The sequence below is a fragment of the Nymphalis io genome, chromosome 20 (assembly GCF_905147045.1).
Source record: "Nymphalis io chromosome 20, ilAglIoxx1.1, whole genome shotgun sequence".
NCBI classification, from domain to species: Eukaryota; Metazoa; Arthropoda; class Insecta; order Lepidoptera; family Nymphalidae; genus Nymphalis; species Nymphalis io.
In genome coordinates, this window is record NC_065907.1 from 1,374,080 (window position 1) to 1,950,795 (window position 576,716).

General features: G+C 34.0%; 14 protein-coding genes and 1 long non-coding RNA gene across 25 annotated transcripts; 9 read left to right on the top strand and 6 right to left on the bottom strand.

The window, feature by feature from the left end:
- Window positions 1–16,794: 16,794 nt before the first annotated feature.
- On the bottom strand, window positions 16,795–19,755 carry LOC126776542 (uncharacterized). Of its 2 annotated transcripts, XR_007669958.1 has the most exons (3): window positions 19,654–19,755; window positions 18,870–19,084; window positions 16,795–16,929 (listed from the first exon to the last, which is right to left on the bottom strand). It is a non-coding gene; the product is annotated as an uncharacterized LOC126776542 (long non-coding RNA). The 2 variants fall into 2 exon arrangements; XR_007669957.1 differs by lacking the exon at window positions 19,654–19,755 and having other exon boundaries at window positions 18,870–19,094.
- On the top strand, window positions 19,227–29,136 carry LOC126776513 (protein abrupt-like). 4 transcript variants are annotated; one of them, XM_050499101.1, is made up of 6 exons: window positions 19,227–19,560; window positions 19,813–19,869; window positions 21,468–21,608; window positions 25,930–26,106; window positions 26,906–27,185; window positions 27,744–29,133. In XM_050499101.1, the coding sequence occupies exons 2-6, from the start codon at window positions 19,867–19,869 to the stop codon at window positions 27,962–27,964; spliced, it is 822 nt and encodes a 273-aa protein (XP_050355058.1). In that variant the 5' UTR covers window positions 19,227–19,560; window positions 19,813–19,866; the 3' UTR covers window positions 27,965–29,133. The 4 variants fall into 4 exon arrangements, with proteins under 4 accessions (XP_050355058.1, XP_050355056.1, XP_050355055.1 ...); XM_050499102.1 differs by having other exon boundaries at window positions 19,408–19,564; window positions 27,744–29,134; XM_050499099.1 differs by lacking the exon at window positions 19,813–19,869 and having other exon boundaries at window positions 19,227–19,564; window positions 27,744–29,136.
- Window positions 29,137–29,790: 654 nt separating this feature from the next.
- Window positions 29,791–48,513, bottom strand: LOC126776485 (actin-interacting protein 1). The gene is made up of 13 exons (XM_050499049.1): window positions 48,339–48,513; window positions 48,008–48,220; window positions 40,799–40,946; window positions 39,004–39,184; window positions 37,416–37,535; window positions 36,006–36,170; window positions 35,396–35,597; window positions 34,979–35,104; window positions 34,558–34,664; window positions 33,919–34,021; window positions 33,449–33,621; window positions 32,676–32,826; window positions 29,791–31,810 (listed from the first exon to the last, which is right to left on the bottom strand). Exons 1-13 carry the CDS (start codon window positions 48,352–48,354, stop codon window positions 31,704–31,706), a joined length of 1,812 nt encoding a protein of 603 aa, XP_050355006.1. The 5' UTR covers window positions 48,355–48,513; the 3' UTR covers window positions 29,791–31,703.
- A 901-nt stretch (window positions 48,514–49,414) lies between these two features.
- Window positions 49,415–58,524, top strand: LOC126776499 (uncharacterized). The gene is made up of 6 exons (XM_050499076.1): window positions 49,415–49,814; window positions 50,153–50,263; window positions 51,808–51,979; window positions 53,019–53,300; window positions 53,747–53,903; window positions 54,818–58,524. The coding sequence occupies exons 1-6, from the start codon at window positions 49,707–49,709 to the stop codon at window positions 55,293–55,295; spliced, it is 1,308 nt and encodes a 435-aa protein (XP_050355033.1). The 5' UTR covers window positions 49,415–49,706; the 3' UTR covers window positions 55,296–58,524.
- A 3,415-nt stretch (window positions 58,525–61,939) lies between these two features.
- Window positions 61,940–62,805, bottom strand: LOC126776522 (protein tipE). The gene has a single exon (XM_050499115.1). The coding sequence runs from the start codon at window positions 62,763–62,765 to the stop codon at window positions 62,085–62,087; it is 681 nt and encodes a 226-aa protein (XP_050355072.1). The 5' UTR covers window positions 62,766–62,805; the 3' UTR covers window positions 61,940–62,084.
- A 281-nt stretch (window positions 62,806–63,086) lies between these two features.
- On the top strand, window positions 63,087–68,126 carry LOC126776494 (pseudouridylate synthase 1 homolog). Of its 3 annotated transcripts, none has more exons than XM_050499061.1 (7): window positions 63,087–63,271; window positions 63,460–63,718; window positions 64,389–64,555; window positions 64,970–65,243; window positions 65,563–65,662; window positions 66,039–66,194; window positions 67,407–68,126. In XM_050499061.1, exons 1-7 carry the CDS (start codon window positions 63,193–63,195, stop codon window positions 67,911–67,913), a joined length of 1,542 nt encoding a protein of 513 aa, XP_050355018.1. In that variant the 5' UTR covers window positions 63,087–63,192; the 3' UTR covers window positions 67,914–68,126. The 3 variants fall into 3 exon arrangements, with proteins under 3 accessions (XP_050355018.1, XP_050355019.1, XP_050355020.1); XM_050499062.1 differs by having other exon boundaries at window positions 63,093–63,190; XM_050499063.1 differs by having other exon boundaries at window positions 63,199–63,324.
- A 1,123-nt stretch (window positions 68,127–69,249) lies between these two features.
- Window positions 69,250–80,327, top strand: LOC126776477 (DNA replication licensing factor Mcm2). Its single transcript, XM_050499025.1, has 15 exons — window positions 69,250–69,379; window positions 69,506–69,669; window positions 70,203–70,369; window positions 70,861–71,050; window positions 71,337–71,829; window positions 72,445–72,648; window positions 73,036–73,267; window positions 73,845–73,936; window positions 75,416–75,501; window positions 75,696–75,863; window positions 76,618–76,779; window positions 77,360–77,510; window positions 78,422–78,521; window positions 78,910–79,049; window positions 79,592–80,327. The coding sequence occupies exons 1-15, from the start codon at window positions 69,377–69,379 to the stop codon at window positions 79,877–79,879; spliced, it is 2,640 nt and encodes an 879-aa protein (XP_050354982.1). The 5' UTR covers window positions 69,250–69,376; the 3' UTR covers window positions 79,880–80,327.
- Window positions 80,328–80,348: 21 nt separating this feature from the next.
- On the bottom strand, window positions 80,349–82,828 carry LOC126776535 (zinc finger CCHC domain-containing protein 10). Its single transcript, XM_050499130.1, has 3 exons — window positions 82,571–82,828; window positions 82,331–82,498; window positions 80,349–81,696 (listed from the first exon to the last, which is right to left on the bottom strand). The coding sequence occupies exons 1-3, from the start codon at window positions 82,612–82,614 to the stop codon at window positions 81,504–81,506; spliced, it is 405 nt and encodes a 134-aa protein (XP_050355087.1). The 5' UTR covers window positions 82,615–82,828; the 3' UTR covers window positions 80,349–81,503.
- Window positions 82,829–83,959: 1,131 nt separating this feature from the next.
- Window positions 83,960–84,692, top strand: LOC126776536 (mitochondrial import inner membrane translocase subunit Tim16). Its single transcript, XM_050499131.1, has one exon. The coding sequence runs from the start codon at window positions 84,072–84,074 to the stop codon at window positions 84,453–84,455; it is 384 nt and encodes a 127-aa protein (XP_050355088.1). The 5' UTR covers window positions 83,960–84,071; the 3' UTR covers window positions 84,456–84,692.
- A 121-nt stretch (window positions 84,693–84,813) lies between these two features.
- Window positions 84,814–87,197, bottom strand: LOC126776504 (uncharacterized). Its single transcript, XM_050499088.1, has 2 exons — window positions 86,869–87,197; window positions 84,814–86,713 (listed from the first exon to the last, which is right to left on the bottom strand). The coding sequence occupies exons 1-2, from the start codon at window positions 86,968–86,970 to the stop codon at window positions 85,580–85,582; spliced, it is 1,236 nt and encodes a 411-aa protein (XP_050355045.1). The 5' UTR covers window positions 86,971–87,197; the 3' UTR covers window positions 84,814–85,579.
- Window positions 87,198–87,412: 215 nt separating this feature from the next.
- On the top strand, window positions 87,413–90,461 carry LOC126776519 (3-hydroxyacyl-CoA dehydrogenase type-2-like). Its single transcript, XM_050499111.1, has 5 exons — window positions 87,413–87,541; window positions 87,618–87,782; window positions 87,949–88,113; window positions 88,769–89,006; window positions 89,642–90,461. Exons 1-5 carry the CDS (start codon window positions 87,533–87,535, stop codon window positions 89,833–89,835), a joined length of 771 nt encoding a protein of 256 aa, XP_050355068.1. The 5' UTR covers window positions 87,413–87,532; the 3' UTR covers window positions 89,836–90,461.
- A 28,040-nt stretch (window positions 90,462–118,501) lies between these two features.
- On the top strand, window positions 118,502–165,465 carry LOC126776501 (F-box/LRR-repeat protein 7). Its single transcript, XM_050499078.1, has 8 exons — window positions 118,502–118,775; window positions 155,422–155,649; window positions 156,674–156,865; window positions 157,251–157,395; window positions 158,698–158,883; window positions 159,637–159,782; window positions 163,658–163,831; window positions 164,227–165,465. The coding sequence occupies exons 2-8, from the start codon at window positions 155,434–155,436 to the stop codon at window positions 164,437–164,439; spliced, it is 1,272 nt and encodes a 423-aa protein (XP_050355035.1). The 5' UTR covers window positions 118,502–118,775; window positions 155,422–155,433; the 3' UTR covers window positions 164,440–165,465.
- Window positions 165,466–187,624: 22,159 nt separating this feature from the next.
- On the top strand, window positions 187,625–458,635 carry LOC126776469 (atrial natriuretic peptide receptor 1). 5 transcript variants are annotated; one of them, XM_050499001.1, is made up of 21 exons: window positions 187,625–187,763; window positions 256,040–256,310; window positions 267,368–267,557; window positions 306,267–306,450; window positions 315,348–315,553; window positions 406,991–407,105; window positions 407,177–407,324; window positions 409,762–409,960; window positions 416,979–417,070; window positions 434,524–434,662; window positions 439,073–439,154; window positions 446,390–446,513; window positions 447,105–447,431; window positions 447,722–447,881; window positions 453,042–453,200; window positions 453,365–453,530; window positions 453,855–454,004; window positions 454,359–454,551; window positions 455,154–455,328; window positions 457,034–457,224; window positions 457,305–458,635. In XM_050499001.1, exons 2-21 carry the CDS (start codon window positions 256,128–256,130, stop codon window positions 457,902–457,904), a joined length of 3,783 nt encoding a protein of 1,260 aa, XP_050354958.1. In that variant the 5' UTR covers window positions 187,625–187,763; window positions 256,040–256,127; the 3' UTR covers window positions 457,905–458,635. The 5 variants fall into 5 exon arrangements, with proteins under 5 accessions (XP_050354958.1, XP_050354956.1, XP_050354954.1 ...); XM_050498999.1 differs by lacking the exons at window positions 187,625–187,763; window positions 256,040–256,310; window positions 267,368–267,557; window positions 306,267–306,450; window positions 315,348–315,553 and adding exons at window positions 343,032–343,179; window positions 392,687–393,616; window positions 393,737–393,930; window positions 398,936–399,149; XM_050498997.1 differs by lacking the exons at window positions 187,625–187,763; window positions 256,040–256,310; window positions 267,368–267,557; window positions 306,267–306,450; window positions 315,348–315,553 and adding exons at window positions 343,045–343,317; window positions 392,657–393,616; window positions 393,737–393,930; window positions 398,936–399,149.
- A 52,011-nt stretch (window positions 458,636–510,646) lies between these two features.
- LOC126776506 (odorant receptor 82a-like) lies at window positions 510,647–512,839 on the top strand. The gene is made up of 5 exons (XM_050499089.1): window positions 510,647–511,449; window positions 511,524–511,623; window positions 511,861–511,965; window positions 512,293–512,448; window positions 512,780–512,839. The coding sequence occupies exons 1-5, from the start codon at window positions 510,647–510,649 to the stop codon at window positions 512,837–512,839; spliced, it is 1,224 nt and encodes a 407-aa protein (XP_050355046.1).
- A 9,171-nt stretch (window positions 512,840–522,010) lies between these two features.
- Window positions 522,011–525,922, bottom strand: LOC126776599 (uncharacterized). Its single transcript, XM_050499246.1, has 5 exons — window positions 525,018–525,922; window positions 524,839–524,938; window positions 522,969–523,073; window positions 522,382–522,537; window positions 522,011–522,058 (listed from the first exon to the last, which is right to left on the bottom strand). The coding sequence occupies exons 1-5, from the start codon at window positions 525,920–525,922 to the stop codon at window positions 522,011–522,013; spliced, it is 1,314 nt and encodes a 437-aa protein (XP_050355203.1).
- Between the last annotated feature and the right edge of the window lie 50,794 nt (window positions 525,923–576,716).

Here is a 576,716-nt window from a genome sequence, read left to right on the forward strand (position 1 = left end):
CAGAATTTCTAAATATTAGTTTCCATAACTTCTTCAAAAATGAGGGATTTTCAAACAAACTTTCAAATTGTTTTAAACGTTAGAGGTTAAATTTTCAAAAATCGTTCCGTTGTGCTAACCGTCTGTGTAAGAGGAATCCTTATACGAATTTTCGTAGGCTAGGCCCTTTAGTTTGTATTATATGTCTATATGTCAATCAGTTAGTTTTTTTTTTATATACATAGAACATTCATATTAATATACTTACTTTATGGAATATGTATATCATTTAAAAACAAAAAAATAAAGAGGTTTTTAATAACGTATATTTAGTATTATTAATTCGAGAGTCTTTCAAGCTTATTTTAAATATGAATAACTTTTTTACTAATTAAATTAAATTGAAACTTTTGTTTACCAACAAAAGTGTTTGTCGTATAAGTGAATCTCATAAAAGTAAAGAATTACCAAATAGGTATAATATCAGCTGCTACAAACCTAAAGGATGGGAATGAAAATAACCAGAAAATTGTGTTAAGCATTTGTTAAACAAAAATACATTACAGGAACAATAAAGTTTCGGAGAGCAACGCAAAATTTTTAATCAAATTCAATCGATACGCAAACTACAGCCTGTCAGGAAGCTACAAAATTGGATTCACTAACTCGTTCTAATATCGATAATACTTCGGCTACACAAAGTCCTCACTCAATTTATTTATCTCAATTCTATAAATACAGTTTTTATATTAGACGAAGGAGAAATTTAAATTAAAAAAAAAAACATTACTATAATCTATCCCATTTACGTCAAACCAATAATAAAAAGTTCCGGACATATATGGGTTAAAATAGACAGAGACTTGACAGAGAGTTGCTCGGCAACTCTTAAATTTGTGATATTTGTGTTAATATTAAAAAATACTATGATAATATTTTCATGAAAACATAATTGATGAGTAAATGAAGAATATCTTATAAATTATATAATTTAAATAAAAATTATAGAATTTTGTGAAGTTAACATTCAACAAATGCATTCAAAGATTTCTGTTATACATAACTTACATTTATTTTAAATACATTAAAATATCATACAATTCAGCTTTTAATATATATTTATATGTTCATGTGACTTAACGTGCTAGACGCGGTATATTAGTGTTCCACGACGAAATCTACAACACGGGACTGCTAATGAGAATTACTACTAATGTAGTTTTCTCTATGATGAATACTATAATATAATAAACAATTTTATACAAAGTGAATTTTGTCTGAATTTTACAAAATAAGTTTCGAATTGGATTAAGAAAAAATAATCGAATTATGTAGAAAGTTTTGGACAATAAATAAACCCGTGTTGGTCAATAGGTCTTCCGGACTTCCTAGCAGAAAACTCGAAAACATCAATTACGTACAGTTTTAAAAATAAACTTTAAAACCCCGAGTCTCCGGGGAAACGTTGTCTGATTGGCGGAACTCGCACGGATTCGCCGGAATTGGCCGAAATTCGCCAGAAACCGACGGAGTTCGAGGCACTGCGACGCTGACTCCGCGACATATTAGTTGTGGTACAAAAACAAGCTTATTGAAGTGTGTTTCATATTATTGAATTAAGAAGTTACATCCCTTATACTCATAGTTACATGAACTCACTCAACCTGAAAATTAGAACACAATAATACAAGATATTGCTCTCTTTGGCGAAGAATTTGTGATATGGTTGTGGTACCTACCCAAACAGGGGCACCGAAAATGATACTGGCCGCTATTATGTATAAGACATACATATATACATACAGTTGGTGCTTACTGATTCAAAGGTCTGGGTCAGGAATCGTCACCCTCATGTTATTATACCATACACCAAAGAATTAGCGAACAATAGACCGTGTTCGAAGGAAAGTTTTCGCCTGTAATAATGTATGTATATACTGCTCGACTGAAGTGGTGTCGAACAATTGATTCTATTTCAAATTGCATAATATCGACAATAGCGGTAGCAATTGTCGTGAAGGGTAATGTATTCAATCCTAACTGTTCCAAGCCTGCGACTTTCGCCACAGGGTCCAATCACCTTGTGATATATTAAGCTAGCTTATATATGAGGCTTATATATAGTTTTTAAAAAACGGTTAGTTCTAGGCTCTGTAAATATAGTTCTTCGCGGTTTCTTTGATCGTAACATCGGTATAACCGACAACCGTTGGAGCAGACGTGTTCTGCAGGGAAGACCGCGCCTAACGCAGGACGCCCTTTAACTATGGGAGTGATGATATAGCCAAAGTGGCCATCAACAGATGGAAATCGAGAATTGAAGATCGAGCTCAGTGATTCAGTGGAGAAAGGGATGATGATGATTTGTAACTTAATCTTTATATAATCATATAATAATAACTTACTACGGGAAAGTGTCCTTGATAAAACTTAGTGTAAACTTATATTATATTATGTTTATTACATAACTTAAATAAATATATTTAGACTACGTTTACACTAATACGGATTCTTTAAAAGAAATCAGGTTTATTGTTCGATCATGCTCATGGGAAATAGTATTTCGCCCTCTCGCACTGGACGCTGCGCTAATGAAAAGACAGAGACAGTTGTTTTAAAAATAATGTTATTTGTATGCAGTACATTACTGGCTTAAATATAACGAAGTTTTGGACCAACAAGATGCCCATCCCAGGAGTCCACTAAAGGGGAGTGACTATATTAGAATTTTTCGCGCTAATTTTGTTAAGAGCTAAACTTCCTACATAAACTCCTATAACTAACAAAGTTCAACATACATTGTTGTTTATGTTTTTAATAAACAAAAGAAAGAAATTTTGTAGCATTTAATATTATTTTATGCATAGCATATTATTTTACTGGATTGAGGGGTTTTTACAATCTCGATTGTTGTTGTTCCCGTTTGAAGGGCGAGTGAGTTAGTGTAATTATAGATAAAAAGAACGTAGCATCTTATGACCAATGTCTTATATATTTATATCCGACCGAAAATTAATTATCATTCATCCTTTGGGTGTGATGATGTAACATAAAAACCTTTACACATATTATAACTGTATGACGAAATTTTGTTAATGAAACCTTGAAAAAATTCAATCAAATTTTTCACACTTTTAAGATCATTTCTCGAACAATGTCGATTCTCTGCACGATTGTACTTGATAATTCCAACGATAAAAGGACTTTCAAAGAAAAATCCCCACTTTTCTATTCAACATTACACTCACGTACAACTTAAATTAACTCGACGTACATATTTCTGTTGCACTTAATCTCGCTATCTACATACGTCTTCTGATAATATACCCGTTCTTTTCAGACAATAAAACGTTCGTATATGTCTATCTCTTTCAAAGAGGTGTGGGCGAATCAGATGTAACTTTTCCTAAGATCACTCGGGGGTTTAAAATGGAAATAAGTTTAGAAGTCGCCCTTTCTATTTCCCAGAGGAAAATAAACTTTATTTTATAGGTTATAAGGTGCATCGGTGTTTTGGAATTGGATTATTTCGATTCACAAATAGTGAAGACCCAAAGATGTAATCTATTTGGAAAAGTAATGTACTCATTTAAGAATAAACTAGTGAAGTTCGCCTTTTAAGTTAATGTAATTAAACTTTATATATGAATGTGTAAAGTTTGAATGTGATTCTGTGCCTGATTAAGTAACATTAAATGTCAAAAAAAAAAGTCATATCATAGTTCAGCAGTGCTATTCTGTAAAAACTCACTCCATTACTCCGATCCAATAATCTAATTATCCAATAATCTAATTATCCAACACTTCCAGGGGGGTTCGGGGGCCCTTCCGTCCGGCGGATCAGTATTTTTTCCCTTTTGGCAACCATTTGGGAAAACACGCCTCCATACTTTGCCCATCCCTATCGTGGCAATACGTCGCTCGCTTCACGTCTCTTTTCCTTATTTTTCCAAATGGTAGCGCAACTAAGAAATAACGGTCGTTCAGCAGTGCACACCCCCACCATACCCACGCTGTTTGAGGTCGAGTTCTCTAGCATCCGAGGACTCCACGCTAACCTCAACGCTGTCCACCATCATCTCGAGACAGCACGGCCAGCAATGTTGTTTCTCACGGAGACGCAAATACTCCGCCCTGCCGACACCAGCTACCTTAACTATCCCGGCTACATGCTTGAAGAATCTTTTAAAGCGAAAGCCGGAGTATGCTTGTTCGTCAGGGCGGATGTTTGTTGACACCGATTGCGCTGCTTGGAGGACCCTTCCTTCTCCATGTTGGTGGTACGTGTGGACCTGGTTCGTCAGAGTCGAGTCTACGTGTGCCTCTACAGATCCCACAATGGTGACTTGGAGACAAGCCGATTATTTGACCATCTTAGTCGGGTGGCAGATGCTGCGCAAGAGCAGTTTCCTAATACGGAATTGGTGTTTTTGGGGGATTTTAATGCTCACCATGAATCATGGTTGAAATCCCTCAAAACTGACCATGCTGGAAGAACTGCTCATGCTTTTGCTCTCACACACGACTTGACCCAACTGGTTGATCAGCCCACCAGGATCCCAGACATTGATGGGCAAGCGCCTTCTCTACTGGATCTTCTGCTGACTTCTCACCCGGTGGAATATCAGGTTGTGGTTCAAGCTCCACTTGGTTCTTCGGATCACGGGCTTATATCCACCAAAGTGCCACAGGCCAAGCTGCCGCCTTCAGCGGTATGCAAACGTCGCGTTTGGCACTATAAGTCGGCAGATTGGGACGGTATGCGCGATTACTATGCGTCAGTCCCTTGGAAGGAACGTTGCTTCAGTGGGAATGACCCGACAGCTAGTGCCGCTGCTGTTGCTGATGAGATCATGTTAGGAATGGAATACTACATTCCTAGCTCAGATCTCATCAATAGGGGTACGCGTAACCGTTGGTTCGCTCGTGAATGTGCCGACGCTGTAACATCTAAGCAGGCGGCATATCGCGCGTGGATCAACGGCTGCATTAGTGGGGCTTCTAACGTTGACTCACTGAAAGCAAACTACAATAAAAATTCCAAGTCCTGTAGGAAGGCATACACGAGAGCGGATGCACAGCGCATTGTACAGATTGGTCATGACCTTATTTCGCATCCTAAGGGCTCCCGTAGCTTCTGGCGTCTGACCAAGTCTGTGCAAAACAATTTCTGCCAACCTTCGCTGCCACTGCTCAGAAATCCGGACGGATCGCTAGCTCACAGTCCGCAGGAGAAAGCCGACCTCCTGGCTAAACTCTTTGCCGACAACTCTGTGATCGATGATTGTAGTGCGCAGCCACCAACACCACAATACCTTCATGAGGCCACACGATGCCTGACATCAAAATCAGGCAACGTGATGTGCGTGCGGAGCTGCAATCACTTGATATACGGAAAGCTAGCGGTCCTGATGGAATACCAGCTATTGTGCTGAAGAAGTGCGTGGCGGAGCTGTCTCCTGTGTTAACGCGCCTGTTCCAACTTTCTCTCTCTTCGGGATGTGTGCCGGAGGCTTTGAGAAGAGCTAATGTGCAAGCGGTTCCCAAAAAAGGGGATCGGTCTGACCCGGCAAATTATCGACCAATAGCTATCACCTCCGTACTTTGTACGGTGATGGAACGGATTCTAAACAGCCAACTGATCCATTACCTAGAAGATCACTGTCTAATTAATGATCGTCAGTACGGGTTTCGACCAAAACGGTCCACAGGTGATCTTCTAGCGTACGTAACACACCTCCAAGTTGAAGCTATCGACAAGCATGGAGAATCGTTGGCTGTCAGCCTCGATATCTCCAAGGCTTTCGACAGGGTCTGGCACAGAAGTCTTCTCTCCAAGCTACCGGCATATGGTCTGCCTGCTCAGCTATGCACCTGGATTGCCAGCTTCCTACACAAGCGTAGCCTTCGTGTTTTAGTAGATGGTTGCGCTTCACAATTCTATGTAGTGAATGCTGGGGTCCCCCAGGGATCTGTGCTATCTCCCACACTCTTTCTTTTGCATATCAATGATATGCTCTCCCTTGGGAACATACATTGCTATGCAGATGATAGTACAGTGCATGGTGGATACCACGGACGCGCAGTGGCTGGGCGGGCGGAAACTGAGGAGAGGCGGGAGAATCTTGTCATTGAACTCGATAGGACGTTAGAGCTCATCGCCAAATGGGGTTCTGATAATCTTGTTGAGTTTAATGCCAAGAAAACACAGGTATGCGCTCTCACAGCGAAAAAGTCACCATTTTACCCTCATCCCTCCCTCTGTGGCACACCGCTGATGATACAAAGCAAAATCGCCATGCTGGGGATGGACGTTCGCTGCGACCTTAGTCCAAGGGATTACATCGAGGCTATTATAAAAACAGCTTCACGGAAACGGAAACGGAGTTCTGAACAAGGTGCGGCGTTTTTTCACGCCACAACAACTGTGCCTGTAATACAAAACACAGGTACGGTCTTGCGTTGAATATTGCTCGCACCTTTGGGATGGCTCCGCTAAGTACCTACTGGAGGCCTTGGACCGGTTGCAGCGACGTGCAGTACGCATTATTGGCGACGTAAAGGTCACAAATACCCTTGAACCTTTACAATTGCGTCGCGAGATAGCAGCACTGAGCGCTTTCTATCGACTGTATCACGGCGAGTGCTCTGAGGAATTATTCTCTCTAATTCCTGCTTCCCCCTTCCTTCTTAAGTCCACGCGAGCTGGTTCTCGATGTCACCGCCTAACTGTGACATCAATTCCATCGCGCACAAAGAAATTTGGCAACTCCTTTTTTTGTCGCACTACCAAAAAATGGAATTCCTTACCAGCTCACGTGTTCCCCTCCTCTTACAACCCGGGTTCCTTCAAACGAGGCGTGAAGACGCATCTTGCGGGCCGGCAAGGCGGTGACGGCTAGTACAGAACATTCTTTTCGACTGTACTGGCCGTCGTCGCGTTTGGACTCTACTACCACTTACCATCAGGTGGAGTAGAGTCATTTGCCATCCCGGACATATAAAAAAAAAAAAATTCAGGCAGTTTTTCTTCACCACCGAGCACGAGATGAACGAGATATACGATAATTATAAGCAAAAAAAAACTTGCATATATTTGAACCCACAATCTCCATTTAAGATTCACATTTTTTTTATAGAATAGAAGGCGGACGAGCATATGGGTCACCTGATGGTAAGTGGTCACCAAACGCCCTTAGATGTTGGCATTGTAAGAAATGTCAACCATCGCCTACATAACCAATGCGCCACCAACCTTGGGAACTAAGATTTTATGTCCCTTGTGCCTGTAATTACACCGGCTCACTCACCCTTCAAACCGGAAGACAACAATACCAAGTACTGCTGCTTTGCGGTAGAATATCTGATGAGTGGTTGGTACCTACCCAGACGAGCTTGCATAAAGCCCTACCACCAGTAAATTCTAACCATTCTCTAACTGTGCCACAAGAGATGCACTCTGTATTCACTCAGTCTTATGAAACGGACATTCGACACGATTTTATATATTTTTTTATGTTTTTATTATAATTGGGAAACATACAGTACACACCACATACATTATACAACAATTAACTCGTTCACACACCAATCGAGTTTCCACTTAAAACTAATTCATGTACGACAGTAAACAAACAATTTTGTAAATTATAAATAATAATTATGAGGATAACAGATAACAGTTAACAAACAGCATAACAATAATATATATATAATAAAAAAAAAAAACATTGACTAAGTTGACAAATGCACACAAACTCTTTTTTTAAATGCGTACAAGAAAACATGTCCAAGTCATTAAACTTCCTATTGTAACTCTTACAAGAGCGATATATAAATTCGTTTTGAGCATAATCGGTTTGAGTGGAGGGTAAGTGGAATAAAGCACTATTGCGTGTGTTCACTTTTTTACATCTAAAGTGAATTTTGCTTAAAAGATATGGACTATCATTCAAGCTATGTATTACTTTAAATAAAAAACTTTGATTTCGCATTGTACAACGATCCAGTAAGGAAATCATTTTAGGCGGATTTTGATTCGGAGTGAAACATTTAGAATTAAGATATTTAACGAATTAATGTTGAATTTTTTCTATTGTAACAATATAAGTTTTATATTGTGTATTCCAGACTACAGAACCATATTCCAGCAATGAACGGACAAAGCAATTATGTAACAGACAAAGGTTGTGTCATTTTTAAAATCCTTACTAACCCTGAGTATAAAGCCAAGCATTCGAAATGCCTTGGCAACTATATAATCTATATGGAATTTAAATGTTAATTTGCTGTCTACGTATATCCCCAAGTCTCTCACCTCAGTTACTCGGGTAATATTGTCATTATTCAATTTATAATTAAAAATTATTGGATTTGAGTTTCGTGTAAAAGAAATAACGCAACATTTCTTAATATTTAAATTAAGTGAGTTTTCGTTACAATAATTACACTTACATAGATCATTTTGCAGAAGGCTGCAATCCGAAGTCTTAGAACTTTAAAGATTTTCATATCATCGGCTTACAACAGTATAGATGTATGATCAAAAATTTTATGAATATCATTTACAAAAATATTAAATAATAACGGTCCGAGGTGATACCGAACACTTGACAATTTCCTATTTATCTTTGTTTATCGGCCCGACCCGAGATTCGAACCTGAAATCAGAGCCATGGATTCATTAGCTAACCAGATATATTATGGCGTTATTATGAAAAATCGTTTATTTATGCGCACTGACTGTTCCAGGCTTTCATCAACGTATTTAGGTTATCTCCATATCCGATCATGACGAAGGTCGATCTTCTTAGAGATAGGTCACGAACTCCATCTGCTTGTTTGTTTGTCATAAGCCTGTAATTGGGGGATTGAGATGACGGATGGTATTTATGAGCTATCTTTGGAGGTGAAACGAAATACATTTATTATATATGTACAAGTTATTGATGCCAAGTTACCTGAAATAAATATAAACAATTTTCTGTAAAATACTGTAAAACATAATCTTATAAACTGGACTGTAATTTGTTGTAGTTTAACCAGTTTTTTTTTGATATTTTATTATTACAACATCCTTTATTTTTTCAATTATAATACTTAAAGATAATAAAAAGTAATACAGTATATGATATTGATTATGTTATTTTCACTTATTTAATCGTCTTCAGTTTATGATATTAATATAGTAAAACTATCTAAATATATTATAAGTCCCATTTATGTGGAAATTTCACATTATAACACATATATTTATATAGTTTCATGTCGAACATACGATATGTAATATGTACAAACATATTTTATCCGTTTTCCTATTGTTTAATTAAATTATCGGTTATTGGCGTATAAGTTAACAATTAAGATTGGTTTTGACATAACGATATATGTTAACATCATTCAGCCCCAGATCACCGTGAAATAAATTTATGTTTACCTGGAATTTTTATCTTTTTCAGGTCTGTCGCAAGCGTAGATCTTGAGGGACAGTTCGAAGATGCAAAACTAAACGATCTTGCTTTCCAAAACCTTTTTTAATAATCATTCTAATAATTTCGATTTCCAAACTATGTATGTTGAAATCACAAAAGCTGTTTGAGTGAGTATTTTTGTTATTTAAGTTAATTGTCATAATGTTTTATATAATATGGCTGCCTTGTTGGTATTGTACCTAGACTCAAATGTAGGTTCATTCTCATTAGTAACCCAAGCCAGTAACCATCAACCCGAATTGGAGCAGCATAGTGGAATGAGCTCCAAACCTTTTCCATGAGAAGAGAGGCATTAACTCAACAGCAATTAGGTCTGAAATTTAAAATCAATAAGCAAGGGCAATGTTTTTATATTGAATAAAGATTTTGAACATAACATATTAGGTCATGTTATCTATATATAGCTTTATATATAATTATTCTACCGTCATCGTTATTCTCAATCGTGTCAGTCGGCTGACTCTGAACGGCGTTAGACGCTCCTCCACAATAGCTGAGTGGCATTCCAATTTGTGCGTCACATTTCTTTACAAAATATATTTTTTATGGTTGTATTATAATTTGTTCTGCTTTTATATAACGTAATAATACATACATACCAATAAATGTACATTCATATATTAGAGAATAGCGCTTTAATTACGGCTTCGCTTGCTTCATAATTCGAATTTGCTAACTGCCAATATCTTTTCTATATTACTCATTTATTTCTTTCACTAATAATGAAAGATTTTATACACTTTTATAAGCTTTCAGCGCTTTTTTTCACCTTAGGGGCTAATGTTTCCTTCCTTAGTACTTACTGTGTAAAAGGAACTATTATGAAAATATAGAATAAAAATTTGCATATACATAATCATATATAATTATGTGAAAATATGTTTTCACTGCAAAAATGAGCAATTTTCGACCACAAACGGTAAATATTATTTATTGCTTGTTTATTTTACTGAAATCACCGGATCGTGAAAGCCTTATTTATATAAAATACAGATTATAAACGATCATCGTCCAATGAAGTTACATATTCAGCCAAGCACCGATGAATTTCAAAGCGTTTTTATATTTAAATCTGTGATGGAAATAGCTATAGCTTTAAAAAAAAAAGGCGGATAAGCAAAAAGGCGACCTGATGATCACCATCGCCCATTGACAGTGACGTTTTATGAAATGTCTACCACTAATGTTATGTGGTCATCATCGCCTATAGACACTAACGATGTATAAAATGTCAACCATTACCAACTATGTACTAAAGTGTAAGGTGCGTTAAGTTCCATTTATTTATTTTAGCACTTGCTGGCTACCGACTAGGACTCAGCAAAACAAACGATTTTAGTTGGATGGTACCACCGCAACAGTAAAGTAGCCATGTTAACTTAAAAATAGGCAATTATTTTCAGAGGCGGACACTTCAATTTTATGTATTTGTACATTGACGGACGGACCTTATAAACGTTGTTAAGCTAGTGTTTAGTTAAACACTTTTTCTTCTTCTTCTAACGTCAAACCAATAATTTTAAAATGAGATACACTAGTTGTTGCAAAGCAAACTTTATAAGGAAGGCCGTAAGGCTGTGAGTGTAAAATTGGCAGGTAATTAGGATCATACCGATGCATCTTATATGACGAGCCGGTTGGCGTGGTTGGTAGAACACTTGCCTTTCACGCCGAAGGTTGTGGGTTCGATTCCCATCCAGGACAGACATTTGTGTGCATGAACATGTCTGTTTGTCCTTAGTCTAGGTGTAATTATCTATATAAGTATGTATTTACAAAAGAAAAGTAGTATATGTAGTATATCAGTTGTCTGGTTTCCATAGCACAAGCTTTGTATAAGCTTAATTTGGGATCAGATGGCCGTGTGTGAAAAATGTCCTAGGATATTATATTATTATTATTATTATTATCTTGCACCTTTCACAACACAACACCCCCCAGCACGACAATTCCCTCCAATATTATGACTAAACTTTTATCTTACTATGAAATTTTATTAGATTTTTATTTCATGTCTTATTCTTGTTCTATTTTATTATCAGAAACTTGAGTTCTAAATATTAATAAAATAAAATAATTTCTGTTATGCCTACTGATTAATTGATAGATAATTCTTTCGGTTTATTTTAATTTTTTGGTCATTTTTTAATATAAAATAAATAATAATTTTGCAATTTTAACTGAGGATTCAGTTTTTTACATGGTAAAGTTTTGTAAGGGGCTGGTAGCGGATGGAGACTGAGAGCCGAAGATCGAGCTCAGTGGCGTGCCATTGGAGAGGCCTATGCCCAACAGTGAAAGACGAAGGGTTATTGATGATGATGATGATGATTCAGTTTTTTACCAATAAACAATTCTTAAGGTCATTTACTGGTGTAAATATGTATGTGTATTTGAACACGAAAAGAAGTACACATTATACAAACAAGACACATACAAGTTTCTGTTCAAGAAATCTTAAAGTTCCTCAAGCAAGTTCTAGACTTTAGGCGCGAACTCGACAACTACAAAAAGCCTACTCAAAGCCCGTTCATAAAATACAATTCGTATGAGAAACACGTTTTCTGAAAACTGGAATACGCCTTTGTGATGTTTATTATCGCGCTTCTTTCCTGACGAACTGGGAGAACATAAACATTTGGCAGCCTCTTCATCTTAAAACGGAAAAACTAACATTTACAAAAATTCTAAAACGGTTAAAAGTGAACCGTAACTGCAGTTTCAGAATTTATCGTCTGATTTTCGATGATATAGAACATCGCACACATTTAAAACACTGATATTGATGATCGTGCCGGAAATAAAATAAAAAGACAAGTTTAAATAAGAAATTGAGCCAAAATGTCAAAATTCAGTTTCATTCTTCCGATACATTTTAAGTCTAAATGATAATTAATGGTAACCTTCCTTCCACTATCTTGCCAAATTTAATGACATTAAATATCTTAAATGGAGTCATACTAAAGAAGACTAAATGACATCAAAAATATTTTTCGAGATAAAATTGTTTGGGTCCGTGGAGAGTGAAATTTCAAGATCCAATTTGAGTGAACATAAAAATATGTCAGTGTAAGTAAAATTACTTCTGACGTATAATTTCGCTGTCATGTGTATTGTTTCATGTTCTTTATTTCTTAATAGCGGTTTGTACATTGTAACTTTAAAGAAACTATGTGAAGAAGCTGTTGGGTATATCTAAGTTACTGTAATAAGTTCAGAATAGGGTAAAGTAATGTGTAAGCTGCTTTAAGAGATAGCGCAAATGACACGTCACTCTCAGTGCCTACATGTTGCTTTTTTTTCGCACATTTAAATTACATTTCCTGAAACCAGTTTGAGAAATTACTTCTAATCATGATATATATTATTTACTAGTTACCAAATTTACAAGTTACCACCCGTGGCTTCACCCACGTTGTAGAGGAGGGAGGGGTAGACGTTAACCCTGGATACTTTTCTGTACCCCATACAACGTGTATGCAAAATTTAATGATTGATGATCGGTTAATCAATCAATTTATCAAAATACACGCATATCATTAGAAACTTGCACAAGTACATTTAAACGGTTTTATTCAAACAGTTTATCTTTCAAGATTAATTAAACGTAAATCTATTTATAAATACATATTATATGTGAACAAATTACACTGAGACATAAAACTACGTGAAAATCACGAAACAAACCGAGGTGACCCAGTGGTAAGAACGCGTGAATCTTAACTGATGATCGTGGGTTCAAACCCGGGCAAGCACCACTGAATTTTTATGTGCTTAATTTGTGATTATAATTCATCCCGTGCTTTACGGTAAAAGGAAACATCGTTAGGAAACCTACATGCGTCTAATTTCACTGAAATTCTGCCATATGTGTATTCCATCAACCCGCTCTAGAGGAGCGTGGTGGAATAAGCTCCAAACCTTCTCCTCAAAAAAGGGAAAGGAGCCCTTTTTTGAGGAGAAGTGGGACATTCACAGGCTGCCCAGTAAGGAAAATCACCGAATTCTGACTTTTTTTGGCATTTTATTATCTCCGACTATTATATCAATTTATATATATATATATATCAATTTATATTAAGTATTATTCTATAGGAACATCTTGCTTGCTTAATATATTGCATGATCATTTGCATTACGACTACTCTCGTTTGATCTGTACTATGTACACTGTTGTGCATATTCATTATATATTATTTTGTATACTTTATCAATAAAATAAAATAATTATTAGCAAGGTAAAATCTTGTGAAAGCTTACTGGTAGTAGGTCTTTGTGCAAGCTCGCTATGGTAGGTACCACCCACGCATCAGATATTCTACCGCAAAACAGCAGTACTTGGTATTGCTCCCAAGGTTGGCGGTGCATTACCTATGTAGGCGATGGTTAATATTTCTTACAATGCCAATGTCTATGGGCGTTGGTGACCATTTACCATCAGGTGGCCCATATGATCGTCCGCCTTCCTATTCTATAAAAAAAGAACGTCTCTCTGCCTAAGAACCTAAACATTAAATTTATTATAAAAATAAAACAATTCAGTACTTTTTTATGCTTAATCTGCCAACCGAATTTATTTTTTTGTCTTTATTCCGTAGCTATTGATTATTTGAGTTCAGTGTTATCAATAAAAAAATGGAAATATGTGTTTAAACAAAACACTTTGATATTAATATTTTTTAAATTTTCAATAATAAACACTAGTTGAGATGGCCCAGTGGTAAGAACGCGTGAATCTTAGTCTTTATTAAATGTAACCAATAATTTTGTGGTAATTTTTTTTTGTCTCATCTATCTAATGTTTGATTATTGTGTATCTGTGAACTAAAGCGTAGTTTTAAATTAATATAATGAAATATTAATTATTTATCAAGCCGATTCAATTCTAATTTCAAAAATAATGAGTCTTGATTACAATTATAGATATAGGTAGTTATTGTTTGTTTGTATTTATATTTATAATACGAAGTCAGACGCGCAAATGTGGGAAATTTACCCAGACCAGATAGTAACTGGTCATTACCGAGCATTGGCTATTACGTTGTAAGTATTATAATGTATCCTATTAAAGCCCCGCTAACCATTGAAACTAAGATGTTATGTCACTTTGGCTGTGGCATAATGAAGCAATACCTTCACCAAAAGTCTTAAAAAAAGATATTTTAAGAAATGAAACTTAAATGAAATATTTAACAATTAAAAATACTATTTAAGTATAAAATAGCGTAGTGTTGTGGTTTAAAATAAACAGAGCAGTAAGTTATTTTTAGAATAAATTCATATAAGAAAAATCAGAAAACTAAGGAACCCTCTATCGATTGAAGTGATTCGATTTCAGTCTTTTCAAATCGGAGAAAATTCCGTTGCCTACCTTCATAAAATACCGGAGATTAGGGATCACTCGCGTTACGGTAATTGCAGGACTCGTCCTTGTTTACAACTATATATATACATAACGCTAGTATATGTGGGCGGTCATTGCTTCTAAACCAGCTGTACTCAACCTGCGGCTTTTTTGGTTGGCCCCCTTGATTTTACTTTAATTTCAACTATTTTAAATTCCAAAAGTTTTTATTAATACCTAAATAATTTGAGTTAAACAACTGCTTAGTGCCCCGGACACCGCAAACGTCATGAAATGTTTCAAAAAATATCTTAAAATATACGCGATAAATCTGTTCACATTTGTTTGTTTAATACAATTTGTAAAAATCCCGAAACCTAAGAAATCGTTACCTAAATATTGTTAGTTTGCGACCCACGACACCATGTCTAATACGTATTTGTGGCCCCTATTAAAAAAAATATTGAGAATCGCTGTTATAAACGCTTTATCCATAGTAGATAAATGAAATAAATATTCGTGTGCACTAAATAGCATATACACATTATTCTTCGGAACGCAGCGAAGTCGGAACGAGTTTGGCTCTACGTATATCCTCCGCTCTGTCTCCATGAAATAAACTCAACGGTAACGGAGCCACGTTCAATTTACCAGCTTAACAAAAACCGATCTTAACACCGAGCTGTCAAACACTGTGTTGCTAATAGCCTTATCGGTTAAATCAATTAGATTTGGCGTTCCAATCTTCGTTCTCCGACATTTATACAAATTATATTAGTATATCTGTTTGAGATTAATAGACCTCGATATCATCTGATCGATAACCATGAAAGTTGGTATATGTGTGTATTAATAAAATATACTTTGTTCTGTCGTCGTTAGATGGCGCTGCGATACAGTTGAAGTATGATATTTTTTTTATAGAATAGGAAGGACGGACGAGCCATATGGGCCACCTGATGGTAAGCGGTCACTAACGCCCTTAGACATTGGCATTGTAAGAAATGTCAACCATCGCTTACATATCCAATGCGCCACCAACCTTGGGAACTAAGATTTTATGTCCCTTGTGCCTGTAATTACACTGGTTCACTCACCCTTCAAACCGGAACACAACAATATCAAGTACTGCTGTACTTATACTATATGTATATATAAAAAAATACATTCCTGATTCAAAACAAATAAAATATTAACTTAGCATAAAAACTGCAGTGGAATTGTCCCAAGTACTACACATCTGTATGTCAACCTACAAAAGATTGTCGCGCCGCCTGCCGTCCGTTTCCAATACTACAAAGCGCTCTGAACCGAATAATTTACGAAGCTCCTCAACTAAATTAAATTTACATTCATCTTGGACTTTACACCCTTGTAATAGAGGTCATTTTAACTTAGCAACATAATCAGAACTTTGCAAATATCAACTTGAAAACGGCAACAATGAAAATCCTTTTAGAAAGAATTGAGTTCACTGGGATAGTAACATTTATAAGTAATTTTTAAAAAACGTTTTATGAGAGCTAACTATAACGCAGTCTTCATAAACTTTATATCATAGTTTAGTTTGAAATTGCTTTTAAACTGTTTTATAAATATGTATCTCCCTCCTATTAATAATGTGCTTAAGTTTCTGAAATTATGTCGCTCTCTCTCTCTTAGATTCGATTCAATTTTTTCGAAGGTCTACCAGAGCCACCACGTGGCTCCAATGTGGGTACACATTAATTAATTGGATACACATGTTGCGGAATTTCAGTGAAATTAGAGACACGCTGGTTTCGTCACGACAGAAATTAAACACATGATAATTCAGTAATGCTTGTCTGTGTATGAACCGATATCATCGGTGAAAACTCACGCGACTTTTATCATCTACACCTATTCGAAATTAAAAAAAAAACAGTTCCCTTAATAATTCATCTTATCGTATACAGTGAAATAAAAGAAAACTAAATAAATTATATGTTCATTTATTAGATATATCATTAATTTCTTTTTTATTGAATACGTCAGTCAAATCGATCTTTGTCAACCCGATCAACGATGAGATATCTTGCCAGGTTTTAGCATCAATGGTTGTCATCATCTCCAATAATATTAGGGACGCTTGCACTAAACAAAACATTTTTTGTGTTAATAAAGTGACAATATATCCCATAGCACGGAAAAAGGCTTTAAGGACAGGTAACAATCATGGTAGGGCTGTGTGCAAACCCGGCTACATGGATGGTTCAGGCAGGTACCATCCAATCATCAGATATTCTATCGCTAAACAGCAGTACTTGGTATTGTTTTGTTCCAGTTTAAAGGGTGAGTGAACCAGTTTAATTACAGGCACAAGGGACATAACATCTTTCACTTTCATCATTTTGCCAATGCGTCACCAACCTTTCCTGGGTTGGTGACGCACTGGCGATGTAAGAAATGAAGAAGTGAGAATATTTCTTACATCGCCAATGTCAATGGGCGGTGGTGACTTAACATCAGGTGGCCCAATCGCCCGTCCGCCCATCTAATCAAATTGGTTTTTAATTTATCTGCCACAGATACACAAACTAATAGAGATCTTAACTACATCAACGGATTTAATTTTGTTTTTTTTTTATATATATATATAACAAACTGTGTAATCTACTTTGTTGCAGGGATTTTAGTCATAGATATAATAATTAAAAAAAAAGCTAATCGTTCTCTTTTAAAAAAATCGTAATAATAGTGTCACCAAGTGAGTGTTATTTGCATATATGTATTTCATTTGTCTCATTTGTATTTTTAAAAAGTAACTACTGAGTTTTATCAACTCTTTTTGGTAGCATCCACATTACGAAACAGTGATAACATTTAATGATTAAAAATACAGTGAAAGTGTATTTGAATATGAAACATATATAAGCAACAATACATTAGGAAACTGTATGTTATACAATATATTTTCATATAATATGTATATAGAATTCTTCTACATATTATGAAAAACTAAATCATAAATAATTTATATTAATTATGGAAGCCAATGGATAGGATATATAGAACTAAAATAATGTTTACATGCTGGCAAAAACACGAGTTATTCAGTATTTTCAAATCACATCGTGTATATGAAAGAGAGTCCTGATATTTCTTTCCTTGGTCCATTTTATCAGTATCCTAGCTAGGGTCATCAGCCCTCTAACAAATTTCGAATTTTACGCATCCATTTTTAATGTAAGAAAAAATATATGTCCAGTACAAACTTTGTGCATTCATTTAGAGGCACGTTTTGTAATCTGTGTTGCCTATCTTAAGTGCAAGCTGTTTTAATTGTTGGTGCCTGTGTCCCAGCGCCATATAGGCTGTGGCCCTCTAAAGTGCGCCCATCCTAGTTGAACCGATAGGCATGTTTACACGATGCTTGTTTCTTTATTATTCATAATATTACTTAGTTTTTCTCTTAAACTAAACAAGATTTAAAAATTTAATATACCTTGAATGAAAACCGTTGTGATTGCATATCTACATTTTATTTCTTTAGAGGACAAAAAAAGCATAGTGTTTCATACTTAAACTGACATTAGAGTTAATCAATAGCCAATTTGCAAATTAAAATTACCTAATAGACGTTTCCCGACGTTCTCCTAGTCATCGATAGATGGCATTGATGGCTTAGACTTGCACGTTCATTCAGCACACGTGTTTTTATAATATATGAATGAATTTATGTTTTCCGAAGTTTTTTCAGGGCGATATGAAGATGAGTGATACACAAAACCAGGATGAATGATTGATTTAAAAATAAAAACATCCGCGCAATTAACTAATAGCTCGTGTGCATTCCAATATCGTTCCAACGAAAAAATATTTTTAACTCGTCATGTGTATTATAGTGGGTCTGATGATATGGGCGAGTAGACGTAGTTTATTAATATGCTTACAAATGACTTAAACTGTACATAACTTATGTTAATGTTAAATTTTTATTTGTTTTTATTAAGAATATTTGTATTCAGTTTATTATTTTCGTGTATTAAGAACAAACGCCTACTAATATTGTTTTTATTAATTACTGTACATACCTCGCATTTGTGTTATTTGGTCAACTACCTTCTTCATATTTGATATTTCCGTTTCTATAGTAGTTTTAGCCATATGAAAAAAGTTCGGGTCATCAATAAATTCAGATAAATTAGCCATTTTTATACTTTAGCCTAAATTATAATACCTTCTGACAAAGAGTTAATCTGTTTTTCCCGCGCTTACAAAACATCTGTTTTATTTTTAATCTGTAATGCTGTCAAAGTTTTATTTTTATTTTAATGGCATAAATGCGTCAACATAAATCAATTAAATATTTAAAAAAATATGAATAAATAAAAGCATTGCGATCGCCGTAACAATTTAACGAAATAGGTCAATTGACACGATCAATTTGAGAACAATTCGATACTCAATTAAAAAAAAAAAGTTACAAATAAATCAGTCTAAAGAGAACAATGCCAATCATCGTGTCGAGCGAACTAAATCTGCTTTTGGATGAGTTTTGGTATGCCGCGTCACTGAATGTCATTGTATTTATAAATAAGATCAGCTCCAGAAATAGGTGGCTACAGGTTTTCCAGGCGTACCGACTAAAATAAAGCAGCCTGGATTCGTTAAACAATAATATTGTCTGTACCGCTCGTCCAGTCATTGTGAGTCTATCAAACGCACAGTTTCAATATGGATGATGATTCTCAGCAATTTTCTTTACGCTGGCACAATCACCAGGTGGGTAAGTAAGGTTTTATATACACGATACATATCTGTCAAATGATTTTTTTTCCTATATTTTACACTGCACAGGTTTTATGTTATTCTTACCCTGATATTTTGTTTCAATAATTTTTGTTTACCGTTGTAGCACGTGACTAAAATGTAATTAAAATAAAATGTTTTTTTTTTTTTAATTTGGAGATATTAATTATGTTTTTTGTTTTTTATCTGTTTATTAAAAATATTTTTATTTCTTAATAATTACAGATACACTGAGGACCGTGTTATCTGAAGCACTGATACTTATTGGACACGATACAAATGGTACTAGCAAGTGACCCACCACCTTTTTACTTATACTATTAAGCGTAATTGTATGTAGATTTTGGTTTTTTTAGCTTAACGCTTGTCGGTTTTAATGTTTCTATTATAATCTTGACCGATGACACAATTTTGAATTAAGAATTAGGTGCCTACTGATAAATATACCGCGATTAAAAAAATGCATGATTTTTAATATAAACTAAATATAAATTACGAATGAAAAGCTTATAATCAATATCCAACTTATATAATTTAAGTAATATAATAAGAATATGACGAGAAATTTAATTAAAAATAAGTTAATCAATTATTTTCCGTGATGCCAAACGTTTCGAACTATTTTATTTGTTTAATTACTTGCAAAATCTTATAACAAGAATTATAATACATTTAATCCATCTATTATTATCTTAGCTGATCCGTGTCGATTTAATTGTCATTTGAATGCCACGCCATATGCTAATACAGATTACAGATAAATAATGTTGGCACAGATAACTAAAATAAACAGTAAATGAATCACAATTAATTATGTTTAATCAAACAATAGCTAAAGAATTTTAACATTGGTGATTGTATTTGAAATCAACAATATTAAAATTCTTTGAACTCAATGTGAAAACAGTTTTAATATCAATTTTATTGCAATGCTTTTGCAACGCTATAAATTAAAAGTAGTACTTAAAATTAATACGATCCTAATTAATCCTAAAAAAAAAGTAACAACACATTAATAAGACCTATGTATGCATTTATATTACAAATATAATAATAATGCTTCTCACCCTTTTAGGCCTTGTGACATGAATCTTGGAGGCGAACTCATATCCGGATAGAGCAAATATTAATACCATACTAGCGAGCTAGTAACTAAACTTGTGTTTATTAACAATAAATTTTAAGCAAACTTACAAAAAGTAAACCTAAGTGTATCTTTTATTTACCGAATTTAATATTCGAAAATATACAGTGATCTCTTTCTATCAAGATTGTTTAACATTTTCGGAGAGTTTCATATACTTGTGAAACAAGTAGCAGAATATATGTTCATAGAAATAAACATAATTGTTTCAAGCAATATATTCACGACAACTGATAATATCGCTATTATCGTCTAGCGTTGGCAGAACTTTGTCGATTCTAACTCTACGATCTTATGCGCGCTTAATACATGTGTCACATTAATTGCAAGTTTTTATTTTGTTATTCAAAAAGCAACTAACATTTTCAAGAGCTTTTTTGTTGTATTTTGAGTGTAAAAAAGTTACTTCAATTACTACTGGCATTGTATAGTAGTTTTGTTTAAAATCATCATTCCATCTTTAAATTAAAAAAATGCATCTGGCACATAAATAAACTACTACAACAAAATAGGATCCTCTTAACAAAATTGAACTATCAGTATAACATTATAAGTTAAAAATACGAATGTAAAAATTATTCTTTGTACATTTTTTTTTTGCATACACACATACATAATTCATGAACACAAAATGCTATTTACCACAAAGGTCCATAATAAACTCAATTCATTTAAAATGTTACATTCTTATCCTAATAATTTACCCGAAAATAATAAATACGTTTGAATTCAACAGACAAGCGTAATAGGAGCCCTAGGGCGCATGTTGACGACGGGGGCCCTGAGTGACGTCACGCTGAGCGCCAGCGGGGCTCTGTTACGAGCACATAAACTGGTTTTAGCCGCTTGTAGCCAGTATTTCGCACAATTATTTAAGGTGAGGATCTACAAAAGTTTTCTGAAATCAATATATGATTGATATGGAAGTTTCAGTGTAGACATATGCTATATACACTGTTAATAATATGATTTGTGTTTTATGGATATTGCTTAGATGCCTATTATTTCAACGTAGTCTAAGAGTTTATTGTCTATCCTGGCGCTTTCCTCACTATCGCTGATAAACTAAGATAAAAACTATAAAAGATAGATATAACTAGAAAAGTCCAAGACGGTATTTATATATGTCTCTTATAACAATTGGCAAATTAACCATATCTATGCTAAAAAAATATAGTAATATTATAAATGCAAAAGTAATTCTATCTGTATTACGCTTTCATCGCTAGAATACTAAACTGATTTTGATGAAATTTGTTTTGAAGCAACTTTCTATTCCCGAGAAAGGACATAATTCTTTATTATAACTCCTCACCCCAAGACCAACATTTTCCCCCCTTATCTAACAAGTGGGTTAAGCCGCGGACGCATTAGTAAAATATAAAACATTAAACGACAATTTTTATATTAATTTATTAACAGAGTAATAATCCTAACAAAAAATTGACATATAATAAACGTGCTGGAATTTATTTAATACAAATAAAGTTGCACCTATGTCACAATAACATAATCTTCGATGCAAATTATAATACAAAACGTTATTGTTGTCTGAATAATGAATAAACTTTAATTGCAAACAATGTCTTAACGGACAATGCAACAAAACAGCTCATACCGACCCATTAGCTTAGAGTAGGTTAATTTAATTTTATTACAATTTGATTTCTCAAAAAAAATTGCGTCTTGAATGTCGGCGAAGTTGCTATCGAAACTTTGGAAGTAAAATCAAAGTGGATATAACTTGTTAAGTGAAATAGCGTTGTATTATAAATGAAGATATATTAAACATGAACTGCACTTCTATTCCGTAAACTCACCTAATGAAGTGAGTTTACAGATTCATGAGTAATGACTCACCTGTGAAATGTTGACAACCGATTTATGGTGATATACTATTTTGATGATGTATTCTTGAAATATCATTATTACGGTCGATGTCACATTTCACATGTCACTTTCTGACATTTCACGATGGTATTATATATGTAGTTGTTCTTACAGAATAGCCCAATTGTTTGTGTGTTTGTATTATACACATAATATAACAGAGCTATTATTAGCAAATCGCATGGAATATGTAAATCTAAGATTTGTTTATCTTTACTCCCTCTTCGATTGGAATAGACTAAACAGTCATGTTTGATATATATGCAAGTATAATAAAACCTTTCACATATTATGTTCGAGTTTTAACGCGATAAAACCGGAATGAAAGCGTTGCTGAGTGTCATTTTGAGCGAACTATGTATGGAACGAATGTCTAAAAACTTTGCCCTTATTCCGTTTGAGCAAATGAAGCAAATATAATCGAATCCTCTTCCTCTGCATATTGTGTTCGCACAATTAATTCGTTTGACTCTAATATAAAATTGGTTATAATTTTTCTATTGTCAAAATTGCGTTTTATTTCAGGAAAGACACATACATAGATAAAAAGCAAAAGCTTATCTGAATACAAAATTTGTGCTCAATCGATAGAACGGAACCCGTTATAGTATAACCGTAGGTAAATTTTCCACAGCAAGGCAAAGGCCTCCGTCACTACACTAAACGGTCTGGTGAATACATATTTGGCGGAATTTCACCGACGCTTGCAAGTTTCCTCAAGATTTTTTTCCTTCATCGAACACGAGATGCATTAGAAACACAAATGAAGCATCAAAATTCATTGGTGTTTGAACAGGTTTCAACCCGCAACCTTAGTTTACGGTTCACGTGTTTTACCATGAGAACATTGGATCTGTCGGTCCGAATGATATAAGTGGTGCACGATATTATTAGGAGCAGTATCTTACTGCTCCTAATAATATCGTAGTGCACCACTATAGCCTGTTTGTCAATATGTAACGTAATTATAAAACCTATAAGATAAAATTTGATATGTAAGATAGCTTAAGATACGAAGTATTTGAAATGCCGCTAGGATTAAAAAAATCGTAAAAAAAAGAAAAAAAAAATGAAAAGAATGTTAGGAATATTTCAAATCTTTAAAAAGTACTAAATTGTGTATGACCTTATCCTGATACCTTTGATAAGAAATTAGGACAGACCGTCACAAGGCTACATGTGAGTAAGGTATATAAAATATACGTAAGTAAACTAATTGACAAATAACACGTCAAATCAATCAATCAATCAACAGCCAATCGTTGTCCACTGCTGAACATAGGCCTCTCCCAAGGTGCGCCAAAGCTCCCTGTCCTCCGCCTTCCGCATCCAGTTGGTGCCCGCCACCTTCTTGAGGTCGTCGGTCCACCTGGCTGGAGGGCGCCCTACGCTGCGCTTGCCGATTCGCGGTCTCCACTCTAGGACTCGTCTGCTCCAACGGCCATCGGTCCTACGACATACGTGACCAGCCCACTGCCACTTCAGCCTGCTAATTTTGCAAGCTATGTCGGTGACTCCGGTTCTTTTCCGGATAATCTCATTTCTGATCTTATCCTTCAAAGATACTCCGAGCATAGCTCGCTCCATAGCACGCTGAGCGACTTTGAATTTGTGGACTAGTCCCGCAGTTAGTGTCCACGTTTCGGCACCGTATGTCATGGCAGGTAAGACGCATTGGTTGAAGACTTTCGTCTTCAAACATTGCGGTATAGACGACTTGAGGACTTGACGAAGGTTGCCAAATGCTGCCCATCCCAAGCGAATTCTTCGATCGGCTTCCTTCTCGAAGTTGTTCCTACCGACTTGTATTATCTGTCCTAGGTAGGTATATTCACTAACAACTTCGAGAGGTTTCCCCTCGACGTATATCGGTCCCGGCACGACATGCCTATTGAACATGACCTTGGTCTTTTCCAAGTTCATACCGAGACCGACACACCGGGAAGACTCGCCTAGGCTACGCAGCATTTCGGTGAGTTGTTCCAGCGACTCTGCTATGATGACGATATCGTCGGCAAATCGAAGGTGTGAGATGTACTCGCCGTTTACATTGACTCCATACCTAGTCCAATCCAGCGTTTTGAAAACGTCTTCCAACGCGTTGGTGAACAGTTTCGGGGATATTACATCCCCCTGTCTCACCCCTCTGCGCAGTTGGATCGCCTTCGTCTTACAGTCCTGGATGTGGACAGTCATTGTAGCGGCGTTGTACATACATCTCAGTACCTCGATATATCTCCAATCGATATGACATCTCTGCAATGAGTCGAGCACTGCCCAGGTTTCGATGGAGTCGAAGGCTTTCTCGTAGTCCACAAATGCCATACACAGCGGCTGATTGTACTCTTCGGTCTTCTGCACAATCTGCCGAACAGTATGGATGTGGTCCACGGTGCTGTAGCCTGATCGAAAGCCGGCTTGCTCTGGGGGCTGGAACTCGTCAAGTCGTCTGGCGAGACGGTTCGTGACGACTCTTGAGAACAGCTTATACACGTGACTCAGGAGGGAGATTGGTCTGTAGTTTTTCAAGAGGGTTTTATCACCTTTCTTGAAAAACAGTACCACCTCACTCCCGCTCCACGTTTCCGGGGTCTTGCCATGTTGGATGACGGAATTAAAGAGGCTTGCTAGCTCTTTCAGGACCGGAGTCCCGCCTGCCTTAAGCAACTCTGTTGTGATTCCGTCATCTCCCGGAGCTTTGTTGTTTTTAAGCTGTTCTAGAGCCGCCCTAATCTCTCCTTGGTCAACGACCGGGAGCTCCTCGGAGTAATGGCGCATAAGAGGGGCGCGCTGGTCATCAATACTGATTCCCACGGGTTTATCCGATCTTGAAGAGAACAACTGCCCATAAAACCTCTCTACTTCTCCGATAATCTCAGGCCTAGAGGTAACGACCCCACCATTTTCAGTTTTAAGTTTTGTCAGACGCGGCCTCCCAAACTTGCGAGCGAACACTTTCGATCCCCGATTTTGCTCAATCGCAGCCTTGATGGCACGGGTATTGGAGCGTCGGAGATCGCGTCGCGTCAGCGTTTTTATTGTTCGGTTTAAGGCCTTATCTGACAAAAACGATGGTAGTTCTCGTCGTTTTCTCATGAGCTCGAGTGTCTCAGCAGAGAGTTTTGGTGCGTTGTCTCTTCTCTGTGGCGGTGCGTTGTCTCTTCTCTGTGGCAACACGTGTGATAACACGTAGAAACAATAATATAGGGAATACATATGAATACCGACGGATTAACAATATAAGCCGAAACATAAGAAAAGCTAGTATATAAATAATTATAAAAAAAATAAAGGATTTTGTTTTTCAGGAAATAGACGCTGAAAACAATACCTTAGTCGTTGTGTTGGGATGCGAAGCTGCTGAGCTGAGATTACTTCTAACTTTCATGTATACTGGCGAAGTAACAGCTTCTAGACGCTGCCTGCCTGCCCTGCTTCGTCTGGCTCACACTTTGCAAGTATCTGGACTAACGGACGCCGATAACGTAAGAAATCTACAACTATAGAAGCTTATAGAATAAATTTAAGTTAAAATTGTAGCAAAATTTGTATAATAAACCACGGTTAGAGCAGATTTGGTACTACCTTAGAAATAAGTAGCTTATCACCAATCAAAAGGATATAAAATACTACGATAAAGTGTAAATAGGTACCGACCTATTTACACTTTATCGTAGTTCGTATATTTATTACAACCTCACATTACTCAATATACAGCACACAACAACATCCTAAGACGAGAGCCTCATAGAAGACAAAGTGCATATTCTTAGTCCTTTAGTACTCGCCAATATATTAAAAATTAGGGTCAACAGCAAACGCATTACAAAAAAACGTTCAGCATCATCATCTGTCATCGTCCAATAGCTTATGTGACTTTATATACTTAATACTACTAAATATTTGACGAGCCGGTTGGCGTGGTTGGTAGATACTTCCCTTTCACGCCAAAGGTTGTAGGTTCGGTTCCCACCCAACACAGATATTTGTGTGCGACTCTGGGTGTAATTATCTATATAATTATGTATTTACATAAGAAAAGTCGTATATGTAGTATATCAGTTGTCTGATTTCCATAGTACAAGCTCTGCTTAATTTGGGATTAGATGGCCGTGTGTGAATAATGTCCCAGGGTATTGTTATAAATATGGTGTTATGTTTTTGACAATCAATAAGGGTATCGCTTCTATATAAATAAGTTGACTATCCAATGCTTTAAATAAAGCGCTATTGTTTTATAAAGTTAACGCTCATTATTAGTCAAACATACTTATCTATTTTCAGAACCCAAATTTGACACAAACACAAGAAACGATCAACGAACCCGCCTCTCCTATTAATCTAGAAAAATCTGACCCCCAAGACTTCATGGCAAACGATATCCAATCAGATGTTAACAAAACGAATGAAATAAAAAGCCAATCTACAGAATACGTTGAACCTGTTGACAGAAATAGCAAAGAGAAAATCAGCAAGCTGGATCAGATTGTACAGAACCTCTATAGCACGCACCGCGTCGGAAGCTTCATACCGGATATCACAACACCTCCAATACCTACATTAGGTAGGTAGAAAAAACATTATATTTGGATCGGTTATACATATACTAAATGAGCACCGATTGATTGCGATGCGGCTTACTGAATGGTTTAGCTTTGTGGAAGACTTATGGTAGGTACCAACCCAATCATCATATTTTTGCCGCTAAAATAGAATCCTTCGTATTTTTATGTTCTGGTTTGAAGGGTTAGTCAACGTCATTGACGATGTAAGGGATAGTTAATATTTCATACAGTGCCATCTATGGGCGGTTGTGATCACTTGAATGTAAACGTGACATTGAAGGTTCGTAGCTTAGTACACCACGGTGCTCCAATTACATAGTTTGTAAATGGCGGTTTCTTATGAGGTTTCCACCGTAAAGTACGAGATGAATTATAAATATAAATTAAGCATATGAAAATTGCCTGACACTTATTCGATTTTTATCCGGCGATTTTCGGTTTAGCTCCACTCGATCTAACCAACGGCCCATCATGGCTCTAACAATGTAAAGATGATCATAATATTATTATTTATATTAAAATTTTAATCGCTTTAAAACATTATTTTCAATTTCCAGAATCACCGGACTTCGATAGAAAATGGCGGTCGAATAGTTCAGTGTGCACGATATGTAACAAGCGACTCAGCAACCAGTACAACTTGCGCGTGCACATGGAGACGCACGCGGGCCGGCGCCACGCGTGCCGCGCGTGCAGCCACGTGTCGCGCTCGCGGGACGCGCTGCGCAAGCACGTCGCCTACCGACACGCGCCCGCTCTGCGCGACCGCCCGCTGTGACGCCTCCAACGCTATACACCGAATATTCTGGACCAAAATATTAAAAAAAATCAATAAAAATATGCTTCTTAACGTTCTCTTCATAAAGTTATAAAGCAATATCATCAATGCAGAGATTACATTACAAGACGAGAATTTGGCAGAGTCTTACATTCGGTTTCTTGGTGGTAGAGCTTTGTGCAAGACCGTCTAGGTAGGTTCCACCCGCTCCTGATATATACCGCTAAACAGCAATAATTAGTATTGTTACGTTTTGAAGGGTGAACTAGCCGCGGGCACAAGGGACATTACATCTTCGTTCCAATGGTTGGCGGTGTAAGAAATGATTAATATTGCTTACATCGCCAATGTCTAATAATGGTGACCATTTAACATCAGGTGCCCCATTTGCCCGTCCGCCTACCTATAACATAAAAAAAGTCAGCTGGTTTGTTGGTGAATTTCTGTTGTTCCATTTTCAACATACAAACAGTTGTTATTTATGAATACGTTTAGCATAAAAATCCTTAGTCGAATCGTAGAAAACAAGATGATAATCTGCTAAGACCGAAAAATGACATCAAAGATTATAAATCAAAGAGAGTAGTTAATAGACCAATATTAAAAACAAATATTAGTAAGGCAGACATTTAACGATGTCTAACGAAGTCAAGGTAACACAGCATTCTTTTATTTTGTTATAAAATACCATTTTATTTCACCGTTTAGAATGTTTGGGTAGTCTGTGGTTGAATTTTTTAAAGTCTACGCGAATGATTAATACGAAATCTTTCATATACCTTGAGATCAGATTTGTGACAAACTTATTTATATTAATTTTTACTTGATGATTTATTTATTTTGCCACGTCATATTTATAAATTTAGTAAAACCATTTTAATAATGTTGGCACCAATTGTCTATAAAGTCGCTTTAATGGATAGAATATATTCCAATTTTAAAAAAGTTGCCGCGCTGACAAACTTTATCAATAATTATAAAAATATAACATATTTTCTTTTTTTTTAGTTTCATAGTATCTTAATAGGCTGCAGTTTTCTTGGTAAATTCTAAATATTTTTATGTCTGCAAGCGCGTTATAATAATATTGTTAGGAACATATACATAATCTATACAATGTAATTACTCTAGTCATTTTTTAATTATAAGGAATTTTATAAAAGACATCATAATTATTATCAATAAATGATATTTTCTTATCGAAAGTTTTTTTATTAATAACATTACGGATACAAAGTAATTAAAAGTTTGATCTTTATTAACGAATATCGGCTGGCAGTTCTAATAAAACCAACTTATAACTCAATACTGGTTCCAATGATGCGGTATTACTTATTATATGTTTTTCCGATTGTAGTTTCGAAATAGGGTAAAACCTATTTTTGAAAAGTGTCTCAATAAGATTATATAGTGCTAATAAATTAAAAAATATATACTTATATATTTTTTTTATTCAATCGATCATTCAAGATTCTAAAAGTAAAATTCTATAAGTAAAAGATCATAATAGAGACTTTAGTTTACAGATCAGGATGACGTAATGCCGCCATGTTGGCTCCTATTTCATGGTGTTCAAAAACTTATTTATTTAGATTAATTAAGAATTTAGAAAGTTAAAAACTTTAACTTAAATATTAAAGTTTATTGTTACTTTATAAACTAAAAGTAACATTACCCAACTGTTTTTGCCTAAGCTCAATAATGTATTTTTAGATTTTTAGAGTGAAATACGCAATTGGCCCACTGGGAAAATTCGCAAGAAGATTGAATATTATTGTTCTAAATAACTTCAACTACATATATACGAATAAAAATAAAACTGCAAATACAAGTGTACACAATTTATTTATCACTTATATGCTTAGTTTTAGTAGAAACCACGTAAAAAAACGAGAAAATCTTTCAGAAAATTAGGTAGTATAAAAATACTGCTCGAAATGTACGATTTCGTTCTTACTAAGTAAAAACATATAAAAGGACAAGCGTAAATGCATTTTACACTATCTAAGAATCTTTATTTGATAATGATTTATCGTTTAATTAAAAACTGTCATATATAAACTATTTAAATAGCGGACATGTCATATTTAAATTTACACAAAGGGTCAGCAAAATAAATAACACATTGTTATATTTTTTTAACATCAATAAAAAAAAATCGAAGCAATTTATTACGACAGGGGAAATCTACTATATTCAGTATAACAAAATTGTATACATAAAATACGTCGTCTCTTTCATTCAAAACAAGTATACATTTGAAATGACCAAGTCAAAACATACTTTAGTTCAAGTCATATTTAATAAGTTTTACACTCCAAATGGAAATTATAAAAGTAGGTTTTGAATGAATAAATATGTTTTATTCGAATATAAAGAAGTAATTAAACGATAAACCATTGAATACTTTTAGTTTAAAAAAAATTGAAAGTCCTGAACGTCATAGGACGCGTTCTCATTTATAGTTGTAAAAAAAACTCAGTCTGTAAATAAATTTATATTTGATAAGAAATAGTTCTATAGACTCGAGGACTGTAATATTTCAAGTTAGAATGAGTATTACGTCTCAATGTATAACGTTTGAGTAAAAGTTTTCTAATGAAAAAAGTTTTTACTTCTGTCACGTATACTGCCCGTCTGTACCGATAATGTAGAATCTTTTTTTAATATGTTATAACTAATCAACACATCGTTTTCCAAACATTCCATTGCCAAGTACTTTAAAATATATATATATATATATATATATATATATATATATATATATATATATATAGTCAAAAGTTCATAAGATTCACTGCCATTTGATGACAACCATAGAAGCTTTATTGTTTAATCTGTTATATTTTTTAACTACAATCAAATGATTTTGTATAGTAAGTTTTATTTAATAACAGGGCAAATTCTTATTATAACTTTTAATAGTTATAAAGGTGTCTTAACCCAATGTTTGTAAAACGATGATTTGAAAAATATATATTAATTCGTAACTTTACATACGTAATCAAAACACAGCACACAGAATTTGATACAAACGTGTCGCAAGTAAAAACACACTTGCACCTTAGAAGTAATAATCTCATATGACGATCAGGACTCATGCATACCATTTCATTACAAATTATACACAATTTAAATAAAATTGATTTTTCGCTGAAGCTTTTAAAGTAATTCAGTTGATATTTATATTTAAAAATAGTACAATATCCAATGAAGTGGTATGTAGTTATGAGATCGTTTAATCTCTGAGCGTTCAAAAATAATAAATATAAAAAATGCATTTATTCAAAACCTGATTAGTAACTTTAGTCACAAACCAGCTAATTAGTTTTCGTAAATAAATAGATTAGTATATAGTTTAGACTATCACGGGTTAGTTTTTAGGATGTGTTTACTATACATTATATGTATTACTAGTTATTTCTTGCATTGCTCCGTTGTGTTCTGTTCTGCTCTGCTCTGTGCCCAATGTTATTTTTAAGAACTATTTATACAGCTGTCCGATAATTATATAGGGATTTATGTTGAATTTGAATATATATGTTTTATATAATAAACATAAAAACATTGCGATACTATAATTTTACAGTACAGAGCAGAATTTAGCCAAGTTGAACATATTATATATTATATATAATATTGTAACATGATTCATTCAATCTATGATGTCTTTCCTGAAATTCCAGCTTACATAACCAATAATACATTGTATAGTAAAATAATCCGTAGTTAGAAGCGTTTATGCCGGGACGTCCCATATACGCGTGTTGGCGTCCTGTCCGACCGTGGCCAGGGTGCTGTTGTCCAGCCACGTCAGACCAGTGATCTGGCTTTGCGGGTGCGCATCTGAAAAAAATAAAACAAATTTTATAATATTTTTAATAGCCATCTCTTGTCTATGATATCAGTTAATTGTCTTTTCACAGTGGACAAGAAATGCGGAGTCAGATGATCTAGAGAATTGACTAATGCTTATAATATTGTAACGGATTATATAAACGATAGAGCTCGAAGTTAGTATTCGTTGATATTCATACAGGATATATAAATATAATTGTATATGATTACTACATATTGTAATTATTTTTGAATGTTAAATAGTGTAACTACTGAATTTTTTGTCGGGTCGCGTTAGAATCTACATCCAAGCCGAAGGTAGATTAAAATAAAAAAATTAAAACGACGATTTAATTGACAATAATTACATTCATGACATTGTTTAATTAAAATTTATTTTTGATTTTATTTAATGGAATTTAATTTAATGTGATTTAATCTAATTTTATTTTATACATTTGATTTAGTATAATTTAATATAATTTAATGTGATTGATTCTTTTGATTAGTGTGAAATTGAATTGATTTGATTTAATTAAAATTTTATTTTGATTTAATTAACTTAGATTTGATTTAAATAATTTTAGTTTAATTTGGTATTATAATTTAATTCGAATTAATTTAATCTAATTTATAATATGTAAAATCTGTAAAATATTATTATCCTTATTTTTGTCTTTTTACTATTTATTTTTATTTATGATCCCCGTTTGGTCGAAATAAATGATTTTATTATTATTATTATTATTATTAAAAGTGCTCGGCGGGAGCATACTCGAACAATGTGTAATTTGACTAAAACTGGAGAATTATTAAAGAAGTATTTAAACGTGAGGTCAGGAGATGTGACGCTATGGAGCGGTCGAGTACTGACTCTTGATGTGCGTGTGCTTGTTGGGCGCGAGGCGGCTCCACACGATGACGCTGGTGTCGAGCGAGCCCGACGCCACGCGCGCGCCGTCCGCGCTCCACGACACGCAGTTCACGCGCGCGCTGTGGAAGCCCCACTCCCGGTTGTGCGCCAGCTGGAAGCGACACGTTATTTGTGTAACCATTATTATCATACATTACTCGAAGCGTAATGAAAGTCTGGCCTTTACCAGTCTTAGAATTTGTGCAGGCCTCCCTGAGAGGGTAGCCAGTATCCATCATTAGTATCAGCCTGTTAAGGTCCCACTGCTGGGCTAAGGCCTCGTCTCCCTTTTGAGGAGAAGGTTTGGAGCTTATTTCACCACGCTTCTCCAATGCGGTTTGGTAGAATACACATGTGACTTAATTTCAATGAAATTAGACACATGCAGGTTTCCTCACGATGTTTTCCTTCACCGTCAAGCACGAGATGAATTGTAATCACAAATTAAGCACATGAAAATTCAGTGGTGCTTGCCCGGTTTGAACCCACGATCGTCGGTTAAGATTCATGCGTTCTAACCACTAGGTCATCTCGGCTTTTAGCCAATATCCACACCAACATAATTTATTACGAAACATTAATTTGTATAGTTTAATAGTGTACAAGAGATCAGACGGATATTTTCAGTGCCAATGTCTACATACTAAGGTAATAAGGGTCTAAATGATAAGGTATGATCAGATGAGGAGCCTTGGCACTCATCACACCAAATTAGACAGATTAATTCAACTAACCTTGTACTCATCAGTCGTATACAATATCAGCTTCCTATTAGCATCACAAGCCACTAGGTGGCTGGAGTCTGGGCTGTAGCGAGCGTCCGTGATAGGTCCGAGGTGAATTAACTCAGTCAGAGGCGAGAGAGTTGTGCCTTGGAGAGTGTATATGTGGACTTTGCTGTCTCCACCTGGAATTATTTCAATGTAATAAAAAAATTGAGTAGATCGATGATGATCTTAAAAAAATGTCAATAGTGGATTAAGGATAGGGCAGACTAGAGCATGATATAATTTTTTGTCCTCCATTTTACAAATTTTGGAATGCAAACAGTGTAAAATGCAAATTTTCCCTGACTTTTCAGATGGCACCTCCATTTCTCTAACTTTCCCTGGCCACCTTGAGTTTCCCCGACTTTCTAGAATATGTGTTTTAATTCATCTCTTGCTAAGGTATAGATATATATATATACTTGTGTAATACTGACCACCAACAGCGACGTGCTTGTTTTTGGGGTCGATGGTGACGCAGCTCGGCTCGTAGTCGATGGGGAGACTAGACTTCTTCGAGCCGCCCACTATGACCGCCAACTAGAAAATTATGTTACTTTAATAAAACAAAGCTTTTCGACTATATTAAAAGGTTTTTAATTGTCTACCTATTGAAACAATTAATGTAATAAAAGACAACAGTATAGAAAAGCGATTTTACTCTTAAAAACATCACATCATCAAAATTCTTTATTATTATTAGTTGATAATCAATTGTTACTAAGGCTTGAATTATGTAAATATAATATTAATAATAAGAATTATATTACATAAAATTTAATTAATAAGAAAAAAATATTATGGAATTGAGTTTACCATAGATAGAACTTTTTGTTTGAATACGATATAAACATGTTATACTTCCGATATCTTCTTTCATATTTTATTACATAGATTTACTTTTCAACAATTAGAAAATTCTAAATACCCTATAATTAAAATTTGTTTTTTTTATTTTTATTTATTTAATTTTATCTCAATTGAAATGCAATTTTACCGAAATATAATTCCCTTTTTTCCTAAAAATTGCACTACAATTAAATTATTCTCAAATTCATCGGATTCCATATGCATACCTCTTTAACAGTAGCGACTATAGTTAAATCTTCATCAGCGAGGTGGTCCAGTCCACGAGGCTGAGAGCCAAGCGGGATGACGTCATCGGTGTACGTCGGGACATCGTCTGAAACCCAAATAAAAACATTTTATTTATATATATTTATAAAAACTTAAAATAAACTTAAAATACTACTGCTATTATACCTGCTCAGAATGCATACTTATACTAGAAAAATACCTCAGCATAATAGTTGAATGGCAAAACGTACCAAGTAAAGTTTCTCGTTTTTATTGTAATTGGTATTTCGACTAAAAAATCTTAGAAGCAAGTTTCCGACGATTCAAACTTCGGAACAAGTTAAAGTAGCTTAGTGATTTGTAAATATTTTTGGAAATTTTCCAGTAAGCGAAATATGATAGTGTAGGTGGGGGCGCTACCGTCGGGCTGCACGCAGGCGCGGCGCAGGTTGTCGTCGATGCCGCACGTGAGCAGGTGTCCGCGCGCGGCGCGCATGCCGTACAGCTGGTTGCCGTGGCCGCGCCCGCGCACGTGCCGCCCCTCACCTGCGAACGTGCCACCGATCACATTATCCTCCATTCGCTGCAACACCTTTGCAAAAAAACATAGTAAAGTAACATCCTGTCAGTATCCTCGCTGCTCCAATGCAGGTTGGTGAATACGCGTGGCAGAATTTGGGTGAAATTAACAAGTCTACGACTAAACTTCAATACATTGTATTTTATTAGCGGTTTGACAGCAGAGTGAGCCAGTATATACCGGTATAATGAGCGTAACATCTTAGAGCAAATGTCTGCTTCATCCGTATCGAAATAGAATAAACAAAATATAAATACCCGTCTCGACATTCCACAGTGTAACCGAACCATCGTGACTCGCAGTAAATAGACCTTTGTCTTGCAACTCCAGACAAGTTATGGGCTTGTTGTGACCAGTCAGCACACGGAGCGGCTTGTCTGGGTTCTCGATGTCTAAGTAATTGATGTCTCCAGAGAGGGACACCGAGAGGAGGTGTTTGCCTTGCCAGAGACATGACACCTGAAGGAAAAAATAATAATTTACAAAATATTATAATAAAGCTTAGGCTTAGCCATATACTTGTATATGTTTAGCATCCAACTATTGAATGTTTTCTTATTAATCCTTCAAAATAAATTAAATAAACTAAGATAAAGTATATTAATATAGTATTATTTAAATTAAATTGAGAGAACAAAATAAAAAATATTACTATCAATTTTTAAGGGATTACTAATGTTCCTGTTTACCCCTCCAATAAAGCGTAGCTTGGAGTGGAAACAATAAATAGCCAGGTTACGAATTAGGATAGAACCTGCAACTTTTACATCGCTAAGCAGCCTGAAAACCATTGCGCTATTGACGCTTCCAATGCTATTTTCATAACGATTATCAAATATGAGAAGCTCTTCTAGAATCTACACTCACTTGCTGGTTCTCGACTGCAGTGCCCATGTTGAAGGTGACCGCTCTCTGCATGGTCTCGATGTCCCAGATGGCGCAGGTCTTGTCTCCGGAACAGGAGAGCAGCTGCTTTCCGTCCGGAGACCACGCGATGCCGTAAACGCCGCCTTTGTGTGCCGGTGAACCGATCTGCGATATTAAATAAAACAATTTATTTATTACCTAAAAATAGCATAAATTGACAAAGTTATCTTTTGTAATAATTATTATTTATTTGACATTGAACATTGAAAAACATATACTATTTTACATTTAAAAAAAAAACATTTACAGTTCAATGGTATAATGTAACATCTATTATTATTATTAAATAAAATTAAATATATTATTATTGATTCGGGATAAGCCGAGATGGCCCAGTGGTTAGAACGCGTGAATCTTATCCGATTATCGTGGGTTCAAACCCGGGCAAGCACCACTGTATTTTCATGTGCTTAATTTGTGATTATAATTCATCTCGTGCTTAACAGTGAAGGAAAACATCGTGAGGAAACCTGCATGTGTCTAATTTCATTGAAATTCTGCCACATGTGTATTCTACCAACCCGCATTGGAGCAGCGTGGTGGAATAAGCTCCACAACCTTCTCCTCAAAAGGGAGAGGAGGCCTTAGCCCAGCAGTGGGACATTAACAGTCTGTTACTGTACTGTACTGTACTGTTAAAAAACACCAAAATGAACGTGTCGGTTCTTTTGACACATGCAAAGTACTCATAATATTTCCTTCGTCTCGTTTTCAAAGCATCACCGTTACTAATAGAATAAATACGAAAGTGAGTTTTTAATTTGTTTATTTGTTTGTTTCTTACAGGTCTTAACTACTCAACAAATAATTATGAAATTTTGCATTAACATTGTCAGGGGTATAGAAAATGACCTAACAACTACCCCCAGACACACACACACACACACAAACACACACACACACAAACACACATGCACACATGCGCCACATTATAAATATTTAAGATAAAGTTTTATTTGTTTGTTACTGGTGGTAGAGCTTTGTGAAAGCTCGTCTGGGTACGTACCACCCACTCATCAGATATTCTACCGCAAAACAGCAGTACTTGGTATTGTTGTGTTCCGGTTTGAAGGGTGACTGAGCCAGTGTAATTACAGGCACAAGGGACATAACATCTTAGTTCCCAAGGTTGGTGGCGCATTGGTGATGTAAGCGATGGTTAACATTTCTTACAATGCCAATGTCTATGGGCGTCGTGACCACTTACCATCAGGTGGCCCATATGCTCGTCCACCTTCCTATTCTATAAAAAAAAAATCGTGTAATTATTTTGTAACATCCATGTGAATACACATGTGTAAGAACCTTACGGCACTCGAGTTAAATTAAAATAATATGATATCAACTCACTTCTCCCTTAAGTTCTGACGTTGCTCCATCGAAAAGGAATATTTTGCCATCGAAACCAGCTGACGCGAACAAACTGCCGTCCGGACTGTAGCGGACAGCTTGCGCGAAACGGGTGTGCTCCTGGAATAGATAATGAATAAGGCCATAATCTAATTAGCCAACTACACAACGCAAATAATGTACATAAACACATAAATTCTCTCATTTTTTTTTTTTTTTATATTCGCCGGGAGGGCAAATGACTCTACTCCACCTGATGGTAAGTGGTAGTAGAGTCCAAACGCGACGACGGCCAGTACAGACGGGAAAAACGTTCTGCACTAGCCGCCTTCGCCTTGCCGGCCCGCAAGATGCCTCTTCACGCCTCGTTTCATCACCATGACATGTATTTATATACCTATGTATAGGAATTAATCTTTCGTTCGTTCTATGCTCCGAGTATATATTTCAGAGATAGTAAATTTAAGCGGGTATATGACGTCACTTATTAGAATAGCAACACCACCCAACGTGATGTATGTCATGTAGGTTGGTCGGTTGTCAGACGTCAAGTGTGAAAATTATAAGACGGGTGCCTATTTTATTATGTAGCCGACTGATGGAAATATAAAATATAAAGGTCAGCTATGTCAGTAGCGCGTGTGATCGTTTGTCTAGCGACCCCCTTGGTCTCTTGGTCTCTTGGTCTCTTGCTCTCAGGACAGCGGACGTGCGCACTGACCGTTTTAACCGCCATTAAAATGGCAATCCATTTGAATCCGCGACATATATATGTGAGATGCCTACCTTATATTTCTTTTTTCAAAATTATAAGCACTCCACTTTTAAATGATGGATGGGTGTTTGGCTTTCGTATATTCTATTATATCGTTAAAAAAATTATTATATTTATAATACAATATGCAGTTCTCATAACGCCATATGATGCAATTAAAACGAATTAACTTTTATAAAAAATAAAACAATAAAATAGCATCCATCTTGCGCCTCAAAATAAACCTCCAAATTAATTATTCGTTTATTTAATATGGTATTCGAGCCTGATTCTGCAGACACCAAACTGCTACTAAATGCTACTGAGGATTAATAGATTAAAAAAAAATTTTTTAGTGGCCCTTTCTGAGCTTTAAAAGCCCTAACGCCCCCCATTTGTACTCTAACCACTTGACTTAGGAGACAAGTCACATATCACATCACATTTACAGCATCACGGTCTTGTTTATACCAGTTTTTTTTTTTTTTCAGCCTTTTGCCGTCCACTGCTGGACGAAAGCCTCCCCCATAGAACGCCAACCATCCCGTATATTTTATTTAAGGATTTTAGGGATTTAAGGGGAGCCGATAACAACCTAGGCTCTCTACCGTCAACCTCACCTGCTCGTGGTACATCCTGCTAATCAACGAACGAGGCTCTGGCGACCGAAATCGTGGCGGTATAACCACACAAATGCTGGAATCCGAAAATGCAAATCCTAATAGCGGGCAGCAGCGCTATTAGTGAAAGATTTCCAGCCACTGCGGTCACCAACCCGCCTGCCAAGCGTGGTGACTAAGGCAAAATATTAATATTTATGAGCGACGACTCTACCTGTTTAGTGCACTTGAATTTGAATGGTGGACCCTCAAAGACAGCGATCGTGTTATCCTCGGAAGCAGTCACGATGCGGAACGGTCTCGCCGGACGAAAGTCGACTGAGTTGATCGGTTTCGATTGACCGCTAATTTCTCCCACCGATGTACCAGTTTCCGCCATAAACACATGACCAAATCTAAAAAGAAAATACTATATAGTAAATGACCTTCATTAGACTAAGCTGGAACGCATAATTTTGCCATATACTAATAAAGCAAAGCATAATGGAATAAGGTAAGAATGTGTGTCTGTATGTGTGTGTGTGTGTGAGAGAGAGAGAGAGAGACAGAGAGAAGGTGCACGAAAGAGGAAAAAACGCTTCCGTGTTTTCTCGTTTTGGATATTTTAACTATTTAAACGTTTTATTTCTGCCAGAAAATCCTACATTTAGGTAATAAAAGTGTATTTATAGTTTAAATATGTATAAAGCACTCTAATAGCCTTGAGAATATTCATACATATTCATCTATCATACGAACGAAATCGTGAAATAGTCCAAAATATATTATAAATAGTGTTTATATACAACTTGGTAGATACGCACAACCTACTTATGAGGAATTCAACTGCCAAACAATACTATGTATTGTTCTGTCCCGATTTGAGTGGTGAGTGAGCCAGCAAAATAACAGAATAAACGGAAATATCAAGTTATTATAGATAACAAATACTTTAAACTTCATTGTCTATGGGAAGTAGACATGGGCGTTTTTGGTTTTTAATGCAAACTGATATTTATCCGATTTCAAATTTAGATATCCGATTTCGGTAACGCCTTGTCTCACCAAATCGCTTGCGCTCAGGCAAACATAGTCTTTAAGTACTCAATTTTAAGGTCGATGATGAACCAATAAATCGAAATCCGAATCGCAAAATTCGCGCTATCTTTTTTATTCCGCTTTATTCCAATTGGTTAGAAAGAGAGAAAGCGAATTTCGTAGTACGCAACAATCAGTTTGCATTTGAATACCATACACAATTCGTTTGGTGATATCCAGTGATTTTATTTGTCGATTCGAAATCTTTTAATGGTATCGATCTATACATCGTTGGCGTTTGGTAGATTTTTGAAATCGGATTTTTAGTTTGTGAAATCGATACGAATCGATTTGTGTTTGAAATCGGATTTTGAATTCGTTTTGATATATCGGACGCATGCCTAATGGGTAGAGATTAAATAAAATTACCAATACAATACTTTTCTAACCTAAAAACAATATAATTTAAGTGAAAACATAACATGCTTCCACTTCCATATAGGTATTAATAAGTCGTGAGAGAGAAAAAGTATATATATCATCATAATTATATAAAAATAAGATCTGCTATTATGTAACTTTACAAATAGCACTTATTGTGTTATAATATAAAAGTGTGTGTGTGTGCTACTTCTGTTAACTATTATTAGGTTTGCATGATCCAATGGAAAACAGTAATTAGCTCCATTGTCTGTATATTGTATTTTTAATGTCAACATATTTTGTATCATGCTTTTGTTTTCCGTGATAACTTTTTAAATTTGCCTCATAATATCTGTCTGTTATGTCATAATGTCTGTTTGTTCAAAGTCTGGGTGTAATTATCTATATAAGTATGTATTTACGAAAGAAAAGTAGTATATGTAGTATATAAGTTGTCTGGTCTCCATAGCATAAGCTTTATTTGGGATCAGATGGCCGTGTGTGAAAAATGTCCTAGGATATTATTATTATTATATTATTATATTTATTTTCACATTTATCAAACTCACCTCTCCCTCCCTTCTCCGACGACCACCATACGTTGGCTGTCAGCGCTCCAAGCGATATCCTTGATCGGCCCGCCGATAGGTTGAAACTCGTTCTTCAAGATATGCTCCTTGTTCACCGTGTCCCAGATACGAACTTTGCCCGACACATCTGTAACAAAGTTTACATATATATATTTTTATAGAATAGGAAGGCGGACGAGCATATGGGCCACCTGATGGTAAGTGGTCACCAATGCACATAGACATTGGCATTGTAAGAAATGTTAACCATCGCTTATATAGTCAATGCGCCACCAACCTTGGGCACTAAGATGTTATGTCCCTTGTGCCTGTAATTACACTGGCTCGCTCACCGTTCAAACCGGAACACAACAATACCAAGTACTGCTGTTTTGCGATAGAATATCTGACGAGTGGGTGGTAACCACCCCGACGAGCTTGCAAAAAGCTCTACCACCAGTAAAAATTAAAAAAGTAATAAATAAGTTAACACAAATTTCATTTAAGCCCATGTATATGCATTGAGATCCTTAATGCTATAAGGATACGGTGCATTTACATTAGAACTAGTAAATGAGTCAACGCGATGTCAACATCCTTATATAAATAAATTTATCGTGAAACGAGTTATTCTACACCAAAATTATATAAAACGTAGCGAATTTCCTCATAAATGTTGCGTAATTTTTTTTTAATGTTTGACGAGCCGGTTTGCGTAGTCGGTAGATACTTGCCTTTTCACGCCGAAGGTTGTGGGTTCGATTCCCACCTAGGACAGACATTTGTGTGCATGAACATGTCTGTTTGTCCTGAGTCTGGGTATAATTATCTATATAAGTATGTATTTACAAAAGAAAAGTAGTATATGTAGTATATCAGTTGTCTAGTTTCCATAGCACAAGCTCTGTACAAGCTTAATTTGGGATCAGATGGCCGTGCGTAAAAAAAAAAAATGTCCCAGGATATATTATATTATATATTATTAATGTTTTAGGTAGGTGAGTTTTGTTCAGCCTGTTAATGTCCCACTGCTGGGCTAAGGCCTCCTCTCCCTTTTGAGGAGAAGGTTTGGAGCTTATTCCACCACGCTGCTCCAATGCGGGTTGGTAGAATACACATGTGGCATAATTTCAATGAAATTAGACACAAGCAGGTTTCCTCACGATGTTTTCCTTCACCGTCAAGCACGAGATGAATTATAAACACAAATTAAGCACATGAAAATTCAGTGGTGCTTGCCCGGGTTTGAACCCACGATCATCGGTTAAGATTCACGCGTTCAAACCACTAGGCCATCTCGGTAGGTGAGTTATTACGATGGAATTTGTATGTATAGGTATGACCGTACGATAGGTAGGTTTTACGTACATTTATGTACTGGCATTGGAAATACGAAACTTTTTATTTTAATATATAAAAAAATGATATTTTACTAAAATTATTGACCAGTAATAATAGTCATTCGATACGATGAAATACTATTAAATAGTTAATATTTTATAGTAAAGTACAGTAACAGTAACAGTAACAGCCTGTAAATGTCCCACTGCTAACGTCTCCTCTCCCTTTTTGAGGAGAAGGTTTGGAGCTTATTCCACTACGCTGCTCCAATTCGGGTTGGTGGAATACACATGTGGCAGAATTTCGATGAAATTAGACACATGCAAGTTTCCTCACCATGTTTCCCTTCACCGAAAAGCACGAGATGAATTATAAACAGAAATTAAGCACATGAAAATTCAGTCATTTCATTGCTTGGGATTGAACCTACCTTCATCGGTTAAGATTCACGTGTTCTTACCACTGGGCCATCTCGACATTTTAAATTAAATAGGAAAAAAAATACGCAACCGTAGAATGTTTTATTACTAATATATTAAAAATACAAATCTATTTTTTGTTACAACAATTCAACAACAATAATAGCGTTAGAAGTTAATTAATATATATATATTAATGTGGTTATGTAGGTATGTACAGTTCGCCCGACTAGATTCTAAATATAGCTTTATATAAGAGCGCTTCCAGTTGGCTTGTTTCCAAGTCAGCGTATCATGAAATTACATCTCGAATGACACTTATTCAGCATTCCCCTATATTCATAGTTTCAGTAAATTTTCAGGATCGGAGGTACAGACGTAAGACTATCTGACTTTCATCACGCTTATAAACCCTTGGAAAAAATTTGGAATCCCTCATAAGATATATTTTTTTCTCAACTTCTTTACGTGAAATAATTCCTTCCGCCCCCTTTTACTATCGAACGGCTAGGCAAACACGACCAAAGCGCCATAGGTACACAGTGGAAATTCCCCGTGGAAAATCCACATTCATCATTCGCGCTGCGAAACTGTGGAATGCTTTGCCTGAGTCCGTATTGCCTAATAGGTACAACGTTGGTGTCTTTAAATCCAGAGTGAACAGGTTTCTTTTAGGCAAGCGTGCTACATCTTAGACCGTGTCGTGCTTAAGATCAGGCAAGTCAACGGTCAAACAATTGCCTATTAAGTGTAAAAAAAAAAATCTCCAATTGCGAAAGCGTTGAGTGTTCTTTAGCCTCGCTTCATGGCTCTCGACTATTTCACTTATTTTTAAAGTTCTCAATAAATTTTACAGCGAACACAATTTGTTAATAAATATGTAGAATTTGAAAACGAATTTGATATCGTATCTTTACCGCATCCTATCGAGTCGATTAATAAATATAATAATTTGGAAAAACTGTAACCGAAATAGTCATCTCATAATTTATCGGAAACGCGAGTGATTTACATTATTTCAATTGATTCCTGAACAATATCTTTTTTGATAATCTCTCTCCGCTTGTGAGTTAACTTAAATTATTGATTAGTATACGATTGTTTTGCCTTAAGATAAAAATAAACAAAACCTATAATACGACATAAAACATACATAGTACAACAGTACATATGAATTTTATTTCATTCTATCCACTTTGTCTACTAATCCCTTTATTTATTTACCGATACAAACATAAACTCTTTAATATCTACCAAAACACTCCATATCAACTGAACCAGAATAACTACAGACATAACATCTTAGTTTCCAAGATTGGTGGCATTTTGGTTATGTAATTATTGGTTAATATTTCTTACGGTGGCAATTTCTATGGGCGATGGTGACCACTTACCATCAGGTGGCCCATCTACCCGTCCACTTAAAAGAAAAAGAAAAGAAAAGGATCACAGAAGCACAAAATTATTAACTTATACTTACTTTGTTTACTATGATAATCTTTTGAATAATTTACCAAAAAAAAAAACTAACAAATTAAGTATTAGATTAAGTATTAGTATACATCATCATAAATATATATTCATAAGAAAAGACAGATGTAAACAGTAAATAACACTTACGAGATTTGGTTATCTGCCAATGTAACCAAGCGCAGGGAAACAAATATTGATAATCATTTATTTAAATCTAATTCCTATTAATAATAGTTTTTGTGTATAATTACTCATTTATCTATTTGCCAAAACAATTTACAACATTATAAATATACACTTGAGAATATGATACCCCGATCAGCCGCGGTTTCGCTCCCGTCATAATTCATAATTGCTAAATACCAATTTGCATAGCTCTATTTTTAAAAATGAATTATTTCGTGCAAACGTCATGCCATTTATCTCTTATACCACTTACATCTTAAATCTTCAAAAAGCCTTTCTTAGTGCTAACCTACTCTGTAAAAGGGACACGTATGCAAATTTTCATGATGCTAGCCCCAGTAGTTTGGGCTGTGCGTTGATATATGTATCAGTCAATAAGTCGGTTATTCTTTTATATATGTCAATAATTGTTTAAAGTTCAGTTATATATTATGAATATATAGTAAGAAGAATACAGTTCTCTTAATTGGTTTTCTTAAAACACCAGGAAAACTTTGACATAATATTATAATAATAATGTCCTCCAGACCGATTTCGAGCACGACGGCCAATCTCAAGAGAAATTAGCCAACTGCGCAAAACATATTATAGTGCACAAGTGTGTGCGCAAACATAGGTGCAATCTCTATTGCCTAGCTCTCGTAATCCGATGGGACGGTAATCCGACACGACAGAAAAGAGTTCAAGCGCAGGACCAATGGCTTTACGTGCTTTCTGAGGCACGGGAGTGTACACACTTCCGACTGCCAAACTCCAGGCTGCTATTGAGAATTTTCGATAGAAAAATTCAGTAACTTTTATATTGGTCTGCGGCCTTACATGTAGCCACTAAACCAACGAGGCAGTCTTGACATAATATCAGTATTTAATAGTGCCCTGTATAGGCGCGCTATGTTAGATATCACTTACTCCCTAAATAATTGGATAAAACCGGTTTAAAGACGATTTCAGTTAAGCACCGAAATCATTTTTCATCGAGATATGCCAGGAACGTTTATGAATATGCCTGCACACAAACAGACACAAAAACCGCTTAGCGTTCTTCTAATCGAAACATATTATGACAGAATTCAAAGTTTCACCTCAATAGGAACGTGAAGATTTGTCAAAATTTGTAATCAGCAGTGCTATCCTGTAAGAAGTCACTTCATTACTCACCCGTGAAATATTGACAACCGACGTATGGTGCCATACTATTTTGATGCGTATGCTTAAAATTATATAAATATTATAGTCATTATCGCATATCACTCACCGACTGACATATCACGACCTTTTTTGCGACGAGTTTCGAGTATATTCTTATAGAATAGCCCTACAGAATTAGAAAAGAAACAAAGAACAGTAGAACATTCTAAAATTGAATTGAAACCGACCAACGTGCATACATTCGAACGCTTTCTCTTTCGAAGGATTCTGCAAGAATTCGAAACTTGGCTTTGTGAAATACGTTTATGAAATATATGAAATCGATATGCGTCATTGATAAAAGTCATCATTTCACTGATCCAACGTAGCCCAATCCAATAGAGAAAACGTATGGATCTTATTCGAAGATTACGAAGTCTTATCCTTATATTATATTATAAGAACCATTATATTTTATATAGATAATCAATTATGTATTGTTTAAAAGATTTTACATGTCATTACATATGTAAGATAAAGAACGAATGATACTACTCAAAACGGAATCAACTAATCCTATACAAATAAATTGCCAATCTAATATAAATACACATGCATATACAAAGTACATATATATAATAATAATGAGATCAAATCAACCACGAGATTGATCTTGCAAACATTACTGTGGTCGATTGTATCAGTTAGCTGTGGTAAGATACTTCTAAGCCAATAAATATGATGTGTGAAAAATTAGTAGCGCTTTCTTTTTTAAACCAGACATATAAATTTACAGATTTTCAATAACAAGCCGGTTGGCGTGGTTGGTAGATACTTGCCTTTCATGCCGCAGGTTGTAGGTTAGATTCCCATCTAGGACAGACATTTGTGTGCATGAACATGACTGTTTGTCCTGAGTCTGGGTGTAATTATCTATATGAGTATGTATTCACAAAAGAAAAGTAGTATATGTAGTATATCAGTTGTCTGGTTTCCATAGTACAAGCTCTGCTTAGTTTGGGATAAGATGGCACACGGCCAATGAATAATGCCCCAGGATTAAAAAATAATAATAATCAAATTGCATGTATTGGTTATGTACCATTTATATATCTTGTAATATATAAGCGAAAACTAACTCAATACTTTAAATGTGCTATATTTATATTTTTTGTATACAACTTCTATTTCTTAGTTTATAGTAAGAAAAAAAAAATTAAGATTGCAATGCAGTAAACAAGAAAAAATTTTAAATATCAGAAAAGAGTTATTATCCACAATTACTTTTTGTTCTATCATAATATCAAGCACACTTGTGTTTTGTTATCACTTCTTATCTATAAACTTATATTTTTGTATATTAATAGTTGATTCAAACAATAATTATTATGATAAGCACATTTATACATTTTTTTCTTTAATGAATTAGCAATGTCCATGTCTTAAGAAAATACTAATATTCCTATTTACACTTCCATTTCTGTGTAAAGCTTATAGCTTGTGTTAGGAGTGGGGACGACAATATCGAAAATGTATCAGGATCGAACCTGTAAATTTTGCATTACAAGGCAGATGCTAAAAGCGCAATATAATTTTATTAACTTTAAATCATTTTCTTTCTTAAATAAATAACATTAATTTATTTTTATAGTGTAAGCTTCATGTTTTTTATTTATAACAGACATGAAATAAAATATACATATATTAAATGCAATAACTATATTGAGATACTTCATAAAAATAAATGTAATAGTTTAATTTTATATATTGAGAGAAATTATATAAAACTCTTGATATTTTTTAAATAACACCAAGTTAGAATTAAATTGTTTAAACAAACACACTACTCAGTTATGAATGATTAAATTAATCAAAAATAATCTCCACAGACATACTTTTATGCTTTAGTAATATGTTGTTTATAAATTTAATTTAAGTCTGTAAAAATAAAAATGCATGCATGTTTTTTTTTATTACCAGGCAGCATCATAATTTATCAATATGTATTTAATTTTAGAATTGTTAAATTTACTTTCGCAATTCACGGACATGTTATAAACAAATGCAGTTTCAGATTTAAGTTATTTTATATTGTAAGCACTTTTTATGTATATTATATACTTATAAGGAATGTAAGCATCTGATAAAGCGGTAAACAGCATGAATCAGAGTACACACCTTAGATAACATATATGGTGATAATAAGATTAAAAAAATATATATTTTATAACCAGCCAGCTACTCATTTTCATGTATTCACCATGATTATAATTCAATAATTTAGTGTTTTTAAGGTTTTTTTTAAAGTTAGAGTTTATATGTATTAATGCACTAATTTTAGGATACAGCTTGTTTTTTTTGTGTAAGTTCTATAGACATCCTGTTAATTAAGGATTAAGGAGGAGAAGGAAGAATATTCAAATCTATATGAAATAGGGATGTTTAGTCTAAATATAAAACCATAAAACACATTAGAGTATAAGCAATAATTTTAGTATTCATTATCTGCTAGATAATTTTGTTCAAGATTAACTTATGAATGTTATTTAATATATTTTGTAGTACATCAGCTACATCATTTAGGTTTAAAAATCACTGTTGTGTAATTCAGTGGTAACGTAATTTCTAATATATTTGATATAAATATAAATTATTGCCTTACCTCCAGAAGCAATGTAAAATCCGCTAGGCGAATACTTAGCAACATTCACTTGACAAGAGTGTTCCGTATAAACATCCGAAATTGCAGGATTTTCAATATCTCTTATTATAACAGAATTTCCGTTCGTGTATAGGAAATTTTTGCCTTTTGGATCACCCCCTAGCACTAAAGGTGTTCCCCGCTGTGTTCTGGGCAACGCCGCGAAGGTATACTCTGCGGAAAGAAGCACTCATATACTACACAAACATGGAAAACGGGTCTAAATTTTTAACAGAAAACTGTCTCGGTTCACCGCACCATGATTCACCATAATACAGGAAAATCAACTTACTGTTAGAATACGACATAATATTTTTATATCTATTACACTATTCCTTAATGTTTAAATACAATAAATAAGTTTTATTCAGTACTTTTTAGTTAAAATAGAAAAACAAAATCAGCCGCTATTAGGTAGGTACTTTCCATAGCCTCCCAAAAATGACGTGACGTATAGCAATAGTAACGTACCAGTACCAATGTAGATTTAAGTTTAATAAAAGCTATACATATGTAATCGTTTCAAATCGATGAATGATATGTAATTTTTATATATTTCAATCATATTATTATATTTAAAATTTAAATTAAAAATTAATCATTTTGAAAATGTTCCTTGTGATCATGAGCTGAATCTTAGTTATTTACTATGTCGATTTCATTAATTATTTATTTTAAATTCTCAATTTAAGTAATAAGTTTGAAAATAATAATATATGTATACTAAATTACCCTACAATATTTTGAAAATTGAAGTTTTTTTAAATAGTTTTACACTTTGAATGACACAGATAAATAAATATTTTAACATATATATATAAGGACAATACATTAATCACACTTTAAGATATGCCGAATATTTCAATTAAAATAATCGATTTCGAATATGACTTATTATTAGACAACACTAATGTCAACTTATCAAAATGAGGTTGGTAGCATTGTCTTATTTCAAGAAATGCCCATATTTGGCGATACATAATAATAGGAGTATTGCCATATGGTATATCAATTTATATATATTTAAAACTATCCCACTGTTTCTTCTTAATTATTTAAAAATAACCTTCTTCTACATGTACCCTCTCGAAAGCCGTCCCCACAGGCTCAATAGATTTTGGTAGCTTACTATACAGCCATGATATATTTATATATATCAAGCAATATAAGTAAAATAAGATAGATTAATTATTATTAATTTATTATTTCGTAAATAAAGCTTTGTACCTATCAAATGTTTTGCAATAGGAACGATACGAAATAATTTAAAAAAAAATAATGACGTTGTCAGTTGTCATTGTCAACTTCTCGCATCGTATGGAATGCATTGAACTTATCTCTTTCACATAGCGTCAGTCAATTGTCAAACGTCGACTTTTCAATAATGTCTCGGACTGGGGGAACATTGCATCATGAATGTTCATGAAAATTTCACATTCGTTACAATATGTGCCTTGCATTTTTGTAGCATATATGTATGGAACAATTGTAAAGTGATTTAACGATACGAATAAGGGTGTTTTTAATCAAGCTGTGATATTTTAAAGCGATTATAATTGACGTTTGTTTCCACGTGGTGACTGTCACATTTGGTCTACGTGTTACGAATCTTTCGTCATATTAATTGTGTTTCTGTTCTCGACGGCATTAGAAGATTGAAATGGAGACTTTAAATATGTCTAAACTTAATCTGTCCAGCGTAAGAAGCACCGTTCCTGGTGACAATGCACTAAAACAAGATGTTATAGAGCCAAAGTTTGAGACCATTGTAAGTGCGTTTTCGTTTATAGAACATTTAATTATTATATCTAATTGTATATCTCATATTATATTTCCAAAGTAAATGTATTTTTTTCCTCTAGTGGTTTTTTAAGACATGGATAAGGCAACATGGCCTATGTAGCAAAATGTAATCTGATTGTGTGCTCTTAACCTTGAAAATTGCAAGAAATAATGAAATAAAAAAACGTTATAGACGTTCCTTGTGACAAAATTTAATAAAAAAAATAGTCATATTTTTTTCCTTACAATAAAATAAGAGCAAGCAATTCAAATTTTGTGTGATATATATTTCATCAGGTTTAATATTATTTAACTTTATTTTAGGCTTTAATTGATCCAGATAATGAATATCACTGTGAATACCGTGAGGATATTTGGAAGAACTTGCTGGAACAGGATGCAGAGAAACCTACAATACACCTACAATCACCACAGGTACGATATTAATCTTTTCAGCCTGTTGTTCCCTTATGTCTGATCTGATACATTCACAGCTGATTTCTGGACTATCAAGAATGAGATTTTAGGATTAGAGAATAAACTTGTGTACTTGTGTACAAGATTAACGTTACATATAAAAAATTTTTTTTAGTATAACATGTATATATATTTATTCATTGTTCTTCTTTAATTATAAATTCCTTCAATACTCAATTCTTATGTTTTATATTGATACTGTTACCATGTTAAAGTAGCCACAAAATCCAAATATATTTAATTTTATTAGTATCTGTTAAACAAATATGTATCATATTGTTGTTAGATCTATCTTTCATAACCAAAGTATAAATTATTATCTATAGTCACAAGAATTGATATTTTCGATAACAACAACAATTAAACAAGTTATGTATACAAAACAAATACATACATATTTTGTTAAATCAATAAATATGACTAGATTTTTTTTATTAATATATAGTCTTTTAGTGCACTGATGAGATTCATATTTAACTCTTTTTATTTAAGTTATATTTTATTATATTACCATGAATTTTTTTTTCAACATTTTACTTACACAATTTATGTTGTTATTGTATCATGTTTTAAATAGTTTTAACGTAATCTTGATTGTTACATCATAATTGGATTTCATTTCTAACAGTAATTGTTTATGAAAAAGTTCTTATTATTATGCAAGTATACATTTCATTTTAATATGTATGTATTTAAATAAAATAAGATAGAATAAAATTTTACTCTATATACAATATTTAATGTCTTTAAACTAAATTTTATAAAACTGTATAGATGGACAAATCTTCAAGCTATGAAGTACTCATAGATACCATTATTACACTGGCTCACAGATCAATGTATTGTAGCATTGATGTTAAGCAATAAATAATTGATGAGAGTGGTACATAATTTGGTGGGATGACATGAAGTGCATAACTTTAGAACTGTAAAAGTTATTTTATTTTAGAATTTGTTATAACAACATGATTTGGCTAAAAACTTAAATAAATATAGGGTTAAGTTATATGTTGAGTATATATAATTTGCTAATAGCTTTGCTATAATTCACTACGAACAGTTCTTCCAAATGCAACACTATTCCACATAAATAGTTATAAATAGATTATTTATTTAATAATTTATAATAAAGCATGTTTTGGTTATTCAAGACTTAACTTTCTGTATGCAATTTATCGACTTTATAGAGAATACATTGAATAATATGTTAAGAGAGATGCAAGTGTCGAAATCATTTATAGGAATTTTGAGTTACTAGATATTCCTAACCATAAATGCTCCAGAACAATATTAATTCTTACTAATATTATAAATAAGATGGTGAGTTTCACATCTTAATTAATCAACATATCATCATGATTTGAATTAAATTTAGCATACCCGTTGTCAGGGATTCAGAACAGAGCATAGAGTGCCTCCACCTTAACACATGGGTGGAAATGATTAATATATAATACTTTAAATTCCATATGTGTTAACACAATAACAATTTCCTTTAACAGCTAGAGTTCCGCGGTGCCTTAGTTCAACAGCTCCGAGATGTTACAAAGAAACTGGGTCTGACTCTGGCCACTCTACACTCAGCGGTCGCCCAGTTAGACTTGTTCATGGACGCACACAGGCTACGTGCAGATAGACTGACACATGTTGCACTCGCCTGCTTGAGTTTAGCAGGTTAGTCATGTTTATTATTTTAATTGTAGTATATACATATGTGTAATATACATGTAGTACATATGTACAATGTTAATAATAAAGCTCTTAATTTTTTGAAAAAAAATTAAATAAAGGCATAGTTCTATAAGATGTCTCTATCTTTTTTCTTTTTATAATTATTATTTTCTTCCATCCCATAGACATTGGCGCCGTAAGAAATCTTAACCATTCCTTATATTATCCTTATATATATATCCCTTGTGCCTAAATTTATACTGTTTCACTCACCCTTCCAACCAGAACACAACAATATTACTAATGTTGCTGTTGCTGAACCTACCCAGAAATCATTCATTCCATTCATTCCAAGTGTAACACTTGGCATAAGACTCTTCCAACGTTATCCATTGTTTTCTGTCATGTGCAACCCTTCTCCACTTTTGTTCTGCTGTGATCCTAATGTAGTCTTCCCATCTCATGGAATATGTACTATGGTTCCATTTTTCATGTCTAGCATACCATTCACTGATTGCCTTGCTTAACTTTTCTGTGTTATTTCGAATCATATAAGCTATCCGCCGCCATTTTTGTTTTTATTTGTAAGTGACATGTATATGAATTATTAAACAATATGGAACTTCCATCGAAATATAAAGAACCATAATTAAAGATGTATAAAAAACTACAAAAAATTTAATTCAATAAATCTTCAATTTTAGTTTGTTTTAATTATAGAGTCATTTAATTAAAACTCCTTTGCCGATTAAATATCTTTGCAAGGATACGATTAATCTGCGATAAGTAGCATGCGTTTTCTATTTCTAACTTGACAGAATCAGCTAGAACATGGAGCTAATATCTCTGACTACATCATTTTCGTCAGATTTTTTCTTTTAGCGAATGTACTTTACAAACCATCTAACATATAAGACTACTTATAAGGTCTTTGTATACAGTATGTATATGATCAGTTTGCTTTGAGATAATAATATATTTAATATTTTTCTCTTTTTTTTTTTTTTTTTGTCTTTAACGTTTTTTTTTTTATTCATTACAGCAAAAAGCGAGGAGAAATTCAGCAGAGCGCCTACATTAAAAACATTATCAAAAATATCTGGTGTGCAGCTGTGTGGCAAGACTTTCAGACAGTTAGAGTGGATGGTAGGGCAGCATGTACGATGGAGGCTGCTCGCACCGACGCCAGTTACATTCGCAGCTCTACTTGCACAGTACGTGGTAGCCGACTGCGATCTGACCACCAGGCATCCGAAGTTCGTTAGACGGTTCAAACGAGATGGGGCCAAGTTGTTAGAAGCATATTTAGATTTAACTTTATCTGGTGAGTTCATTTTTACAATAAACGTTATATATGTGTATGTATATATATATTACTTTAGAAAGTGTGTGTACAAATGTAGACAATACAAGCAAAACTTCTATGTAGATTTGATCTATATCTTGTATGTAGCTTTATTTTTTTGTTAGAAAAAAATGCAGTAATTTTTTATAATTCCATCTATTGTACAAAAACAAATATACATGTTTTCAAACTGAAATATTTAAACTTCGAACTCAACAGTTTGCGCAGGTAAACGCGTCGAACTCTCTTTAAAAAAGCTAAAGCTTGGCAACACACTTTATACCTAGATAAAGATATATTATTAAGTTAATATTAAACTAATTTTGATTATTTTCCATTACTTATATCTCTAGCGCATTCGCTATACGGTACAGATTAAATATTGCCAGTACCGATGGACGTAACATGTGTGGTGTTGTGCGCAGACGTGCGGCTGAAGGTGGTGGAGAGCGCGGACGTGGGCTGCGCGTGCGTGGCGTGCGCGCGCGCGGCCCTGGGGCTGGCGGCGTGGCCGGCGTGGCTCGCCGCGCGCGCCGGCCGCAAGCCCGCCGCCGTGGCGCCCGTCGCGCGCCTGCTGCAGCGGTCAGTATACGCCTTCTGATCGCTAGATTTTATACATTTTTCGAAAGCATTACTTCGTCGATGTTCGTTTCCCCTAGCTTGAAATAGTAATATAGTCAAGTATCCGACGAGCCAAATTTTATTTTTAAAAAAATATTAAATAACTAAGGAGTGAATTAAACACGTCTGAATAGATTTGGATGCTCGGTTTAATTAATTATTGAAATACATGTTTCCCACCGTATAAACTAACAAATGTTATTTCCCATGAATTTATTTGCTTAGTTATGTTTTCCAGTAATCCAACGACAAAATGCAACGATGCAGTTTAAGGTTTTTATTGTAAATGTTTTTCGTGGTACATAACTAGTGGTTGCATAACTATATTATTTATCATATCATATTTATTTACGTGTGTAAATAAATATTAAACATAAAACACGATATGTAAATAAAAAAACAAGAAATTCATCATAAAATATTTTCGTGTCTCAATTTTGAAAATTAAACTATTGGTAATCATGCGACATATGGCTAAGTAAAATAGGACGTCATAGGACATTTCAGACCCCGATGTCAAACAACTCGCTCGCGAAATACAAAAGTTATGTTATACCGAGTTTATAAGATGCTATTTCTATTGGCAAACAAATATAAAGCAATTTAAGTCAAATAAACTCATATTGGCATTAACTGTCCTTTCAGACGTTCAGATTTTGGACATTCATTCGTATTAAAACGGGCAGCTATCTAATTTATGTAAATCTCATGATGATCAAAGGCCGAAAAGTCTTGGAGAGTCGATATCCCGTAAGGTTGACGTCCTTTCCTTGTGTGGTTATAAAAACGAAGCGAAAATCTGACCGTTCCATATAAAAAACTTCAATTAGATAATTTTAAAAAAACGTTAATATTCATTTTTTTTTTTCCAACAGGATGATGCAAATTCTGAAGTCACGTGAAACAGTCGACTCCGAGGTCGACCAGGGCTACAGCAGCGCGAGGACATCACCCAACCTAACACCCTGTGCTTCACCGAGGTATCAGATCTCGCCAGCGTCCAGCACATGCAGCACCTCCTCAAGAAGCTGCCTGCATGTTGACACATCATACCGACAGCGTCCAGTCAGGTCAGATAATGCTTACACCGTGTTAGACTTGGACGACACAGAGGTGTCTCATGTACCGAACCAAGATTACTATAGGCTACCTACCGCGGTTGATATGACCTGTCAAAGGGTTAATAACCCAGCTGATTACAGCTTCTGTAGATCCAGTAGGTTAATCGAAGCTAGTTTCGATCCAGTTCAACCATCTACAAGTATGGCTGTGAAGAGAGGTTTAGATAGTAACGTCGAATTTGATAGAAAGAGGTATCGTCTCGCCTCGCAAATGTCACAGGTTGTTCTTTGATTATTCTTCTAGTCGATAATATTCGTTGTTTTTTTTTTTTTTTCAATTTGACAGATATTCGAAAACATTTGCATTTACGTTACAGTTCAGATTCGAAATTCAATTTTTGTTTGTCTTATTTCACAGTACAATACATGAAACAATGATTTTCTGACTGTGTCCCTGACAGTATTTTAAATGTTCAATACCATATAAAAAGTTTAATAGACTATATAAAGATTTAAAAGTACATACCGAGATGTATTCGAATAATTCGATATTAAAATCGATTATAATAGCGACAGTTCGGCATCTTCAATAAATATTTATAATTAAAATATTTGAGCTTTAGTTTCTTACAAAAAATACAAAACTAGTACAAAAGAAAATATAGAACAGATAATATTAACAAAAAATATATAAAATAAATACAAAAAAAAATGGTTGCCGAATTGCCGCGAAAACGCATAATATTTTGACAAATAATCGAGACGTACTTGTTTATTAAAAATGCTAGTTTATAATTATATCTAGGCTTTGCCTGCATCGATATTTATTAAAAGACTTATATAATCGTTAATTTCTTAATACATTTTATACGATGTATTTAGAATTGTAGTTTTAGATAGAAACAAATTAGGATCGATTTCACAACCTTTTATTTAAAAAAAAAATGGAATGTTTCATTCCAACACTATATATTTGTTATATTTTTATACAGCAATTATTAAATTATAAAAAGTGTATTCTAAATAATTTAATAATTAAAGGTACAATAAAGATAATAAAATAGTTACAAATTATTTAAAAAAAATAAACCAGATTCCGTTTACAAATTTACCGAACGACAATATATGTAGTTATTTAAAAATACTTTGAATACGTATTTGAAATAACGTAATAAGGTTGTGGATTCGATATGAGACAACGTCGAGGAACGAACATTAACAATGCCAGAGCTTTAAACGCCCAGTTGTAGAAACGTTAGTTGTAAATAAATGTAGTGTCGAATGTTCCGTTGGTGTTCGGTCGTCGTCGTCGTCGGTCGTAGCCCGTTTACAATATGATGAACCGAGAATTTCTTTTTTTAATATTTTTTAAATAATGAAATTAGAATTTTAACAGCACCCTTTCTTACAATCTAGATTTGTAAGTTATGAACTATTAAACGGTGCCTAGTATTGTAATCCTATCTGTAATGTATCTCGAACGATGGATGTTTTAAGTGATATTTCAATTAGTAAATGAATAACAAACGGTTCGTCACAATGTTAAACGTTATTCTTTAACCTATCTATCTATTATAATGTATCTACGCATGTATATAATAATTGCATATGGTTTATAAATAAATCTATGAATAAATATGCTGCCCATATATAAAGACGGTAATATAGCATTATATAATAATATTAATTCTTATATCATTAGTATAATCGGAGTCGCTATGGAGATATAAAAACTATTTTGATATAAGAAATAACGGCACATCATGTAACAGCTTACAAATGTAAGTATTATTATATTAAGAAAGTTAGTAACGCTATAAATACGGTAATAGAATGAACCATTTCAATAAAATTTGCAAGTTGTACGATCAATAGATACGTCAAATACTAATAAACGATACATGGCGGTTCGTATAGTTAAACAATATTTTGTCTTCTTCGTTCATATGACAAATTACTAATGCGAGAAAGAAAGGAACGTCTCTATTCATCCGCTATATATTTTTATTAGTAAATCCTTAAAAGTAAAGATTTTTACATTCGAGTATTATTTTTTTTTAATTATTAAAGTATTCATTCGTTCATAACAAGCAGTTGCTTGTTATGAACGAATGAATACTTTAATCATCAAACATCAGTTGATGTTTTAGACTGACTGTCTTTTCTTTTAAATTTTCGAATGCAAAAATTCTATTGAAATGGATAAAAAAAAAAATAATCATTATTGATGAAACATTTGTATGGATAGATGAGTTACAGAATTGTTGATTCAGGAATTACCAAAGCAATAGCTTGAGGTTTATTTTGTTTCCTAATTGTAATTAGTTAATTTTCCTACTTTTTTCTATAATATGTTAGGGTGATTTTTTTTTTAATTTATACAATGGCAATGGATTGACAATACGATTCGGTTTATAAAAATTATGTGAGTACTTAACTGGCAACACATGTTGACAACGTAAATATTTTCAAACTCTTCTTTTTTTAATTCTATTATTGCAGTCGCAATCTTTAAGCCATTTAATAATATCTTTTTTTTTTTTGGTAAAATTGAATTCTAAAACATCACCCTAATGTTAATTATTTATAAATTAAGAAGTGATTGTGAATATAACACGAGAAGTCTGCGTCTACGTCATTTGAATGACTTTTAATGGGAAATGATTTTAATACGATAATGCATTTAAAAAAAAATTAACAGACTGAATGAAATGACCAACAAAGACAAAAACTGCTCGTGCTATATAAACCTTAGAAAATTGTGTATCAAATACATTTATTTATTTTTTTAAGGGACGTTTTCGATGGTGTGGTTGTGAATAAAGAATTTTTTTTTTTTTCAAAAATTTTGACGTATTTAGCAAGTGATTGAAAGTGATTTTTCAATTTATATTTTTTTACACACCATTTCAATTTTGGGTTATGTTGCGTTGTCATTATTTGAATATGGAAATAGCGAAATTGTCAGTAAGTAAAATAAAAATGTAAGTATATGATCGATAAGGCGTTGCTTAATTAGCGGAAACCGGATCGCACGGGTATACGCGAACAATTAAAGCATTACTCATTCTAAATATAATATTACACATTTCGCGTACAAAACAAATAGCTATTTCCTTAAATTTATTTTAAAATTTGAATGTAAACAAGTTAGTTTTTTATTTTTATCAAAAACTTTAAAATTGTTTTCCGAAAAACGTTCTCTCTTAGTTACCATTGTTAAATTTGTAACGTTAATCTTAAAATTCATTGTTTATGAAAATATTGTAATGCATTCAATTTTGTTACGCAAGTTATTTTTTTTTTTAAATGTACATTCAGCTAAAAAATTCTTCTATAAAAAATATCTAAAAAATATCTTTCATCTATTCATCATTGCTTAAATTTACCTATTTCTTAATTTTCGAAGTTTTTTTTTTCATCTGACTGTACATTTGCTTAAAAAAATTAATGTGCTCCCAATGTTTAGTTGCAGTTAAAATTCACATATGAACTTGAAGTAAAGTGCAGAAGTTTTTTTATATTAATTGTTTTCTTTACCCCCTTCCAATTATGCTAAAATTTAACACTAAAAAGCGTCTAAATCGATTAAATAAAGTAGAATAATCATATTACTGGATATACTCATTCGACACTAAAAGAAATCATATAGGAACTTACATAATAAAAAAAAATACCTAAGCTACAGTTCATCGACCTTAGCCACGAAAATGAATAAAAAATTAGACGCACACTTATAAGTCACGACATAAAACTACGGCCCAGCTGTTAGCGGGTCAGCGTGTGAAGTGTAAACGCTCGAGACTTATAACGAATTGCAATGACGCGGGCGCGGCCTAATCAAAGACAAAAAAGAATGGGAAGTGGCCTGCCGCGTCTTTTCCTGAAAGCTAAGCTCATACCGAAGTCCGTTATCCGTGAATGTAGTAATGAAACAACCAATATCATTACGTATAATAAACGAATTCCCCACAGCATCTGCCTATTTGTCTGTCTGAACGCGATAAACTCAATAACTACCGATAGGATTCACATACTGTTTTCACCCATGGAAAAAGTGATTCATGAGGATGATTAAGGCATTATGGTTTTGTGAAAATTATCTGAAATATAACGATAAATGTTGAAGATGTCCAGGAAAAAATCATACCGACTGAACTTTAATGATGCCGCGTAAATCGTTAGAGCTATATGAATTACGATATAAAAGTTTTATGTCGACATATTCAAGCCGCGCGAAGTCCGGATTTTTTAGTAATCGATAAATCGTTTGTGATTTTATAAATATAGCAGACAAGACCAGATTAGACTTTTGACGATTTTGTGTTTGCTGTTTAGCCATAAAATATCTTTCGCCAGTTTTTCTCAGGTATGAGGTGTTTATTTCCGAACCGGTGGTAGATTTATGATAATCAATAAGCAAGTGTAACGCTTCTTTATTGAATAAAGATCTTTGACTTGACTTTGAAATAATGTCCCTCCAGACCGATTTCGGCCACGGCGGCCAATCTCAAGAGAGATTAGCCAACTACGCAGGAGATAATATAGTGCACAAGTGTGTACGCAAACACAGGTGCACTCTCTTTTCCCTAACTCTCATTATCCGATGGGACGGCAATCCGACAGGACCAGAAAGAGTTAAGGCGCAGGACCAACGGCTTTACGTGCTTTCCGAGGCACGGGAGTGTACACACTTCCGACTTCCAGACTCCGGGCTGCTACTGAGAATTTTCTGATAGAAAAACCCAATAACTTTTTATTGGCCCGACCTGGGAATTGAACCCAGGACCACCGGGTCTGCGGCCTTATATCAAGCCACTAGACCAACGAGGCAGTCTTTGAAATATTACAAGCAGAAAGTAATGATTTGGAAACATTGGCGTTATAAAATTTTGAATAGAGACATTTTAATTATACCATTACTCATTTATCACACCCTCTTTTCGATTGGGACACCTCTGTAAGAAATGAGACACGCTCGTAGCGCGACCTCAAAATAACTGTTTAATGTTGAGTAAATATTTTCTATTCGTTTATAAATAATACCAATTGTTTTTCCAATTTTGTGACAATTTTTTTAATGCTATTGGAAGCATATATGTGCATTTTAATTTAATACTTTAATCACGGTTTTTCAATCGATCGAATCTTGCTATATTATAAAGAAACATTCCGCAACCGTAAATGCCCGACAATTTAAACTCCTCTCCTAAGCTTTGGAACTTATTTTAACACGTTGATTTACGGACCATGATTGATTTCACCTCACAAGTGAGATTCATGATGATGAATTATGTATAAACAAATTTTATTATATACTGTCTTCGCTTAACATACAAGTATTTTATATCTGGACTATTTATTATTTTATAAATTTTAATTACTATAAGAGAAAGTAGCTTAAATTTTAACCTCATAGCGTAACATTACGCTAAATATCGTAGAAATTAACTTGCGGTAAAAACTTTATCTGCATTTATTGTATAATGGCGAATGCAACCTTGAACTTACTGCCACTAACGAAAAGAATTTACTTTGAAAGAATAATATGAAGGTCTCGTCTTTTCATTTTCAAGTGACCGATTTTTCGCTTGAAGCTTTTCAATTTATTGTAATATTCACAATGGAATACCTAAACATTGTTCAAGGCAACTCATAAAATTCATTGTTAAATATTTCATTTTTTTTTTCATGTATATTTAAAAATAAATACACAAATTTCGTATTTCGATTTCGATTCGTAAATTCACGTATCTATATTGTTTTAGTGCCTTAAAAAGAGTTTTTACTGTGCTATTGATGTACATCGAAAATAAACATTAAATTAGAAGAGAAGTTTAAGTCAATGTTGTATCTTATAATACATATTAAATAAACAATTCTTATATTTATATACATTTCGTGTCTCGTTATCGGCTCTAACGAATTGCTTTTTAAATTTATAGTCTTATAGACATAGAGTTTTCCCTGAAAAAACGCCTCGCAAAAACTACAAATAATACCGTCTAAAGCTCGGTCGGTAAAAGCCGAGATGGCCCTGTGGTAAGAACGCGTGAATCTTAAGCGATGATCGTGGGTTCAAACCCGGGCAAGCACCACTGAATTTTCATGTGCTTAATATGTGATTATAATTCATCTCGTGCTTTACGGTGAAGGAAAACATCGTGAGGAAACCTGCATGTGTCTAATTTCACTGAAGTTCTGCCACATGTGAATTCTACCAACCCGCATTGGAGCAGCGTGGTGGAATAAGCTCCAAACCTTCTCCTCAAAAAGAGGAGAGGAGGCCTTTAGCCCAGCAGTGGGACATTCACAGGCTGTTACGGTTACGGTAAAGCTCGGTCGCCCAGGTACTAATAATATATTATATACCTAACATTTTCCCTCAATGATGTACTTTTACATAATAAAAAAGTTGACATGACTAAAAATAGTAATTGAATGCAATAAGTTGTGTACAATGACATTTTTTTAATTGATTTTGACCGTGAGTATAGTATTTGGATGAATTATATATTATTTTTAATTTTCTTATACAAGCAAAATTTACCTACGGTCCAAAATTTTACGTCATTTAAAGGTTATTTATTTTATAAAATAGGTAGGCGGCAAGTAAAGTGTTAAATGGGCCACCTGATGGTAAGTGGTGGAAATATTAACCTTTCCTTACATTGCCAATGCGCAAACAACCTTAGGAACTAAGATGTTATGTCGCTTTTGCTTGTAATTACACTGGATCACTCAGCCTTCAAACCGGAACACAACAATACCTACTAAGTTTTGCTGTTAGGCGGTAGAATATCTGATGAGTGGTATATAGGTTGTATCTACCCAGACGGGCTTGCACAAAGATCTACCACTAAGTAAAAAGTGATTAAAATAGTAATATACTATATTTTGAAATAAAACATCATTAAAATATACAGTACTTTACTTATACTCCTCATAGTATAGTTATATTTAAATATATCTGCGCGAAAATTGCAACTTGATGCTTTTTAATTACAAGATATCTAACATTAAAACGGAAATTTGGTACATTGGTGCAATTCATAAAATAAGTAATTTGGATATGTCACACCTAAGCGAGTCGGTAAACAGCAGTGTCGTCGAGAGTCAGAGTTGGTAAACGTGGTGGTCTGCGTGGGGGACGTCTTCGGCGTCTCGGTCTACACTCGCAGTGCAGTGCACATAGACCAATACCAGCGCAGCCAGACAAGAAAAGAGGTATAGCCAATGTTCTGGTCACAGTCGCCACTTGCTCGCCTCTAGACCACCTAGGAACCACGACTGTGGTATCAGCGCGAGACCAATAACAAGGATACCTCGCTCCAACATATCCATAACTCAGTGTGAAGTTCTCACAATTAACTGCTGGAGGATATCCACATCCTTTGATGTTTACATATAAAACAGCAGGGCGCCAATCCTCAGCCTGTGCTTTGTACTTTACGTGCAATTGAATACATTTATAAGCGTCGCTCGTGCAACCTTCTCGACATGATGCCCACGTGCAATTATCCAGTCCTAGCCTGTCATCGCGCCGCTCCGTCACACATTCAGCTGGTATAGGATCAAAGTCAGCTGCTAAAGCGCTTAATGCGGGATCAGCATACAATGGCACAAGGAAGAGAAGAGCAGAACCGCCACCTCCAAGGAGAGCCGCGAGCATAACCGTAATGTATCGAGTTAGTTTTGCACGTGTATCGCCTCTTCGGCGCGAAGAACGCACCACCAAGCGTTCTGAACTTCCACCCCTCATTTTGTCACCACTGCGTCAACCCATGCTGAATTAAAATCCTTGCCCCAAATACTATTACTGAAATGCTTTAGGTAACATGCGCAAAAATGGGACATGCGCAAAGCGCCTATTTCAGATATTTTTATTTTTGATTATAATAGAAAATAAAATTACTTTTGATGCTTTGGTAATAAATAATCAATATAAAATATAAATGTATAACATTTATATAATATTATTTTAAGTATTACTAATAATTGCAATATTTTTTCGGCTCTTTTTGCATGTATCTACATTGAATATAATAGTTTTTGAAGTGAGGTGTCAATCTCTCATTTAGTCAAATGTCATTACTTGTCAACCTGAGATGGCGTAGTATATAAACTTGCTTATACAAAAATATTGTGGATTTTTCAGTCATTACAAATATATACTTAATTTTTTAGGTATGTCAGTTCGTTTACTTCAATTATTTGTTACTTCTTTGAGACCGAATCTACCGAGACCTTCAAATATAGTAAGATCAGGTACAACTTGTTACAAAAATTCACGTGTTTTTAGGCAGCGTTCTTCGAATTTGGTTATTATTTTATTTTTATGCAGGTTTATTTTATTTAAGCCTTAATTTATGTACCCAAATTCACTCAATTTTATTTTGTTTTAATGTTATATAATATTAAATATGACTTTCATCAATTAAGCTTTCTTAAAACAGGTGTACATATAAGATTAATAACAGGGATGAACGCAATGGAACCGTTGGAAGCCAAAGACAATGAGATAGTTCAAAGCAAAAATCATACGCGTTACAAACGCCGTTTTTTAAAACGGCAATGGGAAACCAGCAAAAAGGAAACTGAGTCTGGTGAAAGTGACGAAAAGAAATTATGCGATAAACCATTTGAGAGGATTAAGAAGAAGAAAATGGCTGTGCTGTTAGGTTATTGTGGGGTAGACTACTATGGCATGCAAAGGTAAGTTATACAATTTATTATAATCTATTTCAATGGCAGAGATTAATAAACCTTAAATGTATAATACCTATATATATATAACAAAGCAATTTGGCAACTCCTTTCTTTGTCGCACTTCCAAAAAATGGAATTCCTTACCAGCTCACGTGTTCCCCTCCTCTTACAACCCGGGTTCCTTCAAACGAGGCGTGAAGAGGCATCTTGCGGGCCGGCAAGGCGAAGGCGGCTAGTGCAGAACGTTTTTCCCGTCTGTACTGGCCGTCGTCGCGTTTGGACTCTACTACCACTTACCATCAGGTGGAGTAGAGTCATTTGCCCTCCCGGCGAATATTATTTACTAAAAATAATTCTTGATTAATATATTTTTATTTTTAATACAAATACTATTACTTTACTAATTATATTCACTTTAATTTTACTTCCAAAGTCTCTGGTAGTGCAACATGCTATTTATTTACAATTTTTTTAGTAGAACCATAAATTAATTTATTATTAATTTCAGACATTAATCAAATATGTTATGTCAATTCGAAGTCAAAGTTATTGTCATAGTTACTCCTGCTATTGGTGTTCAATATAGAACTACTTATATATTTCTAAAATATCATAAATCATTTAAAAGTTTAATTATAGTATACATATAAATCTTAAATAAACTTAATTAAACCAGAAATCCAGGTGTCCCAACCATTGAGGAGGATCTCCTCAAAGCTCTGTATGATGCAAAGTACATTACAGAAGAGGATTTCAATAATCAACAAAATGCACAATTCCAGAGAAGTTCTCGTACAGACAAAGGAGTTTCGGCAGCGAGACAGGTGGTTTCACTTAAGCTACGTTAGTATTAATTGTTGTCAAATTCTTGCTTATTTTCTTTTTTTTCGTTGTTCAAAGTTTTTAATTTCTACTCTTATAAATTTGTATAATTTTGATGTATTTTTATAATTTTTTCTTTGTATTTTAACTTTGGTTTCCCATAGTACGTTTTCATCTACCATTCATTATTATTATATTGCAAGAAATGCAATTTGATTTCATTTCTAAGTTATAAATTATGAATACATAAACAAAAAGTTGTGTATGTTGTAAGCATACTTTTTGTTTATTAACTATATGAATCAAAGAATAGCTTTGATTGTGTAATAAAACCTTTTTACAAAATAAATAATCACCTCGTTGAAAAATATAACATGCTTTTTACAAAATATCTAGCTATATAATATGTACATAACGAAATATTTTAAATTTTAGCTTTAGAAGTGAATATAGACGAAATAAACAACAGATTACCTCAGTGTATAAAAGTGTTTGGTATAAAACGTGCCACAAACAAGTTTAACTCAAAATCAAAATGCAATGCAAGGACATATAACTACACTCTTCCCACATATGTCTTTGAACCAAGTTTAAGTAGTGAGCAAGAAAGAAAAAGGTATCGGATTACAGCCGAGAAAATAACAAAAGTTAATGAGGTTCTTGGAGTTTACAAAGGAACGAAGAGTTATCACAATTTCACAGAGAAAAAGTAAATAATTTTTTTTTTATTTTTTTTTAATTACAACAACTTTGCGAGCATGTCAATTTAAAATTTGTTATCTATACTTCTGTGATTGGAAAAGGTCTTATTCTACAATAAACATATTCATTCATCATTATAGCCCATATCAATTTTATAATCTGTTGGGTTATTTGATATGATAACTGGACGTAATTTTAAATGTCGTGTTTCGTCTGCAAAAATCCATGAACACTATTTGTAAATGTAGTTTTTTATAAAAAAAACTGTTTGTATGTTGGGAAAAGATGAGCAAGCTACACACTACAATCATATTAAATTGTTTCAGACATTATCAAGATCCATCGTCCTTAAGATATATGATGAGTTTTGGATTAGAGAGAGTGTTCATTGAGTCTGAAGTAGAATTTGCCGAGTTACTAGTTAAAGTAAGTTTTGTCTATATCTGATGCAATTTAAGTGCAATAAATTGTCGCTTCGACATAAAGTGATAATATATACAAAGTGTCCATCACTCCCATTCTCACAGCCTCTAGTTTTATTTGCACACAAGAGCACACAATATACAATATACCTTCAAGCTATTCAAAACATAGATCAGATACATAGTACATGTTTAACATAGATCTCGATAGAAATTTCCAATTAAATTCTATTTTTAAAATATAAAGATATATAAATAAGATAAAGGTTCTCTCGTTGGTTAAACCACCTAGTTTCCGACTGCAATGTAACATGACAAATCAAAAGTGCCTTTATGAGCCTATTTGAATAAAGAATTATTTGATTTTATATTTTTTTCAGGGTCAGAGTTTCATGTTACATCAGATAAGGAAGATGGTTGGTCTTATGATAGCGATTGTTAGAGGACAGATTGATATGGGAATGATGGAGAAGGCATTTGGCAAGGATAAAGTTATGATACCAACCGCACCTGGCCTAGGACTCATGCTTGATAAGGTAATATTTTTATTTTTTTCTAATATGCTTTATTTTCGTTTAAAGAGGTTAAAAGCAGTTAATTATTTAAAAATATGTTTATTTTAGAATAACATATAACCTATTCCAACCTCAGAATCAAACTACTCCATGCAGTTTGATTATATTACTCAGTTGTTATTGGAGCTTTTGGAGATTAGCAATCTCCAAAAGTTCCAATAACAACTTCAAATCCATAATAAATATCATAGATTATTCAAGATTTGAACCAAAGCTTTGTTGATTTGTCAAATAAGTATGTATGTAAATATTTTTTTCTGATTTCTTAAAAGCAAAAATAATATATAAATATAGTATACAAATGTACCTAATATGCATATATATGGGATTATCTTAGTATGATATTTGATAGCACACAAGAGGGCATACAAGTGTGTTCGATCTGTGCGAGGATGGCCTTTTAATGTTAAATTCAGTAACATAGTGTAATTAATTACATAGTCAAGATTACAGGCTTACTGCTGCACTTAGAGACATTGAAATGTCAAATCAATACTAAAGAATGCCTTAAGTAACTGTTGAAAGTCTCTGGGTGTGGCGATTAGCGTGATAAGAATACCCATCAAAAACATAAATGTGAAATAAAAGCCAAGTTCAATATTATGGTATGTGCCTTGATTGTTGACTTCAACGACAAAAGAAGTGAGATCTAAATGGGTGCCAAGTTCAATGGTCTGCCCTGAAATTTATTGATAACAACATAAAATATTTTATAACAACTTAAAATATCATTTCTTATAACTTAGGATAATATATTGAAACCTAAGGTCTGATTTGGCTAGTTCTCATATGCAAATTATTATTCAGTACCTACTGAAACAGTCATGGAAGAGCCCCATGTTTGAAAGCTAGTTTCTACCAGCAAGCCAAATTTTCGGAAGAATAAAATAACAGCTTACAGCTTTAGAACTTGCGATGGCTATAACATACATGACATGTTTATGTGAAATACTTTTGAGTTATGAGGGGGTCAAAAGTGGCTCCAAATGGTTTGTGTAATATTACACACTGTGCTGCTCGCCAGTTCTGTTAGCTTGAACTTGGCTTGACACGCTACCGCGTGTCAAGATATATTTTTTTATTGTTTGCTAATTGTTCATACATATCCAGGTAAAATTCAGTTTGTACTCTGTATTTATTAAGTAGTTTGTAAGAATAATTATATATTTTTAGGTTCACTATGAAAAATATGATGCAAAATTCAAAGATAGCCATGAAAGTCTATCCTGGGATGCAGAGGAGGAAGTTGTAGAAAAATTTAAGAGGGAGCAAATATTTCCAAACATTGTTAAAGGTGAGATAGAAGATAATTCAATGGGGTTGTGGCTCGAGAAGATAAAGTCACATTCCTTCGAACCTAGTGATGATATTCCTGATGATAAGAATGTTATAATAAATGGTGATGATGATGACTGTGATGATACAGAAAGTGAAGATGTTAAAAATAACGATGTTGAACATCAAGTTGCAAGTGAAACTAAAAATAGCGATCCAGGAAATATTGATAACGAGGATGGTGAACATGTTATGGATGATGGTGTTATTGAAATTAAATCTAACAAGTTTATTACTGTAACGAGTGATGAGAAAATTAAGAAAACTGAAGATAATTGTGAAAACAATGGTGATAAAGATGTTGTTGATGATGAAATTAGATCCAGTGATAGTGTTGTTCGATAGAATAAAATGCTTAATTACGTGTTTATTAAATATGACAGAGCTACATGTATTTTGATGTACCATTGTTTAAATATTCCGACCCTATAGAGACTAAATATGTAATGTTATTTGTAAGTGAGTAAGTGATGATTGCTCATAAACTAACATTAAATGGTTATTAAATGAATGAAAAGAATAAAAATTATTTTTAAATTGCTGAATAATAAAAAAAAATATAATATTATGTGTATTTAATGATATATTATGAACTTCAAACTGTTCTTGATGAATATATCTTTGTTTCTAATACAACAGTATTTCACTTTATATTATTCTACTTTAATTTCACTTCCTGAGCTCCCATACCAATTTCGCCAATATTCAAAACTCTTTTTTCGATGAAATATACAATGAACATCGAGAAATTATTAAGATCTCGATAAAGAGCACTTGTTAAGTGATTGGAGACGAATGAACTTTAATTATTAAAAAAATATATTAATTAAGTTCTGTCAAATGTTTTTGATATTTTTAAATACTAATTTGCTCATAATCTTCAATATGTAATATTTGCAATAAAGATAGTAATGTCTTATAAAGAGTGATGGTTAAAGTTAACAAAAACTCAAAATATAACACATGTATGTAAGTATAAAAAGAAAAATATATATCATTCCTTATTAATTTATACAAGTCATTCATTCTTTAAGCCACTCATTCAATAACTTCCGTCACTAGTTAAACTCAAATTCCGAAATGACATCAATTCAAGGTCAAAGTTGTTTTTTTTTTTCATTTTGTCATTGGAATAGAATTTAGGCACACCAAAGAAAAGTATTAATATAGAGAAAGGCACACACAAAAATTGTTTCGACTTTCAGCTTTCCTAACATCTTAAGACCTAATCCTTCTTGTTGTAACTTCTAAAATCAAAAAGGGATCGCATTAGAAATTCGTATCTCGAATTTGGAGTAGATAAAGGTTGGTTGCCCCTTTGAAATGGCACCTCAAGTAAGAAAGTCAATGCTCTTGCGTGCACTTTTGAATAATTGTTATTTTATAAGTTTTAATTAAATTTAAAGTTACCACCGGTTCGAAATATAGTTTCTACTGAAGAGAACCGAAAAGAATTTAATTTCCCATATAACTATGGAAAAGAGTCCATAGTTATATGGGAAATTAAACACAATCGTATTAATGTTTATCCTGCATACTAATCAAACGAATGAATTATATCGGTAAAATTATGTACTTGGTAAAAGCTTGCAAATTGGTCCAAGGTGTACTGGAGGCTTAATAAATTCTTACGTGTTAGTTAATCTGTATTTGTATTGTAAGCTGTCAAATTATCTTCGCGCGCTTTTTGACAGTACCAAACTACAAAAACATGTCTCCAGATCTGAATTAACGGAATTTCTTCAATAAAACTAATAGTTATTGATAGAAATTTTTTGTTTATACAAATATTAAGTACTTTAATTACAATGGTTAGTATATATTAATAGTTATTAATTGAAAAACGTGATTTTTATACACAACTTACACAAACTTGTGATTGTGTGATTCTGTCAGTAGTTTCTTATGTTTATTACATTAAGTTTAAATGTGTTTAGAGTTCGCCAACACCTGATACTCCTGATAGAGATGGAGCTCGTTCTCGTATGACATCACCAGCTCGTGAATTTGAAATGTTTGAAGATGAAGGGGCCATTCTGGGTGATAATCCGGAAGAAGAGGAAGAAGATGGAGAGGAGCTTTTTAATGATAATATGGAAGCGTATGTAATATTATACAATAAATTAGCTTAATTCCTCCAACATTATTTATACGTACTAGAAGCGTGTGTCACAGCATACTATATTTTTCAGAAATTCGACCAACTTTATATTTGTACTTCTATTGCACTGTACGTTCCGAATGATGCCAGCTCTATATATTAATATGCTTAACCCTCTGTTTATAATATATTTGTATTATAAAATGTGACGAAAATAATGTGACAAGTGTTTTAGGTAGGTTAAGTAGGTTTAGGTGTTAGAAGAATAACCAAATTCACTTTCAGCATTAATAATAATATTTCTATTTTAATATCTGTATATGTACAACGATATTAATATATTATATAAATAACTTTACCATTGAAGCTCTTTGAAATTTAATCTATAATGTTTCCCTAAATTTCAAATCTAACTAGTAGATCCAGAGGTAAGAGTGTTCAAACAAACAAAATCATAAACATAACATATGTATATAAATAAAAAGAAAAACTTGGTTATTTTACTGTAATATTTCTATGAATTCATGTTCTAGTGACTATCGTCCAATGCCAGCATTGGATAGGTATGATGCTGAAGATCTGGACGATGAAGACTATGAAGCAATGTCTGTCGGAGACCGTGTTGCAGCTGAGCGAGAACTTCAGCGACGAGACAGAGATGAAGGCAGAATGAGGAGAGATGATCGAGATTTGCTTTATGGTTAATTAGTTTTGATTTTTTTAAATCTAAACGTAAATATAATAAAGAACCTCTTAGTCTATTGCCTATATCGAATAAATATTTAAAGTTCCCTTTAATTTTAATAAATAAACAATAATATTTATAATTTATTGACATATAGCTATTTTTGAACAGCTGTTCATGTACAGACATGGTATTTAAAGATAATAGAGATCAGCTATTGGCTATATAGTTATATATGTTTGTATAATTTGTGAAAAAGACTAAAAAAGTTGTTATTTTTAACTTTTTCACAAATACATAAAGAAGAGCTTTGATTCTTTAGATAAAACCAATAATATCACATCAATTCAAGGTTAACGTTGTTTATTTAACTTTAATGAGATGTAACTGGTATTGCAATCAGATATAGTAAGGTAACAATGTTTTACATCAAATTAAAACTAAATTCGGTAAGGTAAAGGTATCATAAACATCACTATTAAATAAGTAAATGTTGTTTTATTCAGATGATTCTGACAATGAAAGTGGAGAGGCTCCTCGTGCAAAGCGTCGCAGAGCTGCAGAGAAGGCTGCTACAGGTTCAGATGAAAAAGTTGAAGAAGGCATTGAGAGTATTGAAAACTTAGAAGACACAAAAGGGTATACTACCAAAGAGTGGGTGTCTATGTTGGGGCCAAGAACTGAGATATCTAACAGGTAAGAAGGAAGATTTACATCCTGACCAAAGCTCTGTGACACCAGTAAGTAAGGGGCACTTGCGGGAAAAAGTTATTATAGTGCCACTTGAAGCAAGTATACATGCTCTGTAAGTCCTTATTTTTACATGATTGGTTGTGGCACAGGTTTGTACCTCTGTCAAATGGCCATTAAGTATCTTCAGCCTGCTTCTGAGAATTACTTGTCAGAAAAACTTCAGGATCTTAGCTAAGCCTTATCACTTAGCCATAATTATAGCCTTGCCTTAAAATTGTGTCTGTTTTAGGTTCAAAAACTTCCTCCGCACATACACAAACAGTAAGGGTCAATTCGTGTACAAAGAAAGAATCCGGCGCATGTGTGAACACAACCAGGCATCGTTCCACGTGGAGTTCGACGTGTTGGCGCGAAGGGAACAAGTGCTTGCTTACTTCCTGCCGGAAGCGCCCTTCCAGATGTTGCAAATCTTCCACGAGGTTGCCAAGGAAATCGTCCTTCAGATATTTCCGAGCTACGAACGCGTGACGTCAGAGATCCACGTCCGCATCGCAGAGTTGCCGCTCATAGAGGAGCTGCGGACATTCCGCAAGCTACACTTAAACCAGTTGGTGAGGACGGTGGGGGTAATCACCGCCACCACGGGCGTCCTCCCGCAACTGTCGGTAGTAAAGTATGATTGTAATCGCTGTGGCTACATCCTGGGGCCATTCGTGCAGTCACAGAACTCCGAGGTGAAGCCGGGTTCCTGTCCAGAATGTCAAAGCGCTGGTCCCTTTATGGTGAGTGATACAGGAGTTTGTATGCATACCGACAACCAATTAGTTTTAAGGAATGTAGAAGAAGGGTTAATATGTAGTTAAATGATGGTGTGACAGTAGACTGCTATCCCACACAGTTTCCGTTAATAATGTTAGCCGTGGCCAAAATCAGTCATGCCATCAATACAATGATATAATTAGAAACTAAAATTATGACTTCATTCAAATAGGGATGTAGTCCCATTGTTTATAAGTTACTTTTATTTGTTACCGCATGCACAATACATAACAAAGAATGTCACTAAATTCACAGCCATTGCTCGTGAATTATTTTCTATTTTAGCGTGTAGGCTATCTTGAGATACTGAGGCGTATATTATTCAGAGACGGATTCAGGTATGAGGCTAGCCAATACTCAAAGACCGAAGAAATAATATATTTTTATTTAAGACACGTCACAATTGTTTGAGTACCCTTTACTGACTGATTGATGTATTATAATAATCTAATAAGAAAGTGTTATGATTTCGTCATCATGCCAAATATGGAGTACAACTAAAAAGGCGATGTGCTGACGGCACACTATCAACCATAGTATGTGTTTATTTTCAAATTTTTATACATTTTATTTTACAGGTGAACATGGAACAAACAGTTTACCGTAACTACCAAAAAGTAACTATACAAGAATCCCCGGGACGGATTCCTGCAGGGCGAATACCAAGGAGCAAGGATTGCATACTGCTGTCCGACCTTTGTGACAGATGCAAACCTGGCGACGAAGTGGACCTCACGGGGATATACACTAATAATTATGATGGCTCTCTCAATACTGAACAGGTAGATTATTTTTAATAATTATTAAATATAATGAAGTAGTGTTCGCCCAGTTGTTGAAAATCTTTTTCGAATTTGCATGTACACTAACATGCAAATATAATACAAACATTGATTTTTTTCTATTTTTTTTATTGAGAATATTAATGCTCTTCAGTAGCTAATAAACTAAAATTAATTAAAAAAAAAACAGTTAAAATCAAAAGAGGAGGAAGAGATACGTAAGAAATGTCTTGTCTTTGCTTATTGAAATATATATATTTTTTATGAAATTTTTAGGCACAATTATTAGGCTTATTTGCCATAAGCAACCAATATTTATATACATTGATCATATTAACATATTAAACATAAACAGACAATTATATAAAACAACTATCAATATTACAGGGTTTCCCAGTTTTTGCAACAGTGATTATTGCAAATTATATAGTCGTGAAAGATTGCAAGCATATAGTGGAATCATTAACAGACGACGATGTTGCCAGTATTGTCAAACTTTCAAAAGATCCCCAGATCGGAGAGAGAATAGTCAAAAGTATTGCTCCATCAATATATGGACATGATTACATCAAACGCGGCTTGGCTCTTGCTTTGTTTGGGGGTGAACCTAAGAATCCTGGTAAGTAATTAAATGTTTAAAAATTATAAATATTGCGACGTTCTACATGATATCTGAAAATGGTGTAGACAAGCTTAGTAACATTAGCAACTGCAGTTAAAGAAAATTTGGCAAGGCAGTGTTATATTATCAAATTTTATAATTTTTTTAATATACACACAGTGACAGCCTTTTTTTGAGGAAAGGGTTTAGAGCTTATTCCACCACGCTGCTCTAACGCGGGTTGGTAGAATACACATGTGACATAATTTCAATGAAATTAGACACATGCAGGTTACCTCACGATGTTTTCCTTCACCGTCAAACACGAGATGAATTATAATCGCAAATTAAGCACATGAAAATTCAGTGGTGCTTGCCCGGGTTTGAACCCACGATCATCGCTTAAGATTCACGCGTTCCAACCACTAGGCCATCTCGGCTTATACACTTTACACACAACACAATGCAATGCATGAAGTTTACCACAACCATTAGTTAGCTAGATATATGTTATGTAGCAGAATTAGAAAATACCTGTAGCCAACTCGGCTCTATACACATTTATAAAAGAATTAATTTTATTATTTTGTTTAAGGCGATAAACATAAACTAAGAGGAGACATCAATGTTTTAATATGCGGTGACCCCGGCACAGCTAAATCACAATTTTTGAAATACACAGAAAAGGTGAGTTCAATATCAATGTACCATGTAGGATGTGGGATTTAGCTGAGAAATATAAACCACTATGTAAGAACATATTCAAAGTGTCGCCAACAATGGTGCTTACGATGTTATATTTACTGGTGGTAGGGCTTTGTGCAAGCTCGTCGGGGTGGTACCAACCCAACTCATCAGATATTCTACCGCTAAACAGCAGTACTTTGTATTGTTGTGTTCCGGTTGGAAGGGTGATTGAGCCAGTTTAATTACAGGCACAAGGGACATAACTTAATTCCCAAGGTTGGTGGCGCATTGGCGAAGTAAGCGATGGTTAACTTACAATGCCAATATCTATGAGCATTGGTGACCACGTACCATCTGGTGGCCCATATGCTCATCCCCCTACCTATTCTATAAAAAATACTTAAAAAATATTTACTAAAACTTATCTTTTCAACCAGCACAAATGATTAATGTTTGGTACAAAAACAAATTTATCGAATAGATGGCACCCACAAAGATGAGCCTGCACAGAGCCCTATGAACGAGTAAATTTTTATACTTAATAATAGTCATAGGAAGATCCTATGTTAGTATATTTATATTTAATATTTTCATATTTCCTTACATGCTGATTATTAAAAGAAACAGGATTATTTTGAAGGTACATAAGTATATTTATATATGTTTAAGTCACATTAGTATATTAAAAGGTGTGCCCATCATAGCATATTTAATAATTTGACGAGCCGGTTGGTTTGGTTGGTGGATGCTTGCCTTTCACGCCGAATGTTGAGTGTTCGATTCCCACCCAGGACAGATATTTGTGTGCATGAACATGTCTGTTTGTCCTGATTCTGGGTGTAATTATCTATATAAGTATGTATTTAAAAAAGAGAAGTAGTATATGTAGTATCAGTTGTCTGGTTTCCATAGTACAAGTTTAATTTGGGATCAGATGGCCGTGTGTGAAAAATGTCCAAAAAAAAAAATTATATAACAAATCACTTGTGACTAAGCACAATGGTTATGTTATCTTGATTGATATGTGACCACAGACCCCAAGGTCCTGGGTTCAATTCCCAGGTCGGGCCAATAAAAAGTTATTGGGTTTTTCCGTCAGAAAATTCTCAGTAGTAGCCCGGAGTCTGGAAGTTGGATGTGTGTACACTCCCGTGCCTCGGAAAGCACAAGTAAAGAGGTTAGTCCTGCGCCTGAACTCTTTCCGGTCGTGTCGGATTGCCGTTCCATTGGATTATAAGAGTTAGGGAACAGAGAGCGCACGCACTTGTGCACTATAATATCTCTAGCGTAGTTGGCTAATCTCTCTTGAGATAGGCCGCCGTGTCCGAAATCGGTCTGGAGGACATTATTATTTATTATATGAAATATTAACTATTACTCATATGAACTAATACTTTCAGTGCTTTTGAAACTATGAGAGCAATTCAATATTTGGCATATGGCACAAAACCTACCACACTAAATTGTATTGTTTTGTAGATTGCACCCCGAGCTATATTCACAACTGGACAAGGCGCCAGTGCCGTTGGTCTCACGGCGTACGTGAGGAAGAGCCCTACTACAAGGTACATTTATTTTTATGGATTATTTATTTTAACAAATGAATGATGAAGTCCTAGTAGATTACAGTCAGGAAGTCAGTTAACGTCGCATAAAATATATTACAAGAGTGTGCAAATCTTATCTTGTCTCCTTACTTGTACCTAGCCTAGGCTTGCACAAAGTAAAATGGTATTATTTTTATATAAATATTTTCCAGGGAATGGACATTAGAAGCAGGAGCGTTAGTTTTGGCAGACCGAGGTGTCTGTCTCATAGATGAGTTCGACAAAATGAATGACCAAGACCGAACTTCCATCCATGAAGCCATGGAACAGCAGTCAATATCTATTTCTAAAGCTGGTATTGTCACATCATTGCATGCTAGGTGAGTTACTATATTTAAAAATAAGAGCCTTGCCAGGTTGGGCAGTTTGAACTTTTTGATATTACGAATGTGTCAACTCTATCTTGCCATTATTAGTTATTTTTGTATAAAAATATCTGGCATGTAGGGCAATATGTCTGGTGTAATATACATAGATCTCGACTAGCCACTGGGCCATCTCAAAGAAACACCTAATACTCCTATTTTCTCTGTAAGATTAATGCTTGTGTTAGTAGTCGGGACAACAATAGCTCAATGGGTCAGAATAATTAAACCTGTGATGTTTACATCCGAGATGGCCTAGTGGTTAGAACGCGTGAATCTTAACCGATGATCGTGGGTTCAAACCCGGGCAAGCACCACTGACTTTTCATGTGCTTAATTTGTGTTTATAATTCATCTCGTGCTTGACAGTGAAGGAAAACATCGTGAGGAAACCTACATGTGTCTAATTTCATTGAAATTATGCCACATGTGTATTCTACCAACCCGCATTGGAGCAGCGTGGTGGAATAAGCTCCAAACCTTCTCCTCAAAAAGGGAGAGGAGGCCTTTGCCCAGCAGTGGGACATTAACAGGCTGTTACTGTTATGTTTACATCACTAGACGACTTATATACCGTCTACCTATGATACTGATAATTGTTTACACTCAGTTTTCGGACATTGTGAAAAAAATCATTCATGAATTACAAGTTATTTTTAATATCCTTAAACCTTATTATTTATAAATTAAGTGCACATTATTATTTTAGATGTTCAATAATAGCAGCGGCTAACCCTATTGGCGGTCGTTACGACGCGTCGCTCACATTTACAGAGAATGTCAATCTCTCCGAGCCTATATTGTCTCGGTTTGACGTTCTCTGTGTAGTCAGGGACGAAGCTGATCCCATGCAAGATGCTCACTTAGCTAAGTAAGTACATCTATTTAGGTGCTGTAATAATTCTGTGTTAAAAGCCTTTATATATTTAATCAGCCTGTAGTCGTGCCACTGCTGAATGGCTGCAATCTATTCTACCAAACTCCTTCAATATACTTAAGCCGCTTTGTGGAATTAATACATTTGTACATATAAATCACCAGAAATGTTTTGCTTCCTCATGTTTTTGTTAAATGAGCATAACATTAATTATAATTACAAATTAACCACATTGAAAGTCAATGGGACATTTTGGTTCCTAAAAATCTAAATATCCACATTTTATATAGTTTATAACAATTGCTAATCTGGTTTGTTATAATAATCATAATGTTTGATACTAGGGCATTGTATATCGTTCGCCTCTGGGTAGTTCATATTGTATTAATCATATTATTTAGAAAAAATTTCACACATATCACAGTGTTACTCTTGATTAAATGAATAATTTTACATAATATATATATATATTGAAATCATTTTATTTCAGTAATTTACAATTTCTATTTAAACTGGTCCATGACATTGAATGAAACTGTGAATATTATTAATTGTTTATAATTTTTGGTATCAGGTTTGTAGTGAGCTCGCACATAAGACATCATCCAACTCAGCGTGGCGCAACTTTAGAAGATACATCAACGGAAAATGACTTTATCCTACCACAAGATCTCTTTAAGAAGTACATTGTGTACGCCAGAGAAAATGTTCATCCAAAATTACAGGTAAACATTTTATAATATTTAGTTTACATAGTAAAATTTAAATCCTTATTCTATATAAGGATTGCTTATCTACTGTCATAAATATCCGACTCAAGATAATGTACTTTTATATAAACACCTTAGATCTTAGAAAATGAAATATGTTGCTGATTCATGTATAAATATACAAATACTATAAATTAAAATACCACATATATTTTATAAAGATATTTGAACTAATAAGCCGATATTTTGTTAAGATAGAAATATTTTTAAGGAGAATATTAGGTATGGCTTAGGCAGCAAGAGAGACTGCTAGACAGTAAACGATGCATGAAGGGAGTAAGTTTTTGAAAATCACTACTTACTAAAAATAAATAAGATTCATTGAAAGAAAGGGTTAAATATCTTGATATTAAATGTCATATCCAAGTGTAAGTATCTACACAATTAACAAGAAAAATAACCAAGTGATTTCTTTGCTAGTTTTTTCTGAGTTTTTTTTTATAGAATAGGAAGGCGGACGAGCATATGGGCCACCTGATGGTAAGTGGTCACCAACGCTCTTAGACATAAGCATTGTAAAAAATGTCAACCATCGCTTACATATCCAATGCGCCACCAACCTTGGGAACTAAGATTTTATGTCCCTTGTGCCTGTAATTACACTGGCTCACTCACCCTTCAAACCGGAACACAACAATATCAAGTATTGCTGTTTTGCGGTAGAATATCTGATGAGTGGGTGGTACCTACCCAGACGAGCTTGCACAAAGCCCTACCACCAGTAAAGTTAACTTGCACTCATAAGTTGCCAGGTAGTTCTATGTTTGTTCAAAAGGATACAATTATAATTGTAATTAAGAATAATTATTATAAATCCATAATATAATAGAAAGGAAATATAAAATAATGTGTATTTTTTCTTTTAGAATATGGACCAAGACAAAGTTGCTAAAATGTATAGCCAGCTACGACAAGAATCCTTGGCAACCGGCAGCTTACCTATCACTGTTCGACATATTGAATCTGGTATGTTATATTAATCATAATGTTTGATATTAAGGCATTGTATATTGTGCGCCTCTGGGTAGTTCATATTGTAATAATCACTATCAATTATTTTATAGCCAAACATTTATTGGTGGGCGAGTTTGTCCTTCCAGTTCTATTTAAAAAAAATCTTATAGTAAAGTGAGATATAACTTTTATTGTTCCTATTTACAATATATACATAGCTTGTTGTAATGCTTGTTGTTGTTCTCTTAACAGTCCAAAAGTAAAAAATCTTAAGGGATAATGCTGATAACAGTCAACTCCTAAACTCATATTAATATAATAAAGGCCAGTTTTTTCAATAAAATATGAATATTCTCAGTGCAGTAAGACTCGACTGATATATATTTCATTTATTCCTCAGTTATCCGGATGAGCGAGGCGCACGCTCGGATGCACTTGCGGAACCAAGTGAACGAGGAAGATGTTAATCTCGCCATCAGGACCATGCTGGAGAGCTTTGTGGATACACAGAAGTACAGCGTCATGCGCGCAATGAGACAGGTAATTTATGAAAAATATAATAAATATATTAATAAAATTGCTTTATATTTTTATGATTTGAGTCATTGAGATAACTTTACGTTCGAATTTAATTGCAACGTTTACATGTAACGGTTAAATGGAATGTTTGTGACGCAAGTCACTTCTGTCACAAGCACTTGAGCATTTTTTTTAATGTAAGTTTTTTTAATAACAGTTATGTAGTTTAAAGAATGATTTGATGTTGATATGGGGATCCTTATGAAACGGAGTTGAGTCTTAGAAAAGGTTTCTTTCTTTATTATCGGGTTATAACACCTAAAGAAGTAACACCATGTTTTTATGTTTATTTATTTTTCACATATATTCCTAAAAATACTGTTTACAATGCTATTTGAGTAATATTATGAATAATAATACACTTCTTTTAAGCATACATATTATTGAAAATGTACATATTCAACAAAGATCATATTAATAATAAAATAAATAAATGTGCAAACTGTTAAAGATATTGAAGAGAATTATTTATATTAATAACTAATAAAATAATTTGATTACAGACATTCCAGAAATATCTATCGTACAAGAAGGATCATAGTGAGCTACTCTACTATATTCTTCGACAACTTACAATGGATCAACTAGCCTATATGAGGGGTCTTCATAATCATTCGCAGTCAACTATTGAAATCTCTGAGCGTGACCTTATTGAGCGAGCAAGACAGATTAACATCTCAGACTTAAAACCCTTCTATGATAGCAGAATATTCAAATTAAACAGCTTCAGCTATGATCAAAAACGTAAAGTCATTATTCACACTCTTCCTGAAGTGCCGACAGTATCATAAAATTAAATCGTTAAACAAATTATTTTTAATTGGTTTTACATTAACTTTCATTTTTGCTTTATTATGATGTTGATCAATCATAAAGAATCTTATTTTTCTTGTCACTTATACAATATTAGGTGTATATTCCCACAGACGACAATATTCACAATTTTTATTTTATACCTATTAACCATAAGTTTTACATTTACATTACTTTTAAAATTTAGTAATATTGCGAATATTTTTCTTTTTATTAAAGATTTTCGAATAGCTTTAGTTTAGCTTTTGGGGCTGAATCAGTTTGAAAGGTATTTGGTTGCTTTTGTATTTTAAGACTTAATTTTTTTGGCTACCAAGTTTTTCAGGTGCATCATTGTCTACATACATATAAATTATATCATTGATCAAGTAGACTTGTATAAAGAAAGTAAACAGATTATAGATTTGTATTTTAATCATTGCAAGTTATTAAGAAATTATATATTAGAAATGTGTCTTCAGTAAAATCTATTTCCTTAATAATATAAGATGACAATTGTTTTAAATTGAAATAATTTTTTATAATTAAGTATATTATTACGTAAAATTCATTTCATTTAATTAAAATTAAGTACAATGACTGCTGATTATAAATATAAATAAACAAATACTATGCGAAGTGCTACAGTCAAAACTATTTATCTGTGATTGTAAAACATGTACTTTTATAAGCTTGTTTTCATAAAATGTGTTAAATATACCCACCTAATTACACACAATTATTGTTAATAGAATATGTGCCTTAAATTTAAGTACAAAGTTGTTAAGTATTCTGTAATGTAACCCATTTGCCGGTTCAAATTAAATTGATTTTTTTTTGTCATTAACTGAATAAAATATGCATTACCTTACTGAAATTGTTTTATTCATATTTAATTCGAATTTCATACTTTGCTAATTAAATAATAACAATTTAACTCCAGAAAACATTTTACATACAGTCTTAATATAAAATAGTAAAATAGAGAAATACTCAATCTACTACAATACGTTACGTTTTTAAAACTACAATAAGAGCATGTTTTTACAGCTTTTAAAACTATGTCTAGAGTCACATTGTTAAAACATTAACACTAAGATCGTAGAATCACACAAATCAATAATCTATATTTTTCTTTAAATAAAATTAAAATGACCTTCATTACCAATAAACAATAAATAGAATAACTTACAACAATTTTTACAAGCCTAATATAATTAAGATAAACTAAGTCATAGATTATTCTTTAACACAAGTCTTAATTGTTTATCAGCAATCAGGTAACAATGAAATAATACAAATAAAAAATAAAAATAAGAAATTCACACCAGTATGATTAATAAGGAATATATAGACAGAAATTTAACTTATCCTATTATTATTATTTTCAATGACCAGCATCATATATTAAACATACTGGCAAACTGGAACTATCCCATTACATTTCAATCAAGAAACAATATATTGAAATATAGATAGAAAAAGAAAATAAAATTAAAAAAAAAAAGATTATAGAGAGAAAGTTTGTTATAAATTATAAATATATTCATTAAAAAAATTGAAAATTAAACTTCAAATGCATAAAAATAAATCTAAATGAGAAAATTCCAACAAAGACACAACTTAACAGTCGCTACATGACTCGGATCCGCTGCTGCTGCTGTCGCTCTCAGAGTCGCTGCTGCTGTCGCTGTTTGAGGAGCTTGAGCTACCTGAAGACGATTCTGAAGAACTGCCAGATGAGCTGCTATCGGAACAGTCCGAGCAATCTGAGTTTGTGCGCTTCTTTTTGTTTGGTATCTTGCACTTTCCATTGCTGAAACAATAAGCATGGTTTAATCAATACTGTGGCAAAACTCATGTAATCATTTATAAATAAATTATATTTTCGCACAAACAACAAATAGACGACATTTAAAACAGTGTGTAAGGACAAAAGTCATTGACAATACAATTAATAAATTGTGAGTTTTTATGGTATTACCAATATATTTTTCTTATTACTTTCGCAAGCAATGGTAATTTTACGTTCAAGAAAATTCAACCTTATAAATAACAAAGTTCACTTATGTCATTTCAAAAGTGTATATTACTTCAAATCATTATTATCTAGAAATATTTCATATTCCATAATTATTAACTACCAAAAAAAAATTTTCAGTTGAATTTAAAATTTTTAATAGTTAACTATAAGCTACCCTCAAATATTTATTAAGTATTGTTTTATCATGTTGATACAAATTACCTAGATACCTAAAGGTTTTCTTGCATTTATAATAAAAATGTTGTGATACATATAAAAAGGCTACTTAAGATCTTATTCTCGACAAAATACATGTACAAATTAATATGTATTATTTATAATTATAGATGAAGGTAGTTTTGAAATTGTATTTGGAAAAGAAAACCTTTAATAATATGAATAACAGTAATTTATAACTAAATCTCACCTGCACTCATTCTCTTGCTTGGCTTTCAAATTCTTCTTTAAGATCTGAGACCGAGACGGACGCACTGGTATCTTACGTTTGCCCTTGCATTCGTAGCTCCAGTGTCCATATTCCAGACATTTCTGACAGCGTATCCCTTGGGGAAAAGCAGCCGCCAAAGCTGCTTGCCTGCGAATAATATGTCTTATTAAATCTCATAATCGATATAAAAATAAATATGAAATACAGGAATTTTCTTACTTTTTGCGCTCTGCTTGATGTCTGTTGTAAGTACCCAAAGTCATTTTTCCTTAGATTATGTCAGAAGCTTTGTATTATTTTCAAGTCAAAATCTTTTTAACAATTTTCCAAAATCAAGGGGTATTATGAAGATATGCCCGACTCTTCCTCGATCACAATTAAATCTATTGCGCACACAAATTTGCATCAAGCGTGGCCATAGAAAATTGTCAAACACAAACCTTTGTTAGTGATTGGATTGGTGATACCTGTCAACAAAAATGATTTAAGATAAGAGATGGTTCATAATATCTTCACTAACGTTTTTAGATTGCTAGAATTAAGCTAGACCCAGACTTTTGACAGTTAATTTGACCCTAACATGTCATGTAAATTATAACATAACTCATAATATTATAAAAGTAAATATTATAAAAATGTCTGTACATAGTTTACTATGGAATGTAAAAATATTTAAGTAAAAAAATGCTATATATTTTTTTTCTTAAACTATTTATTATTATTACGAATCGGCAAGCGCAGCGTAGGGCGCCCTCCAGCCAGGTGGACCGACGACCTTAAGAAGGTGGCGGGCACCTACTGGATGCGGAAGGCGGAGGACAGGGAGCTTTGGCGCACCTTGGGAGAGGCCTATGTTCAGCAGTGGACAACGATTGGCTGTTGATTGATATGATTATTCTACTATAGTATGTAATAACCGTAATACTATGGGGTTACAGTGTCCCTCACGGTCTCATTCGCAGAATCCGTAGTCTGGTATAGCATTTTGGTTCCAGACAGACTTGCGATGAATTATTGAGTTATTGTAGTTTTTTATGTGATAATCAATGGGTGCGCCCGGGAGTAAGATCAACAAATGCGGCTTTAGCTACAAAAAAACAGTAATCTTTTTGAATTAATTTAAATCACATTATTTAATATATTTAAACTTAATTTCTGTTATTTTATAAAGCATTACGAAGTATAAAAAAAACAATTTCACCATTTTATTTGACAACGTGATGATATTTAAAGAATTTTGAATCAGATATTAAAATTAACATTAAAACTTTAAAAATACATCAAAATTTTGTATAAATAAATCAAAGTGATATATTTATACAAAATTTTGATAATACATACGTATACACAAAAAAGGTAAATACAGCAATTGCCAAATTGATTAATATCATAAGTCATAACAGTTTCAACTAGAATTAAAAAAAATAATAATAAGACGCTTGTCTGTTACTTGCTTACGTTTATTATTTTATCGAATGTAATATTTTGACTAAATATTTTTTAAAATTAAAAATTTGAAAGATATTTCGAAAGATGAAAAAAGCACATAATTTTTTAAAATAAATTTCAAACTGTAATGAAATACGAAAACCACTTGCTCTCAGAGCAATAAAATGAAGAAAATTTGACATTCAATAACATAACCTTTAAATTTTGAGACAATATTTGGATTTGTTGTAATGACATTGGTTTTAACATTATCCTATTTATTAAATAAAACATGGCAAAATATATTGCTCAAATAATAGTTCTTGGAACTCAGGTTGTCGGACGAGCTTTCGCTAGGGCACTAAAACAGGAATTAGCTGCGTCACAAGAGGCTGCTAAAAGAGCTGGTGGTGGCCCTGAAGGCGCAAGAAGAGCGGCAGCAAATGCTTCCACAGGACTGACATTAGAAGAAGCTATGCAGATTTTAAATTTAGAAAAATTAGACCCTGAAAAAATTAAGAACAATTATGAACATCTGTTTAATGTTAATGATAAGGCAAAAGGAGGTTCCTTCTACTTACAATCTAAAATAGTAAGAGCTAAGGAGAGAATAGACACCGAACTGAAAAGTCACCAACCTAAGACAGATCAAAGTCAATCCAAGGCCACCTCATGAAGTTAATCAAATTGAAGTTGTAGATAATTATTGTTTTAGTAAAAAAATTTTGTTTTATAAAATATTTTATTACGTAGAAAATGGACACAATAGTGACTAGAATACATCAGTCTTTAACTATGTAACATGATTATGTAAAATAGTTATGGCATTATATAAAAATGCAGCATAAGCAGATACATCGCTTAAAAATAATTTAAGCCTGATATGATTATTAATAAACCCTAAGCAATACAATTACTTTTTTTTTGACTTAAGAAACTAATAATTATACTAATTGAATGACAACATTTAGACTTACAATTTATGAATACATAATAATTATTCCTGAATTAAATAAATTCTCTCTTCAAAATTGATGAACATACAATTATTATAAAAGTTGATTGTGCTAAATAACAGATTAAATAAGTTATTAAAATTTTCATAGATTCTGCATTAAAATAAAATTAGTTTTACAATAATGGCTATTATATACCATCAGTAGTTTATAATATATACTTAGATGATAATGGACTTTGATATTTTAGGCAAAAATGTTATGTGACTCATTAGACATAATAATATTATTGATATAAAATAAAAATAATGGAAGCATTTGAGTAAAAGAAGACTCAGATTTGTTTTTCCATTAAATACATCTTAATCCTAGGTTAAAATATAAAATACAAATTCAAAATATTGTATAAAACCTGTTACCGCCCATTTTGATCCCTTCAAATTACATCCACTCTTTTTTTTTTTTAATATCGCTTCCAGTTATCTTCAACCTCTCAAATCTATGTTTAAAACTTATGAAATACCTTAAAATAATAAAATGAGTATCTTTTCTGACTAGAAATGTTTCGATAGGAATTAATATTATTAAAATTAATATAATTTATAAAAGCTGTGATAATGTCAATATATCTGTTTCATTTTTGAGGATGGCAGTATTATTTGTAGCTAGATTTGATTATAGAGAACAAATATTCTTTCTTATTTATAGTATAAAATTGTTACTCAACATTCAAGACTTGATAATCATAAATATTGCTTTATATAATTGTTTAAGTAATGCATTATATTGAATATGTATTATGAGATTCTGATTTTAGAATTTCGAATGTGTATACAATATTTTTTTATTGCTTTACATCCATTAAAACGACAACTTCATAAGGGCTACATTCAGATATACCTAAAGTATTACAGAGCCATCCATAAAAACCTTTCTCAAAATCACATACATCCTTCCACCAGTTAGCACCGCTGAATGTAAGTTGTGCAATACCAGCATATAGCCCAAGACCAATGGTAAATAATACTATCAGAAATGGATAAGATAGTATTACTATTGGTGCCAAAAACACTTTTTTGATACAACTTAAATCCTCTGTAACATGTGTAAATATATTATACCAAGCCATGGTACCCATATAGAATGAATACATTGATGATATGAAAGCAACAAACGGAATGCAGAGAAGACTGAATAAAAATATATGCGGCCCATTATACAAGGTACATTTTGAAACATCCATTTTGTTATACTCCTCTGCAACAATTGATGCTTCAATTATTTCTAACTCCTCTCTTGATATGTTTAATTTGACATCAACATTCTGTCCCTTCTTTTTTCCCCTCTTAATAGTGCCCGTCATGGTCAAATAGCAGTCTTTACTCTCCGACAAAGAAAATTCCGGGGATATTGATCCTTCTGACTCTACTCTTAGTGCTGTGATTTCTGTGTCTGTATTGTCAGTTTCTACAATACCAGGCACAATATTAACACGTTTCCTCCTTTTAGCACTGTTTTTAAGACTGTCTGTCAGCGGGCCCATTTCAAAGCTGTTTTCAGACTGTGTTTGCGATAAGCTGTTTGGAGTGGCACAAGAGCTCTCATTGTATTCTGAATTTAAAATTCTGCAACTTCTTTGAATATCATTATCATTTATTTCTTTCAAGTCACCATGGCTGGAGCATGCATCTGATGAATTCTCGTAAATTGGTGATAAGTCAATAATTTCACGGCTGCTGTTAATTGTTGACAGGGGTTGGTAACCATTCTTCTGTAAGCTCAGAGGCTTTTGATGATCCGACTGTAATTGACTTTCAGCCATTTCTTCATCATTAACATCATTAATGATTGGAAGATTGATTTTCATATTCGATTTGAGACCTTCCATTGTAGAATGAATAATTCCATTAACTACATGCTCAGAAACCGGTGAAAGTCCATTTTTGTATTTCGAAGGCAATTCATTATCTACAGCTCCCTAAAAGCGCAAACCGAAAAATTAAATTATAAATTATTGAATATACACTTATAAAAATATTATTGATTAATTAATTTACATTGAAAGAAGAAACTTTTATTTAGAAAAAATAATAATTAAACAATAATGAAATACACAGGTATTTTAAAACAAACCTGCACCGTGATTATATGATCAACGTGTCCGGCGATCGCATTTGGCTTCTTTCCATTTCGTTTTTTTGGCAGGATGAATATAGGTTGTTCGACTTTCGCCATTATAAGTTCTGTCTTGCTCTGCTATTGTAAATATTAGTAATTTAAAGAGTGATTTTTAATGCGAACTTGAATGAAACTACACTAATTTTATCCCAAAAAGTCAGGCTATTGGATAAAATTTCATTTAAAATTTATTTATAGCATATAATTTTACAAATTTCGAGTTGTTAAGCCATGTATATATAGAAAACATAATAAAATGCTAATCCACCATTTTCAATTTTCATTGTTTTTCGCATCGGTGTATACAACTCGGATACTTACACAAAAATAATTTTATTATATTCATATATACTTGTATCTTGAATTAATACATGCATTAATAAATACTTTTAAATATATATCTAGTAAAAGAAAACGTTGAATAAAATACATACATAGTAATATATTATTCTAGTACTTGTATCAAATATTGACAATAGTAAGTGACATTTGAGTTTAATTTTAAATTGAGGTTATGCTTAAGATAGGATATTCAATCTTAAAACTTATAAGTGAAGATTACCCTCAACCTATTTAATTATATACTCATAAGTATTAATTATAAAATACCATAACAAGAATGCTAAAGGTAAGTCACTTAAAATATAAAATTTAAAAATTTCAAGCTACGATAATATATAAACAAAAAGCTAACCTCTTTACAGGGGCTTGTAAGTTTAGTTACTGGAGGAGCTTCAGGTCTTGGAAAAGCGACTGTGGAAAGGTTGATTCAAAATGGGGGCAAGGTTGTTATATTGGATGTTCAAGGTACAAGGGCACAGGAGGTAAAAAAGAAACTCGGGGATGATGTTCTTGTTTCTGTTGGTAGCGTAAGTTGAATCTCTAAAACAAAGATGCTTAAATATTGTTCTATTAAGTGATAGTGGTGGTGATCATGCAATAATAAAATTACACAATAATTTGTTGCTTTTTCTTATTATCAAATTTAAATGCATTTTTTTCTTTACATATATTTATAATGGTCGTACTGTACAGATAACCTCTGAAGAAGATGTCAAAAAAGCGTTGGATTTAGCCAAGGCGAAGTTTGGTAAATTAGACACATTAGTCAACTGTGCTGGTCACGCTCAAACAAGTCAGGTGTACAACTTCTTTCAGGACAAGGAAACAGAAATGGAACATTTTATGAATTGCATAAATGTAAGTAACTTTTTTAAAATTTGCTTAATATACAGTTTTTATAAAAAGGTTTTTTTAATAAAATTCTTTAAAAATACTATGTCATGTCTCCAGTCACTCAAAATTATTAAAGTATTTCTTGATGTATCTGTTGTACAATTTATTTTGAGAATTGTGCCATAACAAATTGATTGTAAACAAAAAATAAAAATTCTTTTATGAGGCAATACTCCACTATAATTTTACCAGTAGTGGTGGCAAATATTTTATGTTCCTGTCTTTTTAAATGAATAAATTCAATTAAAATTTTTATTAGGTTTTTTTTGCCTTTCATTCAATTGACTTTAAAATATAAAGCTCGCAATTGGCAAGACTTTTTCTGACTTCTGCCTTGACAATCATTTTCATACATTAGTCAACTTAGACAAAAACTTATTGAATTAATCATCTAAACCTTAATAATGACGAGTCTTATATTGATTTTATGTTAACTGTAAGTCCACCTTTGTCACTTTATTTTTGTATACTATGCACAATAAAGAATAAATAAAAAAAATACTGTTGGTAGGGCTTTGTGCAAGCTCAACTGGGTAGGTACCACCCACTCATCAGATATTCTATTGCAAAACATTTCTATCACCAGACTATTATTTAGATTCAATTAATATTTTTACAGGTAAATACAATAGGCACATTTAATGTCATAAGATTAGCAGCAGGTCTAATAGGCAAGAATGATCCAACAGAAGATGGTCAGAGAGGCGTTATAATAAACACAGCATCAACAATAGCACATGAGGGTGATATAGGTCAAGCAGGTTATGCTGCATCAACTGCTGCAATTGTGGGAATGACATTGCCAATAGCTAGAGATCTTGCTCCGCAGGGTATAAGAGTTGTTACTATAGCACCAGGTTGGTTCAAATTGATTTTTAATATCTTTATAATATATTATGATTTTATCTATATTTTTCTTTGTACACACTTCCATGAGCAGAACTAACTTTTTCATAAACTATAAGCAGAGTGATGACATAGACTTGTTACTAGATGTCACTAGTAGTTATATTTTGTGATATATCACAATAAAGAACTCATTAATTAAATAATAATTTTACTTAAAATTTAAATACTCTTAACACCCTTTTATTAAGACAATCAATATTTCTATTTCTATTGAGCGTAATAGTTAAATTCCCGTTTATGCAGAACATGTGAAACCTAAGACTGCAGGTTCGAACCATGCAAGCACCTCTGAATTTTCTTGTGCTTTTTTTGTGCTTAATTTACTTTTATATGCTTGTGCTCGGCGCCGAAGTATAACATCGTGAGGAAATATGCATGTGTCATGAAAATCTGCCACATGTGTATACACCAACCCGAGCAGAGCAGTGTGGTGGATTAAGCTTTGAACTTTCTCTTATTAAGGAGAGGACTATTTAGCCCAGCAGCCCAGATAATTCAAATTTTTCTTTTATAGAGGGGAGGAGGCATCTGCTTAGCAGCTGGACATTAACGGTCTAATATTAATAAATTATTATTTTTGCAGGATTTTTTGACACTCCCTTAATAACATATTTACCAGAGAAGATGATCGAATTTGTAAAACGAATGACCCCATTCCCTTCAAGATTAGGCAAGCCGGCTGAATATGCTCATCTCGTTACTAGCATAATAGAAAATCCAATGTTAAATGGTGAAGTAATAAGATTAGATGGGGCTCAAAGGTGGTTCCCATTATAAATATGTACAAGATGTCCGTGTCGATTCGGTTATACATAATTTTTAAAGCTAGTTGAGGAATTATGTTATTAAACTAATTGCTCATCCCGGGGTAAAATAAAGAATTTATTCCGAGATGTTTTTTTTACCAATGAATCATTAATAAAAATTTTTGAACAATAAGTCATTAATAAAAACTAGGAGACGCAGAAAATTAAGGATTGTATATAATTTATGTGAAAACACTTAAAAAAGTCGGTAAATTAAAAAAAACATATTGAATTCGGTAACAGCGCCATCTACCAGGACTAATTATATACAGCTAAAAAGCATTCCGGTGTTAAAAATGTATATTTGATTAAAATTGTTCATGCCGTGTAAGAGGAGACGATTTATGAACAAACAGGCACCGGAAATTTATTTTATATTATTATATAAAGATGAGCCGTTAGTGCTTATGAAATTATTATTATTAAATTTTCCGGTTTCATAGCAATTCTCAATAACGTAAAATGAACCGGCGTATTTAATATATAATTACTTACCAGGACTTCAAATAACTTAGATTTCAAGTTAGTGGTGCTTTGAGATTTTGTATAAAAGATTCGACACTGCTGTAGATTAATAAGTTAGAATGTTTATTGAATTAAAAATATATAAATTTATAAAGTCTATTTATTTAACCTTTTGGAACGAGATGTTCAAATCCTAATAAAATTCGACAAAAACATACTAATTATATTTGACTATGATACTGACATTCTATTTATTTATTGAGGTAATAACATTGAGTAATAAGGCAAAGGTAAGTGGTGTATTTATCCGGTCAAAGGGACACGTGTCCGGGGCGGCAGGCTTCGTAGGAGCGGCAGCTTAGACGCCTTTCATAATCATTACTCGTTTTTGTTACTTTTTGATTTGACTTTTCTAAAGTCATTATTGAGTAGTTACATTTTTTTTTTTTTATATGCCCCGGGAAGGCAAATGACTCTACTCCACCTGATGGTAAGTGGTAGTAGAGTCCAAACGCGACGACGGCCAGTACAGTCGGGAAGAATGTTCTGTACTAGCCGTCCCCGCCTTGCCGGCCCGCAAGATGCCTCTTCACGCCTCGTTTGAAGGAACCCGGGTTGTAAGAGGAGGGGAACACGTGAGCTGGTAAGGAATTCCATTCTTTGGTAGTGCGACAAAGAAAGGAGTTGCCAAATTTCTTTGTGCGCGATGGAATTGATGTCACAGTTAGGCGGTGACATCGAGAACCAGCTCGCGTGGACTAAGAAGGAAGGGGGAAGCAGGAATCTTTAATTCTGTAAATAATTTGAAATAGCCTTAAATTTAAGGAGCTGCAATTTTATTGGGCCCGCTGAGCAAAATTTTAAAATACGCTACATGCAAAGTTATTGTACTATCTTTGATATTGTACAATTTTAACCGGTCATAGACTGTAGCTGTTAGTTTGGACTGGCGTTGAGTAGATTGAAAAAAACATACTGTTTATTTTTTATCAAATATTAATAATTCACTTGGTGGTTGGTACGGGTCTTTGTGCAAACCCGTCTGTGTAGGTTTCACCCACTCATCTGATAGTCTACCGCTAAACAACAATACTTACTACTATTGCGTTTCGATTTGAAGGATGATCTATATCATCTTCATTTCCAAGGTTGATGGCGCATCGCTAATATTTTTGGCCGGTGGTGACTACTATAACATAAAAAAATCAATTAAAACATGTCAATGTTAGCGCTAAATATAAAACATAGTTAATTAATATTATCTACAAAAGTTATGGAAACAATTTAGTGAATATAACATACGATATTGACTTCATTTTGTTTTAACAAACCACAAAGAAATTTGGCAACTCTACGCGTTTTTATGTATTCTGTGGTTTTAGCTGAAGGAACCGCTGAAAAAACTGGTATGGAACTGGTAACCGTAATATCTTAACTTTAAAAAAAACATGACGTTTTTTTATAGAGTTAAGGTATTACGGAGAGTTTTTAGAATATGAATAGGAATGTATAAATAATTCCCTGTGAACGCTGCTTAGGCGTCAATGTACATAAGATGGCAATAACGACACGAATGTATGCTGTCTTTTCGCGGTTTTTATTGATATATTATTTAAAATTTGATCCTGCACCGATTCGACTGCGGTGCGTTGAAAACGAAGCTTTTTTAAACTATTTTTAAAAGTTTTTATTTAACTTGCAATATTTTAGTTTGTTTAGGTCAAATCTTACGAGAATTATAATCACACCCACTTAGGTATTTATTTCTAATTTAGGTACCTAATAATATTTTATAGCTACAAGCTAAAATAATTGTATAGATAATCATTTTAAAGGTTTAAGTCATAAAGTCTGTATTTCCAAATTATATTTTTGTTCCGTTTGTAGTTAAAACGCTTGGACCTTGGAGTAATAGTGCAAAAACTTTCATTAAAAATAGTATACCCCGTTTTATTGTCACTACTGGTGACAAGTTATTTCATTTTTCGCTCAGAAGCAAGAGTTCAGCAGCACTCTGCCATTATTCCGCGCGGTCACAATTTTGAAAAGAATCTATTTTTAATTTTAATTTGCATATATTTGTTTTAATTGTGTGTTTATAATTCATCACGTGCTTGACGGTGAAAGAAAACATCGCGAGGAAACCTGCATGTGTTAAATTTCACTAAAATTTTGCCACATGTGTATTCCACAAACCCCCATTGGAGCATTTTGGTGAAATAAGTTTCAAACATTTGCCTCAAAAAAAAATTAGAAGAGGCCCAGCAGCATTCACAGGCTATTACATATATAAGGCTACAGGCTATATTTAAGGCTTTAATATAAATATGTAATTCTGTAATAGTCTGTATAGATAGGTACACTTTATGTTATTATAGTGAATACATTATATTATAAACAAAAAAACAAATATTATAAACAATTGTAAAATAAAAGTCATTCAATTATTAAAGCATTTCGTAAGAATAAATAAACATAAAAGTATGTACTTCTAAAAACAAAAAGTTTTCAATTCGATTGGCTTAAATGTAAAAAATATATTTTGTAGTCTGTATGTTCAAACTCGTTTCCTGACCACGAACAATGCGTTTGCGCAATAACGTAATAAATGGTTACATATTTATTTCAATCGGTTTGTCTCGCGAGGGCTTTTTATGAATATATTTACTGCTTTATCCGCCGTCAAAATGTCATTTGGTGGCATACGACGCGCATGCGCGACGGGGTTCCGTCTGCTTTGTTGTTCGTGTATATATTTGTCCTCGACTGTACTTGAGGACTTTTCATAAATTTGTAAATAAATAAATAAAATTTTTTATTTCTTAGTGTATATTTCCATCTACGTATGTTTATTTTAAGAAAAATAAACTGAATGTTTTCTATTAGGTGTTTAAACTTAGGTAGGCTCTTAAACTTAAGGCTTCAGTATTTTTTTTATTTCACTAATTTATTATTATTTTTCATACTTTTTTCATATATTTAGAACAGGAAGCAAGCGAGAAATGTGCCATGGGATGAATAAATTCTGTCATTCCACGAAAATTAAAAACTTATAAAGAAATACTGAGGTATAAAAATTGTCAATAGAGTGCTAATTGAAATCTAATATGTTATGTCCCTTTGTGCTTGTAATTCAACTGGCTCAGTCGACTACAAACAAACCAACACAAAGTAATAATATTTGGCAGTAGAACAACTCATGACTGTGTGGTAACTATGTAGACGAACGCACAATTTCTCTTAATTTAATATATATTTCATCTTAAAGATCTACAAATCTTTTACTTATATTAAAAAATTGAGAGAGGTATATTAAACTACATAGAAATATATTTAGTGTTTGTTTAATATTTTTACAATAACAAAGTAAAATCACATAGGTACCAATAACGTGTTGGAACATGTCATGTTGTTTTTTAAATCGAGTAAAATTTAAAACGAAAAAAGTTAAAAAATATTTACAAAAAAAAAATGAAGGTAAATAATTTACAAATTTGAAAAAAAGAACCAGTTCCATTAAATGCACAGAAAGTCTATAAATAAATTTAAATTCTTAGAAGTACGAATTATCAGAATATTGAAGGACGTCATTTGGAGAGAGCACATCTGGCATATGGAGTCGAGTGAATTTGATTTATACAAAAGGAATGAGATGCCTTTCTTAGGTGTGAGTCTGACTGGATTTTGCAGCTTACTGATATCGATACAAGTCAACAAAATAATAATAGCATTTATGTAGTACACTGTAGGAGTATTTACGTAGTACTGGTCAAAATTCGACTGTAATTAATTGCTAATAAGCTCAACAATTTTAGATCTACCCAAGATGTGAACCTAGGGCACTCGATCTGCACCCTTGTAAGCTGTCCACTGTACTAATAAAATATATGTTACATATAAATATATTATAATTTTCTAACATAACAAATATCATTTTTAATTTAATAGAAAATATTGGGATAAAGTAAATCATATATTTAAAGGCCAAGCATTGAAGGGCGCATTTGATGAGTGTTAATATAACACGCATATGCAATAATGTATTATTTACTTTTGAAATATGATGGTACTTTTGAAAAATCAAGTGGCATTCAAGATCAAAATTACAGGGTTGCGTCTACTTGCAAAAGAACCACGCGCCACGTCATTATTGTTAGTCATATTAAAATACTAGCTAGCCGTTCTGGTTTCGCCGTTTAGAATTTGGGTCAACATAAAACGTTTAACATACAATTCTAATGGTTTACGCGGCACTCATAAGATCTTCCGGTCGGCATGATTTCTTCCGACATTTTTAACATTTATTGTCATACAGTAACAGTAACAGCCTGTTAATGTCCCACTGGTGGGCTAAGGCCTCCTCTCCCTTTTGAGGAGAAGGTTTGGAGCTTAGTCCAACACGTTGTTCCAATGCGGGTTGGTAGAAAACAAATGTGGCAGAATTTCAATGAAATTAGACACAGGCAGGTTATCTCACGATGTTTTCCTTCACCGTCAAGCACGAGAGTTAAACACAAACATGAAAATTCAGTGGTGCTTGCCCGGGTTTCAACCCACGATCATTGGTTAAGATTCACGCGTTCTAACCACTAGGCCATCTCGGCTCATATCTTCATATTTATTTATCGTCATATTTCTGACAATTTTTAAAAAATCTTAATGAAGTATGTCTAAACATTCTTCATGAATCACTTCGTCCATTGGTAGACGTATCATAATCTGATTGGTAGTTGTTAAGTTTATCGAGTTCAGACATACAGACAGACGCGCAGGGGACTTTACATTATAATATGTAGTGATTTCATTGTTACATTAGTACATAATTCTGAACGCTACTTTTATATTAATATAATAAACTAAAACCTCGTACAAAACACGCTTCATCTTCTGATGTAAATTTTATGTATACTGGCATAGTATGTTTTTCAGTCACAAAAAATCCTCTCCTCATTTGTTAGTACAGATATAAAAGTTGGGATAGTCTTATTGTGAAGACAATTAAGTTTTATAGACAAATTGTTAGTTAGCAATTCCTTTACAATGTTTAAGCGAAAAAATATAATGAATACAATCTTTAAAATTAAGTGAGCGTAAGAAAAATAAACCGAGCAAACCTATGTGTATATCCTCCAACATGCACTAGGCCAGCACGATGGATTAGACTCCAAAATTTTCTTTAAAGAAGAGGCCTTTGTCCAGCATTTACCGTTTTAAATCACAGTCATTAAAAATATACAAGATTAGAAAAAAAAATGCCATGTCAAACATAAATATTCTTGTACTTTCCAGATAATAACTAGCGATATTTTATTTTTTTATACTATATAATATTTTGGTCTAATAAAACAAAGCCGTGTAAAAGCAAGCAATTATAAATAATTTGTTAAACTATACCGCTATTTATTTCCTAAGCCTTAAGACTGATTATACAATGGGTATATTAAAATACAGTTCAATTTATTACATTTCGGTTTTATCTCTATTAAAATCACATGACATCGAAACCGAAAAGTTAAGAAAAATATTTTAATAGCAGCGTTTTTGGTACGCCGGATTGTCGTGTTGGTGACATTTAAACTTGCAGTCTTTGTACTATACATTAAAGTCGATTTTCTTTATGATAGACGTATGGAACATACTAAAATAATTTTAAATCATTAATCATAAATGTCACTTATAAGTTACAACGTGTATGAAAGACATTGGTTATGTCATAATTTAGTTTTTTTACTTTATGGCTTACTAACAATTGCTTACATTTGGGTTTCGTGTAGATGGCGGCGAAGCTGCACCGGTGCTGGACCGCAATATTGCGTGTATATGATATAGGAAATGTATATAATCCGTTATTATATATTAAATCCTAGGAATTTAATACAATGCCAAATTTCGTCAGGAAATATATTAATTAACTTTAGTGTACACATTTTCTAGGAATTTTGCATATTTCCTAAACAGTTATCAGAAATATGTGAATTGTGGAATAAGGTCGGGACAGCAACAGGTTAAATTAACCGGACGGATGTTGGTATTGCGCCTGCAACGTTGATGTTGCAGGAGTCGACAAAGGACGTGTTACTGCTTGAGATATTATTTGTGATCTTGAGTAAAACTGTTAACCAACTTCATAAGATTGGTACAAAGAATTAAGCCGTAAAACAACAATTCTAGACTTCAGTTCAATGTTTGTCCAAGATCTGTTTTATAGAAGGTGGATTACCAGGGTGGCGGCGAAAATGACGATACGTTATATAAGAAAACACTTGTAATGCTCGTTACAACGGTTACAATACCAATGCCCGATATATTTAAACTGGCGGTATTTATACAAAAACATCTTGACCTAATTTAATACTAAATTTACAAACTTAAAAGATAATATTAAACATTGTTTATCTTAATTATTCTAATGATTATTTACGGACAACTATTATTTAATAATACAGGATTATGTAACATTAAATATTAAAGATTAATATATTATACCGGAAGTTGATAAGCAGCAGATAACCTAGCCAGATCAGTAAAATAAGATTCTAGTAGCTTAATCCTTACATTATACATAATAAAACAAAATTATTATAGCATTGATTAATCGACATAATTTGAGAAAATATAAATAAACAATAAGCAGTATTTATTAATTGCGCCGGAAGCTGACAAGCAGAAGGCGCCATTAATAAATAGAATAATATATAATAAAATGTTCCAAGTATAAACAAATATGAATCAACTATTTATTTGATTAAGAAATTACTAATTAAATTGTTAAACAGAAGTTTTAATCTATACTTATAAATAATCATCAAGATGTACCCGAACTAGCCGTATATGCAGGACCGGAAGTATTAATTGATAACAGTTTGTTCAACGTTCCGGATATCGAGAACAGAAGCTGTAGCTAGTGCCGAAATTACACGACCATCAGTTGCCAATATGCAATTAACTGGAACGGACAAGGATTCAAGAGGTGTTTTGGAAGGGTTGCTATTCATCAAAATATTTGTGCTTCAAAAATGAAACGGTACAGGTCAACAACAATTCTATGTGCCACTCAAGCGACCATGCAAAAATAAACTAGTTCTTTAGTTTGAAATACACTAATAAGCAATTTCAAGGAGATAAGAGTTTCAAGGAGAGTTTTAATATGATGTAACATGAATAAGCAGACGGTCTTAATAAAATATGTTGTTGTAAATTTAAATGTGTATCGCTTTTAACCGGTAATACCGCCTTTGTTAACTTTTCTAGGCTTATTTATGATAGTATTTCAATGTGGTGTACGATAAAGAGTATTATTATTGTTATTATATTATTAATTTTATCCATTTCTAGTATCATTTGGGAATTGTAAATAATGCTTAGGAACTAAATACATTTTCTAGAAAATATGTATGTTAATTGTTAGTTGTCTTCGAGAAGAAATAAATGAATATATTTTCCAAATACTTTACCCTACATAAAAATGTGATGTGTTGTTATTCTCAATAAAAGTTGGCAACCCTCAATTGTTGTGTACCGAGAGTATACCGAATTCGAGGCGGATAGGTATGACTCGCGTTAACTTGTATGAAGAGAGAATACTGTATATATTTATACTGTGCCTTAACAGCTTGGCTTATATATTATATTATATATGGCCTTATCAGCAGGCTTCCTGCATATGGCCTGCCTGCTAGCCTGTGTGCGTGGATTTTAGACTTCCTGAAGTATTGATCATTACGAATAGTGGTCGATGGCCACTCGTCGGATCAAATGGCTATAAATGCCGGTGTTCCCCAGGGGTCAGTACTCTCGGCGACACTATTTCTGCTCCACATTAATGATCTACTGATGCCCGGTATATGGATACCGATATGGGTACGCAGATGATTGCACAATTGTCGAGAGCTACAAGTCCAACGCGCGAGCTAGTGAGGTACAAATCCAGGTTCAGAGAGAGGCCATGGTAGAGCACCTGAGCGTGACCCTTAAGGCAGTGTCCGATTGGGGCGATGCCAATCTGGTCAAGTTCAATGCATCTAAGACGCAGGCGTGTTTGTTTTCCGCCAAAAAGAGGGAATTCCAGCTACCTCCTTCCTTCTGAAGTGTATCTGTACCTATAACTAACCATCTTGACCTTCTTGGCATTACTCTCAAGTCGACTCTAAATTTCGGCTCTTTTATTGAGTCCAAAGCCCAAATAGCCGCTCGAAGACTTGGTATCCTCTCCAAAGTGAGACGTTACTTTACTCCAGAACAACTGCTCAACTTATATAAAGCACAAGTGAGGTCATGTATGGACTACTGCTCTCACCTTTGGGATGGCTCTGCCAAGAACCACCTTCAGGCTCTAGAGTTGATTGAGAGGCGTGCCAGAAGGTTGATAGGAGACGACGCATTGGTCGAGTCTTGGTTACTATCGAACGGCCAGGCAAACGCGACCAAAGTGCCATAGGTACACAGTGGAAATTCCCCGCCTACGTACGAAGCGCTTTGAGTCTACATTCATCATTCGCACTGCGAAACTTTGGAATGCTTTGCCCGAGTCCGTATTTCCCGATAGGTACAATGTTGGTGTCTTCAAATCCAGAGTAAACAGGTTTCTTACAGCAAGCGTGCTACATCTTAGACCGTGTCGATGCTTAACATCAGGCAAGTCAACGGTCAAATGCTGGCCTATTAATAGTAAAAAAAAACACATGTCAATAAACATTATCGAATTGATTTTTTTTCTCCTAAGTGGTAAAAAAACTGCATAATGTTAATATTAAGTACCAAGTACTAAGAAAAACGTGTTAAGTAGTCTTATCTACAAACAATGATGTCAACAAAGCGTACCGATATTGGGTACATCTTATTTTCACCTGCCGGAAAGACGAGCGTGAATTTATTTACTCGATGTAGAGTTACGATTAAAGAGATAATTTCTTAATATATTCATGAATGAATATATAAAAATGTAAAGCGTAATGTCCATGTAGCAGCTGCTTAGGCGTGGGTCGTGACATTAACCGTTGTGTAATCTCTCTATAAAATTGTGTCATGGCAGCAGAACAACACGCGGTCCGTTCGCGATTTTTATTCATCTATATCCAATAAAAAAAATGAAAGTGTTTTAAAATAATTGCCTCTTTGTTAGTTATTATTTATATTATCGAGTTATCGAAACTACATTGTACATTAATATATGAATAATTATATATCAAAAATATATTTTATTTTTTTAAGGCTTCTTGCTACCTATCTATTTATTGCAATATTCTATAATAATTCATTGAGGTTGGAACCCAGGACTTCCGGGTCCGCGGCCTGTCTTGTAGCAACTAGACCAACGAAGCAGTCAAACTTGCAATCTTGTTTGTAAGCAAATCATGTATTAGAAGCATAATAATGTTGTCACGAGCATCAACTTTGCTTTATAATGTATTCAATATGAACTACAAAATAAAAGTTCATTACAGCGAAATCAGCTTAGAGAAGTTTTTGTATTTGTGTAGTGTACCGTTAGCAGATAAATAAATGAACAAATACTTTTATATATTTTATCATTTTTATAGGTACTATACATATTAAAGGTTATTTTTAATCATGAAATTAATCAATTCAAGATATTTCATAAACATCCTCCATCCTCATCCGATAAATCGTAATGTTAATTTATAGTTCGTTCTGAAATTGCATCTAAGGCCTCATTCCTGAAATGACTTTTTCTCTTCAATAGTACATCGACAAATATTTCTCCATTTATCTACAGTTACAGCATTTATATTCATTGTGATATTATTTGCAAAGTAAATTTTCACTTTTCCTATATATTTCACAATCAGCTAATTGGTAAAAAGGATATTAAAAAATTTACACTTTGCTACTTATCAGAGAGTTTAAGGTACGTAGTAACTAGTGCAAACTGGTTTATTTCGGATTTTGTCACTGTATGTATTACACTACTACCAACGCAAAAACGTATCCAAGCTGATTTATCTTTACAACAAAGTATGTATATTAATATAAACATTACGGGCATAATTTATTGAGTAATTAATTTTTTTAATGAATGGAACGCCTTTCCGCGCTTTAAAACGAAAACTTATTATTATTATTAGAATTATAGCTATAATTTAATTATAGATACTTTATTATAATTAATATAATTAAAATTTAATTATACTTATTATAGCTACTGATTTTATTGCTCGAAGGAAAACCTATTAAAAGGAGACCTTGAAATCAGGATATTAGAACTTGCCTTATAAGCTAATCCTTATAAATAATGCCTCTGCGTTCTAATAATAATAATAAATAATAATAAAAAAAATAATAAATAAGGCAATAAAGTTATTACAAAGGTCTAAGTGTGTTATAAGTATAATAAAGTTGTAAGTAGCATGCAAGTTAATACTATTATTAGTATAGAGAAGGCAGTATAAATTCAATCCGCTGAGTTTCTTTCGTTGGTTCTTTTCATGTCAGGATATTTTTTTTTTCTGAACCGGAGGTAGTTTTCAACCTGACAATCATTAAGTAAGTGTAATGCTTCTATATTGTATAAATGAATTTAATTTAAAATATAAAAGACTTAAACTTTAACAAAAGAGATTAATTTCCTGTCCATTGTCGGTTTTATCACTTTAACGTTTGAAGTCCTTAAACGGAAGTAAAAAATAAAATCGTTGTTTTCTCACGTCATAATCTTGGAGCCATGTGTTGAATAAATTTATTCGAACATGTTTTTGCTTGTAAAAGCTTATAATGTATTAGTTACAAGTCAAGTTATATTAGATATTGATACGCTAGAGTGGATACGAGAGCTGCAATGGTTGTCGCACAATACTTAATTAACGAATGAAAGAGATCTGTTTCTAAGCATGTTCAGCGGTGCTATTCTGTAAGAACTCACTTCGTATCTTATACGCGAAATTTTGAAAATCGACATATCTTGATACGCTATTATGATGCGTGTTTTTATATGTACGAAGGGTGTAAACGGGCAGTAGGCTCTCCCGATGGAAAGTGATTACCACCGCCCATGGACACCTGCAACACTGGAGGGCTTGCAGGTGCAATTGCACTGTTGTGGATTTCCAGACATCGAGGTGGTAAGGATGGAATTTAGAATTCTGAATTTAAATGTTATAATTATTGATGATTATCGTTATTACCGATTTCAGTCACGTCAACCATTCTCAAGAGACAACTGCCTGCGACATAATATATATTATATTGCACAAGAGTGTGCGCTGACTGTTACACTATCATATTCGGAAGGTATAATATCATAGGCATTTGTGTAAAGAAGTGAAATAGACTGCCAATTTCCAATCTACGCGTTGCTACTGATTTTATTTATGGACGGAAAACCTATTAAATCAGGATATCAGAACTTGCCTTAGAAGCTAATATTTATAAATAATGCCTCGGCGTTCTAGAAGCTTCTAGACATTCAGTTTGATTTAAAATAGTTAATATCGCATATCACTTTCTGACATTTCGACGACCGTGTTTCGTATATGTTCTTACAGAATAGCGCTACAGATGCCGCACACCGCGTCGTTTAAGTAATTTGCTATTAATTGTCTCGGAATAATTACACGGTTTAAGAAAATTAGATCTTGTTATTTTAAACACGTGCAATTCGGTACATTTGTATAATGTAAAATTTTTTTTTCTCCTTTCAAATTAACGTGTTGTCTCGAAATTTTCAAATAAAACCGTCTCGATTCCGAGAATGGATTTTAACATGACAATAAATACATTTTAATTAAAGCACAAAACGTTTCATTGAAAAAAAGGAATAAGTTAAATTTTTTTAGTTGTTTTATTTTAATTAACCGGTATTTTTGTTTCGACTACGATACTGAACAGAGGGTTAAACAAAAAAGTTTGTACACGTGTCAGTTACACATTCACACACTTGGAGGTAGGGCTTTGTGTTTTGTCTGTGTAGGCATCCCTCTCATCATATATTCGATTCATATATTTCATCATATATTTGATGAGCGGGTCGGCGTGGTTGGTAGATACTTGCCTTTCACGCCGAAGGTTATGGGTTCGATTCCCACCAAGGACAGACCTTTGTGTGCATGAACATGTCTGTTTGTCCTAAGTCTGGGTGTAATTATCTATATAAGTATGTATTTACAAAAGAAAAGTATTATATGTAGTATATCAGTTGTCTGGTTTCCATAGCACAAGCTCTGCTTAATTTGGGATCAGATGGCCGTGTGTGAATAATGGATATTATTATTATTCTACCGTCAATTAGCAAATACTACGTATTGTCAAGCACAAATAAGGGACACAAATAATATAATAACAGGCACAAAGGACATAACATCTTAGTTCCCAAGGTCAGTGGCGCATTGGTGATGTAAGAAATGGTTAATATTTCTATGGGCGGTGGTGACAACTAATAATAATAAGGTCGCACATCGTCCTAATTATTTATTACATTTAACAGAATTAAAACACATGTTATCCTTTTTCAGTCTACACTTAAGAAAGAGTTAGAAATATTTGTAGACCTATTAAATAATTTTAATGTAATGTTTGTGTTCAACATAACAGCATTATCTATTTTAATGAACTTAAACTAGTCTAATAAATGATTACAAGCTAAAGATTTTAGATAGAGCCTGACATAGAACTAGCTTTGTCTATGCCTGTAGTCTAGGCGGAAACAATGCTAGAAATCTAGACGGATTATAAATAACTTCTTAGTGGGTCATTGTATGGCGCCCTGCAAAGGTAAGTTAAATACATACATACGGGTACAAAAAATTATATACCTTTTTTTTATTTTCACAATTGTTTTCAGTAAAGAGCCATGATGGCCCAGTGGTTAGTATTCGTAAATCTTAAGAGAAGATTGTGGGTTAAAGCCCGGGCGAGCACCATTGGTTTTCATTTGTGTCAACGTTTTACGTTGGACTTTTATTTATTCTTGCTTATCATCATTTAGACAATGTCTCTGGGATGGTTTTCATATTTATAATCAAATAATTAAAATAAATAAAGCGATAAAAAGCGCTTTAGAGGCATCGTGATACATGCCGACAAAATAATAAGAGTTACGTTACATTAATGTACTCCGAAATCGTATATCTTTCCGAATGATTATAGTTTTCTCTGAATAGAAATTAGTCTATTTTAATTTTCAAATATGCACCAGTAGCTTGAGAAATAATACGATAAAATAAAATACGATATTTTAATAAATGTACCTATGTAATAAATTTTTAATTACATTGACTTTAAAAAAAATAGAAAATGCACTGAGATGGTAGAAAAAGAGGGCTTTTTATTAAGAGGTTTAGTATTTACTATAAAATTATATAAAGTTAGTACAAAGTTTATTAAAAAAAATCCTAGTAATCCTAATAAATTAAGTATTAGGCTCCTTAGGTGAGATAAAGGGCAACCGAATTTTAGTTTCAAAATAAAACGCCTTTGACGCCAAAATGCTAAAATATATTATTTTTATTATAAATGCTACCTAGTCTCTATGGTCATGTGTCACGCGGGAGCCCTGAACAGACCGGTCGAGTTATGCAACGACATTGCATAAGACAAATTCACAGACCGGATCAGTGAGTGATTTAGAAGATTTTTACGAGCTTATTGTTTGTTGCTGTCAAAAAAATAAAATAATTTTTTCTTATTATATTTGTATTTAATTGAAAAAATAAATTTTATTTATATTATAATTTTATTTATTTATATTAATACTTCATTATTGTTGAAATGTTGGCGTTGGTATACTTATATGCCGTTCGACTGTTGACGCGATCTTGCGCGTCCGGTCTCTGTCGCAGCAGATGGTGGCCCGGGGTGGCGTGGCGTTGGCGATAAGTCTCGATATTGTCAACGCATTCAACACATTGCCCTGGGACGCTATTAGGGAGGCACTTTTACACCATCGTGTGCCTCCTTACCTGCAGGCGATCGTCGGTGGCTACTTGCGCGACAGATACGTTTCGTATATGGAGCAAGACGGTACGAGGACCCGGAGAGAGTTTTGCTGTGGGGTTCCACAGGGTTCAGTTTTGGGGCCTCTGTTGTGGAATCTCGCTTACGACGCAGTCCTCCGCGTCCCTCTCCCTGACGGTGTCAGCATCGTCTGCTATGCAGACGACACGTTGGTGCTGGCGTCGGGGGAGAATTTTGTGAGAACCAAAGAGCTCGCCGAGCTCGGGGTGAACATCGTCGTCGATAAGATCTGCGAGTAGGGCCTTCGGATAGCGTCCCATAAGACGGAGGCGCTATGGTTCCATAAACTGCCAAGGAGAAGGGAACCGCCCGACTCGCACATCCGTGTTGGTGACTCAAACGTTCAAGTGGCCAGGTACATGAAATACCTGGGCCTCACCCTGGACGGTCGCTGGGGCTTCGAAGAGCACTTCGAGCGCCTAGCACCCCGGATCGAGAAGGTAGCGGGTGCCATGCACAGACTGCTGCCTAATCTTGGGGGACCGAGGGAGGAAGTTCGCCGTCTCTATGACGGTGTCGTGCGATCGATGGCCCTCTACGGGGCACCCGTTTGGTCTCACAGGCTATCGGGCGTCCACCGCTGCAGGACTAAGATCCAAAATTCGCAGCGGAGAGTGGCCATCCGCATAGTGCGGGGATATCGCACGATATCCTACGAGGCGGCAACCGTCCTAGCGCGCTTTCCGCCCTTGGATATTTTGGCGGATATGGATGCGAGGGTCTACCAACAGACCCGCATCCTCCGCCGATTTGAAAAACAAATATATTACATCTTTTTTTTTTTTATATAGTATAGGAAGGTGGACGAGCATATGGGCCACCTGATGGTAAGTGGTCACCAAACGCCCTTAGACATTTGCACTGTAAGAAATGTCAACCATCGCTTATAGCCAATGCGCCACCAACCTTGGGAACTAAGATTTTATGTCCCTTGTGCCTGTAATTACACTGGCTCACTCACTCTTCAAACCGGAACACAACACTATCAAGTATTGCTGTTTTGCGGTAGAATATCTGATGAGTGGGTGGTACCTACCCAGACGAGCTTGCACAAAGCCCTACCACCAGTAAATATCATCTATACTAATAAAGCTGAACATTCTGCTTTTTTGTTTGAGCTATACGGCGAAATTGCTATAGTCGGATTTAAAAGAATATATTTGCATTTGATAGCCCAATTATTGAGAAATTTTATAGGCTAATTAACATCATGAGATCCATGTTGCGGAGCTGGAGTTTAACGTGGGTGAAATCGCGCGGATCAGCTAGTAAATTATATTTATCCTAACGGTGTAACTATCGCATTTTATTAAACGATTTTACATTAAAGATCCCGCTGAGTCCCATAAATAATTATAATATTTAATGAGTTAATGAAGTCGGTATATTTGTAAACAAGTATATTGTTTCTAATTATATACTATGTATTATATACATTGACCGGAACATGCTAAATTCAACACATCAGTATTCTACGCGAGTAAATATAATTAACATATTGTGGTTTTTTTAACTTTTACATGGTAACAATGGATTATTTAATTGTACTATAAATTATTTTGTTTTTCTTTTTTGATTACGCTGTCGGTAAAATTATCATACTAATATTTTAAAGTGTGTTTTGTTTGTTTTATTTCGTATTCAAACAACAAATACTAATCCGATTGCTATGGAGCTTTCACGAATATTATATTATATTCTATGGTATTAATATATATCATTGCCTAGCTGCCTCGTTGGTCTAGTGGCTAGATATAAGACCGCAGAACACGAGGGCCTGGGCTCAATTCCCAGGTCGGACCAATAAAAAGTTATTGGATTTTTCTGTCAAAAACTTCTCAGTATCAGCCCGGAGTCTGGAAGTTGGAAGTGTTTACACTCCCGTGCCTCGGAAAGCACATAAAGCCGTTGGTCCTGCGCCAGTCGTGTCGGATTGCCATCCCATCGGATTATGAGAGTTAGGGAATAGAGAGTGCACCTGTGTTTGCGCACACACGTGCACTATAATATCTCCTGCGTAGTTGGTTAATCTCTCTTGAGATTCGCCGCCGTGGCCGAAATTGGTCTGGAGGACATTATTATTATTTTTATTATATTATTGTAAGCTGTGATGATGTGTTGCGTATTTTTTGGGACGGTCCAGGTTCAAACCCAGGCAAGTAGTACTAAATTATGAGTTATATTCATGATTCGCTTTATGGGCACCGGTAATAGAAAAAATCGCGGGAAATCGAATTTTGCCCGATGAAATTTTGCGACTGTATATCCAACCAATCCGTATTGGAGCAGCGTGTTGGAGTATTGATGGTATTATGCTGGAAACATTAACGCAAGTGCCACCAAAAAGTATATGCCGTACTTAAGTAAAATTTTGCCGTCACGGATCGCCTGGCAGTACAATGTCGAAATTTATTGTTTTTAAAAGTTTTTGAATAAAAGAAAACCAATAAACAACAATAATAATATAACCATACGGCCTTTAGCATATACTTTGCTTGGCGGTTGTTCAGTTAAACAATGATTTCTCTCTTCCTGACATTTTAGAATTGACATTCGAAAGAATAAGACAGCATTGTTTAACTCATCTCTCGCTAAGCAAGGTATAATATACTGTTGTGTTAGATATATATATATATATATATATATATATATATATATATATATATATATATATATATATATATATTATTGATTATACATACGAGAACGTTTATAAGTACGATAGAGTTTAAATAAAATAAACATACCTTTCTTATTATAATAATAAAATATAGCTACGAAAAATATAGTATACTCTCCACCACAGATCACTTTCACTCAAAGAGCTTTTCCACGAACACATAATTTCACAATAAAACCCCCGTTTATTTGTTCTCTCACTTTCAATAGGCCAATCCTTATTAAGTACTTACAGAATACATAATTATAGCGCGATGTAAAATACAACTACTGCCATCTATTGATGAAAAGAAAAATTAAAATGACATTTGACATTATGCTTTTTTTCTCTTTTTTCGGGCGTGTATCTACGCTATTGAGCGCAAAATATTCTGCCAATGTTACGTGTAAAATAGATGAGACATATGATATGAGATTATTTTATTCGCTTTCAAATTTTAAATCGTTTAATGATGATGAGTGAAATTTGATCTTGAACAGAGCAGAGGCAGTGGAGAAGGGGCATGACTGTACAAGGAGTCGGTCTTAACCCCAAGGCGCTACCAGATATTTCACATCAACAAGCATTATCATTTATATAAATTAAGATAAAAATACGTTATATATTTCGCAATTAACTCTTGCAACGTTACCACTCATGACAACTAATTTAAATTTTGTTTTCAAATCAATCATTTTGACTTATCATGAACATTTTAATTGAACCATTACGAACGTCATCAAATAAATAACACTTAAAACATATCGACCGTAATCGCTTTAGGCGGAGTCGATTTTAATCGTTATTAAAATGAGAAATACTTTAAGATATTTAAGTTTATGATCATTTTAATACAATTCACGTGTTCCGTTGAATATATTAGTACCAGAAAATTTTATATTATTGTATTAGGTAAGAGAACGGGCTCATACACCTCCTGTTGGTAAGTAGTCACTACCGCCTATAGAGATTGAGGATGAATAAAATATTAGCTAGTTTTATCATTAACTAAAATCTCATGTCCCTTGTGCTTGTAGTTACACTGGCTTACTCAAACTTCGAATCGTAAACAACAATATTAAATATTGCTGTTTGGTGGTACAATATCTGATGAGTTGGTGGACCTTCTTAGACGGGCTTACATAAAGCCCTACTACCAAGTGCATCTATATTTTAATTGCCTTCGCATTATAATATTAGTATAGATAAGATACTCAGGTAGATAAGTAGATCTGTCTGTTATATCATAACTAAGTCATTCAAATAATGTATTAAAATTTAAGTAGGTTTTATCGTAAGGATTTCATCCTCAGGAATTTAAAGGAAAAAAAAAACAAAAGAAACAGAGAGGGAATGGCGATAATAAAGCAAACTCCGAAGACATATAATGACGAGCTGGTCGGCGTGGTTGGTAGATACTTGCCTTTCACGCCGAAGGTTGTGGGTTCAATTCGCACCCAGGACAGACATTTGTGTGCATGAAAATGTCTGTTTGTCCTGAGTCTGGGTATGTAAATACATATTTACAAAAGAAAAGTAGTATATATCGGTTGTCTGGTTTCCATAGCATAAGCTTCGTACAAGCTTAATTTGGGATCAGATGGCCGTGTGTGAAAAATGTCCCAGGATATTATAAAATTGCTTACTATTATTAAAAGCATTTATATTTTCGAATATATCTTTTATTCATAAAATAGAAAGTCGTTTAATAATTTATATATTTTTTGTGTTTGAACAAACGGGTGGCAATGATTATATAATAGGTATTATTGTTTGTTTAGGCTCGTGTTAATTATGAATAAGCAAACCGTTTCTCAATTGTATATGTTTACTATTCGAGTGGGCTTAAAGGTATTCGAAGCTGTGGTCACGCATAACTGAATAATCGATATCCATCCAAAGTTCTCTGTTTAATTATTGATACGAACCAGATAAGTGTACATAAATAAATTATACGAAATGCTCTTAAATTATTTTTTATCTGATAATAAGTTATTCGAAATTTGTTTGGATTGAAACGGAATATTTAATTCGTGTAGCATTAATTAAAATAAATCTCTATTATCGTTTTATTGGTATAAATAACTGCGTGTTTAATGTCTTAAACTCTATAATGAATATAATTTTTTTTTTATATTTATGTCTTCGTTGGCTGAGTTAGTTGTGCTAGTTTATAAGGCTGTCGATACTAAGGCATGGGGATCGAATCCCAAAAAAAAACCACTTTTTCTTTCTTTCTGTATCAACCCTGAGTTTGGAAGATGGCAATGTTGTCACTTCCTCGCTCTGGAAAGCATAGCTGAATTATCTTAGATAATATATAGTAACAGCCTGTGAATGTACCACTGCTGGGCTAAGCCTCCTCTCCTTTTTTGAGGAGAAGGTTTGGAGCTTATTCTACCACGCTGCTCCAATGCGGGTTGGTGGAATACACATGTGGCAGAATTTCAGTGAAATTAGACACATGCGGATTTCCTCACGATACTTTCCTTCACCGTCAAGCACGAGATGAATTATAAACACAAATTAAGCACATGAAAATTCAGTGGTGCTTGATTATCGGTTGAGATTCACGCGTTCTAACCACTAGGCTATCTCGGCTTTTTTTTTTATAGAATAGGAAGGCGGACGAGCATATGGGCCACCTGATGGTAAGTGGTCACCAAACGCCCTTAGACATTGGCATTGTAAGAAATGTTAACCATCGCTTACATCACCAATGCGCCACCAACCTTGGGAACTAAGATGTTATGTCCCTTGTGCCTGTAATTACACTGGCTCACTCACTCTTCAAACCGGAACACAACAATACCAAATACTGCTGTTTTGCGGTAGAATATCTGATGAGTGGGTGGTACCTACCCAGACGAGCTTGCACAAAGCTCTACCACCAGTAATTTTAATTATATATTATCTGAAGATACTGAATATCTCCTGTACAGTTTCCCTAGTTTTCTTTGAGTTACCGATGCCAGAAGGAGTGAGGAGAATATTTAATATTGTTAAATTATATAAACGAAAATATATATTTATTTAGATAGCAATATAAATTTGATATGACAATTAAATATATGTCTTTGAAAACGTATTAAATTGTTTCTTTAAATGTAGAGCGGGCGGAGATGTGGGCTAAACCAAACTATCAATTTCATCTCGTATTTGACGTCATCTTTTAGAATGTGTGGGTGAAAATTTTGCAAGTGAATTATAAATTTGTTTCATTCAAATTTTTCTGATAATTATACAGTCTATTTAGTAAAATATAGGCGAAGTTGAACTGATATTACTGTTAGATTAGGAAGAAAAAGAAAGAAATAAAAAAAAGTATTTATATATAAAAGCCACCTTGCTTTTATATATAAATACTTTTTTTTATTTTTAACTTATTAGTAGTTAATATATGCAATAATAAATAGCTATATATGTATAGCCTGAAATATTCACAGGTACAAAAAAGAGATATCTCGATTTTACCAGGATTCTTATATCTGATGTGTCGCTTTCATGAAGCGATTTACGCTTTTATTCATACAGCTATCAGTGGTATGCAGACTACAGTAAAGGTCATCGAAATATACAAATTGCTGTTCCCGGAACGTATTTATTGAAGCAATCAATCTACAGTGAGACAGATCGTAAATTATGTGATGTGCCGATGGGCAACATTCTCAGTTTATAGCTCATAGCACGGTTTCCGATTACTGATGACGTAACCAATTATGTATATTAGCTAGACAATTAGATAAGGAGTTTTTTTTAAAGCAGTTCATTGACAAGGTACTATTATTATCTGCCTGACAAATACATAGAGTTCCATTGCATGGCATTAACTCTACGATATACATATATATGGTTGTACATTCGATAAATGGGCATTAAGAGCTTCTTACCCTATGATAAATGCTATGTAATTTATTTGAATTTGTGACTATGTACTGCAGAATACTTGCACACGCCAATGATATCTTTATACGCGTACTGGTATTGATATTTATCTTACAGTACTGATGGTTAAGCGAGCAAATAAATAAAATCTTATCTTATTACAAGAAAGATTATTCTATATTTTCTTAACGAGTATCTTTAGTACATATACTCAGACAATAAATAAAAAATAATGCATTATTTAATATGAAAGGTTACTTATTTAAATCAATGTTAAAACGATCATTGGTTCGACAAAGATACCTGATAAGTACCGTCGAAAGACTCTCAGTGGGTTTTCTATGTCAAATTGGTCATAATTTTCGATGATAGAAAGGCTTAGCCAGCATGCGATTCCTAACTTTCATTTCCTAGATGCGTTATCATATTCAATAAAAGGTGTTAATCTCTGGATATTGACAATCTTTTGATTACATCTCGGCTTTTTTATTTGTTATTGGTGATGCTGGGATCTGTTAATATTTCTTACAGCTCCATCTTACTCCACTTACCGTTAGGTGGTCCATTTGCTCACCTACCTATATTATAAAAGATAAGAACAAAAATAACAATAATCTATTTTATAACGATAATAAAGCTTTTTTCTAAACTGACAAGTACCAAAGTGCTAATAGTTCAATCAAATTTGTTTCGAGTTACAAACGCGACTACAAAATAAATACGTAGTATTATAAAGATATAACTCAGACTTAATCAGTAGAAATATCGCTCAAGGTATATTTACGATTGATACTAGTTCACATACACTACTATGCGGTTAAGTTCTTGTTAAGTTTTACAGGAGATTTTAAAATATTGGAAAGTTAATTTATAAATCACTAGTTTACACCCGTGGGTTCGTCTGCGTGTGTGTAATAAATAAACAAATTCACTTCAGCATTTGTAATATTACAGTAACAGTAACAGCCTGTTAATGTCCCACTGCTGGGCTAAGGCCTCCTCTCCCTTTTGAGGAGAAGGTCTGGAGCTTATTCTACCACGCTGCTCCAATGCGGGTTGGTAGAATACACATGTGACAGAATTTCAATGAAATTAGACACATGCAGGTTTCCTCACGATGTTTTCCTTCACCGTCAAGCACGAGATGAATTATAAACACAAATTAAGCACATGAAAAATCAGTGGTGCTTGCCCGGGTTTGAATCCACGATCATCGGTTAAGATTCACGCGTTCTAACCAGTAGGCCATCTCGACTTTTTTAGTTTTAATATTAGTGAGAAGTACTTGTAAATAAATATTATAAATATTTGAGCATATTCCATGTAACTATTCCAGTGATCCACACTGGAACAGTTAAATGGAATAAATGAACTGACGGATGTTGTTGAATTTCATCAAACACAAGTTGTTTCACACACTTCGTATTCCTTCACGGAGTAAACTCAAAAGTTTGCTTTCACCGTGGAATAATTTTAAATTAAACTGAAATATTTCTAATATATTTGACGGAATACAGGGCATCTATGAACCTGAAAAAATTTATTATGTAGTAAACATTAATCTATGTGATCTAACCTGTATTATACATTATATTTCAAATACTTTTAATATCTAGATTGTAACTGGATATATATTTTTGTAATATATATTTAATCATTTATAATATGAATTAATATTATAAAATACAATAAGTTTGTTTTCAACCAATAAATAAGTCACAATACAATATTACCAAAGAAAACAGCAAGCAATAATGTATGATTTATACATGTATCAGCGCAAATCAGATTACCTGGAAACCGTCCGTATCTAGCAGATAATTCTATATGGACATACCTAATGCACTTCTAGGGTATTACCTAAATTGTAGCCATAAGGCTCGGCGTGCATAATTCTAGATTTCAGCCTTTGTTGCGTGAGAAACGGGATTCGATGCGCCCCATATAAAAGACATCAACGCTTCGTACCAACTGCAACATTGTAGAGAATATATTATACGTGCTAGATTTAGAGGTTTTATTAATTGAATTTATTTTAAATTATTTTATTATGGTATTATTTATGTTATATAAACTCATATTATTATTTACTTATATTATTATAAGAATCATACTAAAATATATACGAAATAAATCAATCCTTTTAAATATTTGTCGCGAATAAATCGATTTCATTAAAAGATATACATTTATCTCTATCGCATCAGAAGATATATCGAGAACGAGTACGTGGTACAAATAAAAAAACCTTTCCCGTAACTTCGTGGAATGTAACAAATTAAGAATTAATTAAATTAATTATATTTAATGGAATTAAAACAAATATCAGTGTGTATCGGAGTATATTGCCATCTATGTGATAATGGGGAATGTTTTAATTGGGCTAATGATTGAATACTGTCGATGCGTGACGTCACGTGCATGGCGGAGATGAGAGCGATTTAGAGATAACGACACTATGACGTAACAGCCTTTAACGGCACTGCGACATTAGTATGCTGTTAATAATAACGTCACTTGAAAATACCTCTTAAATATATAACGTATAACATGAAGACCTTATCAAAGTCAAACTACATTGTAACGTTTTTATATATAACGTTTTATTTCGACACGAAAATGAATGTCATTAATGAATTGATGAAACGAATGTCTGAATTTTGTTGTCTTTTGAGGAGAAAGCTTGGAGCTAAAACCACAACGCTTTTCCAATGCGGGTTGACGGATATATATGTGGCGGATTTTCGCTCGACACATGCAGGTTTCTACGTGAAATTTTCTTTAACAGCTGAAGACGAGATGAATCATAAGCACATATGAAGCACGTGGGAATTCTGTGGTGAACCCCCCAAGGTGGAAGATGCAATCTTCGATGAAGATTCATCTGTTCTAACTATTGAGTTATCTCGGCTCTAATATCATATGAACCTTTTTTTATTAAAGTAAGCATATATTTACTTAGCAAGGTAATCACTTAATGTTGCGATCGTGTGTTTGATAGCGTCTTTGTACTTTTTTTAATTTACCAGTAAAGAAATAATAAATAGATATGATTAACGGTTAATAAGTAATTTAATAAGTAGGTTTTAATCAGAAATGTATATATTGATTATTGGCCTTTGTCGTATTGGAGTCGCTGTCGTCTCGTCGCAGTATAAGTAATTACAAAATAAATAAAGGTACGGTGTACATAAATGCTGCCGGATGTGCCTTCAGTGTAATTTTTGTGTCCATTTGCGCCACTTTAAACTTAGCGATAAGTGGTCAATAAAGCTTAAATAATTCTTATTAAACTGATTAACAAACGAGACGACTACAACATTCAAAAAAAATCAATAAAATTGGGGTGTTCATTTATTTCATTTATTTATTACGTTAGAAAGATTTCAGATTCGCAATTTATAGTTTTTATACTTAAATAATCATTAAATTGTTTTATTAATAACAATGCCAATGGTATTAATGGTAATGTTGATTCGATTATGTACTTGTGAGAACCTTCGCGGAAAATGTATTTTTAATTGAATCATTGGTCTACAATTAGTTTTTGACGAAGTTTAATCTTTAACTTTGTACTTAACATTGCTTGTTTATCACTAAAATTAGCATGTTTAATAATTTAAAATTTAATTTATTGCTTATGATGGCATGAATTATGAAATTATTTTATAAAATGTTATACAAAATTATTCAGATTTATTAGTTATAGTTAAAATTTCTAAATGCTAAGGTATTGTAATAGATTATGATAAATCTCTATTTATTTTTGGCTATTATCTTGAGGACGAATTATAATATCGGTTTCAGGCTAAATCGATGATCGATGACTTTATATAACCAGATATTTCATTAAGCCATTCAAGATTATTACGTCAAATTATAGTCTATTAAAGATTACTTTAAAGACTTTATTATATATAAAGGGCGGTTAAAAATAGAATTGTTTAGAAATAACTACAATACCTCAGGCAGAGATGAGTCCGACACACTTTTTGCATTCCAATCGTATTACGCATAGAACATGCTTGACTTTGGATTTGGTATCGGTTTAAAAATATTTTACTATTAATATTATTATTTAAAAAACAAAAAAATAATAATAGACTATTCGTAAAATATTTTGTCAAGTAGTGGTTTCCGTGTGATACTTTCATATGAATACATATTACTGGTGGTAGAGCTTTGTGCAAGCTCGTCTGGGTAGGTACCACCCACTCATCAGATATTCTACCGCAAAACAGCAATACTTGATATTGTTGTGTTCCGGTTTAAAGGGTGAGTGAGCCAGTGTAATTACAGGCACAAGGGACATAAAATCTTAGTTCCCAAGGTTGGTGGCGCATTGGATATGTAAGCGATGGTTGACATTTCTTACAATGCCAATGTCTAAGAGCGTTGGTGACCACTTACCATCAGGTGGCCCATATGCTCGTCCGCCTTCCTATTTTATAAAAAAAAAAAAAAATGAGATTTAAAAAAAAATGTCGAATTTTAAAAGCTCTAATTTTTACAATTAAAATTTTAAGATTGCATTTTAATAAATTTGAATATTATTTTAAAAATTATTAATATATATTTAGTATGGTAACACATAGATGGTAAAAAATATAGAGTTCTTAGTCATTGATTATTATAGAGGATATAAGACAATAAAAATTGTATATTTTTGACTATACATGGAAAAAGAGTAAATATTGAGTGTTTTGTCGGTTCTTCCCGGTAGTTAGTTGTTGAATGACCGATTCGTTCATTCGTTACGTTCTAATTGATTCCTATCATGACGATTATAAGTGTTTATAAGATCATTCTAAAATATCAAATACGTTCATTTCGTTTTTATATTTATTTAAAAATGCGTGAAAATACACGGTAAAGTGCAGTAGATCGTTATATCAAAAAGGTTTCCGCTCGCCACGCCAAAAAGTTTTACTGTAATTAAAAAGCTCTATATATTTAATAATATAAATTTACCTGCTTTCATTTGTGTATTTGTCAATTTTTGTCTATTTCCTGTTCTGAGGTACAACCCATACAACATCACAATCTATGGGAAAGTTATTCGTGGAATGAACGATAAGAGTGTACTTCCTCCGGCATTCATCTCTTTCTAACCCTTTAGTTGAGCATTACATTGAAAGAGACGGAGCAACTTAGGAATGTTCCTTTTAGAATTTTATTATTCATCGAAAGTAGCTTGTAGGTACTCTGAAATTATGTTATTTGTAAACGAAATCAGAGACGCTGTGAAATTTGCATAATAATTTAAACTGTAAATACATTAAGTCGCTATATGTTATAATAAAAATGTATGTAATCAATTTTAAGCTAATTTCTGTTTTATATTTACATATTCATTTCTATACTAATTTCACTTATTAAATATATATATATATATATTTATCCAAGAAATACTGATTATAATTACATATTGTTAATAATTATAAATAATAATAATCGCAAATGCAGTTTTAAATCTCAAAGACGGTTAATAACATTATAAAATTATGTAAACGTATTTTTTATCCAGATAAATATCTGTAAGAGATGTAATCTTAATAAAATATCTCGTTAAATGTAAATAAAAACTCAAAACAGTTAGACATTTTTTGTTTAAATCATCAGTTTAACAAATTACAGTCTTTCTCTGGGACACCCTCATATTCGTCAGAACTGCTATTATATAACCGAACACGTTTGAAATGATCGCTTGGATGATATAGTGAACGCATATTTTAAGATTCTTAAACAGATATGAATACGGCATATGCTGTGAACTTGATGTTTACTTTGTCCAAGCATCTGGGTACCACTCATCAGATATTCTACATAAAACATCAATACTTACTATTATTGTGTTCCGGTTTGAAGGTCCAGTGCAAATGCGCCAGTGTAAGTAAAGGCACAAGGGACCTAGGTAGGGAGTAACATCCTAGTTCCCAAGGTTGGTGGTGCATAGACGATGTATGGGAGGGTTTATATTTCTTACTGTGCCGATATCTATGGGTGGTAGCGACCATTTAGCATCAGGTGGCCCATTTATCCGTCCACCTAAGGAAGTAGTCAGTATTTAATTTATGGGTTAGTAAAACAATTACTAATACGCTTGACCTATATCCTGAGTGTCCTGTATTTGCACACACGTCCTTATTTATACAAATAAATAAAATTGTATGTATGTCTGTTTGTCCGGGTCATTCTATAAAGCTAACTAGCTAAAATAATTGAAATATTATAAGAAGTATTTCTAAATACCGTTTAGTCTTTGTTTCATCAAAATATAGTTAACTATAATTTTTAAAATAATACAAAAATAAGTATGTGAACTTTAAACTTCACATACGTATTTTTGTATTTTTTTTTTTATGTTGTCGACAAAATTGTTGGTCTCTATCTAGAATAACCACTGGCTGATATCGGTTAGGAGGATATAACTCTAAGATCCATATTTCTTCAATATTATTTTTATAATTCATGCAAATTCAATATAAGTGGCCACCGTCGTTAGAATATGAGTTTAACATAACATAACATTGTCGAAATAATATGAGTTTAACATAACATAACATTGTCGAAACCTTCAATGAAGTTGTTAAAAATGTAGTATATTAGTATTAATTATAAAAGGTCAGGTGTAATACCTATAGTATTTTAAATATGAAATTTTATTAGTAATCGTTTAATAAATTTATATTAATGGATATATATTTAATTGAGCTCATATATGGCACAGAATCTTGCGCATATTGAAAGTTAATTTATGTAACTTTATTTTGAAATAAATACTAAAAAAATCCATATAGATTATAGATATTTCAATGGGCATTGTACATAATTAATATATCTGTGTTCTTATGAAACCTCATTCTAATATATTATAATGTCTTACAGAAGTGACAGAAATATACTAGTTACATTACACGTCAAGCCTACTATTCATATGTAACGAACGATACGGTAACATATTTTATCCGACCACTAAAAGTGTACATTTTTCTATAAAACAACTTCCAGTTTTGAGAACCTCTCGAAATGGGCTGGTTTTTACCTACACGACCGTAATTTTGATCTTTAATAATTCCACAGTAAAGCCACTTCAAGTTCTGCAAATTCATACGAAGTAAACGTAAATACGGTTGTCTTCCTCAGATGTTTGATGTACAGTAAGTAAGAAAGGGACAGAGAAGCGGAGCTTGAGTCTCGCTAGCGGGACATCGACCAGCAGCTTTCAGAAAAACTTCTCTTGAGAGTAGCAGTGTTGTAACTTTTACGATTTTTTCTTATTAATGATTCAAATATGCTTATAATAAATTATCTTTTATAATTTAACACAAAGTAAAATGATAATTAGTTCTGTTATTTCCACATTTGCACAGTAAAAGTCTAAGTTTAGTAGTTCATACGTAGTAGTTCAACTATTTTCACAATATAAGATTTACTTCAAAATCAGTTAATCAAAAATATTCCTAACGAATTAACAAGTTGCAACGCATCAGGACTGAGGTTACTTGCCCCGTGGACATCGACAAAAACCGTGCAGCCTGCGTTGTTATGTCTGTGTGTACCCGTGTAACGATACACGCACACGAACAACAACGCATACCGACAGCGCTCGCGCAGGAGAAACTAAGTTTTGCATTCAACACTCAGTTGTAAAGCAACTTTTAGGGTCATCAAACGCTTTATTGAGACCCTTTATAACTTCACGCGTCAAATATCATTCAAATCAACTAAATATATCTAATGTGACGTGATAAAGGATTAATTATCTAGTGTTCTCGAAACGGTTCAACGTGTTCTATATAAGAAATATAAGTGATGATGCTAAGTGTGCAGTGCAATGGTTATAAGTGTGTCATGTTAAATAATTTATTATGAAAATGTGGAAAAACATTTTCTACGTGAAATCTGTAAGGAAAAAGGGGTGCGGGGAATAGGTGAGTTATATATTTATAATTCGTTTACGGTGTTAGCGGGCGACTTCGTTCGTTCTGTCCATTAAAGTGCTACTGTTCGGAACACTGATGAATTCCATGCGATACCAGTTTATTTGAGCAACTTGTGTATGTGTGGACGCTTGAGAATAATTTAGCTTGATTTAGAATATGAAAGTATTTGTTTTGTTAATTATCTTATTGTATCTCGAAGTAAATATATTATGCAATGTTTATTGTACTTGATTATTAATTTACTAAAGAACTAAATACTAAAATCAATTGTAAAATAAAGTTATTCCTAATAGAAGTCGGTTTCAATTTCAATAATTTGCTTTAAACATAATTGGCAAATAATAATATTATGTAACTAAAGACAATCTAATATGCAGTATATTCATATGTATTTTTATATATATAACGATCTATATGTATATATGTGATATCGTTTCTACCTATTTATAATCCAGCGTTTGTCACTTCATATTAAGCCAACATTATATTCTAAATGTACAAGGCTTACTTAAGATCATAGTGATCGTTATGTACGCTAAACATATGTGATTACTTTAGTTTGTATATACATATTAAATACAACTTAGTTTCCTTCAGATTATTGACAGAACAATCTTTTATTTTTAATTTTGCATAAGTTTAAATATCAATAAGTAAAGTAAAATATTATGATAGTAAAAATTTAATAAATAAGGCATTTTATTTTGGACAAGGTTTATAACAGCATAATAAATAGATGACATAAAAGCGTGGAGTTATTATTTGTTGGTTTTTATACAGGTTGTATAAATTTAATTGTATTTTATTAACATACTCATGTCATTAAATGGCGTTATAGTGCGAAGTAGTGGTTTATACAGAGAATTTTGCCGGTTCTTATAGGTAGAATCTATATCCCGAACCGGTTGTATCATCTGAATTTAGTATATTTTCAATTAAATTCAATAAATCATCGGAAAATGATTAAAAAATTCATAAAAGCCTACTTGGAGATCGATTATTATTTTTTTATTTAATTTGATTACCAAGGAGTAGTTTTTTTTTAAAATATGTTTAATCAATCAACAGATGTATAGTCGGCTTATTATTTGACGCAATAACATGTCTAGTTTTTATATCAGAGAGTTTGCTTAATCCAGGTTTTTGTCATACATCTTTATGTTGATCGCGATCGCATTCTGTTTAGGGGTCAAACTTAAATGGTCATACATCTGTTTCAAGGCAAATGGTTTGTTCTAAATACCTTTAAATATTATTATATTATATTAGTGAACCTTAAGGCATAACTTAACTACAAATATATGATTATAGTATAAAGATTTTCTTCGTAAATTTAATCATAATCAAATTATATTTCGTTTCTCGTATCGTAATTCTTTAACATTGACGATAAAAAGAGGTGAGTGTTTTGTATAATGTTTGATATCATGATGTAAAATAATGTTTTATGGTGTATAATTTCGAAATATGAGAATTCGAAATTGTAGTCATCAATCAGTAGTGATTTGTTAGTTCATAATTAGTTCATTGGTAGCGCTATTTTATTGTAATTATATTTGTCCTTTGTTACTCCGTTATAATACTTAGTTACTGATACGGTTTTAATTTATTTTCCATTCGGTTGTTTAATTTTAACCTTGATACCTTCTGTTCTAACAGAGGTGAGGCTTTAGTCCAGCGGTGGGACTTTTACAAGTTACCTTTACTTTATATAGTTTTGCATTACATTCTACGATTAATATTGCACTCAATTTTGATATTTCTCGAGTGATAAAAATAACACATCTGGAATATTCTGAGATTAATTATTGTTACCTCACTAAGCTAAATCACTAAGCTATCGCTAGTATACCGCTATATACTAGCGAATTAACACGTATCAAATTAGCGGTTTAATAAGAGTATCGCTATTAGAATTTACACATCTTGCACCCATTTTGCTGATCCTTAAAAAAAAGAAGTTATTTATTTCAAAAACAAACAAAAGATCCGTTCACAAATGAAGTCTAAAATGGGTCGAGTAAATTCTGAGATTAGCTCGAATAAAGGACAGAGAGACGTGGCTAGGATGCTGTCCGACTAGTTATCTACTACAGATTTATAATGGTTACAAGCATCAGTTATTGAAAAAATATTCGATTTCCAATGAATTGTCAAATGGCGTTCAAATTATAGCTAAATAAATATTAATTATGTTCAAAATATATACAATATATCCTATTACAAATACTGTTTATTCATTATGTAGAATGTTCGTTTGTATTTCACCGCTGGTATATTAAAAAAAACGATAATATATCATACAAATATACAGATGTCCCAAAAACCAACGATAATTTTCTTGATAAAACCTGTCCGTTGATGTACTCTATATTCTTTCTTTCATACAATCTCATAGGATAATCTGATCCGGTAATCTGATCCAAACCAAAGAGATCAAACGCAAAACTGAAAACCATTGGACTATAAACATTGACAACAACAAACTGAACTATTATTGAGAGATTCTTTAATATAAATATATTTGTACTTTTATTTTTACTATATTTGTAAAGTTAAAAAATATGTTTTACTAACACTATATGGGCTAGTACTGAAATAAAAAGTTTTATTATTATTATTATTATTTAACAGTAACTCTATCATTGGCCCTGGTATTTGAACCCAGAACCTCGAGATGTACATCCTTATAAGATAGCCACTAAGCCCATGAGGTTGTCTAAAATAATAGAGATTTCGTGAAACATGGAATATCTTAATTATTTAAATAAATTCAAATATATATTTTATAGATGGAATATATATTAATTTAACATACAAAATAAATAAAATAACTCTGCTTGTTATGTGTTATATAATACATATTAACATATATCTAATGTGTTATAGAAAATGGTCTTATCTAACAATTAAAATATGAAAAGAAAACGCCGCCCTGAATATATTTTACACTCACATATTTTATGATCAGTCTTTTTGTGATATCATTAATTTACAAGAAAACCGTGCGAGATGTCAGCGAATGTTATAGTCCAGTGGTTAGAACACGTGATTCTTAACCGATGATTGCGCGTTTAAATCTAGACTATGTAATCCACCACTGCGTTTCCATTTGAAGAAAAATCAGGAAACCTGCATGTGTCGAATTATAAAAAAATCACAATGCAGCTTCATTGGATCAACGTGGTGGATTAAGCGCCAAGCCAGAGAGGAGATCATAGCCCGTATGTGGGACAGTTTTTATATAAATTTTTTCTATCGTAAATAATGAAATCTATATAAATACATAAATACTTTAAGCAGCTTACAAATTTCATTTTACTTTGAAATCATATTTAAATTATATTTAAATTCCCTTACTCTATAGTGGGATGGGATGGCAATCTGCCAGGACTGTAACGAGGCCCAGCACCAAATGCTTTCTCAGGCCCGGCAGCGTAACACTGCCAAGTAACCAACTCCTGATCCTGGGAAATCCTTCGAATCGTCTGCAATGTCATGATCTAATGCGCGCTAGTCATTCAACTGGCATGGTAGCTAAATGTATGAGCTTAATAAACATATATTGAATTAAACGTGTTCCATCACATAATTAACGCACTGCAAAGTCTGAATGATTAATACGGATCATGATTTCACTTCAAGTTTTGCAATTAATTTTCTAAAAACAAGTTCACATGAGCGTGGAAATCTTTAACGAGATAAATGATAGATATAACACCGATTAGGATTTTCACGCTTATCTCGTTAAGAGATATTTAAAATGGAGCTCTCAATGGCTTGATGAATAAATATACAGTTCAAACACCTAGAGATATCTTAGTAGATAGAACAGGTAGATTTTGAAGATTATGGGTTCAAATTTGGGAAAGAACATGTGCTACCATGTGTTTATATTTTTAATATTTTTACTATTATATAATATTTATTTTTATAAAATGTCATAATTAATAAATACTTGTATGTATTACATATTAAAACAAAATAAATTATATATTTACGATAAAGCTGAAACGTCATCGTTAAATTTAAATCGCTAAATAGTAAAAAACTTTATTCGATATAGAATCATTATCATCAACCACAGCAACGATCATAAACAAAAATCTACCATCAATTGTACTGGTGGTAGAGCTTTGTGTAAGCTTGTCTGGGTAGGTACCACCCACTCATCAGATATTTTACCGCAAAACAGCAGTACTTGGTATTGTTGTGTTCTGGTTTGAAGGGTGACTGAGCCAGTGTCATTACACGCACAAGGGCCATAACATCTTAGTTTCCAAGGTTGGTTGCGCATTGGTGATGTACGCGATGGTAAACATTTCTTACAATGCCAATTTCTATGAGTGTTGGTGTCCATTTACTATCAGGTGGCCCATATGCTCGTCCGCCTACCTATACTATAAAAAAAATTAATAAGTATTTTAATCGAAGGTAGATTGTTGAAATTCATTACACGAATATAACGCGTAAATTGAATAAATATTATGACTGATACAAGTATACTAGCACAAAGTCGAATATTTTTTCTTCAAACTGTATATATTTACTAACATGTTTGTAACACAAATGGTTCTACAACTTCTTTGACACACTTCAAAAAAAATTATCTATCTTTTCTATCTATACTTAACGGTATTTTGTCGATTGTTATCTTTGTAATGTTTTACTATTTCCCAAATGATAAACGATAATATTTAATAAACGATTTCTAAGAAACTGGTCCACACTTCTGGTGACTCAAGAGCTGGCGCTTATTTAGCCCAAAGGCTGAGTCGGTAGCGGTGCAGAGGCAATAGTGCCAGCGTCTTGGGTACAATGCCACAGGACAATCTTTTAGACGGCGTGTTTTTACTTTAAATTTGTGATGTGTATTTTGTTCTTTTTATTTTAATTTTGTATTTTATAAAAATGTACATAAATATAAATAAATAGATAAAAAACCAAACGATAATAATAAGTACATATCAAAGAAAAAACCGACATTACAATTCTCAAGTCTGTGCGCAAATACAAATGCACTCTCTATACCCTTATTCTTAAAACCGAATCCCGAATCCCGATGGGATCGAAGAGTTGAGGCGCAGTACTAATAGCTTTACCTACTTTCCGAGGCTGGCTTAATATTGCCAACTTCATTCTTGCGGCTATTGCGAATCTGTTGACAGGATAACCTATTTTTTACCGATCCCGGTGTTTGACCCTTGGGCTCAACGAGGTAGTCATACTGAACGATATAAATTTTACTACCTTTACTTAAGTGGCATTTCAGTGGGCGTGGTAAGCATCAATGTTTATGAGATAAATTTCTAAATGAATGGGTTTCCTTTTCTGGGTCAGACGTATCGTAACCAGTGCATTGAATACATCGGATATTCACGTCATAACAAGTTAGAAAGCGTCTAAGATAAGCTTAAAGTATTATTTTAGGATATGTCGCCGTGTATCAGATAAGACATACGGTATTATATGACAGTAACAATTTGTTTTTTACTAATCTGTTAATAGTCGTATTGTTTAGAGTGTCTTGAGGATTATGGGTGGCTGAATAGTTGATACTTTAAATTTATAGAGTAATATTATGCTGTATTTATTTATATTTAAAGTATAAGTAAAATACTCTCTTAGAGACAGATTGTTGTTTATCTTTCTTGGCTGTATTTTATGTCTACATTCAATGGTTTACAATAAAAAGTATATATATACAGATATTGTTTGATATTCGGATAAAAAAGGTTTAAATATGACTTTAAATCAAAGTCACTTTAGTGTGTCCTAGTTCTTCTTACTTAAAAATTGATTTTTAATTTGGCTTTTAGCATAGACAACCTTTTTTAGAATGTTTCACATATAAAAATTACAAAAATAAATAGTAGCGATATGTTGGTGTTGTGTAATCGAATTGCTTTAACGCAGCGTGCTGACTAAATTGAATTGAAGATGAATAAATTTTATGTACCATTGAATCGTGTTTTTCTAAAGAATACAGCAAAGTTGGCAATAGCGTGTATGTTTAATATAAAGGTTTCACTATTTTTTGTATTTTAAAATATGGCAAAAACTAATTCAGTTTATCAGTAGCGAAAAAGTCACTTAAAAACTCAATTGAGTTACTATTATAATAGTGTCCACTTTCTAGTGCATTTTCTGTTATTTTTGAAACCGGATATTTTTTTTTAAAAGCTTTTATGTCACATGCCTTTATATATTAAAAAGCGTGGAGTTCGTATTCGTCGATTTCCATAACACTATAAACTGTTTTTTTTCCATAACACTATAAATTAGTTATTTTTATTGAAAATAATTTATATTTAATATTATAGTACATCTTCGTTATAATGATGACCTTCAGACAATTGATAAAAGAAATAGTTTTTAGAAAAGGCGCTAAAATACTAGTTGTCTTTAAATAATGATACTGCTTCTCGAACCTTTGGATTTTTTTAACAATCAATAAGCATAAGCAAAAGTAATACTTCTAAAGCTAGGAAGATATCATTTCAATGTAATGGAACATAATGCGAGCATTCGTTCAGTGAGTCGAACCCCTTGAGTGCAACAAGTCATTTCTGGAAGATGCGTAATTGTGTTTTGAATTCATATATCATATCGATACTGCGAATGAAATTGAAGCACAATAGAACACTGTGCTCGCAACTAGCACGCTAATTTGTAGAAGGTGTTATAACGCGTTACGTTCGTTAGGAATATAATGTCATGATAATATTTTAGGTCAGTCGCGAGATTAAGTTGGATAAAGATTTCAACATACATACATGACATACCAACACAAATAGAAGGTCCAATCTTATTGCTAATGCTACTGTTTAAATATTTCCTGTTATAGTTATAACGATTACAAAGAAAATTAATGGTATAATGTCTTCTAATCTAAATATAGGTCATTAAAATTCACCTTGCGTGGCAAAACTCATTACTTCACACCACACGCTACTCGTGGGAACTGGAAATATTTTGAAGTTCTTAATTAACAGTTTTAATTCTTATATATATAGTAATAGGGATGATTTTCAATCTACAAATTATTCAATCGTTTGCTTTGGATGAGATACACTTTGGATTCAGTTAATCATTTATCCAATTTATATTGTGTTAAAGATACGAGTATTTAAAGTTCATCAGATCATGTTTTCTATTTAAAACGATTGCGCGATAGAAATGTAACTAAAATTATTTTAATGTCTAAGTCTATTCAATTATTTATTTAATTTCATCTTCTCTGTTTTCTGGTAGGACATTATATCACAAAAACTGATACCATCGCCATTACCTTTATTTTTTTCCACTTGCCACGTACCTGCCATAGAACTAATTTTCACCGCCTAATTTTCCCCTTACAATATGGGAGTTTTCAAGAGGTGGATAAACCGATACCTCAAAAGTCAGCAACACATATGCAATTGTTCTTAGATCCATAATCCGTAATCCGTAACAGCCTGTGAATGTCCCACTGCTGGGCTAAAGGCCTCCTCTTCTCTTTTTGAGGAGAAGGTTTGGAGCTTATTCCACCACGCTGCTCCAATGCGGGTTGGTAGAATTCACATGTGGCAGAACTTCAGTGAAATTAGACACATGCAGGTTTCCTCACGATGTTTTCCTTCACCGTAAAGCACGAGATGAATTATAATCACAAATTAAGCACATGAAAATTCAGTGGTGCTTGCCCGGGTTTGAACCCACGATCATCGGTTAAGATTCACGCGTTCTTACCACTGGGCCATCTCGGCTTCTTAGATGGCAGTAATCATTTAACATCACCTGCACCCGCCTGCTCGTTTGCTCGCACAAAAAACATAAAAAAGGTTATAAGTTTATAAAAATAAGATCTCGTTAAACAGAATCTGTTAGAAAGAAAGCTTTAACTTATAAGTATTATTATGTTATTTCCAATTCAAAATATACTTTATTTCAGTGGCAAATTCTGATTTTACTGAAAAGAACCAACCGAAAGCTTCTTCTTCTTTATTTTCTATAAATATATAAGACCATTGCCAAGTAGATCTTCAGGTTGTTAATGTCTGATTTTGTTTTAAAAGTAATGAATCATCATTAACACATTATAAAATATTACGTACCTTAAAATCATTCATAAGCATATAAAAAAGAAAAGCTCTTAAATTGATACTGGTGGTAGAGCTTTGTGCAAGCTCGTCTGGGTAGGTACCACCCACTCATCAGATATTCTACCGCAAAACAGCAATACTTAATATTGTTGTGTTCCGGTTTGAAGGGTGAGTGAGCCAGTGTAATTACAGGCACAAGGTACATAAAATCTTAGTTCCCAAGGTTGGTGGCGCATTGGTGATGTAAGCAATGGTTAACATTTCTTACAATGCTAATGTCTAAGGGCGTTTGGTGACCACTTACCATCAGGTGGCCCATATGCTCGTCCGCCTTCCTATTCTATAAAAAAAAAATAATTGTTCTTTAAGATTAATTGTTATATAAACGTATGTAATTGCGATACATAACCACCTAATGATGTCATGAAATATTTCAAACTTCAATACATATACTAAACATCAAATACGATTAACTATGCGTCTATGTAATATCGTTAAAAAATTATATTTTTTTTACATAATAAATAACGTGTAATGATGTGAAATAATATGATATTTGTTAGAAGATACTGCCATTGGTGGTCAATTAAATTGACATAAAGTACAACGTACAAGTTGCAAGGGTCATGCCAAGTACTCGTAAATACCAGTTACTTGTTAACCGTATCATATGTTTATATATGTTTATAAACGTTTGAGCTCTTGAACAACAACTATAGAGCTTGAGACATGATTTTGATTAGCTAATAAACAAAGCGCATGTTTTATATCTAATAAAACAAACTCGATATTTTATCTAATAGCTTGCGTGCTTAGTTCAATGTTTGTTTTTAGAAATATAGTTAAATATTTCTGTAGGAAGTACACTAAGAAAGGTAAGCTAAAGCCGATTTTACTAGTACTTATAATGATTTAGCTACTTATAGTACTGACAAATTTATATTATATACTAATGTGGAAAAAAACCTAGATGGCCCAGTGGTATTAGCGCGTGCATCTTAATCGATGATCGTGGGTTCAAACCCGGGCAAGCACCGCTGAATTTTCATGTGCTTAATTTGTGATTATAATCCATCTCATGCGACGCTGAAGGAAAACATCGTGAGGAAACGTGCATGTATCTAATTTCACTAAAATTCAGCAACATGTGTATTCCACCAACCCGCATTGGAGCAGCGTGGTGGAATAAGCTCCAAAACCTTCTCCTCAAAAAGGGAAAGGAGGCTTTAGCACAGCAGTGGGACATTCACAGGCTGTTACTGGATTACTGGATATTAATGTTTTATAATATACATATATATTTTATATAATAGGTATATAATTTTTTTCTTGTATTTGTATAGACGTGTTGTGCGTGCCTTTGGTGTTCATCTTTAATTTGTTTGAATGTTATTTAAATGTGCTCGTATGTTTATAGCCAGATAGAAAACAGTTATTGCTGTTCAAAATTCTAATTTATTTGTAACGTCTCCACGGCTTTATTAATCAATCACCATGAAATTTTACATGTATGATATCAGGTATACAGAAAAGAACGTATCCTCACAACTGCCCTCTCCTCACACGCGAGCTAAGCTGCGTACAGAAACCAGTATTTTCACAAATAATATCAGTCATACTTAAAAAGTTTGGTTTATTTTATTTTGCCAAATCACCATTTATAAAATGTTTTCATAGGCTTGACATTATATTCATGAAAGATTGTTCATACTCACATATACGCATATCTCGTAACGCGTAACCGTATCGTATCGTTCGATTTATAACGTGTATTGCAACTTTGTAACGCGTTATTTGTAACGTTATTTGTTATGAATAACGCCAATTGTTTTTCTCCCGTCTCAATAAAGTTTGAAATTTTTTTATTCCTTTAATTTCCGTTTTCAATTGATAGTTTTAACCTCAACAACAGAACATTAAAGAGCGAATATAAACACAAGCTCACGACTGTACATTAACTGAGAGAGAACTTTAAACTTTGACATCAGAGAACATAATTGCGGTAACATAATATTTAATATAAAATTTATTCAGTTGTAATTTCTATCTCGTTAGAGAATTCATTTGAAATTGTAAAACAAATTCATAAAACTAGCAGTTCCTGTCAAGTTGGACATGTTTATTAAGTACTTAAACATTCAAGCACATTTAAAACAAGTTATAGCTGTGATAATTATAACAATTGGCCATTATTAATTCTAAATGGCTTGAAATTTGATAGTCTGTAACTTAAGTTATATTAATATGACTGTTTCGTATCATTTTATAGGAGATTGGTTTTGTATAATCGTGATTATATTGATTAATCATGGCTTTGTTAAGTTATGAGGTGTTTTTTATCGTTTTTATTTTTTTATTAAATAGTAAAAAAAATATTCCAACCTTAAAGAATGTAAGGAGGTTATATATTGATTAATATAAAAAAAATATATGTGACGAATCTTCGCTAATTGTGAACTGTTTTTATTGAATATATTTTATTAGAAGGTTACGATAAGAAGAATTTGGATTTATTTTAAAAAATAAATCCAATCGCAGAAGAAATAGAGACAAACCTTAGAATTATATATTCCATTAGATTTGGAAAGAGCGCTGCTATATTAGGCACTACAATTCTTGACTAGTAACAGCCTGTGAATGTCCCACTGCTGGGCTAAGGTCTCCTCTCTTTTTTTTAGGAGATGGTTTTGGAGCTTATTTCACTACGCTGCTCCAATGAGGTTAGATTGAATTCTTGACTAATATTTTATTCATTTATTCATAAAACAACATTTTTTATTTTACTTAATTATTTATATTCAGTTCCAAAGTTCCGACATCTACTTCGCCTGCATTCCAAACGCCATTTATTCAAGAAAACTTAATGAATACCATAGATTATTCAAGATCTCGATGAATTATATCATGATTCATGGGAATTCAACGTCAAACTTGTTTTATTCATCTAGTCCTTTGATTGGAATAGCTTTTAGGGGATTCGTCACTTGGCTGCACTAACCGGCAGTGAGTTTAAGTAGCGCGCTTAGAAAGGCTTACCAATATTTATTAACAAACTATACCACTTATTACTGGGTTGAATAAAATAAGAATTAAATAAAAATACTTAAAATTTATATAATATAATAATAAATTTATTTTCTACTGATCAAAGGTTTTTGATTAAAAAGATTTGCAATAAAAAAAGTATGTAAATGTTATTTTTATATTTACTTCTTCACCGCTTACCCTATTATGAACAAAGCACCCTTTTTTTAACGCTGGAAAAACGCGTTACGCGTTTTCCCAACGGGAACAGTGGGGGGGTATGTGGGGCTCACCGGTGTACCAGGCAATGAGTGAGCCCCGAACATCGGAATACCCACTAAAAACCAGCGGTACCCTTTCCGTCTTAACGAGGAGCGCCACGGGATCGCTTTCGCATGCTACCGTGACGCTCATGAATAAAGCACCCAAGCGAACTAGCTGCAAAGCAAAACCTTTCTAAATACAAAATTTGAATCAAATCATTAGAGCCCTTTTCGATAAACAATACATATATACAAGAATTTCTTATTTAATATTATAAGATAATTTATATAATATACACCCAAACGGTTATATATAATCATATATTACCTTAATGTACTGTGCTTTCTGGTATACTATTGAATGCGGGAGTTTGCGGCTTACCTGTAGTGCTGGTGCAGCTCCTGTGCGGTTGTAGTATTACGACCCGGCGTCAAGGCGGCTGCAGTGCCATATACATATATAGCGCTACCAGTATAGATAAGGTGGGTTACCTTGCCCATAAAAGTAGGAGAGCTGTATATATATATATATATATATATATATATATACAAGTACAATGTGTGATATCTCTCTCATCTTTTATAACTACTGCTATACCAATTGATTGTATTTTTATATAGTTATAGGTATGTATGTGTAAGTATAAATAAATAATGCATTCTGATTTTCGATTTTCAGATCTCATAACGAAAACATAATTCATTTACGATATTAATGCCTTTTGTGTTGCACATGTTGATACATATTATTGCTAGTTTCCGCTTCGGCTTCACTCACATGTAATAATAATGTCCTTCAGACCGATTTCGGCCACGGCGGCCAATCTCAAGATAGATTACGCAGGAGATATTATAGCGCACAAGAGTGTGCACAAACACAGGTGCAATTTCTATTCCATAACTCTCATAATCCGATGGGACGGCAATCCGACACGACCAGAAAGAGTTCACCCACATGTGAGAGGGTAGCAGGTGTTAGGTACCCTATATCTTTTTCTGATTCCTAACAACACATATGAAAAGCTTTATGATAATTAGTTGAGTAGTTAAGCGTCACCAACAAACTAACTTTATCGCTTATAAAATTTGTTAGTATTTATTACTGCTTGTTGTTAATGATGTTTAAATATTATGCAATGATTCACAAAACGCTGAGTCATTGTAAATAGTTATAAACTAACTTCCATTGTCACCTACGCTCTGTCTATTTGATATAACGATGCTTTCTATTGTGATATAGTAAACTTGGATATTCATTAAAAGCATTATGCATTGGTAACGAAGTAAGACGTTATTTATAATTAGATGAAAGTACTATTCGAAGAGCTGAGATGGCCCACGTGAATCTTAAATGAAGATTGGTAGTTCAAATACGGGCCAAAAAATATGAAAAGGAATATGCACATATATATATAATGCACATTTGTGGAATGGAATATTGCTCTAAGGTTGGTTACGGAGTGGCGATATAAGGAATGGTTAATAATACAGTGCCATATAATAATATGGCGCCAAAGTCTATATAATAAAAATAACGTCCTCCAGACCGATTTCGGTCACGGCGACCAATCTCAAGAGAGATTAGCCAACTGCGCAGGACATAATATAGTGCACAAGTGTGTGCGCAAACACAGGTGCACTCTTTCTTCCCTAGCTCTCATAATTCGATGGAACGGCAATCCGACATGACCGGAAAGAGTTCAGGCGTAGGACCAACGGCTTTACATGCTTTCCCAGGCACGGAAATGTACACATTACCGACTTCCAGACTCCGGGCTGCTACTAAGAATTTTCTGACGGAAAAATTCAGTAACCTTTTATTGGCCCGACCTGGGAATTTAACCCAGTACCTCCGGGTCTGTGGCCTTATATCAAGCCACTAGAACCACGAGGCAGTTAAAGTCTATATGATTACTTACTATTAGGTATACCATTAGCCCGTCCACCTACCGATATAAAAAAGAAAAGATCGTTCTATTCCTGGTTTTAATTAAGTTCAAATTGTAATCAGGCGACATCCTAAATTATCTTATCTTAATTAATTATCTTCATTAATTATGAAATATTTTTACCGCACGTTCATACTAAAGTATAATCGAAAGTTAATTACGTTTATATTATAATTAACAACTACCAAACAAAGCGGTCTGTCTCATTAAGATGTGTTTTCTGTAAAAATGCAATCATACAGCCTTAACGTAACGATACAAAAATATAAAGCACTTAATCATCTTCCAGAGCTTATAATTAATCATTAAGCAGTATAAGGTTGATTAACTTCTGCACCGAATTTTTGGCCGTGATTTATAATCTCAAAGACTATCAAAGTCTATTATCATAGTGCAAAAGTGACCAATTATAATAATTTCGTAAAGTTTCGTGGTCTGCTGCGGTATTAGCTAGCCATTAAACCCAAGATAGGAATAAAGGAAAAACGTAATTGTAATGCTAATGATAGTAATTTATAAAATATCCTATAATGAGTACCTTTGAATTATTATAATTTTAATTTCTAAACGCTTATATAAATATTAATATTTATGTCAGAAATAAATATAATATATAAATATTCATATATTAAAAATTCGACCAAATTAAATTGTTGCACACCTGTGGCATATAAGCTATGAATTATATAAGTTTCTTTCATTCTCTTTCTTTTAAATAATTAATACTAAAATGTATACAACAATTATCGACTCGATACACGTATTCGTCATCTATATAACATTAAAAATTATATGTTTGTAGATAAATGTGAAAAGATACAAAGATAATTAATACAATCAATTAAAATTGTTATTTCGTGATTATTTCTATCGAAAAGATTCTTTTAAAGTTTTGTTCAAACTCATCATTTGATGTTATAATGAAGTTTAAATATGATATTTTATTTTTAACTTTCTCGATTTACCTATACAAAATTAAGTCAAAGATTAGCATTTTTTCTTTATAAAGAAATAATTATAAAGAGCCCTGGATGTTCGTTCCTGGACTTTAACACCAGCTAGCAACCCCACACACACCTTTTGATTTCCGTCCAATAGTTAAATTACAGGTTATTTATTGTTATCTAATAAATCTTAAAGTTTATCAAACGAAAACAATAATTTAATATGGGAATGATTTCATACATTCGATTTAACTCAATTATAAATTGACGTTGCAAAAAAATTCAAAGAATTTTACGGTGTCCATTTGTATGTGAATGTATTTTAAAGTTTTTTGTCTAACTCAGGCTTAGCTGTAGCCATATAAGGTGTTATTTTATTAAGTCCCGCAATCGCGTTGAGGCGGTGACTTTATGTCACCGCGATTTACGATTGCAATTGGAATTCTAGGCACTTCTGGGTGCGTTGAGATCTAGACTCGACTGATATGGAATTTTTTAAGTATTCAACTTATAGTCCGGTGATAAATTCAAACTATTTTTGTAGTTATTATAGCTTGGCAGTTTTTTTTAATCCATATAATCCAAAGTGTAATAATGTTAAAGTTCAAAAAAATTATGACTAATCTGCACGGTGATTTGCTTTTATGTGTGTGTATGTGGGATTTATATTATTTGCATTTTTTTTTAATAAGACCTGTTCTATTTCCAGGTGATTAAAACTTCACTTGACTTATATACTTGCTTATAATCGTTGTTTAGCGGGTGATTAGTTAACTAATACTGTGTCTTCTTCTTTCGAATGTCAAATTAATCATGACTGATAGAGAGAAATCAGTGTTTAACAAGACAGTCAAAAAATTACGATTGTATCGTAAACAATAATAATTGATTCATTTATTATGGTAATCCATTTACCAGGTCTGGCTACGTACTTAAAGTAAAAAAAAAAAAATAAAGGATTTTTCAAATATCGAAATAAAAAGGAACAAAGGGAACTAAAGAATTCTTTTAATGTACAAAAATAATTTTAACTCAGTTAAATAGAAATACAAGAACATAAAATTAAGCGTAAAGCACTGAGCAGAAAAACGCAAGTGTGTACGTCAAATAGCCAATAACGTAGAAAACAATTTTAGAGCTGAGCTCTAAACTGGACTATTAGTGTTTTTAATTTTAATATGTGGTATTAGTTATTATAAGACGGCGTTTTTAATTAGCAGTTTGAACCTTGGCTACTACTCATATATTATTGTAATAACTTAGTATTAGTATATTTATAAAATATTCAATTATATATTACGAGGAATATTTAGCCACGTTTGAAATACAAACCACGCTTAAATAATCTGAAATTAAAACTTGAACATAGTATGTATTAGGGTATAGTAAATACAGATTATTTTGTCAATGTCACTCAGGCGATGCAGGTTTTCTTTATCTGTATCAAAATGTCATACATAATTTTTTTTTTTTTTCAAATAATAAACGAAGAAACGAAATAAGGCAAAAGCATACGATTAAACGTAATTAAAATAGATTCACCAATATTAAAAAAAAGACAATTTATTAATGATATACTAAACGAGTTTTCGTAATTGTTTTTTTATTAATAAAAGTTTTATCAAGTTACATGGTGCTTATGTTAGCTCTGAGTAAACATTAAATTCTATGTAAATTGTGCCATTGAAGAATATTTTATAGCTATCTTGTAGCTCCTGGTACTTAAAGATAAACATATAACACCCGAGAATATGTCAGATGGTAAAAATGGCATGTGTAATTGAGCGTGTCGAGAATATTACTTGAATTATCCGTTTCAAACATTAACCAGCAGGCTTTGGAACTAAAAGTAAATATGAAAACGTTAAGTTATTGTATATTTTAAACAGTTGCGTGACATATATTACATTATGTTCTTGGAATGTTAGTATATTTGAAAGCATTTCTATGATTAATTCGTACTGAGATTCTGTACGAACAAACTCGAAACTCACCGCAGAAGACGGTCGTGACATGTCAGAAAGTGATATGCGACATTGACCATAATAATTATAACGTTTCAAGAATACACGTATCAAAATAGTATGTCACGATAAGTCGTTTGTCAACATTTCATGGATGAGTAGTGAAGTGAGTTCTTACAGAAAAGCACTGCTGATTATTTTCGATAAAACTAATAATGTAATAAATGCGAATGTGAGTTTGTTTGTTTGTAAGGCTTTCACGTCTTAACTACTCAACCGATCATCATTATATTTTACATACACGTTTTCAGGGGTACAGTATATAAGGTACCTTTAAAACGCGGGCGCATCTGCGGGCGGACACTAGTGTAAAATAAACAAACATTGTCGTGAGCAATAACAAATTGAATGTCATTTGTAAGAATGCGTTTTGTATCAATTTAATTAATTTTTACAAGTACTTTTGTACACATTGTACAATCTTAAATCAAACGTAAAGCGGTACCGGTTTGGAGTGTAGATTCTACGGGTGGGACGTTGTGCGGACCCGCTTGGATCGCTATTAATGTGTTCCGGTTTTAAAAGTTGAGTGAGCCAGTGTAAACAACAGATAGACTTTTTTTATAGTATCGGTAGGCGGACGAGCATATGAACCACTTGATGGTAAGTGGTCACCAACACCTATAGACATTAGCATTGTAAGAAATGTTAACTATCGCTTACATCACCAATTCGCCATCAAGCTTGGGAACTAAGATGTTATGTCCGTTGTGTCTGTAATTGGCTCACTCACTGGCTCACTCACCCTTCAAATCGGAACACAACCATAGCAAGTACTGTTGTTTTGCGGTAGAATATTTGATGAGTGGGTGGTACCTACCCAGACGAGCTTGCACAAAGCCCTACCACCAGTGAGACAAGGGAATAACATCTTAGATCCTATAGGCGTTGATGTTTGATAGTATAAGATGCTAATGCAGTTCCAGTGTCTATGGCAATAAAACCAAGCCTATTTGCTTATTAGCTTTCTTAAGATGAGATAAAACAGGTAAAATATTCAATTGAATTGAGTTATCGAGTGGCAACCACGAAATGGAAGACGCAGCAGGCCCCCTAAGGTGGAATGACGACATAACAAGAGTCGCGGGAAGCAGTTGGATGCGGGCAGCGCAAGACCGGTCAACATGGAAATCCTTGGGGGAGGCCTTTGTCCAACTGTGGACGTCTTTCGGCTGACATTATGATGATAATGAATTGAATTGATTAATAAATGAAGTTGAATATGATCCTTATATATTGAAAACTTTTCTAAATTAAATGCATTAAACATTTTTTGTCGCAAGTCATCTGTCGTCGCGAGCAATATTTTTGCATATTAAATGTCTGACTGGTGCATAGTTTACGCTTCATTTTAATCCCGAGGGAAGTATGCAAATCTCGAGATAAATTGTCTATCAGTAATTCAGCGACATAAATTATACGCTTGTTAACTTAATTCAATTCAATTTACCTGTTCCGTTCGTGTATTACAATAAATATACCTGTAATTAAAATATATAAGTATGGATTTATGTTTTAGATGTATTAATAAATAATAATACATGTATATAAAACAGTTTAAAAAATAATATTATAAATAAAGTAAAGAAAAAAAATCAAGAGCATTCGGACATTATTAAATGTTTGTATTAAAGTATATTTACTTCTCTTTTCATAATTTACTCATGTGGAATTTTTATCCACTACCAATCGTGTCATGGCCCTCTTAGACATGGATCGGAGAGGCCACGAAATCGTTTTCGAATGAGTACGGTCTGTTCCGTTCTGTTCTCCGCTCGTGGGTCAGTAGAACTGCTAAAGGAGAGAGACCGAAAGTACCAAAATTAAAAAATTAATTGTATTTTTTTATATTTTCTAAATAGTGATTTTTTGCAAACAGTTCGCAGATAATATCCAATCGTATAATATCTACGTCCTTAGACAACTTTGAAGTACCATAGCTGGTATTACACAAATTGTGTCTACGTAGCAAGTAATACTTGTATCTAAGTTCCTCAATCAGATTGTAAACATATACGATAACGAGGTCCGGAGAGGTCAGCCCACCTTGACGCGTGTCGCACTTTAAAGGTGCGGTTAGACAGTGTGTGCTAGCGCGAGCCCTTTGAAGACGTGTTGCTCGTGTTGGCTGATGTTAATCCAAATGCGAGCCTTTTTGTTAACACGGTTCGTGGATGCCGAACAACGCAAGCCACGCATGCGCGTAGGTCACGTATACTCTATTTCAATCAAAGGAGCAAAATAAAAAAACCATAGATTTACATATTCCATTCGATTTGCTAATAGCTCTGCTATAGCTTTATATTTATTTATTATATAATATTATTCCACTTAAATGCTTATATCCACTTTAATTTTACTTTCAACAACAAAAACTTCGAACAACAACAACTTCGACATTTTTTTACGAATCCATATTTAATAAAATTGCGTCAATTCAATGTCAAACTTGGTTATTTGTATTTACTTCTGCGGTTGGATTGGTTGGGTTTTAGTATCCCTCCGGTAAGGTTCGTTGAGGTTGAGGTTTTACACCGTGTTATTGAAAAATCGACAAGCCCATCGCTTTTTTTACGCTGTTGTATCATTCAAAAAAGTACCCGGCTCTCTTGGGAGGGGGGACTGATTCGATTTCAAGGCACCGAGTGCGCCCCGAACATTGGGATACCTATTAAAAACCAGGGATACCCTTTCCGTCTTAACGAGGAGCGCCCCGGGATCGATGCGCATGCTATCGTGAAAGAGGTGCACCTACCTATCCCAAGTCAGAACTTAACTAAGTAAATGTCAGTGCGTTGTGCGGTAAACGCTCCGCTTACATCTTTTCGTCTGATTTGAATCACGCTAGATTTCCAAACTAACGGTGCATACAATTCTATTATGCGATAACAAACGTATAATATTGTCAAACTGTCGTGTATGCTTGTGTGTGTAGCAACAACATAAGCAAAGAACACAAATGCACGTTTAACAATACATGACTTTCGGTTCGGTTTTGCGGTCGGGAAAAAGCTTCATGCTTATAACATAATGCATTGACGATTAAGGAAGATCACGATTATCTTTTTGCATAGAAGTCAGTTGCAGAACGTTGTTTATTGTGGGTAACACTATTATTATATATGCCCATAGAGTTGTTTATTTTGAAAGTATTGAATTTTTAAGCTTTTATAGAAAAATATTTTTTAAGTATACCACGACGTGTCTACGTGAAAATTTATAAATAAATCTGTTTAAAATGATTTTTAGTATTATATATATATTTATTACAAACCTTTATTTTATATTAAAGTTGTGTCTATAGTCGTTCGCTCGTTTATACAGTCTATTTTATTAATTAATAAAAAAAATGACTCTCTACATTTTTAAGTAATACAATTTAAATTAAATGGTTCTTTATCTAGTATTGGCGAAAACAATAATTATATAACAACTAACGTTTTTTTTAATACGTATGTGTTCTGAACTTAAAATGTTTCAATAAATTAGATTATTAATTAAACCCCGGAGGCTAAAAATGGAATAGTACATGATTTTCACTTCAATATAATATATTTTATTACTTTTATTGGATATGAAGGATATTAATTTATTTTTTAACGGGCTTATTTATAACCGTTGCTTAGCTTGAATGTTTAAGAAATCATAGGGAACAAACATACATGTTCACTTTTATTTATATACCTTAATAGAAAATTACGGTCAAAATTAAATTGACAATCCTATACAATAAAAAAGAAAAAAGAAATTGAAACTTCAGGATAATCTTTTAGACGTCGTTTTTTTCTATAAATTTGTAATGCGTATGTTGTTTTTATTTTAGTTTTAGTTATAGAATATAAGGATAAAAATTATACTATTTAAAAAAAAAATATTTGTAAATATAAATAGATACACCACCAAAAAAAGGGCAACATTTTTAAAAAGTTGTCATTTAAAAAACTAAAATCTCAATACCGACTTACATTAAATACACGTGTAACAATAATAATTTGAGATATTGCATTCAGAGTAACCGATACAATCCTCAATCACGCTTAACAGAATTATTATTACTAACCAGACCAGACCTTTTATATTATGTCACGTATTTTATCTCAACTATTCCTCATAACAGTGTAAAGCTAGTTTCTGAAACGATTTCCCAACTGTATATCGAAGTTAATCGGTGAACGTAGAAAGGGTCGATGCAATCGGTCCAAATATGGCACTCGTACCTATTGTTGAAATCATAGATCTAAAACTCTATTAGAAATGGCATTTAAAATTATTTTAAAGTTGTGACAATATTTAAATCAATCGTTCTCGTAAAATAACTCTTGATTTACTATTTTAAATTTCAATTAAACGAAGCTAATACAAGGTCTGAATTTAGATTCTACTGAAAATTACTAGCAAGGATCCTAGTAGAACTCAGTATTACAATGTTATTACAATACATGAAGTAACAACACGTATGTATGTAATTGTATCACAGCTGGACAAAGGCCTTTACTGTTAAGGGCAAAGTTTGAAGCTTATTTGCCAGTTGCTTTACTTTGAATTAATTTCATCCAGTTCTTGTAGGTTTCCTCACGATGTTTTCATTTCAGTGCAAATTACGAAATAAAAGCTTTTGAAACCTTAATAGTACTTTTATTATTCAAAAAACCGTAATATTCGTAATTGAAATATTAATCATTTATAATTACATCGATATATTTAAAGTTGTGTGTGTTTAATAAAATTTTTATTCTTAACGAGCGATTCACCCGCACCTTCACCCGCGTCATAATCGAAAATCCAGTTAAACGGAATAGAAAGGCCAAAATATGTTAATAGCCATATTAACTTTAAAAGTGGTAGTTGTTTTGAAATCACAGACATATACTTAAATTTTATTTATTTATATAGATTGTGAATTGTCAACATTTCGCTAATATAATTTATTTTTCTAAGAGAGTTAAATCATTTGTGGATATAAGGGGCACTTTTTTTTTTAAAAAACGCGCGCATTTCCGCGTTTCCCCCACATGAAGTGGGGGGGGAGGTATGTACCTATATGCAACTTAATAAGAACAATTCATGTGTTAAGCTCTTTACAACTTATATTTGTTTATTTGAATAACAATGTCATAAAATGAAGTTTTTACGTTTTATGAAATTAACATTGTTTTTTATTTGCCTTGTATAAGTTATGATGGAGTTCTAAATTCAAATTATTGTCATGTTAAAGTTGTTGCTTTTGTTCTTTTATTTTTTCTAATTTTGAATAGACCAATGACCTGTTTGGAACAGGTACCGAAAATTAAGTTAGTGTTTTTATTTATTTTTTTTAAGAAATATCGTCATCGTATATTAGCCGTATTGAAAGCGATCGTGGGAGCTAATTCATTCACATTCTAGGATTTTTGTAGCAAAGGAATTAATTAGCTGCCATTAAAATGGCAATAGAGCATCGTTTAGACGTTAGACGGCAAATGTCCTTTGAATTTGAATATTTTATTTGACAATATTACCATTAAATAACTAATATATATAAAAAGATAACTAATGATTTTATAAATAAGTTGTAAGGTATATATGTCGTATATCAAGCAAAATACGAAAAGTGCCATGTAGTAACGAGAATGCATGCCACTTCACGTTCGCTAGAAACTTGAAATACTTTAGATGCCTTAAAGGAAATGTTACATATATATATAACCATCACAAAACTACCGCGTACAATTAAGTTTCACCTCGAAAATTATAAAACATGTACAGATCTTATATAAGTGTATTCTTTATTTTATTATTTTGGTAAGGTAAGTGAGCAACAAGGCCACCTGATGGTAAGTGGCCGTCTTCACCAATAGACATTATTACTGAAAAATTTAGAAAACTCTACTTGTACCTTCAAGTAACTGTGAGGTACAGAGTGTACATAACTAATCCTTAAGACGCATTTTCAGATTTTAATGGAACTGTCTATCGCTTGATAAGTTATGACACTTCTGAAGTGTTAACTTGCTATAAAGACGAAAATGTTCGTAACATTTTATTAATTAATAGATTTATAAATATCATAACTTATACCATTTTGTTTTATGACGGAAATTAAAGTTACGATTTAAGAGCTTTAAGTATTAAAATATGATCGGACCAATTACCATCTACTAGATGGAGTTATTTTATTTATTTATTTATTTATTTGGATCTCCAACAGTTGTACATAACATACATTCAAATCACTTTTTACATTAACTTAAAACTAACTAACAGTACAGTAACAGCCTGTTAATGTCCCACTGCTGGGCTAAGGCCTCCTCTCCCTTTTTGAGGAGAAGGTTTGGAGATTATTCCACCACGCTGCTCCAATGCGGGTTGGTGGAATACACATGTGGCAGAATTTCAATGAAATTAGACACATGCAGGTTCCTCACGATGTTTTCCTTCACCGTCAAGCACGAGATGAATTATAAACACAAATTAAGCACATGAAAATTCAGTGGTGCTTGCCCGGGTTTGAACCCACGATCATCGGTTAAGATTCACACGTTCTAACCACTGGGCCATCTCGGCTTTTTTTAAAAAACTATGTTTTGTAAAACTAACTATGCACAACTAATTACAGGAGAACACACCATTCACAAACACAATTACAAAATATAAAAATCAAAAATAGAATAAAAACAGAAAATAAAAATATTTAAATAGAGAACAAAATACAAAAACAGAAACAAAAGGTAGTAACTAATTAAATTTTTAAACAAATTAACAGTTTTTACTAAATTATGAGGAAACGTTTCCGAATGCAGTATAATTTTTTTTGTCAGTGACTGCAGTTGATATTTAATATTTAAAACTGTTAATAATAACTTGTGCCTGTAATTACACTGGCTCACTCACCCTTCAAACCGGAACACAACAATACCAAGTACTGCTGTTTTGCGGTAGAATATCTGATGAGTGGATGTACCTACCCAGACGAGCTTGCACAAAGCTCTACCACCAGTAAAATTTCATATTTCGATATTAAGGTTCATCAATTTTCAAAAGTTAACGTTCACTGCGGTTCTTTCCACGTTTCATATGTGGTATGACGCGGTTTAAGCATATGATATTATTAACCTGATCTATACGATGCGGGGGAGAAATACTATCGGTTTACTCTGCGAATTATCGAAAATTATTTGATCGTGTGGTTTACGCGTTTCATTTTATATAAGCTTAAATATTAAAGGATTCATGTTTATGATAAATAACTCGCAAAGTGTCCTAGGTTAATATTTTTTTAGAACTAGAATACATTTTAGAACTTATTTAATTTATCATATATATATAAATAAATGACTTAAAATAAAATATGTAATATTTACCTTGATTATGTTACAATGTGAACCTCTACATATAGTAAACTGAGACGCTGTCAACATGCTCAACCTCTGTTATCGGTCTTTCACCAAATTTGAGCTTCCCTTAGGGTGGGTGTCGTTTTACACATTACACGTATTGCTTTATATTTGAAGAAAAATATTATTGCTTGACACCACAACTAAAATTGAAGCACGGCTAAATTCGATAATTTAGCAGACGCTATAACGTATCATGTTCGCCGGTGATATTGTTATAATATTAAACCAACTTTACATATAATACCTTCCAACAATTCAAATATATTACGTATTACTATTGTAATTAACGTAATAAAATAAAGGTTTTTATATGTTCGAATCTAATTACGGTAATAAAAATAATCGTAAAAGAAACGAGTTAATAATTAATGGATCAATATGTTATGTATATATATTAATATATTTTACGTAGGCGAATATATATATACATATGATTATATATCCATACATTTTGGCCTATATAATCTCTAAAAACTAATATCTAAATATTTACAAGCGAAATCGACAAACTGTATTCCATTCAAGGTTCGCTGGGAGTTATAGCTAATAAGCGATAATGCAATTAGCCTTATAGTATAAGAGTGGACATTGTAATAGTAGGTAATTATTTTATGTGTGTGGCGTGTACATTATCTATCTATTTATAAATCTAAAACTTACGACACGGTCTTTAAAAACCTTATCGTTTCATCACTATCCTCTTGGATTTAATGTCCTTACACTTTTACGTAAAATACTTAACTTATGGATTTTTGTCTACCTGATACTGTTTACGCGTAAAGATGGATACCAGAATTTAGTTCTTATACCTTTTATAATAGAGGTTAATATATCGTAGTTTTAAATAATGTTTAGGTTCTTGATTGTCACATAATAGTGTAAACGTGTGTTTGTTTTGTTAAGTATCTGATGCTAGGCCGCTCAAAAACGTTCGCGTATGTATAGTATTAAAAAAATATAATAACTCATGAACTCTTTCCGATCGGTTGCCGTTCTATCGAATTATGAGAGTGAGGGAAGAGAGACAGAGAGAGAGAGAGAGTATTTACGCACACTATTATACATCCTGTGCAGTTTGCTCATTTTACCCGCGATTGGCCGAAATGGTCAGAAAGACATCATCACAATGAATATAAGAGATATACAGAATATATACCGTATTTAACATTGCTTACACGGCCTGGCAGAGCTTTTTTTTTTTTATAGAATAGGAAGGTGGACGAGCATATGGGCTACCTGATGGTAAGTGGTCACCAAACGCCCTTAGACATTGGCATTGTAAGAAATGTCAACCATCGCTTATAGCCAATGCGCCACCAACCTTGGGAACTAAGATTTTATGTCCCTAGTGCCTGTAATTACACTGGCTCACTCACCCTTCAAACCGGAACACGAACAGCTGCAGAACAATCCATTGTATCTAATTTTTCTTATTCTCTTACACACCTTTGTTTTAAAATAAATATCTGCGTAAATTTTATAGCTGACTTCGATAAAGAAGGATATTATCAATTCAACTTTACTTTAATGGGCTACCTGATGGTAAGTGGTCACCAAACGCCCTTAGACATTGGCATTGTAAGAAATGTCAACCATCGCTTATAGCCAATGCGCCACCAACCTTGGGAACTAAGGTTTTATGTCCCTAGTGCCTGTAATTACACTGGCTCACTCACCCTTCAAACCGGAACACGAACAGCTGCAGAACAATCCATTGTATCTAATTTTTCTTATTCTCTTACACACCTTTGTTTTAAAATAAATATCTGCGTAAATTTTATAGCTGACTTCGATAAAGAAGGATATTATCAATTCAACTTTACTTTAATGCTTATGTTTTTAGATATTTTATTTTGGATAGGTTTATATATTATGGATAGTTAAAATTAAATGTGAAAATACAATTTTAATTCTCTTTGCGTGAAATAAGGGTAGAAATCAAGTGTGTTCAAATAATAATTTTATTATTATATTAAACTTTATTTTTATTATTTATTTATTTATTCAACGCTTCATACGAACTGCGCGTTTAGAATAGTCTACCCTATACTTAATATATCAATTACGACACTTATTTATTATTACTCGTAACACCATTTTAAAATCAAAATACAATAATCTTGACAAGCAAAACATACTTGATTTATTATGTATTTAAACTAAAACCATAAATTATAATATATTTTAAAGAAAAATATATAAAGGCATTCTATAACATTATTTTTATTTTTTTACAGTAACAGTAACAGCCTGTTAATGTCCCACTGCTGGGCTAAGGCCTCCTTTCCCTTTTGAGGAGAAGGTTTGGAGCTTATTCTACCACGCTGCTCCATTGCGGTTTGGTAGAATACACATGTGACAGAATTTCAATGAAATTAGACACATGCAGGTTTCCTCACTATGTTTTCCTTCACCGTCAAGCACGAGATGAATAAAAACACAAATTAAGCACATGAAAATTCAGTGGTGTTTGCCCGGGTTTGAACCCACGATCATCGGTTAAGATTCACGCGTTCTAACCACTAGGCCATCTCGACTTTTTTTATTTAATTACTTTCATTTAGGATAGGAATCTGTTTCATGTGTATCGATTAACCCGCACTGGTGCGATTAGTCTAAGATAGGAGAAGAGCCCATAGCCCAGAAATGAGACAATTACAGGCTGTTACTTTACTAATATTGACAAGGATGAACTGAGCCTCGACCATAAAATTGGAAGACAAAATAAAAACAGAAAACAAAAAAATTACAGATTTCTTCAAAATAAAATTATTTAGATATTTGAAATGCATTTGGTTAACTGGCTTATAAGGAATTAAGACGGTATGTTTTTTTTTAAATCTCTAAAAATTTGACTCATGGTTATCCTACACCAATATATCTCTGATCGAATAACATTTTAGAACGATTTCGGTTAACATGACAATCAATTATAAAGTGCGCCATTTTGATTAGTTTGACGGTTGCTGTTCTATAAATTCAAGTACCAATAAGGCTTTGGCGCCAACATTCACCATGCCTACGCTTTGCCCTTGGCGCACCTGGATTCATATGAGAGGTTGCAAATCTTAATTGTATTATAATAAAGGCTACAATTGAATGTCACTTACAACGTTATGGCTGAGTATTTATGTAGTGAACCTTAATATAATATACAAAGAGGTCAAAATATAATAAAATTACGATGTGTCAGGACTTTATATTACATTCAATATTACGACATATAATAGAATTATTACTGTGTCAGAAATATTGCTTCTATTAGTCTCATGTTACGAAAATAAGCCATGTATATACAAAATAAACAAAATTATTAATCTGGTATTTATTTATTTAAAAAAAGTTTCGATAATGATCTTAGTAGTTCGAAGTTCCACAGCACGTACGTTATGCGTCAATCTTTAATTAAATTTCTAAGTTTGGCCGTACAAAGGGGAAATACTGCCGGTATTCTGGGAGCTTCTAATTCGATGGTTGCTTGAGTTTTTGGAAATATATGCATATACCTATAATTTTTATTTAGATTCTTTTGAGTTGAGTCATTCTATGTTTACTAGTTTGTAAGAGCAGATCTTATCATCATACTCATATCATAACTTAGTGATTCCAGTAAAATCAAGGAAGGAAGTTAACAAACTGGACTGACCCTCTAACAAAGGTGATAAGGACAAGCTAAAAATGTACAATGGTGAAGAAGTTTATTGTCCTTTATTTATTAGAAATAACATTTTTAGTAAACATGATTCATGTTTGGTCTATTAAAACCCATAAGAATTTAGTTCATTAAATATTATAATAAAATACACGGCGCTTAAATAGCGCCATGTTAATTTAAGCAAATTATTACCCAAGCCAAGGGCACGCGTGGGTGCACAAATATTGGCGCCACTACATCTTTAACTGTAATATAAGTCAATACAATTTAAACTTGGAAAATCAGTTATCATTTCTAATAAAATGTATTTAGTGTTAAGACAGAAAACTCTAAGAGCTTTCTTTTGTCCTAAAAATCTATAAAATTCATTTGGTTAAATTGGGAAGTTTTCGAGCCTATTCCATATCGAAAATCTGTAAAAATAATAATAATCTCCTCTTTGGAGAAGATTGGGAGCTTAAACTAATATGATGTCCAAGTGACAGATGGCTTACGCAGCGACATATTATCAGATCCATAATGCAGACTTCCAAACTATGATCCCCATCACCATCGAACCAGAGAACATAAACTTGAATTAATCATTATTTGGCAGCATTTGAATGTTCGGCCAAGTATTCTATTCCCAGAATCACGTAAACTCGTCCCGTCAAATATGGATCGAAGTTGTTTCCTCTAATTTCAAGTTCTATAAGCCTGATTGCATATAATGACGTATTTAGATTGCTTTGCTTCATTGAATTTAATTATTATTGAATCGAGATGGCTCAGTTGTGGCACGTGAATATTAACCGATGATTGCAGGTTCAAACTCAAGCGAGCATCACTGGTATTTCGTGTGCTATTTGTGTTTAATACATCTCATATTTGGCGGCTAGAAAAACATCATGATGTAACCTGCATGTGTTGGATGGAAATATGTGTCTCTACCAACCCGCTTTGGAGCAACGATAAGCTTCAAACTTAGACGAGGCATAAGCACAGCATTGGGGCATGTGCAGCTGTTTTTTTACTTCATTTGTAGAAGACAAATCTTAAATCTTATTATTCAATTTTATTCGCAGATCTCATTGTCTTGCATGTAAATCCTGGATCGGGCCAATGACAGTTTCCTGTCAATAATTCAGTGTTTACACCGTACAGTGTTTCGTGCCGTTCAAGAACGATATGCTGTTCTGTACTACGCCTACTTTCATTCCAGTCGTATCAGGTTACCTTCTCGTCGGTCTATGAAAGTAAGAGAATGGAGGGTGCACCTGTGTTTGAGCATACACTTGTGCAAATCAATATTTCTTGCGCTGATAAGTCTTGCGGCTACAACGACTGACGTATACTCAGAAGAACATTATTATATTTAATGCAAAACTAGTTTCTGATTAAAGTACATGATCATTATTCCGAAGGAACGAAAAGGGACATTGATGGTGACAGAGAAAATAGCATCCAATTAAATGAATATCTTAAGGTTTTTTATTCGGTTTACCTTTTTCATTTAAGTGAAATGCGTGATAGGATTTTTTAAATAGAAACTATTCGATCGTAAAACGAAAACAATCGGTACACAATATCTTAACATCGATGTCTTGAGGACGTGGTTACGGGACCGAATAGCATAAATTGCGAATTCCGTGTGTAGGTGGCGGTCGGCGGACTCAAGGGAAAGACGACTTTACACAGGATATGTAAAGCCTTTGGAACTTATCGCATTATAAATAAGGTATATTTTTAAATAAAAACGAGTACTTTGTTGTATTTTTTACTGATATTATCGACATCAATCTCGATGTAGCCGAACACTTGACTACAATAAATTGTTTTATAATCATAGCGAAGACAGAGTTGTAGGCGATGAATGATGTAGTTTGAATGTTTTAAATATTATGGTTATCTAGAAATCTTGTAAAGATACCGCGGATAGAACGTGTATATTTTATGTTCGTTGGTTATTTATGTTGAATTGTTTTATCAATAATCAAAATCGAAACTTTATTTGAGATCTTATAACGTATATACATATACGCTTATAACTTTTGAATTCTTACATATTTTCGGAATGCAGATACTACCAAGACAATTTACTTGGTGGGAGAGTTTTGTGCAAGTCCAATTAGGTAGCAATACTTAGTATTGATGTGTTCCGATTTGAAGGGTGAGTGAACATGCAATTAAAGGCACAAGGGACATAATATCTTAGTTCCCGACCGATGTAAACGATGGTTAATATTTCTTATAGTGCCAATGATATATAGATAGCGATATATAAAATTAATTTTAAAATGCTTCGTTGGTCTAGTGACTAGATATAAGGCCACACATCTCGTTATTCTAACGAAAAATATTTATGTAGGACAAAATATTTTATCATTTGCTTTTAATATATAAACAGGATATTGGCAAAAATCTTATCTAAGAATTTTTATTAAATGTATGGCTTAAAGTCATTAGTCTACTTTCCCGTGTATAATCTATACTTCTATAATAATATTATAAATGTGAAAGTCACTCTGTCTGTTTATCTATCTGTTGCGCTTTTACGGCTTAACCACTAAACTGATTTTAGTGAAATACTTATACCCAACATACGGGCAAAGCCACGTGCGAAATCTAGTAAAAAATAATTTTATATAATGAATATTTAATTAATCGTAAGTTAACAATATTACTATATTTTAAGAATGGAGAATGATAGAAAAATTATAATAGCATCTGTAGTGAAGCAATAAAGTCATTGGCGCTGCGTCTGATCTGTCTCCGGTTGTATCGGATTGTCCTCTGTATACCGTGAAATGTTGCCAACCGTATAATGGTGTTTTTTTTTATTTATCTAATATTTATTCATTTCAATGTTTTAGTGCGGAACTAAAAGTACACAGGCAATGTTCCATAAAAAAAATGTAGTGACGCATATTAAGCTATAATTTCGTCTGACATACAAAAATTATACACACGCAAATAAATAACCAGTGCGTCAAAAATGTGCGACAATAGTTCTATTCTGTAAAAACTCAGTTCATTAGTCACCTTTGAACTGTTATCAATTGACTTATGGATATACTATTTTGATGCGTGTATTCTCGAAACGTTATAATTATTATGGCCAATGTCGCATATCACTTTCTGACATTTCACGACCGATTTCAGCGATGAGTTTCGAGTGTGCTTTTATAGAATAGCCTGGAAAGTTAAAATTGGTCGTCCGGGCTGCGATTCGATCAGATTATGTAATCATTTTCTACAATATTTTTTCAAAATATTCAAGTTAATATTTAATTTTATGTCAAATCACTAATGATACAAAACAGCAGTAATTGGTATTGTTGTATTCCGGGTTCAAGAGTGAGTGAGCATGTATAATTAATAAAAAAAAACCTAAGGTTGAAAACATCTTAGTTTCCAAGGTTGGTGGAGCTTTGGCGATGTAAGCGATGGTTAACATTTCTTACAATGCCAATGTCTATGGGCGTTGGTGACCACTTACAATCAGGTGGCCCATATGCTCGCCCATCTACCTATACTATAGAAAATACGGTATTAGATCTATCAAAAAGATAAGAAACATAGTTTGCAAGTCTTGTTTTTAGTTCGATAGAAGTCTTATAACAAACTTTGAGAGATATTACGTAGAAATTAATCATATATTGCGTTGTCATATTCAATAAATTTTTTCTTCTTTTCTGAGCGTTATTTATTCCCAATTCTCCTTATTTTAAGGATAAATTATCAAGACGTCCTTATACCTAATTTTATAATAAGTGCCTCTTTGGTCTAGTGGCTTGATGTAAGCAGCACCTCCGGTCAGGACCTCCGGGTCCGCAGTCCCGGAGGTCCTGGGTCAATTCCCAGGTCGGGCCACTAAAAAGTTATTGGGTTTTTCTGTCTAAAATTCTCAGTAGCAGCCCGGAGTCTGGAAGTTGGAAGTGTGTACACTTCCGTGCCTCGGAAAGCACGTAAAGCCGGTCCTGCGAGTGAACTCTTTCCGGTCGTGTGGGATTGCCGTCCCATCGGGTTATGAGAGTTAGGGAATATAGAGTGCACCTGTGTTTACGCACACACTTGTACACTATAACATCTCCTGCGTAATTGGCTGATCTGTCTTGAGATTGGCCGCCGTGGCCGAAAACGGTCTGGAGGACATTATTATTATTATTTATAATAAGTCTGACTATTGTACCTGAGCATATAAAATATTTAGAAATAATAAGAGCATATAAAAATAATTTATAAATAGTTTCATTTTATTTCTATGGTAAACAAAGTTAAACATTACACGGCCTTTATAAACAAATATATATATCATAATTATATAATGCAACGTCTGAAATCCGATGTGTACCACATAGGACTCGGCTTCTTATTTGGATTTGAAAACAAATGTAAAGATACGTTTGTGTGCAAACGATTGAACACACTTCAGTAATGAAATGATTGCCTCCAGGCTATTTAATGTATTAAAATTTATATAATACGCGAGTTCATTTCTCCGAACCGGTGGTAGTTTTATATTGAGTGAATGTAGTGATTCAATATTGAATTAATTAATTAATTTCTTTGGATCTCCAACAGTTATACATAATACACATTCAAAACACTTTTCTACATTAACTTAAAACTATGCACAACCGATTACAGGAGAACACATCATTCTCAAACGAAATTACAAAATATACAACAATAACAGTACAGGAACAGCCTGTTGATCTCTCCCTTTTTCAGGAGAAGGTTTAGAGCTTATTCCACCACGCTGCTCAAATGAAATTAAACACATGTAGGTTTCGACACGATGTTTTCTTTGTTGATGAATTATAAACACAAATAAAGCACATGAAAATTCAGTGGTGCTTGCTCGGGTCCGAACCCACGATCATCGGTTAAGATTCACGCGTTCTAACCACTGAGCCATCTCGGCAATTTTAATTATAATAATTAGGTAAACTAATTTTTTTTATTTAATAGTAGTAGTAACAGCCTGTTAATGTCCCACTGCTGGGCTAAGGCCTCCTCTCCCTTTTGAAGAGAAGGTTTGGAGCTTATTCCACCACGCTGCTCCAATGCGGGTTGGTAGAATACACATGTGGCAGAATTTCAATGAAATTAGACACATGCAGGTTTCCTCACGATGTTTTCCTTCACCGTTAATAATAATAGTAGTAGGTAGATTGACAAATAGGCCACGTGACAGGTAGCGGTCTCCAACAAACATAAACATTGACACTGTAAGAAATATTAACTATCCCTTACATCGTCAACGCGCCACAAACGTTGGGAACTAATATGTAATGTACCTTCAAACCACAAGCACAAGAATACAAAATACTGCTATTTAGTGGTAGAGTGGTAGGTATAACATGGTACCAAGACGTATACAATTCTCTTTCATCATTGCTAGTTACTCAAATATTTTTGAATAAAAAACATAATTCTCATTAGTATCATACTGCCTTTTTGAGAAAAAGATTTAGATTGTATTACAAAACGCTGCTCTAAACCGTGTTGGTGAATACACATGTCATATAGCAGCATTTCATCACGTGCAGGTGTATTTTAAAACACTTGAAAACATCAGCGGTGTTTGTATTGTACCTTTGGTTAAGAGTGACGTGTAGTAATCACGGGGCCATTAGAGCTCTTCTTATTTTATTTTAATTAATAAGTATTTTTTTACACGTCACGCTGTTCTCCATTGTTTAACATACTTGGATTACACAAGTCTGTTTCGTATTTATATAAATTTAAATTTGGGGTTCCTACTTCTATTCTAGTCGAAATAGTAAGTCGTATTATCTAACCTACCTCTTTAAACTGCCTATCTAATGCAAAAAAGTATTATTCAAATCGGACTATTCTAATACATACTGTCCAGATGTGCAGTATAAACACATTATTTAGATAACAGGATATATAATGATATTACATACGAATGTTATTATCATTATACTAGTTTCTATTTTATTACAGAAATATCTTGTGACTAATCTCAATGTAAGCGTGTACAGGTTTATATTATGTAGATTTTAACGACATTTCCGTTAAACAGATTCCTGTTTATTGCATAAAGGTGTTGGTATGCAACAAATTATTTAATCAATACGTAGGATTGGAATATATAAACAAAGACAAAACGGTTCAGCACCTTTTTCTGTTTGTCAATAGTTTTTTTTTTTAATTTTTACTTGGTATTGACGAACTTATAGATTGACTTTGGGAATAAAACGATCGCTTTCAAGCAATTTCAAATAATAAAATATAATTATTATATATAAAACCTATTAATTATATATTGGTAATTAGTTTTTCACAATCGATAAGTAAGTGTAACGTGTAATATTGAATAAAGATTTTTGACTTTGAATTTGATTTTAGTGGTATCATTTGATTTGATTTTAGAAACACAATTTCCGGACGATGTCGATTATTATGATCCAAATTCGTCCACCGAGCGAGCTCTAGTGATAAATTAATACGGTATTATCATATGAAATATTCCAGTTATTTTATACGGATATTTATTGCTAATTTAGAATTCGAAACACATTCTAAAAAGTTCAAACTGTGTATTCCTCCCACGCTGCGTTCGAAATTGTTATTAAACAAATTTATTATCATGGAGTTTTATATGTTATTAAATTAAAAACAAGCATTTAACTTATTTGCGTTTGATGCTGGTATATATATGTCTACGTTGCGATGACGGTAATATTTAACTTTTTTTTTATAACAGTACTAATACTAATATTTTGCTTGGTACTGCTTTGTTGCAAGCTGGGTCAGTATCACCCACTCATAACATTTTTTTTATAGAATAGGAACCTTGGGAACTAAGATGTTATGTCCGTTGTGCCTGTAATTACACTGGCTCACTCACCCTTTAAACCGGAACACAACAATACCAAGTACTGCTGTTTGGCGGTAGAATATCTGATGAGTATGTGGTATCTACCCAGACGAGCTTGCACAAAGCTCTACCACCAGAAACATATTCTACCGCAAACCGCTACGGGGGTATCAGTTGTTAGGTATAAAAAAAGTAAGCTATGTACTTTCTTGGGTTTCAAGCTTTATTCATAGCAAATATCATCAAAATCGGATCAATGGTTTAGCTGTGCAAACGTAACATATGGACAGAGTTACTTTCGCGTTTATTATATTAGCATAGAATAACTGGGCACCGTGGTTTCAGACGCGTTACATTTACATTATTCAATGTATTATATTCTATCTCTATTTCACACAGTTTTCTATTCATTTGACTTTTGTGATCCCGCCAGTATATATAAAAAGGTGTATATTATTATATACCCTATAATAGATGAAAATATTATGTGAGTATTTAAACATAGATTGCTAAAATTATAAGCCAACTCTACATCGTGACGTGACTATAATTCATCTCGTACTTTACGGTGAAGGAAAACATCGTGAGGAAACCTGCATGTGTCTAATTTCACTGAAATTCTGCCACATGTGTATTCCACCAACCCGCATTGGAGCAGCGTGGTGGAATAAGCTCCAAACCTTCTCCTCAAAAAGAGGAGAGGAGGCCTTTAGCCCAGCAGTGGGACATTCACAGGCTGTTACATCTACATCTCCGTTGTCGGTATACTTATATTTAGTTTAAAACTACATACATTTTGATTTACTCCTAATTGTATCCTACCTGTCCTTTATTGTATAATATTTTACCAATGTGATTTTATAAATATTTTGTCTTTAAATTTTAGTACTTGTGTTATTATTATCAATGGAAACTTAGCTGAAATATGTATTATTGTATAATATTATACTATAAGTGTCATCGCAGTGTTTGATGATTAATAAATAAATTATAATATATAATAACGTCATATGTTTAACAATGAACTTAAGTTTACTCACTGATGAAGTATTCGATGAAAGGCGATTCACAAATGACACATTTGATTGATTTATGATCCCATTGTAAAGACACTATCTTAATTGCGCACTAAGGTCAACATGTATGTAGAATACATTCTACAAGTATACTCCGTAATTATACAGGATAATAAATATAAGCGCTATTTCAATAATTAAATTGTCCTATTAATTCTATAACCAAGAACTTGACAGCTTCATAAATATCAGCTGAAATTGTTTATGGTTTTATTCTTGATATTGAAAGGTTTTTTTTTAGTTTTGTGTCATAAATAAACCCTGTGATACGACTCTGTGCGGAGCTGTCTAGATAAGTAACGCTAAACATTATTATTTAGTGCCCTATGTTAAAATAATAAGTGAGCAAGTGTAGTAGTTAAAAAAATAAGTTGAGACTTGGAGATCTAATTTATTTTTCAAATTTCAGATCTTATTTATTATGAATCGATGGTAAATATCTTACAATCGATAATTGTTATTCTATTGAATGAAACTTTAGACTCGAACTTCCTAAATATAAATTTACACGAAATATACATCGAGGTTTTTATTTTTAATTGTAAACTTTCCTTTAATAAAGATAATTAATTTATACAGACTATCTACACACTTTTAAATTACACACAATTTCAAAATATGTATGTAATTATTTATATAAGTATGTATATACAAAAGAAAAGTAGATTATATAGTATATCAGTTGTCTGATTTCCTTAGCACAAGCTCTGCTTAATTTGGGATCAGATGGCCGTGTGTGAATAATGTCCCAGGATTAGTGTTACATAGTGTATTGTTGCAAATTCACATTTTATTTAGAGGAGAAATGCTATTCTATAAGATGTTACTTCATTACTCACGCGTGAAATGTTGACAACCGACTTGGGTGATATATTATTGATGCATGCGTACTTGAAATGTTATAATTATTAGGATCGATGTCGCATATCACTTACTGACATTTCACGACCATTTTCTCCGGTTTATTCTTACAGAATAGCCCCACTGAAATGTTATAGGAACTCACGTTGTATCTCACTGAAATATTGAAAACTAACTAAAGATGATATGCTATTTTGATCTTTGTGTCATTTAAATGTAATAAAAAATAATTGTTATCGTTAATATCGCATATCGCTTTCTGACATTTCACGATCATGTTCTGCGGTGAGTTTCGAGTTTCACAAACAATTGTTTACATCAATTCATTGACGCATGCATAATAACGCATACTTAATTCATATCATATACTTCGATATATTCTACAAACACAACTTAAGAAAAGATATTAGTAGAAATATTCCAGCTATGTGCTCAAATAAAAAATAAAACTCACCAGCGAAAGAGGGTTAACGTTAATTAGGCGGGCAGCCTAAAAGTCTGTCAAATGGGCAAGCTATTGATGACATGTTTCAATTATAATTTCAGAATTCCTGCACTATGTCAAGCGGGAGTTGCTCTGGGCCGGGTGTGTGTGGAGGGGCCAGAAGACGGCCACCTCCTCCTCCCGAGCCAGCACTCTCCCTCGCTGCTGACCTCAGCGAGCTGAGCTTGGACCAAGGCTACCACACATTGGCCGACTGTGGTCCACCAAGAAGACGTCGTGATAACACGCTGTCCGATGCTTTGTGGCTAAAGATATTATCGTATCTTGAGGTAAATATATTCAGAATTTATATAGTTCATACTCATTAGCACTTTCTTTCGTATTTATAATATTAGTTACGATTTTGAATTCTATTATAAATTTCATGAACTAATTTTTAAATAGAGGCAATGAACTTAAAGTTGAGATGGGGAAATGGAAAAAAACAGGTCGTCACGAGAATGACACTTCAGATAAATTGGGTAGGTAGTTAGATGCGGAAAGTCGGAAGCAACAAAAAAAAGTTTGTTCACGCTCGCGACTCGAAACTTTTTTTCGGCGTTTTTTGTACACCGAAATATTGGATAAAACGATGAATAAAAGCACGAGTTAATCTCACTATAACTACTCACAGACATACTTATAAACGTTATGTGACGTGTGTTTTGTTAAACACTGTTAAATTTCTCTCTTTTGTCATTATTGATTTGACATTCGAAAGAGGAAGACACACTATTGTTTAACTAATCAGTTCCCAAACTATTCTCATTATACTTTTTTACTATACTCGTATTCAGACTAATTATAAACATTGTATAGCAGTCAATTTGTTTATGACTTGTCTCGTTCTGTCATTAGTAATTAGACATTCGAAAGAAGGAGATAAAGAATTGCGTAACTATACAACCACTATTGAAAGTTTATTTAAAATGCGTTTGTAGTGTGTGTTTTGTGATAGAAGTAGAAGTGATTCCTTGTTTATTGTTAATTATATTTTGTAAGCAATATATATACGTATATATCAAGTTCATCAACACCGGTTAACAGATTATCATGAATGTTAGTATATATACGTATTATTTTATAGAGAGGATTTTTAAACCATCCACTTTGTTGTAACACGCTGCTAGATGGCGCTGTAGCATGTCAACTTCTATATCAACAGATTGTCAGGACAATTTTATTTGCATAGGAATGTCAATGTTTACCAGATTTTGCTCATTAAACTTTAAAATGAATATCTATTCAAACCGAGCAAAAAAACAGGAAAAAAAACTATTAAACCAAAGATAAATAATAAGTTTTCAATTCTAGGTGTCAGACTTATGTCGAATGTCACGGGTATGTAGGAGATGGTCAAGATTCGTGGCCAGGTTAACAGTAAGGCCAGAGCCATGGAGAAGAGTAAGAGCCGCGGGTCCTTTAGAAATAGCTGCTCGATGTGCGGGGGCCAGAGCAGGATCCTGCGTTAGCGCTGTCAGGGAGTGGCGATCGAAGACCTGTGCGGTAGGTTAATCAACAAGTATTAGTACTAGTAGTAATGTTCCTGGCATCTGTGTTTAAAGAAATTATAACAGATAAAAGTCCATCTCCCATGCATCATCAGTGTCACGATGAAATAAGTCCTATATTCTTCTCTTTAACAGAAGAAGTCGCTGTGTCAGCAGCTAGCTGCAGCATTATATTCATTTGACTTTTTTTACTGTTTTTTTTTTTATATTGACTGCTAATATTTATTCAATTAAAATGAATAAAAAAGATAAAATCTCATTAATATTCTTGAACATCGAGTATGTTACAGAAACTTACAGGTCAATCTTGGTAAATGGTATGACATGAATGTAGAAAGTCTACTATAATTACTTTTAAAATAAATATTATCAATTTATAGGTGACCGTTGCTGGTGCCCAACTATTGGCAGCTACGTTCAGAAACTTGACGCATTTGGCGTTAACCAGCTCCAATACAATGGACGCAAGAGCATTAGCACCTCTGATCACAGATTTAGTAGATCTAAGGCACATCGATCTAACGGGTTAGTTCTTTAATTATTAGATTCCCATTCGTAGGATTTCGTTTTTACCTGATAGTAAATCCTAGTTATCGCCTATATTTTTTTTATAAAATAGGTAGGCGGAGGAGCATATGGGCCACCTGATGGTAAGTGCTCACTAACGCCCATATATATTGGCATTGTAAGAAATATTTACCATTCCTTACATCGCCAAAGCGCCACCAACCTTGGGAACCAAGATGTTATGTCTCTTGTGCTTGTAGTTGCACTGGCTCATTCACCCTTCAAGCCGAAACGACTTTTGATAATTTTTTATGTGTGTGTGTTTGGGTGAGTTGTGGGAGTTGTGGTAAATGGCATGGTTTAGATTGAATTCGGAAGGTGGCGCTGCGATCGAATCTAGGATTCAAAAAATATATTTAACGAGCCGGTTGGCGTGGTTGGTAGATACTTGCATTTCACGCCGACGGTTTTGGGTTCGATTCCCGCCCAGGACAGACATTTGTGTGCATGAACATGTCTGTTTGTCCTGAGTCTGGGTGTAATTATCTATATAAGTATGTATTTACAAAAGAAAAGTAGTATATGTCGTATATCAGTTGTCTGGTGTCCATAGCACAAGCTTTGTACAAGCTTAATTTGGGATCAAAATATGGATGTAATTATCTATATGAGTATGTATTTACAAAAAAAAGTAGTATATATGTATAGTATATCAGTTGTCTGGTTTCCATAGTACAAGGCTTAATTTGGGATCAGATTTTCACGCAGGGCCGTGCGTGAAAAATGTCCCAGGATATTACTATTATTATTATATATTTCTTATTTCAACCGTACAAAGTCGGGATAGCTACTCATCCCGACTTTGTACGGGTGAAATAAGAAGAAAGTTGTATAAATAATTTAAGCTCTTTAAAAAGGAATATGTCTTGCTTCTTTGTGAATCTTAATTTACGTAGAAACTCGTATTAAAGGTCTTATTAATTATTCTAATGAATTATCTCATACTGTTCAAGTTGGGATTTCATTATCAAAGTTTAAGTAAAATTTGAAATTCTATTAATGAACGTTATCAATATATCAAAGTGCTTAAATTATTTTATATACATATTTTAAGTTATATTACTTAATTATTATTAAATTGATCAATTAATTCCTTAGCCCTTATCTGATTTATTTAGGGTCGGTACAATGTACTTTGCTCACCTATTCATTCCTCCAAATTAATATTTGAATAACATGTAAATATCATGACTGTTTTCTGTCCCCCTGTCGGTTACGGGAGCTTCTATGAAGAATACATTTTAAAGCTTTATTTTTCAGGTTGTCCAAACGTGGACTGGCCAGAGTGGGCGTGGCTTGAAAGCCGGTTATCCACGAGAAGACCCCCCATAGAATACATCGACCTAACTGACTGCAGTGCGGTCTCTGATGCTGGTCTATGTGCCTTACTGCACACCTGTCCGTCATTACAATATCTCTACCTCAGGAGATGTACTCTAGTCACAGGTATGACTTATGGTTGATATGTTTAATAAACTTTGTATAATAAGACCTTACAAGAAATTTTGAATCGTCATATTACTGAAACGAGAATCAGCACAAACGTGTTCTTATATTAAAAAATATATATATATTTTTACTTAAAGATCGTAGTAGTGTACTGGTATCTGCCATCTCAAATCTAAGAAAATTGAAGATAATTAAATATTGATAAAATAAAATATTATTCAGGTTCTACGGCTACGATTTTATTAACAAAAATGTAGAAATTCACATAAGATATTCAGTGAAATTTCAGGAATATAATTTTTCGTGGGTATTATTAGAGACATGGTAACTAAATAAACGAAACAGTAACAGCCTGTGAATGTCCCACTGCTGGGCTAAGGCCTCCTCTCTCTTTTTTGAGGTTATTCCACCACGCTGCTTCGATGCGGGTTCAAACGAAACGTTCATTTAATAGTCTGTAAATTTCCCATAGCTGGGCATAGACTTGCTTTACTTTTTTCTTCCACATCTTTATTCTACTGTGGATTTATACACATGACGAAGAATATCTCAAATATGAATCTGCGATAACAACTATTACTAAAGCACACTCAAGTTTTTGCGTTTGAACTATTCAATTTATATTTTTGTAGTTTAACATTATTTTTATTATAACCGTAAGATACACTGTGACTATTAAATATATTAATTTAGATGCGACGCTCTTTTTCGAATTCATTGATGTAAACTTGTTTTTTTTTTCTATTTTAGACGCAGGCGTTAGATGGATACCTTCGTATTGCGCACTCAAGGAGTTGAGTGTGTCTGACTGTATCGGAGTCACGGACTTTGGTCTATACGAGCTAGCGAAATTGGGACCTGCGTTGCGGTATCTCTCGGTCGCTAAATGCTCACAGGTAATTTAGAGGAGATGGATTGGGGTGGGTACTACCTACTCTACTGCCGCTAAGCAGCAATACTTAGTATTGTTGCGTTCCGGTTTGAAGGATGAGTGAGCCAGTGTAACTCCAGGTACAAGGGACATAACATCTCAGTTCCCAGGGTTGGCGGCGCATTGGCGATGTAAGTAATGGTTATTATTTCTTACCTTGCCAATGTCTATGGGCGGTGGTGACCACTTACCATCAGGTGGCCTATTTGCACGTCCGCCTACCTATAATATAAAAATAATATATATTTCACAAGATAAATTAAAGAAAAATTTCAATCAATCAATCAATCAACAGCCAATCGTTGTCCACTGCTGAACATAGGCCTCTCCCAAGGTGCGCCAAAGCTCCCTGTCCTCCGCCTTCCGCATCCAGTTGGTGCCCGCCACCTTCTTAAGGTCGTCGGTCCACCTGGCTGGAGGGCGCCCTACGCTGCGCTTGCCGATTCGCGGTCTCCACTCTAGGACTCGTCTGCTCCAACGGCCATCGGTCCTACGACATACGTGACCAGCCCACTGCCACTTCAGCCTGCTAATTTTGCAAGCTATGTCGGTGACTCCGGTTCTTTTCCGGATAATCTCATTTCTGATCTTATCCTTCAAAGATACTCCGAGCATAGCTCGCTCCATAGCACGCTGAGCGACTTTGAATTTGTGGACTAGTCCCGCAGTTAGTGTCCACGTTTCGGCACCGTATGTCATGGCAGGTAAGACGCATTGGTTGAAGACTTTCGTCTTCAAACATTGCGGTATAGACGACTTGAGGACTTGACGAAGGTTGCCAAATGCTGCCCATCCCAAGCGAATTCTTCGATCGGCTTCCTTCTCGAAGTTGTTCCTACCGACTTGTATTATCTGTCCTAGGTAGGTATATTCACTAACAACTTCGAGAGGTTTCCCCTCGACGTATATCGGTCCCGGCACGACATGCCTATTGAACATGACCTTGGTCTTGTCCAAGTTCATACCGAGACCGACACGCCGGAAAGACTCGCCTAGGCTACGCAGCATTTCGGTGAGTTGTTCCAGCGACTCTGCTATGATGACGATATCGTCGGCAAATCGAAGGTGTGAGATGTACTCGCCGTTTACATTGACTCCATACCTAGTCCAATCCAGCGTTTTGAAAACGTCTTCCAACGCGTTGGTGAACAGTTTCGGGGATATTACATCCCCCTGTCTCACCCCTCTGCGCAGTTGGATCGCCTTCGTCTTACAGTCCTGGATGTGGACAGTCATTGTAGCGGCGTTGTACAGACATCTCAGTACCTCGATATATCTCCAATCGATATGACATCTCTGCAATGAGTCGAGCACTGCCCAGGTTTCGATGGAGTCGAAGGCTTTCTCGTAGTCCACATATGCCATACACAGCGGCTGATTGTACTCTTCGGTCTTCTGCACAATCTGCCGAACAGTATGGATGTGGTCCACGGTGCTGTAGCCTGATCGAAAGCCGGCTTGCTCTGGGGGCTGGAACTCGTCAAGTCGTCTGGCGAGACGGTTCGTGACGACTCTTGAGAACAGCTTATACACGTGACTCAGGAGGGAGATTGGTCTGTAGTTTTTCAAGAGGGTTTTATCACCTATCTTGAAAAACAGTACCACCTCACTCCCGCTCCACGTTTCCGGGGTCTTGCCATGTTGGATGACGGAATTAAAGAGGCTTGCTAGCTCTTTCAGGACCGGAGTCCCGCCTGCCTTAAGCAACTCTGTTGTGATTCCGTCATCTCCCGGAGCTTTGTTGTTTTTAAGCTGTTCTAGAGCCGCCCTAATCTCTCCTTGGTCAACGACCGGGAGCTCCTCGGAGTAATGGCGCATAAGAGGGGCGCGCTGGTCATCAATACTGATTCCCACGGGTTTATCCGATCTTGAAGAGAACAACTGCCCATAAAACCTCTCTACTTCTCCGACAATCTCAGGCCTAGAGGTAACGACCCCACCATTTTCAGTTTTAAGTTTTGTCAGACGCGGCCTCCCAAACTTGCGAGCGAACACTTTCGATCCCCGATTTTGCTCAATCGCAGCCTTGATGGCACGGGTATTGGAGCGTCGGAGATCGCGTCGCGTCAGCGTTTTTATTGTTCGGTTTAAGGCCTTATCTGACAAAAACGATGGTAGTTCTCGTCGTTTTCTCATGAGCTCGAGTGTCTCAGCAGAGAGTTTTGGTGCGTTGTCTCTTCTCTGTGGCGGAAAACACTTGCGGGATGTGTTTTGCAGTATTTTGACCAGCGTGTCGGTTCTCTTATCAATGCTGCTTATGGTTTCCAACGCGGTGAATTGATTTTGAAGTTCCATTTGGAACTTTTCGGAGCCTTGAGCAGCTTGGAGCATGGTAGGTCGGAGGGTAGACCTCATCATTCTCGATCTTTCGGCTTTTAAGTTGATATTTAGAGTGCCTCGAACCAAGCGGTGATCACTTCCGGTATTAAACCTGTTGATCACTGAAACATCTCTAAATATGTGCCTTTTATTCGAAATGATAAAGTCTATCTCGTTCCTTGTCACGTTACCGGGGCTTCGCCAGGTCCACCTCCTCTGAGGCTTCTTTTGAAAGAAAGAATTCATCAAAAAAAGCCCCTGCGCTTCGAGAAAGTTTACCAGCATTTGCCCCCTGTGATTTCTGCAGCCCAAGCCGTAAGGTCCGACTTTCGATTCACCGCTATCTTGTACTCCCACTTTAGCATTAAAGTCTCCCATAACAACATTGTAGTGGGCCTTCGAGGTGTCGTTGAGGGCCTTTGCGATGTCCTCGTACATCGCTTCGACCACATCATCAGAGTATGTCGAAGTTGGCGCATATACCTGTACGACCTTCAGGGAGTACCTGTCGGAAAGTTTTAGGACAAGGTACGCTACCCGGTTCGACACACTACTGATTTCCACAATGCTGCTAATGAGATCCTTTTTGACTAGAAAACCGACACCACCCTGGGAGAGGTTATCACCTTCGCGGAAGTAGAGTAAGTTACCGGACTCTAGAGTTATCGTGTCCTCCCCCTGTCTTCGGACTTCAGATAACCCCAGTATATGCCAGTTTATATGACTTAACTCTACTTCTAATTCGGCGAGGTGATGGTCCAGCCTCATCGAGCGTCCATTATACGTTGCCATTTTTAGTCGTTTTATACGGTAGCCTGCCGTGAACCGGTGATTCTTAGCACCCCTTGCCCTGCCGATACCGCGACCGCTACCTTGGTTGGGCCTAGCGGGCTTGCCGGTAACTGGGGGCCTTTTTTTTGGGCGCATCTGCCATTAATGGAGGGGAATAGAATAACCAATAAGCATCTTGCAAATTAAGAAAAATTTGCAAGATGCTTATTGGTTATTCTATTTATTTATTAATAAATAAAATTAGCGATTATTAAATCGAAGCTTTTAATCAACTACAAGTATATTATATACAATAATATAACGAACCTATTAATTGGTAAATATAAAAGTATTTGCATGAAACTAGTATAGAATATATACATCTCTCGAGGATTTTTTTTTAATTTTAATTTTTTCCGACTAGAAATAATTTAAGATTTAATCTTACCTTGTTTATTGTAATTTATACAAATTTGTTTTTAAACGAAAAAGAAAAAAAGAGTAACTAATAAGTTTCTTGTCGGTTCTTCTCGGTAGAATTCACACTCCAAACCTGCGGTAGCGCTTGCTAATTCATAAATACTTATAAAAGTCGATTTGAATAAAATATTTTTGATTTAATTATCGTCACATTTCGATGAAGCATTAGTAAGTTGTTTTGTTACAATATGCGACTCGTTGCAAGAAATTGAATACGTAACCAAGGATATCACGGGTAGCAACTTGTAATGTATATAATTTTTATTCTAGGTCTCCGATTCGGGTATAAGCACATTAGCAAGGCGTTGTTATAAGCTCCGATATCTGAATGCGAGAGGTTGCGGTGCGCTTGGTGATGACGGCGTTGAAGCTATCGGACGAGGGTGCTCGAGGTTAAGAGCTCTTGATCTTGGTGCCACTGATGTTTCTGAAGCTGGTTTACAGGTACATAAGAAAATAATAAAAAATAATCACTGAATTTTGGCGCATTACTGTTTGAATTTCAAAAGTGACACTAGATAATTTTTTTCTTCTAAAGTATATACTATAATCAATAAAAAAAAACATAAATGTTTTTAATTAAATTAGTTTAGAAAAATAAAACTTATATTTCTTTATTTCTAGATAGATATTCTAATCTATACTAATGCTTAACGGTCTTAATCATAAACGTTGATTAGCAGTTGTTTAGTTATATTTCTTTTAGCTCTTTCTATCATTATTGATTTGACATTCGAAAGAAGATGACACAGAATGTTTAACTAATCACCCGCTTAGCAACGTTTATAAGTTAGGCCGTAAATTATACCATGAATTAAAATAAGTTATTTTTTTAACAGATACTTGCTCGATGCTGTCCAAATCTAAAGAAATTGGCTTTAAGAGGCTGCGAATTGATAGGTGATGACGGTCTTGAAGCAGTTGCATATTACTGTAGAGGCCTTACGCAATTGAACATTCAAGATACGCCAGTCACATTACGAGGTTACAGAGCGGTGAAGAAGTACTGTAAGAGATGTGTTATTGAACATACAAATCCAGGATTCTGTTGAAGATAGTATGTGTAAATAGTTGGTTCTCTCTATTCTTGGACAGTGCAAGAAGTATTCTTAATAACGAAGAAGCCAATAATGCCTGATCAGATACGATGAATACTAACAATTTTGGCCAGATTGGCTGATATTTATTGTTAACGCTTCGTGTCTTCGGATCGTATCCTTAAGTTGTACAGCCTTTCTAAATAAATAACTAGGGCAAGTATTTTCCAAATCGGTAAGGTTTTTGAAGTTAACGAATTTAACATTACGTATGTCTAATAATATTAGTAAAGACCTTATCAGGACAGTACATTAAACAGAAACAATTGGAAATAAAATCTGGTTTAGTACAAGATTTTGTGACATTCAATTACATGTCAGGCCCTATTTGTGCAGCACATCTACAAACGCACTGACATAAATATCTACTAGAAGATAATATAACCGTTTGGTATCGCACCTTATTTTGATGTTAATTTTGAAATTTCATATAATAAGGGCTTGAAATAAATCGACATACCAAACAATACAATAAATTTTTTTTTACTAATAATTTTAGATTGGAATGAAAGTCATAACATAAAATTAAATTAAAATTGAATTTGTTTGTCTTTATTTGGAATTTACGGAAAGGCTATGTATATAAGTAGATAGATTAGTTGTTAATTATTATAAGTGAATTGTATTTTTGGAAATTTTAAATGATGATCAAGTTGATACTTGTATACCTTTGAGGTTATTAAAAAAACAGCTTGTATGTGCTAGGTGCTATATTGAATATATTTCAAATTCTGTATTATAGCTTTATAATTACGTTACATTGTATATAATTTCATTTAAAATAATAAAATTAGTTTTTTTTTCTTATTATATTAAAAAGATCGAAGGGTTTTTGATATGAAGTCAACAATACAATTGCTACATTAAAACATAAGAAGTTCCTTCAAAATAACAACGAATGGACTGAAACACAAAATTTCGCCGCACTTTTAATGTAAATTCGATCAAAAATAATTTATGTTAATAATTTTGAAAATACAAACGATTATTTAATATCAAATATTTCATACTTCGAAAATTAGTTAAAATTTAGGAAATCATAAAAAAATCTTTAAAAAATTATTTTATTTGTACATAATTTGAATTAAAACATTTGTAAATGCTTTAAATTATGTATAAGTAAAACTATTTTTAAATAAGGAACGATTCATTCCTTTTCATTCAATAAACATGATTGTATTTTTTTAAATAACTTTTTATGTAAATCAATGTATAATGCATAGTGCCATATTTGTGCACAAAAAAAAAATTCAATATTATCTCAATAAAAACAGGCGAATTTCAATAACACATATTATAAATACTAATAATTTATTATTGGTATAAAATTCATAGATAACTTCAACATAATCTGTATAATTTGTAAATAAATAAATGTTTTAGGCTGAATATTTTTATCTTTATCAAAATTAATGGCTGGTTACATTTTATAAATAGGCGAGATAAAACGATTTATGATTTTTATTGTGATTTTGTATAAATTTTATTTAGGTAGATCAGTCGCTGGGTATGAGAAAAAGTATAAACGTAAAAATAAAAAAAAAACGTATAAAGTATAGCTCCTTTTGCCACAATATTATACTTGAAATTCAAATTGTCATTTGGCAATAATAAGTTTTCCCTCAATTATGGGTAAAGCAAATGGCGACCACTATGTTGGTGTGCATGCTTTAAAGTTGCTATTTAAGACATTTTACTACAACGAAAACCTTAATTGCGTATTGTCGGATTATTCTGTAAGAACAAACTGAAAACTCACCGCATAAAACAGTCGTAAAGTCAGAAAGTAATATGCGACATTGAACATATTCATTATCACATTTCAAAAATACTCATCAAAATAGTATATCGCTATTCACGGGTAACTGATGAAGTTAATTCTTACAGAATCGTTACAAATTTGACACCGATTATTTATTTGTGTGTATGTAGTTCTAGGCAGACGAAACTGCAGCACTTCACATACATATTTTCTGTCAAACATTGCCTCTGTCCTGTTGGTTCGCGCTAATGCTTTGAAATGGATAAAATATTTTATTTTTTTATTTTATTCTATGACAATTTAATTTAATATACAGCTATAAGATTTATTTAAAATATGCGAAGCGCAAGCGTAAATGATAATGAATAATGATAATCACAAACTTAAGCATTCGTAATATAGTGAGATCACAAAAGCTTATATTAAGCTATCACGATAACAATTAATTTATTTGTAAATTAAAATCAATAATGTGCGTTAGACATTACATTATATTATTAAAAAAATAACAATAATAACGAATATATTCGAATGGCGAGTGAGCCAGTGTATTTAAAAATACAAGGGACGTGTAAAGCCTAAAATATGGTTGTTTTTTGATTAATAATCGTTTATATATTTTGAATATTTTTCATATATTTTCCAGGTTTACTAGCAATATTTGAAATTATGTGCAATTGTATAATTTAAAAAATATACTTAAATATATATAATTCTGTAAAAAGTTCTTATATATTTTATAAGTTATTATTTTCAAAGTAATTCAATATTTCAACTTCATATTAAACTTTTATTACAAAATTTATTTCATGACCTCGTAAAATTTTAGAGCTATACAGGTTTTTTTTTATATTAGAATCGTTAAACGTTAAAGTTCAATTTCAATTTAAATTGTATTTATTGATCAACAAATTATATTTAAATATGCATACATTAACATGCATACAATTTAGAAATTAAAATGTTGTTAGTGCCAGCGTACTGAGGAGAATTGATATGTAAACATGTGAGCTCTGTATCTTAGCTAACGCGCTTGCCATAACAAATCTTACGCTGACGTCATCTGACGCTCGAAATCTTACGCATACTCGTGTGACACTCGAAGTTTCAGAATCGAGCGCTAAGATGTTTACACATCAATAATGTACGATGTTTTATCTCTACCTTAAAATACTATGACAAAAGATTAAAATAAAGATAGATTAAGATAACTCTAGTATTGGATGCTCTTTATCCTATATCACATATTATAGATAAAAAACTGTTGATTTAATTAAGTGCATAAGTTATTTAATTATCTGTATCTTTTTTGGGAGAATACAATTACATGTTTTAAATTAAATGGTCATGGAATATGTTTTCATATCAGTGTATGTTAACTATTGTATCTTAAATTGCCACTTATATATATATTTTATGTTTAAATTCATAAGCCATTTCAAATTGCTAAAAATTGTATGAATTATTTCAATATTCATTTAAAATATGCGTTGCACGGTAAAAATGATATGAAACCAAAGTTGTAGAAAATTAAATTAATGATAATTCCTTTCTTATCATTCAAAAGTCGAAGGTAAGACAGTTATTTAGCAAAAACGCTTACTACGTAAATACAAAATGGCGGCTATGACCATAGCGAAATCTGGTCGCCATTTTGAATTGCGACTATCGATGAGCTACCTAAACATTACTACGAGGTTAATGACGAAAAGATTTGTAATTTAAATATTTTAATTTCGCCTACCCCGACTATGCTACATAAAAATAAAACGAAAAATATTAATCTGACAAATTTTTCGCCTATTTTTAATTTTGTTATATGATTTCAAAAATGCCAGTACGTGCCATAGACCACAAAATTAATCAAATTTTCAAACCGTCATAGAATTTAAGTTTAAGGTTGTAAAATTATGGGAGATAATATAGTTTACTATAAATATGTAATTAAACGATTTAGACAATATCTTCAAAAGGTATTTTGTTTTATAAATATCTGTAATTAACTCATTGCCATTGTTTTTTGAGTTTTCATTAAAATGTAATATATATTGTGAGATAAAACGTGTTTCATTATAATTATAACTTATTTATGAATTTGGTTTTGATTCAATGCTTGCTTGCTTTGGAATAAATGTTAAACCACTCAATTGTTCCTGTTTGTGTCTGTGTGTGAGTAGTGTGTTTATGTGTGTATGTATTCGTATATGGTTTGGCTTGAACGCCTGCAATATATTTAACTTTAGAAGCGTGAAGCAATAAACTTGACTTAATCAATCTGAACAAACATTTTGAACATATAAAGAAATCGGTGTATGCTTATTGTGATTCAATTCTCTGAAATCATTTCGAAATAAAAATCCATAGAGACGAACACAAAGCTAATCTAACTGTGATAAAGGCAACTGAACCTTGACAGATAACCTCGACAATGAAAAATAAATATCAAATCATTTTCTCCACATAGTAGGAGACCTTTGAAGTTGTTATTGTAATGTATTTGCTACATTTATTTAAATTTTAATAACCAATATTTTAACAAAGAACCTTAATTTTAATGGAATTATTTTAAATAATTTATATATTATTTTATTACGCGGTTTCAACTCAATTTCAACAATGTAGGACGAGCTGAAAATAATTCCGATAATAAGATTGCTTGATGTTTTATTTTGTAATATAAAATGCAATCTTGATATTTCTAAGGTAATTTATATTCTAAATAGAAAATGGTCTATTAAAATTTGACGAACCAATACAGATTGATTAAAAAAATTATATTTGAAAAGCTAATAATAGAAAAACATTAGTTTAGTTAAAATTTGTTAAAATCAGATTATATTTCTATGTATTTATTACAACTAGTATTTTAATTAGAAGATAAACAAATAGAAAAAAATCCATACATGAAGGTTTGCTATTATTGAAGGTTGTGCTATACTCGTAGTTGTACGGAATGGTCCCGAGAAATAAAATTTAGAAAGATATACAACTTTAATATATTAATGATTCAGAAGTTTTCTTTTTAATTAAAATTGTTAATATTAAAAGAAACAATACAAATGGTTTTACAGACGACTAAAAAAAAAACAAAATCAGGAGGCAAAGGCTTCTGAACCACAACCAACAATCTTGCTGAACTCAAGAGATTAATTTAATCGAACGTCGGGGCTATTCGATAAGACTTGATATGTCGGGAGCCGATAGATTGCGGACATGGTCAGTACAGCAATATATTGGACGTCAGATTTAAAAACATATTTATTATAAGCTGTTTCGTATGCTTTTGTCTCAGTTTGCTTCGCGACATGGTCTAGTGGTTAGAACGCATGACACCGATCATCGTGGGTTCAAACCCGGGCAAGCACCACTGAATTTTCATGTGCTTAATTTGTGTTTATAATTCATCTCAGGCTTGACGGTAAGGAAAACATTGTCAAAAAACCTGCATCTGTCTAATTTCATTGTAATGATGCCACATGTATATTCTACCAACCCACATTGGAGTAGCGTGGAATAAGCTCCAAACCTTCTCCTCAATAGGGAGAGGAGGCCTTAGCACAGCAGTGGGACATTAACAGGCTGTTACTGTTACTGCTTGGCGACGTTTGAACTCATCCTCCATTTCACATTTATCATTCTGCTTAAAGATTTGCCAAAATTTTATAAGCGGTCCCCAGCCTAACGTCAACTCTCCTCGGGAATACTTTTATCTGAGGAAACCACAAGTGTATTATGTATGTTCTCCTTATATTATAGATTGGTTGTCATTTATCATATATGTATATCATTCCCTTTTTATGACACACTAGAAATTGTCGGGGTTGCAGTATTCTTATTCAGAGCCTCTGTCATCTTCCTGGTAGATTTAAACATAGAAAAACAAAAATAAGTCATTCTGCTTTCTCCTGTGGAAGATATTTTCGCCACTATTGAATATGAATATTCAATATTTATCTTTATTTTTTAGTGAAACCAAAACGGACCGTTGGATCTGAGAGGTTTCTCAATAAATATTTTTAGTATGTATTTTACATGAAAAGAGAACTTTTTATTTTCAATGAAATTTCAAATAATCTCGTTTAGTGATAAGTATTATAAAAATCACAAATTCAAATTAAATGTTCAAATTATTTACTTATTAAAAATTAAAAAAATAAACGAAAATTTCGTCGCTCTTTCATAAACTGAGAAATATTCAATTAATTTTTAACTTATTCGTTATTGTAATAAAGTGCAAATTTCTTTGCAGATAATTTTTTCTTATTTTATTTACCCTTCTTTATATCGCAGAGCACATTTTCATCAATTGCCAATCTAATTTAAGTTCAACCTAAGCTCAGTAAAGTCAAGATATGTTTATACTGAGATCGTTCAAATAAAATAAAATCAAATCAAAATATGCTTTATTCAAGTAGCCTTTTTCTCAGAAGCAATTTTAAATTATCATTTTAGAAGATAAAATAAAATAATACTTGGTAAAATTAAGATGCTGATAAGAAATCGGATCGTTATCAAAGGAATTACAAAGTCGCTAATTCCTCGATATTAATTAATATAAAATATACCAAAACTTAATAAATATATTTGATACTTTGAAGAATTTCTTAAGAAATTATAATCTTTTCCTTACAAATAAGATCAAAGGCTGTAGGTCTTAGGATTTTCAAAGAACCCATTAAAATTTACGCTCTGGTTTTTCATCCGTACAAAGTAGCTGATATCAAATATACGGAAGTAATCTTTTAATGTAATAATTAAAGAGTGTTTTTTAATTAGACGATCGGGAAAATAGGTTGTAAGAAATATTCATTATTTTTTAATTCGCCAATGCGGTACCGACATTGAAAACTAAAATGTGATCTTGTGTGCCTTTTTATTGTGCCTTTAGTTGCACTGGCTCACATCGCAATCTAATCGAAGCGTGATCATTGCCGTTTATCCGATTTCTTATACTTTAATTTAATTATCGATTGTTGGCATAATCTTTGACAAATAAGTTTGGTTTTCACATAACGGTATATGTTAATATCATATCGTTTCGGTTCCGATCCGAATAAATATAGAGTAGTCAAAGTTGGATTGGAATTAAATCGGGAACGTATCGTAATTGTTATAATTTAGTAGAATTCGGCCCCAGGCCGGCTTACACAAAACCCTACCACCAAGTACCACTTAACGGTAGGTTTATAATTCATTTCGTGTACCGTGAAGTAACTTAAATATATCGGATTGAAATCTGACACATGTATAAAATAAAAGTAAAATGACAGCCTGTAAATATCTCTCTACTGGGCTAAGGCCTGCTATCTTTTTGAGGAGAAGATGTTTTCCTTCAGCATCGAGTGCGAGATGAAAATTCATTGGTACTTTCACGGAGTTGAGCTCGAAATCACCGATTAAGATTCACAACACATATGTATTAACTTTCATTGGAGCTTTCTGAAATAAGCCCCAAAGCTCATTTACACCGTTACTTTTTTTGAAATCTTGAAACGATGGATTGTTCGAGGTTATTATTATTAGTTTCATACGCCCTTGAAATGTTCCAACGTATACACCACTATCTACCTAATTCTATTAAATCGTAAAAAGACCAGACGAACGACTCGATGAATGACGTATCTATCAAGTCCGTTCATTCGTCTAACAGCGGCTATTTACTGAATTAGGTAACAAATTACACTTCGAACGTTCATATATTTGGTAATAGCATCATAAAGCTTTGGTTAGGGTTCGACTATGTGTCTTTATGTGAATGTATTTAGTCGTTAAACATTATGCCCACTTAATTATTGTACATTAAAGTTAATATAGAGCTATGTTATAAAAAAGTATATATAAAAATCTTATGTGGGTGTTACAATGTGTCTGTTAAAACATTTTAGTTTCAAGGTATAGATATATTAAAATGTTAAATTCGTCATACACTGGAGGCTTTATAACAATTTCTACTTTTCCCTTAAAATAAACAAGAATTATACTTATCATATGTATACACCATATTTTTTGTTGCATATATCAGATTGAACCAATAATTATATTTTAATTTTACTAAATGCTTTACACAATTTCACGATCACGTTTGCACGAAACTATTAATCGACTTCATTTAAATTGTTACTTTGTGTGTACGACTAAATAGACATTCCCGGATTTTCCATTAGAATCTACAAACAGTTCTTGACTAATATTATTAAAACACAATTCCACGTAACTTATTCACTTTAAACTTCCAAAGATCCGGTAACAAGTTCGACGACATTCAAAACACTTTTTGTTCATAGTTAATATGCTATTGATTATCATGTCTAATTTGTTTGTTTGTCTTCGCCTCCTGTGATTGGAATAAGCTATAGATAGTTACTTACCTCATATCACTTGAGTACAGACTACAGAGCCTAGGCTACACTTTTCCTACAGTGGGTCCACGGGTAAAGAAAAATATTAAGCTTCTATATAACCTCAGACGACTTTGTTCGATGCAACATAGCCATGTTTTTTTTAATTAATCAATTTGTAAATTATACTATAAGAAAACTGAGGATATATATTAATGCCTATATGTTATGAAAACACAATTTCTAAACATTTTTTCGATTGAAAAAAAATTACCAACTCACCTAGAAATGAAAAAAAAGACACCTGTATTTCAAGTCAATTCACATTACTTACACCAATTAAAAAATATATATTAACTAAATTTAATATTATGTATGTACTATGTGATTTGCAATTTAAAAAAGTTTTTAATTCATTATTAGAAAATAAACTGAATAAATATATGTACACTCAATTATTTTTAACGCCCGAGTCCCGACACACGCCTCCGTCCGCCGAACTAATTCATAAGCGCCTCGATCGTCGAATCGATCGCTAGTGTCGCTTGCGCAAACACATTATACGTACTACGATTACTACGTGTAATATTTGACGATTTAAAAATAAAAAAACGGAATTGGCGAAACAATGTGACTATTTATTGATATAATAAATTTTAAAGAATTATCGTAATTTCAATATGTAAATAATCAAGATATGCTTGCATAAAATTTCAATTTAGGCTGGTCTACACTTTAAAACGTGATTTATCAACTATTTGATAAATAATTGTTGTCTGTTATAAGAATATATAATAAAGAACTTAAATTGATACGTCATAACGATCAAAAGCAGTCTGTCTTATTATCTTTTAAATGGCGCAAAATGTAATACCAGATTGTTTCAAGTGGTATATAAATAGGAATTAGTTTTATTATAATCTTGATAAAATGTGATTGGAAAATTTCTGTTCAATTTGTATGAGAATATTTTTATACTATAGCATTTCTGCAGCCTTACTCAGTTTGTAATAAAATTGGTATATTTACAGGCTATTACTATACAGAAGCATTGCTTATTGATAGTCCAAGTAAAACAGCCACCGAATCAAAAATACCTGAGAACTCAAAAATGTCAGGGTTTTTTTCTCTAATTTTGTAAATGCTTATATAAAAATATAGTTAATAACTCGATAAAGCGTTATCTAGCGCTGGTCCAGATTTTTTGCATTTTTTATTTCAAATGTCAAAAGATAATTTCTCTATGAGTGAATTTGATCTATCACAATAGGACTATATACTAACTGCATCACCTAGTAATAAGTTTGATATTGTAAAAAAACGGTCACATCCTTCAGTGTACCGGATAAGATAGAACAGACGTCCATTTTTATTATAGACCATGTTTGAAAAAGTTACATTGAAACATTTGGACCTTGGAGTAATAGTTCACGTTTAGTAATAGTAAGTAGTTTAGTAATAGAAATAGTTAAACTTTTATTAAAAATATAATATTCCGTCTTATTGTTTCTACTGTTGACAGAAGAGCTGGTTCATTTTTCGTCTAGAAATTCAAAGGGGAAATGCTGCTAGTATTCTTCACGATTTGTACATTAGTTATTTTTAATACATTTTTATTTGTATATTTATTTAAAAATATATACAAAACAAATAAGGAAGTCTAATCGCTGAGAAAGCTGTCGCTTAATATTTTTGGGTAGTCTTCTATATTTTAGTAGTGTTTTGGAAGTAACACACAGTACATGAGACGTGTAAACAAACACAGAAATATATATTTAAATACGAAATGTATATATATATACAGAAAACACTTATATAACATAATATTAATTATTAACATATTTATGCCATAACGATGTTACTTGTACCTCGAATTTATTAATTTTGATTGATTCTTACTTTAATAAGGGAAATTGGCTGTCGCCTTAGAGAGAGGGGATTTGACAGTCGCTCCGGGTCCCACTTGGCACAAAGGTTGTCCATTGCCATACAGCGCGGCAATGCGGCCATTTGGCGGCATTATGGGCAGCTTTGCGTCGGGTGGGAATCGGGAGGGACTATTTTAAATTTGACTAAAATAATAAAAATTAATAATTTAAATTTAATAATAGTAATAAATAATAATATTGATCATTAAAGACAATTATTTTGATAAATATCGAATTATTTAAATAATATAAAATGAACATATAAAAAAAAAAAAACAAATAAAATATTTTTACATTAGAAACCAAATACTATAACAATGTTTTTGTTATATATTGAATCATTTATGTGGTTTTATCAATTTCATTCCTGTCATTGGACGTTTGGAGTGCCTGATAAGGTGATATTTTTGTATTGAGAGATATCTAAGTATTTTCGTCACGTTCAATATAAATTTATTAAGGCTTGTCGCAGTTCAGCGACTTGTCCGAACGAAATAATATTTACAAGTGTAAGGTGCAATTTCTAAAGAAAGTAAGAATTCAGATTGTACGTGAAGCTTAGGTATAAAATAATTTCGTGTCGCAGCCGTCTCGCATTTTTATTGCGTATCGATTTTTAAATTGTGTACATTATTGGAAAAGAACTCAGGTTTTCAAATCAAATCAAATCTCTGTCCACAATTATTGCTTACAATGAAATTAATAATATTATTATATATTTGTAATCTAAAAGGTCTGGATGTAATTATATTATTCTTTAATACACTTTTTTAATTTTATAATTAAACTTCAGGTTTTATATTACCATTATATGAAAGCGTATGCATTATAATATCCCTTAAATGAATTAATTAACCTGATTTCTCGGGTAACGTACGTGAAATTTTAATGTAGCATTACACGTTGAGACGAGATAGCGCGGTGAATTTTTCATGTGCTTAATTTGTGTTTATAAATCATTTGGTGGTGCTCTGCGGTGAGGAAATATACATATTCATCCGTCAACCTGCATTTGAGTAGTGTGTTGGAATACAGTCTAAATTTTCTCTTCAAAAGGACAGTAGGCCTTTACCTAGCAGTGGGATATTTATAGGCTGTTACTATAAGTTACGTTAAAAGATTATTATCTGTTCTTTAATCGTTCTTTAATCATATTATGTTGAAATCATTAAAACAAAGGTGAAAATCGCTTCGATATGACATTTAAGTTTTATGATTATAATTGAAGATGGTTGCGCTTCACAATTTTATGTAGTGAATGCTAGGGTCCCCCAGGGATATGTGCTATCTCCCACACTCTTTCTTTTGCATATCAATGATATGCTCTCTTGGGAACATACATTGCTGACATTTGACGAGCCGGTTGGCGTGGTTGGTAGAACACTTGCCTTTCACGCCGAAGGTTGTGGGTTCGATTCCCATCCAGGACCGACATTTGTGTGCATGAACATGTATGTTTGTCCTGAGTCTGGGTGTAATTATCTATATAAGTATGTATTTACAAAAAAAAAGTAGTATATGTAATATATCAGTTGTCTGGTTTCCATAGCATAAGCTTTGTACAAGCTTAATTTGGGATCAAATGGCCGTGTGTGAAAAATGTCCCAGGATATTATTATTATTATTATTGCTATGCAGATGATAGTACAGTGCATGGTGGATACCACGGACGCACAATGGCTGGCCGGGCAGAAACTGAGGGGAGGCGGGAGAATCTTGTCATTGAACTCGATAGGACGTTAGAGCTCATCGCCAAATGGGGTTCTGATAATCTTGTTGAGTTTAATGCCAAGAAAACACAGGTATGTGCTCTGCGAAAAAGTCACCATTTTCCCCTCATCCCTCCCTCTGTGGCACACCGCTGATGATACAAAGCAAAATCGCCATGCTCGGGATGGACGTTCGCTGCGACCTTAGTCCAAGGGATTACATCGAGGCTATTATAAAAACAGCTTCACGGAAACTCGGAGTTCTGAACAAGGTGCGGCGTTTTTTCACGCCACAACAACTGTGCCTGTTATACAAAACACAGGTACGGTCTTGCGTTGAATATTGCTCGCACCTTTGGGATGGCTCCGCTAAGTACCTACTGGAGGCCTTGGACCGGTTGCAGCGACGTGCAGTACGCATTATTGGCGACGTAAAGGTCACAAACACCCTGGAACCTTTACAATTGCGTCGCGAGATAGCAGCACTGAGCGCTTTCTATCGACTGTATCACGGCGAGTGCTCTGAGAAATTATTCTCTCTAATTCCTGCTTCCCCCTTCCTTCTTAAGTCCACGCGAGCTGGTTCTCGATGTCACCGCCTAACTGTGACATCAATTCCATCGCGCACAAAGAAATTTGGCAACTCCTTTCTTTGTCGCACTACCAAAAAATGGAATTCCTTACCAGCTCACGTGTTCCCTCCTCTTACAACCCGGGTTCCTTCAAACGAGGCGTGAAGAAGCATCTTGCGGGCCGGCAAGGCGGGGACGGCTAGTACAAAACATTCTTCCCGACTGTACTGGCCGTCGTCGCGTTTAGACTCTACTACCACTTACCATCAGGTGGAGTAGAGTCATTTGCCATCCCGGGGCATATAAAAAAAAAACGACAATGGCGGGCATTAAAATGACAATCCATTTGAATCCGCGACATATATATATCGAATTTACTGGTGGTAGGGCTTTGTGCAAGCTCGTCTGGGTAGGTACCACCCACTCATCAGATATTCTACCGCAAAACAGCAGTACTTGATATTGTTGTGTTCCGGTTTGAAGGGTGAGTGAGCCAGTGTAATTACAGGCACAAGGGACATAAAATCTTAGTTCCCAAGGTTGGTGGCGCATTGGCTATAAGCGATGGTTGACATTTCTTACAATGCCAATGTCTAAGGGCGTTTGGTGAACACTTACCATCAGGTGGCCAATATGCTCGTCCACCTTCCTATTCTATAAAAAAAAAAAAAGAATTAATCAATATATTGTATACTCGTATACAATAATATTGATTATTTCGATAGGAACAGTGACAAGCGCTTATGTATATACATACGTAGAAGTAATGATAAGCTTTTGATAAAAAAATTCTGGTTCGTCAAAGTATTTTATTATAAAATGCCGATAAAAACCCAGAGGGTATAATTAAATTTGCATTTTACTCGTTTATAGAATGTGTTTAAAATGATGAATAGTTCATTTGATTTTAAATAAGGATGTCTTTCAGTATGTTGTTTTAAACGTTAATAAAAAACAAGCTGTTTAAAAAAAAAAAAGAAAATTTAATGAAAATCCTTTATTGGAAGTTATATGGGCTTCAAATTCGTGATGTGAATCCTCGTGATATACCGCGAACTCAAATGAGAAATAGAAATAACGAATGTGAAGTGGAATGTTTTTCAAGCGAACTTTTAAAATAGGAAATAAAGGGAAGATAGTAGTGTTAATTCAAGTGTCTGCAGCTCGCTTTAAGAATTAATTAAGCAAAATTTAAGGGCATTATTTTATTTAATTTAATGGGAACTCATGTGACTTAAAGGCGAATTAATTTCACATGATAATATGATAGTATACCATAGAATATGAAAAAAGAAGATCATTTATATATTTTTGATATAAGATAAATGTGACAGATGAAGACATATATGAAGAAAACATGAATTCGTTCTATTGAGTGTAATTTTTTCAAGCACTTTGAAATCATTATAATGTGCATTTCGTTCTTCGAAATTGATTAAATTTCGCCCATAAACTTCGTCTTATAATTCTTAACAACAAGACAAATAAATATAGTATGTTTCCAACACTTTTACGGGCTAGGCATTAGACACAATAGATCAGTATTTGTTATAAGGTCTATAGGTGTTCACTGTCCCAGAAAGTATTAAGATTACAAAAACATGACGCGCTGAAAACGCATATTACATACATCAACACAAAGATTATTTCGATATGTAATTCCTAATAGTCAACCATAATAAATAAATAAGGTCGTATACATTTTTATGATTTAACAAATATATAGCGACAATTCTTTTTTGAAGAACCACTTCGTGAAAGCTTCGATAAAGCAGCAGTAAGCTTCCTGAGCCACCAAGCTTTTTCTAGACTAATTCAAACATTTGAATATTAAAAGCTTTTGTCATACAATGGGAAAATCTATCTTTTTCATTATATGTCAGGTTATTCCATTATCTTAATCTTCAACTTTACCTGTTTGACTAGTTTAAAGTGTATTTTTTTTCAAACCGTTAGCAATAAATATGGTTAATTACAGTAGTAAAACTTTGTAGGTGAATAATATATTAAATTAACTTATTGGTAATTCATGAAGCAACAAAGATAAGTAAAGGATGTGAATAAGATACAGGAAGGAAAGATAGTCAAAATTTTAAGAAATTTATATATATATATTATATTATTTATCGTGTTTAGAGAACTTATTTTAGCTCTGATTGTTGGCTACATATGATGCACCAGAAATGTCCCTGTGTGAAAAATTATTGGTGAAAAAGCCGTATTATTTCTAATGCGTGTTATAAATCCTAATAAAATAAATGCGTATAAAAAATAAATGCTTATAAATCTCTTCCTATCATGTTCATCATATCTGTCATTACAATATAGTTTCATGAAACGGCTTTATTAGATCGTGATTATTACATTTTATTTATTTCGATAATTATACTTTTCGTGAAAAAACCCGTCTATTTTTTTTAATAATACATCTCATACCATAATTAGTAGCTACGCTTTATCGCTAACCTCAGAGCTGCACTGCATGATACCAATGATCGTAGTCTAGTGACGACATCATTGCCTCGCTCCGTCGCACTCATGGCATATCCAATTACTTTCACGGACGTGTGGAAACCGCATTTCCAGCGAGAACATCTTACACTTCATTATTACACATCTACACATCTTACTTACAGTACAGTACAGTAACAGCCTGTTAATGTCCCACTGCTGGGCTAAGGCCTCCTCTCCCTTTTGAGGAGAAGGTTTGGAGCTTATTCCACCACGCTGCTCCAATGCGGGTTGGTAGAATACACATGTGGCAGAATTTCAATGAAATTAGACACATGCAGGTTTCCTCACGATGTTTTCCTTCACCGTTAAGCACGAGATGAATTATAAACACAAATTAAGCACATGAAAATTCAGTGGTGCTTGCCCGGGTTTGAACCCACGATCATCGGTTAAGATTCACGCGTTCTTACCACTAGGCCATCTCTTACTTGTCTTGGCGAATATAACGTTCTGCACGTTTCTTTTGGGATCGTTTTTCTAACAGGAATTATCATATATCATATAGGTGTTATATCTTTTACTAGATATTTAATTTGACAAAGTACATTATTTGCTGATAAAGTATAAAATGCAAGAGACAAATCGGAAAATTATAGCGTATTATATTTTTTTCTTCAATTTATAAGTCAGTAAATTTTTTATCGTATTTTTATTGACACTGGTATAAATTATTTTATGTGGGTTTAAGGTATAATAAAGACTTCATAAAACTTTTAAGATGATAACCTAACAGTGAAATGAAACTTTATTGTTATTTTTGTGTGAGATCTATGACTTGGAAACAAAAAATGCTGTTTAAAAATACAGTTACAGAAAAAAATGACCTTGCCAACCAAACAGCTCCTCTTTACCGTAGTTACCGTAGCGTGATGAATTATATAAAAGCTTCCGACATACTCATATGCGGACCATCTCGTAATATTTAGAACTTAAGGAACGAGTTAAATTATAAACATAACGTCATTTAGTTATGTTTGCTTTCCTTATGAAATGAGCGTCTTTAAATGCTTCTGAACTTGATTCAGCTTGAACTGTCTCAGCTAGTTGAGCAGCTTTGTGACGCGATACCACAATTACTGTAAATACTATAGTGTATATGCAGCTACGTGGAAGTTGCACGCACCACTGCTGCGTTTCTGGTAGCGTGCTTCCATTTTAATAATAGCCCGCAGTTCATTGCGTAGTTTGGTTAAAATTTGAAATAACATTGCTTCTTTTTCTTTTCCTTAGAAATCACGTCAAAAATTTAACTTATGGAATGTTTTGTTAAGCTTAACCCTTAAGTTTTTGCGTTGAGTCGTTCGTATACAATTTACTCTGGCAGTTTTTCAATTAAATATAACCTTGAAATGTATTACGCATACATTTCTTTAACATATAGCACAGGCAATTAATTTTTTACAAAGGATACAACATTCACACCCTAAATTAGCTACACGAGTGTGTACCTAATTATTTTTAGAAAATTAGTTTGTGTTTGTTTAATTTCACGCAGTTCAGTAATGTTGAAATAATTTTTTAAATATTATATTTATCTCTTATTTATTTCTCTAATTATATTAATTGGTGGACGGGCTCATGGGCCACCTGATGGTAAGTGGTCACCACCGACACTGCATTACCAACCTTGGGAATTAAGGCGTTATATCGCTTGTGCCTGTAGTTCCAGTAGAATGTATGATGTATGATTTTCCTGATAGGTACAACGTTGGTGTCTTCAAATCCAAAGTAAACAGGTTTCTTCTAGGCAAGCGTGCTATATCCTAGACCGAGTCGATGCTTAAGTCAAGTCAAATCAGGCAAGTCAACGGTCAAATGCTGGCCTATTAAGTGTACAAAATAGGATCACTTAGCGATACTTTTTTTTTTTTTTTTACTTTCGCCGGGAGGGCAAATGACTCTACTCCACCTGTTGGTAAGTGGTAGTAGAGTCCAAACGCGACGACGGCCATTACAGACGGGAAAAACGTTCTGCACTAGCCGCCTTCGCCTTGCCGGCCCGCAAGATGCCTCTTCACGCCTCGTTTGAAGGAACCCGGGTTGTAAGAGGAGGGGAACACGTGAGCTGGTAAGGAATTCCATTTTTTGGAAGTGCGACAAAGAAAGGAGTTGCCAAATTTCTTTGTTCGCGATGGAATTGATGTCACAGTTAGTCGGTGACATCGAGAACCAGCTCGCGTGGACTTAAGAAGGAAGGGGGAAGCAGGAATTAGAGAGAATAATTACTTACTTACTTACTTATTAGTTACTTTTTTTTACTATATTGTATATTTTCGTTATTTAGCTCCTATTTTTCTCCGAGCGGCTACAGATTTTTCGGTTTAGGATATGAAAATAACAATTTAGCGAAATAGCGTACATAGTTTATTTCGGCATACCTCTTTACTATAAGTTGTCGCTAGTACCGTGAATGACTTTTTTTGTTGGGTTTGATCACATCGTAAAAAAATTGAACCTTGAACAATTTAGTACACGTGACAGTAATATTTTCCTTTTGCGACAAATTCTTTTCACTTAAACCTAATACATAGAAAAGTTGCTTTTAAATTTATGTTATTTAAATTGTATTAAAAAATAAAACTATAGATTAACAATAGTATGAAACAGAAGGTAGGCCAGGATAGCGAAAGAAGTGTTGGATGGTTATAAACAATATTTATTAACCAGGCAGAGTAACCACCCTGCTCAAGTTCAACAATAATTATGATCGTTCATTGTAAATACATCGCTTTTTATACAAAAGTTAAATCATTATAATGTCACAATCATATCACGAAGTTAAATAACATTAAAACAAAATTTATAATCAAATTAACTTCAATAAATATTAGGTTATTCTAAATTATATACGCGTTAGTCGTAGCGTTGAGCTTAACAAGTATTTTAAATTAAGAACAATATAAGATTGTATTTATATACATAAAGTAATTGATTTATATATTGGTTTTGAAATTAAATTAAGGTAAATAAAAAAAAACAAACTTACCTAATTAACTTGTTTGCTAAATCGCGGAGTTGAAATTTGTGTAGGATTTAATGTGATTAACCTTTCATAATTATAACTTGATCCCCGTTTGTTAAAGGCTTTGTTCTACATTTAAAACGTCTGTAGTCTATGCTTCCAGACTTATTAGATTTTACCTTATGTTTACGCTCAAGAAATGGAATTTCTTTAGTGAAACTTTTTATTTGTAATTTAGTATAAGTTTTTATTTTTGCACAACATACAGGTAACAATTAAAAAAAACGGATGAGATGCGAGAGAAGTGTGACAGAAAAAATGTACAATGTTGCCATACATAATTAATTATAATAATATTTATAATAAAAATTTTTGTGCTGGCAATAACTATAATAAAATAATAACTTTATAAATGTAATAATACCTTAATAAATTAATAAAATGTTAACTTTATTGATAAATATTTTTTTTTGTTATCTGGGTATGATGCGTGAACACCTTATATAAATGACGAAAGATAAGAATTCATTAATATTTAATCAACAACAGAGTTTTAATCTGTAAGATCTAACTTCGAAACTTAACAAAACACGATCTTCTAACGACATTCAAAAGATTCATGCATCAAAGTAGTATCACTGTAAGTAGATTTAAAATATTTCACAACTTATAAAAATAAATTATATAAATTAATAAATCATTCTGTAATATCTTATATATAATGATCATTACATAGGATTTGATTTAAATGTAAATTTAATTTAATATATTTATTAATTTTTATTATTTTAGTCAAATTTAAAATAGTCCCTCCCGATTCCCACCCGACGCAAAGCTGACCATAATGCAGGCCGCATTTCCGTGCTGTATGGCAATGGACAACCTTTGTGCCAAGTGGGACCCGGAGCGACTGTCAAATCCCCGTTAATAAATTAGATATAAACAAATTGTGACCATCTTGTAAAAATACCTGAAACTACATATAATAACGTGAATATTTTTATATCACTTCAAACCACTGGTGGTAGGGCTTTGTGCAAGCTCGTCTGGGTAGGTACCACCCACTCATCAGATATTCTACCGCAAAACAGCAATACTTGATATTGTTGTGTTCCGGTTTAAAGGGTGAGTGAGCCAGTGTAATTACAGGCACAAGGGACATAAAATCTTAGTTCCCAAGGTTGGTGGCGCATTGGCTATAAGCGATGGTTGACATTTCTTAGAATGCCAATGTCTAAGGGCGTTAGGTGACCACTTACCATCAGGTGGCCCATATGCTAGTCCACCTTCCTATTCTATATAAAAAAAAAAAATTACGTATTAATTTCGTCAAAGCGATTTACTTCATAGAGCATACACATTATATCGAATGTCGCAAGATTTTTATTGTGAAATATCTGGGATACGTTAAGACTCGTATGTCGTGACGTCAAACGGCATGATGCTCTCTTATGCCTTTATGCTTCTGTCTTTTGGATATATTCATATTATACAGCCTATGTTATTAAAGCAACACAATCTGGACTATTTAATGGAATATTGTTGTGTTCCGGTTTGAAGGGTGAGTGAGCCAGTATAATTACAGGCACAAGGGGCATAAAATCTTAGTTCCCAAGGTTGGTGGCGCATTGGCTACAAGCGATGGTTGACATTTCTTACAATGCCAATGTCTAAGGGCATTTGGTGAACACTTACCATCAGGTGGCCCACATGCTCGTCCACCTTCCTATTCTATAAAAAAAATAAAAAAGCGTTAATTAGCTTAAGAGATACAAATAAAGAAACATATTGCTACAATTAGTATATAATATAGAATTTTGTTTTAGCCGTTATCGTCCCTTTTTTAATTTGTCCGACGTTTCGAAAGTGTCCCCTGTCGTGGTCACTGACTGGGAGCTCCGAACGTCCGTCCATGTCACCTGAAGGAGTTTTCTTCATCTACCTCAATTTCACTTTTATTCTATTATTTCTAAAATAATGCTGTGGCCATACTGTTCTAATATAATTGTACCATACAAATATTCATTTTTAAGCAATTCAATTTTAAGAAAATTGCGTATATCTGGATTTGACTTTGTTGAAAAATTAACTCTGACGATTAAAATTTTTACGTTTTTTTATATTTCAATGGCTTCGCTTACGAAACATCATAAGTATTTTTATTTTAGTCGTAGTGCTTAGTGGTACCACACAATTAAGCTTCGTATATAATAATTACCGTGTTGAAAGAAATAATATTTTTGTTTGTTTTGGATACTGGAACTGTCTAATTGACTAGATGGTAGATTGTAGCTATCTACTTTAATTTTTTTTATCTTTAGCTTTGTGAGCCGCAAAGGCCCAATAGATCGAACACGGGAGTCTTAAATCTGCAAGCACAATTGGACAAGCAGCGCTGAATTTTCATGAACTTAATTTCTGTTTATAAGGTGCTCGGCGGTGAAGGATGAGATCGTGAGGAAAGTAGCGTGGTGGAGTAAGCTCTAAATCTTATCCTCAAAAAGGAGAGAAGGCTTTTATCCAGCAGTGGGATATTCACTTATTTTCCTTTTTTTAGCTTAATTTTTCCATCATTCTCTTTTATGATAATAGTTTGTACTTATAGCTTAAAATATTGTTACTGAAAATTTTCAATTTTTTGTGGAGGAGCGAGTATTTTTTATATGTATTTTATGTACAATTCGTGAGGGAAAATTAATAACAATTGTTATTATATGCCTACGTTTAACCTTTTATCTATTATTCGTAGGTCTATACGGAACAAGGCAATGGCAGCGTCTGAATTAAGCCTCGTAGAGAATTCTACGATCCGTGAACGAATCGTTTCTTGAATATTAATGATATCACATGAGTATTGATATCAATAACAGCGTTCATTCAGCTTCAAAGATCGACTTTGGGAACTAAGATGTCATGTACCTTGTACCTGCCTGTAGTTACACTGATTTAATCGGAGAAAAGCAAGGTGCTGAAATAATTTATGAGTCACGTCAAATATTACGCCTATAACACATATCAGGCATTCGTTTGCGTCACCAAGAGACGTGACATTGGCAGAACATTGTGAGCAAAAAAAACTTAACGTGTTTGTTAAAGGATATTATGGAAGTAATGATTTTTTATATGAAAAACACATTGTGAATGATACGTATCGTCTCCAGGCCGTTTCGAATATAAATATATTGTGTTAATAATAATTGTTGGCAAAGATTAATCCGCTGAGTTTGTTTCGTCTGTTCCTATCAGGTGAGGTGTTTATTTCTGAAGCGTTAGTAGGTTTTTAACACCAAAACAAACATTTTTTTTGTTTTATACTACTGCTACCTAATAATTTAGATATATATGTATAATTCAAATAGCCGTTATGTACGTTAAAATGGTTGTAGATTTTGAAGATTTTCACAAACTGATTTTCACGTAGGCAAAGCAGTTTCACCCACCATCAGGAGGCCCATTTGCCCATCCGCCCACCTATATCATAAAAAAAACCTTTCGGGAAGTGTGCGTTTATTCTATAATTTGACAACATAAAAAGGTTTCACATAATTAATGTATCAAACTAACATTTCAATTTATTAGGGATGGTAAGGTTCGTGTCATATGTCTATTTATATTATATAATATATTACATAAACTACTTAGTTTTTCAATGTATTGATTTTTCTGCTGACTAAAATAAATTATTGTATACTTTTTTTGGTGATAGGGATCTATGTAACACCATGTAGGTAGACAATACCCACTCATCATAGCAATACTCAATATTGTTGTGTTCCGGTTTGAAGGGTGAGTGATTTAGTGTAACTACAGGCACAAGAGACAATAAATTTGTTCATTTATCATGATAAATATATATTTTTTTTTATAAAATAGGAAGGCGGACGAGCATATGGGTCACCTAATGGTAAGTGGTCACTAACGCCCATATACATTGACATTGTAAGAAATGTTAACCATTGCTTACATCACCAATGCGCCACCAACCTTGGGGACTAAGATATTATGTCCCTTGTGCCTGTAACTACACTGGCTCACTCATCCTTCAAACCGAACACAACAATACCAAGTACTGCTGTTATGCGGTAGAATATCTGATGAGTGGATGGTACCTACCCAGATGAGCTTGCACCAAGCTCTATCGCCAATATATTTCTTATAGTGTCAATGTATATGGGCTTTGCTGACCATTTACTATCAGGTAGCCAATTTGTCTACCTATTTATTAAGAAGAACTTTTTGCAGCCTAGTTCTCATTCTAGGACATTCTAGTTCAAGTTCAAGTAATACGTCCAAAATAAATATACCTAAAAGACCCGAACCTACTTCCTTCTCCGACGACTGAATCACATTAAGCCTCATGATGCTTCTTTTAATATCCATAGTTCCTGTCATCGTATAGGTCTTTCAATTTTCAAAAAAAGCCACGAAACAATTTGTGTAAGAACCACTGGATCGTATCCTTTTACTCTACCCATTCCGTGTGGAGCAGGAGTGTAGCATTTACCACCTAATTCCTAGGGACCAGATGCTCCACTCTTGTTCTAAAGGATCTATTATATACAGAAAGATTCAGTACTTTTTTCTATAGTAATATAGTTGTATTTATAAAATTTTCTTTAAATAAAATCAGGTATCATATTTCGTTTGCTTTAAATACAAAAAAAATATGTTTAAAAATAAACTCAATGTTTATCCGTATTTGAACCCACGACCTTCAGTTGAAATCCACGTGTATTATTTACATAATGCTCGGTAAATTTAATTTTCGTCTAAGTAAATAATTTGAATGAATAAACAAACAAAAAATATATTAAGAAAAAAAAATATAGAGTTTCTTTTATATCCATCATCGATCGTTTGTTATCAATGAAAACATAACAAAAACTATAAAGAGCAGGAAGCTTAAATATATTTGTATATCGTATTTAGATAACTGTAAGTCAGCTACGGTCAACAATTGATATAAAATCATTTAAAGTTTTCTTTATTGTAAACATTACGCAAAGATATCACACATACGTCGGATTCAATCAGAAATCACATCCGTATTCCAATTATTTCCAATACCGTATCTAGCACTTGACTAGCGATAAAAGGGGTTTATATTAAAATCTTTTATCACTGGGATATATTAATTTACTTAATATAATAATTGACTTACAAAATATATCTTATCAATACTGATAAAATATTAGCAACGTTCGAAATACGGTTAATAATTTTAGTTGTATTCATATCTTCGAAGTGTGAATACGCGCTTTTTTTAATATTTTCTATAAAGGGTTGTTTAAAGCTTGTACGTGTGGTTTTCCCGATCCTAATCTGTCAAATCTGATTCGGTATTAGTCAGTGTGTTACAGCCAACCGGTCGGATCGCACGTACGTTGCTGCGATAATTTACGCGGCCGTGTTAAAAGTTCGGGATTTTTATTTTGTGTTACGATTGTGTTTTATTTATTTTTATTAATCTATTGGATTGTTTCGGATGTTTATGGTAAGTTTTTTTTTAATATATAAATTAGTTTAATGTAATTTTAAATCTTGTTCGAATTTTGTATTATAATAAGTTTTTTTTTTATTTTGAAAATGACATAGTAGTACTATAAAAAGCCTAAAATAGTTTTAATATTTATTTATATCAACTACTCAACTCAACAATATAATTTGTATTATTATGTTATCTTAGGTATTAATGTATCTTTAGAAATTGGTGGATATAAATAAATGCATTGATTAAGGAAAGTATTTCAATGAAAAGTGATTTCTTGAATACTTGATTTTATTATCTGTCTGGGTGGGTACTACGAAATCGCCATTTAATCTACCGCCTAACTGCAATACAAAGTGGTTGCTGTTTCGATTTAAATTTTCAGTGAACCAGTGTATTGTGAAAGTAACATAGCATTTTAGGTAAATGGGCGGCGTATGGAGTTATAAAAATTGGTTCATACCGGTTACAGTGGCAATGTTAATAGGCGATGGTGACCATTAACCATAAAATAGAGTACTTTGTCTGCATTCCAAAAATTAAATATTTTGATACATTAACGACAGTTAAGCTGTTAAGAAAATAATCAGTGCCTTATCTAAGTGTATATATATATATATATATATATATATATATATATATATATATATATATATATATAGTGCGTATAAGGCCCTTTGGCTTGCTAGGTTCCTAGGCCGATGGCGTAGGCCTAGGTATAAATCTAGCAAAAACACATTCATACTTCGTAACTGAATGTAATATAAAATGATGATAATTAATGATGATGACCTGCTGACCGATTTTGGCCGATTATTCCCAAGGGAGACTGTACAGAACATATTACAGTGCACAAGTGCGTGCTCAATCATAGTGTACTCTCTACTCCTTCTCTCTCCTAACATTGGGCGGCACAATTGATTATTATAATAAAATGAAGTTTGTTAAAAAATTTATACTTTTTTTAAATTTAGTTATGTATAGTTAAACGCCGAGATGGCCCAGTGGTAAGAACATGTAAATCTTAACCGATGATCGTGGGTTCAAACCCGGGCAAGCACTACTGAATTTTCATGTGCTTAATTTGTGATTATAATTCATCTCGTGCTTTACGGTGAAGGAAAACATCGTGAGGAAACCTGCATGTGTCTAATTTCACTGAAATTCTGCCACATGTGTATTCCACCAACCCGCATTGGAGCAGCGTGGTGGAATAAGCTCCAAACCTTCTCCTCAAAAAGAGGAGAGGAGGCCTTTAGCCCAGCAGTGGGACATTCACAAGCTGTTACGGTACGGTTACGGTTACGGTAGTTATGTATGTAAAAATATTACTTTGAGTACAAGTAATTTATTAAAGAATTATTAACATTATGTTTTAATAATTCTAATACATAAAATATTAAAATTTATACATTATAAGTCTTGAAAGTAGGCTCTTATAATATTCATGTCACAGGATTAAAATAAATTGCAAAAGTAGAACCGGTTCAGAATGTAGAAGAATCTTGATAGAAATCAAGAAGAATCGTTAAGAGACTTTATGAGACTATGCAAGCAAAATAACACCTATTTTGCTTGCATGAATAGATTTATATTCAAATGTTTTTAATTATATACACTATTTTGTATCCATACTGTTTGTTACTCCACGAAGATTTTCATTGTCTGCAGTCAATCCTGGGTGCAGTCTCAGGTCATAAAAATACCATGCTCCGAGGAAGCGCATAATCCACTTTTATTTATATTTTTATTTTATATTTTATAGAATAAGTACGCGGCTACTGGTAAGTGGTCAATAACATCCAGAGACATTGGCATCGTTAGAAATTTTAACCATCGTTTCCATTAGCAATGCGCCACCAACCTTGGGAACTAAGGTGTTATGTCCCTTGTGCCTGTAATTATACTGGCTCACTCACCATTCAAACCAGAACACAACAATACTAAGTACTGCTTTTTTGCGGTAGAATGATGAGTGGACCCACCCAGACGAGCTTGCACAAAGCACTACGACCAGTATTTCCTAACACGCGGGCGAATCCGCAGGCGAAAACTAGTTCTTATATATTTTGGGATATTCTGCAAATGTATTCTTCTTATGTTAACTTAGTACATATGTATGTTATTGTAGTGATTGCGTTTAAGTTTTCTTTAAGCTCTTCTCTTCGTACTTATATGTTTCGTATAGTGTCAATGCTATAAATAGTTTTAATGATCTACATTAAATAACCATAAAAAATAATGTTACCAGTAGAAGCCTGTTAAAATCCCACTTCAAATTTTAAACAGAATTATAAAAAAAATAAGCACTTATAAATTCGTGTTTTCCGAAATTCGAACACGTGAAATTCCTATTAGCGCTATAATATATTATATTCACTGGCAATCTCGGCTTAAAGTAATTTTTACTTCAAAGAAATAAACACGTACATATATCAAATAATTCGAACAGTAACAGTTAATTTTGTTTATTTTAGAATATTGGACCTTTTAATTACGTCAAAGTTTGAAAAGGGTCATGTTGTTTCGCTACTAATCATAAATTGTGAGTTTCTCAAACGCTGATTAAACTAAGATTAACTAAGTTGACTTTAATCTGAATGGTTATTGGACGAAGGCAGCTGACGTAATATTCGACCAATGAAAGTCGAGTAATTAATCGGATTTTTATATATATTTTTGACTTTTCATAAGCTGATAGTGTATTTACAAAATTTCTTATAAGGAGAAATTATTATTTATTGATGTGATTGATGTTTTTTTCTTTAAAAATTAAGCTACTTTACTTCTAAATGCAGTATTACAACATTGCTTGTAACATTACTGATAGTTTTATAGACTGAATTATTATTTTCTATCAAACATGCAAGGCTTGAGTAGAACTTTACGGCCTTTCTTATAAACGTTGCTTAGCAGGTAATTGAATGAAATGAATGAATGAACGAATGAATGTAATTATATTTATTTCTCTCAACACAAAGGAAATATTTATAGGTAAGTTAATTAATCAATATAAAACCGTTTTACAGTTAGATTAATTATACTTTATGCTTATACGTAATATAACTAAGTATAAATTTATAAGTTTTATAATGCTCTGTTTGCTTCTTTCAAATGTCACGGTGTTCTAAATATTTATTTATAAAAAATATTAATACCGTAATTTCTAGACCGTATAAGCGCCAACGAGATTTTATGTGCTTAAATGTTTACTAAATTAAGCACAGGAAAATTCAATGGCTTTAAATCTGAATTATTGGTCAAAATTCTCGTCTTTCTAAGCACTAGACCATCACGGCTTATTTATTTTATACGCTAATACTTATTTACTTTATTCTTATTTTAGAGCGTAAATAAATTTTATAGAACTGTGATTATCCTACTAAAAGCGTAGACGAGATATCGTCTGTTTATTCTTCTTAATTTGCCCTTTTCTTTTTGTTTACATTGATTCAATTTTCTCTTACCGAAATCATGCTAAGTGGAAGGTGTAGTTTTAAATTTGCGTTCTAAGGATGCATCTTGCATTTATTTACAAAGATTCGGTTTTCATCTGAGAAAACATTCTTTTAATTTTCACTATTTAAAACATAATGCACTAGCTGTGCTCGAAGGCTTCGACGGTGTGGGTGTTTATTTGTGATAAAAAAATTGTAAAATTATTTTAAGAACAAAGTTACAGCTGAATGCTCCACTGGGAGAAGGTTATTTTCTTTTTGAGGATAGGATAAGAATTTAATATCATACATGCAGGTTTATTGATGACGTTATCCTTCACTAGCGAATACGAAATGAATTATTAATACAAATCGCTTATCCAGGTTAATATTCACGTATCCCAATCATCAACGGCCTCAATTTTAGACGTTCCTTAGTAATTGTTTATTTAACACTTATTTCTCTCTTTCTATCATTACTGATTTAACATTCGAAAGAAGAAGGCAGCATTGGTTAACTAACCAAATAACATTCCTAAAAAGCTAACTATATTTTTTATAATACATAGGCGGATCAAATAATGTAAATAATAAGTGGATACTCATGTAGAATTTCAATGAAACTAGACACATGGATATTCACGATAGTAGAAAAGCAGTGACGGAGAAAGAATACATTTCACTGCTCCTCTCTTTCCCATGGGTGTCGTAAGAGGCGACTAAGGGATATCTGAGCGACCATCTGCTCATCTGGTGGTAGGATGCTAACATCCGCCTGGCTTGTTACCACCGTACGCATGGTGAAAAACTCGTGAAGTGGCTTGCAGCCGCGTTTCGAGATCAGCCAGCGTACAGCCAGAGCCCGAGCGAGTATTGCCGCGATGGGTGTTGGTCCAATTGGAGACGGCTGTTGAACCAATGCCGGGGGAAACTGTATTGACCTGCCGGACAGGGAGACCCGAAGAAACGGCTGTTCCGCTGGCCGCCCGTGGCATAGTACAGGGGCCCGAGCGTGCCTAACCAGCTCGTAGGGCTGCCCCACCAGGCCACGCATAATCTCGGGGTGGACCGTCGTGCCGGTTGGTGACCGGTAGGTGGGGTCCCGGCGGCCACTTCCGGGGGGGTTCGGGGGCCCTTCCGTCCGGCGGGTCAGTGTATTTTCCCTTTTGGCAACCACTTGGGGAAACACGCCTCCACGCTTTGCCCATCCCTATCGTGGCAATACATCGCTCGCTTTACGTCTCTTTTCCATTCTATTTTTCCCAAATGGCGCAACAAAACAGAAATAACGGTCGTACAGCGGTGCACACCCCCACCATACCCTCGCTGTTTGAGGTCGAGTTCTCTAACATCCGAGGACTCCACACTAACCTCAACGCTGTCCACCACCATCTCGAGACAGCACGGCCAGCAATGTTGTTTCTCACGGAGACACAAATACTCCGTCCTGCCGATACCAGCTACCTTAATTATCCCGGCTACACGCTTGAAGAATCCTTCAAAGCGAAAGCCGGAGTATGCTTGTTCGTCAGGACGGATGTTTGCTGTCACCGACTGCGCTGCTTGGAGGACCCCTCCTTCTCCATGTTGGTGGTACGTGTGGACCTGGTTCGTCAGAGCCGAGTCTACGTGTGCCTCTACAGATCCCACAATGGTGACTTGGAGACAAGCCGATTATTTGACCATCTTAGTCGGGTGGCAGATGCTGCGCAAGAGCAATTTCCTAACGCGGAATTGGTGTTTTTGGGGGATTTTAATGCTCACCACGAATCCTGGTTGAAATCCCTCAAAACTGACCATGCTGGAAGGACTGCTCATGCTTTTGCTCTCACACATGACTTGACCCAACTGGTTGATCAGCCCACCAGGATCCCAGACATTGATGGGCAAGCACCTTCTTTACTGGACCTTCTGCTGACTTCTCACCCGGTGGAATATCAGGTTGTGGTTCAGGCTCCTCTTGGCTCTTCGGATCACAGCCTTATTTCTACCAGAGTGCCACAGGCCAAGCTGCCGCCACTAGCGGTATGCAAACGTCGCGTTTGGCACTATAAGTCGGCGGATTGGGACGGTATGCGCGATTATTATGCGTCGGTCCCTTGGAAGGACGTTGCTTCAGTGGGAATGACCCGACAGCTAGTGCCGCTGCTGTTGCTGGCGATATCATGCTGGGAATGGAATACTACATTCCTAGCTCAGATCTCGTCAGTAGGAGTACGCGTAACCGTTGGTTCACTCGTGAATGTGCCGATGCTGTATCAGCTAAGCAGGCGGCATATCGCAAGTGGATCAACGGCTGCATTAGCGGGGCATCTAACATTGACTCATTGAAAGCAAACTATAATAAAAATTCCAAGTCCTGTAGAAAGGCATACACGAGAGCGGATGCACAGCGCATTGTACAGATTGGTCATGACCTTGTTTCGCATCCTAGGGGCTCCCGTAGCTTCTGGCGTCTGACCAAGTCTGTGCAAAACAATTTCTGCCAACCTTCGCTGCCACCGCTCAGAAATCCGGACGGATCGCTAGCTCACAGTCCGCAAGAGCAAGCTGATCTCCTGGCTAAACTCTTTGCCGACAATTCCGTCATCGATGATTGTAGTGCACTGCCACCTACAATACCTGCATGTGGCCATACGATGCCTGACATTAAAATCAGGCAACGTGATGTGCGTGCGGAGCTGCAATCACTTGATGTAGGGAAAGCTAGCGGTCCCGATGGAATACCAGCCATAGTGCTGAAGAAGTGCGCAGCGGAGCTGTCTCCTGTGTTAACGCGCCTGTTCCAACTTTCTCTCTCTTCGGGAAGTGTGCCGGAGGCTTGGAGAAGAGCTAATGTGCAAGCGGTTCCCAAAAAAGGGGATCGGTCTGACCCGGCAAATTATCGGCCAATAGCTATCACCTCAGTACTTTGTAAGGTGATGGAACGGATTTTAAACAACCAACTGATCCATTACCTAGAAGATCACTCTTTAATTAATGATCGTCAATACGGGTTTCGACCAAAACGGTCCACAGGTGATCTTCTAGCGTACGTAACGCACCTCTGGGGTGAAGCTATCGACAAGCATGGAGAATCGTTGGTTGTCAGCCTCGATACCTCCAAGGCTTTCGACAGGGTCTGGCACAGAAGTCTTCTCTCCAAGCTGCCGGCATATGGTCTGCCTGCTCAGCTATGCACCTGGATTGCCAGCTTCCTACACAAGCGTAGCCTTCGTGTTTTAGTTGATGGTTGCGCTTCACAATTCTATGTAGTGAACGCTGGGGTCCCCCAGGGATCTGTGCTATCTCCCACACTCTTTCTTTTGCATATCAATGATATGCTCTCTCTTGGGAACATACATTGCTATGCAGACGATAGTACAGTGCATGGTGGATACCACGGACGCGCAGTGGCTGGGCGAGCGGAAATTGAGGAGAGGCGGAAGAATCTTGTCATTGAACTCGATAGGACGTTAGAGCTCATCGCCAAATGGGGCTCTGATAATCTTGTTGAGTTTAATGCCAAGAAAACACAGGTATGCGCTCTCACGGCGAAAAAGTCAACATTTTCCCCTCTTCCCTCCCTCTGTGGTACTCCGCTGGTGATGCAAAGCAAAATCGCCATGCTGGGGATTGACGTTCGCTGCGACCTTAGTCCAAGGGATTACATCGAGGCTGTTATAAAAACAGCTTCACGGAAACTCGGAGTTCTGAACAAGGTGCGGCGCTTTTTCACGCCACAACAACTGTGCCTGCTGTACAAAACACAGGTACGGTCTTGCGTGGAATATTGCTCGCACCTTTGGGATGGCTCCGCTAAGTACCTACTTGAGGCCTTGGACCGGTTGCAGCGACGTGCCGTACGCATTATTGGCGACGTAAAGGTCACAAACACCCTTGAACCTTTACAATTGCGTCGTGAGATAGCAGCACTGAGCGCTTTCTATCGACTGTATCACGGCGAGTGCTCTGAGGAATTATTCTCTCTAATTCCTGCTTCCCCCTTCCTTCTTAAGTCCACGCGAGCTGGTTCTCGATGTCACCGCCTAACTGTGACATCAATTCCATCGCGAACAAAGAAATTTGGCAACTCCTTTCTTTGTCGCACTTCCAAAAAATGGAATTCCTTACCAGCTCACGTGTTCCCCTCCTCTTACAACCCGGGTTCCTTCAAACGAGGCGTGAAGAGGCATCTTGCGGGCCGGCAAGGCGAAGGCGGCTAGTGCAGAACGTTTTTCCCGTCTGTACTGGCCGTCGTCGCGTTTGGACTCTACTACCACTTACCAACAGGTGGAGTAGAGTCATTTGCCCTCCCGGCGAATATAAAAAAAAAAAAAAAGCTATATAAATATCGTGTTAGTCAAGTGGCACAGTATGTAAGATTTCAAATTTCGAGGTCAGTTTATAGGCATTTTTTCCTCAAAAAAATAAATAAATATAGTAATATTATGCAGGTAAAGCAGGTTTTAAAAAACTTAAGAGTTTTGTATCAAGAAATCAGAAGCAGAATCAAAATTAAAAGTTAGCCGTGGTGCTGCTTCTGACCTCTTTTCTGTTATGTCAGATTGCCGGATCATCTGATCATTCTTCTGTATTCCCTTAGCGCTACATTATGTCCTTTATTATATCCTTTATATTTTATATAATATAAAACAATGTTCCACTGCGTCTGTTTGTCTCTCTAAGCGCGATAAACTCAAAAACTACTGTTTTTCATATGATTTTTCACTAATGGAATTAGTGGTTGATGATGTATAATTTATTTGCTATATATATGCTTTAGATGTATAATTCATTTTGTGTAAATTTACTAAAATATGACGATAATTATTGAATATGTTTGAAAAAGTGATATAAACTTTTTATATAGATTCGCATGAAGCCGGGACGGGTAGGTAGTATTGGTAGTCCAACTTTAGGGAGACCTCATAAAGTAGATATTCGTGAATATTTTACTAATGTTTTTTTATTCTATTAATTTTAAATATATTATTATATTCGAAGGCGAATTCACGATGATTGCTGTTGAAGTATATAAGCTTAATCAAATTGAGATTCTCTTTTTTGGGAAGAAAAGCAAAAGTTTTTAAGTGGAATTATTTAACAAAAGAAAGTAAAATACAAGGAAAATCATAATGTTAGAAATAATTTATTAACGGTTTTTCGTTTACAGTTCAAATGCTTTGAAGTTGAAATTACTAAACTTTTACGTTAGACTTTACTTTTTAACAGACTTTTTTTTACTGAACACGGAAAGTTAGTTATGCGAATCAAATTTTTTAAAAATTATTTGAACATCATTTTTTTTTTATTCATACATCGTTACAAACATGAACAACGATTAAATACATACTGTACAAAATAATTTTACGATGATACTTTATTATATTGAAGATTGTTAAAAATTATAAAATTTGACAAAAAAATATCTGAGTACCATTCTGAGTATTCGTGTATAATTTCTAAACGGTTGATTTTACTTTAACTATCAAAAAGTAAGTGCATAGCTTTGTATATCGCCGTACGATTTCTTACTTATCAACAATAAAATAAAATATAACAAACGGTTAAACTGCACCACACTCTACGTACCATATAATATGTACCATGTAAATCCGATTTCATATGAGGTATAAATATTTTAATTTTTTTTATATTCGCTGTTTTTAATTTACGTTAAACACTGATTTTACTCTTTCCGTCATAATTGATTTGAAATTCGAAAGAACAAGATATCATTATTTAATTAATCACCCGCAATTCAACGTTTTTGTTTATAAGGTTGATAATCTTGAATTTTATTAAAATAATAACTTAGTTATATATATATAAAAGAACACAAAATAAAGGATAAACTTGTTCTTAGATTCCAACATCATAAATCCGGTTCTTTCAATGTATATTAAAGGATATTAAATTCTCAAAAGCAACATACAAATATAGCACATCTTTGTTAAAATAACGTGATATTAATATGTATGAAGTAGTTTTGTAAAGGGAAACTGCAGAGTCTACTCAACAAGTTCGTTACTCTGATCGTAACTGTATTTCAAATTAGAAGTATAGCCATCTTTATCATTTATCTCAATTATTTAGTATCAGTGCAATGCTTAAGATGCATCAAAACACATTTGGTTGATTTTTTACTTGGTGGTAGGGCTTCGTCGCCTGGGTAGGTAACACCAACTCATCAGCTATTCTACCTCTAAACAACTGAATAATACTTTGTGTTGTTAATAAATAAATACTTACTATTGTTGCGTTCCGGTTCGAAGGGTGAGTGAGCCAGTGTAACTTTTTTTTTATAGAATAGGAAGGCGGGCGAGCATATGGACCACCTGATGGTAAGTTATATATAAGATGTAAAATCAGTAAAGGCGTTTGGTGACCACCGAACGCCCTTAGACATTGGCATTGTTAGAAATGTCAGCCATCGCTTACATAGCCAATGCGCCACCAACCTTGGGAACTAAGATTTTATGTGCCTTGTGCCTGTAATTACACTGGCTCACTCACCCTTCAAACCGGAACACAACAATACTAAGTACTGCTGTTTTGCGGTAGAATATCTGATGAGTGGGTGGTACCTACCCAGACGAGCTTGCTCAAAGCCCTACCACCAGTAAGGCACAATGGACAAATCATCTTAGTTAGCGCGTTGACGATGTAAGGAATGGTTAATATTACTTATATCGCATATGCTTTGTGCAGTGCTGACCATCAGGTAGCCCGTTTGTCTGGCAGTCTATCTAAAATATAAATAAAAAAAATAACGTTTGACGCTAGCCATCCTTGGTAATGATAGTTTTTTATATATATATTTTTATAATTGACTAAACAATGTATATAACATTGTTTCGTCACCTTATTATAAAAATATAACAAATAATAACTTTGTTAAGCAATAACAATAGTGATAAATATTGAGTCTTTCGATAAAACTTGACTTCGGAAAAATGAGAACAATGCCGATAGGAACGATGTAATTTTAACGAACACTCTTGTTCGTTTATTTTAAAAATTGAAGGCATTGTTTTCAGAAAATATGTTTTGGTAAAATAAATTGTCGATTCTTTGCTACTTACGCTAATGACGACGAAAATGTTTCAAAATTTTTCTAATGCTTAAGTTGAGTCTCAACAAAAGGATAATTGGCAATTTTTATTTTGTCAATGCAAATATTTGCGACAAAAGCTTCTGTTTAACCATTTATCCATAAACTTTGTGACATAGTCTGGGTATAAATTGGTTTCCTATTAATTGCCACGTGTCTCCAACTGGTTATATATCCGCTGGATGCAGCTTTAAGGTCGTTTTCTTTTATCTTATTCGTAGTCTCCCTGAGACTTCTTTTCTTCAACGATTATCAGTCTTTTGGAGGATTATACCCTAAGCTATTAAATGTCAAATGTGTTTAAATGGTAAAAATGTTGGACTACGAAGGAAAGGTCACTTGTCTCGTGTTGTTTTGGTGTCGACAAAACAAATAATAGTTGGTAAGTTTTAAAAAGAATGAAACAAACAGATGGAAACAGGTTTTCTATTTCAATGGAAATACACTCTTAAATATTATTTTTGCTTTGAGATGTTATCACTGATATAGTCTTTTGTAATGAACAAAACAATGGACATTATTTTCACATTGAATTTTATAATTTTTGAAGGCGAATAATTGAGTGCATATTACAACTAATCTGCCTATTTTATAGCTTTTTTAATTAGTAAAGTAAAGGCAGTCTGGCAAATGGACCACCATTCTTTACATGATCAAATCGTCACCTGCAATATGGGAACTAAAATGTTCTACCTTGCTATTTTGCTTATACTATTTTTGTACAAGTAATGGATTTTTGTTGGTAAAATGATTATGTGTTGGTAATGAAGATGACGATGACATGAGTGATTTTAACTACAGCGGCCAACCTCAAAAGAGACTAGAAAACTACGCAGACCGCTCCCTACTTTTTGAGGAGACCAGACCACGCAGACCATATTATTGACTCACTTATGAGCCCGAACACAAATACAGTCTCTATTCCTCACTCTCATATTCAATGGGACGCGGGCGCAGAATTAATGGCTTTGCCTGCTTTTCTGGGCACGGGACTGTTCATAAGAAATATCTGAATTCCAGCTGATCAAATTTCGAGAATGATCAAATGATAACATGATTACTGTTGAGGTTTGCTTATTCAAATTTTATTTATTTAGACGCGTGCCTGCAACTAATTAAATTAAAATTGATAATTTAATGGCACTATGTTTGCTACATGCAATTTGAGCGCGTGCCGTTATGTAATTTTAGGTATCAGGAGTATATTTAATATTATAATTATGACAATATACTGTGTTTATATATATTTCATCATATTATAACCACTTCACTAATTAAATTGCAATAGAATATAAAAGCTTTATTGCATGCAAGTTATAACTAAATATTCTACAGAACTAATTTCTTACTTTGATTAAAATATTTTTGAACATTAGTGAGGTTTGTAAAATTCAATATGAACTGTAAAATATATGTACATTTCTGAAACGACATTGAGAATCCTGTGTGAGAATTCATAAAAAAATATGTTAAATGTTTTTTTATGTGCTTAATTTGTTATTATAATTCATCTCGTGCTTTACGGTGAAGTATATCGTGAGGAAACCTGCATGTGCCTAATTTCACTGAAATTCTGCCACATGTGTATTCCACCAACCCGCATTGGAGCAGCGTGGTGGAATAAGCTCCAAACTTTTTCCTCAAAAAGGGAAAGGAGACCTTTAGCCCAGCAGTGGGACATTCACAGGTTGTTACGGTATTTACAAAACATGACCGCGTGGAATGGTTGCAAGAATGCTTGCAGTATTTCCCCTTTGAAGCGCATTTCCGATCCTCTGTGCGAAAAATTAACAGCCCTCCTCTCACTAATAGAGGCAATAAGACGAGGTTTAATTGTCGTGTATTGCATTTTTTTCCTTAAACAACACTTTAAATCTTACTAACCAAATATTTATATTGTTAATTTATGATAGCGTCACAGTATCCTTGATTTAAATTGTAACCTTGAATAATTCTACTATCTGCTTGGATTTTGTTCATTCATATCTTTAGGAGGCCAATATTTAATCAAAATTAATGAACTATATTAACCACTATAACTTTTAATGTAAATAGAACGTTCAAAAGTTCGTGTAATGTATGTATTTAAAATGCTCTAATTAAACTGTGTACATGATATAATTATGATCTTTTAGAGTTAACCTTGTTAGTAGTTCAGCAATGTTTTAGCAAATTAAAACATTGTGACTACTTTTTGATTAAACGTTACGAAGTGTTTGTTAAAATAAGATAATTACATTGAAATTTTAAATTATTACAAAGTTTCAAGCTATAGCGTCAGTTTTAATCAATTTCGTCATATCTATCATGTCTTTCTATTATATTTTAATAGTATGTTGTACTTAAAAGTAAGCTGAGATGGATGGTCAGACCTATTGGTCGTGGGTTCAAATCGGGCAAGTACCGCTGAATTTGAAAAGGTAATTTTTTGCGTAATATTTTAACATATATTTGCACTGAAGCCTTCTCCTTAAGGTGTCTTTTAAAGATTGACGGTTCGGCCGTCGTCGAGTGAGGTTGTGTGCATACGCTTCTTATCTACGCTTTCCGAATGTTTCACGACTACTTACTTTGGCTTTGTTTATTGGTTTCTTTTTTTGTTTTAGGTATAAGTCTTTTATAGACAAATTGTTGTTTTGAGTTTTTTTTTTGTTTTTGTATTGACGATGGACACGGAGTTGTCCTCAGATGCTTTTGCTGGTCGGAAGCGCCCACGCGTGGGTTTTGACTCTGGCTCTCTGATACAGAGGGACGAGTTACGGCGAAGTGTAATAGTACACGTCACGGGAAGCCTACTTCGAAAGGACGCGGAACTGGCCTAACTCGGGCTAAAGCTGAGCTTAAGGCGAAAGCCGCCGAAGCCAGGGAGGAGGCGTTCGAGCGCTCCTTAAGAAGTCGGGCTTTCCGTAAAAATGCGCCCGAAGTCGTGCTGGACTCTGACGAATCCTCTTCCTCGGATGTCCGTAGAGAGGATCCCATAAAATTGGGTGCCGAGGAGCTGCGTGCGGAGGCTGGCCGCAACGCAGCGCTCATTTTGAAGGTGGCCCAAAAGTCAGGCAATTTGAAGAGTGGCTTCATTAAGAAGCTTAAAGATTCGGCGGCTTCGCTTCAGTGTATCGTCGATGCTCTGGCGTCAAGGATTGAAGCGGAGGAGACCCGCAGGCTCCGTGCGGATAATGGTCGCCTCCGCAAGGAAATTGACGACTTAAAGACCGAACTTAAGGCGCATCGCCGCGAGTTCACCGAGATGCGTACCTCGGTAGCAGCGGCGAACGGGTCGGGCACTAGCAAGATTTGAAGGCTTGGAAGAATTCAGGGTCTCAATTGTCTCGTCAGTCGGCGTAATGATAAACGCCAAGTTGGCGGAAATTGAGGACCGCCTCCTTCCTGCGAAGATACACCGAGCCCCACTAGCCGCGGACATAAGGCGGGATTTTTTTTTTTTTTATAGAATAGGAAGGCGGACGAGCATATGGGCCACCTGATGGTAAGTGGTCACCAACGCTCTTAGACATTGGCATTGTAAGAAATGTCAACCATCGTTTACATATCCAATGCGCCACCAACCTTGGGAACTAAGATTTTATGTCCCTTGTGCCTGTAATTACACTGGCTCACTCACCCTTCAAACCGGAACACAACAATATCAAGTATTGCTGTTTTGCGGTAGAATATCTGATGAGTGGGTGGTACCTACCCAGACGAGCTTGCACAAAGCCCTACCACCAGTAAATGTGATGCAAGAAACTGCACCTACGTATGCGCAGGCCACCCGCCCGGTCCCACCGAAAAATGCTGCAGCCGTACCCAAGCGCATCCATCTGTCCGCTCCATCCAAGCCAGCTACCTCAGTCGCACCGGCAACACCGATAGCTGGCCCATCGTGCGCCTCGGACACAGCGTGCTACACTTTGATGGAGTGTGCCGCTTGGGGACCTCAGCGCCTGTCCCTGGCGACCTTAGTCGATGAAGACCTCTCACCGCCGAGTGTGATAAACGCCATGCTTGGTAGCGAGAGGTGCTAGTTGGAGACGGTCTCCCGCCCTAAGTGTTGCCGGGGTCTTTGTACCCCGAGAACCCCTTAGGATTTGGAGGCCTGCAGAGGCGGGCCAACCATCGGTGCGTCACGGTAGTATGCGCAAGCGATCCCGTGACGCCCCTCGAAAAGGCGGTGTGGGTACCGCTGGGTTTTTAGTGGTTATTACGGCGCATACTCGGCGCCGGCGAGTCCCACATACCCCATTCCCCCCCCCCGCCACTTCAAGTGGGGGAAACGCGTAAACGCGTTTTTCCAGCGAAAAAAAAAGGTGTCTTTTAAAACTGAACTTATTTGAGTTGCATTAAAACCTTTTTTTTTCGGGATTTCATTGTTGAAAAAACATTAAAAATGTACAATTTTTAGTTCATCATTTATAGTTTTTATATTAATTATATTATATATAATAGAAATAAATAAAGTTAGTACTCTCTATTTATGATATTATTCTTTTTTTACTCTTAAGCTATTTATCACAAGATTTTTTAAATGATATTAGCATATTAAATAATTCAGCGCTAATGGGCACCTTCGGCTTATTATTGCATATCTTTCGCTATAATCACGATGAAACCCCTCTGACCCTTACTAAATCACTGCAGGACTTGACTTTCTGCTAACCTGTGTCGCTTTTCTCCGCAAACGCAGGGCACACGGGTCGAGAGGTCTTCGTATATTTATCGGTAACGACCAATCGATTCGAATCTTGTTACATAAATACCTGATATTTTATGTAACAAAAACATAACTAATTTGAGCTGTCGATTCCTATTTGTCTAAATATAGCAACGCTTTAATTGCTATTATATAATTAGACTATTGTGCCAGCCAATATCTTTAGAATCAATAATACTTATTACAATTTCAATTAGGTATTTAAACTTACTTTTATGTTCATTGTATATAGAGCCACATAGTGGTCACCACATTTCATACACAGCCCATACGGTAGCTACCAAGACGGCAAGCCCTTCTGGTAAGTTCTACCACAAATTATCATAATTTTAATTACACCATTTGTATCATTAACGACCTCGTTGATGCAAATCATGAATACAAATGCAACATAACTGCATCGTGACTAGTATGAGATGAACAGTTCAAGCGATAACATACAAATTTATTCAGAACATGGATAATAGGATAAGACTTGGCCAGCTTTGACGCAATTTCTTGTTTCATCTACTCGTCCGCTTTAAGAAATAACAGTAGAAGATGCCATATATTTTACAATATTAGTCGAATAAAAAAATGTCAATGGCCCTTAAATTTTGATTTTAATACAGGGAGTGAAAATTTAACCCCAAATATAGTGATAAATAGCTGATAAAAAAATCCTTCATTTTTGAAAATATAGCTATGGAAATTGGTACCTAGCAATTCAGAATTATAACGCGAGCGATGCCATGCTATTAATAAATAATTGTCTGATATTGTTATTAAAATGGTTATTTTCGCTTTGTTATGCAATTATTCGTATGGCTATCTAGGTGTAAATAATTACCACTCGATCTTCAAATATCTTACTCAAAAGGTTGCTTGAAAGAAATCGATAGTAAGTAATAAGATCGCCCTTTCGGCTACCAGTCGTATTATGTTCTCTCCCTTATTTTATTAATCGATTTCAAAAAAATAGGAAATTCTTAATTCGTCTATATATTTTTAGTTCCGTATGTTTGGGTATCTATTTTTTATTTTTGAATCAACATTGATTATGTTTTGTACTTAACAATTAATGATCTAAATCGGCTCAGTATACCTTCAATGTAGTTTGCAATTTCATGGGTATTTGAAACTAATAATTTTTTTGGGGTTCAGGTAAATTATTAGTCGGTATTATTTTGAAAAATAAAAATAGAATAGAAGACACAAAATTATTAAAGCGTATAAATTGATAAATTAAAACGGATCAAAAGATGTTATCAATTTGAGAAATTTATCATCAATTATTTAAGCAGCTTACAAGCGGTCCCAAGCGTTCATCCATCCTGATCGTGATTTCTATGCCAGCAATTATTTCTGGATATTTCAAAACAGACATAAGTGACAGGACGCCTTTGTTCAATTGTAACGTTATAATACTGCGCAATAATTGAACTATAACTTGATGAATTCAATCAATAAATCGCTTTTAGATATGGAAACTGATAAAAGGTTTTTGTAGCGACAAGTGTATTTATTGGCACAAATGTATCATTCAATTGTTTAAATAAATTCATGTCTGAATTTTAAGGTTAATGAACTATAGCGGAATTATATTTTTTATCAATTTTTCATTATTATTCCTAGATGATTTTGATATACAATAAATGTAGTTAAAAAGTAATACTTAGTTATATTTTCTTGTTTAGGTTACGTCATCGGTAGATAATAGTCATTAGGCCTTTCGGTTGATATGAAATCATTTTTTTTAATGATTTGATTACAAAAAAATAGTGGTTCTCATGAGTTTTTGCCTTTAGCAAAGAAAAAATATATTTAGGACCATAAAGATCGGACGCCTACGATGGGCAGGGCACGTAGTACGTACGTAATGGACGAGGCCAGAGAACCCAAACGCCTTCTGGACGGCCGGCCGGAGGGTCGCAGAAGTAGATGCAGGCCCAAGCTCATATGGTTAGACGGCGTCAAATAGGACACCAAGATCTTAGGGGTGACAAGTTGAAGAAAGAAAGCCACGAATAGGACTGGAGGGATTCACTGGACCAGGCTATGATGAAGAAAAAATATATGATAACAATTTACATACAAGTATGGACTGATGTGTTTATGTATTTATGTATATGTTTATTGTTGTACTAGATTAAAATCTTCAAATAAATAGGTATCAAAATTCAGTCGTCCATTACAAATAAGTAAATAACAACAAAAAATAACAATGATCTATTTTTAAGTAAATTTTTTCTTCATAAAAGAGATGAAGTTTTTATGTAAAATATACCATTCGGCATTAAATTTTAATAATCTTATTCTGATCGGGAACAGGAAGGGAAGAGGATATATAATAAGTGATCGCTTCCCTCTCAAGGGAGGATATCGCTATCGTTACGATCAAAACTTTTCTTTTGCTTTTTTCTAAAAAATAATTGGACTTTCAGATGATTAAGCGTTCTGGTTATAATCATTAAAGAAACACTTTTCTTTTATTAAATATTCAAATACTCGCCATATATATGTACTCGTACATACTACTTTTGTGTAAGTCCGATGGTACTACTCATAAAACATTCTACTGCACCTGATGGTGAGTGGTCAGTTTTGACAACTCACCATCAGGTGGTCCATTTCACCACCCACCCAGTCCACCCACCGATTTCATAAAAAAAATCAATAAAACTTTGGTACGAGTAGTTTTTCATTGATAGACTTTTTAAAAATTAGATAACATAATATGATTGCTAATTTATTCTAAGCTATGCAAAGTCTAGCACTTGTTTATTAAGTTGCCTGACATCGAATTCACTATAAACATAATTTAGTTTACTAGATTGTACGACAGATGGCGTCATACGCCATGATGTTGAATATTTAATCAAGCTAACTTTCATCATAAATGTAATATTTTTTTATATAGGTAGGTGGACGAGCTTATGGCCACCTGATGATAATTGGTCACCAAACGCCTATAGACATTGGCATTGTAAGAAATATTAACCATCGTATACATCGCCAATGCGCCACCAACCTTGGGAACTAAGATGTTATGTCCCTTGTGCCTGTAATTACACTGCTTGTTACACAATACTAGTTATTTTTTGTCAATTATAAAAATCAACGTAGTACCTAATTATATAAAATTAAATTTAAATATCGTAAGTGAACATATTTCATAACATAAGTCAAATATTCTCAAAGTTTGTGCCACTTCGTAGTAAAAGAGCACTGGGAGGTAGTCGAAGAGAAGAGCTTGTGAATTGAGTTCTTATTTGCATACTTTTACAGTGAAAGTTCAATTCAATTTGAAAGAGTTAGTTTTAATTCAGAATATTTCATACATTAGGTACTGTTTACGTACAACATTTTTACATATACATTGCAACTTATATTCATTTGACGTACAACGTAAATTTAAATAGTTGAAGGAGTAAAAACCACAGAATTTTATAAAGTTCCTATCTATTTCCTTGTTTATTATAATTTTTAAATATTACTTTTAATTGAAATATTCCTTGGTGGACAATCAAGCCTAATTATTTTAGTACATGTTATTCGAAATCCTAATAAGTATTTATTTTCTTAATTCAATTTTATTTCGATGTTGTTAAAAGAATCATGCTACCATCATGCTATTAAAAAAACAATATCGTTCAAAAACTTTACATTAAAACTCGATCTTGAAATTTTACTTTCATCGCGCTCAAATAAGTATTATCTCTCAATTTGAGATTTTGAAATACTAATCTTAAATAAATTGAATTTATTACTTGATTGGAATAAGCTAGTCTAAAGGTTAGAGCACATCACGTGATACAAACTATGGGGGCAGACGACTAACGTTTATCGCGAGTGTAACGCTGCGGAGGGGCTAGTAACAATAAAAACTTCCAATTGTTTCATATCTGATTGATAAGTACTGATAAGCGCACCTCACAAACAAACATATTCTTCAGATTTGTAATATGAAGTATGAATTTGCAAAAAGTACATTTTGAAATACCGTAATGGTCATGTCATAAATTTTAAAGAGATTTTTAAAACTTAGCCGATTCATTAGCTATACCAGCTTTCATTTTAAATTAATAGTTTAAATTATACTCTATTTTTTAATTTTCTACGCAAGAAACATGTTATTATATTAAATTTAAATACATACGAAAATATTCATACAACTATAGTGTCAGAAATGTTACACTATTGTTCTTTACGTATAATATCATATTTATTTATTTATTAATCCTTAATCCTTAATTGCATATGTAAGTAGTACATATAGTATGCAAAGGCGGCCTTATAATTTCATGCCAACCACATATAAGTATATTATGTTATGTCATAAAAATAGAACAGAATTATCTATGTAATGTTAAGCGACTGTCTTTTACAAATAATCATTTGGGTTGAGTAGAAGAGTCATGAACACATATTGTTGTAGTTGTGGGATATTAAGCATATGAAAAGTAATAAAGGGAATATGTAACTGTACTTACACCTTAATAATTAATGACTAGGTGTACAATAAATACAGGCTAACTTAACAAAGTAATGAACGGACTAATTATCGCGAATCAGACTTGTTATAAATTTCTTGACGAGCCGCTTGGCTTGGTTGGTGGATGCTTGCTTTCACATCGAAGGTTGTGGGTTCGATTCCCACCCAGGACAGATATTTGTGTGCATGAACATGTCTGTTTGTCCTGAGTCTGGGTGTAACTATTTATATAAGTATGTATTTACAAAAGAAAAATAGTATATGTAGTATATCAGTTGTATGGTTTCCATAGTACAAGCTCTGTACAAGCTTAATTTGGGATCAGATGGCCGTGTTTGAAAAATGTCCCAGCATATTATTATTATTAAATGCGACAGTAACTCTGTTTGTCTGTTACGCTTTCACAGCGAAACGATAAAACCAAAATTGATGAAATTTGGTATCAAGCAAGTTTGAACCTAGTAGGTAGGCTACTACCTACCTACTGTTATAGCTTACTTTTAATCTCTGACTTGCATTTTCCCTTACACGCAGGTTAAGCCACAGGTGAAAGCTAATATTTAATAAATTAAAATAAAAACAATATATCAAAAAGGCACAACACTATTAAAATAACAAGTCAAATAGCTGCCCCTAAAACCCTAAAACGCGGGCGAAGTCGGTCGAAAACTAGCATATAATGTCGTCGTTTATAAATTGTTTCATGACATTTCAACGTGAGTTATAATAAAGCGGGTGTAACTTTGATTGAGTACGGTGCTTATTCTTTGACTTGACTTTGATATGAAGATAGATTCTTTGTTATATATTCAAGACACGGTATTCATTAAAGAATGAAAAATATGGTTACTTTTTTCTAAATTTGAATATTTAACATAATTTTTCTTTGAACTTATTTAAGAGTTATTTTTTTAATTTTCAAAATTTATTTCAAGTCTTCATTTAACAACGCTCTTAAATTATTATAATTAAGTAAAATATAAGAGAGCTTACGTTAAAAATGTACTACGGATCTATCTTGGTTCCATTGTCGCTTAAATGGTTATTATATTATTATGGTGATTCTATTGTTATTTCCATTACATACGCTTGCCTGGTTGAATGATAATTTTAACATTTAGATGAGCAGATATTTAAATCAACTTCCTAGATTTGGTTACACACGTAATTACTTTATTAAGTATTATGTTTGTAAATTAGCGTAGTTTGTAAGTGATTCAATATTGATTAAATTTCCCGAAGCAATGTAGGTACTTGTGTGTTAAATTATTTTAAGGATGAAAAAGCAGCGGCGCGACTAAGTGACCGTTACGCGGAATTATCTGTAAAGCTGCAGCCAGGCTTGTGTATTCAAGCGATATGCTTTTTAATAAGAGACTAAATTTGTCTTATAAAGAGTGTACAAAAAATATATGTATGCAAATAAATATCCTTTTCATTTCGTGTAGAATATGGATCCGTTGGTTTAATGGATATAATTATTTAATTTGTAAAAAATAATAACTACGGAGTTGACGGTTCTCATCGGTAGAATCAACATTACGACCCGATAATAGACTACACACTTAATTTATTAATAAAAAACATAATATGTTTTTGTTAATTTACTTATAAGACTACTTGAATTAGAATTAAATAATTTTTAACTTTATTTTCGTTTATATTGTTAATACTTCATTCAGTCTACTTTAAAAGCCGCATTGTTGACGATCAGCGTGATTGGACACTTTCATTTCACAACTATAACAAGTTTTCAAAGTTTCGTTAAGTTTTTTTTTAAATTTATATTTCATTAACCACAAATGCAAACAGATAAAGGTTTAACGTGGGTATCTTCATGTTTGTCTGCGGCATCGTAGCTTTTGAACGGATAAATCGTTTTTGATTCAGTTTTTTTTGTTTGAAGTGACTTGATCGAGAAAGTCTTAGCTATGATTAAATGTAATCTGTTCGGATGTTTGAATATCATCGACTGTTGTTGTACATACTCTGACCTAGTACTGCAGCATCACTTGGAATCAGTTGGATACCCAACTCCTTACAGCAAAGGTATTAAGAGTTCCTGGTCATTTGGTCATATAAATACATATAATATAAATTTTATAGATTTTTTAGCAAGTTTTTAAATTTTTAAATTAAATTTTATACATTAAAATATGTTTAATCCAATGTATTCGTTGTTAAAAACACGAAGTCCTTAAAAACCTTCGAAGCCTATCCAACCAATTAAATGAAATAATTCGAAAACAATAGAAGCCGTCTCATCTGTCTGGCTGTCTTAAATATAAAAAAAACACGTCCACAAAACGTTGAACATTAACGTGTCATAAATACACGACTATGTATATAACATATACATAAATACACGACTATGTATACACGACTATGTATATAAAACAAAACATTTGTTCTACTACTAGAACTTATTTATAAAATGTATTTAACGATTACTAAAAAATAACATACGGGTGGTAGGGCTTTGTGCAAGCTTGTCTGTGGTACCACCCACTTATCAGATATTCAACCGCAAATCAGCAGTACTTGGTATTGTTGTATTATGGTTTGAAAGGTGAGTGAGCCAGTATAATTACAGGCACAAGGGACATAACATCTTAGTCCCCAAGGTTGGTGGCACATTGGCGATGCAAGCGATGGTTAACATTTGTTATGATGTCTATGGGCGTTGGTGACCACTTACATTCAGGTGGCCCATATGCTCGGCCACCTATACCATCTTTACTATACAAGAAAATAAAATATCATTTTGTTTCGTTCGAAGTTAGAAATAACACTTTTTTAGCAAGGATCTTTCCTGATGTTCGAAGGCTTGAGAGATCCACTCTCAAAGACAGAAATCAACTATGCTAATGATTGTCAAATAAAAGGTTTGTTTGTTTATTTTGTTAAATATCAGAAAGTGATATGCGACATTCACCATGAAAATTATAACAATTCAAGAATACATGCATCGAAATCGTATATCACCATAAGTCTATTTTCGACATTTCACGGGTGAGTGAAGTGAGTTCTTACAGAATTGCTCTGCTTGTATTTAATGAAATACAGTAGTTACTCATGTTTTTCGACATAAGATAAAAATTTTATATATTAGTATGTGGGATATGCAAACAGATAAATTTTCCCATCTGCCTACTTATTAATAAAATAATCGTTTACTTATCAGAACCGTGACGATGTTGTGTCGTGAATACATACAGTAAAATTATGAGTTCGTGTCTGCACATGATTTTCTTTGAAGTATGTTCAATTTGTAGGCAAATTTTTGTTTCCAAGTGTACAAAAAAATACACAAAATTTCACCTATCGAGCCAATCATTAGCGTGATTCAAAAGTTCTTTGTCTTTAATAAAGAATTATATTATAAATTTAAATTAGTATTCATCTTGGTTTTCATATATAAAGGTTGTAATGGCAATAACAAATCAATTGTTTATGTTAAGTTAAATATAGAAAAATATATTGTTAATGTTACATTGAGCCGATATGGCTGAGTGTGACAGTAAGAATATACTTGTGATAAAACTTTTATCTTGACCAAATATCCCGTGCTTAAAATCGAACAAAAACCGCGAATCAGCCTGTCAATATCAGATGAAATTCTTTAAGTGTGAGAAAATTTGATACTTATTCCACTGCGTTGCTCTATTGTGGGTTGGAGGATACAAATGTGGAAAATTTTCATCAGACACATGCAGGTTTCCTCACAATGTTTTTCTTAACCGCTGTGTTAATTAAGTATATGAAAATTTCCCTTTGAAGAATCTTGCCGTTGAATCTTCTATCAAGATTAACGTATGCTAGTGAGTTATCTCGGTGATTTAAATATATTGATATTATTATTGTCATTTCATACTATATTTTGTAATAAATGGTAATTTTAATATTATAAAAGTGCCGAGGGATTTGTGATTTGTTATGTTAATGGTTGTTTTGTTTTATAAACAAAGCTTATAAAAGCAAAACCCTATTTGTATGAAATTCTATTGTGGGATTTAACACCTGTTCGTATCTGAAAATTATATAAATAGAATGAATGGGCTGTGTATATATCTGTCTTATAAATAAGGGTACCCGTTCAGTGTTTCTGTATATATGTAATATTTTAAAATATCCTCAGATTGTTTATTCATTTATGAATTATAGCCCATGGTAACATGTATTGTTATATAATTTATTTACATAATATCTGCTTACATTGAATATTTGTTAATAATAGTTCCACTACAAATTAGTCATGTGGAATGGTGACAAAAACGCCAGTAGTATTTCTTGATTAATTTTTTGGGGGTAAATAAACCAGGCCTGTTACCAGTGGAAGTTGACGCATTTAGAAAAGGTGATCATTCCTTATACAATTCTTTTCTTCAACATCTTCCCTGGATGTCAACACGTTTTAATGACGTTTGTGCTAGAAACGTATTGACCCCAAAATAATAGTATAAAGCATAAGGTGGACGGGCCTTGTGCAAGCCCGTCTGGATAGGTACCACCACCATCAGATATTCTAATTCCAAAAAGTAATAAGTTATGTTTCGGTTTGAAAGGCGAGGGAGTCAGTATTATTATAGGCACAAAGGACATAATATCTTAGTTTCCGAGGTTCGTGGCGGACTGGTAATGTAGAGCGGTTAAAATTTCTTACATCGCTAATATAATAGATATTGGCTTGGAAAGGTGGCTGAACCACTTCACATCAAGTGGCCCATTTGCCCGTCGGTCGATCCGACTCCAGGATCAGAACTCAAAACCTATCCAACTGCAGAGAGGTGTAAGACAGGGAGACGTGATATCTCCGAAACTGTTTACCGCTGCATTGGAAGATGTTTTCAAGCTTCTGGTCTGGAACGGACTTGGCATCAATATCAACGGCGAGTACATCACTCATCTTCGATTTGCCGATGACATAGTAATTATGGCTAAGACCTTGGAAGACCTCGGCACTATGCTCGATGACCTCAGCAGGGTTTCCCAACAAGTGGGTCTAAAAATGAACATGGACAAGACGAAAATCATGTCGAACATCCATGTTGCACCCACTCAAGTCAAGGTTGGAAATTCTGCACTCGAAGTTGTAGACAACTATGTCTACCTAGGTCAGACCATCCAACTAGGTAGGTCCAACTTCGAGAAAGAGGTCAATCGTCGAATTCAACTCGTCTGGGCAGCGTTCGGGAAGCTACACGATATCTTCTCATCCCAAATACTGCAGTGTCTCAAGTCGAAAGTCTTTGACCAGTGTGTGTTGCCAATGATGACTTATGGATCAGAGACGTGGTCGCTCACAATGGGCCTCATAAGAAGGCTCAAGGTCATTCAAAGGGCAATGGAGAGGGCTATGCTCGGAGTTTCTCTGCGAGATCGAATCAGAAATGATGAAATCCGCAGGCGAACCAAAGTAACCGACATAGCCCGAAGAATTGCTAAATTGAAGTGGCAGTGGGCGGGGCACATTGCTCGCAGAACCGACGGCCGCTGGGGCAAAAAGGTTCTTGAGTGGCGACCACGAACCGGAAGACGCAGCGTGGGCAGGCCCCCTACAAGGTGGACCAACGACTTAGAACGAGTCGCGGGAAGCCGTTGGATGCGGGCAGCGCAAGATCGGCCAACGTGGAAATCCTTGGGGGAGGCCTTTGTCCAGCAGTGGACGTCTTTCGGCTGATATGATGATGATGATATGATGAATTCATCTCGTGCTTGACGGTGAAGGAAAACATCGTGAGGAAACCTGCATGTGTCTCATTTCATTCAAATTATATCATATGTGTATCCTACCAACCCGCATTGAAGCAGCGTGGTGGAATAAGCTCTAAACCTTCTCCTCAAAAGTGAGAGGAGGCCTTAGCCTGACTGTACACCTATACTGACCTATATACCTGTACTGACCTATATTATATAAAAAAGGGCAAACGAATTATGATAGTGTAAAAGTGCCAGCTCTCCGATTGATACCAATAAAAAAAATTACTAAACAGTTACTTAAGATATAGAGCGCCTTCATTAATATTTTTGACAGTTTTGTTACTTTATCTATCCAACTAATATTATATATGTGAAAATGAATTTGTATTTTACGCTTTCGCGCCTTAACTACTCAACCGATTATCAAGAAAATTCGCATACACGCTGTCATGGTTCAGAAAAGGACAAGAGTTTCCTATACATATCACCTTCTCACTCACCCGAGCGGGAGAAACCGCGGGCGAAAAGGAGCTTAAAGTAATTATTGAAAGGATGACTTCATTGAAATGAAAAAAATATGGGCACATCCATTCAGACCACATATATTCATATGGCAAATATATTCGTCAAATCTGTCAAATGATAATAAATACGTATTATCCTAAAGTAAATAAACCGAAGTCAATGCTGTCGAGTTTTCAATTTCATTTTGTATATTAAATTCCAACGTGTTTGATTTTAATTACGCAAATTACATCGGTACTGTTATTAAACATTTGGCGCTTTTTATTGTGGACGGCTTCGTTGGTCTAGTGGTTATTTTATGATGGCAATCCGGAGGTCCTAAATTCAAGATCCAGGTCAATTTATGGGTTTTTCTATCGAAAAAAAATAGTAGTTGTCCGGAGTATGAAAATAACAGTATTTATACTACCGTGCATCTAAAAGCAGATGAAACCGCGCCTGAAGTCTTTCCGGTCGTGTCGGATTTGCCGTCCCATCAGATTATAAGAGCGAATGGAAGGTGCAATTGTGTTCGAAAATACACTTGTAAAATATATGTCATAGACTCCCTTGAAAATGGCCGTCGTAGTACCAAATCCGTCAGAATGACAGTATAATTAATTGAGTTGAAATGTTATAATTTAACTCTCACTGCGTTCAGTTTTACTTTCTTTTGATTTCGAAATAATAACAACGTACATATAATTATTATTATAATTTACTGGTGGTAGAGCTTTGTGCAAGCTCGTCTGGGTAGGTACCACCCACTCATCAGATATTCTACCTCAAAACAGCAGTACTTGGTATTGTCGTGTTCCGATTTGAAGGGTGAGTGAGCCAGTGTAATTACAGGCACAAGGGACATAACATCTTAGTTCCCAAGGTTGGTGGCGCATTGGTGATGTAAGCGATGGTTAACATTTCTTACAATACCAATGTCTAAGGGCGTTTGGTGACCACTTAGCATCAGGTGGCACATATGCTCGTCCGCCTTCCTATTCTATAAAAAAAAAAAAATTCAGTGCTCCTATTTATGAACTCCACAATCATTATGCGACTCGAGCAATATTCGACTATAATCGTTATAACATTTAAAGGACACAATTATCAAAATAGCGTAACGCCTTAAGTCCTTTTTCTACATTGCACTTGTGGAGACGAAGTGATTTCCTAAGACGAGTCTTTTAATTTCTATAATTAGAGCACAGCTGATATCCGTTGTGTTGATTTCTGTCAATCAAATATATGATTAGGCGTTAGCGTTGTGGAAATTTCAATGTTTGTTGCGTCATAAAAGTGATCGTGTAAATATTATACAATGCACATGTCGGCTTAAAAGCGTAAATTACATATTTGAAGGATACTATATTTTTTATATATTACTAGTTTCCGCGTGTTAAGGGTGAGGAGTCAGGTGTTTAGAATAAATATATATAAATGGTATATAAAAACCTATATCGATCCTTGGGATTCAAGCTTCCTGTGTAACAAATTTCATCAAAATCGTTTCAGTTTGGACGTGAAAGCGTAACAAGCTGACAGAGTTACATTCGTATTTATAATATTGATGTAGATTAAAGTGTCTAGTTATACACTTCTGTTGACATTTGATACGTAAAAAAAATGTGAATCTTTATCCGCGTCTGTAAAACTGAACAACAAGGTCACAAGCTCTGGAACCGAAATAGCCAATCGTTTTGCTAACCATTTCTCATCCATACACAGAATCGACTAATTATATATTGGTTAATTTAAAATGAAATAGCAATATTCCACTGTTTTCAAAGTTAAGAATTTATGACGATATAAAACAGGTCCAAATATTTATTATAAATAAAGAAGCGACCTGCTACGGCTTCACACGGGTGCAATTTACTAATAAGGAAAATGACAAGTGTGCGAAGCAAGAAAAGATGTCTATTAATTTTATAACTTTTATTTTTTAATTATTTTTGGAACGAGACTGAGGACTACCCTATTTAAAGGCCAATTTATCCACAAACGCTGTCAGTATTCGAACTATAAAACTATCAATATGACGTCACGCGCCATCAACCTTCTAACATCAGACATGAAATCCTTTCTGTAACTGGCCGCGTAGGCCCGAGCTTAGGGCGGTAAAATGTAGAAGTCGGTAAAACTTGGTAAGTAGATTTTGTAAGGTTGATAGAGATTCCGATCATTAAAAGTTTCTGGAAGCAACGGGTGCCCTTTTGCGGCATATTTCATAGATATTTCGTATAATATTTCTTCATATCATTATCAGTACAATTGCAAAGCAATCGATCGATACTTTCAATCAATTGTTAACAGATCGTAAGAATTGTTTACCGAAGCGTTATCAATGTATCAAGCGGGGCAGTAGGCGATCCACTCGAGATCACCGATAAGGACACTTTAGAGTTAAAAATATATTTATCTGGACATTGCTTGTGTGAAAAGTACTAAATTCAAGTAAAATAATTTTGACAAAATAATTCTATAGAAATAGACATATCATTCCGTCCCGCGGCTTGCAACGCGGCTTGCAACGCGGCTATAAGAAGACTCCACAGAGAGAATAAAATGAATTTCAAAATCATTAAAAGTTAAAATTAGATTTATTTTATTATTTATAAAAAAAAATTTATCTTTAAATCCGATAAGCTGAAATTCTGATAAAAATTACAATATCGTAATCATTTCAACACATCTACAAAAAACCAGACGGTTGAATTTGGGATTTAGATAAAACAATTACGTGAATCTAAAGAGAAATCTAAAATTTTGTACGAGTTTTTCATGACTGTACTTTGAAATTTGTTTACAAATTATTTCGTGACCTTTTCAACTTTTAATCGGATATTCCCAATGTTTTCACCCGACTAAAGAAAATAGCTTATCAAGTCGTCTGTGTATAATATATAATTTTATGGTTGTTCGAGTATAACTTTATTGTTTATGAATCAATGATTTCATTTTTGCGTTGGGTGGGTAGCTCCAAGTTTGTATCATATAAATTTCGGTATATGATAATGTTAAGTTTTTACCGCAATACTCAATAATCAAACTATTACCGTTTCTATTAAAAAAACAATATTTTTTATAGAAAAAAATTACACAGGTTATTTTACAAAGTCATAACAAGGCATAGTTTTGCAAAAAAAAATGTTGATGATGATAAACACAATATTTATTTGGTAATAAGACTTTATAAGTCCTGTCAGGTTACCACCCACTCATCATATATCCTACCGTTCCCGTTTCGAGCAAGTCATGTAATTGGTGGCGCATACGCGATGTAAGGAATGGTAAATATTTCTTACAACGCTCATTTGCAGATAAGTCTTATTAAAATGTATTTACTCGATATATCAATATCACATTTTTTTCTTATCTCAAAAACAGATGATTAAATTTATTTCCCTTAATAAACCGGAAAGCATAATCCTTTAATGCGCCTCATTTAAAACCATTATTATAAAACCTTACAGAAATATCAAGTCTATGTTGATATTTTATATATATTCACAAGTTCACCTTCTTTACACAAATCTATTAAAAAAAAACAGATAAATTCCAATAATGTTTAAATATAGCCAAAAAACTAGATGATATCTATTTTATTTTGAGCAGTTTATGTTTTATATGAGCGTTGTGTGTCAGTCACTTTATCTATTGCCATTAATACCTATTAGACAACGCTTAGCCGAACATTGCTCGAAAAATGTTGTACAATGAAAAGCGCTTTTGTTATCAATCCACCAGTAAGTTCTTCGCCACTTTAAGGGTGATTGAGACGCTAACGAGCTCGATTGATGGATGGTCTTAAATAAAATTGCCCCAATCGGGTACTCTTACGACAATTACGGGCTTAGTGAGACAAATCCTAAATGAATGACAAAAAATATATATCTATAATACAAAATGGCCTATACGGCTTAAGTTAAAATTCGACGGGGATGACGCTGACGTTATCTTGATCAATTGTGGCCAGGGCATCCAATCTTAAGAAGATTAGACAACTGCGCAGGACAAATTATAGTGCACAAGTAGTGTGTGCGCTATAATATTTCCACCGCGTCGTTACTGTCGTCGGTATATACGAAGTTCTTCGTGTTATTGGAGCCACTGCATGGGATACGATCTCGTGCTATTAGTGCGTTACTATATTGCTTCATATTGATGTATCATTTTCATTATGGTGTGTGTATAATCACAATAATGTATTTATAAAATATTGTTATGAGAAATGCATTATTTGGCACCGATTTTTATTAATTTTACCTACGTTGTTTCTTGAAGACCTTAAGTTTGGACTGACAATGCACATTATATTTTAGTTTTCAGTGGGGCGAAAATAACATGGACAGATGATATATTGATCAAAAGATATAAAAGGCAATATATGAAAATCGAGCATAATATCTTTGTAAGTATACATCATTACAATAAAACCGAATTTCTAAGTATGTAAATTTCCAAAGAACAAAGAAAAAATAAACCGTCTCCAAATTGATTTATTTGCACTCAACTTTTGTTACGCTAAATTATTCATTCGTTTTAACTATGGTTTGGATTTGAGTTGTTGTGAATCGCTTTTTTTCGACTTTATTCGTTTACATTGTTTTTATTATTTGTTCTTTTCAAGTCTTGCCGTAAACATTGATGTTAAGTTCCGGAAGTTGACATGACCTGGTGGTCATGGTACAGCGTATAACTTTTCGAGTAATTGACTCGACTGAATACTCAATAGGTCTAGTGGCTATAAGGACATAAGGCCGCAGGTGCCGAGGTTCAAGCCCCAGGTCGGGCCAATAAAGACTTATTGGGTTTTAGTGTCGAAGATTATTAGTAGACGCCCGGGATATGGAAGTTAGAATTGTGTACATTCTCGTCCTTCGGAAAGTATGTAAAGCCATAGGTGAACATGATGAATGAAAAAAATGCGCATGAACTCTTTCCGGTTGAATTTTGGATGTGAGGGAATAAAAAGTGTTGCGCGTTTGTGCACACAGTTGGCTCACTCTCGCTCTCTTAAGATTGACCGCCGTCAAATTCGTTTGGGACATCCTCACTTAATAAGAGTGTGCTAGTTATAATATGTTTATTAATGAGTGACATAATAGTTTTGTATTCTTATCAAATGTTCAAGACTTTTATCAATACAAGTCTTCACCCATTTGTCGAAATTCGACAGTTATCGTAATTGAAAATTTATCGAAAACATATTTTAACGATCCGATTTTTTTTTCTTATTTTCTATTTTTTTTCCAACTTTACTCGACCTTATAAAAAAAGGTACAGAATAAAGAAACTCTTTTGGCAAACAGAGAAGAAAAAGTTACTGAACTGTTATGTGTTGGCCTATTTATTACATGACTAAAGTGAACTTCAGATTATTGCGCAAATTCACGCCGTACAGCTTAATTTAGTTCACGCGCTCAATGAGCATTGCAAAGAATACTGATATAAAAGCTACTGGAGTGGTGATACTGGACGCTAACTACAATTACATGTTTATTATAAAAAGAAACACTACGCTAAAATTTTCACGGTTCTAGTGTGTTTTTGCGTTCACGCCAAATTCGCGATGCACGTGCACTTTGATACTTATGTAACTTTGTAGTGTAGTGAAAATAATTTATTTATCATAAATATTATTATCGTTATTCGTTACTAAACAATGCCATTAAAACTATGTCAAGTTACAATAAAAGTTATAATTTTGCGTTAAATTTATGTTTTATTAAATTATAATATATTTTTTCAATCTGTATTACGTTGTTACAAGTTTATATGAATTGATTATTATTTTTGTAGTATGACACTAATCACACAAGTGGTATATGTCAGAAAAGTATTTTCTCGGCAGCCATACTTTATCTACATTTTTTTTTGTTTTTATATAAAGCATGGAGCCGGCACATAAGCCAAACGACTTCTCATAGTTTAATATTTATCTTTAATCATGCTATAAATCATATCGATTCAAATATAATTTATTCAATAACAAGCACTTTTGTCTCGTCATCTTACGATTTAAAGAAAAAAGAAAAAAAATAGAAGGAAAAACTAGACTTAATGATTTGCTTACCTAACAAACATAATGACTTTAATCTTGTACAACATTTTTGTATTGTCATTTTACAAATAAAATCAATATATTTATTCAAGTAGACTCCATCGAGCACTGTTGAAATGAAATTAATAGATTTATATAAATGTGGGGGCACAGTATAAATATACACAGTATTTTATCTTCATAAAAATGGTCGGAACGCATGTCCTACCTACGTAGGGTAGAGTTTCCACCCGTTCGGAATTTGAATTCTATGAAGAACGGGCAATAAACTCAGTTGTTAATCTTTTTAAAAATTTCAAATACATGCATATTAAATCTAGACATACCACTTGTCTTACTATTTATTTTATTACTTTTTTTTACAATTAATAGGCTAGGGTTTGACCGTTGACTTGCCTGATGTTAAGCATCGACACGGTCTAGGATGTAGCACGCTTGCCTATAAGAAACCTGTTTACTCTGGATTTGAAGACACCAACATTGCACCTATCAGGAAATATGGACTCGCAAAGCATTCCACAGTTTCGCAGTGCGAATTATGAATGTAGATTCAAAGCGCTTCGTACGTATTACACTGACCGTTTTTACCTTCCAACCCATTACCATATAGTACACTCCCATTTCGCTAGACAGTAATATACGAAACTCTACGACAAGTATTACGGTTTAGTTGGACATTTTAATAACATTTGTTTTAGAGAAATAGAACATACGATGTAGCAGACAGCCTTAATTTACTAAAGTCTTTTTTAGAAGAGCTTTTGGATAAAATTTTGTTTGGCTAGGCGTAATTCATATTGTGGTAATAGTTGTTTGATTTTCTATTATATTGTTCGTTTTTCTATATTTAATTTATTTTAGTTTATAAATAATTGACTAGACGCTTTATACGATTAGTCAAATGAATTTTTTTTTTTTAAATTCTAAAAGCTAAGAAATGTTCAAAGGGTTTTTTTTTTCATTCATCTGAAGGGCAAAATATTCATAATAGAGGGTTACTGACTTTTTAAATTAAGGTCTTGAAATAGTAATTGGTTTTTAGCTAGTACTTAAATTAGTATGATTATATTTAACGAGCCGGTTGGCGTGGTTGGTAGATACTTGCCTTTCACACCGAAGGTTGTGGGTTCGATTCCTACCCAGGACAGACATTTGTGGTCATGAACATGTCTATTTATCCTGAGTCTGGGTGAAATTATCTATATAAGTATGTATTTACAGAAGAAAAGTAGTTTATGTAGTATATCAGTTGTCTGGTTTCCATAGTAAAAGCTCTGCTTAGTTTGGGATCAGATGGCCGTGTGTGAATAATGGCCCAGGATATTATTATTATTATTATATTAGTATCTTTAAAATCCATGCGTTAATCCTCTGGGTTATTTTAATTATCAATTAATATTTGAATTGTACTCTAATCCATGTTGATGTGAGAGAATTTATGTAAATAAATATTTATGTAAAAATATATCTAAAAACTTAATATAGAAAACATATATGTACAATAATTACCCTCTCGATTCACCAATCGTATATTAAAATAACACGAGATTGTTTAAAAAAAACCTATCTCGCTTTCCACGAAACAATAATTTTCTACATCGAATTTCTTTGAAATTATACTTTGATATCTAAACTTGGACTTTTATATCATTACTAGCTACTTATTTCAGCTTCACACGGGTAGAATCTTAAGGACAAACATACAAAAAAACAAGGTCACTAACTTTCATGGGTAAACATAACAATTGTTCGAATTATCATCATAATTGGATAAATAGTTTAGGAACGCAGCGGACATAACATACATACAATTATTTTTATTTATATATATTAACAATTAGGAAAAATGGTATTCATTTTACGTCCAAAATCAGAAGTTACTTTTGTCACATTATCATTATACAGTTCATTGTTCATTCAAAAGAATAAATCAAAGTGAAACACTCGTTCAATACGAATACAAGGCAGGCGATCAAATTGGCCATCAGTTGAGCTTATTCATAGAACAAACTCAAACTCACCGCAGAACGCGACCGTGAAATGTCAGAAAGATAGATAGAATGATATGCAACATTGACTCTTATAATTATAATATTTAAAGGATATACGCAGCAAAATAACGTAGCAACATAAGTCGGTTTTCAACATGTCACGAGTGACATACGATGTTCTCATACAGAGTAACATCGTTAGTGATATGAAATCTTAGATACTGGCGCTGCAAGAAATGCGCAATCCTTGCTTAATGCTCCGATGGAAATTAAGATAATATATCCCTGTTGCTGTAATAACAATAACGTATTTATTTTTTAATTAATTTAAGAAAAGAAGGTAACTGCACAAGTAGGCTTCCACAGAGTCTTTGAACTATTGTAGTATATACTGGACTAAGACATTCTCTCTTTTTAATGAGAATAATTCCTTATTCCACCATGGTACTCCAATGCGGGTCGGTGGATTCATATGTGGCATTCTCACCCAACACGAACAGTTTTCCTTACCATATTTTTCTTCACCACTGATCATGAAGTGCATTATAACTTGTCCTTGCTTGAACCAGCAAGAGATGGGTAACATTCATGTGTTCTAACCACTGGGCTATCTCAGCTCAGATACTACGTAACTGGTAGATAATAGCTTGCGTTGTGTTAAATGTAAAAATAGTAGTATCATAAACGTTTTAGCGTCAAAACAGAATACAATGTGTGCTCGTATGTAATTATAAGTTTTATGTCTGCATCGAACATAAAGCCAAATAAACATACTAGCAAAAAACAATTATTTTATTTGTAATTAATACAATTTTATAGGGCTTCGGATAATAAATAATGTGTTACCACGCATGTCTATAAATAGCGTCCCATGACATTACAAACGTCATTTCCAAATAGATTTTTAATGTCATTTGAAAACACTACATAGTTTCAAAATTAAAATAAAATATGGTCGCTGGGTGATAGGAAAAATGGAAATTGTTGGTTATTAAAAGAATTTATAATTAAAGAAAACTATTAAGAAAATGTGGATTAAAATATGATTATAATTTTATATCGAAACGAATATATGGTATATAGGTAATGCAACAAGGGTAGAGAGTGTCGCCGGAGAGGGGGCATAACATCATATATGTTATCCCCAAGGCGTGCCAATAGATGTTTTACATCAAATATCTTTTATAAAAGATAACTAAGTAACAGTAACAGCCTGTTAATATCCCACAGCTGGGCTAAGGCCTCTTCTCCCTTTTTGAGGAGAAGGTTTGGAGCTTATTCCACCACGCTGCTCCAATGCAGGTTGGTAGAATACACAATCAATCAATCAACAGCTAATCGTTGTCCACTGCTGAACATAGGCCTCTCCCAAGGTGCGCCAAAGCTCCCTGTCCTCCGCCTTCCGCATCCAGTTGGTGCCCGCCACCTTCTTAAGGTCGTCGGTCCACCTGGCTGGAGGGCGCCCTACGCTGCGCTTGCCGATTCGCGGTCTCCACTCTAGGACTCGTCTGCTCCAACGGCCATCGGTCCTACGACATACGTGACCAGCCCACTGCCACTTCAGCCTGCTAATTTTGCAAGCTATGTCGGTGACTCCGGTTCTTTTCCGGATAATCTCATTTCTGATCTTATCCTTCAAAGATACTCCGAGCATAGCTCGCTCCATAGCACGCTGAGCGACTTTGAATTTGTGGACTAGTCCCGCAGTTAGTGTCCACGTTTCGGCACCGTATGTCATGGCAGGTAAGACGCATTGGTTGAAGACTTTCGTCTTCAAACATTGCGGTATAGACGACTTGAGGACTTGACGAAGGTTGCCAAATGCTGCCCATCCCAAGCGAATTCTTCGACCGGCTTCCTTCTCGAATACACATATGGCATAATTTCAATGAAAATAGACACATCTAGGTTTTCTCACAATGTTTTCCTTCACCGTCAAGCATGTAATGAATTATAAACACAAATTAAGCACATAAAAATTCAGTGGTGTTTGCCCGGGCTTGAACCCACGCTATCGGTTAAGATTCATGCGTTCTAACCACTAGGCTATCTCGGCTTTTTAATTTTTAACTCATAGAAGAAATACACTTACTCATTTATTGTATACGTCAGAGCTGAGAAGAAATTGCGAAGACAGCGGGTTTTTATTGTTGGCCCATTTGGTCGTCCGCCTATCTATTCTGTAAAAAAAAGTAATATTGCTTAGCATAAGTTTATTTTTATTTTGTGTACTCAAGTTCTCTATTAGTTTGTGCAGGTCTTTTAACAACCTCTCTTTATTAAATCTTAAATCCCCTTTCCGTATCTCTCGGAGTAAATATTTTCTGGAAAAGCTTGTTTTTATAGGTTCGCCTTTGTACACTTCAATTTGTTTAATTATGTTTAATGTTTGTGAAATTATCTGTGTTTGTTTGTGAAATTATTGTATACATTATTTTCTTCTGAATTTTACATTTGATTTTTTATTTGATGTTATTATCGGCTTCTGACGAGCCGGTTGTCGTGGTTGGTAGATACTTGCCTTGTCACGCCGAAGGTTGTGGGTTCGATTCCCACCCAGGACAGACATTTGTGTGCATGAACATGTCTGTTTGTCCTGAGTCTGGGTGTAATTTTCTATATAAGTATGTATTTACAAAAGAAAAGTAGTATATGTAGTATATCAGTTGTCTGGTTTCCATAGCACAAGCTTTATACAAGCTTAATTTGGGATCAGATGGCCGTGTGTGAAAAAATGTCCCAGGATATTATTCTTGTAATGCGTTTTTGAAAGAATACTACTAAATCAATGTACATAAAACTTATAACAAAAGACAGCGTATTTCGGAGAAATAATTATTATAAAATATTATAATATATATATATATATATGTATAAGCGAAATACTACTTACCAGTGTAATTACTGGCACAAGGGACATACCATCTTAGTTCTTTTTTTTTTATATTCGCCGGGAGGGCAAATGACTCTTCTCCACCTGATGGTAAGTGGTAGTAGAGTCTAAACGCGACGACGGCCCGTACAGACGGGAAAAACTTTCTGCACTAGCCGCCTTCGCCTTGCCGGCCCGCAAGATGCCTCTTCACGCCTCGTTTGAAGGAACCCGGGTTGTAAGAGGAGGGGAACACGTGAGCTGGTAAGGAATTCCATTTTTTGGAAGTGCGACAAAGAAAGGAGTTGCCAAATTTCTTCGTTCGCGATGGAATTGATGTCACAGTTAGGCGGTGACATCGAGAACCAGCTCGCGTGAACTTAAGAAGGAAGGGGGAAGCAGGAATTAGAGAGAATAATTCCTCAGAGCACTCGCAGTGATACAGTCGATAGAAAGCGCTCAGTGCTGCTATCTCACGACGCAATTGTAAAGGTTCAAGGGTGTTTGTGACCTTTACGTCGCCAATAATGCGTACGGCACGTCGCTGCAACCAGTCCAAGGCCTCCAGTAGGTACTTAGCGGAGCCATCCCAAAGGTGCGAGCAATATTCCACGCAAGACCGTACCTGTGTTTTGTACAGCAGGCACAGTTGTTGTGGCGTGAAAAAACGCCGCACCTTGTTCAGAACTCCGAGTTTCCGTGAAGCTGTTTTTATAACAGCCTCGATGTAATCCCTTGGACTAAGGTCGCAGTGAACGTCAATCCCCAGCATGGCGATTTTGCTTTGCATCACCAGCGGAGTACCACAGAGGGAGGGAAGAGGGGAAAATGTTGAAATTTTCGCCGTGAGAGCGCATACCTGTGTTTTCTTGGCATTAAACTCAACAAGATTATCAGAGCCCCATTTGGCGATGAGCTCTAACGTCCTATCGAGTTCAATGATAAGATTTTTCCGCCTCTCCTCAATTTCCGCTCGCCCAGCCACTGCGCGTCCGTGGTATCCACCATGCACTGTGCTATCGTCTGCATAGCAATGTATGTTCCCAAGAGAGAGCATATCATTGATATGCAAAAGAAAGAGTGTGAGAGATAGCACAGATCCCTGGGGGACCCCAGCATTCACTACATAGAATTGTGAAGCGCAACCATCAACTAAAACACGAAGGCTACGCTTGTGTAGGAAGCTGGCAATCCAGGTGCATAGCTGAGCAGGCAGACCATATGTCGGCAGCTTGGAGATAAGACTTCTGTACCAGACTCTGTCGAAAGCCTTGGAGATATCGAGGCTGACAGCCAACGATTCTCCATACTTGTCGATAGCTTCACCCCAGAGGTGTGTTACGTACGCTAGAAGATCACCTGTGGACCGTTTTGGTCGAAACCCGTACTGACGATCATTAATTAAACAGTGATTTTCTAGGTAATGGATCAGTTGGTTGTTTAAAATCCGTTCCATCACCTTACGAAGTACTGAGGTGATATCTATTGGCCGATAATTTGCCGGGTCAGACCGATCCCCTTTTTTGGGAACCGCTTGCACATTAGCTCTTGTCCAAGCCTCCGGCACACCTCCCGAAGAGAGAGAAAGTTGGAACAGGCGTTTTAACACAAGAGACAGCTCCGCTGCGCACTTCTTTAGCACTATGGCTGGTATTCCATCGGAACCGCTAGCTTTCCGTACATCAAGTGATTGCAGCTCCGCACGCACATCACGTTGCCTGATTTTGATGTCAGGCATCGTATGGCCACATGAAAGTATTGTAGGTGGCAGCGCACTACAATCATCGATGACGGAATTGTCGGCAAAGAGTTTAGACAGGAGATCAGCTTGCTCTTGCGGACTGTGAGCTAGCGATCCGTCCGGATTTTTGAGCGGTGGCAGCGAAGGTTGGTAGAAATTGTTTTGCACAGACTTGGTCAGACGCCAGAAGCTACGGGAGCCCCTAGGATGCGAAACAAGGTCATGACCAATCTGTACAATGCGCTGTGCATCCGCTCTCGTGTATGCCTTTCTACAGGACTTGGAATTTTTATTTTAGTTTGCTTTCAGTGAGTCAATGTTAGATGCCCCGCTAATGCAGCCGTTGATCCACTTGCGATATGCCGCCTGCTTAGATGATACAGCATCGGTACATTCACGAGTGAACCAACGGTTACGCGTACCCCTACTGACGAGATCTGAGCTAGGAATGTAGTATTCTATTCCCAACATGATCTCGTCAGCAACAGCAGCTGCACTAGCTGTCGGGTCATTCCCACTGAAGCAACGTTCCTTCCAAGGGACCGACGCATAGTAATCGCGCATACCGTCCCAATCTGCCGACTTATAGTGCCAAACGTGACGTTTGCATACCGCTAGTGGCGGAAGCTTGGCCTGTGGCACTCTGGTAGATATAAGGCTGTGATCCGAAGAGCCAAGAGGAGCCTGAACCCTAACCTGATATTCCACCGGGTGATAAGTCAGCAGAAGGTCCAGTAGAGAAGGTGCTTGCCCATCAATGTCTGGGATCCTGGTAGGCTGATCAACCAGTTGGGTCAAGTCATGTGTGAGAGCAAAAGCATGAGAAGTCCTTCCAGCATGGTCAGTTTTGAGGGATTTCAACCATGATTCGTGGTGAGCATTAAAATCCCCCAAAAACACCAATTCCGCGTTAGGAAATTGCCACCCGACTAAGATGGTCAAATAATCGGCTTGTCTCCAAGTCACCATTGTGGGATCTGTAGAGGCACACGTAGACTCGGCTCTGACGAACCAGGTCCACACGTACCACCAACATGGAGAAGGAGGGGTCCTCCAAGCAGCGCAGTTAGTGAACGCAAACATCCGTCCTGACGAACAAGCATACTCCGGCTTTCGCTTTGAAGGATTCTTCAAGCGTGTAGCCGGGATAATTAGGGTAGCTGGTATGGGCAGGGCGGAGTATTTGTGTCTCCGTGAGAAAAAACATTGCTGGCCGTGCTGTCTCGAGATAGTGGTGGACAGTGTTGAGGTTAGTGTGGAGTCCACGGATGTTAGGGAACTCGACCTCAAACAGCGAGAGTATGGTGGGGGTGTGCACCGCTGTACGACCGTTATTTCTGTTTTGTTGCGCTACCATTTGGGAAAAAAAAATGGAAAAGAGACGTGAAGCGAGCGACGTATTGCCACGATAGGGATGGGCAAAGTGTGGAGGCGTGTTTCCCCAAGTGGTTGCCAAAAGGAAAAATACACTGACCCGCCGGACGGAAGGGCCCCCGAAACCCCCCAGAAGTGGCCGCCGGGATCCCACCTTCCGGTCACCAACCGGCACGACGGTCCACCCCGAGATTATGCGTGGCCTGGTGGGGCAGCCTCGCGAGCTGGTTAGGCACGCTCGGGCCCCTGTACTATGCCACGGGCGGCCAGCGGAACATCCGTTTCTTCGGGTCTCCCTGTCCGGCAGGTCAATACAGTTTCCCCCGGCATTGGTTCAACAGCCGTCTCCATTGGACCAACACCCATCGCGGCAATACTCGCTCGGGCTCTGGCTGTACGCTGGCTGACCTCGAAACGCGGCTGCATACCACTGCACGAGTTTTTCACCATGCGTACGGTGGTAACAAGCCAGGCGGATGCTTAACATCCTACCACCAGAAGCAGAAGGTTGGTGGCGCATTTGTGATGTACGCGATGGTTAATATTTCTTACAATGTCCATGGGCGTTGGTGACCACTTACCATCAAATGGCCCATATGCTCGTCCACCTACCTTCTATGCCATAAAAAAAATATCTCTAAACTATCCGATTGACCAGAAATTTGTAACAGTTACTCCTTTCCCGGCGTAGACGCTCACTAATTTTACGCAAATCCTTACATTACATTATTTCTGTTATCTATCCGAACGAAGCCGGGACGTTTAGCTAGTTAAATATGTAAGTAGTTGCTAGAAACGCTTCGGAATAATTTACCCGCTCTAATTTAAACTCATGACGTGACAAGCGTGAATTTTATGCTCCGAATATATGTAATTCTTCTGTACGTGTGTAGGTTTGAATAGGTCCACAGATGGTTTAAATTAGACCCGGCAGGTGGAGCTACCAGCGGGTTCTTCATTTAAAAAAAACTTTCTTTGCTCGTACGAAGTCGGGACGAGCAGCTAGTCTTATATATAAAAATTGAATTTTGGTTTAGAATTAATATATTCGAAACTTTTTGATCAATTATCATGAAATATCGGCACCTACCTATTATTATAACCAAAACCGTTATGGTCACCACCAAATTTTAACCATTAATTACGTTGCCAATGTGCCACCAACATGGGAAACTAATTAGTATGCCCCTTGTGCCTGTACACTGGCTCACTCACCCTTCAAACTGGAACACAACAATACCACTTCTTACAAAAGTATTGCGGTTTGGCCGTAGAATTTGTAATGAGTTGGTACCTAATCAGACAGGCTCTCGCTAGCCTTTCAACTAATTATACATATTATAAAATGAATGGTTCTTTGTTCGTGGTAATATTAAATATAAGGTTTCACCAGTGATAAATGTTGACAATTAAAGTCATTGCAATGCATGCCACGCATTAGCGGGTATTCAATTAATTATTCCGTTTCAGATAAATTAATAAAATATTTTCTTACATTAAGTGAAATCTTATTGAAGAGGAATATTAGAAGTTTAACGTCTGTATAAATATTTTTATTTATGTTATCCGTGTTTACGGATGAACAGATTTTGATTTAGTTTTTTTCTTTGAAAGGTGACTTCATCGAGAATGTTCACAGTTAAGATAAAAGAAAACATAACCTGTTTGAAAATCACCAGCTCATTTCTAATTATAAAAGGGAAATAGGCAACTGCAAATCTTTGTTCTGATTGTTTCAAAATTAAGTCACAGGGTACTTAATACTTCAATTACAATAACACATTAAAACTTACCTGATGCTGAAGCATCATCTAGAACCCTTTGGATACCCAAGTCTTCACCATATTATAGACCTATATAATATAATCCCCCTAATATAATCCCCCTAGAGAATGGAGGCCTGCATACGCAGGCCGCCCGTCAGAGCATCGCGGTAGCATGCGCAAGCGATCCCGTGGCGCTCCTCGTTATGACGGAAAGGGTACCGCTGGTATTTTAGTAGGTATTCCGTTGTTCGGGGCGCACTCGGCGCCTCGGACATCGGCGAGCTCCACATACCCCCCCACCGTGGGGGAAATGCGTAATGCGTTTTTCCAGCGTAAAAAAAAGGTCACCATATTATAGCATAATAAATTTGTTCCATAAAGCGCTTACGTTCGATAAAAATTTACAGACGAATTTAAATACGAACAGTGTTGAACTAAGACAATATCAAACGACGAAATTATAATTCGATAAATTAAGTGAAAGTCAAATCTCATCAGATATTCTACCGCAAAACAGCAGTACTTGATATTGTTGTGTTCCGGTTTGAAGGACGAGTGAGCCAGTGTAATTACAGGCACAAGAGACATAAAATCTTAGTTCCCAAGATTAGTGGCGCATTGGCTATGTAAGCGATGGTTGACATTTCTTACAATGCCAAAGTCTAAGGGCGTTGGTGACCACTTACCATCAGGTGGCCCATATGCTCGTCCACCTTCCTTTTCTATAAAAGAAAAAATCGGTTATTTAAATTATTTAAACATCGAATTAATTGAAATATTTAATTTAATTTCGTTTAAGCCGAGATGGCCCAGTAGTAAGAGCGCGTGAATCTAAGCCGATGATCGTAGGTTCAAGCCCGGGCAAGAACCACTGAATTTTCATGTGCTTAATTTGTGATTATTATTCATCTCGTGCTTGACGGTGAAGGAAAACATTGTGAGGAAACCTGCATGTGTCTAATTTCACTGAAATTCTGCCACATGTGTATTATACCAACCCATGTTGGAGCAGCGTAGTGAAATAAGCTCCAAAACCTTCTCCTCAAAAAGGGTGAGGAGGCCTTAGTCCAGCAGTGGAACATCACAGGCCCATACTGTAAGTAATTTTTATTCGAACTAGATTTCAAAACGTTTCACATCAATAAATAATTTGCACCAGGAATAATGACCTGATCTACACACGTAATAAATAAACCTGTTTGACCTAATGAAGGTTTCTGATGTAAAGGTAGAACTAAAATTATTTCAAATTTACGTACGATGTTCCAACTTGCAATTGAATTTTAAACTTATTAAAGCGAACTATTTGCTTTGAAACTTTGCATACAAAATCATTGCATGTTTTTTAATTTAACTCGTTAGAAATATCTTCTATGAAAGACTTTGAAACATAAAGAACTGTTCTTTATCTTTTGAAAATGCAAATAACGAAAAGTATTTTTTATTGAGTTTTAATCTGTCTCTTCGGATAGGATTATTTAAGTTTAATATATATATTACGAACATATTTGTTTACGGCTTTTTGACATATATACGTAATTATAATCACTAAGACGTAATGATAAAGGTGAAATTTCCCTGGGACGAGATCAAAGGCATTGTTTCGTTTCCGCTGATATTGTTTGGTTTTAGGTTATTTTATTAGATACAAATTTAAGGCAGGTATAACCGTGTGTCATTGCTTGTTTTTACTTCTATACTAATTGATAAACTCTTAAATTACTGAACCGATTTTAATTATTCTTTCACCATAGCAGTTTACTTTATCTATGACTATTTTACGTATGTTATGTATGTCAGTAATAATAAGATGTCAGTCCGAAATAATTGTATTTGTAAAACGAACTAGACCTTTGCGATGTAAGGAACGGTTAATGTTTCTTACAGCGCCAGTGTCTATAGGATGACGGGCGATTGTGTCACCTGATGGTAAGTGGTAACCGCCCATAAACTTTGGCACTGTAATAAATATTAACCATTCCTTACATTAGCAATGCACCAAGTTATCTTGGCTAACACACATAGCAATACTAAGTATTGCTATTTAGCGATAGAATATCTGATGAGTGGGTGGTACCTACCCAGACGGGCATAAAGATCTATTAAGTGAACTGTATTGTACTTTTATTGTTAAGTCACCGAATGAATTCCACGCCACGCTAGTTAAATAAATTAATAAATTAAAAAGTATCCTGATGCTTAGGTGGAGACTCAGTTACAGCAAAAAAAATGCTTGCTTACATTTTCCTTATTATTAGAGTATGGAACGAAGAATAAACAATACTTTTTTTCAAATAATACACAATACACTTTTTGTTAAAATTTCATTTTCCCATCGACATTGTTTCCGATTTTTTATTTGATTTTTTTTTCAGCACTATTTAATTAAGGAACCTTTCATTTCATTTTACTTACTAATTAAAAATCGAGAAACAGTGTTTCGCATTCGTAAATTAATTTTTACTATTGACTTATGAATAATTAAAAAAAGTGGTTTTGGCAACAGCCTGTGAATATCCCACTGCTGGGCTAAGGCCTCCTCTCCCTTTTTGAGAAGATTTGGAGTTTATTCCACCAAGCTGCTTCAATGCGGGTTGGTGAATAAGCATGTGGCGGAATTTTAGTGAAATTAGACACATGCAGGTTTCCTCGCGATGTTTTCCTTTAATGTAAAGCACGAGATGATTTATAATCACAAATTAAGCACATGAAAATTCAGTAGTGCTTGCCCGGGTTTATAAGACTGAGATCTCAAGCTTCTGGGGGTTATCCCGGTTCGGGGTGATAAAAACCAATTTTCAACAATAGCCTAGAGTTTGGAAAGTGTGTGTATTTTCCAGTACCTCGTTAAGAACATAAAGCTTGCGTCTCTCTCCGGCATTGTATTGCTTTCCCCTTGGATTATAAGAATGTACTTGTGTTGGTGCACCCACTTGTGCGCTATGATATATCTTTTTTATGGTATTGGTAGGCGGACGGGTCAAATGGGCCACATGATGTTAAGTGGTCTCCACCGCCTATAGATGTTGGCGATGTAAGAAATATTAAAAATTCCTTGCATCGCCAATGCGCCACCAACCTAGGGAACGAATTTGTTATGTCCCTTATGTCTGTAGTTACACTGGCTCGCTCACCCTTCAAACAAATGCAAGAATACAATATATTGCTATTTAGAGGTAGAATATCTGATGAGTAGGTGGTACCTATCCAGACGGGCTTACACAAATATCACTGTTGAATACCTTGCCTATAGCAGTCAGAAGAATATTATCATTATAATTTATTCCGCAATATAATGTAAGAACTTGATCGCAACTCAGAAATAAAACGACATTTTGATGAAATGAATTAATGATACCTTATATTGTTCGCGATCACAAAACATTTACACACAAATGATTTACCACGCAATACCCGGAATAGGATTCGAAGTCAACTTCCTGCCATGACTATCCGATAACAATTTGTATAACATCTAATATATTTCAATCTGATTGAGTCTTATGATAATTACTTACATACATCATTTTTTTAGAATCCATTCCGCCGTTTAAGTATTAATATTGAGTTCAGTGAGCCAGTGAGAGAGGGGGTTCTTCCTAACTGGCCCAAAATGCCAATCTTGGTACGGGCCTCGCGGTTATCCCTTTTACCCGGGCTGTTCCTCTGGCAAGTTATGCCGTGTCTGTTAATTTTAGCGCGAAGGGCTGGGGGCTTAATGATCTTATGGTTGTCGAGAGCCACTGTAGTTGCCTAACATTTTAGTTCCTAAGGTTGATAGCGCCTTGGCTCCAATGTCTATGGGCACTGGTGACAACGTACCATTAGGTGGCCCATTTCTACCTATTTTATTTAAAAAAAAATATAGTGAACATCTAAATGTACAGTCATACAACTCGTGTACTATAAGCGTTTTTTATATATTATTATAAATATTTTTTTTTATATAAGCTAAGTATCAGCTTTATGTGTTGACTTGGCAATGTATGTTAATTGTAATTAGTAAACTGTTTAAAAGCAATTTATTTAAGTGTGTTCTAATTAATTAGTCACGAAATGTTATTAGTTAAAACATTAATTAAGAACTACGTTGAATGAAAGTAATTAATTGTGTAGGTCTATAATTATATATATTTCCATATATCGTTATATATATATATATACGTCTAAATTCTTGCGTATAGCTATATAATGCAATAATTAAAAAAAATATAATTCTGATTATCCATTTTTAATTATGAACTAATTTCAAAAGCATTTATATTCTTTTACTGTCCTAATAAGTCTACACGTATACTTCATAATTTAATGTACACTGTAATCACTCTATGCGATGGCATTGGCCGTAAGAGACGGGTCTTCCTAGTTTAGGGTATCATGAATGGATGTACAAAAACGATTTCAATAAAGATTTTTATTTTTTTATGTATTATTTATTTCCAAAAAAAGCTGAGCGTAACTGCCTTTGTAGCCTTAAACGTAACTAATAACATTAGTAAATATTAATAAAAAGTATCTTTTATTGTAATTATACTAGTTTTCGCCTTTGGCTTTGTCCACGCGTGTGAGGGGGAAGGTGATAGGTATGGAAACTTTTGTCCTTTTTTGACCCATGACAACGTATAAGCAAAATTTCATGATGATCAGTTGAGAAGTTAAGACTTGAAAGCTTGACAAAGAAACTCATTTTCGTATATATAATAATAGTAAGAATAGTGCGAATATGCCTAGTGGGCTAAGGCCTCCTCTCCCTTTTTGAGAAGGTTTGGCGTTTATTCCACCAAGCTGCTTCAATGCGGGTTGGTGAATAAGCATGTGGCGGAATTTTAGTGAAATTAGACACATGCAGATTTCCTGATGATGCTTTCATTCAGCATGAGATTAATTACAAAGCAATCAAAAATTATGCGTATTCGAATTTGAAATTCGAATATGCTGCGATTAAATCTAATTTGTTGTTGTAATTAGTCTTTCGTTAAAATCCATTTTACCGTCAAACACCAATAGATCGTATTACTGTTCTCCGGTTTCAATGAAGTGCGATTGTCATTACAAGCATAAGCGATTTAAGATCTAGATAGAAGTGCTTGAAATTGAATTTCATTCAAAATCCGTGTCATAGTTTTTGTTGTTATTGAAGAAGGTATTTAACCGATTTTCTTTGGGCCTTTTATTAACTTTTTTTTTTTTATAGAATAGGAATGCGGACGAGCATATGGGCCACCTGATGGTAAGTGGTCACCAAACGCCCTTAGACATTGGCATTGTAAGAAATGTTAACCATCGCTTACATCACCAATGCGCCACCAACCTTGGGAACTAAGATGTTATGTCCCTTGTGCCTGTAATTACACTGGCTCACTCATCCTTCAAACCGGAACACAACAATACCAATAACTGCTGTTTTGCGGTAAAATATCTGATGAGTGGGTGGTACCTACCCAGACGAGCTTGCACAAAGCTCTACCACCAGTAACTAATTAGTTTCTACAGCCATTTTTATTTATATATTCTATTATTAACTTTAAAATAAAAAACAAAATACGCATTACTATAAATAAACTACTACTATAATAAACTTTATAGACAATACATGCCGTCTAAAAGATTGTCCTGTGGTAATTTACCCGATACGCTAGCACGAATACCTCTCAGCATCAAATCACATGCCTATTTAAAATAACTAGTGTTCAGTGAAATTATTGAAATTTTATATTTATTTTTATTTTAGGAAAACATATATGAATTATTAGGTTGGATTTGTTTTCTTTTTTTCAAATCTAATTAAAAAAAAACGAAAGTAAGAAAAGGCACTGAACTGTTTTATCATTGCCAATAATATATATAAATATGAGCGTGTTTTTAAAAAATAACAACATAACATATAGCAATAAATCATTATACTAACCTTCCCATTTGCAAATCCCCCAACATAACATCTTATTTAAAAAATGCTATAGTTTATCTATACTATAATAATAATGACATATTGATATAATATATTTTATCTTCAGTTACAGAGTGCCCTACAACGAACCCGTGTCCCGGTTCTCTTTTAGTTTTGTTTAAGAGATATATCGAATTATTGGCAAAGATTGTGGGAGACATCTTAGATTAAATAGAAGGATATAAAGTTTATTCCGACACGCAGATCCAATTCGAATTGATGGGTTTATACGTAGTAGAAATATATGACGATCAGTTTGATTCGGACAGATATTATATTAGGAAATAGAAGATTAGGATATGCTTGATGCATGATATAGACAAAAAATAATAAAATATTACGTATATTTTATTATTTTTTGTATTGAACTAAAATTAAAGCTATGCTAATTGAATTATTTGATTATAATCTTTATATATTATAAATGAGAAGGTAACTATGTCTTTCAAATCTAAATCACCGACTTTAATGAAATTTGGTATGAATACAATACAAAAACAGACCCCAAAGCGTATTACAACACGCGGGTGGATCCCGTAAGTCGCGTGCGAAAAATAGTCTTTGTATATTTGTTTCCAAATAATTATAAGGATCGTTAGTTTATAATAAGTTCTTACTACTACTGTCGTCGTCGTATTAGAAGTTACTTTTTTGATTTTGACATATTTAGAAAATGCCTACAAAGCATACGGAACATACCTGTTAAATTTCAAACAAACTACAAAATTGGTAGTAAACAAGGAGTGTGTTTTGAATGTTAATACCTTGTTATCTCTCTTCTTTTTTATTCCCTCGGTGATAGAATTTGGAAAATGAATTCTAAGTCATTGTCTTGACAGAATAAGGAATGCCAACGCCAGTTTCAATTCTGTATGGTTTATGGTTAGCAATGGAAATGTTTTAACATAAAAGCTCGATTGATATTCTCAATCCTCCACCCTTGTTTTTCCCTTAGGAGTTGTTTTAGAAATACAAAAGAATATAGCTTATAAGTTTCGAGGTTAGGATATTGAATGCATACCAATTATATAGTCTTATCTTTTTTCAAGGACTAATTTTTAAATTGATTGATTTTGCCTGTAAGTTTAACAGATTTGAATTTGTATTAATTCTTAAGAAAGTTAGCGGGATCTTTTGGGCTTAAAATGCCGCTCTAAATTAAAAAAATGTGAAGTAAAAAAGCAATAACAATATTGGATTTTTGAAAACTCAACACTCACGAAACGATGAGGGGATATCAGGGTTGTTTCTTTATTATATGAACGTCCAATATGATTCTAGGAAATCTAATAAATGCAAAAAATATATATTTATAATAATTCAAGACAATAGTAATATTAGTTAAAACGAAAACTATTCTAATCTTTGATATTTAGGATTCAATTCCTGTGAAATGAGTTCGATAATCAATAAATTATATTTCACGCACAGCGAAACCCGTATATTATAAATAGCAATAATAAAAATAATGTCCTCCAGACCGATTTCGGCCACGGCGGCCAATCTCAAGAGAGATTAGCCAACTACGCAGGAGATATTATAGTGCACAAGTGTGTGCGAGCCGAGATGGCCCTGTGGTAAGAACGCGTGAATCTTAACCGATGATCGTGGGTTCAAACCCGGGCAAGCACCACTGAATTTTCATGTGCTTAATTTGTGATTATAATTCATCTCGTGCTTTACGGTGAAGGAAAACATCGTGAGGAAACCTGCATGTGTCTAATTTCACTGAAATTCTGCCACATGTGAATTCTATTAACCCGCATTGGAGCAGCGTGGTGGAATAAGCTCCAAACCTTCTCCTCAAAAAGAGGAGAGGAGGCCTTTAGCCCAGCAGTGGGACATTCACAGGCTGTTACGGATTACGGAAGTGTGTGCGCAAAAACAAGTGCACTCTCTATTCCCAACTCTCATAATCCGATGGGACGGCAATCCGACACGACCGGATAGAGTTAAGGCGCCGGACCAACGGCTTTACGTGCTTTCCGAGGCACGGGAGTGTACACAATTACAACTTCCAGACTCCGGGCTGCCACTGAGAACAAAGGTCAGGCCAATAAGAATTTATTGGGTTTTTCTATCAGAGAAGCCTGACCTGGGAATTGAACTCAGGACCTTCGGGTCTGCGGCCTTACATCAAGCCACTAGACCAACGAGGCAGTCCGAGTCGAGGCATAAATAACAATACATAGTATTGGTAGTAAGTCAATGTAACTACAGGCACAAAGGACATAACATCTTATTTTCCGAGGTTGATTGGTGGCAACTGTCAACTGTTAAGATAATACTAGTTAATATTAGTTCCCTTTGTAGTAAATTAACTATATAGAAGTGTTTTTTTTGTGGTTAGACGATTATATAAAGAAGTCCCCTAAAGGGTTGTGTCACCTTAGCCACTCCTTCATCATTATTCACCAGCTCTCATGCCATTTATTTGAAATTTATCTAGGATGCGTGAAAAATGATTTGGCACACTTTTTCGGACAACCTATCTCACCTTCCTTGAGAATGCCTTCTAAAAATGAATTGCTTTCGTTGATAAATTGTTTACAAATTAAAGTTGGCATAAAAATATATATCGCAAAGAAAGTAACTACTGTGTTTCGGGTCGGTTATTCTCGGTAGAATCTACATACCAGTGGTAGCTTTATATTTGATGTAATATACTGTAAAATAATAATTTAAAAAGCCATTTGAAAAACAAAAACTTTATTTTGGTTTTAATATGGAGAACCGCTTAAATGCTTGATAGGTTGAAATGAAATGCTTAATATTATACTGTTGGAACAACCGACAACGATTAAAACATCTGTTTTAAAAATTGTATTTTTGAAAAATCCCAGTTTTAAGGTATGATATAGTTGGTACTTTACTTAATATTTTAAACTGACAATTCAGAACTTGATAACTTATTTGAACGAAAATATATTTTAGTTTTTTGAAATGTTTATCTTAGTATGTTTAGCTTAGTGAGTTCAACGTGGTTCTGGTTTCCTTTGAGATACGATTTTTTATACACAGAACAAAATACACAGCATTCGTTTTCTAGGTGAAAACTTAAAGCGATATTTTTGTATTTTTATAATAAGTATCCAATAAGTAGTTATAAAAAGCTGGCATGGCCTGGTGTTTAGAATGCGTGAATCTTAACCGATGATCGTGGGTTCAAACCCGGGAAGCCGCACTGAATTTTCATGTGCTTTATTTGTGTTTATAATTCATGTTGTGCTTGACGGTGATGTGTGTCTAATTTCATTGAGATTATGCCACATGTGTATTCTACTAACTCGCGGAGCAGCCTCAAAGGGAGCTGGGCCTTAACCCAGCAGTGGGACATTAACAGGCTGTTACTTTACTTTAAGTAGTTATAAATCGATAGCACTATGAAAATACAAGTTTCACATATTCGACTTCAATTACAAGTTAACACGTATTGTTTGTATGACATATCTATTGTATATAGTAAAGTATCAGCATGCACATATCCCTTAATTCGGCTAAAGCTTAGTCATAAAGCAGAAACGCTAAATACCAATTTTCATAGCTCTTACTTCAAAAATGAAGGATTTGAATAGAGAGTGTATTAAAATCCCTACCTTAGTGATTATCACTACCTAAGTGGATAAATATTCAAAAATACTTTCTAACCTAACCTAACTTAATCTACTGTGTAATAAGAACTCGTATGCGAATTTTCATGTTCTAACCCAGTGGTTTAGGCTGTGCGTTGATATCTTAGACAGTTTCATATATAATATAATATTATAAATCAAGAAAAAAAAATCAAAACCTATAAAACTTTACTTAATATTAAATGCGTGATCGATAAGGAAAAGAGAAAATACAATAGCAAAAACAGAGATTTTTTTGCCGTAATCAACAAACAGTTTGTCTCGATGAATTTAACATATCTATTAATCTATATATATTTAGAAATATTAAATGACAGCGTGAAACAACAGGAACTAAATAAGTGGTAGCGTTAGGTGATTCATAAGTACTTGTAGAAGTGTATTTGAATAAAATTATTTTGATTTAATTTGATTTGAATACATGGGTCTTATACTACGCTTTAGGATAGAAAGGGCAAGTAAATCAGTTAGTGATTGTTTATTTCTCATTGAGTATGAAATCTTCGTTCATTCGTTTGAAGTCGGTATAAGCAACTACTATAATATCAACTTATAATAATAAAAATATCCTGGGACATTATTCACACAAGGCCATCTGATCCCAAACTAAGCAGAGCTTGTACTATGGAAACCATATAACTGATATACTACATATTCTACTTTTCTTTTGTAAATACATACTTATATAGATAATTACACCCAGACTCAGAACAGACGGACACGTTCATGCACACAAATGTCTGTCCTGGGTGGGAATCGAATCCACAACCTTCGGCGTGAAAGGCAAGTATCTACTAACCACGCCAACCGGCCCGACTTATATAAATAGATATGTGAATTATGATTATATACTTATATTATGTATTTTTTTTAGTATAAATGAGGTTGATTATGTTTCAATTCACAGTTTAAAAATACAGATTTTAAAGGTTAATATTGTGAATATAATTGTATTTTATTATTTTTGGTTCGACAATGGGTGAATGGATTTGAGTGAACGAATGAAGCTTAACAAAAGATCCATTAGGCTCATTGCATTCATGTTTAGCGGTTCGAAATATCGGTATAGTTATTAAAATAAAGCCGAGTGAGAAGCCGAGATGGCCTAGTGGCAAGAACGCGTGAATCTTAACCGATGATCGTGGGTTCAAACCCGGGCAAGCACCACTGAATTTTCATGTGCTTAATTTGTGTTTATAATTCGTCTCGTGCTTAACGGTGAAGGAAAACATCGTGAGGAAACCTGCATGTGTCTAATTTCATTGAAATTCTGCCACATGTGTATTCTACCAACCCGCATTGGAGCAGCGTGGTGGAATAAGCTCCAAACCTTCTCCTCAAAAAGGGAGAGGAGGCCTTAGCCCAGCAGTGGGACATTAACAGGCTGTTACTGTACTGTACTATTAAAATAAATACAACCTTGACTCACGACATCGTTCATGGAACACACTAGTTTTATCACGCGCGCGGCTTTTTGATTTTTATTCTAAGTTCTAAACAAGGTGAAGATTTACTTAGTGATCTGGGTAGGTACCACCCGCTTATCAGATAAACTACCGCCAAACAGCAATTCATAGTATTATTGTGCTCCTTTTTTAAGGGTGAGTGAGCCTGTGTAACATAAAAATGATATTTTTTACTATTCCAAGGTTATTCGATATTATCTAAGATCTCATTGTTATCACCACCATGTATACCACTCATCCTGTGCTTGAAAAAGGCTATACACATTATATCGTTAGTACATTTGGTTGCGTATTATATTATGCATATATACATTGATATATATTTAATTTTAAACTATGTGCAGTCATTTTTATTCATATATTCTATAACTAAATTTAATATAAAAAAATGTTTGAAAACAAACCTCTAATTTAAAATAATATCAGAATTTATATTCAATAATATAAAAAAAAAACCTTTTTTAACATCCAACAAGACATCCAATACCATAGCGAGCGTACGGGAGTTTTTAGATAAAAAAATCGAAGCACACAGTCCTAAATAAACAAGATCTTTCCCGGTAAAATAAATGAATTAAAAACATACGAAAACCAGTCAAAATCAAAATCCAAACAGAAGTCACAACATCTGTGACGTCATACAACATGAGTTAAAAAAATTTGGTCGTGATGGCTCAGTGGTTAGAAAACGCAAATATTAACCGACGATTTCGAATTAAAACCCGAGCAAGAATCTCTAACTTTTCATGCGCCTAGCTTGTGTTTATAATTCATCTCCTGCTCAGCGGACACGGAAAAAGCAATGGGATATTTACATTCTTTTAACTTTTATTAAAACATACGCAATTGAATGAAGTATTGCTGTTTTGCGGTCGTATGTGTGATGAGTGTGGTATCTACTCAGACGGGCTTGCATTTCATTCAATAACAACATTTCGAATTTCAACGATATAACGTTTATGTGTAACGTTTGAGGGAACGCTCCTAACGCAAACTGTCATTACGTTTCTTATATACCACGTCCTTGGTTTATTTTTACATTTCTTGTCTTTTAAATAATTGTTATTTAAATTGACTTTAATTCTAATCTTAAAATTGCTTAAAACGCCGCTCAGACAGTTTAAATCTTTCAACTATCAATCAACATTGACATAAGAAATAAATATTTGTCCGCGTCTAAAAATACATTGCCTTCAGGTATAAAAGAACTCGATGGAGACTGCTATTTAAAAAATAATCGGTTTATGAGCAATAGTCTATTTACGTACATTAAAACTATATATACGTTTGTAGATAAAGGGTTATAAACATTATAGATATTATTAATGCTATTATTTAATTTAAAAATAAATGTTATATTAAAAAGATGTGCTCACAACGGGTCGTGCGACATTTGAAATATCGAAATTTATTCTTATTGGTGTTAGCTTTCGTTTTATTTTAATATCAATAAAAAGCTTTTAGCGGCGTTTGTAACATTTTATTTTCGCAAACAGCAATATTTTATGTCGCATGTTAATCATACTGCAAACATATATTTGTTTCTAAAATTAGTCAGTGCAGCGCTGTTTAGATGACTATGGAAAAAACGTTGACAGCGCTTTTTGTTAATTTGTATATTATATTTAGAAAAAAGGTTACCTAGACTAGACACGATAAGAAAGGAGTATATCAAAGGTAGTCTGAGAGTAGCACCAATAGTTGAAAAGTTGAAGAGTTATAGATTAGCGTGGTATGGGCATGTGATGATGATGGATGAAAGGCATGTTAACAAAAGGGTGATGAGTATGAATATTGATGGATATAGGGCACGGGGGAGGCCAAAGAAAATGTGGATGGATTGCGTAAGAAAGGATATGTGTATGAAAGGGGTAAGCGCTGAGATGACGAGTGGAAGGAAAAAACATGTTGTGCCGACCCCACGTAGTGGGATAAGGGCAGGAAGAAGATATTTAGAAAAAATATACCATACTCTTCAGAATAATTTGCAAGTTATGTGCAACACGAAAAAAAAGATAATTCTGATGGTTGTTTTAGTTAGAAAATCTATGGACTTCACTCAAGATGACATTTAAACACAAAATTACACGAAAAACACAAAAATCTCAGCAGGATTTGATTTGACAAAAGTATTTAGTTTCGTCTCGGTTTAGATGCACTAGATCCGTACATCTCATGGAAGCAATAGAACACACCTGTGCCGCTGTAAACATAGTGTAACATACCTAACTTTAAACATCTGTGTCAGTATAAGGCTGTAGTCATACTTGCAATCACGGGCTGTGAGTTTTATTTGAAACTAGATTTTGTCCGCGTGTTTTGAGGAAAGGGGATAAGCATTGGTTTGGGTTCTATCCTGCTTCATAATTTAATCAAAATTGGTTCAGTGGCTTAGCCGTTGAAGTGTAAGAGACGGAGTTACTTTCCCCATTTGTAATTATATATAGATATTATGATATAATTAAAGACTTATTATGATATAAGTGGAAAGGTGTCACGAAATAAACAGATTATTTTAAGTAATAATATACATTTGTTTTTCTCTATGCGTTTCTAAACTATTCATCAGATCGTGATGAAACTTTGCAATAGTGTTTTCCGAACGCCCGCGATGGTTCCTGGTACAAAACACAACAGAATTTTCGTTTTATATTTATCCTTTAACATAACCCTTATTCAACCCGTACAAAGCCAGGACGGGTAGCTAGTCAATGATAAAACTATACATATTTATGTAACAATAAGCGTACAACCGGTCAATCGTTGGGTCAAAAAAAAACCTTTGTGCAAAACTGCGAAACCATTTTGATTCGCATTCGAGTCTATTTTATCTAAATTTTTTTAGGTTTGATATACGTGTCTTTTTGTCTGTTGTTTTTATGACGGAAAAAATTAATCTTAACTAAATATCGGTAAAACAGTTATTGAAAACGGACATTTTTTAACTTAAATTTAATACTTTGAGTTTATTAAATATTGTGATGAGTGGAACACTTTCCTTTTAGTATCATATGACATTATAGCACTAGACAATGTAACCATAGAAAACTGAACATGTGTAAGTAGTTTATATATTCACTATCCTTGCTAAAATTCTTTCCTCTACTGATGGTAGAGCTTTGTGCAAGCTCGTCTGGGTAGGTACCACCCACTCATTAGATATTCTACCGCAAAACAGCAGTACTTGGTATTGTTGTGTTCCGGTTTGAAGGGTGGTGAGCCAGTCTAATTACAGGCACAAGAGACATTGTTAGTTCCCAAGGTCGGTGGCGCATTGGTGATGTAAGCGGTGGTTAACATTTCTTACAATGCCAATGTATGTAATGTATATGGGCGTTGGTGACCACTTACCATCAGGTGGTACATATGCTCGTCCGCTTTCCTATTCTATAAAAAAAAACATATTGTACAATTCTATATACAAGTTGCATTGTTATTTATTAACGTAAAAATTTACATATATACTGCTTCTCGTCTCGTCTCGTCTCCGTATGGCTTTGAGCGATTCCGCCTGGTTAGTACTACCCCCTCTTCACATATTCACATTCGTTATACTTGTTGTGATTCGATTTGAAGGGTGAACGAGCCAGTGCAATTACGAGGGACGACTTCTTAGTCACCACGGTTGGATCAATATTTCTTAAACAAACGTTATTTGAATAATATATATTATGTGTAGTATTTTTTTAAATAGGTATACCAACAATGTCCGTTTTTATGGAGTTACTAATATTTAACCCTCAAAATAAGCGTACAGCTTGTGTTACGAGTGGACAATGGCCAAAGCTTTCAGGATTGAACCTGCGTTTTTTTACATCGCTAGGTCCATACACCATTGCGTTTTTGACACTTCAAGGTTTTGTTGTATAATTTATTTCGAATCAGTTGCTATAATCGGATTTTGACATTAATTTATCTTATAGAATAACTACCTTTATTCATTCTATTTGTATTATTAGTATTTTTTTTAAATTTTGTTTTTGTTTTTCAAAATATAATTACTTCATTTAAGAAGTTTTTTTTTTGTTTTAGTTCTTTTATATCATTTTCAATTTGTAATGGTTTTAGTTTGAATTTTATTATTTATATATAAGCTGATACTTAGTTATATAATGTGATGTGCCTATATTTGAGGGATCAAATATATATAAGTAACAGCCTGTAAATGTCATACTTCTGGGCTAAGGCCTCCTCTCCCTTTTTGAGGAGAAGGTTTGCAGCTTATTCCACCACGCTGCTCCAATGCGGGTTGGTGGAATACACAGGTGGCAGTATTTCAGTGAAATTAGACACGTGCAGGTTTCCTCACGATGTTTTCCTTCACCGTCAAGAACGAGATGAATTATAATCACAAATTAAACACATGAAAATTCAGTGGTGCTCGCCCGGTTTTGAACCCACGATCATTGGTTAAGATTCACGCGCTCTTACCACTGGGCCATCTCGGCTTGTCATGTCACATATACATATAACTAGTGAAATATATAACGTACACTTGCTTGAAATCTTAATAAAATAAAATAACGGATTAAAAGTGCTATACTTGATTAAACTATAAGTATATGCATATATATTTATCAAATATTTAAATACAATTTTCGTGCACATACTTATATATATGTTTACAGATTGATAACGTGAGCTAAAAATAAATATGTTCAATTATGTTTTGCGTAAATACCGCAATTGATAACTCAGTTTTAAAAATAAATTATGATAATCTTTTTTTTTTTACTTAACCTTGTTTATCGTGATCACTTCCCACTTTTAGCAAATCAATCTTATCTGTTTTCTTATAATTTGATATAAAAATATCCAGCTTAAACTCCACAGTTTGTATATAGAATCTTGTTGCTTAAATGAACCTTACAACTGCTGGTTTCCTAAACTAATTTCGCTTTAGAATTAATTTATCATTTTACTCTTAATTATTACATGAACAAACCCCATAAAAATCCAAACATAAATAATTACTGTTTAATAGACCGTGCATATCGGTGAGATGATAACGCAATCTAAATAAAAAAAAACAGAAGCGTAATTCGATTACCTTCGATAAAAAATCACGGAACGACTCAACTAAACATCGATTGCTATTGAATAGCTCGATAAAAATGTTTGCACGTTCCTTATTAAATGTTTGATAACATTATAATGGTACGTGATCATTTCATAATTATAATAAACCGTATCTTCGCAATTAATACGTTCGCTTTCTGACTTTTTTTTATAGAAACTAGGCTGATTAGCATATGTGCCACCTGATGGTAAGTGCCTGTAATTAGACTGGCTCACTCACACTTCAAACCGAAATACAACAATACCAAGTACTGCTGTTTTGCGGTAGAATTTTTTTTTTTTATAGAATAGGAAGGTGGACGATCATATGGGCCACCTGATGGTAAGTGGTCACCAAACGCCCTTAGACATTGGCATTGTAAGAAATGTCAACCATCGCTTATAGCCAATGCGCCACCAACCTTGGGAACTAAGATTTTATGTCCCTTGTGCCTGTAATTACACTGGCTCACTCACCCTTCAAACCGGAACACAACAATATCAAGTATTGCTGTTTTGCGGTAGAATATCTGATGAGAGGGTGGTACCTACCCAGACGAGCATGCACAAAGCTCTAGCACCAGTGACTTAGCTCAGACGTTATGATAAAGCTGTGGAGTGTGTTTCAAATAGTTTTCTACCAGAATAACCAGCCTCACTATAACTATTTGTGTGTCAATTTTTGTGTGTTGATATTCCGTTTATAAGGAAAGATTATAGTAAGTTTTCAAAATAACTCGTAAACTAGAATATATCTGCGCAGCGCTATTTTGAAATATTATTCAGTACCAAGGCATTGAACATATCTGCACATACGCAGTACCAAGGCATGGAATATATCGGCGCATACACAGTACCATGGCATGAAATTACTAATTAATTAATCAAAATCAAAATTAAAATATATTTTAATAAAAACATTCACAACTTAATAAATAACCTAATATTTTTACAGTCCGACCTAGTGTTTGAAGCCAATAAGCCATCGGGGCAGTAATGATATATGAAACATCTATTTATATAATAATAATAATATCCTGGGCCATTATTCACACACGGCCATCGGATCCCAACCCTGAAACCAGACAACTGATATACTACATATACTATTTTTCTTTTGTAAATACATACTTATATAGATAATTACACTCAAACTCAGGACAAACAGATATGTACATGCACACAAATGTCTGTCCTGGGTGGGAATCGAACCCACAACCTTCGGCGTGAAAGGCAAGTATCTACCAACCACGCCAACCGGCCCGTCGAATTATTTTTACCAGAACTCTTAGAAGTTAAAATAATTATTTGTTATAAAATTAATATAAAATGAATAGCAAACAATACACGCGTTGCGATGTTTAAGTTGCAGTATCATGACCCATTGGGCTATTTTCGTCACCCACTCTAACAACTTTACCTATATCAAGATGCCGATGCAATGAATTATTTTTGATAAACATATCGTTGTTATTAAAATAAATTAAATATTTTTGAAGTGTTTTTCGAAAATTTCGATTTGAAATACTTAGTGGGGCCTTTATCGAACGACTTGTTTGACGTTAAACTTCATGAAGAGAATCATGCCATAATGGTCACTCCACCACCACTATCCTTCAATATGTGTGCGTGGTAATAATTAAATAATCATAAATTTCGATGCTTCATACCTACCTGTTGTCTCGTAACGGCAACATTTTTAAGCATTTCATCTTCTTATTCATTCCAAGATTTTTTTCATTATCTAATGCGATGTGACAAAGGTTGATACAAACTTTATATGTCAGAGAATATCTTTTGTTAGGATTCATCCAGAATCTTATTTTAGATTATGTGACTTTCCTTTTTGCTGTATGTCTGGATTTAGCTTATAATAAAAAAGTTGGAAGGGTAGAATGATGATATTATCCTATTTAAACTGATCTAGAAATCCGATGTGACAATAAAATAGTCGATCTTTATTGAAATTATTTTTTTATAAAATAGGTAGGTGGCTTACGTAAGCTTTAATTATTAATAAGCTTAAATTAAAAAAGCTTTAATATGTAAGACTTATTACATTTAACAAGAATAAACAGATGTTAAAAAGTATGGAGTTAATAATGTGTATATGTATAAATAGAGTATATAAAATAAATTATAAACGTAATTATACACTTACTATTTAATTTAAATTAAGAAAGATTAACTACTAAGTGTCTTGCGGATCCATGTCGAGACAACTCGTCTTAACCTACATTGCAAGCTGGTAACTCTACATACATTCCTGTAAAATATAAATTCAATAGACTTAGTCAGTTTCACAAAAGTGTACTTATTAATTTTCTTCTATTAATAATAATATCTCAAACTATTATATCTCGTATTTTTTATCTCAAATGCCATAATAGTTTTATTAATCTAATCAACGTGAGTGTTGTTTTATCAGCTCGTTTATTTTAGGTCAAATCACTTGGTAACAAAATCTTATCAATTAAATTGATTCTATCACAAAAAGCGGTGCATTTAGACAATTCTTTAAGCGGTTATTATTGGGTTTAAAATGTTACGTAACTTTCCGCTTTTGGGTTAAGGTCTTTTTTATCTAGAATAGTACAAAGCCCTACCACCAATGGGAATAAGGTGTTGAGATTATTCTATCTTGCTCCAGTGTGGATCCTAGGGTTTGGGTCTTTTGCCGAGCTAGTCTCGTGAACTGAGACTTTCAATTCAAGATTCGCTTCGTGCTTGTCAAAATCGTATCGTGACAATGTTATTTACATAAGTTCATAAGTTTTATAGTTATAAGAATACATAAAAAATTGATTATTGATTAACTTTCACCCGCATCAAACTAATATATATTTACTTTACTAAGCTTGTTTTATAAATATTATTTATATTATAATAAAAATATTTTTATTTTGGGACATTTAACATGTGATAATGTTTAAAATGATGGAATTTGATTTTATGTTAAATAAATGTTGATTAGTTACTGTGTGTGTGTGTGGCCCAGTGGTTGGAACGCGTGAATCTTAACCGATGATCGTGGGTTTAAACTCGGGCAAGCACCACTGAATTTTCATATGCTTAATTTGTGTTTATAATTCGTCATGTGCTTGACGGTGAAGGAAAACATCGTGAGGAAACCTGCATGTATCTAATTTCATAGAAATTATACCACATGTGTATTCTACCAATCCGCATTGGAGCAGCGTGGTGGAATAAGCTCCAAACCTTCTCCATAAAAGGGAGAGGAGGCCTTAGTCCAGCAGTGGGACATTAACAGACTGTTACTGTAAAGTAGTTGTTATGTAAATAAAATTAACCAATAATTATTATTGGTTAATTTTATTGGGGTTATTTAGAAAAGTCTCGAAGTCCGAGACGAACTTTGATTCTACGATGTATCGAGGCTCGAGACTTCGAAAATATCGAATCTTTTCAAACCTTAATTGATAGACATTGAAAATTTATCCATGAAAACTGCTTGGGTTCGATATTATAATTTATTTTGAATAATCATTAAATGACATAAGCATTTATTATTATAATATATTAATTAATATGTGTATTTTATCTAATATAAAGATATTATATAGAATTATGTTCTGCCCAAGGTTGCCTGTAAGAGATGACTATCAGCGATAAGGCTGTCTTTGTTTTATTTTTTTTTCTATTTTCCGCAAAAGTTTCTATTTTTATAACATTTCGTGTAACTATTTATCGTTCACTTGTTTTTTTATCGTTTACTGGAGTCAGCGTAAAAGATAAGCGCTATGAAATATGCGTACATTATTTTAATTAATATAAATTAGTAATCACATTTAACTTTAGTTTCTACAAAAATATCCAAGCCGCTTAGCAGCTTTTTTCAAATGAATCTATTGTCTGTCTTATTAAGTTTATATATTAATTTACTAAAACTAAACTGGCTGGATCAATATTCCATAACTACCTCATTATACGTGAAAAATAAAAGAAATGTTTTAGTTGGCTCTTACGACACTCACGGATTGTCATTGGTTCACACAAATTGAAACTTATTCATTAAAAATTGAACAGCACGTTTTATTTTGAAACTTTATATATAGAAATGTTGCATTAATCTGACGGTATCGCATGACCTAGAAATTTTATTTTCATATCAGTATCATGTATATCCTTCAGTAACTCAAAAACGTCTTGTCTCTTGTTCTTGATTGTCAAAGTGTTTCAAGAATGTCTGAATGTCATGTGTATGTCTTATCTGCATCAATTGCCATATGAATACCGTCACTGGTTCTCATTCATCATTCAGTGTCTCAGAATCTCTATTGAGTCTCTTATGTAAAGTTAATTTCTCAATCAGCATCCAATTCTAAAATTGTTGGATTTTGTTCGTGCAGGCATGTTTAGTACTGTGCAGCCTTCTTATTATAAATTAAAAAAGGTGTCTTTCCGGTGTGTTTTCGTCAATATTTTTGGTTATATTGTTTACCTTATGTAGCCAACATAACCAATAACCATAGAATAGTTCCATTCTGATCGAGTCCACAACAACAAACGTGTAAGAGCCGGCTAGGGTATAAAGAGGTTAAATTTGAAAATCTGTCTAAATACAAAATTTATCTTTTGGTGGCGCATTGGAGATATAAGCGGTGGTTAACATTTCTTTCAATGCCAATGTTTATGGGCGGTGGTGACCACTTACCATCAGGTGGCCCATTTGCTCGTCCGCCTACCTATTCTATAAAAATAAAGAAATGTATAATTGATATACATATCCCAACGCACAACTCAAATTACTGAGGCTAGCTTCATGGAAATGTTGGAAACCTACAGCTAGGTTAGCACTAAGAAAGGATTTTTGATAATATAACACCTAAGTAGTTAGTAAGTTAGTGATAAAGGCGATAAAGGTTTGTATGAAAATCCATCATTTATAAAGAAAGAGCTATGAAAATTTATACTTCATGATGTGAGCGATGTCGCGGGTAAAGCACTAGTCATTTATATGTACATATTTATCGTGTATCGGTAATCGTTTGGGCAGCTTTCGCTTAAAGCGCCCGCACCGACAATTTTCTCGCTGACTACGTTGTCATAATCTACAACATATAAGCATACAATATAATTTTGGTCCGTTCAAAAACCATAAACTAAAATAATACAGTTCTATATGAATTGAAAAAGTAGTAATAAGTAAGTAAGTTTTTTGTAAACCTGGAAAAAGTAAAAATTTAACTTAGTCAATTTTTTTATTTTATCTATTTAATTTTTATTATATATATATATATATATATATATATATATATATATATATATATATATATATATATATAAATATTATTGTTTTGCTTTTGTTTACTGTTTAAATCTTAATAATTATTATTTATAATTTACAAAATTGCTTGTTTACCGTCATACATGAATTAGTTTTAAGTTGAAACTTGATTGGTGCGTGATCAAGTTAATGTGTTGTATAATGTATGTGGTGTATACTGTTTGTTTCCCAAATATAATAAAAATTATTTTATTTTTTACTTTATTGCACAACGTAAGTAACTGCGCAATTGCGCTATTAATAAAACGTACTGCTGAAATGGACTGCGCTCCTTAAAACAAAAATATAATTAAGAATCGTCTTGTTTTCTTATCCATCTTATGCCATACTTGAGGTGAAACTTTTTTTTAAATTAGAATGACCCTTCGTGGTTAAGCCGAGAATCATTAAACTCGGCTTACAATTAGTGTAAATATCCAGAACATGCACACGCAAAAAATAGAAGAAGCAACGATCTTCAATATGTTACGGTAAATAAAACTTTAGTTAAAACATTTCAAGATAAGTAATATGTAATGAAATAGCATCTAGTATTCTCTTCATGGATATTATTTACAATAGATCGACGTCCTGACTTTGTATCCCAGATGGACAGCACAAAGCCCTAACACCGAGTATAAATATACTTCAATCTTTTATTACAATACAAGATGGCCCAGTGGTAAGAACACGTGAATCTTAACCGATGAACGTGGGTTCAAACCCGAGTAAGTTTCTCTGAATTTTCATGTGCTTAATATCTGTTTATAATTCATCTCGTGCTTTTCCGTGAAGGAAAACATCGTGAGGAAACCTGTATGTGTCTAACTTCACCGAAATTCTGCCACATGTGTATTTCACCAACACACATTGGAGCAGCGTGGTGGAATAAGCTCCAAACCTTCTTAACATATATATTTACAGGCTGTTACTGTACTGTATACAGTAGATGCTATCTATTTGCTTGTATCTTAAATTCAGTAGAACATTAAAATTTGATATCTCACGTGAATTATGAAACATCTTTTAATGTCTTGATTACAAACCACCTTAATTTATTAAAGGTAATTTTTAATATGATCATATAACATTTTTAATATGATCATAACACTTAAGACTTCCGGAAATAATTACCTTAATGTAACCGCATCCATCTTGTAATTTAATAGAATAAGCGAATAAATGGACGGAAGTGAAAAGCGACTTTATTTTTAATACTATTTAAATATGTACAAATACAAATAAATTAATTTGAAGTGTCAATCGGTGGTTTCAAAATAAATGGCTTTTTTTTAAATTAATACGACTCTTTGCAAGTTTTTATACAAAAACAGCTATTATTTTTGATTTTGTCTGTCTGTATTTTCAAAATAAAAATTCAAATGAAAATAATAAGAAGATTGTTTATAGAAAGTATTGCTAGGTAAGCTTTAGTCTATATTCCTTCAAAATCGGTTAAGTTTTCTAAAATTTATAACGGATCGCTATATAGCGATAAGGTCACCAAAATTGTATGCTACTTTTATTTAGACTATTTCCATGTTTTGAATTTTTTTTCTCATTGTGGTGTACAATAAAGTAACTAATGTGAAAGTACGTTTTTGTTCGCCGCTGTTTTTAGCATATAAGTAAAAATATATTATAATCACTAAAAACTGTTATCGATTATTCTCGGAATAGAATAAAAGTGTTGTTTTGTTTCCAATATAAAAAAACTAAACAACATTGTCAAATTTAAGGACTTTTCCCGACTACGGCGACGCCAAAAGAACGCTTTTTCAGTAGCCTATACGTATATATATCTCCTGGTGGTAGAGCTTTGTGCAAGCTCGTCTGGGTAGGTACCACCCACTCATCAGAAATTCTACTGCAAAACAGCAGTACTTGGTATTTTTGTGTTCCGGTTTGAAGGGTGAGTGAGCCAGTGTAATTACAGGCACTAGGGACATAACATCTTAGTTCCCAAGGTTGGTGGCGCATTGGTAATGTAAGCGATGATTAACATTTTTTAGAATGCCGATGTCTATGGGTGTTGGTGACCACTTAACATCAGGTGACCCATATGCTCGTCCGCCTTCCTATTCTATAAGCAAATAAATATATGTACGTTTATCTGATCTGGCATATTTTCTTAACTACCTACAGGTAGTATATATTATAATGTATAATTTTATAACTGAGGTCATAATCCTCTGCTAGTGTCTACGTGACGTCGCACTTAATTCAAAATGACACTCTCTGACTACAGAGCGTCTTATTGAAGATCGACTCCTAGAGAACTATTACAGAACTAGAGACTTCTAGAATACATAAAACAACGTAAGTAAAATATATAAGTTGGCTACTTATTACATGAAAAATAATTGAAACGTTGGTCGAAAATAAATTCGGGCATGATTTTTTTTTTTATTTCATACTTTTTGATTTTTTATGTAGTCGGGTTTTAGTGATTAAATAGTTTTTTTTTTGTATTAAGAATGCGTGTAGAATCTCTGGGCATAGCTACTTTGATACTGATAAGATAAATTGGACGTAGGTACATGTTTGATTAAAGCAGAAAATTCCAACGCAATTCGAGTGCACTCGAAGGATGAGACTTCTTATAAAATGTGGTGGAAATTACTGTAAGTGAATTTATCTGACCGCGATACGGACGTGACCAATTCCTAGATATAAGTTACTCTTGCTGTATTTTATCCAATACAAAAGGGACTAAGAAGTGTAAGTGAAGTGTGCTATCAATATTCCCTTTATATAAATCACTCAATTCGACAAATACCACACGATAGAAAGTTTTTACCAAACATGAACAGAATTATAAATTCGTTTTTATTTTAATATTTAATCAGTTGCCGTTTTCTTTGTCCACGTGTTAGGGTAATAAGGTGCCCTGTAACCTTTCCTGTGCTTCTTGTTGTTTCTTGATGAGTTGAGAAATTAAGACATGAAATCGTGACAAGCAAACAAACATATTTAAATACCCATTTATAATATGTATTAGTTCGAATGAATATTATTTGTTTACGCTATTATTTTAAAATAATAATAACATTGTGTAAACTGAGAATAATTTTATAGTATTGTGCTAATGATGAGGTCTACTCTCCGACCTACCATGCTCCAAGCTGCTAAAGGCTCCGAAAAGTTCCTAATGGAACTTCAAAATCAATTCACCGCGTTGGAAACCGTAAGCAGCATTGATGAGAGAACCGACACGCTGGTCAAAATACTGGAAAACACATTGTAAATGTTTTCCTGCAAGTGTTTTCCGCCACAGAGAAGAGACAACGCACCAAAACTCTCTGCTGAGACACTCGAGCTCATGAGAAAACGACGAGAACTACCGTCGTTTTTGTCAGATAAGGCCTTAAACCGAACAATAAAAACGCTGACGCGACGCGATCTCCGACGCTCCAATACCCGTGCCGTCAAGGCTGCGATTGAGCAAAATCGGGGATCGAAAGTGTTCGCTCGCAAGTTTGGGAGGCCGCGTCCGACAAAACTTAAAACTGAAAATGGTGGGGTCGTTACCTCTAGGCCTGAGATTGTCGGAGAAGTAGAGAGGTTTTATGGGCAGTTGTTCTCTTCAAGATCGGATAAACCCGTGGGAATCAGTATTGATGACCAGCGCGCCCCTCTTACGCGCCATTACTCCGAGGAGCTCCCGGTCGTGGACCAAGGCGAGATAAGGGCGGCTCTAGAACAGCTTAAAAACAACAAAGCTCCGGGAGATGACGGAATTACAACAGAGTTGCTTAAGGCATGCGGGACTCCGGTCCTGAAAGAGCTAGCAAGCCTCTTTAATTCCGTCATCCAACATGGCAAGACCCCGGAAACGTGGAGCGGGGGCAAGGTGGTACTGTTTTTCAAGAAAGGTGATAAAACCCTCTTGAAAAACTACAGACTAATCTCCCTCCTGAGTCACGTGTATAAGCTGTTCTGAAGAGTCGTCACGAACCGTCTCGCCAGACAACTTGACGAGTTCCAGCCCCCAGAGCAAGCCGGCTTTCGATCAGGCTACAGCACCGTGGACCACATCCATACTGATCGGCAGATTGTGCAGAAGACCGAAGAGTACAATCAGCCGCTGTGTATGGCATTTGTGGACTACGAGAAAGCCTTCGACTCCATCGAAACCTGGGCAGTGCTCGACTTATTGCAGAGATGTCATATCGACTGGAGATATATCGAGGTACTGAGATGTCTGTACAACGCCGCTACAATGACTGTCCACATCCAGGACTGTAAGAAGAAGGCGATCCAACTGCACTGCAACTCAAATGTTTGAAGACGAAAGTCTTCAATCAATGCGTCTTACCTGCCATGACATACGGTGCCGAAACATGGACACTAGCTGCGGGACTAGTCCACAAATTCAAAGTCGCTCAGCGTGCTATGGAGCGAGCTATGCTCGGAGTATCTTTGAAGGATATGATCAGAAATGAAATTATCCGGAAAAGAACCGCAGTCACCGACATAGCTTGCAAAATTAGCAGGCTGAAGTGGCAGTGGGCTGGTCACGTATGTCGTAGGACCGATGGCCGTTGGAGCAGACGAGTCCTAGAGTGGAGACCGCGAATCGGCAAGCGCAGCGTAGGGCGCCCTCCAGCCAGGTGGACCGATAACCTTAAAAAGGTGGCGGGCACCAACTGGATTGTTGGCAGAAACGTAGAAATTTATGAAGTAAAATAAATAAGAACAAAAAAGGTTCGTTATTAATAAACGGGTTCTTCTTATTACAGTAACAGCCTGTTAATGTCCCACTGCTGGGCTAAGGCCTCCTCTCCCTTTTGAGGAGATGGTTTGGAGCTTATTCCACCACGCTGCTCCAATGCGGGTTGGTAGAATACACATGTGGCAGAATTTCAATGAAATTAGACACATGCAGGTTTCCTCACGATGTTTTCCTTCACCGTTAAGCACGAGATGAATTATAAACACAAATTAAGCACATGAAAATTCAGTGGTGCTTGCCCGGATTTTATTATTATTGTAATAATAAATAGACACTTAGTATAAAGTATATACGATACGCATACTAGGGTGTAGAAAGAGGCAGCGACGAGGGGGAGGCAAAAAAATAAGAAAAATCGATCATAATTACTATCAACTGAACATATTTATGAATCGATTATTAATAGTGTCATATGTTTTTGTTACAGGTAAATTAGTGAGTGTGACGAGCAATTATGTAGTGAAAAAGTGCGATTACTGTGTATAGTGATGTGCATGCGGTGATTTATCGATAACATGGGATGGTGCGTTTTGTTTATACTGCTTGGTGCGGCGGCTGTTGTCAACTGTCAGAATTGCCGAGGCGAGGAGCCGCGGGAGAGGGCATGTGAAAATGTGTGTGATTTCAATGGGAACTGCAAGATACGGGCTGCGCTGTTGTTGCCCAAAAACACAACATACGACGCCAATCTGCAAGTGGTAAGTTTTTGAATTATTTTTATTTTTCTTCTAACAAAGTATTTTAATTAAGAGATAGTAATACTACCGATGTTGTCATATCTGTGTATATATCAATTCTGGTGGTAGGATGCTAATATCCGCCTGGCTTGTTACCACCGTACGCATGGTGAAAAACTCGTGAAGTGGCTTGCAGCCGCGTTTCGAGGTCAGCCAGCGTACAGCCAGTGCCCGAGCGAGTATTGCCGCGATGGGTGTTGGTCCGATGGAGACGGCTGTTGAACCAATGCCGGGGAAACTGTCAGACCTGCCGGATAGGGAGACCTGAAGAAACGGCTGTTCCGCTGGCCGCCCGTGGCATAGTACAGGGGCCCGAGCGTGCCTAACCAGCTCACGAGGCTGCCCCACCAGGCCACGCATAATCTCGGGGTGGACCGTCGTGCCGGTTGGTGACCGGAAGGTGGGGTCCCGGCGGCCACTTCCGGGGGGGTTCGGGGGCCCTTCCATCCGGCGGATCAGTATATTTTCCTTTTTGGCAAACATTTGGGAAAACACGCCTCCATACTTTGCCCATCCCTATCGTGGCAATACGTCGCTCGCTTCACGTCTCTTCCTTATTTTTCCAAATGGTAGCGCAAATAAGAAATAACGGTCGTTCAGCGATGCACACCCCCACCATACCCACGCTGTTTGAGGTCGAGTTCTCTAACATCCGAGGACTCCACGCTAACCTCAACGCTGTCCACCACCATCTCGAGACAGCACGGCCAGCAATGTTGTTTCTCACGGAGACGCAAATACTCCGCCCTGCCGACACCAGCTACCTTAACTATCCCGGCTACATCCTTGAAGAATCTTTTAAAGCGAAAGCCGGAGTATGCTTGTTCGTCAGGGTGGATGTTTGTTGTCACCGATTGCGCTGCTTGGAGGACCCCTCCTTCTCCATGTTGGTGGTACGTGTGGACCTGGTTCGTCAGAGTCGAGTCTACGTGTGCCTCTACAGATCCCACAATGGTGACTTGGAGACAAGCCGATTATTTGACCATCTTAGTTGGGTGGCAGATGCTGCGCAAGAGCAGTTTCCTAACGCGGAATTGGTGTTTTTGGGGGATTTTAATGCTCACCATGAATCATGGTTGAAATCCCTCAAAACTGACCATGCTGGAAGAACTGCTCATAGTTTTGCTCTCACACACGACGACCCAACTGGTTGATCAGCCCACCAGGATCCCAGACATTGATGGGCAAGCGCCTTCTCTACTGGATCTTCTGCTGACTTCTCACCCGGTGGAATATCAGGTTGTGGTTCAAGCTCTACTTGGTTCTTCGGATCACGGCCTTATATCTACCAAAGTGCCACAGGCCAAGCTGCCGCCATCAGCGGTATGCAAACGTCGCGTTTGGCACTATAAGTCGGCAGATTGGGACGGTATGCGCGATTACTATGCGTCAGTCCCTTGGAAGGAACGTTGCTTCAGTGGGAATGACCCGACAGCTAGTGCCGCTGCTGTTGCTAGTGAGATCATGTTAGGAATGGAATACTACATTCCTTGCTCAGATCTCATCAATAGGGGTACGCGTAACCGTTGGTTCACTCGTGAATGTGCCGACGCTGTGTCATCTAAGCAGGCGGCATATCGCGCGTGGATCAACGGCTGCATTAGCGGGGCATCTAACATTGACTCACTGAAAGCAAACTACAATAAAAATTCCAAGTCCTGTAGGAAGGCATACACGAGAGCGGATGCACAGCGCATTGTACAGATTGGTCATGACCTTATTTCGCATCCTAGGGGCTCCCGTAGCTTCTGGCGTCTAACCAAGTCTGTGCAAAACAATTTCTGCCAACCTTCGCTGCCACCGCTCAGAAATCCGGACGGATCGCTAGCTCACAGTCCGCAGGAGAAAGCCGACCTCCTGGCTAAACTCTTTGCCGACAACTCTGTGATCGATGATTGTAGTGCGCAGCCACCAACAATACCTTCATGTGGCCACACGATGCCTGACATCAAAATCAGGCAACGTGATGTGCGTGCGGAGCTGCAATCACTCGATATACAGAAAGCTAGCGGTCCCGATGGAATACCAGCCATTGTGCTGAAGAAGTGCGCGGCGGAGTTGTCTCCTGTGTTAACGCGCCTGTTCCAACTTTTTCTCTCTTCGGGATGTGTGCCGGAGGCTTGGAGGGGAATCGGTCTGACCCGGCAAATTATCGGCCAATAGCTATCACCTCAGTACTTTGTATGGTGATGGAACGGATTTTAAACAACCAACTGATCCATTACCTAGAAGATCACTGTCTAATTAATGATCGTCAGTACGGGTTTCGACCAAAACGGTCCACAGGTGATCTTCTAGCGTACGTAACGCACCTCTGGGGTGAAGCTATCGATAGGCATGGAGAGTCGTTGGCTGTCAGCCTCGATATCTCCAAGGCTTTCGACAGGGTCTGGCACAGAGGTCTTCTCTCCAAGCTACCGGCATATGGTCTGCCTGCTCAGCTATGCACCTGGATTGCCAGCTTCCTACACAAGCGTAGCCTTCGTGTTTTAGTAGATGGTTGCGCTTCACAATTCTATGTAGTGAATGCTGGGGTCCCCCAGGGATCTGTGCTATCTCCCACCCTCTTTCTTTTGCATATCAATGATATGCTCTCTCTTGGGAACATACATTGCTATGCAGATGATAGTACAGTGCATGGTGGATACCACGGACGCGCAGTGGCTGGGCGGGCGGAAACTGAGGAGAGGCGGGAGAATCTTGTCATTGAACTCGATAGGACATTAGAGCTCATCGCCAAATGGGGTTCTCATAATCTTGTTGAGTTTAATGCCAAGAAAACACAGGTGTGCGGTCTCACAGCGAAAAAGTCACCATTTTACCCTCATCCCTCCCTCTGTGGCACACCGCTGATGATACAAAGCAAAATCGCCATGCTGGGGATGGACGTTCGCTGCGACCTTGGTCCAAGGGATTACATCGAGGCTATTATAAAAACAGCTTCACGAAAACTCGGAGTTCTGAACGAGGTGCGGCGTTTTTTCACGCCACAACAACTGTGCCTGTTATACAAAACACAGGTACGGTCTTGCGTTGAATATTGCTCGCACCTTTGGGATGGCTCCGCTAAGTACCTAATGGAGGCCTTGGACCGGTTGCAGCGACGTGCAGTACGCATTATTGGTGACGTAAAGGTCACAAACACCCTTGAACCTTTACAATTGCGTCGTGAGATAGCAGCACTGAGCGCTTTCTATCGTCTGTATCACGGCGAGTGCTCTGAGGAATTATTCTCTCTAATTCCTGCTTCCCCCTTCCTTCTTAAGTTCACGCGAGCTGGTTCTCGATGTCACCGCCTAACTGTGACATCAATTCCATCGCGAACAAAGAAATTTGGCAACTCCTTTCTTTGCCGCACTACCAAAGAATGGAATTCCTTACCAGCTCACGTGTAAGAGGAGGGGCCTTTTACAACCCGGGTTCCTTCAAACGAGGCGTGAGAGGCATCTTGCGGGCCGGCAAGGCGGGGACGGCTAGTACAGAACATTCTTCCCGACTGTACTGGCCGTCGTCGCGTTTGGACTCTACTACCACTTACCATCAGGTGGAGTAGAGTCATTTGCCATCCCGGGCATATAAAAAAAAAAATTTAATTTTATTATCGTAACGAACGGTTGAACTGTACATATATACATGCATCTTAACGCCATCTTGCAGCGACTTGCAACAAAATCGATATTATCAAAATCACAATGAAAAAATAGATATATGTGCCAACTGTCATGCTCAAACAACTCAAATTATATAATTAACAATTATTGTTGTATAGAACACATTAATACGTACAAATATTTTAGTTAAAAAAGGTGTTTATACTTATATACTCGCGAAAAAAGCTATTCTTCTTCATAGTACAGTTTGATAGTTGATTATAATTTACAATCGTTTATCTTTCATAGGGCCGAGAGGACCCAGTGGTGAATCTTAACCGAAAATCGTGGGTTCAGACCCGGGCAAGGACCACTGAGTTTTCATGTGCTTAATTTGTGAATATAATTCATCTCGTGCTTTACGGTGAAGGAAAACATCGTGAGGAAACCTGCATGTGTCTAAATTCGCCGAAATTTTGCCACAATGTGTATTCCACCAACCCGCATTGGAGCAGCGTGGTGGAATAAGCTCCCTTCTCCTCAAAAAGGGAGAGGAGGCCTTATCTCAGCAGTGGGACATTCACAGGCTGTTACTGTATTCATATTCTATCAGTTTTTGACGAGATTTATATATACAGGCTATTTGCCTATATATAGTGTCATTTTTATTTAATCCGTTCCACACTAAAATTTTATTCTTAACGCGTCTTAGGAAATATAAATTGAATAATGAAAACAACCCATTACTGTCTCAATTATGCTCAACTGATTCTTCTATTGAAGAATATAAGATAAGTTCTGTGGATTGAGAACAACTTCACTTATGTATAATGTTCAAAACTTATTTCGCTATACATAGATATGCAACTCTCATGCAATATATTATGAAAAATATCAAATATTTCAATATATAAGACTTACTACATCCTTAATCCTTGTAACTATGTAGATATATTACGTTCAAACAATATGAGCAATCAACAACTCATGGTTATTTCCGTCGAGCTCCAACTACGTTCTTTCACATAAGACTTTATACATCCTTAATCCTTAGTAAATAACAAGCTTCAGCTAAGGTCAACCTGATTTATCTACTAAAGCATTTCTACTAAATAATATATTCTATAAATATTAATATATCCACTTTTTACTAAGACTTGTATTTTGTGAACTGTTCCTTTTTAGATTATTTTATTAAGCTACACCGAATATAAGCGTATGAATATTTAGTGGTGCTAGCCTGGGTTTGAACCCACAATCATCGATTAACATTCAGAAATCCGTTGAAACTATGTAGATATGTTACGGTTAAATAATATGGGCAATCAACAACTCATGGTTATTTCCGTCGAGTTCCAAGTATGTTCTTTCAAATATTTCCACTGTGAAAAGTGTCGCTTGCAAAACGCGTTACGTGTTTCCCTCAAGAGAACAGTGAGGCATGTGGGGCTCGCCGGTGTCCAAGGCACCGAGTGCACCCCGAACATCGGAATACCCACTAAAAAACCAACGGTACCCTTTCCGTCTTAACGAGGAGCGTCACGGGATCGCTTTTGCATGCTATCGTGACGTGATATTCTTACCCTGGGTAAGTTACTAAATGCTTTAAATCTCAGGATTAAGATGAAAAAAACTGGGAACGAATCAGTCTGTTTGACAGACTTAAAAATTTACAACAAACTTTGTCAAGAACTTTAAAGCAACTTTACTTTAATGAAAAAAATGAGTAATTTCGTATTTATTTTTAAAACAGCAGTTTCGCTTTAATTCACTCTTCAGTATTTCTGATTTCCATATTTCTAACATCAAAAATGGCGAAATTCAATACAAGGTTTCATCCCCAATTTAAACCTTAGGTGACAAATTTCCACAAACACTGTAACAATTGTTTTTTACTTACAAACGGAGGCCTAAAACGATTCCCGTATTACTGTTTTTAAAATTTAAAGATCATTTTGACTAAAGATATAATTATATACTATTAATTGATACTTTCGTTGCACTCAAAGTGCGTGTGCGTCTATTAGGATGCGTGTGAGATTAAATCAAGCATGTGTTAACAAGAATCTGGTTCAACTGAACCAGCAGATTTGATGTAAAACTATCGGTTCTAGCCACTAGCCAATGCGGGCTGTTTAACAAATTTCTGTTCTCCTAGTATAACGATCGCTTTATTTCTAAGAAGTATTCGTTAAATATTTAAAAAACCAGTCTTTGTAAAATAGACTATCCTCGTTTTATATTTAACTTTAGAATTTAAGTATACTTGCATTTAAGATTGGAGTACTTTTCATTTTCAATTACTTAATGCATTAAAGCAAATGTTTAAGCATCTTCATTGTCAGTAAAGATATTTTCTTTGCATTTTATTCAAACCCTTTTGATAGAGTTCTGATAAAGTGCTTACAATGTTTTAATTGATAATTAATAAAATTAAATTCAAAAGAAACAAAATATCAACTGTAATTATTAATTAATTTCTCATTTTTAGGATTTTGTAATTCCGATAAATGGAAATCCTGACATTTGGCTTTTGTTTTTAAATCTAACCATGTGAAATTATATAATATTTTCACCTCACGTTGAGTGTAAATCTTAGAAATTGCATTAAATTTTATAAGTTAAATTTAATTATTGTAAAAAAATATTTTTACAATAATTAAATCTCGTGGTCTGTACTTGACAGTTGTCAAAAAAATATCAACGTACAACTCGTATTAATAAAATGGCGGCAATTATTTAAATCTGGCGCTCTTGGTGGGACATCCCTTATATACAAATAAAAATTAAAAATAGCTACTGTATATATCATGACCGCGTGGAATGGTGACAAGAATGCTAACAGCATTTGCACTTTGAATCGCAATTCTGATTCTCTGAGCGAAAAATGAAGCTCTCCTGTCACCAGAAGAGGCAATAAGACTAATATTATATATGAATATAAAAGTTTCTTAGAACGCGCTATTCTAAGGACCAACAAATCCGACTTGAAATAAACATTTTAAATTTGATTTGAGCCCACTTACCAAGAAATCAGAATGTAACTAAGACTTACGGGGCGGAGCAGCCATTGGTTTAGTGTATTATCTAGGTGGATGGGCAAATGGGCCACCTGTTAGTATGGTTACCATCGCCCATAGCCATTGGTGATATACGAAATTTAACCATTCCATACATCGTTAACGCGCCACCAACCTTGTTAACTAAGATCACCTTTCTCACAATTAAAACCATAAGAAAAAAATACTAAATATTGCTATTTTGTGGTAAAATATCTGACGAGTGGATGCTGTCTACCCAGACGAGCACAAACAAAGCCCTACCACCAATTAAATGTAGGGGTAATGCTGTTGAAACTGCAAGGAGCTGTTCGTATAATATAAATTCAAATAAGTGATTTATTTTCTTCGACATGACGTTATTTATGAAGAATTTAATAAAGAATATGAATGCACCTGGCTGCTTTCATTATGTTAAAACTATATTCAAGAACAACATATTAACATATTTAAATAATAATTCTGCTTGAAGCTGGGATTATTAAAAAATTCCGGTACTGAAAGAATAAGCGTACGTAAATTGCTTAAATTATGATTTGTATTGCTCTTAACTGTGTTTACGTATGTATTATCTTGCTCGGTAGTAGGGTTTTGTGCAAGCCCGTCTAGTTAGATACTATTTAATCATAATATATTCCACCGCAAAACCTAGTTAGTATTATGGTGTTCCGGTTTGAAGAGATCATCTTAGTTCCCAAGGTTGGTGGCGCATTGATTGATAAGCTACGAACAACTTCACAATAACCAATAAATAAATAATTATATAACTGCGAAAGTCTATGTGTTTGTCTCAATCACTTTCGAATAATTGGACGGGTTCTAATATGTAATAAATAGAAATGGGTGTTAGTATATCTGTTCGAGATTAATAGAGTTCGATGACAAAAGTTGGCTCATATATGTACTTTTTCATGAGAGGTTTTTGTTGCTTTTATTGTTACTCTTCATTAGATGGCGCTGTAGCACAGCAACTAACACAGTACTACATATATTCAAAGGTCGGATCCATGCCGGGTTTATTGTCTATACAAGTATTATAAAGAGGTAAAGTTTGTGTAGTTGTAGGGGGTAATCTCTGGATCTACTTAACCAATTTTAAAAATTCTTTTACCAATAGAAAACCACGTCATTTGTGAGTGTCATTGGCTATATATTAACCCGAAAAATGAAAAGACTTTTTCGTAGTAGTGGTATTTGCAAAGTAACTTGAAGAAAAAACGGTCGAACGAAAACGTTTCTTACGAACACGGCCTTAACAATGAGAGAAATATGATTGTGTTCTAGAGAAAAGTTGTAGAACTTGATAATGCTTACAAAAAAGCCAGCGACAGCATATGTCTCACTTTTATATTTAAGTCACAAAAAGTAGTTTTTTATATTAAAAAATTATTTTAATGTCGATAACGAATAAATTACCTACCAATTCCTACCAAAATAAGTAAACTTACTGGCTGAAGTGCTTAAAACAAAAAACTTTTTCCTTTTACTGCATATAATTTGTACCAATGGTTAAAGAGATAATATGAAACCGCGACCGTGTCGTAATGTATTGAGTGATATTTCTATTAGACGGTGTTTTCATTTCACATCAATCACATCACAACACGTCAATCTATTTAAAAATAAATTGCTTTATTACCAAGGAAATTTTATTTAGATAAAATTCATTTTTTTGTTTGTTTTTTGTTGTATAGTTTAAGAGATAATTTAAAATATCAAATATGCGACAATTTTACTAATGTTCGGCCAATCGATCACAAGTAAAAATGTTTACCACCTAACGAAGTGGGAACGGGTCAGCTATTATTATATAAAAGTACATATTAAGATATTGTGCAACATTTGGTTCCACAATATCTACTTTTTTTGAATCGAAATATATCTAAAATAAAATGAATTCGTTCATTTAAAATGTCAAAATATATAATTGCTACATACAAGGATGACTTACGACTCTGTTAGTATATTCTCAAATCATAATTTTGACAGCCTGGCGGGAAATTCGCCAAAACGAATATTCGCACATTGCGAATGGCGACGTGTCTTGCGACTGAAATAAATGTATGGAAATTTACCAAGCATGCCATGGGCAGCAACAACCGGCGGCGCGGACTGCAAATGTTACCGAGCGAAGTGAAGATATAAAGATGATTTCCACGTTACATTGTGTTCTTCTCTATTTCTTCCTTTAATTTGCCGGAGGCTTGGAGAAGAGCTAATGTGCAAGCGGTTCCCAAAAACAAGCATGGAGAATCGTTGGCTGTCAGCCTCGATATCTCCAAGGCTTTCGACAGGGTCTGGCAGAGAAGTCTTCTCTCCAAGCTACCGGCATATGGTCTGCCTGCTCAGCTATGCACCTGGATTGCCAGCTTCCTACACAAGCGTAGCCTTCGTGTTTTAGTAGATGGTTGCGCTTCACAATTCTATGTAGTGAATGCTGGGGTCCCCCAGGGATCTGTGCTATCTCCCACCCTCTTTCTTTTGCATATCAATGATATGCTCTCTCTTGGGAACATACATTGCTATGCAGATGATAGTACAGTGCATGGTGGATACCACGGACGCGCAGTGGCTGGGCGGGCGGAAACTGAGGAGAGGCGGGAGAATCTTGTTATTGAACTCGATAGGACATTAGAGCTCATCGCCAAATGGGGTTCTGATAATCTTGTTGAGTTTAATGCCAAGAAAACACAGGTGTGCGCTCTCACAGCGAAAAAGTCACCATTTTACCCTCATCCCTCCCTCTGTGGCACACCGCTGATGATACAAAGCAAAATCGCCATGCTGGGGATGGACGTCCGCTGCGACCTTAGTCCAAGGGATTACATCGAGGCTATTATAAAAACAGCTTCACGGAAACTCGGAGTTCTGAACAAGGTGCGGCGTTTTTTCACGCCACAACAACTGTGCCTGTTATACAAAACACAGGTACGGTCTTGCGTTGAATATTGCTCGCACCTTTGGGATGGCTCCGCTAAGTACCTACTGGAGGCCTTGGACCGGTTGCAGCGACGTGCAGTACGCATTATTGGCGACGTAAAGGTCACAAATACTCTGGAACCTTTACAATTGCGTCGTGAGATAGCAGCACTGAGCGCTTTCTATCGACTGTATCACGGCGAGTGCTCTGAGGAATTATTCTCTCTGATTCCTGCTTCCCCCTTCCTTCTTAAGTCCACGCGAGCTGGTTCTCGATGTCACCGCCTAACTGTGACATCAATTCCATCGCGCACAAAGAAATTTGGCAACTCCTTTCTTTGTCGCACTACCAAAAAATGGAATTCCTTACCAGCTCACGTGTTCCCCTCCTCTTACAACCCGGGTTCCTTCAAACGAGGCGTGAAGAGGCATCTTGCGGGCCGGCAAGGCGGTGACGGCTAGTACAGAACATTCTTCCCGACTGTACTGTACCATCAGGTGGAGTAGAGTCATTTGCCATCCCGGACATATAAAAAAAAATTATTTTGAACGGGAAAACTACTACACACCAGCAATGTCAATGTAATGATGATCCTCTCCTCAAAAGGGAGAGGAGGCCTTAGTCCAGCAGTGGGACATTAACAGGCTGTTACTTTTTTTATATTTAACTATAATATTTCGCTCACGGTCTATAATATAATTGGACGTTGATAGCAACTGCCCGTGGCTTGAAAACTGCACCGCGCGAATTTCGGCTTCATTTGTCGCACCGCGAATGGTGGTACCGGAATAAATGTTTTATGTACTTTTGAATGATTGAAGAAAAAGCTATATTATAGTAGCAGTTTTAAAATACATTAAAAAATGTATTAATTCACACTAATTAGATCTTAAATGAGTTCCAGTGAATATTTAATCTTTCTGATACCATCGCGTTAGTAATGAGATTATTTTTAATAACAAATTGAAGCTTGCTTAGCGGCGGCTCAATTACAGAGGAATTTTATTAAAAATGCGTAGGTATACATTGTCCTTAATAATGAATTATTAATTTCATTAAGACACAGCCTTGGGGTGATTAAATTATTTTTCTTGTCGTAAGTTGATAATTGTCTTTTTTGTTTATTATTTAATATTAAATAAATATACTGCAATGTAATCGTCATAATAGCGGTTTTGAAATACATAATAATGAAAGCTTTGGCTACAATGATATTAAATTTACTACTAAATTGTAATTTTTTTATTATTATTAAATTGAAGGTTAACTAAGGTTTTATTCGCTGACAAAGCAAAAATTATAATATTGTAAGGAAACCATTTGTTAACCTTCTACACTAAATACTATTTAATTATTCTTAAAATAAAATTAAAGCCGTTTTTATATAGTAATAGCATAATAATATTTACTTTGCAGTTAAGCCAAAAATTGTTTTTTTTTTTCTGTCAGGTGGAACCAGTACTAGAGTTGGCATTGCAGCACGATTCGGTCCGCGATGCCTTCCCGTCGTGGCTATCGTTTGAGTGGATGACGTATGACGTCACGGATTGCGATGCTGCGTATGCAGTAATTTCAGCCATCGACGCGTATAATGATTGCGCACACGTCTTCTTTGGGCCGTCTTGTGACTATGCTTTGGGTAAGTTTTTTTATATTACCTGTTTTCAAATGTTGTTAGGTTACCTATGACGTCAGCTGGCGTCTTTAAGCCTGTGGTCTCTAAACACCATCGGCTTCTTAAAGTGTCACGCCGTACGTCGCGTCACAATGCTTATTATAGAATTGAACTGTTGTGGTCTGTTTTAAATGCCGACGTCAGTATATTGACGTCGTAGGCAACTTTCAAGCGCCTTAGTTTCTCGTTTTCTTTTATTACGAATCATTGCAGCGAAAATATCTAGAGTCCGTGCAAAAAGTCCGAATTAAAACTGCTTAAAACACATGCTAGGTCTAGCGTATTATTTGAGAACCGGGACCACATCAATACTTACCATGAGGTTTTCAAAACGATTCGTGGTTATTTCTGATGCTGAAGTCAGACGTCACTTATACCATTATATATGAGATTTTATTCTTAGTTTCAAATCATAAAAGCTTAACAATATTATTAAAAAACATTGTATTAACATTACAAAGAGTAGGAAATGTAATGAACGTATTCAGGTTATTTCTTGATATGAGAATGTGTCACCTTGATTCAAATCTAATTGTTCTTTTTTATGATCGATGTGTAAAATACAAAGAGTAGTATATACTTATTTATATTTTTACGGTATATTTAGGTGGTAGGACTATGAGAAAGCCTGCCAGCTATGTGTGTAGGTGCCATCCACTCACCAGATATTGGCAAAACAGCAATACTTTGTATTGTTGCATTCCGGTTTGAAGGCTGATTGAGCCAGTGTAACTAGAGACGTAACATCTGCGTTCAAAAGGTTGGTGGCGCTTTGGCGATTGGAATGGTTAATATTTCTTACATCGCCAATGTGTATACCTATAGGTGATGACCAGGCAATCAGGTGGCCTATGAGAAAAAAATTATAAAGACAAATGTTTCATATGTTATCTGTATTTCCATCGTACGACGATCCAGAGTATTATTTAAAAGGTCATGTATTTTATTTTGCGATTTAAATAATATTGCATTAATGTTAATCCTTCCGCTGATTATCTAATCATTAAATTGTTGACGTTTCTGTTGATTATCTTTTCTTATTTGCACAAACTATGATTGAATGATTTTTATTTTTGTTTTTTTTTTTTATGTTAGAATTAAATTCAAATGACAATGCAACGAAATCAATATATTCTTTATTCAAGTGGAATTTTGCGAGTACGACCAATTATTATATTAAATGAAAACTATCACCGGGCAATTAAGACTAACGAAAAAAACCCGACAAGCAAAAATTGTTTTTATTTATACTAAACAATACAATTAAAGCTCAAAACCATTTCCTTCCAAAGTACTGCCTTCAGTTGGCCTAAATAAGCATTCTTCTTTGAACAATTTTGTACATCCTGTTCATTTAAATTCACATAAAACCCAGCAAGATTTGCTAGCCCTTCAAGTGATCCTGAAATGTTTGATAAGTTAATGCATCCATTTGTTCGGGTTATCTAAGGTCCGGATAAAATGAACTGAAATGGCGGTTAAATGACCCCAAATCAGAGGAGATTTGGAGTAACATAAGATACGTGGATTTCCATGAATGCTTATGACTCGAAAACAAAATATTCTTTATTCAAGTAAGCTGTTATACGCTCTTTTGTTTATTTTTATTAAATTTAATATAAAGCTACCAAATATACGAAGCTAGCTGGAAAAACAATAAAATAAACAGTGTCGACCTTCATTTTGGGTTAGTCAATTTTTTTATTATTTATTTTGAGAAATGAAACAAGTAAATACATATTAATGATAAAAAAAAATCTGAATGAAAAAAAAACACAAATAAATGCAAATCATGGTAAATTCATAGATTGACTATTTTATTTATTTATACTACTTTGTACTATTTTATATATTTTAGTTTATTTATACATTTGTATGTAAACATTTAAGACGTAAAAGGGAAATTCGAATTTTTATCATTCATATTTTTTGTGAGAGGTTAATAACATAATAGTAATTAATTTACTTTAAGTAATGAAATCCCATATGAATTTTGTTAGTATAACTTATTTTATCTAGCACATTTGATATCCATCTAGTCTATCTGTTCCTCAGATTATTCATTTGCATTGTGGTCCAAAGGTAAATCACAGTCGTTACGAATATGCCAAATGCACATAAATAGACATGCAACCACTATCAAACCCATAAACGCTTATTCATATTATTATATTATACGAATAGGACTCCAAATGTTCCTTACAAATACTTTACCCAAAGACTGAAGGTTAGGTTAGGTGAGGAAGGTTTGGTAGCATGCGAAAGTGATTCTGTGGCGCTTTTCGTTAAGACGAAAAGAGTACCGCTGGTTTTTTAGTGGATATTCCGATGTTCGGGGCACACTCGGCGCCTTGGACACTGGCGAGCCCCACCCCTACTTTAGCCATACCCCTTTACTGTTCCCGTGGTTTTTCCAGCGTTAAAAAAAAGGTGGTTATGGTAAGTGGTAGTGTATACATGCAGACATTAGTAACAAGCAGAATAGTAAGGTTGTACATACCGCTTACCTAATCGAGAATTTATGAAAGTATTGAATAGTTATTGCAGTACGTAGTTAGATCGGATGGAATGACGACCTTTTTTTTTATAGAATAGGAAGATGGACGAGCATATGGGCCACCTGATGGTAAGTGGTCACCAACGCCCTTAGACATTGGCATTGTAAGAAATGTCAACCATCGCTTACATATCCAATGCGCCACCAACCTTGGGAATTAAAATTTTATGTCCCTTGTGCCTGTAATTATACTGGCTCACTCACCCTTCAAACCGGAACATAACAATATCAAGTATTGCTGTTTTGCGGTAGAATATCTGATGAGTGGGTGGTACCTACCCAGACGAGCTTGCACAAAGCCCTACCACCAGTAAACCTATTTGTTGATCAAATTTGACAAGGTCAATTTTTGTAATATTTCATCTTGTTAATATGTTCGTTGATCACTGAAGGTTTCATGTAAAACGTTACATACAGTCAACGTTCTATATAAAGTAACAGATAAGATCTGTTAAGATCTCTGATTGGCTAATTTTCTTATTCATATAAATATTTCAGTGTGTTAAAGTGTACCCAAAATGTACTACTATAAGGTTTATTTTTCTTACTGTATATTTTTAACTTTAGATTCTTAGAATCCATTGGCGCTGTGCTTGATATCTTTTTAATGACGGTTTGAATGAACGGTTTAAATAATTATATGACAATTCATATAACATGAATATTATTGATCAGTTTAGATATTTCTTTTTATTAATAATTTTATTTTTTACATTTTTACTATATGTTGGCGATACATCAAACTAGTTTTAGTTGATTAGCTTGTGTTTGACAAATATTTTCATTACGTTTTATGAAAACTTATATTGGTTCTTGTTTTATCTCTACAACCTACAGACAGACATATTCAGATATATTCAGAAAAAAGAACGGTTTAATGCATTGTTTGCAGATCCTAACGTCCTAGTTTCGAATGCCGGGTAATTGAATTTTGTGTCCAGAAGTTCTCTGTATCACGTCAAATTTCCTCGACCCGAAGACCCAGTGATGTTCCGTAAAATGGTTTGTCTTACACCAATTCTCCAGTCACGTCGCATCGCAGTTCAATTGGATTTTGAGAGTGAGGAAGTTAGTTCACAAAAGTTGTCTAACTTTTAGACCGTCTGACGCAGCATAGTAAAAAGATTTTATTAAATGACCAATTTACCTATCTCGCAGACGGCTCTGATGATTTGGTTTAAATTTAAATCTAGATAAGGTTTTTTGTCGTTTTTTTTTTTAAAGATATAATATAATGACATGACTTAAATTACACGGTCGATTATTGTATTTTTCATTTCTATATGCAATGTCTGAGTGAAATGTTACGGACCTTTTAATTGTGTCGCGTATTATATTTACTTAAGTTATTTCAAACAATCACCAAAAACGATGTGGTTCGATAGGCTCTCTGTTTTTGACGTTTTCAATCTGCGGTTTCAGACTATTACTGACAGGTGTATATATACATCTGAGTAAGTGTGCGTACATGATATGATTACATAAATACATTTTCATATATTTTTGTCAGCTTAGGGTCTAAGTGATTTTTTGAGGATTTTGAAATTAATAATAGGTCACTTAAATCTTGTTAAAAAAATCCTTGCGTCTTTTTATCAATCATTGGTTTCGTCTATTGTCACATAAAACTATATTGAATAATTAACTAACCTATGTATTTCATTGGATAAAAGGAGTGCCCAGAGAATTCATTGCCGGTTTTCGGAGCCGTTAGCAGCTTTACATTATTTGATCCTGTAACCAAAAATGTAATCTAAAATATTCTCCATCTTAGAACGTCTAATACGAGATTAAATTCGACTATCAATCAATACATGAAGGTACTCAATTTATCTCCGATTCAATTCCAATAATGTATCCATTTGTGCAGAAGCCATACAAGGACTTAATAAACTGGTATCTGATCACATGTAAATTCCATCGTATTTGCTAGCTAAGGTTGAACATTATTCGCTCGCCGTTCCATTATTTGGAGTTGATTACATTTTCAGATTGTTGAGCGCAATATGTTCTACTCTTTCATTTATATAAATCTTTAAAAGATTCTAGTAATTTGGAAATTAAGCTGTATTATAAGTTTTTTTGTGTTAAGGCTTCCTTACATGCTACTACAGTACTCAGTATTGTTGTGTTCCGCTTTGAAGGGTGAGTGAGCCAGTGTAACTACAAGCACGAGGGACATAACATCTTAGTTTTAAAGGTTAGTGGCACATTCAACTACGACTTCAAGACTCAAATTAAATTTTTAAGTTATTAATTTAATTGTAAATGTAGATGATTTTTCTAGGTAGCTTTGTTTTGTTCAAATGAATTCTTAAAGTATTATATAGTATGGAATAAAATTTTTACTTCTAATGATTTTTTTAATAGAATTTATAAATATTTTTTGCTATAGTAAAAAAGTTAGTGAGCAACGAGGTCATTATATAATGTACATACGTCGCATTTTGTCTCAATTTTGTTCAGATATAATGAATTTCTGATAAAATAATGATTGACTTTACCTCGACAACTTTTGTCATGTTTTCTTTTTCTATTATATTATATAAGTATTAAAATAATTAATATCATGTTCGATACATCTCGTTTAATGATTAATTAAAACTATCATATATTTTATTTAGTTAATATTATACTTGCAAAAGTCTGTTTGTTACGTACGGCTACCATAATATAATATATTTTTTTTAAATATTGTTTTTTTTTTACTTATGCAATCGCATGTTAATTTAAATCTTCAAGATCGCATAAACCCGTGGGAATCAGTATTGATGACCAGCGCGCCCCTCTTATGCGCCATTACTCCGAGGAGCTCCCGGTCGTTGACCAAGGAGAGATTAGGGCGGCTCTAGAACAGCTTAAAAACAACAAAGCTCCGGGAGATGACGGAATCACAACAGAGTTGCTTAAGGCAGGCGGGACTCCGGTCCTGAAAGAGCTAGCAAGCCTCTTTAATTCCGTCATCCAACATGGCAAGACCCCGGAAACGTGGAGCGGGCGTGAGGTGGTACTGTTTTTCAAGAAAGGTGATAAAACCCTCTTGAAAAACTACAGACCAATCTCCCTCCTGAGTCACGTGTATAAGCTGTTCTCAAGAGTCGTCACGAACCGTCTCGCCAGACGACTTGACGAGTTCCAGCCCCCAGAGCAAGCCGGCTTTCGATCAGGCTACAGCACCGTGGACCACATCCATACTGTTCGGCAGATTGTGCAGAAGACCGAAGAGTACAATCAGCCGCTGTGTATGGCATTTGTGGACTACGAGAAAGCCTTCGACTCCATCGAAACCTGGGCAGTGCTCGACTCATTGCAGAGATGTCATATCGATTGGAGATATATCGAGGTACTGAGATGTCTGTACAACACCGCTACAATGACTGTCCACATCCAGGACTGTAAGACGAAGGCGATCCAACTGCGCAGAGGGGTGAGACAGGGGGATGTAATATCCCCGAAACTGTTCACCAACGCGTTGGAAGACGTTTTCAAAACGCTGGATTGGACTAGGTATGGAGTCAATGTAAACGGCGAGTACATCTCACACCTTCGATTTGCCCACGATATCGTCATCATAGCAGAGTCGCTGGAACAACTCACCGAAATGCTGCGTAGCCTAGGCGAGTCTTTCCGGTGTGTCGGTCTCGGTATAAACTTGGACAAGACCAAGGTCATGTTCAATAGGCATGTCGTGCCGGGACCGATATACGTCGAGGGGAAACCTCTCTAAGTTGTTAGTGAATATACCTACCTAGGACAGATAATACAAGTCGGTACGAACAACTTCGAGAAGGAAGCCGATCGAAGAATTCGCTTGGGATGGGCAGCATTTGGCAACCTTCGTCAAGTCCTCAAGTCGTCTATACCGCAATGTTTGAAGACGAAAGTCTTCAACCAATGCGTCTTACCTGCCATGACATACGGTGCCGAAACGTGGACACTAACTGCGGGACTAGTCCACAAATTCAAAGTCGCTCAGCGTGCTATGGAGCGAGCTATGCTCGGAGTATCTTTGAAGGATAAGATCAGAAATGAGATTATCCGGAAAAGAACCGGAGTCACCGACATAGCTTGCAAAATTAGCAGGCTGAAGTGGCAGTGGGCTGGTCACGTATGTCGTAGGACCGATGGCCGTTGGAGCAGACGAGTCCTAGAGTGGAGACCGCGAATCGGCAAGCGCAGCGTAGGGCGCCCTCCAGCCAGGTGGACCGACGACCTTAAGAAGGTGGCGGGCACCGACTGGATGCGGAAGGCGGAGGACAGGGAGCTTTGGCGTACCTTGGGAGAGGTCTATGTTCAGCAGTGGACAACGATTGGCTGTTGATTGATTGATTGATGTTAATTTATGTTATTAATATGGTTGTAGTTTAATGTTAAATATGTGTGTTTTTTATTTATTTAGAGTATATCATAACTAGCTACTGCACGCCCTTTTTACTCACTTTATAACTTCATAAGTCATAGTGCGATAAATATAGTCTATAATTTCTTCTATAAATGGTCTATTTAAAGAAAAACGTGGGACTGGTAAATCTCGAATATAACGCGTTTTAACAAATATACCAGTTTCTTTATTATTGAAATATAAAATAATATATAAAACAATTGTAAACATACATAAATATTTATTGAATATACAAATATTATACATTGTTTTATGCAACAATTGCTTTCAGATTTTATTGTTTTCCCTAAAGGCATCAACTTGAATAAATGTCAGAAATCTCTTGTTTCAAACATGTTTGTTATGAGAAGACAGGAAACTTTATTGGAAAATATATTAGACGATATAATAAATTTCATCTCTCTTTATTAAAAGTTTTATTTTCTATTTGAAATATCATGTTTGAATTTTGAATCGTAATTATAGTTTTGTATTAATAAACATTTTTAAAATACACCACGTCTTTACTATTGACGGATAATTCAAATAATTGTGATTGCTATTCAATGTTTTTTTTTAATGTAAGAATGGGGCAAACCGGTAAGGTGCTCACGATGGAAAGTGTCTGCCACCGCCCATAGGTATTTGCAACAACAGAGTTGAATATTAAAGTGATGCTAGCATTCTTGCGACCATTCACGGTGGTCACGATTTGTACAGTAGCTATTATTATTATTTTGTATATATCATAACATTAAGTTATGGTACATACAAATTATAATTAATGTAAAATAATATTATTTTGTATAACCTTATAAATAGGTCTCCATGTGTAGTAGTTAGATGAAGTAATTTTACTTAATTCAGAAATGTATAATACAATCTAATTTTTTTATTACACTTATAACACAAATAAATACTTAATATACGATCATTTTATCGCTAAACGAATTTAATAGCGGGTATAATTACTAATACTCGTCTTTTATTACTATCATAATACTAACGCGGCGATGATAAAAGTCACGTAAATGTAATTTACCCCCTACAGGGAGCAAAGTGTATTTCAAATAATAATTAAGCCAATATTATTATTTTAAAGAATCTTTGCATAAATAAAAAAATTGTTGTGATATTGTTTTGATAACCGAAAGAAATACATGAATTAATAAAATAGATTATTTATTATCATTTATTTTGTGTTTTAATTACAATTTAACTTATAAAATGCGTAGATCTCGGGCGAGGGTATGTTATCGTTGTTTGACTCAAGCTGTAGTGAGTCCCAATTCAAATATTGACTTCCCATCAAGCCTCCTCTCAATCGTCACCTACCTTCACGATTCTTACTAGCTAATTCATGATGTAGAAATTCTATTATGAGTCGAGAACTTAGTAGTCTTAACTGAAAATTCAACCCGAGCAAGCATCACTGATTTTTCATGTGCTTATTAAGTGATTTTAATTAATTTTGTTTCACTGGTGTAGGAAAGCATAATAGCTGTAACAAGTTAACAGGCAACTTTTATAAATATTTGTAAATACTAAACCTGCAAATTATAAATCAAATCATATTCGGATGCGAGTCTTAATCAAATAACTTTTTTTAAATTAATTTCTATATACGATAATTTATATATAAAAATAACCTTTTATATATGAATAGATGGAGAATAATTTAAATAGAAACTACTTTAATAATACTCATGTAATTGTACACGTCCTAAGCCAATATTGGCGATTGGTCAACATTGTAAGGGACCAAGTACCCAATTGAACTCAATGGAGTTCTTTCTAGATCTATAATACATATTGTATTTAGGAAAATTTAGAAAAGTTTTATGTCGTTTTTCTTGGAGTTAGTGCTTGTGTGTAGGCACGTGTACATATAATCTGTGTTCCTATAAATGACCAAGTGCTTGGCTAAGGTATACCTTTTGAGGAGAATGTTTGATGTTTCTTTCACTTCCAACTTCAATTTGGGTTGGCAGTATGGTAGATTTTCATTTGACGTGTTCATTATTATTTCAGTATTCAATTAGCATTCTGGTCCCTCTTGTTAGTTTGGCGTTGTCAAGACATGATAATTATTACTTGCAGGACAACTTACTACCAGGTGCTATCTGCGTTCCTATTTTATAATAAGATCAAACCATATTAAAGTAAACATGTAAGTGATTTTCAAAATAAGAATATGTTTTACATCTGCTTGTTTTTAAATGAATGACAATTATATTATTATTTAAATTAAAAATACTTGGTCTAAGATGTAGGTATCAAAGGATGCAAACTCACATAGGTTATATAAATTTTTGGGAAAAATACTCAATGTACGTTATATCTTATCTAGCGGTCAGTTAGGTATAAACACCTTTATAATTACATAATTCAAAAAAATAATAATAATGGATTTAAGGTGTTTTGAATTACTGATTGTCGTCTAACTAAGGCAGTGTAGGGTTTTAGTGGGAGCTCTATTTATCATCCATAATACGGAATACAAAGACTTAAGAACGACCTTGTAAAATAAGTAATGATAAGACGGCGTGTTGGCCTTATATATGACATGGGTCCCAGCAAGTTTACGGGTAACAGTAAAGTAATTTTATATGAAGAATTATTAATTAATTAATTAATAAGTAATAATATATACAGTAATTAATTCCTTACAAGACTATAAGGATGATAAAATAGATGCGAGTTAATGTTTTTTGATTTTCATATAAGATATAAAAATATTTGATACATTGATTTTTTTGATTAATTATTCCGTGAAACTAAAATATAATCTTACAATCGATCAAAAAGTGTAACCACAGTTTCTTGCCGGTTCTTCTTGGTAGAATAATCTGTAAAACTTAAACTTGAAAAATGATAATTTTAAAGTGATCTTAAGAGTTAATTTGAATAAAGTATAATAAGATTTTAACGAACATATTATCAATAAAATTTTAGCCTTCATTAAAAAGCCAAAGCATTGGGTCCAATCGCTTGGTTGTAAGCTAAATAAGCAGTTCTTGAGTCACCAGATTTTCGAAAAGGACCTTTTATAAGATTTTTTGTTTTTAAAGATTTCGGACATTAATTTTACTAACACAGTAAATAAACTATAATTACATTATTATAACATTAACTAATAAGAAGTTTAGATTTCTTCAACTTAATAATATATTCTATATAGTCTAAATTGCGATTCAATGGGTAAATCATGATAACATTCTTGTCTTTAAATGTTTTCTTTAAATTTTGATTGGTAAATTTTAGTTTTCAATGCAAATTATTTACTTAAATGTGTATAAAGTTTGAAATTTTAAATGACGATTGTCCGAAATTAATCTAAAGGCTTAGATACATCTGGTCCAGAATTACGTATGTTCCTTGATTACGGGGATGAGGTACCTATTGTACAACACGTATGTCGAAACGAAGGCTTGGTTCTATGTCATGTTTGGACTAGAGGGTGGATACCGCGGATAATAATGCTCATTTGTGCAAGCGGTACAAATAATACGTTCTAACATTATATGTTGTTTTTAAAAACATTATTAGAATATATAATAAATTTATACCGTATTTTTCACAAATAAAATGTTAACGGCCTAATTAATAAATGAAAGGAAAGAAGAAAAAGTGATTATACAATCGCTACACAATATTTATAGTATTTTTTTTTCAGCCCTTTGCCGTCCACTGCTGGACGAAAGCCCATAGAACGTCAACTATCCAATATATAGTATATAGTAAGGGTTTATTATTAGATCATAGCCTAAATTATCAAGAAATCTGTAGGCAAAATTACAAATACCATTTTCACATTTCAATAAAACATGCATTGTCAAATCACATTTTGCATTTCAATTTATTTTATTTTTTGCAACAATAAATACTATTATGAAGACGTTATAAATTGTCACTTTTTTAGTTAAGCGTAATGTTAAATTCATGTTACGTAACATTTTATTGTTTGTCAAATAACCCGGACATTACGTCGACATGGCAAATAAGTGCTTGTGAACCGAGAAAGCTGATTTTTATTGTTATGTTTGTTGTTTTAGTAATTAAGCTTTTGAAAAGCTTAATTTGAAATTATTTACACAAAACTTAATCTTCTATATACATATATTTGTATATAGTGACTGGACTGAAGCTCTTTGCAAATATTTTTACTTTATTTTCAGAATGTTTCATCTTTTAAATATCACAAACTCTAAAAACATTTTCTCATAAATATTCCTTCGCTTTGAGAACTTAAATTTACATAATCATATCATTAAAGTACTCAGAAATAAATTCTGTTTCAATATTAAATATATTTTATGAAATATTTTCGCAAAAATCTCGGGAATAGTAATTAGTCTCCACTTAATGTTTTATATCTCCTTAACCATTAAAATGTGTATTTTAAATCATTACTTGCAAGGCCATTGAAGAAGTTTGTGAAAAAATTAATATACCTTATCACCGGTGGACACAGTTTTGTTCATAACCATTAACTACGAGATTAACCTTTTTTCAGATATGATAACTACTTTCAAAGACTAGCTTATTGCGCTGGACATATGTGTATTATAATGCCCAAATGCACTCTATATTCCCTCACTCATAATCCGATGGGACAGCAAATTTGTTATGACGAATGAATCATGAATCCGGGAGCAGGAACGACGTCTTTGCGTGCAAGGTGCGAGGGTAACCTTCTAGACTTCATTGATAGTTGTTTATTGAATCTGTATGAAGTGGCTTTTATTTCTACCAGCGTTATACCTTTGGGTAAAGGTTGGGACTATTCGCAGTTATCGAATTATTTGGTTTCTTGCTTAAATTAAAAATATAATAATCAAAGAGTCCAAAATTTTAAAGAGAATAGAGCCGTATTTAGTTTTGTATGGCTTCGGTTGATTGTGATACAGAAGTTCTCATATTCGAGTATTTCTTGACAAAATATGATAAAAAACGTAGAGTAATGATTTAATTAATTAATTATTTATCTATGTAAATTAATTTCTGGAGAAGTTAACTATTAAGTTTCTTTATGGTTTTTCTCGGTAGATTCTATATTCCGAGCCGATGGTAACTTTAAATTTTATCTTGTCTAGTACAACGACCTTACTTAAAACATACTTTGATTTTAGTTTTTAAAACAAACTGTATTGAAGTTGACGTTTGATGTTTAGTTAATACAGTACGAGTGTACACTCCTATTTATTAGCAGATAATGGCGGCAACACACATTCTGTTGTACTTAAATGGCGCCAACATTCTTTCATGTGCGTTAACCATGAGGTTTGGTTTTTTTTTATCGAATAGGAAGGCGGACGAGCATATGGGCCACCTGATGGTAAGTGTCACCAACGCCCATAGACATTGGCATTGTAAGAAATGTTAACCATCGCTTACATCGCAAATGCGCCACCAACCTTGGGAACTAAGATGTTGTGTCCCTTGTGCCTGTAATTACACTGGCTCACTGGCTCACTCACCCTTCAGACCGGAACACAACAATACCAAGTACTGCTGTTTTGCGGTAGAACATCTGATGAGTGGGTGGTACCTACCCAGATGAGATTGCACAAAGCTCTACCACCGGTTTCAATGGACGGAATTAGAAACTAATAAAATGAAAATACAAATAATTTATTATATTAAGGATAGATATACTGGGACACCCTGGGGCATTATTCACACACGGCCATCTGATTCCAAACTAAGTAGATCTCTATGGAAACCAGACAACTGATATACTATATATACTACTTTTCTTCTGTAAATACATACTTATATAAATAATTAAACAGACATGTTCGTGCATATAAATGTCTGTCCTGGGTGGGAATTGAACCCATAACCTTCGGCGTGAAAGGCAAGTATCTACTAAATAACCTAACCGGCCCGGCAAAACAAGATATGAGTGACATGTAAAAAAGAGTTTTGATGAGCTGTTAAACGAAATATAGTAATAGCCTCCTAACACTAATGAATACTGTTATACAAATCAAATACAATATAAATTGATCAAGTATAAGTTTAATGACGTTAAATATAAATATATAGAACTTAATTTGTGTTTTTTAATTATCGTGTATTTTATTCTAATATTTTATGTTTATAAGTATAAAGTATATGTTTTCCGTAGTTACGCTTTAAATTTGATTATAATTTATTTATAAACTCTACAAGACGATATCCTGTTTTAAAGATATAACATGGTTAACCTGCTTCTAAATTATTAGGATAGTTGTCTATGACACGACGCGTTTATCGTATTATTTGGGTCACCTACTTAACTTAACTCTTCAACTTGCTACGTGTTTTCAACATGTCACTTTGCTGAAGAATCTGTGATCCGTACGAATATTTTTCTTTTATATTTTCCGTCGTCATTGTTCGAAATGGTTTGAGTTGTTTTGGTAAGTAGTTGGGATGTTTTTCTCGAATATGTTAAGTAGAAGTTTTGTTGAAAATATAAACAGAAGTCCATGTAGACTTAAGTCCTTTTGTACTTAGCTAATCTAAGTTGGAAGACTTATAAATTAGAAATGATATTATTTACATAGTTAATCTAGAATATCAGATGAAAATAATCAGACAAAAACGTTTTAAAATATAGTATTTTAAAAAAGAACGTCTCATCAGAAAAGGCTTAGGGCGTGTAACATTTAAGTAAAGTAATAATCTACCATTTGACAGACGTTGAAAATTTTATTAGTAATAAGACGCGGGGGAAATTTGAGATTGGGCAGTGAGGCTGATAATCTTAACGACTGTGGCTACAACAAAGCGGTCTTAAGAGACTATCCTTTTATAAGTTGTAAAATATTATCGTGATTTCGGCTTTTAATATTAATCTTATCTCAATCGATTTTTTAAATAAATTTCATTATTAAAACAACAAAAATCAAATAACATTAATGTATCAAATAATCTTGCAGGAATATTTTTTTGCTAAATTTACATTATAATATAGTTATATACTTACTTAAGTCGACAATGCTCAGAGTCATAAGTAGTTGTAAGTACTAAAACTGATACTACTGGGTACTTACTATTGGGTTAAAAGGAGATTTGGCTCTCTACGCCGACGACTCTAATCTTTACTATTATGGTTACTCTATTACTGACATTATCAACGACATTCAGAACGACCTACAACTTCTTGATATATGGTTTAAACGTAATTTGCTGACTATTAATATAAAAAAAAACAAATTATGTAATATTTACTGCAAAAAAACAAGAAGATAAAAGCCTACACTGAACCTACTATTAATTCCGAACAAATAAATAAAAAGACGTCGGAAAAATATCTTGGTTTGATGGTTTGATACTCGATAATAAGCTGACATGGGAACCACACATCCAAAAAATCATATCAAAATTATCATCCTTGACCGGAGCTCTTCGTGGTATAGCGCGATGTTTACCGCGAAAAGTAAAATATCTGATATATAACTCATTGGTGAAACCACATATCGATTACTTAATTGAGATCTGGGGGACTGCGGCGAAAGTACACCTTAAGAAAATACAAACCGCTCAAAATAAATTTAATGAAGTGTTATTTAACTACAACTCCCTAACATCATCTGAAAAAATTTATAAAAATACTAAAATAGTAAATATCGCTCAAACTTACTGGTGGTAGGGCTTTGTGCAAGCTCGTCTGGGTAGGTACCACCCACTCATCAGATATTCTACCGCAAAACAGCAATACTTGATATTGTTGTGTTCCGGTTTGAAGGGTGAGTGAGCCAGTGTAATTACAGGCACAAGGGACATAAAATCTTAGTTCCCAAGGTTGGTGGCGCATTGGATATGTAAGCGATGGTTGACATTTCTTACAATGCCAATGTCTAAGAGCGTTGGTGACCACTTACCATCAGGTGGCCCATATGCTCGTCCGCCTTCCTATTCTATAAAAAAAAAAAAAAAAAACATATGCCTATAAAACGTGCATATTAGTACGAAAAATATTGAATAAAGAAATCCACACAAATTTAAATTTTAAAACAAAATCAGCTATACAAAGAATTCAATTGCGTAACGCAGATCATATTACCTTGCGCATCCCTAGAACTAATTACGGAAAAAAAAATATTACTTTCGAGGGAGCTAAGCTGTACAACGGGTTACCGAGAGACATTAAAGAGCCCACATCTATGGCAAGTTTCAAAAGACGTCTAAGATTTTATATAACAAACAACATAGTACAATAAATATATATAAATGATAAAACAATAATTCTAAAAAATTCTAAAAACAAAAAAAAAAAACTGTCTAAAAAATGAAGAATAAAAAAAGAAAATGGAAAAAAAGGAAAATATATATTAAAAAAATATATAAATAATAATAAAATAAAATGTTGAACAGATTTCAATAAATATGCCGCATCCATACTTTTGTATTCCTGAGGTGACACGGCGGGCGACATGTTTAACAAGCTTGTTAAACATATCGCCCGCCGTGTCACCTCATGGAATCGACTAGCTAGTCGATCGTCGAAAAATTTCTGCATCTTTCTTATGAATTTTTGTAACACTGTACGCTTAGATTTTTATATTAGTTCGTAACTTTCTCATGTAAGTGAATTTCTGTAATTCTTTATGAGAAATAAATTCTTCTTTAAACTTAAACTTAACCTTAAAACTGATATGTCTCGATAAAAAAAAATTAAGGGTGGTCCACTCGTTATATATTCACGTGAAGAACTTAAAATTCACATAAAGACTGGTTGTAATCTATTTTGTTTGCTAATTCTTACATTACAGGCACTATAAGTAAGTGTTCCTAGTAGAATTAATAAATTGAAAATTATAATAAAATGATAAAAATTACTACATAATTTCTGTATAAAAAGTAATGATATCCCATCAAAAACATAAATGAGAAATAAGATCCAGGTTCAATATTATGATATATGCCTTGGTTGTTGACATCAACATAAAATATTTTATAACAACTTAAAATATCATTTCTTCTTATAACTTAGGATAATATATTGAAGCCTAAGGTCTGACTTGGCTAATACTCATAGAAAGACTTAAAAATATCTGCTGAATATTAAGGAAATGGATTCGAAAGCTAGCTAGAAATATATTAAGCTTATATCACAGAATATGAAACAAAATTGTACATTTGTAAAACTCGTTTTTTAACCACGACCGTGCCATTTTTATAAAATATATATAGCATTAATTGTCGCGGTCTCGACCACGGAAACATAAAGAATATATATGAGTGTAGTTTTTAGCACCATTTTTTTTGTGCCGAAACTGAATAGCAAGTAAAGTCTATAAACGTCCCACTGCAGGCTAAGACTTGCTCTTATTGTGAGCAGAAGGTTTGGAGCATATTCCTGAACTGAAATTGTAAATATATAACGATATAAATTTGTCGGTTTGAATATAAATTTTGTAGAATTGGTGTCATTTAAATATCAATTCCCTGATAAAACAGTTTCGAATTTTAAAAATAAAAGTTTTACTCGGTAGTAGGGCTATTCGTATGGGTTAAGTACCCATGATCATACGTTCTAGAACAGCAATTGATTTTGTTGTGTACCGTTTGGAAGGGTAAGCGATCCATTAGCAGAGTTCGTTCCGTTCCGAGGTTGCAGGTTCGATTTTTCAAAAAAAGTCAAAAGTCTAAAATCTTTGTTTGTATAGAAACGTTACACTTGCTTACTGATTAAAAATAGTTCTTGCCTGAGTATGTGTGTTATGTAGTTATGCATTGCTTTGAAATTGTGTTATATATGTTAATATATACTGGTTGTTGGTTTGTGCAAGCTCGTCTAGGTAGGTACCACCCACTCATCAGATATTCTACCGCAAAACAGCAGTATTTGGTATTGTTGTGTTCCGGTTTGACGGGTAAGTGAGTCAGTGCCGGAGTCTCAGTCACGGGAGGCCCAGGAGTCGTCCTGGTCCACCGTAGTAAAGAAGGGGAGGAAGGGAAAGAAACCTTCCCCCACAGCTTTTTCCTTTTTCCACTACAGCTGCGCCAATGGAGCCAATAGCACCTCAAGCTCCGAAACCGAAGTTGGCTACCCCTCGCACGGCTGCAGTGATCGTAACATTGCAACCGGAGGCGCAAGTAAAGGGTGTCACATACGCTCACGTCCTGGATCGAGCCGAGTAGGGTGTAAAGCTTCAGGACCTCGGTATCTGTGGCGGACTTAAAGTCCGTCGTTCTGGGACGGGTGCCAGAGTCCTGGAGCTGCCTAGGGCGCAGTCGGACCAAGCAGAAAAGCTTGCCGAGAAGCTCCGCGCTGTTTTGGATGGGGTGGCTAACGTTGTCCGCCCTACAATGAAGGTGGACTTAAGGGTGACGGGCCTATTCTATATCCTATTCCCTAGTGACGGAGTCGTCTAGGCAGACGACTCCGTCACTAGGGAAAAGTTAATCGTCGCTGTCGCTCGTGAGGGGAGTTGCCCCGTTGAGGCGATTAGGTGCGGAGAGATGTCACGCGGACCCGGATACATGGGTATGGCTCGTGTGACATGTCCGATAGCGGTGGCGAAAAAACTGTCTGACAGCGGTCGTCTTCTGGTTGGATGGAGTTCAGCCAGGGTACACGTTTTGGAGCAGCGTCCTTTGCGCTGCTTCAAGTGCATGGGTCTTGGCCACACCAAGGCACTCTGCCCATCTAGGGCTGAACGTGCGGGACTTTGCTTCCGGTGCGGCGTCGATGGCCACGAATCGGCGGGCTGCACGGGGAAGCTGCGCTGCGCAGTGTGCGCGGACGCTGGAAATCCCTCCGGGCACATGATGTAAGGTGGTCTTAGGCACACAGACCACCTCCAATGTCGGACGGCACCAGGCCGAGGAGGCAGCTGCAATGTCGTCATGAGAGCAGAACTCAGCTTCCTTCAGACGAACCTAAACCACTGCGCCGGGGCTCAAGACCTACTGCTGCAGTCTATGGCGGAGTGGGAGATCGACCTGGCTGTGGCCTGCGAGCCCTACTACGTCCCTCCCCTACCTCATTGGGCAGGCGACTTGGACGACACCGTGGCGGTCCTCACTCGCAACGGAACAGGTCCTCCCTTCTTACTCACTGAGAGGGGCTCGGGCTACGTAGTGGCGGAGTGGGGAGAGTACGTAGTTGTGGGAACGTACTTCTCCCCTAACCGCAGCTTGGTAGAGTTCGAGTCATATCTTAGATCGCTCAGAGCTGCGGTGGCCAGACAGTCGATGAAACCTATTCTGGTTCTCGGCGACTTAAACGCGAAGTCACGCGCCTGGGGCAACCCCGCCACGAACCTGCGAGGAAGGGCTGTCCAAGTGTGGGCACTACTCTCCGGCCTATCCCTACTGAACAAGGGGCAGGCTCACACCTGCGTGCGCCATAACGGGGGGTCCGTGGTGGACGTCTTCTTCGCCACACCTGTCGTAGCACGCAGAGTGTCGGAATGGAGGGTAGAGGAAGAGGTGGAGACTCTGTCGGACCACCGTTACATCCGATTCGAGATCTCTACCTCTCGCAGGCTGGCGGAACCCCAGAGGGTGATGACCACTTTGCCGAGGTGGTCTCTTGGCCAGTTAGACCGCGAGCTAATGAAGGAGGCCGCCATTGTGCAACGGTGGGGTTCCGCGGGACGGAGAGAGGGTGCCAGCGTGGAAGAGCTGGCGGGCCTCATTAGCCGTGCCCTCAAAGAGGTCTGCAATGCGGCCATGCCGAGGACCCGTCGCAGAGCCCAGCGCCGGCATGTGTACTGGTGGTCGCCCGAAATAGCCGAGCTTCGGGCGACGTGCAATCTGGCGCGGCGGGCCTACGTCCGCTGTCGAAGACGCAACGGCCTCGATGTGGACCTGGAGGGACAGCTTTTGGCCGCTTACCGCCAGCTAAAAAAGGACCTGCAGCTGGCAATAAGTCGGGCCAAAGAGAAGGCGAGGGAAGAGCTGCTGGTGAGCCTCAACCGAAACCCATGGGGGCGAGCATATCGAGGGGTTCGCGGAAAATTCCGCACCCAAACTACCCCCGTGACGGAGACGCTGCCGCCGGAGCTCGTTCTTCGCCTGGTCGGGGAACTGTTTCCCTACCCAGACGAGTTTGTCCCTCCACAGATGGCCCCTCGCTCTGTGATAGAAGACCTAATAGCCCCACCATTGATCACGGAGCGAGAAATGGAGATGGCCCTCGGCCGCTTGAGGACCAAAAACACGGCGCCGGGTCCGGACGGTGTTCCAGGGCGTGTTCTGTGCGATGCCCTGGAATACCTAGGTACAAGGCTTCGGGAGCTGTTCAACGAATGTCTGCGCAGCGGGCAGTTTCCGAAGCCTTGGAAGCAAGGGAAGTTGGTGCTCTTGTCAAAGGAGGGGCGGGCACCAGGCTCCTCTTCGGCATATAGGCCGATAGTGCTGCTGAACGAGACGGGCAAATTGTTTGAGAAGATTCTCGCAGCTCGTCTCGTTCAACACCTCGACCAGGCCGGTCCGGGTCTCTCGGAGGCTCAGTTCGGGTTCAGGGCGGGCCGTTCAACGATCGACGCCTTGAACGCCTTGAAGACTCGGACCACGGAAGCAGTGGCCCAGGGGCAAGTAGTCCTGGCGGTGTCGTTAGACGTTGCAAACGCCATTAACAGTCTCCCATTCGAGACGATCAGAGAGGCACTCCGATACCGAGGGGTGCCAATCTATCTGAGGAGACTGTTGGAGGCGTACCTCCAGGACAGAGAGGTCGTATGGGCAGGAGGCGACGGGAAGTTGGTCCGGCGTCGGGTAGGCTGCGGCGTGCCACAGGGGTCGGTCCTCAGCCCAATTCTGTGGAACGTCGGTTTTGATTGGCTTCTGAAGGCACCCGTCCTTCCCGGTATGGGGTTGTTCTGTTACGCGGACGACACCCTCATTACCGCGACGGGATGGGACTTTGGGGAGGCGGCCCGCCTGGCCGAAGTTGGAACAACTTTGACCGTGGACCGAATGGAAATGCTGGGCCTGGGAGTCTCCATATCCAAAACGGAGGCTCTCCTCTTCCACGGTCCACCTAGAGGCCCCCTCGGGGGGCAAGTATCACCGTCCACAGGACGGTGATCAAGGTGCAGGCCCAGATGAAGTATCTGGGCTTGATCCTGGACGGGCGATGGAGCTTCAGACAGCACTTCGTGCAACTCGGCCCGAAGCTCATCAACACAGCTGCCGCCTTGGGTCACCTCCTACCCAACGTGGGAGGACCGGGATCGCTATGTCGGCGCCTCTATGCTGGCGTCGATGGCACTGTACGGTGCCCCGATATGGGTCGATGCGCTCACTGCTCACAACCGGGCCCTCCTGCGGAGGCCGCAGAGGGTCCTAGCGGTAAGAGCGATAAGAGGGTATCGTACGGTGTCTTGGACAGCGGCGACGCTCCTCGCGGGCGATCCGCCCTGGGAACTCCAGGCGGAGGTGCTCGCAGAGGTGTACCGCTTCCGGGCCGAGGCGAGAGACCGCGGTGACCGTCCAGGGTCGGCGGATGTTGGGCAGATCAGGGCTCTAACCCAGCAAGCCCTGATAGCCCGATGGGAGGAAGATCTGATCACAGCGGGCCTGGCGACAGTGGAGGCGGTACGGCCCCACTTAAATCGCTGGCTCAAAAGAAAACGAGGCACGCTCTCGTTTAGGTTAACGCAGGTACTTACCGGACACGGCTGCTTCAGTAAGTACCTGCACAAGATAGCACGGCGGGAAATGTCACCTTCCTGCCACGAGTGTGGTGCGCCAACCGACACGACGCAACACACCCTGAACGAGTGTGCCGCGTGGGGGCAGAGGCTTTCTCTGGCGGCAGTTGTCGGCGGAGACCTCTCCTTGCCGAGCATCATCGACGCGATGCTCGGAAGCGATGTGTTGGTCGGAAATGGTCTGCGACATTACATTTTCACAGAAGGAGGCCGCGGAGCGGGAGCGGGAAGAGGACGCCGCTGTAAACCTGCTCCGCCGAAGAAGACTGGGGAGAAGAATGAGGCGCTACGTGCACCTTCTCCCTCCGCCGCAATAGGCGTCGCTGGGACTAGGGGGTTCTCAGTACCCTGGTAATCCCCATAGAGAATGGAGGCCTGCATACGCAGGCGACCCGTCAGAGCGTCGCGGTAGCATGCGCAAGCGATCCCGTGGCGCTCCATGTTATGACGGAAAGGGTACCGCTGGTTTTTTTAGTGGGTATTCCGTTGTTCAGGGCGCACTTGGCGCCTCGGACATCGGCGAGCCCCACATACCCCCCCCACTGTTCCCGTGGGGGAAACGCGTAATGCGTTTTTCCAGCGTAAAAAAAAAAAAACGTGAGTCAGTGTAATTATAGGCACGAGGGACATAACATCTTAGTTTTCAATGTTGGTGGCGCATTGGCGATGTAAGCGATGGTTAACATTTCTGGGTGTTGGGGACCACTTACCAGCAGGTGGCCCATATGCTCGTCCGTATTCCTATTCTATAATTTGTTTATCACCCGGCTGTTATCTATAAGACAGGTGTTAAGTTACCTTAGAAACAGACAATGAATATATATATAAGTAACCTAAATTGGTTCATCTAATTAAGAGTTCAGTTCGTCTTCTTATGTTTACTTACGACGCCATAAGTAGACATATGTAGATAAACACGTTAAACTTATAACATCACTCGTTACTCAAGAGGATTAAAAAATAAAAATATCTCACAAAACTTCATGATCCGCATTTGCAAACGCGACTCGTGGTTAAGAGCCTGGTGTTTAAATCCATTGGGCTATCTCGGTTTTATTGTCTTTATTTTTTCGTGAACACATTACATTAATCTGCATTAATATACTTATTTGGGTCGAAATAGCTTTAAAACAACTTGATAAGCTGCCAAAACGAGTTTGGGTGAAGTTCAAGAGATCTTTTTTCGTTCTTTAATTTCTGATTACAATTCAGAGATATATATGTGATACGACACGAAAATTTCATTTTGAAAATGGAATATGAATTAACGTTTTATGTTCAGTTTTCAAATTTTGTTTTTTTTTTTTTTAAATATTAAGTTATCTTAAATAGTCTTCCTTTTTTTAGAGATTGGACCGTTGATTGAAGATATTGATATTGAAGGACATATTTCATCATCGTCGCGTAACTAATTTCGATATTCGTGTGCTTTTAAAAAAAGGGCGTGAGTATGCAAGATTTTATCGAAATATGACACACAGCTTTGACGAAGTTGCGACTAAGTGACACTTAACTATTTTAATTTTTAACTGAAAAAGGTATCTATCTAGGGATAAAACTAGAAGTGATATTATTTGGAGTAGAACCGACGTAACTAGAGTTAATTAACAATCTGCAGTGGCTGCGGGCTGGTCATGTATGTCAAAGGATGGATGATACTTGCTTGGATGGAATCTGCATGAAAATTAACTATAACTATTTATATATGTATATAGAATAATTGATCGCCTTGCTGGTCTAGTGGACAGCTTATAAGGCCCCAGATCACGAATCCTGGATTTCAAAAACGGGCCTGACCAATAAAAAGTTATTGGGTTTTTCGACGAGAAATTCCCAGTTCCAGCTCCTCCTCTGAGAGAAGCTCAATCCTCGGAGAGAAGGTAAAGCGGTATATCGTTCCCCTAATTTATTTCCGGTCGTATTTAATATCTGATTATAAGAGTGAAGGAATAGAGAGTGTATTTATGTTTGCGTACACTCTTGTACACAATAATATGTTCTGCGCAATTTGCAAGGCCATCTTGAAAATGACCTTGATCGAGATCGGTCAAGATTACACAGTAGACTACGATTCTTTTTATTCTTTATTGACTTGATTTTAGATATGTAAGCTGTAAAATCTGTTTTAGATGACAAATTAAATTCCAGTAGAATTATTCTATAACATCTAACTAATTACAAAACACGACATGGGATGTCAGAAAGTGGTATGTGACATTTATAATAACAATAATTATTTTTAAAGGGATACAAGCAGCAGAATAATGTATTACCGGTTTTTAACATTTTAGCAGTTAAATACAAGATTTCTTACGGAATAGTACTGCCAGTGACTTATCTTTTAATGTATACTTATGATAAAGATAAAGTTTACTTAAATATTTTTTCTTTTTTTTATATAATAATAGGTAGACAGACTGTCTGGCTGTAAATGGTTACCATAGCCCAGAGAAATTGGCTTGGAAATATTAACCATTTCTCACATCGATGTTATGGCATTTGTAATGGAGTGTTGGGGATCAAAACGGAACACAACACAAGTATTGCTGTTTAGAATATGTCATGTATAGGTGGTAGCTACCCAGATAGACTTGCACAAGGAAGGTATTTCAATTTAATGGTCTCTTTTAAGATCCAATACCAATAATATCTTTCTTTCTTTTTAAATTTCATGAAATAATGTCACAAATAAAATGTTTTGCAAAAACAGGATCAAAAGAAAATTATATTTAATATTCAATTTTCTTAAAATATATTTGTATTAACCCAAAGAAAAATAAATGTACTAATATCAATAATATATTTCTTTCTATTTTAATTTCATGAAATAATGTCACAAATAAAATACTTTTACAAATACAGGATCAAAGGAAAATTATATTTAATATTCAATTTTCTTAAAATATATTTGTATTAACCCAAAGAAAAATTAATGTACTAATATCAATAATATATTTCTTTCTATTTTAATTTCATGAAATAATGTCACAAATAAAATGCTTTTACAAATACAGGATCAAAGGAAAATTATATTTAATATTCAATTTTCTTAAAATATATTTGTATTAACCCAAAGAAAAATAAATGTACTAATATCAATAATATATTTCTTTCTATTTTAATTTCATGAAATAATGTCACAAATAAAATGTTTTTACAAAGACAGGATCAAAGGAAAATTATATTTAATATTCAATTTTCTTAAAATATATTTCATAAGAAAAATTTATAAGCGAAGCTACGTTAGATACTACATAATAATAAGTATAATATGACAAGATCAGACTACTTTATTTAATATATAATACGCCAATTTAAATATTACTCACTGTTAATATTTGTTATAATGAGCAGAGATACTTATCTTTATTATTACTAATCTGTATATACACAAAACGGCCATTGTCCGACTGTTACGTCACCAGTTACCGTCGACCAATGACATTCAGATGAAAATGAATTTAGTTGATTTTTTTTTTATTTATTCATTTAAATACGTTTTTTGATCACTATACATTGTGTAGTAGGACAAAAGGCGGACTTAATGCCAAAAGGCATTCTCTACAAGTCAACCTTTAGGCTAAGCAGAAATTCGTGAAGGCGGTAATTAATAATAAGAAATATACATACATACAAATATAACAATAACAAAGAAAATAATATATATATGATGAATAATAATGCATTATAGATGTCAAAGATTTAGGGGCTTCGTTCATCCTAAATTACAATAATAACACAGAATCTTTTTTTTATTTGTTCAATAATAAGGTTTGTTTTTTAATAAACTAAAATAAAGCTAAGTGTGTGCCTGTTAACTTGTAGTCATGTCAGAAAATATCAAAATAATTCCCGATTCACAGTTATCTAGTTCAGGAGCTAGGGTATCATTGGAACGTGTATAATTGCTTTTTTTACAATAAAGTTATTATAATTGTACTGTATTTAGTAGTTATTAAGCTTAAGTTATACATAAAAATATTCGGTAGCAATATGAAATAATTACCCAGGGTGGCTTACACAAACCTAGGCTTTAACACTATGGTGGGCTTTATGCAAGCCTGTCTGGGTAGGTAGCACCCATAGCACATGACATGAACATATTCAATCGCCAAACAACAATACTTAGTAATGTTGTGTACTGGTTGTAAAGGGGAGTCAGCCAGTGTAACTCTCACATATAGGGACTTAACATCCTAGTTCTCAGTGGTCACGCATTGGCAATGTAAGGTATGGTTAAAATTTCTTACAGTGCCGATGTCTATGGGCAATGGTTACAATTTACCATCAGATGGCCCGTTTGACTGTATCGAATTTTTTTTTTTTTTTTAAATTAAAATCGTTGGCCAGCCTAAGTTAAGCAGCGTAATTTATCTATGAAAGTATAATTATTTTACATTATTAATTCTAGGAAATCGCAACATATTCGTAACAGACGTTTTGTTTAAGCTATTTGTTTTAAAACAGGATATAACACTTCATAGTGTTGATACGAATATTATTTATTACGTTTACGTAAACTGTAGATATTACACGTTCGATCTGTTAAATATCGAGTTCGAACATATATAAACGTAAAACCGCATTGATGACTTGTGGAGTGATAAAACTCGTGTATTTTAAGACCTCTTTGGTTTATTTTTATTCCATAAAAAAGTCATCAAATTAGAAAATTAAAACATTTTTACTATATCTACTACTTATATACTCAATGAATAACACCGAATCACAAAGAACGTCAGAAAGTTCTTGGAAATTAATTTAAGAGTTTGTAAAGTCAACTATAACTTTCACGACTTAAATAACGTTCTTAGAATTATCGATATTCTACCTTAAGTTTACCTTTGTTTTGTAGGTAGCATAGTTAAGATAAGAACCGAGATGGCCCATACATGAATTTTCATCTTACGATGTTTTCCTTCATATCCTTCATTGGATATGAAGCAAAACATCGTAAGAAAACCTGTCACTATTTCTTGAGAAATATTAACTTATAAAGAAGAAACGAAAATAGCTCGATTGTTTCTCATCCGGTTTTCACACGACAAACTCAGCAACTTTTCATTCAACATTTCATTCATTTCTGAAGCTGTTTTCGATTGGAGAAATAACACGAAATCACGCTATTGGTACGTCAAGATATTTCTAGTTGGACACACCTGTTTGCACTACAGCGTTGGATAAATATCATGAGAGTTTTAGCTTTCGCCTGAATAGTGCAGGCAAGACTTTTAACGTACAGGTAAGTAAATGATATATAGCTCACAAAAGGAGTAAAGACATATAATTTTGACATTGAATCAACGTAATATAATTAGCAGATATCTTGAACAGTCAATGGTATTCATTATGAATTCACGACAAAACGGTGTTTTGAATTTCCAGGAAGTTATCGGAACTTTTGGTAGTAAAATTAAAGTAATAATTAGTAAGTGGGACAGTGTGGTATTATAAATAAACATTGGTATAATGTTGGTGTCTTCAAATCCAGAGTAAACAGGTTTCTTATAGGCAAGCGTGCTACATCTTAGACCGTGTCGATGCTTAACATCAGGCAAGTCAACGGTCAAACGCTGACCTATTAATAGTAAAAAAAAAAAAAACATTTTTTTTTCCAGCCTTTTGCCGTCCACTGCTGGACGAAAGCCTCCCCCATAGAACGCCAATATTAATCAAAAATTGTTTGTAGTACATATTATAGTAGAGCTGGTAGGAATATCTGGTGATATGTAAATCGAAGGTGTATGTTTCTGTATCCCCGTGATTGGAACAGGCTTTAGGTAAATGTAAATCTCTATTCGAATTGAATAAAGTCGCGTATAATAAAAAGTTTAATATACAAAAAAAAGTTGTCTCAGGGAAGTCGGAATATTGAGTGCCATGATATTTTGATTCTAATCGGACTAGCGGATAGGTATTCGACCGCGTGATCTTTTACCTTCGATTTTCCCTACTTTTAACCATTTTATCCAGATATGTCTCCGGGCAATATGGCCAAAATAACTTTGTCATTGGTAGCATATAGTGGATCGTCTGGTAGTAATCTTCAGTTGGTCGAAAATAGACTTGTTGATTCTTTTTGCTGTCCACGGTATACGCAAGATTCTTTTATAACACTACATTTCGAAAGTCTCGATCTTCTTTCGGTCAGCTGCACGTATTGACCATGATTAATACCTGAGTATAAATTTTTAATGTGTAATATAACAATAGCCGAAAAATAAACAAGCGATAACTTTTTAATTTTAATAAGAGAGGCTGTAGAATTTTGCGTTACGACATTAAGGAGCAACGACTACAAACGTTAAGAAAATTGTATGAATAGACTTTTTCGTAATGAATAACAGCAATCAAAATTGCTTTTATTCTTTAAGACATTACTGAAATTCCTATTTAACCCTCCATTTGAGCGTGAAGTTTATGCAAGTTGTCCGACAATAGCTCAAGGGATTAGCATTGGACTCACGATTTTCACATCGCTAACCCGTAAGCCGTTGTATTGCATAAGATGATAGAGAAACGTGTATTTGTATAATCCAAAAACGTGGTTCAAACTGCAAAGCAAATTTAGTAAAATGTATTATACTTGTATAATTTACTGTATTACAAATTATTTTAATAACATAATTTCAACTTTTACAATATTATATAATTCATACATTACACACACGCACGCATGCACACTAAGACAAAAATATCCAGAATGACAATTCACTGATTAATTTAGATCAATCAACAGCCAATCGTTGTCCACTGCTGAACATAGGCCTCTCCCAAGGTGCGCCAAAGCTCCCTGTCCTCCGCCTTCCGCATCCAGTTGGTGCCCGCCACCTTCTTAAGGTCGTCGGTCCACCTGGCTGGAGGGCGCCCTACGCTGCGCTTGCCGATTCGCGGTCTCCACTCTAGGACTCGTCTGCTCCAACGGCCATCGGTCCTACGACATACGTGACCAGCCCACTGCCACTTCAGCCTGCTAATTTTGCAAGCTATGTCAGTGACTCCGGTTCTTTTCCGGATAATCTCATTTCTGATCTTATCCTTCAAAGATACTCCGAGCATAGCTCGCTCCATAGCACGCTGAGCGACTTTGAATTTGTGGACTAGTCCCGCAGTTAGTGTCCACGTTTCGGCACCGTATGTCATGGCAGGTAAGACGCATTGGTTGAAGACTTTCGTCTTCAAACATTGCGGTATAGACGACTTGAGGACTTGACGAAAGTTGCCAAATGCTGCCCATCCCAAGCGAATTCTTCGATCGGCTTCCTTCTCGAAGTTGTTCCTACCGATTTGTATAATCTGTCCTAGGTAGGTATATTCACTAACAACTTCGAGAGGTTTGCCCTCGACGTATATCGGTCCCGGCACGACATGCCTATTGAACATGACCTTGGTCTTGTCCAAGTTCATGCCGAGACCGACACACCGGGAAGACTCGCCTAGGCTACGCAGCATTTCGGTGAGTTGTTCCAACGACTCTGCTATGATGACGATATCGTCGGCAAATCGAAGGTGTGAGATGTACTCGCCGTTTACATTGACTCCATACCTAGTCCAATCCAGCGTTTTGAAAACGTCTTCCAACGCGTTGGTGAACAGTTTCGGGGATATTACATCCCCCTGTCTCACCCCTCTGCGCAATTGGATCGCCTTCGTCTTACAGTCCTGGATGTGGACAGTCATTGTAGCGGCGTTGTACAGACATCTCAGTACCTCGATATATCTCCAATCGATATGACATCTCTGCAATGAGTCGAGCACTGCCCAGGTTTCGATGGAGTCGAAGGCTTTCTCGTAGTCCACAAATGCCATACACAGCGGCTGATTGTACTCTTCGGTCTTCTGCACAATCTGCCGAACAGTATGGATGTGGTCCACGGTGCTGTAGCCTGATCGAAAGCCGGCTTGCTCTGGGGGCTGGAACTCGTCAAGTCGTCTGGCGAGACGGTTCGTGACGACTCTTGAGAACAGCTTATACACGTGACTCAGGAGGGAGATTGGTCTGTAGTTTTTCAAGAGGGTTTTATCACCTTTCTTGAAAAACAGTACCACCTCACTCCCGCTCCACGTTTCCGGGGTCTTGCCATGTTGGATGACGGAATTAAAGAGGCTTGCTAGCTCTTTCAGGACCGGAGTCCCGCCTGCCTTAAGCAACTCTGTTGTGATTCCGTCATCTCCCGGAGATTTGTTGTTTTTAAGCTGTTCTAGAGCCGCCCTAATCTCTCCTTGGTCAACGACCGGGAGCTCCTCGGAGTAATGGCGCATAAGAGGGGCGCGCTGGTCATCAATACTGATTCCCATGGGTTTATCCGATCTTGAAGAGAACAACTGCCCATAAAACCTCTCTACTTCTCCGATAATCTCAGGCCTAGAGGTAACGACCCCACCATTTTCAGTTTTAAGTTTTGTCAGACGCGGCCTCCCAAACTTGCGAGCGAACACTTTTGATCCCCGATTTTGCTCAATCGCAGCCTTGATGGCACGGGTATTGGAGCGTCGGAGATCGCGTCGCGTCAGCGTTTTTATTGTTCGGTTTAAGGCCTTATCTGACAAAAACGATGGTAGTTCTCGTCGTTTTCTCATGAGCTCGAGTGTCTCAGCAGAGAGTTTTGGTGCGTTGTCTCTTCTCTGTGGCGGAAAACACTTGCGGGATGTGTTTTGCAGTATTTTGACCAGCGTGTCGGTTCTCTCATCAATGCTGCTTATGGTTTCCAACGCGGTGAATTGATTTTGAAGTTCCATTTGGAACTTTTCGGAGCCTTGAGCAGCTTGGAGCATGGTAGGTCGGAGAGTAGACCTCATCATTCTCGATCTTTCGGCTTTTAAGTTGATATTTAGAGTGCCTCGAACCAAGCGGTGATCACTTCCGGTATTAAACCTGTTGATCACTGAAACATCTCTAAATATGTGCCTTTTATTCGAGATGATAAAGTCTATCTCGTTCCTTGTCACGTTATCGGGGCTTCGCCAGGTCCACCTCCTCTGAGGCTTCTTTTGAAAGAAAGAATTCATCAAAAAAAGCCCCTGCGCTTCGAGGAAGTTTACCAGCATTTGCCCCCTGTGATTTCTGCAGCCCAAGCCGTAAGGTCCGACTTTCGATTCACCGCTATCTTGTACTCCCACTTTAGCATTAAAGTCTCCCATAACAACATTGTAGTGGGCCCTCGAGGTGTCGTTGAGGGCCTTTGCGATGTCCTCGTACATCGCTTCGACCACATCATCAGAGTATGTCGAAGTTGGCGCATATACCTGTACAACCTTCAGGGAGTACCTGTCGGAAAGTTTTAGGACAAGGTACGCTACCCGGTTCGACACACTACTGATTTCCACAATGCTGCTAATGAGATCCTTTTTGACTAGAAAACCGACACCACCCTGGGAGAGGTTATCACCTTCGCGGAAGTAGAGTAAGTTACCGGACTCTAGAGTTATCGTGTCCTCCCCCTGTCTTCGGACTTCAGATAACCCCAGTATATGCCAGTTTATATGACTTAACTCTACTTCTAATTCGGCGAGGTGATGGTCCAGCCTCATCGAGCGTCCATTATACGTTGCCATTTTCAGTCGTTTTATACGGTAGCCTGCCGTGAACCGGTGATTCTTAGCACCCCCTGCCCTGCCGATACCGCGACCGCTACCTTGGTCGGGCCTAGCGGGCTTGCCGGTAACTGGGGGCCTTTTTTTGGGCGCATCTGCCATTTAGGGAGGTGGTTTGCCCATACTCGCCGCGCTGGGCAGGCGTGTTGGCGAGCGCAGTAGGGGGTAAGATTTTTAGGGGTAAGATTAATTTAGATAAAATATTTAATCTTATATAAATAATATTTGTAATTTATCTACGTGATACTAAATTGTCTTTCGTTATTGTCACTACCTTAGGGAATAGGACTGATTATCGTTAATACTGGTTATTAATTAGCCTAGCTAGGATCTTAGATCTTGATATCATTTGAAAACTTGTACTTGAAAATGTTATTGTATTGAGCCTTATATTGACCAAGATAAACCGTATCATTTTCAAATATATCTTTGTAAAATAAAAATAAATAACAAAGAAAAATTAACCTTATTTTAGCATTTTAACATCGATTATATATCGCGAATACGCCCAATAATACGAATCGCTCTGTACTGTATGATAGGCAAATAATTATTCATTGATTAATAAATGCATGACATAAATAAATCATAAATCTTGATATTGTACAACGTAAATCAACGGGCGTACGGGGTGCTCTTTTTATTAAAGAAAGAAAATTGAATTGTCTTTGCAGATATGGAATCTTGATATGCTTATATCAAAATAATAAATATTATTTTGTATAAATGTGCATAGCAGTCACACAGCTCATATATTATATAAAATTAATGTGACGTATTGAACAATTATGACGACGATGAGCCGGTTGGCTTGGTCGGTAGATACTTGATTTTAACCGGGGGTTGTGGGTTCGATTCCCACGCAGGACAAACATTTGTGTACATGAAGATGTCCATTTGTCCTAAGTCTGGGTGTTATTATCTATATAAGTACGTATTTACAAAGGGAAAAGTAGTATATGTAGTATATCAGTTGTCTGGTTTCCATAGCACAAGCTCTGCTTAATTTGGGATCAGATGGCCATGTGTGAATAATGTCCCAGGATATTATTATTATGATCGATAATTACTCTCCAATATTATGTAGCAAGCAAACTATGTACACTTTGGCCCTTTAAGAAAGCGACGTTCAAGGCGAGCCGCACCGGTAAATACATGAGCAAGTAACCGACACATAATATCCTCTCTTATTTTTAATCTTTACTGGTGGTAGAACTTTGTGCAAGCTCGTCTGGATATGTACCACCCACTCATCAGATACTCTACCGAAAAACAGCAGTACTTGTTATTCTTGTGTTCCGTATTTGTGTGAGTGAGCCAGTATAATTACAGGCCCAAAGAACATAACATCTTAGTTTCCAAGCTAAGTAGCGCATTGCCAATTTAAGTGGTTAAAAATACAATAATGTATATAGGCGGTTGTGAACACTTACCAGACAGTTTGCCTACCTAAGACAATAAAAAGTATGAATTTAGTAGTAGGTTTAAGGTTAATGCTTAATTCTAAACGACTGTAGTAAACATGTTCAGTATCGCACGGCTTTAATTTAAAATTATAACAAGTTGCATAATGTATTAAAATTGCAACTCAAAGCTTTATACGTTTAGACTATTCTATATGGAAATTGAACGAGTTTTATCATTCATACGATTTATTATAATATTTCCATCTGGTTTCGAATATGTTCCATATTTGAAATTAGGATGATGATGTTCCCTTGACAGATTTCGGTTATCTAGTGTTATTGCAAATATAACATCACAGAAAAGAGTTCACACTTTCCAAATTTTCAGTACACAGGAGGAATTCGCCCAGTATTTAGAGCAAAATTTAATAATAAATATTAAAAAAAAATGCTTTTATAATAATAATAATATCCTGGAACATTATTCACACACGGCCATCTGATCCCATATTAAGCAGTTATGGAAACCAGACAACTGATATACTACATGTACTATTTTTCTTCTGTAAATACATACTGGTATAGATAATTACACCCAGAGTCTGGACAAACATACATGTTCATGCACACAAATGCACCCACAACCTTCGGCGTGAAATGTAGTATCTACTAACCACGCCAACCGGCTCAAATTAAAATGTTTTTGGCATGTTATATGATACCTTCGTCATTAGAAGGCTGAACTTAATTAAATTCAATGAAACAAATTATATGTATAAGGTATAATGTGAAGAAATCTCTTACGTGATTCTTTAAATTTATATCTGCGTGTATTTTTTCTGTCACATTAAGTTTCAGATTAGGAAGTGATTGTAAAACTATTTAAAATTAAATATATTTAGAAAACCTTTATGAAATTTTAATTTCATCGAAACCATCTAATATTACTTTCTTTAGAAATTCTTTACTTACTTAAGTCTTAAAAAATTTCGTTGTAACATCTATTGCTTTTATTCAATACAGTTCTCCCAGCAAAATGTGATGACTATTAAATACTAATTGACTGATAAAAAACATATTAATTTTGTTACAATCAATGATATCGATTCAATATTAAATCGATATTTATTAATTTATAATTAATCTATATTAAAATACTACTGTAAGTTAAACAAAAAAAATTATGTATAATATTCCTTATAAATTTCATATTACGTAATATATGAAGAAATTATTATTATTAACATAACGAGCAGGAAATATGAAGTCATTTTTCATTTCTTTTTGTCAAAAGAATAATATTTTTTTTAAAAGTTAATTAGAGTGTCATTTTTCCTGGAACGCTACGTCAAGGGCGGGGGGTCCTCTTCATATAATTGAGTTTACATTGCAATCAACACCATTTCGATGGGACAGTACAGTGTCGGATTTCCAATTAGAGCAACGTTTGCGTAATAAAAACATTACTTAAAAATGCTTTGGATGTATTAGTGATTTGCGTATGTGTGTGCACATTTAGAAGTAGAACTTTGTGTAAGCCCATCTGGATAAGGCCACCCACTCATCATATATCATTCTACCGCGAAACAGTGTAAGTTAATATTTTGTAGTGTGACTCTGCTAATGTAACTTCGGGCACTAGATAGCATTTTAGTTCCTAAGGTAGCTGGCGCGATTGCGATATGAGGAACCGTTAATATATCTTACAGTGCCCACTTACCATCATGCCCAATTGGCAGTCTGCCTACCAATTTTGAATAAAAAAAAGTTAAAGCTTTTACATTATTCCATTCGGTGTTCAATTGCGATTTTGTGGATACACACGTAATAAATTTTAAACAGAGACATGCAAAATTTCACGATATTTTACTCTCATTGAAACACAATGCTTCAAGGTCGATCAAGATACGAATAAAATTATTAAAACAGACAAATTAGTTTAATTGCCGTTAAATTTAGCATTGTCTACTCCGATTTGAACCCGTGATATTTGAGAACACATTCAAACACGTCGTTAGACTAATTTACTTTGATATCTCTGTATTGAAAATGCAGCTTTTACAGTATGTGTTCATATATACACACATACGAGATCTAGATGATACAAAAGTTTATGGCTTATGTCTTAAAACTATATATATTAAAAAATGCGTTGTGATGTGAAGGTGGTTTTATCTCAACGGCACAGACGTACTCCATCACGAATCTCGTAAGTTATTCGATTAATTCCATAAAAAAAATTGGACTATCAGGATTTCTCTCTTTGAAAAGAGATATTTTTAAACACATGTTTTGCATATCTATATAAAATGATATGTAAATTTTCACATTAAATTTTATACAAACAGTCAATACATCCAGGAAGGATGTATAGACTTTGCAAAGTCAATACATCCTTCCTGGAAGACTGTATTCTATAATATGATTTCACACTTATTTTAACTTTGCCTGTTAATATATTTAAACCTTAGAACTAAGTTAAATAAGGGATACTAAACACAATATTATATAAAGTGGAGTTAGTATTTATCGATTTCCTAGCAGAATATGCGTAAATTTAATCGTAATTATTTGACTTTTAATTAGAGAAAAGTATGAACTACTGAATTTCTTGTCGAATTTTCTCGGTAGAATCTCTTTTCCGAGCCGGTAGTAGCTTTACGTTTAATTCAATACTGTGTACCCATATTTGAATAAATAATTATTTCAATTAAATAATTTACATTAAATCAGAAATTACTATAAATATATGAAATAAATCCATTGGACATACATATCTATGTAAATAAATAAATACCTACGGTTTTAATTATAAGCGATGTGTAGCACATATTTAGTTAAATATTATTTTTTCTATCTGCTTATGCCGAACTAATTTCGGAGGATAAACGTTAAATGGAACTTTCCACTGTTCACACAATAATTTATTAGATCTGATTATTTTAATAATATCCCTTTCACATTATATATATATTCAGTAGTGAATCTAGATAGCGCGATTCAGGAAACTGACAGATTTTATTACTGCCATCTATCGCCATCGAGTTGTAATACACTATCATTATTGATTAGACATTCGAAAGAAAAAGACACAACATTGCTTAACTTGTCCCCTTAGGGGTGACATTAATAGATAAAGTCGTATTTTTCTACCTATACGTATATATTATTAATTTTAATAGTAAAACTTTATTGGTTTATTTATTAGTCTTCTATCCTCTTAGTCTGAAAAGCTATATATATTGCTAAGCAATATAAAAACTTTTTAGTATATGGAACGCATTAAAAGTTTAAGTGAATGATTGTATCGGTACTAATATTATAAATGCGGCTGGAAATTCTGTTTTTTATATAGAATAGGAAGGCGGACGTGCATATGAGCCACCTGATGGTAAGTAGTCACCAACGCTCATAGATATTGGCGTTGTAAGAAATGTTAACCATCGCTTACATCACCAATGCGCCACTAACCTTGGGAACTAAGATGTTATGTCCCTTGTGCCTGTAATTACACTGGCTCACTCACCCTTCAAATCGGAACACAACAATACCAAGTACTGCTGTTTTGCGGTAGAATATCTGATGAGTGGATGGTACCTACCCAGACGAGCTTGCACAAAGCTTTATCACCAGTAAAGCTATCTGTCTGTTAGGCTTTGTAAGCTAAACTACTAAAACGATTTTGTAAAATTTGGTACAAACCAAACTCCAAGGAAGGACATACTACTTTTTAAAACTATCACCCGAGATGCCCCTAATACGCAAAAACTGTTATACCGTATAATAATGTTATCAAATGTAATTTACAAACGACCAGTAACTGTTTCAATGCTAGATAACAGCCTTCTTCTAGTTAGAAGCTGCTTGGAGGTTAACTCACTTAGATGCTCAACATTGGTGTATGATATATATACATCTTTTTAAAAAATATCCGATCTTTCTAATATTCTTACAGTGTTATCTGTTAATGGTGAACATGAAATGCAGTGGTTGAGCTTTGTAAAACAAAACAAAAGAAGTTAATTACAAAATAATTTTTAATATGTGTATGTATAAAAACAAATACAATTGGGTTTGTGCATGTATATATTTATTTATCATTTTTGCATTCGGTGATCGCCAAACGTAGCGTAGGGCATCTTTCTGGTGGGTCGATGATTTGAGGAAGGCACCCGACTGGTTGTGGAAGCGACACGAAACTATCTCCAGCAGTGGATCATGTATTCACAATCAATAAGAATATAAATAAATTTGTTAAGTGTTCTGAATATTTTATAACATCGTGTTTTTACTAGAAATTATTTTAAGATATAGATTAAAATATTAACAGAAACTTAAAAATCATAAATGTTATTCAGCGAATAAATCATGTGAAAATTATCAGATGGATTTCAATGGAACTCGTATTTGGATTCTTTATTATTTTAGTTCTATATTAATTAAAACAGAATAAGCATAATAATATAGAATGTTTTATATCGAATATTGTTTTAGGGAATTTTGAATTTTTAGTTAATCAAATTATTTTAATGTCAGTATTTTTGAGCCAAGAATATATTGAACATTATGTTTGATATAATTCAATAGTGAAATATAAACTTAGCGTTATAGATTATCTTGCTGCATGAAGTTTTTTAAGAACCAAGTAGATGGGTCAATCAGCCCACAGTCGGTAAATGGTCACTAACGGCCTCTTCACATTGGCATTTAAATAAATATGAACTGTTCTTTGTACCGTCAATATGTCACCAATTTTGGAACAGAAATTGGTGACATATTGACGGTATTCTTTGTTTCTTCGTTGGGTTCCCTGTATCCGGGAACCCTCTAGAAATGGAGGCACACAGGGCGTCACGGTAGCATACACAAGCGATCCCGTGTCGCCCCCCGAAGAGACGGACTACTGGTATATTAGTGGGTATTCTGACGCCTTCAGTGCCGGTGAGCCACATATGCGTTTCGTTTACGTTTCGTTTACGCGTTTCCCCCCTTCACATGAAGTGTCATGTGAGGGAAACGCGTAAAATGTTGTAGATTTAGTAATTTATTTGTATATATATAAAATAATAATAATATATTATTTGTATGCCTTTTAACTATTGTTTTTATCAACTTATTAGCAAAACACATCTCAGCCGTTAATATTTTATTACATAAAGTGCTCAACCCAAAGGGTATTAAATTTCCATTTTAGTAAAACGATCGCCTTTTGTAAATAGACTCTTAAATTAAAGCTTATTCTATCAGAATAGAACATCACTGAATTGCAATTCCCAGAGCAGTACACCTATTATAACTAAAATACAATAGCTTAATGTTGTTTGAAGACAAGAACAACACGCGTTCCTGTGGGAATTAATCAATTATGGGAAGTTACATGGAATTTTAGATAAATTTTACAGTTTGATTCTTTTAAAATACTTATGTGTCATCAATAATATTCTTTAACTCAAAACAATGAATATATTGGAAAGTTATCGACTTTGGCCCTTAACGTCCTCCCTCATTACGTATTGCCAATGCTTTGTCAAACGTAGAATGGTCAGAAGGACATCATAATCATCACATTCAAGACAAAGTGAAAATAAAAAAAAGGAAATTAAAAGTGTTCGTGACTTCGAAAGGAGAAGGCCTTAGTCCAGCAACGGGACATCGGCCGGCTGTTATTTTAAGCATAAATAAATTTATAACTTTTGACAATCACCAAAAATCAACAAGTTAATATCAATTAGCTAAAACTGTAGTAAAATTATTATCTTTATAAGCTAGTGGTTTGTATTGAAATCATTAGATAATGAAAAACTAGATTGCTGGTTGCTTATTTCTATGTCGGTATGTTTGGTCTATTTTATGTACCGATTAAGTACAGTATTAATGCGATTCCTATTTGCTGCTCACACTCTATTAACTTTCCATTTAACGCTCTTAGGTATATATCTTGTTATTTTTATCTTTTCATAGTAAAAAACTGCTGACGAGTATGATAAAAAATTACGAACGTTGTCATTGCGTCTCGGATGAAATTGGTCGGAAGTTAATATCATCATTAGACTCGGCTATCTTGTCACCGTCACCGTGGCAGCACGATAGGGTAGAATATAAAATGGTACTTATATATTACAGTTGGAAACTAGAACTATTTTTGTTACCTATCTTATATAATATATACCATGTATCCATGGTATATATATATGCTTTTGACAACACATCTTATGTTTGCGCAAAAACAGGTTATTCAAACCCGGGGCTTCACGATTTGTAGGTTAGTCATTAGACTAAGAATACAGCTGAAATATATATTATCTGCTATAGTAAAAGTAAAACTATCTTGTCTGTGCATAATAACTAATATTAGGATTAGTTCAATGACTAAAAAAAGACCGCAACAATGCCGATGAAGTAGTTGCACCGAAATGCAGTTTATATTAATATTCCATTTATATTAATATTGACTGCCGCATATCCTGGGTTTAATTCCGAGGTCGGGCCAATAAAAAGTTATTGTATTTTTCTGTCAGAAAATTCTCAGCAACAGCCCGGAGTCTGGAAGTTGGAAGTGTGTACACTCCCGTGCCTCGGAAAGCATGTAAAGCCGGTGGTCCTGCGCTTGAACTCTTTTCGGTCGTGTCGGATTGCCGTCCCATCAGATTATAAGAGTTAGGGAATAGTAAAAGTAATATCTCCTGCGCAGTTGGCTAATCTCTCTTGAGATTGGCCGCCGTGGCCGAAATAGGTCTGGAGGACATTATTATTAATATTCCAAAATTCGAAAGTTAACAATTTCTGAGTTGTGCCATTTTGTCGCAGTAACGGTATCATCAACATTGTATTTCGCCAATGATGCATGAAAATACAAACTCAAATACGCTTATAGATATATCACTTTAAAACAAAAAAGTACGAATAAAACTCTATACAACGACTAAATGGGAAGTAAAAATATATTTTTCTACAAATTCTCAAATCATAAATAACAATACAACACAAATTCAATTATTGTACTCAAATGAAAATTAAAAATAGAACACAGAAGGAAGATGTATAAAAGACGGTACTTAAATTTCTTTTTCTTTTCAGCTTCCGTGGCTCGGATAACGAAGTTCTTGGGCAACACCGGCACTCCTCTGGTAACGACAGGTGGATTTACGTTTGACTTCGTGAAACCGAAACAGACGTGCCACGACGAGTTCTATATGATGGTGCGAGCTGGACCACTTGGATTCAAGGATTTGGCCTATTTCCTGATAGATGTGATGAGACAGTGAGTATTTTTAAATCATATTTTAGAATATAATTAAGGTAAGATATTAGAATCAGCAATAGCTGATTGAGAAGATATTGTCAACGAAACGTGACTGATGATTGTGACGTTGGTGAGCATAATTCATTTTTTAATATAATTCCTGGGACTGGAGGACACATGATAATGGAGGTACAAAGTTATTTAATTTTTTTTGTTTTTCAATTTCGGTTAATTGGGTTGGTCATGTTTTGTATATGTTCACAACTTGGTGTCCTTGCTTATGGGTAAACATTGCACGTGTGTTACGCTATTATAAAGCTTAGGAACTTTCATAAGGGAAAATGTATACACTTTTATACCAGGATCCCTAAAGGCGTTATCAGGTGCTTAAGTACTTGGTAAAATTAGAAAATTGTTCATATACACAACACTATATTCCCAAAGAGTTTATTACGCCAGTTCTTCTCAGGTTTGAGATATATTTGAGTTCCACTTAGCTTTTATGTAAGTGTAAAGCAAATTATATTTACGTAATAAGGAAACAGTGCCTTATAATGTTTCGGAAGGTTGTCATTGATTGACGAGCCGGTTGGCGTGGTTGGTAGATACTTGCCCTTCACGCCTAAGGTTGTGGGTTCGATTCCCACCCAGAACAGACATATGTGTACATGAACATCTCCGTTTGTCCTGAGTCTTGGTGTAATTATCTATATAAGTTAGTATTTACAAAAGAAAAGTAGTATATGTAGCATATCAGTTGTCTGGTTTCCATAGTACAAGCTCTGCTTAATTTGGAATCAGATATCCGTTTGTGAATAATGTCCCAGGATATTATTATTATTATTATTTTTTAATTGTATGTAAGAATGTATTTTCTAAGTAATTATTGTGTAACATATCCATATGGGTTATTTACAGTAAAAAATATTTTCAGCTAACGTTATAAAGGAATTGACTACCTTAACTTAGAATGTTAGTTTAAATTAATTCATATAATAATACACACAATGAGATTACCGTTGTCGCCTCTACGTTTATTTTAATGTGCAAAGTAACGATTCAAAAGTGCTCGTACGACTTAAACAAAGTTCATTTTTATTTAGAATGAATTCAGAAGAGATTGTTGGGAATACATAAATGCCGGCTTAACATATATAACATCTTAATATATAATAATATTGTCTGACAATTCTGGTAACAAGACTATAATTAAAGTTGACCTAAAATAATTAGTCATTCCAACACAAGTGACTCAAGTTGAAACTTTTTCAGTCATAAACATGTCAAACACGGTAACGTAGGTATCATTCAAAATCGCAATTATACTTTTTATTATACCTATGATAATAAATAGATTTGATTTGTGGCTCGAATTAATTCAAATAGCAAACAACAATTCCACAAACAAACATGTTTACTCTATTTTGCTTCAATTTCGAAACTATTGTCGATATAAATGTATATATGGGTATAACAGAATTGTAACAACGATTCTACATGATATATTGTTTGAAAATATATAAATTTTTATTATCAGTGTATTAGTGTGTGACCCTATGTGTACTGGTGGTAGGGCTTTGTACTGGTGGTAGGGCTTTGTGCAAGCTCGTCTGGGTAGGTACCACCCACTCATCAGATATTCTACCGCAAAACAGCAATACTTGATATTGTTGTGTTCCGGTTTGAAGGGTGAGTGAGCCAGTGTAATTACAGGCACAAGGGACATAAAATCTTAGTTCCTAAGGTTGGTGGCGCATTGGCTATAAGCGATGGTTGACATTTCTTACAATGCCAATGTCTAAGGGCGTTTGGTGACCACTTACCATCAGGTGGCCCATATGCTCGTCCACCTTCCTGTTCTATAAAAAAAAAAAATCCCGCAACAACAATGACTTGTTGTTGCGTGGTAGGTTTATAGCAATGGCTTCATAACAAAATCGACTACATATTGGATAATTTTTATCAATATCATTATTGGACTAAGTCTTACATTCTTACTTATAAACGTTTTTTAGCGAGTGATTAGTTAAGCAATGCTGTCCTTTTCTTCGAATGCCAAAATAATAATGAAAGGAAGAGATAAATTAGTGTTTAACTAAACAGGCGCATTTTTATCTTATTAATATTTTTTTTTTTTTTATATATATTCGCCGGGAGGGCAAATGACTCTACTCCACCTGTTGGTAAGTGGTAGTAGAGTCCAAACGCGACGACGGCCAGTACAGACGGGAAAAACGTTCTGCACTAGCCGCCTTCGCCTTGCCGGCCCGCAAGATGCCTCTTCACGCCTCGTTTGAAGGAACCCGGGTTGTAAGAGGAGGGGAACACGTGAGCTGGTAAGGAATTCCATTTTTTGGAAGTGCGACAAAGAAAGGAGTTGCCAAATTTCTTTGTTCGCGATGGAATTGATGTCACAGTTAGGCGGTGACATCGAGAACCAGCTCGCGTGGACTTAAGAAGGAAGGGGGAAGCAGGAATTAGAGAGAATAATTCCTCAGAGCACTCGCCGTGATACAGTCGATAGAAAGCGCTCAGTGCTGCTATCTCACGACGCAATTGTAAAGGTTCAAGGGTGTTTGTGACCTTTACGTCGCCAATAATGCGTACGGCACGTCGCTGCAACCGGTCCAAGGCCTCAAGTAGGTACTTAGCGGAGCCATCCCAAAGGTGCGAGCAATATTCCACGCAAGACCGTACCTGTGTTTTGTACAGCAGGCACAGTTGTTGTGGCGTGAAAAAGCGCCGCACCTTGTTCAGAACTCCGAGTTTCCGTGAAGCTGTTTTTATAACAGCCTCGATGTAATCCCTTGGACTAAGGTCGCAGCGAACGTCAATCCCCAGCATGGCGATTTTGCTTTGCATAACCAGCGGAGTACCACAGAGGGAGGGAAGAGGGGAAAATGTTGACTTTTTCGCCGTGAGAGCGCATACCTGTGTTTTCTTGGCATTAAACTCAACAAGATTATCAGAGCCCCATTTGGCGATGAGCTCTAACGTCCTATCGAGTTCAATGACAAGATTCTTCCGCCTCTCCTCAATTTCCGCTCGCCCAGCCACTGCGCGTCCGTGGTATCCACCATGCACTGTACTATCGTCTGCATAGCAATGTATGTTATCTTAATATACTTCGTAACTGATTAACCGCCATGAAATGTTTGCAAATATGTGTATTTTTTCATAGATTTATTTTTTTATACCATACACTATACTGGAACTCGCCACTAGATGGCACTGGAGCTCTTTAACTTCTAGACCGTTCAACTGATCGCCATGGTCATTGGTATACATTTAAGCAAGCAACATATTTTAAGATTTAGCTAGTATTACATTATAAAATTAGAGAGTATATATTTTTGAAATATTCATTTATTCTACGTGTATATTTATTCAGAAAGGTGATACGTTATTTAACGTCATTTTACGACCCCAAGGAGCGGAGCGGTAGCTATGAATGAATATATAAGAGGACGACGTCTGCTGTGTTACGCTAGTGCTATAAAGTGCAAATACCGTTTCTAATATTTATAACCTCAAATAATTGCTTAATTTACATTATTACTTGTAGCTAATATCCGTAAATTTAACGACGGTGTTTTTATTGGAAATATGTAGACAAACTAGCAAATGGGCCACTTGATGGTAAGTACTATCAGAGGTTTAGGTAAAATTAAAACATCCCTTCTTAAATTGGTGGGTATTAACAGTGATACTGTTAGAGGCAGTGTCTCTAGAACTACAGGCAGAATGGAGGTAACATGACTAATCAAGGATTAGTGATGTATTGACCATACAAGGAAATGGTTAATATTTCTTAAAGCGCCAATGAGTATACGCGGTGATGACTTCTGAACATAAATGACGATCCGCCTACCTAATTTATATAAAAAAAAAAAACAAAAAACTATGATTGCACCGGGAATATGCTCCAAACTATGAGATCTCAGAAACTATGCTTTATTTATTTATTTCATGTCCTTCACCCAAAGGTTGTCTGGAAGAGATCGCGCTTTTAGCGATAAGAGCGCCTTTTGTACAAAATAGTTTTCGTTTCTATTGTGTTTGTGTTTAAAATGGTTCTGTAACTCTTTTGGTGTACAATAAAGCAAACTCTATTCTATTCTATTCTCAGTTGTTATGTCCCTTAAATTTACAAAATAGATCAAAACCGTCAATATAAACCTTATCTCCGGACATAAACCTCAAATTTAGGAGCGATTAAAACGTGCTACAAATTCACAAAACTGAATCCAGTTAAGTCCCTAAAAGGGCTTACTAAGGATTTAAATTTACATAAATTATAAGTGAATAATATTGAAGTTAGAAGGATATATTTGTCCAAGTACATACGTATAAGTATGGCATTTCATGTCAGCTGTATTTTATGTACTAGTTTCATTACGCAGTTTCACCCGCGTATGTGTGGGCGAGGGTCAGGTGCTAGATAAATTAGCCTATCCCTATCACCAAAAGTACCAAATTTCATCAAAATCGGTTCAGTTGTTTAGCCGTAAAAACCAAAAATACAGACAAAATTACTTTCTCATTTATAATATTGGTATAAATATAGACTAACAAAACCGGGCAGATGTATTCCTTTGTACTCATAATATAACTCTCTACAATCGTAATAAATAAATATTAATGTTTATATCTTTGTGCATGTCTATGCGCTCTTAAATCATTCGACCGTTTGTGATGAAACTTTAGTGAGTGGTTCAGTGTACGTACCTGGCTGAAAAACAAACAAAAAAATCTTAACTTTAAATATAAACGTTTTAAGTTATTTATTCAACCCGAGCGAGGCTGGATTGGGTAGATAATTTATAATTATATAAAATTGACTTCGACACATTTGCCCGACCACCATGGAAGTTGGCACTTATGTATGTTTTTTTTCTTTTCGAATGTCTTATACTACTAACTGTATTATAATTCATCAGTAGATGGCGTTATAGCACATCAGCTTATAAGCAGTTTTAATCCATCACCATGACAATTGTTATCTTTTACTAGCGTAGCCAGGCAAGCGTCGTCTTTCCCAAAAGTCATTCTGTTTATTTGCAAAAACAAAATAAAGTATAACAATCTATAAAATAAGCGCAGCGTAGGGCGCCCTCCAGCCAGGTGGACCGACGACCTTAAGAAGGTGGCGGGCACCAACTGGATGCGGAAGGCGGAGGACAGGGAGCTTTGGCGCACCTTGGGAGAGGCCTATGTTCAGCAGTGGACAACGATTGGCTGTTGATTGATTTGATTGATAATCTATAAAATAAAGCAGTAAAAGCCGATATAAAAATAGTAACACAATACGAAAATGAATTTATTTTAAATATTATATTTAAAATCCGACTCAAGGCATATTATTTATCTTTATAATTATCAGGGAGTGTTGTTTTATTATCTGCCGCACTTTATTGCTATTTATTATTATTATTATCATCATAATATCCTTTTTTTATGTTTTGTTTTATATAAGTATGTTTATGTATATATTATTTATTTATATGTATGTATATTTAGCTATAGTACTGTATTTTGCTATAGTATTTAAAAAATAAAAATTGAGATGATTAGCACACCTCCTTACCGCTTTATTTATTTATTTATTTCATGTCCTTCACCCAAAGGTTGTCTGGAAGAGATCGCTCTTTTAGCGATAAGACCGCCTTTTGTACAAAATAGTTTTCGTTTCTTTTGTGTTTGTGTTTAAAATGGTTCTGTAACTCTTTTGGTGTACAATAAAGCACATTCTATTCTATTCTATTCTATTCTATTCTATTCTATATTGTAATAGAACTGTTTTTCATACAGATGAAGTCGTAAACACCAGCTTGTTTAAAATATGAATAATGACTGTTATTTTTGAGTAAAATTTTAGGGTAAAATTTTAGTAAAACGTTACTGACGTGGTAAGTTTATATTAACTAAAAATTAAACTTATATATACTTTATAGTTATGTGTTAACGATATTTTAATGACTGTCACGCTTCGACCATACGCTAACATTTGATAGTAAACTTTTTTCATTATTAACTGCTTTCTTATTAGTAATTTCAGTTCGTATTGTTTTATAGTCTAACACAGCCTTATTGGTCCAGTGGGCATGATAGCAGATCCCGAAGGCCGGGTTTCTAGCTAATTTAAAAATTAATTAATTTAAAAGCTATTAGGTTTTCCGGTTGTAAAATTCTCATTAGCAACCTTGAGTCTGAAAATTGGCTTACGTTCCCGACCCTCGGAAAGTACTAGCCGCCGTTGGTCCTGCGTCTGAACTCTTATCTGTCATGTCGGATTACTGTCCCCGCGGATTAGGAGAGTAAAGGATTAGAGAATGCTTTTGTGTTTGCGAACACACTTGTGAACCATAACGTCCTGAGCTGTTTGCTAGTCTTTCAAGAACAGCCGCCGTGGCCAAAATGGTCAATCCACCGATAACCTTTTACAAAAATGTCGAATCCACCGTAAAAGATTTTAATCGCACCGGTAGATCTTTTTTTTTTTTACGCTGGAAAAACGCATTACGCGTTTCCCCCATTACGTATTCCGATGTCCGAGGCGCCGAGTGCGCCCCGAACAACGGAATACTCACTAAAAAACCAGCGGTACCCTTTCCGTCATAACGAGGAGCGCCACGGGATCGCTTGCGCATGTTACCGCGACGCTCTGACGGGCAGCCTGCGTATGCAGGCCTCCATTCTCTAGTGGGATTACCAGGGTACTGAAGAACCCCTTAGTCCCGGCGACGCCTATTGCGGCGGAGGAAGAAGGTGCGCAAAGCGCCTCATTCTTCTCCCCAGTCTTCTTTGGCGGAGCAAGCTTGCAGCGGCGTCCTCTTCCCGCTCCCGCTCCGCGACCTCCTTCTGCGATATTACATTTTCACAGAAGGAGACCATCTCCGACCGTAGATCTTGATATAAGCGTTTTCAAACAAACAAACTCTTGATTTCTATATTAATATTGTATAACATGTTTCTACATGTTAAAAGCTGTCGTCGCGCTTGGACTCTACTATCACTTACCATCAGGTGGAGTGGAGTCATTTGCCCTCCCGGCAAACATATAAAAAAATGATAAGAATGATAATTTATATTACTCTAGTATTTCAAGATACCTAAAATATTAATTATAATATTACAAACACAACCCATATCTAGGTTTGAACTCAATTGTTAAAAGTTAATTAATTATCTGAAACAATACTCGTTAAATTTATTAACATCAACAATATTTTATAGATATTCGCTCGAAGATAAATATATTTAATTACAAAAATCTTAATACATTTTTAGATAAAACACGAAGTTATTCATTTTATAATTAATTAATATTTGTATTCCCAGAAAAACTTTAATTTTAATTTTATTTGTTATATAATGAAACAGATACTCAGAAGCATATAATATATATTTAATTAATATACTGAATGAAGACCGCAGAATCAAAGGTAATGATATTTCCGTTCATTTTTTATATAGAGTAGGACGAGCATATGGGCCACCTGATAGTAAGTGGTCACTGACGCCCATAGACATTGGCATTGTAAGAAATGTAAATCGTTGCTTACAGCGCCAATGCGCCACCAACTTTGGGAATAAATACGCTATGTCACGTGTGCCTGTAATTACACTGGCTGTTTTGGGTGGTACCTACCTATACGAGCTTGCACAAAGCCCTACCATCAGTAAAACCATTTAGTAATCTCATTATAATTTTAAGCCCAACTTATACTTATAACTATTTAACTTATGTTATACTTACTCAAACTTAGCAAGTAGAATAATAAAACGAAATGTATACCCCGAAAACAAACAAAAATTTCTTAATTTCACTCGAAGGTAAAAACGTTTATCCGATCGAATTAGAAATACACTCTCTAGATGTTAACCTATTAATTTAAAAAGGAAGTCTTGTTCACTTTTCTCGCTAACGTTATTGTATACACTTCAAGAACATTGCAAATATTAGTATTATTTGTACTGAAGCTGCTCGAATACAGTCCCACGAGAGCACATTGTCAACAAGCTTTCAATCAATAAAGTATATTCGTTCATAATATAAAATGATCTTTAAAGTCTTGATGGATGAAATGCAAATGTTTGTAACATGTTACAAAGTATTTAATTAAGTTTCACCAAACGAGCTGTTCGTTTGGTGAAACTTTCCAGGGAGATTCTAACCCACTAAAAATCCCTATGCTGGCCATATTCGTTACGGACCGGAAAGGCATCGAACCATCTTTCGTCTCTTGTTTTAATACAGTGCAATCGAATCTTACCCATGCTATGTGTCGGCTTGATGCTTGGTGCTCATGGCGGCGAAAAAGATTTCGTGAGGCAGAATAAGGGCATTTCAAATTGTGGGTGCTAAGAGTATCAACTAAGGATTTTTCTGTCAAGCGTATCTAACAATACAACTAAACATAAATTCATAAGTTAGAAAGAAATAACATAAATAAAATAAAAAAATATGTAATAATCCAATTTAATAATATATATTTGTAATATTAATATATTAATAATATATAAGTATATTATGGCAAATAACGAAAATTAATTATATTTACTTAGAGTTTTAAGAACAAGATATACTTGAATGTTTCGAAATCGAAATGTATTTTACATATTCTTATTCAAGTAGACCTTACGAGCACTTTTGAGTCATTTTATACGATTATGTTAAATGTAAAGTTTCAATGTTCCATATTAATGATATTACTATTAGTAGCTTGTAACAATATAATTTACTCTTCATTTTATTCGGCTTTGTCAAATATAATGAAATGGGATAACACCGTTTTTATTGTGGCAGATATAAGTTGTAACGGATATTATTGCTTCTAAGCAGTGATGTACTGCACGATTTTATGCACGAGAGTGGCTTTGCACTAACACATATTTCTTTCCGCGCCATCTAGTTACGACTGGAGGCAACTTCTACTCATAAATGAACCCGACGCGCAACTAGACGTCGCCGGCAAGTCGACTTGCCACCTCATGATGAAAACCTTCGCGAACTTTCTGAAAATTGAAGACATCATATACACACCCTGGGACACGACGTCAGATGGCGGTCTTAACTACACCGAGAACCTTAAATTCTATCTCGGATATAAATATACAAGTAAGTAATTAATCTTAATATAAATTTATTCGAAATTACGGTAAGTGAAATTTATATTTTAAAACTATTTTTTACTCGTATTTTATAAAGATTTTCTTATATATCAACCCTTACATAGATGGCGTTGTGTGGCATTAACGCTGCTCTACACTAGATGTCACTAATGTTAGATTAAGCTACTTACCGTGAGATGGCGCTACTTTGTAATAATAAGCGCAAACATTTCTACAGATTCGAATGGGCGCGTGCGGTAATTCTGTATGATACGCCCAGTTACGAGAGTTATGTTGGATCCCGGGGTGGGTTCTTACTAGCTAGTACGATACATCAATACATGACAATAGAAGGCATAGATGTGTTCGGTCGCGAATTGCAAAATATGCAAAGTCATGAAGATCTATTGATCCAAAATGTCGGCGTCAATTATGCCAGTAAGTTCTATTTTGGGGTTCAATTGTGGTTTGCGGTTTTATAAATGATTAATTAGCTGGTATTGCGCAGCACTAAGCACTGTGGTTTTTTTTGCACTGAGCTTATTTATACACGAAACCAGCATCGGAATCGGTATACTATTTATTGATACAGCTTACAACTTAGCAGAGTTTAATACGTTGTTATTAATTAAAATAACTGATGGTCTGATTTTTTTTCATACTTAAAGGGATTCAAATTATTCGTGAAATATATTATATAAACGAAAATAAATTATTCTTAAAAATAATTCCATGTTAATCTCCCTCTTATCATTTAACTACGTTAGGTATTAATTCACAAAAAATTGAATAGATTTAGTACGCTTTTATTATAAGAATAAAAATCATATGTAATAAATGTGAACAATTAAAACCTTATTCAATAAAATGGTTTAGCGGGGGTTTAGTTAAACACTGATCCGTCTCTTTCTGTCATCCTTAATTTGACATTCGAAAGAAGAAAACGGTAATGTTTAAATAATCAACCCCTAAACACGATAATGAGTAAAATCGCTGAATAAATTTGTTTTTAAATAGATCGGTCTATTTTCATCATGATAACTCGTAATATTGAATCGTTTAATCTCATATTGAGGTAACACAGCGTGACATTTTGGAAAATCTGTGACATTTTATTGGTGAACAAAATTTGATAGCACGCTCTAAGGCTGTGATCACATTATCATATTTTAAGGTCGCACACACATAAACATAATGTGATGTTCAACCAATATTGAATTTGGTATTTAAAACATTTGGTATAAGTACTTTAGTACTTATACTTAAAAGTCGAGATGGCCCAGTGGTAAGAACGCGTGAATCTTAACCGATGAACGTGGGTTCAAACCCGGGCAAGCACCTCTGAATTTTCATGTGATTAATTTCTGTTATAATTCATCTCGTGCTTTTCGGTGAAGGAAAACATCGTGAGGATACCTGCATGTGTCTAATTTCATCGAAATTCTGCCACATGTGTATTCCACCAACCCGCATTGGAGCAGCGTGGTGGAATAAGCTCCAAAACCTTCTCCTCAAAAAGGGAGAAGAGGCCTTAGCCCAGCAGTGGGACATTTACAAGCTGTTACTGTTACTGGTATAAGTACTTTTGAAATGGTAGACTTTAATATGGTTAAAGTCTACCATTATATATCTAGTCTATATCTATAGCTTAGAAATTACATTTGAAATTTATGACGTCACGTCTTCAGTGCTATAAAACTATTCTGTTTCTCGTCTATTATAAAAAAAGTATTATTACTAAGATAGAAAATCTTTTCGTTCATTCCACATTAAATGCTTTCGCCAAGAGAATTGATATCGGCTAGACATCGTTTGTCAACTCACAAACATATCTTTGTAAAGCTTTCTTTTTGACTGAAATAATCTTTAATTTTAACCAATCGTTCATCGTTATACATCGTTGCGATGTAGGAATATATGTATACAATTAATTTATTAATTAATTTTTTTTTCTACCTAGTTTCTCTAGTGCCTAGATATAAGGCCGTAGATCCCAAGGTCCTGGGTACAAATCCCTTCGGGTCAGTAAAAGTTATTTTTTTTGGGTTTGTCTGTCGAAAATTCTCAGTAGCAGTCCGGAGTCTGGAAGATGGTAATTGAAGTGTGTACACTCCCGTACCTCAGAAAGTACGTGAAGCCGTTGATCCTGCGCCTGAACTCTTTATGATGGTGTCCGATTGCCGTCCCATCAATTATGACCTGACACCTGTGTTTGCACACACACTTGTGCACTATAATATGTCCTGCGCAGTTGGATAATCAAGGACAAATAAGGACATTGTTATTTTTATATTTTTTTGTGGTTAGTTTAGGCAGGAGGGCGAATAGGCCATCTAATAGTACGTGGTCACTACCGCTCATAGATATTGGCGACGTAAGAAATATTAACCATTCCTTACATCGCCAATGTACTTCCAACTTTGGAAACAAAATTATATGTCCCGAGTGTCTGTAATTACACTCACCCTTCAAACCAGAATAAAACAATACTAAGTATTGCTGTTTAGCGGTAGAATATATAATAAGAGGATGATCCCTATTCAGACGGGCTCGCACAAAGTGGTATAGTAGGGCTATACCACTTCATTATATTTGTTATACATATATTTTACTCTATTTTTTTTTTAGGTTTTCTTAAAATATTAAATATTTCAATCACATAATTATCAATCAATCATTTCGATGTGTCATATCTGATCGGGATCCCATGACGGCCATTTTTTTATCTATCATGTTCTTACTTTAAGTCTATTTGACATATTCCTTCCTTGTCTACGTCGTTAAAAAAACTTCATATCTTTAGCTTCTAATGTTTATGTCGGCCCATATTACCTGTCGTATATGTATAATGATATCTTTAACATAAAATTATATTACTTTTTTATAATAAAAGCAATTAAGCTAGGGTAACCATAAATACGTGTTGAAAACAAGGACGAAAACAAATACACTGTGCATATTATATTTGTACAAAAATAATCCAATGTGATAGATACCAATCGTCAATCAATATTGTTAGGCATTTATATCATTGATATATACATAAATGATATGTGTATTCATAATATTGCTGCCTGCCGACTGCCTCGTTGGTCTAGAGGCTTGATGGCCGCAGACGCGGAGGTCCTGGGTTCAATTCCCAGGTCGGGCCAATATAAAGTTATTGGGTTTTTCTGTCAGAAAATTCTCAGTAGCAGCTCGGAGTCCGGAAGTTGGAAGTGTGGACACTCCCGTGCCTCGGAAAGCACGTAAAGCCGTTGGTCCTGCACCTGAACTCTTTCCGGTCGTGTCGGATTGCCGTCCTATCGGATTATGAGAGTTAGGGAATAGAGAGTGCACCTGTATTTGCGCACACATTTGTACACTATAATATCTCCTGCATAGTTTGGCCGAAATCGGTGTGGAGGACATTATTCATAATATTATAAAACCGTCGTTTTCATGGTCTTAAAAGTGACGGGTGGTTTAAACCAGTTCATTTACGCACATAAATTCTTTACTTGGGCGACCAAGTGCTTTTTTTAGTAAAAAAATGTACTAAAAAATGTGTTTTTACAGCAAAGACATCTATTCAGCTAAAATCGCAAGCGTATCTAGATAAAAAATTTGAGCTTCATCGTTAGACCTATTACCGAGATACACGAACTAAATATAAAAATATATCTTAGAATACGTTCGTACATTCTATTGTATAATAGATTTATCTCGATTATTTGTATCACAATACGCTTCAATCGCTAGAAAAAATATAAATTCTTAGAAAGAAATTGAAAAAAGCTTTATAATTTAGAATTTGAATTTTATAGTCAATTTCTATAGTCTCACATTTTTACAAGCCTTATCCTATCACATTTGTGTATTTTGGGAATCAATTGGACATTTTTGGCCCTTACTATACTTTGATAAATATAATGTATATATTTATATATATAATTATAATCATCTGTGTGTTAAGCCTTGTCTTATATGTACATAGCACTACTTTAAAAAAAATTATCCATGGTCATCCTACATTAAAAAAATAAACTTAACATATTTTAATGGTTTCTCAAAAACTGCCAGTGCATTGAAAAAAAAGAACCTTATAAATAATTAACCTGCACAATCTTAAAACATTGTTATCCAATTAATGCTCACAAAGATTAATTTTATAGATGAAAATTAATGTCATATAATGTATTATAAATTATCAATTTATAATAAATTAAAAATTGTTTAAGAAGTTAGTAAAAGTAACAGCCTGTGAATGTCCCACTGCTGGGCTAAGGCCTCCTTGCCTTTTTGAGGAGCAGGTTTGGAGCTTATTCCACCAATGCGGGTTGTTCCAATGCGGGTTGGGGGGATACACATGTGGCATAATCAGTGAAATCAGACTCATGCAGGTTTTCTCACGATTTTTTCCTTCACTGTCAAGCATGAGATGAATTATAAACAAAAATCAAGCACATGAAAATTCAATGGTGTTTGTCCGAATTTGAACCCACGATCATCGGTTAATTTCACGGTTGATTCACGCGTTCTAACCACTAGGCCATCTTGGCTTACTTACTAAATACGTTACTTAGTTATATTAGATAGATGCTGTGGTTTCCTATAATTGAGGGAATAACTAGTGTAATATGTGATGTAAGCTTGTGATGTGTATTCCTTGTTGGAGATCCTAATAAAATAAAATATCACTTTAAAAACATTATGAAAGCTTGTGATGACACGAAATGTTCTCTGATTTTTTAATTTTAAATTATGATTTAATAAAAATTACTAGTTTGTTACATAACTTAAATTATATTTATGAAAAGAAAAAAAAAAACATTTAATTACCCAATTATGTTATTTGCATTGATAATGGAACATGCGACTGTCGAAATGTCGTGCGGAATAAAAAAAAGTTTTATCGAAATATGATAACGAATAACATATATATATATATATATATATAGTATACATGTAATTACCAATTTTATCTCTCTTATTGTATGTGTTTAATTTTTAGCTATAGTATTTATATATCCCGGTTCCTTATTTAAATTTATTTCGTGATAAAGGTTATCTGTAAGAGATTCCTTAAAGTCATAAAATCTCTTTTGTTTACTCTAATAAGTTTATTAATTATTTAACCTTTTTTGGGTGCAATAAAAACTTTTTTATTTCTTCCTTCTTTCTTCTATCCTTCATAAGATTATTTTTACTATTAAGTATATCTTCTTTTTATCTCAGTGGTGGTGGATTTTTGACAACAAATAAGTGTAATGCATCTATATAATTAATTAATAATATATTGCGCGAAAGTTTAAAGTGAAGTTTTATTTGAATCAGTACAAGTATACGCTTATATTACGAGTGGTGCCTTTTATAAAAATTGAAAAAAAGAGAAAGTTGCCTTTATTTATGCGATCGAGTTTTGGTTTCCGTTAAAAACTTGATTTTGATTTTAAAAATCTTTTAAAACTATGTTTTTTTTTTATATTCATAAAGAACGAAGAAATGATTAAATTCAGCCACTCTTTATCAAAATAAAAGAACATAACCAAAGTTGAAAAAAACACTTAAGACTGTTTGTTACATGAAAATATTATGTCAAAATGTTATTTTTAAAGTATAGTAACCGTTACAACGGCATTCAACTGAGACCGGTGAGTATTAAAAACTCTAGAAATATTTTAAGAAATATATTTTTTAAAACAATCTTAAATGGTTAATATTTAGTGTAAAGTTATAATAATAAGTGAAAATATCCTACTACTTGGCAACGACGGGCTTGTTTTAGTTTTTTTACCTTTTTTTTGTTTCTGTATTATAAAATAAAATATTAAGAATGATTATAAATGGTACTACAAACTTGCACTAACCCCTACTGGTAGTAGGGCTTTGTGCAAGCACGTCTTGGTAGGTACCACCCACTCATCAGATATTCTACAGCTAAGCATCAGTACTTGGTGTTGTTGTGTTCCAGCTTGAAGGGTAAGTGAGCCAGTGAAATTATAGGCACAAGGGCCATAACATCTTAGTTGCCAAGGTTAATGGCGTATTGGCGACCCAAGCGATGGTTAACATTTCTTACAATACCAATATCTATGGGCGTTGGTGACCACATACCACCAAGTGACCCATATGCTCTTCTGTCTACCTATTCTTTAAAAAAAGTAGGTCTCTTTTTGATTTTTATATTTAATTGTTTTGGAAACATGAACGCTACTCCTGATATCTTTCCTATTTGACAAAACTCGATAATAAGCATTAATGTGTTCCCTAAAAGTAAGGAAATTTTATAAAATGGTAACCCGTGAGCTAGGACTGCGTCCCTTAATATCATTGGGATACCGCAAGATTTTTGTCACACTATAGTAAAAATAGTAACTGCGTATGCTTGGCCGTTCTACTAGTAAAATATAAATTAATTACTAATATTAGTAATTTATATTTCTTTTATTTAATAAATAAATATATATTCGTAACTTCATCTTTGCCTAATGAGGGCGATTACGATTAAACGACGAGTCAAACTGCATAGAAGTTACGTATACCGTTTATACCGTAAATATTTGAACATAAAGAAAACAAAAATGCTCCAAGTTTCAAATATCGGAAAATTTTCGACGTCCATATGAAATGGCAATTAATTTTATGCAATGTAAGTAACGGCTTTACTTTTTAGGAGATGGTTCGGCTCGATTCGGTTCGGTTTGGTTGGATAAACATGTGTCAGAATTTCAACCGTCAAACAGCTACCATGTTTTTCTTCTCCACTGATATATAAACACAAATTAGGTAAAATCAAAATATTCTTTATTCAAATAGGCTGATAAAAGCACTTTTACTTCGTCATGTAATTAATTTAATAGAAAGTACATGAAACAAACAGTGATTCGTTAGGAATTTTTAAATATCTAAGAATTACAGTAAATACGGAATATATATCCACAGGCTATATATACTGGACATACAAAAATCCGTTACTTAATAAATACTAATCTACTTAATTGAAGGTACTTAACTTATCTAATTTATTATTTTCGATATCGCACTAATGACCAGATTTAATTAATAATGGTGTATATATTTTTTTGTTTTGTAGTATGTTTTATAAAATGTATATATATTGTTCACTTTATTATTTTATTTTTAAGATATATTTGTGATATATATTGGGGACTAACAAAACAAAAAAAATGGTCTTCAAAAATAATATGTACTTTGAAAAGTAAAATAACTGAATTTATTTTGCTCTTTAGAGGTTTATTAGTTAGAATATAAATGTCTGAAATATCTATTAAATATTATACATAGTATATTTAACTGAGCATAAGAAAAAACTTAATTAATTCATTCATTATAAAATTTGTATTATTGAATAATAAAGATAGATTGCGAGTGGCGGACTAAACTTGTATATAAACGTAAAAAAAAAGTTTTTGATTTTTTCAAAGGTCAATTTTCGAACTGTATTTGCTTACATATAAAAGCTTTTAATAAAAAAAACATTTTTTCATTCATCATTTTTTTTTAAAGTGCATTAACTGTTTTCAAACTGTTTTTATTTATGCATTTAACCGAGTAGTAGTGTGGGGGTAAAGCTCAGTAGATATATATTTTTTTATAATATTCATAGGCGGATGAGCAGATAGGCGATAGGAGCAGATAGAGTAGGGCTTTGTGCAAGCTTTCTGGGTAGGTACCACCCACTGATCATATATTCTACCGGCAAACAACAATGCTTAGTATTGTCGTATTCCGGTTAAAAGGGTGAGTGGACCAGTGTAAATACAGGCACTAGGGACATAACATCTCAGTTCCCAAGGATGGCATTGGTGATCTGCGGAATGGTTAATATTTCTTACGGCGTCATTGTCTATCGGCATTGGTGATCACTTGCCAATACGTGGCCCATTTGTTCGTCCGCCTGCCTATAACATAAAAAAAAACATGCTCTCATGAAAATAAATTAAAACACACCTTATCTCCTATTTTACGTTTTAATCAACTTGTATACTAAAGTTTGATTTCCTTCAAGTCGTTACAAACGTCTGATGATAAATTTTCGCATTTATAATATAAGTTAGAATTCGATCTATCTCAATATAAAACAGTCTGTTCAACAAAATCTTCATATTAAACTTTGAATGACTGATGAAATGACTTAAGTTCTAAAGTTATGAGGCTGTATTCTACCATAGAAGAGATGTATCGTTAGAAATGGCTTTATTAAATAATATTTTTATTTTATTTTCCATCATTAAAAATGGCAAACATTTCCCCTCGTATCACACGGGAGTGAAATCGCGGGCGGAAACTACTTATAAAATAAATATAAAATATATTTTATATAAATAAGTAAGCTCTAAGTAATAAAATTTAAAGACGCAATGCATCGCGTTGCTTATTTAAATATCTTATTCATGCAATAGAGCCTTACGTATAAATTGTTTTTAGCGTCGTTAAACACTCTTATTATTTCGAATGACAAATCAATAATGTCAGAAAGATAATCTATGTTTAACAAAACGGTCGCTTAGCAAAGTTTATAAGTCTGACCGTAATTTTTAAACTAAATGCTAGTCTAGTGGCCAGTTTCTATAGCTTTTCTATATTTATATTATGAAGGTATATGGTTTTACGTTAAGCTGAATGTATGGTCGGACGCATTAATCTCAGAAACCAAGAGTCCGAATCATATTTGTCTGTTATAAAAAAACATAAATATCAACCAATATGAAAAACTGTAAGAAACAAAGTATCCAATAAGGAATTACAATATGACAGTAAAAAAAAATCATGCCATTTCTAATCGTATTTCATCTGTATACACGTCAGTCGGCATAAAACGTGAAATACTAAACGGATATTTAGGAGACACATAATTTTACGGATTTAATTTCCAAGAAAACACAGGTATGCGCTCTCACGGCGAAAAAGTCAACATTTTCCCCTCTTCCCTCCCTCTGTGGTACTCCGCTGGTGATGCAAAGCAAAATCGCCATGCTGGGGATTGACGTTCGCTGCGACCTTAGTCCAAGGGATTACATCGAGACTGTTATAAAAACAGCTTCACGGAAACTCGGAGTTCTGAACAAGGTGCGGCGCTTTTTCACGCCACAACAACTGTGCCTGCTGTACAAAACACAGGTACGGTCTTGCGTGGAATATTGCTCGCACCTTTGGGATGGCTCCGCTAAGTACCTACTTGAGGCCTTGGACCGGTTGCAGCGACGTGCCGTACGCATTATTGGCGACGTAAAGGTCACAAACACCCTTGAACCTTTACAATTGCGTCGTGAGATAGCAGCACTGAGCGCTTTCTATCGACTGTATCACGGCGAGTGCTCTGAGGAATTATTCTCTCTAATTCCTGCTTCCCCCTTCCTTCTTAAGTCCACGCGGGCTGGTTCTCGATGTCACCGCCTAACTGTGACATCAATTCCATCGCGAACAAAGAAATTTGGCAACTCCTTTCTTTGTCGCACTTCCAAAAAATGGAATTCCTTACCAGCTCACGTATTCCCCTCCTCTTACAACCCGGGTTCCTTCAAACGAGGCGTGAAGAGGCATCTTGCGGGCCGGCAAGGCGAAGGCGGCTAGTGCAGAACGTTTTTCCCGTCTGTACTGGCCGTCGTCGCGTTTGGACTCTACTACCACTTACCATCAGGTGGAGTAGAGTCATTTGCCCTCCAGGCGATATAAAAAAAAAAAAAAAATGTAATGACTTCGTATAAGCAGCATAGTAAAAACGTTTTATAATCTGCAATAATTCTAATTTGAATTAGAAACTTGAGAAATGCGATGTTTTATCGCGCGCTATCATAATGTGATGGAACTTTATCACAGTATATATAAAAAATGACAGTTCTCGGGCGAAGAAACGTTGGTAATAAAATCCTGGATATTAATTATCCCACTCTTGCAAAGCCAGAAGGTGAGGCTTGGTTCTAGCAGATTATGTCTATGTAGGTACGAGTATTCGTATGTAAGAATAAGAATAAAAAATCATTTATTCAGGACAAACAAACATTACACACATAAAATGAAGAGAATGTATGGAAAAATCTATATAATAATAACAAATAAATAATAATTAAACATTAACGCATAATGAATATAAGTACACAAAAAAAGGATTTTTATATAGATTATAGTGTTAGTGTTTGTATTTATATATCTTTTTATTTAATTTTTGGAAAACAAACAGTACAGTTACACAGCAATAATAAATAACAATAAAATAACACATAAACCAATCAATTTTCCACTTATATCTAATACAAATAAGAAGCAGAAAATAAATAGGGAGATAAAAATGATTAAAATTAGAACTTTAAACAATAATTTATTTATTTATTTGGGAAACATACAACATAATATAACATAAACATTTGGTAACAAAATAATTCTCACATAAGCCAATAAAGTTTCCACTCTTACATTCAAACATGGAGTGAACCTAACAATAATAAGTTATTTAACAATTAATTAAAATATATGAAAAGTATTTAAAATGTAATTTAAAAAGCAGAACAAATAAAAATATAGGAATATTAATCACAAATACTGTTTTTTAAGGCTTCTAAGAACTTAAATAAATTTTCCTTAAAGATGTTATATTAGAGTATCGTTTATTATAATTGTCACATGCTCTTACCAAAAAGCGATTTTTAGCATAGTTCGTTCTACACATTGGGACATATAAGGTATGTTTTGAACGGGCAATGGAATGTGAACACTTGAAATAAATATTGTTGACTAGGTACATTGAATCGACAAAATTATTTACAATTTTATAAAGAAAAACCTGATCTTTGCATTCCCTGCGTTTCTCAAGCGACAAAATATTAAGCTTATTAATAGAATTGGACCCAAATTTACGCGTTAATCTTCTAATAAATTTATCCTGTACATTTTCGATAGCCATAATATACTTAGAGTATTGTGGATTCTAAACCGTTGAAGCGAATTCTGAAATTCCGAAATGTATTGATATTTTTAAAGTCTCTTCCCTGGCGAAATATGAAACCCAACATACTGTAAGCTTTTGCGATAATTTTATTCACATGTCTGTCAAATAATAAATTAGAATCTAGAAGCACTCCTAGGTCCCTAACCTCGGTTACCCTCTTAACTAAATGGTTGGAAATTGTGTAATCAAATAAAATTGGATTTTTTTTTCTAGAAAATGTTATTATATAACACTTATCAAAATTAAGATGTAGGCCGTTAGATGAACAATATTGCACTAAAATATCTAAATCATATTGCAAATTTGAGCAGTCATCACTTTTTTATGATTTTAAATAGTTTTGTATCATCGGCATATAGAAGTATGTTAGGATTTTGAAAATTTTTCAGTATATCATTAATGAAAATGTTAAACAATAGGGGACCGAGGTGAGAGCCCTGAGGAACCCCAGATGTTATTGGGACAAAACTAGATATGTGTCCTTTGACAGCAACTGCTTGAGTTCTGTCACGGAGATATGATGCTATCCATCTTAGCAAATCACCGTGTATACCAATATATTCAAGTTTTTTAATTAATAACAAATGTGGAATTTTATCAAATGCTTTTAAGTAATCAGTATACACAGCGTCAACCTGATGTCCTCTCTCCATAGCTAAAAGAACAACATCGAGAAACTCAACAAGATTAGACTCAACTGATCTTTTATTCACGAATCCATGTTGTTGGGTAATGAGCAGAGGTTTTATTAAAGGAAACAAAGTATCGTAAATAATCTTCTCAAATAATTTAGGCATGATTGACAACATGATGGCCCAGTAGTAAGAACGCGTGAATCTTAACCGATGAACGTGGGTTCAAACCCGGGCAAGCACCTCTGAATTTACATGTGCTTAATTTCTGTTTATAATTCATCTCGTGCTTTTCGGTGAAGGAAAATATCGTGAGGAAACCTGCATGTGTCTAATTTCATCGAAATTCTGCCACGTGTGTATTCTACCAACCCGAACTGGAGCAGCGTGGTGGAATAAGCTCCAAACCTTCTCCTCAACAAAAAAAAAAAAAGGGATAGGAGGCCTTAGCCCAGCAGTGGGACATTTACAGGCTGTTACTGACAACATTGAAATTCCACGATAATTTTTGACATTATGCTTATCTCCATTTTTAAAAATGGGAACAATAAGGGATTTTTTCCAAACAGGTGGTATTATGCCCGAATATATGGATTTGTTAAAAAGTAGATGTAAAGGAATTGATAAAGGTATACATCGTTTTAAAAACATAGGAGGTAATCCATCAGGGCCACTGCCTTTAGATGAGTCGAGTTTTGAGAGCTACCTTTCAACGGTACGGCGTGATACATTAATAGTACTAATTAAGGACTGAATACCATGCTTGTTTAAAGTATCAATATCGGGTTGACTCACAACATCTACTTCAAAAACTGATTTAAAGAAGTTGCTAAATATCCTGGGACATTATTCACAAACGGCCATCTGATCCCAAACTAAGCAGAGCTTGTACTATGTAAACCAGGCAACTGATATACTACATATACTACTTTTCTTTTGTAAATACATACTTATTTTTTTTATTATATAGATAATTACACTCAGACTGAAGACGAGTAGCCATGTTCATGCACACAAATGTCTGTCCTGGGTTCCCACCCATTTGATTTGGGCTGTGGTTTTGATTCCCATCAAAACCACAGCCTTCGACGTGAAAGTATCTACCAACCACGCCAACCGGCTCGTCAAACAATTATGAGTATGTGTGTATGTTTAACTGCAAGAGTTATTTAGCGTGATTATTTTTTTTAAATTATTATCTCTTCTCTCTCAACTCATTAGTCACTTACAAATCACTCAATTAATGTGTTAAATCACAAACAAATTCCACTCTTACAAATAATTAATAATGTCTCGCAAGCATCGAAGTTTGTCGACGCTACCGCAGACCGCGCGTGTCTCAACTCTAAAAGGTCGCATCTCAATCTGATTGCTGTCGGACTATTCTTTTTGATACGATAAATTATTTAAATATAAGTGTGAAAATAAAATGTCTGTAACATGAAAATTCATGTATCAATCATATAAAATTTACAACAATGATTATATTTGAATTTCAACCAATGTGCTAATACTATTATTAATACGTATATTTATATTATACAGTTTGGTCGGTGAAATGTCGATACTTAAATTATAAATAATAAAAAACATATTATAATAAGTGAACCATGTTCTATATTAATGTCAGGAGTGAAAGTTTGTCGGTGAAAGTCAAAATTCAAAAAAAAAAAAATTATTGAGTTTTATAATTTATGTCTTGCAACGAATATAATTTTGGCGTATTTGCGATGTTCTTTAGTGTCGTTAACAACGCTTTAAGATTTAATTAAATTGTATAACTTCTTAATCCCAGTAGTAAGAACGAGTGACTCTTAACCGATGATCGTGGGTTCAAACCCGGGCAGGCACCACTGAAGTTTCAAGAGCTTAATTTTTGATTATAATTTAACTCGTGTTTGACGGTAAAGGAAAATATCGTGAGGAAACCTGCATGTGTCTAATTTCACTGAAATTCTGCCACATGTGTATTCTACCAACCCGCATTGGAGTAGCGTGGTGGAATGAGCTCCAAACCTTCTCCTCGAAAAGGGAGAGGAGGCCTTAGCCCAGCAGTGGGACATTCACAGGCTGTTACTAACAACTTAAATATTGATACTTTGTATTGCTTGGTGTTGGTGATCCGTCTGGGCTACCTACAAACTCAACACATATTCTACCGCGAAACAGCAATACTAAATATTGTTGTATTCCGGTTTGAAAGTTGAGTGATCCATTGTAACTAAAGGCACAAGGAAAATAGCTTTTATAATATATAAATCATAATTACTATATTCTAATGCGATATTAAAACTAAAAATGCACGATGATGAAAACGAGACAAAAATAATAATACTATTATAAGTGTTCAAATACAAAATACTGTAACGACCTATCGCATAAGAAAATAATAGACGACATGTACAGTGATATTGTTGCCCTCTTCTCCAGTGCTGCTGTGAATAGCTATGTAACTCGTAAAACGTCACAGAGTGGAAGGAAATTGATTGGTTGGAATAAGCATGTACGAGACGCACACAGGGAAGCGAGGCTTAATTTTCAAACCTGGCTCCTATATAACAAGCCGAAAGCTGGCAGTATATACGAGTCTATGAATACCAGCCGTAGGATCTTTAAGTCCAAGCTGAAGTGGTGTCAAAATAATCAAGATCAAATCCGAATGGATATTATTGCTATGCATCGTGCTACGAAAAATTTTAAGAAGTTTTGGAATTCGACAAACAAACTAAATATTAAACCTAGTTTTCCTGTGTGTGTCGATGGTTGTTTAGATCCCTCATCCATAGCCAATTTGTTTATGGAGCAATTTCGAACGAGCTCTCCATTAGGTCCATCACAGCGTTCTCTTGACATTAAGAACGATAACTATAAATCTGATGATTTTATTACATTCACATCGAAACAAATCGCCTCCGTTATCAAAAATATGAAAAGAGGTAAGTCACCGGGATACGACGGTCTAAGTGTCGAGCACTTGAAGCATGCTGGTGTACATTTGCCGCGAGTATTGTCTTTGTTATTTTCGGTATGTTTGATCCACGCACACTTGCCCTCAGATCTGATGAAAACAGTTGTCGTTCCTATACTAAAAAAAAAAACAGGTGACGCATCTGATAAAAATAATTACCGCCCTATATCTCTGGCCACAGTCATAGCAAAGGTACTGGATAGCTTAATTAATAACGACCTGGATAAGTACCTTCATATAAATGATACCCAATTCGGTTTTAGACCAGGTCTGTCAACGGAGGCTGCTATAATGTGCCTAAAACATACGGTGCGATATTATACGGATAGGCAGACACCAGTTTATGCCTGCTTTCTCGATCTTTCCAAAGCCTTTGATTTGGTCTGTTATGATAAGCTATGGGGAAAGTTAGAGAGAGCTGGTGTACCTGGTAATATAATTAGTATATTTCGATACTGGTATGCTAATCAGCCTAATTTAGTTCGTTGGGGACAGGCATACTCTAAGGAATATATCCTTGAGTGTGGTGTTAGGCAGGGTGGGTTGTCATCTCCAAAGTTGTTCAATATATATATAAATGACTTAATTGTTGAACTAGGCAACAAATACCTTGGTTGTTATATAGATGGCACCGCCGTGAACAACATCAATTACGCAGATGATATGGTGTTACTAACGCCATCTGTTAGTACCCTTAGAAAACTGTTATCTGTATGTGAAACATATGCGCTTGAACACGGTTTAATATATAATGTTAAAAAAAGCCAATACATGATCTTTAAGGTTCCTGGTAAATGTACCGAAAACACACCCCCAATCAACCTGAATGGAAAAAATCTGTGTTCTGTAACAAAATTTAAATACTTAGGTCATTATATAACAGACGACCTCACGGATCATGTAGACATAGAACGCGAGCGAGGAGCGTTGGCGATTAGATGTAATATCTGGGCTAGAAGATTTGCACGCTGTAGTGAACTCGCCAAAATTACGCTATTTAAGGCGTACTGCCAAACTTTCTATTCATGCAGTCTGTGGACATCTTACACTAAAAAATCGCTCAACGCTCTTCGTGTTCAATATAATAATGGGTTTAGGATACTGTTGGGTCTGCCTCGATTCTGTAGTGCTTCAGAAATGTTTGCACAAGCACGCACAGATGATTTCTATGCGATCATGAGAAAAAGATCTGCATCTCTGATACGTAGAATCAGAGACAGTACCAACACTATCCTAATGATGATTGCAAATGACGTTAATGGCTATATGATGAGGCGGATGATCCAGAAGTCATTGTAATCATCTGGTTTATGCGCCTCGTACATAAACAATTATTTTTACTTAATTTCTAGTCGTATATATATATATATATATATATATATATATATATATAAAATTGTATATGTTATGTGTTTAATTAATCTATAATTCTTATATATTTTAATTGTAATTTTTATGATTCTAATTTTAATTTTAATTATTAATGAATGTTCTGTAATTATAAATATGTAATCTGTAGACAGTTATGGGCCTCGATGCCTGAATAATAAAGTTATTATTATTATTATAAGCCATATCACACGGATCATCTCTCCGTCCTGCTCTATCTGTGTTCTATCTGTCTACAGCTAAAGAATTGTGACGTCAGATTCGTTTTGGAACTACCAGCGCATTATCGTCTCAGATATTATTAAATTATTTTTAATTTGCTATATATTTATTATGATGAAAATAAGGTTTACATATTACAAAATATGTTTTCATCAACAGCGAAACCGAATTATAAGGCATTCAATCGAGCATTCTTCTAAAATTTTCTTCAATGAAAAAGGTATAGATAAGTATATTGACGTCCTTATCATTTTACGGTCTTCTAGAAGGTTCTACGTAAAATTATCTTCTCAGTGTTAAAGAGCCTTCGGTGATACAAATCCAAGGAGAACGCTCGAATTTTGCGTTTATAGCCCATTTCATATTAAAAATGGCGCCAATTTTCGTTATGATATTCGTTATTAGGGAGTCAAAATACGCACGTTATACTAAATTTCAGTTTCATCAGCGGTATGCGCTTTTTGAAAGTTTATCCGAGACGTGACGGCATAAGTTATTGTCGTGTCGTTTGCCGTCACGAAATACCAACATGCCGATACGCTTAGAAAAAAGTGTTTAGTTGAATATTCTCTTATAAATTAGCATATCAAATTACAAATATTTTGACTTGCAAATTGTAGAAATTGACATACGACTTAGCACAATATTAAACTATATCTTCCCATTTAACTGTTAATAGTGAAACTTTGAACGATCACATTTGATCTAATTGGGATTGGTTTGGTACAACAAATTTGGTTTTGATCGAGTTCTTGTTTCTTAGATGATCGAAGAACTGTGTTTTCGAAATTCCAATCAAATTACTTCTAACCTCCTCTGATTTTGAAGTCGATATTTCGAACTTTGAACTACCTTGCTCTAATGCTGGTTAGACGATACGCATGTGGCCGTTCTTTCGAAAGAAGAAGGCTTCCCAGTAATGTTTATCTTCATCGCCTAGCGCCAGATGAATTATAAACACAATTTAAGCAGATGAAATTAAGTGACGGTGTTGAACCCGCACGCTCCGGTCAAGTATCACGTGGTCTAACCACTGGAAAGTCAATTTATTATATCCGAAAATCGATTAAGCTTTCCGTTCTCGATCCTTCATTGTCTTTTCTTGACGAAGATAAAATGATCAACCCGAATGCTCTTTGTCTGTAAAAAGCAAAGAAAAATTATGAAAATTTTCAATTTAGCTAGAAAATTCTGACAGGAGAAAATTGCAATAATCGTATCTACTACGACAAAATTAATTATTGGAATATCCGCTATAGAAATCTGTCGAGAGTCGTTTTAATGAGATATCAGATTTAACATCCAACATTGATTCCTTTTACCGTATTCATTTCATGTACAGTTAACGGAGATCTTCACCTGAACATTTTTTTTAAGTCTAATTTATTTAGACTGATGTAAATTTAAAAAAAAAAAATTTAAAAATTTAAAAAAAGCCGAGATGGCCCAGTGATTAGAACGCGTGAACCTTATCCGATGATCGTGGGTTCAAACCCGGGCAAGCACCACTGTATTTTCATGTGCTTAATTTGTGATTATAGTAGTTATAGTTCATCTCGTGCTTAACGGTGAAGAAAAACATCGTGAGGAAACCTGCATGTGTCTAATTTCATTGAAATTCTGCCACATGTGTATTCTACCAACCCGCATAGGAGCAGCGTGGTGGAATAAGCTCCACAACCTTCTCCTCAAAAGGGAGAGGAGGCCTTAGCCCCGCAGTGGGACATTAACAGGCTGTTACTGATGTAAATTTACAAGATCTACTTTGATTGCGACATGTTGTTTTTCCAATTGTTATTAATATTATAATAAACTTAATATTCCATTGCTGCACTACGATCTACTCATCTTTTGAAGAGAAGGTCTTGGAAACACGTGTGCCGGAATATTATTTAGAAGCATGTAGGTTTCCTCATTATGTTTTCCTCTATCGCGAAGCGCGAGGTGAAATATAAACACAATTTAAATAACGAAAATTATGAGTCTTGTCATGTAATAGCCAGTAGGCCAACTCAGTTAATTACATATAATAATGATGCGTTTTAATTTTCGATGCTTGAAAATCAGCCAAAAAATCAGATAGAATAGGTTCTGTGTTAGCGTTGGAATGCTTAGATATTAACAATGTTATTTGATCACAGGCAATGCAATAGAAGAGCGTAATTCATTCACAAAATAATTAAGATTTTATCTTAACAACTGAGCCTGTGCCTGTCATTGCGTGCGTATTATTGTAAGTTGGAAATGGAGAGAAGCCTTTTTTCCGAATGAGATAAAAGACAATGTCATCACAGACTCGCTATCAACGCATAGCCTCTATCACACGTAGAGATTTTTGAAATTCAGCGAGAACCTTCCTATTGTAATGTAGAATGAGATTTAATCTTGGGGTATTCTTTAACTTCATCGTATTAGCCGTTTAAAGTATCATCCTTTTTAGCACACTATGACAAATAAGTGTTCATATTTTTTGTTATGTTATAAACGTTATACGCCAAATCATTAAAATGGCACTACTAGTTATGACTTCAGTGGAACGTTAGTGCTAATTCAAATATAATAAAGAACGTATTATATTAAAAATATATATAATTTTCCTTGACCTTTAATAATACAATACAAATAGTATTCTACATGTATGGTATAAGGTTGAGAAATATGTACAAAAGACTGCGGTAAGACTAAGACAATAAACTTTCTAAGCAACCATATGGGATGGAATAGAAAGAAATGGGGTTTTTAAATGAAGCAACTGTGCACGCAACACGACTTAATTTGAGTGGGATAGAATTCCACAAACTGTAGACTACTGTTAACTATTGCAGACAATCCATAGTTAAGTAATTGTAATGACGCCTATAGGCGTTTACTATCCTAGGAAGTGTTAAGCAATACAGGTAGCAAAGTATATTGAATGGAGAATAATTCATTAAAAAAAATCTTTAAAAATAGAGCACGACTGAAAGAAGAGCTTAAAATCTTGAAGGAGTTAATGATTACAAGATCTATGTGCTTACATTCAAAATTTATTTATCTATTGAGATACTCCTACGAAGTGATACGTCTTTAGAGGCGTAAACAACATTCACGATTATAACAAAAAATAATATAAACCAAACTAACCTATCTTAATTAATCCAATAAAAAAAAACATAAAATTGAATAAGATTAATTAAAAAAAAAAAAAACCTTTACTCAATAGTCTCAAAAATATCTGCACAAATTCAGCTCAATTGGTATGTTGGAACTCGTTTAAAATGTAGCCGCAGAGATTGAACTCACATTATCAACTGACAGGTGAGACTTGTAAAAAGTAAAAGTAACAATAATCGGGTAACATAACATCGATGTGACAGAGCACACTTGATAAATTACTTAAAATGATTTCGAAAGAAATTCGTGAATAAAATTTTTTTGGAAATTTGATATATTATGAAGAAAATTAATGTTTTGGTGCAATTTATTTAACACACGAATATTTCGAATTAAACGGAATATTGATTTTAAGTATGCATATTTTGTTGTATAAGCAGGTTTTTGATTTATTTAACGATATTTATAAAAGCAATAAAATGAACCTTCTTCTCAAAATAGGCAAGAATACCCAGCAGTGGCATGTTTACAGGCTTTTTGATTACATTTAAAAGTTGGATGTGTTGTAATAAGAACATTGTGTAATTAAAATATTTTCCGTAACCATGAATAAAAAAATATTTAAAAGTAAATTAAAAATATCACTAACCATTCAGTGGTCACGCACAAGTCAAGCCTGCGGGTATCAACTACCATTTACAATTTCGCAGATTTAAACGGTTGCTCGGACGATATCCTATCTCCAAATTCACAGAATTATACAATAACAATAATATATCTTTATATAAAATATACTAATATATAACGAAAAAATAATATAATAATAATAATATATAATAACTAAAATAAAAATAATAAATTAATTAAAATCAGTGTAAATAACAGGAAATATGAGTTTTAATTTTAGTGAATTTAGGTGCTAATTTGGAGAAAATGGAGCTTGAGTTAGTTTAGTATAGCAGTTAGGTCAAAAATATTAAAAATGTTCAACCGCGTCATATATCATAGATTTTAATTTTACCTCGCTTATATATTTTTTTGTTATCACATAAACTGGTAATTTCAATATAATTATAAACACAAATTAAGTTTATAAAAATTGAGTAGTGCTTGCTCGGGTTTTAAGCCAAGTTAAGATACATACATATGTTTTAATTCCAGTGGTCCATCTTAGCTTTAATCAATTTAATTTACTCGTGTAAAGGATGTATGAGGAGTAGCGGGTGCGATTACAAAGGCGTAAAAACTAAATTAACCCGTCCGAATCAGAAGTACGACTAAACTGAAAACAGCAAACAACCCACATGTTTAACGGTCAGGGTATCAACTGATTTCTTTAGGGTTTTCATCTAAATAAGTAACAATATACTTATTATATTGAAATATGTAGCAATGCGTTTTAAAATATGCAGACACATAATATGATTGATTAGCTTATAATAGTAATGGTCAGTAGAAAAATATGGTAATAATATTACAAATACTTCCAACACTAAAAATCAGTTAATAAAAACTTCTATTAGACCACACAAAAAGAGGGTTGTAAGTATAGTGCGCCGTAATTATAAAAATAATCAAGGTTGACAATCAAGGGACATGAGAAAATATCCTACAACCAGAGGATATCTGTGTTTCAGAAGCATTCAATACCAAAAAATACCATAGACTTAGCTTTACCATAGACGAGCAAGTACCACTTAATTTTCATGTGCTGAATTTGTGATTATAATTCAAATCTTACTTGACGATGAAGGAAAACATCTTGTATGCATGTGTCTAATTTTATTGAGCGAGTTTGAATAAGCTCCAAAATTTCTCCCCAAAATGGGAGAGGAGGCCTTAGCCCAGCTGTGGGACATTCACATGCTGTTATTAAGACCTTAGAAAACCACTACTCGACATATATTCTACCGCCAAGCAGTATTACTTAGTATTGTTGTGTTCTGGTATAAAAGGTGATTGAAACACTGTAACTACAGACACAGGGGACATAACATCTTAGTACTCAAGGTTGGTGGCGTATTGGCGACGCAAGCGATGGTTTATTTTTCGAATAATGCCAATGTCTATGGGCGTTGGTGATCACATACCACCAGGTGTCCCATATGTAATCGTCGTTCACCTACCTAATCTATAAAAAAGTAGGTCTCTTTTTGATGCGCTTTGGCGATATTAGGGATCGTTAATATTTCTTATAATGCCAAAGTCAATGGACGCTGGTGAACACTTAACATATACTTACCAGTGTGTCTACCTAGTATAATAAAATTATATGTATATTATTATCATTTCCATAGTAAAAATGTTTATTATTCCTAATTATTTATTACATAGCATCACTACTGAATATGGCAACCCTAGACGCACTCAAAGGATTTGTCTATTGTTTGATCTGTATATGTTCGCCTGGTCCTTCTCACTCAAACAAATGAAGCACGATTTCGGGCGAATAGTACCGGAAATGAATGTGTGGTTGAATACATCTGATACGGTATAGATCTGGAATTATTCAGTACTAGTAATTAAAGAGTATTAATGAACAAAATTGGAATATTTGTTAATGGTATGTAATATTAAAATTGAAAGCAATAATATCTTTTAAATAGAATAAATTTCATCATCAACAGTGTCCAGAGCTTAGTATCGGTTAATAAAATATAAAATAAGTGTTCCGTGTCTAACGTCAGGTACCAAAAATAATATTTTTATTTCCTGAACAGTAGTTCCTTTTGCTCGAATTTTAACATATGTAAGTTTTTTTTTAATGTAGACTATGCATTGCGCTTGACTGTTATCACACCTGATGGAAAGCGAGATACAGTCTAAGATGGAACGCGCTTGCAAATGTACGAGTATGAATGCCAATAAGTATCACAGAAAATAAAACCAATATCATACGTAACAGGTATAAATACAACGCTAAATAATAAGCCTGAACTTAATTTATCCTGTCATAATAACCCGAGTTCACCAATGCGAAGTGAGGAAGGGTAGGCTATCGAAGTTCGTGCGGTTTCATTAGAGTACAAGAAGTTCTATGGATTCCAAGTAAGCAATGTCGCTAGAGTTTCTGGGTTAATATAAACTTGTTATTAGAAACTATGAAGCATGACATAATAAAAAAATATTGAATTCTTTTTTTAATTATTATTCTTCGTTTATTAATTAAAGAAAACTTAAATTAATATGCTTTATTACTTAAACTTAATATAGGATTATTTAGATGATATAAAGTGTGGAGTTAGTTTTTGAATTTCGATGCAGATTTTTTTTTTATACAATAGGAAGGCGGACGAGCATATGGGCCTCCTGATAGGAAGTGGTCACCAAAGCCATTACCCCTTGGCATTGTAAAAAATGTCAACCATCGCTTACATAGCCAATGCGCCACCAACGTTGGGTACTAAGATTTTATGTCCCTTGTGCCTGTAACTACAATGGCTCACTCACCCTTCAAATCGCACAACAATATCAAGTACTGCTATTTTGCGGTAGAATATCTGATGAGTGGGTGGTACCTACCCAGATTACACAAAGCCCAACCATCAGTATAGAATAAATAATAACTCAATTGTGTTTAATTTTTAGGTAACTTGATGGTGAACTTGATTTAAAGTGTAAGTACTGAGATTCTTGTCGGTTGTTCTCGGTAGAATCTACATTCTAAAATGATTTAAAAGCACGCAAGAGCCTACTCGAATAAAATATAATTTGATTTATTCATAAATAAGTTTTTGATGTGCAACATCTATTGGCACGCTTTTAAGGCAAAACTCATATCTCGTGATAATAAACGGCATAACGTCCTCTTATGCTGTTCTGTCCGCTCTCCGTCACAGCTCTAGTACCTCGTGTGTACGTGGCACGTATACTATATACTTCATTGCTATATATAAGCTAAGTTTTTATTTATTTTACTCCGTATTTATTGGATTGTACATATAAAAATAAAAAAAATCGTCAATTATAAATTATTTCAACAATCAATATCGATGTATATGAACCCGGCGTCCGGTGCCGACCACCTTTTTATGTCCCGGGATCGCACAGCTTGTAACTTAATCACAAAACCAACACGTCATTTATGTCATATATCATTTATGTCATATACCATTTATGTCATTTATAATATTAGTAGTAGTTAGGGAGTAGGGATGTTATAGTGTTTGTTTAGTGAGTTTTACTTTCATTTTTATTATATTGTTTTTCTCGTATATATTATGAGGTATCAGAACTTTATTAAATCAGGTCAGGGACTTACTAAAACTTTCCAGGGGTGGGGTACTCGTGTCTCTTACATATATATGTAAACAGAAAGGAGAACATTGAAATTTTTTTATTCTGTCTGTAAAGCAATTTCCCTTTTTGTTTGTTTTTATCTATTGACGAGCTATAGCTGTCGTCAATGAAAAAAAAATGGATAAAATAATCGCTCGAAACTTGAAAATTTACCTTTTTTTATATGCGCCGGGATGGCAAATGACTTTACTCCACCTGATGATAAGTGGTAGTAGAGTCCAAACGCGACGACGGCCAGTACAGTCGGGAAGAATGTTCTGTACTAGCCGTCCCCGCCTTGCCGGCCCGTAAGATGCCTCTTCACGCCTCGTTTGAAGGAACCCGGGTTGTAAGAGGAGGGGAACACGTGAGCTCGTTAGGAATTCCATTTTTTGGAAGTGCGACAAAGAAATGAGTTGCCAAAATTTCTTTGTGCGTGATGAAATTGATGTCACAGTTAGGCGGTGACATCGAGAGCCAGCACGCGTGGACTTATGAAGGAAGGGGGAAGCAGGAATTAGAGAGAATAATTCCTCAGAGCACTCGCCGTGATACAGTCGATAGAAAACGCTCAACGCTGCTATCTCTAACTCCGAGTTTTCTTGAAGCTGTTTATAACAGCCTCATAGGTAAACACTTTTTTTTATATTCGCCGAGAGGGCAAATGGCTCTACTCCATCTGATGGTAAGTGGTAGTAGAGTCCAAACACGACGACGGCCACTATCATCAATAGAACGTGTAATTTAATAAGAATATAATAATGAATTTCTATTAACAATCTATATATTATACAAACAGCTTTATGTAATAGTAAAGATATGGATAATGCCGATTGATAATCTTAAATGCAATAATATTATGATTTTAACAAAGTTTACTAAGATTACTAAGAGAACTGTATCTATTTGACCTTTGTTATCGAGAGCAACTTACATTGACTTATAATTAATAAAATAATCAACAACCGTACTAAACATTATCAGACTAATAATATATTTCTGTTTGTTTGTTTGTTACTACGTTACTTATTACTGCAGTGATTTTATTAAAATTTGAGATTTAAATAGGCTGAGACCTGGTTTAAAAATTACGCGAGGAATTGCGGGAAACGGGCCGGTTGGCGTGGTTGGTAGATACTTGCTTTTCATACTTAAGGTTGTGGATTCGGTTCCCACTTAGGACAGACATTTGTTTGCATATTTTTCCTGAGTTTGAGTGTAAACATATGTATGTATTTACAAAAGGAAAGCAGTATTTGTAGTATATCAGTTGTCTGTCTTCCATAGTAAAAAAAAATAATTGATAATATTACTGTGTTATCCTGTATATATCCCACTGCTGGACTAAGATCACCTCTACTTTTAGAAGTATTGGAGCTTATTCCACCATGCTGTTACAATACGAGTTCCTAAACGCTTAATGCGAGAGGAATTATACGTATTAAGCATAAGTTCAGTGGTGTTTGCCCGGGTTTAAAGTCATCGAGCCATCACGAAACTTGTATTATATATAAATAAAACTAGGATTTTAAAACTAAACCAATTAATTTTTCATTCAATTCAAATTCATAGGTACTTGTCAAGCACCACGGGTTTTAATTATTATGTAAATTAATAAATCTTAATATGTAAAGAAACGGGGCAGCGTATTAAAAAACATTAAGTAGAGTATAAATAAATAAATAAATGTTCATTCATTAATAATAAAGTTTCTTGTTTTAATCTTTACGAGTCCGATAAATTGCTATATTTTTTCATATAATTGGTAAATGGCAAAAAATGCCTAAGAGCAATTCGTGAAATAATCTCTGCCCGGTTGATACAACTACAGTTGAATTGAGAGGCGTATATAATATTAAAAATTAACACATCTTAAGATTTTTTTTCTTTTTTTATATATCGGACGGACGAGAAGTAGTAAGTGGTCATTGTCACCCATGGAATTTGGCGATTTAAGAAATATTAACCACTCCTTGCATCACCAATGCACCAACCTTGGGAACTAAGATGCTATGTCAATTATTACACTGGCTCGTATCGTAAGAGAAATGAATTCTTCGTATACGTTTTCCGTACTGGATGTATAAATTTAATTATGTATAGCTGACTATGTATTTGATTTAAGAAAAGTAAATGCTACTAATTTTTGACTCTTCGCAGTAGAAACTCTTTGGTGGCATGACTTATACATATTTATATTTATAATTGCCCAAACATTAAGTGGCCTTTTGATTGTTTTAAGTTGATTTCTTTCTACAGCATATATGAATTTTATGCTGTGAGTTCCAGAACCATTATCTAACAAAGAGCGGATAAAGGAATTGCATAAAAGGATAAAGATCTTTTTGAAATCCACCTAACTCTGAGAATAAAGCCGAGCATTCGATATGGCTTTGCACATATAAAATATAATATCTATTATTTACAATATTGATTTGCTGTCAAATGGATATAAAAGTTAACTGCTTCATCAGTCCAGATACCCAGAACTCCATCCTCGGGGAGGAGCGTTGAAATTTTATTTTGTATTTCTTCCAATTAATTCTTTGTTGGAACCAGCAGTTGGAAGCACGTAAAACCGACGTTCACCATTAAACGTATTGGTCATATACTCTTTCCGTACATACATATTTGTTGTGCACTATAATAATTTTTAATTGGTAGTAGGGGTTTCAGAAAGCTCGTCTGGATAGGTACCCACTCATCAAATAGCCAATTGCCAACCAGCAATATTTAGTGTGGTGTTCCAGTAGAAAGGGTGTGTGAGTCAGTGTATCTACTGGTACAGCGGATATTACATATTAGTTCCCAAGGTTGGTGGCGTATTGTTGCGCTTATGTTTAAAGGCGATTATGACGTAAATGGTCACAAAAATTAAGCGAAAAAGCAATGGAATATAGATTCAAACGGATTCGACCACATTCCATTTTTGATTTGATTCCGATTATCTTTTTTCATTTTATCATCCTTTTTTAATAAATATAGTATATGTACGTCCTCAAACTTTTACTTTAATCGATGTGGAATATAATAAATCGAATTAGTAAATTAATGCTAATAAACATAACTGGGATCTCTATAATATTGGTATGATTCAAATAAACCTTTATTACTTTAAATGTAATTATCTAGTTTCAGAGGATTGATTCCACATGAATGATATACTTTTATACGATTATATACTTTATCTAATATGTGCGCGTACGGATAATTATGATTGAACTTGTCTAATTACAGATAGCTTTTATATCTCAATAAAAACATAGCATTGCCAAGCGTAATGATAAAATATTATGACTTTAACAAAGACGCACATACATTAAAACTTTTTAATTTATATTAAGAAAAAATCAAATTTATAAGAAGTAGACTTTAGACAATATTAAGCAAAATAAAAGTCCATAAATGTCCCACTGCTGGGCTAAGGCATCCTCTACTATTGACGTGAGATTTAGAGCTTTATACTCTAAACTAAGGAACTAAGATGATATGTCCTTTATTCCTTTGAGTACACTGGCTCACTCACCTTTCAAACCGAAACACAACAATACCATAGACCATCTGGGTTTCATATAAACAATATACTGGATGTATATTGTTTATATGTATATATTATATCAACAATTTAAAAACGTTAAGTTATTCATCTAGCTTCCCAAATGTTCGTTTATACGTACGTTCTTGGTGCGTCATATTAAACTATAAATAAAAGAAAAAAAAACTGAAACAAAAATCTCGCACAGACTCGTTTTTAAATAAAAATAGGTATGCATATCGACATTTAAATGTTTGGATTAAGAACCTTTTGGATTCCTTTTGTATTAAAATGAGAAATAAATCAACATATCAAACACAAGATATTAAAATTAGCGCCATGTTTTATGGCGTTTTTGTATGTTAGCTCTTATTCCGTACAATCTACTGAGTTTACTGCTTAACACAAAGTTAGTTACAATTTCGCCGTCAGAGCGAGTGCACGCGTTACGTAATATTTTGCGCGGGAATCGTCGGTACGTCAAACTGTGTGATAGACTACAAAAAAAATATATATTCGAAATTCAATTGTGTTGGTTACAAGTGTGAAACGTGAGCAATTTGTGATTGTGAGTTTGTGAAAAATAGAATTTAAAAATATTAACAAAATAATAATTGAAAACCTCGAAGGCGATCATCGTCTAATAACTTTACCGGGTTTAAAAAAAAACAGCTGTTCAAACGACGGCTGCCTTCTCGATTATTATGTTAATTCAAACACATATTTAAATTTTATTCTTTTTTTAGATGTAAAAAAAAACGACATTAAAAATAAATTCATATTATTTCATTTTCTAGTTATATTTCAATCCTTATATACGATATATTTTTTTATATATTTTACATACAATTTACATTTTCACAATACTGTTATTTTTGCATATTAAATTTTATTAAAACATTATAATTAATTCAACAATTGCTAATGTTCTATTAAATCGCTCATTCATTTTTGTTAAATATCATTTTATTTGAAACTGGCTGTAGATTTAATAGTAAAATATATCTTTTTAATTAAATATATATGCTGCCTTAGTCATATAAAATAAAACTTTTAAAAACAGAACATTATTAAAGTTTTTGTATTAGTAATGAAATATATCAACTGTTATTGTCATTAAACGCTTATATAATTCATTTGTTCGGCAAGAATGTAAATTTATAATTAAAACCTTTTTTTTTAAATAAAACAGTGCTTGAAGCAAATTTCACACACACATGTATATATTACATCAAGCACACCTGTGTACGTTTTGTAGAATTTTATCGGAAACGTTTGACATTTCAGCTTTATGAAAAACAGTTATCTATATTTAAAGGAACTTGAGGTTCACTTATTCTGATAAGCAGAGTCAATGTTTATTATACCAACGTTATTTTAACATGCTATTTGTAAAAAGTCATTATTATATATTCACCATTATTTATTTTTACGGAATACTAGTTTCGAGCAAAGGCTTCGCCCGCGTATGATGGGGGTTAAGGTGTTATGTTCAAGTCTTAGGTTAGCCAATTTAAACATAATAACATAAACGTTTAAATTATTAGATAGCCTGCATATGTCTAATTTCACTGAAATATTGCCGCATGTGTATTCCACCAACCCGCATTAGAGCAGCGTGGTGGAATTACCTCTAAACCTTCTCAAAAAGGGAGAAGTCTTAGCCCAGTAATGGGACATTCACATTAGATAGCAGTGATAGTCTAATATAAAAAAAAATATTGTGTTGATTTTGGTAATTCCCAAATAGGTATATTATTAACTTAAACAAGGCAGTTATTTTGAAATCGCAAACGGAAACTTCAATTTTATTTATTTCTAAAACTGTTTAGTTAAGATAATAGCAAAAATACGTATGTGTTTTTTTTTGTTGCTATAATTTTTGATAGACTCAACCGATTTTGACGAAATATAGACTAAACGGTACCTTGGAATATTATTTTTAATTTATATTTGCAATTTACAGCCCTCCTGTAGATTATCCTGGACAAAAAGACAAAAATAAAAATAGTTGTTTTGGTATTCGTAATTCGCATACAAACTTATTAACTAAAAAAGAGGCTGTTATTTTGAAATACAACACTTAAATTTTATTTTTTTGTAAAGATAACGTCATAACATATATACGTCACAGTATTTACATTCATTAGAATATTGATTATTTCTATATTATATGTACAGGAACAAAAGTATGAAATAAAGAGAATCACCAAGTTTCTGACTTCGCTAAGTCATCATCCAAAATTAGTTATATTATTTCACAAGCCATTAAGATATTTCATGGTATTCATAAAAAAACTACCTTTTTATTTGTTAGGACTTTGTGCCAACCCGTCTGGATAGGTACCGATAATGATATATTCCGGCTAATAAGAGTCTAACGATAGACTAAAGGGATCTTAAGTTCCTAAGGTTGGTGACGTCAATTTAAGTTTAATATTTCTTACAATACCAATGTCTTCGGTCGTGACCATTTACTATCAGCTCATATGACAAACTACCAACGAATTTAAAAAAAATCTGTATAGTTCTATTACCAGAGAAACGAAGAAAATTTTCTATCAGCTCCAAATTCCTCAAATTCGAATTTAGACCATTTTACTAATATACATAGTTTGAAAAAATAATAAAGTTCCCCATATTGCTAATATCAGAACGCTAGTTGATATAATACGATTACGACATTCTCGTTCTGAACAACATTATACCTATATCATATTTTTTAAATGTATTTTTCCTCTTATTCTAAATTTAAAATCGTTTCTTAGCGCAACACGCTTAGATTATTATTGAAACCTTTTTTTTTAAATAAAATAGTGCTTGAAGCAAATCTAACTGTGTACGTTTCGTAGAATTTTATCGGAATCGTTTGACATTTCAGCTTTATGGAAAACAGTTATCTATATTTAAAGGAACTTGAAGTTCACTTATCCTGATAAGCAGAGTCAATGTTTATTATATCAACGTTATTTTAACATGCTATTTGTAAGAAGTCATTATATACTTACTATTATACCATATAGATTTAAAAAAAAATATACGAGCAAATATACCATTTACCGTAAATCATAATAACTCATAAAAATCGGAATCGCGACAAGAATTACATGGTAATAGGGCTTTGTTTTATCCGTCTTGGTAGCTTCATCACCCACATAATATATTATACGGCCAAATAGCAATACTCAGTATTTTTGTGTTCCGGTTTGAAAGGTGAGGTGATCTTTAATATTATAAAGAGATAAAGTTTGTTTGCCTATATGATTTAAATTTCAAAGCTTATATTCAGATTTCAAAAATTCACTTTCAAATTAGAATGAACCTTCAGGATGAACAGAATGTGACAAATAGAATTCATCATTGGCAACTCGTGTAGGCCAATAGTTTTACAACGTAAGTCGAAAAACAAAAAAAAACATCTGCGTGAACGTTTCCTTAATAACAACCATACGAATGCTTGAATGGTGTTTGAATGTACACATTAACAATGCTTGAAATAAAAGTCCGCAATGACGCCTATTTTATATATTTCTGTTAAGACGTAAATATTGAAATAATATGATTGTACTTGTATAAAAAAATATTATTACGATGACATATTTTAAACTAATTTTAATACATTAGATGATGGAGTCAGATGTCAGATAAGTCAGATAAGTCAGTCAGATGCACTCAGTTTATGGTTATTATTTATTTAATTAATTTTATATATTTTTTAACACTGTCATACGATAGAAAAAGTGCAGTTGGTTTTGAAAATGAAAAATGTAAATAAGTTTTACTCAGGTGGGCTTTTAGAAGTACTTTAAAGCTACTTGATACTTGTACTAGAAAGCTACCAGTTTCGGAATCTAGATTCTAAAGAAAAAACCAGAAAGATACTTGGTAGTGACTGTATTTTATGGATTAGAATATTAGGGCTTAGTGCAAGTTCATTTGAGTAGGTAGGTACTTATCATAATATATTCTATCACCAAATGTATTCAGGTTTGAAGGGTAGGTGAGCCAGTGTAACTACAGGTACAAGGGACATAACATCCTATTGGTTGTGCATTGGGTATGTTCGGTCTGTTTAATATTTCTTACAGTGCTAATGTCTATAGGCGGTAGCCACCACCACCACTTGGCCACACAGATCGCTTGTCAGATCATCTACTTAATACAGTTTATAAAAATATAATATATAATTATCAAAATTCTCAGTTACGATTATGAATAAAAACTTGAATTGAGAATTGTTTCATTTCGTTAGTAAAAGAGGTCGTAATGGTCTTTTTTAATTTAATAATAAACAAAAAATTTAACCAGTTTTGTTAAAAAACAAATATATTTGACCCTTAAATTGACCCATAACATAAGCCCATTCATTATTTTAATAATAATGTAATATTAATATTTAAAAGCGGCACAAGCTTTAATTTGTATAATGTATACACGAGTTCTAACAGCTCTTGCGAATATCTTTCTCAGGAATAAAGACAATCCTGTACATTATTGTCTTCAGAGTAAATATTAAGTCAAATGAACTTGTAATGAGATTTGTTATTTGCCGTCTTCAGTAGTTTCGTTGACAAATATTAATAATAAAATACATTTTACAAAAGGCTTACTAATTCGAATTTATTACAAGCTTTATATGTTTAAAAAATAAATATAAGATATTTTTATTCTTGCAACATTTTAATAAGTTATTGTGTATACTAATTCGAATTTCGAAAGTTACTTATCGAAATCTTTTATTCTGCTAATTACTGACTAATAATTAAAATAAACTAGTTTGCCCGCGTCTCCGCACGCATTTAATCGGGATGTTAGTGTTAGGGTGTTGATATAGATATATAGGTGTAATACGTCGTTGGTCTAGTGGCTTGATATAAGGCCGCAGACCCGGAGGTCCTGGGTTCAATTCCCAGGTTGGGCCAATAATAAGTTATTGGGTTTTTCTGTCAGAAAATTCTCAGTAGCAGCTCGGAGTCTGGAACTTGGAAGTGTGAACACTCCCGTGCCTCGGAAAGCACGTTGGTCCTGCGCCTGAACTCTTTCCGGTCGTGTCGGATTGCCGTCCCATCGGATTATGAGAGTTAAGGAATAGAGAGTGCACCTGTGTTTGCGCACACACTTGTGCACTATAATATCTCCTGCGTAGTTGGCTAATCTCTCTTGAGATTGGCCGCCGTGGCCGAAATCGGTCTGGAGGACATTATTATTATAGGTGTAATATATATAAATACATATATAAATAATACAAATATATAAATTAGCAAGACTTTAGCGACGGCCGTAGAATAAATAAAAAAAATTATTAGGTTTCTATCAAGAAAATTTCCGATACTTTAGATATGATATGTCATACTCGAAACACACGATAAAACTCCGAGCATAGCCCTCTCAATTGTTCTTTGAGTGCCCTTAAGCCTTATTATGAGGCCCTTAGTGAGCGACCATGTCTCTGATCCGTAAGTCATCACTGGCAACACACACTGGTCGAAGATTTTCGTCTTGAGACACTGCGGTATTTTTGATGAGAAGATATCGCGTAGGAAATATTTCACCAGTGCATGTTTGGTATATATAGAAGTTCAAATTTACAATGATTAAATTCATGAAAGTAAACGTAAACGGTGTTGAGTATAATGGTTAAGACTTTGGGATCTTATTCAGACTGTAAAACTCAATTAATTTTGAACTATCCGACCCCGGGTTTGAAACCAGGACCTTAGAGCACGCGATCTTATAAGCTAACCACCACATCAACGGCAGCAGCAGTCAATAGGTGATGTATATGTGCATATTCCAGAAATTTAATTGTAAACTGATCACTTTTATTAGTTTGGTGAACGGCTGTGAATAAATTTTACGATGCAAAGGAGAGCACAACCTTTGTTTCATTAATTCTCTTGATAGCCTCCGTATATGACCAGGTATTTATTGATAATAGTGTGCCGGAAACAGTGAAACTCCAAATGGGTCGATAAGATGAGGTTAAATATTCAAAGTGTGCAATCACCTTTCCCTTTTAAATCCAATTTTCTCGAAATCCTTTTTCAAGTCGCCTCAGTACAACACAATGATTGCCATCAGTGTCTATTTTAAACCAAGCGTTAATCAGTTTCGCAATTAATTTTCATTAATTGATTGAAACGAAACGAATATACATATTGATATGTATATATATTTATTTATATAAGAAAAAAACGTTGGTATTGTTAAAATAAACATACAACGGTAATATTTTAGATGTACAAAAAAAAACACAGACAATATTATATAATTGATATTATCATGTTAAATAAATATCCTGGGACATCATTCACACACGGCCATCTGATCCCAAACCAAGCAGAGCTTGTACTATGGAAACCAGACAAGTGATATACTACATATACTACTTTTCTTTTGTAAATACATACTTATATATAGATAAATAGATTAATAAACCCAGACTCAGGACAAACAGACATGTTCATGCACACAAATGTCTGTTCTGGTTGGGAATCGAACTCATAACCTTCGGCGTGAAAGGTAAGTCTACCAACCACACCAACCAGCCCGTCTGTTAAAGAATTGTAATTAATAAAAGTGATTATAATATAGCTTAAGTTTTTTCTTAATAGTTCTCTTTGGTGGAATTTAGATAGCGAACCGGTCTATTCGCTTCTATGTGATATTTACAAAATATCGTATATTTATAAAGATATAAATTTAAATATGTAATATTTATTAAGACTGGCAATTGAGCTGATGATATGTGTTTAGTCCATAGACATTGGCACTGTAAGCATAATAACCATTGGTAATCCACACTAACCTTGGGAACTAAGACATGTCCCTTGTGCCTGTTGTTGCACTGGCTCACTCACTCTTCCACGTAGAACACAATATACTATTACTAACAGAATATAGTATTACTCTTGTGGTGGGATATGTGATGAATGGGTGGTACCTAAACAAGGGTGGGGTTAAGCAAAACCAAGGCCCTACCGCCAAGTAAATAATCATCGTTAAATTGTCGTGACCGTTGTTTCATATTACACCTAACAGATTATAAATGTCTGAAGCATTAGGAACGAAGCATTCAATTCAATTTACAATATATTATCTTATTCAATTAGTTATTGCGTATGTAAATTTTGTGCATCTCAGAAACAGCTCCAACTATTTGACACAAACTTTGTATTAAGATAAGGTTTTACTTTTCATCTATATAGGTCTTTCTTGAAATCACGATCGAAACTCAGTCGCTAATTCTGACTCACTCATTTTACAATAAAACGCCCAAAAATAGATATTGATATTAATATTATAAAGAGATAAGATTTAATCTTTTATATGTTTGTTTGTAATCGATATTTTGAAAATTCTTTCACCTACCAAATTTATAATTTTCATTATCAGTGTAATATATATATTATAAGTAATGTATATGTTATAGTATTATTAGTAATAATATATATATATCATAGTATAATAATATATACATTATAAATTGTGTTAATTTAAATTATTACAGATCAATAAAATAAATAAAAAACCAGTCGGATTAAAATAATCTATGAATTAAATGATTATATCAGACCTACATCTCATAATATAATAGTATGCAACCTCCAAAATTTCATGACATTGTACTTAATCGACAAACAAACTAAAATTAATGGTTATCTTTAATTGTATAAATCAAACGTGATTGGTATATTGTTTCTTTTGCCGTTTCAAATAATCGGCAGAAGTTCATTTTTTGTAATCCAAAATTTTTAATATTGAAACCTCTTTCGTCAATTAGAATTTAAAATATGTTTTTTATAGAAGGTGTAAATTTATAAACAGATTTTGCTCTTGGATTCGCACGCATAGAAACGGGCTATCATAAATCGTTTATATCGTAATAACTCTACTGATTTATGCAGCGCACACAAGTGAAACTCCCAGATAATTTTTTCTATATCTTCAACAATCATTGTTATATTTCAGCCAATTTATAGGGGTTTAAGAAACTTTATTTTCATCAAGAAATACATTCACTAACATGAGAACATAATATTACTACAACAATTGCCAAGCGGCGCGACAAAGCATCATGTATACATGATATTATTAAATGATAGAAAAATACAATTTCGAGGAGGGTATCTGTGAAAACTCTGCATTATTGTCGATAGACTAGTCTTATCGTAAATGCACGGATTAAGTACAGCTAGGAAATTCACATAATTTATAATATATATGTTCAATATTCGATACTCAATGATAATGAAAATTATAAATTTCGGTAGATGAAAGAATTTTAAAAATATCGAATACAAACAAACATACAAAAGATTAAATCTTATCTCCTTATAATATTAATATCAATATCTATTTTTGGGCATTTTATTGTAAAGTGAGTGAGCGAGAATCGGCGACTGAGTTTCGATCGTGATTTCAAGTCCTATATATATATTCATGACCTATATAGTAAAACCTTATATTAATACAAAGTTTGAGCCAAATAGTTAGAGCTGCTTCTGAGATGCACAAAATTTACATACGTACGTATATACGTATTTACTAGCGTAGTGCCACAGAGGGAAGGAACAGGGAAAAATGGTGACTTTTTCGCTGTGAAAGCGCACCTATGTTTTCTTGGCGTTGAACTCAACAAAAGGCACGTATCTTACCAACCACGCCAACCGGCTCGAACTGTAAAAGAAAAAGTGTGGGAGATAGCACAGATCCTTGGGGGACCCCAGCATTCACTACATAGAATTGTGAAGCGCAAACATTAACTAAAAAACAATGGCTACGCTTGTGTATTGCTCATCAGCAACAGCAGTGACGCTAGCAGTCAGATCATTCCCACTGAAGCAACGTTCCTTTCAAGGGACTGACGCATAGAAATTGCGCATACCATCCCAATCTGCTGACTTATAATGACAAACGCGACGTTTGCATACCGCTGGAGGCAGCAGCTTGGCCTGTAGTGCTTTGGTAGATATAAGGCTGTGAGCCGAAGAACCAAGTGGAGCTCGAACCTCAACCTGATATTCCACCGGATGAGAAGTCAGCAGTAGCTCCAGTAGAGAAGGCGTTTGCCCATCAATGTCTGGGATCCTAGTGGGCTGATCAACCAGTTTTCCACCAACCACTGGACCATCATACGTCGCGGCAATGGGCGCTCCGGCTCTGGCTGTACGCTGGCTGACCTCGAAACGCGGCAGCAAGCAGCCACTTCACGAGTTTTTACCATGCGTATGGTGGTACCAAGCCAGGCGAATGATTGACACCGTACCACCAGATGAGCAGATGGTCGGTCAGTTATCCCTAAGTCGCCTCTTACGACACCCATGGGAGAGAGAGGGGCAGTGAATTGTATTCTTTCTCCGTCACTGCACGTATATTGAGAAAATTTGTATAAAATTTCTACAATTTCTACAATTCATTCACACAGAAAAAGCACTACTTATAATAAAAGATATAGAGGTAGAAATTAGCAGCCAAAGCTTTGTCTTCGACTTGATAAATCTCCCAGCTCCCTTTACAGAGAGCGCAAAATACCGTCATTGGGGATTAGCTTTTTAATTCTATTAAACAATTACACTACGGAATTTATTTACATAAGTCACATGACATAATTTTTTTTTTTTTTGGGTTGCGCCTATTTTGTTTATCGTGAACACAACGTTAGCGCGATTCAGGAATCAGGTATGCTTTATTTTGTCACAAATACTACTAGGGATGTTAATATTTCACCTATAAAATCTTTTGTAACTTTACAATTTGAATTATCGAATTGTTTTGTTATTTTAATCATTTCATTATACATAAGGTGAGCTAAACAAGGCCACACCGTACGAGTGTTCTAAAAATACCCAATGACATTGTCTTCGCAGCTTAGAGAAACTTGTTTCTGTAGGACTATTTTGGTTATCAGCTATCGGCTTATATGTATTTATTTTTTGGGTAACGGTATTTAATTTTTTTTAATTTCATTTTAAAGATTTTTGCAATTATAATGAAATCTTTGATAATTCTAATTTTAAATGTAAAATAATGATATTTTTTTAGTGTAAATAGGAATTTATACATAATAATAAAATATATACTAATATAACTAGAATTTTAAAAAGAAACAAGACAAACATATATAATATTTGTTGTTTATTTACAATAAAATAATTTTAGTCAGTGAATTAATTTGGAAATTCCCATCTGAGATTATGTTTTTATGTGTATTATATAAAATACATTTATTTTTCATGTATAAACATGACTGTACATGTATATGACACACTCGATACATACATATAAGGCGCGATGTAAGTTTAGTCGAAATTACGTTCGTTTAGATATAAGTTTTAGAAATAGAGGCGCATACGCCTAATTCCTCACAATGAAAAATAGTCGTTTATTACAAGCACGCCAGTTTCGCGCCGGCCAAAATAGTTTGTGCGTAAGCCTACGTGTCCGATTCATACTATACCAGCGTGCCTCTTCATTACTCACTTGTGAAATGTTGAAAACCGACTTATGGTGATATACTATTTTGATGCGTGTGTTCTTTGAAATGTTATAATTATTACGGTCAACGTCGCATATCATTTTCTGACATATCGTGACGGTTTTCCGCGTTAAGTATCAAGTTTTTTTTTTAGAATTGGCCTATACTTATTCAATCTAAATATTTTGACGTTATCAATTTATTTTTCGACAACTATCAATGCTTTGTTGTAAGTTTTTATACCTTCTTTTATTACGTCATAATACGTTCTATTAATAGAGCAAAAGCTTACATTAAGGTCACTTATAAGATACGATCTTTGAACATAAATAACCAGTTCTTCATCACACATTTGCCTGCCTTCCTATTAAAATTGAATTAAAATATACTTTATTAAGCTAGGCCCTTGCGTGCACCGTGTGCTTGAGATTTGTCAAATTGTAAAAGTTAAAATAAATTTAAGGTGACCGTTTCGGAATGTAGGTGCTACCAAGAAGAACAGGCAAAAAGCTCATTAGTTACTCCTTTCCGAGAGTTAAGTTTGATGAGGTAATTATTAACATAATAATAAATTTAATGTTACAAAATATACAATGCTCATATTTATAGATAGCCGTATCACAAATACCGAGGCCAATATCGCTTGACGAAGTGTCGTTTACATTTTTTTTCTTATAAAAATTCCTTTTCATTTGCATATATTACATAATATATATTATGAATATTTTTTTCGCACACTGATTGAACATTATTGAATGAATAAAACAAATGGATATGTGTTATTGAGCGATATGTTATAGAGAAATAACTTGTGTTTACGAATACGGACCAACAATAGGTCAAAATCGAACTGTCGAAGCTTTCATCGCTAACCTGTAAATCGTTGAGTAATTGAAATTTAAGAAAAAACTTAATTTAAAACAAGAATAAATAAGATTTGACTTAATATATTATATATTATTTACATTTTTATATAAAGCCGAGATGGCCTAGTGGTTAGAACGCGTGAATCTTAAACGATGATCGTGGGCTATAACCCGGGCAAGCACCACTGGATTTTCACGTGCTTAATTTGTGATTATAATTAATTTCGTGCTTGACGGTGAGAACATCGTGAGAAAACCTGTATGTGTCTAATTTCATTGAAATTATGTTACATATGTATTCTACCAACCCGCATTGGGGCAGCGTGGTGGAATAAGCTCTAAATCTTCTCCTCAAAAAGTGAGAGGAGGCCTTAGCCCAGCAGTGGGAGATTAACAGGCTGTACTGTATAAAGCTGGAATAAATCAAATCAATACTATATTCAAGTCAGAACACTTTCGAATGGTCATGTCACAGTTTTGTATTAAATATAAAGCTATCACCGGTTCAGAAAGTAGATTCCAACCAAAATCGGCAAGAAACTCATTCTTAATATTCTTCATTCTTAGTATATTAATGCATCGTTGACGCAAACTTTAGGTATTTGGCAATTTACAATACTAGCAAATAAATCAATGTCACACATTTATTTTAGTATTAGTTTTACAACTATTGAAAACAGTAAAATTTATTTTATGTATAGCTTATTTCATGACTTCATAGCTCCGTGGTTCAGCCAGATCCGATCTTGAATTGTTGGTTATTATGTACTGGCCCGAGATGGCGCAGTGGTAAGAGCGCGCGAATCTTGACCAATGATCGTGGGTTCAAACTCAGACAAGCACTACTGAATTTTCATGTGCACTGATTGTAATTCATCTTGTGCTTGACGGTCCATCCATCGTGAGGAAGCCTGTATGTGTTTAATTTGATTGAAATTATGTCACACATGTATTCTAACAACCCGCATTGGAGCAGCGTGGTAGAATAAGCTCTAAACCTTCTCCTCAAAAAGGGAGAGGAGGCCGTAGCCCAGCAGTGGGACATTAACAGGCTGTTACTGTACTGTACTGTATGTACTACTACAAAATATCTTAGATATTACAGCAGTGAAATATATTTATCTTTATTTATTTATTTAATACTTATTTTACAACATATAAATAAGATAAGAGAAATAGGAAACAGTCAAACAAAAAAAATGGTGCGCAAAGGCGGTCTTATCGCTTGTAGCGATCTCTCACACAAAACCTTTGGTGAAAGAATTTTTGTAAAAGAACAGGTAAGTGCATTTAAATAAAAAGGAGATACTAAATATTTAATAAACTACACATATCTACATCCCACTAAACACAATACATACATATATATATATATATATATATATATATATATATATAATAATGCAGGAGATATTATAGTGAACAAGTGTGTGCGCAAACACAGGTGCACTCTCTATTCCCTAATTATTAACATTATGGCTATTTATCGTGTTAAAATATCCAATCAACTATGGTTGAAGTCTGTCAACTCAAGGCATAACAAATTTAACATTTTCTAAATATGTCTTACTTTTCCGGTATAAAAACAGTATTGAATCTTGAAGAATAGCTGAAACCCATCTCCGGGTTCGAGAAGACGAAGGATGTTTTTGTAAATGTCTAGATAAAATTATATCCCAATATATGTATTTAAAACAATATTATTTATGTACACAACTATTTTAAATACCAAAATGGTGAGAAATGACTGATTTTAAGTGGTCACCACCGCCCATATACTCTACCACTGTGAGAAATGTTAACAAAACTATTATAACTCTTCAAACCGAAACAAAATAATACTGAGTATTGCTGTTTGGCTGTAGAATATACGATAGTGGATTGTATCTATCGAGATGGGCTTGCTCAATGCTTTAACGACATGTCATAAAGAAAAAACATGTGTCTGCCAAATCTATTTTCAACGTTAGTCATCCTTCTAACAAAGAATCTTCGCCAATTAATAAATTAAAAAATAGAGAAATTTTAAATAAGGTACTTATGAGATGGGATGATAAAAAGTGTGAAGTTATTAGTAGATTTTCATGTATGATATACTTGTGTAATTATTTTAATTATACTTAATTAACATATCTATGTAATTAAGTTAATGGAAAGGAGTCACAAGTAATTAATTTCTTGCTAGTGCTTCTCAGTAGACATACATACGAGTATATAAATTCTGAACCGGCGTTATCTTTGAATTCAAATTAATTTTGAGGTAACGACTCAAAAGTGCGACTTAATTGTACTAATATTATAGCTTGCTTGAATTATATATTTTTTTGAATAATTTTATCTGGAGCGTTAGGTATTCGAAACTTTCTTTAAATTATAAATATTTAATTATAAATTACGTAAAAATACATGAGACAATTATCTATAATATAAATGGTGGTAGGTGGCTTTGTGCAAGCTCGTCTGGGTAGGTACCACCCATTCATCAGATTTTCTACTGCAAAACAGCAGTACCTAGTATTAATGTGTTCCGGTTTGAAGGGTGAGTGAGCCAATGTAATTACAGGCACAATGGACATAATAATATTTAATATGTTCCCATGGTTGGTGGCGCATTGGAGATGTAAGCGACGGTCTGTCTATGGGCGTTGGTGACCATTTAGCATCAGGTGGCCAATATGCTCGTCCATCTTCCAATTCTTTAAAAAAAATACGTGAAGCAAAAACTTTGGATCCCTTTTACGACAATTTCGTGGACAGAGAGTTCATCGTTCATCAAAACGTTATATACAGCGGATTTATCGTCTGGTATAAAGGCAGGTATTTTTTTTCGCTGGAAAAACGCATTACGCCTTTCCCCCACGGGAACAGTGGGGGGTATGTGGGACTCGCCGATGGCCGAGGCGCCGAATGCGCCCCGAACATCGGAATACCTTCTATCTATAGCTGCTTCTAAAAACATCTGCACAGAGCCCACCGAAAGAGAATTGAAACACTCATGCTGAATATCATATTCTTAATAATAAAAGTCATTTCAATTTCGTCTCATGCGTTTGAAAATCGAAGTCTTGGTGTGCAATTACACACATTATATATTATGGTCTATGTGGCAAATCTCGAGTTTCGAGTTCCAAATTCAAACTTTGATTAATGTTTTATTATTTATCTTATAATTGCTCTATTATTTTTAAAATTTGCATATATATTTTAATATCCAGTTGCTAAACTAGCTTCTGGCCCAAAAAAAAGTTTATTATAATACGACAGCACGAGATCTCTCAAAAATGTGTCCGAAAATAAATCAATCCATTTTAGAATTATCTTTTCCTGTTATTAAATATTCAAAAATATATTTTTGACATAGGTAATATATAAACGGGTTTTTTAAATTAAAAATACATCAAATAGTTATTTCAAAATGTTTTCGCCTTCAAATGATATTGACTATGGCGAACCAGCTTCGCAAGGGTAGAATAAAGGTCTTCATATAATATTTACATTACTTTTTTTTACATATTTATACATACAAAGAAACGTTCTATTTGATTTTGGCCAGGAATTAGGGCGTACCCAACCCCACTAATCTTATCAAGAGCTTTGGAACCCATAGAGGATAAACAACAAACATATTTTTTAATTTATATAAATTATAGTTCTATTAGACAATGATTAAACCACAATTGGTTTACATAATTATATAACCAAACAAATAAAAATGTGTGATGTTGGATTTAAATGTGTGAGAATATTCATACAAACTCACATCATGATTTTCGTAAATAAAACACCTTCGTAATATAAATGCTTATTATATTTCTTTTTGGCATTGTTTAAATTATGACTATTGGAGTCATAATTATATAAATAAACCTATGAATAAGTACACACACGTTGAATTTAAATATATTCGAGTATTTACACAAAGGCATATTCTCATATCATACTGATGTAATCATAACACTGACACTAGTCTAGTTAAAAGCAATATTTTTTCACAAAACTTAAGACTTGGAGCGTCAGACTCCGTATTAATCTGTTTCCCTTTTCGGACATTTAATGAACTATCTCAATCTTTATCAACGGGGTTAATTTCTATGTAGTGTTTAGTGAAAGCAATAATTTGTTCCGCTGCGGAATTCTTTTGTTTAGTCTTAATTTTATTAATGTGTGATTATATTATCAAAATGACTGAATCGTTGGACTAGTTGGCTTGATGTAAGGCCGCAGACCCGGCTCTTGAGGAGAGCTCCGCCGAGCCACGAGCGGCGCAAAGCACGGGAGAGGCCGCGGATGCGTTATATTTACACGATCCCGCAGCCTCTCCGATCCGTGCCGAGGACGGCCATCGCAGTGGTTTTAGTGGGTAAGAATCCCACATAACCCAGTTCCCCCCCCCCTATAGGAGCTGGGTACCTTTCTGAAGGTTACCACCGCGTGAAAAAAAAGGCCGCAGACCCGGAGCTCCTATGTTCAATTCCCAGATCGGGCCAATAAAAAGTTATTGGGTTTTTCTGTCAGAAAATTCTCAGTGGCAGCCCAGAGTCTGGAAGTTGGAAGTGTGTTAACTCCCGTGCCTCGGAAAGCACGTAAAGCCGTTGGTCCTGCGCCTGAACACTTTCCGGTCGTGTCGGATTGCCGTCCCATCGGAGTTAGGAAATAGAGAGTGCAACTGTGATTGCGCACAAACTTGTGCACTATAATATCTCCTGCGTAGTTGGCTAATCTCTCTTGAGATTGGCCGCCGTGGCCAAAAATCGGTCTGGAGGAAATTAAATTATGAAAAATATTTAAATGACTGTGCTATATTTCTCTAATAGTTGACATGTTTAAGTTTACTCTGTTACTAAGTCTAAGTTAAATATAAAATATCGGGATTCAAAATTAAATGAGGTATTGTTCATCGAAAACTAACCGGTTCGGAAAAAACCGTGCGAAGTAACGACTGGCGAGTGACTAATATAAAACAACAAAATCGATAAATAGCTAAAGACATTAGCAGTAAATTTTGGAATTATAACACTATTTTATATTTATTTTGAATTAGAAATACCCGCTCATATATATTATTTATATCGAATATTTATTTAAATATTGAATAGCAGAAAAAATCTTAAAAAGTCTGATTTATTTTCAGGCGATTTTTTTTCAAACCGGCAAAAAACTACTAGTGATTATATATTTTTTTCTTTCATTATATATTTTCTTTATCTTAATTAAAGATGGAAATGCATTTTTAACTATAATATAATTAAATATGCTAAATCTTTTTTTAATTTATATAATGCATAATATAATCAATAAAAATATATGCTAATATATTTTTTCTTTTACATTGATATCTTAACAGGCTTAAGCCGAGTAAGATCGTTTTAATCATCGCAACTACATACATAACTCCGTTTCACTTTTATTGTACTCGTAAACTGATTTATAGCTTTATAAAATAATACCGTGTTTTATTTTAGCATATTTTGTCGTGTATTCATAATTAAGGAATTTTGAAATCAAATATGTATTTATGTTAATATATTTTTTTAACTAAAATTAAATAAACTTTAGAAATATATAATAATTTTCCAGCTATAATATGACTCTTAGATAACTTTACGTACTATCTATTTAAATAAAAATTAAAAAAGTAATTATTAAATATATATAATTATAACACAATTAATTTCATGAATAAAATAAGAATGTAACGAAACAATAATAGCTCAACAGTAATAATAAAAAGAAACTCAAAAATTTACGGATGCAAAAGGGGAAAGTTAGAGAATATATACAAATATATGCTTAAATATAAAGATAATGAAGTATGCAACTTAACGGATTGGTGTGTTATTATATATGGATACGGTAATGTTTGATTCGATCTTCGTTGATGAAATTCACTTAATAGGTCATAAAAATAGTTTATATTTATTGGTTGTTTGTGGCAAACTACTTCTAGTTTTTCCCATTAATTTATGGTTTTAGGTAAAACGAATTCAGTGTTTGTTTGTTTAATAGTAGTCGAGTGCAAATCGTGACAAGGTAAAGACAATTTTGGGTTATCGGGTATTGAATGTTTTTGAAAATGTATTTATATTACCATACTAGTGGTAGAGCTTTGTGCAAGCGCGTCTAGATACCACCCACTCATTAGATATTCTACCGCAAAACAGCAGTATTTGGTAGTGTTGTGTTTCGGTTTGAAGGGTGAATAAGCCAGTGTAATTACAGGCACAAGGATCATAACACCTTAGTTCCCAAGGTAGGTGGCGCATTGGCGATGTAAGCGATGGTTAACATTTCTTACAATGTCAATGGTAGTATATCTATATTATAAAAAAAAACCTAGCTCTAAATTAGAAATTTCTTGTTTTGCTTTGAAACCACGTTTAATATTTAATATGAGTGATATTAAAAAATAGAGAATGCGCCTATTAATACATGTTTATACTATGCATGTCTCCACGGACAATCACCACCACTGCCAAATATCAAATAAATCATAGCTAGTAATATAAACAATTTGTTGTTTTGTTACGTAAATACGTAAATACGTACAACATCTTTTTATAGTGACTCATTTACAGTCCATTCAATTCGTCTTTGGAACTCTCTTCCACTAGAAGCAAGACGTGCTCCAACTATTACTTCTTTTAAAAAAATGATAAAAGAGCACTATCTTGCTTCATGAAGAAATACTGCAATTAAATATTTTATTTATTATGTAAGTATCTATAGTATGTAAATGTATATATTTATAATGTGTGTGTATATTATATTATTATATAATTATATATTTATGGAATATTTATTTATGTATCGTATATATAAATATATATATTGTATCTATTTTTTTTTTTTTATGTATTAAATAATTTGTACACCCCTACCATCCTATCTCTCTCCTCTACCAAAGGTTGCCTGGAAGAGATCGCTGTTTTAGCGATAAGGCCGCCTATTGTACATTTTTCTTTTCTTTGTTTTTGTTTTACTCCTATTATTTTTGTCTATATTGGTGTGCAATAAAGAGTATATAAATAAATACGTTCCATACATGTTTTTGGGGTTAAAGAAAAGGACAAATGTCAACCTAACAACCGGAAACTAGTAGTTTATATTTAAAATAAATATGTTTTGACCAGTATTTTGAACAGTTTATTATCGATTACAAATGGTTCCTCTATCGAAACACTAAATTTGTTTTTTTTTTTTTTTTTTTTTTTTTTTTTTTTCAGCCTTTTGCCTTTTTTAAATCATCGGCCCATCTTGTCACAGGGCGTCCTACACTACGTTTGCCTAAGCGCGGTCTCCACTCTAACACTAAATTAATTAAAAACAATAAAAACTTAAGGAAAAAATGTGTTATAAGATTTAAAAATAGCTCGTTTTATACAATAAAGTTTACAAGATATCTTTTGACCCTCGAAAGATTTTAAGTAAATGGACGATATTTAAGCAGGTTATACATATTTGTACGTAATTTATATTTTTTCGCACGATCCTACTTTCACTCGGCTATAATATTATCGATATTAAAGATGTAATTAATTTCTTAATTATTTTTTTTTCGATTGTTATTTTTTCAAACATGTTTTGATTTATATCTCTAATTCAAAATAGTGACAATTGAACAAAAAATGTTGCAACGAAGGTATGTTTATAAAAAGCTTTGTTTTTTTTGTTATTATTTTATGTCTTGATGCAGAGCTGATAAAATAACCTTTGGCTATGCATATTGGATTATAATTATAACAATAATAATGAAATCCAATGTTTTAAAATAAAAGACATTCCATGAAGAATTAAAAAAAAACACGTTCTAAAATATCCAGGCTTTTTTTCGATTGAGCTCAAGTTTTTTAGAAAGGTGCTGATAAGAATTGCTATTTTATTCCGGCTTGAGTGGTTAGTGAGCCAATGTAACTACAGGCACAAGCGACCTTATATCCTAGTTGGTGGCGCATTTGTGGCATAATATTTCTTATAGCGTCAATATCTATGGGCGGTGGTGACCACTTACCATCAAGTGTCTCATTTGCCAGTCTTCCTAACTATTATATATAATTATAAACCTATCATCCCTCTCTCATTTGACGTTAAAGAGCCATTCTAATGAGACGATACGATATGCCAACAATATTATAAATAAGATGATAAAAAATACGATATACGTGTGTACACACGTCTTTACACGTTCGTCGAATAGCTTTTGCTGTGACGGCATATCTATCTTAGATAAGCTTATCTTAAGCTTTATTCACTAAGAAAAATCGGCACCAGAAGCACTGTGCCAACCAGGGAGAGGTAATATAGTTTGTGACCATTTGCACTTCTTCACTATTGGCTATATATTGGCCGAGATGGCCTAGTGGTTAGAACGCGTGAATCTTAACCGATGATCGTGGGTTCAAACCCGGGCAAGCACCACTGACTTTTCATGTGCTTAATTTGTGTTTATAATTCATCTCGTGCTTGACGGTGAAGGAAAACATCGTGAGGAAACCTGCATGTGTCTAATTTCATTGAAATTATGCCACACGTGTATTCTACCAACCCGCATTGGAGCAGCGTGTTGGAATAAGCTCCAAACCTTCTCCTCAAAAGGGAGAGGAGGCCTTAGCCCAGCAGTGGGACATTAACAGGCTGTTACTATTACTGTACTGTACTATTGCCTAGCTTCATTGATCTCCGTTGGATGTCCATGGTCGAAGTAGGTCAAGAGGATATCACCATATGAAATTCGTGTCTCAATATATTTTATAAAGCATTTCAAAAGTATTCGCATTTTTAATATTCTCTCTGATATGGGACGTGACTAGTAAAAGTTTTAAGATAAAATAATGTATAATTTATTCAAGTACATTTTTGCGAGCACTTCTCAATGATAGTTTGGTATAATTTTATGGAAATTAAATGTGGAGTGAAGATATGACTGGTTTGGAATGTCAGATTCAAGGAGATGATTAAGATCGCGAGAGATTACTGATATGTTGTTACTTTGTACTGTAAGTTTTTGATAATTACTAAGCGTTTAATTGCTGATAGATATATCATATATGTGATGTGCCTTGACTTTCCGTCATAGCGGCCAATCTTTTTTATAGTATATGCAGGGATGTTTATAGGACGGGCAGATGATGGTAAGTGGTCACCACCGCCCATAGATATTAGCGATGTAAGAAATAATAACTATTCCAACATCGACAATGTTTATGATTATATAATATATATGTTTGTCTAAAATAAAAAAACTTCACATTGAACGAGCGAGCTTTATAATATATTTATGTATTTTAACAATTGAAATAATGTAACCTGTGTAATAAGCGAATTTCATAGTCGTTTGCGTATTTTGAAACCAAATTATATGTCAAACACAATTTGCAACATTTACGAATAAATATCATTAATAGTACTTTTAACGTCAAAATCAGTTTGGCCAAAGTATAAAGTTTTACCTACATTCCGATAAAAAAAAAAAAAATAGAATGACGTACTTGTATCGACTTAAATGATTGACATTCACCATCTTCGTAATACCTTACTAAAATAATTACTTAATGATAAGCGATTTTGTTGTTAGTTGCACAAAAAATAGAGACCAATATCGTTTAGCTTCAATATGTACTATGACGAATAGATAATCAACAAAGAAGCTGTAACTTCCTTGTTTTGTTTATGATTTGTGGTTAAAACTTGTTGCACACGTTTTCTGAATAGACAAATAATCTAACAAAACAGTATCCATAATGTATACCTATTGCAAATGTCATTAATATTAAGTAACTAGCTTTGAATGTCCCACAGCTGGGCTAAGTCATCTCCTTTTTGCTCCTATTCGTCGTCAAGTTGCAAATTTGAATACCTTACTACAGTTTGCTGTTAAGTAAATTTGCAAATAAGGCAAGGAAAGTAGACCAAAGATCTTATTAATACAAAATCTTTAAATATTTTTACGCATGTCTTTACTCCCAAAATCTTTAAGCTGTTTCTCCACAATGTTAAAATTGTCAACTTTAGAGTCGTCAACACGCGTAATTGGTAACTTTCTGTTTTATATTAATGAGTATATAAATGAGTCAATGAAACTTGATACGATGTTTTGTAGTTGTTGGTTGACTTTTTTAATAATTGCAAAAACTATTTTCCTAGAAACTTTAAATTCAAAATATATAAAACTACTTGCGTTGCACTCTAACGTTCTGCAGGTGAGACTCGCTGCTTCCTAATAATTTAAATATGTTTTCTCCTTAATTAAAAATTACTTCAATCATTATAACAAAGCTGAACAAGGATTTTTGTCATAAACCGAATTGCACGCGGGCGAAGCTACACAAGTTCAGCTAGTATTAAATAATTTAAAAAAAAAAACCTTTTCCATTAATCAATTTTAACCGGTTTCCAAAATACAATAATGCTTAAAATTTTAACGAGGCAACACCTAATTACGTTATATGACGTTAATTCACAGTTTTATTATCAATAAAATTGTGAATTAACGTGATATAACGTTACTTCACTTAATCGAGACCAAAAATCGTTGTTGTCCGCCAACTATACCAAAGAGCTTTCGTTTTTTTTGATACACTTTTACATTAACCTTTCTCTTGAAATGTAACCGACAGGTTATCGTGTTATATTTAAGGTGCTCATTTACTTAATAATTATTATTATCATACAAATGTTATACATATATTAAATTTCCTTTGTTTATTTTTACTTTAATTTTATTCGATTTAAAAATAAAATATTAAATTCGAACACAACTTTCGGACATAGTATCTATATATAGTAATATATAATATTTTATATTTTAACAATGTCAATGTATATAAATAATGGGTAATGACTACCTATATAAGATACATATGATACTTTTGTATTGCAAATAGGTTTAACGTGACTCATAAATATTATGCAATACGACTTGGTACAGATTAGTAGTAGGTTTTCACGGTAGCATGTGCAAGCGATCCCGTGGCGCTCCTCGTTAAGACAGAAAGGGTACCGCCGGTCTTTTAGTGGTTATTCCGATGGGGCGAACTCGGCCCCTAGTACACCGGCGAGCATCACATAGCCCCTCACACACATCATCACATATTGAAGGAACCCGGGTTGTAAGAGGAGGGGAACACGTGAGCTGGTAAGGAATTTCATTTTTTAGAAGTGCGACAAAGAAAGGAGTTGCCAAATTTCTTTGTTCGCGATGGAATTGATGTCACAGTTAGGCGGTGACATTGAGAACCAGCTCGCGTGGACTTAAGAAGGAAGGGGGAAGCAGGAATTAGAGAGAATAATTCCTCAGAGCACTCGCCGTGATACAGTCGATAGAAAGCGCTCAGTGCTGCTATCTCACGACGCAATTGTAAAGGTTCAAGGGTGTTTGTGACCTTTACGTCGCCAATAATGCGTACGGCACGTCTTTGCAACCGGTCCAAGGCCTCCAGTAGGTACTTAGCGGAGCCATCCCAAAGGTGCGAGCAATATTCCACGCAAGACCGTACCTGTGTTTTGTACAGCAGGCACAGTTGTTGTGGCGTAAAAAAACGCCGCACCTTGTTCAGAACTCCGAGTTTCCGTGAAGCTGTTTTTATAACAGCCTCGATGTAATCCCTTGGACTAAGGTCGCAGCGAACGTCAATCCCCAGCATGGCGATTTTGCTTTGTATCACCAGCGAAGTACCACAGAGGGAGGGAAGAGGGAAAAATGCTGACTTTTTCGCTGTGAGAGCGCATACCTGTGTTTTCTTGGCATTAAACTCAACAAGATTATCAGAGCCCTATTTAGCGATGAGTTCTAATGTCCTATCGAGTTCAATGACAAGATCCTTCCACCTCTTCTCAATTTCCGCTCGCCCAGCCGCTCGCACAGCACGTCCGTGGTATCCACCATGCACTGTACTATCGTCTGCATAGCAATGTATGTTCCCAAGAGAGAGCATATCATTGATATGCAAAAGAAAGAGTGTGGGAGATAGCACAGATCCCAGCATTCACTACATAGAAATGTGAAGCGCAACCATCAACTAAAACACGAAGGCTACGCTTGTGTAGGAAGCTGGCAATCCAGGTGCATAGCTGAGCAGGCAGACCATATGCCGGCAGCTTGGAGAGAAGACTTCTATACCAGACCCTGTCGAAAGCCTTGGAGATATCGAGGCTGACAGCCAACGATTCTCCATGCTTGTCGATAGCTTCACCCCAGAGGTGTGTTACGTACGCTAGAAGATCACCTGTGGACCGTTTTGACACCCGTACTGATAATCACTAATTAGACAGTGATCTTCTAGGTAATGGATCAGTTGGTTGTTTAAAATCCGTTCCATCACCTTACAAAGTACTGAGGTGATAGCTATTGGCCGATAATTTGCCGGGTCAGACCGATCCCCTTTTTTGGGAACCGCTTGCACATTAGCTCTTCTCCAAGCCTCTGGCACACATCCCGAAGAGAGAGAAAGTTGGAACAGGCGCGTTAACACAGGAGACAGTTCCGCTGCGCACTTCTTCAGCACTATGGCTGGTATTCCATCGGGACCGCTAGCTTTCCGTACATCAAATTATTGCAGCTCCGCACGCACATCACGTTGCCTGATTTTGATGTCAGGCATCGTATGGCCACATGAAGGCCCACCACCAGTGTTGCTAACGTAAATAAAAACATTATTTTTAGGTCAAGATTTAGAAATTACTGCAAACAAATTGTGTACATGATTCTTTTGGGTGTAAATAAAAATTTATTATTATTATAATAAAATATAATTATAATTTTTCCTTCAACGATCCAATTACTCTTAAATAGCAAAATCACATTTGCTAATATTATTTTATATCATAATTATGCTGATTAATCGGTGTCAATTACGTAAAGCACATTCCACATATGTCGTGCGACTAGTATTTTCCAAGAAAATATTGGATAATTTATTTATAAATTATTATGTTTACTCCAAATAATTCAACAATAGTCACACTATAATTTATACATATTGTATTACAGTGAAATATCATAGTTAGCATTGTTGTGTTCCGATTTGAAGAGTGAGTTATGTACAATTTTAATTGAATTAAAACTACATACTGATATAAATTTAACGTTTAGTTATAAAAATCCCTTCTATCTGTTTTTTTTTAAAGGAGAACAAACAACATGCTTTTATATTTATATTTAATCGGATTAGTGTTTCTTTTCATTAATGCTTAGCATACAGGACATTTATTGATTGTAATATTTATTATCATACGGAAGCTTTCAAAATGCTATGCTGTAATGCGGACGTATATTTTTAAGCCCGGTTTATGTTTAAGGCATTTAAACATTTTTAACGGTCTTCGTGTAAAATGCCATTTGTAGTTGTGAACTTTGATCTGTCTCAGAAATGCGCCGTTTGTCCGGTAGTTAGCGTTAGTCAGCAGGTTTCGAGGTCTTGGGTTCTAATCACGAGTCAGAGAAATATATTTTTTTATGTAACTACAAACTAAATATTATTACTAGTCTTAGGTAAAATTAAAAACTTATATATTTTTTTAACATAATAACATAACGTAATGTAATTAATAAATCAAGTTACAACTTATAACGTCGTTCGTATCAAAGACGAAAATTACACAACACTATAAAAAAAATATTAAAATCGATTAGTTTTAATTAAATCTATTTTTAAATTAATATTCAAAGTTTTAGTCGTATGAATGCCCTAATTAATTTTATAATTCAATTAAGCCGATGTCGAATGAATGGCTACTAAAATTTTAATTTTTTTTATGTACAATGAAACGTGAATATCACAATGAGAATATATAAAAGTAAAAAAATAAATAATCAACGCATTGATATATATTACACCAGCGCTTAATCCGCGGCTTCGCTCGCTTCCTAATTTAGAATTACTAAATAACTTTCATAGCTCTCTTCAAAAACCAAGGATTTTTATACAAACTTTTATTCCTTTAAACAGTATCTAAAAAGGTTAAATTTAATAAAAATCCTGCCTAAGCACCTACCTTCTGTGTAAATTCTCCGTATTATTTTGCCCGTATGCAAATACTGGTGGTAGGGCTTTGTGCAAGCTCGTCTGGGTAGGTACCACCCACTCATCAGATATTCTACCGCTAAACAGCAATACTTGATATTGTTGTGTTCCGGTTTGAAGGGTGAGTGAGCCAGTGTAATTACAGGCACAAGGGACATAAAATCTTAGTTCCCAAGGTTGGTGGCGCATTGGATATGTAAGCGATGGTTGACATTTCTTACAATGCCCATGTCTAAGAGCGTTGGTGACCACTTACCATCAGGTGGCCCATATGCTCGTCCGCCTTCCTATTCTATAAAAAAAAAAATTGTCATGATGCTAGCCTATCTAGTTTGGGCTATGCGTTGATATATCAGTAAGTCAGACAGTTACTCTTTTATATATATAAACTTTGACGATTGGCGTGGTTGGTAGATTGCCTTTCACGCCGAAGGTTGTGGGTTGTCGATTCCCACCCAGGACGGACATTTGTGTGCATGAACATGTCTGTTTGTTCCGAGTCTGGGTGTAATTATCTATATAAGTATGTATTTACAAAAGAAAATTAGTATATGTAGTATATCAGTTCTCTGGTTTCCATAGTTCAAGCTTTGTACAAGCTTAATTTGGGATCAGATGGCCGTGTGTGAAATATGTCCCAGGATATTATTATTAAATATTTTAAATATAAAATTATATTAACACATAACATAAAGTAATGATTTGACCTTATCATTGAAATGTTTTTAAAACAAATAGAATGGTCGTAAAATAACAGTAAGAAAACAACGAAAATTTAATAAAAAATTAGTCAGTACTACGCAACTATTTATTAGGGGTTATAAAATTTAAGCCAGCATACATCGGCAGTTTCCTTGAATCTGCAAAAACCCATGCGATATATAAGGTGGCCCGCCTACTCGTTTAATGGCTATTGACTTTAGTCATCTATATTAGGCAGTCCATTTGTTTGTCTAGCTTATTAAAATATATAAAAAGTAAATTTTACTCATATACCGGTTTTTTTTACTTAATTTACGGTTTTTAATTTAACTTAAATGTAATTCATTATCTGTTTTATACCTTTTTATATGAAGTCGATTAAACAAAAATAAAAAAGAAATATGCTCGTCTTGGAAGGTACCACCCACTCACCACATATACCGCCAAACTAGCTTCCTACTTCGCAAGTCGATAAATCTTTCACGGCATTTGTTTTTATAATCAAAATTCCATGGCTATTTTTAACTTAGCATATTAATAATTTTAAATATTAAAAAATTTGATTATATGAATGATAAAAAAGCGTGGAGTTAGTATTTGTTGATAAGCAATATAACCAAAGAATATATGTATAATCTAGATCGTATTATATTGACATTGTAATTTAAATTGTGAAAAACAGTTTAATATTGAGATTCTTGCCGGTTCTTTTCGGTCGAAACTATATTCCGAAATAGTGTTAGATTAAAATTTAATTCAATATGACCATGACCGTTTCGAATAGCTTTTAGAAGTCTACTTAAATAAATAATATTTAGATTTTATTTCATTTATAAGAGTAATTATAATTTTTTTTGCCGATTATTCTCCGCAACATCCTGTCGGCAATGCTTGACGGTACAAAAAAAAAACGAAACGTAATAATATAACTAAATATAATAAAAAATTTCTCCGCATCTGTCTGTTTAATCGCGATAAACTCAAAAAATTCTTTCTTATTTGCGGTTTCTTTACTAATACAGGGAATGATTCATGAGTAAGGTTTAATTGTATAATTAATTACGGTTTTATGTAATGGCATGCCGACTGGGAGCTTTACCGGTGTTCACCGCGTAAACTAATAGAGCGATACGTATTACGTTATAAATGTTTTATTTCGATTAATTCTATCCGTGCGAAGCCGGAACAGATATACTTGAATAAAATTACTTTGATATGGACTTAATTTAAATAGTTCTAAAGCCAAAATATACTAATTATGTTCAACGATGTTTAAATATTGTGCGTGTTGAATATGATTTAGAGTTCACTCACATAGGCGGTAGGCCACCTGCTCTGAAATATTTAAGCAACATGTCTATAAATATCTTCTCTAATAGTTTTAAATCGCTCTTGAACTTGAATGTCGATATTTTTATATATATATTCGTGTTTCAATTGCATAAGACTCAAATAAATGATTTGAAATTTGAGACGAATAGCGCGCTGCTTTCTCAGTCTCCATCTAAGCGTTAAAAAAAATGTGCGGTTGGGGGACCCCCGTCAGGAACGAAGTTCTTTGCGATATTTTTTCGACTTAAAACGTGTTTTATAATGTGATTTTAATTGATTATAATTGATTATATTACTGTATTTATGTCACACCAAAAAGCGCCTCAACCTCTTTTTTGTAACTCACTCTAATCAAAGATAAAGAAACGATTTAAAAATTTGAATTCAATTAACAATTTTTTATAATAATAAAAACCCCCATTTTAAGAAATTTACTACTATTATTATTTTAGTAATTTATCCCTACAATTAAACAAAGTTTATGATGGGAATTGTGACAATAGCCCGCCCCAGCTTCGAACCTGGGACTTGCACTATTGATCTTTATTGGGTTTTGTATTTTTAAGAACGTTAGGTAAGTATCTTAAATAAAATTAATTATTTTGATTGAGTTTGCATATATTTAAGTATTTAAATTAATTAATAATAAAATGGTAGGCGCATTATACTGTTCACGCTCTACGTTTGGCGTGGTTTGGCGCTCAAAAATTCGGTATAGCTCCTACCTCCAGAAGCGCTCGCGCAGTAATGAATTTGAACACCTAACGCATCGCATTTTGCAGAATTTGGTAGGCCGGTATGAACGCTTTTTCGTTTTGTGACATGACGTTGGGCCACTGACATTTCTCGCTTTAAAAGAACTTCGTTCCAAAAACTCTCTGACATGATGATGATGAGGTTCTCTTAACCGATTTAGGCCACGACGATTAATCGAGAGTAGCCAACTACGCATGACATATTATAGTGCACAAGTGTGTGTGCAAACACAAGTCCACTTTCATAGGCAGTCAAAATACTCGTAGTTACAATATACACAATATATATAATCATATAATCTATCAAACATATAGAGAAGTAAGCAAATAATCTATTATACACACACTTAGATTACACTTAATTTTTAGATTTTTTAACACTTAGATTTTTTTGTAGTATAGATAGTCGGACGAGCATATGGGCCACCGGATGCTAAACCGTCACCAACGCCCATAGAGATTGGTATTGTAAGAAATGTTAACCATCGCTTTCATTACCAATGCGCCACCAACCTTGGGAACTAAGATGTTATGTAACTTGTACCTATAGTTACACTGGCTCACTCACCCTTTAAACCGGAACACAACAATACCAGGTACTGATGTTTTGCAGTAGAATATCTGATGAGTGGGTGGTACCTACCCAGACGAACTTGCACAAAACCCTACCACATACGATACCACATTCTACGACAGATAACACTGATAATGGCTAATGTTGCATTAGCAATGTATAGCGAGCACTCTCATTAAAGAACGTTTAAAATTAAGGTCGTAAATGATTTGTCATCATTGTTTGATTTTAAATTACTTATAAATATTACAGAATTATTTACAATAAATCCTTAAATATATAAAAATAATTACTGAACACATCTTGACCGCCTGGAGCGGTGGCAAAAATGCTAGAAACTTTTCCCCTTTGAATCAAATATACAATACACTAATGAATAAATTATACAATACACTAATCGGTTATATTTAAGAATCTGTTTAATTATGAACACCGGCTGACGCATCGTCACGCTACTACAGCTTTAATCATCGAAGCAAAGCTTGCCTCTCGGTCTTCTGCTGGTTTTTCCGCAGAAGGTGGGCAAAGGAAATAAGTGACGTAATACCTCTTCTTTCATCTGCCAATATAATATACAATACATCTAGTATTATCACCCTTAACATTATTATACATCAAAATTCCAACTATTTGCATGTAGCGTTTTGCTTCCTCATTTCGCATAAGTACAGCTAAGGTAGCATTTCCGTCCGGCGTTTGTATCTTCTGTTTCATAATTCGGGTATTTTCAAAGAAAAAATTCACGTCTTTTTGTCAAGCGAGTTTATCACCATTCTATTGTTAACAAGAGTAAACAAAATTTCTATTAAGAATAAAAAAATGAAAATCATTAACAAAACTTTAGCTGTAATATTGGATTCTAATGTTAATTGGCCAAAATTCAATATATTATTAGGATTTATAAGGGAGTTTAAATTCCTGTAATGTGCATTCCAAAAGGGTAAAGGTTAACGGTTAGGGCCAAACGTAACGTAACTCTTGTCACGTCGACTAATATGTCATTCAGTCATTGCTGTAAAAAGGATTTCTCCCTCCCTCCCTAAATACTATTCGTAGGTCCAATATTGTCAGTCAGTTTAAATTAATTACTATTTCTTTCATAAAACTTTAGCAAGATAAGTAACAATATTGACAACAAAATATCCGTATAGTATACAACGCGAAAGAATTGTTATTTCAGTCGATGCGTCGTATTCGTAGTTTTATTTACAATACTAACATCTGTTGAAGATAACCAGCCATGACAAATACATTATTGCTAGATATTGCCATCGACATAGCAACCAATTTTAATATTGCCTCAGGAATCAGGATTCAAGTTTAAAATAATTGATCAACTTAGCAAATAATGGCTTAAAAGGCGTTGGTTGAAAGTATTAAGAGAAGGGTAGAAAGAAATTTTAAATGCCGATCAGACTTATCGTAAGCGAAAATAAATAGATCGAAAAAATGTAATTATGTTTTAACTAGACGCGTTTTTAAGCATACTGGTTCCCCACTCCTCATACCACTCAGAAGATAAAAAATTGGTACAAAATTAAATAAGCTGTGTTAGTTCAGCGTGTTCTAAACAGTTGAATTTTAATTGGAAAATTGTGGGATGTTGACAAGTATAACTGAGTTTTTACTCATTTTATTTAATGGCGATGAAAGAAAATATCGTCAGCCTTGGAACAGCGTGATGAGACAAGTTCGAAATCTTCTCCTAGTGGAAAATAGATCTTCCAGCATTGAAGCTTTACAAGCTGTAACATTCAAATTCGAACTTAGATAAAGTTCGCATCACTTTACAAAGTTCTAAAAAAAACATATATTCGAGACATTGATATGAATTCATTCTAACAGTATCTCCAAATTCCTGTACTTTGCCGGAATAAACGATATAATATTTGAGAGAACTCAAACGTTCCGTCGGTTTAAATAATAACAAAGTGCTAGCAATTACAATTTAGATCGTTATCATTTATTATATAGTTTGTATATTATTTTTAGCCGACTTCAAAAATAAGAATATAATTAATTCGATCTTATTCTTATTTGTACTTACCAGAAATAAAATGCCACTAAGTATAAAATACATGCAAATAATAAAGAACACCCTAACAAATGGCTGGTATGTTCGTAGACACAGTTCTCAATGTTTCTTATGGCACTATTATCGTTTATCACTATTAATAATGTCTGCCACTTGAGCAAATCACATAGAAATTTTGTTCACCAGCTCCCAAATCTCCACTCCCCAAATCTGGGTATAACCATCATTTCTTATATTACGCATTTGTCCGTCCTGTACCAGCAACATGTTTTTATCGAAAAGATCAATGCATGTAATTTGCGTGAATAAATACATGTAAATTCGTCGATTTTTATTAAACTTATTTTTTTAATTGGTTTTAATAACGCCTTGAAAACATTCCGACCTTTTGAAAGACAAATGTGATTATGATTTTAATTTATTGCACGTTTTTGGTGCCGAGTATATGACAAAAACAAAATGGTTAACGCGTTTGAATAATTATAAATATTCCGCAAATAATAACAATATAATTCAGTGTATTTTAGAGGGTTAAAAGTATTTAAAGTTTTATGGACATTAATTTTATTTTATTTGGATCTCCAACAAGGAATACACATGACAATCTTTAATATAATATGCGGGTTATAAGTCTATGTGCTTCCTCAGTTACAGGAAACCACAGCATCCATCACATATAACTAAGTAACAGCTAATATAAATAGTAAAATTAAAATTTAGAACTTAACAAATTTAAAGTGATATGACTTAAAGAACTAAAACAAAAAACAGAACTTATGTTCAATGACTAAAATTTAGGAATCAAATTTGAAAAGCTAAAAAATAAAAGTAATACAAAGAAAAAATACTAAAGACACTAAAAAAAAATACTAAAAATACAAATAGAATGAATGAATTAACGTATGATCTTTATTTTAAATATTGCTTAAGTTTTTTTTTTATATATGCTTAAATTAATGGCAATATCCAAGTTGTTGCTTTTTGCAAGTCCATTGTATTGTCTACATATTCAATTAATGTGAATGTGTGTTTAAAAACTAAAAAGACTGTTTATAGGATGTGGCACGACATTGTCAAATCGAAGCATAGTTCACGCCATTAAACCTCTTGAACACAGTTTATTGCACAATAAAATTTTCAAACATTGAATTGCGCTTTCTCGATTGTAAGGATACCTAAATATAAATTGAAGGTTGAAGAATAAGTTAACATTTTCATTTGATATTAAATGCCTCGTTAGTCTAGTGGCTGATTTATAAGTCTGCAGATCCCGAGGTTTGGGGTTCATACACGGTTCGGGTCAATATAATTTTTTGCGATTTTCTGTCAGAAAATTCCAGACCTGAGTCTGAAAGTTGGTAATAAAAAGTTGGCCTTGAAAAGCTAAAGTTATTGGTCTTGTGCCTGAACTATTTCCGGTCATGTTGGATTTTATTGATTTGGCAGCAAGGTCTTGGATAGTCGATTAACATATGTGGCTGTTTTATACAAACGATGAATATACATTCAAGTGCACAAGGCACCAGCACAGTTTTCAAAATTGACTGCTCCTCTCCTTTGAGTCGTAAAATGACATTAAGCCTATAACCCGTCTAAATAAAAATTCTCTGTAGCATAAAGATAATATTTCAAAAGTGATACCTAACTTTATATAATATTATATTAGTGCTTATGAATCATTTCGTTTAATTGCAACCGATAATAAAATGCGTCAATGTTGCGTTTTATCTATCATATAATAATAATTAATTAAATTATAATGAAGTTACACGAGATTAATTAAAGTTAAGGCATCATTAGTTTTATAAGTCGCTAAAAAAACATGTCATATTTCACGTAATCGACTTTGGTGTTAATATTTAAATCTGATATGGCTTCCAAACGTGATTTGTTTGAAAAACTAAGCCCAAGCTGTTGTTATATATCCAGGCTGATTTCAGCAAAGGCGACCATTGTTAACGTATACTAGCTTGTCTATTACAATAGAAGGAGAAGTAAAGACACAGAATCAACTTTAACCTTTAAAATATATGACAATTTTGGTTGAGAATAAAAAAGAATCTATAGTATTCATTTGGATCTTTTGGAAGTAAGTTTAAAGTGAATGTAAGTGGAATAGTATTGTATTATAAATAAAAATAAAGTTGGTCAAGAACTGTTTCACCTGAAAAGAGTTCATGTGGACTGTATTGAAAAGAATGCATAGCAAGCATGCATTTATTAAAAAAAAACTTTTTATATTTTTAGAATTATAAACACGAATTAAGCACATGAAAATAAATTGGTGCTTGCCTGGTGAACCCAATAAGATTCACGCGGACTAACAAATAGGCCATTTCGTCTATTAAAAAAATACATATGGAAGTATTACTTACTATCAAAACATATTAATTTTTATTACATAATCAATCGTAATCGAATACAGGACTTCACCTTCGCAGTCTTTTATTTATTTTGGAATAGCCCCAAGTAACACACAAAAGTGTAATCACAAGTATGCTTTGATCTTCATTATGTAACTAGAAAAACTCAGCCAACGTCAACTTGTCCGTTCTATATATATCAATTATATTTATTTATATAAAAGGTCAGATCGGCAGACGGAAGGGCAAATGGATGACCTGAAGGTAGGAGGTCACCACTGCCTCTACACAATCGCGGCGTAAGAAATATTGCGCCACCAACATTGGGAACGATGATATTATTTCCCTTTTGCATGTAGTTACACTGACTCATTCACCGTTTTAAATGGAATACAATGATACTAAGTATAGGTGTTGAAGGTAGAAATTATGATTAGTGAGTGATCTACCCAGACCGAGTTGCACTACAACCAAGTAACTATAAGAATAGCATGTGCTTATTAAGTCGATAGGATTTTAAGAAATTATTAAAAGCCACAGGTAAAAATCTCTTTCAATAAATACAGTCACAGCCTGTTAATGTCCCACTGCTGGGCTAAGGCCTCCTCTCCCTTTTTAGGAGAAGGTTTGGAACTTATTCCACCATGCTGCTCCAATGCGGGTTGGTAGAATACCCATGTTGCATAATTTCAATGAAATTAGACACATGCAGACGTTTCCTCACGATGTTTTCCTTCGCTTTGACGGTGAAGTGAATGCACGAGACGAATTATAATCACAAATTAAGCACATGAAAATTCAGTGGTGCTTGCACGGTTTGAACCCACGATCGTCGGTTAAGATTCACAAGTTCTAACCACTAGGCCATCTCGGCTTTTACCGTCTGCCAAATACATTTAAATTCAAATTAAATTCGGAAACATTGGTTATATTAGAAAATAAAATTGTTTGGTATCCTTAGTAGGTATATAATAATGCAAAGCGCCGTACCTTCCAGCAACACATGTAACAAAACGAATTAATGAATAATCAATTACAAATTACACCATTACTTGCATAAGTATAATTTACGACGATTACTTAAATAAGTATATATAAATCAGAATAAAAATCACGCCGCTTCGCTTTCAAGTGTTCCAATATTTGTCGTACAAATTACGACCTCGCGAAATGATGGTAAGAATACTAGCAGTAATTATCCATTTAACGGAAATTTAGAATCTTTTGAAAATGACCTAGCATCCATTCCCAGTGGAGGAAATAAGAACTTAATATATAATATAGTAATAGTTTTAGAACTGTACTATTACGTCTGTTGAACTTTCACAGCTAGACGATGGAACCGATTTTGTTGAAATTTGGTATAAAGGAAACTTGAACCCTAAAAAGGACTTGGCCATTTTTTACCTATAACCTAAATACCACAAAAACCTAAACTAACCACATGCGATGTTCATCGCACGAGATTAATAAAGCACAAAAAATTGCTTTACGGCTTGAACCCGCAATCCTTCGGTTAAGTTTCACGTGTTCTAACCACTGATCCATCGGCACTGAGATATAGGTATTTGTGAAGCGGAAATTATAAATCTAGAATACTAATTGAGACCGAATGAATTTCTACGATAAACACAGTTGATATAACGATTTATTATTCAACTATGCATTCATAACAAACATAGCTGACATACCATGAATACATAAGTTCTTATGTTTATATATAATTATTATTTTATGCGTATTAATGACGACAATGTTGATTTATATTATTTATAAATATATGTGAGTTATGACATAATTATATGGTTTATATACATATTTTATATTGTTGTTGGTTATTCTTTATAGTATTATTAAGTATTGCATATTATATAGCTAACTATACGAAAGGGTAGTGAGCCAGTGTACTTATAAGGAATATAACATAATAGTTCCCAAGCTCGGATACGCATTGACGAGATTCTTAGAAATGTCGATTTATAGAATGCGTACCTATTTTAAATAAAAAAGTGATATTTTCAGTTCCAAATTTGAATTTTATATGGGCCGATATGAATAGGCATATTGACCATTTGAGTTTAAGTTGTCACCGATCACCACAGCGCATAGACATTGACAATGCGAAACCAACTACGTAACTACCCAGACGGACTTCCAAAAAGGCCTACCACCAACTACGTCCTTTGTCTAGATGTAAGACGTTTTATAACTGTAGATTTATTTTTAATTTTGTGTATACAATAGTTATTCTAACTTAAATTTATTAAGCATACCATGATTTAAATTGTATAGACTCCCAATTAACTTAACTGAACTTATGTATCGATGGTATGTCAGGAACACAATATACTTCACAAATTATTTAAAAAAACTGGCAATGTTAAAATGACTTAAAATAGTGATTATATGATATCTGTTTACTGAAAAGGACCCAAAATACCTAACAAACTTCCCCCTTCCTCATACGCGGCCGAAGCCACAGGCGATAACCAGTATTTAATAAATATATTTGAATTTGTCTTGGCGATCTCGTCTAAAGTATAGTAAATAAATACGCACCGTAACCAACTTAATTCTAATTAAATTATAAGAAGCCATACCCATGAAGTATAGTATCCGAATATAGTATCTGAATTATCATTTTGTCTTCACAGCCTATTTAAATTAACAAAATGAATATTTTCTTTTTATGGCTTTCGTCTTCATCAGAGCATAGCCTATTATAATCCAAGTTTAGGAAACCTCAGATTATTCCACGCGATTTAGTAATAGCTCTACTATAATTACTATACACTAAATCCTTGATTAATATATCCTTATTTACAATACAACACTATTCCACTTAATAACTTATATCCACTTTAATTTCATTACCAATGTTCCGATAACAGCATCGCTGACATTCAAGGCCGCCATTTTTTCGCGGATCCATTTTAATATCATTGACTAAAGATCTCGACCAATAACATCGCGTCAATTCAATGCCAGTGTTGTTTATTTGTTACTGCTCCTGTATTTAGAATTGGCTGTAGAATAAATCCAAAACTCAACTCGTGAGTGTCGTAAGAGACGGGTAAGGGTTGTTCTGGAAATAGTGGTTAACCATTGATAATGTAAATGCTTTAACCAACCACATGGCGGATATCAAATCAGCAAAATCAATCCCAAGGAGATTTGGGGTCAGAAGGCAGTCGATATTTACACTAGCAAATGCTTACGTTTTTCAAGAACTGTTTAAAGGCAACTATTGTAATGTGAATTTGAATAATATTGAATCTATTTTTCTTTATAGAGTTGGTAAGTTCTCGAGCCACCTGATGGTAAGTGGTCACCACCACACATAGACATTCGCATTATAAAAATATTATGTCACCGATCTTGGCAATTAAGATGTTATTGTGCATGTACACTGGCTCACTCACCCTTTAAACCGGAACACAATAATCCTAAGTACTGATTTGCAGTAGTGGATGGTATCCAAATGTGCTTACACAAAGCCGTTAAGGGACTACCAATTCCAGCAAACTTCTGTTGACAGAGTTATATATGTTATCGGATAATTAACTGTACATTGTTGTCACTGTGATGTCATTTTATTTTACATTATTATCCAAAATCCCCATGAAAATATTAAACAATATGTTTTAAGTATAATAAGGTTTACTGAGTAAGTTATAGTAGTATATAAGGTATATTGGAATAAGTGCTTTTACGAGTGCAGAACTACTAATAAAATGTCACTTTATCGCTATCGAATCTAAACGTAATCGTTGATGTTTCACCATTTTCCTATTTTACTAACATAAATATCCAGTTTCGTTTCGGTAGAAATTGGCTCCCAGTTACGATTCAACTTAGGTTTATTTTTGTGAGGAATAGGAATATATGGTAACCGTTATAAATTAATGGAATTGACCCCCAGGAAATGTTGCGATTAGGTCTAGTTTTGACTAACCTATTTATAATAAAATGAGTTATACTAGAAATTGATAAAAATTATAAACGTGTATTGTTTTAAATATAACGAACCGATTTGAGTTAAATTATAACCAGACATAGACGATATAAAATACAGACACAATGCGTTTCATTGTTAATTCAACATGTCGTTAACAATTTTTCAAATTTTTTTACAGACTATTTTATTCATAAGAAATTATTTTTGATTAACCTTCTTCTCAAAAGGGAGAGCTGGCCTCAGCCCAGCAGTGGTACATTAACAGGCTTTTACTTATTTCTGTAACAACTCTAATACAACTTTTTAAGCTAAGCCTATTCGTATTTCGAGCTTTAAAAAACACGCCCAAACGAACATTTAAACCCCATATAAACCACTTTGATTATGAGGGATGATTTTTCCAAGGTTCAAATTTTTCAAAACTTCAATATTTCTAAAAAAAACTTCCAAACGTTATTATTCAGTCACAGTTTTATTAATTTATTAATATATAGGTTTAAAAGTTATAAAAAAATGGGATGAATATATAAGTAAAATCGCATAACATTACGAAATAAATGATATTCATAGTTACGCTTTAAAAATTTACATATTTTTTCATTTATTTTTAAGCTATGTACAGTCATTTTTATAATATATAATATTAAAATAAAATAATTAAAATAATCGTTTAATATGGAAATTTATACGCAAGTAATAACGATACTACATTAAGAAATAGCTGTTAGTATTCATTATAAATATAGTTTTATAACATAACTATAATTATTAATATTGCAAAGTTTATTTACAATATCATTATAGATATATTATATAAATAAGGCAAGGTATTAACTAAACTTGTACAATATGGACGGGCCGGGTGGCGTGGTTAGTAGATACATAGGTTTCCTTAGTACAAGTTCTGTACAAGATTAATTTGGGATCAGATGGCCGTGTGTGAAAAATGTCCCAGGATGTTATTATTATATTATTATTATTAGTACGATAAAATACATACATTATAAGAGCGGTGTCTAAGCTTAGATTTTTTTCGAGAAAATCGAGTTTATTTTCAGTTATTCTACCATTGTAAGAGTAAAAAATTAATGTAACAGCTTGTAAATGTAGGTACCGCGTATAAGCTTAGTAATTTTGATGTAGCGCCGTTTCGTCTAGTTTCAAAACTCGACTTAATTTCAAGGAAGTCAACTGGCACACATACCGAGTCAATGAAGAAGTCACCTGGACGCTACGATGTCACTGTACTGCACTATTGGTAGGGCTTTGTGCAAGCTCGTCTCGGTAGGTACCAGTCACTCATCAGATAGTCTACCGCGAAACAGCAGTACTTGGTATTGATGTGTTCCGGTTTAAAGGGTGAGTGAGCCAGTGTAATTACAGGCACAAGGGACATAAAATATTTATTCATAATGTTGGTCGTGCATTGTCGATGTAAGCGATGGTTTGTCTATGGGCGTTGGTGACCAATACCATCAGGTGGCCCGTTTACTCGCCCACCTAACTGTTCTATAAAAAAATGTCAAATGCAAAAGAATAGGTACTTATGTTGCAAATCAATATCTCGATCATTTTTTTAATCCTTGATTTAAACTGTGAAACATGGTAATAAATATGCAGACACATTAAAATATAAATAAAGTTGAAACTTCAAATGACACCTCAAACAACACATATTCTTTATGGCAACCATAAATAAGTTTTTTTTTTATCGCTTATGTCAAAATTATGGAGAACCGCCATAAACACTGAATCAAGTGACCATTACAATAGTATCATCGTAAAAGTAGGAATTTTATTCCAATAATAAAAATAAGATTTTATGCTTTTTCGTACATTATTTGCTTAAAAAACATTAAATTGTCTTTCTATTAAAAATGGGCATTATTTTATAAAATATCGTTTAACATTCATTTTCAACATTGAGTGCTAAAACTAAATTATTCACATGATCAACTTTGCTGAGAGCGTTATCTTCTTATAAGTTTAAAAAACATTTTTATATTTATAAAAGTTTCGAATAAATTAACATTAATATAAATACATTTATATTAATGTTACATTTATATAATGTATTTATATTAATGTTAATTTATCTAATGCATAGACTATCTACTACTAATGCATGCATTATCGTGGTCTAGAATAGTATTCAATTTAAAAAAGCGCTTTATATCTACTGTATAGTACTACTTAATTAATACTGTAGTACTTAAACTTGGAGACTATAAGAGTGAGGCCACACAGTTGCGTTGAAGTGCGTTGCGACTAACGCTCCGCCGTATTTTATAAAAACATCCATGGTATGACATACGGTGTGATGCGATGTTCTTTGACGATGCGACGCACGCGTAACGGACAAGGAGAACAGGCATATAAAAAGGGGAAGGTGAAGGCGTCGTAGCGCTCGAGTGGTAACGCAGAGCAGCGCAGCATTGTTTATGAAGTGACATTCATCATAAACATGTTGTCATGACACGCTGAGCGCTTCGACGCCGTATTGACGACGTCCGTGTGGCCTCACCCTTAAAGGACCTAGTGACGTGGGACGCAAAAGGAATGTACTAAGGCTTCTCATACTAAAATAATTTTAACTTGGGCTTACTATTTCCTTCCGAGAGGAGTTAGCTTTAAATCGTCGATTTCGACGTATATCTAGACTAATCAATAAGGATAACCTTTGCTTGTAATATCTAACTGAATAAATTAAACCAACAAACGTAAAACTTGGCAGAAACTACAGCGTATTTCGGAGATTTTAGTATGTGATATTATTATATCAGTATCTGCGCTTCACAGCTCCATCCGTTTAACCACGTGACAAGCGTGAATTTAATGTTCCTGTTAGTTATATGTAATATGGCTCGTTGGTCTAATGGCTAGGTTATAAGTTTATTTACTTGGCGGTTCCCACTAATCTGGTCGTTAACTCCAAATAGGAACCATATTATTAAAAAAAATGAAGCGTTAAAAAGCGGTCGGAATTAAAACAAGAAAATTAGTTTTTCTCCAATAAATTTTCAGCTGCTCGGAGATAGGAAGTTGGCAACGTTACACTCTCCGTCTCTTGGAAGGCACATAAAGCCGAATTACCGTCTGATCAAATTATGAGAATAGGGGAAGAGTGCAGCCGCAGATTGTAAGTTGAGATGGCCCAGTGGTAAATTCCTACCGATTATTGTGGCCTTGGTTTGAACCGAGGCAAGCACGTATGAATTTTTATGGGGTTAATTTTTGTGTTAATAATTAATAATTTATCTCGTGCTTATGTCGCACAAACTGGTATATGTTGGGTAAAAATCTACCATACGTATCCAAACAATTAGAGAAGCTTGGTGGAATAATCCCCAAAACCTCAAAGGACTATTTCTTTGAAAAATAGCTGCCCTTAGCCCAGCAATGGGACATCTTCAGACTATTACTTTACGATATACATTTTGCAGTTTTTAATAATAATAATTCTTACGCATATAGTTGATTGGAAAGTCGGTTAGGAAGTCTTCATTTAATTAAGCAAATGTCAGATTCAATCATTAATTCTTCTTAGCCTTCTTTTTCAATGGTTAAGAACTTATACGCTCATTGAGAATAGAGTTCGCGGTGTGTTGTGGCATCTTTAAATTACAAACAACAAATAACTTTTATTATGCACTTAAACCCAGAAAAAAAAAAACACGTTATATTGAACTATAATAAAACGCATAACGAAATTCGTGTAATGAATTTCAAAATATTAAACAACATCTTGTTGAAATATTAAAAAAATTTGGTAAAGCGTAAGGAACGATCGTTTCGTAGAACTACCAAATATTTTAATATATGTTTATATTGAATCATTTATGATGAAAAAAAAATCAAAAACTGTTTGTAATGCTTATATATACATTTTATCTTTATTTTTGTTTGTTTATCTTTATTCCTTTTTCAATTGGAAGAGGATATAGTTATTCTAATATAAAACTATTGTTGATTGATTGGGTAACCCTAATACCCTTCGATTTCGACGTCTAGTACCTATTCTGTTTTGAATAAGAACAATAAAAGGGGCATTAACGTTTATGATAGAATGAATACTGTTTGTTCACTTGCCAAGAATCGAATTTCACTATCAATAAAGATAACGACTCATGAAGTTTTGGCTCACTTAGCTGTTCCATTTTCTGAGATTTTTTCACAGCTTAGATAGACAAACTTGCAAATAAGCAACCTGACGTTATTATGCCAATGGACATCGATACTGTAAGAAATATTAGCCTTCCCTTAAATCTTCAATGAGCTAACCTTTGGAACAAAGATATTATGTTCTTTGTGCTTGTGACACTGACTCACTCACCCTTCAAACCAAATTCAACGATACTAAGTATTGTTGCTTGGAGTTTTAATATATGATACGTCTGGCAGGCACATACCCAGACAACAAGCCAGGCACGAAGCCCTAAAAATAAAATAATAAATATTATTTTATCAATACACCAATACGGACTTCTTTTGATGCTTAAATTCCTGTTCATCTTCTCCAGAATTTTGTAAGGTCTCCATCAGTTATTTAAATATTTACGTTTATTTATCAAAATTCATAAGACATATTGCAATACAACTTAACATGAAAATTAAGATTCTTACTCATTATCATCTTCTATAATTCACGTTTTACTCACAGCATAATGTTTAAAATATTTCGAGTTTCAACCTCATTTCTTAAACAAAATTCTATTGAATTTCATTATTCTATTTATTATTGAAAATATATCAATCATACGAATGATGTATTTTATAAGCAAAATAGTTGCTACCAACACGGTTTCAAATATAAATAACCAAAATTATCAAGGGCTTTATTTATTTATAAAAAACACATAAATTACTTCAAAGCTGAACAGAAACTGCTACTGCTTGTCCATATTTCATATTTCAAGAGCGTATTTTCCTGCCATTTATCGTACTTGTAGTCATTTACATCCAGCTCAGCTTATTTGTGAAATTTTCCCTCCCACTTTTAAGAGCGCGCCAAAAGCATATTTTACTAATTATTCTCAGGAGTATGGTATAGTACGCTTAGTACATAGTTTATCACTGTCGAGTTTTTTCCGTAGTCTTCTTGCCTCATCAGTAAAATTATATAAAATATTATATTAAAAACTTTGAGCAGTATTTACCTAAACAAAATCAGTTAAACTATTACCGCCCTTTACCATATTTTTTTTTATAATAGCAATGAACGTTTTTTAAAGAAATACTATTATTCCTATTTAACCCCCAAATTAAACTTACAGTTAGTTTTAGGAATAGGATCGAACTTTCGACTTTTATATTACATTCAACCCAATATTATTTTCAGACAACAATTCTGTTCTCTAGCAATATTGCCCGTCATAATCATAAGTACTTTCAAACTTTTTATTACATATTAATCGCTAACTCTATCCATTCTTGTCAACTATTCGATTGCAGCATCTTCAATAGCAAACACTATATAAGATAATTTATTAAAATCAATTCATGATGCATCGTTCACTCACCGCAGTAAATACAGTTAATTGTACATAGCCTTTATTAGATCATCGTATGTGTCATTTTTATTAAAATTTTAATTTTTTTTAAATTAAAATGATGTTTTATTGTAATGACATATTTACGAAAAAAAAAAAACGAACTCAATTGATTAATTGTAATAATTAACAAAAATTCATAATGATAATGTTCTATCTATATAAATAAATAAAATCTAAATGTCAGTCTGTGATTTCAAAGTAACTGGCAGGCTCTGCTAATTTATTAAGTAGCAGAACCTGCCGCCTCGTTGGTCTAGTGGCTATATGTAAGGACTCAGACTCGGAGGTCCTGGGTTCAATTCCCAGGTCGGGCCAATAAAAAAGTTATTGGGTTTTTCTGTTAGAAAATTCTCATTAGCAGCCCGGAGTCTGGAAGTTGGAAGTGTGTACACTCCCGTGCCTCGGAAAGCACGTAAAGCCGTTGGTCATGCTCCTGAACTCTTTCCGGTCGTGTCGGATTGCCATCCCATCGGATTATGAGAGGGAATAGAGAGAGCACCTGTGTTTGCGCACACACATGTGCACTGTAATATTTCCTGCGCAGTTAGGTAATCTCTCTTGAGATTGGCCGCCGTGGCCGAAATCGGTCTGGAGGACATTATTATTAATATTTTATTAATTAATTTTACACCTAACTTTTTCTCATGAAAGACTCCATTGGTCCCAATAGTAAGAATTTTGTTCGATAAATTTTGAGTTTATCGCGTTCAGAGAGACACACAGACGCAGTTTTATAATATGTGTGAGTCATCTCGTGCTAGGCTGCGAAAGTAGCAGAGCAGATCAGATTGTAGCAGAGTGGTGGTTCATAAGCCAAGCCTCGAGAGAAGACCTTTGCCCAGCTGTCGAACATAAATTTCTAATTTTCATACGAAAATTAAATAAGCGATATAATATTATATATGTGGCGTATAAAATATAGAGCGCCATATATGCAATGAACGATTTTATTATACGCATAAATTTAAAGACTACATAAATAAAAACATTGACATTAGTAATTTGTTGCAGTTATTTAATAAAACTTCTCCGATGATTGAGCTCCGATTTATTCTTAAAAAATTAGGAATAAGCTTCGAAGGTAATTCTGTCTGGGCGAAGTCGTTTAAACGTTTTACTATTAAGTGTACTACTTAAATAACTTATTTAATGTTCATACACCTCTACAACTCAGCACCATAATAAAATATATGTTTATTATTATATATATAATTATTTAAAGTTTTCTATACATAGTACTACTGTTTATCTAATACCTATTTTTGATTTTATTGGAATGAAGCTCTTTGACGCTGCTTGCGAGTACAATGGTAGTGGCCCAAGGTCACGTCACATAACGAAATAGCGTTCATACCGGGCCTACCAAATGCTGCAAAATGCGATGCGTCTGGCGTTCAAATTCAGTACTGCGCGAGCGCTTCTGGAGATAGGACCTATGACGAATTTTTGAGCACCAAACTACGCCAAACTGTATAGTGCGCCTACCATTTTATTATTAATTAAGTTAAATACTTAAATAGCACACAATCAAAATAATTAATTTTATTTAAGATACTTACCTAACGTTCTTAAAAATACAAAAATAGAAAGGTAATACAATACTATATAAGGACCTATAGCGCTACGGCTTACGAGCCGCACGCAAGTCCCAGGTTCGAACCTTGGGTTATTGTCACCATTCCCATCACAAATTTTGTTTACTTGTAGGGGTAAATTACTAAAATAATATTTTAATAGTAAGTTCTTAATGGTGGGGGTTGCTATTATTATAAAAATTGTTAATTGAATTTGAAATTTTAAATCGTTTCTTCTTTCGTTTTATCTTTGTGACAAAAAGGAGGTTGAGGCGCTTTTTGGTGTGATAAAAATACACATGACAAAAATACAGTAATATAATCAATTAAAATCACATTTTAAAACATGTTTTGAGTCGTAAAAATATCGCAAAGAACTTCGTTCCTGACGGAGGTCTTCCGTCCGTACGTTTTTTGTTTTTTTTTTTTATTATATTTTATGCCTAGGATTGCATTATAGATAATATTTTCAAGGTGTATCTTTACCTATATCAATATGTTTGCATACTCTAATTACTAACCCTCTAATTCAGGAGGCCTTAGAGAGTTAGGCCTCGTTTTGAGGAGTAGGTTTCGAGCGTATTCCACCACGCAGCTCCACTGTGGGTTGGTTATACATGTGGCAAAATTTCAGTGAAATTAGACACACGCAGGCACGATGTTTTTCTTCACCGCTGAGCACGAGATGTATACCACTTACATCTCGGCAATAGGTAATTGTTTCAAATTTTATTTTATCTATGCTTAGTGTTAATTGTCGAATCGAGATGATTCAAAATACGGTCACGATCGCAAGTTGTTGTTTATTTTTTCTATATATATGTTATACTTATAGTAACAGCCTGTAAATGTCCCATTGCTGGGCTAAGGCCTCCTCTCCCTATTTGAGGAGAAGGTTTGGAGCTTATTCCACCACGCTGCTCCAATGCGGGTTGGTGGAATACACATGTGGCAGAATTTCGATGAAATTAGACACATGCAGGTTTCCTCACGATGTTTTCCTTCACCGAAAAGCACAAGATGAATTATAAACAGAAATTAAGCACATGAAAATTCAGAGGTGCTTGCCCGGGTTTGAACCCACGTTCATCGGTTAAGATTCACGCGTTCTTACCACTGGGCCATCTCGACTTTATATGTTATACTTAACAATGGTGATTAATATATATATCTCTTTTTTATTAAAGTAAATGTCAACAGACTTGTTGTTATGTCATTTGCGTATCTTTTCTATTGTTTCGATTAAATTTATTTTCTATGTACCTGATTTATATTTTAAAACATCAAAATAATATAATGAATGAACATAAATTTATAGTTGATATTAACTGTGGTAGGGCTTTGTGCACTTTGTCTGAATAGATATAGGCCTTTTACCAGTTATTTTATCAAGTACTGAAATTTTGAATTTCTGTATTTAAAGATAACTGAGCCTGCTTAATAATAGGCCCAAGGGACATTAAAAGTCTTATCTTGGTTGACGGTGCATTAAAGGTATTTTAAAACTGTATAATATTAATTTATAGTGTCCTAATGTCTATAGTTATATACAAAGTCGTGTATATACCATCTACCATCTCGTGTATATATTGTAATTAAAACAATAATACTACCATGCTAAACTGTTGTGATATTTTCGATAATATCTTTTTAATTCACTTGACGTTACGGCACATGTAATTGCCAATGTAGGGGTCACGTGTTCAACTTACGTAATATATGAATAATAAATAATTCGGTTAAATACTATTTTTGATACTCAGTTACCATCCGGTGATGATGTTAAGGCCTCTAAAGGTTAGGGGCCAGTAATTACACAGTCAAATTATAAAACAACAATATACGTAGGTAAATATTTTATGAGTATTGATTACATTCAATGGAATAAATATAAATTTCCTGTATACGATTTAAAAATAGAACTAGTTACATACTTGGAAATAATTATGCAACTCATAAGTCAATTTTATTAACATAGCATTTTGTGTCTGGCAACATTTTCTAATGAAATGTCAATTATTTTTTTTTCATTAAAGAAATGATTTTATTGAATTTTAATTGATTGTTGTTAAAAATTGATTCGGATATTGTTGTTGCCTACGTCACTTCGATTTGAATCATGCTATCATACTAACTATAGATAAAATATATTGTTTGTTTGTTTATAATAATTAACATAAAAACAACTGATGCGTATAATATGGAGCTTTTAAATATTACAGTTATAGTTTTAGGTCAGTCTATAATATGCATATTCTTCGAGTTTATTACAAGATATGGTAATGCTGAAGCGAACACTGCCAAAATTATACCACATACACAAAATATTTTTAGAAGAGCTTTGCAGATCTCTAAAATGTCAATAGATTTTGGACAGCCTTTGCTTTTATAGATAAATAATTCACTCTAAGCGTATCTATATTCAACAACATGTAAAAAATCAACTTCATTTTAGTTTAAGTTTCACAAAGTATCAATCCATATTAAAATAAATAACATATAAATTGGAAGCGTTAATGTTTAGAAGTGTTGCCTTTTACAGTTTGCGATTCGAGCGAATAGTTTTCCAAATATTACGAGATATAAATAGGTTAAGCGTTTCGTACGATGCACTGGCATAGTATGGGCGAATAGATCGTTCAGCATATAAATTCAAAAATAATTTATTTACAGCAAAATAAAAATATTTCACGCTTGATACAATAACTGGTTTGTTTGATGAAACGATGTCAAAATTGTATTTCCGGGGATTTTTTTCTAATTACTTAAAAATAGCACGTGATCAGATGCTTATTTTACTCGTGCAAACCCGGGACTGATATCTTGTTTCTAAACACAATTTTAAAATATTAAGGATTATAGCTTATTTCTAGCGTTTTATTCAATCAAGTTATTAGCATAATTCAGTAATTAATGATATTTAAAACTATTTTTCTTATCTATATATTTTTATTCTCTTTTTTATAGAATTGGTAGTCGGTAGCAAATGGGCAAAAATAGATTGTAAGTGGTCACCAATGCAAATAGATATTGGCATTGTAAGAAATGTTAACCATCGCTTACATCGCCATTGCGCCACCAAACTTGTGAACTAAGATGTTATGTCCCTTGTGCCGTTAGTTACACTAGCTCCCACTCTTTAGTCACAGCAAGCAGTACTAATTATTACTGTTTGGCGGTAGAAATTCTTCTGAGTGGTTGTTACCTAAGCGGACGGGCTTGAAAATGAGTATGTGTATACCAATATTTTTTTTCGACAGTATACAATATTTATTTATTGGAACATACACAACAAAAGTTAACATTAACAAATGTGATTGTTAACAGCTAATTTAGTCATAGACTGTGTTGCATCCCAATACATATATAAAATTAAGATTCGTACTTGCACAGGAAATTATTGATTTTTTGACCATTTAATTGATAAAAAGTTCAACGACACTGTAATATATTATATATCTAAGATATATATATATGTAGTTAATTAAAAAAACTGGCTCATTATCTATTCTATATAAATAAATTGAATCTGAGTTACCAAAACCAAATAATCATAATAAGAAATATTTTAAACAGCTAATAATTAAAAAAAATCAAATAACTGATTTATCATACAGACTATTTTCGAAGGTACTGTTTAGTCATTATTTCATCAAAATCGGTTGTTTATCAAGAGTTACAACAACTTAAATTTCTCGTATGTATTTTTGTTGTCCACTATTTTACGCTTATCTATACAAATAAATAAAATTGAAGTATATGACTGTTTTAAAAATAACTGTCTCTTTGTAAGTTAATATGGCCATTTGTCAGTTACCAAAACCAAAACTAGACTATCTCAGTATCAGCCTGTGAGTGTCCCACTGCTGGGCTAACCTCCTCTCCCTTTTTGAGGAGAAGGTTTATTTCACCACGCTGCTCCAATACGGGTTGGTGGAATACGCATGTGACAGAATTTCAGTGAAATTCGACACATGCAGGTTTCTTCGCGATTTTTTCCTTCACCTTCATGCACAAGATGAATAAACACAAATTTAGCACATGAAAATTCAGTGGTTCTTTCCCAGGCTTGAACCCACGAACATCGGTTAAGATTCACGTGTTCTTACCACTTGGCCATCTCGGCTTCTTATCTACCTAGTAATTTAAATATTTTAAATATATAATTAGAATAGGCATTATATATGTTAAATTGGCAGATTTTCGTCTATATAGTATGTATATAAACTTGATTTCACTTAGTAATAGAAATAAATTGTAATAAAAAAATCAACGAGCTATTTTTATTAAAACTAAATGGGTTATATTTGCAAATCACTTTATTTAATGATCAAAAGCTTTAACGAAATAGCGTTTCTAGATAAGAAATGTACATATAATATATATACTAGGGTATTACGATGTTAACTGTAACTGAAATATTTTGTTTGTAAAATAATATCCGAAACAATATACACACAGTCTATAGTATTTATTTTACTATGACGGAAAACGGAAACAAGATGCATGTGCCATTACCAATCCTTACAAATATATTAAAAACGAAAGTGAATTTGTTTGTATGCTTGTTACGATTTCACCTCTTAACTATTAAACCGATCATCAGGAAATTTTACGTACACGTTCCCCCCCTTTACGTCTCCTAACACGCGAGACACCGACGGAAATTACACAAAAAAGTTTCATCTAAAAGCGATGAGTAAAAGCAAAGAACAAAAACAAACATATATTCATAGCAGTCTTTCTAAGTAAAATGTACAATTTGAAAATGTTTACATTTAAAATAATCGCCAAAAAACTCGCTTCAAACTATTTATTGAAGTAGCAGTAAAATATTTTATATACAGATTTTGAACAAACTAACCGGTATAACCAATATTATATATATATATATATATATTGTATAACCAATAGCTTGACTGATCAATCCTAAATCCTAAAATCCGTAATATAATGATGTCTTCCTGATCGAGTTCAGTCACGGTGGCCAATCTCAACAGCGGATTAGCCGATTATATTTGATCAACACAGATGCACTCTCGATTCCCAATCGACCTAAAAAAATTTATGCGCTTTCCGAGGGATAAAGCCTTATATCTAATCAATAGACCAACGAGGCAGTCACGAATTATAAAAATAATGTAAATAAATAAATATATATATATATGTATATATATATTATATTATACAGTACAGGCGCTTATGTTCATATGCTCAATTACTATTCAACAATGGTCTGCAAAGCGTAGTCAAAGATATATCAATAAAAATACAATTGCTAGTTTTATTGTTAAAACTTGAAAACTATCGTTTAACAATGTTTTATAATATCTTCGAGTCCGTAATTGTACCGCTGGTTTTTTAGTGGGTATTCCGATGTTCGGGGCGCACTCGGCGCCTTGGACATCGGTGAGCCCCACATACCCACCACTGTTCCCGTGGGGAAACACGTAATGCGTTTTTCTAGCGTTAAAAAAAAGAAATGGGAACGAAAATAGACCAACAGATCAGGATATAACCTACAACTTATACATCGCTACCCAGAGCGTAAACTATTGCGCTATTGACGATAAAATTAAAACGAAAGAACATTTAAAATATCTTAGATAGACACGGAATAGATCTACATTAAAATATTAAGCTTCAGTAAATTAAAAAATATATACATAATGATGTAGATATTCTATTTAAGAGGACATCTTTTTTTTATTAAATATATTGCCTATTAATATTTAATGATCCAAAATCGATTTAGATAAGTTTTGATGTAATTAAATGTTTAAAATGTAAATTTCCAAAAAACTATCATCGCTAACGAGGTTTTTTATAAATTTAATAGATAACAATAATAATTATTTGATTGATAAAGAAAATATGAATAAAGAAACGAATAAAATGAAATAAACTAGTTGGAAGATGGTAACAGAGATCGTTCATACGATACTCCCATTACACTACGTGAAGACATTTTGGTGTAAGGAAAGATCATGCGCCAATAAGGCAAACTTTAGAAGGAGACGGGATGAAATTTCAAAAAAAGAAGACGATCAGAACGAATCTTTGGACGATGCTCAAGCATACGAGATTAAAAAACAGTGCCATATAAAACATTTTAAAATACCATATTTCGCTTCATTCCTCCTAGTATATATATGTGTATTTAATGTGATAATTACGTGTGATGTTAGTGTTAGTAATGTAAATATGAAGACTTTTAAACACAATGATAAGTATAAAAAAGATGTAGCATTAGATTTTTCAAAGCGGCGTCGAAACTTAAACGAAAAATTACTCGAGAAGAGTGTCATCAAAAATACAACGGGAAGTCAAGATGAAGATGATGAAGAAAAATCCGATAAATACTCCATACCTGATGTCCTTGACCTGAACAAATATTATAGTTATTATAAAAACAAAGAAAACAGTACTGATAAATCTGTATTTACGAGTACGTTACAAGTAACGAGAGATATTTATAATGATATAAAAGCAGTCGGAAAACCACATGATTTATCCACTAATCCGTACTACGTCAAACGGACTAATTTTAATTTAAGACCAGAAAGTCACCAATTTAACGAAAAAATACTGAAGTTTGGAGTTTTGTTACCTACAGATCCAACCCAAGTTTTTTCTTTGGCTAAGGTTTTGCCGATTGTAGAAATGGCTGTGCCGGCCATAACGAAACCTGATGGCCCTTTGCCAGGATGGAAAATACTCGTTGATTATAGGGATACGAGATGTTCTTCCGTCGAAGGTCCGCTCGCAGCATTTGAATTCTACGTCAATGGTTCCGCGGGTGAGTTAATATTACAAATTAAATGCTTTATTCCAATAGCCTTTTTCATCTTGAAAGATGGCTGAGTTAAATAATTTTACATATAAAAGGTAAGCGGTATGACCGATAAATGTTTTTCAGATGCCTTCATCGGCCCTGGATGTGAATATGTGATCGCCCCTGTTGCACGATATGCTGGTCTTTGGCGAATACCTGTTCTCACTGCTGGAGCTCAGGCTGAAGCATTTGGATACAAGCATCCAAGTTATATGTCGCTGACAAGAATGATGGGCAGCTACACACAAGCAGGGGTCGCCATCCGCAAAGTTTTTGAGGTAAAAATCGGTAAATCATTATGTAAAATAGTTGATGTTGTAATGTTTGCGTTTGTTTTTTATTATGCTTTAAAATATGTTTTAAAAATATTATGTGTTTTATTTTTCGTTCGTTTCGTGGCTTCGCTTTTATATAATTAACGTTATTCTTCGTCTAATATTTTAGAGCAATTTATTTAATTGGATCACGGATCATAAAATTTGTTCGATAACAAGATGCTTTCCACTAATGGAATGGCAATTTATAGAAAAATATTTCTTTAAATTCTGTTATTATAACTGTTGTAACAAGACTTTTTTTATTATTCATAAGTTAATATAAGTTACTCTTTAAACACTACTGGGGTACGTTAAATTGGTCCTGAATAAGCTTTACATCGTAGAAAAAGTAATACAGTTTATAAAAATCTTTCGTATTAATTTTTGTATTGGAACACACTATTTCCAAATAATTATATACTTCATATTAATTTAAAAAATGTATGTGTATTTTTATATATTAAATCAACTATTTGCACAACATTTATTAGTCAATACGATACGAGTATTTAATTCTAAAAATTTATTAATCAATAGGGAAAAGCTTTTATTATATTTTTTCCATTGACTTTTAAAGAACGCATCGAAAAATATATGAACGAGAACCTATAAATGAAAACTTTCAAATCACCGTTCGTACAAAATACATCGCCTATCGCCTAACATATTGGAATCGAATAAAAGTCATTTGATATTTTAAATCCTGTTCTGTATTTTAAACGAAGAATATTTTTTGTTGCTATTTTCAAATATAGTATAAATAAATGTTTATATATATATCTGTGTCGAGTAGGTTAGTTTTATAAAAATATATTGATCAATTAAAACGTTTAGATAACAAATGCGTCAATTGTGCTGTAAGCACATTGTGTTCATCATTATTCTCTATATAGAAGTAAATAAACATGAATGAATTCACGGTTTAGGAGTGTTTGTATTAAAATTCTTAACACTCATGTTATGGTACATGTTTTCCATACTAAAACTGAAGTGTAAATGATATAATTCAACCCACGTATGATGTATGCTTATTTCTATAAGGACTTAAAATAATCAAACCCTTATGTAACAAATTTATGTTCAATTATGACTAAGATTTTTATGTATTGATTCAAATAACTATTTAGATTTCGATAACATATATAATTATAATTATTTTTTTTTTGTTTAATATTTGTTTTTATTTTTAAAATGATATTTCAATCAGGTATATTTTAAAAAGTGGTCAACCAGGTTTTTTTGTTTACTTAGACTGTGTGGGGACTTCCGTCATATTCCGATATGTTCTGTTGTTTGAAATTCCTTACGGCTTTGAGTCTTTGTAGATACATGTAATCTTGTAAGAAAATACTCCTAAAAGAAACGTGCTAAGAAATTACTAATATTCTTTTTTTTTTTAATCTGTACCATTTAATGAGGTTTAAATGATTACATTCGAAATTCGAAATTTTCCAAGCATTGAAGTTTTAAGTCCTATTATACGGTATTACTAAACTTATCGCGTTGGCATTTCCGAGAAAAAGGGTATTCGAATAGATGAATGGACAACAAATTGATTCAATAAAGGCTTCGACATTTTTACGATCAGAACACTAAAGAAGTATTTTCAATAAGAACCTTTAAAGTGAATTGAGTATTTTAATATTAATAAAGATGAACAGCTCGGCTAAATATTTTATTTTTTAAATTAATTTGAAACTATTTTTGACTCACACGACTACGTTTTTAAGACGTATCTTTATAAATATTTTTAAAATTTAAAATAGTATTAATAAAATCAGATGATGATGTCCTCCTGACCGATATCAGCCACGGCGGCCTATTCCAGGAGAGATTAGCCAACTGTAGTGCCTGCCAATAGTGTAGTAACTGCCAATTATAGTGCACAAGTGTGTGCACAAACAGAGGTGCCCTCTATTTTCCCTCTCATAATCCAATGAGACGGCAATCCGACAAACGAATACCCTATTTATTGAGAAAGGCAAAACCTATAATATAATGATACGACCCACGGAGAATGTATGTATGCGTGTATGTGGGGCCGTGGAGCTGATAGTATAATTTCTTTTATAGAATTGGAAGGCGGGCGAGCATATGGGCCACCTGATGGTAAGTGGTCACCAACGCCCATAGACATTGGCATTGTAAGAAATGTTAACCATCGCTTACATCACCAATGCGCCACCAACCTGGCTCACTCACCCTTCAAACCGGAACACAGTGAGTGAGTGGTACCTACCCAGACGAGCTTGCACAAAGCTCTACCACCAGTAAACCACCAGATTATATCCTATTGAGAATATAAATCGATCAATATCGAAAGAAAACAGATTCAAAAAATACTATTGCTTTATCTGGCTATTTCTTTCCGATCCATATAAACATTGACTGGCGTTAGCGTCAGTTGTAACACAGTGTAATGAAATTAAACTATTCATACTGTATGATAAGAGCATAGTTTAATTATTGTGATATTATTTAAAAAATGTTAAATTCTAAAAAAAAATTAAGTCGAATTTAATTTTAAATTGATGTTGCTATATAGGATATAAAAAAAGACAAATTAATAAATCCTAACTGAGTTACTCAAAAACAACGCATAAATGTGTGTGTATTTGTGTGTGTGCTTTATATATGTGTACATGTATATAGAAAGAAATAAAACAAAAAATTAGATATGCTACGCTTCGCTGTGTTCAAGTCATTTGTTTTCATATTATATTTTGTAGCAATCACCTACATTTAAGCCGGAACGTAATAATACTAAGTATTGCTTTTATGAGCCGAGATGGCCCAGTGGTAAGAACGCGTGAATCTTAACCGATGATCGTGGGTTCAAACCCGGGCAAGCACCACTGAATTTTCATGTGCTTAATTTGTGATTATAATTCATCTCGTGCTTTACGGTGAAGGAAAACATCGTGAGGAAACCTGCATGTGTCTAATTTCACTGAAATTCTGCCACATGTGTATTCCACCAACCCGCATTGGAGCAGCGTGGTGGAATAAGCTCCAAACCTTCTCCTCAAAAAGAGGAGAGGAGGCCTTTAGCCCAGCAGTGGGACATTCACAGGCTGTTACGGCTTTTATGCGGTAGAATATCTGATCAGTGGATGGACCTACTTAGGTGACATCAAGTAAAACTTTGATCTTATTGGTTAAAGTTAATATTGATCTTTAAAAAAAAAAAATTACGATTTTTCCAAATATGTTGTTGTTGATTTGTGTCGCATTAATAATTAAAACATTCCAAAATACCACGTAACGGCTGATTTCGACATTTCCGAATTATTTCGAAACCCTTAATTATTTAATTACAATTCTCTCCGTTCATTTTATTTGAAACGAAGTTTTCATTTATATTTGTAAAGCGATGATTAAAATTGACTTCAAACAAGCTCGGCCGTTCTCATATTGACTTGACTTTAATCCGTTATTGAAAATGTACTTAAAAAAGTATAAATAAAAATTACCAAACTTATGCTTTTTCTAAATACGTTATCATCTTTTTTTATTTAAAATAATTACGACTTGCCGATGGGCTACCCTTCAAACCGGAACACAGTAATACTAAGTATTGCTGTTTGGTGGTAGAATATGTAATGAATAGTAGCTATCTAGACGCGCTTGCACAAAATCCCTACCACCAAGTAAACTTTCACTTTTGGAAGAAACTTAAAATCAATTACACTTAATTACTTTGGGCTTGTATATAAGTACTGTCTGTCTCGTTGGTCTAGTGGCTTGATGTAAGGCCTGAGGTCCCGGGTTCAATTCCCAGGTCAGGCCAATAAAAAGTTATTGGGTTTTTCTATCAGAAAAATTTCGCAGCCCGGAGTCTGGAAGTGTGTTCACTCCCGTCCCCGGTCCTGCGCCTGAACTCTTTCCGGTCGTGTCGGATTGCCGTCTCATCGGATTATGAGAGTTACGGAATAGAGAGTGCACCTGTGTGCACTATAATATCTCCTGCGTAGAAATCGGTCTGGAGGACATTATTATATATGTACTATACATATAGTGCATATGTATATTATCTTCCCTAGTCACTAAATCACAATCGTTTCGTAACATATCAATACAAATAACTAATCTTTTTTTTATTAGGTCATCATTATTTGTCTGTGAGTGTGTGCGTTCATAAATTACATTGGGCTTAGAATTATTAGATTACGTAATAAAATTATTTATTTGAAATTATATTTTTTAATTAATTGGGTGTTTTTAGAGAAATGTAAAGTTTATTTAGCGTATATAAATAAAGTATATATATATATATATATTTTGGATTTGAAAATATATTTGGTACATTGCATGTTTTTTTTATAAAGATATTTTTAATTTTAACATAATCGTCTGTTTTTATTATTAATTTTGTATTATTATGCTGTCCCGTAACACTTTTTGTAAGAACGTAATAAAGTGCTGTTTTTATGCTATAATAATTAAAAAATATGATGTCGCTTGTACTAGTGTGTGAGTGAGCCTGTTTAGTATCCACTCGGTTGTTATTTTTAAACCTAATAAGCATTGGTAATCATGTAACGTAAAACATAAAACAAAAGCCAGTGTTACTCAAGAGGCATAACCTTTTAGAACACATAACACTCATTACACTAATTACAGTTTTTATATCTAATAGACATAAATACTAACCATCAAGTAGAGCAATCGCCTTTCTATTGTTGTCTCTTTCTTATCCTATTTTTATGTAATAATATGACAACAAACATTAAGACTTGACTAATGTTTTTGAGTGACTGAATTGACCACTTAGAATTAGATAAAGATTGCTCGTATCTTTTTATTTAATTTAATTTATTTATTATTGCAATTTAGTTCGTTATTTAAATAATAATAATTAAGCAAAATCTGCAAAGCAGAAGCTGATCCATTTAAGTATCGTGGAATTGATTGTCATACTAACACATACGTAGTATATTATTTAAATCAATATTTATTGTTTCAGGAATTTAGTTGGAGGAAATTTGGTATGTTATACCATAATAACGACCCATCAACCGGGAAAGGGAATAGCCCATGCTTCATGACACTCAGTGCGGTCTTCACTGTCCTCCAGAAGAAAGGGATAGACAATATCCCGAACATACCGTTCGACGAAACGAACGTTACGACGACAAAAATTAAACAACTCTTACAAAAACTTTCCCTGAATACAAGAAGTGAGTACCGTAGGACCCAATAATAGGCTTTGTATGTATGAGCTGTTGAGATTTTCAGCCAATGGTTAAAGTGGATTATCACTGGGTTCATCTCGTGCTCCACAGTGAAGGAAAACATTAAGGAAACCAGTATTTATTGAACGAAATACCACATTTATACCAACTTGCTAAAAACAGATTGACAGACTTCTTAGAAGACCTTGACAATTATATTTATAATCTATTTATAGCTGTAATAATATTTGCCTCTAGGATTCCACACATTGGGTTTTTTTAATTGCAATTTCTAAAAGTTTATTAAGCTCGGAAACGTCAGAAAGGTAATCCACAAGCAAGTTAAATAAAATATGTAAAAGTTATCATTCAATTATCGTGTTTCATTTAAATGACCTTAACTGGTATTATTTTTTGTATTCAAGGCGATTCGAAATATAGAGCGAATGTATGTCTGTCATGTCATATATTACTAATTAATTACGATACAGTTATTTATGGTAACGATTAACTATCATTACTTTCACTTTTGGTTCAATCATTGTGAAATATTGATATTGTGTATTTTTGATTCAACATTGCGGTTTTAATCGATACATATGGATTGCTATGTATATTTCGTTGTATTGGTAGAGGTTTTTACTATTGAGATGAGTTAGCGCAAAGTTAGAACACGTAAAATAAATGATTCAACATGGGGAGGTTGAAGAAGCACCACTGAGTTTTCATGTGCTTAATTTGTGGCTTATAATTTATTTTGTCTATTGTACGAAACGAAGTCATCGTTAGGAATCCTGCACGTGTATGAAACTCTGCTACATAGATATAAAGAACAGAAGAGGCCTTAGTCCAGAAGCGGGACATTACGGCTGATCATATGTTAGATATGAAAAAAGGAAAGAGGTTCAAGCTCGCTACATACCAAATTTCGACAAATTCTGTTCAGTGAAAGCGTAAGAAATATAATTAGTAATTTTTGAGATAAAATATTCCTCAGCTTATTTATAACATAAGCTAGCACTTTATTCACGGCTTTGCTCGCGTCATAATTCAGAATACTAAATGCTAAATACAAATATAGCATAGCTCTTCCTTCAAAAATGAATCTTAGCGGCTAAATGTAAGCACATCCTTTCTTAGTGCTAAACTACTGTGTAAAAGGAACCCGTATACAAATTTTCAAGGTAGCTCAGTTGCTTAAGCTGTGCGTTGATATTCAGTCATCCAGCTATTTTTATAATAACGAATGAAATAAACGAATAAAAACTAATTTTATTTTAGTGATAAAGAAAATTAATTAAATTAATTAATTAATTAAATAAAATAAATTTAAGCTAAATAAAAATATAATATAAAGATAACTTTTATAAAAAAATAAAAGAAAAAAAAACCTTTTATAAGAAAAATTGTAACTATATTTATTAGTATAGAACAATAGCATAAGTAAAGATGGATTATTATTTAAGATAATATAACTAATATTCTTGGAAATTTATAAAAAGTAGCTTAACTGGTAATAAAACTGTCTAGAAGATAGCTTTCAGTCGCTGAACACTAGGTTATTATTAAAACGAATTGTTCCTCTTAATGGCTGCGAAGATAAATGGTCTTAAAATATTTTAAAGATAGTTTTTAATGATTTTTGATGGTATTCTTAAGATAAATAATCGTTGGTATATTTTTAGCTTGAATCCTTCCTGCATTCTTTGGAGGTAGCACCACGAAGATTTCCATACGGCTTCCTTTAGCATTAAAAAAGGATTTTTGATAATGTACCCCTTAAGGGAGTTATAATGAGAATGAAAGTTTGTGAGAAAATTCTTCATTTTAGAAGGATCTATGGAAATTGGTATTCAGCAATTTTAAATAATGCCATCGCTTACATTGCCAATGCGCCACCGACCTTGGGAACTAAGATTTTATGTTTCTTGTGCTTGTAATTACACTGGTTCACTCACTTTTCAAACCGGAACACAAAAATACCAAGTACTGCTGTTTTGCGGTAGAATATCTGATTAGTGGGTGGAACTTAAAGGTGGAAAACTATCTATGGTTTTATCTCGATATCTTTCATTACCATACGTGTGTATTGCGTTGATAATGACCCCCCCCCCACATTACCGTAAAGGTAATAGTTTTACTCATATTTCTTCCATGTACATCAATGTATAGATTGTTGTTCTAGTTTGATGGGTGAGTACGTTAGTGTAACTGCTCAAGGGACATAACATCTTAGTTCCCAAGGTTGTTGGCGCAATGGCGATGCAAGGGATGGTTACCACTGCCAATGTTGGCGACCACTTAGCATCAATTGACCCAATTGCTAGTTAGCTCTACTTATTTCATATAAAAATTCATTATTTTTCTAACTCTTAACCGAAGAAAAATATCGTGAGGTGACTTGAATATGTTGGATGAAAATCTACAACAAATATCTATGAATTCGTATTGGAGGGGCGTGGTAAGAGAACGAAGATAAGGTTTCAGGCTAGCAGTGGAACATTGACAGGCTGTTATTATTTTATCTATTTGCTATACACTTGTCATGAGAATGATTCTAACAATGTCATCAATAAAGTACTATATCTATTATATTATCTAGGGTGTAATTATCTATATAAGTATGTATTTACAAAAGAAAAGTGGTATATGTAGTATATCAGTTATCAGCTCTGCTTAGTTTGGGATCAGATGGCCTTGTGGATATTATTATTATTATTATATTCAAGCGTGAAATTTTAGATATAGAGATTATTTAAAATATTGGAAGTCAATTTAATTAAAATTTATTGCTTTTACTTTTTTAATAAACCGATCAGAATATATTGCTTTTTTGTAAATTAGTATATTTTAAAAATATATTTATTTCTTATTTTCTTAAATTAATTAATTTACCAAAATTTATAGCTATAAAACTAACTATTCTAAAAGCATTTCTGCTTTCTTTTTAAATAATAATTTTATAGAAATATATATATTTTATTAGCTATAAAAATACTATAAAAGTTATCTACATTTTTCTCGACTGAAATAGTTGGCAATTAATGTGTCTGTGTTTTTAAAGCTCCTTAGAAGAACAAATATTTTGTATGAAAAACGCGTATTAAAGTTACTAAGTCAACTTTAATGGAGTAAAAGAACCGAATAAGCATTGTAGTTAGAAAATATGAATCTTAATTGAAGATTGCGGATTAAACCCTAGACACTCTTTTTCATGTGCTTATAATTCATCTTGTGATTGGCACTGAAGTCCATCATTTTGATAATGTGCTACGGAATGCTGCCATCTGCTATTAACAAATCCGTAGTTGTGGAATTATTTACAATCCGCCATGCGAAATATCATAAAAAAAGGTTAACCCAAGCCCAGCTGTGGAAACATTCATTCGTATAAAAATATAAGGATATATTTATATAAAAAGAAAATATCAATGGCCATATTCCAAAGACCTAATTTGTTATAATTTTACAATTAAGATCCGTCGCAGTGTAGTTGAACAACTGTGGTGACAGATTTACAGATGATTCCTTGTTACTTGTGCGGTTACTTCTGCTTAGCTTGATCGAATCTGCTTCGCTTGGCTGTATTCGCTTCGTCTGTTCGCTTCTGTCTCACTGTGTTACTTGTGCATTTTCTTGTACAGATTATAATTATGTGATAAGGTATAATTGGTATTTATAAATATTTCAATATTGTTTGACTGCCTCGATGGTCTAGTGGCTAGATGTAAAGCCGTAGACCCGGAGACCCAATAAAATTTTATTGGGTTTTTCTGTCGAAAATACTCGACAGCAGTCCGGTGTCTGGAAAGTTGGTAGTGTGTAAACTCCCGTGCCTCTGAAGTGCACCTGTGTTTGCGCATACACTTGTGCATATTATAGTATATGTCCTGCGCAGTTGGCTTATCTGTCTTGAAATTGGCCGCCATGGCCGTAATCGGTCTGGAGGACTTTTTTTTATTGTTTGAAAATTACGAACTTCACTGCCCCCTAATATATTTTAAGGTGTAGATATTAGTGACACTTTTCAAATTGGTAAATATTAAATAGAGGCGATGTTAAAATATATTTAAACAAATTTTAGTAGAAAGATTAACAATATTCAGCTGTCGCTGGAATAGACGGGTATAATTTTTGTTTTATAAAATGTTTATAACTCGTTAAAATGAATCAATTCTTTAAATGACAATGTTTGTATTCATTAAGACAATTAAAATAAAATACGCATATAAATACTACTCTGTTTTTAACAGTATTTCATTAATAAACATGACGGTTACATTTTTATTATCTCGTTTAAACGTTAACAAAATTTCATTTGTTTCGTGTCGTTATGAAGTCAGCACGTGATGAAATTTTCATAATCAAAATTATTTTATCTAAACTAGAAATATATTGTTCAGTTACACTCAAGCAAAAACCAATCAGCGCTCTTATCACAATATACAAGTTTGTACAATAAAGTGGTCGTATCGCTTTACAGCGATTTTTGATTCGATTAGAGACGATATAAGTTTTGATTGTAATTGCGTTAATTCAATATCATTGTTTGTTTTTAATTTACCTTCAAAATGGAATCGCTAACGGCCTTGTCTTTATAAATCTTATATAACTGGTAATTCGTTAAATAGTGTTGAGCATGGGAGAAATCAGTGTTTCAATAATTAATAATTTCTATTACCTTTAAACATTGCGGCATTATTTTACTTATTTTATTTATTATTTAGTTTCTTAAGTACTTATTTATTTGTATTATTTTAGTTCTTTTTTTATTATTAAATTTATAACAATATTTATATTACGTTTAAGTGTAATAGTTAAATTACAGCCTTTTTATATATCATCTTTTTATTTGCCTAAAGATTGTTTGGGAAACTTTGCAGGCGTTTTGTTCAAAGTTCACAATGATTTTTTTCATTCATTGAAATAATTAAATAATAAGAATGTGGGGCTATGTAATTTGTATATATTTTTATGGTATATAAATATATGAGTACTACAAATTCTTACGTGCAGTAATGTAATGTATTGAATCATGACGTCGATTAACTGAAAATATATATATAAATCAGTGCTTTGTTCTCCTCATAGCTGAACATTACATATTATATTAAGATTTTTATAATAATGACAATACCGTGTCTATTTATCGAATTGGCATTGTACTGGCAATTTACTTACTTAATTGCCAGTAGTCTGCCAATTTGTTATAACTTGTGCTCGCAATAAATTAAGTACCCCTCATCATACTGGTAAATATATGATTAAGACTTTTTTATAGAATAGGAAGGCGGATGAGCATACGGGGCAACTGATGGTAAGTGGTCACCAACGCCCTTAGACATTGGCATTGTAAGAAATGTCAACCATCGCTTACAAAGCCAATGCACCTAACTTGGGAACTAAGATTTTATGTCCCTTGTACCTGTAATTACACTGGCTCACTCACCCTTCAAACCGGAACACAACAATATCAAGTACTGCTGTTTTGCGGTAGAATATCTGATGAGTGTGTGGTACCTACCCAGACGAGCTTGCACAAAGCCCTACCACCAGTGATACGATGTGCCTTTGTTAAGACACCGGTTGTCAATAGGACAACCAAAATAAAAATATTTTTATTCAAATAGACTTTTACAATTAGAAATCGTCGAACGCTACCATCAACGGTTGTACGGGCCGCCTAATGATAAAAATATATAATTCAATTCATTCATGCTTTTCAGTAATACGTAACATGATGTGAATACTATGTTCCAACTGAAGCTGCTAATGGAATGAAACCCGTGCCAAATGGGATTTTGAAATATTTCAAAGGTGTTTTAGACGTATTCGAATATTACCGGAATAATATACAATTTAAATTAAACCTTATTCGTATATTAATATTGTTAAATTTTCCATGACAAGATCGTTGGCAACTATCAGGCTGAAACTTGATATGACCAAATGATCTTAAATTACTTCATACATCGGTGCTCGTCTTGTAAAATTATTGATGTTAAAATGTATAAAACTTAGTTAATAGCTACTATAAGAGCGCAAATTTATTAAATCTTCAGGCTTCCTTAAAAGCATAAAGATGTAACTACAATAATTGATAAGTGAAGAAAGAGATATAAAATAGGTTGTTTGTAGATATTAGAAAGAGACAATATGAAGGAAAAGGTATAAACAGCTGCGTGATTTTCACACGAGATAATAATATATTATATATAATTACTGTCTGCGCTTTGAATGCAAATATATGTATCTAACTAATTAGCCATTTGCTATTGCGGTCTCACTAATATAAATAATTAATTTCCGCGTCTATTTTAAACTTCGGTATTTCAATATAGCTAATAATAGCTAGTAGTATTCACACAAAATATTTACCGCAACACATGTGTGCGTGACCTTGGATTCATAAACTCATTAATGCTCAATGCAATACTAACTTCGAAAATAATCACGGATTGATTTTGGAACGAGTTCGATATTTTTATATTTTTTAATTTACCAAAAAAGGTTTAAGACTTGAATAATAAAACTTTTTATCTGATTTTGACATTATCTTCGTAATTTCATTCATTCTTCGTAATCTGATATTGAAAACTAATTGGTTGATATCTCATCTGGAAATAGGTATATTTTTTAAATCATTTATATAGGTTATCATTTATTGTACTATTTATACCTACTTTAATATTGTACGGCAATATTATTTGAGCAATAATTCAACAATGTACCGGCCGTCTACCGTTTGCGTTGAAGTTCGACTTATTTGGGTGCGTTACGAGTAAACATCTCAAATTCGAACGTGTGACGTTTTCTTGTACTGAGAGAAACGATTCTGACGTGTTCTGTGTAACAGCAGCATTCACTTTCTTGGGTGATTTTGAAAGTTTAATGTTATTTACTTGGTTTAAAAAAATATTTTTTAATAATAATGTACAAATATTTTTTACACAAGGTCTTACTACTACGGTAGATAACTTAATACCTTGTCTTATAGGTAACAGCGGGCTGATATGTATTGACATATATAATATAATTTTATATAAGTATATTATACATTCTCGATAATCGAACCCGCAATCCCGGAGTGGAAGGCACGGGTCATGGTCACTTGACCATTTTGACAAGTCCCTTGGCGCACTTGCGCCAAGGGACTTGTCAAAATATTTGACTGTCAGTCAATGTCAAAATGATTTTTATATATATAATGTGTGTATATAATATGAAATGTTAATATATCGCTTTTGTTGAATGTACGCCATTTTATATTACTAGTTCACTATATTTTATTGATGTCAGAAAAGAGTATTTTTCAGGGTCATTATTAAAAATAATTAAGAAATTGTATTGAATAAAACACAATTAAATTATTTAAATTTTTACTCTTATAATGTTTTATTTACGATAAATGCCATACGTATTTGACATAATTATTATATAGAATTTATGAAAAATAAGAAGTGAGTAATATTGATAATGCTTATTATAAATATAACATTAATATTAATTTATTTTTATAAAATTGTATTTTAATATGAAAAAAAACATGCAAAATGTGAAAGAAACGAACGGAACGATGAAAAGTATTTCTTTCGCCGGGCAACATATGTTGACTGCGAGTGAACAAGATATACTATAACGTAAAGTGGTCAGTCAATTTATGTATGTTATAGTATATCCTGCTAGAGGTGGATAGACAGTGTTCACTACTACATCAATATTAGTTTAAAAAAACACAGTATTTTTAAAATATATTCAGTCTTTAATTTCACATCTCTTTTATTTATTAAATTATGTTGATTACACGATAAAATGTTACCTTTTGTTATAACATTTTATTTTTACAGTTGTGGTGGTATGCGCAAACCCAAGCATTGTTCGCGAGATAATGCTGGCAGCAGAGGATCTGAACATGGTCTCATCTGGAGAGTACGTCTTCTTCAACATCGAATTGTTTTCTAAGTAAGTGTTTGAAGTGATTTTGTTCTTTAGAACCACAATTAAATTTTAATTTTCATAATATTTATCAACAGTTTGGCGTCAGCTTCTTCTAAAGAACCCTGGAAGGTAGAAGGCGACACAGATGAAAGAAATGAGCGAGCAAGACGGGCATATAGTGCCGTCCTTACCGTCACCAGTCCTGCACCGGAGAAAAAAGAATATTTAGAATTTTCTGATCAGGTACTGTAAATATTTTTTTTTTTTGGAATAAATAGAATCGTGTTATAGACATAAGCAAAGTTACTTATTAGACGAAACATTTTCTGAAATTATGATTTTATTTTATGTTATATATAGGTGGACGGGCAAATGGTAAATGGTCACCTCCGCCCAAAGATATTGGTAGAATAAGAAATATTCATTATTCCTTACATTGCCAATGCGCCACCAACCTTGGGAATTCAGATGCACTGTTGTGCCTGTAGTCACACTAGCTCACTCACCTTTTGAACCAGAACAATACTATTATTAATATTGCTGTTTAGTAGTAGAATGTCTTATGAGTGGGTGGAACCTTCGCAAACACGCTTGCACTAAGCCTTACTACCTTTAGTAATTGCTGGATGGCATCTTTGTATCATAAAAGCGGAGATGGCCTAGTGGTTAGAACGCGTGAATCTTAACTGACGATCGTGGGTTCAAACCCGGGCAAGCACCACTGAATTTTCATGTGCTTTATTTGTGATTATAATTCATCTCGTGCTTGACGGTGAAGGAAAACATCGTGAGGAAACCTGCATGTGTCAAATTTCATTGAAATTATGCCACATGTGTATTCTACCAACCCGCATTGGAGCACCGTGGTGGAATAAGCTCCAAACCTTCTCCTCAAAAGGGAGAGGAGGCCTTAGCCCAGCAGTGGGGCATTAACAGGCTGTTACTTACTGATCTTTGTATTAATTCAGTACAGTTTCCCATATCTCCCTAATCCGAAATTAATGGTATACACAAATCACTGTTACTAGGCAGTAAATACATAGTGAGCAAATTATGCCTCCTGTGTCTTAATTATCGTAAATTAATTCAACCAGTAGAGGAGCCGATCCGATTAAATAGTCCTAACTTTTTTTTTTATAGAATAGGAAGGTGGACGAAAATATGGGCCACCTGATAGTAAGTGGTCACCAAACGCCCTTAGACATTGGCATTGTAAGAAATGTCAACCATCGCTTATAGCCAATGCGCCACCAACCCTGGGAACTAAGATTTTATGTCCCTTGTGCCTGTAATTGCACTGGCTCACTCACCCTTCAAACCGGAACACAACAATATCAAGTATTGCTGTTTTGCGGTAGAATATCTGATGAGTGGGTGGTACCTACCCAGACGAGCTTGCACAAAGCCCTACCACCAGTAGTAACTATAGTTGTTTTCCAAAAGCGTGAGTGAGCCATGACGTCTTAGATCCCATAGTTGGTAATGATGAAACGGTATATGTATTTGTTCTCAAGGATAACCGACATACTATCTACCTAACTAAAATAAATAAAAGAATATATATCTGGTAGGTGATACCAGACTTTTCATATTACATAAACGTACGTGGCATAGGTGATAGTCTTCGTTTACCACCTGCGCTAGAGACATTATATAAAAAATATCCCTTCCAAAACCATTCAGTTTTCACCCGTCATAAAATTCAATTATCATTTTATACATTCTACAATTTAACAATACCTTTGAAGGGAAACTGATTTAGATTCTTAATAAAGGTCTTTGGAAACTGAACTTTAAAATTATTAATGTTTAATCAATAAACTTCTGGTAACTTAAAACTGACCTGTAGTTCTTAATTAAATATCAAGTTTCAAGCTAAAAATATACATTTCAGAAAGTTTATCCGACGAGCAATTTTTCCACCCACGTGTTTTAATTTTCAAATAAAATATATTTTAATAACGACTTTAAAAGATATTGATCTAAAATATAAATACGGTGTTTATTATAATTCAATAAAAGTAAAAAATCGCATTATTTGCATTATTGGCAACGCATTGATAACGTAAGATTTTTTTTAAATATCATAATGCAATTGTATATAGTGATTTTATTTGCCAGATTATCCCGTCAAGTTTTTTATATAAATAAAAAAAATAGCAATGAAATGATTTTGAACATAAATCTCTAAGCAGACAATTTAATTTAGCAATTATATAAATATAAATTATTTGCTCCATTTTTGTAATTTGTATAGCTACGTTTGTTTGATTCATTTAATAGAAATACATGAAAGGCAATATGACTATTCCTTTTGTTAATTTGAGAAACAAAATGTCCTTATAAATCATGAGACATCTAATATGAAACTTAACAAAACGCATTCAATAATGTCAAAAACGATAGAACGTAGAAAACGACCGATGCTCACAGTTTTACGGCTTATGTTTCCAAAAGTAAAATTCCCTTGTTTTCACTGCCAAAGTTAACACGTTACAAACATGTTCGACCTTGTGTTTTTTCATAAAAAAATTATATTTCCATTTAAATAACAAAGTTCGACTACACGATATGGTGGAATGTTTTTATCATAGTCATTCCCAAGGTCAAATCAAGTTTGATATCTTGGTATTCATATTGGTTATACAAATAGTCATAGCTAATATATTATTATTTATAGGTCAAAGAACTAGCAGAAACCAAATACAACTATACATTCGGCAAAGGTGAAGTTGTGTCCACATTCGTAGCTGCATTCTACGATGCTGTGCTCCTTTACGCGTTGGCTCTTAACGATACTCTAAGACAGGCCAATGATTCGCGAGGACAGTTGGATGGGGCGGCGGTCATCAGAAACATGTGGAACAGAACATTTCAAGGTTTGTTGAACCCAATAAAATAATATATACATGCTTAGAGAACTAGTCTCAGTTGATAGAATACGAAGATTTCAATAGATAGCCAGCAATGGATTTATCGGTGTTAGAATTTCTTTTTTCACATTTAATAAACTGTTAGTATCTACACCGCTAAGAATGACAATTATAAATATACAACATTAACCACCAAAAAGTACTATACTATACTAAATAATACCTTACTGTTATGAGTTTCGGTCTAAATTATGAAAAACGCTTTTCGACGTATGCCCTATACGTCGTCTCCGGACGAATCAAATAAGCAAAAATTTAACAGGTTTGTATTAGTTGTTGAGTAGTATTCAGAATTCTTCTCAAAAAAGAGTAGAGGAGGCCTTTAGCCCAGTAGTGGAACATTCACAGGCTGTTACGACGACAGTCTGTCTCACCAGATTAGCTCGAAGATGCCAAATTAATTTATTGTTATCTGAATTATATACATCCAAAGTTTCAATATCGATACCAAGAAAAATAGAAGAATATAAAAATATATTTTCTCGATTTGTGTACAATCTGTTTTTGGTAGATATTTACACACAAATGAAACAGATATAAAGCTAACAATAATGAAGTTGAGTTCACATTTTGTATCTTCTAATGATTTTTCGTTTTGTAATATAGAGATAAAATAAAGAGAATTATTTTTCCACTTGTCTTGTTATTAAAACTGACATTCATGCATTTATATCCAAGTTTATGTAGACAAGTATGACTCGAATATGTGATTCTATTACTATATATTTTTAGTACATTTAATTGTGTTAACTATTTATTTTATACAACACGATATTTGTTATCATTAACGTATCATCATCAATAATATGTGTGGTATCATTTAATTTCCCGTTAAATAAACATTAATTTTGATTTGATGTTTCTTTAGACATTATAATTTAGAGACATAACTGCCATATGTTATTTATTCCATATGGTACTCGTTCATATGGAGATATTATTAATGATCACATTTGTTGTTTTGGAAAAATATTTATAAAGAAAAGAAAGATGTGCGTTCAAACCCTTATCAACGTTAAATTTTCACCTGCTTAATTTGGGTTTATAATTAATTTTATACTGCGTTGAAGAAAAACATCATCACATAAACTTGCATGTATCAGATGAAGTCTTTTCACATCAATGAGGGTTGGAGAATACACATATATAGCGTGGTGGTAGAAGTGCCAAATCTTCTGTTCGAAAGGATAAGGAGGCCCTAGCCCCGCAGTGGGATATTTACGAGCTGCTTCTTTTTAATTTTATACCTAAGACTGATCAGATATTTTAAAAATTTTATATATATTAGACCAGATATTCTTTCATCAAGCAGAAATATTTTGCACGGGTTCGATTGAAAGAGAGCCAAAGTAATTACAACCACTTTAGTCATACCATTTAAAATACGGGGTCGACTAAGATTTACAATACAAATGTAGTAATCATCTTAAAATGCGAAGATCTATATATTGATGAGCTGAAATGGCACAGTGGGCAAAGCTGAATATCTCGGATTGAAATCTGTCTGGAAACTGCATGTATTAGATGAAATTCTGCAACAATTGCATCTACCGCCCCACATCTTCCAGCACTCCTCCATTAGGAGGAGGTGAGGTCTTAGGCCTTCGGGATATTTTTGACAGAATAGAAATACTTACAGTCCGAAATAATATGCTTAGACCATATTATATTTATTTACAATATAATGATTATTTAAATTATAGAATCAGTGACAATGATTTTTACTCTACAGCGTCAATATATCCATCACGGGGAATGCATTTTATAATCAAAATATATTATATTTTTAACATTGCCAATTAATAATGTTATGGTAGAAAGTCATTAATTTGGGCAAATAAAGTTATGTATCTAGATAATATGAATACGTGGCGTCTTTTTGTTGATTTTCAGGCAGGATAAATAAATATTATTTTATAAACATATCTAAGTTATTTAGTTCGAAGAAAAGACTATTTACCTTCTTGTCGGTTCCTCTTCGTAGAATCTACATTTCGCACCGGTAACAGCTTTACATTCCAATATTGTAACATGATAATTAAAAAATGGTTATAAAATTATTTTGATTTCGAATAAACTTGGTTATCTACTTCCAATTGACCAAGAACATTCCAACGGTGAATCATTATATTATGTCATCAATTCTCTATTAACATGATGTTAACAGAAAACGCGATATATTTGCTACGTACTGTTTATTAGGCGCTTTACGATCCATAAATGTTTTATTCGCCTAATAACATGAACAAATATATAAAATTCTACGAAGGTCTAATTTTGGTATAGATTTAATGATACTCTTTTATTGAAAGCATAATATGAACCATGATTTGTCACCGTTGCCAGTGACTAGCACATGTAAAATGGTTGATGATTAAGACTATTAATAAACTTTTTTTTTAGTGTTGTTGGTAAGAGCCGATAAGCACATTTTGATTTCATTCTGAATAAATGATTATTTATGTTTGATGATATAATAATAATAACAATGTCAGGAAATTGTTAAAAACTTCATATCTGGATCACAGCAGACATTTTTAATCTTGTTTATGGTATTGAAATCCATAACACAATATTTAAATGTTGCTTTTTTAAATTAAAAAGAAAACGCAATCGAGAAAATGGGTCTGGCTAGTGTCCGCCCGCCCATTAACATTGGCACAGTACGAAATATTAAATATTCCCACTTGTGTCCTTTATGACTGTAATAACACTAGTTTACTTAAACTTCAAACGGAAACACCGCAGCTATATAATTGCCCTATTTAGTAGGAGGATTGGTAGCAAGTACTTGGCACACATGAAAAAAAGTAAAGTAACAGTCTGTAAATTGCCCACTGCTGGGTCTGCAAGCCCTTCTTTGTGAGGAGAAGGTTTGGAGCTTACTTCACCACGCTCCTCCAAATTGGCTCCGCCACATGCAGCTTTCCTCACGATATTTCCCTTCACCGTGGAGCACAAAATGAATTATAAGCACAAATTAAGCACACTAAAATTTTATGGTGCTTGCCCGGGCTTGAACTCGGAATCATCGCTTAAAATTTTTGTCTTCTGGGCTATCATGGTTCATTGAAATCACAAAAACGAATTTACACATAATAACCAAACAAACATGTTAAATTCGACCGATAAAAAATATATATATATAATTGTTTTCAGAGATTTTATTCCATTTTTAAATATATATATTTTAAATTACCAAATCAATAATTCAGCTGTTAGTAAGGAGCTTATATATGAGAGAGACTCAAAATCCAGTTTATACAGAATAACAAAACACAAATAGTTTATCAGATTTATTTATTTTATTGTGTAAAAAGTATTAAAAATAGAAAAAGACCATAAATAGCCGGCTGAGAAAGCAACAGGGCGTAAATATTCGACAACGAGGCTTTCATCATTTATGAAATACGTTCTGGGGATTATTTCATCAACCGAGGCAGAACATTGCGCGTTGCGTCAACCAACGCGCAGTGTTACATTGGTCGGAATGGCTTTGAACACACTCATATACCGAGACCGACACACCGGGAAGACTCGCCTAGGCTACGCAGCATTTCGGTGAGTTGTTCCAGTGACTCTGCTATGATGACGATATCGTCGGCAAATCGAAGGTGTGAGATGTACTCGCCGTTTACATTGACTCCATACCTAGTCCAATCCAGCGTTTTGAAAACGTCTTCCAACGCGTTGGTGAACAGTTTCTGGGATATTACATCCCCCTGTCTCACCCCTCTGCGCAGTTGGATCGCCTTCGTCTTACAGTCCTGGATGTGGACAGTCAATGTAGCGGCGTTGTACAGACATCTCAGTACCTCGATATATCTCTAATCGATATGACATCTCTGCAATGAGTCGAGCACTGCCCAGGTTTCGATGGAGTCGAAGGCTTTCTCGTAGTCCACAAATGCCATACACAGCGGCTGATTGTACTCTTCGGTCTTCTGCACAATCTGCCGAACAGTATGGATGTGGTCCACGGTACTGTAGCCTGATCGAAAGCCGGCTTGCTCTGGGGGCTGGAACTCGTCAAGTCGTCTGGCGAGACGGTTCGTGACGACTCTTGAGAACAGCTTATACACGTGACTCAGGAGGGAGATTGGTCTGTAGTTTTTCAAGAGGGTTTTATCACCTTTCTTGAAAAACAGTACCACCTCACTCCCGCTCCACGTTTCCGGGGTCTTGCCATGTTGGATGACGGAATTAAAGAGGCTTGCCAGCTCTTTCAGGACCGGAGTCCCGCCTGCCTTAAGCAACTCTGTTGTGATTCCGTCATCTCCCGGAGCTTTGTTGTTTTTAAGCTGTTCTAGAGCCGCCCTAATCTCGCCTTGGTCAACGACCGGGAGCTCCTCGGAGTAATGGCGCATAAGAGGGGCGCGCTGGTCATCAATACTGATTCCCACGGGTTTATCCGATCTTGAAGAGAACAACTGCCCATAAAACCTCTCCACTTCTCCGACAATCTCAGGCCTAGAGGTAACGACCCCACCATTTTCAGTTTTAAGTTTTGTCAGACGCGGCCTCCCAAACTTGCGAGCGAACACTTTCGATCCCCGATTTTGCTCAATCGCAGCCTTGATGGCACGGGTACTGGAGCGTCGGAGATCGCGTCGCGTCAGCGTTTTTATTGTTCGGTTTAAGGCCTTATCTGACAAAAACGATGGTAGTTCTCGTCGTTTTCTCATGAGCTCGAGTGTCTCAGCAGAGAGTTTTGGTGCGTTGTCTCTTCTCTGTGGCGGAAAACACTTGCGGGGTGTGTTTTGCAGTATTTGGACCAGCGTGTCGGTTCTCTCATCAATGTTGCTTATGGTTTCCAACGCGGTGAATTGATTTTGAAGTTCCATTTGGAACTTTTCGGAGCCTTGAGCAGCTTGGAGCATGGTAGGTCGGAGAGTAGACCTCATCATTCTCGATCTTTCGGCTTTTAAGTTGATATTTAGAGTGCCTCGAACCAAGCGGTGATCACTTCCGGTATTAAACCTGTTGATCACTGAAACATCTCTAAATATGTGCCTTTTATTCGAAATGATAAAGTCTATCTCGTTCCTTGTCACGTTATCGGGGCTTCGCCAGGCCCACCTCCTCTGAGGCTTCTTTTGAAAGAAAGAATTCATCAAAAAAAGCCCCTGCGCTTCGAGAAAGTTTACCAGCATTTGCCCCCTGTGATTTCTGCAGCCCAAGCCGTAAGGTCCGACTTTCGATTCACCGCTATCTTGTACTCCCACTTTAGCATTAAAGTCTCCCATAACAACATTGTAGTGGGCCTTCGAGGTGTCGTTGAGGGCCTTTGCGATGTCCTCGTACATCGCTTCGACCACATCATCAGAGTATGTCGAAGTTGGCGCATATACCTGTACGACCTTCAGGGAGTACCTGTCGGAAAGTTTTAGGACAAGGTACGCTACCCGGTTCGACACACTACTGATTGCCACAATGCTGCTAATGAGATCCTTTTTGACTAAAAAACCGACACCACCCTGGGAGAGGTTATCACCTTCGCGGAAGTAGAGTAAGTTACCGGACTCTAGAGTTATCGTGTCCTCCCCCTGTCTTCGGACTTCAGATAACCCCAGTATATGCCAGTTTATATGACTTAACTCTACTTCTAATTCGGCGAGGTGATGGTCCAGCCTCATCGAGCGTCCATTATACGTTGCCATGTTCAGTCGTTTTATACGGTAGCCTGCCGTGAACCGGTGATTCTTAGCACCCCCTGCCCTGCCGATACCGCGACCGCTACCTTGGTCGGGCCTAGCGGGCTTGCCGGTAACTGGGGGCCTTTTTTTGGGCGCAACTGCCATTAAGGAAGGGGTTTGCCCATACTCGCCGCGCTGGGCAGGCGTGTTGGCGAGCGCAGTAGGGGGGTAAGATGTTTATGTTTTTATACTTGGACAAGACCAAGGTCATGTTCAATAGGTATGTCGTGCCGGGACCGATATACGTCGAGGGGAAACCTCTCGAAGTTGTTAGTGAATATACCTACCTAGGACAGATAATACAAGTCGGTAGGAACAACTTCGAGAAGGAAGCCGATCGAAGAATTCGCTTGGGATGGGCAGCATTTGGCAACCTTCGTCAAGTCCTCAAGTCGTCTATACCGCAATGTTTGAAGACGAAAGTCTTCAACCAATGCGTCTTACCTGCCATGACATACGGTGCCGAAACGTGGACACTAACTGCGGGACTAGTCCACAAATTCAAAGTCGCTCAGCGTGCTATGGAGCGAGCTATGCTCGGAGTATCTTTGAAGGATAAGATCAGAAATGAGATTATCCGGAAAAGAACCGGAGTCACCGACATAGCTTGCAAAATTAGCAGGCTGAAGTGGCAGTGGGCTGGTCACGTATGTCGTAGGACCGATGGCCGTTGGAGCAGACGAGTCCTAGAGTGGAGACCGCGAATCGGCAAGCGCAGCGTAGGGCGCCCTCCAGCCAGGTGGACCGACGACCTTAAGAAGGTGGCGGGCACCAACTGGATGCGGAAGGCGGAGGACAGGGAGCTTTGGCGCACCTTGGGAGAGGCCTATGTTCAGCAGTGGACAACGATTGGCTGTTGATTGACACTCATATGATCTCACAATGATTTGCTTTATTTGGTTTTCATTTATTATATATTATTCAATAAAAATATATATCCAAAAAAGTGTTAAAACGTAAAAATCTGTATTATATAGGAAAACTTAGTGTCAGTTATATGATTATATGCGATAATGATGTCCTTTTGACCAATTTCGGCAGCCAATCTTAAGAGAGATTAGTCAACTTCGCAGGACATATTGTACTGCACGAGTGCGTGCGCAAACTCTGAAACTCTATTCCGAACAATGTTCTATATAAACACAAACTAAGCACATGAAATTTCAGTGGTGCTTGAACCCACAATCATCGGTTAAGAATCATATGTTCTAAGCACTGAGCCATATCGACTCTTCGTACACGTGTTTTTATCTATTATTTATTTTCAGGCATAACTGGCGAAGTAATAATCAACAGTAATGGCGACCGCGTGGCGTCGTACTCCCTTCTGGATATGAACCCGAATACCAGCAAGTTTGAGGTCAGTGTTATTTATATTTCAACGTGTATGTATGCAAATAGATTTTATATGTAAGGCTGGGAACAAACATTATAAGAATTTTGTTGAATAATTCATGATATAACATATAAGACGTTATATCGCTATATATTATACATATAATATTTTATATCGCTGAAAATGACTTTTGTCCAGGAAAATTACGTAAAAATACTTTTAACATAAATATTAGTTATATTAAACATGTATATATGTCATCTAAGTGTATATATGTAGTATGTATCGGTAAAAGAACAACATGGTCTTATCATGTCTGTCCCAGATGACACGTTTACTGGAATAAATCAAACCTGTCCGATGTAACACAGATTAAATAATAAAACTTACGCCAGTGTTGCCAGTCAAAATTAGTTTTCCTCGGTCGACCGAAGAAAATTCCAACTGTAGCATTCGGTCTCGAGTCATATGATTTTGTTTAAAAAGTTCTGATTTCTTATGTATCACAACTGTCTCGCTATGTTGGGATCTAGAGAACAAACATCAGAATGAATACGTGTATTGGATTTTATGATTTAGTAATTTTGTTAATATAAATGCGGGACTGCTTTTAATACATTATTTATACATAAAGGGTTAAAATTTGGAAAGACTTCGTTTTTTAGCTTAAAGGTAAAAAATCAAAACGGTGCAAAATGAGCTGACCCCTTTCGTCAATGTCAATCCTATATTTACCTAGAGTGACTATATTTTTTAACGATGAAGCTATAATATATATCATTGCTATCTTTAACGTTTTCAATTTCTGTTATAATTTCTTTTCTGTCTGCGTTAAAAATAACGGTTACTACAGTTACTAACAGTTAGTACTAGAGAGCTAATAAGAATGAAATTTTCTTTATTTTATCTTCTATCCTTTTTGAATCATAAATCGTAAACTATGAATGTTTTGATTTTATTTAATATAATGTATTTATAATACAAATATACATTAATTTTAGCTTTTCGCAATTATTCTCCATACCTTTTTTTATTTATTTTGCTCGACGTTTTGACAGTTATGTCGACCAGTCTGAGACAGTTCTTGATCACAGTAATGTATCAATTCTAATATATTGTACGAAATGAAGAATGCAAACCTATGATATTTTGAAACTTCAAGTGCACGATATACAGTAAAATAAATATTTTCTTCATATTATCCTTTAGCAAATTGATATATAAAAGTGTATATCAAATAAAAATGTACTTTCTTTAAGTAGGCTCATGCAAGCGATTTTGAACCATAACTTAATTAAATTAAATTTAAAATTACAAGCTTTATCTTTCAAGTTAGTCGTTAAAATTTCAAACAAATTATATCTATGTTATTTGAAATGATCTATTCTTATATTTTTATAATTAGCAAAAACTTTTTTGACTATACAGTGTCTGACAAGAACATACTCTAATGCGTTGTATCAAAGTGCAATTTAGCTTAGACGCGTTTTATAATGTCGCCTTTCTACAGGATCAAAGGATTGTACGTTGAATAATTTATTCGGTCGTTCCGATTAAAATGACCGTGCAATCAGTACGGTACATAACTTACAAGGGAATAATAAGGTAAAGTTAAATTTTGTTGGGATTTTTATTTCGACGTTAAAAATAATCTCGAAAGTTCCCGAAACTTCCGAGTGCTACTGGATTCGGGTAGGGTAGATCCTCGGGGTCAAAGGTCAAATACGTTATTTTACGAATATCACTTAAACGTCGGAATTTTCTAGAATATGGTATATATTTTTTTATAAATATGGCTATTTTTTTTATAGATGTCTTTGTTGTTCTAAATTGGGACACTCGTGGGACTGTTTTAGTAATGTGTAGTAGTATTTTAATTTATTTATAATCTGTGTGTTAATAAAAAATAATATATTGATGAATTAGATGTATACAACATACAATCAATATGAAATGGTATTATCAAAAATACTAATCTCCAAAATCATAAATTCGGTTCTAAAAACTATTTTCCGACCAAATTTTATAATTCAGAAAGATTATTTAGGCGAAAAGCATTCCAAGCTTTGATCGTGTGAAGGATTGTTCAAAGAATTTAGTCGTGTGGATGAGAAATTGTCAAATATTCTGAAGATCGTAGTTGATTAGTGTATGATCCCGAGAATTCAAACATTTCCTTTAAGTTTGAAGGCACTTTTGAAGTATATAACACAGTAAAGAGGAGATACACTTGAGTTCAGAAGAGATACACTTGAGCTTGACAAAATATTTTAGATGTCTAAAATAAATCAAATTGCAAGTCTGAAGTTGCGAACTTCATTAAGTTAATTTATTTATTATTGCTTAACAAAAATCGCATACAACGCAAGCTTAACGCGACCGCATTCTCTAGCAGACAACCTTAACATGTACACAAAATTTCATTATTTGGTGTCGTAAAATGAAAGTATAATATATGTTATTGTATTCGGTAGGTTGACTAACAATTGAGCTACCTTATTGTAAGTGGTCACCACATAATTTATAATAACAATGTTTTTTTTTATATTATAGGTAAGTTGGACGGACAAAGAACCACCTTATGTTAAGTGGTCACTGCCGCCCATTTCCGTTGGGTATATAAATAATATAAACCGTACCTTAAATCGGCAACGCGCCACCTTGGGAACTTATTTCCCTTAACCTGCAGATATATTAACATCCTTTTAACCAAAACTTAACAATACTAAGTATTGCTGTTTGCTGGTAGAATATCTGATAATTGGGTGGTACCTACCATGACGAGCACACAAAAACCTACAACCAAGTAAAATATAATACTACTATTAGCGTTTGAGATTACTCTGTAGTACTGTTATAATTTTAGAATAAAACCACCGAATATGTTCTGCTGGTTAGATAGTTTAATTGAGATAGTTTAAATGAGAGAACTTATTTTAAATTGGCTAAGCCTTATTAAGTATTTACAAAATTAAATAGCTATAGCGCGATGTAAAATACAACTAGCGCCATCTATTAATGAAAAAAAAAATTAAATAATGTTTAACATAATGTAATTTGATTTTAAACAACTACATGCATAATTAGGTATCATGTAACAATATATCATTTTATTTTCAAAATATCAGATAAACTTGTTTGGTTGCGTAACATCGAACATTATTTCCACGGTGCTACCATTTACATAGACTTTTATCGAGTAATAAGCCTTATTTATCAGTGTATTTATATATCTTATGTTAAAATAATGTAAATGAATGAGTCTTATAAGCTCCGTAACAACATTTGTCCCTAATACTATCGTACCCTCGAAATGAGTCTGAATATGTAACGAAAATTCAACATATAAAAGATCTTTTTTCGTCACGAATCTGTAATGAAAAGGGTCTGATGAGCTTCAAAGATAAGGTGTGATTAATCCCTGTATAAAGGGTTTTCTCTATAAATTAACAAGGGCTAACTTTGTCTAATGATTTCCTTTACACATGTGACGTTTTCATGTCACAGCTGTAATTTCTAAGGATTCTTTTAATTTTCCTTTAAAATGAGTATATTCTATTAATAATTTATTTTTGTATGTCATCTTTTATAACTTTTTTATAAATAATTAAAATTCAATCATAGGCATCACAAAATCTCATCCGCCATGTTGAATATGAAGCCACATAGTATATAACGCTATAGACAGAGGTATAAACGTATATTATATACCACACTACCAATCTTGCAAAGGGTCAGATACCTGTCACGAATCCTTCTCAAGAATGCGTTTGTTGGGGAATTGGTTTTCTGTCAAGTGTAAACAGGCAGTTAAAAGGCTTTTTTTTATACAATAGTTAGAAGGCGTGCAAATTGGCCACCTGATGTTAAGTGGCCACCACGACACACAACATTGGTATTGTTAGAAATATTAACCATCTTTTACATCACCAATGCACCACCGATTTTTGGAACTAATATTTTATGTCCCTCATGTCTGTAGTTACTCGACCTTAAAACAAGAACACAACAATAGTAACTACTTTTGTTTTGCGGTAGAATATCTGATGAGTGGGTGATACCTATTTAGACTTGCAAAAAGCCCTACCACCAAATTAAGTTATGTAATGTGCTAAACAAAATATCTTGTCACCTAATGATACACTCCGACAGTAGTCTCTATTCAAGTCTGATAGAAGCCAAAGATTATTATAAAGCTAGCAACAATTCCATAATTATGTGACGCAATAAAAATAAAGCGACACATTAATATTTGAATAATCAACTCCTTTAAGCCTAAGGTCTGAAGTTGTTTTAATTAAAACAGCCGATGATTATATGGTAAGGTTAATTAGCAAAATAATCTTAATTAAGGAAATCGTATAAAGGGACTCGACCTTCAACTGAACCTCTTGTGATGTCATCTTTACTTTGAGTATTTTAGCTTGTGTAAAAAAATATTAAATGTAAAGAAAAAGCGATTATGATTGTGATGTACATGCTGTAAATGCTATTGATGACGAACTAGGGGTAAGACTGATTCGAACGCCGTGACGGCGAACGGCGTGACGTTATCTTATGCAACATCGCTACACTCTTGCCTGAGTCTGGCACATTTCATATTTAAAACAATATCGCCTTTTGTAAATGACATTTCCTTTTGATTTTAATCTTTAAGTGTACAATAAAACGTGTTTTTAATTTTAATACTGATGTAGAATGTTCTACCGAGGAACAGGAAATGAAAGTAACTTAGTTTTAATTTTAACATGTTGTATTGTTTGAATGTAGGTTAATATGGTTTATTTGTATCTAAACGGCTCATCGGCTCATAATGATCTCATTAGTTTGGCTTACAGGTAGTATGTATAGCTCTTAACAAGAGTAGCACAGTTACATGAAAATATTTCTAATAAACTTTTACCTATCGTAGCGGTCAAATTTTTAAAAATCCTTCCTTAGTGCTAGCTTACTGTGTATAAGGAAATCGTATGTAAATTTTCATGGTGCTAGACTCAGTAGCTTGGGCTGTGCGTTGATATGTCATGTTATTCCTTTATATATATAAGATCTATTTTAGCTTGAATAATTGCATTTGAAACTTAAATAAACAAAAAAACAGTTATAGGTATATTACTGAATTACACAGCTCTTGCTTTAGAACGTAATATGTCATAATCTATGTATATCAATGAAGAGACATATGTATATATATATTTATTTATTTATTTATTATAAAAGTAACGTAGTTACATTCGCTGTAAATTTAGTCTCTTGACGTGAGCTTGAATTTCGTGTTCTATTAATATTTTAAAACTATTGAAAACCTTATAAAATTTGATTCTTGATCTAAGAATAGAATATGTAGTAAGATATTGATTTTAATTTAAAAAATAAAAAAAATGTTATATTTTATCTTCAGAGCTATGTGACGTCACGTATAAGATAGCCATTCAGCTTACGTTGCGAGGGGTTGCCTGAAAGCCGTTACGGGCACTCGGGTTTTATCGCTGATTTTCTGTGGTCGCCTTGCAAAAATTAATGCCTACAGCTTAAAATAATACAAATAATAAAACTCACACATACACTCACGCAAATAAAAATATGTATATGTTCTACTTGTACGTATACAATAAATAACACAGCGTTGATACTTAAGTTATGCTAAGTAATACTATAAAAGCGAAAGTGAGTTTTTTTTTTTGTTATACTTTCACGTCTTAACCACTCAGTCGATCATCATGAAATGTTTTATTTTTTATTTTTAATGGTATAGGTAGGCGGACGAGTGTATGTGTCACCTGATGGTAAGTGGTCACCAACGCCCTTAGACTCTGACATTGTAAGAAATGTTAACCATCGCTTACATCACTAATGCACCACCAACCTTGGGAATTAAGATTTAATGTCTCTTGAGCCTGTAATTACACTGGCTCACTCACCCTTTAAACCGGAACACAACAATACCAAGTACTGCTGTTTTGCGGTAGAATATCGGATGACTCTACCACCAATAAAATATACGCAATACTTTCGAGAAATGAAAACTAACTCCTGAGAAAACTATTGCCTTATTATAAACTTATTTCTGAATTACTTTCCGCACGTGAATTTATACGCGTTTGAGGAGGTTGGGTAAGACGTACGTTTATCCAAAAAAAAAATTGATTCATTAGTTAAGAATTGAAAGCCTAACAAATAAACACACTTTCGTCTTTATAATTATTTGGATGTCAACATTCTATTATTGAGTAAGCTTAGTAACAACCCGGGAATGTCCCACTGTAGGGTAAAGGCCTCCTCTCCCTTTTTCAGGAGAAGGTTTTGGAGCTCATTTTTGAGCAAGCTTAATTAAAATTAATTGCCACATCTCATAAATATTGTTAATAATGGTTGGCTTATATATTCAACTTGGCACAATCAGAGTTTAAATAATGTCATTATAATTTGTAAATAGGCTGAGAGCTCCCGTACCTCATAACTTCTCTTTTGATCATAATCCTCTTATATTATTAATTTGTCCCAACAAAAGATATATTACTCCCAGGAAAATGTTACACGTTTTTGTTATGTGACTGTATAACTTAATTATCGATTTGAATTTAATAATTTTTTTTTTTTTGTATATACTATATAATTTTACCAGTTATTATTTTTAACTATATTTTATTCAACGCCAACTAATTCAACAGTTCCACTGAACTGATTGAATTTTCGCAACCTTTTTACTGAGAATTTACCGTAACCTGCCTGCCTGTGAATGTCCCACTGCTGGACTAAAGGCCTCCGCACCTCTTTTTGAGGAGAAGGTTTGGAGCTTATTCCACCACGCTGCTCCAATGCGGGTTGGTGGAATACACATGTGGCAGAATTTCAGTGAAATTAGACACATGCAGGTTTCCTCACGATGTTTTCCTTCAACGTCAAGCACGAGATGAATTATAATCACAAATTAAGCACATGAAAATTCAGTGGTGCTTGCCCGGGTTTGAACCCACGATTATCGGTTAAGATTCACGCGTCCTTACCACTAGGCCATCTCGGCTTTTACTGAGAATTTATTGATAGAAAAACCTAATAATCTTTTATTAGCCTGAAACGAGTTTGAACTTAGGAACTCAGTCTGCATCCTTATAAACTATTTACTAGATAGTCATAACAATATTAAAGATGCTGAACACAAAATATTATTTCAAATTATTTGGTGGTGGCTAGCGATTATATGATTGAATATTTATTTATCTGTAGCAAGTATCATAATCTAGGTGTGTTTCACATATCACATACGATTGACCATAGATTCAAAACGCGTAAACCAAACGATATTGTACGGACTTAACTACTTTTGATCTAACATCCACAATTTCAACAGTCTCAGTCTTATTGATAGGTCTGACAGTCTGACACGACGTGATCGGGCGAATTAAAACGTATATTTATATACGTAGGGACAGGAACGTCTACAGAATAATTTAATTTTTCTTGATGCTAGGGTTTTGTGCACGCTCGACTTGGGAGTACCACCTACTCATTACATATTCAACCGCCAAACAGCAATACTTTGTATTATTGTGTTCTAGTTTTAAGGATGAGTGAGCCAGTGTAACTACAGGTATAAGGGACATAATATTTTTGTAACCAAGGTTGGTGGATATTGATCATGTAAGAAATGGTTAATATTTCTTACAGCGTCAATGTCTATGGGCGTTGTTGACTAATTACTATCAGGTGACCTACCTGTCCGTATGCCTTCCGCTTTTATTTATATAAAAAATATATATTTTTATCAGCACAACCCAGAATTTAAAGACAGAAACACATCTGCGTCCATATAATCTAGTTACTGGTTAGATTAAACGGATGACGACGTAGTCATGACAATATGATCAAAACGATACGAGCTTAGAATATATTGCATTTTGCATGATAATGTATTGTAAGGTAGATCTATTATTATATACGACCTTTATGAGATGCTCCATAACAATATCACGTTCGTCTTAATATCGTATCGGTGAATACAACGACCTATATAATACACTTTCATTTCCAGTGAAGCATGTGCGACATCTTTGATGCTATAAGAATTCCAAGGTCAAATTTGTGTAATGTATTTTTGAGGCGAAATGTATTCAATTATATGTTTTTTAACTTTCAACTGACTTAAAAAAGAGGTTTAATGTTGGAAGCGTATGTTTTTTTTTCAATTTTTGTCAAGGTCGTTTTTTTGAAGCTCAATTGATTTTTTTGAAAAATATTTGAATATAGAGTCGGTTAATAAGAACTTAATATATAAAAAAATGCATAGTAATAGTGGAAAAAAACTATTATATTTTTGATTGAAATCATTTAAATCTTAAATTAAAATCAAAGTACACTTTATTAAAGTGGGTAAAAAAGTACAACCGCTTTTGAATTACACATATTTAGAGGATTATATTAAATGTAAAGCTACCCAAAATACTAAATGTTTAACATGCAATGTGAGATACCTTAGCGGGCTAGCTTGGTATGTAAATGACAAAAAGAAGCTTCAAATTCTTCAAGGTTTTTTTTTTTTGTATTTGCAGACATACAAAATTTTACTAAATATCGTCGATTAGTTAATAAAATTTCGCAAATAAATTAGAAATAAATTTCAACCAATCGTGTGATCCGTTGACTTTACAGGATACTAAATATAATTAATTTTAGTACAATGACGAAATAAAAGCATTTATTTGGTGGTGGCAAACAGTAATATGTGTTATGTTTCGGTTTGAAGAATGAGTGACCCAGTGTAACTACAGGCACATTATTTATTTTCTTCTTTTAGCGCCGTTTTTAGTCATTGTTTTTATGTATTTATTGTGTCGTGTTTCTATATGGAAATCTGTTTTAATTTAACAATTCATTTAATCACCGTTACTTTAATAAATGTTTTACAACGATCAATTTAAGTCCGGTCCTTTTATTATCTTCTGAATGATATAACTAAATGGTATTGTTAGTTAGCTTGAAACTTTGTTATTTGTCGAAATGTTGACTATTATATAATTAAGTCGAGGCTGAGAGGAATGAGCAATTATTTGGAATCTTGCAATTATATAACTTTAAAATACGTTTGTTTTAATTTTGGGCAGTTGACTTTTACTTGCCTATATTATGCCTCAATGAGCCTTTTAGTCTTTATTACTAGCACTCTTTTGAAGTTTAGCCGATACATACATAGTAAAATAAATCATTAAAAAGTAAACGTTGCGGCAAGAGGGTTGTACATAAATATGCGTACGTCACCGATGAGGCTGTGATATGTACTCAAGCTTTAAGATAGAAAAATATAGTCGTCTAATGAATTCTATATGTCACATTTTATATTTATGGTTGACTGAACTAAGCCCCTTATGTATATATTTATTAAGGATCCAAATGGGTTTATAATTTTATACGAGTGTATCACATTCTATTTTGTAACTTAAATATCTTGATTCTGAATTATTTGCTTTTGTATATAGTCGGTTAAACAAACATTTGTAAAGAAATGATTATTTTTTCTAAAATATATTTAAAATAACAATCGAATAACTTGTAACTTTTTGAGATTAATTAACATAATGTAAAGCTATCAGCGTGGACTTTTTTTAAATTTTACGGAGTATATGGGCCACCTGATTGTAAGTGGTCATCGACGCCCATAGACATTGGCATTGTAAGAAACTTTAACCATCGCTTACATCCTTGGGATCTAAGATGTTATATCCCTTATGCCTGTACACTGGCTCACTCACCCTTCAAACCGGAACACAACAAGTACTGCTGTTTTGCGGTAGAATATACTGATATGACTTTTGCGTTATAATAACACTGTTTCTTGTTCATAAATATACTACTGGAAAAACATTTTTCCATCGAAATGTAATAGAAACATGAGATCGAGCAAATTGCTTTCTATCTGGTTTCATCTTGTCATATGATGATTTCACAGGCTCTTCTTACGAAACAAATGTTGTTTAACACACATGTTAACGGAGATAAAGTGTTCTATTATCACTAGAAAAGGAATTCCATTTAGTATTAATTTATTCCCACGACTTATAAATTGCACTTATATTATAAGAAAAATTGTTTTAAAATTTAGAACGCGACCTTTTCGTCTGAATGTTTACTTAAACTAAACTTAAGTGGGTGTTTATTTATTGTAAATTATTGTTATGTTTTTTTAACTCAGAATGTTTTTAAATAAATATTAATGTTTATATTAAATAAAAATAAACTTTTTTACATGCTTTTTGGGAAAAAAATAGTTATGATACAATTACAGGCACAAGGGACATAAAATCTTAGTTCCCAAGGTTGGTGGCGCATTGGCTATAAGCGATGGTTGACATTTCTTACAATGCCAATGTCTAAGGGCGTTTGGTGACCACTTACCATCAGGTGGCCCATATGCTCGGCCACCTTCCTATTCTATAAAAAAATAAATATAACTCGTGAATTTGTTAGCACGGGAATCCATGGAGGGCGTTGTCCTACAGGAAACGTTAAAATAAGTGGACTGCAACGTTGACTTTTTCTATTTTAATTATACAGACACTTAAATTACTAAAACAATTAGGGATTACACTAATAATTAGCGATTTAGAATCAATGGGTTTGCGAATGATCACTGCGTACCCTCGCTGTCAACCAGTCAATTATTGACAAGACGTTCGCCCATCGTGACAAACGCAACTCCATTCGGTGTTATCCGCTTTAATAAACTGAACAGAATAAGTTACCAACGATAAAAAAATTAGAAATTTCTCTAAAATTCAGCCACATGTGTATTCCACCAACCCGCGTTGGAGCAACGTGGTGGAATAATGCTCCAAACATTCTCCTCAAAAAGGGGAGCAGTGGGACATTCATAGGCTGTTACGGTTACTGGTAAAAAAATTACAAAATAAAGTATTAAAATTAACAGATTTTCATTATTTAATAATGTCAATTGCCGTTATATACATATTTGTAACTTAGTCTTCTGATCGGCTTTTGCTGTTCAGTGTTTTTTGACTCACTCTCGAAATGCGTTTTAAAAGTTACAAACATATTTTTTTTGAATATATAGTATGCTATTGTCATAATATTTTGTAATAATAAAGCATGAAGCTAGTTATGTTAGCTCAAAGCATGAAGACAATAGAAGTAAATGCTTAATCAACGGAATGTAAGTCATTGTGTCATTCCATGCTTTGGGATCATATGTCTTGGGAAACGATTTGTAAAAAAGGGAAAAACATTCGATTAGAGCACAAACCTCTGTTCAGTCGTGTTGCTTTTAATTATAATTAAATATTTTTAAAATTCAAATATATCTTTTTTTTAAAAGTTTGTCTTGCTCCCGTAAACTTGTCTAGCTACAAACACGAATCACACGAAACAAAGAGACGGATATTACGTTTTAATTTTAACAAAAACTGCAACAATACAATTGTTGTTTTAGTTGTCTCAAGTTTTTGTCAGCAGTTGAGATTCCATCTTTAGATGAAGTCTTTAGACACAGCCGAGGCTTAATAGTTAATTACTATGTTATTGAAATATCAACCCAACGTTTTTAGAGTTACAGTTCAATTTCCCTTGCAATGAAAAATCTTAGTATCTTATGTTCAAATAATTTGTATGTGAGAAATAAATATGAGTTTTACGTGTATTAGAAATCGACTTATGATTTACATAATAAGGAAGTCAGATCCAATAAATATATATATACAACTTCTGTAAAACATCAACTAAGGACACGTCTTATTTATACGATATGCCCATAGAGCATGAAATTACACTGGCTTACTCACCCCTCGAAACGGAATACTTATTATAATTCTAACGGTGTAATTTTTTTTTCGTCAATGAGTTTTTATAAAATTAGTCATCGTGCGTATGCTTTTGCCTTTCTATAACAAAAAAAAAAAAACGAGAAAATAGAACTGTTTTATGAATAACTGTTTTATGTAGCCGAGATGGCCTAGTGTAGTAAGAACGCGTGAATCTTAACCGATGATCGTGGGTTCAAGCCCAGGCAAGCACCACTGAATTTTCACGTGCTTAATTTGTGATTATAATTCATCTCGTGCTATACGGTGAAGGAAAACATCATAAATCTGCCTGGGTCTAATTTCACTGAAATTCTGACACATGTGTATTCCACCAACCCGCATAGGAGCAGCGTGGTGGAATAAGCTCCATGCCTTCTCCTCAATAAGTGAGAGGAGGCCTTAGCCCAGCAGTGGGACATTCACAGGCTGTTACTGTTATGAATAACAATACCATGTGATACCGCGAATGAATATGTATGATAAACACATAAATATTTGAAACCATACACATATGTACAGAATTCCGAGATACACTCTCTAAATAGTAAATTCAGCAAACAATAATATTAAGTACACACAGTCAATGAGCAATATAACAATAACAATATCCTGGGACATTTTTCACACGGCCATCTGATCCCAAATTAAGCTTGTACAAAGCTTGTGCTATGGAAACCAGACTGATAATCAATAAATAATGACAACTGATATACTACATATACTACTTTTCTTTTGTAAATACATACTTATATAGATAATTACACCCAGACTAAGGACAAACAGACATGTTCATGCACACAAATGTCTGTCCTGGGTGGGAATCGAACCCACAACCTTCGGCGTGAAAGGCAAGTATCTACCAACCACGCCAACCGGTTCATAACGCAAAGCAAGTGTAGCTTCTATATTGAATAAAGACTTTTGACTTTGGCGGTAACATCAATGTAGGTGACATCTTTTCAGGTGTAATGTGTTTTTAAACTATGATACCTATCAATTTATCATCAATTTCAATAAATCTATGAAAAATCTATGAAATTTAATTTTGTTTCAAATTGATTGCACGCATTAATGACCAGTTAAGTGAGATAGAGATTTTAATTAAAATTAAAATATTTAAACGATCTACATACTCCTGGTCGTTATTATTTTTTTATATTAATCTGTAATTTATGTAGATGATATGCCTCTTGTGTCTGTAGTTACACTGGCTGACTAATCCTTCAAACTGGAAGACAACACTATTATTATTTAGCCGTATAATATCTGATGAGTGGGTGGTACATTCCCAGATTAAAAAAAGCCCCACCGAATATGTATCAATCACGTGATCAATAGGAATTATAGGCACTTGGTGCTTGCGGAAATTGGAAAGTTGATTTCGCTTAAGGTCAACTTGTTCTAAGCTGATCAACTGGTGATCTCGGCTTAACTGACGGACCTTAAATAGAGGTTAAGTTAATTATTCTACCCTTTGACCTACATAAGCCTAAGATAAGATGTTAATTGAATGAGATGGATGTCGTGCACTTATAAACTTTAGAATAAGATGTGTAATTTTGCGTAGAAGACATACTTCTGAATGCTTCGTACTGATTATTGGTTGAATGGTATTTTAATTAAATTAAATACAGGCACAGAATAACATGTAGTTTTCTTCACAATCAAGCACCTGTTAAATCATAAACTTATAGCTCTTGACAACAAAACTGGCCTGGCTGCGTTTATATACCATCGACTATATTGTCCAAGCCAATTAAAAAAAAGATAAATACTGGGTATTTTATATTTAATAGGCGACTTTTTATGGCTATTATGAGCTAGTTCACATCATTATTGTTCTTTTAAATACATAAAGACTTCCAATTGATATTTGAAACCAATCGATATCATATTACAATATTTATCATTATATTTTATTTATGGCACAGCAGGTTCCTCTGCATTCAACTTGAACTAATTAGTAAAACAAAATAACAGTGCAAAAAAAGCAATAAACAAAATATATCTTAATGTAACTATTATAAAATAACAGCATAAAAATAAATTTGTATCTTCATGGTGAATAATTTTGTTTGATTTTTACATAAGATATTAATTTAAAATAAAGGAACATGTACGTTTTTCTTATATACAGTAGAAGTAACTGGTGGTAGGGCTTTGTGCAAGCTCGTCTGGGTAGGTACCACCCACTCATCAGATATTCTACCGCAAAACAACAATACTTGATATTGTTGTGTTCCGGTTTGAAGGGTGAGTGAGCCAGTGTAATTACAGGCACAAGGGACATAAAATCTTAGTTCCCAAGGTTGGTGGCGCATTGGCTATAAGCGATGGTTGACATTTCTTACAATGCCAATGTCTAAGGGCGTTTGGTGACCACTTACCATCAGGTGGCCCATATACTCGTCCACCTTCCTATTCTACAAAAAAAAAAAAGTACAAGTGTTAGTAAGGAAGACTGGTGATGAAACCAATGAACTACTCGTAGCAGCCGCATTGGAGTTTTATTTATTTCATTTCGTTATCTTATGTTATTCTATTTCAGTTTGAATTTATATTTTATTTTTGTTATTTCTCTCTACCTTCAATAATTTAAGTTGAGTGTAATTGTAGCATCATAACCATTTTGTTTAACGTGTAAGTATAGTTTCAGTAGTGTCATTCAATTGTATTTTTGTAAATTCCTATAATGGTGTCGAATATACCGATAGTGTTTTATTCCTTATAATATACAAATAAATATATTATATGGAAATAACCATAGCGCGTAACCTGACTATGTAACCGTAACATGCAACTGTATCGCGGACTGTAACGAATAACCAAAGTTCATAACAGAGTACGTAACAATACGTAACAGAGACTGAATCGCGATAGAAGCGCATGCCGGAGCTAAGAGGAGCGGATTTAAACACCAAAACTCTCCGAATGATGATGTTCCATTAACATAGAGAATTATAGTTAATGCTTACGTCATTGTTGCCTTATAATTTTCTTTTTTGTGAGTAACAAAAGGCATGGAGAAAGAGCATAAGCATTGGAGATTTTTTTATGTTATAGGTAGGCGGAAGGGCGAATGGGCCGCGTATTTGTAAGTGGTCAACACGGCTCATAGACATTGGCGACTTAAGAAATATTAACCATTCCTGAAATTGCCAATGGGTCACAAACTTTGGGAACACTAGCTCACTCACCTGTTAAACCAGAAGGCAACGTAAAAATATCGTTCTGCGCTAAATTAAAAATATTATCATAAAATTACATTATAAAATGCTATATGATATAAGCTTTTAAGCCTGCACTAGTAACATTGTGAATCTAATAAAACTTCGCCTACATAAGGACGGTCCATTCAAAGAACGAAACACATGACAGTATAAGGAGATTAAGTTTGTTGTATTATGCGTGGCCCACATCTTTGCGCTACGTAAGCGGTATTTTTTTTTTACTTTTTATTATTAGTATCCAATTGAAAGCTTTGATATCATTTATCTTTTAAATCTAATATTTCGCATTTGAATAATGTCACCTTGACCATATTTTGGCGATGTGAACGATAGATACTATTAGACTTGGCAACCTTATAGAAGATATTATCGTGAACCCACCCACCACACTTGGGGTACGCAAACATAGGTGCACACACTATGTCCATACTCTCATATCTTCATCGGATGTTAATTCGACACGCGATTTCAGAGGAACGAGGTGATTACAAAATTCATAAGCAACACCACTACTCAGAATTTATACGCATAAAAATCCAATAATTGCCATTGACGACTCGAACTGATGACTATACGATATGTATCATATTACATGTTATATATAAACATGTATTCATTTAATTATAAACATAATTGAAAACATGTCTTAGACGGATAAAAACATTATCAATAGAATTATAAATAAACTAGACGTAGAGCTCTTCTAGCAATATGGCGTGACTTTTTTTTTGTTTCGTATATAGAAAAATCAAGGAGTGACTATTTCTCTATATATACATATACTCTTTATGTATTCTATACATTTAGTTTTTTCATTTTATTTACACAGAATATTCTCTGTATTTTACTAAGCTTAATAAAAATAAAAAAAAAAAATCAAAAATTCGGCTTACTTGCTCATGTGTGGCTGCAACTTACATATATAGAGTATTAAAGTCTGAAGAGTGGGAAGCCACAGTCACCCAGCTATGAAACGGTAGGGGGCTCATTATGTTAAGTTTGTATAGATATAAAAGTTTATTATTTATGCAATTATATATATGCAAAAAGCTAAGAGCTTATTTATTAACTTTATGGTTCTCGAAAATTTTAGTTTTAGCTTTGCCGATTAAAAAATTAAAATCACATAAAAAAAAAACCTTTAACAAATAAAACTTATGGTTCGATAAAATACTATTAACATCATAAAGAAGTGTAGAGTTGGCATTACTTGATTTTCAATGAGGATAATAATTCTTCTAAAGCACTTTTATGAACATATTTGAATAAAGTATTATATAAAACCCTAGTAAAAATGTAACAGCCTGTAAATGTCTTACTACTGGGCTAAGGTGTGCCCTCCATTTGAGACATTTTGAAGTTTAAACCACCACGCCGCTCTAAACCGAGTTAGTGGATAAACATGGCAGATTTTCATACGCCACATTATGATTGATTTGTGACAATCAATAAGTAAATGTAACGCTTCTATATTGAATTAAGATATTTGACTTTGAGTACCAATGTATATAGATGAAGTCCACTTACTATCATATGGCTCATTTATTGTCTTCAGAAATAAATTTTATACAATTTAATTTTTATACAATTTTATAAATTTATTTTAAATTTTTATAAAATTTAAAAAAATTAATACACAACTTGCAAAGTCGAATGGCAACTTTGATTCCATCGTTAGCTTGACTAACGATCGAAATATTTTTAATGGATATCATAAATTAAATTCAACACACCATTATTTCTTAACGAAACGATTTCAGTCGAAGGAGTCCACTTACCGTTATAATAAAGCCAATTTCCTCCCCTTTATTATCACTAACAATAAAATTAAAGTATATCGGCCATGTGGTATTAGCTTTTATGTTATTTCAGTTTGTTATTATTTCTTATTATAATTTGAACAAAATATTGTAAATGTTGGACAAAATTCTTCACAATTTTATTAGTAATATATTATATTAGACTTTTGCTCAGCAGTGAAACATTGATGTGTTAAGCGTTTAGGAAAGTTTACTTCACTTTACTTATTACTTGCGGCCCAGTAGTTTGGACTGTGCGTTGAAAGGTCAGTCAGTAAGTAAGTTATACCTGGATATATCTAGATAAATATAGACAGATTATAAGCTGTCGAAAAACTGTGAAATCAGCTTCCAGTTTAAAATAAAAAGAATGAAATTTCAGATTAAAATATATTAGGTTAGGTTAGTAACTTATAGTGTTAATATGATATCCATTTGTATAATTGAATACAAATTGGTCAGTTATATTAAAAAATACGTTATTTACAATATGCTGGAAGTCTAGTTTTTTATTAACTAGTGGTCCTTACAGTTTTAAGGTGCCATATTGTATATTATAGGTCACATGATCGCGACATAATATTCGGTTTCGTCAAGACTCATTTAAGTAATTGAATTTAACAAAGCATTTCTTTCAGGTTGTTGCGACGTACGTAGCAGCGAACTCTTCTCTGCAATTCGTTGAGAACCGTCCCATTCACTGGGCTGGGGGGAGGACCACCCCCCCTCCAGATACCCCCAAGTGTGGCTTTGACGGATCTCTTTGTCCTGACAACTGTAAGTAAATCTCGAAAATTCGTATTGTTGTGTATATTTGGACGAATTGCGTAGTGAATGTGTGTGGTACCTATTAAGGCTGTATTTTAAGGTATATTTTTAAATAATACATTAACAAAAGTCTTAATTTAGGATAAACAAAATAACTAATCCAACCCGTCTGTGTTGCCTAAGTATAAGTAGAATTAAAATATTTTACCCACAAAAACTGACTTCAAAAATTTGAATAAACCCTTAGTATAAAAATTTAATTAAGTGTTTTATACCAATGAAATTGAAATGGAACCTCCTTGGAACTGAGCAGAGTCCAATAGTAATTAAAATCGGTTTATTGAAAAGAATTATATTCTCTGAAGAATATAAATAAAATGATTTAAAAAACACGAATAATTTCGCAAGACCATAATACAAACAACATTTATTCTACGGCTTTTTATAAAACCTTATAGATTTTCAAAAATAGACTTACATTTTTTTTGTTTTCTCTGACTTTCTTTTTTTTATAGAATAGGAAGGCTGACGAGCATATGGGCCACCTGATGGTAAGTGGTCATCAACGCCATTTGCCAGAAATTGGCATTGTAAGAAATGTTAATCATCGCTTACATCACCAATGCGTCACCAACCTTGGGAACTAAGATGTTATGTCCCTTGTGCCTGTAATTACACTGGCTCACTTACCCTTCAAACCGGAACACAACAAAACCAAGTACTGCTATTTTGCGGTAGAATCTTTTGATCTGTATTTAGTAGTTAGTACTAACGTCACGTCTCTCTTGTGTTGTGATTTATAATAATATTTCGGTGTAACCTACCAAATGTTAAACAGAATGACGTTATCAATTTTAACGTTTAAAATAAAATTTTGTCCAATTAATTAAATAAATGTTTGTCGGAATTATTAAAAGCCCAAGAAACTAAAGTATGTAAGTATTATAGTCCTGCGAGGTTATTCATGTTTATAACAATATTCAGTTTTGTTTGATTTGAGCATTATTATAGTATAATTTTAATTTTCATTAGCGATTGACGAGCTTTAGTGTTTTCGATAATATAAACAAAAAATATCGAAACATATATATATATTAAAATATATATAAAATTTGAATCGAATATTTAAAAGAATCATTTACTTTAGTACATAGTATAGGAACAATTATTTCCCATACAGAGCATACAGTCAAACGTTAAATATTTTGAGGTGATACTTAGAACACCGAAGTAACATCATTGACCTTTGTACTCTGCACTAATGAATGGAAACATTTCTCCGTATTTAAAACGCATGAAACAGGAAGTCGTTGGTTCAAAGCATGTGTGTTTAATTTTAGCGTTCAAAAACTTTTATTATAAATAAAACTTTAAATCGTTTCTTTTTCATATTGATCTTCTTTACGCTACGAGAAATCCGTTCTACGTATTGTCTACGTTCGCGCTTGGTTTAGGCTTTTTTAAATGAAAATCAAGAGATTATTCTAAGCAGTGTTTACACTATGTTATATTTTTCTGTTAAAATTGTTTTCAGAGTTTGTTGTTTGTTGAACGTGTGCAAAGACGTTAGGGAAAATAAGTTTAATAAGTTTCATTGCGAGATCTTATACAAGTTTGTTTCAATGTTGCCATTTAAAGTTTAAATTGAAACGGTTTTAGACATTTTCCAGTATTTCTTATTTAGCTGTTATTCGAAAATATTAAATACTATCAATATTTAACGATAGATGTAGTAAATTTTATAAATAAAACTGTTGTGTGTATGTAATAAAAGTGTGTGTATTTTTTAACTCACTTAAATAATTTAAGTTCTCTATTTAATCTATTTTCATTATTTATTTTAAAGTTTAATAGAAGATATATGTAGTGTTCTCTTTGCAAATAATATCCGTAATCCGTAACAGCCTGTAAATGTCCCACTGCTGGGCTAAGATCTTCCCTCTCTCTCTTTTTGAGAAGGTTTGGAGTTTATTCCACCACGCTGCTCGAATGCGGGTTGGTAGAATACACATGTGGCAGAATTTCAGTGAAATTAGAGACATGCAGGTTCCCTCACGATGTTTTCCTTCACCGTCAAGCACGAGAAGAATTATAATCACAAATTAAGCACGTGAAAATTCAGTGGGCTTGCCCAGGTTTGAACCCACGATCATCAGTTAAGATTCAATCATTCTTATCACTGCGCCATCTTTGCTACGCAAATAATGTATCATGGACAATTCTGATATATCTTAAATAATAAATTACTATTAATCTAAAGGCTATTTGCGATCGAATGTTAACTCTAAAATCCAATAACGCTAAAGCAAATATTTGCTGACAGCAATATGAACTTGAAATAAATTTTCAAATATTTTTTTTAGTCTAAGTAATCGTCTGCTTAAACAAACGATCATATTTATTATTTGTTCTTACTTGATTTATTTGGTCTTGAAAATTTATTGAATACACGACAAGCTTTTACGGGTGTATGCTACACTGATTGTATTGAAGCGATTAACTCAGAAACTTCCTGTGTTATCTTTCTTTTTTCTTATAATGTTTATTTGATACGCGTAACATAAAAAAAAATTCGGCTCTTCACAGTTAAAAAAAAACACACACACATACAGTTGAGCTGAAGTTTATAATAATATCCTGGGACATTTTTCACACACGGCCATCTGATCCCAAATTAAGCTTGTACAAAGCTTGTGCTATGGAAACCAGACAACTTATATACTACATATACTACTTTTCTTTTGTTAATATATACTCGTATAGATAAATATACCCAGGCTCAGGACAAACAGATATGTTCATGCACACAAATGTCTGTCCTGGGTGGGAATCGAACCCACAACCTTCGGCGTGAAAAGGCAAGTATCTACCAACCACACCAACCGGCTCTTTGTTTGCTGACACAATAAAAAAAATATTTTTATATTTGTTTCACTATGTCCTTGGTCGCCTATTATATCTATAAAAAATTATAATAATAATATTTTAACTTTTTTTTTGTTATTCTTGTATATTTAAAATAAGTAATACTACAAAAATGCTGGCCATAGTGTACGTAATACAAATGTTATTTTGAAAAGTCACTATTCGAACTTTTACATATATCCTTATAGCCCGTAATAAATGGTTGTCAGCGGAAATGGAATCTACAATCGATTGATCGAATTAATGACCCAGAAAGCAAAAATGTATGGAGTGTAATGCGTTCTTGTTTTATTTCATTTGATTTTTAAATTTCGAATATTGTACCTTTAGATACAATCCAATCAATCTCCGCTGTAGAAACAATCTCCGTTATATCAAAGACTTTAAGATGATTCGTGAGTTCGTCTTGTATTGAAATATAATAAGCATCATGACGTGGAGTCCACACAGTAATATCTATAGAAAAATATTAGAAAAATTCAAAAACAATTTCGTCACCATCTTTGTTTTAGCGATTCACAGGTACAACAATATCACAAATTTACGCTTATATATATATTGACCGCTTTTATATATCTCGTAGAAATATCATCGACCTTATATTTCTGCACAAAATAATACATGCAACGATAGATTGTAGTGATTTGTTAGAACAGTTTTAATTTAATGTACCTTCACACTTACCCTGCATAATTACATATACTCATAACCTATTGGCATATTCCTATATTCATATCAAACTTAGGCCCTAACGCAACTTTTTCAAGAGTCTACAAAAGTCAACATAGAAATAAAAGAGAACTTAATATTTATTTAAACAATAAAAAAAGCTTGTCCATTTTTTTTAATTCAGATTTTCTCATTGAAATAAATCACTAATTTAAAAAAAAAACACGTTACATCAATAAGCTTAATCTTAAATTAAGATCTTATTATTAGATGGGATGACAAATTCGAGAAGACCTCTCTGTAAAAACTCACTTCATTGCTCACCCGTGAAATGTTGACAACCGACTTATGATACACTATTTTGATGCGTACAGTAACAGTAAACAGTAACAGCCTGTGAATGTCACAAATGGGCTAAGGCCTCATCTCCCTTTTTGAGGAGAAGGTTTGAAACTTATTCCACCACGCTGCTCCAATGCGGGTTGGTGGAATACACATGTATCAGAATTTCAATGAAATTACACACATGCAGGTTTCCTCATGATGTTTTCCTTCACCGTCAGGCAGTTAAGATTCACGAGTTCTTACCAGTGGGCCACCTCGGTGTGTATTCTTGAAATGTTATAGTTACTGAATAGCCTAAGCGGTCAGTCAGTCAGGACCAACGGTCTCACGGGTTTTCCAAAGCAAGTATGTATGTGTAAGTATGTGGAAGTGTAATTATAGGAATAAGTGACATGACAATTAAATAAAAAATTTAAACTTATATAGTCAATATAGTAGATCGTCATGTCAGCATATATAACAAAAATATTTTTGTTTCAGCCCTACCAGTTTACGCCATATTGAGTATCGTGCTGAGCTCCGTCGTCGTGATCCTGGCTATCCTATCAGTATTTATATACAGGTATGAATATAAATTTTACTATATGTGGCTAACCACCAAACGGCACAGAGCTATGCAATAATTAGTGATACTAATTATTTATTCTAGCAAACCGAGTGATATCTTGTAAAGAATCAAGATTATTTCTTAATAAATAAAACAACTAAAAAATATTCATATTCAACTAAAAAATAAAACAAATAAATTTACTATATAATATGCTCTTCATGCCGGAACTAAGCGGATGTTATGAATGAATAAAAACGAAAAAAGCAAAGTATCTCGTACAATTTTAAAAGAATTTTAAATTATTACCGCTGTTGAAGAATTAACTAAGTTACAACAGAAAATTTTTCACGTTTAAAAAAGAACTATTTTATTATAACTGTAATTTATATTCTTTTGTGACTTGTGTTCTAGTGGTTAGATAAGGTCGATATAAGGTCTCCGAGGAGCTGGGTTTAAATCCGAGGTTGGGTCAGTAAAAAGTTATTGGGTTTCTCTATCGAATATTCTCGGTAACAGCCCAGAGTCTGGAAGTTGGAAGTGTGTACACTCACGTGCCTTGGAAAGCACGTAAAGCCGTTGGTCCTGCGCCTGAACTCGTTCCGGTCGAACTCAATTTAAATTAATATTATATATATACATATATTGGCCTGACCTGGGGTTCAAACATCGGGGCTTACGGTCTTGTCGATCCATTATGCCAACAAGGAATATTACGTCAAAAATATTCGGAAAAAAATCTTAAAACAGGCCACTTTTCGTGCATTTTATATGATTTAAATAAATGATATATTAAAAGATCTTTCCAATGATAACATTAATTATGTGTTCAAAAGAAACGATAAATAACGGACAGCAGCCGCCGTCTAATGAATTATTTCGAACAAGATTTTTATGCTTATATTATGAAATAAGTTTTATTTTGACTCCATAATATTAGGTAACATAATATGCTTCTTTATTAATTGAAAATAAAATGATGTTGTGAAACATTTATTAATATTCTGAAATGAGAAAAGATATTTTAAATAATTTTGGTAAAAACTTGTATAGTTTAATTTCTGTGTGAAATTTTAACAATAATTTCCTTTTTTATTGAAACTGTCTGTTATAGAAATTATTGTCTTTGAATGTTTAATGGATATTTAAAATAAATTGACGTAACTGTTATGTGCAGGCCTTCTCCCCTTTCGAGGAGAAACTTTGGAGCTTATTCCACAATGCTGCTCGAAAGAAGCTTGGAACACATGTGTTGTTTTCATATGACACCTGCAGGTTTCCTCCTATGGTGTTTTCATTCACCGCCGATTACAAGATGAATTACAAACACAATGCTAGAAGCGTTGTTAAAAACGAAGTTGAAAGGATTTAATTTAACGATCAATTAATACAAATTTTAATTAATGTTCGTGTTTGTTATTCAAAAATAGAATTTAATTAAATTAACTATATATTTAGTGCTCATAACATAGACTCAAAGCTGTTGGCGCATTGATAATGTAAGGGATAGTTAATTTTTTTACAGTGTCAATTTCTATGGGCGATGGTGACCACTTACCATTAAGTGGCCGATTTGCTATTCTACATTCCTATTCAAAAATGTATGTAAAATACTCGGATTATTTTGCGAACGTATATTTGATATATAATTGTAAATGACATCTACAAAGATCTTTTCAATGTTAGCATTATATATGCTGTCACGTGCTAGCAAAACTAATAGATAACGACGGCAGCTCAAATGATTTATTTCGAACAAGTTTTTATGCTTATCTAATATATAAAAAATTACGACAAGGAAAGCGGACATGAAAAGACTTTTTTTATTTAAATAAATGACAGTATTAGCTGCTGATTATGATGCCATAAATCTAGAGTTGGCTCAGATTGATTGGTCTGAAGTTATAGATACGAATGACATAGAAGCAGCACTAAATAATTTCTACCAAGTTATTAGCGTTATTATTAAAAAGTACGTTCCTACCAGAAAATGTTATGGTCTAAGGTATCCTCCCTGGTATACTAGGGCTTTAATAAAAATAACTAATGAAAAACTAAAATTTCATAAGAAGTGGAAAATATATGCGAGAGACAGTGACTATGATAAATTTGATCTCCTACGGGATCGCCAAAAGCGTGTTCAGATGGAGTGCTATAATAAATATATCGAGAGTGCTGAAAATGATATTAAACGTAATAGTAAGTTCTTCTGGTCGTTTGTTAAATCCAAAAAAGCTTCAGCCGATATCCCGGATGTAATGTTATTTAATGGTGACCGATCATCCAACGGTAATGAAATCTGTCAGATGTTTAATACCTATTTTCAGTCCGCTTTTGAACCAGATTTACAGTCCACCTGTATTGACGATTCTTTTCCAGTGGATAACTGTCATGGCTCTCTTGCAACTTCTGTTGGTTCGGTTGATCTCTCTATTGAAACCGTTAGAAAATATTTAAAGGATTTAGATATTGGTAAGGGAAGTGGCCCAGATGGCATTCCACCCATTTTTCTTAAATCTTGCTGGAGTAATTTAGATTTACCTTTATTTATCTTATTTAAATTATCTCTTCGTACAGGTATAATACCCAAAGCATGGAAACAATCATTTGTTGTACCCATTTACAAGACCGCAGATAAGCATTGCATTCAAAATTATCGCCCGATATCTAAACTAAATACTATAACTAAATTATTTGAAAAAATTATATATGATCAGTTATATTTCGTTCTAAGGCCGCTGATCATCGACCAGCAACACGGATTCGTCAATGGTAGATCTACTGAAACGAATCTTTGTGAGTTTACTCATCAACTCGCAACAGTGATGGATAACGGTGGTCAGGTGGATGTTGTGTACACGGACTATTCAAAAGCCTTTGATAAGATCTCTCATTCTCTGTTGGTAAAAAAACTTGCTGCCGTCGGTATTCACAGTGACTTGCTTCGTTGGCTCGAATCTTATTTGAGGGATCGTAGCCAAGCTGTTTCTATCAAAGGTTTTTGTTCATCGTTTGTGCCCGTTACCTCTGGTGTTCCTCAGGGTTCTCATCTCGGGCCATTATTATTTAATATTTTTATTAACGACATTAGTCGATTTATTCATAATTGTAACATATTACTTTATGCGGATGACATGAAAATTTTCAAAATAATTAAGTCGCCTCAAGATTGTTTAAAACTTCAAACTGATCTCAATAGCTTAGATAATTACTGTGATAAAAACCACTTACGCTTAAATATAAAAAAATGTAACATTCTAACATTTACTAGGAAACTGAGGCCAATATTATTTGATTATAAATTGCAGAATACCTGTCTGGTTAGAGTTTCCGAGATTAGAGATTTGGGTGTTTACTTAGACCAGAAGCTAACTTTTACCTATCATATGAATTATATAACAGCTAAAGCGTATCAAATGCTGGGATTTATTCTTAGATTGACCAAGGAATTTAAAAATAGCTTTACCTTAATTCTACTTTTCAATGCTTATGTTAGATCTATCTTGGAATATTGCTCTACAGTTTGGAACCCTTATTATAAAACGTATGTAAACAAAATAGAAAAAATTCAGTCAAAATTTTTGAAACATTTGCGATTTAGGGGTGGCCTTTCTGATAATACTGACAATAATAATATCTCGGGTATCATTCCGTTAAATATGCGTAGAAGTATAAGAGACCAAATATTTTTATATAAAATTGTTCATAACATTGTTGATTCTAAGAGTCTCTTTAATAATATACTTTTTAAATGTCCTCGCCTTAACTCGAGAAACCAAACTTTATTTTTTGTACCCCTTTGTAACTGTGACTATTCAAAGAATATGTTCTTGTTACGTGCATGTAAAAGTTATAACAAACATTGTACAGAATTAGATATATTTAACTCAAAAATTAGCGAATTTAAATTTAGTTTGCGTCATATAATTAAATTATAGCAGTTTCACTTGCATTTTGTGCTTTCTGTTTTTGTTTTTATTTTTAATATAATATGTCATTTGTTTGTATTAATTTTAAGTGGAAACTTGATTGATTTATGTTTTTCTTATATTTGTTTTTTTACTATTAAGGGTAATTATAATTGTTTGTTTCCCAAATAAATAAATAAACAAATAAATTAAAATGCAAATATCGCAATATTTGCATTCTAATAATTTTAAATTATTTAAATAAGTGACATCTTCAAAGATCTTTTCAATGTTAGCATTAATTATGTTTTCACGTACTAGCAAAATAAATAGGTAACGACGGCAGTTCATATGAATTATTTCGAACAAGTTTTTTATGCTTATCTAATATATACAAATTTCGTGTCCCGGTGTTTTTGGTCGAACTCCTCCGAAACGGCTCGACTGATTTTTATCAAATGTGTTATGTATATTTGGGAGGTATGAGACTAGGTCGTAAAGTATATTTCATACCGCTATATGATAAGGATATCCCTATCCAGATTATTTTTTCTATTTTTTAACATGTTTTTATTTTGTATTTTATTTTGATTTAGCAACAAAAATACATATAAGCCCAAATTTTCACCCTTCTTACTCATCATCCCATTTTTTAATCACGATTTTGGTATGAACGATGTCTAAATTATTTAACCATCGCTTGTATTTCAAACAAAACGAAATTATTCATAGTGTTGAATGACAGATGGCGCTACGTCCGCCTCATCATCATCCACAAACGTGTAAGTCATTCACGAGAAGCGTCGCGTCATTTTGACATTACATTCTGCATTTGTTATATATCACAACGCAGTGCGTGCAAAATTTTGTACGATTGTTTTTAATTTATAAGTAATATTATATAAGTGTTTTATGATTGTAATACTAAAAGAACAAATACATTATCGGTATACCATTTTTCATCAGTAAGGATTATTTGGGTGTTATAGTGAAAAATGACAGCAAGACGCAAGATATGGCCGTCGAACGAAAGCAAAAACGAGAGATATAGTAGAGCAGAAAGAATAGACGAACAAATCAAATGATATCCTATCTTATACTACTATGATTGTTGATGATCTCTCTTAACTCACTGTTACTCTTCTTCAGATAGCAAATTTCATTTTTGGCCTCTTCTAATTATTGTTTTATAGTATTGTTGTATTGATTGTAAACTATTTAATTCCTCTCTTATTTTCTTTAATTCGGTACTTACTGTGTCGGTAATAATATCTTTAACTTCTTTTCTAATGACCGACAAAATAAAAGTCCTTATTATTACCGATGGATGATTCTCCTTCCGCGCTAATTAATGAATGAGGCGTCGGAGAAACCGCCGGTACGGACGAAACTGTTTTATTATCAGGATTGCTTTGTTTATCTGCGTTCGGTGTATGTACGCTTTTACCACCTTTACGTGTAGTTGTTATACGGATCGAACAAACTCAGTGTACTCGAGACATCGCTATGTCATTATTCGAGGATACACATTCCAAATGAAATTGCAATTGACATTTGCTACATTTGATTCTCTTCTTTGTAACTAGTACATTACTTTTGCAGACTGAACATTCATCTTGTGTAATTTAAAATGGTGAAAAAAAAATAATAAGTGCCAAAAGTCAAAGAATCGATCCTTTGACTTTTGGCAATTTAGGTCACTACGAGTGCGTTCAGATAGACTGTTGAAACATCGTTAGTAGCTCTTGTAACGAATAGATGCACATCATAACTAATTACTTATGGTGGGCAGTACTGAATCAACACTTGAACTTCAATAAGTTTTATCTTTGATTTTATCACTTCTAACAAAATTTTAAAGTTTTAAACTTGGTTCAAACATTTCAATTACACTTTATCTTTATTTTGGCAATAAAATAACTAATATTTTACTACTAAAAAACAATTATTTTGTGAGCAACTAAGCGTGTGACGCGTATGGTATTCGATAAATGTGAATGTGAATTTGCAATTAATGAAGAAGCCTATTGTGTTATCTAATATTTTGGGGTAATATAAGCATAAAAATCTTGTTCGAAATAATTCATCTAAACTGCCGTCGTTATCTATTTGTTTTGCTAGCAAGTGAAAACATAATTAATGTTAACATTGAAAAGATCTTTGTATTATAGTACATAACTAGAATATAAACGCACTAGTCCTATACAATGATATAATCAACTTTCATAACTATTAGAATTCTTCCAAACAAACGTACACATTTTTCCATTTTTTTAGTAAGAAGTACAACATGTGTTCGAAAATTAAATTTATACAATTATATATCAAATATACGTTCGCAAAATAATCCGAGGATTTTTACATACATTTTAGAATAGGAATGCAGACTAGCAAATCGGCCACCTGATGGTAAGTGGTCACCATCGCCCATAGAAATTGACACTAAGAAAGTTAACTATCCCTTACATTATCAACAAGCCAAAAGCTTTGAGACTATGTTATGAGCACTAAATATGTAGTTAATTTAATTACATTCTATTTTTGAATAACAAACACGATTATTAATTAAAATTTGTCTTAATTGATCGTTAAATTAAATACTTTCAACTTCGTTTTTATCAACGCTTCGTTTATAATTCATCTTGTAATCGGCGGTGAATGAAAACACTATAGGAGGAAACCTGCAGGTGTCGTATGAAAACAACACATGTGTTCCAAGATTCGTTCGAGCAGCATTGTGGAAGAAGGCCTGCACATAACAGTTACGTCAATTTACTTTAAATAGCCATTAAACATTCAAAGACACAATTTCTGTAACAGACAGTTCCATTCAAAAATATAAAATAAAAAATTAAAATTTCACACAGAAATTATACTACGTAACTTATTACTAAAATTATTTAAAATACTTTTTATATTTCTATATAAATATCTCTAATCATCAATTTGTTACTCGACACTCAAATGTTCTGTGAAAACAAAATAAAAGTTTATAAGCATTCAAGTTTACATTGTCCCGAAAATATTTTTTTTAAAAGTAAAAATGGTAACGTAGGATAAAGCAGGCGAAGTTAGATGAAAAGAACACGTTTTAAATATATCAAGGGTCAACATATATGACCAGTATAATATAATATAAATAGATACTGTGGCATAATTAATTTTGTTTATATAGGCGAAATTGTGATAAAACCTGCAAGTTTCGAATCAAATCTAACATCATCATCTACCTCCGGAGAGGGAAAAATTATTAAAGAGTAGACAGCGAATAGTTGTTTTGCCCAGCAGTGTACGCGAAAGACAGTAAGGCACTGGTATAAATGTGTAATTTATTTTGTACAGACATTACAAACTTGAGGCTGAGATTGCAATGATGACCTGGAGAGTCAGCTGGAGTGATGTTTTACTTCCTGGAGGACGGCTGAGAGGTAGCATACATTCATTGGCTCGAAGGTACAGCTCTGGGGTGAGTGTTGATTGTACTCCTGTTATAACTACGAGAAATATCTTAAAAAATATACATAAATACCTATTCCACCCGACAAAGAGACTTTATTTAAATATTTCTGCATTTCGGAAATATAACTATTACCTTATAATAATAAGATATTTATAAGAAATGCAATATTTTGAATCAATATAGTTATCTTTTATAGGCAACATTCTATTCAATAAGATTTTATTTTTAAAATGTTACACTAATTTAAATTTTAAAATGTCAGACTAATATTTGCTAATTATCTTTTAAAAACAAAACTTCTTATAATCTTAATATCATTCAGTCGAATATAATTCAACTAGCGCTTTACCTGCAGATTCACTCTCGTCATAATTCAGATTTATTAAATATAAATTACAAATTTTCGTCCCCTTTATTTAGTGCCTTAGGGATAAAAATTATCTCAAAAACTCTTCCTTAGTGCCTTCTTACTACTTAAAAGGAACCTGTATGCAAAATTTCATAGTGCCCTAGTATTTTGGGCTGTGCGTTGATATGTCAGTCTGAAATTCAATTATTCTTTTATATACAAATATATAAACTTCAAGTATCTTTCAGACTGCATATTCTGATGAAGCAACATCTCTCGCTGGAGATCGTCAAGTATACGCCCCTTGTGGTTTTTACAAAGGCTGCAGGGTCGCTATTAAGAAGGTTGATAAACAGAGGATAGATTTAACAAGACCGCTTCTTCTTGAACTCAAGAAAATGAAAGATTTGGAACACGATCATTTGGCAAGATTTTACGGAGCATGTGTAGATCCGCCACATTGTTGTCTCCTAACAGAATACTGTCCAAAGGGATCCCTGCAAGATATTTTGGAAAACGATACGATAAAACTAGATTGGATGTTCAAAGTGAGCTTGATGCATGACATTGTAAAGGTAAGTCAGTTAGAACTAACTTAGCAGACGCCTGACTTCGTGATAAATGGACATGTTTGTGTCACTTGAGAAATTGTTTTCAATTTGCCATCGTCTGACAAAACAAAACCATTACGCCGTATATTTAAATTTCGAATAAATAACAAGAAAAAAAGATTCACACACTATTTAAGTTATTTAGCAAAAATCTTGATAAAAAAATCAATACATCGCTTCGGTCTCAGGCTATTTTACATTTTATATTTATGGATGTTATATAATAATGTTTTATGTAAATTTGTTCTGTTTAGGGAATGCATTATCTTCACAGCAGCGATATAAGGTCTCATGGTGCTCTGACGTCAAGCAACTGTGTCGTAGATTCTCGTTTCGTATTGAAAATAACCGATTTCGGATTAAATGCCCTGAGAACATCAGAAAAAGACAACCGAGCTCACAGCTATTGGACTCGTAAGACATTTTTTTATAATACTAGGACTAAAGATAATCTGATTACTTACCTTTCATCTTCGTAAGGTTAATCTGATATTATACAATGTATGTTTTTATATTTGAGAATAATAAATTTCGATAGCGTGTGATTATCATGAAATTTGTCTCTCACATGTTTTTTTTTTCATGACGAAGGTATTTTATACTACCTTTTTATTATAATTCGCAGCTAAATCGATGAGTTAATCAGCTTCCGTACGTATTTATAAAAGAGTAAAATAAAATTGAAGTTTAAATAAAATTTACTTTGTTGTTATAACCGAAATTATGTTCCAAAACTAAATTATATTATAATAGCGATATCTATCATTGAGGAATTGCTATTTACCGATTTAAAATATTTAACAGTAACAGTTTGTGAATGCCCCACTGCTGGGCTAAGGCCTCCTCTCCCTTTTTGAGGAGAAGGTTTGGGGCTTATTCTACCATAGTGCTCTAGCGGATTGGTGGACTACACATGTGGCAGAATTTCAGTGAAATTTGACACATACAGGTTTCCTCACGATGTTTTTCTTCACGGTCAAGCACGAGATGAATTATAAACACAAATTAAGCACATGAAAATTCAGCGGTGCAGGGTTTGAACCCACGATCATCGGTTAAGATTCACGTGTTCTTACCACTGGGCCATCTTAGCTTAAAGTATTTAATAAATTTTAATTTAAAATTTTAAATAGGATGCTCCCATTTCACCTAGGCGTAACGCTTCTAAAAAAGTCGAGATGGCCCAGCGGTAAAAAATCTTAACCGATGATCGTGGGTTCAAACCCGGGCAGGCACCACTGAATTTTCGTGTGCTTAATTTGTGATTATAATTCATCTCGTGCTTTGCGGTGAAGGAAAACATCGTGAGGAAACCTGCATGTGTCTAATTTCACTGAAATTCTGCCACATGTGTATTCCACCAACCCGCATTGGAGCAGCGTGGTGGAATAAGCTCCAAACCTTCTCCTCAAAATGAGGAGAGGAGGCCTTTAGCCCAGCAGTGGGACATTCACAGGCTGTTTCGGTCGGTTCGGTAACGCTTCTACTAGAAATATTAACAAGTTTTCTCTGGAATTATGATATATTTATTTGTAACAGCATAATGGCTACCGATTAGTTTTCTAATCGTTATCTATAAGATCAGTTTTATAATTAATATTAATCTTCCGTAAAGAATATATAATATATAGCTTAGCAATTTTTTGCGTCTCTCGTAACATATTTCATTAACATAAAAATGTGTTGTAGAAGCAGGTTAACAAAAGAATTTCAAAAGATTATTCTGTATTAGTCTATTAATCCGTGTAACACATTTTTATGTTAATCCAAATATTTAAATCTGAATTAATTTGCTATTATAAGAAATAAAATTGTCTATTAAATTAAATTACAGACATATTTATAAATATATTTTTATATATTTGACGTGTATTAGAGGACACAGTTAGCAGATGTGAAAAATATGAATATTAATAATAAGTTAGTTCACACGATGGGTCTGGGAGAGTATAACAAACTCAAGGAACATAACATCTTAGTTGCCAAGGTTGGTGGCGCATAAGCTGTGTAAGGGATGAATATGTATTATATTGTTGTGTATAGACGGTGCTGATTACTTAATATCAAGTGGCCATTTACATGCCTCTCTACCCACGTTATACTGAAAAAAACAAAAATCGTCAGCAGGCAAATTGAGCTGTTAGTTTTTTTAGACTTGATCTTATCAGGATATGTTTGTTGTGGCTGAATTATTAAAATAAGACAGCGATCAAAATGATAAATTCAACGTAAGAGATTACGTGATCATGCTAATATTTATTTTATAGATATTAGCTAACTTTTTTTTTTTTCTCGCAGTGGAAACCTTCAGAAAGGTACCCAGGTCCTATGGGGGTGGAACCGGGTTATGTGGGATTCTTACCCACTTAACACTTAAAACACTGCGATGGCCGTCCTCAGCACGGATCGGAGAGGCTGCGGCTGAGGCTGGATCGTGTTGATATAACGCATCCGCGGCCTCTCCTGTGCTTTGCTCCACTCGTAGCTCGGCGGAGCTCTCATCAGGGGATCTTTCGCGCCTCCCCCCCCCCCCGCACTCCTCGCTAGTGCGTACGGCAGCGCGAGGCCATCACGGCTGCCGTCCTCCACAGGACCGTCTGAAATAGGACACGTGAGGCCCCCACCTCACGCATCCACGGCCCCGGAGTTACGCCCTATCTTTTAAGCCCCGGGCGTCTGGGCTATGTGAGGGCCGAGACGACGCCGTCGTCGTCTCCGCCGAGGAGGATCGGCCCTTTCCCGTTCCCGCTCCGCCGTCTCCTTCTGAACCATGACGGTCTCACAGAAGGAGGCTACGGCCCTCCACGCCGATTCCCTGCGAAGCATCGCCGACACGATTGCTCGCAGGGACAGGTCTTGTCCGACTTCACGGACCAGGATCTCCCTCTCCGCAATCCACGCGGGGCACACTTCCAACGTATGCTGAGTGGTGTCCCGGTCCGCGCCACAGTGGTGACACATCGCCGTCGATTCGCGTGCGATCTTACATAGGTATTCTCCAAAACAACCTTGACCGGTCATTACCTGCGTAAGTCGGAAGATGACTCGTCGCTTTCGTCTCATCCAGGCTTCGAAGGCTGGCAGGATCGCTCCAACGACGCGTTTGCGTGTGTACCTTTCTTCACAGAGACGGCCACGCCACGTCGCAAGAGCCCTCCGGTGTTGCTGCCGCTTCAACGCCTCGAGCGCACTCGAAGTGGGCGCGCTTTCACTGTTCTGGCGGAGGATGTGGGTCTGTTGGTAGACCCTCGCATCCATATCCGCCAGAATATCCAAGGGTGGAAAGCGCGCTAGGACGGTTGCCGCGTCGTACGATATCGTGCGATATCCCCGCACTATGCGGATGGCCACTCTCCGCTGCGAACTTTGGATCTTAGTCCTGCATCGGCGGACGCCCGATAGTCTGTGAGACCAAATCGGTGCCCCGTAGAGGGCCATCGATCGCACGACACCGGCATAGAGATGGCGAACTTCCTCCCTCGGTCCTCCGAGATTAGGCAGCAGTCTGTGCATGGCACCCGCTACCTTCTCGATCCGGGGGTCCAGGCGCTCGAAGTGCTCCCCGAAGCCCCAGCGACCATCCAGTGTGAGGCCCAGGTATTTCATGTACCTGGCCACCTGGACGTATGAGTCACTAACGCGGACGTGCGAGTCAGGCGGTTCCCTGCTCCTTGGCAGTTTATGGAACCATAGCGCCTCCGTCTTATGGGACGCGATCCGAAGGCCCAACTCGCAGATCTTTTCGACGACAGTGTTCACCCCAAGCTCGGCGAGCTCTTTGGTTCTCTCAAAATTCTCCCCCGTTGCCAGCACCAACGTGTCGTCTGCATAACAGACGATGCTGACACCTTCAGGGAGAGTGACGCGCAGGACTGCGTCATACGCGAGATTCAGATCAGAGAGACACACCACAGCAAATCTCCCTCCGGGTCCTCGTACCGTCTTGCTCTATATACGAAATGTATCTGTCGCGCAAGTAGCCACCGATGATCGCCTGCAGGTAAGGAGGCACACGATGGTGTATGAGTGCTCTCCTAATAGTGTCCCAGGGCAAAGTGTTGAATGCGTTGACGATATCGAGACTTATCGCCAACGCCACGCCACCCCGGGCCACCGCCTGCTCCGACAGAGACCGGACGCGCAAGATTGCGTCAATAGTCGAGCGGCCCTGTCGGAAGCCGAACTGACACTCGGCCAGGTCGGGGCCGACACGCGACAGATGCCCACACAGACGAGAAGCGACAATTCGCTCAAAAAGCTTGCCAGCCTCATCGAGTAGGCATATGGGACGGTACGCAGAGAGAGATTCTGCAGCCCTGCCATCATTCTTCAAGAGAATCAAATTCTCCTCCTTCCAGACCTTGGGGAACGTGCCAGTACAGAAGCAGCTGTCAAACAGTCGCCTCAGCCGACTCCCCAATGAAGCCGAAGCTAACACCAGCGCCCGCCCCGGAATCCCGTCGGGGCCGGGTGCGGTGTTGCGAGTCCGAATGCGATCAATCGCGCGGTTTAGCTCCTGCTCAGTCACTTCCAGCTCATTGGACCAGGCCGGTAATGGCAGGGAGGCCGGGGGACTTGACCGGATCACTGGGAAGAGTACTTCTATCACCCTTCTCAGTAAATCCGGATCTAAGGTCTCCGTCAGTGGGGGTATCCACGGGCGCAATTTGCCCAACACTACACGGTATGGACGCCCAAACGGATGTTGAGTCCCTCTAGGAGCTCGTTCCAGAAACGAGCGCAAGCGTCCGTGATGTCGACGCGGAGCGCCAACTTGGCTTCCCGAAACGTCTCATAATCTTCAGCTTTTTGGTCTGGAGTTGCTCGCTTTCTTCTTCGGGTACGGGTGTACTCGCGGCGCGCATGAAGACAAGACTCGCGCAATATGCGACGACCACCAATACACTACCCGGCGCTTGGGGCGGCCGGTTCGGGGCATAGAGACGTCACAGACTGACGTCATCGTATCCCTGAGTCGAACCGACTCACCCTCTGGATCGGACAAGATATTAGCTAACCTAACCTAACTCAACCGTATTTTTAATAAAGTTCAATGGACCTATAAAAATCAATGCTTCTAAAGATTGCAATAAAATAAGACAAATGAATTATTTTATTTTCTTGATACTGAGTTAATTAAATAAATTGTCGTATACTATTGAATAAATCCTGTTCAAATTAAATCAGATTTTTAGATGAATTTAAACATAGCAACTATTTTGGGCTTTTGAGAAAAAATCTGGAAACCCGTCTTTTGAAAATATTTTATGTTCTTAGTTCATTTCAGTTTTTTGTGGACTTAAAAATTATAAGCCTTTAAAATGTCCCACTACTGGGCTTCTTCTCCATTTGAGGATAAGGTTTAGAGCTTATGCAACCACGTTGCTTCAATGCGGAAAAAGTTGAATAATAAATATTACTTAAGGACATAAAACTTTATGTTGCATGCTCAGATTTGACCCACAATCGTTAAAATCTGCACATTATACTAATTCAGCTATGTTCATTAAAAACCATAACATTATACAAAATCTATGAAGATTTTTCTTATTCAATTTTGAAAAATTTCTTCAGGTCGTCTTTGGACTTCTCCGGAACTTCTCCGTTTGTCTGAACCACCCCCAGAAGGAACACAAAAAGCTGATGTATATTCATTTGGTATTATAATGCACGAGATTGTCAATCGACAGGGAGTATTTTGGCTCGGACCAGGCATTGATTTATCCCCCAAAGGTAGGAACTACATTAATTTATATCTATAACTGAACGGTATCAATTTTCGTCTTGACAGATAATGATAAACAAATTGAAAGAAACTAGAAACTTTAAATACAAATTTTCTGTAACTAAAAACAAAATATTAAATCGATAATCAAAAATATTTATTGTTGTTATAGAGATGATAGACGCGATTATAAGTAGCGGTCTTCGACCAAACACAACGTATACCAGATCATGTGAAGCGGATGATGCTACGGATCTCATGCGGAGATGCTGGGCAGAGGAGCCCACTGAAAGACCAGACTTTGGTCACTTGAAGGGAGCTATACGTCGCCTCAATAAGTAATATTTATGTACATAAAACATTGGTCATGGATTTATATTTTGATCAATTTCAGTTGCAACTTTTTGCAAGACTAAAATTAATTTGTTTATGGAATAGTAATTTTTTTAAGGATTCATGAATAAATTATATTTGTTTTGTTATTAATATTGACTTTTATGTTTAATATAATTCTATTTTATGAAATCGCGCGATATCGATGGAGACATCAAATGTTCCCATTTTAACTGTTTCTGATAATTTTGCTTTGTAAGCAATTTCGTTAACAATAATTAAATTATTTTAGTCCTTTTTCGTTTTAATATTATTATTTTTTATTTCAGAACTCAAGAAAGTAGTAATATTTTAGATAATTTGCTTTCTCGGATGGAACAATACGCTAATAATTTAGAATCATTGGTAAGCGAACGCACACAGGACTATTTGGAAGAGAAGAAAAAGTGTGAGGAATTATTGTACCAGCTATTACCAAAGTAAGTATCTACTGCCTCTGTCTTTATGACTACTTATCAAGCCGATTTGTCAGTCTAAGTAAGTAACTTCCTTCTCTCTTTATAAGAAGAAGGTTCAGGTCAAGCGCAGAATTTCACGATGCAAGATTTCCTCAGAATGTTGGTCTTCACCACCGAGCACAAAATTAATTTGACATACAAATAAGAAAGTACACTTTTAGAGCTTTTGACTATGATTCACGAGCCTCTAAACCATCTATAATAATAATAAATAAAAAAGTATTTAATTAACATTAAAATGATATTTAATAATTATTATAAAGATTAGTTATATGTATTTCTATTTTTTTTGTAACTTAACAATATTTTGAATAGGTCAGTGGCCTCTCAGCTGATCAACGGGGAGTCTGTAGTCGCTGAAACGTTTGAACAAGTGACCATTTACTTCTCCGATATCGTCGGTTTCACGGCGCTATCTGCAACATCAACTCCTATGCAAGTCGTTGATTTGCTCAATGACTTGTACACGTGTTTTGATTCTATCGTTGAGAATTATGATGTGTATAAGGTAAGTTCTTAAATAAGTATTAAGTAAAATAATTTAAGAGAAATCAAGTTTTGAGTTTGAAGGTAGTGACAAGAATTTGAAATGAAATATTGTAAATCAAATTAAGAGTATCTCTGTCGTAAAGTCGAACAAGCATTTAAATTAAAATATTTATACAAATGTAAGTTTCGTTTTTTCTAAAGTTTTCAATTAAATAAAATGTAATAACTGATTCAAATTGTCTGTCTGTCAGTTAAGTATTCTAAAACTATTCGTTAGTAGCCGTCGTAATCCGTAACACGTAAAACTGGATTTACATAAATTAATTGATGGACGAAAGTTAGGGAATTTCTTGCCAATTCTTTCTACCAATTCTCTATAGAATATCCTATATATCCTACGACAGGATATTGATTATCAATATCCTGTCGCAGGATAAATAGGATATAGCATTATATGCCTGGTCGTATGTTTTAATTTATGTCATGTATTAATTTATAATATTAACTTATATATATATAAAGTTATTATTTAGATAAATATTTTTGTCTCAGCTTATCAGTTTTCAAAATTTTGATGAAGATCCGGTGGTGATGGTTATGATCAATGAGTAATAATTTCAGGTGGAAACGATAGGTGATGCGTATATGGTGGTTTCTGGTCTACCGGAACGCAATGGTACTCGGCATGCTTGTGAAGTGGCGCGCATGGCTCTCGCGCTTTTGAACGCTGTACGGCGCTTCAAAATCAGACACCGACCGCTTGATCAACTCAAGCTTCGTATTGGATTGCATTCTGGTAAGATATTTGTCTTAATATATTTAAAAATTATTGTGTAGGACATCTGTAAATTTCAAGTTAATAAATTGAGTATTTAAATGAAAAAAAATATTACTAGTTGTCATATCAAGCAGTGTTTTTAAAAAAAGCCGGTAATTGTTATCAATTGCTATTTTAAAATCATCGCTTATAAGTTACCCACAATAAAATTATTTATGTATTATTCAAGAGAAAAAAAAACATTGAAATACGAACTTCGGTAAACAAAAACATGTTCTTAATATGTACATAAAGATTCAAACATCATGACTGCGAAAGCAGAAAATCGGTGTTATTAGCTTATCTTTACTTGTAATGCTCAGACGTTAGTCGCTGTTTATATCAAAATAAATGTAATCCTCCTGTTTTATTAAAACCATTCCAAAGCTTCTGTTTTAATTATATTTGTCTTATATTTTAAACAATTATAAAATAAAACTGAAATTTACGTACAAAAGGTATATGAAATTTGGCTTTTGCCTTTATTTATACCACTTTAGTAGACTAATGAGATGTGATGAATGATGATATATTCGAAAAAGTTTGAAAATGTACCTTCTGAAAGCTCTCATTTCAATACACGAATTTCTAGTGTTTAACTTCAAAAAACGAAAAATACAAAAGATGCAATTATTAATAATATTTACACAGCTTAGCATTAATATTGTTCTTCTTGTATTAAAGTGTACATACAATAAGACAATGTCAAATATTAAATAAATTACAGATAATAGAAATCAGAATTAAAATTATATGTTTCCAAATCAAAAATAGAATAGAATTAAATATATGATAAAAAAGTAATAATATACGATAAAAATAAAGTGTAAAAGTGTATCTAAATAAAAATAACTTGAGGTCAAAATTCGCATTTTAAATATTTGGGGTACAGTTCGTGCATTTTTTTCTCGATTTCTATTGCATCCTTTTGAATGATGCTATCATGGATACATTTTATTTATACTATAAAAAATACTAAAGGAAAAGATAATTTTCAAAATGAAGTTTGTACATATTTAGATAATAGATCGTAATGATGATTTAAAACAGTCATAAAATAAAACATTCAAATTGATTTTGATTGAAATAATCTAATTTGAATAAAAAGAGAGGCGTGAAGACAAAAGATTGAAGGGAAAAAGTATTATGTAAAAAGCTTTATCTTATAAATAATACATCAGGGGATATGATAACGGTATTGCTTTCTAGCAAAGACAGAGCGCCTTTGTACAAAAGAATTTTCATCTAAATCGCAATTGCTTTGAAAAATTGACTGATGGATAACCATTTCTCATTTATCAATTTAAAAAATATGCAAAAATATATTCCATAAAATTAAGTGGTCAATATCTTGTTAAATGGTTATTTAACTTCATTTTATATATTTTTTAAAATGGATTTAGTTTCCATTATGATCCTGAAAAATAAAGATCATTTTGGTATTAAATATTATATTTTTTGTTATTTTGATAGTAAAACTATAATTATGTGGAATTTCATTGAAATCTATGTATATAGTAGTTTCATTTAAATCACGTAACTTACACTTAAATCACATTACTTTTAGCCTGGGTTATTAAAATAGATATATTATATACTTCACACGATTACATTTTATTGAATTGAATTCATACAAATAGTAAAACATTTAAACAGGAATATGTATGAATCTTTTTTGTCACAGGACCATGTGTAGCTGGTGTTGTCGGGCTGAAGATGCCGCGTTACTGCCTCTTTGGAGACACGGTGAATACAGCGTCAAGAATGGAATCCAATGGCGAAGCATTGAAAATTCACGTTTCGCCCACAACGAAGGCATTGCTTGATAGCTTTGGTACATTCCGATTAGAGTGTAGAGGAGAAGTCGCTATGAAGGTATGTACAAAAATTTAGTAACACAAAAAAACTGACGAATAAAAAATAAAGTTGTATTAAACTTTGCCTTTTTTAAATAGGGAAAAGGAGTTCTAGTCACATATTGGTTATTGGGAGAAATAATTGATCCAAATGCACCAAAAGAGAAAGCACCATTAGTAAAATTACAAACTCAGTCAGTTGAGAGTGGGTCACTATCACATCTCACGCCATTCCGACAGCGTATGGATCAAACTTCAAGGTCATCAAGCAGAAGAGGTTCAGGAACATTTATACAAAAACAAATAGACATTAGTAAATTGGAGAAAGAAGCTCAGCCTATATTGCAAGTTATTAAGATGCAAAGACAACATTCTGATCCAACTGAACCTGTAACAAATGGAGTATCAGAGACAGATGAAGATAAAACCATTTCAAATTCAGTATCATTAAATATTAACTCGCTGAATCATAATAACGTGAATCAGACTGGACAGCCTAAAGTAAAACTGAAGGACTGTCAGCTGAATACGAACGGTAACCATAAACCGAATAAAATAGGCAATAACAATTGGATACCTAAACTACCGACAGCGAGTTCCTTTGACAATGGAGCTAGGAAAGTAAATGAATGCCTCAAAGACTATAGTAGTGTACCATTATTATCTAAAGCGGAAAAACCAAATGATTCGATTGTATAGGCGCTTATTGGTAGCAAAAAAATGTACTTAATTCCTATCTTATTATTAACGTTGTAGTAATTGTATTACTTCATACTGTATATCTATTTCTAATATTTAAAATGGTTAACCAAGAAAGGAGGAGATAATATATGATTTGATAGTGATACAAATAAAAAATGTTTCACGTTTAATAATAAGAATAAATGTTTAAAATAAGAATTTTGATCAGTAGAATCTTCTCAATGTTGACACTATGCTAAATCTGCTTTTATATGATTTGAAATACCATTAAATCAAACAATTAAGTTCTAAAAGCATTTTGAAAAAACAACTTAGTTATTTAAATATTTTATGTCTTAAAATTTGTATCTCACAAGTTCTGTGTTTGTTATAATTTTTATCTTTAAAATCCTGTTGTGTACTTCTAAGAAAATAAAAGCTATACTTTTCACTTTTACAACCAACATTCGGTACTGCTTAGAGGCGCTTTATAAAGAATATAATCTTAAATTCCATTTTTTTATCGACCTAAATGTTGTCTTTGTAAAATAAGAGTTTATTTTATTATTTATTATAAAATAATAATGACAATTTGTAAATAATACTTGTTTTATTTATTGTAGGTAATATTGCGTTAATCGTAATTTCATTGTGATCTAGTAGGCGGTGTACATGTGGTATATAATAATTTATGAACAGATGAAAATCAATGTTTTAAAATATAATAGAAAATAAATGAGTGAGAATCGTATGTTATTTTATTTATATTCTTAATCAAGTAAACCGTCAGAAAATCTTTAAGAACTAGTCATTTGAACTGAAGATATCTATTATATATAGCGCACAAACACATGAATTCTTTATTCCTTTTCATAATCCGACACGATTGAAGGAGTTCACAGGACTTTATGTACTTTAAAGTGTGTCTAAGAACTGCCAATTAATAAATAGCGGTCTGCGACTAAGAAACTTTTTACGGAATATCCCAAAAATTGTTCAAAATTATTTTGTTGCATGATCGTAAGTATGTGTTAGGGTGTGAAATTTTTATTAAGTACGCGAGCCAAGATGGCCTAGTGGTTAGAACGAGTGAAACTTAAACGATAATCGCGGGTTCAAGCTGAGGCAAGCTTCAATCAATTTTCATGTGCTTAATTTCTTTTTAAAACTCATCACGTGCTCGGCGGTGCAGAAAAACATCGTAAAAAAACCTGCACGTGTCTAATTTCATTGAAGTTCTGCCACATGCATTTCCACCAACCCACATTTGAGCAGCATGCTGTAATAAGCTCAACCTCAAAAGGGAGAGGAGACCATAGCCCAAACATTAAATGGCGACTACATTACTTATTCCTCCCTATTCCTCCCATAAATACTCGTTCGGAATAATACAATTCATAATAGCTACCAATTGTCTTACTTGTATTTTGATTTTGCAATATTTGCTAAATCTAGGTCAATTTAGCGAATAATATCCGGTGACGTTCCGTTTACGGTTCGTCTTCAAGATAGCGAATATATTGTGTACACACATATGTGTTTTAGTTAGTTTGCAATTAAAAAGTTATTTTAAATAGTTATATTTATCATGAAAAATAAGAATAAATCAGAAAGGTCAAATAAGTGTGTTTAAAATACCCTATTAATATCTTACATCACTTTTCCTTTAAATTAACGTTTCTAAAGCCTGATCAATGTCAAATTAAACTAATTTAATTTTAATACAAATTGTAATTGATCGGTGGTATTATAATGACGTGTTGGCGACCAATCAGCGCTCAGTAACATTAGTAAGTCTTACTTTGACAAGCATTTTATAAGCTGGACGTTAAAGTGCTATTGGCTGACTGAAATGAAGTAGAGAATTTAGTTTGTACTTGTAAATTAGCAAATCCTGAGTATTTAGATGATTGGTTCAATTTAAAAGACAAAGCAAATACAAGTAGAAAGCAATGTAATAAATAATATCTTTAATTAACTTTTAGAATTAATTAACTCGTAAATTTAGACAGGTTCTTTGTTTTGTGCGTATTAATTAATTTAAAATAAAATAAATTCAAGGCTTTTGAATTTTAACTGAAGGCCGCAATTTCAAATCAGCTGCTATTTTTAATTTTATTTATAATAGGTAAATGGTCTACCTGACAGTAAATAGTCATCACTGCTCTTATTCATTATGCGCTGAAAGAAAGTCAGCCATGTACGTGTCGCTGTTCGCTACGCCAATGCGTCACCAACCTTGAGAATTATGAATATATCATTATATCTACAACAGATATTCACAGCTCATTCTTCAAACTAGACAAATCTATTTATTTAAATACTAGGTGTTCCAGATTATCTGCAGAATAAGTGATAAGTAGGTACTTACCCAGAGGGCTTACACGAAGCCCTGCTACCAAGTAAATGTTGTTCAGGAAAACTTTCTTAATTCCAATAAATATATTATAAGTTTAGCGTTGTTTCTAAAGTATATTAAATTTTATAAGCATGCTATCTATTTTTTTCAATGGAAAATAAGTAAAGTAAAAAGAGTGAAATAGAAAATTTTTAATACATTACCGTCTGAAATGTGGACGTAAACATATTGTATATGTTAATACAATTCCATTTGTCTTAAGAAAAATATTTTCAATACTTGACTGATAAAAATTCACATATATTTTAAACGCTTTACAGGAATTTCACTCTTCTTTGCATTAACTTATGAACGAAATTCTTGTAATATAAAATTAAAATAATATTGGTCAGATCGAACCAAGTATTTAAACGTCTATTTTAAATAGCTTTTAAATTTTATGAATTACTATTGAAAACGGTGATTGCTTGTTTTATTTATTTTTATTATTTAATTGTATGAAAACGTTTGGGCGTTAAATATACAATATACATAGAATTTCAAAAAAAAAATTGGCCATGGCGACTATTCTCAAAGACCAACCAATTGCATGGAGACATTATTACACAACGAATTGTGTGCGCAAATACGGGCACACTAGACTCGAGTAAAGTAAAGGAGTAGATATAAACAAAACTTAGATTTATATATTGCACGTAATTGGCACAAAAAAAAGTTCTTGTTTAATTACATCTTCATGATAAATCATGATATAATGAACATGACATTCCACTTAATTGCTTATAATTTTAATACAAAGTTTCGAAAAAAACCACGCCGATATTCAATATACAGGAATCCATAATTAATATAGCAGATTATTCAAGATCTCGAGTCGTATCATATCATATTAATTCAATTTCAAAGTTTTTTATTCCTGTTTATATTACCATACGTATTTTCTGATAATCGGGAAAGTTTCACTTACTAACTTCTTACACTGTTTACGGGCAAAAAAAATCTGAACATACCCCGACCTGGGAGTTCAACCCAGGATTATAGATCCTAAAAAACCTATGACATAGTTGCTGGGTACATTGACATGGTGAAAGTCCTTGTGAAGTCGTTAATTGGATAAAAAGTTCTTCAATATGAAAAGTAAATTTGCTTCGTAAATTAAAAATCTTGTTAAATCCTAAAGAAAATGAAACATTTAATGATTAAAGTTTTTAATTTTTTAGCATCTGCAAATCTTGTATTATTTTTCGTAGTTCTTTGCTGAGAGCTGTTTTCTCTTAATTATGAAAGTTTATAACAAATCTCTTACTTGTAAATGTGATTGTATTCTTACAAATACAGAACAGTTTATTGAATAGACATTTTTGACTGGCTGTCTTATTATTATTTTTTATATAAAATAAGTAGGCGGACGAGCAAATGGGCTACCTGATAGTAAGTGGTCACAACCGACTATCGCCAATGTACCAACAACCTTGGGAACTGATGTGTTATGTTCCTTGTGCTTGCAACTTCACTGGCCCCCTCACCCTTCAAACCGGAACACAACATTTTAAGTTTTTTTTTTTTAAAGTATAGACAGGCGGACGAGACAAATGGATCCGTCATCACCTGATAGAAAGTAGTCACCAACGCCCATAGACATTGGCATTGTAAGAAATGTTAAACATCGCCAAAGCGCCACCAACCTCATGAACTAGTAAGTTATGTCCCTTGTGCTTGTAGGTCCACTCACCCTTTAAACCGGAACATAACATTCTAAGTATTACTGCTGTATAATTTGTGATAAGTGGTGAAGAATTGAATTCATTGGAGGCTTACAAAAGACTTTTTATCCTTACCGTTGAGCACGTGACGAATATATCATTATATACCGTAACAGCCTGTGAATGTCCCACTGCTGGGCTAAAGGCCTCCGCACCTCTTTTTGAGGAGAAGCTTTGGAGCTTATTCCACCACGCTGCTCCAATGCGGTGGTGGAATAAGCTCCAAATTGGTGGAAGAGACCAGGTAATTACACTACCCGCTACTCCTGTTATATAATCCTAAGCAACCTCGCAGTCAAATTAACTAACGGTCGACTTGGTCTAAATCGATATATAACTGAACTAATTGGTTAATTAGTAACCAATTAGATTCGCTATAATGATATGCGTAAATAATAATTATATAATATGATGAATATCGTAAAACAACAACGTGCGCTTGACTATTTCTTTGTTTTATCAAAAAATGTATATATTTACAAAATTTGACAAGGGAAAAAAATTGTGATTCTTTCGCTTGTTATGTTCAGGTCAGGATGATTTTCCAATTACAAATTAATAGATGTTATAAAAAGCTTTTCATGAAAAATACATATATACATAGAGAACACTTCGTAGTGATCGGTCAATTTGTTTCGAGGTCTCAAACATATATAATAGATTTTATATAATCATTACCACGAGAACAGATCTCATCTACTTTTGGATAAAGGCCTCTCCAATGGCACGCCCTTGAGTGTGATCTTTAGGTTTTAATTTCCATCCGCTGCCAGCCATTTTTTGTATATCGTCACTTCACGTAGCTAGAGGGCGTCCTACGCTAAGCTTGCTAAGGCGTGGTCACCATTCCAGAACACGTCTACTCCAACCTATATCCGTCTAGCCCACCGCTAATTCAGCTTACTATTCCGATGGGCTACGTCGATAACTTTGGTACTCTAACGGATCACCAAATTTGGTATTCGATCCAATGATAATATTTGTGTAAGCATTTATAATAATTATATTTTTCCTTCGTTAAGGTTTTTGTTTTTTTTTTCACGATGGAAAATTGTGAAGAATATCTGTTAGATTTCATATCTCAACTAAAAAGGGTACTTTAAACTTAAAAAATGTAACTCAAATAACAAACCATACTAAGTCCATTTGGTTATTTACTTTTAACAAATACCTTAGAACGTAACTGCTCCAGATTAAATAAAAGTTAACTTTAAAATACGTAATAAAATATAAAGTATGACCGCGCATTACGAGAATAAGCGATATGGCACGAATGGTAACCTGGCAACTGTTATCAGCCCGTCTCGTGTACTCTAACGCAACACCGAGCTCTAGTGTGAGAAATGTGACAGGACCGCCATTACGACTAGAGGAGGCGACCGGTGGATGTCAAGAATAGCATGCTACGTGTTTGGTGGAGCGTTTTCCAATTATAAATATTTTCCTCGCCCGAATACCCACGTCTACTGGCGATCAAGCATGGAGTCAATAGACAACGAAGACACCATCGTCGTCCCTCTAAGTGTATATATAAACTGCCTAATTTTAATTATCTTATTTATGACTTCATTATAATACATAACCGTTACACATTATAATACCGTAAAGGTATCAGAAAAAAAAGGTTAATTGTCATGTGCAATAAGTAGGTATAGCTGTATTCTATGAAATTTAATGACGGGATGTATTCGCTGCTTATAAATAAATTGAAAACAATCGTTTTTACATAGGTTAATCAGTAAATAAAAAACTCAAACATCGATAAAATATACATATATTAAGCAATCCTAAATTTATTGGTAGGGCTTTGTGCTAGCCCGCCTGGGTAGATACTACCTACTCATCAGATATTCTATTGCTAAACTTAGTATTGTTGAGTTTTGGTTTGAATGGTGCAAGTGTAACTACAAGTAAAAGGCATAAGAGACTTAACATCTTGATGGCTATTTTTAAATGATTAAAATTTCTTACATCGCCAATGTCTACAGGCGGTGGTGAATACTTGCCTAGATGGCCAGATGGCATTTACCTATCTACCTACATAAAACAAAAACCTTAAAAAGAAACCAGGATTCAAATTACCGGTTTTGTACATTTACAAATAAACAACCAAATAAATATTCACAAGATTTATTACCACACATAGGTATTTAAGTAAAATGAAATACATATTTATTATTTTTCGTCTTCTATGGAATTTTAGTAACCCCATATTATGTGTATACACTACTACTATATAACTGATACGATAAATCAATGAATATTTTATTTTTACGCTATCACTTTCTACAAAACATATAAAATGGAATTTTAATTTAACGAAGCTCGAAGTTTATAATGTTTATAAATTAATAATGATAAAAACAAGTTATAAAAACCATTTACAAAACAAAGATATTTTTTCCAGTAATATTGATATTTTTTTATTCAAAAGCTAAAATTGATAATCGGTTCTACATATCAATGGAAGTGTCAAAAATCGATTCGTAGATCAAAATACGATAGTGTACTGACACATTACATCTATCAAAAAGTAATAACCAAATGGTTTTGTAGAATAAAATTTAAAGTTTTTTTATAGTACGTAATGCTTAAGAAAATTTGAAATTTTATACCTTTCAAGATAAATGTTGCTGTAAAATGTAGCAACCCTCTTAAAATTAAAGTGAAATGGAAAGCGTAGTGCAAAGTTGGTGGTGAATATTTTAAGAATTGGATTTTTCATAGCAAGAAATAGGGCTGGGCTACGTTGGTATTGTTACAATACTTGAGAGAATCTCAGTTTTTTTTTATAGAATAGGTAGGCTGACAAGCATATGGGCCACCTGATGGTAAGTGGTTACCAACGCCCATAGACATTGGCCTTGTAAGAAATTTTAACCATCGCTTACATCGCCAATGCGCCACCAACCTTGGGAAATATATTACACAAAGCCCTACCACCATTAAAATATTCTATCCTATTGAGGTTATCCGGAAAGAAACCAAAGTTTACTAACATAACCTAAATGTGCATATAACTGGCAGACATATGTGGCAGTGGGCTTATAATGCATTTCAACTGATGGCCGTTGGTGATTATATAATATTGTAACCGAGATGGCAATTGCGGATTCAAACCTGGGTAATTTTCATTGGCTTTATTTGTGTTTAATTCGATAGTATCTCTTGCTCGGGGAGGAAAAGATAACAGAAATAATCAGGTGACCTTTCCACGTCCTGCAAGCCTAACGCTCTCGTTTGGAAAAATCAACACAATATACGCATTCACTGTATCCGCCAGTGGCTAGTGACGTCACGCAAACGAACGTGACAAGAATTCGTAGGGCGCGTGATTCAGAGTCCCAGAAGGTTCAAATATCAAGATGGAGTCTATTTTCACTACGCCCAGTGATAAGGACTTGTTGTAAAGTAAAGTAACAGCCTATAAATGTCTCACTGCTGGCTCTCAATTTCGAGGAGAGGCGTAAAGATTATTCCATCACGCTGCTCCAATGTGAGTTGTGGAAGCAGGTGGCAGAATTTCAATTATATTAGCCACGTGCAAGTTTCCTCACGTTGTTTTCCTTCATCTCCAAACACGACATGAATATAAATATAGATTAAGCACATGAAAATTCGGTAGTGCTTACCCGGGATTGAACTCTCAATGTTCAATTAAGATTCGCGTATTCTCAGAGAATTCCCGTAGTCACTGGGTCATTTCAGCTCTCTAAGACTAGTACGGTCAACGGTATTTAACAGAAAAAAAAATCGCTTAGCTCTGAGCCATGCATGGTGCAATAATTGTTCTACAAGCTTACCCGCAAACAATTTTGTTTAATTTCGATATACGTGTATAATTACGTGTACAATTATTAAGATTAATGTCAATATAAAACTATTCTAGATACTTGATAATAAATGATGGATATTAGCACTTTGTTAGTAAATTAAATAAATTAAGCGATTTAGTAAGACTTACTCGCATTTCACGTAATGATGTCTGACCTACTTACTCCAAAAATATCCTGATATATTCGCATTTAGTTACATTTTAGATGTACCTTAATAGGCAATTTATTTATTAGTGTTGCTGATTTAGTGTTAGGAAATCTTAGGTAATTACAATTAAAAAAGGAAATGCTGCTGACTTTATTGCTACCATTTTACGAAGTCATAATGTGTACAGTAGCTATTATTTCTTTTTAAGTTTAATCCTAATATAATTAATTAAATCCTTACTGGACATATATATTATACATATATGATAAATTACCTTACAATGTTACTTTTTTCGATAGTATTAAGACATTTCAATTTTGCATAAATTTGGATTTAAAATTCTTAAAGAATGGACCGTTTTCTTTCATAGTTCATGTTCTAAATTTAAAAATATTTTTTTAATGGTCGTAATCGAAAAAGGTTTTGATTAGGGTTCCGCTTACAATTATCTGAACAAATATAATAATAATACAATATATTTTTATTTTTCCAGCGAGTGTAATTTTTTGAAAAATAAAAAATACTATATATGGAAAAACATATTTTGATTATACACGTCATTTATTATTCATATTCTGTTACTCTATTTTATTTACAGATAATATGATTTTCAATAATACTTCGATTTAGTTTTTTTTGTTTTTTTTTTTTTTTTTTTAATATATAATAGAGGTGGGTGGACGAGCATATGAGCCACCTGATGGTATATGGTCACTGACGCCGTTAGACATTAGCATTGTAAGAAATATTAACCATCGCTTATATCGCCTTCAATCCCTTGTGCCAGTAATTACATTGGCTCACTAACCCTTCAAATCGTAACACAACAATACCAAGTACTGCTGTGTTGCGGTAAAATATCTAATGAGTGAGTGGTACCTACTCAGACGAGCTTGCACAAAGCCCTACCACCAGTATTAAATAAAATATTATTTTAAGCATTTTTGGTTAAATTATTTGCATATTTCTTATATATTTATTTTATTACCACTATAATATTAGTCTTTGATGTAAAGGTTAATATTAAATGTAGACCATCTGTAAATTTAAAAAGTATAAAAGCTTATCTTTGTTTTTTAAAAATTTATATTAATTATTGCTTGTATTACAAGTACATTCACTGAAATCACATTCGATTAACAACAGTTTTTTAATACATAACGCATACGTGTTTGCGCACACACACTTGTGCAAAACATTACTACAAAATCCAAAGAGACATTTTTTATTCCAGTACAAAAATTATGTCAAAATCAGCTTGATCTATTGTTAAATTCACACAAATACTACTTAGAGGTTAATTTTTATAATAACACGTAAATAATTAGGATATAATAACTAAAATATTAATAAACCGAAGTGCTAATTTCATTTGTATGCTGTCGTCGTTATTTTGAGTTATATGAAAATGTCGAACAAATACGTCAATTCGCTTTTGTCACGTTTCGGCGTTTTTTATTTGTCGCCGAAGTCATTAGCTCGTTGTTTGTCCATTGTGTTGATTGGGAAAAACAATTGAGTGTGACTTCCTAACAAAACATGAACAGTTGGGACGGTTCGAAATGTTGTCATTTGTTATATATTTATTTTATAATAATAAAATGTCAAATATGTTTTTCGTAGTTCATTTCATGTCCATTGAAAATTGTTTCATTATTCGTTTATTATAGTATAAGTCTGATATGTAATTTGAATAAAGTAATAAGCGAGCGAGCGAATATAAAACTTTCAAAGTATTAGATGCAAAACTAATTAGATATAATTAAAAAAAAAACAATTTCCAAAGAATCTCTTTTAATAAACCTTATCAAAAAAGCCGAGATGGCCCAGTGGTTCGAACGCGTGAATCTTAACCGACGATCGTGGGTTCAAACCCGGGCAAGCACCACTGAATTTTCATGTGCTTAATTTGTGTTTATAATTCATCTCGTGCTTGACGGTGAAGGAAAACATCGTGAGGAAACCTGCATGTGTCTAATTTCATTGAAATCCTGCCACATGTGTATTCTACCAACCCGCATTGGAGCAGCGTGGTGGAATAAGCTCCAAACCTTCTCCTCAAAAGGGAGAGGAGGCCTTAGCCCAGCAGTGGGACATTAACAGGCTGTTACTGTTACTGTTACTGTTATCAAAAATTGTAATATTTATTTGATTAGTTAGTTTGTCTTAGATCTTAAATATGTTACATATATTTAATATTATCATTTGTCATAGGAAAAACATTGTCAATAGTGCTTGCTTGAATTTGATACCAAAATATTTAATTTAAATAGGTCATTTAGTTTTAATACTTTGTTTTTCTACTTTAATATTTATTTTCCTTATTACTGCTAGTCTTTATGCCACTACAAAGAAACTACTTCCTACATCTGTTTCCTTATCCATGAATAAACATTAACTTTTATTCCGGATTTCGGTAGAAGGCACTTATATTTTAATGAGAGAGTCGCAGGGGTGAGATAAGCTCCAACCTTCGGGAAAAATTAGAAATTTTCGGTTTTAGAATTGGAAAGCTTTTCATACATCATTCCGTGGATATATATGTAAGTGTAGCTAAAAATCACAAAATAGATGACCGAGAGTAATAATGCATACTACAATAATATATGTGTAAAATAATACATTTAGGGTTTTACCTATAAATGTTGGTCTTTCGAACATCAATTATGACAAAAAAAGAAGTAATTGCTTATATAACCATCCACTATTGCTTAGCGGATGTTTATGAATAAGGCCGTTAATATTTATAATAAAAGACACTGTGGAGTAGGAAAGGTTATGTTATGTCACGGCATACGAAGCGATCTTACCCACTAAGTTGAGGTGAGAAGGGAAATGACATCTTAGTTCCCAAGGTAAGTGGTTCAATGGCGATGTAAGAGTTGGTTAATATTTCTGGCAGTGCCAATGACAGCAGTGAACAGTGGTGATCATTTACCTTCAAGTGGCCAAATTTGTCGGCTGCCGATTCTATAAAAATATTTTATATAATTTTATCAAATTACTGGATCCGATATAGTTCAGTTAAATAAATAAATGGACTTGATTTAAGATCGCTACAAATCCGGCCATGCACCGCTGATTTTTTATGAAGTTCTGCAATATGTAACTATCCAAAACTTGGTATTATTTTTCGGAAAATACTCCAAACCTTCTTTAGAAGAGAATTCAACTTGCAATACGCATTCATATGCAGTTACTTAAAAAAACTCATCAAAAATGTAATATTCAAAAAAAAAATTGATTATTTCAAAAATGCTCTATATGCTATGTTAATTATTTATATTACGTTAAAGAACCGTCCCGTTATGCTATACTCTGATATCAAACATAGCACAAAACCAATTAACTCACATGTCGACAACTTTAATATAGAATATTACAAAGGCTCATAAATTGAGTGCTTTATGGAGAGGAAATTAATAAAACGACCTTAAACTAGTCACAACTCGCAGTTGCGGTTGCTTAATTACATAATATTTTTACTAATCTTGCTTACAGTAACAGCCTCTTAATGTCCCACTACTGGGCTAAGGCCTCTTCTCTATTTTGAGGAGAAGGTTGGGATCTTATTCCACCACGCTGCTCCAATGCGAGTTGGTAGAATACACATGTGGCAGAATTTTAATGAAATTAAACACATGCAGGTTTCCTCACGATGTTTTCCTCCACCGTCAAGCTCGAGATGAACACTAATTAAGCACATGAATATTCAGTGGTGCTTGCCAGGGCTTGAACCCACGATCATCGATTAAGATTCACGCGTTCTAACCACTAGGCCATCTCGATATAATCATCTTGCTTATCTTCTGTCTAATCTTCTCTCTAATTGTAACGGCTGTCCATTCCATCGGCGTAAGACTAAAAGTTACATCTGTGTTTTGCAGACAAACTTTCCCCGCACACCAGATATGCGTCTCTAACAGCTTCCGTATAATGGAATGGCAATATTTAAAGTATAGTGGCGATGAGTTAAGATAGAAAGAGATGACTAGTTGTTTTGCAGTTCGGGCTTGCATTCATATGGTGGCACGAGAAGAGTAGTCATTTCAATACTTTACTTTGTGTGAAGAAGCTGTCCATTTTAAAGAGACACTGCTCAGCCAGCCAGCTAGAAAAAATGCTCCAATAATTGTTAGCTCCACACTATTTGAGCGTGCCTATGCCTGTGGCAGTGGTGACCACTTTCCATCAGGTAACCATTTTGCTAGTCTGTCTACCTATTATATATTGCTTCAATATTTATAATATTTTTTCAGCTTAATAATCACATCAAACTAATATTATAAATGTGGCAAATGTTTGTTTTAGTAGGGGGGAGGAGTTTTATGTACCCTAGATTCCTGACAACGTGTATACAATAATATGTATGTAATTTAAGATTGGTTAAGTTGACACGTTTAAGCGAAACAAATAAACAAACAAACTCATCTTTGCACTTATAATATTAGTAAGGATTTTCCAGTAGTAGTTAGCAGATTTTGTCATAGCGAGTTACAACAAACAGGATAAAAAAATTCTCCATGAAAAAAATACATAGTGCCAACTTTCTTGGTGATCGTTCAAACAATCTTAAGAAGTCCATTAATTTCAAATATATACGAGTACACAGTTTCTTTAGGTATGAAATGTAATAACGATAGGCACTATTTAACTTTATTTTAAAGTTGTTTCATAGGGAACGCCATAAAACCTAATTCGAAATAGGTACATACCTAGGTAAACAAGTAATAAATTTATTAAAGGTTAATTTCAGAACCGTATAAACGATCGATATTGTTCTAATAAACATTGCTTACTCTCATTGTTTACTTCAACAACGTAATGGTTAGAGAACGCAATCACATTTTATTTTCTATGAAATGAGTTTTGCTCTAAAAGTTTATAGTTTTATTATTTTTAAATATATAGTATACAGCGAACGGAGCATCAGAGATCGAAATATGAATATCTTTTAAAAAGTATTAACAGTGCACGTGACATAACGTCATGAAATTTACTCACTTCAATTCACACTAGATATGTTCAATAAAAAATCCCTAAATCTTCATAACATGCATAACATACATTTTTCATTGCATGTTATGCATACATTTTTCATTGAATATAATAATATCCTGGGACATTATTCACAAACTGCCATTTGATCCCAAGCTAAGCAGAGCTTGTACTATGGAAACCAGACAACTGCTATACTACATATACTATTTTTCTTTTTTTGTAAATACACACTTATATATAATTACATGGCAAGTATCTACCAACCACGCCAACCGGCCCGTCTAATTATATTATAAGACAGGTTTTTAATTTTAGAATGTAAAACACAGTATTAGATACATGCTTTAAGTTTGGCTATTAAAAAAAGTTTGTTCGTAGAAATGAAAAAAAGTTCTAAAGACCTATAAAATCTTTGTCGTATGTTCGTGAAACATCAAATTTCGTTAAACAGTCTTTACTCATTTTACGTCTTTGATAAAAAAGTAATTTACGTTAAACTTTTCTTCAGTATTAATCATTTGTCATTAAATATATAGGCTTCAGTTTTTGTTATTAAGTTTATTATTTGTTTTCTATAAGATTGAGTAGATACCACCCAGTCGCCTATTCTACCGCCAAATATAAATGTTTTACATCAATACAAATACTTAAATGGCGAGTAAGCTAGAGTAATTACATTAGAAATAACAAAATCTTAATTCCTATAGTTGAAGATGGAGTAAAGATAAAGTGTTATTGCTCTTCTAGAAGTGCACATGACTATTTATAATGAGGTAGTCATTTGCTCAACGTCAGAGAACGTTTTACGCATATATAATAAAATACCGGAAAATATAATGAATTTACCATTAAATAAATTATAAAATTGTATTTAGTAATTATCAATAAATCTTATATGCTTGGATTTTAGCTCGGGTTTCAAGAAATGACTCTTCAGGAACAATAATTGTGAATACTAAACAAATTGTAAATGAGATTTATTTAAAAAAGAAATTTTCTTATTACTATATAACTAGTTATTTTTTTCTTTTTTCTTACTGTGTTCTCGCTTGAGGCTGCTTTCCGAAATAGTTACTATTCAAATACGTTTTATTGTAAAGCTTATTTGAATAAATACATTTACTCGTCTACTAATGTATAGTAGATGTTTATATATATATATACGAGCTTTAGTGCTATTTATTTAAAAAAAATGGAAATCAGGTTTGAAGTAAAATGTTCAAAACGTGCAAATACATATATATGTTTTCCAAATTTTCAAAAATATTTTAATCGAATTTCGATCAGTCGACGAACGTTAGCTTGAAACCAAACGCTGAATTCTTGTCTTGAATATATTGAAATTATATGGCGTAAAAATTAGAAACTATTATACCTATATCGGTTAAATAAAGATAGGTAATAAACAATCTGAGATAGAACAAAGATTCTATTTCTTCAAGTCTAAGTTGGTCACTTAGGAATTGAACTTACAGAACCCTGCACTTCCATTGATGAAATTATCAAGTGGACTACAAATTTGTGCACGGTCGCTAAAAGTATCTAGCGCTGAAGGAAGCATTGTTTTACTGTGTTGCAAAGTTCAATATGTATATTTAAGGTTAAAGTATTTATTTTTCAATGACTCGGTTTGAGCTGACTTGGCATAGATAATATAACACTTGTATCTAAACTGAAGATTATAGTTTAAATTTGGGCAAGCATTAGCCAATTTTCATTGATGATAATTAATTTTGTGCACGGCGATAAAGGAAAATATTTTGTGGAAGTCTGCACTTGTCGCTTAAAATTCTGCCACGTGTGTGTCCACTAATCCATTTGCCTTAGAATGGTGGTGGAATAAGCAAATTATAATAGAGCGGTAACCATGAGATTGAAAAAAAAGGAGACAAATAAAACGATGGATATACAAGAAAAGTGGGTGTAAGCAGCTGAAAGAAGCCTATGTGTCACAGGAAATGCTGATAACTAACGCAGAAAACGATGTGTTACATTAAGATGGCTAATACTTTTAGATCTAAACAAGTTTTTATGTATTCCTTTAGTTTCAGCAATAAAGATTATAAAAAAATCAAAAGCTGTAGACGAAGAAATGACAGTTTCGCCCCGCTTGTGATGTTTTCTCGTATTATAACAACAAGAACCCTTACAATTTCCAATGAATTTCAAACTAAGTTTTATTGTGAACCCTTTGAGTATCGATAATGTGTATTTACAAAGGCGATTTCATTTAATGGAGTGTGTCGCTTCTTAATATGAGACGTAGACATACGACGTACCTGGACGCGACATTTATAAAGCGAATATCTTCCTTTGATTTTTTTATCGTTTGAAAAACGCATTACCCACGGGAACAGTGGTGGGGGGGTATGAGGGGTTCGCCGGTGTCAAAGGCGCCAAGTGCGCCCCGAACACCGGAATACCCACAAAAAACCAGCTGTACCCTTTCCGGGAACGCTTGCGCATGCTACCGTGACGCTCTGACGGCCGGCCCGCCTATGCCTAAGCGGATATCTTCCTGCATCAGCTTTAATTTTCATTTGTTCATAGCAAATTATTAAATCACATTTTTTAGGTTTTTTAATTACTGGCTACCCGATCTGGCTCCGCACAACGAGTAAGGTATACGTTTTTATTGAAGGACTATTCGGTGTTTTTTTATTGATCGGCTTCATTTGCAAACTTACGGAGCAATACTCATACAAATAATATTTTTATTTGTTGAGAAGATTAATCTTATTGAACAGAATTATTATATAGCTCTGTCTGTTCACAGACATTGTCATTTCAAACTACGTAAAGCTTGGTCAGAATAATTGAACCCACGTAATCCACATTACATAAGCAGTCCGTATAGCTTAGTTATCGAGTACGGAATCATTGTGAAACATTATTATTCGGATTCGTATGCCGTGACGGCTTATGACATGAAACTCTTATGCCATCATGGCCTCTCCGCCGCCACTATATATGCTGTTGTATTTGCGTCACGTATGTACTGAATGCAAATAATTGAAGAAACCCTTAAAATGTCTTCAAGTCAATAGAAACATAATACTAAGTTGCAGTTCTATGGATTTCCTTATATGTATTTATGGCTCTCTTGTATTAATGTATCAATACACGTGTAATTCATCGCAAATTTTCCATCACCATAAAATATTATGGTGTGTTTTACAAATGGAATAGTTGTAAGTTTCTATGTTTGCTATTCTATATTCAGAAAATCACCAACAATTATCACAAAATTGTAATAATTTTAGTTGACAACTTCACGCTATACTCGAATCTTTGTCAAGAAAGTGTGTCAACATAAAAGTTGCTAATTATCCTTTTGTGTAAATGCAACTTTTAACGGAGACAAATGATACACTTGTATGACTGGAAGTGGTTTGCCAGTGTTTTGTCTTGTGACCTTTAACTTAAGTGTTCCGCCAACCGTGGTATATAAATATGTAAGCCTAATGTAAAAATTGTGTGTATATTTTAATGATAATACAAGTCTATATTTCATATAGTAAAGAAACAGCCTGGTAATTTCCAGTACTGGGTTAAGGGCTACTCTCTTTTTTTTTAAGGCTTGGAGCTAATTCCACCACGCTACTCCAATGCGGGTTGGTGGATGTATATGTGATTTACTTTATGATAGCGTTACAAGAAATAATTTTGAGTTTATACATTAAACTCATTTATAAGTAAATTTTGTCATCATGTGTAATTATGAGCAGCAGTCGGACTGGAGACGGCTACTAGAGACGTATTAAAAGAAATGTTTTTGTCAAATATATTTTCAAAATAACAAATCAATATAGGGCCAGCAATATACCCTTCCATACTATATTTATACATAACGCTATGCTCGGTGTCATATTTCACGCTATATTTCAATAAAAAATTTTACTTGCAAAAATTTTACAGACAATCATAATTTACAATTATAGAAAAAACAGAAAACCCGAAAATAAAACAAACAAAACTTCATTTATTACAATTAAAATGATAAGGTAAAATTCCGTACCCGAAGGTTTTAAGAAATATTTATGAAAATTAACGAAGATGATTAAAACGTTAAATAAAATTCTAATAAGCAATTACTCGAGTCTATCACAAAGCCTTTTTTCAAAAGACGCTATCAAACCACGACGAAACTTTTCGCCCACTTAAAATATTAACGGATGAAAATTATTTCAATTTGCTTTTGACGTAAAACGAATAATTTAAATTTTATAAATTTTCTTAACGAAACAATATCTATTTATTATTTAAGCAAGCTTCTTTCAGGCCTCATTAAATATTGACATAACATTATGTCTTATCTTAAATAATTTCAAATTACTCCGTGAATTTTTAGGTTCAAACAAAAGACCAAATTTCCATATTTCTAAATTACCAACTTCCCTATAAACTTCCTGTATCCTCCATTTAACTCCCTCAAGGGGTGATTTTTTTTAAATCTTTCGTAGCACTCATTTAATTTATTTTATGCAAAGATTTCCTTTGCCAAATTTTTTGCTTGTAAAGCCTGTCACTCAGTCGGAAAGCTATCTCAAGTAAATGGATGTTTAAAAACAAGAAATTAAAAAAAAAACGCACGCAAATTATATAATAATGGCGAGAGAGATGTTAATTAGAAACAATTTAATTAAAACAATTTACAAATTAAACTGTCAGTTTGCGTACGTTTATTATTTATATAAAATGTATATATACAACTTTATATGGCGCTTGTAACTTCAAATATACATATGCATTCATGACATTTAATTTTGCTCTTATATTTTTCAGTATAATTTTTCTATTAAGGAGCAAGGGGCTGTATGATAAATTCTTTTACAGCGCTTATTTTAGCAATTCGTTCCACTGAGCCAAGAGAAAGTTTCGCCAGTACAAAATTAATAATGTCAGCTACTCGAAAGATAGCAAATTGCTTATATATTACAATATAATTAGGTCATATGTTTTAAGTAAGTATTTTGCTTACAGAAAGGTCTGCGAAGTTATAAGGGTTCGGAAATTGATTAAAAAAGTTCTAAGTTAGTATTCTTTATTATATAGTTATCCAAGGTATTCATTATAATAACAATTATTAAATACATATAAAACAAAATCACAATCATAAACTAAACGAAAAATTACAATGTTAACATAAAACAAAAATGTTATTAATTAAATTAAAATGAAATGAATTCAATTAAATAAAATTATAATATTATCTCGAGTTAATTATTCATAATATTATATTAGGAAATTATAAATTGTATTTTTTTTAATTATAACTCATTTTTAATTTAAGAAAAGTCTTAAAACGATGTAGGAATATATGTCGGGTTTAAATTTAATTATTACTTTCAGCAACGAAAACTTTTACTTTGAACTAAGCCTATATTAATTTAAATGTTTTTATGAAAAATACTTCAAGTTTGTTACAATAAAACAATTTATAAAGAATAAGAAGTTTGTATTTATATTCTTTGATATACAAACAGGATACACAAATCTGACTTATACAGTTATATACCATTCATTAAAAATGAAATAAATACTTAGTTTCTTGCCGGTTAATTAATAGAAAACTTACGTAAATTAAATATGTAACATGGTAAATATGGTACACGGAAATGAAGTGTTGTTCTCGTGTTAAATTCCCTTCGAGGATACAAAAGTCTAATTTGCTAAAGATTTATGACTAAGTGGGTGACGTTAAATACGTGGTTACGAACCCAACCCTTAATAGAGATACAACAATGTTCATTCGCTTTCTCATGTAACACTTGGGTCATATTGTTTACATGAAAGTACGTTAAAGTTCAAATAAATAAAATAAACTTATTTTATGGAAATTTTTGACATTGTATAATGTGTTTAGAGTCCAGAAAATATATATATATTATAAAATATATATATTATAAAATATATATATATATATATATATATATATATATTAATTAAATATTTTTGATATAACTACCTATTAGCGTGCCTTAGGTATGAACGACTCGTATGCCGTGACAGTAAACGGTATGCCGCTTTCTACTCCCTGTGGGTGCGTGGGGCGGGAGTTATATACATACTTCGTTCGTATTCTTATCATAATATACAATATACATAAATAAATATATTTTTCTTATTATTGTTTATTGTAATATATTATTTATATTTTTATGATGATAAGAGACATATATTTATTTTATTAAAGAAACACTATTGTTTACGTAATCGGTGTATGTATCGTTTTTTTAGGAATAAATTATTTGAATAATAATCAATTTTAATATTTAAGTAATTAATTACTTCTTCGGATTATAAGGCATTGATCAGGTCCATCCGGTACCATCCAAATACCCGACAATCAAATTGCTGTACTAAAAGATGCTATAAATGATGGATCCCTAGTACCTTCTGCAAACTGGTCCTCAGAATGGTAATATCTATTATAGCCCATTTTATTTATATACATAAAGAATTTATTCTATCATAAAATTATAGAACATTTCTTGTCAGCTTATTTTATTAGCCCTAGTTTTCTAACAGACAAATAGGCTTAAAATACCAACTAGCCAGCGTGAGATGATTTATAATAGTCTCTAGCAAGGAATATCACGATATCGAGTGTCAAAATAATCGCCCTGAGATCAGGTCACTGCGTTACTAAGTACAAACGTTAAATAACTATACATATGTACATGTACGAGGTGGTTCCGTCAAATATAACTATACTTATTGCGATTTTACTGCAATTTCGGGTCGGTCTGTATATGTCACTAATCAAGTCGAACTATAAGGGTGAAATTGTTACATTAAAATATAATTTAAAAAATGAACGACTGAAACAGGCAAGTGTTAAAAATATTCTTCCATATTATTTCAAAGTGCTTTTGCAATCGAAACAATTCAACCTTGAAACAGCACTACTATTTTTTTTAAATAAATATATAATTTACTAATTCTTTTCAAAGACAATGAATATCGATTCAAATGGTAAAATTATTACTTGCAAGTATTTTATCCATTTGTGATTTGGACTGAAACTTACATTTTGTAACAGTAACAGCAAAGATATCCCACTGCTGGACCAAGTGACCAATAAGAGCCGAGATGACCCAGTGGTAGTAACGCGTGAATCTTAATCTTTAGTTTGTGATTATAATTCATCTCGTGCTTTACGGTGAAGGAAAACATCGAGAGGAAACCTGCATGTGCCTAATTTCACTGAAATTCTGCCACATGTGTATTCCACCAACCCGCATTGGAAGCAGCGTGGTGGAATAAAACCTTCTCCTCAAAAAGATAAGACGAGGCCTTTAGCCAAGCAGTGGGACATTCACAGGCTGTTACGGCTGGACCAAGACCTCCTCTTGTTTCTCTTCTATCATATAGCAGCATGTCCGAAATCTGATTTTAATTTTATAAATAATGTTATTACATGACATAATTTTATGTTTAGATTGTGTTTCTTTATAATCAAATACTTATTAGGAAATATTATAATATATTATTCATATTTCCATACCAAGTAGATAGCTTATTTTTGTTTGGGAAAATTCATCGTTTTTAACCAGACAGTTATCAGACATATGTATATACGACTTAAAGTACGTTATTGATAAAAACAACGCCGTAAAATAAAATGTCGTCTCATACGAAATATTTTACGGGCAAAGTTAAATGAACTGATGGTGGAGTACGAATGTTTTACGATGTAATATATTCCGGCTATTACCGTACGTTCATCTTATGTTCAGACATCTTAGTGTTTCTATCTAATTATAGATAAAAGTAAAAGAAGCATAAAAAATCGTAAAATAGATAAAATATTCTTATAAATATGTGAATGACATTATATCTTTTGATATATTCCTGACGGACAGCCACGGCGGCCATTTTCAAGTGAGACTTGTCAACTAGGCAGGACGTATCATAGTGCAGCGTGTGGGTCAACAGCACCTCTGTCACGCTCTATTATGACACTTACAATCATGGGCACAGTGTCTAGAAGACGAGCATCTTAACCGTTGGTTCCATGTTCAAACCCAAGCAAGCAGCACTGAATTTTCATAGTCTTAAATTGTGTTTATTTTTTAATTTTATTTTTTTAAGTTATAGATTAAATAGGCGGAGGAGCATATGTCACCTGATGGTAAGTGGTCACCAACGCCCATAGACATTGTAAGAAATATTAACCACCAATTACATCGACAATGCGCCACCAACCTTGGGAACTAAAGTGTTATGTTCCTAGTGCCTATAATTACACTTTCTCACTCACCCTTAAAATCGGAACACAACAATACCAAGTACTGCTGTTTTGCGGTAGAATATCTGATGAGTAGGTGGTATCTACCCAGTCGAGCTTGCACAAGGCCTTGTGCAAGCTCGACAGATGTTTTTTTTCAGCCAAGTCTAGATAGACTTGGCTGAAAAAAAACATCGTGAGGATACCTGCATGTGTTGGAAGCAAAATCTGCCAAAAGTGTATTCAGCAGGAATTCATGGTACAGCGTGATGGAGGAAGCTCCAAAACTCTTAAAAAAAGAGAGGGGATATTAGTTCAGCATTAGAGAATTACAGGCTGTTACTTTTAAAATTTGATGGGACAACAAAACTGACATGACCGTGAAAGGTGCAGGATTCAGCAGGTTCAGGTGCAGGACCAAAAGACTTTACGTGCCTTCCGAGGAAACATTTTCTATATCCAAAAAAAAACTGTGTCATCAATGCCTTATATTTATAATAAAGAGTTAAATAAAAATATATAACACTTACAAAACAAGGAAAAACACGAGGTCATTCACATTTATGACTATTTTCGAATAAGTTTGACTCGAGATGCGAAGACGTTTTTCGTTTAAAAAAGGGTGTGACCGTCTATGACCTGTCTAGATTATCAAAGACTAATCTTTGGAATAATGTAGAACATTCACATTGTATTGTTATCTTTATTTGAAATCTCTTCTGTCTCAAATAGATTTACGATTTTGATTGATTCAGTAAGTAAGTAACAGTAACAGCCTATAAATGTCCCACTGCCGGGCTAAGGCCTCCTCTCCTTTTTTGAGAAGAAGGTTTTTTGATTGATTAAAATTTGTAATTAAAAAAGCTGTCACCGGCTTACTTTTACTACAAATATTATCGACAACCGTTTTTATATGCATGTTTTTAATTAATGATAATAAGTATTATCAAATAATATTATATTTGTATTGGACCATTTTCAAATATAACAAAATGTTTATTTAAATTTGCGAATTGGAATTGAAATTATAGTTTTGGAATTAATATTTCGAAATGTGTAAATACATTTATTGTTATGACATATCAAAAAATAAATGAAAATGTGAAACTTAAAAAGCGCTAGAGTTACCCACAAAAGACTTGCGATATTAATAACAAAAATACAGTTTTATATCTAAAAAGTACAAAAGCGTTCAATAAAACGAAGCAACGTAGCGTTACTCCATTTAAAAGCAATCTGTCCCGTACTTTGTTCTAAACTGACGACGGGTTTTGAACAGTAGAACTATTCTGCGAGTCAGCATATTCAAACTGACATAAATAGAAATTCTTTTTAGATTTTTACTGGACTGCATACGATTTGAATAGATATAGAAATAATCTTTATTTGTAAAACTTGATATTACATAAACTAAATCATACATTAAGCCCTGCAGGCATAAGAAATGTATCATCTTAGTTCCCAAGGTTGGTGGCGCATTGGCGATGTGAGGAACGGTTAATATTTCCAAAGTCTAGCCAGTGGTGATCACTTACTTGTTGGTGGCTTGATGACAGATAAAATTTGCTCAACCGCCAACGTAAAGACAATATGTAATTGAATATTCTATTCGAGTTTTTACGATCCATCGAATGGTAATAAAAGTGAAATTAATTTTAAATAAAATTTTATGGTGATTGAATTTAGTCAGCTCGTGACCACGAGAAGTGCAATTTTGGCAAAACTTTTGGGAAAATACTAAAGGTAAAAACACGATTTTTATCTGCATTTAACTTTAATGGAATATCTATGTTTTCTTTGTTTCGAAGTTTTCTTTTCTATATCTTGCTTACAAGATTTTAACGCTTTTTAAGTCAAGGATTATACATATAATTATATATTTCAAATAATGTAATTTGTAAATAAATATAAAGTGTCAAATATAATATATAAAATTATGATTGCGTCGTCGTATGTTATATATATTTAGCAAATTGGAGGTACTTTTTCAAAACACATGCAAAGATCGTCCTCAGTAGTTAACAAGTGGCGCTTGTGTGGTGGTTTACACTTCAGAGTGGACTTGGAGCTCGACATGGCTCAAATTTCAAGAAGCCCCTTCACCAGTAGGACCGACAATATTAACACAATCAGAAATATATTATATATTCCGGCAATCTTAACTCTGACCTGGCAGGTTCGTGAGTCGTAATTAATTTGAATATATATATTACTTATAATACATATTGTAAATGGCATAAAGCTGTTCTAGACTTGATAATAATAAATATTAGCATTGATTAAATAATAACATGGTAAAATCTTGATGTACCTGCACTTTATTTCATTATGACCTGACTAATTAAAGAAAGTGCTTTTATTATAAATCGTGTTTTATTCTTTACTTTTTAATTATATCCTTAATAAAATATATTAATACAAAAATTAAATTTATACTAAATTAATACATTGATCATATTTTATGAAATTTTGTCTGTTAAAATCCCACTGCTTGGCAAAGACCACTCTATGATAAGACTTAGAGCTTACTCCACCACGCTGCTCCAATGCGAGTTGGTGGAGCAAACTGTGTCAGATTTTTACCCGCCACATATTTTATATTCCTTACGATGTTTTCCTTCACCGCTAAATACGAGATGATATATTATTATTAACACAAAATAAGTACAAGAAAATTCAGTGCTTGCCCGAGTGTTTACTCTGAATCGTCGGATAAGCTTCTTTTCTGCACTCTTGGGCACTCTTTTGCTGAATGCATAGTTTATTGTTTTTTTATTGACAACTGTTAATTAATTAAAGTTTAAAATTTGTTACGCAGATCGACTGATATATTTGATTTAATTGAATTTTGAGTACGTTAAAGATTTCACTCTAAAGAATCATTTTATCAGTAAACTATATACTGGTGGTAGGGTTTTGTGCAAGCTCGTCTGGGTAGGTACCACCCACTCATCAGATATTCTACCGCAAAACAGCAATACTTGATATTGTTGTGTTCCGGTTTGAAGGGTGAGTGAGCCAGTGTAATTACAGGCACAAGGGACATAAAATCTTAGTTCCCAAGGTTGGTGGCGCATTGGATATGTAAGCGATGGTTGACATTTCTTACAATGCTAATGTCTAAGAGCGTTGGTGACCACTTACCATCAGGTGGCCCATATGCTCGTCCGCCTTCCTATTCTATAAAAAAAAAAAAAATCTCGAATAATATAATAATAAATTTAAAAACTAAAGCTGAATTAATTTGTGCTTAAAAATAATCGTTCGCTTACACTTTATAATATCACACATAACGAAAATATATTCTCAAAAGCAGAGAATTTGTATTTTAGATGGTTCTCAATATAATATTTCATAAAAAAATGAGAATTTACGACTTTTTTCACACAATAGAAGATCAACGAACTGTTATAAGATTACATTCTTACGCCTTTTACGTGTAAGGGAAATAAGGTTTTATATTGTTAAGATTGATAGAACAGCTTTTTTATAGTAAAAGCTGCTGTTAAGTGTCCCAATGATCACTACGCCTCCTCTCCTTTTTGAGGTGAAGGTTTGACGTTTATTACACCACGCTGTTACAATGAGGGTTGGTGGAATACACATGTGGCACAATTTCAATGAAATTATGCAGGTTTTCATACGATGTTTTCCTTCACCATCAAACAAGAGATGAATTATAATCATAAATTAAGCACATGAAAATTCAGTGGTGCTTGCTCGGGTTTGAACTCACGATCATCGGTTAAAATTCACGCGTTCTTACCACTGGGCCATCTCGGCTGTTTTTTAACAAATTAGGCACATTAAAATATAATGGTGCTTGCTCAGGTTTGAACCTACGATCATCGGTTAAGATTCACGCGTTCTAACCACTGTGCCATTACGGCTATCCCCCAATGATTACTCAAACAATTTTAGTTTTACTTTTGCATGTCCGCCTATGTACTAAACAAATGTAACCTTTAATTGACACGATTGGTCAATATCTTAAATAAGCTATGGTATTCACTATTGATTTATGTAAATATGGCGTTTTGAATATTAACAAATCACATGTAATTTGTAAATATAAGGTTTGTTATATATGAGGGTTCTATCCGCTCTTTAATCATTCTACTGGCAAATAGTTATACTTTGTATTACTATTCACTGTATTCCGCTTTGAAGAGTGAATAAATGCATTTATACATCGACAGCACACACACAAACACATGTAAGTATACAGACCTATAAAAATAACATAATATATACTAACTTAAATCTAAAACAATTTGATAATTTACCAAAAAATATAATAACACAATACAAAAAATCAAATGTATGTAATATTATAATAGTTTAATATTATCAAATTTATCATTTTTAATGTTCTTACATTAATAAAATAACAAATTCCGATTACGCACAATCTCCTAGTGCTAAGTTTTCCTTTGTTATACAATTTTATTGTTAAATATTCCAAAGAAAATAAATAAAAACATAAAAATTGAGATCTAAGAATTTCGTCATATTGTTAAAATAAATAAATTTATTTCAAAGAAATGTACTTAAAGAAATAATCAATTCAAACTCAAGATAAGTTTCCAACTGAAATTCGTAATGGAAATCGCAGTACCAATGCAAAAGAATCTATCGTGTTCAAGAACTTTTTCAATATCGCGAGGAAAAGTTTGGCGGATTTATCAGACGAAATACTTCATTTTTTCAATACATATGCTTCAAATGTAAATGTTTAAACCTAAAACTACAATGTTATCCTTTATAAATACGCCTTAATCGTTCTGTATGCGTAATTTATTTAAGATTCCATATTTTCTTTCAAAACACCCACAAATAAATTGAAATCTCTTTCAAAAACTTTAACCATAAGTTTTTAGTGAAAGCATTAAATTATTACGCCTTTACTATTACCTCCTCCTTTAAACCTAGTTTAATTGGATAAATAATAATATTTTAATAAACAAAGTAAAAGATATTTAATGTCACTTGTGCGCAAAGGTACTCCTTCCCTCTCGACGTGTATTCTTGAAGCTCATTCCACCACGCTGCTCTAATGTTGGATATACATGTAAAATAATTTCATCCGGCAAGTTTTACAAGTTTACGTAAATTCGTTAAAAGTTTATTTATAAAATTTAATAGAATTACTATAAAATTAACCATATTAAACTGTACGATTTCATTATATATTAAAAACTATTATTATTATACTATTAATGAAATAATATATTTTTATGAAAATAAGTTAATTTTAAACATTCAACAAGTTTCCATTATTAGACATAAGATGAACCTGTCTTTCTACTATACATCTCCAAAACTTAAACGCAAGCTGTTGACCATTGCAACATATGTACACATATTAAATCACACATTAAGTATATACGTATTTAGTAGCAAATATTTTGTCATCGAAAGAAAATATTTTCTTCGACGCTGTTAAAGTGAGCTTGTAAAAGATATTTTCGAAGCAAATAAGTTACTAACAAGTTCCCTAATGTGGAAGAAAAGTTTGACGTAACGGCTTCTGACCAAAGAAAGTTTTGGTTAACGACAAAAAAGTACCGTAAGTTATATGAAGGGCAAACACTATTTTGTCACACTTGTCTGTAGTCCGTGAAGTTTTCGGAAAGAAAATTTATCTTTGAGGCTAAAATGGTAAAGGTTGAAGGTTCAATAATTTTCCGAAGGTCAAATATATCATTTGTTTACTCTCTATTCTGAAATTCTGCCACATGTGTATTCCACCAAGCATTTGAGCAGCGTGGTGACCTTCTTCTCAAAAAGAAGAGGAGGTCTTAGCCCAGCATTGGAACCTCAGGCTGTTACTCTATATTCAATACAATACTTAAAGTAACAGATTATAAAAATTACACTGGTAGGATGAGACCCTCTCTCCTTTTTGAGAAGTAGGTTTGGAGCTCACTTCACGCTGCTCCAATATGAATACAAAACTTATTATTGTATAATTTATTTTTATTGACACTATGATTTTTGGACAGTACACATTGCTTTGGCTATGAACTGACTAGAAGCTTCACGCGTCTTTTGAGATAAACCGCATAATTTTTGTTCATTTACGTACTTAAATAAAATGAATATATATATACAAGCATATTACAGTTACAATTTACAATATTGAATACAGTTTACAATATTGAATGAAAAGCTATCCCCGTTTCATTATGAGTTCTAGCGTGTAGAACCGGCACTAAAACTCAGAAGTTATATTATAAACTTTTTATCTTAAATTAAATTAAAAAGTCAAGTTACGGTTTTTATCATATATGTGTTTATATATTTTATTTTACAATACAGCTTTCTGTATAACTATTAGTTATTTGTTTCTTTGACATGAATTAGATTAAAAAATACCAGAATTTATATTGTTAAAACGAATACCCGAATAAAAATGGTGGTGATGTGTAATAGTTTATTTTCTCTTTTACTCGTGTTTTTAAAATGGTTGACGTTGATTCTATCAAATTATTATGAGTGTATTGTTATGATTACTATGATGTCCTCCTGAACGATTTCGGAAACGGCGGCCAATCTTAAGGAAGGCACATATTATCGTGCACAAGTGTGTTCGCATAAACATTCGCTATTCTCTTACTTTCACAATCCGATTGAACGGCAAATCTGATGCGACCGGAAAGAGTTTAAGCGCAAGATCAACTGTTTTACATACTTTCCGAAGCACGGGAGTACACAGTTCCTGCTATTGAGAATTTTTGACAGAAATACCAGTTTTAAGGGTGAACGAGTTAGTGTTATTACAGATCCAACTTAACCCTTAATTTTTTTTATAGTGTAGGTAAGTGGACGACCATATGGACCACTTGATGGTAAGTGGTCACCAACGCCCATAGAAATTGGCATTGTAAGAAATGTTAACCATTACTTACATCGCTAATGCCACACCAACCTTAGGAACTAAAATATTATGTCCCTTGTTCCTGTAATTACACTGGCTCACTCACCTTCAAACCGGAACACAACAATACCAAGTGTACTGTAGTGCGGAAGAATACCTGATGAGTGGATGATACCTACCCAGGCTAGCTTGCACAAAGCCCTACCTTAGTTTCAAAGGTTAGTGGCGAATTGGCGATGTAAGGAATCGTTAATATTGCTTGAGCAACTTCTATGGGCGGATATTATCACTTAGGGTCAGGAGGCACACTTGTAAATTTTTATATCTATTATAAAATTAAAAATTATAGCGTTAGAGCAGAACAGTAATATGCCGTAAGATAAAATACTATTAAAACAACTAACATAGTAATCGAGCACTATCGAAGTGTCGGTTAAAAGTGAGTTAGTTGTCTAACTTTTATAATCGCTTATGCTACGAAGCTTCCTGTTAGCGACTATAAATGACAATTTCTAAAGTTTCAAGTTAATACCTTTAACATAGAAAGTTATATAGAACATAGATAGAAACTTTGTTATAAGTATATATCGAAAATTAAAAAGGATATAAACATTACTACTAAGCGCTTTAAGCTTTCGCTACGTATATTAACATATATTTTATACAAAACATATTACTATGGCCATGTAAAAGTCAAAGGCAGTTTGTTCGTTTTTTTTTATTTTTTATTTTCAGTTAGAAGTTTTATAGTTGGAAATGCTGCTCCAACATATTCGAATTACATATTTCACATTTCTGTGAATACATTCGTTCATACTAGTGTAGTAGTTCATGTGCATTGTAAAATTTTTTTTTTTTTGGCACAGCCAATTTCTGCAGTTGTTGCGTCTAAGTGATTTCACACTATTTGTTCATTTCTTAAAACAATGCGTTGTTTCGTACAGCCTTAAACAAACCATCCTATCAATCTATAGCAATCAGACAAGCTGTTCAGACATTATGCTTACATACCCATACAACTAATTTTTTTTAGGTAGGTAGGGCTTTGTGCAAGCTCGTCTGTATAGGTACCACCCACTCATCAAATATTCTTCCGCAAAACAGCAGCACTTGGTATTGTTGTGTTCCGGTTTGAAGGGTGAGTGAGCCAGTGTAATTACAGGAACAAGGGACATAATATTTTAGTTCCCAAGGTTGGTGTGGCATTGGAGATGTAAGTAATAGTTAACATTTCTTACAATGCCAATTTCTATGGGCGTAGGTGACCACTTACCATCAGGTGGCCCATATGCTCGTCCGCCTACCTATACTATAAAAAAATTGTACCTGTTCTCTCAATCATCTTCTTTCGGTCGGTATGAGCGGTATAACCGTTTTTACGCACTATTTTTGCCTATTATTTTTTTGTGTGAGCAACATCACACTATAACACAGATTAAATAATTACCTTTTGAACTTAAATCATATGTCAGTTGAACGTGAAGCTACAATTGGCTTAAAATGTACAGATTATTAAATAAAAACAATTGGTTAAATATGCGTAGATATTATTTATATTTTAAACTACATAAAATCGACGCATACTAATTCACTACACACGCATTTTTTATTGATATAACCCAGTGTATAAACTATAAAAACATATATCGAGAAACTGCGTTGTACGAGAAAATGACAGAAAACGAGGGTTGTGAGACTTTTAATCTATCTTCCTTGACATAAGCATCGTTAGAGAAGCGTATCGTATCTAAAAAACGTACATCAAATCAGCCTGTATAAAATAATGTACAAGATATATATATATATAATAAATAATATATATATATATATATATATATATATATATATATATATATATATATATATATATATATATATATATATATAATATATATATATTATTTCTATATATAATATATATTATTTCTATATATTTAGCATTCCGAAATTAAACTAATTTTATAAAAAAATCGAATTGTTTTTTTTTTAAATAGAACACCAAATAATACAATTTGAACACATTCAACCAATCACGAGTCACGTCAATAATTAATTAATTACTTTACCTTTCAGTCCAGTCACAATATGGCGGTTTTTAATTAGCGCGCATCGTTTTTTTTTTATTTACAACGCTGTTATATATATCATTTCCGCACTATATTATATTCCAATTTGATTAAATCCCAAACGTAAATTCACAAAACATTAAGTACAATTCAAATTGAAGGTACTTGAAGATACAAATGTTGGTGCTACTCCATCAATGTCAAAACTTGTTGAATCATCTGAAAGCGATATCAAAGTGTTCGGGGATCTCTTTGACGCGTAGATTACGTCCGACTTCACTTATATTAAGTACACTTGAGTTGTTTATTCGCCTTCTTTTCGTTTCTGTCTGGTTATAGAAATCAAATATACCGTATATAAAATAAAACTAGACTATTTCTTTCAAAATTATGTAAACACTAAGTTTACAAAAATTTGGTGTATATCTTGGGAAAAATAATTTTATACTACAATCTCCATATTCGCCGGAGAACTAAGGTCACCCACATCGCGCGTAGCACGCTCAAGTGGAAGTGGACTGGTCCCGTCTCCAGGCGCATCGATGGCTGATGGAGCTTATACGTGTTAGATTGGAGACCATGCTTAGGCAAACGTAGTGTACGACACCCGGCGGCAAGGTGGACCGACGATTTTAAAAAGGTGGCAAGTACGGGATGGTTGTGGGTTACCCAAGATCGGGATGGTTAGCGTTCTATGGGAAGCCTTCGTCCAGCAGCGATAGTATTCGCCCATTAGTGGCGATAAGTTGAAAAAAAAAATTCCTTCGAAAATTCCTCGGGTGGTTTGGAGATTATACCACCATGCTGATCCAGTGTGAGTTGGTGTATAATGTGAATATTTTGAAGACTTTTATCTGAAATACACAAGTTTATCTAGAATGTTTTACGTTAAATCATGAAAACAAATTATTAATCATATTAAATTTTAGTAGTACTATTTCACTAATGCTATAATATAAGTCAAATTAATATAAAAAAACTTCTTCTCTTTCACTTCTTAAAGCCTTCTTAGAGCTCGAAATCATTAATGGGCTATAAAGTTTTTAAAAAACAGGCTATGTAAAGAAAAATACTTTTGAAATGAAACTTTTTCGATTCGATAATCGATAGGTGGATGAGAATTGAGAGTAAAATTTTAAAAACGCGTCCCGTTTAGGTAATTTTTATTATATAAGAGAGTAAAAGCTATAAATTCCTATGCCGAGAAGTATAGCGAAGGAAACTGGTGTATACACAACAATACAATTTATTAATCAGAATAGATGATACTCAGAACGGCGCGTTTTTTTATTGTATTAGTTAGGTGGACTTGTAAGTGCCCCCCTGATAGTAAGATGTCTGGTCACCATACACAGACTTTGTGAGTAATATTAACTATTATGTACATCTTCGATGCGCCACCAACCTCAGGAACTAAGATTTTTGTGCGCGCAGTTGCACTGGCTAACCAAACCAGAACACAACAATAGTACTGCTGTTTGGCGGTAGAGTATATGATGAGGTTTGCATAAAGCTCTATCACCAAGTGAAATACAAGCCTATATATTTGTACTATATATCAAACAAGCTTATAAAGGAAGTTGTATTAATTTATTTATAGCATGAAGCTTGCTTATATAGTTTTAATCAATATATTATTTTATAATATACCGTAACGATGTGATATAAAACTTTTGATATTAATATTTAATAATGATTGAATATTTTTTATTGGGTTAAGTCAGTTAATCTTAATCGAATAATCATGTGTTCGTGCTTTGAACTAAAGCATAATTGAATAGATAATATTAACGTATTACTTGTTGTTTACTTCGCAATAATTCACATGCCCTTATTATCCCTTAAATTTATTGAAAACCACAAAAGCCTCTCTCGTATAATGCGATCATTTATTATATTGAACAATTTTACGTAAAAAATAATGTTGGATTTTTTTTTTCGTGATGAGAATTTTTTTAACTAAATTTTCCCATTTGAATGATTTAATTGGACGACTTAATGGTCGACCCTTATAAGAAGTGCTTACCGCGATACAGCTTTTAGCAAAGCTCTATCAAGAAGTGCTCCCTAAAACTCGGTTAAGTTCGAAGTGTTCCTTTGGTACCTCTTAAATTCTGGCCTTGTTTTGAATATATTTGTGTAAAAAATATAATTTGGGTATATAATTTTTCTAACATAAAACATTTTTGGCGCACCTTGAGGCGTCACGTATGCCGTGACGGCGACATACGGATAGTAAGGATATATAGGTAATACTATATCTCATTGTTTATTTACTTTATTAACGAACTCTCCATTTTATGAAAATAAATGCCAAATGCATTTGTTTAGACAAATCGAAGAAATCAATACAAAAATAATGCAAATACACTTTGGATCGTAGAACCTTCGAAACAAAACCGATAAAAAAAACTTTTGTTTAATAAAATATATAAATATATTAAAAGAGAGCAACCAATCGTTAATTCTGTAATATATATTAAAGTAAGAAAACAGTAAAATTGTCTAATATAGATTTTACTTGGTATATACACAACTCCTGTGCAATACCAATTACAAAATTCTACTACCACCTGTTTAGGTTATGTCTTGAAATCAATTTCAAGTCGGTTTAATCATTTACATATATAGATGTGAAATTAAATAAAAGTGTAAAAGTAAATATTTTTAAAGAATGGAACCAGTTTCAGAGTAATTGACTTTCGAAATCAAAGAAGGCTGTCTGATACAATGCTATTAGTATGACTTAAAAGACATTCGATATCAGTAAATTTCTTAATTTTTCTTATAGCACAGTTCAATCGATTCTGTACTTCTGGTAATATTATTAAACTGTGACGTAATATGTAAAATTAATTAATGATCATATGCAAATAAAATATCAAACGAACCATTGAAAAAATAGAGATTATTAACACAAATAAGGAACAACAAACTACCCAAGACTAATCCTTTGGAAAGATTTGTATTAAAGATGAAGGGAATTTAAAGTCCAAATCTTTATGAACTTCATACTTCTCTAAGCTCAATATTCTATCTTTAGTAATTAATTTTGTTGAGTAATATAATTTAAGATACAATCAAATGAAAAAAATCAAAAATCTATTTCAAATAATATATTTTAAAAGTACCACTAGTGTGCTCAAATAAAATCTTACCCACACAAATAACTAAGTTTGGTATATATACATTTGTTGCACATAAGTACACAAATCATGATAGGAGCAGACAATAGATATCTTAAAAGAACGCAGAGGCAGTATTATCGCTAATAGAAATCTCTTTCAGCCTTTGTGACAGAAATGTAATCAGCTTAATTAAAAATACAAGTATGATTTTTGCTGAGACAGTTGATACTTATGTAATATACAAAAAGCATATCCAGTACAATATAAAATCTAGTTGAAACGAAGGTAAGCTTTATCGCCTTATACTGGCCTGCAAACTTCTTACAACAAACAAGATGATTATACCACGTTGGCTGTTAATGAGAAACGTGGAAATAAAGCATTATCAAGTCGACTGCACACAAAACACATGACACAAAATATATGTTTGTTAATGTATATAATTAAAGTAAAATGAAAAATGTAATTAAACCCCGACTCAAAAAAAAAAAAACATACAATACTCTATCGTATTAAGCTCCTAAGAAAAGTAATAATACCTGCTTATAATATTATAGGAATAATTCAATCGTTTACAGTGAATAGTTTCAGCTAAATATTAAACGACATCAAAGACGCCGTTATGTAATATTAAATGACGAAACACAATTTCGAACTGCCAAAAGTTGGATGACAAAGGCTCTTGAATCAGGGAACTGAGATATTTACAGCTTTCTGAGTTATATACCTCACTTCATCGCTTCGGAATATAATATCACAATTGAATGGATAGTTAGGCTACATTCACACAGAGGCCAATATTTCATATACGTTTTTTTTTTCGGCGATAGCGTATATAATTGCTTAACGAGTTCACACACGCCACAATTTTCCATATCCAATAAAAAATGGCGATCTGACAAACTATAGAGCTGTTCGTTTTATTGGATACGTTTTTATTCGGCTTTGATGTATTTAGTTGTAAGAGCGTGTTCACACCCACTACAGTATTCCACTCTAGTATTGCACTCCACTAATTAGCATAACCTCCAGTTGAGACGGATTCGTTAAATAATATCATATAAATATGGACCTTCAGTGTGTATGTGCACTTAGACTAATAGTTGAATCAAGCTAATTGCTCTCACAGAGATGTTACTTAATTGATGTCTAATTATACTTCACCGCTTCGATGAAAATTTATGTAACACGGCTAAATGGTTCTCAAATTTTAATTTAAAATTAATAATTTGATTATGTTTTTGCATATAAATGCTTAAACTTTAAAACCACGTTCATATCAGCCGATTGTCCTCGATCGAGTGTGTCAGATATTTTCTATGTCATAATGTATAAAATTTTAATAATATTGTGATATATGAATGGTTAAATCGATACTTAATTGTTAGCTAATTACTGCTTGTATTTATTACTGAAGAGATTATGAGGATCAACCTTGTATTAGGAGCATATTTATCTATTTTCATATTATATATATAAATTACCACTCACACAATATAATCACACTATAGTAAGATAATATAACAGCCACACAATAATATTATACAATAAAAATAATTATCGTATCTTAGTATTACTAAGGTCTTGCCAGGAAACACCTGAACTTCTACACTTGTTGCCACTCTTTTATATTGAATGACGGATTAGTGAAATTAGTGTTTTATTAATATTATCCAATATACATAGTTTATATATTTTAAATTATAATGTAATTTACCTATTTATTAAGTTAACTAAATTAATACATCTATTGTTATATTTATATATCTATTAAGTGCTACATTTTCAAACAAATTGAATCAAGAAAAAATGGTTTGACAAAAATTTAGTAATTTTCAACTGCTGTAACACTACTTGAATTTTTTTTTATTTTACTCGTTCAATAAAGGTTGGTCATATATTCGAATGGTAAGCCCGGTATAAGGAACTGGTTCGAATTATAAATAACATTGATTTCCAACTTAAGCCAATAACAAGGACGAGTAAGATTAATTATTTTTTATTCCATTCTATTTCATTCTAATAATGGTGATCACTGACTGATTGACTTTAATAAATAAATAAATACCATCATGGAAGGATTTTTTTATAGTATAGGTAGGTGGACGAGCATATGGGCCACCTGATGGTAAGTGGTCCCCAAGGCCCACAGACATAGGCATTGTAAGAAATGTAAACCATAGCTTACATCGCTAATGCGTCATCAACCTTGGGAACTAAGATTATTTGCTAAATTTCACAATCAATTAGTTCGTACAAGTTAGTCCGGAATACTAGATTATAAAATAGATATGTAAATGCAAATACAGTACGATACAGTACGATACGGTCTGTTGACTAGTAAACAGCTGTGTGTAATCGCTAAGCAAATAATTATTCTATAACAGTGTGTAAGTCGATAATCGGGAGTGAACTTTTGAAAATAGTTAAAGTTTGTGGTTTAAATTATATAAGATATAATTTAACACATAAATTAATTTTAATTAAATTAATCTAAATGTGAATTATACAAATTAAAACTACAAATTTCAAATTTATTTGTTAAATTGCAATAGCAGTGAACAGTGTTTGAAGTGAACGCGTAAGCGACGCGTATTACCTTTTGGTCGCTGGCTTGACTGCAATTCAATTATCGGTCTGTTAAGCAAAGTTACTCTTAGCTTTTTTCTACCTACATTTTTGTGATAATAATATATAAGCAAAATGGATTGTAAACATTGTTTGGAGATTGTAAGACCAGAAGAAATGATTAGATGTACGGCTTGTCAAAGTATGTATCATTACTCATGTGTTGGTATAAATGAAAGCGATTTTAAAAAGATTCTGCCTATGAATAAAGCTAAATGGAAATGTAAAGTTTGTAAAATATCTAAGAAAACTGCCAATAACATAAGTCCAAAATTAAATACGATCTCTGATAAAATAAATACTAATAAAGCCCAAATCATAGTTGTAAAATCATTGATTGCACATTTTGATGACCGTTTCAACAGTTTGCATTCCACAATGGAGTCATTCAAATCCTTCATTACTGATGAATTTTAAAAGCTCTCGGAATCTGTTACTTTTTGGTCTACAAAAATTAATACAATCGAGTCTTCCATTAATGTTCCATGTTATCCGTGCAGTGACGGAGAAAGAATACATTTCACTGCCCCTCTCTTTCCCATGGGTGTCGTAAGAGGCGACTAAGGGATATCTGAGCGACCATCTGCTCATCTGGTGGTAGGATGCTAACATCCGCCTGGCTTGTTACCACCGTACGCATGGTGAAAAACTCGTGAAGTGGCTTGCAGCCGCGTTTCGAGGTCAGCCAGCGTACAGCCAGTGCCCGAGTGAGTATTGCCGCGATGGGTGTTGGTCCAGTGGAGACGGCTGTTGAACCAATGCCGGGGGAAACTGTATTGACCTGCCGGACAGGGAGACCCGAAGAAACGGCTGTTCCGCTGGCCGCCCGTGGCATAGTACAGGGGCCCGAGCGTGCCTAACCAGCTCTCGAGGCTGCCCCACCAGGCCACGCATAATCTCGGGGTGGACCGTCGTGCCGGTTGGTGACCGGAAGGTGGGGTCCCGGCGGCCACTTCCGGGGGGGTTCGGGGGCCCTTCCGTCCGGCGGATCAGTATATTTTCCTTTTTGGCAAACATTTGGGAAAACACGCCTCCATACTTTGCCCATCCCTATCGTGGCAATACGTCGCTCGCCTCACGTCTCTTTTCCTAATTTCCAAATGGTAGCGCAAATAAGAAATAACGGTCGTTCAGCGGTGCACACCCCCACCATACCCACGCTGTTTGAGGTCGAGTTCTCTAACATCCGAGGGCTCCACGCTAACCTCAACGCTGTCCACCACCATCTCGAGACAGCACGGCCAGCAATGTTGTTTCTCACGGAGACGCAAATACTCCGCCCTGCCGACACCAGCTACCTTAACTATCCCGGCTACATGCTTGAAGAATCTTTTAAAGCGAAAGCCGGAGTATGCTTGTTCGTCAGGGCGGATGTTTGTTGTCACCGATTGCGCTGCTTGGAGGACCCCTCCTTCTCCATGTTGGTGGTACGTGTGGACCTGGTTCGTCAGAGTCGAGTCTACGTGTGCCTCTACAGATCCCACAATGGTGACTTGGAGACAAGCCGATTATTCGACCATCTTAGTCGGGTGGCAGATGCTGCGCAAGAGCAGTTTCCTAACGCGGAATTGGTGTTTTTGGGGGATTTTAATGCTCACCATGAATCATGGTTGAAATCCCTCAAAACTGACCATGCTGGAATAACTGCTCATGCTTTTGCTCTCACACACGACTTGACCCAACTGGTTGATCAGCCCACCAGGATCCCAGACATTGATGGGCAAGCGCCTTCTCTACTGGATCTTCTGCTGACTTCTCACCCGGTGGAATATCAGGTTGTGGTTCAAGCTCCACTTGGTTCTTCGGATCACGGCCTTATATCTACCAAAGTGCCACAGGCCAAGCTGCCGCCATCAGCGGTATGCAAACGTCGCGTTTGGCACTATAAGTCGGCAGATTGGGACGGTATGCGCGATTACTATGCGTCAGTCCCTTGGAAGGAACGTTGCTTCAGTGGGAATGACCCGACAGCTGGTGCCGCTGCTGTTGCTGATGAGATCATGTTAGGAATGGAATACTACATTCCTAGCTCAGATCTCATCAATAGGGGTACACGTAACCGTTGGTTCACGCGTGAATGTGCCGACGCTGTATCATCTAAGCAGGCGGCATATCGCGCGTGGCTCAACGGCTGCAGTAGCGGGGCATCTAACATTGACTCACTGAAAGCAAACCACAATAAAAATTCCAAGTCCTGTAGGAAGGCATACAAGAGAGCGGATGCACAGCGCATTGTACAGATTGGTCATGACCTTATTTCGCATCCTAGGGGCTCCCGTAGCTTCTGGCGTCTGACCAAGTCTGTGCAAAACAATTTCTGCCAACCTTCGCTGCCACCGCTCAGAAATCCGGACGGATCGCTAGCTCACAGTCCGCAGGAGAAAGCCGACCTCCTGGCTAAACTCTTTGCCGACAACTCTGTGATCGATGATTGTAGTGCGCAGCCACCAACAATACCTTCATGTGGCCACACGATGCCTGACATCAAAATCAGGCAACGTGATGTGCGTGCGGAGCTGCAATCACTCGATATACGAAAAGCTAGCGGTCCCGATGGAATACCAGCCATTGTGCTGAAGAAGTGCGCGGCGGAGCTGTCTCCTGTGTTAACGCGCCTGTTCCAACTTTCTCTCTCTTCGGGATGTGTGCCGGAGGCTTGGAGAAGAGCTAATGTGCAAGCGGTTCCCAAAAAAGGGGATCGGTCTGACCCGGCAAATTATCGGCCAATAGCTATCACCTCAGTACTTTGTAAGGTGATGGAACGGATTTTAAACAACCAACTGATCCATTACCTAGAAGATCACTGTCTAATTAATGATCGTCAGTACGGGTTTCGACCAAAACGGTCCACAGGTGATCTTCTAGCGTACGTAACGCACCTCTGGGGTGAAGCTATCGACAAGCATGGAGAATCGTTGGCTGTCAGCCTCGATATCTCCAAGGCTTTCGACAGGGTCTGGCACAGAAGTCTTCTCTCCAAGCTACCGGCATATGGTCTGCCTGCTCAGCTATGCACCTGGATTGCCAGCTTCCTACACAAGCGTAGCCTTCGTGTTTTAGTAGATGGTTGCGCTTCACAATTCTATGTAGTGAATGCTGGCGTCCCCCAGGGATCTGTGCTATCTCCCACACTCTTTCTTTTGCATATCAATGATATGCTCTCTCTTGGGAACATACATTGCTATGCAGATGATAGTACAGTGCATGGTGGATACCACGGACGCGCAGTGGCTGGGCGGGCGGAAACTGAGGAGAGGCGGGAGAATCTTGTTATTGAACTTGATAGGACATTAGAGCTCATCGCCAAATGGGGTTCTGATAATCTTGTTGAGTTTAATGCCAAGAAAACACAGGTGTGCGCTCTCACAGCAAAAAAGTCACCATTTTACCCTCATCCCTCCCTCTGTGGCACACCGCTGATGATACAAAGCAAAATCGCCATGCTGGGGATGGACGTTCGCTGCGACCTTAGTCCAAGGGATTACATCGAGGCTATTATAAAAACAGCTTCACGAAAACTCGGAGTTCTGAACAAGGTGCGGCGTTTTTTCACGCCACAACAACTGTGCCTGTTATACAAAACACAGGTACGGTCTTGCGTTGAATATTGCTCGCACCTTTGGGATGGCTCCGCTAAGTACCTTATGGAGGCCTTGGACCGGTTGCAGCGACGTGCAGTACGCATTATTGGCGACGTAAAGGTCACAAACACCCTTGAACCTTTACAATTGCGTCGTGAGATAGCAGCACTGAGCGCTTTCTATCGTCTGTATCACGGCGAGTGCTCTGAGGAATTATTCTCTCTAATTCCTGCTTCCCCCTTCCTTCTTAAGTCCACGCGAGCTGGTTCTCGATGTCACCGCCTAACTGTGACATCAAATCCATCGCGCACAAAGAAATTTGGCAACTCTTTTCTTTGTCGCACTACCAAAGAATGGAATTCCTTACCAGCTCACGTGTTCCCCTCCTCTTACAACCCGGGTTCCTTCAAACGAGGCGTGAAGAGGCATCTTGCGGGCCGGCAAGGCGGGGACGGCTAGTACAGAACATTCTTCCCGACTGTACTGGCCGTCGTCGCGTTTGGACTCTACTACCACTTACCATCAGGTGGAGTAGAGTCATTTGCCATCCCGGGGCATATTAAAAAAAAAAAAAAAAATCTGTTGTAGATCGAATGAATGATCTAGATAAGGAAGTTACTAAAATAGACAATTTTGGAACAGAACTCACAGAGTTGAAACTTAAGTTTAGAGAATTATCGAAAAATACTAACAGAAATGAACAGTGGGTGCGTCGCTCTAACATTCAAATAAATGGGATGGTGAAAACTTAGTCCATATTATTAGAACCCTTGCTGAAAAAAGTGGTTACCCCATAAATTTTAATGCCGATGTTGATTTTGTAACAAGGGTAGCGGTAAGGAATTAAGGAAACTCGTCTGAAAATAAATCACGTCCCATTATTTTAAAAATGCAAGCACGTTACAAAAAGGATGATTTTCTTTCATCGTTAAGGAAGTTAATGTATCTGAAGGCATGTGACATTGGCTTTTCAGGCAGGAATAATCCTATTTACATAAATGACCACCTGTCCACTTACAACAAGGCTCTTTTGAATGAAGCACGACGTAAATGCAAAGAGAAAGGTTACTTATTCTGCTGGGTTCGAAATTGCACTGTTATGGTTCGAAAGACCAACAACTCACCAGTTATTCACATTACTTCCCAGGAGTGTTTAAACAAAATTTTATAAGCGTCATTATATTGTTGGTTTATTATATTAAACTATGTTAATTTGTTCAGTTTTTTAAGAAGTTTTTTTGTAGTTACATATTTTTACTTGCTATAGTTAATATTTTAATTATATTTTTTAAGAAAATTAGGCTGATATGGTATTGTTTTATGGACTTAAAGGTATGTTATAATTCTTATCTGGCATCTAGGTGCATTGAAAAGTTATATTTCTTTAATATTATTACTCACAATAATTATAATCTAAATTATATATTACTATGTACTTAAATATTTATTACCAAAATGTTAGAGGATTGCGCACTAAAACTTTACAGTTCTATTCTAATTTGTTAAATTCCAATTATGACGTAATTTATCTAAGTGAGACCTGGTTACTTCCTAATGTCTTTGATGAAGAACTCTTCGATTCACGCTATAACGTGTACCTAAATGATCGTGACTATGAACTTCTAGGGGTAAGTAAGGGTGGTGGTACATTTATAGCAGTACGTCGTGGCATCTATGTCACCATGACACCATTGTCTCTTCCAGGTACTGATATAACTTTTGTTAATATAGTGGTCGTACATAGTTCAAGTAAACAAAAAGCACGGCTTTTCTGTTGTTATTTCCCTCAAAATCATCACCAGTGCGATTCTGAAGTCACATTTTTTGAGTTCTTATCAGATTTAAATTTAAATAACCCTTTCGATAAATATATTGTTGTAGGAGACTTCAACATAGGAGATATTGTATGGTTACATAACTCTGAAAATACACTAGCTATCCAAAACCCATCCGAAAATAATTTAGTTATGCAACTATTTGCTTTTATTTGCTTCTCTGGCTGGTGTCAGTATAATGGGATTTTTAATGGTAATAATAGACTTTTGGATCTCGTTCTGTCTAACTGTAGTTGTTTGGTCGAAAGAGCTACACCATTATCTTTGCCTAAAGACGCTCATCATCCGACTTTTTCTGTGTTGATGGATATTATTTTGAATGATTCTAATTTACGTTATGCTCTTCGAATCGTTCGTCGCTTTCATGTTGCTAACTACAACGCAATTAACAATGAGTTAAATAATATTGATTGGATGGAACAATTCAAAACGTGTGATATAATTAACGCAGTAGATAAGTATTATTTAATAGTTAATAATATTGTAGATTGCTTCGTACCAGCTAAAAAAGTATACGATATCAATAAATATCCTGTATGGTTTAATAAGTGTTTAATTAAATTGATTAAAAAGAAATTACAAGTACATAAACGATGGAAAATTTATGGTCATATTAGTGACTATGACAAATTTGCTGACCTTTGACACAGAACTAAATTGATGGAAAGAAAGTGTTATGATGTCTTTATTGCTAGGGTTGAAGATAATATTCATCACAGTTCCCGGAAATTTTGGTCTTTTATAAAATCAAAGAAAGGCAGTAAAAACATACCTGACACCATGTTTCATGATAATACTGTTGGCTTCGACGGTCCTTCCATATCTAATCTATGTAGTTAGCAACTTCTTTAAATCAGTTTTTGAAGTAGATGTTGTGAATCAACCCGATTTTGATACTTTAAACAAGCATGGTATTCAGTCCTTAATTAGTACTATTAATGTATCACGCCGTACCGTTGAAAGATATCTCTCAAAACTCGACTCATCTAAAGGCAGTGGCCCTGATGGATTACCTCCTATGTTTTTAAAACGATGAGTAAACCTTTATCAATTCCTTTACATCTACTTTTAAACAAATCCATATATTCGGGCATAATACCACCTCTTTGGAAAAAATCCCTTATTGTTCCCATTTTTAAAAATGGAGATAAGCATAATGTAAAAAATTATCGTGGAATTTCAATGTTGTCAAACATACCTAAATTATTTGAGAAGATTATTTACGATACTTTGTTTCCTTTAATAAAACCTCTGCTCATTACTGCTCATTACGTCATGTCAAAGGACACATATCTAGTTTTGTCCCAATAACATCTGGGGTTCCTCAGGGCTCTCACCTCGGTCCCCTATTGTTTAACATTTTCATTAATGATATACTGAAAAATTTTCATAATCCTAACATACTGCTATATGCCGATGATAAAAAAAAGGCAGCAGCAGCGCTTATGAGCTTCGGGCCGAGTTGGACAAAATGCTGCCTGAAGCTCCATCTTCCGTCCAGGATCAGACCCAGATACCTCATCTGGGCTTGCACCTTAATCACCGTCCCCTGGACGGTGATAGACGCCCCTCGAGGGGGACCCCGACGTGGACCGTGGAATAGGAGGGCCTCTGTTTTTGTGACAGAGATCCTCAAGCCCAGCATCCCAATCCGGTCCATCGTGAGCGATACTCCGACCTCGGCCAGGCGGGCCGCCTCCTGAAAGGTCTGCCCCGTCGCCGTGATGAGGGTGTCATCCGCGTAGCACAACACCCTCATTCCGGGAAGGATGGGGGCCCTAAGGAGCCAATCGAATCCGACGTTCCACAGGATTGGGCCGAGTACCGACCCCTGTGGAACGCCGCAGCCTACCCAACGCCGGACAAGTCGCCCATCGTCCCCCTCCCAGAGGACCACTCGTTCCCGGAGGTATGCCCCCAACAGCCTTCTGAGGTAGGAAGGCACCCTGTGGTATCGGAGTGACTCCCTTATAGTCTCGAAGGGAAGACTCTTAAAGGCGTTCGCTACGTCCAGCGATACCGCCAGGACTACGTCTCCTCGGGCCACCGCCTCGGTGGTCCAGGTCTTTAGGGCGTCCAGGGCGTCAATGGTTGATCGACCCTCCCTGAACCCGTACTGAGCCTCTGAAAGACCCGGCCCCACCTCGTTGAGGTGCTGAATAAGACGGGCAGAAGAGCTTGCCCGTCTCATTCAGCAGCACAATTGGCCTATATGCCGAAGGAGAATCGAGTAGACGCCCCTCCTTCGGCACCAGAACCAACTTTCCCTCCTTCCACAGCTTCGGAAACTGCCCACTGGAAAGACATTCATCAAACAGTTCCCGAAGCCTCCCACCTAGATGTTCCAGGGCGTCACGCAGAATACGCCCTGGAACCTCCGATTCAATGTACCTAGTCAACAATATTTATTTCAAGTGTTCACATTCCATTGCCCGTTCAAAACATACCTTATATGTCCCAATGTGTAGAACGAACTATGCTAAAAATCGCTTTTTGGTAAGAGCATGTGACAATTATACGCTACTCTAATATAGATCCTTAAGGAAAATTTATTTAAGTTCTTAGAAGCCTTAAAAACTGTTTTTGTGATTAATATTCCTATATTTTTATTTGTTCTGCTTTTTAAATTACATTTTAAATACTTTTCATATATTTTAAATAATGGTTAAATAACTTGTTATTGTTAGGTTCACTCCATGTTTGAATGTAAAAGTGGAAACTTTGTTGGCTTATGTGAGACTTATTTTGTTACGAAATGTTTATGTATTATATTATGCTGTATGTTTCCCAAATAAATAAATAAATTCGGCTTCAAAATTATTAGGCAGCGTACCGTCGTGTCTTGAAACGAGAATGTCTCAAGTACTGGGCTTTAGTTCTTAATTAAGATGATTTGATTCATGTGATTATAACGAGCAAAGAAAATAGCTTCAACATTAAGGTAATCATTTGATTGAAATAAGCCTACGATAACTAGCCAACTAGCTACGAATTCGAAAGTTGTTTTAATCCGAAATGAGCAAAACTGATGTTAATATATTTGAATGAATATAATGCAAAAAATAGTAATAAATATTAAATGCGGTGTCGTCTCTCGTGTGTCCTTAATTTACTAATACTTTTTCAGAAAAAATCGAACTCTAAGTTATTGGCGCTAGTCTGTAGTCCGACAAATTTGTTAATATGAAACCATCTTGCAATTCGTTTGACAGATTACCGAACGTTTATTGTTATTTTAATCTAATTATTTCATACAATTGTGCTAGTTATTTTAATTATAAGCATATTTTTAGCATTACTTGTCTGCAATCCTAATCAATGAAATAGAACTTATTTTCTAATTATAAAATAATTTAGTCAACCACAATATCGTAAATCTGAATGGTATAAATATTTTATTAATACAAGCTTTTATATAGAATGCAATACAATTTCCTATTTATGTTGTTAACCGTAGAGGAGTTCCTTCATCTGGAGATCTTAGGTATAGAATTAGGTCATGTTTACCATATAAATGTATTTAATTGGAACTGAACTGAACAAGCATGTCAAATCAACTCAGTAAGATAAGAGGCAGTTCTAATTCAGTTTGCAAGATTTAAACTCAACAAACTATCAAACGTGGTCAGCCAAATAAAAGCTTAAAATAATTGAATTGCTATTCGTTAAATGACACGATAATGGTAATAATTGATTAAATAAATATTTAATTTTGTAATTAATTTTTTGGTCTAATCATTAACTAGAAAATGTATGCACAATGGAGACATTATTTAAGCGTTCGCATTTTATATAAGCGAATTCCTTAATTGGCGAACCAATGTTTTTGACACGGGTTGTCAAAATGCTCGTTCAAACTTTTTCGATAACATCCATGTTATATGTTTTATTAGCAAAATATATATTCTTTTTATAGATAATACATGAACAACACATAAATGTAAAACTATATAAATATATATTATATATAACATAGAATGAGTTACGGCTAAGCGGGTCACTTGTTGGTATAATACATAAGTAGTACATGTTTTTAATTATTTGATCCCCATCGTCCTTTAAAATTGGCACTCTAAGAAATATTAACCATAGCTAATAAAACTATAGCTATAGTCGTCAATATGTTGATTGTAATATTTATCTTGTGCTGTCAATTTTTTTTTTATAATCTGGGTCATTTTTCACTCACGGCCATCTGATCCCAAACTAAGCAAAACTTGAACTATGGAAACCAGATAATATAGATAATTACACCCAAACTCAAAACAAACAGACACGTTCATGCACACAAATGTCTGTCGTGGGTGGAAATCGAACACACAACATTTGGCGTGAAAGACAAGTATCTACCATGCCAACCGGACTGTCAAATCATCGTTTGAATACGATTCAAATTCTAATGTCGTAGTAAATAGCTCTTCTTAAATAAGATAATGGATGGAATGGTTGAAATTTTGGTTTTTCTGTTGATTTGTAATATATTAACGGTTCAATACTGAGTGATACTTTTGAAATTCTACCCAAAGGAGGTTAAAAAAGAGACAAAAATTTCCTTGATTTTATTAGTACAATCTTTTTTGTTAACGTGGAATTAATTATTCGTCGCATGGAAAGTGTGATAGGCAGAACAATTATATCCAAAATATAATTTAAGGAAATTCGGGTGGTACCCGAAATGTTGCCGATGTGAAATCCCATCGGGCACACTGATTAATAAACTAATTTAAATTCAGTTGAGTCTAAACCTAAATATATATGCGGACGGATATTAGTATTTAAAATCACCCGGGAATTATAATGGGATATTACGGCAATAGGCTTAATAATGCCACGGCTTATTACTTTGTCATGGGTATAGCAATACGTAAGAACTGATACAGACGTTTGTTCATATTATTATATCACACTTGGCAATAGGAAATAGTTTTCTAGTCTTTTTATAGGAATATATATTATATAAAAAACCATCAATCCAAAATAAAAATTCGACTACAAACTTAGCTTTATGTATGTAATGTCAAAAACATGTGTCAAATTTGCATAGATTTGGGACTTGCTTACGGGGAAAGGGGCCAATACCCAAAAGAGGTATAAGGATGCCGTTGATGATGATACTATGAATATAATTAATACAGAGCATAATTCTGTAGCTTCAATCGTTTTATGATATTCTTCAAGTGGATGTAGGTTTTGTTTACATATTGATTTTGTTAATTACATTCATAGTATCCAGCCATCATATAAATTTACACGCTTGTACAAACATTTTTATTCCCGTTAAATGCTATAAATGCCATTTTATAAAACTCATTAATTTGCCCTCGGTGAATAACACCACAAAAAGTAAGTCAAAGGTACAAAATATACAGTCGCTTGAAAGCATTTTGAACGTAAAATGTTTTCTTTATACCCATTTAACGTTTTAAGCTTCCTTAATATTCAACGTAGAATGATACTTATCTTTTATAGCATCAAGAAATACGAATGAAGTAAATACAAATGAAGCAAGAGGTATTTAAGCCAATTAATAAATCTAAGACAAAAACCACACATATTCTATGTTCAATTGAAAATATAAAAATCCAAAATAGTTTTAGCAACACCTCGTTGAACTTAATTTACTTATATTCTTCAATAAATTGTCGCATTTTTGTAATAAAAAAATGTATTGAATTCTTTATTACAAGCTATCGAAAAAATATGAGAAATGATTTTAAATTTTCTTTTTCTGTTTTTAACTTTTTGTGTTTTTTCTAATTAGTAATATAAAAAAAAACCAGCCAGATACAAGCAGTACAACCAAAATAATTTTACTGCAATTTTTTATTTATAAAATACAAAAAACCTTCTTCCGACCTTATTATATATTTCCGATCGTTGATTATTCATGTACGCTATCTTGAACTTATTGAAACTCATCTAAATAATAATAATATCCTGGGACTTTATTCACACATGGCCATCTGATCCCAAATTAAGCAGAGCTTGTGCCATGGAAACCAGACAACTGATATACTACATATACTACTTTTCTTTTGTAAATATATACTTGTATAGATAATTACACCTAGACTCAGGACAAACAGACATGTTCATGTTCACCCACAACCTTCGGCATGAAAGACAAGTACCACCAACCACGCCAACGGTAACGCCAACGGTGTGAGTATAGTGTGAATTTGTTAGTTTAAGCTATTATACTTTATATTTTTCCTGTGTTATTTGATACAAAACAATAAATGAAAATTAATGGCCTTTATGTATAAACATTGTTTACTATATAAATAATATGTTCTCCAACTGGAATGAATAACCTCTTTAATTATCTATATAATATAATATGTAAATGTACGAGCAGTTTTAAATACAAATTATAGAATCCTAAATAAACCATTTTGTTTTAGTTTCTATAACAATATATTATCCAAGTTCCATAGAATCAACAACAGAATTGCCCTTTAGGCAAAACAGTAATGCGGATTAATTTCCTTGTATAATATACAGTAAACAAGAAGTTTGTATTGTGTTATCCAAGATTTTATATAACAAGCAAATTATAACGATAGACAACTTAAAAAATTTTACGAGGTAAATATTTGAATGAGAATACAATTTGCACCATCGCCCACATTATATGTAAGGGCAGCAAAGTTCTAGAACTACCCAGCTTCGCACATGTAATATCAATTCAAAAATAATAAATATGTATGTATTAGTAGGAAGTAACATACGTTTCTCTGGCTTATTATCTCCTATAAGAGATATTATTTTTATCACATATAGTCCGAGACCGCATTTAGCAGACATGCGTTCCTATGTAAGCTTGTTATTTTTTTTAATAAACACTTGTAATATATATTTTCAATGTAACAAAAAAGGGTTAATAGTGTTAAATATATTACTTCTTGTAATATATTTAACACCAAAATTCGATAAAAAATTACTAATAACTAGAACAAAGCGGTTATAGCTAAAATTTATTCTATTATAGACAACCCTGGCCAGAGGACTCTGGAAGCTCCAAATATTTTGCTCAAGCGAAGACGAAGTCTGTAAAGTCTGTGAAGTCAGCAGTCAAATATGTATCAACTGTTACTTGCTTACTTTGCCAATAAACTGAAGATGCACTTCAACTGGTTTTGATATACACAATATGACAATGATTAAGCTAACAACCTGCACATATGGCTTGGCTATTGCCTTCTCTTCTTTTAAGGAGAAAGTTTTAAAAATTGATAAAATGGATCTTAATCAAAGAACCTTGGATTGAATCCTGGCAAGACCACATATATTATAATTAAGGCGGTACATTTGGGCATAGATCATTTCGTGCTCGGTGGAAGATCCTCTTCAAAATCTTTCGAAGATGAGAGGAGGCCTTAACCTAGCAATGACATTAGCATGTTGACAAACTAATGGTGCTTTGACTATAAAACCTCTTGTCTATAGTAATGACCATGGAATAAGCAACTTGTATAAGCCCCATCACAGGTCTCTAACCTTGAAACTTAACATGGGTTTCCAAATATAAAGTAAGGTAGGAAAACTTTCATGAGGAAAATGTTCAAAGAAAATAACTCGCATTCTCTTAACAAGCCTAGCGGAAATTCTTTTATCGTTTCGTATATATCAGTGTATATTGTGGAAAATACGAGCAAGATGAGACGTATCTTGACGTTCCAATGAATGAGATTTTTGACATTATCCAATTATCTCACAAAAAGGTTTATTTTAAATTTATGATTGATATCTACTTTTTTTTAAAATGCTCTTGTAATAATAACTTTGATCAGATATTTGAAAATTTAGTTTTCAGTGTATATCCAAAGAAAATTTTAGCTTTACAAATTTTAATTTAAGTCCTAAATTCAATAAATTTAGTTTTAACATATTAACGTTCAGTGGTATAAGTAAGAGGCACGGCACAGACAATAATTACAGTATGTGTATAGTGTACTTTACGGTAAATTTTTCCAAATAATAAATACTAAACATCAAAACAAGCATAATTACCGACGTAAATTAATGTATTTCTAATGAAAATGTTAAAATGTTCAAAAATTACAAAAAATAAAGTTCTAAAATTTATATAGTTTTTTAAAATGAAACATGTGGCAAAGAATTAAAAAATTGAAGTTAAACAGATTTTAGTTTATCGATAAATCACTTTACTTCGCTTGTTACAAGTAGTCCGAACACGATCACAAGTGCTATTCACAAACTTGGGCTAACATTAAGTCAAGGCACGTGCTAAGTTTAAGACTAAACTTTCATCTCTTCGTCCAGAGACTTTTACTTGACAATTACAGTTAATTCTATTACTTTGCGATGTGTTATATATATATGTAACACATGTTGTATACAACACAAATTGTTACAACAATTATTAAAATCATTATATTTCAATTTTGTAAGAGATTTAATTTTATAACCACTAGTTATAAAATTCGAATAAATTTGATTTTGAAACTTGGTGTACACAATAATATACATATTATCATTTTACAATGCATATGTTTTACCTGTATATATACATAATGTAAATAGACGCCAAAAAAGATTCCTCGGTAAAAGAAAAAGTTGAATACCATTTTTCTCAAATTTATTAAATTCTGCCATCTCATCGGCGAGGTTCGCAAAGCCACTGGTCCCTGGATCACGTTCAAGAACCACTCTCGATGCGAGCGTCCCAAACAAAAAAACTATGTCAATTATTAAAAAATAATACATAAAAAGGTTGTTTATTATAAGAATAATTCGAATACTATTTAATACTATTAATTGTCAATAAAAAACGTTGAATCAATCTGCTTAAATTCAAAATGTATAAATACCCACTCCAGGTTAAATATTATTCCTTACAGATTGCCTCGTTGGTCTAGTGGCTTGACGTAAGGCCGCAGACCCGGAGGTCCTGGGTTCAATTCCCAGGTCGGGCCAATATATATATTTTTTTATATTTGCCGAGAGGGCAAATGACTCCACCTGATGGCAAGTGGTAGTAGAGTCCAAACGCGACTATCGACGCCGACGACCGACGCGACGCCAGTACAATTTTTGTCCTTGTTTTATTCATGATGATGATTGCGATAAAATTCATTTTATTATTTAATTTCACTACACGATCTTAGTATAATAATAATACGAACTACAAACAGTATCACCGTTGTCATATGTTCCTAGAGTCTAAAAACCCTAGAATGTTCGGAATGAATAGAATGCACGAATGTCTGTACCGTATATGTTACGAGTTTTATTACCTTAATAAATTCCTCAGATAATGGTCTAGCAAAGCTATCCTACTCTTTCTAATTCCGGGCTGTAGTGCAGAATAATAATATGATATCTTGAAAATTGTTTCTTGAAGAATAAGAATTCTAGAAATTATTCAAATGATTATTATATAAAATTTATCTGTGGGAGGATTATATACTGTCTGGGTATCGCCCACTTATTAGTTATTCTAACACCAAACATCAATATTATTACTCTTATTAATAATAAATTAATTAATAATTATACAATAAAAGTTAACTACAAATTTCACTACACCATTTTTATTAATTTAGCAACCTAAATTTGGTATAAATTGCTCTACAAAATAGTTACTGACTATGCAGGCTAGTAACAGGATAACTATTAATTTGTTCTTTGTATTCTTGTTTATATAAATATTTATATATATACAGAATTCTAACAAACTTTTTTAAATTCAATTGTGAACTAAAGTCATGTAATACATAAAATAAAATTCGATGAATTTAATACAATTTGAATGTTTTATAATATTTTCGTTTGTTAGTGTTCATTCCTCTTACGTGTTGTATATTGTGTATATTTTATTAGGCTTAGTTACAGGCTTTAGTGTGAAGTAAAATAAACAAACACCTAGACAAAATTTCTTAGGTAGGTAGATCTTTTATTCAAAAGGCGTCGGCAATTTCGTTGAACGAAACAGTTATCCCTTAAATGTCTATCGCAATCCATAGATTTTTTTGTGCTATTCGATTTAGCTCACGTATGTACATTTTTTTGCTGTTATAGATAATTTCGATTAATTCTTATTAATATTATAAATGTGAAAGTGAGATTGTTTGTTTCATACTCTTTCACGACTTAACTTTAATCAATAATCATGATATTCTATATACATATTCTCGGAGGCTCTGAGAAGAACGCCGTTTTATGGTTACTGAAAGAATTTTTGATTTAAAACTAATAAATAAATAATAATAAAAATGGGGTGAAGAGTTTCGTTAATAACGTCATGCCGTTTACCCTCAGTGTATGAAATAAATGTCGATTGTCCCCAGGGCCCGTTAGTTAAAGATGTTTCACATAAATAATAAAAACCAAATAATACACAGGAATAATGTATAAATTTCGAAAACAAATAATTAAATTTTGCCTATTAAACTTTAAACGTGCTAATCTAGATAGAAAAACGCGTCATTTATAGTACAGTAACAGCATGTGAATGTCCCAATGCTGGGTTAAGGCCTCCTATTCCTTTTTGAGGAGTAGGTTTGGAGGTTATTCCACCATGCTGTTCCAGTGCGGGCTAGTGGTTAAAGCTAATTATGGATAATGGGCATATGTATAGATAATCAATTATTTTGTTTTTCTATATGTTCTAAAATTTAAGACACCAGGATAAAATCTGCAACTTTCACAACGCTAAACATTGCTTATATACCGACGAGATATCAATCAATAAATCAACAGCTAATCGTAGTCCACTGCTGAACATAGGCCTCCCTAAGGTGCGCCAAAGCTCCTGATCCTCCCCCTTCCACGACGATGACGAGCTATAAGGTCCAATAAAAAATATAATATTGAAACGTATTTTCTAGAACTCAGTAATAAAATATCATTTAGAAAAAACGTACCATGTTTTCTTTATTTTAATTAGACGCTTGTGGCTGGTATAAAATTTTTAATGAAGGAAAAAAGGAAAAACGATAAATTAGCTTTACAAATAGCACATTTCGCCTTATTAATGGATCGCGACTTAGCAGTTTCGAGTTGTTTCTATTTAAACGGAATTATTCAAAGCTGTATTAATATATTGAACTTTAATATATAGTAACAAAATATGATTTAGATATAAATTAATTTTCTAGACATATAATATAATAAGGGAGCCTTTGATTTTATGTCAAAATATTGAACCAAAAAAATGTTGATTATTTATTCAATTTGATGGTTATTTACTGTATAACATTGTTCGTTTATATTTTAAAATAAAATACATTTCTGTGAAAAATCATCATAAATATTCGAAATATCACGCAGAAAGAACATGTTGCTACAGAGAATAATTACAATTGTCAAAAAGCTTGACGATCCAAAGTATCCTTTATTAGCTCCCAATGTTACAGGGCTTTATTGGTTCGGCCTCTGGCAACAGGGGAACAAATATCGGGACGCCCTCTTCAACTTTTTACATTTTAGTTCCCTTCTCTTTGTTATAAGCGAATTTGTCGAACTGTACTTTATGAGAAATGATTTTATGAAAGTTCTTTTCAATATCTCGGTCACTGCTTTGAGTCTCGTCTCGATAAGTAAGACGATGTTTTTCATATCATACCTTCCCTATTGGAAAAGGCTTATCGAAAACATATCGAGAGAAGAAATTTCCGAGTTACAAAATAAAGATCCAAGCGTCGTTCATTTAATGGAACAGTACAAGACGTACTCACGCATCATAACCTACTTATTTTGGTCAGTCATATTATTGACAAATGTGGTCACAATTATATCACCATTTTTGAAATTGGTAATGACTACATCTTATCGTGAAATGGTTATAAACGGTACGGAGCCTTATCCACAAATTTTGAGTTCATGGTTTCCATTTGATAAAACAAAACCGCCAGGCTATTTAGTGGCAGTTGCAGTTCACATTACAATGACAACCCAGGGCGCTGGGGTTGTAGCAGTTTACGATACCAATGCTGTGGCTATCATGTCATTTTTGAAAGGTCAAATTCAAATTTTGCGTTACAAGTGTCAGATGATTTTCGGGGAAGAAAAAGAAGTTTCGATTAAAGAAGTTTTAAATAATATTAAGGAATGCCATCGATTGCACAATTTTATTATTGAGTAAGAGAATAACTTTTATGAAATTTGAATTAAGGTTTTTGTAATGTCAAAATATATAGCGTTTTTTGTTACAGACAACATAAGATATTTAACTCAATTATTTCGCCTGTGATGTTCATATATGTACTCGTTTGTTCTATTATGATCTGCTGCAGCGTTGTACAACTAAGTTTGGTAAGCGAATTATTAAAAGTTAATAAAGTACTAAATATTGCGGAACTTCAGTGATAAGAATTCATCCACTTTTAACGTAGATTTAACCCGAAGGAAATAGGAATCATATGCGTTTGACTAATACAATTGGTCTTCAAAATAAAAGTCGAGACTTTTTTATCAAAATGTCAAGTTCTGATGTTATTATTTTTTGTTGTAGTAAATTCTCAGATAATTTATTATATAATATGATTACAGGATGAGGTGACGATGTCTCAAAAGCTGTGGGTTATTGAATATACCACAGCATTGGCAGTTCAACTTTTCTTATATTGTTGGCACAGTAATGAAATTGCTTATGAGGTATGATTTTATGGCGAATTACATTATTATGTTTAGGTAACTGTTCAAATTCATAGAAATGTTGCTAGGTATATAAAATTGTCATAAATAATTTTTAAACTTACTAAACTCCTGAGAAATATGCCACGATAACGCAAAATGATGGTATTATTAATAATAATAATATTAATAATATCCTGGTACATTATTCACACATGACCATCTGATCCCAAACTAAGCAGAGCTCGTACTATGGAAATCAGACAACTGATATTTTTGGGCTTTGGACTTAGGCATTATTTGTATTTTTTGTACGTAATTGTTATTATCCCTCAAATATTTTTTAAGAGTAATTCAGTTGATCTCGGTGTGTACACGAGTAACTGGTGGAGATCTGATGTTCAAGTTCGCAAACAATTGTTGATACTTGCTGGAAAGTTGTCAACAACGTTTATATTGGATGCGGGTCCATTTGCAAAATTTTCCATGTCTACTTTTATCGACGTAAGTATCCTTTGAATTTGCAATTTGAAAATACTAAAAAAAAAATATAATTTCAATGGTCCAGAAATACTAACAGCCAATTAATGTATCATTACATTTCTTATGTTCTCATACTACTGTGTGTAGCTGTCTGGCTGAGTAACTCCAATTCACTAGCTATTTTATTGCCTTCGCATTGCCTTGTTCTGATTTAAAAGAAGGGTGAACCAGTGTTAAGTTACAGGCACGAGATACATAACATCTAAAATCACTTAGGTGGCAACACAATGGTGCAAATTGTATAAAGTTTTAATTTTTTTTCTTCTAAATTTTTTAAGCATTTTTTTTTCAGATATTAAAGGGATCATACAGTTTTTACACTTTATTTACACAAATGCGTGAAAATAAATAATAATAATTAGTTTTTAACATATAATTTATTGCGCCAATAAAATCTTTTGACAGAATTGTAATTCAAGGTATGTAGATCAATTAGTTGTTAAATAAATAAAATTTAAAAACATATAAATGAATTTTTAATTTAACAAAACCGTTTAAAGAGTACTTCATTTTTATCGGTAGCAGCGGTAGCTTTATGCGGATCCGCCTGGTACTACTTATTCTACAGTTGGCAACACTTTTGCGGTGTTTATGGAGGATTAGTATTTTTTGCAGTGCAAGAACTTATGAACGAAGTTCACAGCTACTGTAAGCTGAACCAGAAGCTTGCCTTGCCTTTTATTTAGTTTTATTAATTTAAATTGATCAAATATTTTATTTAAATATTTTTCTTTGAAATATGCTTACTCAAAACATTTTTAAACCACTTAAACTAATCTTAAGCTTAAATGGTAATTTAAGTTTCAGTGTTTTAAGTCATGAATTTAGTTCAAGGTTGTTTAGCACCCAACCTAGTACAGTTTTTAGAAAGAAAGTTATGTAATTATTAAGTAGAATTATTTAAAACATCGTATGTAAAATGTGTAATACACTAATGCATCGTGATGCTTTCCTGGTCGATTTTCTCACGGTGTCCAATTGCGCAAGACGTATAATAAAACACGAGACAGTGCGTATGCTGTGTACTCTAATTTTCTTTGAGTTTTCACACACCTAATTCAAAGGGATGGTAAATTCAACAATACCAAGTTTTTAGTGGTGGTAGGGCTTTTTATAAGCCTGTCTGGGTAGGTACCAACCACTTATCATTTATTTTACTGCTAAACAGCAATACATATTATATATATATATATATTATATATTAATAATGAATGAACTTGTGTAACTACAGGCACAACACTGGTGGTAGGGCTTTGTGCAAGCCCGTCTGGGTAGGTACCACCCACTCATCAGATATTCTACCGCAAAACAGCAATACTTGATATTGTTGTGTTCCGGTTTGAAGGGTGAGCCTTGAAAGGTTTGAAAGCCGAGATGGCCCAGTGGTAAGAACGCGTGAATCTTAACCGATGATCGTGGGTTCAAACCCGGGCAAGCACCACTGAATTTTCATGTGCTTAATTTGTGATTATAATTCATCTCGTGCTTTACGGTGAAGGAAAACATCGTGAGGAAACCTGCATGTGTCTAATTTCACTGAAATTCTGCCACATGTGTATTCCACCAACCCGCATTGGAGCAGCGTGGTGGAATAAGCTCCAAACCTTCTCCTCAAAATGAGGAGAGGAGGCCTTTAGCCCAGCAGTGGGACATTCACAGGCTGTTTCGGATTTCGGATTCGGATTGAAGGGTGAGTGAGTCAGTGTAATTACAGGCACAAGGGACATAAAATCTTAGTTTTCGAGGTTGGTGGCTCATTGGCTATAAGCGATGGTTGACATTTCTTACAATGCCAATGTCTAAGGGCGTTTGGTGACCACTTACCATCAGGTGGCCCATATGCTCGTCCACCTTCCTATTCTATAAAAAAAAAAAAAAAACTACACGCCACTGTTAATATGCGGTGGTGACAACCCATAGGTGATTGTCAGTCTACCAACCTGTATCTATCTTACGTAATTTTCAAGGGATAAATAATTCTTTTTTTTACAATAGACTCAACTTCTAGTAGCCCAATCTGGAGATTAAACTTAGGATTTTCAGATCTACAGGCTTTCAAGTAAACCAACAAGGCAGTGTGTAAATGTAGACTACGTGTCTACGACTATGTATAAAACGGTTGAATAGATTCGTAGTCTTAACTAGAAATTTTAAATACAATTTTATTAAAGAAAATATAGTACAATATGCTTTTAATTTCCCTACCTGATCGTGAGAAATATTTTATCTCCACTGGCGTACGTACAATTCACACTGCAATACATAATGTGTAATTCTTATTTGATGACAATACAAGTGCATAGAATTCCCACTCCCCTGACTGGAAATTGACGATCGATGATAGGTACTCATAACCGTAACTGTGTTCGATTGCGGTTACATTGAATTTCCATTGTCTGAATATATAAAATACAATAAATCCAAAATAAGAATTATAATATTAGTTAGAAAGGAATGTCAAATGTAAAGATTTGAGTAAGGTTGGGTAAGTGAGGCAGTGTAACTTCGACTACCTAATTTTGACTGAAGCCACATAAAACAAATTTTATATCAGAACTTTGTTTGATGAAATATTACCCTCGAAAGATAAAAAAAACCTTGAAATCTAGAGCTTTGTTGACGGATAAAAATAATGACACTAATAACCCTTACACTTTCAGCATTACCGTCTGTATGTTGGTCTAATACATATACATACCCACACACGCCTTCATAATTTTACACACACAATTACAGATAAGTTAGCTTATATACATTTTTAGTTTGTAGTAGTGTAAAACATACAGTGAGAAAACATATTTTGTTCAATCTATTTAACTTACTGGGAGTTCAATTCTTACCACGATTCTAGGATGACAGAATTTAATTCTGTGTTAAAATTGATTGCTTCTGACTTTAGGCAGGCACATTAAATTGCGTCGGGGCGTCACGGTAGTATGAGTAAGCGATCCCGTGACGCCCCTCGAAAAGGCGGTGTGGATACCGCTGGTTTTTTAGTGGGTGCATGCTTGGTACCGGCGAGTCCCACATACCCCCCCACTTGAAGTGGGGGAAACGCGTAAATGCTGGAAAAACTTCCAGCGAAAAAAAAGAAGGCACATTAAATTGAAACGGTAGCATGCGAAAGCGATCCCGTGGCGCTTCTCGTTAAGACCGAAAGGGTATCACTGGTTTTTTAGTGGGTATTCCGATGTTCGGGGCGCACTACGGAAGAAACGCGTAATGCGTTTTTCCAGCGTTAAAAAAAAGGCACACTAAATTGAACAAGTGAGTATGTAAACACATCTGTGAGCACTCTATATTCTCTTTCTTGTACAATCCCTAATATGACAGAAGAAAAAAAAGCATAGGCTAAGCGGCTTTACGTGCCTTTCAAAGCCATTATGTCCCACGTGCCTGTGTTTACACTGGATCACTGACTTTTTAATTGTAAACACAACTATATAAAATATTGTTTTGTTTAGTTATAATAAATCTAATATATTTTTAAATGAAATAGTTCTAAAATGATAGAATATCCTTTAAAATCAATACCTAATTGAAGTATTTTTGACATTTATATATAATTATTATACAAGATATATATTAAAAAAATCACCAATAATTGAGAATATGATCGGATAAATTGAATTAGTTCAAGCACACATTTTAATAAAAAACGTAATTTATTTTCAAGATAATAATATTTATTTTCCAGATAAGTAAATGTTAATTATAGGGGAATTACGTATTTGTGGGTGCGGAAGAAAATTGCTCGGCGAACTTTGCGTTCCACGATTCTAAAATAAATAATTGTGAGCTCATTTATTTTAACCGTCTTTCGTATCAATGTTGTGTGTAAACAATATTTCGTGTACAAAAGCTTTATTTTTATTTTCGCTTACACTTATATAACTTATAAATTGTATATATGCCACCCTATATGTATATTATTTTATTCATTTAATAGAAAGCCAATGTGATACACAAAATAGAAATTAAAATTACATAACAAACACAATATAATTGACTATTTATTTAGAATTGTCTACCCTCACTTACAACCTAACTCAGCATGTGAAAAATTATGTTTAAATCTTACTTTTAACAATAAATAAGTACAATGAATATTAAATATATTAATATAAATGAATGGCTCCCTAGTTGGTCTAATGGGTTCAATTTCAGAAAATTCTCAGTAGCAGCCCGGAGTCTGGAAGTTGGAAGCCGTTGGTCCTCCGCCTAAACTCTTTCCGGTCGTGTCGGATTGCCGTCCCATCTCTGCAAACAGAGAGTGAATGTGTTTGTGCACACTTGTGCACTATAATATCTCCTGCGTGGTTGGCTAATCTCTCTTGAGATTGGCCGCCGTGGCCAAAATCGGTCTGGAGGACATCGTTATAATGAATATATATTAATAGAAACCACAAAAAGATTAAAAAAGACATAATTATAATTTTATATCAAATTAAAAAAAAATAACATAACTTATTAAGATTTTTATTTCAATTATAAATTCAATAGGTTAAATACGTTAACAATTCATTCGAACTAAATATTACGAAGAAAATTTTAATGAGTACAATATTGAATTTTGAGTATTTTTTTCAGTACCAGTGTAATTAAATTTTAATTAGTGGGAGGGCTTCGTGACTTTAATAGGCATTTTGGGCAGGTGGCAATCTTTCCTTAAGCTGTTAAGCTTTAACGTCTAAGCGTTTTTTGGATAATGGTATCTAAAACATATATTATCACAGTTGACGTACGGTGCTATATCGTTTGTGCTATACAAAATAATCCCTAATTCCTTATAAAAGTGTTATTGGAAGTGACTTTTTATTTCATGTTGTTTAATAAGTATTAAAGTATATTTGTGCTTGTTTTTAATAATATACAAAGACACAGTATAATAAAAATATTTAAAATACTAAAACAATCACAGTAATTACATTGAAGTGCATACTATTTGAAGAGAACGCGTAAGTACGCGATATACGCGGCGCTTACGACTTTTTGGGCGCGAGTTATTATCGAAGAGCAAGGTAAATTGAATACGCTGTGTTAACTCATTAAAGCTTACCTACATTTATTTAAAAGCGAATAGAATGGAGTGTAAACATTGCTTATGCTTATTGAAAGTTGAAGAATCTATTAAATGTACTGCTTGCTTAAATATATATCATCATGGCTGCGTGGGAATTTCGCTTGCAGATTTTAAAAAGATTCTACCGATGAATAAAGCTAAATGGAAATGTCCAAGTTGTAAACAGACCAAAAAAAATAATAATATAAGTCCCATTACACCTAATGTCGCCAACGAAACCAATTTAGATCTTGCACAGCCCTATTCGACCTTGAATACTAAATCTATAATAGACCACTTTGATGAACGTTTCACTCATTTAAATTCATCTATTGAATCATTTAAAAGTTTTATAACCAATGAGTTTAAAAAAGTTACCGAAACTGTAAACGAATGGACAAAAAAAATTAAGCTCGTTGAATCATCAATTGATGTGGTCATGGATCAAGTTAATAATTTTGACAAGGAAGTTACAAAAATACATAACATCGAATTGGAGTTAAATGAGCTAAAGAATTCTATGAAAGATTTAAAAGATAGCCATTACAAGAATGAACAATGGGTTCGACGTTCAAATATCCAAATTAGTGGAGTTCCCCAAAAGAAAGGCGAAAACCTTATACAGTTAATAAAAGTGCTCGCTGATAAGTGCAATTTCCCTTTGAACCCGGTTACTGACATAGACTTTATCACAAGAGTAGCGACTAAGAATGATTCCAATGACATCAGGCCTAAACCAATTATTTTAAAAATGCAAGCTCGTTACAAAAAAGACGATTTTTTGTCATTGCTTCGAAAATTAAAAACTATAAGAGCTTGCGATATAGGATTTTCAGGAATGCAAAATCAAATTTACGTTAATGATCACCTTTCTACTCGCAATAAAAGTTTATTCAATGAGGCAAAGCGAAAGTCAAAGGAAAAGGGTTATTTGTTTTGTTGGGTACGTAACTGCACGATTATGGTTAGACGCACAGAAAGCTCGCCTGTCCTGCACATCACTTCTGAAGATTGTTTAAAAAAAATCGTATAAGTGCGAAATTGTTTTATTTAAAACATAAGTTTCAAGTGTCTAATTTTATTTTGTTAGTATTTTTTCATAACTTTACTTTTTTAGTTAGTGTCCATTTTCATGACTTTTTTAGTTATTATTTTATTGTTAGTGTTGTATATTCTTTTATGATTTTATTCGTTTTATCTGAGCAGCGTTCATTGCGGGAATCATTTATTTATGACTTATTAGAAATAGAAACTATGAAGGAATTTTTATTACAGATATGTAATATATACAATTATTATTTGTGTTTTAAGTATTCAACATGTTCTTAAATATTTTTTATCAAAACGTCCGAGGTTTACGGACTAAAACTAATCAATTTTATAAAAACGTGCTTAATTGCGATTATGACATTATTTGCCTAACAGAAACTTGGCTTTTACCTGGAATCTTTGACAGTGAAATATTTGATGCTCGATATAATGTTTATCGTAACGACCGTGATTACGAGCAGTTAGAAATGACAAAGGGAGGTGGTACTCTGATAGCGGTCCGTCGCGAAATTGATGTTGATGTGAGAAATGTTCAGTTGCCTAATTTTCCTAGTGCTGAAGTCACTTATATAAAAATTATAACTAAACGCGGTATTATTAGGAAAATTCTGCATCTTTTTTGTTGTTACTTTCCACAGAATAATTCTCAAACGGATTCACAGCTTAATTTTTTTGAATTTATATCTGATTTGATTATAGAAAATTCACAAGATGATATAATTATTACAGGTGATTTTAATATACGAGATGCTGTTTGGTCATTAAATAATAATAATTCAATTTATATTTTAAATCCCTCGGAATGTCTCCTTGTACATCAAATATTTGTTTTTATGAATTTTACTGGATTACAACAATTAAATTATATTCTTAACTTAAATAACAGGCTCTTAGACTTAGTACTTTCCAATCTGAATTGTAACATATCTCGTGTGGACCCTTTATCAGAACCTGAAGATGAACATCATCCTTCCCTTTGTATTAAAGTTGATATGAATACCATTGAGCGAAATTTAAATCCAGCTATTCGTGTTGTACGTCGCTTTCACAGCGCTGATTATGATAAAATTAATTTTGAATTAGCTAAAGTTAACTGGCAACACGAATTTAAAAACAAAGATATTAGTCAGGCAGTTGATACGTTCTATCTTATCGTAAATCACATTATAGAGACATTTGTCCCGTCTAAGTGTATAAATGAGATCAATAAATATCCACGCTGGTTTACGCGACCCTTGATAAAATTAATTAATAAAAAATTAAAATTCCACAAAAAATGGAAAATTTATGGCCAACAAAACGATTATAACAAGTTCTCTGAATTACGTCTACAATCAAAAAACTTAGAAGGAACGTGTTATAATGAGTTTCTGGAACGAGCAGAGAATAATATTCGTTTTAGCTCAAAACAGTTTTGGTCCTATATAAAGACTAAAAAAGGTCATACATCTGTACCTAATGTAATGTATTTTAACTCTCAAGTTGGATACAATGGACACGATATAGCAAATATGTTTAATTCTTATTTTCATTCAGTTTTTGAGGATAATAGTGGAAATCAAACAATGGATCACTATTCTACTAGCGCAAATCAGACTATCATCAGTTCTATCGAGATTGTTGACAAAAAAGTAGAACGATATTTATCGAACATAGATACATCCAAGGGTTATGGTCCAGATGGAATACATCCCATTTTCTTAAAAAACTGCAGTAAAGTGTTATGTGTGCCTTTAACAATGCTTTTCAAAAAATCATTGGACAACGGATCATTACCAACTATTTGGAAAAAATCTTTAATTACGCCGATTTATAAGTCTGGAAATAAAAACGATATAAAAAACTATCGCGGTATTTCTAAATTGTCAGTTATTCCAAAACTTTTTGAAAAGATTGTCTATGATACGATATTTCCATTATTAAGGCCTCTACTTACCTGTAACCAACATGGTTTTATTAATAAGCGATCCACTGAGTCCAATCTGTGTGAGTTCTTGCATACAGTATTAAGTGCTATGGAAGTTGGTTTCCAGGTAGATGTCGTATACACTGATTACTCGAAAGCATTTGATAAGATATCGCACAATTTGTTATTACAAAAACTTAACAACATCGGTATACATGGTGACCTTCTACGTTGGCTTACATCTTATCTCCGCGAAAGATCTCAAGCCGTTGCTATTAAAGGATATACGTCTAGTTTTATTCCTGTAACATCGGGTGTACCACAAGGTTCTCACCTTGGCCCTTTACTTTTTAACATTTTTATTAATGACGTAACTAATTGTTTCAAAAATTCTCAAGTTTTATTATACGCTGATGACACTAAAATTTTTAAGATAATAAAAAATAATCAAGACTGTTTTTATTTACAAGAGGATTTAAATAAATTAGGACAATATTGCATTGCTAATAATTTGCAGCTTAATGTTGACAAGTGCTGTGTAATTACATTTTCGAGAAAAAAAGAACAAATAATTTTTGACTATTCCATATTTAATACTAAATTAAAAAGGGTAACCGAGGTGAGAGACCTTGGGGTACAACTAGACAACAAACTTATATTCGATAAGCATATTGAGGAAATAGTGATGAAGTCGTATAAAATGCTTGGATTTATCTTTCGGCAAGGGGCAGACTTTAAAAATATTCATACCTTTGTAATTTTGTACAATGCTTTCGTTAGATCCCATTTAGAGTATGCGTCAACTGTTTGGAATCCACAATATGCAAAATATGTCAACTTAATTGAAAATATACAAAACAAATTTATCAGGAGGTTGCGATACAAATTTACTTTTCCTGACTCTGTTTTTATGCCACTTGAAGAACGTAGAGAACAAAGAGACCAAATGTTTCTTTACAAAATATTAAATAATTTAATTGATTCTCCATATCTGCTCAGTGAGATTTTATTTAAGTGTCCTCGTTTTAACGCTCGCTCTCAGGATACTTTTTCAATACCCATTTATAAAACTAATTATTTCAAAAATTCTTTTATTCTAAGATCTTGTAATAGTCATAATAGAAAATACAACCACATTGATCTGTTTAAAAATAGTTCAAGTAAATTTTATAATCTTGTGAAAAATACTTATTAGTAACTAACCATAACCATATTTACGTTAAAATTTTACTTTGTCATAAATAGTTATATTTTATGTAACATCAAAATTAGTCCACTTCCCTGTTAAAACAGTAGTGGAAACTTAACTGGCATAAGTGTTAAAATATGATTATTATATTAAGTTGTAATATACGATATGCTGTATGTTTCCCTAATAAATAAATAAATAAATAAATAAATAAATAAATAAATATTTCAAAAAAAAATACTTATTTATAAGTAGGTTTTAATTCAATGAAAGTAAGTTATAATGGTGAGGCTTATTCAATTTTAATTACAATGCATTATTTTTTGCTTAGAAGCGTGAAGTAACTGTAGGATCCTTTAATAATCTGTAACAAAGCATAAATTGTTTGAAAATTTTACTTATAAATCATTAGAATGATTTTGAATTAAACTGACAGTAAAGGTAATTTCACAGTATTTATTATTTTTTACTATTATAAGAGGCTAGTCAATCACATCAGAAGGTTTGTCTCGCATGAAATTCTGTCATATAACCGCCGCTATTAACGTGGCTGAAACCTTGAAAAGTTAACTTAAAGGATAAATGGCCTAGCAATGGGAATTTTGCGACCTACTTTTATATTAAACAACTTTTTTTTTACAATCTCAGACATATTAAAAGAAAAAATAAAAAAGATATGAATCTTACGGCAACAAAAGTAGCCACAGTTAACTCTGTGAAGGGACCAGCAGTGAACCTAATGGTTTTATTCAATTGTCCGCCGAGTAACAAAACACATCGGCGCACGCGCACGCTCTGAGACCACCAAGCACTTGCGTATACACCTTCATCAACTGTCATGCTCTGGAATCAAAATAGTTTTAAATTTCTCGAATGTAAGCTATATTTAAAAGTAAATAAAATAAAATTGGTCTATTTCAGATATTATGATGTTACTTTATCCTCAAAAACATGTGTTTAAATAAAAAAGAAAACAACAAAGAATTTATAAATCTCTGTTTGATGTCTATGTAAGTATTACGAGAAAAATCATTTGACAAAAAGAGAAAAGTTATTTAATGAAATAGTGCAGGGTGACTGTGGGTAACGTTTGTTCGCAGGGATCATCATCATCATCAGTCCACAAACAAAAAGTGATGATAGCTTAATATTCATAATAAAAGAAACACACAATAAAATGAATATAACACAAAACATATTCCGCAATACACGAATTTGGTTTATTTTAAAATATTATTTATTTTATTATATTATTACAGTTGAAAACCTCATACCATAAACAAAACTGTATTGCTATGCCAGCAATAAAGGAATAGCTGAGCTACAAGAGCAATGAGATATTCCGCTATCCAAATTTGCTGCATACTAGTTGTGCCTTCCTGAAAACAAAACAATATACTTGTGAAGGAAATGAAAATATGTTAAAGCTCACAGAACGTAACATAAAATTCAATCAATCTTAATTCATAACTTGGTACATAAATAATATAAATGTAAGTGAATAAAGTATGTTTTAGAGTAGGTCGCATACTAAAATATTATGTAGACTTCGCTTCGGTCATTACCCTTTTTTTTTTCTCGCTGGAAAAACACATTTATGTGTTTCCCCCACATGAGGTGGGGGGGTATGTGGGACTCGCCGGCGCTGAAGGCGCCGGAATACCCACTAAAAAACCAGCGGTACCCACTCCGTCTTGCCGGGGGACGTCACGGGATCACTTGCGCATACTACCGTGCCGTCTCGACAGTTGGCCCGCTTCTGCGGGCCTCCAAATGATAGGGGGTACTCGGGGTACGGAGACCCCCTAGCCCCGGCGACACTCACGGCGGGAGGAGAAGATGCGCATAGCGCCGACGTCTTCTCCCCGGTCTTCTTCGGCGAAGCGGGTCAGCGGAGGCACTCTCCTCGCGCTCCCGCTCCGTGGCCTCCTTCTGCGACATGACATTTTCGCAGAAGGAGACCATCTCCATCCAGCACCTTTCGCTACCAAGCATGGCATTTATCATGCTCAGCAGCGAAAGGTCTCCGCCGATTAAAGTCGCCAGGGAAAGGCGCTGAGGCCCTCAAGCGGCACACTCCATCAGAGTGTGGCATGCCGTGTCCGTAGGCGCACCACACTCGTGGCAGGAGGGCGTTACCCGCCTGACTTTTCCGTGCAGGTACTTACCGAAGCACTCATGTCCAGTAAGCACCTGAGTTAGTCTGAAGGTCAGTGTGCCGCCTTTTCTCGTTACCCAGCGACTCAAGTGGGGACGGATCGCCTCCACTGTCGCCAGGCCTGCTGATGGGGACCTCAGATCCTCCTCCCACCTACGAATCAGGGCTTGCTGGGCGAGAGTCCTGATTCGCAGCACCTCCTCCAACGCTGGACGGTCGCCACGCGACCTCACTTCCGCCCGGAACCGGTATCGGTCATTACCCTTGTAACAATTTCCTTTTTCTCATAAAAAAGGCTGATTCCCGTAATTGTAATGTTTGTGGTAAGATAGATGACATACATCATGATTTATTAGAATGTAATAAACATAGAGACCCTAGGGAAGCATTGATAAATAGATTTCAGCTATGTCGGTTAAATGTCGGAGTTATGCAAAGTGTTTTATCAGATCCCACGTTTATAGTGGCCAAAGCAATATGCAGTATGATGTCTGTCTGTCAGTATGTAACGTAATTATAAATCCTATAAGATAAAATTTGATATGTAAGATAGCTTAAGGTACGATGGGTTTGACATGCCGCAAGGATAAAAAACCCGTTATAAAAAAGAAAAGAAAAAAAAACGTATGTTCTATGTATATATTGGAGCAAGTTTGATATATGTATTTAATTAAAGTAATAATATTTAAATTAAATAGATTCTGACAAGAGCTAAAAATTGAAACTCCGATCCGAATAAAAAAATATATTAAAAAACTTAAAACGATCTCAAAATGGCGTCGCATGCGATGCGTCACAGTCCTCGCTCAACGTACCGAATTATTTAATTCTTAAGATATTGAGTGGTGGTTTGATGTAAATGATAAGTAGCTGCAACACTATACTGTATCCCCCAATCTTGTTATATTAAGTATTTTTAATACCCCTATGTAAGCAAATTTATAGAAGTTCACGTCAAATATAAATTTATTGTCAAAATACAATACCGTTGTAAGTTGCACGGCGCTGGCGCAAAACATGAAAGAACAAATGATGACGTACAAAAACATTACAGGTGATAGTAACGAATTTAATATCTTAGTGTATCTGAAATAGAACAAAATGTCCAAGTTAATAAATATATAAAGCGATGAATGTTATTTTAATTAATCAAGAGAAAAGATACTTGATCAGTTGTACGTGATGATTATGGCAATCCCGTATCCTTCTTACAGCTTCCACATAACTGATACGTTCTAGACCATCTCCAAATAAACGTTCACAATTTGACTTTAGAATTTCAAGTTGACCAGAAAAAAATGTAATCAAGACAACAGCATTCGAATCATAATTTGCAACTATACCGCCACCGTAGAAACAAATGAGGGAATGAATTAGAACTAGTACCCAATAACCAACTCCTCTAGTTTTATCAAAGGGTGCCCAAGAGCTCATTATCTCAGGGTATGCTGCGGTGCCATGTCTAATTTCCTCTCTTCGTTTTATTGATGATAGGTAAATTACCAGCGGAGCTAATATAACAGTGAAAACTGTAACTGTGACTAGGCACCAATAAAAATAAGTGACTGATCTTGAATATCCAGTATATTTTTTGATGATTTTATTCATGGTATCGTCGCGTTTATTTCTTTGTACTTTTTCTAACATTGATACGTAATCAAAGATATATTTCCAATGCTTCTGCCACGCAATGAAAGATCCAGCTTTGACAACGCATACTGTGCTCAACATCGTAACCGATAGATTCCTTAATGCCATTTCCAGATCTGATCTTATGTACCACAACTCAACATATTGGGTCATTACAAAGGTGATAGCTAGAAAATGAATTATGTTATATATAATATGACTCATTCCTTTATTAGGTTGCCACATGCCCCATTTTTGTAAGCCCCATAAAGTTGGACCCAAAAATGGATGAGCCGGATCTTCTAAATTCGTCAAAGCTTGGAACAAGACCATTTTTATCGGGCTTTTATTCGTTACCAAGTTCGGTAACAGAATGACTTTTATAACAAACCTCAATCCAAAGGCATTTACTGAATACAAATATACAACTATGCCTTCCATTTTTGCCTTGTATTTTATTTCTGCAGAGTTTTTTTTAGGTATATATGGTAAACAAAAATTATCTATTTTTAAAAAATATATTTATTTTATTCAACAATATGATCATTAAAAATAAATAGAACTAACATCAAATCCACCTCAAAACACTATTCTTCAAGCTCTTTTGACTATCATTTACCAAATTAAATAACTCCATATCATGTGTCATGTGAAATATAATAATTTATATAAATCATTTGATAATATTCCAAGACTTGAATATCTATATATATTATAATTATTATACTGTATTGAAAATATTTATTTATTTTATAAATCAACAAACAGAAATATTTCAGAAATAATTCTGTTATTGTTCGTAACAGAAGCAGTAAATGATATAATATATACTGGGCGGAAAGCTGTCCCAATACATCAAATTAAATTACACATATCGTAATAAAATTATAAAAACAGTAAAATTTAAATATCAGTTACATATTTCCCTTCGGAATAAAATTACAGTGCCGCCTGATAACAAAATTGCTACATCGTTAGTATAAGAACCTAGAATTACTTGATCCTTAAAAAATAAAAAGTCTTTTACGTAAGAGACATATAAGAAAGCTATAATAAAGAAAATACATTTTCATTTTTATTACAATAAATCATATTATTTTTTATAATGTTTTGTTTGTTTGTATTTATTAATTAATTTATAGTTTTATATAATATGCCGACGTAATCCGAGAGAAGATTGGTGATCATGGCGGTGCTGAAACTGCGACGATAAATTTTTAATTGTTAAACTCCGTACATAAAGGTTAATACAAAGTTTCTTGCCGGCTTTTCTCAATATGATCCACATTTCCCTCGCTCGCAGAGCTATCGTCCAATGGCCAGGTACATAAAATAATTGGGCGTCATCCTTGACGGCTGGGTCTTCAAAGAGCATTCGAGTGCCCAATTTACTAGATCGAGGACGTAGCTCTCTCATAAGTTAGATATTTTTCGCCTCCCGAGGAGAGGTCCGCTGAGCCGCAGATGAACTGAGCAGAGTACAGGTGCAGCCAAAGATGCGTTATATACATATATTATTTCTTCTATCTAACCTCAACAGACATGCTATTCGTGCCTTTGGTAAATCTTAGCTTAGCAGTTTGATGTACCTGAATGTTTGTTGCGTGTTTGTTTCCCGGCGGTATAATAATTAAAATTTCAGAAATATATTATTCTAAATGTTGTCGATTTTGCGCTGCGTAAAAAACGATAAATGCTCTTAAGCTATTTACTGGACTTAGTTATACAGATTTGACTATAAGTTACTGAAAATTTGAAATGGCCTTGAAAATTTTTTTTTTATATTTTTATTAAAACAAAAGTCATTTATAAAGACATCATAAATACACATAAATTATAAAAACATTGATAAAAGATTAACCTTCGTCGAGATTCGCTGCCGCGCTAAGTCTAGTACTAAGATTTTCGGATACTGTTCTACGCAAAACGCAGAGTATATTGATTATATACAGTAACAGCCTGTTAATGTCCCACTGCTGGTCTTAGGCCTCTTCTCCCTTTTGAGGAGAAGGTTTGGAGCTTATTCCACCACGCTGCTACAATACGGGTTGGTAGAATACACATGTGGTAGGATTTCAATGAAATTAGACACATGCAGGTTTCCTCACGATGTTTTCCTTCACCGTCAAGCACGAGATGAATTATAAATACAAATTAAGCACATGAAAATTCAGTGGTGCTTGCCCGGGTTTGAACCCACGATCATCGGTTAAGATTCACGCGTTCGAGCTACTGGGCCATCTTCTTCGTCGCCATCGCCTTTTGTTTTATTACCTAGTAGTTGGTTGTCACCAACTTCTTTAGGTATTTACAAAAAAAAAATGGGGTTATCAATCTGAGCTTCGGAGGCCAAATGTCTCTCCTATTCCCTTACTGACATAGTTGCATGTAAGTCCTAGGTAAAACCAAAGAATTACTTGCACCACTATCTGTTGTCATGTTTTTTTTTTTATTTTAACGTATCGCAGAAACGTCACTTTCATCGAATATTACAATTCATGATTCAATTAAATTCACTCATAGAACTTTATGCGTATAGTTCTTCCTAGAAGTGATTTATTGCAACTAAATTACCAAGAAGCGACGAAACGTACATGAATGCCTCCGTTCGGTAGAACGACTACAAAATTAACATTTATACCCTCTACTTATTTAACTGCTTATATGTATTCATTATAATAGTATATATATATTATTTATATGTGTGCGGCGTAAGTATATATAAGTATCAATTTGTACATATTCAGACATACACTTGCATTTACTTTACTGTATTCTCGTATAATAAAGTTTAAAATAATAGAAATAAATTTTATAAATATTTCAATAAAAAGATTTGATATAAAATAGTTCTTCACACTATAAAGAGCATTTGATTCTCAAATGTCAGAACCAGATGCGAATTCTCCTTTGAGCGGATTACTTTCAGTAACATTATATTACAAAGGTAAGGCTAATATTCTTTGCATTTTTATATTATGATACCATAACGCGTGTGGTATATAACAAACAAAGTACGTGTAATCTTAGACAATGACAAATAAAAATAAATATATAGTTATTTGTATATATTGTACTTCAAACCAAATATAAACCATAAAAAAACGGCAAGAGGGATTTGGATGAAATTTGGATTAGAGATAGTTTATACCTTGATTTACCAAATAGTTTGCCTAACCTGACCATAACTGTCTCTCTCCTCTCTTGGGCGAAGCTATAGGCTGAGGCTAGTATAAACATAAATATTATTTTTAATGTTGAATATACTGTCTAAATATCTGTTTTCAGACAAAATATTGGACATTTGTCTTAGTGACATATTAGTAATACGAAATATAATCATTATTTGACGGCCCAGTGTAAACATGTGAATTTTAACTGTAGATTCATCTCATGTTCGACGGTGAAGAAACATCAGTAGAGATGTCGAAAATCTGCCATATGTGTTTTCACTAGTTCCCATTTGAGCAGCTCAGTAGAGTGAGTTGAAACCTTCCCAAAAAACTCCTCGTAATGGGAAACTTCAGCCTCGACTTAACAGTGGAACTTTAATATTTTATTTATTGTTTAATGATGTATTAGAAAGAACTGCTTAAAAATAAATAATTCGAATACACTTACTGATGGTAAAAATAGAAACTACCGACTGTTCGAGAAAGGGGACGTATCTAATAAATGAAATGTGCTATAATGTAGTTGTTATTGTTAAGTCAAATGTCATTTAAATATAATACTGTAAGAAATATAAACAATGCCTCGTCCCAATGATTGCACCCGTTGTTTCATTCTTCAAACCAAAACCCAGTGATTAATATGATGAGGTAGATTTCTTATATAGTTAGTACTTAGCGTCTATACCTATTTTCCTATTTTGTCCTGAATAAAAAAAAATCTCATATATATTCGTAGAGCTGGTACTACATATTCAGACGAGCTGGCAGAAACCCAAGCATTATTAGGTGACGATGTTGCGGCGCTTCACTATCTATCATCGCGGGGTGCGGGGACGCGCCTACCAACTTAACTTCACTTGTCGTCTCGACTCGCGTGCGCGACACACATCAGTTCTTCATCATATAATTATTTATCATTAATACAAGTATTCAATTTCCAAAGTCTTCGTTATTTTTACCACCACAAAAGCAGCTATCGAAGCTAAGAAAATGGTCCTTCGAGCCGGACTTTCGGTAAAATTAGCATTTTACGGTTAATTGCTTGGAAAATCGATAAACTATCGGCTTAAAATCTGATCACATCGACTGTCAATTTATTTAATATGACAGTGACAGGTTATATGCCCTATAACTTTTTCTATAGCACATTTCAAACGACAAGATATTTGTCAAAATTTTATTTTACTATTTTTCATTCCGAAGATTGGTGGTGCATTGATGATGTAATATTTTTGTTGATGGTTAATATATCTTACAGTGCCAAAGTCTAAGGGCAGTGGTGACCATTTACCATAAGGTGGCCCATCCACCAGTCTTACAACAAAATTGAAATTTAAATAATATATTATATACGTTGAAACTTATGGAATATTGTTGTAAGGGTCACAGATTTAATCCTCATCCCTTGTTATTGTTGTCGGCATCCTTAATAATAAGCTTTCCGGTTAATTGATAGGATAATAATATTAGTTACCATAGGTCCCGAAAAGGAGATTCGAAACATACAATTATATACAAAAGAGGATTTTTTTCTGGACAAAGAAATAAGTATATTATATTTACTTTGTGCAAGCTCACTTGAGTGGGTACCATCCACTCATCAGATATTGCGTTCTATTTTGAAGAATGAGCAAGTCGGTGTAATTATAGGCACAAGTGACATTTAACAACTCAGTTCCCAAGGTTGGTGGCGATGTAAGGAATGGTTAATACTTCTAACGTCACCAATATCTACAAGCGGTGGTGACCACTTACATTCAGGTGGTCCGTTTGCCTGTCCGCCTACATATAATATAAAAAAAAATTCAATTTCTTAAGCTAATAAAAATACAGTAGCCACATTCTCTAAATATTCGGCTGATAAATCCGAAAGTACGTTTTTGTAAAACATTAAAAATAAAATGTTTATGTGTATATTTTGCTTATGTTGTTTGTCTTACCTAAGTAGAACAAGTTTATTACAAGAAAAGAAAATGTATATAAAAAACGTTGTAGTCTCATTGCAATGTATGCAATTAATTTCTAACTTTAGAAAATATTAAACTGGTATTGCCATCTATTGGCGAATAGCAATAACTCGCAGCAGACTACGCCCTCTCTGTGACAACAGCGCAACTCTTCTAAGGGTAGGTATACTGAACCAATACTTGGTTTCAAATAAATATTAAAGATGTCTCTCTAAATATATTATTTTGATTACCTATATATTGTTAAATTTACAAAAATTTTAGTGGTCGTATAGATAATTACGTTTATAAATTTATTAGGGATGTATAAAAAAGAGACATAAAAACGTTTTGTTTTTTTATTTACTTTTTATTTGGTTATTTAAGCGTATTTGTCTATTAATATTATATCATTCCTGATTTCAACAGTGACTGCCATGTGTTCTCTTTTTAAAAAATCCAACTATGATAATTTGATTGTTTGATAATTGATATTGATTAAGTCTTTTTAGGTTTTATATGTGTGCGTACAATATATTATACATAATCATGTATGTATTGTCCCTATAAATAAATTATTTGATCCTACACGAAAATGCTTATAGACTACTAAATTAATTTCATTTTATTAGTATAAATTTTATCTATATCGATGTAATTTGGTTACACAAAGTTTGACTTATATATTATAGTACCAGTGCAATGTAATAATAATCTGTACTAGTATTATATTTTAGAATACAATAACAGCCTGTAAATGTCCCACTGCTGGGCTAAGGCGTCCTCTCCCTTTTTGAGGAGAAGGTTTCGAGCTTATTCCACCACATTGCTCCAATGCAGGTTGGTGGAATACACACGTGGCAGAATTTCCGTGAAATTAGACACACACATGCAGGTTTCCTCACGACGTTTTCCTTCATCGAAAAGCACGAGATGAATTATAAATTGAAATTAAGCACATGAAAATTCAGAGGTTTTGAACCCACGTTCATCGGTTAAGGTTCTTGCCACTGGGCTTTTTAGATGTGCTTAATAATAATTATTAATTCATTTATATTTCGAACTAATAATAATTTATTATCGAATCGAATCTTCATATTGTTAATCGTCTATGGAAAATGGAAAAGCATTTTCGGCGGTTGCAACTTCATATTTTAAATCCTAAGGGATAAGTGTACTATATATTGCTAAATGAATAAAATAATTGTCAATATTTTTACTAACATAGTTCTAGGCTTGTTAATAACACTATGGATATTTATCTGTAAATAAATATTTATTATTATTATTTTATAAAAAAAAAAACCATTCGAGGGTAATCAAAAATGGTGATTGATTAATCACAAAGATAAAATATATAATTCATAAATTGATAGAAAACGAATAAATATTTTTTAATGAATAATTAAAGGATAACTAAACTAACTAACTTTTTGGATGAATAATAATTAATGTAAGTTAAACTATATTCAACCTGAACTAAATTTTTTTTGCCAGTTGAAATATAATATAGAATACTACAACTAAAATTTTCGAATAGAAACTGCATACGAATAAATGCATTTTGTATTTTTGGGTGTAAATCGAAAGTTGATATTGTGGTGGGTTTATTTAAATATATCCAATTAAGAACCAAACTCTGGGCTTAGCTAGCGTACGTAACATTTTATACAGCTACGAACCTGGCTTTGGAGTTAGTCCACATGGCGCGAATCCAAACTATTTTATCGTTAAATTCCAGCTGTCTGTGGCTTACGAGTTATAGTGAGAGTCTTAGTATGCTGTTGCTACAGAATGTGTAAAGGCTAATAAATCCTATCATTTTTGAATCTTCATAATCCTGTTTTAAATATAAGCAATTTAAATATTATTCTAATTATTTTTTTAACATAAAACTTAACAAAGTTTAAAATTCGAATATTAAATATCTGTTTTCGAATCAAAATCTAAATATAATTCAAGCCTTTAACGAGCTCTTTTGGATCAACATAACATAAGGTTATATTTAAACAGTTTTACGAACGCGGCTGCGCCCTCGTTTTAGGGGAGGAGTTAATTAGTTACAAAAAGTAGAAATGTGAAAGCATAATAGACAGAGTTACTTCCGATTTTATAATTTAGTATATATGTTAAGGTAGTCACATTAACATCTTTACATATATATGTATTACTACCTGAAGTATCAAGACTATTAGTTCTCTATATTATATATATATATATATATATATATATATATATATATATATATATATATTATTATAATTTTTGAAATTATTTTAAACTTAAATAATAGACTGAATGACAACTATTTTTGTCTTATTATTGTGAGTCGTTATGGTGCAGAAAAATCAAAATTTTCGCATTTTTGCGGATGCGAGACAATTAAATTAGGCCCGAATAGCGAATACTCGGTGTTCGGTCAGACTGACTGACTGCGTTGGTCTAGTGGCTAGATGTAAGGCCGTAGATGTCGTTTAATTCCAGGTAAAATCTTTTGGGAAATTTTTATTTCTTCTTGTTGTTGATAATTGATCGTAGCCGGCAATCCATTCACGAAACGCAAAAAACTTCGATAGTTTATAAACTTTTATGAAACGTTATTAGCGTGGTTACTCAGCCATGACCAGAACACGGCAAGAGAAGTGTAGCGGATGCGTATTTGTTTTATTTATTACGTTCGCAAAACTGAAAAAAATCTAAAATCCTATTAAATGTATTTTTTATATAATAAGTAGGCGAGACAAGACAAGCATATGGGCCACTTGATGGTAAGTGGTCACCAACGCCTATAGACATTGGCATTGTAGGAAATGTTAACCATCGGTTACATCGCCAATGCGCTACCAACCTTGGGAACTAAGATGTTATGTCCCTTGTGTCTGTAATTACACTGGCTCACTGACCCTTCGAACCCAAACTCTCTATCTCTCAACTCGCACAAATGACCCAAATATCTTATGAAGATTTCTACAACGAAAAAAAGTGTGATAAACCTGGAAAATATACAAAATAAAATTATTAAATAGTCTAATAAGCCCTTTATATTAAATAAACTCCTCGTACACCGTTCATAATTTTTAGACGGCTTATAATCTAGTTGGATTTATTATATATTAAGCTAACGGTTTTTACAAGTATCGAGAAACTTCTACATAGTATACGTAACAAAATTGCAAAAAACATCCCCAAGCGGAACTCGAGCTCCAACTTGATAAATAGGTTTCAAAGTAATTTATAATTTTATACACAGTCCGAATATCTCTGATAAGGATAAAAAGAGCTTGAACACATAATATACAAAATTAAGAAAAGTAACTAAAGCTAAAGACTGAAAATTATTCCATCATAATTGAAACTTTTAGTGGTGACGCAGCACATATACAACAAATCTATTTATATCCACAGTGATTTGTTATTTTGATAAAGACAGTAACAAACCTAGCTAACGCGAGAAGTCAAAAAATATATAACTAAGTTTTCATATCCGCAAACTCAAATTAACCAAACTTCAGCAAAGTGTTTTCTTCCAATAATAAAATTCCGCAAAAACTTTATTTTGCTTTCGTAAATAAGGCGTATTGCCGATAAAAACTAAAAATGTTAAAATAGTATAGAGAGTTAGCTTTCGTCAATTTTCATGCAAGATAATTAATAATTTAATTAATATACTAATTTAATCGTCGTAAAAGAGTCACAACTCCCTTTTCTATTCTTCTACATTACCCTGGTAACGTCTTGGTTAACTTAATTAGTATTATAAAATAACCATTCAAAAGTGCTTGTCTACTTAAATAGAGTACGTATTTTTGTTGTTTTTTATGCTTAATTTTGGGTTGGTTCATGTGCCAGAAATGTACCCAAGATTTGCTTAGTTTATTAAATTACACGACAAAATGAAAATAACCTTTTATTGTCAACACATGGTTGCTAAATCTTATGTAAAAAAGTAAAGTATAGTAACAGCCTGTAAATGTCCCACTGCTGGGCTAAGGCCTCCTCTCCCTATTTGAGGAGAAGGTTTGGAGCTTATTCCACCACGCTGCTCCAATGCGGGTTGGTGGAATACACATGTGGCAGAATTTCGATGAAATTAGACACATGCAGGTTTCCTCACGATGTTTTCCTTCACCGAAAAGCACGAGATGAATTATAAACAGAAATTATGTAATGAAGTATAAAATATATAGTAGTACTAAAGTGAAGTAATTGTAAACGATTATTTTTTTTACTGTTGTATGGCACAGACGTGTTATATTGTTACATTTACGAGTCTGCATGTTTATTACCAGGCAGCATCACAACTACGTTTCAGGATTGAAAACTTATGACGTCGTAGAGTCCAGATGAATACATCATTTTCTCTTTCTTTGTTGATGGTGACTTCCTGAAGAAATACCGAAAACATTCATGAAAACTCACTACTATAAACGCAAGGTATTACGCGTTTAATGTGAAAACTTAATGGTTCCTTACCTAATTTGAACCCGCAATCGTCGATTAAGATCTACTCAATCTACTGTACCCGGCTGTTCCATGTTTATGTAAATTATTTCAAAGCTCATATTGCAAGTCATCAAGAGTTTGCAAAAGGATATTCACTGATAACGATACGAAGAAGCTCAATGTTCTTTTATATCAAAAATCTTGCTTATAATTTATGTGTTAATAGTGTGTTTTTATTACTTGAAGATTGCCCTACACACAGTTTTGCGAGAAAGGGTTCAGATCCGCCATTTGAGTCTCTCTTACGCCCTTGGTCCAAACATTTTATTTTAAACTGTATGTACCACTAGGCTTAAAACATCCAAAGTTGACTAGCAGTGGGATATTTGGCCTGTAAATATCCCACTGCTAGTCAAGGACCTCCTTCCTTCCTAAGAAGGTTTTGAAGCTTGTTCCACCACGTTATTTCAATGCGAATAGGTGGATACCATATACTTTACTTTATTATTTATTTGCACCTCAAAGATTAAAAAAAAATACAAATCATGGATACAACCTAATTATGAGTGTACAACTTTAGCGACCTTATCGCTATATAGCAATCTCTTCCAGGCAACCAAAACTCTAAAGAATTACTCATAGGATATGAGGTAGGTGGTGTATGTAGTAATCGTAAATAAAATAACATAAATAAATGTAAATATAAATATTAAAATACACATATTATATATAAATAAAAAATTATGAATTGAAATAATGAATACAATAGACAATAAATACTGTACTGAAAAACATGTGACAGATTTTTATTCGATGCAGGTTTACTCGCGATGGACCTTCACCGCCAACCATGAGATGACTATAAACAAAATTAGTGATGCTTCTAGGGCTAAAAACCGCATTCTCTTAACTTCTGATTTTCTTCTGAATGAAAATAGACCAAAATAAACCTAAACGAAATAAAATTTATACACATAGGTGAAAATAGATAGAGCAAGCTTGTGCTTGAAAATGCACCAGTTTCAAAATCCCAGCATACATACAACCTTAAAAAAGTAAAAAAAAAATATTAACTATACAAATAGTAGTATAAGTGTGAGTACTCCCTTAAAAGTATTAAATAGAAGCGTGGCAAGGTTTTCAGCAGTTTTAAATTCCAAATAGTGCAACCTGTGTGAAATGAACCTCACTGAACTGAACAATGCTTTAAAACTTTTTCGAAACGTTCCCAAAAGGCTTTAACCCATTTATCCACCGGGCTCTGCAATAAAAAATATAAATGTACACTTTACACGTCGTGATTTTTGCTTGCGAGCGTTAAATACCCTTAAAATCTGGAGCCTAATGGAAGTGGTATGAACTATAATTAAAACTAGTGATCGCCCATTGGTGGAAATTCGACCGTAATTCTTTTCTATTAAAATACTTGTCAGAAAATTGACGTTGACAGTAAGGACGTCAAACTTGTCGTTATTACAATAAAAAATTAAAGCAAATGTCAAATTGCACGTTACTGGTTTTAAGTTTGACATATAATGTGTTGAAATTGACAGTATGAACGTTAACTATTGATTGTTTTATTTTTTGTTATGTATTTGTAAGACATATTGTATATAAATTCTAGCATTCTGCGCTGTTATTATTCTATTTAATTCAATAGATTTGATAATATCAGCAAAATTTAATATAGTTATATACCACTAACCTAAATGTGTGCTTGAATAAGCTACCAACCTTAAAAAGAACCAAAGAATTATTATAGTCAGCATTGGAAATTTGGGGCAACTACTATATAACACTTCTGTCTCGAATATTCTGTGATTATATTACAAGAGGATTCGGTTGCATCCCAATGAAAGAGTGTATCAGATTAAAATTCCAATTTATAGCTTTCCGATGCCAATATTCAGTAAAAGTGGTTACACAATGGAAACTGTGATGGAGATAGTCCGCTGGAAACATTTACGCTAGTTTAAATAATATATGTATCGCTGTTTCAGAATAAATCCGCTCTTCATGACTTTTCCTTTATTTGTATCTCAACAGACTTTTGATTCTGTACCATTTTTTTATATTTCTTTCTGTGTAGTTACACTTCGTTAATTGAAATTTAAATTGCTGTATATTATATATTTATATTTTTAAAAGTAAAGACCGTGAAAATTAAAAAATATGTTTAATAAATATTAATAACACTAAAAATAAATATTAAAACCATTATTGATAAATATGGAAATGTAACCAAGCATTATGAAACATTAGCATTTCAGGGTGTTACTACATAGAAAGCTTAGCTTAAAAAATGTTAAGACATTGCAATACAGCGAATTGTAATATTTAAGTCAACAAAGATAATCAAATAATTATGCATATATAAGGACGCTTTTAAATATATTTTTATAATTTAAGCACAACGAGTGTGAACATCACTAAAATTAAAATGTGAACATCACATAACTGCCACTGGTCAATATAATTGCTTAGATTTACGGGGTTTTGTATAAAAAGAGGCAGGTCAATAAAATAAATACAGTTTTAAATTTAAAGAAATCGCTTCAATACTGTTTAGCGTTGTATATTCTATGGAAGTCTACCCCTTAGGTTTCGCCTCAAAATGCTTATTTCAAATGGATTAATTTGAATATGTACATCTTCTCCTTAGCCCTCCGCTTAAATACATTTGAATAGCATTACCAACTCTACGTTTAACTGATCGTACTTTCTACCGAAGACAAAAAGGCTTAAGAGACGTTTCATTTTAGAAACTTTAGTCGGCTTTTACTATTAGAATGTTCCCTTGCTCGTTCTAGATTAGGAAAATGAAAAAAGTGACTACCACGGACACCTGGTAGATAAGAATTGTCGAAACTAAAGATTTTTGAAAGAACTTCTCAATAAAGAAAACCAATTAATAATTATGTAGTAATGTAAACTAAAAACTTTTGTTAATACAATAAATATTTTTTTGTTATTATTGTAATAATAAATAGTAACGAAGTTATATAGTATACGCCGTTTGCCATCACGACGAACGAATCAGTCTTATGGCCGAGGCGCACCAGTCGATATTTTATACTTATGCTGTAATGGTGACTTTTTACTTGGCGCTACGGCTTTTTGCAAGCCCGCCTTGGCCACCACCCACTCACCATATATCTTACCGCCAAACAGCAATAGTTATTATTATTGTGTTCCAGTTGAAGGAGGGAGTGAACCAGTGTAATTTACTGGTGGTAGAGCTTTGTGCAAGCTTGTTTGGGTAGGTAACACCCACTCATCAGATATTCTATCGCAAAACAGCAGTACTTGGTATTGTTGTGTTCCGGTTTGAAGGGTGATTGAGGCAGTGTAATTACAGGCACCAGGGACAGGGAAGTTTGGTGTTACATTGGTGATGTAAGCGATGGTTAACATTTCTTACAATACCAATGTCTATGGGCGTTGGTGACCACTTACCTTTAGGTGGCCCATATGCTCGTCCGCCTTCCTATTCTATAAAAAAATACAGGCACAAGGGACATAGTATCTTAATTCACAAGGTTGGAGGCGCATTGGACACGTAAGGAATGGTTAATATTTCTGACGGCACTAATGTCTATGGATGGTGAGCACTTACCATAAGGTTTACCCGTCCGCTTATCTATATTTAAAAAAAAAATGTGTGGACATTCAAGACAAACATACATGTTAGGCTTATTACAATATTTCCTTAATAACGAAATTCAATATAATAAGTAAATACAAATTCACCACTGTTTCACAGTTTTTCACGAACAGCTTAACCTTAAGTCAAATTGCATTCGTAACCTAATTTTACATTTTTATTTTAAAATTCTGTAGTTGAATACAATTTCATCATATTCCGACATTTTACTCGTAAGTTTCTGCAATTTCTTAGACTTGCACGAAATTAAGCACATGTTTTGAATAGAACATTTTCTTTGTATGAAATAGAAAATATATAACGAGTTATTTTGCAAATTGAATCTTACTTTGATAATTAATATTTTAATTAGAAAATAACTTACTTTTGGGGGTAAGGTAGTGCATAAGATCGTGGATCTTTCCCGAGGATAGCGAGTTGGAATCTGGACAAGTATCGCTAGGTTTTAACGTGCACGATGTCTAAGATTCATCGCACGATTCATCTCGTGCTTGCGGATGGAGATAAACATCGTGAGGAAACCTTTTTGTATCACCTTTTGCCTAAAATGTCTTGTGGTTGATGTAATAAAAAGGCAATTGGGTGTTGATATATACATGTATTGTGATATTATAATTTACAATATTAATTCATTGCGACGACATTACAGTGCTAACTTTGAATGGCGACTGGCGACAGAATATATAATAATTTATTAATCGACTATGTAGCATATCGAATATCGCTTTTTTCTAGGTACCAATATGGACAGCGATATTTGCTTACATCAATAAGATATACACCCAACATGAAATTCATATTCATAGCGTATGTCAACGTAAATCTTTTAATTCCAGAAAACTTTTATACTTATACATTTAAGTGCCTATAATTCATAAAAACAGTTTATATGTTGATTTTTAGTGATGGAACACCCTAATCCAATCAAGCATATTTCAGTAATAAGAATCCATAATTTAGTCTTTTTTTATATTTACTGGGAAGATAGTCACTTAGACTATTCCACCTGATGGTAAATGGTAGTAGAGTTCAAACGCGACGACGGCCAGTACAGTCGGGAAGAATGTTCTGCACGAGCCGCCCGGCAAGGCGGCGGCCCGCAAGATGCCTCTTCTCGCCTCGTTGTCGTCGTCGTCTGTCGTCTCGCATTAATAACACCATTATTTATTAGTATTTATTTTTTTACCTACCTATTTATCTCCATTTTTAGAAGAGAAACTTAACTAAAACTATAACGCAAGCCATAACCAAGCGATGATAGGTATGTAAATGTTAAATTGAGTGAGAAACTTTCAAATGAGACGAGAGTGCTTAGTATTCTGTTAAAGAGCAAAAGTAAACTTGGACATTTTATTATTATTATTCTAAGCATTCCAGCAACAGTCTTAAAGACGCTATATAAAATTTCCATGATAGAAAATTCACTTTACCGTCGTTAACGTCCACAGACCCGAAGTGCCTAGCTCCATAGTTATAAGTGTTTGCTTAGTGAAAACTAGGCTCAGCAGGGACCATAAACTAACTCTGTATTCACGGCATTTATGCAAATAAACGTATGAATAAAATTAACCCGCAGCAGTGCACTGCGGAATAAAATATCCGTCTGTTTGGATTTTTTTACGCTTACATTCCTCGGGTACAGCGTTGTATGTAAAAACAAGATTGTGTGACATTTTTGTCACCAAACACGAAAAGGAAGGAGTTGTTTTTTATATAAACGCATTTTCAACTCGATGACGTTTTATCTTTTTAGGGCAAAACGGAAAGCTTGAATAACGCAGGAATTATTTTATCTTTTTTTTTTTATATAAAATAGGAAGACGGACGAGCATATGGGCCACCTGATGGTAAGTGGTTACCAAACGCCCTTAGACATTGGCATTGTAAGAAATGTCAACCATCGCTTACATAGCCAATGCGCCACCAACCTTGGGAACTAAGATTTTATGTCCCTTGTGCCTGTAATTACACTGGCTCACTCACCCTTCAAACCGGAACACAACAATAATAAGTACTGCTGTTTTGCGGTAAAATATCTGATGAGTGGACGGTACCTACCCAGACGAGCTTGCACAAAGCTCTACCACCAGTATCGTTCCGTTTGCTACAGATGATATCATTTTTATTGATATTAAGAGAGCAGAATCGGATAAGATCAAGCGAATGATGATTCTCCTTCGACGAACTCAATGTGATGAACTCCTTAAAGAAAATAGTGTAGGTTTTTGGAAAGATTTTTAAGCATTTGGTGACAGCCTATAAATTAAAAAAAAACGCACTGTTATAAGCAATCCATGTAACTAATGTAAATAATGCAACACAACTAATAAACGTTGGGGTTTTATGTAAACTATAAATATATAAAAAAGAGAAATAATTGTGTTAAGAGAGTCAAGCCAATAAAGCCATTAATTAAGTCATTCCAATCGGCAATAGACTGTTTTTTTCACTGGTAATTTGAATATTGTATACGTTGGACTTTGTGCAAGCCTGTCTGGGTAGGTAGGTACTGCTATTGGTATGTTCTGGTTTGAAGGGTGAATAAGCCACTGAAACTCCAAGTACAAGGGACATTACATCTTAGTTCCCAATATTTGCGGCACATTGGCGATTAAGGAATATTTCTTATAGCGTTAATATCTATGGGCGATGGTGAACGTTTCACCAGGACATTGCATCAGGTGGCCCTACCACCACCGTCCTATTTTATAATAAGAAAATATTGAGAAAAATTTAAGAGTAATAGTAAAAAAAAAGAGTTCGTGATTTTGTCATCCAGAATTCTAAACCACTAATTTTAAGCTACGTTTTACTTTAAGAAAATATATTGACGGTTCGAAATTGGTAATCCGAAAAAGTTGCAAAGACAATAATGAATTACTAGTCGAGAAAGTATTAATTAATTTTCTAGAACGTACTTTCTTTTACTGAAGGAAGAAACTGGAAATGTAGTTTGTTCTTGAAAGATATAAATCACTTTAATTAAAATAAAAGTGCAACTACCGGAGCTATAGGTCAAGATTTCTTAATTCGTTTTTAACGATGAATAAGAATAACTCTGAAATACTCGAGTAATATAACTTTTATATTATCTTTAAGCTACTTTGTTGCTTTAATTTTATGTGAAAGATGCTTGATTCTACATTGGTTGCATTGAAGATATGCCTTGTAGTTATTTTATATGTAGATATTGTTTTGTTAAACAATAAACAAGCAAAATTACCTAGGAATTATATATGACAAACGTAAATTAATTTAAGGAAAAAAAGCAACTTAATTGTTGTCTCATTTTTAAAATAATTTAATGTAGTATTTAGTATCCAGAAGAAAAACTGATTTTATAAAAACCTTAAATTAATCGTTTAAAAATAGAACAGCAAATCAAACCAATTGATGTAAATTACTCACTTAATTACTCTTACTTTACCGTTTTATATATATACCATGTTATTTATATGAGTGATGTATATGAATGGAGGAATCTCCAAACTATTTATATTATAGCGTGTCTCGACAATTCATATTAAAGAACGAACCAATATAATTACAACAAAATTGTAAACAGCTTTGTATTATTTTATTACTTATGATAGACTCATACACAGATTCATTCATTTTACTGGTGTTGTAGGGCTTTGTGCAAGCTCGCCTGGGTAGGTATCACCCACTCATTAGATATTCTACCGCAAAATAGCAGTATTTGGTATTGTTGTGTTCTGGTTTGAAGGGTGAGTGAGCCACTGTAATTACAGGCACAAGGGACATAAAATCTTAGGTCCCAAGGTTGGTGACGCATTCGCTATGTAAGCGATGGTTAACATTTCTTACAATCTAGTCTAGTCTATGGGCGTTGGTGACCATTTACCATTAGGTGGCTCATACGCTCGTCCGCCTTCCTATTCTATACAAAAAAAAGACATATCTAAAGTGCAAAAAGTACTTCATTCACTTGTCTCTTATTGTTCCTATAAAAAGACATACGGTATCTTAATAACCAATGATTTTAATATAGACGTTGGATTTGTCAGATATCGTTGTCACAGTTTGGCGGGGGCCATGATTTAATATTTTTAAATCATGGCCCCCGCCAAACTGTGACAACGATATCTGACAAATTTATTTTTCCTTACACAAAGGTTGAATGTTTGTTATTATTATTAGTATTGCTAAATAAAATTTAAAATTGAAATGAAAATTTTATTTAAATAGTCTATAATTACAATATATAAATAAATAAAATATATATATCGTCGTTTATATTTAGTACAATAGATCGATTTAAAATGTTCTGTGATTGCTTGCAGCGTGTAATTAAAGTCTCTTGAAGTCTCTTATTATCCTACAAACATTCGGTGAAGTTTTTCATTGAATTAATCTCTGAATGTAATTCCATTAATGTTATTGATATAAGCAAAACACTTTAAAACTATGACAATAAAGATTTACATTTTATAATATGATATCAAACTAATATTTTTTAATGAACTTTTGGATTTTTGGATGGCCATTTAGAAAATTCTAGAAACTAAGCCATAGTTGCATGGTTCACTTTGTGTTAGGGTTTTTTTTGCAATAGATATAGATGTCAACTGGTGGTAGGGCTTTGTGCAAGCTCGTCTGGGTAGGTACCACCCACTCATCAGATATTCTACCGCAAAACAGCAATACTTGATATTGTTGTGTTCCGGTTTGAAGGGTGAGTGAGCCAGTGTAATTACAGGCACAAGGGACATAAAATCTTAGTTCCCAAGGTTGGTGGCGCATTGGATATGTAAGCGATGGTTGACATTTCTTACAATGCCAATGTCTAAGAGCGTTGGTGACCACTTACCATCAGGTGGCCCATATGCTCGTCCGCCTTCCTATTCTATAAAAAAAAAAAAAAAAAAATGTAGATACCACTTACTCATCACTTATACTGCCGCCAAACACAACAACTTATTATTGTTGTATTCCGGCTTAAAGAGTGAGGCTCACTCACTGTCATTGCAAGGATAAGAGACAAATTCTATGTCCCAAACTTGGTGGTGCATTGATGGTGGAAGGGATGGTTAATATTTCTTTTAGTGACAATATCTAAGGGTATTGGTAACCTCTTAATAAATTAATATTAAGTGAGCCATTTGCTTGTGTTTCTATTTTAAATTAAGAGTGACGTTTTCGATAAAATGTTCTATCAAAAATGTTAAATCAATCTATAAGAGTGTTATATTCAACTTTAGGGTCAACGAACTCCTAATGAGAAATCATTGACAGAAAATCCCCCTGACATTGCGGGATATGCAGCCTCAAAATTGAACCAATAGAGTAACAATAAGATTACCAGTTTATTTTGAAAATCTTAGTTTTTAATAGCAGTGCTTTTCTTTAGTGTTATATATATAATTCTTTTGTACGTATGAATGTTACTGAATTCCTCCTAAAGTACAGGACCGATTTTGATAGTTTTTTTATGTGCTTAATCTATCAATTGATATTCGATTGGACGCCGGTGGCGCTGCGATCGAGTCAAAGAATTAGAAATACAAAACGAAAAGTTTTCTTTTCTTTTTATCACCTGTAAAAAGTCGAGACGGGCAGCTAGCTTATCATTATATTAGTTTAAATATATTTCTGGATTCATGCTTAGTGCATAATAAAAAATAATGTATAATCTAGTTTCTTGCATTCACATAGTTAAGGTTTGACTTCGCGTTATCAGAGTTTTCAGTTGAACTACAATGTAAAAGTATTTCTACTAAATTCAGAAGTGTTTTCGTTCTAAAGAGCTTAGAACATAAGTATCAATTGTAATATTTGTTTTAAATATTTTTTAAATTTGCTTTGAATTTGGTGGTAGGGCTTTGTGTAAGCTCGAGTTGACGCTTGACTATTCATCGCATATCCTACCGCCAAGCAGCATTACCGAGTATTGTTATGTTTCGGTTTGAAGGTAGTCAATTTTCTTGATTGCCTACCAATGTCAATGAAAAAAACAGTTACATCGAAACATAATATACATATTATGTATTTTATGTACATTATGAATCTATTTGCTTTTTAGAAAAAAGTTCTTTTAAAAAAGAAAGATTTATTTGAAAATCACCTTTTATATATAATCGTATTAAACCATCAATAAATAAGTAGAAACCCGCCGATTTTTTAAAAACATTTCCGAATAAAATCTCCGCGTCTTTAAATCGAGGCCTAATTTACCGTAAGTACCGCATTAGAAAGATGGCTACCAAATCTTTATAAAGTCTTAGTTAATTAGGGCTCGTTCAAGCTCTGCCAAAACTGCCGAGTTTTTTAATCCGGTCTGGTAAAGTTTTTGAGAAGCGAAATGTTTTATGCAGTTTCTGGTAAATTCTGTTCTCCTTTTAATTACTTTAACTGCACATTGCAATTTGAAGACCAACTTTATTGAATAATACAGAAAAACATGATAAGTGTAAGCCAATCGCGCGTCAGATGGATCTAATTTATATAAATGAATGTTTGCAAGTTTGTAATCTATCCGTACCTAATCGTATAATTGGTTTGATTGTCATAAAAATTTGGTGAGTAAGTCCGGGACGGGTCCTGATCTAAAAAAATTAAAATTTTTCCTTTTATGTTTGTCCTTCATATATGCAAAACCGATACGGGTAGAGTTGTGGAATATAGTATTTCACAGCAAACAGTGTGAAGCTGGAGAAAGTGTCCTCTCTTCTTATTCCACTACACTACATCACTTTGGTATGGGGGGGGGGTATATATGTACGTACACATGATGCCATATCATTTATCACGTCACGTAGACCACCGACAACAAATGAATTATATATAAATTGGTGCAGAAGTGGTGGTTATCCAAATTTGAGCACGGAGTAGTAGGGTTAAGATTCTCATCCACTGGGTCATCTCAATGCACTTTGGAAACATGTGATATAAAAGTCCACGATATCGAAAACATTTCTTCGCTGACGAGCACGAAATTGAAATTAAGATTATTTTAAAATTATATCATCATAAAGAGAATATATAAAATCTTTCACAAGAGTTTATTTTAATAAGTTCAATAATACACTTAATTCAAGTATAATCACTTTTAAATAGCCATATTATACGTTTCAATGGATTTTAATAACACCGCATAAAAGCGTTGCGAGAAGCTTAATGTCGAGAGGTATTTTCAATTCATTTCTAAATAGATAATATTGCTCGACAGACAGATTATTAATTAAACAGAGTACGTACGTAAGACGGTAATTAATTAAACAATAATAAAATTAACATTGTATCACATCAAACACTTAAAATTATTTCAAATAAAAGGCAAGTTTTGTTTAATATTCCAATAAAGCATTTACTTAAATGTATTAAAACAAAACTAATTAGAGAACATTCACGTTACGACTAATGATGCTGTTGCCTGTTTCGATCGCTTCAGTAAATGTAAACAGTGCACAAAATCAAGTGATTTGCATTTAAAGTGCGGGTACTTTGTAACGCTACCATCGATTTCCGTTGATTACATTCGAAGTTCATTCTAAACTCACACTCAAACTCATTCACTCACACTTTAACTCATTTACTGACTTAAAATTAAATATAGTAACAACCTGTAAATGACGATGTAAGCTATGTATTATTGTTGATACAGAACAACTCAGTTAACAAATTAATTAAGTATGCACTCATCACATATATCAACCTCCGTAACAGCCTGTGAATGTCCCACTGCTGGGCTAAAGGCCTCCTCTCCTCTTTTTGAGGAGAAGGTTTGGAGCTTATTCCACCACGCTGCTCCAATGCGGGTTGGTAGAATTCACATGTGGCACAATTTCAGTGAAATTAGACACATGCAGGTTTCCTCACGATGTTTTCCTTCACCGTTCACTTGATGTACGGAAAGCTAGCGGTCCCGATGGAATACCAGCCATAGTGCTGAAGAAGTGCGCAGCGGAGCTGTCTCCTGTGTTAACGCGCCTGTTCCAACTTTCTCTCTCTTCGGGAAGTGTGCCGGAGGCTTGGAGAAGAGCTAATGTGCAAGCGGTTCCCAAAAAAGGGGATCGGTCTGACCCGGCAAATTATCGGCCAATAGCTATCACCTCAGTACTTTGTAAGGTGATGGAACGGATTTTAAACAACCAACTGATCCATTACCTAGAAGATCACTGTCTAATTAATGATCGTCAGTACGGGTTTCGACCAAAACGGTCCACAGGTGATCTTCTAGCGTACGTAACACACCTCTGGGGTGAAGCTATCGACAAGCATGGAGAATCGTTGGCTGTCAGCCTCGATATCTCCAAGGCTTTCGACAGGGTCTGGCACAGAAGTCTTCTCTCCAAGCTACCGGCATATGGTCTGCCTGCTCAGCTATGCACCTGGATTGCCAGCTTCCTACACAAGCGTAGCCTTCGTGTTTTAGTAGATGGTTGCGCTTCACAATTCTATGTAGTGAATGCTGGGGTCCCCCAGGGATCTGTGCTATCTCCCACACTCTTTCTTTTGCATATCAATGATATGCTCTCCCTTGGGAACATACATTGCTATGCGGATGATAGTACAGTGCATGGTGGATACCACGGACGCGCAGTGGCTGGGCGGGCGGAAACTGAGGAGAGGCGGGAGAATCTTGTCATTGAACTCGATAGGACGTTAGATCTCATCGCCAAATGGGGCTCTGATAATCTTGTTGAGTTTAATGCCAAGAAAACACAGGTATGCGCTCTCACGGCGAAAAAGTCAACATTTTCCCCTCTTCCCTCCCTCTGTGGTACTCCGCTGGTGATGCAAAGCAAAATCGCCATGCTGGGGATTGACGTTCGCTGCGACCTTAGTCCAAGGGATTACATCGAGGCTGTTATAAAAACAGCTTCACGGAAACTCGGAGTTCTGAACAAGGTGCGGCGCTTTTTCACGCCACAACAACTGTGCCTGCTGTACAAAACACAGGTACGGTCTTGCGTGGAATATTGCTCGCACCTTTGGGATGGCTCCGCTAAGTACCTACTTGAGGCCTTGGACCGGTTGCAGCGACGTGCCGTACGCATTATTGGCGACGTAAAGGTCACAAACACCCTTGAACCTTTACAATTGCGTCGTGAGATAGCAGCACTGAGCGCTTTCTATCGACTGTATCACGGCGATTGCTCTGAGGAATTATTCTCTCTAATTCCTGCTTCCCCCTTCCTTCTTAAGTCCACGCGAGCTGGTTCTCGATGTCACCGCCTAACTGTGACATCAATTCCATCGCGAACAAAGAAATTTGGCAACTCCTTTCTTTGTCGCACTTCCAAAAAATGGAATTCCTTACCAGCTCACGTATTCCCCTCCTCTTACAACCCGGGTTCCTTCAAACGAGGCGTGAAGAGGCATCTTGCGGGCCGGCAAGGCGAAGGCGGCTAGTGCAGAACGTTTTTCCCGTCTGTACTGGCCGTCGTCGCGTTTGGACTCTACTACCACTTACCATCAGGTGGAGTAGAGTCATTTGCCCTCCCGGCGATATAAAAAAAAAAAAAAAAAAAACCGTAAAGCACGAGATGAATTATAATCACAAATTAAGCACATGAAAATTCAGTGGTGCTTGCCCGGGTTTGAACCCACGATCATCGGTTAAGATTCACGCGTTCTTACCACAGGGCCATCTCGGCTTTTCATACTCGGCTATATCAACCTAAATACTAATATCTTGGGACATAATTCATACACGGCCATCTGACGCCAAACTAAGCAGAGCTTGTACTATGGAAACCAGACAACTGATTTACTACATATAAGTACTATTTTTCTTTTGTAAATACATACTTATATAGATAATTACACCCAGACTCAGGACAAATAGACATGTTCACACAAATGTCTGTTCTCGGTGGGAAACGAACCCACAACCTTCGCCGTGAAAGGCAAGTTTTTACCAACCACGCCAACCGGCCCGTCAAACTACATACCAATTAATAGCTGTTCGTCAAACTAAATACTAAGTATGGTTGCGTTCCAGTTAGAAGGTCATCCTGGAGCCAGTGTAACTAAAAGCACAAGCTAAAAGCGTATAGCATTTGGGTAACTTCGAAATCGATGGTTACTGTAATTTTAAGAAAATATTATTTATTTATTTATTTATATCAACAAAATATTACTATTTATTTTTATTCTTGGCACCCATAAACCCTATCAGTTTGTTTTTGTGCTGCTTAAACATAGAGAAACAAACATATATATTATAAAAACACACACACACAAAATAATACACATAATATCTCAATAAACAAAGCGTATAGGATATTATACGTATGAACGGACACATAGACATACTTGACTTTGACTTTAGTATTCATATTCTAATTATTAATAACTAACATATAATATATTATGTCAATTATTATTAATGTGATACATAGACATTATCAAAAGTTTCTAGATTATAACAAACTAACTGCTCCGCAAATTTTCTACCCCAGTGGGTGGTATCGTGGTGTTATTTAGACTATCGCATTTACGAAGTAAATTAATACGAATAAAGCGAATAAAAAGTACGTAATATATTTGGGTTCGAACCCACAATTTCAATTTATATTCATGTTTCCCGACTACAATACCATCGCGGTGAACTAATTATTAGTAATTAATTTACGCTTAGCGACGTGAGCTCATTATAGTCAGTGTTAAAAACTCTTGTAATGGCCACAAAATTAATTAAGGCTTGATGAATTAATTAATATATTTCGATATATATAAACACATCAATATATAAATACGTCCAACAATATGAAAACACCAGACCACTTCAAATTATAAGCTTTGTAAATATTTATCCTAATCGGATCCGCAATGGCTTAAATATAACACCTGGCTCTTAAGCCATTTTATATGGGTCCATTCGTCTTGTGATATATATCCCTCTCACTCTACCAATTGGTTGATATCGTCAACCGAATAACAATCGAACAAAAAAAATGTTTTCACATTTTTTTAACAAGACATTCTCAGTAGCCTTTCGAAGTTGGATATTTTGCAGTGTTTACTTGCCTAAGTTTGTAGAAGTCAAGACCGGACAGAGGTGTGCGTAGTAAAGCCGCTATCGCATAGACCATAAAAAATTCTAATGAGCTACATACGTCACTGGAGAAATAACAAAGGTGCTCCGCATACAGCCTTGCACAGATAAATTATTATATTAGATTAGATATAATTAAATAATAATTATAATTATTAAATATAATACAATAATATAAAATATACATTATAATAATGTATGTGATGTTGAATTTAATTGTGATGATTGTTTTATTAATATATTTTGCCGCTAAACAACAATACTTAGTATTGTTGAGTTCCGGTTTGAAGAATGAGTGAGCCAGTCTACCAGAACTACAGTCAAAAGGGGCAGTACATTTTAGTTCGCAATTTCAGTGGCGCATTGATATTTCTTACATCGCCAAAATCAATAAGCAGCGGTGGTCTACTTTTAATCTATATCATAAAAAATATCATAATTAATTACGTCAAAATGACATAGCATGCACTCCCCGTGTTATCATAACCCAAACTTTAATGTGGAACTAAACACTGGGGAGTAATAGTGAAACACTATAAGCCCTCAGAGACCTAATCCTGGCAAAGCTCACGTTAAATAGGTTATTAAATTAACAATAGATGCACCTATCTCTTTGGGTACCGCAGAGTAGGACGTCCATAAATACATGTGATTTTGAGACTAGCATATAAAAATATTACTGTAAACCACCTTTGTTTTTTTATTTGATTTGAATATCTCACAATTTTTGAAGTTATTTTAGAATTATAAATGAAATATTCTTTAGTTTTTAATTCTTTAAGAAAATATACGCCATTGATTAACATAATAATATGATTGCTGATTAACATGTACGATAATAAATTATAAATGTCGATAAAATGACTTTGGCGTATTTAATTTTCACTTGTTGCTAAGCATTCATGCTTGCATGTATAGGACGACGACGACGCTATTCTGGTTCAAAAAATAACAGTGGTACACAAAAAATAAACATTTTTGAGTACGTTTTCTCTACAAATATTGTTAAAAGAAAGACGATGGAATAAATTCCATTCTCCCTAACATGAAAATAAGCCTTTGTCCTGTTAAAAGGCATTAACGGGTAGTAACTTAAACGGGCTGTTAATTACTTAAACGCTCTGCAATAAAATGTCCATAAATTGTTTTATAACTAAACAGACCATTTATAATACTTAGTATTAAATACATAAATAGTTTCTAAGTAATATACGTGTCGATTATGGACTTAAGACACGTCCAGAAAGTAAGTAAGTGATCACTTTCTGTAGGTACTTTCCTTATTAGGAGAAAACTTGAAGCTTATTCCACTACTCTTCTCAAATGCTGGTTGGTGGATATGCTATGATAAATATATTACATGATATGATATACCACACTTGTGGCAGATTTTCATTCGAGCCATGCAAGTTTCTTCAAAATCAAATAGATATTTGACGAGCCGGTTGGCGTGGTTGGTAGAACACTTGCCTTTCACGCCGAAGGTTGTGGGTTCGATTCCCACCCAGGACAGACATTTGTGTGCATGAACATGTATGTTTGTCCTGAGTCTGGGTGTAATTATCTATATAAGTATATATTTACAAAAAAAAAGTAGTATATCAGTTGTCTGGTGTCCATAGCACAAGCTTTGTACAAGCTTAATTTGGGATCAGATGGCCGTGTGTGAAAAATGTCCCAGGATATTATTATTATTATTATTATATTTAATTATTCCCATGATTTTTCACATAACTATATTATTATCAGAATGTCGAATTCGTTTAAGCTTAAGTTTTAAAAGTAGAACGCAACGCAACGTATAAATAAAAAAATTAAAACTAAAGAGGCTTTCAATATAAAAATTATAGGAAAAACACGTTGTCGATGTAATTGTCCTGTTTGCATTGCATTCCATTGTAATTTAATAAAATTATTACCCTATAAATATTCACCCTATAGGTCACCCTATTCCAGAACTGAAGTTGCACCGCAAGTTCTCTAATTACCACCGCTATTAGATGACTGTAATACTGAACGACTTTAGCATTTTACTATTTTTAACCCGTGACTTCCTCTTCTTTTTTAACTATATTCACTAATTAAGGCTCTTTCCAAATTACACTTCGTAGTCAGTTTGTCTGTCGCCGCCTTTAATTAAGATAAAGTTTTGGAAGAAAGGCTCTTTTATATATATTGCCAGGCAGAGAAATAATTTAAAGAAGCGCGGGGACTACATTACGAGACGTTTATCCTCGTCAAATATACAACGAGAGAGATACGACAAAATAAAAAACAATAATTATAGAGAGGTACAAACATTTTTTATGTCAGTGTAAAATGACGTATGTAAGAATTAAATTACAACTTTAGAGCAGAAAGTCTAACTCCTGAACTCCTGAGGAGTATGGTGACCGAATGGCCTCGTGCCGTACACATAAGTGAGGAGAGTGGGGTTGCGATCACCTTCGCTTTCTTCGCTCCGCTGGGGATGCGTTATATCCACAAGATCCCGCAGCCTCTCCGATCCGTGCCGAGGACGGCCATCGCAGTGGTGGGCAACTTTTCTGAAGGTTTACACTGCATAAAAAAATATAGGTTCCACCCCTCTATATACTGAGTTTTCATATACTTTATTTGTCTTAATATTCATCTCGTACTCGAGGGTGAAGGAAAACATCGTGAGGAAATGTATTGATGAAATTCAACCACATGTGTTTCTGACAATCCTTATTAGAGCAGCGAGGTGGAATGAGTTCCAAGCCGAATTCCGTCTTGGGACATAAGTAGTTTCTTAATTAATTTATATGGGGGTTAAGTTGATATTTATTTCAGCTTAATATTATTTTTTATGATGAACAAAGCTTGTTTCCAATAATGAAATTTAAATTAATGAATAGGCAATAACGTAGTCTTATAATTAATTTATACGTTTTTTCACAAAATTTACCATCCGAAGGTAATTAATTTGCAAGATTAATAATTAATTAATGTCGCTGTTCGGCAATTTCCACGTTGGTAAAGCTTACATTTATTTTTCATAACATATATTATAAAGATATTTTTGTCTGTATTTACCCAAAATCTAATCCTTCTTGCTCATTGCTCTTCTAGTAAAACTGTCAAAAAATTGTGAACTAAGCCAAATTTTACTTAAGTATATATAAAAAATATATGTATTAACATTGTTTTTATTCACATTATATGCCTTTTCTTATTGTTCAATCTAATTAGTTGAAACTGTGTACAGTTATTACTGGTTTACTTCATGAAAGGCTTTGTCTTCATTTATCTGGGTTGGAGGTACCTTCCACTCAACAGTTATTCTACCGCAAAACAAAAATATTTTGTAGTGCTATACTATAGTCTGTATGATGAGTGACCCAGTGTAATTACCAGAACACAGATGTAAATATATTTGATTGTTGGCTCATTAACGGCGTAAGAAAAGACAGTTGATGCATGGACCATATTTATTACGAAAAATATTTATCATCAAAAAGAGGAGGTTTGTTCCTTCAGAACTCCGTCTTTTATTTATTTATTTATTTTTTTATTTATTTATTTTAAGGACCACTAGTAGCTACTACATGTTTTAATGACAAACGTAAAACAATTTAGTGAAAATAGCTAACATGTGAAGCTTTTTAAAGTAGCCACAACAATTACAATATTTGTTTTAAAAATACATTAACACATAATTTATAGCAACATGAGTAGAAAGATTAAAAAAAAAAAAAAAAGTCCAAATTGGTACAAATTAAAGATCATAAAAAAATAAACATGCACTTAATAAAATTAAAATTAATAACACAAATAGTTTGAAATTGATATAGGTACAAATTAAAATTAAATAATTCATTAAATTCATGCAAAGTTTACGTTACAAAAAAATTACTAAAAATATACTAATTATGAAATATATTTTTTTTGTTTGGGTGTGTATATTTCTCGTTTGGTTCTATTTAAATTTAAATAAATATATACCGCTCCTAAGACAAGTAAAATAAGATTAATTTGAAATCGGTTTTGTCAAGACAACATAATTTTATCGTTTTTAGATGGGAGTTATGTAAATATGTTTAAAAAAAGGCGTAAATGCTGCTTATATAATGCCATGAACGTACCCACAACAGATAGCGTAAGTGATATGTTGCAGAAGCAAATTTAAAGTCATTACACATTACACACAGTGAAGCATTACTGGCCTTTGAATTTTGTTTATAAATTTGATTTGGATATAGTTTACATAATTACATTTTACTCAATATAATATTGAAGGTAAGGTAACTAACCCAGATAACCCAAAAATATATTTTTTTCGATATCATTACAAAACTTAATTTTATTTATTTAAATATACACATAAAGTATGCATAAAATAAGTACTTTTATAGTATCATAATACCATAGAAAAATTTACTTACAATTATGGTAGTTCTATAATTATAATATGCATATATAAATTTATCTTCAAAGCCGTTATTAAAATAAGGAGATTTAAAAAAAATTTTCTTTTGTTATTTCCTTCAAAAAGATATCAAATACTTTAATATACAAGAATTATTAAGAGAGAAATTACAGTAAAGTATGAAAATAACCTAAATTTTAAAAATTGCAAAACTAATCTTGTACACGTGATGGCGATTTTTTAATTTTATACATGACTAGCTAATCGTCCTGGCTTTACACGGGTAGATAAGAAGAAATATGTATATTGATAGGATTTGCGTAGAATCCGTTCCTATTGAGAGTCTACGTCGGGGAAGGAATAACTGTGACACAAGTCAGTCGGGCGGATAGTTTAGGAAATTAGTAGAGTAGTACTTCGAGTATTTCTACGAGTAGTATTTCGTTTATATACATGGAATCACTTTTCTCAGCGCTTTACAACCCGTTAACTTCCGCTTACAGTGTTGATATTGACGAAGTAATTGATTTAACATTATTAATATAAATTGAGTTTGGAGGCTTTATTAACGTCGGTATTTACTTAATTTACTTGAAACATATTTTTTAATTAACTCGTATCCTACTAGATTATTATTACTTGGTACAAAGGACAATTTAATTTATCTTAGGTAGGCGTTTAATGGGCCACCTGGTAGAGATCACCTTCGCTATAGCCATTGGCCGAAGTCTAACAAATCTCTGTACTATTTAGTGTTATCTGCATGAAATTATAATTTAATAGATATATATTTTATTTTTTTATGCTTAATTTTATAGTATCGGTAGGCGGACGAGCATATGGGCCACCTGATGTTAAGTGGTCATCAACGTCCATAGACATTATCATTGTAAGAAATGTTAACCATCGCTTACATCGCCAATGCGCCACCAATCTTGGGAACTAAGATATTATGTCCCTTGTGCCTGTAATTACAATGGCTCACTCATCCTTCAAATTAATTTGATAAATGTAATTAAATTAATGCAAACGAGCAACCCTTGATAACCTCTTGTCGGTTTTACTTCTTTTCTATTCCGATCTATTGGTAAGAATAATAACTAGTTAAATGTTGTAAAATAAGAATAGTAATATGTATATATGAAAAAACTGCCTCATGGCAACAGAAATCCCTTCATGGAAGACATCGCCATGACTTAGAGCAATCATATGTTGACAAAGCAGCGTGAAACGCTTGGCTGAGGCGTGGTGAATTCTTTCCTGAAACTGAAGCCTTTATGTTGGCAATTCAGGACCAGGTCATCGACACCCGGAACTACCAGAAACACATAATACGCACACTTAATATCCAATCAGATACATGCCGGCACTGTTATTCTAATCCTGAAACCATTCAACACATAACTTCCGCCTGTAGAGCCCTTGCGCAAATTGATTATAAACATCGACACGACCAAGTGAGCGCCATCATACATCAACATCTCGCACATAAACATGATTTTATAAAAAAGAAGACTCCATATTATAAATACAAACCCAACACTATACTAGAAAATAATAGTTACAGGACATACTGGGACAGAACTATAATCACAGATAAAACAATACATTTCAATTGACCCGATATCACATTACATGACAAAATTAACAAAACTATTTATCTTATTGATATAGCTATTCCTAACACCCATAACATACAGTCAACAAGTTCGGAAAAGCTCAGTAAATACCAAGATTTAGCAATCGAATTGAAACGTCAGTGTCGCCACTGACGTTCAAACACCATCCATATTGTTCCCATTGTCATATCAGCAACTGGAGTCGTACCTAAAAGCCTACAACGTAGCCTTGATATGATACAGGTTCCTCAACATACTCATAATTTACTTCAAAAAGCAATCATCCTGAACACATGCCGCCTCATTCGCAAGTTCCTTACGACTTCATCTATCTCATCTTCCTATACAAGCACCTAGACCTCATACGAGAGGAAATGTAAAATAAAAATATAACATAATAATAATAATAGTATTTTGGGACATTATTCACAACAGGTCATCTGATACCAAATTAAGCAGAGCTTGTGCTATGGAAACCAGACAACTGATATATTACATATACTACTTTTCTTCTGTAAATACATAGTTATATATATAATTACACCCAGACTCAGGACAAACAGACATTATCATGCACACAAATGTCTGTCCTGGATGGGAATCGAACCCACAACCGTCGGCGTGAAAGGTAAGTATCTACCAACCTCGCCAACCGGCTCGTCAAAGTAAAAAATATAAAAGTAACCCTCTTTGCGAGTCTAGTGTGATAGTGTGATCGAATCGATGTATCGCAAATGGATTTTCTTATACCTTTATGTGTTACATAAATTAACAACTGAAGTCGTTTGCATGTATAAATAACGGTAATTAGCTGTGAGTGTAGTCAGGGGGAACACAGTAACGAGGAGATTTAAGAGAATACGGTCTTAATCTATATTGGAGACGTTTGAGGGGATATATTACTTAATGTTGGACAAATTACTCACGCATACACGCACACTTCTAGACACACACTCATATTCTAGTACATAGTAAATATTATACTTTTCGAAAGTAGGTTTTATTACGATTTATTAAAATAAAATGCATTTCCGTGTTCCATTACTCTTTTTTATCGCCCTCATTTTTTGATATATTTATTCAATGAACAGACCCCGGTTTCTACTAATTTATTATATGTATTAATCATTACCTTCGACCGAGAAAGCCTTCGACTCCATCGAAACCTGGGCAGTGCTCGACTCATTGCAGAGACGTCATATCGACTGGAGATATATCGAGGTACTGAGATGTCTGTACAACGCCGCTACAATGACTGTCCACATCCAGGACTGTAAGACGAAGGCGATCCAACTGCGCAGAGGGATGAGACAGGGGGATGTAATATCCCCGAAACTGTTCACCAACGCGTCGGAAGACGTTTTCAAGACGCTGGATTGGACTGAGTATGGAGACAATGTAAACGGCGAGTACATCTCACACCTTCGATTTGACGACGATATCGTCATCATAGCAGACTCGCTGGAACAACTCACCGAAATGCTGCGTAGCCTAGGCGAGTCTTCCCGGTGTGTCGGTCTCGGTATAAACTTGGACAAGACCAAGATCATGTTCAATAGGCATGTCGTGCCGGGACCGATATACGTCGAGGGGAAACCTCTCGAAGTTGTTAGTGAATATACCTACCTAGGACAGATAATACAAGTCGGTAGGAACAACTTCGAGAAGGAAGCCGATCGAAGAATTCGCTTGGGATGGGCAGCATTTGGCAACCTTCGTCAAGTCCTCAAGTCGTCTATACCGCAATGTTTGAAGACGAAAGTCTTCAACCAATGCGTCTTACCTGCCATGACATACGGTGCCGAAACGTGGACACTAACTGCGGGACTAGTCCACAAATTCAAAGTCGCTCAGCGTGCTATGGAGCGAGCTATGCTCGGAGTATCTTTGAAGGATAAGATCAGAAATGAGATTATCCGGAAAAGAACCGGAGTCACCGACATAGCTTGCAAAATTAGCAGGCTGAAGTGGCAGTGGGCTGGTCACGTATGTCGTAGGACCGATGGCCGTTGGAGCAGACGAGTCCTAGAGTGGAGACCGCGAATCGGCAAGCGCAGCGTAGGGCGCCCTCCAGCCAGGTGGACCGACTGGATGTGGAAGGCGGAGGACAGGGAGCTTTGGCGCACCTTGGGAGAGGCCTATGTTCAGCTGTGGACAACGATTGGCTGTTGATTCATTGATTGATTGATTAATAATTACTGTCTCTAGCGGAAACTAAAAATTAATTACATATTATGTGTCGTCTCTTATCTGCTCCTAAAAACAACCCAATATTATCGACAAAACACAAACTCAACAAGTAGCTTAAAGAATAAAATAAAAAAGTTATGTATATGTATTTGAACCACCAACAGAATTATTATATGTATGATTATGTACAATGGAGTTATGTTTAAGTTACAATACACATACAATAACAAGTAAAGATACCAACCACTTATCAGATATGCTACCGCTAAACAGCAAAACTTATTGTTGCGTTCTGGTTTGAAGGATGAGTGAACAAGTGGATCTACAATAACTTAATCTTCGTTCCCAAAGTTGGTGGCGCATTGGCGATGTAAGGAATGGTTAATATTTCTTACATCGCCAATGTCTATAGGCGTTTGGCTATCCTCCTACCTATAACAAAAAAAAATTACGAATATATTAGTTTAAAAATTGAAAGAAAAAAAATAAGAAGGAGTCTTAAGCTTAACTTACATACAATTAAATGTTTACTCTGTTAATATGCATTTAAAACCATTTGGAACGTACGTAGCTAACAAATCTTACTTAAATACGTCGCTCGTGTCCTTGCACTCAGTAAGTCGATGTTGAAAACGTATTTGTAAGGAACAAACAGTGAAATGTTCGATCTACATACATCGGAAAATGGCGTCTTGAACCGCAAATGTTTGTAGGAAAACGAGCTTTTGGATGTGAATTTTGAATAATTCAATTAGTTCATGTCTTTGGGATTCATTAAAATTAATAAATTATATGTCATATTTTGTAGACATTTTAGTCAGCTTATTTCAGCTGTTCAGGAATGAACAAACCACTGGAGCGAGAGATAGATTAGTCAGCTACCGCTGTGAATTTATAGTTATATCATGTCTACTAAATTGAAGACGTTATTAAAATAACAAAATAGTAAGAATCATCATACTATACACACTTAACTGATTTGGTCTGTTAATTATTGAGTATTATACAATTGACGGTATTTAGCAATTAAACAAAAAAGAACTTTTCTATTTTAAAATGTACTCACAATGACAAATCACTAGAACAGATTTAAAAAAAAAAGAATCGATTTATCCAACACGCTTCAATCTATCTCTATCCACCTAAATCATTCCATTCAATTTACCTACGATAGGTACTTGCGTGCAAAAAATCGTCAAAAAAGTAAGCAAACATTTACTAAATAGAATAAACTAGGAAAATACTCTGTAGGTGCAATTCAATCCACGATTCAAGCCAGTAAGTTGATTTACTCGCATCGCACTAAATTTGAAGAAAACCTTAAAATTTATCCATTTGTTAGCTTAAATTATTTAATGCGGTTATATCCGCAAAAAATATTTATTTTACAACAAAACAATCCATTGACGTTTATCTCTTATATATTATATGTAGCATATGTCTCAACTTGTATTAATAATTTATATTCTTACAAAACAGAAGTGAAAATGACTTTTTTTTTAAACAATACATAAGTAAGTATTTGACTTTATAATTAAAAATAAGCAAATAACAAACAAAACTATCATTAATTACATTAAATGCTAACAAAAACAAACTATAATAACAAATATCCCTTGATAACGTAATTGTATGCTAGAAGTACCTAAACTTCGCGACAAGAGGAATATTCTTTTTCCATGACGGGCGATGACGCGCTTTTCTTTGTTTTTTAAATATATTCCGGTGCAAGGAATTGATAAATTCGGTCGAGGATTGTCAAGAATATATTCTATTGGATGCTAGAAATATAAAGTTGTGTTAATATAAATATATGTTATAAAAAAATTGACCTGAAATATTATTATTTACAAAACTGGTGAAATCAGTAGTCAAAGCCGTAAATTAAATTAGACTATTGATAACAATGTTAAAAACCCTGATTGGGAAACTAGCTTTTAAATAAAACTATCCATTTTGATTTTTATTAGATTTATAATCTTATTAATAGAAAAATATAGTTCCGAAATATGCATAGTTAATATAGGGGTCCCTCAAGGATCAATATTTGGAACTTTTTTATATACAAACATATATGTATGTATATGTATTATATAATATGTATGTATATGTATTATATAATTTACTGGTGGTAGGGCTTTGTGCAAGCTCGTCTGGGTAGGTACCACCCACTCATCAGATATTCTACCGCAAAACAGCAATACTTGATATTGTTGTGTTCCGGTTTGAAGGGTGAGTGAGCCAGTGTAATTACAGGCACAAGGGACATAAAATCTTGGTTCCCAAGGTTGGTGGCGCATTGGATATGTAAGCGATGGTTGACATTTCTTACAATGCCAATGTCTAAGAGCGTTGGTGACCACTTACCATCAGGTGGCCCATATGCTCGTCCGCCTTCCTATTCTATAAAAAAAAAAAAAAATCAATTCTTTCTTGGAAATATCCAAGAAAATTGGCTTAGTGTAAATAATTGTTTTTTTTTTAATAAAATCAAAATAAAAAGTCGTCATACTACGTAGCAAGGTAACACAGAAGATTTATTCGCACATATAATCTAGAAGCTCAAGAGTTATTAAGGAATAAATTTAACGAAATAATGTTGATTGCCGAGATGGCCACTAGCCTACGATTATCGATTAAGATTCATACGTTCTAACCTAGTGGTTAGAACGTATGAATCTTAATCGATAATAGTGGGTTCAAGCCCGGGCAAGCACCACTGAATTTTTATGTGCTTAATTTGTGATTATAATTTATCGCGTGCTTGACGGAAAAGATCGTGAGGCAACCTGCTAGTGTCTAATTTCATTGAATACACATGCAGATGTATTCTACCAAGACGCATTGGAGCGTGGTGGAATAAGCACTAAGCCTCCTTCTCAAAAAGGGACTCTCCTTTTAGGCCTTAGCCCAGCAGTGGGACATTAAAAGGCTGTTAATATACTGTTACTGTAATATTGATTGTTGCTTTTCAATACTTTTCTTACCTACACTTTTTTGAACATATCTAGGGTAATACTTGTGACCACGATATGTGCAACTCTGTTGAAATATCGACTTAAAAGAAATTATGATTGCGGTTAAAACCCGAATGTAATTAATAAAATTGATAATGTTTGCTATGAAAATTTTAAATTATATAATTAAAACGTTAGAAGCTATCCACCAACATCATAGTTCCCAAGATAGGAGGAGCATTGGCAATGTAAGGGATAGTTTACATTTCATAAAGCACCAATGTTGGTAAATCGTCACCAACTTACCATCAGGTGGCTCATTTGAACGTCCGCCCAGCTATTTTATAAAAAAAAACTGATAAGGTATTTTTTAAGTAAGGATAAATGGATAGTAAGAAATTTACAGAAAAGTCAGCTTTTCTCTCATTTTATCGTCACGTTCTTTAAAAAATTCTTTAGACAATATCTCAAGACAACAATTTGCATTTTGCAAGACAACGTAAGTACGTTATATCATCGCTATACTCAGAATATTACCACGTCGCTTTACGTTACCTGCATAATTTATTACCGGAGTACAGCCATACATTAGTGCCCGGTAGTTTAATGGTCAGTGAATCGGCTTAGGGTACTAATTGTTGCGGATACAACTCCTGTCAACCCTTATATCATTCAGATTAAGTAACCCACATCTCGTTAGATAAAAGAAGATATATTAGTTACATCATGTAGGTATAAAAGTCCAAATTGAACACTCATAACTGAATTGACCTTACTTCAGTTTTAACATGAATAGCATAGATACATTTTGCTGCTCATAAAAAACTGACATTTTTTTTGATGGATTTTCTATTCATTAGAAGTTAATTTCATGATAAATATTGTGGAACAATCATGAGTGTAATGAAATACATTTTTTTATAGAATAAGTTGGCGAACGAGCATATGGGTCACCTGTTGGTAAGTGGCTACCAGCGCCCATAGACATTGTGACAATGATAACCATCGCTTATATCACCAATGCGCCACCAACCTTGAGAATTAAGATGTTATGTCCCTTGTGCCTTTAATTATACTGGCTCACTCACCCTTCAAACTGGAACACAATAATACCAAGTACTGTGGTTTTGCGGTAGAATATCTGATGAGTATGTGGTACCTACCCAGACGAGTGCAAAACAAAGCACTACCACCAGTAAACTTGTAAGAAAATAGCATTTCTCTATTGGTTTCAAACCAGTTATAGCCGATTCTCGATTAAATCGATATTTTTAAACTGACAAACTTTACGATTAAAGCGAATCTGTAAAAGTATATTTGAACAGGCAAATAAAATGAATATTTTATTACTCACACAATTTCGTAATACCATTATAGCAGAAGATTAATGAGTTGTTTACCAAACAAACTTTGTAAAGATCGTTTAAAGATAAAGGTCTCGTTTCATTGAATAAGATATTCGAATGTAATATTAATGAGACGTCTACAATTGATTTGCTAAAGCGACACACTTATTTCCAACAATGTTTTAGTATTTGTTTAAGGAAATAAGGTTGTTGTATTTATTCAAATGTAACGTTCGTGTAATAACATCAAACATTTGGTTATAAAATATATAATACAAGGAAAAACATTGTTACCGCACTTGTTATCATTTCAACTAGAACCAGTGTGTTATTTAATATTCCAAATTTACTGGTTTTAGTATTTCGATACTTTTTTTTTTTATTTTATCGTTGGTCTTGCCGCTAGATATAATGTTATTGGAGATATAATGGGTTCAAATCCCAGATCTGGATAGTAAAAATTGATTGGGTTTTTCTGCCCGTAAGCTGAAAGTTGGAAGTGTACACTCCAACGTACCTCGGAAAGCACGTAAAGCCGTTGCACGTTCTGAACTCTTTCCGGTCGTATCGAATTAAAATGCCTGAGACTGTTTTTGTTTTCAAAAGTAATGGTATTCCAAATTTAAACAAAGATTTAAATTGATTTTGTAGTTAAATAATCAATGAATATAATAATTTTGAGTTTTATAGTCAAGCTCCCGTTAATACGGACGTATTTAACCAATTCTTCTTTACTTTAAATATACTTTATTTGATCAAAATCATAATGATTCAGAAGATAACGCATTATTGACGGGTCGGTTGGCGTGGTTGGCAAATACTTGCCTTTCAGGTCGAAGGTTGTGGGTTCAATTTCAACCCAGGACAGACATTTGTGTGCATGAACATGTCTGTTTGTCCTGAGTCTGGATGTAATTATCTATATAAGTATGTATTTACAAAAGAAAAGTAGTATATGTAGTATATCAGTTGTTGGTTTTCATCGTACAAGCTCTGCTTAGGTTTGGGACAGGTGGCCTTGTGTGAATAATGTCCTAGGATATTATTATTATTATATTATTGTCTCAAAAATATATTTAAAACAGACTTCGAGGAATCACGTTGTTATATAGTGATTTAGTTTAGGTTAGGTCTCAAACACAATAAAAATAAAATCGTACTCTGTATTCAAGTTTAAAAATAGTATGGACTTTTTATTTAACGCCTAAAAACCAAATCAATGGCATAATATTCACCGCGTGGCGTCCTAAAACGATGAAAAACCGCCAAAGGCTTAATTTGAATACGTCTGAATGTGAGACTCGTTAGCGGCTACGAGTGTCGCAGAGACCGAAACATGTATTAGACTGACCGTCCAACGGGTACGATGTCAACTAATATTACGGAAAATTAACCGATTTTTTTGCACGAATACACTGGTAACAATAACAGTTATGGTTTTTGTATGTGTGTTTGCTATCGCGTCCCATAGGCTATTTGATATCATATTCAATCCAAATTATCTTATGAATTGAATATTACACAAGAAAAAAAAACTAGCTACCTTGACTTTTTGGAAGATATAGATTGCTATATTATTTATATTTTTACTAAACATCTGAATATTATGATACATTCTTTCTCGTTTATCTAATATCCTCTTGCAGTCAAAGCGACAATGCACTTAATTGTCTGACAACGCATATAATTGTTGACATGTGAGCGATACAGAGGACAAGTGAATAAAAGTATAGTTATAATAATTCCAATTATAAAGTAAATGGTATTATTATTTTCGTCGTATTTGTAAAATGATTTGATGATATATAATATTGTATTGATATATATTAAATGCAGAGATGGCCAAGAGGTCAGAACGCGTCAATCTTAACCGATGATCGTGAGGTCAAGCACTTTACACAGGTTTGTAGAATAAGCTCCAAACCTTCTTCTCAAGATCGGAGACGAGGCCTTAGCCCAGCAGTGGGACATTCACAGGCAAGTTTCCAATTTGGATTATATATGTCATAGGTAGTACCAGTTGAAAATTTAATAAAATCAATATGGACTACATTTGTGCACATAATTTATAAGCAAATGCAATAAAAACATGATTTGATTTGATTTTTAATTAGAAATCTCTTTAAATAAATAGATAACTTTTAACGATTTATGTTGTATCAAATACTAGTTAATTAAGTAAAGTTTCCTTTCTGTAATTTATTTATTAAATTCTTATTACACAATTTAATAATTTAAATAGATATGTAAAGTTTAATATTTTTGTCATTTTAAATATATATATAATTGTCTTAATATAAAATTTTGTTATATAATAGTTTTCGCAGTGTTCGCTTGGAAAGAAAGACCGACAATATGCTGTCAAATAATTTTGATTATTATTTAACTGAATCAGATTTACTAGATAGATTGCTGGTGGTAGTGCTTTGTGCAAGCTCGTCTGGGTAGGTACCACTTACTCATCAGATATTCTACCGCAAAACAGCATTACTTGGTATTCTTGTGTTCGGTTTGAAGGGTGATCGAGCCTGTAATACACCGGAGACAGGCACAAGGGACATAACATCTTAGTTCCCAAGGTTGATGACGCATTGGCGATGTAAGCAATGGTTAACATTTCTTACAATGCCATGTCTATGGGCTTTGATGACCACTTTCCATCCATCATGGGCCATATGCTTGTCCGCCTACCTATACAATAAAAAATAATTGATAATCTAACCTCACAATTAAAATTAAAAGTGATTTTGTTATATGTTAGTTTGACTTACGATTTAACTATGCCTATATAAAATATATACCTTCCATAATATATACCTATATTAATCAAATATGTAGTTTTAAAGTTTAATCAAAAAACTTTAACTGTAGAATCTTCCCTATTTTTAATGTTACAATATTATCTTAATTTATCATTTATACATATTTTTACAAATTTTATTTAACTTGGAATATTTGTTAGTTTATTCAAGTCAAATCTTGCAAGCTGAGTTAGAACCACTCCTCTTATCGTATGTTTATATTAGTTCCAATGACAATAGATTTTAATGGTAAACATTCTACACCCAGGATTGTCTCCAGACAAAAGACCTCTCACCGGTTAACAGCATAGACACGAAATGTTGTACATAAAATGTTGTTTTGCTATTTATTTATCACTAATTAAAGGCAAAAATGTCAATATTTTTTTGATTACTATTTCGTAATAAGGTAAATAAGAAAGTAAACTTACCATCGTTAAAAAATGTGTTACGTAAGGCTAGAATCCAGTAGACAACCAGCCTAATCCGCTTTATACCAGTTTTGTAAAGACTCAGGCACATGTAGACGTAGGGTTTTTGGATAGAAGTTAAGCGATTTACGCTTATATGCGTTAGGTTTGAGAGTTGTACACAGACGCTGATCGTCTTTTATGTATCCAGCATTTTTTAAACGTCTGAATGAAATTGAATGAAACTACATACATCAGAAAATGAAAATTTTAATGGTGGAGTTTTCGCTATAACTTCATCTGAAAATTGAACGAGAGATATTTTATTTAGTTCGTTAGGGATGAAACGGTTTATTTTGATTTGAATGAATTAATACGTTTGTCGACCATTATTTATGTGTGTACGTAGCCTAAGCTAAACGACTACTAACTCAACGTTAGCACAATCTACGTATAATGTAAGGTTAAGCTGCTGAATGTTTGCGGTTTTATTTTATACTTTTTAGTATTTTCTAATTAATATTAAAACATTCTGCGAATCAGCGCTAGAAGAAAACTTACAGACAGTGCGGTACGAGTCATATAACACCAGTATCAAGAAAGCCAGATATGCAGTACGACTTCTATTTTCCCACATCTGCACTTGACTTCAAATGTCCTTAAGGACATTTAAAGATAACACTAGTATTATTTTTTTTTGAACTAAATAATAGGATACATCCTTGCAGTAACACGGCGATTATTGAAATATATGTGGGATTATCCTATTCTTCAACTTTCTTAATCAATACAGGAAGGCAGAGTGACAAATGAACCATCTGGTATTAGTAAGTGGTCACCATTGCGCTTAGATATTAGCATTGTTATTAATTGCATATACAGCTAAAGCGCTGGCTATCTAGCCATTATTACTAATGTTATATTACATCTATTGTGCCAGAAACTATTCTGGGTCACTAAAACTTTTTATTAGAAACAAAAAATACAAAAATTGTTTTTTGATAGTGGACTTACTAATGACTGTGCAGCAAACTCAGAGCTGCAAAACAGTAACAGCCTGTGAAGGTCCCACAGCTGGGCTAAGGTCCTTTTTAAGGAGAAGGTATGAAGCTTATTCCACCACGCTGCTCCAATGCGGGTTAGTGGAATACACATGTGGCAGAATTTCAATGAAATAAGGCACATGCAAGTTTCCTCACGATGTTTTCCTTCAACGTATAGCACGAGTAGAATTATAATCACAAATTAAGGACATGGAAATTCAGTGGTGCTACCCCGGGCTTGAACCCACGACCGTCGGTTAAGATTCACGCGTTTTTACCACTGGTCATGGCCCTGTTGCTAAGGAGCTGCAAAAAACTCTACCACATATTAAGAAAAAATAATTAACAGCCAGTAATTAATGTTCCACAGACACATATCACATCTAAGTAATGATACCAAAAACTTCTCAAGGCCATTAGTAAGATATTCTAATTAATAATTTGATTGCATCTAAGTTTGATTAAAGGCTGCATTAATAATACTTGAATGGACTTGCTTATTAGGTCCTACATGCCATTTCGCTTTGACTTTGCTTTAAGAAGTAAAGCGAACTTCACATTGCAACTAATCCTGGGTAATAAAATTATTAATACAAAAAGTGCATTTTCATGTTGAATTTTTTTTTTAAAACCATTTTATTTTTGTGACTATTTTCTCGCTCTGAATTAGTCTTAGTTTATTTCGCTTTCGAAATAAATATACAGTAGATGGAAATTTTTGTAAAAAAAAGTTGAAATTAATAAGTTCAGTAATTTTAGAGATAAGTAGTCAAAAATAAATACTTTTAACATAATATATTAAACATAAATTTTCTTAATTGTAAACGTTTTTTAGCGGGTGATTGCTAATCAATGCTATGTCTTGAACACATTCAAAAGAAGAAGACAGCGTCAGTAATGATAAAAAGTACTAAATTACTGTTTAACTAAATATCTGCTAAGCTATATTTATAAGTAAAGCCGTGTATTTTTAAAATGTTATGTATTTGCAAATATGTGTATTTTAAATACTGTAATATAATTGTTTTATAAAAATAATTAAGAGCACACGTTTCTGCCTTATACAAACTTGTGCGTGGCAACACAGCGTGGTACATATTGTATTTTATTTATGCCTTACTATATTTTGTCTGTGATGATTATTTTATATTTATTTTTATACACGAGATGAATAATAAATACAAATTATGCACATGAAAAGTCAGAGGTGCTTGCCCGAGTTTGAATCTGCAATATTCAGTTAAGACTCGGTTTTAATAACTGTGCAATCTCGACTCTTTCAAATTGTGGTTAATTCAAAATTTGGACCTAATTTGTTAATTTGATTATGATAATTTTCTATACATATTTACCAATATACACGCAGTCTTATAAATTGGAATGACGTCACTTTAGTTCATGAAGGTTGGAATACTTTGATCGAAACTTTGTTTATCTGTATATGTATATATTATATAATCGAAGTTTAAGTCTATTAAATCTCAGGTGCTCATGTATATACTATAAAATATAAGCAGGTGTTTTCAAAGAACTGATTTAGTCGTGGATGGAAAGCTGAAGATGAATTCAATGCTTCCTATTTTTTAATTCATTTATAAACTTATTTACATTTTAGTAAGTACATTATTTCTTAGTCTTTAAATGTTTATTAACTGTTATAAAAAAACCTAATATTTTCTTAAGCGTAATCCAAGCCAGATTTACAATCTTCATCCATTCACGACAAAAGGTACGAAGGCCTAAGCGTAAATTCCTAAAATCCTTCCTTAGGATTCGAAATGAAAACAATAAATTGAAATTTGTTAAAAAAAATAGCTTATGTGGGATTACAAAGGAATTTCGTCGTTCGTTCGAAATGATAAATCTGGGGCTTTCGAGGATTCGGATAAATTTCAATATTTGATACATTTTGTATTGTTCTCTTTCAAGGAATACATATTTTGACAATTTATTTATCTTAAGAATAAGTTCTTTTGTACGTGAGAAATAAGTAAACGTTAAAAAATAATGAATTAAATGGATCCATAATAATGTTTTGTCTGAAACTTAACCGCGTGAATCTTAACCGATGATCGTGGGTTTAAACCGGGCAAGCACTACTGAATTTTCATGTGCTTAATTTGTGATTATAATTCATCTCGTGCTTTACGGTGAAAAAAAAAACATCGTGAGCAAACTTGCATGTGACTAATTTCACTGAAATTCTGTCACATTTGTATTCCACCAATCCGCACTGGAGCAGCGTGGTAGAAAAATCTCCAAACCTTCGCCTCAAAAAAGGGAGAGGAGGCCTTTACAGGCTGTTATTGATATTATTCACTGTGTTTCGCAAATAATAGTACTAGATGTCAAATGCTATCTAGCATGGAAACTGAGACGTATTTATGTACGTCAAAAATATAATAAGAATATTTAAAGATTATTACTATATAGCAAAGCTTTTAGTTGTCGCTGGAAAAACATATACGTTTACACAACATAAATGGGGGAATCGGAAGTTTTTTCGAATCGATATGACCTTAAAAAAAATAAGAAACCTTAAAATAAAAGATCCTACTGATTCCTTAAAGACCCGCAACGCACCTGCAAGCTCTTCTGTGTTGCACCTGTGCTTCAGATGTCAATGTGTTGGCGGTAGTAGTCATTTTCGACCTGGCGTGCCCGTTTTCCCCTTCTCACATTAAAAAAAAAAACTGTACGAATAAGTTGCAGATTCGATATTTACTCATTCGGCTCTTTTCGTTCCCAATACATACACAAGATTTGCCCTTAAATGGAGGGTATTGGAACATTGGTAATGAAGTGACAATATATTTCTCAAATACTTCCGTATCCACATCACTTTAAATTTGAACAATATTCTAACAATAAGCCCGAAACACTTTCTTGTATCACGGCCAAGTCTAATTAAAGCCTTAATTGCCGTCTGTAGTGAATTTCGTGATACTTAGTACACCTATTTTCGATAATAATGACAAATTCTTAATTAAAATAGTAATAACAAGGGTATTTTCTCATAAGATTAAATAGTTATTAAATAATCTAAACAAGTCTCAGCCACGGCGACCGAACTCTGAGAGTTGTAAATAGAAAATAAGATTAAGAAAGGGTGCACCAATATCTATTCTTTCTCTTTCATAGTGGATTTCATAATGGAAATCTTACACAGGAAAGACTAGACGCAGGAGTAATGACCTAACTTTCTGGGCTGCTACTGAATACATTCTGACAGAAAATCCTATACTTTTAACTGTCTCGACGCGTTATTTGAACATTGATACTACGGTATCTGCAGTCATATAAATAAAAATAATTGAGAATCCTCAAAATGATAATACAGTTTTATTGGACACCTGCAGCACCGAGGTCTAGCTTGGCCAGCCAGTCTTTAATGATTGAGTAGGCTCTTTTCTTGAAGGTTTCTATGTCATATCGGTTTGTAAAAGTCACCGGCGAGTGGTTGTACGAGGCAGGAAGTGCCTTGTTCGAGCTTAAGTGCACAATATTCAACTAGCTCATCTCGGCTCTTTTGTCAACTTTGATTTCAAATTGAAGCAAAATATTATATTTTTTTCTAGTCTCATTTCTATCCTCATCATGAGTTTAGTAATTTAAATTATCATTTGATAATAATGGAATTAAATATTATGCATCTAATAAACAAAACGGACACAATAAAATAATCTTAATAAATAAACAATACGATTGAGAATCAGGTGAATACAATGCTAAGATTTGTTTATCCCACGGGATCCACATTATTTAACAAGTTCCGAACAATACTGGGTTCACAATAAACATAAACTCATTGTTAATTTAATATTCCTCTTCTCCATAATATATTGGTTAAATATATTGTAATATCCAATAATTATGTTCAAATATATCTGATTGTGGATTTGCAATATTGTATATTATTACCAGATTCTAAACTTTATATTTTAGCCGGTTTTGACGAAATATTTCGTTTATAATTGAATTGTTGTAGTGTGAGTATCTGTTGTCTTTAATATATTACATATTCGTTTCAAGATCGAGTCGAGATCGAGTATTTTAGTATTTATTTCATTGTCAATGATTTAACAACCGTGGAATCTGTGACGATATGCTATAGCTTTCATTTGAAATAATAAGATAAAAAGAGTGAGATTTTTATTAAAGATAAATAATAATACAATTGTTATAATTAGTTCACATACTCATGTTATGAAACTGTCGTAAAAGACTATGAGCTTCTTGCCCGTTCTAAGTTTAAATCTTGTAAAATGACGTTTCGAAACTGCGAGAGCATAGTTGATTGTTATTATACGACCATGTTATGTAGTCTTCGATAGTGTACGTTAGATTTTGAGAATACATAAATATCGATATTGAATTGATTGTATTTTAAAAGAAGTCTTCTTGAAACAGCACTGTGGTAGATGAGACGTATTCTTGTGTGGGTTGCAACTTGTGTAGACACGTGATAGCATCTCATATCCAGATCACGTACCGCAAGCCAGCGAGACCGCTGTAGCTGTTCTACTCAAGCGCTGCAAATACTGGCGCTTATCTGATGACTATGTATTTGCGGCTTTTAAATAAAGTTTAGTCATCAAGCATGAAAAATATTAAGGAACGTATAATGAAATTAGTGTTTATTTAGCTCAAACACTGAGCCCAAGAATTCAGGGCGGTATTAGCACCAACGTCTTGGCTATAATGCCAATGGATAATAATTTGGAAGATTTATTTTTAAATTAAAAAGTATCTTGTATTTGTTATTTTGTTTCATTTTTTCATCCATTTAGGATGGCACATAAGCAAATATCACATAATGGTAAGTGGGTACTCTGTTTCGTAGTAATATATTTAACATAATATAATAAAATTCTTCAGCTTATTAAGTAAATAGTTATATTTATTATTTCTTCATATTATATAAAACTAAAATTCCACGCCATTTCTGTCTTTCTGAACGCGATGAAGTAAACTAAAAAAATCCGTTTCGAATTGTTATACGGTTTTCACCATTGGGCGGAGTGATTCATGAGGAAGTTTGAGAAATATGACGACGATTGTTGAAGATGGCGCGCGCCACGTAAACCAATCGAGTTATTTATGTTTAACTATATAGATGTTTTATGCGGACTCCATTTCCCGTGCGAAGCTGGTACTGGTAGCTAATACTATAAATAGACTATCTTGAATGGATGAAACAACGGTAGGTATTAAGAAATGCTGAAATAATCATTCAAATCAGCCTCCAAGAGAGATTAGCCAACTGCGCAGAACGTATTAGAGTGCACAAGTTTGTGCGCAAACACAAGCGCACTCTCTATTCCCTAACTCTCATAATCTCATAATCTATTCCCTAACTCTCATAATCCGATGAGACGGCAATCCGACACGACCGGAAAGAGTTTAGGCGCAAGAACAATGACTTTCCGAGGCACGCGAGTGTGTTCCAGATTCCGGGCTGCTACTGAAAATTTATTTACAACAGAAAAACTCAATAACTTTTCACTGGCCTGACCTGGGATTTGAACACAGGCCCTCGGGGTCTGCGGCTTATCTAGCTACTAGACCAACGACGCAGTCAAATCAGCCTAGTAATTGAGATGAACAATTATATTTGCTCTTATTATAAATTTTTATATTTAGTATAATATATACATCGATAAAAGGCAAATCTTTACCATAAAATCTGATTTATACCGTTACCACGGTAATGATATCACGTAAAATATCATTCGGATTAAGTTGACGTGTAAAACGCCAGTTTCAATATAAAATGTGGGTGTCGGAATTATTGGAGCGTGTAATTAGTACCAGTTATATAATGTATGTTAAATAAAGCATAAAATTTTAATATATTATTTTTATTTCTTTTGATACGGTAACTTATAAAGTTAAGTTAAGTTAACTTGCTAGATATCCCACTGCCGGGCTAAGGACTCCTCTCCATTTTGAGAAGTTTTAAGATTACTGTTTTAGTATGAAGTATGTTGGTTGATAAAGATGTGAATTATTTTCATCGAAAACATGCAGGTTCCTTTACGATGTTATTGTTCAACACTGAGCTTGAGCTGTCTGGTTTGTTTATAATCTTACAGCTCGCGACGGGATTCAGGATGTTTTTAACGAAGTGCGAGTACTTAAAATTGCGTCACAATATATTTACAACAATATTATATATATATTAATAATTATTTTGATAGAAACAGTCATAATCATTGTATAAACGCAAGAAGTAGGGATAAGACTATAACGCCGACTTTCCGACTCCAGAAAGTTAATAAAGTCTTCGTTAGGCAAGGTATTCGTTTCTGTAATAAAATTCTGCAGATTAATAATTTTAACTTTATCAATTAATGAATTTAAATCGCTCGTAAAGATTACATTAAAAAAGCGAACTTGTTGACTTTTAAACATGATATATATAAATTTATATATGTATTCTTGTTGCTTATTCTCAGTAGAATCTACATTCCGAATTCCGAATATACTTTACCTTTATACCCTACATAAATTACCTTTGTAAAAATAATTTTGAAAACATTTCAGAAAAAACGTCGAACAATTCATTCAACATATACTTAAAGGAACTGCTACTACACTAAGAAAAACAATTTCATTTATTTTATCTTGAAATAAAATAGAAAATGCCGTCTAAGTCCGCTAAACCTCAACCGAGAGCTATATCCTCGATCGAAGAGCAAACACAAAAGCTATTGCAGTACAATTACAGCTACTATTTACTTCGCGTTAAGCTTTCGATCCCATTCTGATTACGGGGCTCAATCGACCCGTGCATTCCAACTGTTTGTGTATGTGAATGTTCAATCATTGCTTATATGACAACAAAATTATACTTTATAGTATAATAGCTGCCCATCTTTACTTCGTACGGGGGAAAAAAAGAATTTCATCTCGTGAATTTTTTAACCAATGATATATTTAAACATTCGCCAATAGTATATAGTACGTTGCGAAGGACATGCATTCCTAAAACACAGTACTATATGCCCTGTGTATTTTTTCATGCACCAATTTAGTTAACTGTATAAAATATAAGAAATTTGTTATTTCAATGTGTTATTATGCTTTAAACTATAATACAGAAAAAAAACTGACGAGTGTGGTATAACGTTACAAGTCGACGATTTTATATATATAAAATTGCTAGGCAGAAGGTAAGTGATCACCACCGTTCATAGATATCGCCATACACATTATGTCTTGCTGCTTGGTTTTAGAATACATGATAAGTGTGCGGTACCTGCTCAGACTTGCGTGCACGAAATCCAAGAAACTGACTAAAACTAGAGGGAGTGTTGGGTATAACACTAATAAACTCCTACTACAGGTAAAAACCTAATAGGTACCCATTGTATACACCAGAGAAATTGAAGCGAAAAATGATTAAGAAAGAGATGAAATAAACGAAGTCGTACCCCATATTTAAAAGCACTGATAATTAAATTATACATGTAAATTTAATTCTTATCTACTTTCAATGAACATACCAAAAAATATTGAAAATTACAGAAATAAATCTAATATAGCCGAAAAAATACTGTAATAGCGAGACCTTCTGGGGTGTGGAAGGATTCTGTGTTTAATTTTATTTGTTTGACAAAAATGTCAGTCATAATGGTTTCTTTAGAACTCATTGAATTGGTAAGACAAATTAGTACCAGAAAGCTGCAGCTAATGCTAGAAGTCCTTATACTTAATTTACCTCCTAGCCTAGAATAGAGATAAAATTATCATTTTACTTAATCTTATGAAATTTATAATCCTGTATATAACTGTACTACTATTTAATAAAGTACATAATCTATTAATCGTTAGAATATATAATGTGAATGGTGCCTACCCAGACTTATACAAAGCCTTACTTTACTTTACTTTATACTTTATTGTACACTACAAAGAAAAGAAAAAAAATACAAAAACATGGATTCAGCCTAAATAAAAGTAATATACAATTTTGGCGACCTTATCGCTACATAGCAATCTCTTCCAGGCAACCAACGGAGTAAGTGATAACTCAAAGGATATGAAGTAGGTGGAGCTCCAACAATAAATAAGATAACATTAATTTATGATTAAACAAACTAATAAATAAATGCAAATATAAAACACACATAATATATATCAATAAATAAATTATAGTACCACCTACCTTACCTCCTAGTGAATATAGCTTGAAACACGAAACTATCAATGTCACTTGATTTTTGAAAAAAAAAATATTTTCATTAACACCGAGCAAAGCCGCTGGATACTTTCTCTTAACAAAACTTTTAGCACAGTGTCATTGTGAGTTATCATGTTGAAGGCAAATCCCCTTGGTATATGCTGTCGCACGTAGCCTCGTACGATCAGACATTTCTATAACCCTTTTGTTTGAATTCTTGACCGTTATTATTTTGATTGGTCGTTTGAAATCGTAATTTAATACCTTTTTGCTCCGAAGCTATAACAAGATTTTTTTAATTACTTCAGTATACTGAATAACACAACACTAAAGGAACGTTCGGCTTATATTTGCAATTTATAATTATTTCATAATTTTATAATATTTTAAACTACTTTTTTACTTAATTGATGCGTACGATGCAATCACTCCGTCGCCTAATAAATCAGTACGGGACAAGACGTTGTGCTGAACAGACGTGTGAAATATTTCTCCGCAAACACAGGGTACATGGAGTGCGAGGTTTCCGCGTAGAGTATTTATCGATAACGCCCAATCGAGCTAGGTAAACGACGTATATGCACCTCGTAATGGATATTCTTTGTGAAACTTTTCTTAAAGAAAGAAGTGGCTCTATTCCACTCTGCTGGACTCCATCCGCATGCAGCTATAATTAAAATATAATTAAATTATTATCTTTGATTTCCATATAATTTCTATTCAAAAGAATATGATGAAAAGATTATCTGAATATTTTAAAAAGATAAATTTTTTTCTGAATATTTTAAATTTACTTTTCCAAATCTTGTAAGAGAGGACGTAGTTCCGTTCAACATATATTATCTCTTAAATACATATGTAAGATATACATGTATACTACATATGGTATAATAATTATTGAAGATTAAATAAAAACAAAAGTTGGATTAAACTAAAAACCTGATAACCATGAAATTTTGTATACACGTGATCAGAGTTACAAAACACATAAGCTATACACATAAGCTACCTAACGGCAATATGGTTAAAGCTGTGGATACTAGTTTAATATATTACAGCCTATAGTTTAGGGACAAAATAACTAAAAACTAAAAGCTAGCAATAAAAAATACATTTTGATAAGCGAACGAATGTTTTAATTGATAATATTGCAGTGCATGTGCACTGTTTTTACCGATTTTTTTGCAACAACTTCGGCGTACTATGTTTCTAAAATATCTTTTTTTAACAAAAACACTTTCAGCAGTAGTCAGTTAAAAGTTACGTGGCGTACACCGTATGTGGGTCAGACGCTAATAGGATATAGCCAGTTACTGAACTTACCCAACAAATAGAAACTGATAGTGACATAAAACGAACGAAGTAACCGTCTAATGAAAACAACATTCTCGAATAATGATAACTACATTCTCGAATTTTGTGATACAAAATGTAGCTCCTATAAACCTAATTACAGTTCGCTTTGTGATGCTTTGAGGTCCACAGAGCACTACCTGGACATAATTCACTAAGACGACAAAATTCCACCATTCCAATTGTGTATGGCTGTATCAGTAACAGCCTGTTAATGTCCCACTGCTAGGCTAAGGCATCTTCTCCCTTTTGAGGCAAAGGTTTGGAGCTTATTTCACCACGCTGCTCCAATGCAGGTTTCCTCACGATGTTTTCCTTCAGCGTCAAGCACGAGATGAATTATAATCACAAATTAATCACATGAAAATTCAGTGGTGCTTGCCCGGGCTTCAAGCCACGATCATCGGTTAAGATTCACGCGTTCTAACCACTAGGCCATCTCGTGCTGATGTTGTATAAACAAAGTCAATACTGATAAAATAGATCGCTTGGTACGCACGTACGTACCACCAAAACAGCAATACTTAATACTGTTGTATTCTGGTTGGAAGGGTGAGTGAGCCAATGTAGCAATAGACGAAGAATAGCGAAGAGCATACTCGCGTATGTTTTGCATGGATCTAGTATGCTCGACGATTTGAGCCACATACGGACATTTGTGACTATAAATCAATCAAGTAGGGGATAACATT

Bases quoted from the DNA above. Each gene is read 5' to 3' on its own strand.
- LOC126776499 (XM_050499076.1), top strand. From the start codon at position 49,707: ATGGAGACTTTAAATATGTCTAAACTTAATCTGTCCAGCGTAAGAAGC. The intron at 49,815-50,152 runs GTAAGTGCGTTT...ACTTTATTTTAG, and splicing joins AGCCAAAGTTTGAGACCATT to GCTTTAATTGATCCAGATAA. The intron at 53,904-54,817 runs GTCAGTATACGC...TTTTTCCAACAG, and splicing joins GTCGCGCGCCTGCTGCAGCG to GATGATGCAAATTCTGAAGT.
- LOC126776599 (XM_050499246.1), bottom strand. From the start codon at position 525,922: ATGGAAGGCATAGTTGTATATTTGTATTCAGTAAATGCCTTTGGATTG. The intron at 523,074-524,838 runs GTATTGTATTTT...TTTTGTTTTCAG, and splicing joins GCGCCGTGCAACTTACAACG to GAAGGCACAACTAGTATGCA. The intron at 522,059-522,381 runs GTAAGATTCATA...GCTTTGTTACAG, and splicing joins CTGTGGCTACTTTTGTTGCC to ATTATTAAAGGATCCTACAG.
- LOC126776477 (XM_050499025.1), top strand. The intron at 69,670-70,202 runs GTATGTAATATT...TTCATGTTCTAG, and splicing joins TTTAATGATAATATGGAAGC to TGACTATCGTCCAATGCCAG. The intron at 73,937-75,415 runs GTGAGTTCAATA...ATTGTTTTGTAG, and splicing joins TTTTGAAATACACAGAAAAG to ATTGCACCCCGAGCTATATT.
- LOC126776485 (XM_050499049.1), bottom strand. The intron at 39,185-40,798 runs GTGAGTTTGATA...TTTTCTTTTTAG, and splicing joins GTCGGAGAAGGGAGGGAGAG to ATTTGGTCATGTGTTTATGG. The intron at 34,022-34,557 runs GTATGCATATGG...ATAATTTTCTAG, and splicing joins TAGTCGCTACTGTTAAAGAG to TTGGCGGTCATAGTGGGCGG.
- LOC126776469 (XM_050498999.1), top strand. From the start codon at position 392,734: ATGGTAACAGAGATCGTTCATACGATACTCCCATTACACTACGTGAAG. The intron at 393,931-398,935 runs GTAAAAATCGGT...TTATTGTTTCAG, and splicing joins CCATCCGCAAAGTTTTTGAG to GAATTTAGTTGGAGGAAATT. The intron at 399,150-406,990 runs GTGAGTACCGTA...TTATTTTTACAG, and splicing joins ACTTTCCCTGAATACAAGAA to TTGTGGTGGTATGCGCAAAC.
- LOC126776506 (XM_050499089.1), top strand. From the start codon at position 510,647: ATGTTGCTACAGAGAATAATTACAATTGTCAAAAAGCTTGACGATCCA. The intron at 511,624-511,860 runs GTAAGCGAATTA...ATATGATTACAG, and splicing joins GCGTTGTACAACTAAGTTTG to GATGAGGTGACGATGTCTCA. The intron at 511,966-512,292 runs GTATGATTTTAT...ATATTTTTTAAG, and splicing joins GTAATGAAATTGCTTATGAG to AGTAATTCAGTTGATCTCGG.
- LOC126776513 (XM_050499099.1), top strand. From the start codon at position 19,517: ATGATGATTCTCAGCAATTTTCTTTACGCTGGCACAATCACCAGGTGG. The intron at 19,565-21,467 runs GTAAGTAAGGTT...TGAATTCAACAG, and splicing joins CTGGCACAATCACCAGGTGG to ACAAGCGTAATAGGAGCCCT. The intron at 27,186-27,743 runs GTAGGTAGAAAA...TTCAATTTCCAG, and splicing joins ACCTCCAATACCTACATTAG to AATCACCGGACTTCGATAGA.
- LOC126776535 (XM_050499130.1), bottom strand. From the start codon at position 82,614: ATGACTTTGGGTACTTACAACAGACATCAAGCAGAGCGCAAAAA. The intron at 82,499-82,570 runs GTAAGAAAATTC...TATTATTCGCAG, and splicing joins CATCAAGCAGAGCGCAAAAA to GCAAGCAGCTTTGGCGGCTG. The intron at 81,697-82,330 runs GTGAGATTTAGT...TTATTGTTTCAG, and splicing joins AAGCAAGAGAATGAGTGCAG to CAATGGAAAGTGCAAGATAC.
- LOC126776494 (XM_050499061.1), top strand. From the start codon at position 63,193: ATGTCAGTTCGTTTACTTCAATTATTTGTTACTTCTTTGAGACCGAAT. The intron at 63,272-63,459 runs GTACAACTTGTT...TTCTTAAAACAG, and splicing joins TTCAAATATAGTAAGATCAG to GTGTACATATAAGATTAATA. The intron at 63,719-64,388 runs GTAAGTTATACA...TAATTAAACCAG, and splicing joins GACTACTATGGCATGCAAAG to AAATCCAGGTGTCCCAACCA.
- LOC126776522 (XM_050499115.1), bottom strand. From the start codon at position 62,765: ATGAGGGGTGGAAGTTCAGAACGCTTGGTGGTGCGTTCTTCGCGCCGA.
- LOC126776519 (XM_050499111.1), top strand. The intron at 87,783-87,948 runs GTAAGTTGAATC...CGTACTGTACAG, and splicing joins TTCTTGTTTCTGTTGGTAGC to ATAACCTCTGAAGAAGATGT. The intron at 88,114-88,768 runs GTAAGTAACTTT...ATATTTTTACAG, and splicing joins ATTTTATGAATTGCATAAAT to GTAAATACAATAGGCACATT.
- LOC126776501 (XM_050499078.1), top strand. From the start codon at position 155,434: ATGTCAAGCGGGAGTTGCTCTGGGCCGGGTGTGTGTGGAGGGGCCAGA. The intron at 157,396-158,697 runs GTTAGTTCTTTA...TTTATTTTTCAG, and splicing joins AAGGCACATCGATCTAACGG to GTTGTCCAAACGTGGACTGG. The intron at 163,832-164,226 runs GTACATAAGAAA...TTTTTTTAACAG, and splicing joins TTTCTGAAGCTGGTTTACAG to ATACTTGCTCGATGCTGTCC.
- LOC126776536 (XM_050499131.1), top strand. From the start codon at position 84,072: ATGGCAAAATATATTGCTCAAATAATAGTTCTTGGAACTCAGGTTGTC.
- LOC126776504 (XM_050499088.1), bottom strand. From the start codon at position 86,970: ATGGCGAAAGTCGAACAACCTATATTCATCCTGCCAAAAAAACGAAAT. The intron at 86,714-86,868 runs GTTTGTTTTAAA...TTGCGCTTTTAG, and splicing joins ATCATATAATCACGGTGCAG to GGAGCTGTAGATAATGAATT.